The sequence below is a fragment of the Globicephala melas genome, chromosome 15 (genome assembly GCF_963455315.2).
Source record: "Globicephala melas chromosome 15, mGloMel1.2, whole genome shotgun sequence".
In the NCBI taxonomy this organism is placed as follows: Eukaryota; Metazoa; Chordata; class Mammalia; order Artiodactyla; family Delphinidae; genus Globicephala; species Globicephala melas.
The window spans coordinates 39,825,342-40,323,745 of NC_083328.1; the positions used below are offsets into that span (position 1 = coordinate 39,825,342).

At 47.5% G+C, this 498,404-nt stretch overlaps 1 protein-coding gene, 1 non-coding gene and 1 pseudogene across 2 annotated transcripts; 2 read left to right on the forward strand and 1 right to left on the reverse strand.

Annotated features, from left to right (window-relative positions):
* Positions 1 to 19,932: 19,932 nt before the first annotated feature.
* SLC24A3 (solute carrier family 24 member 3) lies at positions 19,933 to 480,009 on the forward strand. Its single transcript, XM_060285209.1, has 17 exons — positions 19,933 to 20,423; positions 85,253 to 85,381; positions 288,628 to 288,704; positions 349,888 to 349,962; positions 353,167 to 353,251; positions 353,596 to 353,699; positions 420,825 to 420,899; positions 429,940 to 429,965; positions 436,487 to 436,540; positions 441,105 to 441,238; positions 443,200 to 443,360; positions 444,121 to 444,385; positions 451,984 to 452,150; positions 455,063 to 455,177; positions 456,538 to 456,650; positions 476,574 to 476,639; positions 478,154 to 480,009. Exons 1-17 carry the CDS (start codon positions 19,970 to 19,972, stop codon positions 478,301 to 478,303), a joined length of 2,250 nt encoding a protein of 749 aa, XP_060141192.1. The 5' UTR covers positions 19,933 to 19,969; the 3' UTR covers positions 478,304 to 480,009.
* TRNAR-UCU (transfer RNA arginine (anticodon UCU)) lies at positions 330,332 to 330,404 on the reverse strand. The gene has a single exon. It is a non-coding gene; the product is annotated as a tRNA-Arg (tRNA).
* A 14,446-nt stretch (positions 480,010 to 494,455) lies between the features above and the next one.
* LOC115861664 (U6atac minor spliceosomal RNA) lies at positions 494,456 to 494,498 on the forward strand (annotated as a pseudogene).
* The last annotated feature ends 3,906 nt before the right edge of the window (positions 494,499 to 498,404 follow it).

Consider the following 498,404-nt stretch of genomic DNA (forward strand, 5'->3'; position numbering starts at 1 on the left):
ATAATTGTATTAGTATGTTTGAGCTGCCATAACAGGATACTAAAGACTGGGTGGCTTAAACAGGAATTTATTTTCTCATAGTTCTGGAGGCTGAAAGTCCAAGATCAAGGTGCCAGAGGGTCAGAGCTCTCTTCCTGGCTTGTAGGTGGCCACTTCCTTGCTGTGTCCTCACATGGCCTTTCCTCTATACATGTGTTCCTGGTGTCTCTTCCTCTTTTTTTTTTTTGGTGGCACCATGTGGCATGTGGGATCTTAGTTCCCTGACCCCGTGCCCCCTGCAGTGGAAACTCGGAGTTTTAACCGCTGGACCACCAGGAAAGTACCTCTTCCTCTTCTTATAAGGACCCTATTGGATTAGGGTCCCACTCTTATGACCTCATTTAACCTCAGTTATTCCTTAAAGATCGTGTCTCCATATACAGCCATACTGGGGGTTAGAGCTTCAACATGTGTATTTGGAGGGACACAATTCAGTCAATAATAATAATATAATGTAAGGGAAATAATAATAATAAAATGTTGTACCAGCATCCATAGCATTAAATGAAATTAACTTTATGAACTGTATTCATTTTTAGTTACTTAATGCCATATAAACTACAAGAAAAAGTCTTTTATGGGACTTCTCTATTTCTTATGATGACAGATTAAAAGCAGAACTTTAACTTTGCTACCTCAAGATTCACAGGGAAGAAAAAGATTCAAAAACTGTGATAAAACATCTTCAATCCAAATGTAATAAAAAAGAAAAGAAAGAAGAAATACTTTGAAGATTGTGAGACACATTGTTGTTACTTATAAAAATTCAAATCAACAGAATCCCAAGTGCCTTAAGAAGAAAATTCTTTAAATTTTTGAGTTAATAGGAGCTTAAGTTGTAAACAAAATATGTTAAGATAATTGTTTTAGATTGCAGTCATTCTCAGTAACTGTAGATGAAGCCATGGATCCTATGTGCAAAGTTCCTTCAAGAATATTATAAAAACCTTTTACTGAATTAAAAAATGCTATACTCAAAAAGATCAAAAATTATTTAATGTGCCACTTCTATATCTTGCATCAGGCATTTGAAGTTGAGTGGGATCAGTCCTCTGAGTTTATTCTTCTCTTTTAATATTGTATTGGTTATTCTGGGTCTTTTGCCTCTCCATATAAATTTTTTTGTTGTGTTTTTTGCGGTACGTGGGCCTCTCACTGTTGTGGCCTCTCCCATTATGGAGCACAGGCTCCAGATGCGCAGGGTCAGCATCCATGGCTCACGGGCCTAGCTGCTCCATGGCATGTGGGATCTTCCCGGACCGGGGCACGAACCCGTGTCCCCTGCATCGGCAGGCGGACTCTCAACCACTGCGCCACCAGGGAAGCCCTTCTCCATATAAATTTTGAAATCAGTTTTTCAATATCCAAAAAATAACCTGCTGAGATTTTTGATTGGAATTGTATTGAATCCATAGATGAAGTTGGGAAGAACTGACATTTTGACAATATTGAACTTCCTATCCAAGAATATTGGAATATCTCTTTATTTATATAGTTCTTTGCTTTTACCAGAGTTGTGTGGTTTTCTCACATAGTTCTTATGCATTTCTGTTAGATTCATGCCTAAGTTTTTAATTTTTTGAGTGCTGTAAATGCTATTGTATTTTGAATTTCATATTCTACTTGTTCATTGCCGGTATATAGGAAAGTGATTGACTTTTGTATATTAACCTTGTATCCTGCAACCTTACTATAATCATTTTTTCCAGGAGATTTTTGTTGTGTATCCCTTCAGATTTTCTACAGACACCATCATAACATCTGCCGGAAAAGACAGTTTTATTTCTTCCTTCCCAATATGTTTACCTTTTATTTCCTTTCCTCTTTTTTATTGCATTTGCTAGGATTTCTACTATGCTGAAAAGTGGTGAGAGTGGTGAAAGTGGACATCCTTGCCCTTTTCGTGATCATTGTGGGAAAGCTTATCGTTTGTCACCATGAAGTATGATGTCAGCTTCGGGGTTTTTTGTAGATATTCTTTATCAAGTTGAGGAAGTTCCATCTATTCCTAGGTGGCTGATATTTTTTTTATCATGATTCGGTGTTAGATTTTGTTCAGTATTTTTCTGCATCTATTGATATGATCATGTGAGTTTTCTTCTTTAGCTTGTTGATGTGAAAGATTATATTTATTTATTTTTGAATGTTGAACCAGCCTTGGATACCTGGAATAAATCCCAATTGGTGATGGTGTATAATTCTTTTTATACATTCTTGGATTTGATTTGCTAATTTTTTTGAGGATTTTTGTATCTGTATTCATGAGAGATATCAGCTTGTAGGTTTCCTTTCCTGTAAAGTAGTTGTCTGGTTTTGGTATCATGGTAATGCTGGCCTTGTGGAATGAGTTAGAAAGTCATCCCTCTGTTTCTATCTTCTAGAAGAGATTGTAGAGAATTGGTATAATTTCTTCCTTAAATGTTTCATAGAATTCACCAGTGAATCCATCCAGGTCTGATATTTTCTGTTTTGGAAGGTTATTAATTATTATTATTTAAACATTTAAAAAATAAATTTATTTTATTTTTGGCTGCATTGGGTCTTCGTTGCTGTGTGCGGGCTTTCTCTAGTTGCAGCGAGTGGGGGCTACTCTTCATTGCGCTGCGCGGGCTTCTCACTGTGGTGACTTCTCTTGCTGTGGAGCACGGGCTCTAGGCATGTGGGCTCAGTACTTGCAGCACACAGGCTCAGTAGTTGTGGCTTGTGGGCTCTAGAGCGCAGGCTCAGTAGTTGTGGCGCATGGTCTTAGTTGCTCCGCAGCATGTGGGATCTTCCCAGACAGGGATCAAACCCATATCCCCTGCGTTGGCAGGCGGATTGTTGACAACTGTGCCACCAGGGAAATCCCAGGTTTTTAATTATTGATTCAATTTCTTTAATAGATATAATCATATTCAGATGGTCTATTTCTTCTTGTGTGAACTTTGGCACATTTCAAGGAATTGGTCCATTTCATCTAGGTTATCAGATTTGTGGGGATAGAGCTGTTCATGATGTTCCTTTATTACCCTTTAATATCCTGGGATCAGTAGTGATGACCCTTCTTTCATTTCTGATATTAATCATTTTTCTTCTTCTGTTTTTTCTTAATCAACCTGGCTAGAGGCTTATTGATTTTATTGATCTTTTTGAAGAGCTCATTTGATTTTGTTGATTTTCTCTATTGATTTCATGCTTTCTATTTCATTGATTTCTGCTGTCATTTTTTTTCTTTCTTTCCTTCTGCTTCCTTTGGATTAAGTTCATTTTCTTTTCCTAATTTCCTAACGTGGAAGGCTTTTAGATTATTGATTTTAGATTTTTCTTATTTTTTAAATGTAAGCATTCAGTGCTATAAATTTCCCTGTAAGCACTGCTTTCACTGTATCCCACAGCTTTTAATAAGTTGCATTTTAATATTCATTTCGTTCAAAGCATTGAAAAAGATTTTTTTCTTGAGATTTCTTCTTGACTCATGTATTATTTGGAAATGTGTTGTTTAATCTCCAGATATTTGGGGGACTTTCCAGCTATCTTTCTGTTACCAATTTCTATTTTAATCCAGCTGTGGTCTGAGAGCTTACTTTGTGTGATTTCTGTTCTTTTAAATTCATTAAGGTGTTTTTTATGGCCCAGAATGTGATCTATCTTGGTGAATGTCCATGTGAGCTTGAGAAGAATGTGTATTCTCCTCTTGTTGGATGAAGTAATCAATAGATGTCAATTATACCCAGTTGACTGATGGTGCTGTTGAGCTCAACTACGTCCTTACTGATTTTCTGTCTGCTGATCTGTCCATTTCTGCGAGAAGGGTGTTGATGTCTCCAACCGTAATAATGGATTCATCTCTTTCTCCTTACACCTCCATCAGTTTTTGACTTGTCTATTTTGACACTCTGTTGTCAGGCACAAACACATTAAGGCTTGTTACATATTCTTGGAGAACTGACCCCTTAATCATTATGTGATATCCCTCCTTATCCCTGATAACTTTCCTTGATCTGAAGTGTGACTGGTCTGAAATTAATACAGCTACTCCTCTTTCTCCTTATTAGTGTAATCATGGTATATCTTTCTCCATCTCTTTATTGTTAATCTATGCATATCTTCATATTTTAAGTGTGTTTCTTAGAGACAACATATAGTTGAGGATCCACCCTGATGATCTCTTTTATTTGTTATATTTAAACCATTGGCTTTTAAAGTGATTATTGATACAGTTGGGTTAAGATCTACCATATTCGTTATAGTTTTCTATTCGTTGCTCTGTTATTTTGTTCCTATTTTTGTTCTCCTCTCTGTTTCTGATGTTTGTGGGGTTTAGTTAGCATTTTATATGACAATTTTTTTCCCTTTCTTGGCATATCAGTTATACTCCTTTTGGTGGTTGCTCTAGAGTTTGTAATATACATGTACAACTAATCCAAATTCACTTTCAAATAATGCTGCCCTCCTTCACAGTTAGTGAAGATATCTTACGGTAACAAGATGATCCTAATCTTCCTGTTCATTCCTGTATCATTGCTCATTATGACAGTAATTCACATATATATTAATATATCTCACAATCAAGTACATTGTCGCTGTTATTATTTTAACGAACTGTTGTCTGTTAGCTCAATTAAGAATAAGAAAAAGAAAAGGTTTTACTTTACCTTCACTTATCCTTTCTCTGGTGCTCTTCCTTTCTTTATGTAAACCCAAGTTTCTGAACTATATCATTTTCCTTCTCCCTGAAGAACTTCTTTTAACATTTCTTGCAGGGCTCATCGACTGGGAACAAATACTCTCAATTTCTATTTGTCTGAAAAAGTCTTTCTCCTACACTGCTGAAGGATAATTCTCTAGTGTTCAAAATCCCAGGTTGGAGTATTTTTCTTTCAACAATTTAAATATATCACACCACTCTTGTCTTGCTTCCATGGTTTCTGAAGAGAAATCAAATGTAATTCTTATCTGTGCTCTTCTATAGGTAAGGTGTTTTTTCATCTGACTTTCAAATTTTTTCTTTCTTTTTGATTTTCTGACATTTAAATATGATATGTCTTAGATGGTTTTTTGGCATTTTTCCTGCATGGTGTTCTCTGAGCTTCCTGGATCTGTGATTTGGTGTCCAGCATTAATTTGGAGGAAATTATCAGTCACCATTGTCTCAAATATTTCTTTTCCTTTCGCTCTCTCTTCTCTTTCTGGTATTCCCATTATGTGTATGTTACACCTTTTTGTAGTAATCCCACAATTCTTGGATATTTGGTTCTGTGACTTTTTCCAGTCTTTTTTCTACTTGTTTTTCCATTTTGGAAGCTTCTACTGACACATCCTCAAATTCAGAGATTCTTTCCTCGGCTGCATCTGGCGTACTAGTGAGCTCATCAAAAGCATTCTTCATTTCTTTTATTGTGTTTTCAATCCCTTGCATTTCTTTTAGATCCTTCCTTAGAATTTCCATCTCTCTGCTCCATTGCCCATCTGTTCTTACATGGTTTCTACTTTATACATTAGAGCGTTTTCTGTATTAATCATGATTGTTTTAACTTGGTCTGAAAATTCCAACATCTTTTGTCATACTCAGTTTGATTTTGATGTTCATTCTGTCTCTTCAAACTGCATTCTTTGTGTTTTAGTATGTCTTGTAATTTTTTCTGGATAGGCACGATATCCTGGGTAAATAGAACTGCCATAAATAGACCTTTAGTAAAGTGGTGGTGAGGTGTAAGGGGAGGGGAAGCATTCTACAGTCCTGTGATTAGGCTTCAGTCTTTCAGTGTCCTGTGTCTCTGACCTGTGACCTTTGTAAGTGCTCCTCAGTTCCCGCCCCCCACTCTCTTAGGTGGGACAGATGGCTAGAGTGGGGTGGAGTTGGGTATTTCCTGAGTCGTCTAGGCTCTGATAAATCCCCGATAGTTTAGGCTCTGATAAAATCGTTTCTCTTGAGGACAAGCCTGATTAAGAAGAACAGAATGCTCTGTCATATTTCAAAGGGCTCCTTTTCCCCTCCCCATGCTAGAAGCATGAGGAGATTTTCATTTAGTATCACTGTGAAGATCTAGTCAAGCCCCAGGAGGTAAAAATCACGAAAGTGTAAGATCCCTCCTGTGACTACCCCACCCCCTGGACTTTTTAACTCTCAGACGTGTCCACCCTGAGCCTCCAGTGGTTCATCAATTACAGTTTGTATTTTCTACCTCGGTACTGGGTCCCTTCGAGGTTTGTGCTCAGGGATTTCTGCTCTGGTAAGTTGTGATTTTCTATATTTGCCTGTCTGTTTCTTTAATTTTGAGGCCAACAGTTTGCCCTGTGACCTCACTTCTCTTAATGGTTCTTAAAAGAGTTGTCCATTTTCCAGTTATGTTATGTTAAAAGACGTAAGTCAAATTGTTAGGAAAGAGTGACAACTTCCAATCTCCTTATATGCTGAACTGAAAACTGGAAGCCCATATCCATGTAGATTTCAGGATCAACTTGTTTTTCCTTTTTTTAAAAATAGATTTATTTATTTATTTTCCATCTTTGTCTGTGTTAGGTCTTCGTTGCTGCACGTGGGCTTTCTCTACTTGCGGCGAGAGGGGGCTACTCTTCATTGTGGTGTGCGGCCTTCTCATTGTGGTGGCTTCTCTTGTTGCGGAGCACGGGCTCTAGGCACGCGAGCTTCAGTAGTTGTGGCTCGCGGGCTCTAAAGCACAGGCTCAGTAGTTGTGGCACATGGGCTTAGTTGCTCCACGGCATGTGGGATCTTCCCAGACCAGGGATTGAACACGTGTCCCCTGCATTGGCAGGCAGCTTCTTAACCTCTGCACCACCAGGGAAGTCCAGAATCAACTTGTTAATTTCTGCAAAAGGGCAGCTGAAATTTTAACAAGTATGGCTTTAAATCTGTAGATCAATTTAAAGAATACTGCCATCTTAACAATACTAAGTTTTCCAGTCCATGAACACAGGCTGTCTTTCCATTTCTTTAGGTCTCTTTAGTTTCTTTCAGTGATGATTTGTGGGTTTCCAAGGACTTGTTTTGCTAAATTTATTCCTAGTGTTTTATTCTTTTTGAAACTATTGTAAATGGAATTGTTTTAAAATTTTATTCTCAAATTGTTTATTATGATGATGGAAATTCAATTGATTTTTGTATGTTGATTTTGTATCCTGCATCCTTGCTAAACTCATTCACTAGCTTTAATACTTTTTGTGCAGATTCCTGCCAATAGAGATACTTTGTCCTTTTCAATCTGGTGCCTTTTATTACTTTTTCTTGCCTGAATGCTCTGGCTAGGACCTCCAGTATCATGCTGAATAGAAGTTTTGAGGGAAGATATCCTTTTCTTTTTTCCCAGTCTTAAAGGGAAAGCTTCCCTATTTTACTATTATGATGTTTCATAGGGTTCTTCATAGATGCCCTTTGTTGTTTTGAGGAAGTTCTCTTCTATTTGTAGTCTGTTGAGTATTTTTATCATGAAGGAATGTTGGATTTTGTCAAATGGATTTTTGAATGTCAAACCAATCTTGTATTCCTGGGATAATTTACACTTGCTCATGGTATATAATCCACTTTGTATGTCAATAGATTCAGGTAGTTAGTATTTTGTTGAGGATTTTTTCATCTGTATTCATAGATTTTTTTTTTTTCCCCCGGTGATGTCATTGTCTGGTTTTGGTATCAGAACAATACTGGCCCAGGGACTTCCCTGGTGGCGCAGTGGTTGAGAGTCCGCCTGCCGATTCAGGGGACGCGGGTTTGTGCCCCGGTCTGGGAAGCCGTGGAGCGGCTGGGCCTGTGAGCCATGCCCTCTGAGCCTGCGTGTCCGGAGCCTGTGCTCCGCAATGGGAGAGGCCACAACAGTGAGAGGCCTGCGTACCGGAAAAAAAAAAAAAAAAAAGAAAGAAAAATACTGGCCTCAGAGAATGAGTTGTAAAATTTTCCCTCCTCTTCTATTTCTGTAAGAGTTTGTAAAGCATTCATTAAAATTCTTCCTTAAACATTTGGCAAAATTCATCTGTGAAGCCATCTGGTCCTGAGCTTTTCTTTGTGAGAAGTTTCTTCATTACTAATTTTACCTCTTGTTATAGGTCTATTCAGATATTTTATTGATTCTTGAGTCAGTTTTGGTAGTTTGTGCCTTTCTAAGAATTTGTGTATTTCACATGGATTATCTGATTTCTTGGTATACAATTGTTCACAGTATTTCCTTATGATTTGTATTTCTGTGGTGCTTGTAGCAGTATCACCTCTTTCGTTCCTTATATTAGTAATGTGAGTCCTCCCTTTTTGAGTTTTCTGGTCAGCTTAAAGGTTCATCAATTTTGTTGATCTTCTCAAAGAACTAAAAGAATCTCTTAGTTTTATTGATTTTTCTCTATTTTCATAATTTTACTTATTTCCACTCTAATCTTTATTATTTCCTTCCTTCTTCTGGCTTTGAGTTTAGTTTGCTCTTTTTGCTTTTTGTAGTTTCTTAAGATAAGATATTAGATTATTTATCTGATTTCTTTATTTGTTTTTAAAAAATATAGGCATTTACAGCTGTAAATTTCCCTCTAAGACTGCTTTAGTCGCATCTCATAAGTTTAGGTATGCTTTTGTGTGTGTGTGTGTGTGTGTGTGTGTGTTTTCATCCAAGTGTGTTTTCTATTTTGTGTGTGCGTGTGTGATTTCTTCTTTGACCAGTTGGTTATTTAGCAGTGCCTTGTTTAATTTTCATCTATTTGTGAATTGCCCAATTTTCCTTCTGTTATTGATTTCTAATCTCATTCTATTCTGGTTAGAGAACATACTTTTCATGATTTTAATTCTTTTAAATTTGTTTAAACTTGGTTTTTATCCTAACATATGGTCTATTCTGGAGACTGTTCGACGCATAATTGTGAAAAATATATTTCCTGCTGTTGTTGGGTGGAGTGTTCTATAGATGTCTGTTAGGTGTAGTTAGCTTATAGTGTTCACATCTTTTATTTCCTTGTTTATCTCCACTATAGTTGTTCTATCCATTATTGAAAGTGGGCTACACAAGTCTTCTACTATTATTTTTGATTTGTCTACTTCTCTATTCTCTTATGCCATATTTTGCTTCATGTATTTGGGGTACTGCTGTTAAGTGCTTATACATTTACAATCATTATATCTTCTTGAAGGATTGACACTTTTTATTATTATAATATGTCCTTTGTCTCTAGTAATAATTTTTTTGCCTTAAAGTCTATTTTATTTGATATTAATACAGCCACTGAGCTCTCTTTTTCTTACTTTTGCATGGTAATCTTTTTCCCACCCTTTCAGTCTCAGCCTGTTTGTGCCTCTGAATCTAAGGTGTGTCCCTTATAGAGAACATATAATTGAAGGATACTTTTTATTTCATCCATTCTGCCCATCTCTGCCTTTGAACTGGAGAGTTTAATCTATTTCCATTTAATGTAATTAGGTAGGATTTATATCTGTCATTTTGCAATTTTTTCTCCCATTTTTCTATTTTTTATACTTTTTGTTTTCTATATGTCTGATGTTTTTGTTTCTCTATATTTTCATTATTGGAGTATTTTGTGTTAAATAGATATTTTCTAGGGTTTCATTTTCTTGTCATTTATTCTACTTTTAGAAAAAGTTATTTTCTCAGTGATTGTTTTGGGGACTATAATTAACATCTTAACAATATCTCAGATTCATACCACCTTAAATTCAGTTGTATATAAAAATTTTGCTCTTATATAACTCCATTCCTTCCCCCAGTGCTGTTATTACATCTTTATACATTGTGTTACCTTCAACACAGATAGCTATAGCTTTATACAGCTGTCTCTTAAAACATTTAGTATAAAAAGGTTACAAACATACATTTATAGTGTCTTATATATATATACCTATGTAGTTATCTTTATCATGCTTGTTATTTTTTCACATGAATTTGAGTTACTCTCATGTGTCCTTTTATTTTAGCCTAAAGGAGTCCCGTCAGTATTTCCTGTAGAGCAAGTCTGCTAATGAAGAGTTTCCTGTTTTGTAAAAATCTGGTAATGCCTTAATTTCTTCTTTATATTTGAAGGATAGTTTTGCTGGTTATAGAATTCTTGGTGGACAATGCTTTTCTTTTAGCACTTTGAGTTTGTCATCCCACTGCCTGCTGACTTCCATGATTTATGATGAGAAATCAGTTGTTAATCTTATTGAGCTGCCCTTGCATGTAATGAGTCACTGCTCTCTTACTGCTTTCAGTATCCTCTTTGTCTTTCAACACTAGGAAGTTTACAGCTCTGACTTATCCTTCTCCTCCTACTTGCTCAGAGCCTCAAGTCAGCCAGAAGTGAGAACTCAGGGCCTTCTTGGGTCATTCCACAGCATGGGTACAGCCCTGGGCATGCACACTGTCCTACACATGTGTGTGGCTTTCCATAGTCCCAGGAATACTGGAAGTTTTCAAAGCCCTCTATGAACATCTCATTCTGTATTTTTTGTTTCTAAGCTTTTGGTTAACCTAATGTTTGTCCCTTCTGTTAGTCACTGCCATAGGCAGCTATGATGTTAAACAATTGTCACTGATTGTTTTCAGCAAATTTCCACAGGTAGGAAGCTGTTTGTCTTTAATGAACTCTAAGTCAGGTCAAATAAAGAGAGGTCTTCTCTGAACCACCAGGCATGTCCAGTAATGACAACTGCCCCTTCCACTGGCTGCTAGGCTGCTTGTTCTCACTGTGACTGTGGGCTATTTGTTTTAAGGCTACAGTGGAGCTGAGACATGGGGGTGGGAACAGGGCAAGTTAAAAGGCTATGAAACTTGCGCTTCTTATTTAGCTTCAGTCATTTTTTCTTGACTAAATGCCCCTCCCCCAAGATTGCTGGTTAATTTTCAGAGTCCTGAAAAAGTTGATTTTAATTATTTTCCCAGTGTTGGCATTACTGTTATGGAGGGAAAGATTTTTGGACATATTCCCTTTACAATTCTTCTGCTCATGGAACTTTAAAGAGCCAGTGAAACACTGCCCAGGTGAGATTTTGCAGCACAGTAGAACATCTCAGTAATCGTATTACATGTGATGATTACTATAATGAGGAACTCACAAAGATCAAAAGCCTTTATGCTGTGACCACCATGGGAGAGGTTAGCAGTTCCTCCTACCAGAAAGTTGAATTTCCTGTTAACTGTATACCACTATGAGTGATGATATAATAGCTCTCTATCTTAGAGAGAAGAAACTGAAATTTTTATGATTAAGGAAAAAGGCTCCTGGGGGTTTTGACATTCTCCTAATCCTACATATCATTGGAAAACCCAGAAATATCTCCTGGTTCCTTTCAGCCCTGTTTCTAGCAAAATATTCACTCATAGTTTTGGAACCAGAGATTGTTGCTTAGGAAGGCATAAGCATGATTGACATGTGGAGCAAGGAGCCCTTGTTGTAACTTCAGTGCCTCTGAGGTTTCTCTTAAATACAAAGAGAGAAGAATGCATGTTTTAAGAACAAAACCAAACACCTTTGAAGCATGAGGTTTTCAAATTGGTCACCAATAGTATAATACCCAGTAAGTCTGACCAAAGACTTCTCCAGGAAAACTATTTCAAGTGATCAAAGAAAAAAAGGTGTCTATCAAAAGAATTTGTTAATACTAAACAAAAAAATGGATGACTTAAAAATAAAAAATGCCGTCTATTTCATTGTAAATAATTACCTCAGCTTGACTTACGCACTTTACTAACACTAGGTTTGGGATCATGTAGGCAGTTAGTTATTAGATTTTCCCACTCTGAACAGCATTCTTGTCCTTTAAAGGCACAATTCTAAGCCTTATAATCCTTGATTCCTTAACTGGTAGATTCATATCTATGGAGAGGTTGTGAAATCTTATCTAGGAGATCTTGAAGTTGAGTGTTGCACTTGCAGCTCCCTGGGATTCCAAGATAGGATAGAACTACAGCATGTAGAGGGGCCCTTTTGTTTTTCTGTCCCTGCCCCTCATTTATTATTTGAACATAGCTCCCCTCCCTTCTCAAATTCCCAGCCTGCTCATGCACACTTAAGTCTCCTCCAGTATTTATTAAATACCTCAGGGAAATGGTAAGTAACTTTTTATAAAATGGTTGAATACCACAATAATCATTGATAGGGACAAGATCCACCAATGGATGCTAAAATTAATGGGTGAAGTTTTGAGGAGAAACAAGTTCACATAGTTTCAAAGTCTTACCTCCCTTGATATAATGCACTGAGAATTCACCATCATTTCATTGCCAAAAATGTTTGACCTCATGCAAATCACGAGAAGACATTAGACAAACCTAAATTGGGAAACAGTCTACAAAATAAACCATCAGTACTCCTCAAAAGTGTCAAGATCATGAAAGATAAGGAAAAACTGAAGAACTGTCAGAGATTGGAGGAGACTAAGGAGAAAAAAAATAACTGAGTGGAATTTGGGAGACTGGATAATTCTATCTGGAACAGAAAAAGGATATTAGAAGAAAGAGTAGATAACATTTGAATAAGGTCTGTATTTTAGTTAGTAGTGTTATACCTGTGTTAATTTTATAGATTTGATTATTGTACTATAGATACCCAATGTAATAACCTTAGGGGAAGTTCAGAGGGGTCTACAAGAACACCGTACTATTTTTGCAACTTTCTGTAAGTTTAAAATTTGTTCAAAATAAAAAGTTAGAAAAAACATTGCACACAATTTTTAGCATGTCAAAGGACTATTTTTTCCATTCCTTTGATCTTTTTTGTCATTCTACTCAAAAACTTGATATTTTTGGATATAATATTCTAATGAGAATATAACTAATGCAGACGATGGGTGGAAACATTTTGAAAGAAACTAAAAAGTATTATACCAACGTAAGGTGGTATTCTCAAATTCTTATGCTGCTTTTTCAGTTTAATTTACACCCTGTTTTGTGTTTAAAATGCATTGTGCACTGGTGGTGTTGTGAACTCACATAGTTTACGACAGGCGTGGGATTTAACTTAGAAATTCTTCTTTGGAATACTTTCCAGATTGGAGGGACTCGCTATTCACAGCTGAACGTTTAATGGTGTAGCTGGAATTTTTATTCCTTAGGGACTTCAGAATCTATTGCTTGTAGACTAATTTAAATGCTCAAACATTAGGAATTTGGTTTTGTTGGTTTTGTATAGTTAAGAAGTGTTTAAAAGCAAATGAGACATGGAAAGTTGAACAAAATAAAATGGTACATGCCATCTTGAGAGTTATAATTTGTAGTTAGCCATAACTAGGGGAAGTTATGAAGTCCCAGTCATCTCATCTAAGAGGAAGTACCAACCGAGTCCATGCTTCTCCATCTTAACGTGTACAGAAATCTTCCGTGGATTTTGTTAAAATGCAGATTCTGACGCAGCAGGCGCCCAGTGGGCTCCGGGATTCTGCATTTCCAACCAGTTGCCAGGAGATGATCCTGCCTGTCGTCACAATCCTGACGACATTGTGAGTGGCAAGAACCTAAATGGCTGGAAAGGACACGCTATGTATGAGTCCTGTCTACTGCAGGTGTACATTTTCAAAGTGGATTTAGTTTTAAACAAGTGAAACGTTTAAGTACCTTCAGGCAGTGCAAGCGGTAGCAAAATTTTGAGGAACTCTCTCCAATGAAACAAAGTCTGGAGGAAGGGAGTGCTGCGTGTGACGCCCCAGTCACCCCAATGTCAGGCGTTGCCTGAGCAGAAACTCGGAAGGAAAGAGACTGGATTCAGTCTGAGATGAAGCTGAACCAGTCCACGCCCTACCCGTAGGGTGGAAGCAAACACATCCCCAGGAGCATGTCTACCACCGCCACCAGGGGGCGCGCCGCCACAGCTTTTCCAAGCCGGCGGTGTGGACCGTTAACCTCACCTTGGGCGGTGCGGGGACGAACCGAGATAAGGAAACGGATACAGCACCTTACGGTGGTGGTGGGGCCATCCTACTGTCTCAGAACCTGACTCCGGGTTTCTCCGGTGACAGGGACTTGGTGATGGGTAATGTGTGAACAACTCTTAGGATGTTACACTGGTGTTTGGATTGGATTGAATCCAATTCCAATCTGCGGTTAGATTCCAGGTGTAAGGGAGGCGGGGTTTGCGGTGGGGACCCTCACGCGGATAACACAGGGCTGTTAAAATGAAAAGAGCGACTGACTTCGGCATCTTTTTCTTTTGAACGTTGTGTGTCTTCAGAAGGCCTCCTGGCTGCAAACATCCTGCCGAGGAAGGGCTGCCATCATCTTTCTAGTTCTCATCGAGGGAAGAAACGGCCTGCACATAGATCTGTGGACCAATTCGATGCACAGGTCCGGCTTCCTGAAAAGTCCGACCCCCCCAGGGTGGGCTGCTCTCCTCGGCCATCTTCCGGCCCCTCAGAAACCAGCAGGGGTGTAGGGCAGCCAGAGAAGCGCTGAGAGCATGGCTCACGCAGGCAGGCGGGGCCAGTATCAGACTGTGTCAGTTCCCTTAATTTAAGTCAACTTGTCTTAACTACTTACACATGAACAGATTCTTTTAATTGTTCCTTATTTTTTAAATTAGAAAAATAGGACCTGCTGATGCCAGAAAAATAATTCTAAAAATAAAAAACAGTATAAAAGTGAAAGTCCCTCCTCATTCACTAACCTCCACCCCAAATCCTGAAAGCCCACCTCTAGAAGTAACCGTTACTGCAGACATACACTCAAGTGATTTTGCTGAACTTGGCAAAAATGACATTATACAATTCATAAAGCAGCTTGCTTTTGCCACGTAAGATGCATATTGTAGTCTATCAGGATGAGTTTTGAAACTTAAAAATGATCAAACGTTTTACAGATCTGTCTTTTTGATTGAAAACAGGATTCCTAAGCCTAATGTTTATATGTTAACAAAACTATGCCCCCAGGGCGCTTCTTAGCTCCCCCTGCCACACTCAGCATCCTGTCTGCCCTAGTTTACAGTGACAAAATAAAATGAGTGGGGTTTACATACATGTTTTCTTTCCGAATTTCTGATAGAATGAGCAAATTGCTCAAATTGTGAATGCTTAATTTTTGTCCTCTGAGGATTTAAAATTTTAATCTCTTTATTATTTTCCCTGGCTTTGGATTTTTTTTTTAATAGGACTTTTTTTTTTTAATAGCACTTGTGTGAAACAGGAGACAGATGTAGGCATAGCTATAGGATATGCTTATTTACTCTCTGTTTCTTCCAAATAACCAAAATAAGTCAATTAAAAATATTGACAAAAAGGGGGAAGGTAATATATTTTTCCTTTTTAGATTTTCTCTCCAGGATCCACCAAAAGAACATGCCAAGCTGTCCCTTTCTTTTGAACAACAGAGCTCAAACTTGAACACAGAAGAATCCCTGGAAGCTTCTGAATGATGGAGGTTTCCAGGCCTCCTGAATCCCATTTCCTCAGGATGGGCTGGGAATGGATGTTATTAACAAGATCCCTTGTACTTTTTATGTCTGCCGACATTGGATTGAAAGGATCCTCCATGGCTCTGCCCCAGCGAGGGGCGGGGGGCAGGGGAGGGAATCTTTCCTGACGGTACCTTAACTCGACTTTCCTCCCATTTAGAAGAAACAGGGGATGGAAAGAATGTACATGAACTGGGTTGTGCTTTTTCCATTAAAAGCTGCCTCCAAATTTTATGCTCACCTTAGGAATTCCTCTAGGCTTGTCTTGAAAAGCCTAACCCCCTAAGTTTGCCAGGTGACCGGCTGTCCTGCAGTTACCCCTGGGTGGTGTAACCGGTTTGAGAAGCAGCCCATGACTGTTTCAGTTTCAGCTGAAGTTCCTTCTAAAACGAGCCAATCTGGGAGGTCACTTGTCTCTGATCCAGAGGCAATGGTTTGGTTATTCTTGGCTTACGATAAACTTGGAAAGGAGCTGAAGCATCAGGTAAAAAACAACCTCCACCTACGCAGCACGAGAAAGAAACAATCACAGCTCTACACACCGTGTGGAAAGATCCCACAGAAACAAGGCTGAGCAAAAGCTGCCTCCGTTCACCTGAAGTTCAAGGACAGGCACCCATGACCCAGGGTGAGAGAGAGGCGGGAAGAGGCGTTACCTTCAGAGGGTTATCGCCTGGTGGGGGGTTGGCACGAGGGGGACTTCAGGGGGGCAGAGAACGTCCTAAGTCATGATCTGGAACCTAAGTACATTGTCCATGCATAGATAAAGTCATTGAGCTAAATGTTAAAGCTGTGTGCAGGTTATTATACATAAATATACTTCAGTAAATTAAAAAAAAGATGATGGGCAGCTCTGACTATGACAGTGGTCCACTAGGAAAAAAATATCTACAGTCACATCCATGTAGTGAGTCAAAATCACTCAACAAATGCCAATCATTGGGAAAAAAAAATAAATAAAAATTGGAAACAGTTATAAAGTAACTGATTCACTTTACTGTACACGTGAAACTAACACAGCATTGTAAATCAACTATACTCCAATAAAAATTTAAAAAAATAAAGCAGTTTCTTTTAAGTCCGTGTCTAACTGAACTATTAAAAATCCCGTGAGCCCCACCTTGCTGAGAGGGTGCTCTCACACACCTCCTGACCTGGAGTGTGGACACATGCACCCACAACTAGGAGTGAACGTTTTGTGCTCTTTGAAATGCCGACAGCTCAGGAAGCGGCTAAAGGAGCAGTTTTACCAGCTTTTTGATGAGGGCATCAAACAAGGATGGGGAAGGGATAAGTGGTCAGGCGCCCCTTGGTGAAGCTGGGGTTTTGTTGGCATCAGACCAGGCCTGGGATGGGAGGCCTGGGAGTTTGTGTCTAGGCAGACATGAAGGGGGTGCCACACCCGCGGGCTGTCCCAGGGTCACCCATGCAGGAGTCTCTCCCTGTTCTCCCATCCACCGACAGTCGGCCTTATTGTGTTTGGAGGTGTTCTATGAACACTTAGCGTCTGTCCTCTTTGCTCGGGTTTTGTCTCCCTGTGTGAGAGGCGGCCACAGCCAGGAGGCTGACTTGTTGCCTCACCAAGCAAGTGGCTCCCCTGATCTTCTCCTCTCCTCCGTCCCCTCCTCCCTCTCCATTGGTGGCTTTGTCTGGTGTTATAGAGGCACAACCCTGCCTTGTGGAAACTGCTCTGTCAGGTCTGGGCGCTCTTGGCAGGGGAGGCTGGAGCCTGGGAAGGAGGCCGGAGGGCACAGAAGACCCTGGTGGTCTGGGCCTCACTCACTGGGCTGACATCAGCACGTGCATGTGGTCCTTGGTGACAGAGGCAGAGCGATGAGAAAGACAAACCCTTCTGTGCCCTCGTAACCGGTCCAAAGTCTCTGCATGGAACTAAAATTGGAATGATTTTAGGAGGTAACAACCGGGGGCATGGACGGTGACCCCAGCATCCAGCCCAGGGTGCCAGGCCGAGGAGGCGCCGTGCATGGCTCTTGGAAGGGTGCAGGCCCTGGCACATCTTGGGGTGTTGCTTCTCTTTCCAAGCAAGCGAATTCTCAGACTAATGTATCAGGGCCTGGAATTTTCTCCCTGAGGCTCTTTGCACAAAATGTGAGATCAAATGCAAACAGATTAAGAAATAAAAGGCAAAAGCTGCCGCGGGATTGATGAGGCTCCTGATGGTGAAAGATAAATAGCACATGAGTTATTTCAGCTCCCGTTCCTTCCAAAATTCCGTTTCCTGGGGGAGCTTCCAGAGACTGGGAGAGGGCAGGGAGGACAAAAATAACTGTTTTCCTGGGACGAGGAGCCCACGGGGGGTTCTGTCTCCCTCCTCCAGTGCTGCCAGAGGACTTGACAGCCTGCTGCCCCCAACCCTACCCCCACCCCCCAAGCATGCCTGCTGGAGGGAGGGGGTGCTTCCCTCCTGCGTGGGGAGCCATCCCTGTGCCGGGTGAGGGACCCACCGGCCGAAGGTGCTGTCAGGCTGGGGACCGGAAGTGCCTATTTTTCTTCTCTGGGTGGTTGGCTTCTCAGGGGTCTTTGTCTCTGCTACACCCCACTTTGCTCTGAAACCTGTCAAAATGAATATGAACTAAAAATCATTACTAGGCACCCCGGGAGTGATCTCTCATCTCTCTGTCTCCCTCCCCTCCCCCAACCTTCCTCCCTTTCTTCCCATCAGTGCAGGTGCGGAGAGCATTTCCAGGGAATTGCCAACTCCTGGTTTCTCCCCTCCTCCTTCCTGCTCCCTCCCCCGACACCTCTCCCACCCCCAGATTACACAATTCCTTGTGCCTGTGGCTCATTCCCTAACCCAATTAGTTCCAGATTCCCTCTCTCACTTTTAGTTTTCCTATTTACACGAGAAAAAGCGATTTGAGTGTCTTTCCCGGTTAGTTGAATAAAGGATAGTATTCCAAACTCCTAAACTTTCCTGTCTATGTCTCTGAATGTTGACGGAGAACCACCCTCCCCCACCTTCAGCCTGGGCAAACTTCCACGGCTTAAATCCTCCTCGGTACCTGGTAACCAACCAGAGTGGGAGTGAAGGGTCAACCACAAGGGGGTCGTAGGAGAGGTGCATCCCGGAAGACACCAGGCCGAGAAAGGAGTAAAGGAATGATACGCCCAGGAAGCGAGATCTTCCAGGCTTGTTGGGTGAAATGACCCCTCTGTGGTAAGGAAGCCACCCAGGAAGGACTGTTTTGTGCTTTGCCATCACCTGCTGTCCCCAGATGCTGTTGGGTGTCATCTGGGAGGCGTGGGCCAGGAGGTCACCCACAGGTGGGAACACACTTGGACTCTGTGGGTCCTCCCAAGACCTAGGAGCGGAGAAACCTGTACAGAGCTTCCCTCCTTCCTCCTCACCTCCCTGACCATCTGCATGCAGCTAGATTTCCTGATGTGACCGGACTCCATGGAGAAAGTCACCTGGATTTCAGTGATCCTCTTTTGAACAAGCCCTTCTGTTTTCAGCCCTACCTCCTCCTTGGGGCTAGATCCACCATCCCAACCAGCAGCCCAAGCCAGGTACCAGGGAGGAAGCCGGAAACCCCAGGAAGGAGGGTGGGTGTGCCTGAGACCACTAGGTGTCCTCTCTGCACGGGGCACCTTCTGCAGGGCTGCAGGTGACGGCTGGAGCAGAACTGGGGGCAGAGGAGTGGGGGGATTAGGGCTCTGACCTCAGGGGTGGGGGCAGGCAGGGGCCTCCTCCCGAGGTTGGCTGGGGACCCTAGGGCCGCCTTGACCCGGGACAGGGCCAGCTGCCCACCTTCCCTCAGCCACAACCCTGGGCTTGGTCCAGGACGATCGCGAGTGAAGTGTGAGCCCGGGCCAGAGGGGGGAGCCAGGACATCCTCAGTGAGCCAAGAGCCTCCGGGGAGTCCTGTTCCAGATCCCGAGCCGGGCGCGCAGGGGGATCCCCGCAAGGGGGCGGAGGGAAATCCAGGAGGCCCGCGGGAGGAAGCGAGCCCGGCGGCCGGGCGCGCGCACCCAAGCGCACTCGCGGCGCCCCTCTCCGGGCACAGGGTGGGGAGGGGGCCGGAGAGACCCTCGGCTCCTCTGAAAGTTTCGGGCGAACCCTTTTTCCCAGAAAGCTGCCTCTCGGCTGCGCGTGTGTCCCGAGAGGGGGCCTCCCGCGCCGGCACGAGCGCAGGACCGCGCGCGGGGCTCCCTCCCCGGCTCAGTCTCCTCCCCACGCGCCCCCTCTCCGCCGAGCTGGCCAGCGCCGCCGCGTCCCCGCCGCTGCCCCCCGCCCGCGCCCGCGCCCGAGCCCGAGCCGCCGCGTCGCCGCAGGCTGCCGCCTTGCCCCGAGCTCCCGGCGCGCTCGGCCCCGCTCGGCCCCGGCCCCGCGCGCGGACCATGGAGTAGGCGGACGGCCCCGCGACGCGCTCCCGCAGCCCGCGAGGCCGGAGCAGCCCCGGTGGCCTCGCCCGCCGGCCGCGTTGGCCCGCGGCGGGTCCTCCTCCCGCCGGTCCTCCCCGCTCCTCCTCCTCGGCTGCCGCCGCCCCCGCCTCCCGGCCGCCCCCGCCGCCCCCGCCGCGCCGCCGCCCGAGGCCGAGCGCGGACGCCGAGCGTGGGAGCCATGGAGCGCGAGGAGGACGGGGACCCCGAGCGCCGGGAGGCTGCGGCGCGGGCCGGCGGCGACAAGGAGGAGGAGGAGGAAGAGGAGGGACTGAGCGACAGCGACGACGAGGACGAAGACCGGGAGACCCGCGGCGGCCGCGAGGAGGAAGGAGAGGAGGCGGCGGCCGCCGGGCGGGAGCGCAGCGAGGACGCGCCGCCGCCGCCGCCGCCGAGCGCGGAGCTGCCTCCAGCCGCCGTGCCCGCCGCGGCCGCCCGCGACCGGAGCGGCCGCCGCCCGCCGGGGCCCCAGCCGGGGCCGCTGCCCTGCCGCCCGAAGAGGATGCCGTCGCCCGACGAGGAGGAGCGCGAGCGTCGCCGGAGCCGCCGGAGGGACCTTCTGCTGAGCCAGATAGGCTTCCTGGCCCTGGTGGCGCTGCTGCTCTGGTCGCTGTCGAGCATGCAGGACCACGACGGTGAGTGCTCGCCGCCCGCCCCGAGTGGGCGCTGCGGCTCCGGCGGTGCCGGGCTCCCCGGCCGGGCCGGCGGGCGGGGGTGCCGGGCCGAGGACGCCCCCTGCCCCTCGGAGGGGCCCCGGAGGCGAGGACCACGCGGTGGGGCCGCGGCAGGCACGCTGGGCGCCTAGCTGCCCTGGGAACCCTCACCTGTGCCTCCCGGCTCTGCCCTTCCTGCCACGAGCTGGAGGGACTGGGGGCGGCGGCGGGGACGGTTCCCCTAAACGAGTGCCCGGTGGCCAGTAATAAAGTTGTTCTGGTGAGCTTTGGGCCCCTGTGCGCCGTGACCACCTGTGTACTTGGCTTGTGGAGGGAGGGCCGGTTGACTGGTGAGCATACAGTTCTCGAAACCTCTCAGGCGGGATGGACCGGGTAGGAAGCTCCATCCCCGCCTTTCCAGAACAGGTGCGGGGAACTCCTGATAGGAACAAAGTGCTGGCCCCCGGCTAGGGTTTGGGACTGGTTCTCTTCCATTGACCACTCGCTGGGAAGACGGATCCGTTTTGTGGACTTGCAGCCGGGGAAGAAGCCATTAGGCTGGACTGTCCCTCATTCTGTTCACTGCTCTGAGGGTGCCCTGCGGTGGGAGCCCCCTTTACCCACAACTTTTGTCTTATTTTTGACCTTGGACTTTCTTGAGCTGAAATAGACCTGGTGGAGGAATGTGCTCAGAACAGTTGTCCACGGTAAAGAGTTTGGACCCTGGGTGTGCAGCTGTCAAAGAAACGGAGGAAAGTCTTGGAAGAATAACTGTTGTAAAACGGTTTTATGTCCCGGCCATTCAAGTGGCACGGTTCCTGGGAAAACAGCCATGGAAATGGTCGTGAGGAAAAGCAGTCCCAGATACAGGCTTTGGTGTTAAGATAGACGGAGCTCCAATACAAGGTGTTATGAAGTGCAGAATGAAGGCATTTGGACAGTGATGGTCAAATATTTTTAAGGGTGCTATCAGTTAAAATAGGGACCTCCCCCAGTTGAGTGTCTCGTGCCTGGTGGGGAAAGCAGATGGTCGGTCTTGGTCCAGGTCTTAGCCGACTTCAGCATATATGGTAAAAGGAGAGAGCCTGTCCTGGTCTTCAGTGGAGCCCTTGAGACTCCCGGGTTCTCTCCACTTCTCCTGGATCCCAGACTCTCTGGCCATGAGGACTGCCATCAGGAAGGTGACCGTGCCGGGTGAGGGAGGCTCGACCTCTCCAAGGGCAGAGTCTGACCTGTCGAAAGCAGTTCCTGGCCGATTCTCAGAAAGAGGCTTTTCATTAACCCCCTTTTCATCTTCTCAGTTTTGATGAGTGCAAAGCCAGTCCGTACTTCATGCCACCTTTGGAAAGGGGAGTTCTAAGTCACTTACATGCCGGCCATTTTTCTGCAGGTTGGGGTTCTCTGAGCCATCGAATTCCACCACTTTCAAGGCTACAAAAGACATTTTTCTGGATAGAGGATGTGACCCAGGTGGTTAAGTCCGTCAGTGGCAGGGGGCTGCCTGGGCCCTGGGAAAGCTGGGATGTTCGGAGGGAGGGGGTGTCAGACACTCAGCAAGCTTGAAACTTGGTGACTAGATGTCATTTGGAGACGGACAGAAATGTTCCTGTTAGGGACTCATGCACAGCCCTTTCCTCCATACCTTCCCTTGATCTGTCTTCTCCTTCCTTCCATCCACATTCTTTTTCTTTAAATTTTATTTTATTTTTCTTGGCCGCACCATGTGCTGCTCAGCATGCGGGATCTTAGTTCCCCGACCAGGGATCGAACCCGTGCCCCCTGCAGTGGAAGCACAGAGTTCTAACCACTGAACTGCCAGGGAGTCCCCATCCACATTCTCCTTCTGCCTCTCCACCCTCTCCCATAAATGTGGCGCGTGAGAAGACCCCCAGCCCAGTAACTGAAGATAACAGTGAACGTCAGTGGGGGGAGTGTGTACCATCGGGCCGGCGGATGGCATACTAGTTGTAATTCTGTCTCAGATCACCTTTTCTTCCACTAGATACTGATAATTTCATTACACGATGCACAGCAAGATTTCGCAAGGCCCAGGTTTTTCGAGATAATTTTTTAAGATACTGATTAATGTGTGTGAATCTGCAAGTGATTATTTTGCTTGAGGGGTTGCCATTCAGCATACTTAACCATGTGAATAATGACTTTTACCCTGGAAACGTGGGGGATGCTGTACTTGAGGGTCCTTCAGTATGGCTAAAAAGTGTTTGGAATTTAGCCTTGTATTAAAGGCACCGTGACTTGGAGAGGCCAAGTGATTCGCTTAAGGTCACACAGCAGTTGGGGAGCAGAGGAAGAAACCAACGTGAGGTGACCTGGCTCTTTGATCCCACCTGTGTCCCCTGGTATTCATGCCACCATCTGGGTGCAGCTTTGTAATATTTATATAACCACATGGGGGGGTACCTTCATAATTATCAAAGGTGATATTTTTATTTATTCACCTTGAAAACCATGCAGTGATTAAGTGTTATTTCTCAGAAGCCTCTTTTCTAACATATATTGAGTTTTCTTTTTTTTTTAAATAAAAAGGACAGTTCTTTTACCAAACCAGAATAGAGATGTGTGGAAGTTATGTTATATAATCTTGTATAACATTTCTAATTGTATGGAATCGGAGATCCCTTTCAGGACATCTAACCAAACTCAGTATAGATTCTTTCCTGCGCAGATGGGACAGGAGCATTGTTAAGCTTAAGTCAGGAAGAATTAGCGCTGGAATCAAGAAAAATGTTAATTCTCACAACAACAAAAGCAATAATAATATTAACCAGAATTTGGCAGGCTCTTAAGTGCCAGGCCCTGGGCTAAGTCCCCTTTCTATGCGTTGCCTCCTTGAAGCTGCAGACACTTGAGCTTCCAGTGGTGGACAAGGAAAGAAGAGCCCTCGGTGCCCTATTTAGTTGTTGTTGATGAAGATCTTGGTTTTGATCTGTTTTCAGAGTCAGTTGAAATAAGGTGTCAGATTTGCTAACGCGATTTTCTTTTATTTTTTTGCAGTGTGAATGGATCACTTTGTATGTTTTGAGTAGTTTAATAAAAGTGTTTAATTTTTCTTTGCAGTAAGAAACCTGGTCCTCTCTTTCCGTAAGTGGTGTGGACAAAGCCCAGAGGTCCTAACTTGGGAGTAATTAGAGACATCCCCTCCTAAAGGTCCCTAGGGTGGTGAATAGTGAAGAAGGACAGTCGTACACAGGTACATACGTATAAATTTTGAGGTACTCTTTGGCTCAGCTGCTGTTGCTACATAACATCACCCCCAAATAGTGGTGTAAGACGACTCTTTCATGTTTTTACTCAAGGATACTTTGTGTCAGGGACTTGGTCAGGGCCTGGTGGGGGTGCCTCTGTTCCGTGATGTCTGGGGCCTCAGCTGGAGACACTGAGGGCCTGGGGGACTTGGCGGCTGGGTCTGCAGTCGTTTGGAGGCAACATCACCACCGTGTCTGGGGTTGATGAGGGTTGTTGGCTGGACCCTCAGCTGGGCTGTCAACCGGACACCTATGTGTGGCCTCTCCACGTGCCTTGGTTGGACTTCCCCAGAGCGTGGCAGCTGGGGTCCAGGAGAACAAGGTGGACGTGCCTGGCATTTTTATGTGTCAGCCTCAGGTGTTGCGTAGTGCCACTGCCACTATTTTCTGTTGGTTAGGGCGGTGACATGTCAACCCGAGTTCGAGGAGAGGGGACATTGATGCCACCACTTACTCCATGGAGGATTGTCAGGATACAGGGTAAGGTGAGCACATGTGATGGGAGATGCTGTTGTGACCATCTTTGGAAAACCAGGATCTTAAAAGGATGATAACTTAGGAGTGATTGTAGACATTCCCCAAGATGGCAAGAGGCAAATAATACATACATACATACACACACACATATATACGTGTGTGTATGTATATGCGTGTATGTGCAGGTATGTGTATGTACGTATGCTTATATGTGCATATGTGTATTTATGAGTGTGCATGTGTGTATATGTACATGTGTGTATATGTGTGCATGTGTGTATGTGTATATGTATATGCGCATGTGTGTATGTGCGTCTTTGTGCGTGTGTGTGTGTGTGTGCGTGTGCGTGTGTGCGTGTGTGTGTGTGTGCGTGTGTACAATTTCTATTGAAATACCATCCAGTCATGCTGCTCGCCTTACCTGGTTGGGTCCAGAGATGATATTTGAAGAGCGGCTGCAGTGGGGATTTGAACTGCACATTTCAGTGGCAGAGCTGAGAGCTCGCATTTAGCTTTGTGGCTCCCCGCCCCTCAGAAGACCCTGACCATGACCTTTCGGTCCCTCCTGTGGCTTCCTGGGAGGGCTGGCTGGACTCTCCAGCTCTTTCTTCCCTCCCTGCCCTCCCCTGTCCGTGCATCACCACTAAGGCCTTTCTTCTGCTCCTCAGAAGGGGGATGCTTCTGGCCCTAGACCTCTAGCGCCTGCTGGTCCCACTGTTACCACCCCAGCTAGTTCAGCCTGCATCCTTCACTTCCAGGCCCAAGAGCTTCCGGACTAGACCTGGTCCCCCACTGGCCTGTTTGCTCTCTGAACACACTCTGTTTTACCTTTGTAGCATTTTGTTGGCAATTATGTGTTTCTTTGGTTATGATTTGAGTACCATCTCCTCTTCACCAGAGTCTAAGCTCCAGGAGGTCAGGGATCCTGTGACCTTTCCTCACCTTTGTCACCCCATCACCCCACCCAGAGTAGATGCTCAGAAGGCATTTGTTAAGTACGGAAGCTGCTTTCATGTCTGAGCGACAGTACCTGTGATAAAACCTAGCGACTGCATATCAGAGGCCCACTTACAGGCACACTGTATTTTCATGACTTCTAGTTCTGCCTCCAATCCAGCAAATTCAGTGTTGTTACCCATTTTTCATGGACTGACCCTGAGCTGAGAAAGGTGAGAGCCTCCATCAGAGCCCCTTCATTAAGTGGCAGGGTTTGAATTCAAGCCTGCCTGCATCAGAGCTGCGTGCCTCTGCGTCCCTAGCCCCAGCCTAGGAGGACTCGAATAGAAAATGGGAATCACACTGCCTTTTTCAGTTGACTCGGGAGTAAAGGAGTAACAGAAGGTTGCTTTCATAGAAGCAGTATTTTAGAAAAACATTCCTTTTCAACCTTTTCTATTTTCTGCCTAAACATATATAGATGTGTCTCCTTCCTCCTGGCTTTTCTTAGCTGCTCATCAACCCAGATTTTTCTCAAAGATTTCCTCCCCTTGTGAGCCTTAAATCCTTGTGGGAAGATTTTTTTTTACCCTGGAGGGTTGGCAAAGCCAAAAGAATTGCAAAACCAGCCATTTGCTAAGGATTCCAAGGCCTGGTGGAAGTTGGCTGATAGGATAGGATTTTGGCAACGCTCTTTTTCCTTAAGGAGATTTCTCTTCCTTGAGCAAAACAATTTCAGAGGGGGAAATAACAGTATGTAGACTTTTATAATGAGGGAACTAAGGTCCGGGGAGTTCAGAAAATGTCCCTGAAGTCGCAGAGCCAATGGGTAGTCCTGCCAAGAAGGGAATTCGAGTTTTCTCGCCTCTTCCTGCCTTCAGTTTCTGTAGAGCTTATTTGGCAGTGGTTTTTGTTTCTCGTTTGCAGTGGTCTCAAACATGGTGTCCTCGTGTGGGATTTGAGAATTTCAAGGATTGAGGATTCAGTGGAAAAAGGTTTTCTATGAGTGAAGCGGTGATGGGTATCTTTGGGCAGTTTAAACCATGGAGTCATGATTTCCCAGACTTGGATGGCATCTTCCAGACTTCCTCCTCCTGTTAGGTCTCAGTCTACCTGCTGTTCTCTCTTCATCCTCATCCCTGGGCTGGTGATGCTCTTCACTGTTGTGCGTCCTGGGGGCTTCACCCTCCCTCACTGGTCTTCCCAACCCTGCCCCCACCTTTGTAAACGGTCCCTTATGAAATTCCCTTAACAGCAGCAGTTTCTTCCCAGACCCAACTGGTGTAAGATACAGGGACCTTCTCTCCTTCATTCAGTAAACATGTGGCTGGGGTGGCAGCTGTGTCTGAGACGGATACCCAGAGTATCCTCGTGGTGCTCAGACTTTCGTGGGAAGAGAGGCATTGAACGACTAATTTTCAAGAATTATGAGAATTACAACATGGCATGGAGGAGATGCTGGTGATCAGGAGAAGCTGGAACCTGGAAAACGAAGGAATTAGGTTGGTGAAGAATGGAAAACAAAAACAAACTTATAGAAAAATAGGTAAAGGAAATGGGAAGGGAATTTGCAAAACCAACCAAACAAATTGCAAATGGCCAAGAGGCACAAGTAAAAATCCTCAGCCTTGATAGTAACCAGAGATATCTAAATTTTAAAATTATGGGTTATCATTTTTCAATATCAGACTAGCAAAAATGAAAATGAAGTGTTGGCAAAGGTGCAAGGGAGACCACTTCTCTCATTTACTGCAGGTGAAGATGTAAATACATTGGTACCCAGCATGGTGGGAGACTGCAGCAGGTTGATCAGGTGTTAGGCACAGACCCTCCATGAAGCCTCAACCTTTTAACGAGATCCATGTGTAGAAAGGGGAGAGGTGGGATGAGAATGCTAGTGCAGGGGTATTTGAGACTTGGATAGAAATGCAGCTTGCCTGGACCCGTCCATGACCATGGAGCAGGTTGGTCCTGACCCTGTGAATCTAGAGCGTAGAGTTTAGCTGAGTGTTCCAGGGAACAGGGGAAGGGCCCTCGTCATTTCTGGAGCTGTCCAGACCCATACAAGTTGCTTATTCAAATGGTGAGATCCAGCCATTATTCTCGCTTGTCAGTCACTCTTCATTTCTGGGAGAGGGGGAACAGATAAAGTCAGCTCATCAGTGACCTAGTTCAGGGGAATTTCGCATTGCAACTTTGTATTTTTCTTTTCATTTTTCTCTTTGTGCTTTCTGCATTGTTTGGCCTGAGCAGAAGTCATTTTCACTTTGGTGACATGAAACTGAACTTGTGAAGGACAGGAAGTAACAAACAGGTTTCTTGTGCAAAATTTTGACCTAAGAACAAAGGGCATGGGCGACCAGTAGAAAGGGGGCGTCACAGTGGACATCAAGAACTCACAAGCACCATTTTTTTATATATTCTTTTTCAGATTCTTTTCCATTATAGTTTATTCCAAGATATTGAATATAATTCCCTGTGCATTACAGTGGGACCTTGTTGTTTATTTTATAAATAGTAGTCTGTATCTGTTAATCCCATACTCCTAATTTATCCCTCCCCCAGCCCGTTGCCCCTTTGATAACCATAAGTTTGTTTTCTGTGTTTGTGAGCCTGTTTCTGTTTTGTAAATAAGTTCATTTGTATCTTTTTTTTAGATTTCACATATAAGTGATATTAAATGATACTTGTCTTTCTCTGTTTGGCTTACTTCACTTAGTATGATAATCTCTGAGTCTATCCATGTTGCTGCAAATGGCATTATTTCATTCTTTTTAATGGCTGAGTAGTATTCCATTGTATATATCGACATCTTTATCCACTACTCTACTGGACATTTAGGTTGTTTCCACGTCTTGGCTGTTGCAAATAGTGCTGCAGTGAACACTGGGGTGCATGTATCTTTTCGAATTAGCATTTTCTCCAGTTATATGCCCAAGAGTGGGATTGCTGGATCATAGGGTAACTCTGTTTTTAGTTTTTTTTATTAGTGCCATTTTTAAGAAAGAACATGAAATACACATTTTTGGGCATTTTGACTTCGATTACTGGTAGGACATCTAGGTGGAATATAGCTGATGATTGAAAGTCAAGATGATAAGTAGTTGCTACAGATAAAGGTCTGTGAGGTTATGCATGGGGGTGAAAATTGTACCTTTGGTTAGTTCTGTGGGTCTCAATCTTCTGTGCCTGTTGTAATCACCGGGGAACTGTAAACCTCACGTCTGGGTCCTGCCCCCCCAGGGATTGTGATGTTACGCTCCAGGGTGTAGCCTGGGCATTGGGATTTTCCTGGAACTCACACATGTGTCTTTCTTGGTTTATTCCTTTATTTTTGGTATGCAGTTTTGGGATCACACACTCATGGTGCCTCCTAAGACAGGGGGTGTGGAAATAACAAAACAAAGGTTTGAGACATTGTGGACTTGAAAATATATTAATTCTATCCCCACACTTAGAAGATCTTTAGGTTGCATCAAGGGTTTGGGTTGGAGCACATTTGCTTTAGAATTTTGAAGGCATGGCTCTTCCAGCCTCTGGTGTTGCCTCTGAGAAGTCTGACGCTGTCCTAGTTTTTAATTGTTTTGTATGAAACCTGTTTTTTCCCCTCTAAAAGCATGTGTGCTCTTTGCTTTGTTCCTGATGTTCAGTCATATCACAATTAGATGACTGTTGAGGTTCTGTTTTCATGCATTTTCCTGGGTACACTTGCTTGGTTCTTTTAATCTGGAAACTTAGTCCTTCAGGTCTGGGAACTTGTCTTTTGTTATTTCCTCCATCCTAAATTCTCTCTTTACTCTTTCTGGATTACCTATTATTTGGGTGTTTGACTTCCTGCATTGATCTTCTGATTTTCTTATCTCTTCTCTCCTGTTTCTTTCTCATCCTTTTACTCTAATTTCTTTAGGTTTTCTTAGCCATACTTTCTAATTCTTATGCTGAGCTTTTGATTTCTGCTGTCATATTTTTAACTTCCAAGAGCTCCTTTTTCCTCTGAAAATTATTTTTAGTACCATCCTGTTCTGCCTCATCAATACAGTATAATTTCTTATATCCCAAAGTGTTTGTGTGTCTGTATGTGTGTGTGTGTATATATATATATACACACATATATGTATTTATTTATTTATTTATTTTTTGCAGTACACGGGCCTCTCACTGTTGTGGCCTCTCCCGTTGCGGAGCACAGGCTCCGGGACGCGCAGGCTCAGCGGCCATGGCCCACGGGCCCAGCCGCTCCGCGGCATGTGGGATCCTCCCGGACCGGGGCACGAACCCGTGGCCCCTGCATCGGCAGGCAGACTCTCAACCACTGCGCCACCAGGGAAGCCCCCCAAAGTATATTAATAGTAGTCTTCGAGGTTTTCTTTTCTTTGTATGGACTCTCTCCAAGTTGCTGTTGTCTGTTTGTTGTTATTTTTCATATTATGTGCTTTCTTCTTATGTCAAGGGATCTTTGGCCTCTACTCATATTTAAGTGAGGCCATTAACAAGAGGATTGGGAACTATGCACATAGGAGGGTCTGCTCATGGTGCCTCTGTAAGGTGATCTGACTGGGCCATGTCACTGGGCAATGCTCCTTTCTCTAGTTTTAGATCTTTATCATGGGGTGGTGAGATTTCCCAGAGGAGGGTCACCCAGTGCCCTGTCCTGTGGGCAAAGACCTGGTTACTTCCGTGAATCCAGTGGAGATGAAGTGGGGGTTGTGTGTATGTAGGGGGTCGTTCAGCAGAAACACTTCTATACTCAAGGGCAGTTGTGAGTATGAAGGAGCTGACAATTTATTTTGATACATTGCAGGACCATCCCAAGCTGCTTGAAGTCTCCCTCCCTCCCTCCTCTCCTCCCTTCCTGCCCTCCTCCTTTTCTTTCTTTTAACTCTTACGCACATGAAACTGGTAAGAATTGTTGCCTCCTGGGATGGCTAATGGTCAGGGTAGGGGGAAGGCATAGTTTTTTACCATATCCTTTTTTATTAATTGAATTTTCTGTGTAGGGATAATTGTAGACTCACTGCAGTTGTAAGAGAGAATACAAAGAGATCCCTTGTATGTTTCCTCCGATAGTAACATTCTTGCAAAACTTGAGTATAATGTCATAACCAGAGTAGCAACAGTGATGCAACCCACGAACTTTATTCAGATTTCCCGTTTCTTTTTCCAGTGCATGTGCGCCCACGTGCGTGTGTGTATTACATTCTATCCAGTTTTATCACCTGTGTAGGTTCCTGTAACCAACCCAGTCAAAATATTGGACTGATTCAACATCACAAGGATAACTTGTGTTGCCCTTTTATAACCACACACACTTCATGTACCTTTTTGTACAAAAGGAACAGTCATGTTAAGTAACTCCTATCACCTACTCCCAAAATAAAGCTAATTAGAAAATTATAACTTTAATAATTAAGGGAGAGATTGAAGACGGCAGAGGAGTAAGATGTGGAGATCACCTTTCTCCCCACAAATACATCAGAAATACACGTACATGTGGAATAGTTCCTACAGAACACCTACTGAACACTGGCAGAAGACCTCAGACTTCCCAAAAGGCAAGAAACTCCCCACATACCTGGCCGTGTGGCTGATAGAGTCTTGGAGCTCCAGCCTGGTGTCAGGCCTGAGCCCCTGAGGTGGGAGAGCCAAATTCAGGACATCGGTTCACCAGAGACCTCCCTGCCCCACGTAATAGCAAACGACGAAAGCTCTCTCAGAGATCTCCATCTCAACGCTAAGACTCAGCTGCACTCCACGACCAGCAAGCTACAGTGCTGGACATCCTATGCCAAACAACTAGCAAGACAGGAACACAACCCCATCTATTAGCAGAGAGGCTGCCTAAAATAATAATAAGTTCACAGACACCCCAAAACATACCACCGGATGTGGTCCTGCCCATCAGAAAGAAAAGATCCAGCCTTATCCACCAGAACACAGGCACCAGTCTCCTCCACCAGGAAGCCTACACAACCCACTGAACCAACCTCACCCACTGGGGGCAGACACCAAAAACAACGGGAACTACGAACCTGCAGCCTGCAAAAAGGAAACCCCAAACACAGTAAGTTAAGCAAAATGAGAAGGCAGAAAAATATACAGCAGATGAAGGAGCAAGGTAAAAACCCAGCAGACCAAACAAATGAAGAGGAAATAGGCAGTCTACCTGAAAAAGAATTCAGAGTAATGATACTAAAGATGATCCAAAATCTTGGAAATAGAGTGGAGAAAATACAAGAAACGTTTAACAAGGACCTGGAAGAACTAAAGAGCAAACGATGAACAACACAATAAATGAAATTTAAAATTCTCTAGACGGAATCAATAGCAGAATAACTGAGGCAGAAGAACAGATAAGTGACCTGGAAGATAAAATAGTGGAAATAACTACTGCAGAGCAGAATAAAGAAAAAAGAATGAAAACGATTGAGGACAGTCTCAGAGACCTCTGGGACAACATTAAATGGACCAACATTCGAATTATAGGGGTCCCAGAAGAAGAAGAGAAAAAGAAAGGGACTGAGAAAATATTTGAAGAGATTATAGTTGAAAACTTCCCTTATATGGGAAAGGAAATAGTCAATCAAGTCCAGGAAGCACTGAGAGTCCCATACAGGATAAATCCAAGGAAAAACATGCCAAGACACATATAAATCAAGCTACCAAAAATTAAATACAAAGAAAAAATATTAAAAGCAGCAAGGGAAAAGCAACAAATAACATACAAGGGAATCCCCATAAGGTTAACAGCTGATCTTTCAGCAGAAACTCTGCAGGCCAGAAGGGAGTGGCAGGACATATTTAAAGTGATGAAAGAGAAGAACCTACAACCAAGATTACTCTACCCCACAAGGATCTTGTTCAGATTCAACGGAGAAATCAAAAGCTTTACAAGCAAGGAAAAGCTAAGAGAATTCAGCACCACGAAACCAGCTTTACAACAACTGCTAAAGGAACTTCTCTAGGCAGGAAGCACAAGAGAAGGAAAAGACCTATAATAACAAACACAAAACAATTAAGAAAATGGTAATAGGAACATACATATCGATAACTGCCTTAAATGTAAATGGATTAAATGCTCCAACCAAAAGACATAGACTGGCTGAATGGATACAGAAACAAGACCCATATATATGCTGTCTACAGGAGACCCTCTTCAGTCCTAGGGACACATACAGACTGAAAGTGAGGGGATGGAAAAAGATATTCCATGCAAATGGAAATCATAAGAAAGCTGGAGTAGCAATTCTCATATCAGACAAAATAGACTTTATTAAAATAAAGATTATTACAAGAGACAAAGAAGGACACTACATAATGATCAAGGGGTCTTTCTAAGAAGAAGATATAACAGTTGTAAATATTTATGCACCCAGCATAGGAGCACCTCAATACTTAAGGCAAATGCTAACAGCCATAAAAGGGGAAATCGACAGTAACACAATCATAGCAGGGGACTTTAACACCCCACTTTCACCAATGGACAGATCATCCAAAATGAAAATAAATAAGGAAACACAAGCTTTAAATGATACATTAAACAAGATGGACTTAATTGATATTTATAGGACATTCCATCCAAAAACAACAGAATACACTTTCTTCTCAAGGGCTCATGGAACATTCTCCAGAATAGATCACATCTTGGGTCACAAATCAAGCCTTGGTAAATTTAAGAAAATTGAAATCGTATGAAGTATCTTTTCCGACCATAACGCTATGAGATTACAGGAAAAAATCTGTAATAAATACAAACACATGGAGGCTAAACAATACACTACTAAATAACGAAGAGATCACTGAAGAAATCAAAAAATACCTAGAAACAAATGACAATGAGAACATGACGACCCAAAATCTATGGGTTGCAGCAAAAGCAGTTCTAAGAGGCAAGTTTATAGCAATACAATCCTACCTCAAGAAACAAGAAACATCTCCAACAACCTAACTGACACCTAAAACAATTATAGAAAGAAGAACAAAAACCCCGTAAAGTTAGCAGAAGAAATCATAAAGATCAGATGAGAAATAAATGAAAAAGAAATGAAGGAAACAATAGCTAAGATCAGTAAAACTAAAAGCTGGTTCTTTGAGAAGATAAACAAAATTGATAAACCATTAGCCAGACTCATCAAGAAAAAAAGGGAGAAAACTCAAATCAAAGAATTAGAAATGAAAAAGTAACAACTGACAGTGCAGAAATACAAAGGATCAGAGAGATTACTACAAGCAACTCTATGCCAATAAAATGGACAACCTGGATGAAATGGACAAATTCTTAGATAAACACAACCTCCTGAGGCTGAACCAGGAAGAAATAGAAAATATAAACAGACCAATCACAAGCACTGAAATTGAAACTGTGATTAAAAATCTTCCAACAAACAAAAGTCCAGGAACAGATGGATTCACAGGCCAATTCTGTCAAACATTTAGAGAAGAGGTAACACCTATCCTTCTCAAACTCTTCCAGAATATAGCAGAGGGAGGAACACTCCCAAACTCATTCTACGAGGCCACCATCACCCTGAGACCAAAACCAAAGATGTCACAAAAAAAGAAAACTACAGGCCAATATCACTGATGAACATAGATGCAAAAATCCTCAACAAAATACTAGCAGGCAGAATCCAACAGCACATTAAAAGGATCATACACCATGATCAAGTGGGGTTTATCCCAGGAATGCAAGGATTCTTCAATATATGCAAATCAATCAATGTGATAAACCATCTTACCAAAATGAAGGATAAAAACCATATGATCATCTCAGTAGATGCAGAGAAAGCTTTTGGCAAAATTCAACACCCATTTATGATAAAAACTCTCCAGGTGGGCTTCCCTGGTGGCACAGTGGTTGAGAGTCCACCTGCCGATGCAGGGGACACGGGTTTGTACCCTGGTCCAGGAGGATCCCACATGCCGCGGAGCGGCTGGGCCCGTGAGCCATGGCCGCTGGGCCTGCGCGTCTGGAGCCTGTGCTCCGTAACAAGGGGGGGCCACAACAATGAGAGGCCTGCGTACCACAAATAAAACAAACAAACAAAAAACTCTCCAGAAAGTAGGTATAGAGGGAACTTACCTCAACATAATAAAGGCCGTATATGACAAACCCACAGCCAACATCATTCTCAATGGTGAAAAACTGAAACCATTTCCAGTAAGATCAGGAACAAGACAAGGTTTCCCACTATCACCACTATTATTCGACATAGTTTTTGAAGTTTTAGCCACAGCAATCAGAGAAGAAAAAGCAATAAAAGGAATTCAACTCAGAAAAGAAGAAGTAAAACTGTCACTGTTTGCAGATGACATGGTACTATACATAGAGAATCCCAAATATGCTACCAGAAAACTACTAGAGCTAATCAAAGAATTTGGTAAAGTAGCAGGATACAAAATTAATGCACAGAAATCTCTTGCATTCCTATACACTAATGATGAAAATTCTGAAAGAGAAATTAAGGAAACACTCCCATTTATCATTGCAACATAAAGAATAAAATACTTAGGAATAAAGCTACCTATGGAGACAAAAGACCTGTATGCAGAAAACTGTAAGACACTGATGAAAGAAAATAAAGATGATACAAACAGATGGAGAGATATACCATGTTCTTGGATTGGAAGAATCAACATTGTGAAAATGACTCTACTACCCAAAGCAATCTACAGATTCAGTGCAATCCCTATCAAACTACTAATGGCATTTTTCACAGAACTAGAATAAAAAATTTCACAATTTGTATGGAAACACAAAAGACCCCGAATAGCCAAAGCAATCTTGAGAAAGAAAAACGGAGCTGGAGGAATCAGACTCCCTGACTTCAGACTATACTACAAAGCTGCAGTAATCAAGACAATATGGTACTGGCACTAAAACAGAAATATAGATCAGTGGAACAGGATAGAAAGACCAGAGATAAACCCACACAGATATGGTCACCTTATCTTTGATAAAGGAGGCAATGGATACAATGGAGAAAAGACAGCCTCTTCAATACGTGGTGCTGGGATAACTGGACAGCTGCATGTAAAAGAATGAAATTAGAACACTTCCTAACACCAAGCACAAAAATAAGCTCAGAATGGATTAAAGAACTAAATATAAGGCCAGACACTATAATACTCTTAGAGGAAAACATAGGCGAAACACTCTATGGCTTAACATCACAGCAAGATCCTTTTTGACCCACCTCCTAGAGAAATGGAAATAAAAACAATAAAAATTGGGACCTAATGAAACTTAAAAGCTTTTGCACAGCAAAGGAAACCATAAACATGCCGAAAAGACAACCCTCAGAATGGGAGAAAATATTTGCAAATGAAGCAACTGACAAAGGATTAATCTCCAAAATATACAGGCAGCTCATACAGCTCAATATCAAAAAAACAAACAACCAAATCCAAAAATGGGGAGAAGATCTAAATAGACATTTCTCCAAAGAAGATATACAGATTGCCAACAAACACATGAAAGGATGCTCAACATCACTAATCATTAGAGAAACGCAAATCAAAACTACAGTGCGGTATCACCTCATACCAGTCAGAATGGCCATCATCAAAAAATCTACAAACAACAAATGCTGGAGAGGGTGTGGAGAAAAGGGAACCCTCTTGCACTGTTGGTAGGAATGTAAATTGATACAGCCACTATGGAGAACAGTATGGAGGTTCCTTAAAAAACTAGAAATAGAACTACGACCCAGCAATCCCACTACTGGGCATATACCCTGAGAAAACCATAATTCAAAAAGAGTCATGTACCCCAATGTTCATTGCAGCACTGTTTACAATAGCCAGGACGTGGAAGCAACCTAAGTATCCATCGACAGATGAATGGATAAAGAAGCTGTGGCACATATATACAATGGAATATTACTCAGCCATAAAAAGAAACAAAGTTGAGTTATTTGTAGTGAGGTGGATGGACCTAGAGTGTGTCATACAGAGTGAAGTAAGTTAGAAAGAGAAAAACAAATACCGTATGCTAACACATGTATATGGAATCTAAACAAAAAAAAATGGTTATGAAGAACGTAGGGGCAGGACAGGAATAAAGACGCAGATGTAGAGAATGGGCTTGAGGACACGGGGAGGGGGAGGGGTAAGCTGGGACGAAGTGAGAGAGTGGCATGGACATATATACACTACCAAATGTGAAATAGATAGCTAGTGGGAAGCAGCTGCATAGCACAGGGAGATCAGCTCGGTGTTTTGTGACCACCTAGAGGGGTGGTATAGGGAGGGTGGGAGGGAGATGCAAGAGGGAGGAGATATGGGGATATATATTTATATATAGCTGACTCACCTTGTTATACAGCAGAACCTAGCATACCATTGTAAAGCAATTATACTCCAATAAAGATGTTAAAAAAAAAAGAAAAAAAAAAGAATTAAGGGAAATTCCACCACCAGTAATGTTGTTCTACTCCAAAGACTGCTTATAAGTTTTGGGAGGGGAGACAAGTGTAAAGAAGGTCAGTTTGCATTAGTGAAGTTAGGTCGGACGTTGGTGGGTGGTTCTCAATCCCTGCAGTTCGATTACTTTCAGGTACAGTAACCTGAGCTAACTGCCAGATAAAGGCCATGCACGGCTAGCTAACAGTTTCCTTGATGAATAATTTTTTCTGTCATTTGCACAATATTTCCGAATGAATGCTCTGTGAAAATAGTTCACTCAAGTACTTTGTTCCTCCAAGTAGTTTAGATGCTCTTTGAAACACTGCTTTCACCATTATTTGTTGGCTGTTGTAGAATATTGGAGATGGAAATCTTTGGGACCTTGTATTTTCACATCTGATTTTATGTTTGAGGAAACTCATGTGAAGGAGAATTTAAATTGGGGCCAGAACCCTGGTTTTCTGACTCGTTGCTTAGTAAATACTTAGGAAAAAAATAGCAGAAAGGTCACATCAGAAATATATTTAATGCAGATTGCCTGGGTGAAATTATTTCAAATTCAGAAATGTTTTTGAATTGCTGGCATTTTGCTGGGAATTATATGGCATGCAGTGTGGTCACTAAATGGGGAAAATGAGGGAATTTTTGCGTGAGCTACTTCCCGTAGCAAATAAGAGACTTGTTTACTCAGAAATATTGGTTCTCGGGGCACTCTTAGCTTGCTTTAGGAGGCAGTTAACATTTTGGCTTACCTTCTACCTGGGTAGTCACCTCATATAGCCGTGAGAATGATTGGTCGTTTTGGAAATTAGTATCCATTGATTTTTCTTGTTAGGGGTCTTTGAGTTTACAAGATTTCCACTATTTTCATCCCTGATGTTGTAATTCTAGTCTGTGATCTGAACATGAGTTCCAAAGAAAGCAAAGTTTCCTAGGACCTTAACAACCCTGGCTTTGAAAATCTGATAGTAATGACCTGCTGTGTGGGATTTTATGGTTTGATCCTTTGAAATCACAAATGTTTGTTGGCGTATGTGCAGAAAGAAAACTCATTGAACCTACTTTTGATAAATCTGGGCATGAGGACAGGTCAGTTTCAGTGTTTTCCAACATTGTGGTATACTTCCTCTCTTACATATTTTAAAATTGATGTAATACTGTACATAGTGTCTTGAATCCTGCTTTTAAAATTAAAAGCAACTAACATATAGTGGAACTGACTGACAGGATGCAGAACAGAAATATCACCCCTCAAAACTCCCTCAAACTATCCCTTTGTAATCACACCCTCCCCCATCCCTAAACCCCTTGTTTTCTGTTCACTATAGTTTTTAGAATGTCATACAAATGGAATTCTACAGTATGTAATGTTTTGACACTGGAGTCCTAGTTTGTTGAGACTTTTTATCAGAGGTGGGTATTGAAGTTCATCACATGCTTTTTCTGCATTAAATGGTTTGATCCCATGGTTTTTCTTCTTCAGACGGTTAATATGGTGACAAGGGTGTGTTTTTCATGGTATATCTTCCTGGATTTGAATTGATCATATTTTCTTGAGGACTTTTGCATCTGTGATCACCCAGGATATTAGCCTAGTTTTCTTTTCTTGTACTATCTTTATCTGGTTTTGCTGGGCCCATACAATGAAATAGGAGGTATTTCCTTCTCTTTTATTTTCTGGAAAAGGTTGTGTAGTGTTGGTGGAGTCTGCTTTTTAACTTATCATAAACATTTCTCTATGGCATCAAACTTTAAAATTAATTTTTAATGTCTGCATATTATTAAAAATCACAATATTTCTTAGTATTATGTGACATTTATTATATATTATATATTTATTACATATAAATATATGTGTATATATATAATACTTATTACATATTAAGTGACATCTGTTGAACACTGTTCAGTGTTTGGGGCACTGTTCTAAGTGCTTTACCGGTACCAATGGAGTTGGTACAATTATTATCTCCATTTTACATTCAAAGAAAAGTAAGGCACAAAGAGTTTAAGTCAGTTGCTCAAGCTCACAAAATTTCTATGTGGCCAAGTAGGATATGAACTCAGGCTGTTTGATTCCCCATCTCATGGTTTTGACTATGACATTGTACCCTCTGATTATATCAGAATTTGTTTTTTAGGCCTCCCTTAGAGATATTTAGGTATTTTCCATGTCCTCACTGTGATGAATCTTCTTGTCCTGACGTGTTTGATAATCTCTGACAGACTCTTTAGGTGGGATTCCTAGAAGTGCTGTTTCAGTGTCAAAGTGCGTGCCTGTTGTAAAGGCTAACACACACCGCTGTATAACTTGCCAGGAATCTGAACGAGTTAGAAATTCCAACAGCCCTATTTGAGAGTGCTCAGTTTAGTGTTCTCTGCCAGAATTATTATGGTTATTTTATGTATTTTAAATTCAGTTTGATTGCAGAGAGACAGTATCTCATTGCTTTAGTTTGCCTTCTTTACTAGTAAAACTGAATATTTTTAAAGATCATTATTGGTCATTTATATTTTTTTCCTTGTGAGAAAAATTTGTTCCTGTCAGTTCTCCATTTTTTTTCCTAGTGGAATAACCGTGTTTTTCTTAGTGATTTGTTTGAGTTCTTTATATATTCTGTATATAAATCTTTTATCCTATCTCATAAGTTTTGCCTGGATTTTTGGCATACAGAAGAAATTATTTTTATCTAGTCAAAATGCTCTCTCTTTTCCCTTGTATTATTTTCATTGTTTTATTCTCAGATCCAGGATCTCAATTATATATATATATTAAAAAAAATAAATTTATTTATTTTACTTATTTTTATTTTTGGCTGTGTTGGGTCTTCATTGCTGTGCGCGGGCTTTCTCTAGTTGCGGCGAGATGGGGCTACTCTTTGTTATGGTGCACGGGCTTCTCACTGCGATGGCTTCTCTTGTTGCGGAGCACGGGCTTTAGGCACGCGGGCTTCAGTAGTTGTGGCACATGGGCTTCAGTAGTTGTGGCACGTGGGCTCAGTCGTTGTGGCTCACAGGTTGTAGAGCACAGGCTCAGTAGTTGTGGTGCACGGGCTTAGTTGCTCTGTGACATGTGGCATCTTCCTGCACCAGGGCTCGAACCCGTGTCCCCTGCATTGGCAGGCGGATTCTTAACCACTGCACCACCAGGGAATTCCCTCAATTATATATTTATATCACATAATCCTTTATGTCTTCCCCCCTATTTTTATGGTTTAATTTAAAAAAAAAATTAACCCTTTACTTCATTTGAAATTTATCTTAGCAGAAGATGGAGATTTAAACATATTAACAGTTTTAACAGTCAAATTGTTTATTGAATAATACTTCCTTTACCCACACGTCTGTGGTGCCCCCTTTATTCCATGCTTATTCTCTTATGTACCAGAAGCAGTTTTTGTGATGTCTGTTTGGTTCTATTTTCCCATTAATTGTTGTAGTTTATTCACATGTTAATTATCTGATAGGGCAAGACTCCTTGCCTCTTGTTTGGGGGTAAAAAATCATTTGCTATCATCACTCGTTTATCCTTCTGGGTGAACTTTAGAATCTCTGTTACATTTTTTCCAAATGCCTCTAGGTTCTGACAAATCTATAAAAATTTGTGGAAATATGGCATTTTATGGCATTGATTCATCTCATTCATAGTGTGCTTCTTTATTCAATCAAGGCTTTAAAAAATACCTGTCAAGATTCATGGTTATTTCCCTATCTCTTTCTTACATTTATTTCTGCAAGTTATTCTGGTATTAATTACTTACTGTTGCTATTGTTTTATTTTTATATGTTTTTTTTGGAAATATTTTTTCTTTATAATTTCTTCTTAATTTTCTTCTTTATATTTTATTTTTAAATGTTAAGCTACACAAGTAATAATAAAACTTATAATTTGCTCTTATAGGGAATTTTTAAGATTCATGCTGTAGTTGAATAGTTTTTTAGTGTTGGCTGTTGGTTAATCTAGTTATTTTTCATTATGCTATGGAAGTTTCCTTTTATTCCTAGTTTTCTAAGGATTTTCAAAAAAATCAGCCGTGAATGTTGCAGGTAGTCAAATGCCGTGTTAACATTTATTGAAGTGTTTAAGGTAACATGATTTAAGTAAATATCCATATTAAGCTGCTCCTGAAATAAATCCTGGATAGCCATAATATATTTTTTCTCTTAAAATGATGTTAGATTTGATCATATTTTCTATAGATTTTTTGCTCTTATATTCATGACATAGTGACATATAGCTTCTTTGTCATGATTTGGTGTTATCATTACACTTGCTTTACAGACCAAATGAATGATTTCCATGTTTTTCTACATTCTAGAATATTTTATGAAGCAGGGAATGATCTGTAACTTTAAAATTTGAAAGAACACTTTGTAGTACTGTCTGGCCTGTAGTTTCTTGAAGATAATTTTGTACAGACTTTTCAATTTCTTCCATTGCTACTTTTCTGTGTAGGTAATTTGTTTTCCCAGAGAAATGTCCGTTTCATAAAGATTTTTTAAATGAACAGAATTATGCATTGCATTTAAAATTTTAACTTGCTCTGTTGGTGATTATGTGACATTTTCTCATTGCTAACTTATATGTTTCTCTTTTTTCCTTGATCAAATCTGACTGTATTTGGTTTATTTTATTATTTTTGGAAGATCCATCTTTGTGTATCTTTATGAGTATTGCTTTTTCTCCTATTTTATGAATCATCAATTACAGCTTTAATAGTTCTTTAAAATCTTCTGTTCATTCCTTTGGTTTGTTTTCTAATATCTCGACTTCACGTGTTTTATTTCTATGTTTTTATTTTTTGCTGCTAATGATGTATTTGCCTCTGAGAGCAGCTTTAGACTCACCTTAAAAGTTTTAAAATGTTATGCAGTCATTCCTGTACTTTTCAAATAGCCTTGTAATTTTATTTTTTCCATAATTAATTATTTGGGGGAGTGCTTTTTAATTTCTAAGTTGTCAGGGTGCTTTTATGTATCTATTTTTAAATACCAGTTTCTAATTTTCCTTCATTTTGTCGAGAGAATAGGACCTTTGACTGGAATATGACCTTCTGCTACCTGGTAGTTTAAGTGTTTAGGTGGATCTTTATTCATATAATTTTGATCAGCTGATAGTTCTTCCCAGGGGCAGTAAAACCTACAACCCCAGTTTGTATCCTTCCCATGATTCTTCCTGTCTCTCTTCTTTTCTCTTGTTCTCCAGGAGGCAGTATACCTTCATCCCTCCCTTCTTCCCTGGTTGAGTTGCATTTCCAGGAATTGGGGGTCTGTGAGTAGATATAGAAACATGTATTCTTGGGATGGGGGTGCCCTTGAAAGCAGTTCCTTTCAGCAGCTTGTTTCTGAGAGAGAGGCTCACACCTGGCGGTCCCTGTGCTTTTCCAGGTCCACCTGTCACGTCCCATTCTTGTGTTTCAGGGGCTCATCCGCACTCAGCGTGCTTTATGTATCGCTGTATTTTTTTTCGGTGGGAACTCAGGAAAGGGTGAATCACATGACATTGACTAATTACCATAATATCCCAGAATGCCTTTCGGATTTTAGCTTAAAATTTCTAGTTTATTACGAAGAAGTTTAATTCATGGATAGAGGGCTGCAGCAACAGGTAACTTGATATATTAACCAACTGGTCATTGTGTTTTCCAGGTTCACACCTCTTTCACATATTTTACCTCACTTAATTATTTCCACAGAACCCTGGGTTAGGTACTAGTACCCTCGCTTGAGTCAAAGTGACACGCCCAAAGTCTAACACACAGGCAGAGGTAGTTTCCACTGTGCTAAACATCTCTGAAGAAAGAGGTTATTGAAGATTTCCTGTTGGGGAGTTCAACCAGAAACTGTCCCAGTGTGGTGGTCAGAATAATTCCCCCTCCCTCTCAGAGGTGTCCGTGACCCAATCCCCAGAGCCTGCGGATGTGTTCCGTCCCGTGGCAAGGGGGAATTAAGGTTGCAGCTGGGGTTAGGGTTGCTCATCAGCTGACTTTGAGCTGGGAGATGATCCTGGGTTATCCAGGTGGACCCATTGTCATCACAGGGGTCCTAATCCATGAAAAGAGGAGGCAGGAGAAGTCAGGGAACGTGCTAGGATGGTGATACCATTACCGACTTGAAGGTGGAAGGGTGCCAGGAGCCAAGGAATATGGGCAGCCTGGGATCTGGAAAAGGCAAGGAAAGGATTTCTCCCCTAGAGCCTCCAGAAGGAGCACGGCCCTGTCGACACTTTGAACTTAGCCCAGTGAGACTCCTGTTGGACTTCTTACCTCCAGAAATGCAAGCTTTGGGTCTGTTTCAAGCCACTAAGTTTGTGGGAACTTATTACTGCAGCGACAGGAAACTAATACACTCAGCATATCAAATAATGGCCATGATCTGACTTTCTGAAAAGTGAACAGGAAGTCCCGGAGTGGTCGACTCTGTATGTACCTCACACAGGCATTTACCTGAGCAGGTGCTGTGTCCTCATTTGATGTTCTGTGTAGGTGTTTTCTCATTATGTTGTGGCCACCTCTCCCCCTACAATGGGACCGTCAGCTTTCTGGGAGCAGGAAGAGCCTGGTATGGAGGAGAAGCTCCATAAATATTTGTTGGATTATTTCTTTTTGCCCAAATGATATTGTACCAACTAAATGAGACCTGATTTGCATCCCAGATGGAATATGGCCAACTATATAAGTAACAAGTAAAAAGAAAAAAGAAATTGAGTTAAAATTATCCAGGATCAAATGTTAATTTCCATGCTCTTTCTAGTATTCAGTCATATGCATAAATATTTTTATATATTCCTCACACGCTGAATGATCCTCCCATACAGTAAGATAGGTGGTCATCATAAAATAAATACAATGCTGTACTTTGCATTTTTGACTTACAGATATGATGTTTCATGTTGCATTTTTGGGACTTAACATACTTTAAATAAAGAGAACTGTCAATTTTTTGTAATTACCGTTTCACAGACTGGTTGACATTCCATTGAGTGTGTAGAATAGTCCACTGAATATATACATATATAATTAATTTATTGTTGGTTATTGAAAATGCACCATTTTGCATGAGTCTGTGTCAAGTCAGTGTGACTCTCTAGTTATTACTGTGGTTGTAGTCGTCCGGTAGGCCTGGGCTAGCTGGTAGACCTGCGGACAATGCTTGTGGAGTTATAGGCCTTCCACATGTTTCTGTATAGAGCTCTGTCCACAAGGGTCCCTGTCTTAGAGTGCTTTGAATGGCTCTTAAATTTTTGTTTAATTTATTCATAAGGCATTCTCTGCCTGGCATCAAGCATCCCCACTTGTCTCAACCTCAGATTGACCTTCTACCGAAAATTTTCCCTCATCAGAAGTCCCCAGAACCTCTACAGGAACTGGAGGCAAAAGCAGACTGCTAATGGGACAGTGATGACAAAGAAGAAATACCCACTTGGAACGCACATCGAGAGGGTTATGAGTATCAGATGAAGGCATCGCCTTAAAATATGTCACATGATGACCTTCACTTTTTTAAACAGACGTTTTGTTTCCCTTATCTTCTCTTCTTGACAGTTGCTTTGGTTTTCCTACATGCCGACTGCTCCTCTGATAACAAAATAAGAAGGAAAAACAAAATTTTAACTGTTGACTCAATTTCGCAAGAGCAGTGAACAGTCCGGGAGTGGGGGAGGGGATCTCCCCAGGCTCCCTCTGGTTGTACACGCCAGCAGCGTGCACTGAATTACGAACAACAGCTCTAAGCCTGTGAGGAGAAGGATGTCTCCTCCGAGGCAGATCTGGACAGTTGTTTCGCCTAAGATGGCAAGAACATCATCTTTCAATCTCGAGCCAAGAAAGCCGTAAATGAGCACATCTTGTCCTGCCTGGGAAGGGATGCTCCTAAAGGCTTCTGGGGTCCCACAGTGTCTCTTGATGGCTCTTTCACTTTGGTGTTTGGTTTATAAACGTTTTTGAGTCCATCGGGAGGTGGGGTGGGAAGGAAAGAAGGAGGAAAGGGAGGTGAGAGGTGTGCTTGCCTGGGAGCACTCTTCTGATGAACCTTCTGAGTGTCAGCACAGAATGAAGGTTTATTTTAGGAGACAGCAGGAATGAAATCTTTTTTTTTTTTTTTTTTGTGGTACGCGGGCCTCTCACTGTTGTGGCCTCTCCCATTGCGGAGCACAGGCTCCGGACGCGCAGGCTCAGTGGCCATGGCTCACGGGCCCAGCCGCTCCGTGGCATGTGGGATCTTCCCGGACTGGGGCATGAACCCGTGTCCCCTGCATCGGCAGGCGGACTCTCAACCACTGCGCCACCAGGGAAGCCCGTGCATTCACCTTTTTAAGTGAATTGTTATTACTGAAGAAATTAATGGGTTACTTCCTGCTTGTGAAAATTTAAGACATCACAGGTAATGCTGGTGTTGTCTTGAGCCCCCTGGGTCTGTCCCCAATATCTGCAGCCGTGTCCAGAAGCCACACCGTAATTGGTTGGGCATGTCTCCATTTATGTACCTTTTTCTTTCTCTGTAGTAAATGGGTGGTATTTCATTGTAGTTCAGTGACCTCAGTCTGTATTTCATTCTGTGCCTGGCTTATTCTCATTCAACAATGTTAGAGATTGGTCTACCTCCTTTTCCATGGCAGAATAGCATGGCAGGGTATCCTGTGCAGGCTGGGACGCCTTCCTCACCCCTCCCTGCTCTGCTCTCATCTCAGGGAGCTGCACTCCCCAGCTCCCTGGCCCTCTCCAGGCAGGTTGGGCAGGAGAAAGTGCAGGAGCCTGCGGAAAAAAGAGAGAATCCTCCCCTACCGGCTCGCCTCCCCTTCCCCTCCCCCACTCAGGCAGCCTCCCTGGCTGTGACTTTCTTCCTGCTGGAAGCTCCTCCCTTCCTGGCCGGGCTCCTGAGCTCTGATAACACCTGCTTCTCCCTCTGCCCCTCCCACCCAACGGATGCTTCAGCCCCCAGCTGTTGCTAATCTCTGGGTGCCCCACCAGCCCCTTCAGCCTTGTACGGCCAATTCTCTGTATTAAATTCCCTCCCCTTGAAACACCTGGTGTGGCTTGCTTTCCTGTCTGTTCTGACTCATTCATCCGGATATCACAGAGATGATTTTGCCTTTTAGCTCTTCCCATCGTGTTGGACATTTGAGTTGTTTCCATTGTTTCTTCCCATCACAGTGCTGGAGGTGAACTAGGTGACAGCAAGCAGTGGGGTCGCCAGCTCAGTTATTCACCTTTTCACAGGGAAGTCTATTCAGGTAGGTCCTGGATCTCAAATGCCTCCACGTCCCTGCAGTACATAGTGAGTTACTCTGCAGAGAGAAGAGTTGCCGAAGTAGCTGTTGAAAGAATGAACGAATTTCCATTTGCAGATGGAGCAAGCATTGCCTAATTGACCTCAGATGAAACACCCCCAGGCCTTTGGCTCTGTTCCATGGCCTGGTCACCTTGAATGGAGTCCAAGGGCCCCTTGCCCTAGAGAAGCTGATCCAGGACCCAGGGTCTGTTGCTTTGTTCGGGATCCAACACTGTGTCTAGGGACAATGGTGTGGCTGGTGTAAAAAGAGAGCTACAGAGAAAACGCCTCCATTTCTCTACGACAGGGCTTAGGAAACCAGGTGTCTACCGTGATTTGGGAGAATGTTGTGACTTTGAGGGCGGGTGTGGGTGTTAATAGTGAGCGATGTGGGTTAAGACCAAAAAATAACTCACGGGGGCAGCAACCAGCTCATGCCTCTAGAAGCTTTGGGTCTCCGTCCCTCCCTAGAGAGGCAGTAGGCTGGCCCGTATTTCATGGTAAGCTTCTCTACTCCACCCCCACATATTTTTATTGATAAGAAAAAAACTTACAATGAGCATCTAGGGCATATTGAAAGGCCAACCTATGTGACAGAAGGCCCATAGCCAGGAAAGCAGGTGAGGAGAAGGAGAGAGGGAGAGTCCCTTGGGGATGGTAGGTGCTGTGGCTCAGTGTCTGCAGGTTAGTAAATCTTACTTTTTTTTTTTTTTTTGCGCGGGCCTCTCCCTGTTGTGGCCTCTTCCGTTGCGGATCACAGGCTCTGGACGCGCAGGCTCAGCGGCCATGGCTCACGGGCCCAGCCGCTCCGCGGCATGTGGGATCTTCCCGGACCGGGGCACGGACCCGTGTCCCCTGCATCGGCAGGCGGACTCTCGACCACTGCGCCACCAGGGAAGCCCAGTAAATCTTACTTTTTAAACATAGTTGAGCCAGTAGAGTTTTCTGCTGTTCGTCCTTAGGCTGTTATTCCCCAGGGAGCTCCCCAGACAGTTCCAAATCCTACGATTAACTTTAAAAACGAATATTATGTGATGCTTGGCCTGAAACGATGATAGTTAAGAAATTATGGCAACACGACAAACACTGGATGAGCTCAGCCCTCATACCCACCCAGGGCAGTGATCACACGGGGTCCCCTTTTGGGGAGGATTCTTTAAACTTTGAGTTTAGAGCCCTCCAGGTTTCCAGAGCTGCAGGCGTTCATTCCTTTTCCTTGTAAAGCAGAGTTCTTTCTGTGGTAGAAGGGGAGGGTGCGGGGTTAGGAATCGCGGTGTCCAGTGTTGCTGGCCCGGCAGCGGTGAGTTCTGGCTTGGTGGTGGATGGGGTATTGGTTTGGTCAGCCGGTGATACCGTCTGCTCCTCTAACAGCTCGGCCACTTGCCTTCACCCGCCTGGTCATCTGTAAGTCATCCTGCAAAGGGATTTCATGAGAATTACCTTCGGAGAAGGCCTGGCATGGGAGTCTGTGTTCTCCGGGTCCAGCATCTGCTCAGGTCACTTGCGAGCTCAGCTTTTCCAGTCTCTATGAGGCATCCGGAAATTGGCGGGGCCAGGCTGGAATTTGGGGTGCACCTTTGACCCCTCACGCATTCTCCTCTTGTGGTACCTCCACCTCTGGTTCTGTGTCACCTCAATACACACGCAGGGTAATTTGCACGAGAAATTGATGGCGGAGCCTCCGTGTGTGGCCGAATTCAGTTGGGTTGAGGTCTGCCCACATGAGAGGAAGACTGGGCAGGGTGGAGAGATGTGAGTCACCCAGTTCTCACGTGGGGCTCTGATTTCGACCCCTTCTCACCCGTTTCCCACCGCCACCCCTGCTTTCCCTCCCAGCCTCACTGCGCCTGAATTAAGCCCAGGCCTGAGTCTTGCTTTCCTTGATTTCACTTCCAGGGTGAAGTGAAAGCCCCTCCCACATTTCCTTCACTGCCTTCTGTGTTCAACCCGAGTCAGAAATGACAAGGATGGTTTCAGTGCAGAGAGAGTGTGATTCATTTTGTTACTATTAAAAACTTTAAAAAGTATATTAAACTTCAAAATACGTACGGACACACAGAAAAGTGTATCTACGTAAGTGTATAGCTTGATGAATTTTCACAAACTAAACAGCAGCTCCCAGATCAAGAAACAGAGCAGGAACTGCACCCCTGAAGCCCTCCTTGTGGACCTTTCTGGTCACCCCAAGAGTCACGGCTGAGCCAACTTCTAACAGCATAGTTTTGCGTGTTTCTGTGTTGTTTCACTGTAGCCTGTGTATATATTCCTTTGCTGAACGTTATGCTTGTGAGATCCATCTACATCACTGTGACTGGTTGTAGATTATCCATTATCATGGCCACTTAGTATTCGATGGTGAGAATTGGTGGGCATTTGAGTCATTTCCAGCGTTTGTCTCTTGTAAGTCGCGCTGTTCAGAACATTCTTGTATGTGCCTTTCTGCCTTTCTGTGGTCACCGTGTGCATTTTGATGAGGTCTGTGCCCCCCAGCATGGAATCATGGGGTCTTGGGACGTGCCTGTGTTTGGCTTTTGTAGATCCTAATAAGCAGGTTTCCACAGTGGATGTGCCTTTGTAACGTGTACCTTGGATTTTAAAGCAAAGTGGACAATTGAGCTTGAACTCTGTGGTCCTGTCTGTTGGATTGAAAGGCTTTGTGGGCAAAGCAGAGCCAGGAGGGGTTGGAACTTTGGGATGGAGGAGTCTCAGAACTTCTCAGTTCTGAGAGTTGTGTTCCTGTCTCTCTCTCTCTCTCTCTCTCTCCCCCTCTCCCTCCCTCCCTCCCTCCCTCCCTCTCTCTCTCTCTCTCTCTCTCTCTCTCTCTCTCTCTCTCCACACACCCGTGTGGGAGGACAGCTCCTGAGGTCGGGATGCAGCCTGGCAGCCACAGTGTGGAGTGGAGTGTTAATTACACGGGCACCCCTGTGATTGAAATCACCAGAGCTCTTCAGGGAAAAGCTTATTTAAGGAGAGAAACAGTAGAGTCTTCCCAAGGTCATGGCGTCTGAGATGGGAACTGCCTGGGCACCCTCAGGGGAGTTGACGGGGACGCCTCCTCCTCCCCTGTCCCCCCCACCCCATGTCCCTGCTCAGGGTCCCAGGGTGCTCCCCCGGGACACCTGTTTGGGGGCGTTTCTCTGGGACTGGAGGCTGCACCTCAGGCGGGTGACTGTCCCCACGCATGGGCTGCTTCCCCGGCGACGTCTGCAGAGGCCAGCTCAGACCCTAGGGGTCTCGGTCACAGTGCTGTGTGTCCTGGGGGCCCACAGGCCATGTGGCCCTGGCCCAGGGCTGGACACGGGGCTGTTCTGGGGGGTGGCCCGGCTGGGTAAGCAGGCCCTTCACCTCTGCAGAACCCAGGACTGGAAGCTGCCCCTTGGACGCTGGGAGGCACCTCAGTCCCTGGGGTGGGGGGTCCTCGTCCACCTCCTCCGTCTCCTTTCTGCCCCTCCCAGGACCTGAGAGACAGTTTAATGAGGCGTGAAGATGGTGGTTTTAAGTGCCCGTTTTACGTTCTTCCACCCATCCGATGTCTGAGAAGATTCTGTTGACTCGTGTTAATAAAGCACGAATCTGTTCATTTTCCCCGGAAAATCATCAGAGGCCCACACGGCTGCTTTTCGGGGCTTTGGGTCACCCCATGATGACTGCTGCTGCCACCTGAGTTTTCTATAACTGCAGCTGAACGCAGAGGCTGGTGGCATTTCCATTGGTCACCGCGGCCCTAACTGGAGTGGATCTGAGGCTTCTGGAACTTGGAAGCAGCATGCAGATCCTCAGAACTGCGTCGACCAACCCCTCGGTGAGCAGACGCTTCCAGGGCTCTCCTGGTTCTCGGGTGCTGGGAGCTCCAGGGACGATGGTGGCCTGAACACGTGTGTGAAGGCCTGCAGCCAGGCTCCAGGACACCAGGGAAGCCCGCCCGGGTGCCGCCTGCAGTAACATCCTGCTCGGCGCGGAGTGGAGGAGTTACAGGGTGTCCGCTCGCTCTGGTCGTCAGGGCCCGATTCCCGGGCGAGTGAGTTATGAAGGAGGGAAGTAGGTAAAGTGGAGTGAGGGGGGAGGCAGGCTGAGCTGGGGTCAGCTGATCCCACAGGGAGCACCAGAGCAGCTACATCCAGAGTCGATCCTGTCTGGGGGCACAGGGGCTGCCTTTACAGCTCCCATCAGCCACTCACTGGCCCCTGGTGGCCCCTGGCATGGGGCGCGGGCTTACCTGTCAGGTGAGGCAGCTGCTCTGGAGAAGGGGCAGGTGAGAGCCATTCACCGCAGCTGGGGTGGTGTCCACGAGGTGCAGGGGGCTGGACAGGTACCAGCAGTGAGCCTTCACCCCCCATGACCTGGCCGGCGATGGGCCATTGCCTCTCCCAGCCCCGTCCCTGGGAACCGGGCCTCCTGGACCCGCCAGCCTGGGTCATGCCACTTGAACGTGTCTCTGTGAGGCTGCTAGGACCTCGCAGTACGTTTCCAGAAAGCAAACCATGTGGATCCAAGAAGCCCATGCACGGGGGCAAAGGAGCGGATGAAGTACGCGGGCCTGTCACAGCTGACAGCCCTGCATTCTGCTTAGTCCGTGGGCTCTGAGGCACAGGGATCTGTGCAGACACCCAGCGGGCCTTGGAGACTCCATCAGGTACCACCAGGACCACAGCTCTGCTGCCGGCCCCCACTGCCCCCGTGTCGCCCCATCTCAGGCTGGGGACCCTCTCTCAGGAGGGCCTGGCTCCCCTTCGGGCCGTTCCACCGTTGTTGCGATCTTGAGGGTGGGGCTGGTGGTGAGGAAAATCTCTCCCAGGTCTCACTCAGGTCCGGGCAGGTCCGAATTCCAAAAGCTGAGAAAGTGTTCGCAGGTGGGTTTGCTGAGCCTGCCTGGGGTTCCCAGGGCCGCACTGATGAGCGGTAACAGCTGCATCCTTTCTTGGCTAAGATGCTCCTTCCAGACTCACCTGGTGGCTCTGAATTCAGGGCTTTTGGCGCACGTAGCTCTCATTGAGTGCAGTCGGGATGAATAGTGAATCAGCATCCTGGACGGTGGGGGTCATCTTACTGCAGAGTGGCTGCCCTTTGTCTCTCTGGCAAAAGGGTGCTGAGAAATGAATGTTAAGGGCTGTAGAAATGCTGAATAATAAGTGAACTTGATCCCACCAGGCAGCAAGGTCTGAAAGGCTCCCTTTGATTGACCCAGTTATACCGTCAAGGTCCTGAGACCGGTGCTTTGGGAAAAGTGATTGGCTCCAGCATCTCCCTGCGTGCCATGATGCTATCAGATCTCCTCTGCAGACTTTCATCTCAACTGGGAGTTTTAGGTTTTGAGAATTAAAACTCAAAGGATTTCCTGGAAAAGGAGGAGGAAGGGAGGTGACCTGTGGGATTGGGAGTGGGTGTCCTGGAGTCCCAGATCTGAGAGGAAGGTTAGTTTACATCTCAGAGGGAACGGGGGACAGCTTAGTCTAGGAGCCAGTCTGCATGGGCCCTGATGGAGTAAATAAAACCCCCAGTTTTTGTAGGTGTTCAGCTTCATTCATCCATGTACTCACCTGTTGAGTCAACAGACAGGTGTGGGATGAGGTCAGTTTTGCTAGCGTTGTGTTCAGGGTGTCCCAACAGATGGGGGTTTGGACGACAGAGGCCTGGGCTGTGGGGAGGAGCCGTTCTTTCCCAAGACTTTGTTGCCAGCAGCTGGGATTGCAGCTGACATTTTCTGCACAGTCCAGTGTTCAGAAAGGATGGGTCGGTTTTTAATTTTCTTTCTAAACTCATGGGCTAAGTTCCATCACTCCTTGTTAAATAATAATTTTCAGAGATGGTAGACCTCTCATACAGGTATAAAAGGAACACATGTTAAAGATTTGATTCCATTCCTTAGGAATGAGGAATCTGGTAAGATGTTACAGACATTTCAAAGGAGAATCCACAGAGCAGACGCAGGGATAGATCAGGAAGATTGGAATGAATGTGCAAAACTGGACCCTTCCTCAGTCGGGGAGAGAAGTCAGGTGAACCTACTGAACAAATTTGCATGTGTAGGCAATAATTATTTCGCATCACTATCAATTTACAGAGCTGTAAAAGAACTCAAGGGCAAAGAAAAGGTAGGATCAAACATCCAGGAAAGGTGTGTACTAGACAATGCAAATTTGAAGTGCAAATTTTCCCCTATACTATTCTAAGTGCAATTTTTAAGCATTAAACTTACTCAAAAAGTGCCTTTATTGTTCCTTTTTAATGTATAAGTAGCAATAATAAAAATTTTTTGTTTTTCATTTGGGGATGCTGAATGTCTGTTTTTGTGATACTAAAGCAAGGTTATTACTCTCCAAATAACTTGAAGAGTTATCTTGGAAGAGAATTACTGAACTTACCCTGTGTGGTTTCCTGGGACCTAAATTAATGAGTAGAAAGTGTGATTTATAATTTTACGTATATGATCTATAAGACACTGGGTATATTAATAACGTTGGAATGGTGAATCTGTGAAACAAATGAATTGGCTCAAATAACATAGAAGGTTTCGAATCATAGTTGTTGGGGGGTCGGAGGTGGGAGGTGGGAAACATCTATATAATTCCAGAACACAGTTCTCCCCCAAATAATTGAGAATTTCTTCATCCATTAATTTTTAGTCTCTGAAAACTGTAAGTATAATTTAATTGAAACCAACACTTTTCACAGTTCAAAAGGACCCGGGATCCTATATGCTTCTATCTTGTCTGCCTTTATGGAGTTTATCCTGAAAAGCTGTGTATTGTTATGAGAAATGGGAGTACTGGGGCATTTCAGGCAGGATTTCGCTTGCACGGCCTCTTTTGGCTTATTGTGAAAGCATTTCTTCTTGACCCTCTACTGCAGCCCTTGACATTGCTGTGAGAAACCCAGCCCTTCTTTTCTTGACCCTTCACGGTCCCTGTTTTTCATCTTGGGGGCTATTCTCTGTGTCTTTCATTGGCCTCTCTTCCACCCTCCTTCCATTTGCTCCTAAGATGCCACCCCAGGTGCTGTGTCCATCTCTCCCAGCCACCTCCCCCTGACGCTGCATCCTCCTCCAGAGAGCACCTCCCCACCCCAGTTGACATGATCACAATCTTCAATCTGCTCAGGAACCCCACGCCAACATTTCCAGCTGCCACTGGACATTTGCACCTGAATATTCTTACACTTCATACTCAGTATGTCTAAAATGCAGATAATCCAATTTGTTCTAATGAAATGTTGCTCTTCTTTGAAAGTATTCTTCCACCCACTTACCAAACGCTGTCAATTCTTTCTTCCCAGTGTCTCTCCTACCTGACTTTTCCTTTCATTACCTTGTTGAGCCCTAATCTAGGCCCTCCCTTCCCCGGTGAGTCATTGCCATGACTTCTGCGTTGATCGTCATTCAGTCAGTCTTCCTTTAGTGCCGTGAGTGGACACCATGAGCCAGACCCTGACCCAGCTGTGAGGGCTCCAATGCTCAGGGTCCACTGAGGAGACAGACACCAGAGAGATACACTGTTAAGTGTGTCATCATAAGCCGAGATAAGAGCTAGGGGGTGTCGACGAAAAATGAATCAGTCCATCTAAGAAAGAAATGGAAAAAATTTTTTGAGCCAAATTTGAGGATTATAGCCTGGGAACAGCATCTTAGAAAGCTCTGAGAACCGTTCTGCCTGTTAGAAGTCAAGGTGCCGTTATAGAAGTTTTTTTGAGACAGAGGGCTTCAATGACGTATTATTGACAGTTTACATAATCCAGGTTTAAGCATCATCGTGGTGGGTCATGTGACCCTGTACAACATCAAGGAGGAACGTTATCTTTTAAGGAGGGAGTTGTCTTGTGGGTGCTGGGAGAATTTGCGCTTTATGGTTGAGCAGGTGTGTCTGCTGATGGTGGAAGTCTGGTCGATGCATAATGCAGATCCACAGTGCACAGTGGGGGAGAGAAGAGGCCAAAGGGCAGAGAAGAATTTTTTACGTGTAGATTTTTCTCGTCTTACCATAAAATATGAACTTTATTTCACAAAGGAAGTTGCTGCAAGAGCATGTAATGGGAAACCCTGAATTAGCCTGGAGGGCCAGATAAGGCTTCTCTGGGGAAGTGATCACCGAGAGCATCTAAGAAACGGGTCGGCACTGAGTTCATGAAGGCAAAGAGCCCAGTGTTTCCCCACGTCCTTGGGGTGGTTGGAGACTGAGCATGAAAGACCCACGTGCTGCATTGAAGCGAGTGGGGCAGAGGGATGTGGGGGAAGGCAGGGCGGGCTGGTGCTACGATGCAGCAAGAATTCAGGTGTCTACATGGATGGACCTTGAGGGCATTATGCTAAGTGAAATGAGACAGAGGAAGACGAATACTCTATGATCTCATTTACATGTGGAATCTATAAAAGCCAACCTCATAGAAATAGAGAATAGAATGGTGGTTGCCGGGGGCCAGGGGGAGGAGGATATGGGGGGATGTCGATCAGAGGGTACAAACTGCCAGCTGTACGATGGATAAGTTGCAGAGAGCTAATGTACAGCATGGTGACTATAGTTAACAATACCATATTACATGCTTGAAAGTTGCTGGGAGAGTTCTCACCATACACATACCACACACACACACCTATGTTAGGTAATGAAGGTATTCACTAGCCTTATTGTGATAACCTTTTGCAGCATATATGTGTATCAAACCATCCTCTTGTGCACCTTAAACGTACAGTGTTATATGTCAATTATATCTCAGTAGAGCGGGAAAACAGAAAAAGAATTCAGGTGTCTGTTGTCAGAGCAAAAGGGAGTCTTCGAACGGTTTAAAGCAGGAAGGAAATGACACGCCCAGAGAAGCCCTTCATTGTGACTGCTGTGTGGTGTCCAGAAGACACGAAAACCTGAAAACCCTCCTGATCCAAAACAATAGGGAATGCTGGATAATATTATAGGCGAGCTGAACTTATTAGGAAGTAAGAGATGTCATTGGAACTGTCCATAGAGAGACGGTGGAATACTCAGGGAGCATCCTGGCCCTGACGGCTTAATCTTCTCTGCTGGCGTTGACCTATCTCAGTAAACAAGGGAGAAGGCAAGGCTGGGGGTGTAAGTGGATTGGGGAAGTTTTCTGAGACCCTGACATGAAAGAGGAACCCTGTGATTAGTACAAAAGGGACCATGATACGTCTCCCCACGAAAGAAAATGCTAGGAAGTTTGTCTCTTCTGACCTGGGCTTTGGATGGGGCTGGGACAAGTCTTCTCCAAGAATATCTTACCATGGAAATACCCCAGATTGGTTTGGGACTCTTTACATGACCTGGAGCCTCATGCCAAGAAATTAGCAAAATAATGAGTCTCACACTGGTAATCACCCTGGGATTTCTAGAAGAAGCATCACAGTTTTCTCTGAAATTCGAAGTAGAATTAAACCCTAAAGAATGTCATATGACAGAACGTGTGTGTGTGTGTGTGTGTGTGTATAAAGAATTTGAAAATGTTTTAGATTGTATAAAGCAATATTGACCCTGTAAGTAGATCAATTTGGGCAGGTAATCAGAAAAACATTTTAAGTCTTTGTACTTTTGCCAGAAAGAGTGACTATGTTGATTGATTACAGTGTTATTAGTTTATTAAGTTAAATGTGCATGTTAAAATTATGGGGATTACTAAAATGATAAGAGTAGGATATATGATTTCCAAGCCAATAGATGTAGGCACACACTACCCAAAAGACACCATTGGGTTGGATAAGATTGGGTATTATTATTCATTAAAATAGATTTTAAGGCAAAAATTATTCTTTGGGATAAAGAGTCAGTGTTTACTGGTGATATGGTTAACTGAGAAAATGTAATAATTCTAAACTTCTAAGCACTTAATAGTCTCAAAGTAACAGAGCAAAAACTGATGGTTTTCAAGAAGAAACTGAGGAATCTGATGAATTTAGAATCACATTGAGAGATATTAATACAATTTTCTAAGTACAGGAAGTCCCCTGCATACAAACGAGTTCCATTCCGAGAGTGCATCCTTAAGTCCAGTTTGTTCGTAAGTCCAACAAAGTTAGCCTAGGTACGCAACTAACACGATGGGCTATATAGTACTGTACTGTGATATGTTTATAATACTTTTCACACAAATAATACATTAAAAAACCACAAAAAATAAAACATTTTTAATCTTACAGTACAGTACCTTGAAAAGTACGATAGTACTGAGCTTCTTAGCAGGACTAACTACATCACCACTGCTTTTATGCTTGCGTCTGGACATCCTGGGCTTGAAATAAAGATACTGTACTACTGTACTCTATACAGTACTGCACAGTAAAGTACACAAAAGCACAACCACTTGTAGAGGATGCATGCATGTGACAGTGTACGCCAGACACGTGAACTAACGTGATGGGACATGTGAACGCACGTTCGCATCTTTGAAAGTTCGCAACTTAAAGGTTCGTGTGTAGGGGACTTAATGTGACTCATTGATCAAATAATAAAAAAGTCATTAAGGATAGGGAGGATTTGAACAAAGGTTTTATCTGATGGACATATATAGAGCACTATTCTCAAAATATATAATACACATTATTTTCAACATATATAAAATAGAACATATATAAGAATTTACCTTGTATCAGGCCATAATAAAGGTCTCAAAAAAGGTCACAGAATTGACATCATGTAGATTAAATTCTTTGATCAGGGAGACATGTATAACCTTGTTACATATAGTATGTTACATTATATTGTATTACATTGTATTTTATTATATCAGAAAAAAGGGAGAGTAAAAATAAATGAGTTAATTTTCAGTTTAGGAAGTTAGAGGAAAGAACAATAAATAAACCCAAAGCATTATAAGGAAGGAAATAATAAAAATAAGAGTAGAATTAATGAAATAGAAAACTGAGCTATAATCAATAGAATTACCAAAGCCAAAATTTGGTTCTTCATAAAGAACAATAAAATACACAGACTTATTGACAAGCCTGGCCAGCACAAATGAATAATATTAGGCATGAAAAGGGGTGCATAGATACAGCTATAGCAGAGATTAAAAAGAGTGACTCTCAAGATATTAGGAAACTCAGATGAAATTAGCATTTTTCAAGAAAGATGTAACTTAACAACTTGACTGAAGAAGAAACTGAAAACCTCAAGAGCTGTGTAATATTAAAAATGTAATCAGTAGTTTAAAATATATTTATTCATGTGTTTAAATGCATTAATGTGATTTTCCTCACAAACAGATAAGAGAAACGCGATCATCTCCACAGATACAGGAAAATATTAAAAACTTCAAACCTATTGCCTGTTTCTATCTTTATTTCTGTTTCTAGCTCTGCACACCAGGATTAACAGGCAGGTAAAAAGTATCAAAACCTTAAAATAAGTATGTAATCATTAAGAAACATTCAAAGCTCTTCCTTTAAAATTAGGAATAAGCAAGAGTTTTCTTTATCTCTTATGATCAACTTTTTATCTGAGGTTATAGCCAACGTGATGTCAGGAAAACAGTCAAAGGTGAAGGCATTCCAGTGCAAGAAATAAACTTAGTTACAAAACTTATGGTTACCAAAGGGGAAAGGGTCGGGGGGTTAAATTGGGAATTTGGTATTAACAGATACACACTAGTATATAGAAAACAAACAAGGACCTACTATATAGCACAGGGAACTATATTCAATATCTTGTAATAACCTATAAGGGAAAAGAATCTGAAAAAGACTATGTGTGTGTGTATATACACACACATACATATATATATGTATCTGTGCATGTATAAGTGACTCACTATGCTGTACACCTGAAACATTGTAAATTAACTCAACTTCAATAAAAAAAGAAGATTGAGATCAACTTGGAAATCACTTCAAAAAAAGAAAGAAACTTAGTTACAAATATTGTGATTTTCAGATTATTAGAATTAATGAGAAAGGACTTCCAGATTGTTGGATAGAAGCTCAATATACAAAAATCAATTTCCTATCTATTCATCATCCACATATAAATAGAACAACATACACCACTTAGAAAGCAAAGCCGATGCCCACACTCAGGTACTGTGTCCCTCTGTGAAGTTTCCCTGACCAGGCCACCTTCCTGCTTAGGTGCAGAAACTGTTCCTTGTACACCTTGATGCCCATCCTCACCAGAGTTCCTTCCTCAGTTACTTGGCTCCATAGTTTTCTGACTAAAAGAAAATTAAAAAAAAAAATGTAAATCCAATTTCTGCAACGTCTACAGCTCTTTCTAGAGATCTGTGACTTTCCCAGTACACTCTTTAGGAGGCAAGGGTATAATTGCCAAGGCAGTAATTTTGTGGATGAAAATATGAGGCCCATAGCCACAGAAATGTTCGTTCCTGGAGGCAGAAGATGATTCCCTGTCCTGTCCAGCACGGTAGCCAAGGGCCACAGGCAGCTAGTCAAGCACTTAAATGTGGATTGAGGGATCTGTAAGTGGAAAACGGCCACCAGGTTTTGAAGACTTGGTTCAAAAGAATGAGAATATCTCCTTAATAATTTTGTATTGATTAATGTAATGATAATACTTTTGATATACTGGGTTAGTTAAAATGAATTAGTAAAACTGATTCTGTTTTCTCTTTTACTTTCTTAATGTGAATACTAGAAAATTTGTTACCTGTGTGGCTTGCATTTGTTTTTTTGTTGTTGTTGTTCTAGGTTTCTGATTCCTGCTTGTGTGGTTTGGGGTTAGTGCTTCATTTTCTCTCAGGCTTTTTTTCTCTTTTATTAATAGGGGTGATGAGTGTCTCATGTACCATAGACAGTTGAGAATATTCAGTGGGAGAAACCCATTCCCCAAATGCGTACTTGATAAATGGTAAAGGTTTATACCTGCACCGAATGGTTTTGTTTCTTGTTTGTTCCTTTTTGTTCCAGAGCACAGCTTAGTCCCAGAATGAGGGGGCAAAAAAGGTCCTGGAGAAAATTGACCACATTGCTGGCATCTTGCTTATTTATCAGAGGCAGAGATCAGGACCAACCTCTAGGCAAAGTTTTGCTATTTGTCTTCTTTATGAGCTACTTTTAGAGAGAATTCTGTGTGCCTGACATCCATGTAATCCTGCCAGGGTTGTACAGAATGGTAACAATGACCGTGCAAGCTGGAACTATCCATAGCAATCTTAAAACTCAGTGAGAAAAATGATGCTGGTTTTGTGAACTTTGACGTTTTTTGTCACATCGTGAAAAACTGTCTTACTGTTGGTTATAGATGTATAGTGAAATGAATAGTAAAACTAGTATTTAGTACACTGAACTAAAAATATTAGAAATATCAAGAATTAAAGTGTTTCATTTCTTTGTAAAGGAGCATAAGAGTAGTTGAAATAGCGCTGACAGTATGGGCTGAGCATCTTTTCTACGCCTTGGTGAGCTGTTCCACCACTTCCTGAGTTTGGATCAGCCCCCAGTATTTTATCTTCTGCATGTTCCGTGTCATGAAGCATCTCCAAGAGTTCCTTTAACGTGAAGCTTTTCGCTGGCCTCGCTGCCTCCAGGACACCTTCATCCTTTTTGTCCCAGCCACTCTCTTCCTTTGTGCTGCTGAGTTTGTCTTCTCTGCGTTCCTCTGGCTGCACCTCTCGAGTTTCTCCAGCCCCATGAGTGTCAGCATCCCCTCGCTCAGCATGTCTCCTTCGGGGCCTTCTTTTGATTATGCATCTTGTAAAACATCACATGGGTTTATCACTGTGAGACAAGGGGCAACACCACCACGCGATGTGCGGTCTGTTGGTGGCCCGAGTCACTGATGCAGTGGCTGATCGTGGTGGGCTCTGAAAACAGTGACGTGCTGGCCGCTGAGCATGGCATGCCTGTTAGTTACATACTGACTGTGGACCCAAGAGCTAGCAGTGAGTTTGCGCTTTCAGCAATTCCTCATGGCTAATACATCGTGGTAACGGAAACTCGAACTGTGTTGTTGGGTCACAGGTGTCATTCAGCTAAACTGTGGCACCTGAAATTAGTGCCTCTGCGAACCATGCAGAATGAGGACTACCTGTTGCTGGCATGCTCAGAAGGTTATTCCTCGGGGGAGAGACACACCGTGCCCTTGATCTTTGCCTCTTGTCTCGTCTCATCTGGAAGGCCATCCTTCCTATTTATAGTTCTCAGACCTTATCTTGTGGACATGCCGTGTGTGCAGGGGGGATGTGTGGGGGTTGGTGATCATTAAGTCTTTTGACAACTATGTGCTCCGTGTCCATCTGTGCTGGGTGCTGTTAGGCGCTGGCGTGTTTTCTGGCAACTGAAAGTACCTTAAATTGCTCTCATTTTTGGTCTTTGGCAGCTAACTTTCCAGCATATTTTCCGAGCACCACTTACACCATTTGCTCTAGGTTTTAAAGTGACTTCTCACTGGCACAGGTGCCCACCGTCTTGTTGCCGGGATGCACACACTGTAGGAGCATCGCGTTCCTGAGGTGGGGGTATGGTCTCGGCATGCCAGATGGGATGGTCCCCTTTCTAAATCCAACAATCAACTACTGGACACAGTCTCAACTTGCATAGTTGATGGTTAATTATTCAAAGTATGTGTCATCCAAGCCAATCACATTTCTCAGCATCTTCTTTCTTGTGTGTTTAATTGAGCTGGGAATTATGGCTACCACACTCTAAAGGGTGTGTTATGGTTTATTCAGAATCAAATGTCTTTGTCTGGAGAGTTAAATTCCATGGAAAAACTACTTCAACCAGAGCAAAGGTGTGACCAGAGGGAGAGGTTTATGATCTTAGAGCTTTAAAAAAAAAGTTTCAATCCTTTTGAGAGTCTTTGCCATTAAATACATTAAGTAGTTTTGACAAATAATGTATTTGCTTAAGAAATTGAAAATACGTTTTATTAAACATAAAATAATTTGGTTCCCTGCACCACTGGCTCCCAGTGGTGCAGGGAACCAAATGCTTATTGAGTTAGAAGGGTGCCAGGAGCTTTTATGTATCATCACGTGCAATCCCCGTAAGAGTTCTGTAAAATAGGAACCACGATCTGCATTTATACAGTTGGGGAATCTTTGAGACCTGGACAGGTGGATTAAGATGCCCAAGATCTTCAGTGGTAGAGCTGAATTTTCAGTTTTGAGTTTGTCTGATTCCAGAGTCTTTATTTATACTTTTCCATATAGAAAGGATTGTAAATGTCTAGCATACTAGCCACCATTCTCTCATCCTAGTCACATTACAGACATCACTAATTGAGAACCGATATATTCTCCCTGCCTTATGCCATGCTGCTGCCCATGAAGATGCTGAATGGTTCTTCGAATGGAAAATCCATCTCGGCCCCTAACTGAAGGGTCATGTGAGCAGAGAGATTTTAGGGATGTCCAGACTAGGGAGGCACTAGCATAGCTGCTGGTGGGCAGCTTTCAGGCCAATTTGGTCTCTCACTACTATTGAGACAAAGGTGTTCCTCCCTCCTTCTAGTATTTTCCCTTTGCTCACTATTTCTATATTTGGAAAACTAAGGGAGAGCTAAAGTGCTCCCGGTGGAATAAGCCACAGACAGGAAGAAAAACAATTATGAATTTAAATCCTGTCTGTTGAGCCTGTGTCTTGATTTGGGTTTCCCTAAAAGCAGACCCTCAGACAAGGACTTGGGCACAGGAGGCGAGCCAGGACTTCCTCCAAGAGAGGGAAAGAGGAAAGTGAGACAGAACAGGAGGACACACTGATAAGAGGTGCTATCTTAAGCAGAATGCTGCCGTGGACAACTGGTCAACCCTGGACGGCTGGTAGGCTGTGTGAAATATGCCTCAGGGACAGGAAGCAGGGGTGTTTAGCCACCATATCCAATCTCCTACTGGGGGAGGGTTGCTCACATTCCTCCCCTCCCCCAGAATTAAATCTTCTAACACTTGTCCCTCAGCATCAGCGGGGGAGTCATTCCAGGACACCCCTGATACCAAAGTCCACGGACGCTCAAGTTCCTTATCTAAAATGGTGGAGCACAGTCAGTCCTCCGTATCCAAGGATGCAGAACCCGCAGATTCAGCCAACTTTGGAATCCACAGTTGGTGAATCCGCGGATGTGGGGACCTGTGGCTACGTACGGAGGGCTGACTGTACTTCTCAGCTGCTTCTGTGTTGATTAACCTCCCCTGGCACTGGAGAGGGCCCTCAGGCAGAGAAGCGGCAGCTGCAGGCAGTGGGCGGGGAAGCCGGGGGCCATTGCATCAGGGATACTCACCTGGGGGCCTGGAGGGGTCGGCTTTCCCAGTCTGCCCTAACTGGCTTCTGTTGGGCGATTTTCCCACAGAGTGGACAGAAAGTTAAGCTGATCCCATTTCCCTTGCTTTAGAAAGTCACCCAGATTCTTTATATTTTGAACCCTTAATGCCATGGGACGTACAGACCCCAAATGGCCTTTCTGTGTGGCCAGGCTACATTCTTAGTGGTTGCAGCCCAGCAGAGTGGATTTGAAATTTATGGTGGTGGTTGATTCCATCAAAGACAACACGGAGCGCTCCTAATAAATTCCTTGTTATCTTTTACAGCTATCTCGGGCAAGCATTGTTCCTCTCAACACCATGTCAGCCAGAGTGAGTGTTACCCCAGACAACCATGAATTGAAGGCTAAAGAGTTTTGGGGCCAACGTAACTAGCTTTGAAATGGAGCCAAGGAGTCTTTCACCAGTGGAAGGGGCAGATCTGAGGCAGGGTGAACTCAGACGACCTTTGCCTTGAGGAGACCCTTAGCTTCGGGAAGTCCCTGAAATTGTGGGTGACACAAAATCTTAGCCACCAAAGCTTGGAGGAAGAAGAAAAAGCAGTGGTGGTGACAGGGTAACGATGTATTTGTGGTAATAGGCGCTAATTAACCCAGAGGGCTGATTTTAATCATTGCTGTCATCTGTTGAAATCAGCTAGCTGACAGAGTGGTACAGATTCATCTTTTCCAATAGGCAGATACTCAAAAACTGCTCTATTTTTCCTTTCTACCTCTCCTCTTAGATTAAAAAAAGCCTAAAATTAGAATAGGGACACATTTTTTCCCAGAATCCCCTTACAGTTTCCCTTGAGTTGTCTTGGTACATTCTCCTGTGTGTGGCTTTGCTCACTGCATTGGGTGAACTAGACAGAGAGCAAGTCCAAATTTCTTAGTCGACAGTTTTTTTCATGGCTGCCATGATAAACTTCTCCGGATCTTCTAATAGAGCTTCAAGCATGGGGCCAGGGTCAACATACACTCAGCATTGTTGATAGCTGTGTTGATAGCTCTGTGTTACATGCTAAAGAGATGCATGAAGAGGTGGTACTTGATGTCACAATCTCATGGGAGCTGTGTGTGCGTTTAGATTTATAGAATTAGGCAATGGGTCCTTTGCCTCTCGGAGTGAAGCAAGGCCATGTGGAAACATCTGGAGCAATGCCTGGATGCTTGGTCTCCCCACGGGATTAGGCAATAGTGCTGGTCCAACAGGCACCCCGGCAGTGGACAGAATGGTATCATTTATGGACGGCATCCCAGCATTTGCCCCTGCGGTCCACGGGCTCATCCGCCCTTTCCTATAAGAGTGGGTGGAGGAGTGGGACAGACCTGAAGCTTCCCCTCCCCTAGGTGTCCGTCCAGGTGTCCCAGGGTCCAGGTCATGTCCTGGGAAGTTCAATCAGCGACCCCACATGTTGAGCGTAAGTGATCTGCCTTCGTTCGTTTGAGGACTTGGTCGTTTTTAAGGCCTTCTCACCGCAGGAGAGGCATGAAATGGTTTCAGACTGCAGGGTCTGATGAAGGCGTGCAAGACGAATCCCGTGTCAAGCGTCTCCCTAGCACAGCCCCAGCGCTACCCCTGGGGCCTGAGCTCTCTGAGCAGCTGGGTCAGAATCCTCTGCACTTCTCAGACCCTTGAGGCGCACCACCTGGCATCCACTTCCTCCATTGTCTCATGGTTGGTAATTTTGAGTCATCGGCATCTTTGCTGATAGGAACCGTGTCTGTTCATGCTCCGTGGCCTTCCAAGGTCTTGGTTCAGGTTCCACCAGCAAGAAGCTGTGTGACGTCCTGCATCTCTGCCCCGGTCCTCCTCAGTTTCCCCATCAGACTCTTCTCCTCAGGCACGTCACCTTGTCAAGTGCGTACCATGGGCCCAACCCAGGGTGGCAGGAAAAGGAGCCGAGAGAAGTATGTGAAATGTTCTTTTCCTCAAGGCTGCTGGAATGGATGGAGAAATGAGGTATTCACATGTGAGAGAAACACAGGCTCTGACTCTCCAGGATAAAATAGCGAGAGCGGCCCGGAAGTGGGAGGGCAGAGAAGGAAAGGCCTCGAGTGCAGCAGGAGGGATGCAGGCTGCCCCAGCTCCAGGTGTGCTGTGGGCTTGGAGGGATGCAGGCTGCCCCAGCTCCAGGTGTGCTGTGGGCTTGGCTTAAGGGGAAAGATAAGCCAGGGCTGCTGGATAAGCCGAGCTTCACCGTCATCCTCCCTCCAGTGCACGTGGTCTACGTCTGTGCCCAAGGGCCTGGAGGGACAGTATGGAGCGGTGGGGAATGGGGTGAGGGCAAGAGGGCTTTCCTCGTCCAGAGGGGCAGAGGTGCCCCGCTAAGTGCCTATGTGGCAGGGACTCAGGCCTGCCTTGCCAGGTCTTCTGGTTTTTCCAGAGAAGCTGGAAATCTGGCTTTTTGTATGAAATCGGGGAGCTCTTGCGACACTGTATGAACCAAACTAAACGTATCTGCTAATCTTCAGCAGGATTGTGACCTTTGGCTTTTGCTGTCCCAGCGTGTCCTCTTACAGGGTGACATCGCCAGGGCAGCCTGATATCCATCTGCTCTTTTTTTTTAAACATCTTTATTGGAGTATAATTGCTTTACAATGTTGTGTTAGTTTCTGCTATACGACAAAGTGAATCAGCTATATGTATACATATATCCCTATATCTCCTCCCTCTTGCATCTCCCTCCCACCCTCCCTATCCCACCCCTCTAGGTGGTCACACAGCACCGAGCTGATCTCCCTGTGCTATGCGGCTGCTTCCCACTAGCTATCTATTTTACATTTGGTAGTGTATACATGTCAATGCTACTCTCTCACTTTGTCCCAGCTTCCCCTTCCCCCTCCCCGTGTCCTCAAGTCCATTCTCTACGTCTGCGTCTTTAACTGGACACCAACCAGCCTGCCTTTGTATGGTCACCCCAGATGCCCCGGATCCCAGGGGGAGGTTAGGTCATGGGGACCCCACTCCATCCTCAGTGAGTAAAGGCTGGGGAGAGATGGTTCACCTGTGGGGAAGCTGCCTTTCCCGCCTGCACTGGGCTGCTTGCTGTCTTGGGCTAGGATTTCAGGCAGTTGGGTGGGGGGGTAGGGAGCATGGTTTTGGGGACAAAAGCAGTGAATCCAAGTGTTGTGGAGTCTGTCATTCCTCAGCAACAAACTCAGCAGCTCTCCTTCCAATTTAATAAATCTAGACCCTTGTGGCTCATACAACAAGCATGATGACAAGTAATAATAACTCATAAGGAACATTTTTTTTGTCTTCCTGACTCATGCCTTTAGTATGGGAAATCTAGGCAGGAGTGGCCACAAGCGAATGTTCCCTGGAGCTGGAAGGCGTGATTCCAGAGACCGTGCTGCATGGGCGGGGAGATCTTCAGGGGTCCAACAAAGAGGAGGAGAAGTCGTGGGGAGAGACCTGGGCTCCCTGGATGTGCCAGGTTTCTCCAGGGAAGCGTGGTGTCAGGAGGCTGGATTCTGGAGCCCACTGCCTGGGTTCAGATGCCTGCCATGCTGCTTACTAGCTCTGTGACCTTGAGCAACTTACTTAACCTCTCTGTGCCATACTCCTTTCATCTTCAAATGCAGATAATAATTTAAAAAATCGCTCTCTTTTTAAGTTTTTTGAGGAACCTCCATATTGTTTTCCATAGTGGCTGCATCAATTTACATTACCATGAACAGTGTACGATGGTTCCCTGTTCTCCAAACCCTCGCCAACAATTTTTATTTGTGGTCTTTTTGATAATGGCCATCTTGACAGGTGTGAGGTGATAGCTCATTGTGGTTTTGATTCGCATTTCTCTGATTATTAGCGATGTTACGCATCTTTTTATGTGCCTGTTGGCCAACTGTGTGTCTTCTGTGGAAACAAATTATTCAGGTCTTCTGCCCATTTTAAAAATCAGATTTTTTTTTTGATACTGAGTTGTACGGGCTGTTTATATATTTTGGATATTAACCCCTTATCAGTCATATCATTTGCAAATATTTTCTCTTATTCAGTAGGTTGTCTTTTTGGTTTGTGGGTGGTTTCCTTTGCTGTGCAAAAGCTTTAAAGTTTAACTAGGTCCCATTTGTTTATTTTTGCTTTTGTTCCTTTTGCCTTAGAAGACAGATCCAAAAAATATTGCTACAGTTTATGTCAAAGAGTGTTCTGCCTATGTTTTCTTTTAGGAGTTTTATAGTTTCTGGTCTTATATTTAGGTCTTTAATCCATTTTGAGTTTGTTTTTGTGTATGGTGTTAGAGAATGTTCTAATTTCATTCTTTTACATGTAGCTGTCCAGTTTTCCCAGCACCACTGATTGAAGAGACTATCTTTTCTCCATTGTATATTCTTGCTTCCTTTACTGTAGATTAATTGACCATAGGTGCATGGGTTTATTTCTGGGTTCTCTGTTCTGTTCCATTGATCTATGTGTCTCTTTTTGTTCCAGGACCATATTGTTTTGATGACTGTAGCTTTGTAGTATAGTCTGAAGTCAAGGAGTGTGATACCAACAATTCCACTCCTGGGTATTTATCCAAAGAAAATGAAAACACTAATTCAAAAAGATACACACACCCCAATGTTCATAGCAGCCCTATTTACAGTAGCCAAAATATGGAAGCAACCTAAGTTGTCCATCAACAGATGAATGGACAAAATGATGTGGTGTATATATACAATGGAATATTATTCAGCCATAAAAAGATGAAATTCTGCCATTTGTAGCAATGTGGATGGACTTGGAGGGTATTATGCTCAGTGAAATGAGTCATACAGAGAAAGATAAATACTATATGTTATCACTTATATATAGAATCTAAAAAATAAAACAAATGCATGACTATAACAAAACAGAAATAGATTCACAGATATAGAGAACAAACTATTGGTTACTAATGAGGAGAGGGAAGTGGGGAGGGGCAATATAGGGGTAGGGGATTAAGAGGTACAGGCTACTATGTCTAAAATAAGCTACAAGGTTATATTGTACAGCACAGGGAAGATAGCCAATATTTTGTAGTAACTTTAATTGGAGTATAATCTATAAAAATATTGAATCACTGTGTTGTACACCTGACACTAATGTAATATTGTAAATCAACTCTACTTAAAAAAAAAATACCTCCCACAAAGGGTTGTGAGAATGAAAACTGCTTAGAAGACTACCTCATGCGTTTAAATAACTGCCACAGAAGTATTTGCTATTAATTATTATTAGTGTGCATCTACAGAAGAAAGAATGCATCTGCTCCTTCCCATCAGTAGTAAATGCCTTTGATTCACTGGGTGGGGATCCACGGGCAACATTATTTCTAAGGGGTGGAAGTTCACCCACTCTCCTTAACCCAATAGACTCTCCTCCTGGTGTGTATGTATCTCCTCTCATGAGCACCCCATAAAGTAGGGGATGTATGTATTGTCCCTCTGTCATAGGGTCTCAGGGAAGGTGAATGGTTTATTCATGGTGACCCATCACTTTAACCTTTGTTGCCTTTCAGCAGCTACTTCTGCTGGGAGTCAGCTGGTCCAGATGGTGGAGAGGTGCTTTCTTTAGGGTGACTGTGGGTGGTACCCCACCCTTGCCCCACTGGGCCTGTCCACTGGTTGAAACAGAATGATGGCCAACCAGGTAGGGAGTGTTGTTGAGGAGGGAGAGTGGACCTCCGTGGATGTCTGTCTAGCCTGTTCCTTTTCATCTTTATCCTCGCTACATGGCCCAGTGTGTAGGTGAGGAGAAAAAGCATGGTGCTGTCGGATGGGGCCAGCACTGGGGTTCGCACTGAGATGCAGCCACTGACCAGCATGTGGCCTTGGACAAGTAATTGTCCTTCCAGGGTTTTATTTAATTTTCTGAAGAAAGATGACAGGATCTGCAATAATATTGGAGCCGTGAGCTACACGTGGCCACTGAGCAGTTCAGCTGTATGCCACGTGTACAAGACACAATGGCTTTTGAAGGTTTGGTACAAAAAGAGAGTGTAAAACGATTAATTGATTATTTTGATCCTCACAATGGGCTATTATTCAGGCATTAAAAGCAATGAAGCACTGACACTGCTTCGACATGGATGAACCTTGAAAACATTAAATCAAAAAAGCCAGTCCCTGGACTTCCCTGGTGGTGCAGTGGTTAGGAATCTGCCTGCCAATGCAGGGGTCACGGGTTCGAGACCTGGTCCGAGAGGATCCCACATGCCACTGAGCAGCTAAGCCCATGCACCTCAGTTACTGAGGCTGCACTCTAGAGCCCACGAGCCACAGCTACTGAGCCCGCGCGCCTAGAGCCCATGCTCCGCGACAAGAGTAGCCACCGCAATGAGAAGCCCGCGCGCTGCAACGAAGAGTAGCCTCCACTCACCGCAGCTAGAGAAAGCCCACGCACAGCAGTGAAGACCCAACGCAGCCAAAAATAAATTAAAAAAAAAAAAAAGCCAGTCCCCAAAGACCGCACAGTGTGTTATCCCAATGATATGAAATGTCCAGAAGGGGCAAATCCATAGAGACAGAATGTAGATTAGTGGTTGCCTAGTGGGCAAGGGGGCGATGGAGAGTGACTGCTAATGCGTGTTTTCGGGGTGATGAAAATATTCAAGAATTAGATTATATTGATGGTTGCACAACTCTGTAAACATATGGAAAACTGTTTCACTGTACACTTTAAGTGGGCGAATTTTATGGTATGTAAGTTATATCTCAGTTAAGGTGATGAAATAGTTTTTATACTTACTGCATGGCGAAATGATATTTTGGATATATCAGGTTAAGCGAAACATACGATTAAAATTAATTTCACCTGTTGCGCTTTACTTTTATAATGCGTCTGTGAGAAAACGTGCAATTGCATACGTGGCCTGCAGTGTATTTCTGTTGGACTGCACTGCACTCACATTCTCAAAGGACCTTCCTGGTTCCAAAATTATTTTCTTCCACGAAACCCTCCCAGGTTTGGACTTCTGATGACTCATCTAGTACCATGGCTAAAACCCAACTTGAAAAAAAAGTTCATTTGGGTCTTTTTTTTTAAACCATTTGCAAAAATAGGTTTTTAGAGAGAAATCCTGGAAGGAGACGCAGAGTCACGTAAGGTGAGCCAGCGAGCCGGGCTGTCACTTTCTCCTGCCCCCCGTGAGCCTTCCAGAGCCATCTGTGACTGTGGACAGGGCTGTTGAAAAAAATTTACAGTCTGAGCCTCAACAATGGTTTCCTCAATCGATCCTCCTCTTGGAAAATTGACTCTGGGACCGCCACTGCCCAGAGGAACAGGCAGTAAATCTCCGGTTGGCAAAAGGGCTTAAACAGTTGCCTGGCTGAGCCCGTGTGCCTGGTTTCCTCACGTCCTTATGGCCCAGCTGGAGACCCCCAGAGTGTTCTCTATCTCCTAAAAGGCTCATTGTCAAAGCCCGAAACTTGACCTCCAGTCTCACCTCCAAGGAGGGCTGAAGATGATCTCGGGAAGTGTCTTTTTCCTTTAGTTGTCCTCTGGGGATGATTTATTGAAGGCCCATTCTCTCACCCGCCTTTTGCTGGGTGCTGGGAAATTCAGAAGTCAGAGTTATAGCGCTTCGTGGAAAGACCTGGCTCCTGCGAGACCTGGGAAGTATCAGTGCAAAAAAGCCCTTGTGCACGGCCTGTATCTTCCCCTGTGAGCTAGGTCTTGCCCCTTTGCTCATTCAATGACCTCTTTAAGACTGGAAGAGTCTCTGAGCCCTGCGGCCACAGGGCTCTGTCAGCTCTGCCTTCTGCAGCCTCTGCACAAGGGTAGGTCCCTGTTGGGAGCGTTGAAACTCCTTTACCCTCTTTGTACCTGTTTTCATTTAAACAAGGGATGCCAGTGTTCACAGTTTTGAGCTCCTGGAGACCGGCACCCCTGTGCCACCTGCTCCCACCAGCTGTCACCCTGTGTCCTTTGATGGGCTGCTTCCTGCATCGTGATCTGTTCTCGCCCCTTTCAAAGTTTGGGCAGGGGCGTGGGGAAGTGAAATCCTTCTGTAAAAACCACTTTTAACATTTCTTTAGGGAACAAGGCAAGAGGAAACTTCTTTAGTTCCTGGGCTTCTTTTGAATTAATTGAATTCAATGACAGAGAAAGAGTCATTGAAACAGTCATGATGAGGAAGATAGGAGGGTGAACGGTTTCCTGTAGCTTTTCCACTAAGTCTGAGCTTTCCAGAGACCTCCAGAAAAGAATAAGCAGGCCTGGAGCTTGCACAGGGGGGTAAAGCACAGGAGCAGAAAATTCTCCAAAGGCTAGGGTGGTCTGTGGGATGCTGAGTGACTAACGTTGAGGTCCTATCTCGTCCTGGCAGTAATTCACCAAAGGAACATGCCGTTCCTCTAGATTTCCATTTTAACATCCGCACAGGGATAGGGCCTGTTTCACAACTGAATTAGAGTCAGGTACGTTCTCCCGTCAGGGTGATATCCAGAGGAGGGCTTGGAAATAGAGCTGTTCAAAGACAGTTGGGCTCTGAGCCGAGTCATTTCCTGGCTCTCCCAAGACACGACACTCTGCTGATACAGCTTTGCTACTGAGGGGAAGCCCTCCAGACCCCTCCGATGAGAAGATAGGTCCGGCCGAGGTTCTGGAAGAGGAAGTGAAACGAGTGTGGGGCTTGGGAGATGACGAAGAGCTGGGATGTCTTGCCTCATGTGGCAGGCGCGGAGGCTCAGGCATCCACGTGTGCTGGTTCCGGAAGGGACGCTGCCTTGAGACTCTCTGCTCAACGATGGGTGTTTGTGATGCACTCGCCCACGGTGTGGGTACCATGCCACCCGGGGCCTTTTAGGCGTAGTAGATACGGTCTTGGAAGCAGAGCACGGCAGAGCCGCAGGACCCCAGCCGAGGTGCTGCCTGGCCGGCCCCCTCTGGAGGGGTTCCCTGTACACATGGATCTTGGCCGCGTTGCAATAATCTTTCTTTTTATCACTCTCAGATACTATGTAGGGGATGCCATGAGTATTCACGTACCTCTGGGACCTTCTGCAACATTACTTTCGCCTCAGCATTTTAAATGAAAATACCCGTCCATACAGACACATGGAAGGAACTGTGAACACTCGCGTACCCGCCACCGAGATCTCCCCGTTAACGTTCTGCTACACAGTATTTGCTACTTTTCCTTTGCCACAGTAAAACCACGATTCTCCCACCATGTTTTACTTTTATAAAACCAGCCCTGTCCCTCCCATGTCTCCGATGGAAACGTCAAGGGGAAGATTATACAAAGCAGCATCTTAGTGAGGCTGAGGCAGGAATCCAGGCATCCTGAGCTTAGGGCGGTAAAGGGAAAGGAAGGATTCCCAGCGTGGGAGCTACCAGGCGAGGTGCCAGGCCAGGCTTTGCTGCTAAAAAACCAGAGGGCATCTAAGATCTGTGTCCTGCCTGGAACGTCCCCAGGCCGACCTTGGACTGGGTGCTGCCTGCCATCTACTTCAGGACTCGGACCTTGGGCAAGTCGCTGGCCTAGGGTCCAAGAGATTGGTTTCTCACAGGGGAAGTGGGAGTAAGAACACCCACCTCCCAAGACTGTTGTAAGATGAGTGAGGCGTCGAGAAGCAAGACAAGGGCCCCGGTGGCACCTGGCAGGAGGTGGGCCCGCGCAGGAAGTCAGACATCCCGAGTCCGGGTTCACGCGCACCTCTGTGTGGCACCCCACGTGCTTTGCTCACGGAGGGTCCATTCGTTATGCTGCGGAACTTACAGCTGTATTGTGTCTAGAGATAGTGATAGTAGCAAGAGCAGTAGTGATTGTAAGGTTAAGGAAACCTGAAGCAAAGACAAAAACAACCAGAGATTTTAAATGTCCCACTTTATAGCTCGGGCTTTCTCTGTAGACATTTGTGGAAAGAGCTGTTACATCTGACTCCGGAGAAGAGAATTTTCTGGTTTATTGCTTCTCATAAAAGGTGGAAGCATGGAAGCTACGAGAGCGCTGCCCTCTGCAGCCCTTTGGAGACTCTGTGGGCCCCAAGGCCCCGGGCTTCCTGACTGTGGAGGACACGGAGCCCGGAGCTCTGTCCTCCTGAGTTAGGTGACCTCCCCAGCCCGGACGGACACACTTCTCTTACTCGGTGACTTCCCGCTGATCGTCTGGCAGTGGTGATAGCTCACACCTGTCATCAGAAAGGGGAGGGTGGGAGGGAGGGAGACGCAAGAGGGAAGAGATAGGGGAACATATTGTATATGTATAACTGATTCACTTTGTTATAAAAAAAAAAAAGAAAGGATGGGATGAGCTCAAGTCACAGATGCAGTGTTTCTAATTGAAAATCCCAGCAGGGTGGCCCCGCGAGAATAGGCTTCCCGAGCACCTGGGAGGCTCTGTCCCCTCCCGGGGCTCGTCCCAGGCTTCAGGCGCCTTGTAAGTCAAATGACACCGTTCAGGGTGCCTTTTGTGGCTTCGAGGAACTCTTCTGAGGAGGAGAATCCTCTTGGAGAGATGGGGATTTATTTTGGGATCCTCATCCTTTTCCATCCTTCTCTATTGCAGTTTTGAGCTGAGGGCTGCTCGGGCGGGCTGTCAGCCTGCCGTGGCGGGGGGGACAAGGGGATGTGTGAGAACAGGTGCCGTCACTCACGCCGCAGGGTGATGCTGAGGTGACCTGACGAGTAGTGGATCCCTGAAGAGGGGGACAGTGAAGAGCGCTCACTGCCTTTATTATTTTTAAAAATTTTTGGTTTTTTACGATTATTAAAGGTTACTTTCCATTTATAGTTATTATAAAAGATTGGCTCTCTTCCCCGTGTTGTACAATACATCATGGAGCCTGTCTTATACCCAGTGGTTTGTAGTTTCGGAGGTACAAACTATTGGGTGTGAGATAGGCTCACCACCTTTACTAAAAAGCTTTGGTCTAGGTAGGCTGGTATTTGGGACAGGTCTCATGTGTGTAAGGCCAGCTTCTAGGAAGAGGTTCATGCAGTATAAGGTTGGAAAGCTGCAGAGCCAGAATTTGAACCGAAGTCCGATGTTTCTCAGGACAATACTTAGATCTTAACACAAGGTTTCATCTGATACGTCAGTCATGACACTTCTTGCTGTCAAAAGCGGAAGACAATTCAAAATGCCTAAGGCATTGGGGGATTTATTGGAGGCTGTTTCTGCAGGTAGGCTGGTGTCATCAACGGACCAGCAGTGTCACCAGGGGTCCAGTTTCCTTCCCTCCCCTTTCTCCCTTACGTGAGTACACGATTCCGGAAGAGATGGATATGGCCCTTGGTCCCAGAATCCCTTGTTGCATCACCCCTTCTCAGCCGGTGTGCGTGCGTGTGTGTGTGTGTGTGTGTGTGTGTGTGTGTCTTTTTATTGACCGCCTCTCCCTTGTTCTCTGCTTCCTTCACTTTTAGAAACAGTGGAAGAGGACTTTCACTTTCCCGTTTTCTCTCTGGCTCCCTGACAGAGGACTTACTGGCCTTGGCTGGTGGTGGCTGAGATGGACGGGATCTCTCAGGCTTTGGGACAGAGAGTGGGCCGGAGGGGGAGACAGGCGTGCGCGGTGCCAACCGCACAGAGTGGGATGGGGAGCCCTCGGCTGGAGGCACGTAGCGGGTGGGCCCCCAATACTGAATGTTGATGATCATTTTCTGCTCTTCTTAGGGCTCTAGAAAATAAAGCCTGATTCCTTAGGCAAATCCTGAATCAACAGAAATTCACTGGGAGGGAGTCACGGGATGAGAGCAGGGGAGGTGCTGCCATCGGGCTGAAATGACAGAAGCAAACCGGCCCTCGCTTAGGTGGCAGGCGGTGGCCTGGAAGGTGGTATGCGTCAGCCCATCCCCGTCTGGCCATTCGTGGGATCGTTCCCTGCCTTCCCCTTCCTGTTGGTGGGTCTCTGACTCGTGCTGGAAACCAGGGGCTGGGGGGCGTGGATGCTGCTTTCTCTCTGCTCAGCCTTGTTGCGCTCCTGAGGTGGGCGTCAGTTTCCAACTTGGAACGCTGCGAGCAGTGGGCTGAAGAGTAGGAAAATGTGAGAACCAAGTGACTCTCCACCTAAAAGAAACCCACGCTGCCTGTCCCCTCTTTAGTCCTGTGCTCTCATTGGGAAGCGTCCAGAGAATATTTTAGTTCTGGCGTCAAGTTCCGTGGTGAGAGAAGAGGGAGAAAAGGAAAACATCATTAGGAAATCTACACGTGGCCCTGGACCAACCACATCTTCCCACTTGCTTCAAGAGAGACTGTTTCCAAGATGAGGCCAAGGTTACCTTCGGTAGCTGGCATCACTGGGTGTCCCTCGAGACACCCCCTCCATCCCCCTTCGGGTTCAAGCCGCAGCTGCAGCAGGCAGGGCAGTGTGGGTTCAGACTCTGCTGCAGTGACGGTGCCACCTCAAGCATGGGCCACGTGTCTCTCCGGCTCGGGGTGTTCCCGGTAGGTGGGAGCTGATGTGGCCCACCCAGAAGTGCAGCCTGGAGTTTGGGAGAGTTCATGCTCCTGGGGCTACCCTCAGGGCGTGATGCGAGCCACAGCCCTCATCCTGCTGGAGGACAATTTTGGGAGGAATCTTGGGTGCGCCTCCGAGCTTCCAGTGGGATCCTGCCCTAGTTGCCATGGCAGCAGCCATCATATACATCCTCCTCCATTTATAACTTCCCTTATAGCTCCTGTTTCCCTTTCCCCATCTTGCTTTCCACGTGCCCTCACTCCTTCATCCTGGGATCCCCTTCAGAATAAACTACTTGTGCTCAAGTCTTTGTTTTGGACTTGGCTTTAAGGAAACACAAACCAGGACGCCTCCCAACGTGGCAAATGCTGCATTGCAATCTAAATCATTACTACAATTTCACAGTGACATTTGAGGGTTTCCCTTGTTTGCCTGGGCCGGCCTCTGGGTATTTGGGGGGGGGTTGTTGCACAGACTCTGTATCTCCACCATCAGGGGCCAACCTTCACTCCTTGCAGAGAAAAGAAAGCTCTGGGTTTGGCTCTGCTCACCTTTGCGTGCTGGCTGCATTCCTGGACTCCCAGCGTCCATGCCCTCCTTCCAGTTTCAAGCTCACTGGGAGAGAGTGGGCTAGGCTCTCTCCTGGGAGCTCTGTTTTGATTGGCTTGTCTCGGTTACAGGCACACCTGGGAACCAGTCATCATGACCTGCAGGATGTGGGGCTTTGATTGCCCAGGCCCTTAGTGAATGAGTGAGAGATGCTCCACTCAGACCAGGAAGACAGGGTATGGGGGAGGGGTCGTTCCCCAAGGAAATTCCGAGGTTGATTCAAATTAGGGGAGAAGGGATGTCGGCAGGGAGGGGTGCAGGCACCACACTCCAGTTTAGCTTAAAAAATTAATTTAATTCCGTGATGGAAATTTATTGAATCCCTCCTCTATGCAAGTACTGGGGGCCAATTAAAAAAAATGGGTGTCATCAGGCAGCTTATAGTCTAATGGAAGAAATAAGAAACGTATACAGGTGTTGGAACAGCATGTGTCATCTGAAGCTGCTATCTCCAAACTATTGGAGAATGGATATTGATTTAGAAATTGTGCATAATTAATACTGTAATATATATTATGTATACACATACTTAAGCCTTGTATCTAACTTCGTATTTTTCTGTTTAAAAGAGGGAATTCCCTGGTGGTCCAATGGTTAGGGATCCGTGCTCTCACTGCCCAGGGCCCAGGTTCAATTCCTGGTCGGGGAACTAAGATCCCACAAGGTGTGTGGCCAGACAAAAAATTTAAAAAAAATTAAAAAAATAATAAAAGAAAAGAGGGACCTCAACATTACATAAGCTTCAGGCCCTACAAAACCTGGATCTACCCCTGACTTTTTTTTTTATTTGCGATACGCGGGGCCTCTCACTGTTGTGGCCTCTCCCGTTGCGGAGCACAGGCTCCAGACGCGCAGGCTCAGCGGCCATGGCTCACAGGCCCACCCCTGGCTTTTATATATCAAGAAACATAAAGTTAAGAGGAAGAAAATAAAGGTTTTATTAATAGAGCAAAACATTTCAATTTTACTGGAGTATTATAATTATTAATATTGTTACGGTCTGTGAGTACTGTTTTGTTGAGGACAACATGATTGAATATATTTAGATCATTTTTGAAAATATTAGTTCCACATTTTGAGGAACAGCCAGTTGGAAGTCTGTTTATTTTCATTTAAGGTTCAGTTCAATATTGACATTTAATGGCTGTCCTAACTGAAATAGATGATGCACCAAGATACATAGATGCAAATGGAAGAAAAGCATCATAGACGTACCTACTAAATCAGGACATTAATTTTTCAGTTTCACCCACCAATTATACAAAAACTTTCGTTCACGTCTTCGCATTTTTCCTGGTTTCAATCCATTAATCATGCTACTTTTCAGAAGGTGTTGAATTTACATATTTTTAACAAATGGATTCAGAACTCATTGAAACTCTTTGTGTGTGGAATGTTTTTCATCAGGTGACGTACTTCTGCTTCCACGTTTTAAGGTGGAAAATATGATTGCTTTAGACGCTGATTTCTGTCAATTTTGGAGGGTAACACAATTTCTTGATATTTGTTTTCAGAATGTTCTCTCCATAAAACAAATTTCTTTAGGAAAGTAGGTGCTTTTTCACCTGGTTGTTAAAATGTCACCTTGAAGGGTGTGTGTGTGTGTTCTGAATATACCTGCGAGGTGCACCCTTAGCTGGTGGCCACAATGTCTTCTCGGAAAAGGTGGGCATCTTTGCAGCAGTTGTCTTATTGTAAGAGAGAAATGTGTAATTCATCTTTAAGTTCAAAGAATTTTTTTGAACTTAAAACTTTAAGTTCAAACAGTTTAAAAGAATTCTTTGCCAAAAGATAGTCGGTGAACATCCGTATGGTAGAAAAAGATTGCATGATCGTGCCCCCATCTCATTTCAACATAGTGTTGTAAAGATTTTACTGTCTCAAATAATATCTGTGAATCTGCTCCACTGAGTACACGTACAGGGCCCTATGCCGGACACTCTGAGAGCAAGTGAGCCCGGAGGGCCCCACGTCCACCCTGCGCTGTGCCTTCACGCCCCTCGCCTACCCTGGGTGACAGTGCCCTTCTATTACATTAATTATGGGACATGCTGGCACAGGGGCTCAGTGGTGGTGCTACTGTCAGCCTGCATTATAAATATTAAATATGTAATAAGATTGGCACGTGATACAGACGTGGGGCTTCTCATTTTCTTCCCACTCTTCAGCAAGTCATATAGCCCAGCCTCCTGGGGTACACAACTCTCCCGGAGATTTTTAAAAAAATCCAAGCTCAAGGACTTTAGTGGTCAGATTATTCAAGCCCTTCAGTTTTCAGATGCAGCAACTGAGTTAAAGTGATTCAACTTCCCAACAGCCCACAGCTAGGGACAGATCTGGCCCTAGAATCCCAAGTCACCAGATGCCCAAGATGGCGAAGTCCTGAGACCAGAAGCCCAGTCCCCAGGGTCCTTGGAACACACCCATTTGCTTTAGTTAGTAGAGCAGTGAAGAAAGATGGAGCTGTTCGGAAAAGAGGAAGCTCTGAAACCTGGCTGCTGAGAGCTGGTCTTCTCTCGCTTTTCGAGGCAGATGCAGGAGGAAGCGTCTCAGGGCGGCCAGCCAGCTCCGTTGATGCCGGAGCACGCCTCCTGCAGGGGCTTGTGCTCAGCAAGGGGCCTTCCCGCTCCCTGAGGACGGAACTTAGAGGTGGAGAGATCAAGCAGAGCGCTGTCCTGGGAACTTGAAGGTGCTCAGCGACCGATGTCTGAACAAATGGGAAAAGAAACACCCAGCCCAGCAATGGGCTGCAGAGCTGCCTGGACCCTACTGTGCACACAAGTCATCTGTTTAAATGCAGAGTCTCACGCGGGGGGTCTGATGCCACATTTCTAACAAGCTCCCAGGGAAGGCTGATGTGGCTGGTCCAGGGGCCACACTTTGAATAGCAAGACTATATAACGCAAACAGTTTTGTCCGGGAACCCCGAGCACTTGGGTTCTGTTTTAGGTTTGCCACTAAAATTCCCAGACCTGTCATTTAAACTTAGCCTCAAATCAAGGGGCATGACCCCTGAGGGAAGACGTAGGGGTCTTTCCTGGGAATTGGGCAATGACTCCCCAGCCCCACCTTGAGGCAAGCGCTGTGCCATTGTGGCTGTTGGACACCCACCGGGTTTCAGGCAGGGGTCAGGGGGAAGGGGCACAGGGAGGAGAAAAGCCCAGACAGCCTGAGTCTCCTGGAGCCTGGGACAGGTCGGGGTCGCAGGGCGGGGGGAGCAGCGGAGACAGTCAGTGATGCGTCCATCTGTGATGCAAGCTCTGAAGGAGAAGTAGCTCTGGGGCCTTGTGCTGAGGGGACATCCTGGAAGGTCAGGAAGGCTGAGTGGAGGAAGGGGTTCTCCCTGGGAGCGGCCGGGGTCTCTCTGGGCTCCCCTACCTTGGCCTCCAAGTCTCACAACCAGACCTGCTTTGTTTTGCCCGACAGCCATGGCAGAACCTGCATCCGGGGCCAGTTCGGACTCTCGCCTTTGGGCTGGGTGCTTTGGGCTGCCCTTGTTCCCAAGGCTACTCTGTCATGGGCTCTGCTGGCCTCTGTGTCCCGGGGAGGGTGTGTGGCCTGGGCTGTGAGGGTTGGTGTCAGGAGGGAAGGGGAGGCACAGCAGCAGTCAGGACTTCTTGGGCTGCCCGTTCCCTCCCGTCGGGGGACGGGTCATGGGACCGGCCCCCTCGGATGCAGGACACGACTGGACAGCACTTGGTCCACAGCGTGACCCAGAGCCCCGGCAGCCTGCTCCCGTTCGCCATTGGGACCCCAGCAGTGCTGGGCAGGGACCTTCTGCCTACGCCCTGCAGCCTCTCTCTGCCTCTTGTGCTTAGAAACATCGTCTTTTGGCAAATAACACTTGAAGCTGTTTCCTGGGGCCTGGGAGCAGCAGCTCAGACTCCACTGTGCTCCGTGCAGAGTCCTGCTCCGCGGCTGGGCGCTGCATTTCTCACCAGCCCCAGGAGATGCTTTTGCTGCTGCTGACCTTGCGCTCTGTGCAGGAGCCCTGCAGAGGGCGGACATGGGTGGAAGGGCCCATATCTGTGTGCAGGTGGCCAGGGGTTACTGTTCCCTCTTCCCATTAGAGGGACCGAGAAACCTCAGCCTTCCAGAGGGTTTTCCTCGAGTGGAGGTGCGGCGCCTTGATACTGGGATGCGGTTTAAGTGCAGCCTGAGAGCTGCGGCTTGTGATTGCCATGGCGCAGCCAGAGGGCAGGAGATGGGGGACCCGCTGGGCAGGGCGTGAAGATGCAGAGAGAGGAGAGGTTTACCTGGAGTCTGTGGCCTCCCCGCAGCTTCGAGTTCTCTGGATCTGCCCTTCTCTGTATTTCTGGAAGCTTTGAGGCTGTGGAGGGACCCAGTGCCCAGGACGTTCAGCCTCCGGCTTCTTCCTCTCCTGGCGGGTTTGGAGAGCTCGCAGCCTCTCCACAGTCTGTGCTCCTTTCCAAGGACCCAGAACCACTCAGAGCCACACTTTTCCTCCAGCTGGAGAAACCGTGTGAAGATGCACAGGCAAGAGCCAGCCCTGCCCTCCTCCTCCGCTCACCCACAGAGGGTGAGAACCTCGGCGGGCGGGGGGTCAGGATGGTGGCCGTAGGGAGAGGGCGCTGGAGGGGCAGCTGCGCCCCACACGTTTGCTGGAGAGTCTGCAGAAGGCGGTCTCAGGGCTGCAGGCTGATGCAAACCCGCCCTCTGACCCCGGGGTGAAGACCCGGGGCGCCCAGAGTGGGGACAGCTGTGTAAACTGCCGGGTGGGGTATTTATAGCCCTGCTGCGCACTCTGAGCCTGCGCCGGCCTGAGGGCTGCAGCCGGTCCTGCCGCCATGGGCTCTGTCACATGTTCTGTTCACTGAGTTTTCTGGACCTTCTGTCCTCAGGGTTGCATTAGGCTCTGCAAGACTCAGTTTCCTCACCTGCTGCCCTGATCCTCTGGGTGGTTCTCTCCATCCCAGTTTTCAAGAAGAAATGCTGTGTTCCAGATCTGGGGGAGGGGAGAGCTAACACGACCCTTCAAGGGGGCGTGGTGACCCCAGGAGGCCACTTCCCCTGGGCTCCTGAGCTCTGGGACGAGGTGGGACGCGCACAGCTGGGCTTTGGAGTCAGATCTGGGCTTGAGTCCCAGCTCGCTGCTTTACCCCATCAGTGAAATGGACGAAACTCTGGGGGGAGCGCGGAGTGAGAAGGTGCAGGACGGCTGCGGGCACACGGGCAGGGGCACAGTTCTGATGCTGCTGCAGCAAACCTGCCTGTCTGCAGACCCTCCTCTGAACGGGGTCCTTCCCTCCTCAGAGGGTGGCAGCTCCACCTCTCCGCTGGGCCTGGGACCCTATGTGGGACGAGGGTGCACACGGGAGAAAGCATGTTAGTCTTAGGGTGAAGCTGGGACATGGGGCACTGAAGGAAATCCATTCTTGGGGTCAGAAAGCCTTGGGCTTTCCAAGCCCTGGTCATGGAGAGGCGGAAGTGGACAGGGAGACAGAGAGAGAGAGAGAGAGGGAGGGAGGGAGAGAGCAGGAGAGGACGAGGGCACAGCTCTGTAATGGAAACTTGGCTCCCAGCCTCACACTCTCTCCTTCCTTAGCGCGTGTGCTCGAGTCTCAAGTTGAGAGCCTCTTCCCCTCCAGCAGGCACCCCGCGCTATCTCCACGGCCCACCCCTGCCGCCCTGCTCGGAGCTGGTGACATGTGACATGTGAGCCCGCTGCCTCCCTCTTCACCGCCCCCACCCGCTCCCTGACTAATTAGGCCAGCTCGCCACTTCCAGGGCCTGGCGGGCGGAGCCAGGCACGCGGTGGATGGGGGCCAAGGGCTTTTGTTGACATTGCTCAAGTGTAGCTTCGAGGAGCATCTCCTGCCGAGCCAAGAAGTCCAGGGAAGCCGGGGGTGATGAGGGGAGAGCAGCGGGCGCCTCCCCCAATGCCCTCTGCCTTCCCCACTGCCCACCCACTCCTCCCTAAATCCAAGACTGTGAGCCTCCATGTTGGGACCAAGGGGCCAGCTGAGTCTCTGAGAAATCCACGCTCAGCTGAGCGTCCTGCATCCAGTGGGGTTTCAGGACTGTTTTCTTTTGTGTGTGTGATGCTTTCACGGGGTGACGCTCCTGACTTGCCACTGTTCCTAATAGTTTCTGGGGAAGTAGGTCCAGTGAGACTGTCTCCACCCCTCACCTCGTATAAGGTGCAGGCTGCATAGTGGATCTGTCTTGCTATAGCTGAGTAATATGGCCAGACGGATTTCATCCTCTGCAGGGATCTACCAAGAATGTGGGTTTTGGGGTCACTAGACCTGGTCAGATCCTGGTCAGATCCCCATTCTGCGCCTCTTTGCTTGCTGTGTGACCTTGGGCAAGTCTTTTAACCTCTTTTGTGCTTCGGTTTCCTTATATGCAAGTGGAGTTAATAGTTCAGAATAAGATGTTAAGATGAAACATGGCGAAGAGTGGCAAGTTCTTCACACATAATAGACACTCAATAAATGGCTGTCATGATGATTATTAACTGGCAGTGGCTGTGGCCATGGGTGGGTTCTGAGTTTAGGCAGATCACTTCTACTCTGACTTATTTACTCCAAAGGTAAGTTGACCCAAGAACCAACTGCCCTTTCCTACCTTACCAGCAGTTTTGTTTTGTTCTTTTGACTTTTTTTTTTTTTTTGGGTCTGCGTTGGGTCTTCATTGCTTTGCACGGGCTTTCTCTAGTTGCGGCGAGTGGGGGCTACTCTTCGTTGCAGTGCTCGGGCTTCTCATTGCAGTGGCTTCTATTGCGGAGCACCGGCTTTAGGCGCATGGGTCTCAGTAGTTGTGGCATGCAGGCTCAGTAGTTGTGGCTCACGGTCTTTAGAGCACAGGCTCAGTAGTTGTGGCGCACGGGCTTAGTTGCTCCGCAGCATGTGGGATCTTCCTGGACCAGGGCTCGAATCTGTGTCCCCTGCATTGGCAGGTGGATTCTTAACCACTGCGCCACCAGGGAAGTCCCTCACCAGCAGTTTTGTGAGGACAAAGAGAATGCGGTGTAATATCGTCACACGGTTCTCAGTGGGAAGTAAGTGAATGCAGTGCTTTGCTTTCATCCTTCTCATTTTCTCAGACTCTGGTCTCCACATCTGTATATCAGTGGTCAGTGGTCATATATATTTTTTTGAGATAAAAGTTTGTACGTTTTGGAATCCAGAGGCGCTGCCTTAATAGTCTCTGATTCCTGAAGCTATTGAATCATCATGTAAAAAAAATCCTCTAATTTTCTGCTACAATAGCTGGCTTTATTTTTATATCTCTTAATTGGTATCAGCTTTTCTCTCAGAATTACAGAACCATGGAAATTTGGCCTAAGCAGAAACTTTGCAAGTCACTGGAAGGGATGCTTTTGCTTCTTTGCAGATTTTTGGAATCTTCCTGGAAGGCAGCTATGCTCACCACTATACAAACAATGCACATTGGGATCTTCCTGAATGTTAGGATTGCAGCACCACAGAACACTTTTCTTTACTCCAGATTACAAGAAGAGCAGAACGGCCAATCTGTTGGTCTCGTGTAGGCTGGAAGATGCCATCGGCATCCTGCCTGCGTCACTTTGTCCTCATGTCTTCAGTGCACGTGGGCACCGTCCAACTTTCAGCACCTGCGTCTCATTATCTAAGGCCTTTTGCTGGGTACCAGAGCCCACTTTGGTTGGAAGTGCCAGGGAATTAATGTCCCCTGGGAACAGCCTACATTCAACCCATGGCAGACCAAGAGCAGGTGGATAAATACCCCAGCTCCCTCACCCCTTGGGTGTCTGAGTTGCATGTCTCCACTGGCCCCACAGAGATTTCCAGAGGGGTCAAGTGCTAGTTCACCCATTTTAGCAACTTGAAACTTGAAACACACCTCCACTGGCTGGCTCCCTGGCCCTGTCCCACCACGGGTGCTTCCCGAGATCACCCCCCCATGTAAACCACCTGTGCTCAAATCCATGTCCTCAGGGGCTGCTTCTGCGGAAACCCAACCTGAGACAAATGGGGTGTCCTTCTCCACACTCTTAGATCCTTTATGATAATATGGTGTAATATTCGCATTTTAGGTCTGCCTGTTGAAATTTAAGGCAACTGACCTTATTCCTTGTTTATGAGTTTTTTGCAATTTTTTCCCTCTGCTTGTCGCTGTCCTTAATCCTAAGAATTAACCATTCAGGTGAACAGGAGTACACAGATGCCTTGCTTTGACCTTGAAATATCTTTGGGATTGTCCTCACAATTATGGCTATATCTGGCCATCATGTAGGTTTCTGTATTTCAGAGTCTTAAGTTATTGCTTGTTCTAGTTGGGCCCCACGTTCTACATTTTTTTGAGAATAAACCTAGGGGCTGTCCTAGCTAATGTGTAAAAGTTGTAATTAGCTACTTGATGATTTTACATGTGGAGCAGGTTCCATTTGACTGAGGAAGACCTCAGTTTGTGAGCTACGGATGTTACTGTGTGTCCTGTTGGCTTTAGGTGAGATGCCTACAAGCACTGTGATTTCCAGAAACTTCCATGAGTTTTACTTTATCCATCCACGAAGTGGGAATGGTTACTCTGACACATACTTACGGAGTACCTCCTCTGAGCCAGCAGTGATTAGGTGTCAGAGAGACAGCAGTGGGCAGAGAGACAGTGCCCAGGCTCCCTCTTTCTTTCCTGAGCATTGTCATGAGGTTCCAGTTATAAAATGAAAGTGGTATCATTTAGGAAACTAAAATCCCCATGGAAATTGAGGAAAGGGTATGATGACCTTCAGCTCTTCATTGACCAATTCAGAACACTGTGCTGGTGTGGCTCGGTGGGGCGCACCCTCTGGCCTTTTGCGAAGGCCGCTGGGCCCATGAATTAGAACCTTGTCTTGTTCTTAGATCCATTTTCTGACCACAGCAACTCTGGACACTCGAGAGGTAGCCAAAGCCTCATGTCACATCTTTCTTGAGTTCCAAGCCACTAGAAAGAGCCATCTGTGCTTGGTGTTTCCACATCCCAGTGACCCTCTGAGGTCCCGCTCTGTTGTGTCTTTGCATTTGTCTTACGTGACTGGTCCACGGCAGTCAAGGCCATCGGCCACTTTTTCCTTTTTGAAATTCTCTTTCTGCTTACCTTCTGTGACACCACTTCCCTTGCTCTTTTCCTTCCTTTCATGATCTTTTGCTGAATGCTTTGACTCTACCTGCTCTGAAGGAATGCTGAGTTTCCCATGGTTTCTTCTTCCATTCCCTTCTCTTTAGGAAACTGCATCCGTACACATGCCATACTCTTCCCTGTTTTCTTACGATTCTCCTGATGTTCTGTGTAGCTTAGCTGTCCGCCCTGCGGTGTCTGCACCCACATTACCCGGGCAGCACGCTGCCCTGTGGATGGTCCACAGACGCTTCAGGTCCAACACGTCCTAAGCAGAAGCCACCATATTCTCCCCCGACAGGCCCTTCCATCTCTGTTCTTTCTCCTGGCACGTCCATCCCCATGGGCATCTCAGCCGGAGACCTCAGCCCTAGTCACGCATTCAGTGATCGACTTTCCCCTTGTTCACGCTCTCATCTCGTATTTACTGAAATCTTGTTATGTGGGATGCACTGGCCCAGGCTCTGGGCGTGTTGTTGTGGTGTCTTAGCCTGGGTGACCCCGAGAAGCAGATCCTGAGCAGGTGGTCAGTGGCAGGTGGTGTATTTGGGAGGCGGTTCAGGGAAGTACTGGTCAAGGAGTAGATGCTGGTGTGTAGGTGCCAGTCACCCTGACTTAGCGGACCCAACCGTGCCCTTTTTTCCCAAGTCCACGTTCAGTGAGATCACGTTGGTAGCTCGAAATTGGCCATGATGGGAATATTCACACCATGGAAGTTGTCCAGTGGATACAAGACCAGGACTTTTTCCCCTGGAGAGTTGGTTGTTCAACATTTCTCAGCATGTTATTGGGTGCAGGGAATTAAGACAGGAAAGGACAGCGACCAATAAAGTGCGTTTTATCAGGAGAGTCACCTTGTAGACACCTGGAGAGTCATCCCAGTGGGGAAAACTGGATTCTAGGGTAGAACACACACTTCAGAGTCATCCCACTGGAGCGTGAGGTGTTTATACACCGCCCCCTCCCAGCCGTTGGCTGAGGGCTGCCGCTGTGGGAGCCAGTAGGATCCAGGAGCCGAGGAAGCCCTTGGGAGGTGGGGGCAGGATGGTGAGCGACGGTGGTGAGAGGTCTAAGGGGTGTTGGCCGGACTGAGTGCCGATGGCTGAAGGCGCTGGGCACCCAGCCTGGGGACAGGTGACACCCAGCTGTTAGTGATGTGTGGCTGTGACCTTTTTCTCCCCAGACCTTGATTTCATGGACCTCATCGGGCAAGACAGACAGTGGACCGTGGGCAGGAAGTTAATGCAGGTGAATGACTCGCTGACTTCAGAAGATGCAGGGCCGCGGAGCAGCAAGAACTGCACTGAACCAGGTAAGACGGTGGCTGCGCTGGGGGCTTTGCGCTGCGGGCCGGGCCGCCGTTCTCTCTGGTGGAAGCCCAGGAAGAGCTGGATGCTGTGTTTGTCCTTTGAGTTCTAATCCAGAGAGACTCTGAGGATATTTAGGGGCAGGTGTCTAAGAAACTCAAAGGCAAGATCCCAGGGGACAATTCAAGTGTGTTTCTGCCTCTGTTTTCTTTCCCTCGGACAGTGGGGGAGAAGGTGAGTCAAAATACCGTTATCAAATGTGGATGCTGGGGCTGCCCAGAGGATCCCTGAGTCAGCAGCAGGATGGGTGAGGACGTTCTGTGGCATCTTCGCTTTGATGCCTGGAATCGTCTCTGGCTAGTTGTTAATCGGAGCCTTGTTTCTGTCACAGTCAAGGCACAGGTGTTGAACCAGATCCTCACCTGTGATGTTGAGCTCCTTGGAAGAAGTGAACGTTTGTTTATCAGCTGTTATGTTTGATAGCTATTGTGCCTTTCCTCGGAACATTTGATATCTGTTTCTGAACTTAAAGGGAAAACTAACATAGGGGGATGAAGAGGACCTGGAATGTTGAGGACTCAGCTCAGGAAACGGCAGGTACCCTCTGGACGGCTGAGGTCCTGCTCATTTAGACCAGGGGTCAGCAACCTTGTCCCGGGAAGGGCCAGACAGCAATATTTTCGGCTTTGCAGACTCGTTACTGCGTCTATAGTATATTTTAAAAGATTTTTATAATTCTTTAAAAATTTAAAAACCATTCTTAGCTCGCGAGCTGTGGGATGTACCAGGCCTGTGGCCACTTTGTCAACCCTGACACGGAGTTCTCAGATCTTGGGGGGGGTCTTCCTTCCCTGGCTGGTGGGGTCTTGGGTCTCAAGTGTGTGGTGAGCTCGACCACACAGTGATCCCACATGCAAAGGCCGGCCTCGTTTTGAGTGTCATCTTAGAAGGACATACACCATCTTCATTGCAGCCCAAAGAACCTTAGTCCTCGGAGGACAGAAGGTGAAATTGTGTGTCTGCGCTTTTTTAGGAAGGTAGATAGAGGTTCCCTTTCCCACAGCTGGAAGAACTAAAAAGAGATGACCCCCTCCCGGCCAAAAAACAACCTACAGCCCTACATGATCTCTATCCCTTAAGCTAGAGAATGTAAGGTTCCTGCGGCTGTTATTAATGCTTGGGAGGAATACTCTTGGAAGTGAGTGAAGCGTGTGGCAGCTGCGTGAGCTAGAAATGAAAACTGGGGACAGAGGTTTCAAGTGTCCCACTGTGCAGACAGAGCCACCTGTCTTCTGAGAGCTGGGCATGCAGGGGCCTGGCCTGAAGGGCAGGTCATTGCTGTGCCGGGAACCCTGTTTGCTGATCTGGTCTTACAGCCGAAGAGTTGTCAACATCTCTGCAACTAGTAGGCAGGCGGTGACTGGGATGTCAGAGACAGGAGATTCAGTACTAGGGGGCCCAGCCGTCGCCTTGGGTGTACCTTCGTATGGGAAAGAATGGAGTCAGACAGATACAGTGCCCCGCTCTCGGGATTGGGTCCAGCACTGCGCAGGGCCAGTGGTGATGGAGGGCTTCTGCTTCCTGTAGTTGGGACTGTGTGTTGGGGTGGTGGAGCTGTCTCTCTGTGAGTGGTGCTGTTTACTGTTTCAAGACATGCCATTCTCAGAGTGACAGGTGTAAGAGAATAAAGCACGTGAAAGCCATCGCAGGAGAGCAGTGACTCAGCCCACAAGAACAGAACACCTCCTTATCCCACTCCTCTAGGTGGTCACAAAGCACTGAGCTGATCTCCCTGTGCTATGCGGCTGCTTCCCACTAGCTATCTGTTTTACGTTTGGTAGTGTATATATGTCCATGCCACTCTCTCACTTTGTCACAGCTTACCCTTCCCCCTCCCCGTGTCCTCAAGTCCATTCTCTACGTCTGTGTCTTTATTCCTGTCCTGCCCCTAGGTTCTTCAGAACCATTTATTTATTTATTTTTATTCCATACATATGTGTTAGCATACGGTATTTGTTTTTCTCTTTCTGACTTACTTCACTCTGTATGACAGACTCTAGGTCCATCCACCTCATTACAAATTTCGTTTCTTTTTATGGTTGAGTAATGGAACCCTCTTGCACTGTTGGTGGGAATGTAAATTGATACAGCCACTATGGAGAACAGTATGGAGGTTCCTTAAAAAACTACAAATAGAACTACCATATGACCCAGCAATCCCACTACTGGGCATATACCCTGAGAAAACCATAATTCAAAAAGAGTCATGTACCACAGTGTTCATCGCAGCTCTATTTACAACAGTCAGGACATGGAAGCAACCTAAGTGTCCATCAACAGATGAATGGATAGAGAAGCTGTGGCACATATATACAACGGAATATTATTCAGCCAACACGTCTTTAAAGTGGCAGCTGTCATATGAAGAGTGAGCCATCTCAAGGTTGCCACACCCACCAAAGACAGAACTGCCACTGAATAAGGCCCCTGTCCCGCAGGGCTCCTGGTTACCAAAGAGAGGGAGAGGGAGATGGGGAGGGAGAGGGGAGAAGGAGATGGAGGGGAAGGGGGAGGGGGAGGGAGATGGACAGCGAGAGGAAAGTGGATGGGGGAGAAGGATAAAACGAGGCTGACGGTAGGACATGGGATTCTGGGAATGCAAAGAAGTAATTTACCAAGGGAAGTGGAGCTGGGCATCTCGGGGGTGGAAGATTTTGTGAATTCCTATTCTTGAAATCGCCTGAAACGATTGCAGTTGTGCAACAGAAGGGACAGATGGGATAAAGCAGTCCCAGGTCTGTTTCTCAGGTGAGGAAATGAACGTCTGCGAAGCAAGCCAGCCCCATCCCCCAACCGTTCTCAGGCCCAGAACACAGGCCACCCCATCGCCAGCCTCCAAATCAACCTCACTCACACCCACGGCCTCTCCAGCCAGGGTTTCCGAGAACACAGCCTGAGAAGCCCTGTGACGTCAGAACAGCACTGGGCACGCTTTACAACCAGAGCCAAAGTAACTCCCATCTGTGACCCGGACACTGTTGCCCCCACGGCCAGCCTGGCCCCCAAACGCTCGGGTCCCCGTGGAAACGCTCAGCCTTCGGCACAGACAGAGCCCTGACACCATCCCCGTGAGCGCGCCCCGCTCGGCGACACCGTCACCAAGAGGAAAGAGGCTGTCCCGATGGTTCGCCTCCCAGCCCCACACCGGAGCCTCTGGGAGCAGAAGCCCACGCCGTCCCAGCACGGGTAACACCCACCACGGACAGGGCGCTCCGGCCTCTTCAGGGCAGCTGGGCAATGTTTTGTGGCTGGGCCTTGGCTCCCACCAGCTTGGTCCCCTCATCCTCCAGTGGGTTAGGGGTAGAGAAGATGAATCCCATTCCGTTTCAACTCAAAATCAGGATCTTCTGAGTGCGCTCAACTTTCTTCATAAAAGATCTGTTCAGTCAAGGGTAAGAAGCAGACTTCTGACAGCTTTCTGGAAAGAGCACCAAGGCAACTGGGTGACAATGTTTTGATGACGTTCTCTTTTTTTTTGGCCTCATTGCGAGGCACGTGGGATCTTAGCTCCCCCAACCAGGGATCGAACCCACACCCTCTGCACTGGAAGGTGGAGTCTTAACCACTGGACCACCGGGGACGTCCCGATGACCTGATGACGTTCTTATAGAAACAGAGGGCTCCTCAGAGGCACTGAGCTCAACAACACGGGGAGATCTTCTGTTACAAGATGGTGCTTGAGTCGCTCCACCCAGCGGGCCACTGCTCGGGCCTGGGCCGCCTGAGGACTGACCCAGACAGGCCACATCTGCCCATCCCCGAGAGGAAGGGCTGGAGGATGTATTTAGTTCCTTGATGCTCATGTGATGGAGGGACGGGTGCCCCCAGCAGACAGTGGGAAATTCAGGAGTGAGGTCCCACTGTGGACCCTCCATCCGCAGCACCAAGCTGGGTACACACACCTGATGACGTCACTCCCAACCCTCACAGCAGCTGCGAAAGGTCAGAATGATCATCTCCATCTCACAGAGAAGCACACAAAGGCTCAGAGAGTCTGACTATCTTGCCCTCAGCTTCTCGGCCAAGATTCAAACCCAGGTGAGTGCGACCCCAAGACCCAGGTAAGAGACGGGCTCTCGGATTTACATATCCCCTGTATGTCCTCAAGATGTTTGCAACTGAGCTGGAAAGACAGGAGATACTTTCAAAGACAAATGGACATTCTAGACCAGCCTGTCCAATGGACCTTTCTGCAATGGCGGAAATGTTCTATGTCCTGTGCTGTCCAGGAACCACACACAGCCACCGGCTAATTTGATGTGTGGCTAGGGCAACGGAGAATCTGAATTTTTAATTGTATTTCATTTAAATTAATTTGAACTTAAGGGGCCGCTGAATGTCCATATCGGACAGCGTAGTTACAGATACTTTCTACCAAAAACATTCAGAAAACAGAACGGTCACAGCAGACTTCATGCAGGACAGAGGCTCCAGGCAGGCCCTTGGGAGGGAGATGCAAGAGGGAGGAGATATGGGGACATATGTATATGTATAACTGATTCACTTTGTTTATAAAGCATAAGCTAACACACCATTGTAAAGCAATTATACTCCAATAAAGATGTTTAGAAAAAAAAAAAAAGACATGTTGGGTTTTTTTGGATTTTTTTTTTAAATGGCATTCTTCCCTTGCCTCTTCCAAGACATGGTTTTGGTGAAACTTTGTAAGTTTTTCCTCTAGATCCGTATGAAAAAGACTGAGTTCCAGGCTCTAATTTTTCTGCCATCGTTCCAGCCCTCTGTGAATTTTTAAGGTTGTTTTCTTAGCCTGACACTGCGATTTCATCTCAAGCCTGGAAACCTTGTCTTTTGGCAAATAACATTTGAAACTGTTTACTCAGATGACCTATCGTGAGAAACTCAACTTTGAATAAATTCGATCCATGGAAAATTAAGTTAGCTAACTGTAATGTTGAGGGTGGCACACAACTGTAGCGGAGATGGACTCTTGGCAATATTTATTGGTACACTCTGCAGAATTTTCTTTCTACACTTTTCAGTCTGTTTTCAGAAAAAAAATCTATCATCTTTTGGTTCTTAGTTCTTTGATATTTTAAGGAAATGATCTTTTCCTCAGAGTGCCTCTTTCAAAGAAACTTGGGAAGAAGGAAGCTATTTAAAATGATAGCCTTTGGGGCTTCCCTGGTGGCGCAGTGGTTGAGAGTCCACCTGCCGATGCAGGGGACACGGGTTCGTGCCCTGGTCCGGGAGGATCCCACATGCCGCAGAGCGGCTGGGCCCGTGAGACATGGCCGCTGAGCCAGCATGTCCGGAGCCTGTGCTCCGCAACGAGAGAGGCCACGACAGTGAGAGGCCCACATAACGCAAAAAAAAAAAAAAAAAAAAAATGATAGCCTTTGGCGTGGGCTTCGCTCTGAGATCACTGTATTTTCTTTCTTTCTTTTTTTTAAAATTTTATTCGAGTATAGTTGATTTACAACATTGTGTTAGTTTCAGGTGTACAGCAAAGTGATTCACTTATACATATACATATATTCATTCTTTTTCAGATTCTTTTCTCATATAGGTTATCACAGAATATTGAGTATAGTTCCCTGTGCTATAGAGTAGATCCTTTTTGGTTGTCTATTTTATATTTAGTAGTGTGTGTATGTTAACCCCATACCCCTGATTTATCCCTCCCCCATGTTTCCCCTTTGGTAACCATAAGTTTGTTTTCGAGATCTGTAAGTCTGTTTCTGTTTTCGTTTTCTTCTGATAAAGTGCTCGGCTCTCTCCCTCTGCCTGGCTTGTAGGGTTTGAGGTCTCTGGGGGTGGGGAAGCCACCCTGAGCCTTTGCTGCAGGACAGAGAGGCTGGTGGGCACTCGCCCCACGGGGCTGTGCAGGAATGTTTACTGGATCAGGTGGTTGTTTACCAGAGTGGCCAGAAACCACACAATCTAAGAGTCACATGTGAGCGTCCTAGAGGAGGAAAGTCAGAGGTGGGGATGAGAGAAGCAATACGGGGTGAGTCCAAGGGTAGGTGTGGACCATGAGCAGAGCCTGGAGGCCAGGCTCGGAGTGGCAAGCACGCGCAGGCTGGTCCAGGTCCAGGTTGTGAACAAAGGCAGGGTTGGGATCCTGCTGTTCTCGAGTTTAAACCATAACATCAGGGTCAGCTGGTTTAATACCACGGGGCTGGGCATGACCAATCTACAGAGCACTAAAGGTCCAAATCGCTCACCTTTTGCATGAACAAAATGAGACCCAGAGTGCATAAATGACCCCCAACTGTCCCCTGTGGATAATCAATGCATGTCAAAATAATCATCTAGAAAATATGACCTTTGCATGATCTAGAGGAACACGGTCCTGTAGAAATATAATGCAAGCTACAGATGTAATTTTAAAATTCCTAGTAGCTACATTATATACTTGAAAAGAAATAGGTGAAGTTAATTTTAATGCTATATTTGATTTAACCAAATATTTCCAGAATATTAGGAATGACAATTTTCAGTCACCTCCGTGTTTTATCCCTGGGTTTGAACCCAGGAAACAACGAAGATTTTGTTTTTTAAGTTTTAAAGTGTTTACTTTATTGTACTAGCTCATATAACTTTCACTAACTTCTCTCTGCAGTTGTAATTTTCATAATGATTCAAATAATTGCTGTTGACATTCTTAAGTGGAACATCTTAGAAACTGATTGAGATCTGCTTTTTAATCTGTGTCACATTCTTTACTGGATTAGGTTGTCGTAGCTGCTGTAACAAATAAGTCCTGTAGACCTTGGGGTAATATAAAAGAAGTTTCTTTCTTTCTTATGTGAAGTTCTGGTCTGTGGGTGGCCTTGTTGCTAGAGGTGGTCCATGGACTCTGGAACCTTCCATTTTGAGGCTCCCTGTCCTCACACTTCTCTGCTTTAAGGGGAAAGAACCAGGAGGGCTGTGCATAGCTGAGTTTTATGGACCAGACCCTCCCTCCCGCTCACATTCCATTGGTCACGACTCAGTCCATGACCATTTCTAACTGTAAGGGAGCCTGGCACATGGATTTTAGCCCAGTGCCCTGGAAGAAGAGAAAGCAGTTTTTTCCCCCAGACTTGTTTCTTATTGAAAAAACAAACCTCTCAATTCTCCTTTATGCCTATCTTATTTCAAAAGCAGTATACCCCCTGTATAGAGAAATCGTAACCCAAACTTACATCTTCTGAGGCTGGCCTAGCTCTTGGTTTAAGCTTCATGATTCTCACCTGGTTAGGTGACACAATTCGATTCTCTTTTCACCTTGAGAGGATCACAAGTCAGGTAGAAATTGTCCCAGTTGTGTCTGTTTGCAAATTGCATCTTTTCTTTGTAAATGCAAGGAGCCTAGGAAAAACAGTGAGTGTTTGAGAATGCGTGAAGTCATTGGCGGTAATGTGGAAAGAGCTTGGGTTCCAGAGTAAATCGTAAATCTCAGTTTTGTCACTTTCGACCTATGTGATGCCAGGTGAGTTTCCTAAATTCTTTGAACCTCATTTCCGCCATCTGTAAAATGCAGATTAAGATGCCCGCGCATGAAGTGACATAGGTTTCGTAAAACAGCAAAACCTCAGTCCTAGTAGGTGCTCAATAAATCGTGGCTCCGTCATCTTTGTTACCAGAAGGATCCTTGGGGGTCTTGTTTAAGAGAAGAATGGATGTTCATCCTCTAAAAATGCTTGAAAACCCCTGATCTGGACTAACTCCTTGTTCCAGAGTGTCTGGGGTGTCCAGACCACCTGTCCAATCTTCCTTGCACCTTGGAATTGCTTCCCCTTGGGTCAGAGGGTGACGCATTCGTGCAGGGTCGGCCGCAGGTGAGCACGTGGTGACAGTGAGCACACCTGTGTGTGGAGGCCGCAGGCAATGGAATGGGGGGTGCTGGGGACACCCGCCGTGGGGTCGGCTCAAGCACCAGCCAGCTCCTGGCCCCACAGCTCTCCTCGGCTGCACCCTTGTGGTCTGTGGCAGCAATGGCCACTTCTTCCTTTGTGGCCAAGGAGCACATGTGGCCCTGGGTGCGTCTCCAGCCCTCTGGGGTTCATTCTTGCCTGGTCCCCACTCCTGAACTGCTTCTGCAGCAGCACCATGCCTGGGCTGACTGGGGGCTCTTTCCTTGAATTATGCATTTGGAACTTATCTTGTTCCACAGGTAATCTCGTTTCACTGATGAGGCCAGGACCGAGGTCTAGAGGCGTGAAGGGGCGTCTCTAGGGTCCACCTCTGGCTGGCAGCAGAGCGAGGACCAGCATTTGCATTTCCTGCCTTTTCTGACCTCTTGCCCCAAGGCTGGGCTGTGTCCCCTCGCCTTTTTGTGAGCGGAGTCAGCCTGAAGTCACATCTGCGTCTGGGGGTCCCCAGGAGGGCACCACTCTGTCCTCACCTGAGTGCTCTCAGCTGCCTGAGGGCAGCGGTTCTCACGGTGGGGCAGACCAGTGCCAGCAGCAGCCCTGGGAGCTTGTCAGAAATGCCCCTTCCCGGGCGCCACCTGAGCCCTGCAGGTCAGAACCTCTGGGGAGGGGGCCCGGCCATCCGGATTTCCTAGGCTCCTGTGGCGTGGCGTGTGCACTGCGTCGTGAGGAACCCTGAGGAGACTTCAGTCCAGGCCCCACCCCAGGCCAAGGAAACCCGAGTCTCTGGGACTGGGAGCCGGGCACCGGTGGTTGGAAAGCTGCCAGGGATGCCAGGGTGCAGCTGAGGCTGAGAGCACGGCCTGAGGCCCCCTGCGTGCCCTGGACAGCTCTGGTCAGCCGGCCCTGGGAGTCTGGCCGAGGGGAGGGGAGCTGGGCCTCATCTCCTCCTGCCCCTCAACAAACAAACTAACTAACAAACAAACAAACAGACGGAGGGTGTCTGCCGCATTTAAGGCGCCAGGCCTGTCTTGTGGGGGCTCCTCACCCGTTCAGCAGTTCTCGTGAGTCACACGGATAGTCATTCATTAGGAGACTCCATCTCGGGGGTCCCTGGGTTTTCTAAGAGATCTTCCCCTGAGAAACACCAGGGTGGAGGTTTACTTGGCAGTGTTTTAAAATGTGTGTTCTAAGAGAGAAGTTTATAGCAACACAATCCTACCTCAAGAAACAAGAAAAATCTCAAAGAAACAATCTAACCTTACACCTAAAGGAACTAGAGAAAGAAGAACAAACAAAACCCAAAGTTAGTAGAAGGAAAGAAATCATAAAGGTCAGAGCAGAAATAAATGAAATAGAAACAAAGAAAACAATAGCACAGATCAATAAAACTAAAACCTGGTTCTTTGAGAAGATAAACAAAATTGATAAACCTTTAGCCAGGCTCATCAAGAAAAAGAGGGAGAGGACTCAAATCCATAAAATTAGAAATGAAAAAGGAGAAGTTACAACGGACACTGCAGAAATACAAAGCATCCTAAGAGACTACTATAAGCAACTGTATGCCAATAAAATGGACAACCTGGAAGAAATGGACAAATTCTTAGAAAGGTATAACCTTCCAAGACTGAACCAGGAAGAAATAGAAAATATGAACAGACCATCGCAAGTAATGAAATGGAAACGGTGATTAAAAATCTTCCAACAAACAGAAGTCCAGGACCAGATGGCTTCACAGGTGAATTCTGTCAAACATTTACTGAAGAGCTAACACCCGTCCTTCTCAAACTCTTCCAAAAAATTGCAGAGGAAGGAACACTCCCAAACTCATTCTACGAGGCCACCATCACCCTGATACCAAAACCAGACAGAGATACTATAAAAAAAGAAAATTACAGACCTATATCACTGATGAATATAGATGCAAAAATCCGCAACAAAATACTAGCAAACAGAATCCAGCAACACAGTAAAAGGATCATACATCCAGGGAAGCAAGGATTCTTCAGTATGCGCAAATCAATCAGTGTGATACACCATATTAACAAATTGAAGAATAAAAGCCATATGATCATTTTGATAGATGCAGAAAAAGCTTTTGACAAAATTCAACACCCGTTTATGATAAAAACTCTCCAGAAAGTGGGCACAGGGGGAACCTACCTCAACAGAATAAAGGCCATATACAACAAACCCACAGCAAACATCATTCTCAATGGTGAAAACGGAAAGCATTTCCTCTAAGATCCAGAGCAAGACAAGGATGTCCACTCTCACCACTATTATTCAACATAGTTTTGGAAGTCCTAGCCACGGCAATCAGAGGAGAAAAATAGAAGGAATACAAATTGGAAAAGAAGAAGTAAAACTGTCACTGTTTGCAGATGACATGATACTATATATAGAGAATCCTAAAGATGTCACCAGAAAACTACTAGAGCTAATCAGTGAATTTGGTAAAGTTTCAGGATACAAAATTAATGCACAGAAATCTCTTGCATTCCTATACACTAACGACGAAAGATCAGAAAGAGAAATTAAGGAAATAATCCCATTCACCATTGCAAAAAAAAGAATAAAATACCTAGGAATAAACCTACCTAAGGAGGTAAAAGACCTGTAACTCAGAAAACTTTAAGACACTGTTGAAAGAAATCAAAGATGACACAAACAGATGGAGAGATATACCATATTCTTGGATTGGAAGAATCAATATTGTGAAAATGACTATACTACCCCAAGCAATCTACAGATTCAGTGCAATCCCTTTCAAATTACCAATGACATTTTTTACAGAACTAGAAGAAAAAATCTTAAAATTTGTATGGAGACACAAAAGAATAGCCAAAGCAACCTTGAGGGAAAACAGTGGAGCTGGAGGAGTCACACCCTGACTTCAGACTATACTATAAAACTACAGTAATCAAGACAATATGGTACTGGCACAAAAACAGAAATATAGATCAATGGAACAGGATAGAACGCCCAGAGATAAACCCACGCACCTATGGTCAACTAATCTATGACAAAGGAGGCAAGGATATACAATGGAGAAAAGACAGTCTCTTCAATAAGTGGTTCTGGGAAAACTGGACAGCTGCATGTAAAAGAATGAAATTAGAGAACTCCCTAACACTATACATAAAGATAAACTCCAAATGGATTAAAGACATAAATGTAAGACCAGACACTATAAAACTCTTAGAGGAAAACATAGGAAGAACGCTCTTTGACATATATCACTCTTTGACTCACCTCCTAGAGTAATGGAAATAAAACCAAAAATAACTAAATGGGACCTAATGAAACTTAAAAGCATTGGAAAGCAAAGGAACTATAAACAAGATGAAAAGACAACCCTCAGAATGGGAGAATATGTTTGCAAATGAATCAACGGACAAAGGATTAATCTCCAAAATATATAAACAGCTCATGCAGCTCAATATTAAGAAAGCAAACAACCCAATCCAAAAATGGGCAGAACACCTAAATAGACATTTTTCCAAAGAAGACATACAGATGGGCAAGAGGCACATGAAAAGCTGCTCAACATCACTAATTATTAGAGAAATGCAAATCAAAACTACAAGGAGGTGTCACCTCACACCAGTTAGAATGGGCATCATCAGAAAATCTACAAACAACAAATGCTGGAGAGGGTGCGGAGAAAAAGGGAACCCTCTTGCACTGTTGGTGGGAATGTAAATTGATACAGCTACTATGGAGAACAGTATGGAGGTTCCTTAAAAAACTAAAAATAGAATTACCATATGACCCAGCAATCCCACCACTGGGCATATACCCAGAGAAAACCATAATTCAAAAAGACACATGCACCCCAATGTTCATCGCAGCACTATTTACAATAGCCAGGCCATGGAAGCAACCTAAATGCCCATCAACAGACGAATGGATAAAGAAGATGTGGTACATATATACAATGAAATATTACTCTGTCATAAAAAGGAATGAAACTGGGTCATTTGTAGAGATGTGGATGGACCTAGAGACTGTCATACAGAGTGAAGTAAGTCAGAAAGAGAAAAACAAATATTGTATATTAATGCATATATGTGGAATCTAGAAAAATGGTACAGATGAACCGGTTTGCAAGGCAGAACTAGATGGATGTAGAGAACGAATGTATGGACACCAAGGGGGGAAAGTGGAGGGGTGGTGGTGGTGGTGGGATGAAGTGGGAGATTGGGATTGACATATATACACTAATATGTATAAAATAGATAACTAATAAGAACCTGCTGTATAAAAAATAAATAAAATAAAATTCAAAAGAAATAAAATAAAATAAAATGTGTGTCTATGAGCGTCAGGAGGGAATGTCTCTGCCTGGTCCTTAAGTGGCTCTGACCTTGCCTTCCTCACCCGGAGCCTCCCCAGCTCCCTCCCTCCTTAGCAGGGGCTGACCCAGGGGTAGGGCTGACCCACAGGCAACCATGGGCCTGAGGGCAGGGCCTCGGGGCACAGACTGCCTCTCCCTGCGGCCCTCCCATCCAGATCTGGATACCCTCAGGCCTGGGATGGCCTCTGGGAGCTTTGGGGTAGGAGGTGGCCCGGGGAGGGCCCAGCCTCTCTCCCCAGAGGCTCCCAGCAGCCTCCCAGGCCTCAGACTTTTTAAACAAGCTCCCAGGAACAACCGGCAGTGTGGCCAAGGGATGGGGGAGGGTGTGTCCGAGTTAACCTGCTGAGTATGGTTCCCACTGACCGCACACTTGGGCATCAGGCAGTAGCCTGTTTCTTCCTCCACCAGGGGCTCCCATGGCCACCCAACAGTTTGCATCCCCCGGGACTGGCCTGGGATGACAAGGTTCCCTTCCCACCTTGGAGAGGAAGGTTAAATGAGTCCACGTCTGGGTTATCATACTGGCGCTTCTGAGGTTCCTGATATAGTGTGAAACCATTAGTGTGGCTGAAATTTCTGTCATAGAACAAGAAAATCCCTGAATTAAAGATTAGCAGCCTTTTTTAGAAGCTTACTCAGAACGAAGTGGATGTGAGCCCAGCCCAGTGGCTTGTCCATCCCGGCCAAGACCTTGCACCTCAGCCCTGAGCCTGCAGCGGGATCTCAGGGCTCATGCCACTGGGGTCGGGGACGCTGGGCTGAGGAAGGGAGGAGAACAGGCTGCAGACCAGTGGGTCAGGCCACGCTGGCAGGAGCATGGGAAGGGGGTCTAAGGTCACTAAATAGGCACTCAGAGTACCCACCCTGCCTCAGCGTCATTGTGAGAACCAGAATGTAAGGGATACCCACGTTCTGTAAGCATCAAGTACCTCTGGGTGGAGTTAGGGATGTGGTCCAGGGTCCTACAGACCCGGAGAGGAGTCCTGCTTTGACATCCATGGGCTGTGGGGCCCTGGACCAGTCATTTAACTTCTCCAAGCCTGGGTTTCCTCCCCTGCGAAGTGGGGATAATTCATGGCACAAACAGAAAGGGTTGCCATGGAGAGTCAATGGAATAAAGTGTGTGAAGAGCTTAGCACAAAGCAAATACCCAACTGTGAACGGATGCGCGTTTCTGGAGCACCCACCATGGGCTCAGGGCCTCAGTTAGTCATGCATAGGAGGATGTGATTATTACTCAGGCACTGATCAGGGCATGGACACTTCTCCTCTAGGAGGAGAGTAAAGTCAATCTGGCCTGTACTAATATTGTAATACCTAGGTGGAAAGTAAAAATATTCTTAATTTTTAAAGCATACATGTTGGGCACATGAACAGCCTGTTAGCATCAGCCTCTGCGTCCCAGGGCACCTTTCTTGGGGAATGGGAATTCCACTTATTCTGTAATCTTGTTGACTGCCCTGGGAAAATCCATAGAAAAGTCACCAGTGATGGGAATTTGGGTCTTAAGACTGAGTATGCAAGGTTGGGTGTGCAGAGTGGATATCAGCGGATAGAGGAAGAAGAAATAAAGGACGGTGAGAAGGTGGGAAATCAGCTGGGCTTGTTCTGTGTTCATTTCTCTCCCCTTTCACCGTGGTGGGTTTGCCCTTTGGACAAGCCTTAAGTCAGCTCATCCAAAACAAGGTGATCTGTGTCCCATGGGAGACTGTCCTTCCATATTCCACAAACATAAAGTTTCCCTACTGCCTGCACCATTTAACCACAAATACTAGACCAATTCGTTAAGTTAAATTATAATTTAATACTGAATTTAAAGGAAGGAAAGATGTCACACAGCAGGATCCATCCTTCTGCCAGGTGTTTTTTATCATTGACACTAGTTTCACGCAGAACCTTGGCCTCTTTGCAGGAATCATTGTGTGTTTGTGGCTCACAGAAGGATGTTTCCTTTTATGGGGCCCAGGACAAATAATGTGGTGCCTGGTGGATCTGCTTAGCGGTTCCCAAGTGTACACAGTCTCTCAGCAGTAGCTGTTACGAATCTAGAATTATTGTCTTTTCAACGCCACAGTGTCATCTGTTGTTAAAATCTTGCATCCTCTCTCTCCCCATCCAGTCTCAAGAATCTTGCCTTTAGGTAGTTTTTTCCCTCACTCCAGCATTTTATTATGAAAATTTGCAAACATACAGAGAAATTGAAAGAATTTTACAGCGAACACCCACAGACTCAGCACCTAAGTTCTATAATTTGCATTTCACTCTACTGGCGTTATCATGTTTGTTCATTTCTCCACCCCTGTATCCATCCATGAAGCCATTCTATTTTAGTGAATTTTGAAGTAATTTGCAGAAATAGATACACGCCGTCTCACATAGGTTTAGCACGTGTGTCATTAAGTAGAGTTTATGATTTATTCACCCCTCTTTTTGGGTAACATTTATACACAGTGAAGTTTACAAGTCTTAAGTGTACCACCAGTGAGTGATGACATATGCAAATTCCCGTGCCCAGCTTCCACCAAGGTATAAGACATACCATCATTCCAGGAAGTTTCCTCATGTCCCTTTTCAGGAAATCCCCAGCCCAGCCCACCCCAACACAACCACTCTTCTGAGTTCTATTACCATAGCTGAGTTTGTGCCTGTTCTACAACTTTCTGTACATGAATCATACGCTATGTGCTCTTTGATGTAAGGCTTCGTGAGCAGCACACGGTTTTTGAGATGCATCCGTGTTTCTGTGTGTAGCTACGTCCTTGACTATACATGCACACACACGTACACACCATGCAGATAGACATGTATGCGTATAGATTACACATACACGTGTGACACACTTTCCACGCAAATGTTAATATGTTGGGTACATTTCTCCCCAGGAACTGCCTTGTAGGATTTTGGTCACTTTTCTTAGATACTTACTTTAGTTCCACTTTCAAAGAGACTTTTGTGATGTCTGGCAAATTAGTAAGAGCTTCGGTTGGCCAGGGGAGGTTAGTTATCGACAGGGCCAGTCGTCCCTAATGTCCCCTCTCACTTCCCTCTGGAGCAGAACCATGAACTGGACTCTGCAACCTTGTGGTTGTAAGAAGGGAAGTGGAGGGGGGGGAGGGGAGGGGCCATCTCCCTCATCCTTAAGGCCTTCTAACCTCTCCAGAGGCAACACTGCACATTCAGTTATTCAGTGATAATAGGAGGTGGGCGAAGAAGGGCCATGAAGGTCCACAGCACGGTCTGATTCATTGAGTCAACAGCCATGCGTGTTCTGCTGTGGAAGCTGCTTCCCGGGGGCCAGCATGGCATCCTTCCTTGCTGGAGCTGGGCATGCTTCTCATCACAAACAGCATCAGAGGGAGAAAGGGTTCCCTCTCTAAGCACCTGCACGGGGAACTAGATGCCTGGTTAGGGAAGGGGACCAGCCCCGCACTCAGGTGGGAACTGTGTGGGTGTCAGGGTCTTTGGAAAGGCCGAGAGCCTTGTTTCCCCAGACAAGCTCTGTCCCAGCAGAACCCTTTGTTGGCCTGGATCTTCGTTTGTCTCTTGGTGTTCCTTGTTTACTTGTCATTTCCTGACACACAAGTTGACTTGGAGTAGGTCCTCTGAGATGCACACACGACTATCCAGTGCTGGCCTACTCTGGGCAATCATTCATTTCTTGCTGTAACCGTCAAGTACCTTGACTCAGTCCTGGTTCTCTTAGAAGCAAATGCTGAGGCAAGGGTTTTGGGTGCGTGTAGTTTATTTGGGAGATGAGCCCAGGAAACACCTGGGAGCAGGGAGTGGGGAAGTGAGACAGGGGAGGGAGGGCAGGGTGGCCAGTGCCTGGCAAGTCGTCAGCCAAGTTACCACTGTGGCCAGCGGGGTTAATGACCTGGGATAGAGTGTGGAAGACACCTCGATGTTCTCCCGCCCGGGGGTGTTGATACACCGGCTCCTTTCAGTCACTGGTTGAGGGCTGTTCCCAGGTGCAGTGAAGCCCTGGTACACCCGACCTGCCCCTTGCACAGGTGGAGCAGCGCCCAGGAGCAGAGACAGCCCCAGGGGAAGGAGGGCAGGTACTGGCACTTAGAAGTTGGGCCAGTGAGCACCCAAGAGCTAAGGAGATGGAAGGTGAGCAGGGCAGCAACAGCGATTGCTAAACTCCTACTTCCCTGTTTCCAAGGACATGGTTTCATGTTGTTGAACGGGTTGGAAAGCTCGTCCTAACCCAGCAAGGGCAAGTAGCGGCACTTTGCACTTCCTCTGTGTGTGCATGGCTTTGTCTTGCTAGGAGAAGCCCTTGGATTCATCCCATTCACTTTTACTGTATCTTAATGTGCTTGTACAAGTGCTGACTGCTTGCCAGGCCCTACTGCCACAAGCAACAGCTTAGGTGGACCCAATAAGGAGCCTTTCAGGCCTCGCCGAGGGCAGAGGGCTTTCGAGAAAACCAGGAGACATCCTTCCCTTCATCATTCATCTGACTGCCTCCGTGCCTGCGTTGGCCTTTGGGGGACCTCAGGGAAGCTCAGGACATGTCAAAATTGAGAAAAGGGGAAGCCAAGAAATCCTACTTAAGCTCCTTCTGCAAGAAAACGAGCCTTTGCCCACCAGGCAGACCTTTTCCTTTTGCAATCAACTAAAATAAAAGAATTCTTGCTAGAAGTGTTGCTGGGGCCTGAGTGCTGGAACGTATGTAAACTCAGGGTCGAGACTGAATGTGAAACCTGAATGGAAATGGGGAAATGTGGTGTCACGGTGCACGTGGGGCCCGTCCTTCGATCTCTGGCATGTGTGTTATTTTAGGGGCATTCACTGGCTTTTCTGGCTTCAGAGTCAGAAGCCAGTGTATCCATATCCCCAGGTAACCGTTTAATCCCTCACTGGGCTCTATCTTGTGTGAAATGGAATCCATACTTTGCACAAAATCATCTTTCAACGTGACTTGATATATTTAAAGTGGGAAACCCTGTAGCCCTGGTATTTGGGTCCTACGTGCTTTCGTATTCCTAGAGCCCCCCAAAGGTGGGACTTCCAAAAAAATACATCCAACTGAGTGATGTTCTTCAGCCCAAAGCCTGGCACAATGAGAGGTAATTCCTACCTGGAATTTGAGGTGTCTAGGTCCCTCGAAGGCTGAGAAATATTGCTTGTAGCCCCCGAGGAGGAAGGACTGTACCGTATGGTGTTTCAAAACATGCCCACAGGTGCTCTGATGTGTCTTTCAACATGAAATGGGCCTTATTCTCCTCCTCTTGAATACGACTGGCCTCCGTGATTCACTTCTAACAGATGGACTGTGGCAGAAGCTCTGTGATCTCCAAAGCTGGACCATCAAAGGCAATTGTTTCCACCCAGCTCATTGTCTTGGGCTGGTGGCTCTTAGAACCTGGCCACCATGCTGGGAGGAGTGCAGGCATCACCGAGGCCACGGGCAGGTGCTCCAGTTTCCGGCCCCGTCAAGGGCCTTGCTGATACTGGACAGCCAGTGCCGACACCAAGACGTGAATGGAGACACCCTCTAGATGACCCCAGCCTCCATCAGATGCAGACCCACGAGACCCCCGCTGAGGGAGAGCTGCCTAACTGAGCCCAGTCACCCCAGAACCAGGAAACATAATAATAAATGGTTGTTGCTCTTTTAACCTGCCAATTTGGGCTGGTTTATTATGTAGTCATAGTGACTGGTACCCGCGTCACTCTTGGTCATTATGTGAAAGAACTCCTGCTAAAGAACTTCTCCACTGTTGATCACCTACTTCTTTTGTCTGGGGCAGTGACTCACTTCTTGCTCCCCAGGATCGTGTCTTGGTGTCTGGGGGGAAAGAGACAAGGACAGGCGTGTTTCTCGGATTCCCCGAGTCACCAGCCGGCCACCAGCTTGGCGACGTGGAGGCGACATGAGGTTTCCAGCTGTTCCGACCTCAGCAGGTTGGGGGTCAAGGGCCTGGTTTGAGTCTGGTTGCAGGGGGTGCAGCAGCTGCTGTCTCTCTCCATCACTCGAGATCACAGCAGTGGCAGCTGCCATGGGGAAGCACCCCTCCGCGTCGTCCCAGAGCTCTGGGCTCCTGGGTAGGCTCTGCACACCTAACTGGCTTTTGTGTGGTGACCTCCATGATCTGGCCTCTGCCTGGGGAACAGCCGGCTGGAGGGTGTGCAGCAGTGTGGCTCCACGGCCCCATCTAGTGCTTCAGGCCTGTGGAGTGCGGGTCCCCATGCACCCAGCCAGGGGGCTTCTCTCTCATGTGCCCCCCCGCCGTGTGCCTCTCCTGGTTCAGCCCAGGAATGACTCCCCCATTTCTTCAGTGTCTTGGGGAGAAATGTGAAAATGCATGGGAGAGAACGTTGACAGTCTTGCAGAGGTGTTGCCACAAACAGAAGGTACTACTGAGGGATTAATAAGCAGGTCCTGGGTCAGGCAGGAGCAGCACACCTACGCGGCTGCTTTATCTGCTCTGAAAACCGTTAAGTTAGAGTCACAAACTCTCAACGCTCAGAGACTTTGAAAAATCACGTGGCCCAGCAGCCCATATAAGGCCTGAGTTCCCTTTGCAGCATCACTGGAAAGTGGTCCTCTGTCGTATCCTCGGATGTCCCCAGTGACGGGGAGCTCACTCCCCTCCTCCTGTGAGATGCCTTTTATTCCCTGGGCAACAGTGATTATTACAGTTGTCTTCCTTGTGCTGAACCAGAGCCCTCTTCTTTTTAGCCATTCTGAGTTCTAAAAAATAAATCATATTCCTGTTCGGCATGGCATACCTGTAAGGTCAGCTTCAGGTTTTCCTTGTTTGGGTTTCCCTCCCTTCAGTTCTTCAGCTGCCCCCATCCTGCCTCCAGCCCCTGTGTGACAGGACACCCCCCCCTTCACTATCCTGGTTACCTTCCGGGCCAAACATTAATCTCCTCTTCAACTCTTAAAAGTTATGTTTGAGCAACACGTGAAGAAGTTGAACCTGATTCAGTCACGCTCAGGTGTTGGATATAATTATTTCAGATGCAAACCCAGCATCCCTGAGCTAGGGTTTAAAGCCATAGGTTCTTTCCAGGGACAAGGGAAAGGGACCGGGCAATGGTCAGGCGCCTCCTTGGAGTCAGGGCTGGGCTAAGTGTTCTACCTGCAGTGTCTCTGTAATGTTCCTACCATGCCCGTGAGTCAGGTATCCCTTGGGCAGCAGGGAGAGGGTGGCGGAGCTGGAGTGAAACCCACCACGCCCAGGTGCCCCTTCCAAGCACCTTGGCTCTTCACGGTGCTGACCTCCAGCTGGGAATGTCCTGTTGCTGCATCATTTCCACACGTGACGGTCCTTGCCTGAGAGAGGTAAACACTGTGTGGGCAGGCAGCCGGGCTGTCTTGTTCACTGTTACATCCCCAGCGTCTAGAGTATTCCCTGAATGTCTCAAATATTTGCTGATGTTAATTCTTAGTTGAACAAATGATTGAATGAATGAACGGATCCTTGGAACTTCTTTGTGATGGTTGTTGGTTTTTTTTATATTTTATTTTGAAAGAACAAAAATTTTTAAACTCTAAAGGAAAATATAACAAATTTCAATGTATTTGTTCTGGGAATGAATAAATGTTAACATTATTTGCTTTCAGTTTTTTTCCACTTATAAGAAATACAACATTGCAGACCAGGTGGACATTCTCTTTATTCACCTCCTCCAGACTTGCACCTTCAGAAGCAGTCATCAACCTTCTTTTGGTTGACCAACGTTTAATTTTTTGCCCCGTGGAGTAGTACATATGAGCAATAAATAATATTGTTTGGTGTGCTTTCACATTTACATAAATGTTATTTTACTAGACTAATAGTCTGCGATCTTTCTTCCATAAATCTATTTTTGGGATCTCTGTGTACGCACTAGTTCATTCATTTGAACTGCTGTCTTGTTTTCCATCATATGACTCTGTTGCCATTTATTTGTCCATTCCCTGGTATTACAGATGTGCGTTGTTTTCAGGTCCCTGCTGGCGGTAATTAATATTTTCCTCACCCTAAGTTTCAGAAAAGGGACCTTAGAGCCAGCAGTTAAGTGACCCGTCTAAGGCGTCACGGTTTTAACAGGCGCTAGAAGCAGAGAATGAACCAGACTTGTCTTCCGTCTCAGGCAGTGGTCTCTCTCACGGTTCCACAGCTGTGTCCCTTCAGGAAAGGAGATGATAAAGTTGAAGGAAGTGAAAGAAAAGCTCCAGAGAGGAAATGACCATTTTTAGAGAATAGTGTAAATGTTTGACGCCAAATGAGGTCACCCCACGTATTTCAAGGCAGAGAACTGACCTTTGTGTGGTAGGAGGGTTGCCCCGGACTCGGGATCTTGTCTGTGCCCTCCAGGGTGGCTTCCTGGGCAAACAAGCCAGGATGAGTGTTGCCACCACCTTGAGGCTGGCCCACATTTCACAAAAACAGCAAGAGGCCCTGGTGACTTTTATCTTCCAGCTCAGAGGGTCCCTGAGAGACCCCTTCTGTTTTGAGGGGCCCCATCCTTTTCTCCATTTTAACTGACTATAGTGTCACCGTAGAGTAGGTTTTGGAACCAGTTAACTTAAAAAGAGACTAATCATGTCTCTCCTCGTTGCCCGTTAAAAATGAGGGCTTTGAAAACACTCCTGAAGTTTTACAAATTTACCAAAAGACGGTCGAGTTTCTGAGACAGTAATGACCTTCTTTTCCCTCCTCGAGGATGGCATCACGGCCTTGAAGCCACCTGGCTCGGTTACTGGCTTTGGAGAGGTCCCGGGGCCATTTTCGTAACTTCCTGGAATTTCAGTCTCCTTGTCTTTCAGCGCAGATGCTGTTGATAACCACCTCCCTGCCAGACCAAATGGACCAGGAATGTGAGCCTCAGGGTTCCTCACTCGCTGGGGCCCTGCCAAGATCTTCTATCTTAATTTTTATTCATAATTTGATACGCTATTTTTTTATAAAGAGGGTCCCCCAAATTGTGTAAGCTTCGGCCCCAGAAGCCCTGGACCCGCCTCCTTGCATATAGGTTGCTGTCAAGACGCCTGTTGCATAATTAGTGCACAGTAATTGTGAGCCGTTGTCGGGATAATTATTTAATGAATAGTGTGTGCCGTGAGGGTAACCCCATTCCTGGAACTGGGTCGGGGCTCAGTTAGTGGCAGCTTCGGTTCGTCTGTTCTCAAGTTCTGCCGAGTTCAGCTTTCCTAGGGTCTGCATCTTTGAGAAGTATGTGAGAAGGACCAGAGTTACTTTCTCAGGTCTCTGCCACAGATTCTCCGTGATAGAATAGATGAACATCCTTTCATTCCTTAAGAGTTTCCCGCCTGTTTTCTCTCTTCTTTTCTCCATCCTCCGGCTCACCTGCGGGGTCCAGTTGATCCTGCGCCCCACGGGGAGGCAAGCAGACAGCTAGACAGGAACACCAAGAGGCTGAGTGTCATCTTCTTCCGTGCTCTTCTCTCTTCTTAAAAGAACGTGAGTAGGGCAATGCCTCATCTAAAAGCTAACGGCAAAACATTTTACAGGAAAAAAAAAAAATTTATGAGACAGTGCCAATTACCCAACAAAAGAGCGTTTCTGGAGAGGATGGGATTGTCAAGGAGGGTGCAGCAGTGATGAAAAGTTTATGCTTGGGCATCCTCAGTGCCTTGGCTTCTTAACTAATCCACACCCTGCAAACTTGGACCAGGATCTTTGGGCCCCGACTGAATTTTAAGACCTGATGAGTTATTTTTCTCTTTACTTCTTGAATGCAGTGTGACAGTTGTGTTTCTAAATTTAACTCTTCCTGTTTTGGTTGCTTGCAATATTTGTTCACAGAAGACCTGTGTGGGATGAGAGCAGCTCTCCACGTAGGATCAACACTGCCAGCGGCTGTCACATCCCCGGGGAAGGAAGCCTGGGGAGGGATGGTCCCAAGGGCCTGGGGATTAGTACCTCTTGGATGTCAACTTTCTTTCTTTACAATGATATATATATTCCCCCCCCACCCCGGGGTTAGTTCCTCAGGCTCCCCAGTGCACCCCTTTTTCTTAGGGGGTCCTGGACACTGCCTCTTTCATGAGGAAATGTGAAGGTTGGTTGTTCTTTCTGTGTAATTCCGCAATGATGAGAAAAGATGGAACCTCAGTGAACAGGGTGTCTTGTTTGTCAAGCACTTTGCAGAGGAATTCACCCCAGGAAACGTCCTGAGGGCAGGTCTTGGTCTGGCAGTTCCTGCTCTTTTCCCAGAGTCCGCACCAGGCCTTGGACAGAGTGGGCTCGTCTTGGATGTGTGGGAGATGAATGAATGGACAGCATGCCTGTCTTTGGAGGCCGTGAGAGCCCAGCGTCACCTGTGGTCCCCAGATGGGATGGGTCAGAGGAGGGCAGCTCCGTGGATGAGGAATTGCCTTCGGTTGTCCGTCTTCCTGCTCGAAGACTCATAGGGCTAATTTAAATAAAACAAATAGTAACACTTGCCTGAGAAGTAGGTGCAGCCTGGTACATACTGAAAACGTGTTCCGTTTTCCAGCAATCTGGCCTGACTTGGAAAACAAACCTAGGGGGAGGGGCTCCCACGAGCTGCTAAGCTGAGGAAATGGGCCGCCTGTTCTCAGAGACTTTCATGTCGAAGCCTCTGAGAACTTCAGGAAGAAACCTGTTTGAGTTTAAGCCCACATTTTCCAAAACAATTGGGTAACAGAACCCCTTTCTGGTAATTCTTGTTAGCTTCCTTGGAGTCCAGGATTCCATAAAAAACACTCGGGGAGGTGCCCATCCAGGTGAATGTGAATTACGTTGCCAACTGTGCTTTTCTATCCAAGATATACAGTTCCAACTGTTTCCAAAATCAGGTTGTGTTCCTCTGGGATGTCTCATTCTGGACAACTGATTAAAATTATAGAGGTGCATGTCTTTGGTGCCCGGGAACCCTCTGAACTAATCACGTATCTGTGGTGACCAAGCAGATGCTGGTTTACTTACCCTAACTCAGCACAGGAATATTTGCATTTTTGTTGTGCCTGATTTTAATGGAAACCGAGAAATTTTGAAAGTGAAATGTCGTCATCTTTGTTTGTCATGATAGCTGTGTGACACAGAGTTCCCTCCAAGGGGTATAAAGAGGGACCTTGGGAAGCAGACAAGTGTTTCCCAGGTGGATGAGGGCCTGGTTAGTTCTCTTCCCTTCAAACGGGCAGACCGTGGTCTAAATTGCGGATGGATCATGTTAAGCAGATTTTACTTCCACTCTATGAGGTTTTCTGATGGACAAATAAACGCTCTGAAAGGGGAAGGTCTTTTCGAGGCGTGTTGGCCAACCCGATGTTACCAGCTCCTTGACTTTCTGTTTCTTCAGCTCCACGGCTGTAAGCATTGCCACAACCGCCCTTGCAAAAAGAAAGCTATTTAGACCGGGCGTGGTTTCATTTTGAAATTGCAGAAGGCTAAAGACACTCTTATTTCCATATGCATTTTGAGAGTCCAGAAATCAACCTTGGAGTTCAGCTTTGCATTCTCCAGACCACTAGCTGGGAGGGGTGGCATCTGGTTTCTTCCAAAAGCAGATGTTGGAGCCCCCATTGGCTGAGGGCTTGTTGGGATAGATTTTTTTACTTGATGCACCCTGCAGACCTTCGTTGAGCTCGTTTTTCATTAAAATGTCTGAAATCAGCTGTGTCATTTGGAACGTGGGGTGGGGTGCAAAAATACGGAACTGGGCTGCAGTAGGGACTTGATTTCATTGTCAAGGAGCCTGTATCGTGACCTGACTACCTCGTTTATCTGGTATCATCAAGGCATCTTTTCGAGCCTTGCACATCTAGGAACTCAACAGGTGTTTGTTGAATACTGTTGAATGAACTAAATGAAACATCCCATCAAATGTCAGACCATTTTAAAACGTGATAAGCATTTGATTGGTCTCTTTCTAAAGTAAATTCCATACATTCTTGCTTTGTGAGACCCAAGGCACTGAACGTAGATTGGACTTCCTCGGGATAAACTGGGGCCCTCATTTTGTTGAGAAAAGAACGTAAGCATCGGTGAAGACTTGAAATCCAGACACCCCCATATTCTAGCTGCAAAACTCAATCAGATTTCCTAATCTCAATGACTGTTGACGTCTTCATCTGTCAGGGGAGTGTCGGTGCCTGACCCCATGGTGGTGCTAGTAGATTAAATTAACTAATGTAAATGAAGGGCCTCACCGGGTGGCTGGCACGTTTTCTAGTCTTTTGCTTCTCAAAGTGAAGCCCAGGGACCAATGGAACAGCGTCATCTTTTGGGAGCTGGTTAGAAATGTGGAATCTCACACCCACCCAGACCCGCTGACTCAGGGTCCGATATTAACATTTCCCCAGGTGATTCTGTGCACATCAGAGTTTGAGAAGCACAGGCCTAGAGCTGCTCTTTCCTCTCCTATTTGGGAGAGAAAGCACTGAGCCAGCTTCAGGGAGTCAAGGGGCTTTCTGGAAGGGGGCAGGGTCCTGAGCCTCCTGAGAAGTGGCCTACGAAAGGAGAGTGGAAAGTGGGTTCTGGATTCTTCTCCGTGTAGGTGGGCTAAACTGAGATGGCCCTTTCTTGTTCATTTCTCAGCTGTCCACAAGCAGATGTAGGGTCATCGTTTGGGGGGTGTAGGGACAGGGACGCCCCTCCCTCCAGGAGAGCTGGGCTTCCCACCTGTGCCCCGTGCACCCTGTGCTCCGGGAAGATCCCGGGTCATCCGCCAGGTCAGGGGGGTGGGGCAGAGCATCACCCTCTCTCCGCTACAGCATCCAACCTGCCCAAGTCCTGACCCTGCACAGCGGGAGAGCCCAGCAGGTCCTGAGGGCCTGAAGCAGAGCCAGGTTCAATGCCAGAGGCAGCCCCGGGGGATGGGTCTGGCCTGCTTGATCCTGGGGGAGCTGGTTCCACCTCACGGCCACCTTACCCAGGAGCCTCGGCATCTAATCGCCGATTTTCTGTTTCTTGAGCAGATGGGCCCTTGCTTTCACGCTGCCCCTTCTAACATCGTTCTACCTTGTTCTAAACTCATGCTTCTCAGTGTGGTCTGAGGACGGAGACGTCGGCATGGCTGGGGGTTTGTCGGCCACCAGAAGCTCAGGTCCACCTGGACCCACTGAACCTGAACGTGAATCTCACTCGTTCCTGACGATTCACGTGCACAGGAGAGTTTAAGCACCGGGCTAGTGTGTGCTTAGCAGTTACTAATTCTCTCTCCCTTTGTTAAACATTGTGTTTCAACAGGAATAAAGACTCAGAAGTAGAGAATGGACTTGAGGACATGGGGAGGGGGAAGGGTAAGCTGGAACGAAGTGAGAGAGTGGCATGGACATATATACACTACCAGATGTAAAATAGATAGCTAGTGGGAAGCAGCCGCATAGCACAGGGAGATCAGCTCGGTACTTTGTGACCACCTAGAGGGGTGGGATACGGAGGGTGGGAGGGAGATGCAAGAGGTAGGAGATTACGGGGATATATGTATATGTATAGCTGATTGATTTTGTTATAAAGCAGAAACTAACACACCACTGTAAAGCAATTATACTCCAATAAAGATGTTAAAAGTATATATATTAAAAAAAAAAACCAAACATTGTGTTTCAAATAAAAATGAGCGAGGAGGCTCTGCTTGAGAGCTTGAGGAACGAAGTGCAAGATTTCGGGGAAGGGATTTCGTGGATGCCGTCTCCTCTGTGTCTGGTCCAGGCCAGGCTGCTCCAGGACCGACCCGTGGTTACCTGGGAAGGAACCGTGCTGCTCTGGCCACTTGTTCCTCGTGCACGGCTGCCGCCCTCGGAACCCTGGCTGGAGACAGCCATCACCCATGTCACAGTCTTGGGGCCGCAGGAGTATAAACAGAGCGTGATGCCACCGTCCACTCTTACATAACCGCCCTGCAGTCCTGCTCTCCAGATGTTGTAGATGGACCCACTGTCTGCCACTTAACTTACCTGTTTCTATAGCCGTGTTCAGCTTCTCCGGGGAAAGGTCCAAGGCAAGCTCCAAGGACAGCTGGGGGCTTTAAATCTTCCGGGAAAATGCCTTTTTTGAGTTCATTCTAAGCTGTGTTTATTTGCTTTCCTGGACTCTCTCTGAATTTTTTTTCTTCCTCCCTCTGTAATCTTTCTTCCCTCCCTCCCTCCCTCCCTCCCATTCCTGCCTTCCTTCCTCAAGTCCACAGTTTGGGGCCATTGGAGCCTCGGTTTTGGTTGCTCACGTATGCTCCTGTGAACTTGAGTTCAGATCTCGGAGGACTTTGGACGTGAACCTGACCCATGTTCAAGGGCTCAGGGCCAGAGGAGAACCGGCTGCACAGTGGGCAGCTTTGGGCTACCGGGTCCACCAGTGGTTTCTCCCCATGCGATGCATCACTCCAGGGCCACACACAGGTAATCAGGACGAGGTGCTGACTTACAGACAGACCCACCCCCTCCTGACTTTGGGGCTGGAGGGCCGTCTCCTGAGGGTGGGGGGCTTGGTCTGAAGGATGGGGGACATCTGGCTGCTTCCCTGCAGGGTGATGATCACTCTGCTGAAGGTGTGTGTATGCACGTAGCGGCCCAGAAGAGGGTGAGGACCACGGCAGGGGCAGGGGAAGAAAGGCTTCCAGGAGGAGGCGTCTGAGTTGACAGTCATCTCCAGAGGAGAACGATGGTTACATTCTGTCACCCCTGGGAAGACGATGGCGCGTGCAAGGAGGTGGGCGGTGGGATGAGCGCGGCCTGTTTCACATTAGCAACAGCATGCATTTCCCTTCTCGTTGCCCTGGTCAGCACAGAGCTCATTCTGCAGCATCGTCTTTCAAAAGGATGACACCGAAGAAAGGCAGTTACAGTCGCCTGGGGTAACCTTGGCCCATCTGAGAATGTGGCTGCCCGGGCTCCGTTTGTGGCATGAGGACTTTTTTCTCTGATTCTCTCTCTTTCCTCTGTCTTGAGTACTGAGTAATTTTGCACCCATTTCCTGCTCGTGTTCTAATGCACATTCCAAACACTGGAATAGCAAATGGACGTGATAATCTAAGAACAGTAAATTCAAGGTAGCCTACTGTCAGGATGGAAAATTACCCTGTGAACCAGGGCACTCGATTACTTGATGAAGGTGATGAGGTTATTTTTAAGTGGCAATGGATGTCTGTCCTTCCACTAAGTCACAGTATTGGAAGAGTGCTCTGGAGGCTAAGACCCAGGGCTCCGTTTTCCCTTTAAGCAAAGGGCTCCTTTCCTACTCCTGATGTATGTGTGGGACGCCGGCCAGCTGCCCGGCATGTGGACAGGTGGAGGGGAAGGCGTTCCAGGAATCCATCCAACGGTCCAGTAATATGGACGCTTAGAACAGCTTAAGTATATATAGCTTTTATATCTTTGGCTTTTTTATTTATTTTTCTTTGGCTTTTTTAAATTGTAAGAGTCATTTAAGAACACACACTTAGCCTAGAAAATCCACACAGTATCGGACCCTGTAGAGTAAAAGTTAAATTCCTCTTCGTGCACGTGTCATCTCCTCCACCTGAGCTCCAGGGAGACAGTCGTTGCGAACAGGGCGGCCGGGAGGGCAGGATCCTTCAGGACCTCTTTTTGTTAATTCACAAGTGCAGAGAGAGAGATTATTAAAACATAGGCGGGACACGTTTTACACTTTATTTTGCTGTTTGCTGAACTGCTACCCCTGATGGGTTTGTTTTCTTTTGTTTTCTGCTCGCCTTTTTGTCCAGAACGCATGTGACACATGTGATGGGGAAGGGCCTGGGGTGCTGGTGAGCTTTATTTCAGCCCTTGCGTGAACTAGGAGATGCCACATACTTATACCATCGCTCAGCATCTCAGCGCCCCGCGGGCCACCCTCCGAGGTGGAAGGCAGTCAGAGCCTCCCCAGGAAGAGCTGGGGGGAGGCTGGTTTCCCCCATCCCGGGCATTGCACCTGCCTGGCACTGAATAGGCCCCAGGAGCCTGGGTGAGCCTGGAACCCAGCCCCGTTCTGGACCAGGGCCCATCTCAACTCTGAGGTGAGGCCTGGACTTGCCTCTTGGAGGCCTTTTCTTAGTTAACTTGACAAGTCCAGTTTTGAGATTGAACTGAGAATCTGGGGCGTGAAGTCTCCTGTGGCTGCGGTGTTCCGGCTGCTGGGTCCCAGTGGACACGTGGCAGCTTCTGCCCTCAGAGTCGGTCCTGGGGTTACGAGACGTGGGGCGAGTCGCTTTTGCGCTTGAACCTCTTCTGCCCTTTTCCAGCTGGCGACAGGGAGATGCCTCGCTGACAAGTTTAATCCCTCTGGGGCTTTAGAAACTTGCTGGGTGACCTCCCTGCCCCTCACTGGGAGATTCTATTTTGCAGGGGGTGGGTGGAGGGTGGGCGATGCTGCACAGGTGGGCCGAGTGATACAAGTTCAGGTATCGGGGCACAGGGAGGAAACCTCTTTCTGTGAGCATTTCCTGATGGTGTGCATGGATCAGTCACCTGTGCAGGTATCCAGCTCCCCTTCATAAAACCAGGCGCTGTTGAAGGACGACAGAAGCTTTTGACCTGAAAACTCTTTGCCCTGAGTTTTCCTCTGGTTTTGTTGCAGGGTCAAGGGTCACAGGGCTGCAGGCAGGCAGGTGTGCCTCCAGGGCCAGTATTTTCCGAGGAAGGCTGGAGTAAGGGAGCAGCTGTTGCCTGATGCTGTTGTAAGCATCTTCACTGGTGTTCTGGACACTTGAGTTTCCTCGCTTGAGTGAGGGTTTTCCCTGTCTGCTGGTTGAAGGGTGTTGCTGTGGAAGGTTTTTGACTGAGCAGGCAGCCTCGTCCTCCCACTGCCAGGCACACTGCCCATCCCACGGTCTCCCAGGAGGAGTGCCAGTGAAGGCTTGTCCTGACACAGTTTGGCGTTTGCCAAGCTGTGGCCTGTCGGTGTGTCTGGACACGGGCAGGAGGCTACATCAGATGTGTGATTTACACGTGGTATCTTCCCTGTGCAGAATCACGCGTCATCTGAAAACACTAACTACATGTTTCGGCCTTTGGTCAGAGGCCGCACAGGATAAAATGCTGAAGGAGAAATTTGCTTTGATTTTATGGGTTATGGGGCCAAGCAGGCTGGCAGTCAAGTCACCTGCTTTTGGGGCACCTACATTGTGTCCCAGCTGGAGGAGATCGTCTGTTTCGTTTTTGCCTTTTTGCAAAGAAAAGGGCCTTTGTGTCACTGTACTCATACCTGCTCACCTCACGCCTGTATCTGTTTCCTGCAGTTTTACACATGATTGGTTGGTTCCCTCTGTGCCCAGTAGACCTGTTTTTCCCTCTTTTCCACCAGACTAGGAATGTTTCAAATGAGAAATAGAAAGTAGGCCCTGGGCAGCCGCCTGGCAGTGGCCCCAGGGCTGGTTTTCCAGAGCGTGATGCTCTTAGGACCAGTTTTCAGGGCGGAGGGTGTGGTGAGCATTAGAGACTCCCACTCAGGTACAAAGTAGGAGGCATGCATGGGAGGGGTTTCCCATGTAGCACCAAATAGGAATAAGTGGAACGCTCTGGAGAGAGGTGGGGTCACGGTCCCACCCCAAGTAGGTTCAATGGCTGGGGGCGGCTCCTTGACCTTGCAGGGCTGAGGCCTCCCCTCTCTTCTGCTGTAGGCATGGTGATCTCACGGGAGGGGCTCTGTGCTCATAGTTTTACCATGATCACGCATGCTGGTGATTTTTTTGTCTGTGTGGATCCAGTGGCTCTGCTGGTAGGAGGGTTGCTACTCTGCTGGGTAGCACTGCAGCCAGAATCCCCAGTCTTCTTGTTCACGTGTGCACACAAATATTTGGAAGCGTGGGTGTAAGGGGTCCTACCGCTGCAAGCTACCTAGGTAGCTGGGGAGAGAGGTGAGATGGAGGCTCAGAAGCAGCCAGAGGAGGTAAGCAGGTCCCCAGGGTTTATGTGAATCAAGAAAGGGAGCCTGCTGGGCTTCCCTGGTGGCGCAGTGGTTGAGAGTCCGCCTGCCAATGCAGGGGACACGAGTTCGTGCCCCGGTCCGGGAAGATCCCACATGCCGCGGAGCGGCTGGGCCCGTGAGCCATGGCCGCTGAGCCTGCGCGTCCGGAGCCTGTGCTCCGCAACGGGAGAGGCCACAACAGTGAGAGGCCCGCGTACTGCAAAAAAAAAAAGAAAGAAAGGGAGCCTGCCTGGAGCTGCCTTGGGGGTGGGGGGTGGAGCGCAGAGGACATCAGAGTCTGGCCTCCCGCGAGCAAGGACGTGGTCTGTTTGCAGGACAGGGCTTCCCTGTGTAATCTGAGCTACGGTTCATATATCAGTCAAATAAAAAAAATCCAATCTTGAAAATGTTCAGTAGTTCAGAAACTCTGAGATTAAGTCACCCCGACGGGAGTCGTAAAGCAGCGGGAAGCTGAGTTATCCTGACTGCCGGGAGGGGGTTATGACCCAACCTGAGGTCAGAGGAGGTTGCAGAGGAGAAGGTGAGGAGGACTTAAGCCTTTTAGGGCCCCCAGCTCTCTTAGCGACATTCTGAAATGCGGACTTCCCTGCATCTTCTGGGGAGCGAGTGAGGCTGGGCAGACGCCTCCTTCACGGGATCAGAGTCACCTTGTTTCTGTGTCAGTGATGCTTGCGTTTCTCCTCTGCTCCCACGGTGACTCCTCCCTGACCTGCCATGTTTACAGAAAAGAAGCACAAGGGAAAAGGGCTCTTCGGGGCCAATCAGCCCCGCAAGGCCACCACCCTCACTGCTGTCAGCTGAGTGGTAGGAGAGACCTGGGTCCCGACTCACACCTGCGACCTGCCGGGAGCACCTGTCCATAGAAAGCAGACCGGGAAGAGCCACCGGGGCTGCCTCTCCTCCCTGAGTCACTGTGATGGGCTCACACCCCTTTCGGGGTCCTTCTTGCCCTTCCCTTCTTGTCGGGGAAATAGGATTGCTTTTCTGGGTGTGTGGTCCCGGCCGGTGTTTCCAGGACTCCTTTCTTCCTTTACGTTCCCGTGACCTCAGGCAGCCTGGCAGGGTGGTCAGAGCTGCTCTGGGTCTCAGGGAGCAGAGGCTGCCCGCCCCACTCAGGGTTCCTTCCCCCGTCCACTCCATCTACTCCAAGCACTGGGCCCCGCGCCTCGCGCTCACTCCTGCCCACTTTCCCTGGAGTCAGAGCCCACTTCGCTCCCCTGGTGACAGGCCAGAAGGTCAGGGGCCTTAGCGAGGGCAGGACGGCGGTGAGAACCAGGGGTGAGGGGCGGTCATGCCACAGCCACTCACAGAGTTACAAGCCACCTCGAGGGGAGAGAGATACCCCATCTCCAAGGTGGTTTCTTTTCTCCTTTTGGGGCAGCCCCTGTGCTTACATATTGACCTTCCCTTTGTTTCCAGCCTTGTCTGGACCTCAGGGCGCAGCTGTAAAGGGTCCTGGTCTGGGGACATGAGTGTCCTCACAGCTGTTCCAGGGGCCCCCCTCGTTTGCTGTCGAGGAGTTCACCCCAGGGTTCTTCTTGGCCTCTTCCTGCCCTAGACTTGCCAGGTGGTTTCAGCTTCCTTTTGGGGAGTGGGAGATACTGGGAGGGACCAAAGAGGCTTAGTTCCTCATTCTGTGTGTGTGTGTGTGTGTGTGTGTGTGTGGTATTGTTAACATTTCTCTCAAGTCAGCACTTTCCAGCAGAACCGCCTTAGAGAACAATCAGGGCTTCAGGCTTAGTGCCTCCTGGGACCCGCTCCTGAAATGCGGGTGTGGCTCTAAGGCAGGTTCAGCCTCAGCAGGTGCGCTCCCCCCAGCCCCACCCCCGCCCCCTCCTGCAAACCTGCCCCGTTGCAGGTGCTCCGCTGTATCTGCGGATGTGCTGCACTCACTGTTGAAAGTGCTGGGATGCTTTGCGGAAATGAACAAAGTAGGCTCCTTATCCTGGAAGCACTGATATCTGGAAGGCGAGAGGGGTTTAAAATACTCAGCAGTGACAAAGCGCGGCCCTGACAGATCAGAACTGGCTGCTGTGTCGGATGGAGCGAGAGCCCTGTTCTTGTCATTTGGATCATGGGGATGTGGTGCTGGGGGTGCTGGCGGGGTTTGGGGGAGCAGTTATGCACCACGTGGCACAGAGTGTTTTGATATTTTCACAACAGGTACATCAATCCATACCGTGTACACAGCCACCTGTGCCCGTTTGACAGTGGGGCATGGGACCCTGACACCTAAGGAATTGGTGCACGGGGCTCGCCAAGGGCAGCAGCAGCCCGTGGGTGGGGGGTTGCATCAGTGGGGACTCCCAGAGCTTCAGCCCACCAACTCCCGGGGGTGCTGGTTCTCCTGGGCCTGCCTGGCTCCAGGGCAGCAGCAGGGACGGACTGGAAAAGCAGGGTCCACCCAGCTTGCTCACCTGTAATTACGTTCACTTGAATCTGCCGGCATGTCAAGGCTGCACCTGGAACCCAACGTGTCTAAAGGAAAGCTGGCCCGGGGAAGTGCCGACACGCTGTCCTGTGCTGCAGCCGGTTCGTGGCTTTGTTGAGTCTTGTCGGGTGCAGAGAAGTCAGGCTGTCATTTGGAGAGGTGGTGCATGCGTGTGTTTTGTGTTCCAGTTAAAATATGGTGATTTACTAACAGCATAGAGGCCGAGTTACGAAATTAATGTGAGGGGGTGCCCACGTGGAGCTTCAAAGATGATTTCCACCTCATTTGGGAGATGGTTGCAGAAGCGCTATTGTGGAGCTCCTGGGTCTGGACATCTGTTTGTCTTTCTGGGAGGCATATTGCCCCTCATTTAGTCCGTGCTGTGGTCCTTCCACCTCGAGTGTGCTGCTCTTACGGATGCTGAGCATTTCTGGCTGTGTCCACATCCTGTGTCGGGGATATCACACGCGCATGATCTCTCTCTGTGTGTCTATACGTAAGTGTGTATATTTCCTCTGTGTGTTTTCCGGCACCATGAAGCAGTTCTCTAATTCCAAATGGATACTGACTGGGTGTCCTGCAGATTTGATCCAAATCCTGACACTATCCACCTGGAGACCGTCAGATCCCACAGGTTAAGGGCTCAGTCCACAAGACTGCCCCGCTTCAGACACAGGTCACAAGTCAGGGGTGTCACCTGTGCTTCTGACCCACTGGCTATAAATTGGAGGTTCCTACCACCCCCTTCTTGGAGAAACATTTACTTATGTTTACCAGTTTATTTTAAAGGATGTTGTATGCATCAATTATATCTCAACAAAAAGTGGGAAAAGGCTATTATAAAAGGATACAGATACAGCCAGATGAAGAGGTACACAGGTGAGGTCCTGCACAGAAGCTCCATCCCCATGGGACTGGGGTGGTACCACCCTGCCATACACGAATGTTTTCACCAACCTGGAAGCTCATCAACTCTTGTTGGAGTTTTGATAGAGCTGAATCTGCAGACCCCGGCTTCTCTTTCCCAGAGGATGGTGGGTGGGGTTAAAAGTTCCAACTCTCTAATCACTTGGTCTTTCTTGTGAGCAGCTCCATCCTGAGATTCTCCAGGGGCCCCACCTGACTCACCTCATTAGCCCCAAAGGGGCTCCTTAAGAGTAAGAAAACCACCCCCGTCGCTCAGGAAATTCCAAGAGTTCAGGAGCTTTTTGCCAGGATAGGGACCAAGACCAAATGTATTACATTGAACATGTATTATTATTATTATCTACACATATGTGTGTGTGTCTATATATATATGTATATATACATATAAAACTTATTTGTTTGGCAAAATCATTTGAAAGTAAGTTGCAGACAAACATCACGACTCTTTGTCTCTAAATAGTGGGGGCTGATCTTCTAAGAATGTACATCCCCATCCACGAACACAACGCCACTCAAGAAATGGAAGAGCCACCTCAGAACCTTTTAAAACAATACAAATAAAGTTTTGATCAAATTAAGACCTTGAGTCTCAGAAGCATGCAACATTATTAGTAATGTATTGAGCAGACATTTACCAAGTCATTGGTATGCGCAGGTCACTACACTAGGCTTGGAACTAACGAAGCAGAGGGCAGAGGAAAGACTGAATTGATAGGTACTGAAAATATGTGAGGGGGGGGGAAAAATTTTGAGGCTCATGCTAATGACTTCAGTCTTGGAAAATTGAAAGCCATGTCTATTTCCAGGCCGTCAGATCATCCAGGAATCAATACATATCATCTTAAGGGGTTAAGATTATCTTATTCCTTGGGTCTCTAAGACATTTGTTACATTTAAATGTGTTTAAAATAACTAAAAGTGTGTCAGAGGACCGCAGAGAAAAGATGCCGTAGAGTTTCGTGTGGCTCCCTTCCAATATGTGAAACAAACACAGTTCCATTTTCTGGTCAAAGAAATCATGTCAATAATATCTAATATTTACCCATATTGATATTTTTCACAGTTGTCCCCAAAAGCCTTTTATTGTTTTATTTTTAAAATCAGGGATCTAGTCAAGCTTCACATATTGTGTGTGGTTGAGTCTCTTTAATCTACCTTATTTTTTTTTTTTTTTGTGGCACGCGGGCCTCTAACTGTTGTGGCCTCTCCCGTTGTGGAGCACAGGCTCTGGACGCGCAGGCTCAGCGGCCATGGCTCACGGGCCCAGCCGCTCCGCGGCATGTGGGATCTTCCCGGACCGGGGCACGAACCCCATGTCCCCTGCATTGGCAGGCGGACTCTCAACCACTGCGCCACCAGGGAAGCCCTAATCTACCTTATTTTGAACAGTTTCTTTCCTGCTGTTGACATTTTGACGAGTCTGGGCCTGTTACCTCATAGGGTGCCCCATGCTCTGGATTTGCCTGATGGGCCCTGATATGACACAGGGTGGACGTTTCTGACAAGAATTCTGCATAAGTGCCCTTCCCATTGCATCTCATTGGAGGCATGATGCCAAGGTGTCCCGTAATTAATTCTTATCGGTTGATGATGGTGCATCCCCTGGACTGACATGTGGCATTTGTGTCACTGCCCTGCTTCCCAGTAGCCTTTATCCCTGTGGCTTTAGCATCCGCGGATCATCCTCACCTGGATCAGTTATTATATCAGGGTCTGCAAAACGGTAATTTTCCTATTCAGTCACTTCTTCTACATGAGCTGGCCTTCTGCCCAAAAATGAGCCCTTCCCCCTTTAGCATCACCATGGAGTCTTTTTTACCCCCTTTTTTAAAACATTCATTATCATAGTTATTTTTAAAATATTTTTATTGGAGTATAGTTGATTTGCAATGTTAGTTTCTGCTGGATAGCAAAGTGAATGAGTTATACGTATACCTATATCTACTCTTTTTAAGATTTTTTTCCCATATAGGTCATTACAGAGTATTGAGTATTGACCTGTGCTATACAGTAGGTCCTTATTAGTTACCTGTTTTATATAGAGTAGTGTGTATATGTCAAGTCCCAATCTACCAATTTATCCCTCCCCTTCTTCCCCCCACCCACCGCCCCGTAACCATAAGATTGTTTTCTACACCTGTGACTCTTTTTCTGTTTTGTAAATAGTTCATTTGTACCATTTTTTTTTTTAGATTCCACATATCACATAGGCAGAACACTCTCTGACATAAACCACAGCAAGATGTTTTTTGACCCATCTCCTAGAGTAATGAAAATAAAAACAAAAATAAACAAATGGGATGTAATTAAACACAAAAGCTTTTGCACAGGAAAGGAAACCATAAATAAAACGAAAAGACAACCCACAGAATGGGAGAAAATATTTGCAAACAAAACGTTCGACAAGGGATTAATCTCTAAAATATACAAATAGCTCATGCAGCTCAATAACAACAAAAAACAACCCAATCAAAAAATGAGTGGAAGACCTAAATAGACATTTCTCCAAAGAAGACATACAGATGGCCAAAAAGCACATGAGAAGATGCTCACCATCACTGATTATTAGAGAAATTCAAATCAAAACTACAATGAAGTATCTATCACCTCACACCGGTGAGAATGGCCATCAACAAAAAATCTACAAACAATAAATGCTGGAGAGGGTGTGGAGAAAAGGGAACCCTCTCCTGCACTGCTGGGAATGTAAATTTGTGCAGCCACTATGGAGAACAGTATGGAGGTTCCTTAAAAAACTAACCATAGAGCTACCATATGATCCATCTTTTTTTTTTTTTTTTGACGAGCAAACTGCCCCAGTTTTGGCCACCGAGCCCATTCAAGCTGACACGTCTGCTGATAACTTTCCAGAGTCCCCTCACCCTGCTCTTTCCTCCAGAGGTTTCAAAGACCTGGGATTTCTCTCCACTTGCACCTACCTGTTCTATGAAATCCAGCTAGACTATAACAATTTTTTCTGTGATAACTGAGCATTGGTCTTAAAAATCTGACACCATCCCCAGGGCAGACCTGAGCCAGCAGCCATGAGCTCGTGGAAGTCACAAAGGCAAGCAGAGCCCTTCTCTGAGCTTGTTGGGATGAACCCTCCTTGTCAGCTAGAGCTGATGAAATGACAGTGAGGCACAAAACACGGGGGCACAAAGACCCCTCTTTGGATGAGTGACATGTTCCTTGGAGGAGGAAGATCATCTTTATTCTTCCAGCTATGAAGCATTGAGAAGAGTGTTGTAAAAAGAATGACCTGGAGCGAAGCTTGACTGTAAATTGCTAACTGGTGGGTGGAGGGTGAGCAGGTCGGTGACACAGAAGCCTTTGGATGGCCCAGCCTGGAGATGTTTTAGGAGGTTTCACCCAGGTTCGGGGTTTTTGCCAGGGTTGTTCATTTCTTTTATATCGAAGACTTTCTCTGGTCAGGGCACCTCAAGAAGCAACGGGATCAGGTCCTGTAAAGCCAACAGGACTAGACGTGCATATTCACGTGACAACGTGCCACGATGCCAGCAGCATCTTTAGGCCTCTGTCGGTGCTCTCACTCTGCATCCCCCACCCCGCGGCTTTACCAGGAGGGTAACATGAAGGCTGAGGCCTAAGGGGGGACTTTTGCAACCACTTACACGTGTTATGGAACCTTCCATCAGAGGGGTCGTGGAAACCACACTTACCACGGGAGAAGCTAGAACCGGGGCCTCATTTGCCCAGAGGGCCGAAGAGTTGGCTTTAGCTGGAAAATTACTCCTTTCTCCTGCTCTGTTCTAAGAATTATTTTTTACAGCTCAGCCAGCCATTTAATTGATGTTATTATCATCAACACCATCATTAGCATTCAAACAAGTCTACTAAATGAGGACCATTTGCTTTCTAGTATGTCGGAGGCAAGACCACCTTGCTCCCAAGATCTCTCCGCGCCAGATGAGACCAGGCACAGCGGGTTCCCCACATGATGCCTGGTGCAGGATCGGAGCTCAGAAAACATCGGTTTTGTTTATTGAACGTATTTGGTTGCTGTGACAGTCTGGCTTTGGAACACTTCAGAATAATAAAAAATGCTCTTCCCAGGTCACTCAGTGGTTCCTCTTTTTTCAGTCATTTGAAATCTGGCTGTCTGCCCTGGTGGCTGATAACTTACAAATTGATGTCAGAGGGCTAATTTGACTGCCCCTCCTCCTCGTTAGAGGAGGGAAGTCAGCTGGAATGCTGCTTTTCTTGGTGTTAAGACTCCACTCAGATCCATTTGAAACCATTTTTAGTTTTAATGTTTTCCTTGAGGACTGATAAGATCCACAGTGAGACTGGGCAGCAAACATATCATCAAATCCAAGTTATAAACCTTTTGACGTTTACCATGGGGCACTTTAAAAATACTTTTTTAATTAACTAATTTTTTAATAAGTTTATTTTATTTATTTATTTTTGACTGCACTGTGTCTTCGTTACTGTGCATGGGCTTTCTCCAGTTGCAGCGAGCGGGGACTACTCTTCCTTGCGGTGCACAGACTTCTCATTGTGGTGGCTTGTCTCGTTGCAGAGCATGGGCTCCAGGTGCATGGGCTTCAGTAGTTGTGGCTCACGGGCTTCAGTATTTATGGCATGTGGGCTCAGTAGTTGTGGTGCGTGGGCTCTAGAGCGCAGGTTCAGTAGTTGTGGCACACGGGCTTAGCTGCTCTGGGGCATGTGGGATCTTCCCGGACCAGGGCTCGAACCTATGTCCCCTGCATCGGCAGGCGGACTCTTAACCACTGTGCCACCAGGGAAGCTACCATGGGGCACTTTTGAAAAAAATTTATTTTATTCAAGTATAGTTGATTTACAATGTTGTGTTAGTTTCTGCTGTATAGCAGAGTGATTCAGTTATACATATATATATACATTCTTTTTCATATTCTTTTCCATTATGGTTTATTACAAGATATTGAATACAGTTCCCTGTGCTCTACAGTAGGATGTTATTGTTTATCCATCCTATATATAATAGTTTGCATCTGCTAATGCCAAACTCCCAATTCATCCTTCTCCCATTCCCTGCCCCCTTGGCAGCCACGAGTCTGTTCTCTATGTCTGTGAGTCTGTTTCTCTTTTGTAGATAAGTTCATTTGTGTCAATATTTTAGATTCTACATATAAGTGATATCATATGGTATTTGTCTTTCTCTTTCTGACTTACTTCACTTAGAGCATTAGAGTATGATAATCTCTAGGTCCATCCATGTTGCTACAAAACCATGGGGCACGTTCATTGCTCCAGTTGGTGGATGGGAAATTCTGCTTTTGAGAAAAGTTTTCTCTGATTCACAACAAGAGGTGTTACAGACCCACAAACCGAGTTCACAGTCGCAGAGCTCTGTGGCCCCGGCTGCCCTGGTCATCTTCCTTTCCAGACTCCACACTGTGCTGATTTGACATCTCCACTCATCCATTTAATCAAAGAAAACCAAGTTGTGGATTCACTAAAGGGATGCCCTTAGGCTATGTCTATAGAAGGCCCGTTATGCAGCTGGACATGGGGGAAAGTCAATGATCTTATTCTCCGGAGGATTTGAACACAGTCAGATATTTGCATTAATATTGTGACACATGCTGTCCCAGGGAACATCTCAGACTTTGGTTCAGTGAGCTCATCCTCCCTGTATGTTCACGTTTCAGTCTTTGCCCTGGCAGTTGACAGCCCAGGAGCACACTTTTTGGTTTTGACAGCTAGTGGAGGTGAATGGAAGGTGGGGCTTTTTTTTTTTGAGATGACACTGTCTCATTCTTAGCCCTGGGTGTCATGCTCTTGCATTCCTAAAATAACTTAGGTGGCCTTGAGGTCAAAGTGGGGTCCACCCCATCAAGAGAGGAGCCCAGACAGCAGCCTCAGCCCGTTTTCAGAGTCCACAGCCAGTCTCTAAGCCCTGCTCCCCCCGACCGCCTCCGTGGCCGAGGATGTGCAGCTGCCAGGACTGCGGGGGTTGGGGGTGTCTTTCCCTCTGAATGTGGTGCCCCTCCCTTGGAACATGAGCTCTCCCTTCAGCCTGGGAAACAACAGATGGGATGCTCCAGAGAGGCGACGGGGATAGTTTCAGGAAAGATCCACTTACCAAGAAATGGGCAGGACGAGAGGACCAAGAGATGGTGCAGCCCCCAGAGTTGCCATAATGAGGGGCCATCACTGCCTGGGCCTGAGGAGCAGAGGAGGGCAGGGCCCCCCAGCACTGGGAGCTGTGGAGGGGCTGCTTGACGGGAGATCTGGGCTGGGAGGGCAACAGGGAATAAGTGCCCTGGATGCTCTCCTTCCACTTTAAGCCCCTGCCAGTGGCCAAATCCACCTAGGAGCCAGAGGCCCTGGGAGCGGGGTCTGACCTTCTGGGGCTCAGAGCAGGGATGGGGGCCTAGGGACAGTGGGTCGGGAGGGGCAGAGGGAGAATCTCCACCACATTCAGTTTTCCTTTTTTTTTTTTTTAAAAAAAAAGGAACACAGGGGCTTCCCTGGTGGCGCAGTGGTTGGGAGTCCACCTGCCGATGCAGGGGACGTGGGTTCATGCCCCAGTCCGGGAAGATCCCACATGCCACGGAGCGGCTGGGCCCGTGAGCCATGGCCGTTGAGCCTGCGTGTCCGGAGACTGTGCTCCACAACGGGAGAGGCCACAACAGTGAGAGGCCCGCGTACCGCAAAAAACAAACAAACAAACAAAAAACACAGAACAAAGCTTGTTTCCTTTGTTTTATAGAAATGGATTCTGTGGGAAGCCAGGAAAAATAAATCATGCCAATAATTAGGTTTCTGTTTAGAGATTCACTAGAACTGGACTTTGCACCAGGAGAGAGCGGTGGCCTAACCGTTTCGTGAAGGTTTACTGTTCCCTCCATTTATTTTGATTAACATTTCTTTATTTCTTTAATTTTATTTTTAAAATATCCTATTAATATTTCAGTATACCAAGTATCAGATCATTTTGTTCTGTTTTGATTCACGCGATGGGAAGAGAACTTCTGAAGCCCTGCCCGCTCATGGTGGCTGGAGTCCGGGATCCTTGGAGATACCTTGAGCGGATACCGTCAGCTTCTCCAGCTTCTGAGAGGGTCCTGGTTGCCTCCCTGCGTCCTCCCACTCTGTGGCTGGGCTGGAGAGGCTGCAGAGGCAGGTGGCTACAATGGCTTTGTCCCCAAAATCAGGGCACACGGGTCACCAAGAGAAAGACCTACTCTTTTTTCCCTGTGCAAGAGTCCCCCCAGGTAGAGATGCCACGGGTGGAAGGCACGAGATGGCGTGGAGGTCACAAGATTTGTTACCTGCACAGAACATGTTGTTCTGTCTCCATGACTGTTTATTCCATTTATATGTGGGGTTTTTTTTAAACCGAAGTAGAGTTGATGTACAATGTTGTGTTAGTTTCAGGAGTACAGCAAAGTGATTCAGGTATACATATGCATATACATTTACTCTTCTTCAGATTCTTTTCTAGGTCATTATAAGATGCTGACTGTAGTTCCCTGTGCTATACCGTAGGTCCTTTTTGTTCTGTGGGCTTCGTCATCATCCTGTCCTGAGGATGGTACTGATTTGCACCTGTCTGCATCTAGCCTCGGGACCCTCTGCGCATTCTTGGCTCGCCATACTTTAATGGTCTCCTTGTGTATCCTTATTCTGTCCGCTTTTCTACAAGGTTGTGTAGAGACACGTTCATTCATTCCATCTGTATCTATTGGGCGTCCACCATGTGTCACCGTTATGTATTCTGGGACCTATGGACAAGGAAGAAAAATTCCTACTTTCCTGGAGTGTCCATCCAGGGTGGGGGAGGAGCCGTGGGGACAAACAAAAAACAGATACAAGTAAATGTAAAGGATGCTAGAAAATGGTAGGTGCTGTGAAAAAAACCGAACCAGGTAAGAGGTTTCTGTGCGTCTTCGAGAAGGTGACTTTCGATCGGTCTCTGAAGAAGGGGCAGGAGGGAGCCTTGGAGACATGATGTGTCTGAGGATGAGCATTCCAGGCAGAGGGGAGAGCCCAGCATGCTTCATGCGTCCAGGAGACGGGCGGGGACGGGGCAGAGTCAGTGTGACAGGAGCGGGACGAGGTGGGAGGGAGGCGGGAGGTCAGAGGTCCTGACAGAACCTCATCACTTAGTGCCTTGGAGGCCAGTGAGGTCTTTGGCTTTTACTGTGGATGGAAAGCCACCTCTTACTCCAAGAAGTGACAGGACCAGGCTTATGTTTTGAAAGGATCGACCGGAATGTGGGTTGATTATATAGTGTAGGGGGCAAGGGTGGAGAGGGGCAGACCTGGGAGATGATTAAAATGGTTTTGGCTCTGAGCAGGGTGGTGACCAGGGAGGGTGTCAGGAGACATTGGGCTTTGGCTCCAGCTTGAAGGCAACAGGATGTCCTGAAGGGAGAGATGTGTGTGTGGGCGAAATAGAGAATCTGGGGATTCTTGACGTAAGCTGTTGCAGGAGTCGGGGAGCATTGGGGAGCAGGCTCTGTGGGGAGATGTTAATTTTGAGGCGTGTACTAGGTGTTCAGGTAACAGGAATGAGGAGGAGGCTGCGGTGTGCACCTGGGCAGGGCCAGGCTGGAGGTAAGAACTATAGGAACCCTGCAGCGTCTCCAAGCCATGGGATGGAGGAGGTTCCCCCCGCGGAGCGACCATGGAGAGAGGGGGCCCCTCGGGGAGCCTGAAAAGGAGACTGGGAGCCAGCAACAGGGCAGGAGGCCCAGAGGATGTGGTCAGTCCTGGCAGCCCAGCACCTGGGAGGTAGGCGTGAGCAGGGGAGTTGATCATGGCTGATCCATCAGGTGACACCAGGGCCATCGGTGATGTGCACGAGAGCAGTCTCGCTACTGGTGGGTCCGAGTTCCCGAGTCAGTGTGTTCAGAAGTGGACGGGCGTGGGGAGAATTGGAGGCAGATCACATAAGTCACTCTTCTGAGAAGGTTTACTACAAAAGGGTGAAGGGAAAGAGTCTAGTATCTCATAGGAAGAACGGGAATGAGAAGAATTCTTACTTGTTAGAAAAAACCCAATATCCTTGTCTGCTGGTAGAATAGTCCCTGCTCACCTGGATGTAAACGTGTTGACTTTACAGAATCTTTTTCTTTTTCACTTAATACATTTATTCCTCTCTACGTCCTTCCACAAGTGTGCCTTCCCTCTCCTCAGCAGATCCAAACCGTCACCATTCCTCCAGGAAATGCACAGTAAGACATCCTTGAGTTCCAGTTTTCCAGATGTTCATCGGGTATATATAAACCATCTGACAGTGCTCAGCAGATAAGCCTGTTCTATTACTTTGATCATTGTAATATTTGATTGGTTGTATTCTATTATATAGCCACGAAGCTATTTTTTTAAAAAATTTATTTATTTTTGGCTACATTGGGTCTTCGTTGCTGCGTGCAGGCTTTCTCTAGTTGCGGCGAGCAGGGTCTACTCTTTGTTGCAGTGCGCAGGCTTCTCATTGAGGTGGCTTCATTGCAGAGCTTGGGCTCTAGGCGCGCAGGCTTCAGTAGTTGTGGCTCATGGGCTCAGTTGCACCGCGGCATGTGGGATCTTCCCGGACCAGGGCTTGAACCCGTGTCCCCTGCATTGGCAGGCGTATTCTTAACCACTGCGCCACCAGGGAAGTCCCTCACAGAGCTATTTTGTATGTACTGTTATTAAATTTGTTTTTTAGTATACAAGGCAACGGGAGCTATAGAGTCATTGTTTGAGGAACAGATGAGATCCCTTTTTCTAGATTTTCTACTCCAGAAATGGTTCTTGGACACAGCTGATTTACCTAGATCTGTTAGTTTGTGGTTGAAACCATGTTCATGAGTCCTGAGTCTGTTGTTTGGCCCATCCTGTCCACTCCATACACAGTACGTGCTGTCCTTTTACCTGTGGCATTTCAAGGTCAAGATTTTGACCTTGGCAGCTTGCAGGGACTTCTGTGATCTGACATATGTGAAACCTTGCTTGCTGTAGCTTGGAGGCCTGTCACGTGGCTGGACATCCCTTGAGCTGGTTGAGATCTGTGCTTTAGTAATCTGGAGTCTCTAAACATGATTTTAATTGAAAAGGGCTCCTTAACACACATCAGAAACCATTTTATCCTGCGTTTGTTGTAGCATGATTCTTGGGCTAACCAGATCACACGCTCGTATTTTGAAACATAATTATGCCTTCGTGCGGAACCGTCTTAGCTGTTTGCAGGGACAACGTGCTGGTGTCTCTCAGCCAAAGATTCCCGTGGGCAGGGCTGGCTGAGGAGGGTCTGTTGGGCTCTGGGTTTGGACATGCTAAGACTTTGCGGGGCTGGTTTCTCTTCACCCCAGAGGAGTGAAGGAACTTTGCAGAGCTGTGGCTTGGCCAGTTAGATGGCCCCCTATGGTCCAGAGCCTCAGAGTGGGTTGCTATAGACTGTAGTGCTGTGTCCCCAACATTTATATGTTGAAACCCTAATTAGGTTTAGATGAGGTCATGAGGTTGAAGCCCCCGTCATAGGATTAGTGCCCTTATAATAACAGGAAGAGATCAGAGCCCTCCCTCACACTGAGAGGGTGACTGTCTACAAACCAGGAAGAGGTTCAGAGGTTGCAGATTCTAAGTGCATGGCACCTTGACTTTGGACCTCCAGCCTCCAGAACTGTGAGAAATAAATATCTGTTGTTTAAGTCACCCGGGCTATGGTATTTTGTTACAGCAGTTTGTTATACCAAACTGACTATGACATGGGGGAATGCTCATTTTCCCCAAAGTCACACTTTAGGGAAAAAGGGCAACCAGAATCTTATGAATGTACTTAAAACTTAGCTCTCTTTAAAAACAAACAACCCAACCGAAAAATGGGCAGAAGAACTAAATAGACATTTCTCCAAAGAAGACATACAGATGGCCAACAGGCACATGAAAATATGCTCAACATTGCTAATTATTAGAGAAATGCTAATCAAAACTCACACAGGTAACATCTCACACTGGTCAGAATGGCCATCATTAAAAAATCTACAAACGATAAATACTGGAGAGGGTGTGGAGAAAAGGGAACTCTCCTACAGTGTTGGTGGGAATGTAAATTGGTAAAGCCACTATGGAGAACAGTATGGAGGTTCCTCAAAAAACTAAACATAAAGTTGTCATATGATCCAGCAATCCCACTCCTGGGCATATATCCAGATAAAACTGTAATTCAATGAGATACATGCACCCCTGTGTTCATAGCAGCATTAATCACAGCATTAATTAGTCAAGACATGGAAACAACCTAAATGTCCAGCGACAGATGAATGGATAAAGAAGATGTGGTACATATATACAATGGAATATCACTCAGCCATAAAGAATCATGAAATAATGCCATTTGCAGCAACATGGATGGACCTAGAGATTATCATACTAAGTGAAATAAGTCAGACAGAGAAAGACAAATACCGTATGATATCACTTATATGTGGAATCTAAAATACAGCACGAATTAATTTATCTGTGAAACAGAAATAGACTCACAGACATAGAGAGCAGACTTGTGGTTGCCAGGGGTGGGGGTGGAGGGATGGAGTGGGAGTTTGGGGTTAGTAGATGCAAACTGTTACATATAGAATGGATAAACAGCAAAGTCCTACCGTGTAGCACAGGGAGCTATATTCAATATCCTGTGATAAACCTTAATGGAAAAGAATATGAAATAGAATGTGTATATGTATGTATAACTGAATCACTTTGCCGTACACCAGAAATGAACACAACATTGTAAATCAACTATACTTCAATTTAAAAAAAAATTAGCTCCCTTTAAATAGGACTCAGCTTGAAGGGGCTCCAGTGGGACAAATCTGGGACAGTTTGAACACCAAAATATATAAGGACAGGAATGAAGTATAAACAATAAGAATCCATGATTCCATACTTACAATAAATAGGTAAGCAAATAGAGAAACAGATGGAGAGGTAGACGCTGAACACTGACTGGTAAATGTAGAGAAGGTGCTGGGCTGGGAAAAATCATAATTTTGCAATCATCACAGTAAGGATTGGATCAGGTAACGTCATCAAATCTGGGATGCAGAAGCTGGGGGAAAGTTTTCATGAGGAAGAGGCTATTTACATGGTCTTAAAATGTACCCCCCCCGCCGCCAGGTTGCTTATAAATAGCAAGAGAAAATATAGTAACTCTGCAGTGAATAAATCCAGTAGAATGTTTGACTGGATTACTGGAATTGACTGGATCAAAGTCAATGTCACCAATGAGACCAGGTGGTCCAGAGGTGATGCTCCAGAAGGAACGGTGACTTTTGCCTCCAACGTATTCTGGCCAGGAGTCCACAACCTGAATCTAAGTATGAGGAAGCGCCAGAAAGCCCTGAACAAGAAACATCCCCTTTAAATGAGGAATTGTGTCCTTCACAAAGGTCAGTGTTATGGAAGACAGAAAGGCTGTCCCCCGTGAGAGGAGACAGGGCAGATGGGGCAGCTACGTACAGATCTTGACCAGATCCTGTACTGGAGGAAAAATTGCCAAAGTTTGAGTATGGACAGTAGATTGGGTAAAAGAATCATATCAGTGGTAAACTTACCGAAATTAAGTGTACCTTGGTCATGTCGAAGCATGTCCTTATTGTCGGGAAAGAAGCATTGAAGTGTTTAAGGGTACAGGGCCGTGATGTGTGCAACTTACTCTGGAACAGTTCAGAAATACTGATGGATGGATGGACGGATGGATGGATGGATGGATGGAAGGAAATAGATGGATATTGATAGAAATTATATAGATAGATAAAGTGATAATGCAAATAGGGAGCATATTAATAGGTGAATTTGGATAAAGGGTTTATGGGAGTTCAAGGTACTATTCTTGCAATTTTTCTATAAGTTTGAAATTGCTTCCGGAATAAAAAAGTTTAAAAAAGTGCTCCTTTGTTGATGGGTTGATTGAGTCACCCATTCACACAGGATTTATGGAGCATCAGTCAGGTCCCATTTCCCGTGCAGTGAGCCACCCACGCAGACAAGCCCCTGGTTCTCATGAAGCTTCTGTTCTGGGGGAGGTGACAGAGTAAAGGAATATATAAAGAACACCAGAAAGTGTCAGGTGGTAATTGGTGCTACGGGGAAGGGAAACAGGGTCATGAGGTGGTGATGGGGTTGATGGGAGGGGTCTCGTTTAGGTCGGGACCGCCAGGGGAATGTAAACCTGCTATGGGAAGGAGTTGATGCTGTATCCACCCAGGGAAGAACTTTTTAGGTAGAGGGACCGGGCACTGCGAAGACTCACCTGTAGGACAGAGATGTCTGTGGGACAGAGAAGGACATTGGGACTGGGGATTAGGGACAGGCAGGAGTCAAAGCCTTGGAGGGCTGACCATCTGAGGCCTCACCAGCCATAGAAAGGAGTTGGGACTTTATTCTAAATAGGAGTGGACGCTGATGGCAAGTCAGAAGAATGGAGGTGACATTAATGAATTCATGTTTGCAAACATCGCTCTGGTTACCTCCTGGAGTACGAATTGTAGGGAAACACTGAGCAGGAGAGGAAGCCCGGGGGCCACATCTGCGGCCCCCACCAGGACCAGGAGAGGCAGCCCAGGCGTCCCTTCCCTTGTCCGTCCTCCCCACCCCGACTGGTGTGACTGTCTGTTGGAATACAGGGTGACTGTGTACGCACACGGTGTCGTTTATACCAAAACATGTCTTTAGTGCAGTCACTCAGTGCCTCTCAGCAACTCTAAAAATTGACCAGACTTCTTTTTCCAACATGACTTTGGCAATGCCAAGAATGACAAGAATGCATCTCTCTCCAATTTTTTTTTTTCTCTTGAGCTACTTTCAGGCCAGAGTGTTGGGGAAGAATAAATAGAAACCCAGAACATGACTAAAGAGGCCCCGTTCCACAGGGAGAAAACCACCCAAGATTCCAGAGAAGTATTTGAGGGATCACGGGAGCCCCTAAAATAGGAGGGGTGACAAGGTGACATAAGTCCCGTGGGCACTCTGAGGCCTCTTGGAATATTTTAAAAGAAATAAAGGCTTTTAACCTGCTTCTACTGTGTACCATGAGCAACACTTTTCTAGAATCTGGAATCCCGAAGTCTGGGAGCTGGGACTGTTTAGGGAGGACACTCTAAACAGCCCTTGTTTTTGCTCCCGGCGTCAGATATACCGGGTTTTTTCTTTAGCAGCCGCAGGTGCCTGGAGGACTGAGTTCCTGTGGCTGGTGGATGGCTGTTTTGTTGAGATGCGATCCTGTCAGCAGGTAGAAATGGGAGGCCTGGAGAAGGGGTCCTCCAGGGCAAGGGTGGTTCTTCAGCACGCGCACCTCTTGACCTTTAAATGTCAGGCCGTGTGTTTGTGGTGAGCGTGTGTGTGTGCGTGTGCATGTCTAGGGGGCAGGCAGATACATACCGGGACGGTGGATGTCTCTGGGAAGACATTTTCCTGGGACGTCAACAGTCCTAGTCAGATACTTTGATGGTCATGAAGAGTGGTACCCTTTTATCTTCCCTCTGCATTGGTTTTCTTGTTCTACAGCACTCAGTCCCCCACTACAACCAGGGTGCCCAAATCTGGGTGTGTGAAGCAGGTTCTGGTGGGGGCTTAAAGGGCCCCAAATGGATGCTGTATGTGTGTCTGGGGGGAGGTGGGGACTTGGCCTGTTGTAGAGCAGTGTGGGATGAAAAGAGAATTATACATTTCACCAACACGGTTTGTGGCATCAGTAAGAATCAGAGAACTCGGAAGGAATGGAATTTTTAAAAAAGAATAAATTTGTGTGTGTGTGAATTTGCATTTTGTTGAGCAAAGTATAACTGAGTCCAGTCTTGCTAATTTTTATTTTTAGCAGTATGAATAGGTGAATCGATAACTGAACGTGGTAATTTCAGAAGGATGGGGGGGAAGAAAGCAACGTTAGCATGACTACTGCTTACTCTTTTGTAACCCTTCAGTGGTAGTAAGTGATCCTCCAGGGAACATGACTTTGAGTTTTGAATGTAGTCACAAGGCCGTCGAGAAGGAATAATGTGGGATCTCACTGCCTGTTACCATCTATGGTGAAAGAAGACAACAAAAGAGATGGTTGCACAACCCTGTGAATGTACTGGTGGCCGAAGGGGATCGGTTCCAGGACCTGCCTTGGGTACCAAAATCTGCAGATGTCAAGTCCCTCATATAAAACAGTGTAGTGTTTGCATGTAAACTATGCTCATCCTCCCTATACTTTATTTTTTTATTTTTAAACTTTTATTTATTTTATTTTTTTTTTTGCTGCACCGCACAGCTTCTGAGATCTTAGTTCCCCGACCAGGGATTGAACCCGGATCCTCGGCAGTGAGAGTGCTGAGTTCTAACCACTGGACTGCCAGGGAATTCCCCATCCTCCTTATACTTTAAATCATCTCTAGATTACTTATAATACCTCATGTAATGTAAATGCTATGTAAACAGTCGCCAGAGCGAGGCAAATTCAAGTTTTGCTCTTTGGAACTTTCTGGAGTTTTTAAAAAAAAATTTCAGTCTATGGTTGGTTGAATCTGTGGGTGCGGAACTATATTAAAAAGGTTGACTTGCACATTTTAAATGGGTGGATTCTGTGATATGTGAACTGTGTTCGAATAAAGCTGTTAGGAAAAAAGGCAGCAAAAGAGAAATAGGTTTGACGTGAAGAAATCAAATTTTTAAAGGTCACACTGGGGGGCTTCCCTGGTGGTGCAGTGGTTGAGAGTCCGCCTGCCGATGCAGGGGATGCGGGTTCGTGCCCCGGTCTGGGAGGATCCCACATGCTGCAGAGTGGCTGGGCCCGTGAGCCGTGGCCGCTGAGCCCACGCGTCCGGAGCCTGCGCTCCGCAACGGGAGAGGCCACAACAGTGAGAGGCCCGCGTACCGCAAAAAAAAAAAAAAAAAAAAAAAAGTCACACTGGGGACAACACACACACACATGGGTGCGTGTAGTCTTCCATGTGATACAGTCTGCTTATTGTAAAGATTTGATATTGGCTGAAAGGTTCTTAAGCTGGACTCTGGGAATAGCTTTCAGAATCAGGGACTTAATGTCTTCGGTTTTCTCAACGGGGTCAAATGTCTTTTGAGGGTGGTTTGATTTTTGGAAACAGTTAAAATGATTCAAAGGTAGGTTTGGCAATTAAGCAAATAATCAAGCTGAGAAATTTCAACACAGTAAAATTAAAAAGTGCTATAGAGTAGAAGCAGGTATCTTCTTTTGGGAGATCACATATACTGACTCCATAAATGAGAATCTTTTTCTCCAGTGAAATTAGCCGGTTTCCGAACACTGAGATCGGATGTCAAGATAAATAGGACCATCTTATGATTTGTGAACGACCCAGGCAGTTGTCTTAGTTGGGTTCCTCTGGAAGCCCACCCAATCGAGCCAGTGCGGGGGGTGTTCCCAGCAAGTGAGCAGCAGCAGGTGGGCAGCTGGGGCTCACTGTCACCGGGCATATCTGGAAGCCCCTGGGGAACATCCCCAAGTCACCCGAGCCAGGGAGTGAGGAATCCACTGATTTCCATGTGTCCTTTGTTGAGCGCTGCCAGACTGCCCTGCACGTGAGCCGAGGTGCTCTCCCAGCCAGAAACAGAGCCTTCAGGCAGAGTGAGAAGTGCTAGTAGCAGTTACTAGTTTATTTCAGTCTCAATCAGCACTGTCCAATAGAACGAACTTTGATGAGCGACATGTTCTGTAACCTGCATTGCATGGTAAGATAGCCACTAAACACTTTGAAATAAGACTAATGTGACTAAAGAACTGAACTTTTAATTTTATTTAATTTTAATTAAAAACACATTTAAATTGCTACCTATCGCTAGTGGCTACCATCGTGGACAGTGCAGGTCTAAATAGAATTGTAGGAAACAAATCCATCATGGTCTCAAAGTCTCAGAATTAGCCATTAAGATTGGCTAGAATATAATGAGTGGTTCCTAAAGATGTATTTTCAATGCGTCTTAAATCTTCGGTCTTTTGCACTTTAGCTGGATAGGTTTTCAGCATCTGTTAGCTGACACAGGTGGTACTTTGTGTGCTCAGCTGAAGAGAATTGCTAATTAATGCAATTCAGGTCTTTCAATGACTGCTCTAGGAAGGTTCTATGTCTCTGCATCCCAGCTCCGAACACAGAGAAGGGTCACACTTGAGAGCCTCCGCTGATGCCTATCGGACTGCCTGGTGCTTGACTCCGCCCAGGTCAAGGCTGCCCAGGTAGATATTGTTGCGAGGGGGTTACTGGAATTATTCATTTGGTTTGACGCCTATAATTGAAAACAGTAGTGGTTTGGCAATTTTGTTCAGTCCTTTTTAGCTTCATTATATTGAGCAGCTCTTGACTTTGGGGATGGTGTGATTGAATATGTTAATCAGATCCCTGGGTTAAGGGCATTCAGAAGACTGTTCACACCTGTCTGAAAAGCAGACTGAATGGTCAACAATTAATTTTTATTGGAAACAGGCAGCAACAATACAGACCACAAATGACAAAGGTGAGGGATACCTAACTTCATGCCATCTTTCTCCCCTCCCTTGCCCAAGGCAGAGATTGCTAGTCAGTGCTCTTTCTTGTGGATCCAAGATAGAACCTCTGGGTCTTTCTTAACACTCCTGGCAGACACTGCAAGTCAATCAAGGTTAGTATCTTCAGTTAAGAATCAATGAGTCTCATACCTGACGGAAAAGAGTGGGTGATTCAGAGGTCACTTATATGTAAGAGACTTTTAATACACTTTTACTTGTTTTTTTTCTTGACTCGGGGGATGGAGGGCACTAAATAGCCTATTTCCCCTGCCCTGGCCCTACCCCCTAGGCTAGAGCTCAGCAAACTACCCCTGTTTTTCTAAGTGAAATTTTACTGGACGTAGCCACGCCCAGCTGTGTATGTGTTGTCCATGGCTGCTCTTTTGGTACAAGGACACATTCAAGACCACATGGGCTGTAAAGCTTAAAATATTTACTGCCCATCCCTTTATAGAAAAGTTTTCTGGACCCTGACTTAGATTCTTCTTTTGAATTTTTTACGGGGAGAAAAAATCTCTGCTTCCTGTTGGCACGGGGAGCAGTTCGAGGAGCCTGTGCTTATTCCCTCCTGGACTGGGTGAAGCTGGTGAAACTTCCAATCTGCAGAATATATATAACTTGATACAATGGCCCCAGTGCAAACTTTTTAACCCCAACACATTGCTGTTAATGAATTACAGAGACAGAATTTCTGAGGCACACTCTGGAAGCTTGTGAGCTTGGGAGAAGTTGGCCTTGGGGTCACATGTTGGATCTGCCACTCAGTGTGTGGCCTTGGGCCAGTTGGCCCCTCTGAGTCTCTGTTTTTCATGAATAGGAGAATGTTACATCACAGTCCTTATGAGTGGCTGTCGAGAGAACTTTGCAGGAAGGATTAAATAAGAAAATGGACTAAAAGTACTATCCAAGGGCCTCACACATAGTAAAAGTCCATAAATGGGAGTTCTTCTCGAAGCAGCATATTTTAGTAAATAAGATGATGGCCTAGGAGAAATGGCTTGCTCCGAACAAGCTCATATCTGCCATGTGAGTGTCTTGGGGAAATAGTCTCCCTTCATACTTTGGGAACCCTATTGTATCTGTTAGCTATAGCTGTGTAACAAGCCACCCTAAAGCTCAAGTGTTTAAAATAATAAGCATTTACTGTGGCTCCTGAGTCTGTGGATCAGCTGGGTGGTGACACTGATCTGGGTCAGGCTCGACTGATGTCAGCTGAGTTGGTTCCTGGGCCTGTGGTCAGCTGGTGGTCAGCTAGGGCCTGGATGGATAGGGTGGTCTCATGTGTCTTGAAGCATCATTCCTACCGCACTCTCTTGGCCAAATCAAGCCCCAAGGACAGCCCAAAGTCAAAGGATAGCTCCCCCCAAAGATGGAATGAGTTGAAGAATCCTATTGGGAGGGGCATGGACAGGGATGAATGAGGAACTGGGAACATTTTTTGTAATGGATCATATTGGCTCCTTCACCAAGATGATAAAACGTCAAGAAATGTCAGACATTATGCCTCTCATCCAAACGAATCGTTTTGTCAAGCATCCAGATAGTTCAGCTACTACTGTTTAGCTTTATCTTAAGACAATGAGTATACAATCTCTGCCTTTAATAGAAAGAAGCTATGAAGGGAAGCTTTTGATGAGGAAGTTCTGCATGGCAAACCCCAGTTCTCCCTTGCCCTGTCCTCCCTCAGACTTGGGCCAGCAGAGCCTTTGATGGGACGTTAACTTGGGGTCTGCCTCCCGCAGTCTGTCATGTCCTAGGGCCGGCAAACCTCAGGACCCATTGGCTGGTTGCACAGCGGGTTTCCCTGACATTTTTACAAGCACCCCAGTCCTTGGATTCGTGTGCAGAGGAGCCCTCAAGCCCCCATGGCTCAGCCTTGTGCAGCTCCCTGAGGCTGTGTCTGCTCACTGCCGCCGAGGCCACTTGAGAAGTGAAAATCGTGGCTGGATGGGGCACCGTCTTGACCTCTGGGACCAGCCAGTCCTGGGTGACGTGCTGGTTTGATCTTACTGACTCTTCAGTTTCAGCCAGTTGTTCGGAGTTGGACTAACTCTTGAAAGCATGAGGGGCTCAAGAGCTTGGACTCTGGAGTCAACAGAACAAGGAAACCTGGCTCCACCACCTGCAGGTGTGACCTTGGGGAAGATGTTGACCTTGAGAGGCTGGGGGTCAAGACCTTGGGCTCTGGAGCCAGTAGAACAAGGTAACCCGGCTCCGCCACCTGCAGGTGTGACCTTGGGGAAGATGCTGACCTCGAGGGCTTTGGGTTTTACATTAGTAAGCTGGGAGCAACAACAGGGCTTATGATCTGGGGCTGCAGAGATGCCACGAGTTAGTGCTTGGGATGCATCTGACTTCAGTGTGTGGGGTAAGCACTCACTTGATGACAGCTCTTATTATCGAGATTATTTTTATGGGTCTGACTCCAGTGTAGTGAGCCCCTAGGCGATTTTTAAGTCTGTGTTATATGCCCAGTTTTGCCTCTTTGAAGGGGTCTCCACCCCCTTTCTTAAGCCGGGTCTGGGAGGCCCCATTTGAGTGGAAACATCCATGGATTGCCATGAAAATGTCATTTTTGATTCGCACAGGGACTTTTGGGAAGGGGGTGGCTTCTCTTCAGCAAAGGGACGGCTGCCAAGCTTGCTGAATCGTGGAAAGGCATCCTTGGACCTGACGCTCCCAACAAACCAGACCCTGTTTGTCATTAATTTGAATGCTTCCAGAGCGTCGTATCAAACCCGCCCTGGTGTATTCCCGTGGGGCGCTCATCGGGCAGCGGCTACGGTTTGGAAAACCCTCTGCAGTCCTCATTCTTATCGTGTGGGCCACGCTGCGGGTAGGGCAGTTATTTTTTGTCTCCAGGTAGCTGTTTCATTTATTTTTCTCCCTGCTCAGCATCTGTGTGGGTGTTTGCATTGCAGAAGGGAGCTCGTAACTCAATATACTTGGTGAAAATCCATGGGGATATTTATTCCTATGCTGTCTCTGAAACCGTGTAACAATTTATAGGAGAACACAGTGTCAGTTCACTTAGTTAGCTGTTCAGAAATTCTGATATTTCCTGTTTTCTAAGGAAAACTAAAAGCAGGCTAGGAACACGGAAGCTACGGGAAGGGGTGGCCATGTTAGAAAAAACAGAAATGGCTTAATAAACATTGGTGTTCACGTTGCACTTGGCTTCCACGTGGTGTTTCAGAGAGACCCCGCCCTGACCTACCTGCTGGGTAGAGCTGTGTTCTTAACCCAGGGCTGTGAGGTTTGCCAAGCCCTGCGGGCTGAGGATCAGAAACCGTCGGGGGTGGGGACAGGGCTGGGCTGGAGACAGACTTTGTCGGGTCCTGACCTCGAGCTGAGTCGCTTGGACGAAGCTCTGAATTAGTAACACCTTAAGTGTTCCATCCATCATGTGTTACCCGTGGTAGGTTGGATAGAGGGAGACAGAGGGATTCCACACAGAAATAAAGTGAGTTGTGAATAATCCCCAAATGAAGTACTTGTGACGGTGCAAGAAGCAACGGATGTTTGATGAAGCCACCTTCTAACCAGGACCCCCACCCCTGCATGTACTCTGCAGCCATCTCTTGTCACTGGGACATGGGGCACGAGCAGGACCCAGGGGGTGATCTCAGATCTTTAGGGTTAGGATGGTGTCTGTTATGGATTGAATTGTGTCCCCCAAAAAGCTATGTTGGTGTCCTAATCCCCAGCGCCTCAGAATGTGACCTTATTAGGAGATGGGGTCTTTGCAGACGTAATCAGGTTAAGATGCGGTCATGGGGGTGCACCCTAATCCAGTATAGCATGTGCCCTTGAAGAAGGGGCCATTTGGAGACGATTCACTTTGCCACACAGCAGAAACTAACACAACCTTGTAAATCAATTAGACTCCAATACAAATTAAAGAAAAAATTCTGTACAACCAGCAAGGATCTACAGTGTAGCACTGGGAACTATAGGCAATATTTTGTCATAACCTATAAGGGGAAAGAATCTGAAAAAGAATATATGTATATGTAACTGAATTACTGCTATACACCTGAAACTAACACACTATTGGAAATCAACTATACTTCAATAAAAATAAACAGGTAAATTAAAAAAAAATTAACAAATTTTAAAAAAGAAGGAGGCATTTGGACACAGACCCAAGGAGACGCCACGTGAAGGTGAAGGCAGGGATGGGGTGATGATTCTACAAGCCAGGGATGCCGAAGATGGGCAGCAAACAGCCGGAAGCCGGCAGAGAGATCTGGGACAGCGTCTCCCCACGGCCTCAGATGGAATCAGTCCCCCTGATGCCTTGATCTTTGACTTCTAGCCTCTAGAACTGTGACACCTCCAGATACCAACTTTGATGTTCTTCTCGTTGTCTCTGTTTCTGACCCTGCAGCCATCGGCTGCAGCTCACGGACACAGCTCACTGACCACTGTGAGATCTGTGCTCTGGATGGGGCCCTTCCTGCAAGAGTCACTTTGATGTGGTGACCAGCAAGGCTACTCTTGGCTAGAACCTAGGCTAGAACCCAGGGAGTCTGCCCAACGGGAGCCAGAGCACCCTCCACGCTGCATGGCTCAGAGCAGAGGGGGTCAGGGCTTCTGCTCAGGATGCTCTGTGGAATGAATGACACGGCCTTCTCTGGAAGGTTGTCCACACCACCCTAATTCCGCATCCTGTAGACCTGTGCATGTCATCTTGCACACGTCGGGGACCCTCTGTTCTGGGGGGTGCTCGTCATGCTGTGTGGAAAAGAGACCTTGGAGAAGGAGTGTGATGTAGTGGAAATGAGCACAACATCTGGGCTTGGACTCCTGAGGTCTAAGTCTCAGCTCCATCCTTAACTGCATTAGATAAATTCATCTAACTTATGGGCTCTCTGGACTCTCATTTTCTCATCTCTAATAATATCTACCTTTGGGGTGTTTGTGAAGAGTACACAAGATAGTAAGTGTCGAAAAGCACTGTAAAGCTTTATATTAGTTATTACTGTTGTTATTATTATTGGATTATTGGTCTGCATCAGGTCGATATGGAAACTCAAGATGGGGCACCAACTTTACTTTGAACCTTCAAGAAGAGTTAAGTACCGATTTCTCTTTGTGGGTTTGGTTTTCTTTTGCCAGGTTTCAGATAATTTAGAAATATAATGCCCTATACAGTAAGTTAAGCTGATTAGCTCTCTGTTCTCCTGATGCTTAAAATCTAAGGCAGAAAATATTGGCAGTGACAAAGGTGATTGGGCCATTGGCCAGAGCTGGTTCATTAATTAATCTGCCTTTATATCTTGCTCAAGTACTCTGGGAAGCTGGGACGGAGCCATGGCGCCTATACCCTGCTCTAGGTGTACCCATCAAGATAAATTTCTGCTGAGTTGGCAGTGTTAATCTTTGGACATAGCAGATAAGATCATATTCAACTGTAGAACAAACATACATTGGAATATTGGTCAATTATTAAAAATTAGGTTGTTGAATGTTGAGTGACATGGGAACATATTTACGACAAATGTTTTAGGTGCAAAAAAGCAAGTTACAATATGGAACTATAGGTACCAAAAATTAAGAATGGGTTTCTGGTGGCAGAAAGAAGGTATTTCTGTTTTCATCTTTGTATCTGTTGGCATTTTTCAGGGAAATACTAATTCTGCCTCATGGTGGTGGCTTCTCTTGAATTGGGTCTTTTTTTTTTTTTTGGTTTTGTTTTGTCTGTTTATTTTTTTTGTTGTTATTGAATTGAGTCTTGATGGATGCATAGGAGTTGAAAAGGCAGGAGGACCATCCTGAGGAATGGGAGTAGCGTTTGTGGAGGCATAGAGGAATGAAAGCCTATGGCCTGTTCTGGAAATGGCTGGGCCACATGCAGATGCTCAGCCAGTTAGGGTTTGCAGCAAGGTCTGGCTGGAACAGAGAAGGACTAAGGTGCATTGGGAAGCAGTGTTGGATAAGTCCAGTGAAGCCAGATGACGGAGGGCCTTCCAGGCCTGGTGGTAGATTTATCACCCATAAAGGGACAGGGGATTAGTATGTGTTGTATGCTTGTTACAAATGTTAGAGCATAAGGGGCCTTGGCCCTGCCATGTTCCCTAAATCACTGGGTCATGGACCTCACCTGGAACCAATACTGATCTTGAAGTATTTTGGACCTCAGTCCACAGTCATGGAAATAAGCCCTGGTTTCTGAGCCTGGAAGGAATCATGGTGGACTTCTCTTCTGAGCATTGGTTTCTGGGTTGGGGAAATCAGCTGAGTATCTGTGGGCACTGCCTCCTTCGGTGAATAAACAGGACATTGGTCGATGGTAGGGAGAGCAGTAAACATGTTCAGGCCACAATAAAGGGTATTGCTACATTATTGAAAAAGTTTTTGTGTGCCGTTTTATTGTTTTAAATTTAATGTTTTGCTCCCTCATTATTTTTGAAATTTAGTAATAAGGTTGAATTATATATCTGGCTGAGTTTCTAGCAGAACTGCCATTCCATCTCTGAACAGTATGTGCAAGCATTCTGAATCCTAATTTCTACACCTGTGGAGAGAGTGAAACCAGTGTTACCAGTTACAGCTTTGCATATGCACAAGGTTTGGGCTTTGGTTGGGTTTTCCAAGAATCAGACTCTAATAGTAGGATTTGAATTTAACTAGTTTATTTAGGAGGTGATCCCAAGAAGCACTGGTAGGGGAGTGGGAAGTGAAACAGACAAGGCAAGGAAGCCAACAAGCAATATAATTATGTGTAGGTCACTTCTTTGGGCAACAGGGTTCAACCCCCCTGGGGACCACTGGGAGCCTGCAGAGGTACATGCAAGGTTGTCCCCCTCAAGGGGTGAGGACACTGGGGAACATTTATCAGCTAACCCATGTCCACCATTGGTTGAGGGTTACTTCTGCGGAATTAACTCCCCAGCACTCTTGGCCTTCTGCATGTAATGGGTTGAGCCTGCTCTGTGGCCAGAGAAAGCCCTCAGACAAGGACAAGTGGGTGCCAAGGGAATACGGGTGGAGTATCTACTACTCCATGTCACATGGAAGGCTTAACAATAAAAGTAATGGCCAGAAACTAGGTGCTTTTCCCCTAAGATTGGGTACAAGGTAAGGATGTCTGCTCTCACCACTCTTATTCAATATCATACTGGAAGTCTTAGCCAATGCAGTAAGACAAGAAAAAGAAATAAAATGCATACGCATTGAGAAGGAAGAAATAAAACTGCCTTTGTTCACAGAAGTCATGATTGCCTATGAGAAAATCCCAAAGAATCAACAAAAAACCTCGTAGAACTAATAAGTGATTATGGTTAGTTTCAGGGTACAGGGATTCAAAAGCCAATTGCTTTTCTATATACAAATAACAAATAATTGGAATTTGAAATTAAAAACAACACTATTTACATTAACAGCAAAATAATGAAATACTGAGGTATAAATCTAACAAAACATGTACAAGATCTATATGAGGAAAACTAGAAGACTGTGATGAAAGAAATCAAAGAACTAACTAAATGGAGAGATATTCCATGTTTATGGATAGGATGATGCAATAGCGTTAAGATGTCAGTTCTTCCGAACTTGATCTTTACTAGATTCAAAGCAATTCCAGTCAAAATCCCAGCAAGTTATTTTGTGGATATCAACAAAGTGATTCTAAAGTTTATTCAGAGAGGCAGGAGACACAGGATAGCCAACTCAATATTGAAGGAGAACAACAGAATCAGACTGACACTGACTTCAGCCCTTACTATACAGCTACAGTAATCAAGGTAGTGTGATATTCACCTGAAACTAATTTAATGTTGTACATAAGTTATACCTCAATAAAGAAGATTTAAGTAAATTTCTGTTGTTTATTAAAAAATACACTGTGATATTGGTGAAAGAATAGGCAAATAGGTTAATGGAACAGAATAGAGAGCCCCCAAATTGGAAGCAACCGAGATGTCCTTCAGTATGTGTATTAGTAAGCAAACTGTGGTCCATTCACATGGTGGAATATTATTCATCAATAAGAAGAAATGAGCTGTCAAGCCACAAAAGAACATGGAGGAATTTAAAAGCCTATTGCTAAGGGAAAGAAGCCAATCTGAAAGGGTTACATACTGTATGACTCCAAGTATATAGTATTCTGAAAAAGGCAAAATTATAGAGTAAAAGATCAGTGATTGCTTGGAGTTCCAGGGGATGGAGGAAGGGAGGAATAAATAGGTGGACCATTTAACCCCATATATAAGATGTTTAGAGTGGTGAAACTCTTTTGTATGATACTATAATGGTGGATACATGACATCATTTGTTGAAACCCATAGAACTGTACAATACAAAGAGTGACCCCTGGTGTAGATTCTGGGCTTTAGATAATAATAATATATCAATATTGGTTCATCAGTTGTTATAAACGCATCATACTAATGCAGGATATTCATAATAGAGGAAACTGGGCTGAGGAGGGAATGGGGGGGCACATAGGAACTCTCAATTGTACATTCCACTCAACTTTTCTATAAACCTAAAGCTTCTCTTAAAACAAAGTCTATTAATAAATGAAAAAATAAAGCAAACATTTTATAGTCTGGAGTTTTAAAAGTATTACTATTTGTGAGTGATTAACTTATAAAATAAGTTAGAACAGTCCTGATCTTGCCCATAAAAAGTGATTCCAGGGTGAAGATGCAAGGGTGGAGTTGTCAAAATAAAAAATATTGTGGGCATGTATATGGTGCAGGAGTGACTTATGCTGAGCCCCATCCCAGCCTGTGCCTTAGAAGCAGACTTTAGATGAGTTAGAAATTGGCTTCATATGGTAGTGCTATTTTTAGTTTTTTAAGGAACCTCCATACTGTTTTCCATAGTGGCTGTATCAATTTACATTCCCACCAACAGTGTAGGAGGGTTCCCTTTTCACCACACCCTTTCCAGCATTTATTGTTTCTAGCTTTTTTGATAATGGCCTTTCTGACCGGTGTGAGCTGATACCTCATTGTAGTTTTGATTTGCATTTCTCTAATAATTAGTGATGTTGAGCATCTTTTCATGTGTCTCTTGGCCATCTGTATGTCTTCCTTGGTGAAATGTCTATTTAGGTCTTCCACCCATTTTTTAACTGGATTGTTTGGTTTTTTGATATCGAGCTCCATGAACTGTTTGTATATTTTGGAGATTAATCCTTTGTCTGTTGTTTCATTTGCAAATATTTTCTCCCATTCTGAGGGTTGTCTTTTTGTCTTGTTTATGGTTTCCTTTGCTGTGCAAAAGCTTTTAAGTTTAATTAAGTCCCATTTGTTTATTTTTATTTTTATTTCTGTTACTCTAGGAGGTGGGTCAAAAAAGATCTTGCTGTGGTTTATGTCAAAGAGTGTTTTTCCTACATTTTCCTCTGAAAGTTTTATAGTGTCTGGTCTTACATTTAAGTCTTTAATCCATTTGGAGTTTTTTTTTGTGTATGGTGTTAGGTAGTGTTCTAATTTCATTCTTTTACATGTAGCTCTCCAGTTTTCCCAGCACCACTTATTGAAGAGACTGTCTTTTCTCCATTGTATGTTCTTGCCTCCTTCGTCATAAATTAGGTGCCCATATGTGTGTGGGTTTATCTCTGGGCATTCTATCCTGTACCATTGATCTATATTTCTATTTTTCTGCCAGTACCATACTGTCTTGATTACTGTAGCTTTGTAGTAGAGTCTGAAGTCCAGGTGCCTGATTCCTCCAGCTCTATTTTTCTTTCTCAAGAGGGAGGGGATATGGGGACATGTGTACGCATATGGCTGATTCCCTTTGTTGTGCAACAGAAACTAACATGGTATTGTGAAGCAATTATACTCCAGTAAAGATCTATTAAGAAAAAAGTCAGCTTCAGACTTCTCATATGCCAAGTAAGGGTGGGGCTGTGAAGGGGAAGGGAGATGCTGTCTGTAAAGAGGTTAGACGACAGCCATTGGCACTCGGCTCCCTCACCCCTCGCCTTGCCTCCAGACCTCTCAGGGTGCTGTACACTCGCTTCTCTTTGATCCAGTCAAGGGCTGTCCATCTTTGGCAGCTGGGCTGCCAATTGACGACAGACAGCGACTCTGACAGGTCACAACAAGGTGGAAATGGATCTGGCTCCTCAAGGACATCTGTTCAGGCTCTGCTAGAAGCCAGGTTCTCCCCACGTGGGGCTTCAGTTTCACACTAGCACTCCAGACTTTCTTTACGGGTGGCAAAGGCGTTTCACACTTCAGACCGACCTCTTGAGGATGATTTGCTTTCTACAAGGAGAATTGGGAATTCCCAGCTGATTGGAAGGTTCTGTTCACTCTCATTTTAGCGCTTGAGGTAGAGTCTCCCGTATGTGCAAACGCAGCCGTATGTGGACGAGCAATCAGTCTGGGGTAGGGGCTGAGCTGTCACTGGGTTCGATGGTGCAGATATGGATGATTTCCGTCATCTCAGAAAGTTCTGTCGGTCAATACAGATAAGGAATATTCCGTCTCACTCAGTAACGGCCTTTTTATCTCCTGCTTGCATCCGCTTCTTGCTGTGTGTGTGGTCACCACCCCAGTTCTGGCCCTCAGTGCCCATTAACGTGCTGATTGATGGATTGACAGAGCTGTCCCTTAGCAAGGCTGGCAAAATGCTTTACCTCTGGCTTCTCAGATGGCACAGCTGTGCCTCTGCTGGGCACTTGAGCCCTTACCAGGACCTCAAATCATTTGTACCACCCTGTCTCCTCCCATTCCCCAGCATGTGCCTGAGTGCATGGCACGTGCACGCCAGGCTTCCTGCTGTCCTGTGAGCTCATCCTTCCCCTCCATGCCCCTGTGCAAGGTCGCATGTCACCCTCCACTCTTGGAGTGGTCTCCCTTCTCTCCACCTGTCCTGTGAAAGTCTCCTCCGTTCTGTGGCACACTTCTTAAATATCACCCCCTCAAAGAAGGCCTTCATGGCCACCCAACAAGATAGTTCCTTTCTCCGGGAAATTCTCTGACAATTTATTTTCCCTCCCTTGAGATACTGAGCACATCTTGCTTTAGGAAATTTATCTGTTTCATTACCGATCCTCACTTCCTCCTGGAATATACATCCCTTTGAGGACAAGTGCTCTGTCTCCTTCATCTGTGCAGACTAGCCCTCCGCTTTGCCGAGCAATACATATTTGGTGAATTAAAAGACCCTCTGGCCAAGAAACAATCTCCAGAGTTACTTCTCCAAGAAGCTGTTTCCTAAACCACCTTAGGAACAAGCCAGCACACTTCCGCGGACCCCACGTAGGGAGACCCTGCAGGACTCCTGTCTCACCCTGTCTCTCTGCCCCTAGACCAATATTTAGCCACACTGGTCATGTGTCCCCTTCTGCACACTAAGAGGATTAGCTTGTGGACCAGACACTGTTGATGCCCAGATTATGTCTCTCAGGCCTTATTCCTTACATGTGTATTGCCCATGCTTCTCATTGCCTGAACCTGAATCGCTTTGCCTGAGGGTTTTTGGATGTTCTCCAAAGCCCGAGAAGACCACTCTACCTGCCCCACAAAGCAGACCGGAAGCTCCAGGGAATGAACATCCTTGGGAACAGTGCTCAACCAAGAACTGATGAGAGGTGGTGGGTAGATACCCCAGCTCCATCTTCTGTTGTGTGGACGGCTCTGAGCTAGTGCTGTATGTGGTTTCCAGGAGGATTGAGCTTCCATCCCCACAGCCCAGCTGGCTTGATAACTTGACCCTTTGTTGGCTGCCTTCCTCCCCCATCCTGCTTCCCCACTATCAGGGTTCCCTTTCCCTCCCAGTAAACTAGCTGCCTTGAATCTTTGTCTCAGGTTCTGCTTCCGAGGAACCCAATATCAGATTGAATGACTGCAAAGTCACCTTCATTTCTGACATTCTGGCTTCTTTGGTTTTGTCGTCCTTCAGTGGGCTCTGGTTGGTATTTTGTCTACAGTTTGCTCCCTGTGAGGCATACGTCCCTAAGCTCTTAGCTGGAATGATTGCTTCATTCATGTCATAGGGCCAATCCTTGGGAGTGACATGTTCAACTGGGGACCCAGCCGGATGAGGAACATGCCTTGAGGCAGTGAGCACAACTGGAGGTCTCCAGGAATTCCAGAGAAAAGGGTGCGGTGACGTTCTTGGTGGCCCTAGCTATTGAGCATTACCAGCTCTGCTGTTTCTAGGGAATGAATTTATAGCTGGGGAATTGATATATGAAAAATGTGAAATGGTCTTTTAATGTTAAATATCTTTTTTCCTGTAGTTCACAAAAAGAACATTTAATTGAAATAGAACTTGGTGGAAGAGATTGAAGTTACTTTGCAGAATTTCTTTGACAGACTTATTTTTATCTGAATTTGCTCTTTCCTGAATTCATGCCCTTCTGTCCTCTCTTTTCATTCTTTTCCTTCCTTTTTCTCTGCCTCTCCTTTTACCACTATTATTTGTGCTACTGTATTTAGATGATGTTAAAATGTTTTCTTTTTAAAAATACATATACAAGTAACTTGATCTAACTGTTGAGCATTTGAACTAATTAGAACTTTCTAAACAGGACAAGGCCCTATCTGTGGCACACGTGCTGCTCTCTGACCTCCACGGCTGTTGCCAGACATCAATAATCGATCACCATACCCTTCTCAACCCAGAGCTTGAAGAAGCCATTGCCGATTGATTGGCATTTGCACAGGAGATGAAATTTTCATGATTTAGTATAAATGATTAGAATAGGGAGACCAATTCAGGCAGATACTTGATATGCCTGTTCCTTTCATGTATCCTTTGATCGGAAATTGTCAGAAAAAAGGAGGGTTCCAGGACAGCTTCTCCTTGAGTTCTGTGGGTTGTGAGTCAGTCTTGGGTGCCGCACGGCACTAACCTGTTCATCACCTGGAGAGAAATCCAAGAAAGAGGAGAACTGTGAGCTGAGTTTTCCACTCTCCTCTGTCCCAGCCCCAGTGGCAGCTTATTGAAGATGTTTAACAATAAGTACAGATGGGATTCTTGCCCTTTCTCTCCTCCCATGGGTTTTATACATACTAATGCCCCCGGCTTTCCCCTTGATCAGGTCATCCCAGGTCCCTTGATCACTGTCATCACCTCCCTTGGATGCTTTCACGCTGGGCTCTCTGCGATGGTCCCCAAGGGCTCAGGCCGGGGCTGGCCTCCATAGCGTGTTTTGAGACATTTTCCCTGCATCCGTGCCTCATCGGTCTTCCCCAGAAACCGGACCTTGGCGTCAGGAGCACCTCCCCCTGCTGCTCTGCCAGCCCCACTGCAGATGTGGGCTGACTCCTGTAGATTTGGGGGGATCGTGGCCTGCTTTTCAGAAGTCGCAGCTCACGCCTGCTCTTCCCTGTCTATCTCATCTCTGCATCGCGGGTTAAGCAGCATCTGGGCTGACCCACGGGGCTCAGCTGCTTGTTCTCTATCTGAGTCCAGACATGACTCAATGGGATCCTGGGCCTCTGACTTTCTGGCCACCCCCGTCCCTTCCTGCTTCTGCTCCCAACTTGTCCTTGTGTCCCAGCCTGGGAATCAGCTTGGAGAACTTCTCCAGTGTTTGCTGTGTCCCTGAGTTAACTGATTAAGCTTCTCACCAGCCCTCGTCCGGACATCAGCGCTGGTCGCTCGCAGCGCCCCCCAGATTCCTCTCCTGGGGTATTTGTCAGGGTCTTTTATGCCACTGACACTGACCAGAGGTTTGTCTTTGTGCAGCCCTCTTCTGTACCTCTCCCGAGGCTCCGGGAAGTGCCTCTTGTTCAGTGGCTCCGTGGCCGTGATTTCCCCTGGGCGATTGGTTGAACACTGTAATACCCAGAGATTCTGTGGGTTTTAACAGGCACAGAGTGTATGGAAGACTTCTTCAGACGCTTCACGCTCCTCTGGCCAGAGAGCGTGGCTTCAGAAAGTCGTACCCTTGGCATCAGTGCATCAGGAGGAAATGGTGCCCCGCAAGTTCCTGGATGTCTCGGGTTCCTGGAGGGCAGGAAGATGGGGATTGACGAGCACATGTTTTATTGAGGGAGAGCTCTCGACAGGACAGGGCAGGGGAAGAGGCCAAGAGGGATGCTTTCTCAGGCCAGGCTCAACCTTGACCTGATGCAGGGGCAGGGGGGGAATCCGGTAGCTCAAATCACACCCAGGATCGTCCCTGCTTGAGTTAGGGGTCTGAGGGTACTTGTATCAGTCAGTCCTTGGACATCCCCGGGGCTGGGGAACGCAGCCTTCCAGGGGGCAGTTCTGAGGACAGAGTCCCAGCTTTAGCCCTGGGAGCTGGGGGCTGTGGTACTAGCCACCACGGCCACGGCAGCTCAGGAGGAAGGAAGCTAGCAATTATCGCGAGGCTGCTGTGAGCAGGTGTGTGGGGAAATTCCACATCCGTCCCGTCATTTCATTCTTAAAACGCCCTACAAACACAACGTTGTTTTCCCCTTCGTGGGATTCAGGAGCTTTCTAAGGTCAGAGAAATCAGGAGTGGAGGAGTCGGGATTTGAACCTAGATCCCTCTTTCTTGGTTTCTTTTCCCAAAGCCCCCAGTTGTCTATGCTGGACCTCACTGCTGAATTAATGCTGCACCAGGGACCCCAATTTCAACATGTGGATTCTCAGCCCTTGATGAGGAAAATCATTACATAGGAATCTCCTGGACACTTTTCCCAAAAGTCATCTTTTAAAAGTCTTTAAGGCTCTCTTTCAGACCTATTTGCTTTTATTTATATGGTCATCCATGTAGAAGTCAAAGCAAATTTCTTTGTCTGCTTCCCAAACAAGCCCACAGTATATTCAAATCACCAGTTTGGGAGGTGGGTTAGCTACAGGTGGGGAGAGATGGTTTAATCACAGCAATCAAAAAAAATTATTAAGTCTTGGGCCATTCAGTGTAGAAAACCCTACGGTTTAACACTCTGTTAGGCCCTGAGAATGTCATTGTATTACATCCCAGAATTAACTGGAATTCATTTGCTCAGTTTCTCAACAGACTTAATTTATTGAGTACCTACCAGGTGTCAGGTACTGTGCTAGAGAGACACAAGGATTACTGACACATGGTCCTTGTCCATAAGGAACTTACATTGTAAAAACTGCTTAAAGAGGAAGCAAGTGTCTCCCCTGAGCAGGGTCCTTTATTACATTAACCTGACTAATCTATATAAGCTGATAAGCTCATGAAAAGATGCACAGCATCGTTAGTCATCAGGGAAATGCAAATTAAATCTGCAGTGAGATACCACTGCACACTCACTAGAATGGCTCAGATTTAAAAGCTGATAATGCCAGTTGTTGACAAGGATGTGGAGTAACTGGAACTCTAATCTGTGGTTGATGGAAATGTAAAATGGTGCAGCCACACTGGAAAACAGTTTTGAGTTTCTTATAAGTTAAACATACACTTGCCTTATGACCCAGCCATTGTACTCTTAGGTAGTTTACCCAAAGAAATGAAAACATATGGTCATGAAAAGATATGCACATGAATATTCATAGCCGTTTTATTCATAATAGCCCCAAACTGGAAAAACCCAGATATACATCCACTGGTAAATGGATAAACAAATAGGGGTACATACACGTAATAGACTACTACTCAGCTCTTAAAGGAATGAACCACCGAAACACACAACAACGTGAATGGATCTCAAAAACATCATGCTGAATGAAAGGAGCCAGACACCAAGGGGTACGTACCGTGTAATTCCATTTGTATAAAATTCTAGAAAATGCAAACTCAGAGGCAGGAAGGAGATCAGTGATTACGTAGGTGCCAAGAGGGCCCATGATGGAGGCACCAAAAGGGACACAAGGGAACTTTGGGGCTGATGGAATCGTCCACTTTAAGTGGCTGCAGTTTATTGCACATAAATTATACTTCAGTAAAGTTGATTTTTAAAAAGCACCTAGCAGCATGCCTGGCTCATAGCAAATGCTCAATAAATGGTAGATTTAAGGGAAAAAAATATATATGTGGCCCACCACCTGCCAGGTTCTCGCCAGCCTCACTCCTAAGATAGGCCACTTCTCCTTCTGTGGGCAGCAGTGGGATACAGAAACCCCCCACCGTCTTCCCGGTGGGGCAGAAACACTGACCCAGCTCCCCTTTTCGGCGGCTCTGAGTGGCGGACAAGGCTGCTTCCTCCCAGAAGCAAGAGTGTTCTCTTCCATTTTGGCATCCTGTGACTTGGAGTCAGACTTCCCAAGGCCTGGCCACAACCCCAGCCAGGCTGAGTAGGGAAACCAGCCAGCCCCCCAGCCTCTGCCCCACCCGGGCATCCTTCCGGCCTGAAGGGAGGAAGCTGCATATGGTTCTAATCACCAGATTACAGACTCAGCCTTCACTTGGGTTGCAGTTCATTCTGGAGGCTCCCTCAGAGACTTATCCACTAGTTGCATTTCAGTCTGAGTTCAGAACAATTCACAAGCTAGGCCCTGGGTAAAATCCAATAGAAGGAGACCGAGAGGAGACGGAATAAGGGTGATGGCACGTTTGAACATAGCTCATCTGGGCTCTGTTTTCTTTACTGCTGAGATAAACAAGTGCAACTTGCCTTTCGTCCTTATAATGGGATCTGGCCTCTCTGTCCTGAAGCTGTGGGGACCCCCAGGGACCGTCTGTAGCCACTGACCCAACTCTTCGGGGACCCCCAGCCCCTCTCCTCCTCCAGGGGTGCTTAACCCCGTTGGCAGTCTGGTGAAGGATCTTGTTTTGAATACACAGGATAAAATACCTAGGGCAACAGAAAGTATCAGTATTTTACCTATGTTGAAATACAGTTATGGGCATAGTGAATAAGCAACCTGGTGATGGAGTAATAATCTATGTGCTTCTTTATTCCCACGTTCAATAGCGAGATCTGGTGGAGGGTCTGATAACTACTGTCATTTTGAATTGCTGACGAGCATAAATGCTATCTTGAGATATCTGCACACTGTCATGGGCTGAAAAATACGTGACAGCTATTGGTGATAAAGGCAAAGAAATTGCTAATATACCATGTGGTTTGCTGCCCACATTCATAAGTAGAAGGAAATGCTGCATTTCAGGTAGAAGTTAGTTAAAAAGATGTATTCCCCATTCCTGTTCAGGGTCCCCGACATTCCCTCCATAGACCCCTTGGTTAAGAACCCCTGGGACTAGGACCAAACTCTCCTACCTGCCAGGCCTTCCCACTGGTCTGCCACCACTCCAACCATACCTCACCTCCTAAGTTAAAAAAAACATTGTGACAAAATATCTCAGACATAAAGATGTATAGGGAATAATATAATGAATATCCACGTAGCCATCATTCACCTAAGAAGTAAACTATTGCAGATACATTTTGAAATCCCCTTTGGATTTCTCACTGCTCACGTTTGCATTCAGTTCCCTGCCTCCCAGGGGCCACATTGTGTCTAGAAATGGGTGTTTGTGAACCTCCACATGTACCTCCAGGCTTTTACCACAAGCGTACATGTCCAGAAACAGCATCAAGTATCAGCGGCATGTGTTTGAACTTGGTATATAAGTCACTTCACACCCTGTGTGGCCTTCTGCAAATGCATTTCTCCCTCGATGGTACATGCGTGAGATTTGTCCATGTCAGTGTCTGAGGCTCTAAGTCACCGACTTTCAAAGCTGCATGGTACCCGTGGGGACCACTGCATCATGGTTTAGTTAGCTGTTTTCCTGTGGATGGACATTTGGATTGTGTCCAGCTTTTTGACATGACAGGGCCACACCGAACACTCTTGTGGGTGTCTCCTGGTAGGATCAATTTCTCGAGCAGTGGAATGGCTGGATGGTAGGGTATGTGCCTCCTTAGTTTTTATAGATTCCACCAAACTGGTCTCTGGCATGGTTGTATTGATAGATTTACACTGTCACCAGCAGGAGATGTGGGTTCCCATTGTTCTCCATTGTCATAAGTGCTTGGTATTGTCAGACTTTTTAATATCTGCCAGTCTGGTGAAGTGTCTAAGTGTGGCTTTAATTTGCATTGCCCTGGTTACTGGCTGGAGTGACATGAATGGTGTCCCCCAAAGACATGAGTTTCCAACTCCTGGAACCTGTGACTATTACCTTATAGGGAAAGGTTTTTACAGATGTGATTAAATTAAAGATCTCAAGATGAGGAGATTACCTTGGATTATCCACATGGACCCTAAACGCAATCACAAGTGTCCTTATCAGAGAGAGGCAGAGGGAGATTAGACACCCATAGGGTAGAAGGTGATGCAAAGATGGAGAGAGTTTGGAGTGATGTGGCCACAAGCCAGGGAGCACCAGCAGCCTCCAGAAGCTGGGAGAAGCAAGAAACAGATTCTCTAGAGTGAGGCCCTGCTGACTCCTTGACTTTGGACTTCTGGTCCCCAGAACTGTGAGAGGACAAATTTCTGCTGCTTTAAGGCACCTGATTTATGGTAATTTGTTATGGCAGCTGATCAAGTTCAGCTTCTGCTTAAAAGTTTATTCCACATTTGTGTGGTCTCTTCTGTGAATTGCTTACTCATAAATTTTGCCTGTTTGTTTCTTATGAACCATAAGAGGACTTTACATAGTCTGGATATAAATTCTTTGTTAGTGTTATATTTTGTCCACGGCTTGTCTTTTCTCTGTTTGATGGTGGTTTTGATGCACAGAAGTTTTAAACCTTAATGTAGTCAGATGCATCATTTTTTTTCCTTTGTGGTTTGTGTTGTCTTTCTAAAAATGTTTTTCTTCCAGTTTTATTGAGATATAATTGACATGCAGCACAATGTAAGTTTAAAGTATACAACATACTGATTTGACTTATATACATCATGAAATGATTATCACAGTAAGTTTAGTGAATATTCATCATCTCATATAGATACAAAATTAAACAAATAGAAAAAGAAGTTTTTCCTTATGATGAGAGCTCTTAGGATTTCCTCTCTTAACAGCTTTCATATATAACATACAGCAGTGTTCATTATATTTATCATGTACATTACATCCCTAGTACTGATTTATCTTATAAATGACTCTGTTTCTGTTTGGTTATATTTGTTCATTTGTTTTGTTTTTTAGATTACACATATAAGTGAAATCATACAGTATTTGTCTTTCTCTGATTTATTTCACTTAGCATAATACACTCTAGGTCCAACCATGTTGTTGCAAATGGCAAGATTTCATTCTTTTTTATGGCTGAGTAGTATTTGTGTGTGTGTGTGTGTGTGTGTGTGTATCACATCCTCTTTATCCACTTATCTATTTGTGGGCACTTAGGCTGCTTCCATATCTTGGCTGTTGTAGATAATGCTGCAGTGAGTATAGGGGTATATATATCTTTTCAAATTAGTATTTTCATTTTCTTTGGATAAATACCCAGGAGTGAAGTTGCTGGATCACATGGTAGTTCTATTTTGCAATTTTTTGAGGCACCTCCATACTGTTTTCTGTAGTGTCTGCATCAATTTACATTCCCACCAACAGTGCACAAGGGTTCCCTTTTCTCCACATCCCTACCAATACTTGTTATTTGTTGTCTTTTTGATAATAGCCATTCTGGAAGGTGTGAGGTGATATCTCACTGTAGTTTTGATTTGCATTTCTCTGATTATTAGTGATGTTGAGCATCTTTTCATGTGCCTGTTGGCCATCTGTATGTCTTCTTTGGAAAAATGTCTATTTAGGTCCTCTGCCCACTTTTTAATCCAGTTGTTTGTTTGTTTTTTGATGTTGAGTTGTATGAGTTCTTTGCATATTTTGGATAATAACCCCTTATTGGATGTATCATTTGCACATAGCTTCTCCCATTCAGTATGTGACCTTTTCATTTTGTTGATAGTTTCCTTTACTGTGCGAAAGTTAGTTTGATGTAGTCTCATTTGTTTATTTTTGCTTTTGTTTCCCTTGCCTGAGGAGACATATCCAGGAAAATATTGCTAAGAGAAATGTCAAAGAAAGTATTGCCTATGTTTTCTTCTAGAATTTTTATAGTTTCAGGCATTATATTTAAGTCTTTAATCCATTTCGAGTTTTTTTTTATGTCTGGTGTGAGAAAGTAGTCCACTTTGATTCTCTTGCATGTAACTGCCCAGTTAGTCCAACACCATTTATTGATGAGGCTGTCTTTTCCCTATTGTATGTTATTGCCTCCTTTATCTTAGATTAATTGCCCATATAAATGTGGGTTTATTTCTGGGCTCTGTATTCTCTTCCATTGACTTATGGTCTATTTTGTTGCCAGTACCATACTGTTTTGATGACTATAGCTTTGTAGTATAGTTTGAAATCAGGGAGTGTGATACCTCCAGCTTTGTTCTTCTCTCTCAAGACTGTTTTGGTTATTCAGGGTCTTTTGTGTTTCCATACAAATTTTAGAATTATTTTCTTTTAGTTCTGTGAAAAATGCCACTGGTATTTTGATAGGTATTGTGTTGAATCTGTAGATGGCCTTGGGTAATATGGTCATTTTAACAATATTAATTTTTCCAATCCATGAGCATGGTATGTATTTCTATCTGTTTGTGTCATCTTCAGTTTCTTTAAAAAAATTTTTCGTATCGTTTTCTGATACAGGTCTTTTACCTCTTTAGTTAGATTTATTCCTAAGTATTTTATGGCTTTTGAATTGATTGTAAGTGGGATTATTTTCTTAATTTCTCTTTCTAATAATTCATGGTTAGTATATAGACATCCAACAGATTTCTGCATATTAATTTTGTATCCTGAAACGTCACTGAATTCATTGATGAGTTCTAGTAGTTTTTTTGGTGGCGTGTTTAGGATTTTCTATGGATGGTATCATGTCATCTGCAAACAGTGACAGTTTTACTTCTTCCTTTCCAATTTGGATTCTTTTTATTTCTTTTTCTTGTCTGATATGTTGCATCTTGTTTAGGAAGTCCTTTACTACCCTGAGATCAGAGATACAAATATCCTGCTATTATCTTCTCAATGTCTCCTGCTGTTTAGGAACCTGGATGGCCCCTGCCTTTTGGGTGAGAGACACCAGCAGGGGAAGCAAAGCCGCCCGACATTCCCTCAGCCCGTGGAGCACTGGCCTGGAAACTGGTGTAGCTTGCCTTTTTCACACCTTGATTTTGACGAATGCCCATGCAAATTAGTTTGATGTTTAGCTTTCAAAGCTATATCTACTTTTGTACTTTTTAACCATCACTTGTCATTTGCCACTTTTCAGTAACCACCACCGTAGGTCCAACTAAGGCAGATTTGCCCCTTCTTCTCAGCTGTGAGTCGCCAGTATTGTTCTCCCCCTCGCTCCAACTGTATCATCATTTTTGTTTATTATTTGTCATTTCTAAAATTCCAGTAATGACAGTTTTATTTCGTTTTTTCCTGTTGGTAATCCAGACCAAGTGCCATGACCTCAAATGCCTTCAAGGTGAGGCATGTGGTGTAAGAGGAAGGAGGTGGGTGTGTGAGCTCAGGGGTGGCTGCCTGGGGATGAGTCCCATCTGAAATCTGATATTGGCCACACACATTCCACCTACCCACCTCACCTGGGCACATCCCACCCACCCACCACACCTGGGCCCATGCCACCTGCCCATCACACCTGAGCTCTGGCTCCGTGCTTGATGACCTGTTACAGATCGCCACCATGTAAACTGTGACCTCATTTTGGAAAAAAAGAGAAGTACAACCTCTAGCACATAAGGTGACTCCTCTCGGTTCCCTTTGTAGCCTTAACCAAGTCATTAACTACTCTGCATCCTTTGTGAGCGTTAAATGGGATTAGAGACTAGCTTGCTTCTGAGGCCCCTTTCAGCTCCTAAAAGTGTCTGATGACCCTTAGGAAATCCAAAGGCGTTCACGTTCACAGACTTCTATCTTACTTTTTCAAAAAGTGTGGTAAAATACGTATAACATAAAATTTACCACTTTAACCGTTTAATGTATACAGTTTAGTGGCATTTATTCCATTTATAGTGTTGTGCGACCATCACCTCTTTCTAGTTCTGAAACATTTTCATCAACCTAAAGGGTGACCCGTACCCAGTCGCAGTCACTCCCTACCCTTCTCTGCCCCCAGCCTCTGGAAAACACCCATCTGTCTCTGTGGATGTGCCAATTCTGCATATTTTATGTAAATGGGATCATTTATATAAATATGTGGCCTTTTGTGTCTGTCTTATTTCACTTAGCATAATGTTTACAAGATATAATCCATCTATAATCGTGTATCAATATATGTATATATAATCATGTATCAGTATAGGTATATGTATTATCACGTATCAATATATCATCACATATAAATATCAGTATTGGCATGTACCAATACTTCATTTGTTTTTTTGGCTAAACTGAACAATATTCTGCTGGGAGGCTGTAGCACATTTTGTGTATCTGCTCATCTGTTGATAGACATTTGGGTGTTTCCACCTTAAGCCTACTTGTCAGTGGTGCTGCTCTGAACATCATTAGTGTACAGGTTTTTATTTGAACATCCCTATGGCCCATTTATTGAAGAACTGCCAAACTATTTTCCACAGAAGTTTCACCATCTGTATCTCTTTTTGATCCTTTCTCCCCCAATAAGAGATTCAGTCAAGTTGCCCCTGTTCTAAGATTCCTCTGTCTCTGTAAGCATCCTTCATGCCTGCCCACCCAGAGACTCTAGGAGACATCTGCTGTGAACAGTCTACATGGAGCTCCAGCACCTCCTCTCCCCATGGAGGGACCCATCGTGAGAGCCCCCCTCCCCACCCCCTACCCCAAAGAAAGCTGTCAATTCCTGTTGCCACGGCCTCACATGGGCATCTCGGGGGCGGGGGAGAGAACCTGCCCTTCCCTGTGATGTGGTGGGAGGTGAGCTTGTCCTCCACCCAGGAGGGATGTCATGGATGTGAGGCAGCTCCATGGATTTCCGTCATTGGTGCCCCTCGTCCTCAAGGAGCAGGTCCCACGCACAGGCTTCAGCAAATATGCAGTGAGGAGGTGGTGACCTGGTCACCTGTGGATGAGGATGTGTCCCCTCCGATGAGGTCCTGATTCTGCTCTCCGACTGTCTGCTTGGAGACAGGACTGGTGCTTTGGAGATGGCTTAGTTAGGGTTCCCACCAAAATCAAGGATTTGGATACAAATAGATTGTTTAGGAGGTGATCTCAAGAAGCACCAGTCGGGGATGTTACCATTGAGGAAGCTGGGCTTAGTTCCAGTGAGGATCCTCTGGGAGATGGTGTCGAGCCACTGACAAGTGAGGAAACTGGGGTGTTTATCCCTCAAATCTTGTCCACATAGGTTGAGGGTCACCCCAGCATTTCTTGTCTGCCCGTGTAGAGGCTGCGCACCCACCTGGGCCCAGATAACATCCTCCGCCAGGGAGACGCGGGACGCCATGGGCATGGATGGAAACTGTCCATGGAGACCTCCTGGGTGGTGCTGGCACTGCTGCGGGGAAGGGATGTTGAAGATAGTGCCGAGAGGGAGTCCATACCTGCGTGTTGGGACTGGCTCAGGTCATCATGTTTGAAGTCAGATGAATGAGAAGGTCTTTACATCTCAACCTGTGGCTGTTTCAACATCTCAACATGGGACTGTCTCGCCAGGTCCTGTAAATGTCTGTACATATCAACATGTGAGAATCTCAACATCTGGATCTGGGAACGTGTCAGTGTGTCAACCTGAGACTGTCTCAACGTTGAATATCTTGGCATGTCAGTGTGCGAATGTCTCAACATTTCAACATGTGAACGTCTCAACGTCTTGACATGTGGATGGCAACCTGTGAACGTTTCAACAGTCTTAATGTACCCATGTCTCAACATCTCACCATGCAAATGTCACAACAGATCAGTGTGTGATGTTGACATGTGAACCTGTGTATGTCTCAACATGCAAATGTCTTGCAACGTATGATTGTCAACATTAACAACACGTGAACGTCACAGCACCTCGGCTCCAAAGAGTTGAGTGAGCCATTGTCTTCCTTCAAAACCCAGTCCCTCAGAACCCTGGTGACTACTAGCACATGGAAATCTTAACCCTTATGGAAGTTCTCTTCTTGTACAAACCAGCACTAGATTTTACAGGTGGAAAGATACTTGGTCAAGCTTTGTGACGGTCCGGTAGCTCTCCATGTATACAGAAATCAGGCTGCCGGCAAAATCACGTACTCCCAAATCCTTCTTGGGGGAAATGCCTTTCAGCCTCGTGGAAGAGACAACCCAAAGACCCATGCACTTTCCTGAAAGTGGCTGTGAATTACTCTCACGATCCCACCCAGATAAGTGCAGATAAAATGAGGTCACAGATTACAAGCAGAACCTCTGACACTTTAAAGCTGACCTCAGGGGGAGGAGAAGGAAGTCCTGTAGAAAGTAGACTCCCTCGGGAGGGAGAGTGGAATTGACTAGGATGGGGGCCAGGGAACCTTCCGGGGCAGTCATAATGGTCGTCATCTTGATAGAGCTTTGGGCTACAAAGGTGTATTCATTTGTCAGAACTCAGCGAATGTTCACTTAAGATTTGTGCATTTCGCTGTATGTGAATTGCATCTTGATAGAAAAGTACCATAAACAAATATTGATTTGATATGCATGCTGCAGAATTCAGGGAGAAGTGTGCTAATCTCTGCGATATAATTTGAAATACATTTTTTAAAAGACAGATTGGTAGATGGATAGAGGAATGGATAGATGGGTACCTGTGTGATAAAACAAGCCTTTTACGATGTTATGTTACAGGCTAGGTGGTGGGTAGCGTTTCTCTCAACTTTCTGGAATATTTGAAAATTTTCATAGTAGAATATTCTGGCAGAAAGTAGGCTTGTTAAATGAACAAGTCCAGCCGTTGGGGCTGCTTTAGTCACATCACAGACTTCGAGAACGTTGCTCGATTGTGTCTCATTTTTATGCCTCATACTCATTAATGTCCTGAATTATTTTTAGAAATCTTAAAATTCGGATCCATGTGTATTTAAGATAGCAAAAGAGAATGTAATTACTATTGGAAATTTTCCATTAAAAATCTCTGCAAGGTCGATTCATCATGAGGGGTAACCTTTAGATACCTGGAACGTTCCACTTAAGTGAAATTGCTCATTCCCTGACAGTACAGGATGCATGAGATGCCATTTTAATTAGCATTTCTGCTTCATGGAGGATCACATCGTCTTATCTTTGACTTGGCTTCAGCGTTTTCAGGGCATTTTTACACGTACAGTTTCAGGGTTTTATGGAAAGGGCTTTGGGGCTAGAGTCGCCCGAGTTTGGATTCTATCTAGGTTGTCCACTTGCTATGTGTGTGGCCATGGAGGCATTTCTTGATCTGTTTGATCGTGCTGCTTTTTTTTTTTTTCGTGGTACGCGGGCCTCTCACTGTTGTGGCCTCTCCCATTGCGGAGCACAGGCTCCGGACGCGCAGGCCCAGCGGCCATGGCTCACGGGCCCAGCTGCTCCGTGGCATGTGGGATCCTCCCGGACCGGGGCACGAACCCGTGTCCCCTGCGTCGGCAGGCGGACCCTCAACCACTGCGCCACCAGGGAAGCCCGATCGTGATGCTTTTACGTGACAAGCACACGGTGAGACCTAAAATACAGGTTTCTCCTAAGACATAAGTCACATAATGCAGGCAAAGCCCATGAAGGAGCCTGACACGTAGTAGGCTCTTCACCGGGTGGAGCTGTCTGCCTCAGTTCCGTTCCCGAAGTCCCCATGACATTTCTGTGAAGCAGAACGAACACTGTCTTACGCGTTTCCCAGAGAAGACGGCTAGCATTTGGAGACATTCAGTTACCTGCAGACCCCCAGCCATATGGGATCCCAGAGTAGAGGGAGGACTCGAACTTGTGTCTCTTAGTCCACCGCTGTTTCTACTTCAGCCAGTCTTCCCCCAAATCTAGTGAGATGATAAAGGAAGCAGAGGGAGGGTGTGAGGATGAAGTGAACTGGAATCTCCTGTGGTCTCAGGACACAGAGGATGTTGCTCATAGTGCTGACGGTCGAAAAGAATTTTGTTGAAAGTTATTAACATCCATGGGGGAACGGTAAAAAGGCAGAGGCTGAAATTACACAGCAGACTTCTGCAGACTTTTCCAAAATGTTTAAACATTTGAGCCTCACACGTGTCACCCAGGTAGCTTGGTCTGGGACGACTACCGATCATTTAAAGTCACACTGTTCCCACCAGCCACTGTCTTCCCATCGTCGGGAGTGTCCTGGGTGTGAGGACAGCTCCCACATTGTCACATCCGGCTGCTCTTCACTCCGTCCCCCGGGACCTTCACTGTCCTCCACGCCCTGCACTTCCCACCGGGAACAGGCAGTGGTGAGGAAGCCGGGGGCACAGCTGAGGGCACTGGTGTTTGGAGACGTTCAGTGACCTGCAGACCCCGACCCTGTGGACGTAGACCTTCCAAAGGAGACGGAGGATTTGAACTCTCACCTCTGAGTCCACCACTGTTTCTGCTTTAGCCACTGGCAGTGGGTCAATGGCACCATGATGGCCTTCCAAAGGGCCCTGGGTCCTTTCCAGACGCCCTCTTCTTTTCTTCCTTTCCCTTGGCCAAAGCTGTTGAGTTTCCACACACAGTGACTGAAGAACAATTGTGTTACATACCAGACCATTCCCCTGGGACATCGCATCTGCCTTAGACCTGGTCGTCTTAGACAGCTTTATGCCAGACATTTCAGGGTTTTTTTTTTTTAGAATGTAAATTTTTTTAATTGAAGTATAGTTGATTTATGATGTCTTAATTTCTGCTGCACAGCAAAGTGACTTTGTTATACATATATATATATATATATATATATTCCTTTTCATATTCTTTTCCATTATGGTTTATCACAGGGTATTGAATACAGTTCCCTGGGCTCTACAGTACGACCTTGTTGTTTATCCATCCTATACATAATAGTTTGCATCTGCTAATCCCAACCTCCCAGTCCATCCCAGACGTCTCAGTTTCAATGGAGGTTTGCCTATCTTCTTAAGTTCATCACCCAGAATTGGCTACTGGCTTTGTTTGCCGCGTAAAGGAAGAAAAAAGTGTCTACTTGAGAACGACGTCAACTGTTTGAGGGCCCCACCAGTGCTGAAAGGAGAGCGTGGAGCCCAGCGTGTGTGTCTGGTGGGGATGCCCATTCAGGGTGCTCTGTGGCATCACAGAGACCATGGAAGGAACAAAGTGAAACCAACCCCGGGAGAGGAGCGATGGCCAAAGAACACACACCCTCAAGGGGCTTATTGTTCTTAGAGCGTGCTGGGGAGTTATGACAGACTGTCTGGAGCCTGAACAATCGCTTATTTTGTATTGGATGTTTTAAAAAAGCAAAGGATTTTTTGTCCTTGTATATTACACGTATGCCAGGAAAAATAGTTCCTGGAGAATGAAAACACCTTGAGGGTCAGTTTGCAACTTGAGAGGGGCCGTTGGGCCCTGTGGCCAAGATGCCATTTTCTCCTGAGTGATGCATATCCGGGGGGAGCACAGATGCGGCCAGGAGGATGGGCTGATGTGGGAAGGTCTCCCGTCTTCAGAGTGGGTGCTGCAGGTGCGGTCCTAACCTCACGCCTGGCCCGGAGGGACATGGGCTGCAGTGTAGTCGGCGTCCAAAACCTAACGGGCAACAGGACTAGTCAGAGCCACGCTCTCAGGCGGGCCTGGTGTCCGCGTCTCAGGAGCAGTTAACGTGTAAAGCACGCGTTGCCTCAGCGACCCACCCAGACTCCAGACCCCAGGCCCCAGACCCCAGGTGTTCTCTGGGCAGTGCTGCCATCTGTGGGGCTGAGAATGGGCCAAGTGGCGGGCTGTTGGGGGCATGGCACAGGGAGCAGCCAGTGGAAGGAGAACGGAGGAGCAGCCCACCTTGCCATCTGCCCGGGGCTCCCCAGAGACCACGGAGGGGCCCTTGGGCGGGTGCTCATGGTCTCCTGAGAAGGACACGCCCACATGGCACGCGGCAGGGCTGCTGCTGACACATGCTCTCCTGGGAGGCCTTGCACTTGACACCGGCAGCAGACGAGAAGGCTGCTCCCCCACTGGCCTCTTCAGCCTGACTTTCCTTCCAGCAGACTTGTGGGAACCACGGGAATCACTCAAGCAGCGAGAGTTTCTCAAAATGCAGTTTTAGGACCAACAGTTCCCTGGGAGTGTGGGAGAAATGCATGTTCTCAGGCACCGCTCCACCCCTCCTGAGTCAGGAGCTCTGGGGCGGGGTGGGCCCAGGAATCTGAGTTTTCCCATGCTCTCTGGGTGAGCCTGGTTGCACTTCCTAGTTCGGGATCCACGGATGGAGAGGAGCAGGTACGAGAGGGCCTTTAGGAAGAGTTGGGGCAGAATCTGGCTGGAATTGGGGGCACTGGGGGATTTCTTTTGAGTTGACATACAGAAAAGCACAAGGCTGCTTCCTAGATGATAGGTTATAGGTCAAGACAAGCAGTAATGTCTTTCTAATGATGTTTTTGTTCACACTTTACATAAGAATGAGAAGAATTCAGTGGTTCGTTTCCAAGGCTAGTCTCAGTAACCCTGGTCTGTGAGGGGTAGTGCTAGGGCCCCGCCCCCAGCCCCTCCCTGAGGCTCTGTCACGTCCATAGCAAAGGTTGCCTGTTTCCTGATTCAGGGCCTACCTTGTGAAAATGAAGATCCTTTTTTTTTTCTTCATGATTTTTCCCTGACACATGGGTCCAGGTATTATTTATGATCTGGTTTTGCTCCCTGCCTCCAGGCAAGGACTACATTTAAGCCAATTCAAACGTTGCAAGTCTTAAGAATCACTGTCTCTTTGCTCACCCCTTCCAGGTTTGGCAGGGGCTTCTCTGGAACAGAAAATCCATCTCTTTCTACCTTCCCAGGCCTCCTGCTTAACTCACCCCATGATCTGTTCTTACTTTTTCAAACTACAAATTGACAGGGTCATCGTGTGTGTGTGTGTGTGTGTGTGTGTGTGTGTGTGTGTATTTATAGCGGGGCAGGGCTGCGGGGCAAGGGTGGGGAAGGGTGTCCACTTTTCCCCTTCCATTGCCAAGGGTCCTGATGTTCAGTGTGGAAGGTTAACTTCTTTAAGGCAAAGCAGTCATGGCGGCCCCTTGTGATTAGTTGTGTCTTCTGTTCTTCATCTAATTGTTCCTAAAAGTTATCCCAACCTTCCAGAAGTGAAAGTTACTGTGACTGTTTTAAAGGACAACTTTTAACTACCGCAGGCCCATGGCATACGTTTAAGCCAGTAATTATCTCCAACGTGAATTACTTTCATACAGAAAGACCACCTCTGGAGATTTTTCTTTTCCTGTAGTTCCTTCATTTTAATGGGCTGTTGGGTGTGATTGTGGATCGTGGATTCAGATTCTCTTCCCCTCTACTGCCTCCCCACACATCCCTCATGACTAGACTTTTTCTGTCCTTCAAAAACCATGGTATTCATCAACTCTCCAGTCCTGGAGGGGACCCCAAATTACGTATGCCCCTCTCTTCATGAAACCCTGAGTAATAATGATGGAATCATTAGTCGCAGAGAGACCTTTGGTAACATCAGACTTACTTTATCAAAAGTTAAGGAAAACAACAGGAACCAACGATCGGGTTCCGTATTGAGGCAAATGTTTCAACTTGGTGAGAAATGAAGTGGGAAGAATTTGGAAGGTGAAAGGTCAGTAGAAGAAAGATAAAGGTCAAATGCCTCCCCTTCTTACCTGCCCCCCACCAGGTGTACACCCTGCACCCACCACCGTCCGTGGGTGTGAATGGAGAGGATGCTCTGTGAGGTCCCGGCGTGGCTCTGACCCAGCTCCCTCTCCTTTGACATGGGGGGTGGGCGTCGGCCAGCCCCCATCCAGGAGAACTCCCTGCAGAACAGAATGTTCTCTGCACTGTTCATCGCACAGAAGGTACTTGGCATACGCGTCCCATGAGCACTTGACCTGTGGCTAGTGCAACGGACGAGCTAAATTTTGACTTTTATTTAATTCTATTTAATTTACATTGAAGTGGCCCCAGGTGGCTAGTGGTTGCCACTCTGAGCGGCACAGAGCCTGAGGGAAGGAAGCAGAGCGGCCGGAGCGGTGCCAGCTCTTCCTCAGCCCCTGGATAACTCCTCGGGACGGTGGTACCAGAGCAGGCTCCCCACAGAGGAGGCTCTCCTCCATTTATGAAACCTGGAAGCTGAGAAGGGAAAATACCATGCTTTTGCAAAGAAATTGAGATAATTGAGGCTTGAAATTTTCACTGAGGTGAAACAGAGCTTTCCTTCATTATTAACAAATAGTCTTGGAATGAAAGCAGGGGACTCAACAGAAAGGCCTGCTTTTTTTTTCTTTTTTTAACCCTTCTTCATCCACTAGGGACAAATTGGAGAAAACTCTGGGAGTGTCCGGGAGCTTCTTCTTTTTTTTTTTTGGACTAGGGAAAGGATGGGGCAAATAGTCGTCTGATTAGACACCCAGGTTCTCGGAGTGTCTGTGGTCTACCTACCTTCCGTTTTCCCATCTGCTGAGCTGCACCTTACCTGGGAAGGGAGGGAATGAGCACCAGTTGGGTTTGCCCTTGTTGGCTGTGTTCGGGAGAGGGTCTGGCAGGGAGAGGTGTGAAACATCCCCAGATCTGGAAGATCGAGGTAGCCCTGTGCCCATACCACTTGGCATTGGTGAGTTCAGCATGTTTGTCTAAGAAAACTGCTGTGCTTTGGAATGTTCTTTATCATGATTAACCAGCATCCGTCACTGGACATCTGCTGAGTAACAGGCTCCGTGTTTCATGCTTTGAGGTTCAGAAGAAGAATTAGTTATTACCACGGCACGTGGCACCATAGAGTAGGAAAGGTAAAATGCACACTCTTGGAATAAATGGCGGAAGAGGTAGCTGTCCAGGTGTTAGTTTTTCAGTAAAGAATAGGAATGTGAATGCGTGTGTGTGTGTGTGTGTGTGTGTGTGTGTGTACACACACATACATTTAACTAACACATTGGTGGCAGTCAGTGGGACAAAAATGTTATTGGAGGGAAGTCGGATTCCTTTTAAACTGAGAACCATCTTGGCTGGTATCTCTACTGAGAACAGTCTTCTAAGTGGTGATCATGAAAGCTGATAGGCAAGGTCCAGCCAGAGAGAAAACGGGGTAGACAGAGTTAAAAGTAGCCAGCTGGGGTCCAGAGACTGTGCTGGGAACCTGGCACCCTGCTTGCCTGTCCCTCCCTCTGACGTTGGCTCGCATCACCAGCCTTCCTGGCACACCCCTGTGGCCAGTGTCTGCCCCGGCAGCCTCTCCAGCTTCGCTCTGGCTGCGGGGCTGGTGTGTGCCCTGTGTACACACCGCGGGCCACCGCCTTCAGCCGAAGCCGGGCCTCGGCCCTCCTCCTGCGTGCTAAGTGGGTTCCCACCCACCCCCTCCGCAGTCCCAGGCCCCCCGCTATACCTCTCTCCCCGGACAAGCAGCCATGACAACCGTTGGCCCCGGGACCCAACCGTGTAGCCGAAGGATGCTTTATTGAAAGAAGAGCACTTAGTAAAAGTTAAATCTCTTCCGAAATAAAAATGGGGCCTGTGGTCTCTCAGTGTCCAGAAATTTCTCAGTCCTGACGTGGCAAAAGGACACAGCAGCCAGCTTTGGAAGGAGCTCTCGCTGGCCAAAGCTGGGACAATTTGAAATCAAAATAAATCATGACAATCCATAGAATGAGATAGGAGTCTGTGAGTTCACATTTGAATAAGTGAATGGATGAATGAGTGAATGAGATGGAAATAACCCTTCCTTTGTGTAGGAGAGATGGTGGAATTAGAAAAATCACCATATGGCAAGCATCATCATTGTTTCCAGCAAGAACCATAAATAGTACTACAGCTAGTGACTAAATGCTTGTTAAACAGGATATTTACATAGTCTTAAAGTCTATTCCCACGGGATACTTACTAATTACAAAGGAGAAAATGGGGACTTGATAGTGAGGAAGCTGGCTGACCCTATCCTAACCGAATGTAGGGACAGGTTGGCATCGTGCCTCCTGATGGGATGCCCTGATGGGATACGCATCACTTCCGGGGTTGTCTTGTCACAAGAATTCATCAGGCAAACCCAAACTGAGGGGTAATCTACAAAATCTGGCGTGCAAGGGCATGAAAGCCCAGCAAGACAGAGCAGCCGTCCCAGTTTGGAGGAGGCTAAGGAGACAGTCCAGGTGAGTGCCGTGTGTGATTCTTGATTGAATCCTGTGCAGAACTTTTTCCTTTTCCTGTAAGACGCGAGTGAGATAATGAGCAAGATGAATCAGGTCTGTAGATTCGATCATAGCATTGGTATCATTGTTTACGTCCATATTTTGACAGTTTTGCTGTGCTTGTGTAAGAGAATGTCTGTGTTCTTGGGAAGTACACTGAGCGGTGTAGGTGTAAAGGGCATGAGACCTGCATTTGACTGGAAGGGGCACAGGGGACCTGCTGGGGGTGATGGGGTGCTCTGTCCCTTCGTTGGGTTGTGGGTCACCAGGGTGTCTGCATTTGTCGAAACGTACTAACTCTACACTGAACTTCTGTGCACTTTCCCATGTGCAAGGTATGCTTCACTGAAAAATTAAATCAGAAAAAATTGAACACTTTTTAAAAGAGACAATTCCAAAATTTTTTAGTACGTAAAGCCATTGAGGTGGGTGAAAATCCTTCCAAAATTGCTACGTTAAAATTCTAGAGTTGTCCCTGATCCAAGCGTGTTGATTTTTAAAAATAATTCACTACTTCATGGTCATGTATGATTTCGCCTCCTAGCATTCAGCACAGTGGATATTAGCCAATTGTGATGATTGCCATCTTGACACTTCATCCTATTTGAGACCCGGAAGACGGGAAAGACATTTGTGATACTAGGGGAGGGACAGAAAGCCATCCCAGGTCAGAACTTTCCAGGTGCTCCCAACCTTGATGGAAACACTTCCCACCCTAGGAAACGCTCCTCCATCTGCCAGGCCAGCTGCGGGGCCTGTGGTTTGGAGCCTGACGGTCTGCTTATTGGACTTTCCTTTTAAGGGACCCCAGCCAGCTCCCCGCTTTGATTGCAAAGGTTGGAGAATGTATTTGTTGCTTTTCAAATCACCCTCCTGTGCCAGGAAGCTTCAGGATGGTGTCATCTCTCCACCTCCGAGTCAGATGGAATAAAAATTTCATGCCAGCCTCGCCCAACGAGAGGACCGGGAGGGCGGGCGTGAAGTCAGGACTCTGAATCAGGAGCAGAGGAAGCAGAGTCGGGATCTCACCTGGACAGCACCTCACCTCCCTGTGCTCTGGCTGCTCAGAAAGGGAACCCGACTCCCACGTCCAGCCAGCACTCGGCTGCCGGGAGCCTGACAGCTCACTGTGGTGGTCCCTGTCCTTTAGAACACGCTGGGGTTCCCAGCAGCATTTGACCCTCGTGACAGATGGTGACACTTGTTTCAGAGGCTCAGAGAGACCTAATCACTAGAGTCTGGGCTTTCTTCCCTCTTTTCTGAGGTTCTTCCTGGTACGTCACACAGCTTGTCTTAGCTTGGGTTCCCAGGAGCAGCCCTGAGCAAGGACTTAAATGTTGTCCTTAATTTGGGAGGTGAGCCAGGGAAGGCAGGGAGGCCCTGGAGGGGGAGGGAGCAGAGGTACATATACACCCTCTCCCTTAGTCATTGGTTGAGGGCTGTGGGGAGGGGAGTGTACATCATTCCATCCATCACACAGTTGGGCAAAGAGATGTTGATGTTGATGGTGAATTCAAAGGGGCAGGGACTGAGGAGGTTGGGGGGGCACCCCAGGCTGTCTGTCAAGGGCCAGACCACATGGAATAGGCTCTGAGAGCTTTGAGGGGGAAGGAGCATCACGGCCTGGACTCTGAGCCAGATCTTGGCATCGGATCCCTCTGCCTGGCAGCCAGTGACTGAGCCGTGGCTCAGAAAGGCAGTGGGAGGGGAAAGGGACGGAATTCTCTGATTAATTCTTAAAAGGGGCCTAGGCTTCCCAGGTGCCTGCGGTGGGTGATAACCACCCCCCACCCCCCAATGTGGGGCAGGCTCCCTGACAACACTCCTTCCCCTGGGGGGAAAGCCTCAGGCTGCCCCTGCTTTTGAAGGTCCTGGATTTCCTTACCCTTGAGGGTGGGACCCAGGACCCAGTTCTAAGTCCATGTCTGGAAGCCCAGGCGCATGACACTGAGTGAAGTCCGTGGCTCTGCATGTCAGATCCCTCCTGTGCTGCGGTTGTATTTGCTCGGCACCTTCTACTTCCTTGAAGAGCCAGAGACTGAGGGCAGGCAGGAGAGAGCACAGAAGAGGCCCTGGAGGAGGCGAGCGCATGACCCCCTAGCATTCTTAGTCATTGCCACATTGCACCCAGCCAAGGCGGCCCTCTGAGGGTGAGGGATGCTTTTGGAGGAAGAAGAGCAGATCGAAAACAAACAAAAAAAGGCTCATGTGTGAATAAAGGTCGTGACCTTGGCCTCATTGCGGTCCCCACCCAATTATGTCATGCGTATGTTTATTAAGAAAATGGTGAAACGAAACAAGGAACAAAACAACAGGCAGACATACCCAACCTCCCACCTCAGAGAAGCTTCCTGTCTGTTTCCCAGCAGTGGAATCTCCTGGAGAAAATGGGCATTCCCTCCTCTGAGTCCCACTGGCCCCTGCGACACTTAGACCAGGAAGGATGGGCCCTCAGGGAGAATCAGCGAACGTGGGGCTTTCACTCCACGCGCTCACCACCACCGAGCAGGGGACTTGGGAACAACCAGCAAATTTCCACCTTTCTCCTTGGCAGCCAGAATCACAGATTTAATCAGGTGGCATCAGAAGGCAAATATTTGGACCTGTCTATGGAAAGTTCTTGTGCTGCACCATTTCCTGTGGTGGCCCAGGGCTGGTTGGGACCACAAGGGAAATGAATTACCTAGAGAGGGCACATGCCTGACTTAGTTCCCAAGAAAGAGAGAGAGAGAGAGAGGGAATGAGAATGAGAGAGAAATCCTTTAGCTTTGTGACTTTTTGTCCCTTTTCATTAAAGGGAGATCCTGGCACCCGGCTCTGGTCGGGGGCCTACAGATTGGCTTCCTGCCCTTGTCCCACTTTGTCTTTTCAAATGGATGCTTTTCGGTCTGGTTTTTGTTTGCTGCTGGTGTTTAGTTCCTGAGAGAGGATCTGACTTATACAAGCTAATTTTTCCCTCCGCGAAGGCCAAAGGGAAGCCAGCCAGAGCAGAGGCCTCTTGCGGGGGCCCCTCTGGGTCTCGCCGGCCTCAGCCCCACTGTCACCTCCTCTGCAAAGGCAGGGCCTGAGCCGGGCGGTTGGATGGGGAGCCGGGGGTCTGGATGGAGCAGTGCACCATACTGGTTTATGGCATCAGAAGTTCTGGAAACCAGAAAGGACTGGGACTCAGAGAGAGACACAGAGAGGATGGACTTTGGCTTCTCAGAGAAGGGGGCCAGCCCTGGAGGGGACTCATGACTCTCTGACCCTCATCTCCAGCTCACCACGTGCCTTTGGAAAATCTGGACCTTGTTTCCTCATTGGAAGAAGAGCATGGTGCGTTGTGACCTCTAAACCCCAAAAGCAGAACCGGGGGGAAGACAAAGCCAGGGGCCCCGGGCAGAGGGCCTGGGCTGGATGTGCTGCCAGCCTAGGGCAAGTCACTTAACCGCGCAGAACCCCGTTGGTCCCCCTTGCATCTTCCCTGAGTGGCAGACGCATCTTGGGGGACCCTCGGAAAACCACCACTGAGGCCACGAGGGTGTCTCAACCCCCTTGCCTCCAGGGTTCTCTGCCCGTCCCTCATTGGGTACGTGTAGCCAGTAAACTCAGACAGCCTTCTGAGCGATCTGATTTATTGGAAGGTTTGAGGGAGGAGAATCACTTCTGAGGCTAAAACAAACAGGAGTAGATTATGCTCTTCATCTAAACTGTATTTGAATTTGAAAGATGATACTTTGAGAATAATGCCTGTAAATGGATTCCGTGCCTGCCTTAAACCACTTGTGACAGGAGCCTGGCCACTGGTGTACCTGTTCTTCATCCCTCTGGTTGGGGCACCTGGGTGAACATTAGTTGGTGTATAAATACCCCAGCTCCCTCACCCCTGGGGCGAGAATAACGCTGAGGTGTGTGGTCTGTGCATTTTCCCGAGAATTCCCCGGGAACTGGGGTTAGGCCCCACTTACCCACAGTGATAACTGGCTTCCCGGCACATGCTTTACTGGCCACTCTCCCTTCCTGGGGTCACGTCCCCAACTCCTGCTGGCCCTCGTCCACAGGTTAGTCACTTGCATCGGCATCCTTGTCTCAGGGTCTGCCTCTGTGAGAACCTGAACTGAGACCCAGATTCTTGGGCACCAAATCCTGGCTTCTCCCATCTGGGCAGCAATGTTTCCCCCACTACCTTCTGGGTGCAGAGTCTCACCGAGCTCCTTAGAGAGAAGCCAAGCTGTCTTCCAAGGCTAGGGCCCACCAGTCTTAATAATACTGTGGTGCAGAGCATGTAGCTAAGGTCGGGGAATTTCCTTTCTTTCTTTTATTCTGAACAGAAAGGAAAGTGACTATACTCCCTGGCACACGCCCCATCCGCCTCCCAGATCAGCACTGCTTCTTATCCATAAAGGGAAGCTGGGGAGGGCAGAGACCCAGGAGGAAACCCCACTGTCAGAGCTTCTGGCCTCGGAAGACCGGGCCCAGAGAGGTGACGGAGTTCACCAGGTTACTGCGGTTACTCTGCATGTGGTGTCACATTCTGTCAGGAAGGGCTGTATCAAACTCAGCTGCAGATGTCGCAGAGCGTGGCAAGTGTGCCGAGGCCACTTCTGTGCTGTGGCTTGGAAATGAAGCCATCTGTCAAGCCAGGAGGCCAGGCCGCAGGCCTTACTCCTCTGGGCTGGGCCTTGGCTGGGAGAGGGGGTACTACTGAGACAGGGGCTGGTGGCGGGTTCTGCACCACCTTGAAACGCTCCTGAGAATCAGAGAAGTTGAGAAAAACGCGTCAAAGTCTCCTGAGAAATGTTTTCCACGTTTGGCGGAGATGAACTAGGATTTGCCATGCGAGGGGGGAGGACCTTTTTAAGTAAAGCAAGGTCTCCAAAATTCTTAGGCCTGTTTAGAAGCTTCTCTTGTGTGTCTTGAAAGAGGTTGAAACAAAGAGAAGGTGTTGAGGACAGCCTGGCTTTCTTAGTTGAAACTGATTATTAAAGTGGGATCCTTCTAACCCAATACAAGAAGTGTATATGTGTGAAAGCACGTGTGAAAGCAAACGTTGGAAGAAAATATATGAGGGTGAGCGAAAGTGGGCAGATAAGGAGATCTCATGGAATACATTGTGGAACCCAATTTATATTTCCTGTCATTTTGTTTATAATCTTATTTGTTGTTCATGAACTACCAGCATAGGAACAATGTTTTGGGTGCTAAGTGCAGTTTCCAACAAGAAGCCAAAAAGGGAAAGGAAAAATGGAGGCCTCTCTGCATTCGAGATTGCTGCTTGCTGGTTTTCTGGTGAATGATAGTCATAGAAAAATTAGGAAGGAGAATAAATTGGAACCATCATACACAACAAGGGGCCAGCATCCTGCCCGGCTTGCCTGTGACCCTGTTCTATCTGTGGGTCCTTAGCGTGGATAATTGTGAGCAGGCTGTCATTCTAGCCTTGCTGGGAGCCTGTTCCCAATTCATTATTTCACTCTCCTCCAGGAGCAAGCCAAGGGAAAGACTGTGCCCAGAACCAGAGTGTTCCAGCTTTTCTGAAAGGTCACGGCTGCTTTTTTTTCCCGGTCGCACCCAGTTCAGCAGAAATGCTTGGACGTCCACCCTGTCCCTGTCACCGGGGCTTCTAGCTGACTCCGTTTCTTTGAGATAAAACTTCCCTCCTGGTCCAGTAGCATTCACGGCTGACTTGGCCACGAGACAGAGGACCCTGTGTTCCTCATTATTGCTGGATGAGAAGTCCCGCAGGCCAGTGGCGATTCAGGGCCAGGCTGTCTAGGTGGGGCAGGCCTCAGTGTGCAGAGGATTGTAGAAGCAGAGAGATAATTAAATTAAGAGCGCCAGGTGCAGGCATTGAAAGATAACCATGAGTGTTAATTATGCAGCCCGGTTTCATAGGCCAGTGTCTAGCGGAGGAAATGCCATGGGCCTGTCTGTCACGTGGCAGTTTGAAAGGCTTTGGGGGAGAAACATTCATGGTTTCTAGAGAATTTGCCAGGGCTGCCTACTTGGGATTCTGGTGAAGCAGGGATTATGTATGAGTGGGAATGTGTGTGTTTTTTTCTATTTCACACTGAACCAAGGTGGTCCTTTGGTGTGGGACGTAGGAAGGGGGGCTTTGATCCACATAGAAATTTGAGTGTAGCAGGGAGAATGGTGGAGTAGGTTGTTTCTGATTTAGGCACTTCTGGAAGTATTTATTCTCTCTGATTTGAAATGAGTTTGGTCGTAGGGATCTGGGGCAATGTGTCCCCATCGTAGACGAAGCGATACATCTCACCGTGGCCTGCGACACACCCATCAAGGGGTGTGGACAGTGAAGCGGCAGCAGAAGCACGGCCACGTCAGACACCGAATATTGAGCAAAAGAAGCCAGACCTTACGGTCCGTTCTGCCTGATTCCATTTTGGTGCCGTTCTAGATCGGTTAAACTGAGCTCTGGTGATGGACGTCAGGTCTGTGGCTGCACCAGGGAACTTTACAGGGTGACTGTATTGCTCTGTCTCTTTCTTGGACTGAGGGTTAGTTACGTGGATGTAAACATGTTTCAGAATACATTGGATGTGCACTTAAAATCTGTGCATTTCATTGCATGTAAGCTATTCGTCACTGACAGAAATGTGAAAAGACCTTCCAGTGCTTTGCCCTGACGTGGGTTTTGAACCCTGATCCGTCTTTCTCAGATTTCATGTTTGTGCTCCGTCCTCACCACGCAGCCTTTCCCTGTTCACTGAGTTGTTCAGAAAAGCCTTTCATTAGATGGAAGCAGAGTCTAATGCCTGATGCCAAACTGCAGCCTTCGGGCCAAATCCATTCACCGCCCATTTGTGTAAATACAGTGTATGGGAACACGCCCATTCGTGTGTGCTGCAGAGATCCTTGGTCCATGAGCCTGAAATATTGACTGACTGTCCCTTTCCAGAAAAGGTTTGCAGCAGCTTGGTCTAAAGGATGGTTTCTTTTTGGAACTTCTCACTTCAGCCCTGTGTGGGCAGAGGTTCGGGACCGAGAACACTGGGGAAGAGTCAGGTACAGATGCCACAGTTTAGATCAGTGGCTTCTCACCCCCTGGAGTTTGCTGGACATGCTGGGTGCCGGGGACCAGTAGTGGAGTACAGCTTGGCCTATATAAAGTTTAAAAAAAAAGTTGTCTGTGTTGCTTTTGTTAAGGAGGGAGAGATAAATAAGGCCTGGAAGCTGTCCATGGCCAGGGCAAGACTCCCATTTTAAACCCTCAGCCTTTGCCTGTAAATGATCCCTGCAGGGAAAATAGAGCTCAACCAACTGCTTTTGAGAAAAGTACCTGTGGTCTGGGTGAGACCTGATCGACGTGGTTGGCAAGATTTATTCAGCAAATGAAGTAACACGTTGAACAGATGACCTGATGTCAAAGTTTAGGTTTGAATTCGGGGCCCCATGAGTCACTTTGTTGAAGATGCTCTTTATTGTTGTTGATTGTTTACAAAGGTTTAAACTTCCTTTTCTGCTTTACCTTCTCCCCAAGATGAATGCTCGTGCCCAGGCGGGAACTCTCTGGCGGGCTTGGTAACGTGGCACACGGGTCCCCAAGCTGAGACTTTCTTCATTTGGCAGTTATTCTGTATTTCCTTCATCTGCCTGTTTCCTACTTCTGTAGTTACCAGAAATAAGGTGTTAGGTCTTGGGGAAGAGGCATCAGTAGTTTTTTTAATGAAAAGAACTAAATGTGATCAGTATCACCTAAGCTTGAGGTTCAGATCTCTGTTCTCCTTAAGAAAGGAAGGAAGAAAGACAGAAAAAAAAATGTATATATGTGTGTGTGTGTGTGTATATGTGTGTGTGTGTGTGTGTATATATATATATATATATATATATATGTATGTATGCCGGGAGCTAATTATAGACCCCAAGAGTCCACCTAATTGGGGACTTAAAAAATCAAGGCAGTGTTTTAGTGGTACATTAGCCTGTTCCTTAATGGCTCCGGGTTACAATGGCTACAAGCAGGTGAGGCATAATTGTTGGAACTGGAGAATTACTGTCTAACCGAGAGACTTTCAGAAACAAGCAGATGAGTCATGCGTGGTGGAGATGTGCTCCACAGAGTGGAGTGGTACTGATTTGATCATGTGTCCTGTGCCTCTTAAGTGGGACCCATTCTTTTCGTCAGTCGCGTATACATAGAGCCTCTTATGTGTCGGGTGCTGTGCGGTGTCATTTTTTACTTCTTTAGAAATGACGGGTTCCAGGGCATGTGCTCATACTCACACACCTCTCACTTACCTTTATTAACTGGAGCATAATCAAGGATTATCAGGTGCTCAACAGAACTCAGCCAGCACTGCTTCTACTGCATGGTAGTGTCTAAAATAATTTTTAAGTCTATACAAAAGCCTCCCTTCTCCCCCGGGGCCACTGCACCTGACAACAACAATAGTATCAACGGCCACTACACACACACACTCACATCATAATCTGATGGTTTTTTCCTTATGGCTTTCAGGTATGGGGGAGAATACGATATTTCAGATTTTTATAAAGTATTTCTTTTGTTAGTATTTGTTAGTGTTATTATAGAATTGCTAACAGTAACCCTGTGATCCTGTGATCCAGATGCTGGCTGGGTAGCATTGAATATGCATTCATTCATCCGTCCATTCATTAACTCATCTTGGTGGGACAGGTTGCCCTTTGCCAGGTGCCATCCTTGGGGCCAGGGAGTAGTTAATGAGCAAAACCAAACCTGGTTCTTGCCCACAGGGAGCTCACAGCATTGTCATAGGGGAGATAGGTGGTCATCAAATAATATTCAAATGTCTCTTTACCCGTTTACTATTGTATAGTATTGTGACACAGTACCGTGAGATCACACAGTGGTTTGGGGTCAGGAGGGTTCATAGAAAAGAAAGTGACCCTGGGGCTGGAACCTACAGGAAGAAAACTGACCAGGTGAAGGTTGAGGGAGGTTGTGCAAAGGCCCTGTGGTCAGGAGTGCGGCACATTGGAGGAACTGAAAGAGGGCTGCAGGGTGGGGAGGAAGGACACGGGTTCCAGGTGAAGCTGGAGGCTCGGCCGTGATGCGACAGTGCAGGTCTCTGTGGGTCGTGTTCGGGAAGCAAACTGGATCCTGAGAACAGCGGGAGCCGCAGAAGTGCTTTCACAGGGTGGATTCACGTCTGGACAAGGTGCATTTGGAGCCACATTTGGAAGGATTGCTCTAGCCGCCGTCTGGTGTGGACTAGAAGAGAAGGCTTAGCCTGCAGTGACAGTGATGACTTTCTGCCCATCTGTTTTTCTTCTCTCGCTTTTCCCCTGGATGGTGGGCTTTGGGCTGACTTAGTCCCTGGTGGTCTCTGAGGAGAAGGACGGGTCATGGGTATTTATTAAAGGAAGGGTGGATGGAATATTCTGGAATAGTATTCCTTGGGATCCGGAATGAGTAGCAATATCATATACAGCATTAATGGGTGAAACAGAGTAATTATGGTGCTGACAGGTAAACTGATGTCTGAAATGATTCCATTCACCAAACCTTGGCTGTGAAGGTTAAGTTCCTATTTTAAACCGGTTTTTCCTTTGACGTCCAGAATCAAGTGTAAGAGGTTTTACTTGGCAGCAGATCTTAAATGACAGAGCGCTGGGGAAGGATTTCCAACTCTTTGTAATTATGAGCCAGGCTAAGATCAAAATAGGTTAAGACACCCAGGTGATGAAAAGACCAAGGTGTGGGGGGAGGGGGTTGGGGGAGGGGAGGATAGAAGTACTTAACTCATCAGTGTCCTGCATAGATGTTGGCTGTTATTAACATTAGTACCACTATTACCAACAGGAATGTGCTGCATCGCTCTCCCACCTATTGTGTTTACTTATTCATTCATTCAATTCATCCTGTCACCAAATGTTTATTGAGCACCTACTATACCAGGTGTTATTATAGGTGCTGGAGAAGTAACACAGAGCAAAACTATCTTCTAGGTGCCATAAAGCTTATGTTCTGGTTGGGGGAGGTGAATAAGTAAATAAACACCAAATAAATAAATGCATTATCTGGCCAATGGGAATAAGAGCTGATTAGAAAAATAAAGCAAGAAAAAGGAATGGAGAATGATGGATAAGATGGTCCAGGAAGGCCTCTCTGAGGAGACACTGTTGAGCAAAGATGGGAGTAGAGGGCATGGACTATGCAGATAACCAGGAAGCTGGAGCAGCAGGTGCAAAGACCCTGTGGCAGGGGGTGCTTTCAGGACTTGAGAAGGAGGGAGGAAGCTAGCACGGCTTGGGGAGTGCTCTGTCCTTAGAGTGCCGAGCTTCTGTTGTTGTATAAGCACAAATCCTTAATAACAGGCGTGGGCCCCTCTTCTGGGTGGAGGAGGTGGGCAGCTCTGCTAGGAGTGATTGGCTTCCACTTTCAGTTTTCTTTCTTTGTTCCTTGGGGCTCTGATTCCACCTCCCTTCCACTGTTTTCACGCGGCTTAGGTCAGCAGCCATTCCTATACGAGGTGAAGTTTCCAGAAGAAATGTCTTGAGAGTTCTAGCAAGTCAAAAAATTATTGTGTCTCCTTTTTGACAATTTTCAAGATTGACGGAAGTCCCCATTTGTCTAGCGACATGGTGACAGGAGGGGCAGGCGTCCTGTTGAACACGGAACACAGAAAGAAGCAATGGGATTTGACGTGCTGAACTAGAAATGCAAGGAAAGACATCTTTGGAGGAAATGGAACCACCCAAGTGACATTTGAGTTGTCTGCTCTGCCTTCAGTAGATGATGTTCCTGCCACGAGCTGGGTTTCTCCTGGGGGCCCGGAAGCATTCTTCAGTGTGTCAGCATCTCTGTAAACATGTCAACGATGTGTGTGATTCACTCCACGTGCATAAAGGCTGTGATTCTGGCTGATCGATCGGGATGCCAGGGCCCGCAAATGTGGGAGAAAATGCCACTTCTTATCTGTGGGTGGAAATGTGAAAACCAGAAGCTCTCCCCAGGATGGTTGTTACACAATGAACGATTGGAGTCCGTGAAAAGTTCCAGAAACTCGATTACTGTTGATGATGATAATATGATTAATTAAAGCCACGTAGAGATTAGTCTAATTTACCGCAGTGGGAGGAGGAAAAAAAATTGGTTTAAAAGGAAAAGAAAGTGAGTTTTTTTGTTTTGTTTTGTTTGGGTTTTGTTTTTTACCCCTGAGAGTCATAGTGATTAAAATTAAGCAGCTTCCTCATCTTTTTTAGCGGAGAACCTGGAGAGGCTGTTACCTGTGCCCTGGGGGCCTGGTGGCTGGTGGACACGTGATGTGGACTCACGTGTCTTTCCTCATGGGGACTGTCCAGGGCCTCGGTGTGACCAGAGTCTCTCTGTGCAGTGCCTTTCCCTCTGACCTTTCCAGGCAACGTAGAAATCTCTGGAACACACTAAGACAAGATAACTAAAGTGCACAAATGCGGAGGGGGAAAGAGGGTTTAATTACAGCCCCCCTCCGTCACCTGTTCTGTCTTTTCCCACCCGGAAATCAAGTGGTGAACAAACACGGCATATCGGGCCGAAGAGGACCAAGCCGGAGCCTCTTTGGCTGCAGCCAGTCCAGGCAATGGAGCTGCCGTTTGCTCGGGGCTCCGATGCTCTCAGTCGAGCAGCTGCCCCACGTCTCTGTGGCAAAGCCTGCAAAACTGTGAGCATTCAGCTCTTACAATTACCACTGACTCGGCTGCCAAAACATATTTTCCATCCATTTCTGACAGAGGCTTCTGTTTAAATAGAGAGGGGAAGAGAGATGATGTCTTTTCAAAGTGATTCCAGCCCGATTCTCTGAGTGCAAGGGGTAAAGTCACCAAGTCCAGTTGGAATGAATTGATTTATCTTCTTTGGCAGCCCTGATCAGCACCCTCCCAAGAGGCTGGTCTGTAAATGGGAGGTAATCATAATGATATACATATTTCTCTGGATGCTGCTTGGCTAATCCGGTTCATTTTTCGTAGATATTATCACTTCAGGCAGCTGCTATTCCATTGCTGGTCTTGAGTTCTTTGTTTAACCCTGTCCTTCAGGGAGAGAAATCTGGTGGTATTTTGAAGGCAGTTGAATTCAGAAAAGATACAGGAGGAGCCCACTCTCCTGTAACATTTTTCTATGGAAGTTGAGCATTTTTTTTTTTTTTTTTACTTCCACCTGGACAAAAATAGAATGATCGTTTATCCTGTGAAATGACATAAGCATGTACATAGCATATACATAATAATCAATTCACATGCGGGCTTAACATACCCATTATAATCAGTTCCCATGCATGTACCGATACCGACGTTCTGTGTCTATGTGTTGGATCTACGGGGCTTCCAGTTGCATTTTATCTGTTTCGCCTGATCCGCTGGGTTAGGGTCTTCATTCGGGCGAAACCTGGTGTATTTGCATGACCTCCTCATTACCCCTGCTGACTCCTGCGTAGAAACCTTGAGAACCATTTCCCTCTTGACCTGTTTTACCCACCAACCGCTTCCACCCGGAAGCTGACAGCTTTCTGCAGGTGTTGCTTATTAATTTCTTATGACCTCAGCACTTTCAACTGTTCAGTGCTTTGTCTTCCCTTTCCTTCGCGATTGGTCAGACCTCAAGGTTTCACTCGGTTTGGGATGGTGTCCTCATCCGTCTCTGTACTTTGCCCCCTCCCCACAGCATGCTTAATACACAGTCATTAAGTCAAACCTTTGTCCTTCCCCCAAATGGCCCGGTGGTTCTGTTAACCTTATCAGGGGGCCGTCCTGATCCAAGACTGCAGCCCTCACCATCACAGGCACCTTCTGCTTTGTATTGCCTCATGCGATGTGTTGCAAGCTCTGATATCAGGTATTTACTTGTTAATTTTTCCCCGTCCCCAGCAGAAGCTTGATGAGAGTAGGGATTTGATTTGTGTATTGCTGAATTTCCAGCTTAGGACAGTGGCTAACATAGCAGATACCCAGTACATTTTATTCAATGAAAATATAATAGCTTAACTACTCACAGACATAGATAACAAACTTATGGTTTCCAAAGGGGATAGCGGGGTGGGGGGATAAATTAGGAATTTGGGATTAACAGATATACACTACTATATATAAAATAGGTAAACAGCAAGGATCTACTGTATAGCATAGCGAACTATACTCGATATCTTGTAATAACCTACAATGGAAAAGAATCTGAAAAAGTGTGTATATATACATACATATATATATTCAGTTATATATAACTGAATCACTTTGCTGTACACTTGAAACTAACACAGCATTGTAAAGTAACTATACTCCAATAAAAAGAAAGTGAAGGACAGTACCAGACACTACTAGACTAAAAAAAAATGTATATAATAGCTTAACTAATAGAAAAGAAAACATAAAACTTACCATATGCACAGCTAACATCATACTCAGTGGTGAAAGATTGAAAGCTTTTCCTCTAAGATCAGGAAAAAGACAAGGATGCCTTCTTTCACTACTTCAAATGAACATGACACTGGAAGTCCTAGCCAGAGTAGTTAAGCAAGAAAAAGAAATAAAGGCCATCCGAAGTGGAAAGGAGGAAGTAAAATTTTCTTTTTGCAAGTGATGTAATCTTTATCTAGAAAACCCTAGAGATTTTACCAAAAAAAAGGAATTCAGCAAAATTGCAGGATGTCAACACTACTCAAAGTAATCTACAGACTTAATGCAACCTCTTTAAAAATCCCCACAGTGTTTTTTGCAGAAATAGAAAAATACTTCCTAAAATTCATATGGAATCTCAAGGGACCCTGAAGAGCCAAAATATCTTGAAAAATAAGAACAAAGTTGGAGATCTCACACTGCCTGATTTCAGAACTTACTACAAAGCTACATTAATTGAAACAGTGTGGTACTGGCATAAAGACAGGCATATAGAGCACTGGAATAGAATAGAGAGCCCAGAAATCAACCTCTGTACATATAGTTAAATGATTTTGACAAGGGTGCCAAGATCATACAATGGGGAAAGGAAAATCTTTTCAAAAATGGTGATGGGAAAAGTGAATATCCACATGCAAAAGAATGAAGTTGAACCTGTACCTTATACCATATACAAAAATGAACTCAAAATGGATCAAAAACCTAAATGATGTAAGACCTAAAACTATAAAACCCTTAGAAGAAAAGAGGGAGGGCAAAAGCTTCACAGCATTGGATTTGGCAGTGGTTTCTTGGATATGACACCGAAAGCAGAGGCAACAAGAGTAAAAGTAGATACACTGGACCTGTGCAGCTAAGGACACAATTAAGTGACAAGGCAACCTACAGAATGGAATAAAATATTTGCGAATCATATATCTGATAGAGGGTTACTATCCAGAATATATGAAGAACGCCTACAAGTCAACAACAACAAAACCCCCAAACAACCCAATTAAAAAATGAGCAAAGGACTTGAATAGACCTTCCTCCAGAGATGATATACAAATGGCCAACAAGCATATGAAAAGATGCTCAATATCACAGATCATTAGGGAAATACAAATCAAAACCACAATGAGATACCACCTCATACCCATTAGGATGACCGCAGTTAAAAAGAGCAGAACATAACAAGCGTTGGTGAGGATGTGGAATAATTAGAGCCCTTGTGCACTGTTGGTGGGAACGTAAATTGGTGCAGCCAATGTGGAAAGCAGTATGGAGGTTCCTCACAGATTAAAAATAGAACTACCATATGATCTAGCAATCCCACTTCTGGGCACATATTTGAAAGAATTGAATGTAGGCTCTCAGAGAGATATTTGTACACTCCTATTCATAGCAACGTCATTCACAGTAGCCAAAAGGTAGAAGCAAACGAAATGGCCAACCGTGAATGAATGGATAAACAAAATGTGTGTATCCACATAGTGGAATATTTTTCAGCCTTAAAAAGGAAGGAAGTTCTGACACCTGCTACAGCATGGATGAACTTTGAGGACATAATGCTAAGAGAAGTAAGCCAGTCATAAAGAGAAAAAGACTGTATGAAGGTATTCTAGAATAGTCACACTCATAGAAACAAAGTAGAATGGTGGTTGCCAGAGGCTGGGGAAGGGGGTGTTTAGTAGAGACAGGGTTTCAGTTTTGCAAGATAAAAGAGTCCTGGAGATCTGTTGCGTAACAATGGGACTAAACTTCATGCTTCTGAACTGTACACTTAAAAATGGTTAAGATGATACATTTTATGTTATGTGCATTTTACCGCAATTAAAAAAAAATCACCCATAATTCCACCACCAGAGTTGACCACTCAACATTTTGGTGAGTAACTGCATTGGGTTTATAGATTTTTCTTTCCTATGCAAGTGCGCATGCACACACACACACCATTCACTGTGTTGGCCCGACAATGTTGTAGGCACTTGGAAAGGGACAAATGGAAGGAGAGCAGACAGAGAAGTAATTGAATCATTACAGGGAAACCCAGCTGTGCTCTAGTAACTAAATGCTGAGAATGTTCTGCGGGAGCAGAGCAGGAAGGGTTTGCAAAGGAGGAGGCATCTGAGTTGGGTTTTAAAGTATGAGTAGGAGTTTTACAGGCAGAGAATGAGGATCAGAGCATTCCAGAAAGATGGAAAGGCTGCGAAGAGTTTGGGAAACAGTGAAAAGGTCTGTGGATGTGCTGAAGTATTGGGATGAGATGGGCAGCAGTGGGGCTGGGCCCAGTTTGGGGGCTCCCATCTTCTAGCTGTCAGCCAGGGTGGTATCCCCGCCGTCCCTGCCCCAGAGGTGGTTTCTTTCTTTTTTTTTTTTTTTAATAATGAGAATGACGTTTTGGCTGTGACATGACATTAAAAGGATCCCCAGGAACCAGTTGTCACCGCATAAGCTGCATAATAGCCTGTGATGGTGACCATTTACTGCTCTGAAAGAGGAAATTACCCATCACCTGTTGCTCCCAGAGGATTAAACTTTAATGTGTGTGGTATTCACCGAAAGGATAGTCTCCCCTTTTTGGTTGCTTTTCAAATCTACATACTTTAAAGTAGACCAAGAAGTGAGTCTATAGGATATATTAACCTTTATTGTCTAGAATGGTGCTACCTGATAGAGACATAATGTAAGATACAGGTGTAATTTTAAATTTCTAATAGTTACCTTAAATAAAGTAAAAGAAACAGGTGAAATCAACTTTAATATTTAACCCAGTTTATTACTTGTTGAAATAGTATTATTTCAACATGTCATCAATGTAAAGTCACTAATGAGGGATTTACAATCTCTTTTTTATTCAAAATCTCCTACACTTAACAGCACTTACCAGCCACAGTGCCGGCACTCAGGAGCATTGCCATTGGACAGAGTAGGTCTAGAACACGCAGTGGTTTAAGAGAAAGAAATCAGTGCCGTGCATTCTCTAACCCTTTGATTGGAATAAAACATGATCAGTAGCGGCATCCATTTTAGAGACTTTGCTCACAGCGCAGATCAAATTACTTCCCTGGCATTTAGGAAGGTTTAAGCTGATGGAGTATAATTTTCACTGACACTTCCGTTTGCCAGGATCATATGGTGTCTAAAAAATAGGCAGTCATGTCAAATCATGGTAATTAGTGCCAGAAAAAACTTGCCAGGGGTAGGCATGCAGACTCCATCACTTCCCCTTGGCAACCCTGCATATGGATGTTCTTTTGCATTTTCATCCCAGTCAACAGAACTGAATTCTGCTTCAGGATACATCCACGTTGGCCTGTGTGAGTAAGGGTGGGATTGAATTTAGCAGGGAACTTGGCCTGAAGGGTAAATGAGAAAGTGATCATTACTGTCACTGTTGGAGGTAACAAACACGAGACACTTCGATATGTACTGTATGTCATGTGTGCATTTCACCCCAACTCAATAGAATCAGTGCTTTTCAGTCACAATGTAAGCACATTATCCCCGCTCTTCAAAACTTCCCTTGTTCCATTTCTTGCATATTTTTAACATACAGATTTGGAACTCTTAAATCATACATTATCCTTTTCTCATTAGCAAAGTTTCTTCTGCAAGCCGTATGTTTTTCTCCCCGCAAAATACAAATGAGTTGTTTTTCATCATAACCAGTTAGGTTCTTGCCAAAGGTATGAAATAATCATTTGAGATGCAAATCTTGACGCTCAGCCTTCCAATCAAGATAACAAACTAGTTGGAAACCACAGCATTTGGAAAGAAAATGAGATCTAAGCCCAGGAGTTTAGCAGTGTTTTCAAACTTTGAACAAAAACAAAATCCTGAAAACAGCTTATTAGACAACAAACATTTATTGTCTTCCAAAGAAGGACTGACTGGCTTTGTCTTTATCTCTTATTTCATTTTACCTTGAAAATATGTGCCTTTTTCAAAATGTTGGTGGTTATAAAGGGAAAGATGGTGCTTTTTAAAAAAGTGGTAGTTAAATAGATAAGGGAAACAAGGTGAAGACTGTCAAGTTTGAGGCTGGAGAAAACAGTGAGGCTGTTGCATCTGTTATGTAAGTTGGAAGCTTCAGGTAAAGAGCATAATTTGGAACTATCTTTGTGATGCTGAAAAGGCTGTTCGTTCTTGATGCAATCTTATGAGAGCTTGAAGAAGGAGGAGTATTGCAGCACAGGCTTTGCTGTCTGAGGACCTCGGTCCACAGGAGGTGAGATTCCAGTAGGAAGTAAGACACTAGTAGGAAGTGAGAAACGTGGCTCATTTTCCCTCACCTACAGAGGAAATCAACACCATTTTCTTAAAATATTGCTTTAGAAGAATGTAACCTACATTACAGGCATTTTATACTTCTTTATTCTTTCTCTTAAATCTTTCCTTTATGCTTATTTCAAGAATTGGAGCCTTTTCTCTTCTCCCATTGGTAATCATTTCCTTTGGGCTTATGATTTAACTTCTAAGACTCCTAACTAACATGGCTTCATTACTGAATTTAACTTTAAAGTGCCATAATTTTTTTCTTCTTCTTCAAAGAGCCTGTTGGGATTTTGTTGAATCTGTAGATAAAGTTGAAGAGGATTGACATCTTAACAATAATCAGTCCTGCAACACATGAACGTGGTATATCTCTCTATTTATTTAGTAGCTTAATTTCTTTCAGCAATATTTTGTAATTTTCAGTGTACAGATGTTTGCATTGATCTTGTATTCTGCAGCCTGCTAAATTAAATATAAATTTTAGTAGCTGTTTATGTATTACAGCTGTTTGTGTTAGTTCTCCTATATAGCGGATTGTGGTGTCTGCAAGTAAATACAGATTTACTTCTGTCTTTACAATGAGAGCCTTTTATTTCTTTTTCTTGCCTTATTGCAGTGGCTAGAGCTTCTGTAACATTGAACAGAAGTGGGGAGAGTGGACATCCTTGTCTTGTTCTATATTAGGGGGAAAGCATTCCAATCTTTCACCATTTACTAAATGTGAGCTCCAGGATTTTTCTAGATATTGCTTATCAATTGAAGAAGTTCCCCTGTATTCCTAGTTTGCTGACAGTTTTTTTTTTTTAATCAAGAAGGATATTGGATTTTGTCAAGTGCTTTTTATGCATCTATTGAGATGATCATAAGATTTCTTGTTTTAATTTATTAATATGGTGAATTGCATCAATTGATTCTTGAATGTCAAACCAATCTTGACTCCTAAGATACATCTCATTTGGTCATGGTATTTTATCCTTTTTAAATATTGTTTGGTTCAATGTGCTAAAATTTTCTTTATAATTTTGCATTTATGTTTATGAGGGATATTAATGTATAGTTATCTTTTCTTATAATGTCTGTGTCTGGTTTTGGTAGGTAACAGATTAATACTGGCCTCATAAATTAAGTTGTATGGGAGCTGGAGGAGTTTGTGTAGGATTGGTATTACTTCTTTCCTAAGTGTTTGGTAGAACTTACCAGTGAAGCCATCTGGGTTTAGAGTTTTATTTATATTAAGGTTTTTAACTGTAAATTCAATTCATTTATTAATTATCTATTTCTTCTTGAATGAGCTTTAGTACCTTGTTTGTCAAAGAATTTTTCATTTCATCTAAGTTGTCAAATATATTGGCATAAAGTAGTTCAGAATATTTACTTAGTATCCTATTAATATGTATATAGAATCTGTACTGATGACACTTATCTCATTCCTGATTTGTAAATTTTATTGATAATCTCTAGAACCAACTTTGGGTTTCACCGATTTTCTCTATTGCTCTTTTGTGTGTTTCTTTTCTATTTCATTAATTACCACTCTGATATTTATTATTGTCTAACTTCTACTTACTTTGAATTTAATTGTTCTTTTTAAATCACTTTATTGAGGAATGATTGACATACAGAAATATCAGATGTACACAACTTGATGAGTTTGGAGATAGTTAACATCTGTGAAACAGTCACTACAGTCTATGTCATCAGCACATGCATCACCTCCAAAAGTTTCCTCCTGCCCTCTTTATTTATTTGTTCTTATTTTTTGTGTGATAAAAATACTTAACATAAGATTTATCCTCTTAGAAAAATTTTTAGTGTACAGTACAGTATTGTTAACGATAAACTCTATGCTGTACAGTAGATCTCTAAGACATACTCGTGTTACGTAGCTGAAACTTTGTACCCTTTGACTCATACCTACCTGTTTCCTTCTCCCCCCAGCCGCAGGCAACCACTCTTCTACTCTCTACTTCTGTGAGTTTGATGTAAGTGGTATTACGTAGTACTTGTCCTGTAGTTGGCTTATTCCACTTAGCATCTTCTCCTCCACATTCATTCAGTTTCCACAAATGGTGGGATTTCCTTATTTTTTAAGGCTGAATAATATTCCATTGTATGCAGATACCACATTTTGTTTATCCATTCATCTTTCAATGGATGTTTAGGTTGCTTCCTTGTCCTAACTATTGTGAATAATGTTGCAGCAGACATGGGAGTGCAGCTATCTCTTCAAGATACTGATTTGAGTTCCTTTGAATATATCCTTAGAAGTGGGATTGCTGGATCATATGGTCATTCTTTTGGGGGACCACAACAAACTAAAAAGCTGCTGCAAAGCAAAGGAAACAATGAACAAAATGGAAAGACAGTCTATGGAATGGGGGAAAATATTTGCTAACCATATATCTGAGAAAAGATTAATATCCAAATTTTATCCCAATATAAAGGGAACTCCTACAACTCAACAGCAAACAAAGAACAAAACAAAACAAAAAACAAACTACACAAATAACATGGTTAAGAACATAGGTGAGGGAACTGAACACACATTTCTCCAAAGAACACATACAGATGGCCAACAGGCACGTGAAAAGCATCACTAATCATCAGGGAAATGCAAATCAAAACCACAATGAGATATCAGCTCATACTTGTTAGGATGGCTACGATAAAAATAAACAAACAAGCAAAGTGTTGGCGAGGATGTCAGGAGAAGGGAACCTTTGTGCACTGTTGGTGGGAATGCTACATGATGTCACCACTGTGGAAAATAGTATGTAGGTTGTTCTTTGCCTACTTTTTTAAAGGTGGATGCCAAGGTGGTTGATTTGAAACTTTTTTCTTTTTCAGTATAGATATGTAGTGCTACGATCTCCTCTTTGTGACATTCCACAAAGTTTGATATGTTTTTATTTTCATGAAGTTCAAAATGCCTCCTATTTCTCTGTATTCGTCTTTAACATGGGGCTTATTTAGAAATGTATTATTTTGCTTCCAAATATTTGGGACATTTTTCAGATATCTTTCTGTGATGGATTTCTAATTTAATTCCATTGTGGATGGGCAACAAACTTTGTATAACTTGATTCCTTTTACATTAACTGAGACTAGTTTTATGGCCCAGAATAGGGTTTATTTTGATAAACGTTCCGTGTGCTCTTGCAAAGAACATGCTTTCTGCTGGTGTTGTATGGCATGTTCTGTAAATGTCAATTAGGCCAAGTTGGTGGGTAAGATTAAGTCTCCTATCTCCTGACTTACTTTCTGTCTGCTTATTATATTAATTATTGAGAGAGGGGTGTTGAAATATCTTTGTTCTCTGTTTTATTTTAGATCGTTTCTATTACTGTATCTTTAAGGTCACTCATCTTTACTTCTGAAATGTCCAGTCTGCCATTAATCCTGCCCAGTGCCTTTTCACCTCAGACATTGTAGCTTTCATCTAGAGAAGCTCAGTTTGACTCTTGTTAATATCTTCCGTATCTCTCCATAACTTTCTGAACTATGGAAAGCGGTTTTAATGTCCTTGCCTTCCAGTTCTAACATCTGTATCAGTTTGGGGTTGGTTTTGACTGATCGCTTTATCTCTTCAGTATGAGTCCTATCCTCCTGCTCTTTTGCATGAGTGGTAATCTTTCACTGGTTATTCAGACATTGTAAATTTTACCTTGCTTGGTGCTGGGTATTTTCGTATTCCTGCAAATATTCTTGAGTTTTGTTCTGGGATCCAGTGGTGTTACTTGGAAACTTGACTCTTTGTCTCAGTATTGGCTTCTGGAGGAATCCAGATGAAGGCCAGCAGCTGCATGAGATCATTTAGAAGCATCAGGAAGGGCAGAATCAACTAAGACAGAAATACCCCCCCTTTTTTTAAATTTATTTATTTTATTTTTATTTATTTTGGGCTGCGTTGGGTCTTCGTTGCGGTGCGCAGGCTTCTCATTGAAGTGGCTTCTCTTGTTGCAGAGCACGGGCCCTAGAGCGCAGGCTCAGTAGTTGTGGCTCGTGGGCTCTAGAGCGCAGGCTCAGTAGTTGTGGCGCACGGGCTTAGTTGCTCTGCAGCATGTGGGATTTTCCTGGACCAGGGCTCGAACCCATGTCCCCTGCCTTGGCAGGCGGGCTCTTAACTACTGCACCACCAGGGAAGCCCCTAGAAATCCATTTTTAATGTGATGTTATGAAAGAGGAAAGAAAGAATTACTGCTCTAAATCTCTAATCTAAAGATTAGACAGGGCTTCCCTGGTGGCGCAGTGGTTGAGAGTCCGCCTGCCGATGCAGGGGACACGGGTTCGTGCCCTGGTCTGGGAGGATCCCGCATGCCACGGAGCGGCTGGGCCCGTGAGCCATGGCCACTGAGCCTGCGCGTCCGGAGCCTGTGCTCCGCAACAGGAGAGGCCACAACAGTGAGAGGCCTGCATACAGAAAAAAAAAAGATTAGACAGAAGCCTTGAAGGAAATGATCACGAAATAATCAAATCCATGATGAACTCAGTAGGAATAAAGCCCAAAATGAAGAGTCCATTTCAGGAAAACAGATTTGCTTAGGTTTTCTCTCCAGGTATCTTTTTCCCGAGCATTATATGAAAAGTGAGAGATGAATCCAGATATCGGAGCTGTTATTCAACAACCTAAACTTTTCTTTAGAAACAAATGAGCCAGAGTACCAGAAGGACAGAAATGATGAGAGACCAGGCTCCAGAGTTAGGCCTCATAGAGAATGAGGCCAGATCCTCCAGGAGTGGCCCAGCGACACCAGGGGCAGCACTGAGAGGGCCAACATCCAAAGGAAGTTGTTAGCAAAGGGTGTGAAAATAAGGAAAAAAAACAAAAAACAAAAGAAAAGACCTAGAACATTGAAAATCTATGGGGTAGAAGGAAAGGATCAGAGAAGCTAGTTTCTTTGACAGATGAAAGCTTTTAAAATCTCACTGTGTCCTTTCAGAGAAGGCCAGCGGTGAACTAGTTCCAGTTACAGTGTTAGGAAGGAAGGTAAAGCCCAGATAGGGGACCATGTGGTCCAGGATGACCCAGAAATATGGCGTGTGTCGGGCTAAGCAGAAGCTAGAACAGTGCTGGCCAAAAAATGTTCCACATCTTCTTTATCTCTTCATCTGTCAATGGACATTTAGGGTGCTTCCATGTCCTGGCTATTGTAAACAGTGCTGCAGTGAACATTGGGGTGCATGTGTCTTCTCGAATTATGGTTTTCTCTGGATATATGCCCAGGAGTGGGATTGCGGGATCATATGGTAATTCTATTTTTAGTTTTTTAAGGAACCTCCATACTGCTCTCTATAGTGGCTGTACCAATGGGATTGACATGTACACACTACTATATATAAAAGAGATAACTAATAAGGACCTACTGTATAGCACAGGGAAGTCTACTCAATACTCTGTAATGACCTATATGGGAAAAGAATGTAAAAATGAATGGATGTGTGTGTGTATGCGTGGGTGTGTGTGTATATATATATAACTGATTCACTTTGCTGTACCGCAGAAGCTAACACACATTCTAAATCAACTATATACCCCAATAAAAATTAATAAAAATACAACCTCCCCAAAAAAAGTTCTGCAATGGTGTAAAACGGTCCGTATCTGCACCCTCTGGGACAGTAGCCATTGGCCACATACGGCTATTGAGCCCTTGAAAGGTGACCAGTGTGACTGAGGAACTGAATTTCTCGTTTCATTTCATCACTGTGCTCTTAAGAACATGTGGCTAGTGGCTTCCGTATTAGACAGCCCAGATGTGGAAAGTGCATCCAGGGTAATTTGAGCTTTGAGACACCACACAAGACAGAGGAGGGACCAGAGGACTGGGGAAGGCCTGGTGTGGTTTCTCTACTTTTACATGAGAAGTATGACCTTGGCCCTGGCTTGTCCAGTGTTTTTCAAGTACTTGAGATGGTACCCCCACGGTAATGAACTTACTCAGCATCTTATGCAACATCTTACTGCCTGTTAAATTTGTCATTCATTGCTTCAATAAGCAGTTATTGGGTAAGACATGAATTCAGCTCTGTATGAGGACAAAGTTGTGAACAAAATAGACCCAGTATCTGTCCTCGTGGAAATGATAATTTAGCAAGAGGAACAGACATTAGACCAAGGATGGTACCATTTAGTTCATTTTAACTGTGAGAAGTACTCTTAGTACATAGGACAGATGCTGTGAGAACAGAGAATAGGGTCTCAGACTCATCTGAGAACAGCAGGGGGCTTTGTTGAGGAAGTGACCTTTAAGTAGGAATTAGTCCAGCAAAGATGACGCCGTGGGGGGCTAGGGAAGGGCATTCCAGGTGGAGGGAACAGCATGCAGATGGGTTCTGGGGAGTGAAGAACTTTGGGGTGTTCTAGGAACCATGAGATGCCAGTGTAGCCAGATTTAAGGAATTATAAATATTGTCAGGTGGTAGTGTCTTACCGACAAAAAGACCAAGTGGTTTTTACTGCCTTTTATCATTAGCAGTGGAATTCTTTAGTCAAACGAAAAATTGTGGGAAGTCTCCTAATCAAACAGATGAAAATGAAGGCAGCGTTCCTGTGCATCTCCTACACAGAAGCATCTCTGCAGAGCTTTGGGGCTCGACGTAACAGAGTTAGAAACACTGCAGAGTCAGCTCCTGTCTTTTCACAGGTGAGGAGACCGAGGCTCAAGGCAAGTGTGTAACTTGATTAAGGCCCGGCAGCTTGAGGAGGGCAGAGGAAACCAGCACCGTGGTCGTCTGCCTCCCGCGCCAGCCCTCCCCCCGCCCCCCCACCGCTGCTGTGTGTTCTTTTTGCTTTACTGCAAAGGAAAACGTTCTGAGCCTGTCACCGGGGATAACTTGGAACCCCTTTCAGAATTCAGTTCTATTCAGCAACTAGTTTTGAGGACCTGTTAGATGTGCCTGTGTCAGTTAGCAAAACAGGCCACGGTCCTTTGTGGAGCTAAATTTCCTGAGCTTGTGTTCAGACAGTGAAATCCTGGGCTGGATAAGCCCCTGGCCATTCTAGTGGTAGCAATCCTTAGGTTCTTGTGACACAGCACTGTGGGCAGAGAAAGATGCCCTTATCCACTTGCCCTGGTGAGGGTAAAAGTGGAGAAGTCAGTGGTCACCGAGTGGTACTGAGTCCAGGGATTGAGTAAGTAGACTTTGGATGGGCGTTACCAGGAAACAGGAGCGTATGGGGTCCCAGGCTTTCCCTGCCCTTCCACTGGCCCCTCCCCATGCATTTGTTCATTTGCATCAGCCCAGGGTGAAGACTCAGGCATGAGTTTTAATCCAGTTCCAGGCAGGCTTTGATGTGTTGCCGCACGGTATGATGGGGCCCAGGGGTCAGGTTAGACAACCCATGGACAGTCAGGGGTGATCTGTTACAGGTATGAGGCAGTCATCATGCAGTGTCTGCCACACCTCACGGGAGTGATGACCGATGACCAGTTGAAGACGTGAAGGGCTGTCCCCCTTCATGGAGCTGTGGTTCTTTCCCCTGGCATCCAAGCTAGGTGGCCTCCCACTCCTGGTTTCTTCAAAGCCTATCAGGGTTGACATAGTCTTATTTATTTATTTTTTTAACATCTTTTTTGGAGTATAATTGCTTTACAATGGCGTGTTAGTTTCTGCTTTGTAACAAAGTGAATCAGCTATACATATACATATATCCCCATATCTCCTCCCACTTTGCGTCTCCCTCCCACCCTCCCTATCCCACCCCTCTAGGTGGTCACAAAGCACCGAGCTGATCTCCCTGTGCTATGCAGCTGCTTCCCACTAGCTATCTATTTTATATTTGGTAGTGTATATATGTCCATGCCACTCCCTCACTTTGTCCCAGCTGACATGGTCTTATTTTTAAAAGCCCACTCATTTTCTTCCACTTTCTCTCTCAGGGTCCTTAGGACAGAGATAAAAGAGGGTACAACACACCCCAAAGTGGTCCCCCCACCCCAGTGATTACTAGCCAGTGTCCCAGGCCATCCTCTGCCTGTGGGGTGCACTCTTGGCTGTACGTGACTCCCTCTGGGAGTCAGGAATCGCCTCTGCCCCCAGCGTGTCTGGAGTCTTAATTCCAAGGTGTGGTGTATTTCTCCATCACCTTGGTCACTGTGTCGCCCAGAGGCCCACTCCTGGCATCCTCTCCAGCATGGGGGCAGGAGTAGGGAGCTAGTGTGGATATAACTTAAACCAGGCTCCCAGTTCAGTGCTTCTTCCATCAAGCTCTTCAGGAAACCAGGACCCACCAGTACTACCAGAACATCAATCTCTAATCCATCTTTCCATTTCTTCTGTAAAGTTTACAGCTAGGAAAATCAGTTCATGTTTGAGAACACAAAATTTTGGTGAGCCTTCTATCAGACCTTCTGTCCTAGCTACCTCAAATTCCTTTTCAATTTGAGGTGGGCCAGACACATGTAACCAAAATGCCATTGGTACCCTGGCCACATCGATGGAAAACATAATTGAAACATAAAAGGCAGAGTGGCACCTTGGGTTTGACCATAATGGTGGAAGCAGAATTTCAGCGGCATATCACTTCACAATTGTTGTTTTCTCTACATTTTCATCAAAAAATCATCCTGACATAAATTACCTGATTTCTAGTAGTACGTTTGGCATCAGCACTGTTTCCAACTGGTTTAAAACAAAATCCCAAACCTTGAAGTATTTGAAGAATTTAAATTTTATTTCTACTAAGGAAAATTAGGAGTGTGCACACCAGACAGTACATAAAATTTAGGTGTTTTTTCTTTTTGTAGAGAGAACTTCGGGTGAAATAATGAAATCGTTTTAACACATGGATTTGCAAATATATTCATGTTTGTTCAGCGAATGATTTCCTGTGCTGAAAGTGTGTATTAATAAATACAACGACAGCAAATGCAATTTCAAAAAAGAACCTCTGAAAACCTGATTTTGAGTTGCCTCATGGAACTTGCTGAAATCTTGTACCTGCCCTTCCTTCTTTGTTTCATTGCTTTGGAAAACTTAACAGTTCAGACTGAGAGGCTTACTGGCCTTCCACGATATTGGGGTGACATCACCCAAAGCACTCAGTATTTTAGCAGAATATCAGTGTTCTTAAATATATATGATTCGTGTGTGTGTGTGTGTGTATGAGAGAGAGAGTATTTGAATGTTGGTACCAAATCACACCCCATCCGGAAGATTCCATTCTCTTTGAAATTCCACCTGAGTATTCTTGTATTTGCTTACATGTGAGAACAATGGTGAAATGATAGAGGACTGGCAAAGTTGATTTAGAAACTGAAGGACTTGGAGTTCAATTTTAGAGCTTTTCTGCCTCTTCCTTTCATGTCCATACAAAGACTAAGAGAATTGACTTTTTTTTTTTGGCGATACGCGGGCCTCTCACTGTAGTGGCCTCTCCTGTTGCGGAGCACAGGCTCCGGACGCGCAGGCTCAGCGGCCATGGCTCATGGGCCCAGCCGCTCCGCGGCATGTGGGATCTTCCCGGACCGGGGCACGAACCCGTGTCCCCTGCATCGGCAGGCAGACTCTCAACCACTGCGCCACCAGGGAAGCCCAGAATTGACTTTTTAAATTAATTTTTATTGGAGTATAGTTGATTTACAACGTTGTGTTAATTTCAGGTGTACAGCAAAGTGAATCAGTTATACATATACATATATCCATTCTTTTTTAGATTCTTTTCCCATATAGATCATTACAGAGTACTGAGTAGAGTTCCCTGTGCTATACAGTAGGTCCTTATTAGTTATCTATTCTATATATAGGAGTGTGTATATGTCAATCCACTTTTAGATCTTCATCCGGAGACCCAGTTGAATTCCATTCAGAAATGTTTACTGAGAAGCCATTCTCTGCCTGTCCACTCTGCAAAATCAGGATGTGATGTGATTCCTACCTTAAAGGAATCTTGCGTCTCACAGGGGAGAAAGACATGTGACAGATTTACTAGAATGGAGTGATGGCTGCGGTGAGCAGAGGAGGGTCGAGGTCCAGGAGTGTGGCAGAAAGAGCGAAAGGCAGCACGAAAGGGGCATGATTAAATTTGAGGGCCTAGGGCTACAGCAGGGTCCGTGGCATTCCCCATGTTCTCCGCGGCCAGTGCAGTCCCCCTGGCTGGAGTGAGGCAGTGCTATGGCCTCCCAGTGCGTGGGTGAGGTTATTTTGTTGCTTTATCTATTGTATGTGAGAAGAACCTCCCACCCCACTTCTAAGGTATGAAGTAGCAAAGATACAAGCACAAGCCTTGGGGAAGGCGGGGGATGGATCTAGTAAGAGATGGCAGCCGACGGATGTGAAATAGTCCCAGATCCCCTCCACGGCCGTCACAGACAGCCACCACTAATCAATCATGGCACTCTTTCCTGCTCATCTCTGACAAGATGGTGAACCGGGCACTTTCTACCAGCCAGTGAGGTTGGTACCAGGAAGATACCTGTTGACTCTTACAGAGGGTCTGTTTCTGAAAACAGTAGAAAAGTGGGCGTTTATTTGGTTTGTTGATCCAGGGACAGTGGAGGCTCCCAGGGACCAGGGCTGGTTCCTGTCAGCGACTCCCTGGGTAGAGCAGCTTGGTCGTCCTGGGAGAGCCTTGGGCAATGGTGCCGAGAAGCTGCTAAAGAAGGTCCAGGGCCAAGAAGCAGTGACGGGTCCCTGTGGTCATTCCGTGAGATGATGGAGGCGGGAGATTTGGGGAGAGTGGAACGTGCCCTTCAGACGGCAAGCATTTGTCATTCTTTAGTTTCTCTGCGCCCCACTGTCCATCTTCCTCGTGGGAGTGAAGAAGGGGCCGGCTGTGCTCTGACGGTGCTCACTCCAGCTGCTTCAGGCATCCAGGGAGGCCACTTGGCAAAGGGGGGCTGCCTTTCATGTCAGAAACAAAGAAGGGACAACACAACAAAGTTGTCCTGGCTTGAGAAGAAAACTGCAGAAAAGATGCAGCAGAAAAAGTTCTTCCAGGAGAATAAATGAGTCGCAAAAGTGTCTGTTTTAGGAGTCTGGTTACTGGTAATTATCTCAGGCATGGGAAGAAAAAAAAAGGAGAAATCTAACCTACAACAGCACCAGTAATAATGAGAGTAATCATTTAGATATGTCAGTTCCCGCTGTGGTTCCCTTTCTCCGCCATGTTGAACCATATATATATGGATATATACTGAACCTTCTATAGTTTAGCAAGGAGATGTTGACAATGCTGTGTTTCTGTTGTGGTGTCTACACCCTGACTGAATCGGCAGAGGGTGTCAGTGAGATAGAGTAAGTCCTAGTGCCTCTTTCCACTTTCGTGGGGTTAGGGCACAGCAAGGCTGAGCACTGCTGATGCTTCCAAGGGAACCTTGCAGGTTTTACAGGATTAAACCTGTAAAGCCAGGTGCCAGGACGGGCCCAGGCCCTCCAGGTGTGAAGAATGAGGAGACGATCGGGGCAGGCTTGCGGGGGCAGCCGGGCCAGGCTCAGTGGGCTGAAGGGAGCAAAAATGTGAGTGTACATGTTGATATTGAGGGATCTGGGGGCAGGGTGGACCCATCAGGTGCAGGCTGGGCTGTGCGGCTCTTGGACAGGACAGGTGCCCTAAGGAGGAGAACATCCGGTACCTGCTCTGACCAGTAAACCGGAGAAAGTTCAGGGCATGTCTGTGGTTGAGCCACTGAGTCAGAAGGATGCAGCCCAATGAAATCCAAATGTCTGCTTGGAGAAGAGGTTGAGGGAGAGACATTCCTTACACAACTACAGCCCCAGAGGGAAAACAACCCAAGTGTCAAGTTAGGAAATGATGCAATAAATTAGATCCATAGTATAAAATATTAGGCCACTAAATCATGGCTGTGAAGAATTTTAATAACATAGGAAAATGTTAATGATACTATATTAAGGTTTTCTAAAAAGAGCTAAAACTTTTTTTTAATAGTGGTACCATGATGTAAAAATATATGTACATGCACACAATATATACAGAAGAGAGTGGTCTCGAATGTTGATGGGGATGTCTCTGGAAAGTAAGATTATGTTTCATTTTTATACTTTTCTGCGTCTTCCAGTTTTTGCATGTACGTGCATTATATCTCCAATCTGAAAAATAAAATATATGGACCCTTTTTTGAATGCTGGAATTAAGATGAAATTCATTGCACAGATACTCAATTATAGAACAAGACAGAGTGGTGAGAACAGGGACATTCTTTAGAAGAATGTTGAAAGGGGCCGGGGAACAAAGCAAGTGCCTTACAAGGAGCCAGGAGACTTTGTCAGAAAGCTTGTTAAGGCCCAGAAAAAATACTTACAAAGAAGCAAAGCGATGTGGTCCCCCGAGGGGGAAAAATTAAACCACGCATTTGCCAAAAGGCATTAGACAACGTCCTTGAAGAAACTGATCCGCTGTGCAGTTGTGACCCCAAAAGATAAAAAAGGATGGAAGGAAAAAAAGGAAGGCATTGCTTTGCTGTGCGTCTCAGAACAGAAACTGCTGTGCTCTGTCCTGAGATGCTGTGTGAGACTCAGGCCATTTCACTGCAAGGACAGTCCGCGGAGGAGAAAACGCAGGCAGGGGAGTGGGAAGGAGGCAGCTGGGGGGCGGGTACTTTAATATTTAGCGCCCCCTCCCTGCCAGGTGCACACGCTCTCCATCTTTAGCAGGTGAGTGGTCTGATTTCAAGCCTGAGTCAGCCCCCCTCCCGCCTGGCGCCCCCCCGTGGATCAGGGATGCAGAGGTTTTGTTGTAGGAAGAGTGATGGTCATTTGAAGACAGACTTAAAAGAGGAACAACGTTGGATCTGGAAAGACTAGAAGAATGTGTCAGATCGTGAAATGATGAAAAGGTGGGACAGCGGGAATACACCACTTCCTCCCCTACGAGGCAGAAGATTATACGTCAGCGTTGCCATCGGGTCTGTGGCTTCCATGAAGGCAAAACCACATCCCGCCTTGCTCTCCGTTGGAGCCCCAGCACCAAGGATCTTGTCTGTCACATAATAGGTGCTCAGGAAACACTGAAAATAAAGGGATAAAAGCATCCAGTGAACCATGAGTTGAAGGTACCTTAAGAGGTGACGCTATGAACAAATTCACTTATTCTTTCTACAAATATGTATTGTTTTCCTGTGCAAGACACCATCTTCAAAACCGATATGAGTTCATAACAAATTTGACATTGGAATGTGAAAGGGAGCGGAGGTGGGTGGTGTTTCTGGAAACACCTCTGCCCGTTTGAGGTGGAGTCTGGGAGAAGCCACGTGGTTCCTTCCTGGTTCCTTGGTCCCTCACGGTGGCCACGCATTGACTGACTTGCTTCTGAATCCCTTCCAGTTGGGTCGACTCTTGGGGGGGGCGTGTCCTGGACCGAGCAAAGGTGGCTTCTCTGCTGGCTGGTGTTGGGTAGCCTGTTTGGCCCCGGGGTCATCATGGTGTGAATGACGTGACCCTCAAGCACATTCTTGCATCAGGGTGCTCCCAAATCCCTCTTCTCCCAGATGTGGTGAATCACCCCTGTGTCCCCAGCCAGGGCCTGGAAATGGTCCTTCTTCAAATTCCTCTTCAACAGAGAGTGTGGTGTTTTTAGGGGAACAGACACCACTCGGTAGCAGGAGTCTTCAGCATCCCCTGGTGCCATGTTCGTTGGCAAGAAAATGAAGTCGGTTGTTTGGGAAACGTCAAGATATCATTGGACCTGGCGGCCTTGGCCATCACCAAGCAGCTCGATGATGGCTTCGGCCCTATTTTGGGGTCTGGATCTTTCGAGGGCGTCAGTGGCGAGACGTGAGTTGGATTTCGCAGGGAGGGGAAGGCTCTGGCCATTGGAACGGCCTCATTTCAAGGCAGGAGTGAGTCAGGCGAGCTTGAAGTAGAGGGGACTTAAGGAAAATAAATAGGGAGCAATGGAGGAGTCACTGGGGAACATCGCATTTGCTTCACCCTCAAAGCTTTGGTCATGTTTCCATCAGCTTGGATGACTGTGGCTTATGGTTTTAAGAAGTGAAAACCCAAATGTTCTGCTTAGTGGCCTCCGATACAGGCTCTCTCTGGCAGCTGCGCACCGTGGCTTTGGGCTTGGGGGTGCTGACATTCCCTTGACACTTCCAAAATACCCACATTTTGTTTCTCATGTATTTGGTGAACTTCCTTTGTGTTCATCTCAGGATCTCACAGGGTGTAAGAAATGCACAATGTGGGCTACAGCAGGGTTGCCTTATGGCCCCTCCCTCCCCATACCTGTTCTTGTCGTGTTTTTAGCTGTGGGCGTGCATAGGGTCATAACCTCTCCTTCTTCTGCAACAGTGGGGGACACTTTTGAAGATATTAAATGACAGTATTGTTGAGTATAGCACTAGGCAGACTTCATCCCCCAGAAAGTAGGAATTTAAAGTATTTGGCCTGTGAATTTATCTCATGCTATTTTTGTTCAGACTCATCCAAGGCATCTTTGTTTCACGCCTAATGAAATGATTCAGGCAGAGGGAGTGACCCAGACAAAGAAAAATGCGCTCGTTGGGATGGCAAGACAGAGCCGAAAGCTCACAGACAAGACCTTCCTATAGGACAGAGATGGGGAAAATAATGAAGAAGATTGCGACCATCGCATTTCCCTCGTGGGTGAAATGCCAAGTTGGAAAATATAAGGGGGTGGGGGGAGAAAGAGGCAGGGAGAGCCACCCAAAGGCGACAGCTTGGCCATCCTGACCAGAGGAAATTATTTCAAGATCGCTCATGGCACAGTGCAGGGAGCTCACTTTGGATACTCTGTTGGCTTAATATCTTGCAGAAATGGTTCACTGACTCACAGCCTGAGTCCCCTGCACTTCCCTGGGTGTGGAGTAACAGCTGGACAGCTTGCAAATCATTACCTGATCGGCTTCTAGCCACTCAACTCTCCCAGAAACTGGCCAGTTCATTATTCTGTAGGTGTCCTTCTCTTCAACTAGCCTCTGTTGAAGACACTGCAGTGTTTTCAGGATAAAAATAAGTGATAAGCAGGATTGAGCACAGTAGCTGATATGGGAAGGAACTTTCTAACCTGACGCGTGCTGTGGGAATGCGCCATCTTGGTATGAGAGCTCGATTTAGGGAGGTCAGCAGATGGCCAGCTGGGACCTTCCACAGTCTGTTAGCGCCTGAAGCAGTGTTCAACCCTGTTGCATTTCGGCCACCTCCTTAGTCATTGAGAGCAGCCCAACCCAGAGGCCTGAGGCTGGGGGAATTGGCCTGGACCTGTAGGTAGTGATGTTTTAAGTCAGACCCTTTTCTAAAAACACAAGAAGAAAATGGAAAAATGCAAACACGCGTTTGTGCTGCTTCATGGGGTGTCCTGGGGAAAGCTAAGATGCAGTGAATATTTGTTGTATAAATAAATAAATGGCACCAGACACTGAGATTCCCTGGTCTTTATGACAACAGGACAGTACAGAAGAACTGGAGAAAATACTGAAAGTTTAGAAAAATTTCCCAACTCCTCTTCAAAGGGAGGATTGCCAAGTTCCAGGTGGGCCCTTTGAGTTGCCCGGCCGTGTGTCCAGTATTTTAACAGAGTCCTGTCCAGGAAGATTCCTGAAGGTGCAGGTTCCAGCCACACTGATTGCCTCCTCTAGTTCCCGGCTTTGGTTTCTATCAAGGATTCGGACACCCAATAATCACCTTTTACTTGTCCCTCAACCCCTCCTTCGCAGTACAGACTAACGACTACGTTTTGATTTGCAACTTCCTTTTCTGAAGCAAGTGAACAGAACGAAAAACCAAAGTCTCTGTGACATTCTCCTGTAGCTCCCTAGAACAGGAATAGTTTAGTCAGGTTCCCTGCTGGGATTGTTTAATGTAAATGCTTTAAAAGAAAGCAAGGTAGAGGCAATCCATAGGTGTGACTTCATAATATTTTAAAATTTCTCTTCGTAACGCTATTAACAAAATGAACCAGCAGATATCAAGCTGGGAAATGTTTGAAACAAATAGGACAGAACAAGAAGATTAATATTCCTAATATATAAGGAATTCATACAAATCAGTAAGAAAAACATTAAGACCCAAAACAGATACCCGAGTAAAGGACAAACACATCTTCAAAGAGGAAATGCAAATGGCAAATCAACATACAACAAAATGTCCAGGCTCACTGGTTTTCAACAAAATGCAAATTGAAATAGCCAGGGCACATCATCTCCCCCATCAAATTAACAGAGATGCTAAGACGATGGTCCAGAAAAAGGTGCAGTCAGGTAGAATGTTTTGTGCCACTCAGGCAAAGAACAAGACTTTCTGGAAAACAATTGGCTCGTACACATCAAGAGCCTTAAAATATGTGGATGTCATTTGACCCTAAAAGTCAGCTTCTAGAAACGTATCTTGAAGAGGTCCTCGGAAATGTGAGCCCTCGTTGGTGTGCAAAGACATTTGTAACAGACACGTGGTTTAGTAAAACACTGATTACAAAAGACCTGAAATGCACCAAATTATGAGAACGGCTCAATAAGTATGGCTTTTCTGTTCCATGAAATATAGAGCCTTAAAAACGATGTGTGTGAAAAGTTTTTCATGGCGTGGAAAGACTCAGGATAGAACATGAATAGAAAAAAATAGGAAACTATCACCACATATGATTTCACCTATACTTTTAAAATGTTCCATGTAGAACAGAAACCTCAGGCCACATCCTTTCCTGCCGTGAGGTGCTTTTTCAGAACCGTCGAGACTCTGAGCCTGGGTCATGCAGCCAGTTCCTGGATGCTGTGAATGGCGCCCCCCACCCCACGACCCCCCCAGGGAGGCTGCTGTCAGCCCTTTTCTTTCTTCTCAGGAATTCCAGCTCTGTTCACATAGTGCGGGCAAAATCTTATGACAGACCCCAGGGCCCAGTCCCATGGAGCTCTACCTCAAAGTAGAGATGGAAACAAATATTTTAGCCATATTATCCATTTCCCCTTATTAAAAAAAATGTGAATAGCTATTTGAAATTCCACTTAAAAAAACAAAACCAAAACACTTAGGATCAAAACGACCTTTCAAAACTAACTCTGGGGCCCTGTCCAGGGTCTTCTGCTTTCTCCTGGCATGGGGTGTTGTAACCCTGCACACGTTTCAGAGAATATGCTCTCATTTGTCATCAGATTCTGTTTCCAGGAGGGGAAACCTAGGATATATCATTTCAGCCACAAGTTCAGCTCACGGCTCTGTGAGCTTGGAGGTGACGCTTAATTCTTCTGAGCCTCCGTTTTCCCATTCGTAAAGACAGACAAACACAATAGCTAACGTTCTGTGTATCAGCCCTGGGCTGAACGTCTCACGTGTATTCACTCACCTCACCTCTCACCGCCGCCCCGAGGTGGGCTGTGTGTGGAGCCCGGTGGCAAATGAGGAGACAGGCGCAGATGAGCAGAATAGTGTGCTGGGGTTCACACAGCTTGTTAAGTGGCAGAGCCTGGATTCTCGTTTAGGAAATGAGGCCCCAGAGCCTGTGTTCTTTTTTTTTTTAAAGATTTTTTGATGTGGACCATTTTTAAAGTCTTTATTGAGTCTGTTACAATATTGCTTCTGTTTTATGTTTTGGGTTTTGGGCCCCAAGGCACACGGGATCTTAGCTCCCATACCAGGGATCGAACCCTCACCCCCTGCACTGGAAGGCGAAGCCTTAACCACCGGACCGCCAGGGAAGTCCCAAAGAGCCTGTGCTCTTAACCGCCGTGGCCTGGCTGGTAGCATCTACCTCAAAGGATCCCCTGAGGATTAGGTGGAAGGTCATGTGACCCATTTCCCACTCACCCCCAATTCCAGAAAATGATATCGGGGGAAGTCACATCTTGGTAGGGAAATTAACACTCCCTCCCTTTGACTGAAAAGACTTTTGCTGATAAAAGCCCCCCCTCCCCGTTTCACAGGTGAGGAAACAGAGGTCGGGAGAGTGGACTTGGCCATGGACACCTGGAAGTTGGCATCCTGTCCCAATGATTCCTAATCATGGCTCTTTGCTTGGTGCCATGATGCCTCCTTGATTAGAGTAAATTGATAGTGCAAGAGAGACTTAAGCAAAAGATGGGATTTGAACAGTTCACTGATGAGAGCCTAGACTTAAATAGGAGGAGAGGAGAATAGGAATTTTAGGTTTGGAAATAAGAACATTCACTCATTCCCCTGTGTGGTGATTCTATTAATATTGAGCATTTACTGGTTCCTGAGCTCTGCGCTAAGTTTTTGAGAAACAGACACAAGGAGTCTTGCAAGGAGCTTCCAGACTAATGGGAGGGACATACAGATGCTGCACGGTGCAACAAGTGATGTAGCAAAGCTTTGCATAGGTGCCATCAACCCAGAATCCACAGGAGTAATCTTGGAGGACTTCTTGGAGTAGGTGACATTGAAGCTTAATTTTTTTGGGATGAATAGGAATTAGACAAGTGAGGGGAGATGGGAAAGAGCACAGTCTGGAGGGCAGCATGCACAAAGGCCTAAGGCTGGAGAGAATGTTAGGTGTCCAGGGAACTACAAGGAAACTCATGTGTATTAGACTGGAGAGGTAGATGGGGAAAAATACGTGAAGGACCTTAAATATTAACAAATCAGATTTTATCCTGAAGACAGTAAGGAATGTCCAAAAGGAAGTAAGATGGTCAGATTTGCTTGCTATAAAGAATTCCTCTGGCAGAAGCATAGAAAGTAGATCAGAGATGACATTTGACTAAATATGGCACATTATATATTCCTTCACAAAACCCGTGGATGTGATAATAACATAAATTAAAAAGGCATCAATGGAAACTAATATAATGTTACATGTGAAACATACCTCAATAAAAAAGAAAGGCATCAATCCACAAGTCCTAAGACGGCGGAAGCAGATAAGACGGGTCAACATGGTTCTGCCACCTGTCAAGTGGAGGGACAAGCGATACCTGACTTAGCAGACAAAGCTGGACCCCCCACCCCTGCAGGATGGGAACCAGGGAGAGCCAACCAGAAAGCAGCTGGTTCACTTTGAAGAACCTTTGAAAGGCTCAGGTGTCAAGGTGCCGAGTACCTATGAAGGCGCCGAGTACCTATGAAGGCGCAGACTTGAGGAAGGGCTGGAAACAGAAGACTCGGCTGGTTCTTTGTCAGAACAATGATGTAACCTTGTAAATATCCTCACCTCCCACACCACACAGTCAGGAAACCAGCCCCACCCCAGCCCCAGCAGAGAACAGAGGGCACCTTCTCTGAGATGACCCTGAGACGCTCTGACTCAGGTATCAGCTGAGCTGAGGGTGCTGGATGTGGCCCCGTATTGCAGCAACGGGGGGTAAGTGAAAATCTGCATACTGAATGGCCACATCCCTGCTTGCACTCAGCAATGGGAGCCAGACCTATACCCTCCAGACAGGAAGTTGGAGTGGGGGAGCCTTTGGGGAAACTCATCAGCTAAAAGACCTACAGTATAATGTGGACATTGGAGGTCCCCTGAGAATTTGCTAGATCCCTGCCTGGTCAGTCTGCACTGAAGCCCAGAAGGAGACAGCCTCTTCCTCCCCAGAAACAGGGCTTTCCATCAACACTTCAGCGCCTTACTCAGATACGAATGAACAACAAGGGGTCATCAGGCATTCAAAGGGGAAAGTCAGAAACCAAAGTGAGAAAGTAGGACAGAAAGGAATTGGATGGACAGAGAGAGTATGGAACACATACGAAATATCCAGAAAATGGTGAGTGATAGCCTTGAATGTAAGAGAATTTATTGCACCCATAGAACAAGAACAGCAGGCTATAAAAAGGGACATTCAGAGAACATGAAAGAAATCCTGGAAATAAAACATCTAATAGCAAAAGCGAAAAGTTCAACAAAAGAGTAGTAACATAGGGTTGAGGAACTCTCCCATAAAATAGAATAAAACAAAAGTGGAATGGAATAAAGTAGAGGGAAAATATTTTTTAATTCAGGGAATGGGTCTATGACATCTAAAACCCAGATCAACATGAGTTATAGAAACAAAACAAACAAAAAACAGAGAATATGGAAAAGGGGAAGAAATTATCAAATAAAAAATACAAGAAAATGTCCAACTCACAGGTGGGAGTTGCCCACTTTGAAAGGACCCACTGAGTGCCCATTACAGTGGATTTCAAAAGATCCTCATCTCTAAATACCATTCCCCTTTAAAAGAACCAGAGATCCTTGAGGAAGTGGTTGATTGTAGATCTGGGGTAGGAAATATACAAGATGGAACTTGGGTCAAACCAGAGAGCAAAGCAGACATTGAAATCCGGGTCATGTCTGTAGGACTCAGGAGCCACTTTGGAGAGGTTTCCACTGGCCAAGGATGTGATGACTTGAGCCGCACTTAGAATAAGGACTGCACACATCAAACCACAAGTCCATCATGACACATAAAAGGAGAATTCATCGGGTCACTTTTGGAAGATGCTAGGGAGCCAACTCCTTATTTTGAAAGCTGGTAAATAACAAGAAAGAATCAAGCATTTATTTTGTCTTCCTTGTAAAACTGTATCTCAGGTAACCAAACAATTGATGAGAGAAGGGTTCTCTATAAAACTATTTCAGCTAATGAACAAAAAAAGGAAGGGAAAGAATGAGAACTTCACTGTTGCATTTCCTAGTGAAATTCAGGATCCAGGTAAGGTCAGTTGTTGTCACTGACAACACAAAAAGAGTGACGCAAAGAGTGACGTGTGCCTCCCAATAGAAGTACACACCACCGCCTGTTGGCACCAACCAGACAGTAAAAGGCCAGTCTCTCCTTTTCCCGGCTCCCTAAGACAGAAGAGAAAACTTGAGGCTGAGGCTGAGTTTATTACCCAGTTTGCACAGGGACTGGGGATCTGGCATAAAGGCTTTTGCAGGTGATTGACTTAATCATTTAAATGAGTACTCTGGTGCCTCCAAGCAAAAGTCCCTGAACCTCTGCCTAGAAGGGATATTGGAGGTTTAACCCAGCTGTCCGTCCACCAGGTGGGACAGCGCTACAGCCCCTCAGGACCCCATGGGGAGGGGTGTGAAGGAGCCTCGCTCGGGGTGGCATAGTCAAAGCTGCTCACCTTTCCTACCTGTCCACGCCCCCCACCCCCCCCAGGAAGCAGCGAGCCAAGCTCCTTATGCAGTGCCTCTGTCCACTTCTGCGGCTTTTAGAGAAGCCTGGGCTCAGAGAAGTGACCTCAAGTCCTCCTGTTGTCTTAGCTTGGGTTCCTCCAACGGCTGAGTGTAAACCAGGGCTTGTGTGTAGGAGCTGAGCCCAGGAAGCAGGGTGACAGAGGGAGGAAGGGAAACGGGAGCATCAGTGCAGGATGCATCAGGGGTCCAGTCACTGTGGGCAGCGGGGGCTTGGCCCCACTGGGGACCTCCGGGATGACCCTCCAAGGGACGAGGGTCATCCACCCATCACTTCCTCCATTGGCTGAGAGTCTCTGGGATGCTCACTCTCTGACCCTCTGGTTGGTCCCACTGAGCCCACTCTCTGGCCAGAGACCTCTTGCAGACGGGGGGACATGGGACACTGCCTACCTGGAGGGAACTGCCTGCAGGTGACCTCCATGGTGAGTCAAGGTCAGCAGAGCCAAACTTCCTGGCTCCCGTGCTGTGCTTGTAAGCACTGCACTGAATTGGTCTTGGGGTCTTTTATAAGGTGCAGACCTGGAGCTCGGGGAGAGAGGACAGGCTGACATGGCTGAACTTGCTTAAGGCCAGTAGATGATGACTTGCAGGTGTCACACGTCAGGGGAGCAGGCGCTTAGGTAGCTAGGGCTGTGCGTGGGTGCCTCTGGCATGGTGCATCCCAGAAAGAATCAGGGATACTCTTCTGCTCCACGTCCAGGACCTGGCTTCTGACCTGGGTAGTCCTCCCAAGTTTGGCATCTTTAGCAGCCATCTCTTAGATGGGGAAATTCTGCCCCTTGCCTGGCAGCTTTGGTGAAATGCTTCTGGCAGTTCTCAGCCTTGGCAACACATTACGATCACCTGGGGGTCTTTCAAACGGATGCCGCTGTCCCGTCCCCAGAGTGACAGAAGGAAGTAATTGGTCTGTGGTGAGTGCTGGCGTGGGGAGCTTTTAATGCCCCCCCGCCCCAGGTGTTTCTAGTGAACAGCCACAGCTTATGAGAAAGTTCTAAAAGCTTAAGCAGGAAGTCCCTTTTGCAAGCAAGTATTATTTTAGCAATCAGGAAGGAATTTCTCACTTCTTTATGCAACCCCACCCACTAAGTGGGGGGACGGTGGGGGGGCGGGGTTGGGAAGGAGACTCAGCAGAGGCGTGTGTGAGCAAGTCCCTTTTTCCTGCAGGCCACTGGTAGAATCTGGGAGTTCCTACATGAAATTGATTAGTGATTGGTAAGTGATTTGGAGAGGTTCACCATTCAGAAGCCCCTGCCTCTGTCACCTCCTGGCTGTAAAAGCCTGTTTACTTTCTGCTGTGCCTCTTCGACTCCCAAGCTTGGTTTACACATCTCTAAAATGAGGATGTGCACGCTGCCCGAGAAAACGCACATAAACTGTGTGCCGAGCACGCGCAGGGCAGACGCGGGCAGCCCCCGCCCACGTGCAGCTGGACGGACCGAGGGTGGTGCTGTGTTCTGGGCCACAGTGAAGTGGCGTGAGTGGCGCAGGGGATGTTCGTTCCTCTGTGTGGGGCCGGGCAGCTGGATGCCATGCCAAGGAGACATTTGAGGAACCAAACTCGGGAGGGAAGATCGCCCTTCCTCCAACTTTTCCTGCTCCACCCACTCAGCCCCAGCTGCAGAAGCTGGAAGCCAACAGGAGTTCGAGTGCGATGTGATAAAAGACCTCCAGTCAGCCTGAAGGAGGTGGCTGGCTGTGGTCGGTTGGACAGAGGCACTTACACACTTTTGGGGTGCTTTCCCTCCCCAAGAGCAGTGAAGCAGGAGCCCCCAGAGGTGGGAGGGATTTCCTGGGTGTCAGTAGCAGGAGGGTTTGCAGAATTGTTACCTCTGCTCCCAGGGTTCGCTTTCTGACGTGCTGTGGGCACTGAACGGTCTTGGCCTTCCAGAGCCCCGTGTGCTGTTATTCACAACCCGGGATCATCCAGAGCTTGAGCAGAGGCGGGCAGTCAGGGAAGCAGGCATCCTGCTATGTACAGAGGCCAGTGTATTCAGAGACATCCCTGTCCGGCTCCCGCGCTCGGTCAGTTCTGTAGACGTTGGGGGCGCCGGGTCCTGATGGTACCATCAGGATTTGAAGCCACTTCCCCCTGGGGAGCCTACTGTTTAGTGCAGGACACAGGTCCAAGGGTTCATTTCTATGCACCGTGATGCAGGATGTGTTAGAGGTAACACCGGAGCCTGGAGCGGGGTGGGGGGATGTGCAGAAAAGGCGTTTGTCCAACAAGGAGTCTTGTCTGAGATGAGTTTAAAGGAGCAGAAGTTATAATGAAAAGGCAGGAAGAAATCCTTAATGGTGGAGGGGACCACATCAACCCTGGCAGAGTGGGGAGGAAAAGTGCGATGTGACAGAGGAAGTGCACACAGACGGGCGTGGATGGGGCGACAGGTGCAAGGGTTTGGGAGGTGGCGGGGTGACAAGAGATAAAGCGGGGAGAGCGGGCGGAGACCAGACACCCAAGACCTTTTACTGGGTCAGAGTCTAGACTTCACTCTGTGAGCGATGGAGGCGAGGAAAGACTTTCTTGCTCTCCAACTTTTTATTGTGAAACTTCCAAACCTGCAGAAGCGTTGAAAGAGTAGTACAATAAATATCTGGACACCCTACACAGGGATTCCCAAATTGTTAACATCTGCCCATTGGCCTTCTCTCCTTCGCTCTGTATTATTTTTCTCAGATTCTTTGAAAGCAGATTAGAAACGTCATGACTAAATACTTGAGCGTGGGTCTCTGGGAGGAACGCACGTTCGTTTTCCTACACGACCCCGATGCCATTATGCACCCAAGGACTGAACTTTGATGGTACGTTGGATGTGTTATCTGACATCCAGTCCATAGTTAACTTTCCTCCATTTCCCCCAAAATGAACCTGACAGCTCTTCTGTTCCTTAAGTAGAGTCTGATCAGGGAGCCATGGTGCATCTGGGGATGTGGCTCTCAAGTCTCCTTCAACGTGGACGGCCCCCAACTTCTTCTTGTGTTTGGTTTTCCCTGGTTAACGTTTGTTGAGAGGAGCGTGCAGGCCACTTGTGTATAGACTGTCCCCCAGTCTGGACCTGTGTGATTGTTCACTCATAATTAGACAAGGGTTAGACATTTTTGGCCAAAGCACCGCGTGGAGAGGCATGGCCTTCCCGTTGCCTCGCCGCAGGAGGCTCGTGGTACCAGCGTGTCCCCACATTGCCCGGCTGAGTCCTTCCCTTGGTGTCACCAGGCCCCTCCATTGTGCAGACACGTCGTACCCTTTACATCTAAGGGTGGGTCTGCAGATCTGTCCTTCCTTCTCCATTTGCAGATTGGCATCCTCCCAGGAAAACCCCACACACCCCACTTTTTAAAAATCATCACTTTAGACAAGAGATTCATTTTATATTCAATGTCTCGGTGCCATTGTTAATTCAGTAACACTCTTATGCTCGTGGATGCCCAGATTGTCGCAAACTGGGCCCCTGGGAGACCCTTCAAGCCAGCTCCTGGGTCCTCATGGATCCCCGTTTGATCGAGCACTTCCGGGATTTCCTCCTAGGTTGGTACTTTCATGGCCCAGACTTGGAATTAACCTCTTCTCTGAGGAGCCCTTGTTCCTTTTCGTGAGGAATCGGTAGAAACCATGGTTTGGGCACCAACTCTGCTCCATGACTACAGAAATGTCATTGCTTCCAGGTCTTTGGGTAGAGAGTGTGAGGAAATGCATATGTTCTAAAACTTACAAGTTTATGCCAGTAATACCAATTCATCACAAGGTTCTTCCCCCCACTTCCGTCTCCTCACTTCGGTTCCCAAACATATTAACACTTTCATTTATTTGCTGCATTCTACAATATCCACAAAGTCATTCACAGATTACTATACCAATAACACCACCACCACCAGATTTACTCAGTGAGAGGTAAGATCTCTTTGCAGTTATTTTCCTCTTTAGAATATATTCCACCAAGGGTGCGCAGCCCGAGTACCTGAATTCATTATGTGTGTGCAGTTATAAATGTGTTCAAGTAGATTCATCTGTGTGTAATTAGAGTTCACTTTTTCCTCTTCAGTTTTACCTTTTGGAAATGTAAGAAACTTACATTTCAAAAGTCAGTACTTAGGAAATGGCTTATATAGCCGGTCTCCGAGGGATGGGCATTTGGTTGGTTCCAGTATTTCGCTCTTGCAAATAATGCCACGGAGAATTACTTCAGTTCACGAGCGTGCGTCGTCCAGGTAAACTCCTAAAAATGGAGTTGCGTGCTGATGGGCAGAGGCACGTGTGATTTTGTGAGATGTTGCCACGTTCCCTTCCGTCCGGCTGCACCATTTGAGTTTTCAGGAGGTTCTGTTGGACAGCGGGTTTGAGAGGAAGCGAGGTCAGACATAGGAGGTCCCCATGGCCGTCCAGGCAAGTGATGGTTCAGGGTCTGAACTGTGACAGTGGGACTGGGGTGGGGATGGGGGCCGACTGAGGGCTTTAGCTCTTGATTGGTTGCGGGTGGCAAGGGAATAAAGAGAACAGAAGGACAAGGGAATGAAGACTCCCAGGTGTTTGGGCTGAGGTCCACACTGAGACAGGAAACAGGAGGAGGAAGAAGATGTGTGCGTCTGTGTGGACCTGTATGTGTGTCTGTACGTGTATGCGTGTGTGTGTGCATCTGTGCATGTGTGTGTGTGTGAGCCTGTCTGTGTGTGTGCATCTGTCTGTGTGTGTGCATGCACACATGTGCACATGAGTTTGGGGTAGAGACGTGCAGAGCCTGGAGCATGCACGGTACAGCCGGCAGCAATGAGCCCCTGGCACGAAGAGGACCCTGAAAACCACGATCATGGCTGAGGCCAGTCCATGCACCACCTAGTGTCCCCAACCTCTGGACGCGCATGGAAAATGGTACATTTATTTTACCTTCCTCAGATGCACACATTGACCCACTGCTTTAAATTTACAGGTCCTTCACCCAGAAGGGCGTCTGGAGGTTGAGGAAAAATACAGTGAGCACATTATGTAAAAATGTAACTAACTGCTGTTAAAAAGTAAAGGGAGGGCTTCCCTGGTGGCGCAGTGGTTGAGAGTCCGCCTGCCGATGCAGGGGACACGGGTTCGTGCCCCGGTCCGGGAAGGTCCCACATGCCGCGGAGCGGCTGGGCCCGTTAGCCATGGCTGCTGAGCCTGCGTGTCCAGAGCCTGTGCTCCTCAACGGGAGAGGCCACAACAGTGAGAGGCCCACATACCGAAAAAAAAAAAAAAAAAAAGAAGTAAAGGGACTTGATGTTTCCCAGACCACACGTGGTTTCATAGCCCCCTTGTGGGCAGGAGGATGCCCACTGGTCCCAGTATGAAGCATGATGACTCTGATTATGAAACAAGCTGCTGGCAGAGGGCCTCGTGGGCAGTTCCTGTGGTGCTTCTGTCCGGCAGAGACCTGTCCTTGTCCTTGTCCCCTGACTGGCCTGTCCTGGGCTGACCCAAGGGTGGTAAAGTGTTTGCCGGAGGCGGTGGGGGTCATTTCAGGGATGTGCTCCTTGGGGACCTACACAGTCTCCCTGGAAAGGAGCCCTTATCTTCCACCTAGAAGTGTGTCTTCACGTCCAGTGTAGTTTATGTTTGGCTAAAGGTGGGGCCCCCTGTGTTCACGCACAACTTCACAGTGGATGAATCCCACTTTTAGAAACTTGTCAACAATTCTGCTTTCCGCACACATGTCAGCTAGCGTATTTGCAGGGACACATCAGGGATCCGCATTGCCGTCCTCCTCATATTTGAATTGCTCAAATAATTGAGAAATTCCTTCAAGCACCAATTCAACAATGATAACTTGGTTTATCGTTTACTTTGGTTTTCATTGATTCGAGTGCAATCTTTCTAAAAGCTTTCTCACCTCCTCACCCTGCCTAGCGCACGTGGTGTAGTCATTTCTTAATAACTCAGTAGAATTAAGAGAGAATTCGCCTGGCCTGGTTGTGACGATTGCAGGTTCTGTCTGCTGTCTTCAGGGTTGGCTGCCAGCTGCTACCTCTGCTGCTGACAGCTCTTTTCACACCCGTATAACCTAGTCACCCTCCTTTCTGTTTGCTGACTTGAACATGCAGTGGACTTGGACACAGTGACCCATTCTCTGTAGTGTTAATACTCTGTGTTGAAGAGGAGTCCTGAGGCCCTGAGAGACTTCACCAAAATGAGTGCCTGACCAGGCTTCCTGGCACCACTAGCAAGGACTGAGGACTTCTCCCTGAGAGTGAGGAAGGGCAGGAAGTTCTACGTCTGGATGGTGGAGTCCTACCTCTGCGCTGGCCTACAGATGTTACTTTTCCTCGAAGTGATAAAACCTCCAATACTGCTGACCCCAAAGAAGCTTCCAGTTTAATCAAGGCTGTGAATTCTTTCCTTTGAGGGGATGGGGGCAGTACGGGCAGCCCTCAGTCTGTCTCTGGGAGGCAGAAGAGAAGAGAATGGCTTCTGCGTTCGCATCTACGAATGGAGCTGTTACCTGCTTTGCCCAGATGGTGAGCGTGGAAGGTTTTTACCGGAGCCGCACGGCTACTAACACAAAATACCCTTATCTACACTTTGGGGCTAATTTAAACGTATGAAAGAAGAGGTATGGTTTTCCAATTGTGATTTTTCTCAGCTACAGCAAGTGTGCGATGTTTTCTTTCCATCTTCGAGTTCCCCCTCCCCTCTCCAGGGCTTCTTTTACCCACCTCTACCCCCAAAGAATTTTAGACGGAAATATAATGCTGTTTGAAAAAATCTGAAATAGGGTCTCCCCTGGAGGGCTGTAATTACCAGCAGCCAGAGTGTCACCTCTCTGAAGGTCGTCACCCGTTGTAGGAAGAGGTGTGAAGCATGTGGACAAAAGCAAACACATCGGCCGTCCCCCGCTAATCTCACCTTTACCTCTATAATCACCGAGAAAGGAATCCAGGGGCTGGGGTGTGAGGCTGACCCGTGGGAAGCTGCCAACATTTGACCACTTTTAACACACAAAAAAATGCCAGTTTCCAGTGGTTTCACCTAGTGATTTCCAGGAAAAGAGAATCATCCTTGTGGTTCAGGGTTATTCAAGCAGTATTGCAAGATAATGCTGCACCTCTCATTTTTATGGTGAAAAAAATCTAGGAAATAAACGTAGGGAGTGCTGTGTAAATGAATGCAAAGGTAATAAGTACACACAGCGTCTCCACTACTCTGTTTTCCCCCATAGCCAGGAGATACTGTTCTTTCTTGAGTCTGGTTCAGTCCGGGATGGAGACACACATCCATGTGGAAGTTGGGAATTGAACTTGGCTTTATTTTGTCATTTTAATATGCCGTTCCCTTTACTTGACTGTGGGTTTCGATGAGCACCGTCTTCGATGTACCGCTGATCTGCTAAATAAATACTGCCCTGGGCTGGCGGAACCTATAGACAGTGCCTCGAGGAGGCTCATATATGTGCCCTCCCAGGAGCGCTGCCCGGCAGTCACTCCGTCTTTATTTCTCACTGACCCCTAAAAGGCATCGCCTGTGTGGCTGGTGACCGCCTTGTCATCTGATTTGAAGTTAGGTCCCCCTAAAGCAGGGAGAATCTCCTCACAGCCCTTCTCTCATGTTTAATCCAGAGCTGCAGTGGGGAAGCCTGTGTGCACAGCTTAGAGAAAGAAACCTGGTCCTGTGATTAAACAGATGGGGGATGAAAGCATTCCCTGGGGGCCCTGGGGTCCGAGGCCCAGGGAGAGGGGCTGTGCTTGGTCTCTTCCTCCCCACCCCTCCCACCCTGCCGTGTCCTTTGCTCTAAGCTTCAGTTAGGCTCTTGCTGGGGTAAAGCCTGTCCCTGGTCGGGGTCCTGGGGCTCTCAGCTCTGGGGCATGGGTTTTCTCCGGATGTGGCAAAGACATCGTGGGCTCTCTGGGCTCATCGAAGAAGAGAGGACAGAGGCTGAAAGCAGAGGGGACAGAGTGTCTAAAGACAGTCCTCCCTCAGCTCTCCGCTCAGGAGGTCCTGTCTCCAACCAGACAAGGGGGCCCGATGCCCAAAGAAAGAAACCAGAGGAAGGAGGGGAATGGGGAGAGAAGGAGGAAACGGAGAGGGGGCAGGAAGGAGAGGGGGTGAGGGGACAGGGATGTGGAGGCTGGAGGGGAAGGAGAGGGGAAGGCCGCTCTCCCAGGTGATTTGTGTGGAAATTAAAAACAGGCCCTGGCCTGTAGGGTTTCCGCAGCCTTCATGGAGAGCGTTAATGGGGAAAATAGGGCAGAAAAACGCAGCTGATCCATGGTAGGCAGCCCTGCTCCCTTGAGAGCCCCCTACCCCAGCCTGTGACCGTACACACATACGCCTGCACACGTGCACAGGCGTGGATGTGCACTCACACGGGGACACGCGTGCACAGGCTCACACACGCACACATGCAGGCGTGATCACGCCCTGCCCCATCCCTCCTGTTTTGAGTCTTGGCCTCTGCCCTTGACTCTGACCCTGGTCCGGAGGTGGGGTCTCCACAAGGTCCTGGCCCTTACCCGCTGCCTGCCCTTAGGACCCCGCTTGTCAGCTACCTCTGCCAGGATACGGGGCACACCACGGGCTTTAGGGTCAGGGCAGAGCAGCCTTTATACACCCGTGAAGGTTTCACTGGCTGGTCAGCCGACAAAAAGGGAGTGTTGACACGAGTCTGGTGAGGCCTTGGGTTTTGCCCTTGGCTCAGCTCCCATGGGGCATCCCAAGGTCATCGTGGGAACCTCCGAGGAGGGACGGAAAGTGCAGGGACTTTGTTAGGGCAAAACCTGTAAGGAGGGGATCTGGGGAGGCAGGGGGGCAGCGTGAAGGAGGTGGGGGAGGAAGGCTTGCGGGAACCTCCTCCAGGAGGGTTGCGGCCTAGGAAAGGTTCCTCGGGGCCATCAGGGAATTACCGAGCCAAAGCTGGCCCTCAGGGGCACCCCACGTCTCCCAGGGACAGGCCTGCCTTAGAGACCCCGCTGATGTGGCCGTGCATCCCGCCTCCCGCCCTGTAGTCAGTGGGCGAGGTAGGTCGGGAGCTACCGGCCAGGTGCGCGGCCCCAAAGCAAACAAGTCGACTGGAACTGAGCCCCAAGGAAGAAGCAGTCACCTGCTCTCTTTCATACTGACTTGAAACAGAAAATCAACAATTCAAGAAAGATGTTCACGTAAAAAAATAATTTTAGTCAAATAATCATTTGCTAACAAGGTGTTTTCTCCATCTGAATTCGGGGCGGGGGGCGGTCTCTGCACGGCCAGCTGGGCAACATGCAGGCCCCCTGTTCCCAGCACCGAGAAACGCCAGGATGGCAAGCTGAGTCAGGGGGCGGTTGACCTGGAGGTATGGAGGACTTGCTGGGTGGCGAGGGGGGCTTTAAACATTGCACAACGTTGTAGAATCATTTTGTTTTAGGGTCTTTAAAAATCAGGTTCGAATCCTGTCGGTTTCAGATCAGTTGAATGACCGTGTCTGAGGGGAGAGGCCTTGTCATCCTAACTTCCCTGACGACCTAAATGCCCCTCTCCCCTGGCATTGGGCTGGGGTCAGCAAAAGGCATTGATGGGATGATGGGAGGTCAAGGTCTTCCCATTGAGGCCAAGGAAACATCCATAGAAACACAGCACTTAGCAAACGCCAACCCCCAAAGCAGGTAGTGTGAGAAGAGTTGTGGTCACCTGACATCATGCTCACGAAATCAAACAGGTGTATATGTAATCTTAAGGATCATCCTGATAAACAATGGAAAATTTCAGAGTTAAAAAAAGCGCCCCGTCAATCACAGAAGGCAAGATGGTGCCTGATTATTTTTAGTCTGTGGTTGCTCTTTTCCCAAGACCATCTTTAAGTTTGCCCATCTAGCTTTCTCTGCTGCCCACAATAATTCAGGTAGAGGCAGATGACCCCATGGAGAATTCCAGGCTGAAATCTGATTCCACCACTGCATGCATATCTCAGGCCCAAGACATTCATAAGTGAAGGAAAAATGGGAGCAACGAAAGTGAAAGGAAGTCTTCGGTCAGGAACGGGGTCTCTCATCCGACTGGGTAAATGTCACTGCAAAGACCCGTTCAGCTCTGCTGACCCCCGTAATAGGGGGAATGATTTGCCAGTTCTTAGTAGCCAGATGCGTTATTGAGCCTGTGTTCACCAAAGCATCGTAAAACACTGATTTCGTGCTGTAAATTGCAAGAAGTATAAATCCCTGTGAATGTTTCAAGCTTTCAGTGAATTTTCTTTAAATGGTGGTGGTTGTAATTCTCTGTATCTTAACTAACCTTAAGACTATAGTTCCATTCTTCAGGTAGCTCCAGTTAAGATGTAGATATTTTATCCAGTGCAAGAATCTCAGGATTCTAATCGGAAGTCCTCCCACCCAGGATTTAATGGCATATGGGCTTTCTCCATGGTGTATCATCTGGAGGTATTTTAAGTTATGTGTGGGGCACTGTGGCCCCCAAATTTTATTAGTAGATTAATGACACATGACCAAATCCTGATACAGAAAACATTTATATTTTATTTTTAGACTTTGGGAGTTGAAAGTGGGTCAAATCCCAGAGAGCTCTTACACAAACTAATGAGGTTACAAAATCCAGCTCCTCAGAAATCATGCTTTTGCAGTGATTTTAATGAATTTTCCAGAGGGAACGCGCCAAGAGTTTTCCTTCGAATCAGGCAGTGGCAAAGTTAGGCCACTTTAGGTAAATTTTTTCCAATATGCCAGAGTATTAAACTTGCATCTGCATATCTTTGATTCTTTTTTCCACAACTGTTGGTTTTCTTCTTTGAAAAGCACAATAAAGATGAAGCCCTCAAATTTTTCTGCCGTCTTGTGGGAGGTGGATGTGGAGTTTGCTGAGAGTGACTTAGTAGAGACTTCTATCTTGCTTTAAACTAAAAGGTATATTTACAGAAAATTTGAGGTGTGATAAAACCAACAGATCAGGAGATGACTGCTATTGAAAACACAGTTTGGTTCTCACAGTTCCCCGGAGAAGGGGGCACGCCAGGCTCGCAGGGCCACATGGGGAAGCACCAGGGTGGGTCAGGAGTCAGAGGGTGAGGGGCGTCTGTGGACGAAGCCTTTATTGTGGTCTCCACAGGAAGGAACAGAAGAGGCAGAGTGGGCAGCCTCGGGCTTGGCCTGTTTGGTTAGTCTCAGCAGGCTCTGGGGTGTAGTGACTCTCCTGGTTGTCTGGTACCTGGCCCTGGGTTCCAGATTAGGGCAGGTGGATAGTGGCCTGGAGGGTAAGAGCTCCACAAAGGAGGGGGTCGGCTGTGAGCTCTGGATCGATTGGCTCGCATTTGAATAGTGTGCTCATTTTTACTATTTATTACCCACACGTTTGCTCTAGGAGTTGGCTGACCCTGCGAGAGACCCTACCTCCTGGGCCGGCAAGGCCCAAATGGCAGCCCATTAGCATTCAGAAAGTAAAAGACACGATTCGTACACGTCTCCAAGCTGAAATTCCAGTGGTTTATCAAACAAGAAGAGTGAGGATTTAGAGCTACATTTGTGTTCACAGAAACCCCCATATAAGGGAAATTTTCATGGGCATTAAAACAAAGAAATCACAGAACTTTATTCTCCCGTGGAAGCCGGCAAACCTGGTGTTCATCAGCCTCTGCTGGTCACTCTGTCGAGAGGCCTGGGTGGCTCCGCCAGCTTCGAGAGAAGGGGGTACGGGGTTGAGCTCCAGTGCACAGGGTGGAGCGGGGGAAACAAATGAGTAAACATTTTCCAGGCGGCCTCAGCCCAAGAAGGTTTACGCTGCAGGAATAACACTTCAATTGCTGGATGAGATGGAGAGTATCGTAGAGCTGCAGCCTGTACTGTTGGCTTTGGGGATGAATGACCTTTTTTGGGAGAACTTGCCGTTTACTTAGGAAGAGGGAAGGTGGCTGTCCATGGTTCCTACCGCGTGGCTTCCTGCCCACCCTGCTGCCTCTCCCTCCGCACACCTTGCACGAGTGGCACAGCTGCCTCTTGGTGGTTATTTGTTCTTGGCTAATTACAGAATGAAGGGATTTTACAGTCTTTACAGCTAAGAACCCACCTTTCCCCTCTTTTCTTAGAAAAAATGGAGCTCATGCCTAATTAGAGAGTCCTGTAGGCAGGGAATCGAAAACACTGATGCCCACGTGGAGGGAAGGAACCCCTTCCCTTTGGGCCGACAGCATGCAGTGATTTCATTTTTTGTTTTAGAAGCTACATAAGAACCCAGAGTTCCCTTGGCCGCAGCCAGGAGTCCCCTTTCCTTTGCGTTGCCGCTCACTCTGGGGTACTCAGTGCAGCTTTCAACAGGTACTTTTTGATCAACTGATCCAATTACTCTCGCATTGGATTCTGCCAAAATGACCGTCCCTCTGTATTTGGGGACAGTCTGTAATGGAGAGAGAACAGAATTCCACACCATGCAAGTCCAAGTGCAGATTCTGGCTCAGCCACGTACCAGCTGGACACAGTTGGGCCACTTCCTCACCTTCCCAATACCAGAGTTTCCTCCTCTGTAACATGGGCCCGCCAGCACCACCTGCCTGCAACAGGAGGGTCAGATGGTGCTGTTTGTGAAAGCCCTCGAGGGGGCAGACTTGTTTTTCTTTCTTTCTTTTCTTTTACCATTCACTTTATTTATTTTAATTTTAAATTAATTTTTATTGGAGTATAGTTGATTTACAATGTTGTGTTAGTTTCAGGTGTACAGCAAAGTGAATCAGTTATACATATATCCCCTCTTTTTTAGATTCTTTTCCCATATAGGTCATTACAGAGTATTGAGTAGAGTTCCCTGCGCTATACAGTAGGTCCTTATTAGTTATCTATTTTATATACAGTAGTGTGTAAATGTCAATCCCAATCTCCCAATTTATCCCTCCCCCCCACTTTCCCCCTTGGTAATCATAAGTTTGTTTTCTCCATCTGTGACTCTGTTTCTGTTTTGTAAGTAAGTTCATTTTGTTTCTTATGTCTTTTTAATATTTCTACATCAAACAACACAAAAGTATTTTGATTAAGAAAGGCACTTGTGGGCTTCCCTGGTGGCACAGTGGTTGAGAGTCTGCCTGCCGGTGCAGGGGACACGGGTTCGTGCCCCGGTCCGGGAAGATCCCACATGCCGCGGAGCGGCTGGGCCGCTGAGCCATGGCCGCTGAGCCTGCGGGTCTGCAGCCTGTGCTCCGCAACGGGAGAGGCCACGGCATTGGGAGGCCCGTGTACCGCAAAAAAAAAAAAGAAAAGAAAAAAAAAGAAAGGCATTTGTTGTCACCATTTATTTTCTATACTCTAACAGTGAGTACAGTTTCAAGCAGAAATATTTTAGAAGGAGCTCCACCTGCCCACTGAAAATGTTAGGAATACAGAAGGATCTACTTGCCCAGAGGTTGTGTTCACAGCCGGGTGCTGGGCCTTTTGGGGGTGTTTCGGGGCAGTGGTTATGTGAGGAAAGGGCTCATGGTCATCTTTAGAGAGCTGTTTCCCCAGGCACAGGGTGACCCAGTAGGATCCCCCTCCTGCCAGGTGCCAACGTGTGGACTCAGAATCCGAAGGTGATGGTAGTTTTCTCGTGTGTCCAGTGAGAGTCGGTGACACCTTTCTTCATCGTAGGTTCCCCTCCAGCTGGGACAGTCAGTGCTTATAGGAGAAGAAGAACAAAGAGAGGTTTATCCTCGTACATCGTAGTGGTCACCCATACTGGTTCCAAGGATGAGGGCAGTGGTGACCCAGACGCTTGTTGCCCCGTGTCTCGGGTCTGCAGCTTGACCACCTGAAGCTCCTTGTCCCGAGTGACCTGCTGCCATCTCCTTGCTACCAGTGCTGACCCGGGCTCGGTGAGGAGACTGGCTTGAGGTCTTCCTCCCAGTGCTAATAAAGTGATAACAAGAGCTGACATTTATGGGGTATTTACCATGTGCCAGATATTGTCCTGAGAACACGACACAGTCAGCTGAGTCCGCATCCCCTGTGTGAGGTGTGGACCATTATTATGGGGGCGTGTATGGACACACCACATTTGTATTCGCCCCGGGGACGAAGCTGAGGCCCGAGCGGTCTGGTGCCTTTGCTTGTGGTGGCTCTTCTTTCGTGATGCTCACGCTTTCACGCTGAGTGGAGCTGCCTCTTTTTTTTTTTTTTTTTTTTTGCCGTCCGCGGGCCTCTCACTGTTGTGGCCTCTCCCATTGCGGAGCACAGGCTCGGGACGCGCAGGCTCAGCGGCCGTGGCCCACGGGCCCAGCCGCTCCGCGGCATGTGGGATCCTCCCAGACCGGGGCATGAACCCATGTCCCCTGCATCGGCAGGCGGACTCTCAACCACTGCGCCACCAGGGAAGCCCTGCCTCTTTTTCATCCTTCAGATCCCAGGGGGAAAACACCTCTTCAGAGAAGCCGTTCCCAAGCTCCTGATCTAAGTCAGGTCCCGCTTTACTTTTCTCCTTTAGAGACCCCTTTTTCCTTCAGAACAGATAAACCTTAGTCGTTCATTGAAGTGTTTGCTTATTTGTTCCTTGCCTCTGGTCTCTGGCTGTTGGCTCCCCTGTATATTGTCAGTGCCTCTGCAATGCTTGTCAATCAGTAGGCGCTCAATAAATACTGGAGGAATAATGTCCCTGTATGAGTGATGGTTTTATGGGGAGATCAAAAGCAGATGGGCTGTGCCAGTGCGGGGAGGAGAGGGCAGAGGGAAGACATGGAAGAGGAAGGACCCCGGAGTCAGAGGAAAGAGCGAAAAGCGATCAGGGCAACAGGGTGCCCCCGAGACCCCCAGGAGGTGGTGGGAAGGGCCCCGGGCCCCCCTTTCGTGTGGGGGGAGAGTTCACGTCGGCAAGGCGAACATCCAAGGCGGTGATGGGCGGTGGGAATCTGGGTTGTCACGGCTCGACCTGCTCTGTGTGCTCTATAGCAGATGCACGTGTCCGAGGGGAGGCGGGTTTCAAACACAGGCGCTGGTGAGCCCTCGTGCTCTGTGTGCTCGGGGTTCTGTTCCCCATCTCCATCCTCCTGCCCCTGCCCGCCGCCCTCCCCGCACCCCCGCTGCTGTTGGGGCCCAGCTGCAGACCATGCCTGCCTCTCACACCACGGTTCCAGAAAATTCCCCACTGCCGCTTCCCCCCACGTCGGTGAAGCCACCTTATGGAGGTCAGTGCTGTATTTTCAGAACAGTGTTCTGTGTGCAAGCCTCACTCCCCGACGAACCCGAACCCGTGGAGAGCACAGTGGTATCCCTGACCAGCTCTGGCGTCCGTGCCCCGAGCACTCTCCTCGCTTCCAGGTTGAACCGAGTGGCCCTGTGTTTTCAAAACGTGAACTGATCATTGAGAAAAGGAAGTCGATTGAGCTTGGCGGGTCCCCACCGTCTGGGCACCGTGCTCTCAGCTGTGAAAGGACAGTGCTGGCCTTTGAGCGTACAAAAGGCGTCTGACAGAATGAAGTGGCTTTTCGTCACTTTCAGGAGGATAAATTAAACCTTTAAAAGGAGGCCTTCATTTCAGGGAGGCCTGGTTTAGACAGTGACTGTTTCTGAGTGATATAGCAAGGTGACCTTGGAGGCCCTTAAAGTTGGTTCCCCCGACCCATTGCCTGTTTGGGGGGCAGTAGGCAGTGTAGACAGCAAGCCCTTCCTTGGCCTCTGTGCCCCACGGAGTGATTTTCAGACCTCACCCGTGGCTGACCAAAGTCGTTTGATCACGCCCAGAGCACAGCCAGGGCGAAGATGCCCTTTGGTCCTGGCTTTCTGGAATCTGAAGTAGCTTCCTTGCAAATAAGGCTTCTTGCCCCCTCGTTGGCCCTCTCTCCCCTGTACAGACGGTCCCTCTGCTGCTGTTTCCATCTCCTCCCTGGTGTCCACGGTTGCCGGCAGACCTGAGGGCCCCGAGCACACGGAGGCGCCTGTCTGGACCATGACCCCGTCGTTGCGTTGATGTCACAGGGCAGCCATCCCTGCCTTGAGGGCCAAGCCTCCCCCATCCCCAGCAATGTTCTTGTAAGTTTAAGGCCTTGAAGGGACATGGCAGCACATTTTTATCTTTGTATTTTTCCTTGGTTTTATATCATCTTTTTCTCCCATAGAAAACAAACACACAAACAAAATCATATACTGGGAGAACAGAGTGGCCTCTCCCTGTCGATTTGACTGGATTTCTCGAACTCAGAGGTGTACTTGTGGAACATTTGTGAGTGACTTGTATCTCCTGTCATTTATGTAATTTTGTACAAATTTTGTGGGCACATGTGACTCCTCAGGACCTCACAAAAATAGAGTTATTAGTAATAGCCTGAATTCACCAAAAGCAAACCAAACTGATTTCCTTCCAGATCTCTTGCTTTTTCCTTTTCTTTTGTTCATAAATTATGTCTACGTAGGGTCAGAACATCTGGTGGATTTGGTCTTTGTGGTGGGCAGTTCAGAGGTCTCTGAATGAATACGAACTTCCTAAAGGGAATGCCTCATGGTTCAGAGTGTCTGACTGGGCAAAGCACTCAGTCTTTCCATCCTCCTGGGCATCAGAAAGGGAGAGAAAGGTTGAGCCATCATTGGTTCCACATTTAGCCAGCTTTGGGTGGGTGGTGGAGGGGTGAGGGTGATGTTAGTGGCTGCATTTCTGATTGGATACTGGCATTTTACTCCTGCCTAAGAGGAAGTACATGTTCCTTTAGACTTATTATATTTCACTCTTTCAAATGCGGAAAAGAATCAGACCTAACCTTGAGAGTTTTCTTTGCTGAAATACAGTGTTCTGAGAATCCTTGGGCATTGAAATCAGACATTACTCTAGCATTCATAGTTTCTTCCCATGTGGGTAAATTTAACTTATTACAGAGCTCAGAGATACCAAATGTGAATTGAAGAGCAAAACCATACTCTATGCTATACTTTTATCATCCTAGAGCCATCTGACCATCCACTGTACCTGCCAAACACCTATTCGTCAGTTTGGTGCTGTGTGGCCTTCAGAGGTGAAGGCTTTTGTCTGTAGTCTAGGGAGGAGCTGGTAAGGAAGGGGGCAAGGACAGAGAAAAAGGGATACCCACATGTCCACAGAGCTGTTATGTCTGATTGTGGCAAGTTCCTTCAAAGTCATGTGCTGCAGAGCCGTGAGGAAAATAATGACCCAGCCCCTTGTGGTCCCCCTAACGAAGGGCAAGCTGTGTTTGGCATCACTCACTTGGCTCCCAAACCGTGAAGTCGGAGAGGGATGCTGACCACACCGCCATCCCCAGACTGCTTTAACCAGGAGAGGTTGATTTACTTGGAAACATCCAGAAACAGTTCCCGGAGGAGAGGCTGGCTGACTTACTCTTTACAGAATGAGTACAATTCAGTAACGGGGGCAAGTCCAGGTTCGAGAAACCGGGTCAGAAGGGAGGAAGGAGGCAATGGTGATGGTGACCAGGGCTTTGGCGAGTGTCGGAGGAGGATGCGTGGAAGGTGAGGCCAGGTGGGGGGGGGTGCTGCCGGAGCAGGCACAGCACTGGGGAGGTGGCAGCCGGGCTGTGGTTGGACTCAGACAGGACTTTCCTCAGATGTGGCCCACGGGCCGTGTGACTTGGATGCATCAGAAGCCAAGCTCTCGGACTTTGGCTGGATTCCGAGACTCTCATCTTAGGAATTTCATACTGCACCCCTGCAGTGTTCCAGACGGGACTGGGTAATGAGGCCTGGTCAGGCCACTTTGGAAATCGCCTCTGCGATTAGCCTTCCTGCGGCCCCAGCGGGCCGGGGACTGGCTGACCTCCTCCTGGGCTGTCCCTTTCTAATCCCACCTCTGATGCTGACAAACTCTGTGACTTTGGTGAAGTTATCTATCTTCCTGGGCCCCTGGTATCCCCACCTGGGTGCTGGAAGTAATGACAGCCGGCATCTCAGTGCCAAGTGCAGGACCTGGGCGGCCTGCTCTGGACACACTGCTCTTGTCTCCAGGAGAGGGACCCTGTGCATCAAGAGCGAAGGAGCAAAGGCCGGGGGGCAGAGGGCCGAGGGAGTGTTGTCTCACTGTTCACAGTCCCTGCCCTGCCGACTGGATCATTCTGCTTAGAGCCCCAGGAAAGAGAAATGCATTTACAAACTAAAAATAATATGTGTGGATACGTACCTATGTATGTTTGGTGTTTGTTTAAGATATCTTACATTTTAGAGCAGCTTTAGGTTGACAGAAAATGAGTGGAAAGTGCCCGTATACCCTGTCACCTCCACCTCCCAGTTTCCCCCATTGTTAACATCTTGCATTGGTGTGGGGCATTTTTTACCACTGATGACGAAATAATGATACATTATTATTAACCAACCCCCATAGTTTACATTAGGGGTCACTCTTTGTGTTGTACAGTTCTGTGGGTTTCACCAAATGTGCAACGCCATGTATCCACCACGACTGAGACTACAGAAGATCCTCTGTATTCTCCCTGTGCATCCCTCCCTCCTCCCCAGCACCTGGAAACCACTGATCTTTTGACTGTGTCTATAGTTTTGCCTCTTCCAGAATGTCATACAGTTGGAATCCTACAGGCTTTTTAGACTGGTTTCTTTCACTTAGTAATATGCATTTCAGGTTCCTCGGTGTCTTTTCATAGCTTGATAGCTTATTTCTTTTTATCACTAAATAATATTTCACTGTCCAGATATTTGTGTATCCACTCACCTACTGAAAGACATCTTAGTTGCCTCCAAGTTTTGGCAATTAGGAATAAAGCTGCTGTAGACATTCACGTACAGATATTTGTGTGGAGGTAAGTTTTCAACTCATTTAGGTAAATAGCAAGGAGTGCAACTGCTGGATCCTATGGTAAAAATATGCTCAGCTTTGTAAGGAACTGCCGAACTGTCTTCCAAACTGTCTGAACCACTTTGCATTTCCACCAGCAGTGAATGAGAGTTCCTGTTGCTCCACATCCTCACCAGCATTTGGTGTTGTCAGTGTTTTGGATTTTGGCCATTCTGATAGGCGTGGAGTGATATCTCACTGTTTTCAATTCCCTAATGACATAGTGTGTTGTGCATCTTTTCATATGCTTATATGCCATTTGTATATCTTCTTTCGGGAGTTTTGCCCATTTTTAAATTGGGTTGTTCATTTTCTTATTGTCATGTTTTAAGAGTTCTTTATATATTTTGCATTAACGGTCCTTTATCAGACATGTCTTTTGCAAATATTTTCTCCCAGTCTGTGTCTATCTTCTCATTCTCTTGATGATATCTTTTGCTGGGCAGAAGTTCTTAATTTTAATGAAATCTAGCTTATCAATTAATTATTTCTTTCATGGATCATGCCTTTGGTGTTATATCTAAAAAGTTATCACCAAACCCAAGGTCACCTAGGCTTTCTCATATGTGATGTTATCTTCTAGAAGTTTTATAGTTTTGCATTTTACATTTAGGTGTTTTATCCATTTGGAGTTAATTTTTGTGAAAGTTGTAATGTCAGTGCCTATTTTTACTTTTTGTGTGTGGATGTCTAGTCCCAGCAGCATTTGTGGAAAAGACTCTCTTTTCTCCATGAATTGCCTTTGTTTATCTTGTCAGATATCAGTCAGCTATATTTGTGTGCATCTATTTATGCATTCTCTATTCTGTTCCATTAACCCATGTGTCTATTCTTCCACCAAAATCACACTTTCTTAATAACTGTAGCTTTATAGTAAGTGTTAAAGTCAGGCGGTATATCAGTCCTCTCTCTTTGTTCTTCTTCTCCAATATTGTGTTGGCTATTCTGCATCTTTTGCTTCTCCATATGAACTTTGGAATCAGTTTGTTGATATGCACAAAAGTATTTTCTGGGACTTTGATTGGGGTTGTATTGAATCTATAGATCAAGTTGGAATGAACTGATATCTTAACAATATTGAGTCTGTCTGCCTATCCATGAACATGGAATATCTTTCTACTTATTTAGCTCTTTGATTACTTTCATCAGAGTTTTCTAGTTTTCCTCGTGTAGACCTTGCACATATTTTATTAGATTTATACTTATGTATTTCTTCTTTTTGATGCTAATATAAATGTATTGTGTTTTTCATTTGAAATTCCAATTGTTCATTGCTGGTATGTGGGAGAACAATTGACTTTTGTATATTAATCTTGTATCCTGCAACCTTGCTGTACAGGCATCCCTCAGAGATATTGTGGGTTCAGTTCCAGACCACCACAGTAAAGTGAATTTTGCAAAAAAAGCAAGTCACATGAACTTTTTGGTTTCTCAATATATACGAAAGTTATGTTTATACTATACTGTAGTCTTTTAAGTGTACAATAGCATCATGTCTAAAAAAACAATGTACATACCTTAATTAAGAAATAGTGCCATTGGAAAAATGGTGTTGATAGACTTGCTTGATTCAGGGTTGCCACAGATCTTCAATTTGTAAAAAATGCAAGATCTGCAAAGCACAATGAAGCAAAGTACAATTAAATGAGGTATGCCTGTAATCACTTATTAGTTCCTCGAGTTTTTTGTTGATTCTTTGGGATTTTCTACATTGACAATCATCTAATCTGTGGGGGGGAAAAGGACAGTTTTATTTCTTCCTTCCCAATTTGTATGCCTTTTATTTATTTTTCTTGTCTTACTGCATTGGCTTGGACTTCCAGCAGGATGTTGAACAGGAATGGTGAGAGGGGATACCTTGCCTTGTTCCTGATCTTAGGGGAAAAGTATCTAGCTTCTCATCATTACTTTTACTATGTCCTTCATATGACATGGTGTGTGGGTACTCTATTCATATTCCCTTGGCACTCACTCCTCCTTGTCTGAGGGCTTTCTCTGGCTACAGATCCCAGGGTCAAGGACTCAAGGGCAAGTTGTTTGTTTGGCAGTGCAGTTCAGGGAATGGGAAAGTGAGACAAGGAAGGGAAGAGCACCGAGATAGGTGCATCACCAGGGAAGTTATGACCCACAGTTGTAGCCACAGTTATAACTTCCAGACAATGCAGCCTCTCTTGGCACTCTTCCCTTCCTTGTCTCACTTTCCCACTTCCTGGACTTCACTGCCAAACAAGTGGCTTGTCCTTGAATCCTGTGGGTGACTGCAGCTTGGTCCCTGTGGGGGACATGGGAGGTGGGGTGTAGAGCACACACAAGAAATGAGGAAGTGGACGTTTATCCACAACTCCCATCAGCTGTTGGCTGAGAGGGGCCCTGGGGGACATTGAGCCCCTGGAGTTTCTGGCCGAGGACAAAGTTGGCTTTGACAGTCAGAAGGAGCCCTCGGGCAGAGGTGCCAGTAGGTGGAAGTCAGGCAGGTGTGTGCTGCATTGGTCAAGGGGAGGGGGTGTGAGTGGCCCACCAACAGCATCTGCTAAAACCTCTTATAAAAATGCCTTTTCTGAGGCTTAACTTATTTAGTAAGTATGTAAAAAGGAAAAAAAAATAGAGCACCTGCTGTGTACCAGGTACTGGGATCTCGTTCTGTCCGTGTAAGAACCCTGTGAGGAGCTGTTGTGACCTTTATCCCCACTCTCCAGATGTGGGAAGTGAGGCTGGTGGGGCTTCAGCACTAGAACTGACTCACCAGTCCAGGACCCCAAGCTGCCTCTCAGAGAGTGTGGCTCAGTGACCCTGGAGAACATTCCGGAAGGAAAAGGCTGTGGGGGCAAAGAAAGCTTATTCTGAGCCAACTTTTGGAGGGAGCTACAGAGAGTGCTGGGAGCCTTTTAATTAAACATTGGAAAGCACAGGAGATTGAAAGTAATCTGCTTCAATGGGAAAGCTAATATTTACAAATAAAAAAAGTATAAAAGTCTGGAGATCCAGGTCTCTCATTAGGTGCAGTATAATTACCAAGTTTCTGTTTCCTAGCAATAAGGACAAAGATGTTAATTCTGGGTCCACAGTTTGCCCTGGATTTGGTCACTGGCTGAAGACTGTTGCCAAGGGACGTGTCTTCTGGTGTTTGATTGATTGGAGGCTCGTGTCCCAGGGAATTGCTGTGGGAAGGACGGAGTTACTTTTATCCTCTGCCTTCAGGTGACTTGGACGAGCCCTTTGAGCAGTGAACGTCCGAAAGGGAGAGTGCCCTTCATGTGACCTTGACTCATTCTGTCAGCATGTCTGCCTCCGTTGGGGATCTTTGGGCAACAAACAAAGAGACTTCAGCTTTGCCACCAACAGGCTGTTGGGCTTTGGACAGATCCATAGAACTCTCTGGATTCAGTGATTTTCTGTCAGGTCCTGTTGAGCTCTCTTAAGTGCATACGGCAGACAGGCAAACGCATGGACAACAGAGCCTGTGTCCTGAGGCCCACCCTGCACCCACAGGGCTCAGGGTCTGCTGCCAGCATCTGCCACCAGCTCATGCCACCTCTGTCGTTAAGTGGCATCAAGCCTGGCGGTTTACTGCAGGGCGCCATTGTTCAACATCTCTCCGGTGACTTGGATGAGGGCCCTGAAAGCATCCACACCCACCTTATGGATCCCATAATGCTGGAAAGATGAGCAGAAAGCACATTGTTGAATTACTTAAGGTGGCTGTAGCTGCTGACATAGATAAGACCCCAAATTCCAGTGGCTTAACACCATAGAAGGTTACTTCTCACTCTTGCAAGGTCTGATGCAGTACTCAGCAGGCACCTTCCATACAGTGACTCAGGATCCAGGAGCCCTTGCGTCCAGCTCCTCCCGACCTAGCTCGTTCTGAGTCCTAGGGGAGGCCCACGGTAGCAGCCGCGCCCTCCTTCCAAAATGCAGGATCCAGGGTCACCAGCAGTCCTGCCCAGGCCAGGAGGGCCAGACCTGGTCTCCAAACGCCCAGCCCCAGCTCAGCGGCAGGCACACCACCAGATGCAGTGCTCTGAGCTTATCTTAGCATCACTTATCACCACATTGGTCCTGATGGCTGCCATAAATAGGTGCTTGTTATGCACAAGTCACTGATGCTTACTTTGCATAATCTTTTAATCTCGGGAATAAGTGCAAAATTGTCTTTGTAATCCACATTTTCCAAAGTGAAAACAAAATCTTGGGTTTCAGAGAAGGTACATGGCTGACGCTCGATGCAAGCCTACTCCTGCCTTACAGCTGTGTCATGTGGGTGGCGCACGACTTCTGTGAACCCTGAAATCATGGCACCGGACGGGTGATGATTCGTCCTTTCTCCCCAGAAGAAGCCTTGAATGGTTCCGCACGTCCATGTTGTATCCCCACGTTTGTGCCAATGGTTAATTGGATGAGGCCCCCCCGGTCACGGTCAGGGATGTGAGGTTGGACCTCACACCACCTTCAGGTCAAATCTGGGCCCCACCATTTGGTAGCACATCATCCTGAAGCCTTAGTACAGGGTAGGTGACACTTGAGCCAATCTCACCGGATGTTGTCCATGATTCAGTGAGATAAACCTGCAAAGCAAATTAGCACGGTCCTGACACCTAGTAAGCGCTCTGTGAAGTATTAGTATTAGAGGGAGAGCAGGGGCCTGCAGAGCATTTCTCCTCTTCCTTTTAAATGGGGGTTGGGGGGAACCTCACATCCTGGGCAGGGAGAGAGAAGCTGGAGGCAGTCCCTCGGCAGCCCCTGTGTGCACAGCCCTGGGGTGGGTACCTTCAGGGACCCTGCCTGTGTGGTTCAGGACCCCCTGAAGCAGCAGAGTCGAGACAAGGGCTGGAGTAGTTCACTGGGGGAACGATGGCAGGAAATAGAATTGGGGACCGGGTGTGGGAGGTGGGAAGGAGGAAGCAGAGGAGGCTCTGTGGCATTAGAGCTGCATACACCACTCCTGGAAGCTGTCTTGCAGAGATTACGGCAGGGAGAGTCCTCCACCAGCCGTGCCCTCTGTGCAGCGTCACTGGCCGTGGCCTGCATCCCATGGGTGTCATCTTGGTACCTGCCTGTCCCCTTCAGCTTGTGGTATGGTCTTGAGGGTAGTGGCCACTTTTCTCGGGACACCACTGGCCTATAGAAGGCTTTTGTGAGCACTTGGGCAAAGTGTCCCTTGCCTGGTCACAGCCTTGGGAGCGTTGGCTTAGTGAACAGGGGGCACCTTGGTTCACATTTTTTAAAGGTGCCCTTTGGTGGCGTACTTCTGGGGTCCTTCTAGTGTTCTGTTTCTGGACCTGGATGATGATGAACTGGGTGAAAATTTGTGAAAATCAGTCAAACCTGGAACATTCAATTGATGCCCTATTCTTATATATATGTAATACTTCAATGACATTTACCAAAACATATTAAAGGAATTAGAAAATATATTTTAAAAAACACCACTTCCTCCAGCTTAGCTTGGCCAAGGCACCCAGTGGCCTCTTCAGCCAGGGGCCCTTGTGCACTGCACATCCTACACAACTGTGCATGACCACCCTGACCTTACTCAAGGTCGTGTCTCTGAGGGGCTTCCTGTAACTGTGCCTGGCCCCTGGCAGGTCATCTTGTCCATGGGCGTCCACTTGGTCTATTCATCAATCGTGTTGGGTCTCTCCAGCCCTATGAGCAGAGCCAGCTCTTTGTCGCCTGCATTGCTGATGACAACTCAGCTGTGTGGCAGGCTCAGTGGAGAGGTCTCTTGTGCAAACTTGAGAGTTTTGACACTCGAGCTAATCCCCTGCCTTTGTAAGAGCAGATGAAAGGCTGGCCGGCAGCCCCTGCGGGAAAGACGCCGTGAGTGATGGCTGCAAGTGCACGTGGGACCGGGAGGTTCTCAAGGTCATCAGGAGCTTACATGTTCAGCTGTCGCTAAATAACTTTCCACTGCTTTCTTAATGACTCCATCCCTTTATGGTGCTGTTTCCCTCTTCCCTGCCTCTGGAGGGGACCACAAGCCACTGGATTCTCAGATCTCAGGCTGTCAGAGGAAAATCAAACTTTTCCTCTGTTTCTTTTTTCTTCCTAGCATTGCTAGAATGGGCTTTCAGCCCCAATAAAGGGAGAGAAGGAAAAATTTACCAAAAGCCTACTTCCCCAGCCTTTTCTGCTTTTCCTGACACGCCCCTGTCTGTCCCCACATTATAAGACAGGATTGTCTCGGTGGCTATTTTCAGGAGCCCACGCCACATCCCTTCCCAGCACAAGGACATAATTCAGAGGAGCCCAGCTTCACTCCAGGGAAGCATTGTGGGTGAGAGATAAGGCACTTGGGGCTTATCCCACATGTGCAGTAGTTCTATTTCAGCCGCAGACCAACGTTTGAGATGCCAAGGGGAAGAGATGGAGTACTTTTTAAAGAACAGGGTTAGAATTCTCCGAGGGTGGGGTTACAGTTTATCAAAGACCTACTATCGGGCCATCAGGCTCCCAGCAGAATTTCTGTTCTAATTGTCAGAACTCATCAGTGGCAAAGCTTAAAAAAATGGAAAGCAGGTGGCTAATGGGGCCTGAGGGTGCGTGGGTGGGGGAGGGGGAGGCGGTGGGGAGAAGGATTATTAGGGAGGAAAGGAGGGTGTGGAGAGTGATGGCACAGTCTGGGATGCGCACTGGGGATGACTGAGGTGCTTGGCTGGGAAACGCCCAGAGGACAGCAGCCAACCCTCCTGCCGGGAGTGTTAGGCTCCGCCCTTCCGCAGGGCATCCTTGAGGGGCTGTGGGGCGTCTGTTTGATCCCAACCCTGATCCCACCCTTTGGAGAGGAGAGTGTATTGATGGACACAAGAGCACACTGTCAACCACCGGTGTCCTTAAGGAGCCTGAGCAAGTTCTGGAGGGCCTTGGCTTCTAGTCTCAAAGGAAAAGATTCCAAGGAGATGTGAAGAGTGGTTGGGGGTGGTTAACGCTGGAGGGGAGGAGCCTGGGGATGGAGGTGGTGAGTGTTGAGGTTCTTTTCTTAATTGAAATATAGCTGATTTACAATGTTGTGTTAAATACTGCTGTACAGCAAAGTGATTCAGTTATACACATAGATAACATCTGTTTTAATATTCTTTTCCATTATGCTTTATCCCAGGATATTAAATATAATTCCCTGTGCTATACAGTATGAGCTTCTTGTTTATTCATTCTATATATAATAGTTTACATCTACTAATCCCAAATTCCAATCCTTCCCTCCCCCGCCCCCCCTCCCCCTTGGCAACCACAAGTCTGTTCTCTATGTCAGTGAGTCTGTTTCTGTTTCATAGATAAGTTAATTTGTGCCGTATTTTAGATTCCACATATAAGTGATATCATATGGTATTTGTCTTTCTCTGTCTGACTTACTTCACTTAGTGTGATAATCTCTAGGTCCATCCATGTTGCTGCAAATGGCATTATTTCATTCTTTTTTATGGCTGAGTAGTATTCCATTGTATGTATGTACCACGTCTTCTTTATCCACTCATCTGTCTATGGACGTTTACAGGTTGTTTCCATGTCTTAGCTAATCTGAATAGTGCTGCAATGAACATTGGGGTGCATGTGTCTTTCTGAATTATAGTTTTGAATGGATATATGCCCAGGAGTGGAATTTCTGGATCATATTGTAATTCTATTTTTAGTTTTTAAAGGAACCTCCATACTGTTCTCCATAGTGGCTGTACCAACTTACATTCCCACCAACAGTGTAAGAGGGTTCCCTTTTCTCCACACCCTCTCCAGCATGTTATTTGTAGATTTAAAAAAAAAATCTTTATTGGGGTATAATTGCTTTACAGTGGTGTGTTAGTTTCTGCTTTATAACAAAGTGAAATCAGTTGTACATATACATATATCTCCATATCTCCTCCCTCTTGCGTCTCCCTCCCTCCCACCCTCCCTATCCCACCCCTCTAGGTGGACACAAAGCACCGAGCTGATCTCCCTGTGCGATGCAGCTGCTTCCCACTAGATATCTATTTTACATTTGGTACTGTGTATATGTCTATGCCACTCTCTCACTTCGTCCCAGCTTACCCTTCCCCCTCCCCGTGTCCTCAAGTCCATTCTCTCCGTCTGCATCTTTATTCCTGTCCTGCCCTTAGGTTCTTCAGAACCATTTTTTTTCTAGATTCCATATATATGTGTTAGCATACGGTTTTTCTCTTTCTGACTTACTTCACTCTCTATGACAGACTCTAGGTCCATCCACCTCACTACAAATAACTCAATTTCATTTCTTTTTATGGCTAATATTCCATTGTATATATGTGTCACATCTTCTTTATCCATTCATCTGTCGATGGACACTTAGGTTGCTTCCATGCCCTGGCTATTGTAAATAGTGCTGCAATGAACATTGTGGTACATGACTCTTTTTGAATTATGGTTTTCTCAGGGTATATGCCCAGTAGTGGGATTGCTGGGTCATATGGTAGTTCTATTTTTAGTTTTTGAAGGAACCTCCATACTGTTCTCCATAGTGGCTGTATCAATTTACATTCCCACCAACAGTGCAAGAGCGTTCCCTTATTTGTAGATTTTTTCATGATGGCCATTCTGACAGGTGTGAGGTGATACTTCATTGTAGTTTTGATTTGCATTTCTCTAATAATTGGTGATGTTGATCATCTTTTCATGTGCCTGCTGGCCATCTGTATTTCTTCTTTGGAGAAATATCTCTTTAGGTCTTCAGCTCATTTTTCGATTGGGTTGTTTGTTTTTTTTTTTGCTGTCGAGCTATATGAGCTGTTTGTATATTTTGGAAACTAAGCCCTTGTCAGTTGCATCGTTTGCAAAATTTTCTCCCATTCTGTAGGTTGTCTTTTCATTTCGTTTATTGTTTCCTTTGCTGTGCAAAAGCTTGTAAGTTTGATTAGGTCCCATTTGTTTATTTTTATTTCTCTACCTTGGGAGAGTATCCAGGTTCTGGTTGAAGCATCTTCATGATGTCTGCCTCACATGCTCCCCATCTCTTTGTGCTGTCTTTGCCATGTGCTCGGTCCCCTGTGCCGTGCCCAGCGCCTCCTTTCCTTTATGCAGGACCCTGGCCCGCACTCACACCCACCTGAGCCTGCTTCCTCTCCCTCGATGACTTGCAGGCCCTGCCCACTGATAGAACAATGAGGGCATCCAAAAACAAATGCCCAGGAGAGGGCTTTTGGGGGTGGAGAGCCTTCTCAGGCTGCCCTTAGAAAAAGACTAAAAACGTATCTGAAGACTTCACTTATTGCGATCATTTGGGCAAAAGATCGCCAACACCACGGACAGAGCCATTTCCATGTTACAAACTGCTGTCTCCAAATTTTATGTGAATTACTCCTTGCAGAAATCTGACTAGCTTGGTGACATGGCCATTTCATAGTTCAGGAGGTGGAGATGCTGGGGGTTAAGAAGTGTGCTCAAAGCCAGGGATTTAGAGACGGGTCTGATGTCATTGAATATTTACAGACCCAATGTTGGGGGAGAGGCTGGCAGCTGGTCTCCTCACTTCCCGACCATCTAAGGAGTCAACCGTTATCAGGCCAGCGAGGGGAGGACGTATAGGTGTTGTGTGGTCCCCAACCTGTGACCCCCTGACCCATGATGGATTTTAGGTTCGTGGAGGGCATCCTTTGCCCTGGTCCTTCATTTCCTGGTTTGTGATAGGATTTCCAGGGCAGTGATTAAGGACTATGAGGTAGACAGAAGGGGTCTTGGATAGAGTACAGCTGGTGTGTTAGCAGCTGGTTGACAGATTGCTTCAAAACTGTGATTAATGGCCTTGGGCAGGGGAGGAGTCCTCTCTCATGGCCCTCTTGACTCCAGCAAGTTCATCATTTTTACAAATGATAGTGAATGAGAAAAGGCAAGCCATAAAGAATTTCGCTGAAGACATAAAAGGCATAATTATCACATTTGCAAGAGACCCAAGGGTTGTAGTCGTAACCACAAAGCGTGAGGGAGAACCAAGGTTTGAGACTGTCTCCCCAGCCTGCAGATGGAGAAGATGAAATTTAATCAGGGTAAGTGCAAAGTCCCACACCAACTATGCTCCCAAAGCCAACTACACAAGTGCAGGGTGGGGAACTGGCTGAAAAGCAGTCTCTGTAGAGGGCTCGTACCTTCCGGTTTTCTTCGTGTTCCTGTGATCAGGTGGGGCTGAGGGTGTGCATTATTAGGAATGGGGTGTGTGTGGTAGCATCGCTCTCACAACTCCCTCTCTTCTTCCTTCCCTCCCCACCTCCTGCTCTGTCTCTTTTTCTCAGCGAGACGGACTCTCAATGCCCCCTTGAAGACTTCCCCCTCACATTTCATGCCCATCCAAGTACAATGGAACCACCGTTACTGGTTCCTGAATCCCTGCTTGTGAGGAGAACTCATGATGCGAGCAGAATCGGGATCTGGAGAGGAGGGAGGGGAGAGCTGGGTGTTGGGGAAGCAGCCAGAAATGTCAGCTACTCTTTGATTCTCTGGTTCTTTTTTATCTTCCATAGAGTCTGGTCCAGAGTTGGGTCATCAGTGGGTTGGTTAAGTATCAGATTTTTCCCCGGCCGTGGCCATGCGCTCAGCCTGAACATAGAGCAAGCCGAAAATGCCTGGAGGTTAATACCTCGGTAGCAGTCTTCAACCCGTGATGTATAGGAGTTAGGAGGTAAACACCAGCTCCCCTGTCTCTTTGTGGAACTGTTCCAAGGTGATTCAGCCTCGTCTCTCAGAACCTCCTCAGTGGGATTGAGCTCCAGCTGCCCACTGAGGTCACAAGCTCATGACCACACCTTGGACTGGCTTCCTTCCCTCCCAGGTCTCATGCCCCCACTCCGTTACTGCTTCCTGGGACCACTCCCCAGATAAACTGCTTATCTTGGGGTCAACTTCTGGAGGAGTCCAAATGAAGGTAGAGGCTGAATAATTCAAACTACTTGGTTGGGAGATTGAAATGACGCGTGTCACCATAATACCTAATCAGTTCCTTCAGTGACATTTATTAGGCTCCGATTAAACATACTCCATATTAGACATTCTTACACAAACGAGTGAGCTGACAGTTTACAGTGTCCTGGGGAAGGTCGAGCAGGTGTATCGCACCTCACAGGTTCTCTCTGCACCAGGCAGTGCAGCGGCCCCCGTGAATCCCTTCTTCCCCATCTGTACCCATAGCACTTTTTCTTAACGTTGAAAGACCCTTTAGAAAATCAGATTTGATGGAATGCTGCTGTTTGGGGCCCCATGATTGGGTAGCCTTGGGAGGAGGGCTATGGCCAGAGAAAGGCATGTGTTCATTTCTTCTTGGAGCGAACATCCATCCCCTTTTTCAAATCCTGCCATCTTGTCTTGAGATGGCCAGCATTTCAGTGATAGACTCTCTCCCAAACTGCTGCTCTGCAGCACGCAGTGGCTTAGAAATCCTGTCACCCCACAAATCCCAAACCCCGGTCGTTGGGCAAGGCAGGCCGGCAGGGCCAACAGAGGGGCTGTGGGCGGCCCTTCAGCCTTGGGGGGCCTTTGACCTGGGCATAAAGCGCTCCACAGCGTTCACTCTGGCAGGCCCGCTGTGTTTGCAGTGACAAAAGATGATACTGCGAATTTGGGCAGAGCCCCCGTTAATGTCTTGGAAGCTTAAATATTAGATCCCCAGCTTCCTCTGGGGATTAATATAAGGGGAGGCGTGTGCCAGATATGGCTTCTCCATGAGCTCTCTGATGCTATAAAAAGAAACACTGCAAAGGGCATCCAGAAAAACGTCTGAACTCAAGAAAAAAATGAATAATGTAGTACTTACCAACATGTGGTTTGGGATGTAAAGGGAAACCGTAGTGGCAGGATCCCAGATCTTCCTGGAGCCTCACGTTTTATGAGCAGAGTCTCCAGGCGTGGTGGTGGAATGTCCAGAGGAGGACAGGCCTCTGGGGCTTAATTTGCTGGGTGACCTGGGGCAGATCAGTGTACCACCTTGGGCTTGAACTTTCAGATGAAGGAATTAGACTGGGTCATTTTCAAGCAGCATATTTTTTTTTCATGATACAAATTCAGACTAAACTAAAAATTATTTATGGCCTACCTTTTTTAAGCTCAAATGAAAATGCTTGATTCGATTCTATTTGAGAAAAATGTGTATTTAATTAGCTGATTTCCTCGACTGAATCAAAGAACTCCAGGGAAAGAGTCAACGCTGCTTTTCACCCTCTGAAATGTTCATGGCTGGGCGCTTTGAGAAGTGGTGTAAAGGGGGAAGCTTACCAGTGTTCTGTCCTGACCTTGTTCTCTGGGCTGTCTGGGGAGGCCAGGCAGATGCACGCGTCCTGACAGCTGCACATCACTCATCACAGGACCAAGCCTTCAACGCAGGCTCCCTTTGAGGACAGACACTCTCTGGGCCTGTGACTCGGGCCTGCCGTGTGTCCCATCTGGAGGAAGGCGAGGGAGTCAGCTGGGTGAGCACGCAGAATGGTCCCCGGAGAGGCCCACGTGGCTTCTCCAGGAATTAATTACCTCCAGCCCATGGTAATTGAAAGTGGCGGCTCCAACTATTAGGCTTGGAGGCGACAGAGTCTTGGGATTAGGTGCCCCCAGGCGAATCACAGAGCTTCTGGGGGGCGGCGATGGATCCGTTCCCCAGATTTGTCCTTCAGAAAGTTCAGATCGTACACACTCTGCAGTTACATAAGTATCTTTTTCTTCATGACTTCTGGGTTGGCAAGACTGGGTGGGAGCTGCCCTGGGTTGTAGGTCTGGACGAGTTCTGGATTCACGCGTCCTACATCTTGCACAGAGAGTGGCTTCCAGCCCATCTCACGCACGTGCACACACACGTACACACATCACATGTACGCGCATATACATACATAGAAACACGTATATACGCATATACATGTCTCTCTGTGTGTCTGTCTGTATCTCAGGGATGGTGGAAACAATTGCTGAGTTTTTAGCTGTATGAATTTTGTCAAGTCACTTGATGGACTTAAGAGTTGTTGTCTGTAGGTGCTCGAGAACTGAGGACTAGTTAACACGAGAACTGAGGACTAGTTAACACGCTTGCCTTGACTCATTAGAGTGGTTAAAATATTGGTGTTATCATCGGACTCACTCAGAACTCACTTCTCCCCTCCAGCGTGGGCCTGGGGGTCCTTGGACTGTCCTGCATTTTTGGAGGACAGGTCCCAGCACTGGGCTGTGGGAGGCTGTGAGCATGGTGGGCGATGGATCAGTCTTGCTCGACTTGAATTGGGTGATTGACACGGCTTATTGAGTTGGGTTGCTTTTAATGGAAAGTATATACATTCCGATATATTTTAAGAGCTATTGAGCATAACCCTGAGCATCCCAACCAGTCTTGTGATAGTCACCAGCATCTTCTTCCCAGTCACCAGCATCCCCTAAAATCACCGCATCCAAGGCTCATCAGATAAAACGGTAGAGTCGCCGTGGATTTCTTGCAAGACCTCCTCGTATTAGTAACCTACTCATTGCCATTCTTCACATCTTTCAGTTGTGCCAGGAGTGGGAACTTGGGCATGTGCCTGACACATTATTCTTTAAGTTCTGGGTACATTTGAGACACCATGTAAGTATGGATTGATTTTTATTGCACAGACCGTATTGACATCATGCAAAATTAAACAAACTCTTAGTACTGGGTAGAACCTTATAGGGCAGTGGTTCTTCCATCCAGATGCAACGTGTGAGCTTTGTTACATATTTAATAAGTGGTCAATAGCTATTTTGATCTAATCAATGTGCTGTCTCTCTGGGAGCTGAGTGTGGATTTGTGATCTTCAGGTGTCTGAGAGAGACCTGGGAACCCTCAGAGTATCTTCCTCCCTAACATCAGTCCCCCCACCCCGCCCTGCCCCCCAGCACCAGCACGGCTGAGAGACAGCAAATACCAGGCAAGCCGCAATTTCTGCCGTTCCTCAGCCCTGACAGCTCTCAAGCTTTAATTTTGCCCGTATGAATCGCCCGGTGTCGTGTTAATATGCAGATGATGACTCGCTAGGTCTGGAGTAGAACTGAGGTTCTGCATTTCTAACATGTTCCTAGGCGATGCTGATGCTCGGGTCTGTGGATCACTGCAGAGCAAGGCTCCCGGGAACAGGAGTGTGGAAGGAGTGGGGCCAGGGCTGGGGTCAGCGAGGAGTATCCGGGGCGCAAAGACTAAGGAGGCGCTTGCCCTCAGTTATCCAGGCGCACCCAGGGCTGCTCGCCCTCTCTTCGTGCGCACGTGCAGGCTGCCTTCACCCCGAGGGCCAGCGCCGTCTTAAGTGCTGTGCCTTGCTCTCCCTCGTTCAACGGGCCTGGTGGAGGGGCAGGCTTTCCAGCCGGGTTCTCACGGCTCCAGCTCCCACCCTGACATCCGCGCGCGTGCCTCGTACTCCCTGAAGCCGGCTCTCACTTTGACCCCTCCCCCACCAAGGATGACCTTGACGCTGATGATTTTCTCCGTTGTAGCCCCCGACCCTGGTCGCACACTCGGGGGCCTGCGTCTTTGGCAGGTGGCAGCCACTCGGCCCGTCCTACCGCCCACGCCGCTGCCGTCTTACAGTGACTGCTCTTCATTAGAGCCCCGGCCCTCCTACCTGTCACATCCCACGCCCTTGAAGCCAGGGGTTGGCACGTGACAAGTTTTCCGCCAACGAAACGTGGCAGAAGCGACGTGTGCTGTCCCCTGCGGGAGCTGTAAGAGCTGAAGGGGATTCCTCACGTCCTCCCCACCCACCCCCGAGGGGGGACCATGGGGGCGGAGTTGAGATGGAGCCTCCCTGAGTGGTTCCCAGGGAGCTCAGCCTCCTGCCACCCCACGCCAGGCACGTGTGAATGAGAACCACCCGAGGTGTGTATTACCGCAGCGTGGCCTCGCCCACCCCAGTGATGCTGCCTGCTTAGGTGTGGGTTACCCGTCCTCACGTAGGCCCATCACGCACCGTTATGCAGGTTCAAGTTGCTGATTGCTCCTCTCAAGGTTTTCACAGAGGAACCTGCCTCCTGACTGCTTTGAGCTTGGGTTTCCTCCCGCGGTGTCCGGACTCCTCCTGGGCACTCCACACATTCCCTAAGGCGTGTTTGGAAAAGTTTTTCAGGCTAAGTCTGTTCTCAACATCCATCTTCCTGAAAAGGTCCCCTCTTGTTGATTTTCAAGCAAATGCCTCTTGCCATTGCCTTGAAAACAGAAAATATCAGTGAATGGAGTTGGGATGCTGGTTAAAGAATTCCATTGTTAGTCAGAGGGAACCACTGACAAATCCCCTACGCCCTCATTGATGACGTTCCAAGTAAGTGGTGAGACCCGTGGGACCATCCTCCTCAGTGGACCGCCCTCGAGCTCTCCAGGGGTGGCCACTAAGGGTCTTTGTTCAATTAGCCCACGTGTTATGGATGCCTCTCCTTGTCAACGTAAAGAGAAGTATTCCATGGCAGTATAACTGCGTGCCGTTGCCCCACATGGATGTTCCATGTTTATTCCCCTAGGTTTCTCTGGTGAGGCACTTAGTTGACTCCCAGTTTCTCTGCATCGTAAACAGCACTGCATCCTTGTGCATTCACCTTTCCTGACACCAGATTCCTGGAGTGTATTTGCTGGGTCCGGTCATGACGGTGTTTCCTGAGTGAGCTCACGTGCATGGGGCTGGCTCTCCTCTTTGCCCGGGCGAGGGTGTCCCGCACAATCCCTCCACCAATTAACGCTTCAGCCGTGATGACATAATGTTGCAGGTGTCTGTTCACGTATTTGTGTGGAGAAACACCCCCAGAACCCCTCCACTGAAGCATTTATCCCTCATCGTCCTCTTTTTCTATCAACAAAGATCAAGATACAGGAGAGCTTTTTACCATCTTTTCCATGATCTGATCTGAGACAGCTCCCCAGGCAAATGCAGAGCATGAATTAGAGGTGGTGACAGGAGAGGGATAGACAAGGGGTCGTGGACCATCACAGATGGTGGGCACCGTGGTTGGGCTCGGCCAGGACAATGAGGGCGGGAGTGCCTCCTTACGGCGCTGGTCGCCCTGCTGGGAAGCTGGACCGAGCAGACGGGCAGCCTCTCCTCTGCTACGTGTGCAGACTGAGAAATTCAGGAGAAGGTCCGTCTGGCAGGGGTGGCCTAGACGTGGAATTAGGGCAGAGAAGGGCATGGGGAAGGGAGGTAAGGGGCTCCTCCTGGCTGGGTGGGGGTTCTGTGGGGAGGGGTCGCAGCCCAGGCCGCACTTGTCACCCACCAGGCTCTCCCAGGATTGCTGGGGGGCAGCCCAGCTGGAGGTGGGCCGTCCTGTACGCGCAGAGCTGCTCTGTGACATGCCTATGACCTACCCACCCTCCTCTGTGACCGCTGGCTCCTGAGGCCCTGAGTTCACATACATGTGCATGCACGTGTACGTACACACGCATACACACACACACATGCATGCACATACATACACTGCCATTTGGGGTGTATGGGAGTGTGGCCCATCTGAGCGTGTGCTCACAAAGAGAGGGGCAAAGAGAGGGATGAAGACAGCTGGGAAAGGACAGACCCTGCAGATTCCTGTCTGGTCTCAAACCAGGTGAAGACCTCTCCTCGCTCATTTGCTCCCCGTCATTTTTCCTCCTGGGCCTGGTTTCTGGGGGCTGTTTGTTAGTGCTTAAAGTTGTTAAAATGAACAACAATAATAGCATATTCTATGTTCAGAGTACAATCCTCAGGAATTTGTCTCCCTTTTGGACAAGGCTTCATGTACATTGAAGCTTAGAGAAAAAAGGAGAGAGTGTGCCCATTATACAGGTTAAGAAACTAAGGCCCCCAAACACACCATGAGTTCTTCTTTTCCCAGGAGATCGTGGATGCTATTTAGACATTTGATCTTCTTTCACTTCTTCATTCCCTACTCAGTGTTTCTGCGGGGACTTTGGCCGGGATGCTGTAGGTCCAGAGCAGTGCCGCCCAAGAGAACCTTCTGCAGTGACGGACATACTGTGCACCAGTCCTGTCCAATACAGCGGCACCCACCACACCGGCTGTTGAGTGCTTGAAACATGGCTAGAGCAACGGAGGACCTGAAGTTTTAATTTTATTGAAATTTAACTAGTTTAAATTTAGCTAGCCGCATGTGGCCTGTGGCTGCCGTATTGGACAGGCCTGGAGCATGTACAGGAAAGCGCACTTAGGAAAGCAGAGTTCGTGGAGTAGATGGTAGGCGTTCCTGGACGGCCTTCCATCTGGGATTCTTTCCTGGGAGCAGGTCAGGAAGGCGGAGCGGTGGAGAGCTGTGACCAGCCAGGGCTCATTAGCAGCGTGGAAGCATCGGCAGTGTCCAGTCCTCCGAGAGAAACTTCCCACTTGGAGCAGGTTCTCCCATGAGGGACTTGGCCATATTTCTTTTTCCAGAAATATAAGATGTTTACTCACATTGTTTGCTAGAATGCATATTTGTTTTCTGTGACCCGGCAAATAAGCAATGACATTTAGTTAAGACACGTCCCGCCAAAGCCAGAGTGGATGGTGTGCCTGTGATATTACTGATTCTCTCCATATGGTCAGTTCATGCTCGATCCTGGGGTCTTCCAGGAAAACAGGAAATCTTATCTCTGCAGAACAACTTGCAGTCTCCCCCAGCAGAAAATGAAATCAGTGTGGCACAGCGTGTTTCCGTTTTGTTGTCTTAAGACAGCCAAGCAAAGTCACTGCCCTGTCGTGCTCAGTGGTTTATCTCTGAGATGTCGTAGAATCTAACCGTGTGTCTTCTGGACAGGCCCTTCTACCACTGGAAGCATATGAGAATCACCAGAGAACTTTAAAAATAACCCACTGAGGCCCAGACTCCACCCTGGGCCAATTAAACCAGACTCTCTAGATGCAGCCTAGGAAGTCACATCTTTTGAATCTACCGGGGAGCGTATATCGTGCCCCCGGGCGGTGCACCTGGCTTTCGGTGGTCCTTTCTGTGTTCCCCTAGCTTGTCTAATGTATTTCATTTCCTTGTAAGCTGCTGCAGGTCCATTAAGAAGTAGACTGGTAAACCTTAAATAAAATTCTCCGTCCTACCCGTGAGAGAAAGTATACCATATTTTCACCATATATAGAAGTTTAGCTTTTCTTGAATATAGGATCCCAAATGATAAATTTGAGCAGAATTGCTGTAAATGTCAAGTGATTGCATTATTTCAGACCACTGTGTGCTACAACTCCCTACAGTAGTTCTTCTGACCAGAAAATCTCATTGCCCCAGGAAAGATGCTTCAGACTTTCCCTGTGCGGGGATTAAGTCAAATGCGCCTGAGAAAAGAAGGCAGCGAGCAGCTACAATGCCTGCGGCGACATGGGGAAGGGAGACCCAGCTAGAGCCACCTCTTATCGTCCATATGCGGTGGAAGTGGCCCGTGGGTGTGGTGTGTTTGCATCGGAGGGCAAAGCATACTCTCTGCTCCAGAGGGAAGCCTCTTGTGCTTCTGGAATATTGCCCTGGTCCTCCTTCCCTCAAAAGGTAATAAAGTATGTGCCTTTGCTGATTAGGAACAAATGTCAAGTGTCTACCATGATGGAAATCTCCGATTTCCATGGCTCTGATCCATTGCAGCGAGAGCTCATGAATCTTTAATGGCTGGCCTATATTTAGGGGCTTTCAGTGTCTGAGGGCGATAAAACGTCCCGCAGAGATAGACTTCTCCAAGTGCCCTGTCTTCTGCCAGGACTGGGGCCTATTTAAAGCACGTCTTGTCTTTCTAATGCACAGAGATCCTGCTGACCACGAGAAGCTGTTCTGGACTTGAGATTAGATGATAAGACCTATCCCCCCAAGTGTTTATTAATTTTTCCAAAAAATATGATAGTGACTGTACACTACGTGTCTGGCCTTGTGCTGGGCACAGTGGTGAATAAGACAGGGCCCCTGACCCCTGAGCTTATATTCTAGTTGGAGGAGGTAGACAACAGACAAGAAAACAAATAATTGAGGTAATTGCAGGCTGGGATAATTGCCGTGAAAGCAATAAGCAGGGTGGTGTGACATGTTTTAAGCACAGAAATGACATGACCTGATTTGCATTTTGAAAGACCACTCTGGTCACCGGGGGCCGGGGCGAGGGAGAGATGGATTGCAAGGGGCACAAAAGTGAAAGCCAAGACACCAATAAAGATGCCATTTCAGTGGTCCAGGAAAGAGATGGTAATGGCGGTAGGGGTGGAGAGAAAGGGCAGACTTGTAACCTATGTGAGAGGACAGTGAAGAGGACTGGCCAGTGATTTGCATGGGAGAGCAGAAGGAAAAGAAGCAAGAAAAACTCCTGAACACGTGGATCAACAACTGGGTGGATTTTTGTAACTTCTCCCAAGACAGGGAAGATGGAGGTGTGGGTAGAAGGGACAGGCCTGGGGGGAAATAGCGAATGTACTGTCATCTAAATGGTCTATGTATGGATGTCATCTAGGTGTACATGTGCCTAGACTTCTGGCATATCTAGAGATGCATTTTGGAAACGTAGCTTATAGGTGGCATTTAGAACTATGAGCTGACCTGGACAGACGTTGGAGATTGAGCCATCTGGTCCTTCACCATGCAGATCCAGTAGAAGAAGTACCAGTGAAGGAAACCAAGATGGAGTGGCCAGTGGGGAAGAAGAAAAAAAAGAGCACGGCATCCTCAAAACCAAGAGAGGTCAGGAGGGTGGTCACCAGGGAAACAAGGTCAGAGAGCATTCATTGAGATGCCTGACACCGTTCAGTCTATAGCAACCTGGCAAGAGCCATTTTAGAGGGAGGTTGGAGGGTGGGGAGTGGATTAAATGATCAAAGAGTAGCCGAGTCCAAAAGTAAGATGAGGAAGTTGAGTTTACCCTTTTGCAAGTTTTTCTTTAAAAATGGAGCACAGAAATGGGGCAGCAGCTTGTAGGATGTTGAGCTGGGGAAGGCTTTGTTTTTAAGATGAGACACTTGCAGTTGGAGGTTCTGGAACCTGTTTGTTTGCTGATTGAAATGATGGAGGAAAAAGGGAGAGTCAGTGTTTCAGGAGCAGAGGGGAGACTAGGTAAAGTTGTCGACAGTCTGGGAGGGGATGAGACCCAGAACACGCATTCCCCGACCTCCTTCTAAAGCAGCAGGGACACTCCACTTTTAACAGCAGGAGGAGAGAGAGGATATGGGTGCCTCTGGGATCCGGTGGAGGAAGATGAGAGCCTGATTGCTTCTAATTTTTCTGAACATAAGGCAGAGTGATGAGCTGATGGAGAGGATGCATTTGAGGAGAGAGAAGAAAGTATTAAGTCATGACCTCAAAGAGTGGGGAGCAAATTACATAGAAAACGTAGTCAGATTGCCTGCTCCCTGGGTGCCCCTTTGGGTTTTGGTGACCCCGTTTGAGGGGAGCCCTTCTAGCCCAGGTGTGTCATTTTTCTCTGGTCATGTCAGTTGCTCAGGGGTGCCCATAGGAGGTAGAGGGTTGGCTTTAACCACAGTCTGAAGTTTTGTCACTTGAGTACCACACAGGACGAGAGGGGCCAGGAGGCTAGGAGATTTGAAAAAGAGTGATTAGAAGGACAGACAGTGGGACCTGGTGGGCCACAAGGGCAGTGAAGAAAGGAAGATGATGGATAGTGAAAAGGGGGTTTGGGCCCTGGGGAAGTGGTTCTAGAGTAGGTGGCCTGGACTGCTGGGAGGTGGTGGTCAGAAAGGATGCTTGTAACAAGGATGTTGGATGTTAGTGATGTCATTCATGATCAAGTCTTAGGAGGGACAGAGAACCTGGACATTGGAAGTGATAGGATCAGGAAAGTGAGAGGTCAGGGCCCTGAACGGCTGTCCCAGGGATGCTGAGGTCATCATGATGACGCCAGGACCAGAGATGGAGAAGCAGGGACCGAGCTGGGAGCCGAGGAAAAGGGAAGAGCAGCAGAGGGGAGCTTTGGTGGAAATTAAGACTCTCTGGGATGCTTGAGTTTCCTCACTGTCTGGGCTGGGAGCTGGGCTTGTACTTAGCGCTGTAGAAGCTTTTTGGAGAACGCGTCCCCGACCTTGAGGACTCCCAGCTGCTCCTGACCCGATGTGCTGTGTTGAAGAAAGTTCAGCTCAGGGCCGAGCAGGGGGCGCGCCCCGTGGCTGCCTTCCCTCCTGAGTGGTCAAGTCCACATAGTAAGTGCGTTCACCTGGGGACGTCAGGGAACCTGAGGACCAGCTGGCTCTGCCAGGCCATCCCTGTGTGACTTTGGACATGTGATGCCACCTCAGTTTACTCATGTGTAACCTGAGAGAGTAAATGTACTTCTTGATCTAGATTTGTTCTTGCTCTGGCCTTCTATGTCTCTTCGTGTCCACACCTGGCCTGGGGTCTCTCTCCATTAAGTCTTGAGAAGAACCAGCAAGCCTCAATTTGTTGAGTTTGGTAAAGAATGCCATTAGTTTATGAGTACTGATGAATCAAAGTGCTGTTGTCACAAGCCCATGCATGCATGTCGCCTTGCCAACTCCAACTCTTTGAGCCTAAAAAGATTCCCGTGCAAATGGGACACCCATCTCAGTGCCAAGGGGGTATCTGTCCACATAGACCTCCTCTCTGCCACCTTACAGGTGCTCTCAGCCCACCAGGGACCTTCGGGTTGCCTGTGTGTGCACGGAGGGGCCCCATCCCAGCCCTACCCCTTCAGCACCTTGGAGAGTCCAGCGCGACCTGCCTTGTCTGGTAGTTGGGGATTCAAACTGGGGCTCTAAGCCCTGCCTGCAGAGGTTCACCCAAACATCCTTCCTTTCCTTTCTGCTGTAGGACTAGTGATATATCTGGCTTCCCAAAGCGGAGTGGCTTGGCCTGTGGCTCCGAGTTTGAGACAGCAGGCCTGGCGGGTCCCTGAGCAGGGCTCTTATCTCAGCGACTCTAGTGTGGGACTTTAGGGTTGGCCTTCCTTCTCTGAGAAGGATTGAAACAGGAGACCAGGCCGCACCATCCAAGTGCAAAGACAGGGCTCTTCTCTCTCCAAAGTAGCTTTTGCTCAGACGCTAAAGTACGGATCATATCATGGGCTGGGAGATGACTGCGTGAAGTTTGCACACAAAACTCTTCCCCCTCCTTTGTACATACATGCACGTGTACACGCACATGTGCACACACGCAGACAAGACCACTGTTGGCTGATACACTGACAGCGCCAAATCCCAGAAATTAGACACGAGGGAAGACTGACCCACTCCTGTGTGTCCCCTGTGCCTACAGGTAGATCGCAAATGCAAGTGTCAGTTCGTTTGTTTGTTTATCCCTCATCCACGTTAGTGATGGGAAACCCACATCCTCCCCCCACACTTTGGAAGGTGTAGTCTGGTAGAGGTGAACACACACACACACACACACACACACACGACTGTATTGCCAGTGTAGTAAGTGACATAAGATACCTAACAGCCAAACACCATGGAAGTTCAAAGTAGGGTACATTTCTCCTAGAAGGGGGATTCAGGAAGACATGGGGATACCTGTGAAGGAGCAAGCCCCCAGCAGAGCAGGTGTCGGGCTCGGAGGGCACGTCAGGTATTCTGCACCTGGTGTGATGTTCTGGGGCCAAGATGTCTTTGAAGAAGCAGAGGGAGAAGCAGAGTAAGGCGGGGGGCCTCCGTGCCGACACTGCGCGTGGCAGTCTGGCGGACAGCTCTGGGTGTGGCCGTGACTGTTGGCCCCCTGCTAATGACAGATCCCCGATTTTCCCGATCTTCGCTCTAAACTACTATTTCAGTCACTCCATGAATGTGGTCCCAAAACATTCACAGAAATGGCTTCAGACTTCATCCTTAATTAATATGCCATTAAGATCAAGTTTGGTACCAGTTTCTTCCCTAGGGTTCATTGCTAATGCATTTCTGGTTTTGGTCTGGAAGCCAGAAAGCCAGGCGCTATCTCCGTGAACATTCCAGGTTGACTGAACGTATCTAACTATGTATCTACTATCTAACTGAGATGCGGGATGCCTGGTAAACTGGCTCTGGGAAGAAAAAAAGCCCCCGTTTGTGATTGGGTAGCCTTTGCCGATTCCTTGGTATAGATACTCCCACAATGGTCAATGTCATGGTCATAACAATTTAACAAGTGGCTTGTAGAATTTTTGAATATTTAACATGTGGCTTCAGAGCTGGTCCAGGGTGGAAGAAAGGGTGGGGATGCAGAAGTAAAAGCAGGAAAGTTCGAAAAGTTTCCTTGCCTTGTGGCCTGCTGTCTTTGATAGCACCCCCCACCACCAGCTGCTATGTTTCAAATTTAAAAAAAAATAAATTTAGGGCTTCCCTGGTGGCGCGGTGGTTGGGAGTCCGCCTGCCGATGTTCGTGCCCCGGTCCGGGAAGATCCCACATGCCGCAGAGCGGCTGCGCCCGTGAGCCATGGCCGCTGAGCCTGCGCGTCTGGAGCCTGTGCTCCGCAACAGGAGAGGCCACAACAGTGAGGGGCCCGCGCACCGCAAAAAAAAAAAAAAAAAATTAACTGATTGGATGCAACCAGTTTATGTACCTATACCAAAAATTTCACTGTTCCTTTAAAATAGAGCAACATTTGAAAATTTGAAATATAAAGATAGGGACTTCCCTGACAGTCCAGTGGTTAAGACAATGTGCTTCCAGTGCAGGGGGAAGTCTGCATGCCTCGCAGCGCGGCCAAAAAATAATAATAATATATATATATATATAAGTATATAAAATACACTACAAAATACCTATATAATAGTCTGCAAATCTCTCCATAACAGATTGTTGCTTTACAAAGGAATTTGCCATGTAGTTCTTTAAATACCAAGTAATCTCGCGGTTTACATACGATTCAATTTTGCAAATATTTAGCTTACTGTTTCTTAAAATATTTGTCTTATATAAAGCAGTGGTTCTTCATTTGGGGTCCATGAATCCCTAGAGGGATGCCCTGGGGTGAGAGTTTAGGGAGTTTGTGGATGCTTTGCATTCATGCACATATGCTTTTTCTGTGGAGATGGTGGAGCTTTGAGCAAATTCTTCAATATGTTTATTACTTAAAAGGTAATGGGCTCTGTCACCTGCCACGGGGCCCCATGTCATGAACATCATAAATGCATGGGTGGTCATGTCTGTGGATCCAACAAGGCATTTCCGAGTTGAAGGCGCATTTAACGTTGGTGCGGACTTAGTCTGTGTCACGGTCACCTTTACCTGCTGGAGAAATTGTCTTGTCCTGAAGTGAGAGGCGGGCCATGGACTTTTCAAGGAAGGGTCAGTCTGATGGTGACGGTGACAATAATGATGCCACCTCAGCTTTACAAATGTGGGAACGAAACCAAGCCAGAAGCCAACGCTCAAGACCTCCCTTCTCCATGGATGAGGCCACTCTGCCTGTTTATGCGTCTCTAGGGTTAAAACACATGTGCTTTTCACAAGAGCTGTAAGAGACAATCTTCCAGGACAATATTAATCACCAGGGGGTCTTACAAAAAGTTGATCTCAGGCTCCTGGCTCATTAGGGGAACCAAGACCTTCCATCTGGCCTTCCCAAGGACTGGGGGATTTTCTGCTGGAGGAAGGGGATTGTAGCTGGGTGCCCCCTGCAACTCCGCACTTCCCAAGATGGCAGAGCCAGTTAAGCTGGGGCACTGCACCCCTTTCAGTCATGCACGTTCCTGCCTGGGAGACCCCAGACTCCCAGACCCTGGTGGGGTCTCCCTGTCAGCTTCACGCTCACACATCTGTATAGGCCCAGGTGTCAGCAGTGGTGGGAGATGCTCCTAAGGACCCCAGGAAGGCTGAGGAGGGAACATGGAGTCTTCAGGCCATGGTCTGGAACACTCAGCCTGTGTAGACGCTCTGTAGGTGTTGGGAGCCATGGGTTAAAACGGCTTGACCGCCATGTGGCGCCCCTACAGCATCTGGTCCCAGACTTAGCAACGGGCCTCTTTCCACCTCTCTGACCCCCAGAAGCCTAGCTTTGCCACAGATATTGCTCCTGAGACATGGTGGGTCAGGGTTTTACTTACCCAGGGGCTCTAGTTTACACATCCAGCAGCACAGAAAGCCACACAACCACCAGACTCTTCAGGACATTATTTAATATTTTTATGTGCAGGTGGTCATCATTCAGTGAGCAGGATTAAATTCAGTTTGTAAATCACTGCTTGTCACCGGGAAACTCACTGAGAGAACGCAACACTTCGCTCTGTGATGACCACGTTGGCTGCACCTCGTGTGGGTGGAATTCTCTCAGGCTCCCCCACAGTGGGGTCAATACGAGTTCTCGTCTCAAACTCGGTAAACACCCCGTGTGGTCAGACAGCCCATCTCCACTTGCCCAGCTCCAGGTGTGTCCCCGAACCACCTGCAGGTGATACTTTTGCACACCTCTGGGCAGGCATCTCGTCATCTGCAGAAGCAGTGCTTTCTTTAAAAAATCATGAGCAAATGGTACATCTTCACAGGATTCGTATATAAATGAACGCTATTCTGAGCATATGAGTATTTCAGTCTCAGTGTAGTTGCTGTATAGGGAATGTTTCTTCTCCATGAAATTTGTTTGAGAATCCATGGGATAATTTCTTTCTTTTCTTTTCTTTGCCTTTAGGATTTTAAAACACGTGTTCCTTAGAACTCTGTAGAACAAGCTAGACAAATACTACTTATTTACATTATAAAAGTAAGAGAACTGAGGCTGGGAGTTTATGGAATTGGCTAAGGTCAGAGGTCTAGATTCCTGGCACACAGTCCATCCCCCTTTCTGCCAGGGAGAAATAATAATAATAATTAAGCAGTGGTGGCACTGGTCATCACACCAATGACAGCTGACCTCCCATGGGCATTTCCTGGGACTGTGCCTAGTCCTTTAGTTGGCTTTTCTTCTTTCATCCTACACCAACCTGTGACATCTGTAGGCACTAGCATTATTCCCATCTCCAGGGTCACCTGGCAAGTCACTCACCTGCATCCAGGTAGCTGGGGTGCTGGGGTGCCGGGGTCTGAACTAGATCTCCCTGACCTCTCTAACCCCTTCTAGTAGAATCTGTGCAGCCCACACAAGACCCTCTCCCCAGGAGCCGTCCTGGCTTCCACTGAGGGCCTGGGAGCTCCTTTGCAGATGCGCTGAAGAGCTCCGGGCCCCCGGGTGGTATAGGAGGGATGCGCAGATGGGCTGTCGCAGGCCTTGGCACCAAAAACCTCTCCCTATTCTTTCCACGCAGATCAGTCCTTAATTTGGCAGTTGGGTCTGCAGAGACTTCTAATTAAAAGATGGAATTTTTAAATGAACTTTTATTAATTGAGCAATTGGCCTGGATGCTGAATTGTCATTTTTGCTAATAGAGAAAAAGGTTGGGTTTATTGTGCAGAACAGTGAAAGTCACTCAACTTAATTAAACTGTCGGAGGAGATTTTCTCCTTGTCTCACTGAGCTCGGGCCTGTCAGCCACAGTCGAAACTCGAGTCCAGCTTTTCTCCCGAAGTTGGGGTGATTTTGGTGTCAGCTGCTTCTGAAGTTCCCAGCGTGTTCTCCATGGCACTGACCTGAAGCAAAGCACATAGGGTGATGCGTTTGATACGCAGGGTTAACGAGAAGGCCCCCAAGTCCTCAGGGGACTCTCCCACTGCCCCTGGGCGGGGTAGCCTGGCAGTGGTGGAGGGAGGTGTTTTATTTCCAATGGCTTAGAACTTCATTATAACCCAGAGTTTAGACTCTAACTGAGAGCACCCTGGAGGAAAATTAGGAATTCAGAACTGCTAAAGGAAACACTAACTAGATTTGGCAGGACATTAAAAGAAGTTTCTCTTATGAGCAGGTAGGAGTTGATCTCAGTGATGCAAAGATTGATTAATAGTGGAATATCTATCAGTGTCCTGTTTTGTACAGATGGGTCCCCATGGGGGGAAGAAAACATTATATGAAAAACATGTGATGTTAAAGGGAAGGGTATCCCCCCATGTCGAAAAGACTCCCTCTCCCTGATCCAACAATCATCAGTGGAGGTGACCAGAAAACACACATGGCCCATAAAAATCACAGCCGTGATAAAGAATGGCCACCGTGATCATGTTTATTTAACATGCTCGCTTCAGAGGTGCTGGTGAGTAGCTATTGTCAATAGAAGAATGAATGTTATTTGAGGATAATGTAATTATATACCTAGAAAATCATAAGAATCTATTGGTTATCTTTTTTTGGGGGGCGGGGGCCATGTCGCGAGGCATGTGGGACCTTAATTCCCTGACCAGGGATCAAACCCGTGTCCCACTGCAGTGGAAGCGTGGAGTCTTAACCACTGGACCACCAGGGAAGTCCCTACTGGTAATCTCTTAAAATTAGTAAGAAAGTTTTAAATGGTCAGGTACAAGATAAATATGCAGACATCAATAGCTTCCCCAAATATTGATAGTGACCATTTAGAAGATACACCAATCTATTTTGTTTTTCTTTTCGGTACGCGGGCCTCTCCCTGTTGTGGTCTCTCCCGTTGCGGAGCACAGACTCCGGACGTGCAGACTCAGCGGCCATGGCTCACGGGCCCAGCCGCTCCGCAGCACGTGGGATCTTCCCAGACCGGGGCACGAACCCGTGTCCCCTGCATCGGCAGGCGGACTCTCAACTACTGCGCCACCAGGGAAGCCCTTTTTTTTTTTTTTTTTGACACCAAATCTTTTATTCAGATAACATAAAATTAGGAATATAATAACTAAGATTGACTTTAACAGTGCACAACCTCTATAAAGAAAATGTCAACATGTGTCTAAATATATATTAAGATATTTTAATAAATAGGTTTCTTGGGGAGAAGATGGAAACTTATTTTTTAATCATCTTTCCAGTTCAGTTTAAAAATCTGCAAGATTTATTTTTGGTTTTACCGGAAGCCCTGAAAATATTTTGAAGAAGAGCAATGAAGGAACATTGTTTTCCCTACTCTATATGGAAATGTGTTTAACATTTTATTAAAGCCACAGCACTGAACCAGACAGGTAAATGGTACCCAGGAGATAGCCTGAAACTGACATTAGGATGTGAGCCTAATCTCTAACAAAGCAAACAGCCTTGACCAAGGCAGAGGGGAAGGCTTTTTAACAGTGTGTGGGAAGGTCGGCAAATTACTTGGGAAGACTCCAGTTGGCTTTATGCCTGAGCACACGTGTAAGGTCCTCCTTCCTGTCCCACTCCTCTGTCAGACCCCACACTCTACTCGCAGACGGCAGAGTGAGAGCTGGCTGCCCTCCCAGCCTCTTTCTCGCGGGCCTTGCCACTGGTTGCGTGAATGGCTCTTGGAGGTCCATTTTGACGAGCAATTGCTATGACCCCAAGATGTTGGTGGTTAAGTCATGATAAGGCTGAGCTCGCCTCGGGCGCAAATCCTGGACCTAATAGAAGACAGAGCTGAAGGCAGTCCTGGTGTTCAGACTACTTAGCAAATGACTTTAGTTATAAAATAGAGGCCTGAACGTAACATGAGGAACTCTTAGAATGTAACATGGGAGAAAATCTACATGGCCATGGGTTTAGCAATAACCTTTTAGATGCAACTCCAAAGACACAAGCCATGGGGGGAAAAATGGTAAGTTGGGCTTTATGGGAAAAGAGTCTGAAAAAGAATGGATATATGTATATGTATAACCGATTCACAGTGCTGTACACCTGAAACTAACACAACATCGTAAATCAACTATAATTTTAAACAAAATAGAAAACTTCGGCTTGGCGAAAGCCACTGTTAAGAGAATAAAAAGATAAGCCACAGACTGGGAGAAAATCTTTGCAAAACACAGATATGATAAAGGCCTAGTATCAAGAATATGTAAAATTGTACAACGTGTTGTTGGAGAGAACTGGGTGAGTGCTTGGCGGTGGTCGCTTCAAAGAAGGAGGGAATTGTGGTTGTGAACTTGTGACTTTGGTCGGGGAGGGTTTGGGATGTCGTCATCCATAATTACGGAAGCCTCAAGGGGTCTCTCCCAAAACACAAAGAATTCCATAGGCGGTCCCTGGAGGAGAGATGCCAGCAGTGCGTGCTTGTTAATCCCCCTTTTCTCTATCTGTATCACTGTCCTGACTCTTCTGGGCTAATCCCGTATGGGATCTCTAGGAGCTGTGAGTTAGGCACAAATAACACTGCAAGGTAAGGACTCATCTTCCTTGTAGTGGATGAGCACACAGGGCATCTGCTGAGGTGTGGACTGGAGCGTGTAGAACATCACAGTAAGGACTGTGGTCCCCACTCGGTTGGCAGTTGAGCAGGGACAGGTCACCACGTGAGCCGAAGTGAGCAGGAGAGATTGGAAAAGGAAGGATTAGAGCTGGAGAAACATGCTTGTCGCCAACACCCAATGACATGGACCGCCAGAGGGCCTGCCCCCGATGGTCATGCGGTGGAGAAGAGCTGATGGGTGAAGGCCCTGGACATGAGCTGGGTCCGGCATAGGGAGGCCAAATGATTCCAGATCTTCTGTTCGGTGCCTGTGTAGGGGCTGCTATTTATAGAAATAAAGAAAGCAGGAGAAAGAGGCAGGTGTTTGCAGCTGGAGAGACCTGCAGGGAATAACTAGATTGCCAATTTTAACTGAAGGCAAGCTAGCTCCACCAGAAGGAGGGATTTTAATTGCAGATTAATTTGCTACCTAGAGGTATTTTTGAGTTACAGAGTTTCTCTTCTACTGTATACGTGTGTGTTGAACTCTTCAAAGAAAGAACAGCGCTTAACCCAGAGTTAAGAATCACAAGTACCCTAGTTCTTGGATGGGGGAGAGTTCTCAGCCAAGGGGTCACCAGCTCTCCCTGGCCTCACCCGTCAGGGGGGACCCGGTGTCAGTGACACCACGGTAAAGGCAAATGGCTTGATTAGCGTCTCTGATGATTTCTCGCATTTGCCAGCCTGGCACGTGAGTACAGTAGAAACTCTGTATATACTCTGTATCAAACCATTTAGACGTGAGGCCAAAAGGAATTAAATGACTAATATTAGGCTTGGAAGGTATTGGAAGTGAATGAAGTAATGTGGTTGTCATTTTCACAAAGGAAATAGCCTCTAGAGGGAGATAGAAAACTCTACAGAGAAATAGAAGGCCCGGGTCCCTGGACATTCACTCCTTCCCTTGGACGGCCTTCAGAAATCCCACCCGTGGTGTCAGCAAGAAGGCCTCAGTCATGCGCATTTACTGCCATTTGTCATCCTGATTATTCGTAGGCATTCCATGTAGTGGTCTGAATCCAGAAATCATCTGTCCGGAGTCAGGAGCCGGAGGGTGACCTTGTATGGCAGCTCTGGTCTGTCCCAGCCTTCCTGCAAATGATCAATGACACACCCCTCCCCCGACCCCCAGGGAGAAATGAAGTGCAGGCTCAGGGCCTTATTGATTTTCCATAACAACAGATGCATCTTTAGGATTCTGTTTTGATTTCAGAATTGGCCTTCGGACCTGATTCAGGTCCGTAGATCAACTGACAGAATGTATTGCTGCTGCTCTGCTTGGCATGATCCTTTGTGCCATGGTTTTTTCTTATATTTGACATGGAGAATATCCATGGGGTTCAGGTACACCCCCTTCTCCACTGGGGGGCTTTCCTGATTTGTTTTTAAAAGGGGAGTGTCGGGCTTCCCTGGTGGTTGAGAGTCCGCCTGCCGATGCAGGGGACACGGGTTCGTGCCCCGGTCCGGGAAGATCCCACATGCCGCGGAGCGGCTGGGCCCGTGAGCCATGGCCGCTGAGCCTGCGCGTCCGGAGCCTGTGCTCCGCAACGGGAGAGGCCACAACAGTGAGAGGCCTGCGTACCGCAAAAAAAAAAAAAAAAAAAAAAGGGAGTGTCAGGGCCACAACCCTTGATCCGTTTGGTTTGACAAGTCAAGCTCAGAAAGCTATGGTGCGCCCCAAATGTGGCTGCGCTCCCGGGGACCAGCAGTGTTTCTCAGCCCCCCCGGGGGGAGGGGGAGCATTTCCACCAGCAGGAGCCTGGGCCCGCAGCTACTGTGGCCGTGTGTCACTGCAGAGCTTTTATGCTCATGTAAGATAAAGGTCAGGCCCGTCGGGCCACTCATATTACATGACAAGGAACCATAAACTGTAAGCACTTTGAGGGCAAGAACTGTCTCAAGTTCATCTCTGTCCCAAAACACAGCCCAGGGCCTGGCACAGTCAGCTCCCGTGGCTGGATAGGGACTGGGCGGCCTTGGTTACCAGTGTCAAGTCTCCTTAGAAGGTAGGCATTGCCCAGGCACTGTCTGAAGAACTTTTTGTTTCCTCCTCTGGAAACTCACACTGTTGTCTCTGCGTGAAGGTTCCTGGGGTGCTGCAGAATTCTCCCAGGCCTCTGACAAGCCCAAGCCAGGTTCGCTCAGCGGCTACCCCTGAGTGGAAAGGTCAGTGTCCAGCAGTCACCACCCCAGTCCTCTGAGTCTTCTGGAGCTGACACAGGCACCTGTGGCTTCCTTTCCGCCAACCCCTGATTGGTCTCAGCCCCCCCTTGTCAGGAACGGCTGACCACGGGCAGGTCCACAGGTTAATTACTTGTTGCCAAAGTCTTTCACTTGATTCGCGTCGCATGTGGCTCTTCTTGGCTTTGTAATTGCTCCTCGTCTGCGTTTGTGGGGGGAGCCACCACCTCCCAACCGGCTTTCCGACATCTCTCTTATGTTCCCCGTTCTCACAGACATGGAGAGAGGACGGCCCTGCCCTTCTCTCCCACTGTCTTAGCCTGGGCTCCCCAAGGACAAAGATGCAAGTAAGAGGTTTACCTGGGAGGCGATGCCAAGAGACATGGGCGGGCCAGTGGGGAAGGGAGGTGGGCGAAGGAAATCAGTACAAGGTGCGTTAACGAGCAGGTAGCTTTTGTGGGCAGGTGGGGCTCAGCCCCACTGGGGAGCTCTGGGACACGTGGCGGAGGAAGAGGCTGGGGTTTGTTACCTCCCGCTCCCATCCCTCAGTGGCCGGGGCTGCCCCGGGGGTCATCCAGCCCCGGCTCTTCTGGTCTGCTCCACGGTCCCACCTGCAGGATGGGGGAATGCCCTTGGGTGGAGGGTTTCTGCCCCTCGCATGAGGACCACGAGTGTGCAGGGGACACGGCTGGGACACTAACAGCATCTCAGGTTTTGCAGGAAAATTCAGCCTGGGGCTTAGACTCCATACATGCTTGCTAAGCGGACTGGGGCAGGTGCCCAAACTCTGTGGGAGGCAGTTCTTCCCTCAGTAAAACAGGGATGGTGGTGGCACATAACTGATAACAGGGGTTGCAAAAACTGGGAAATGCATATAAAGCACTTACCATGGGGCCTGGCTGAGAAGGTACAAAGACATCTTAGCCACTGATGGTGGTGGTATCATGCTTGTCTTTTGCCACTTGTTTTAGACTAGAATTTGTTCAACAGTGTGATCTGCAAAATTTGGAATTACTAGGAGATGCGAGGGTTTGGGTGTCTGGCCTTAAGATGAGTGAACTAAGAAGTCGTTTCACGTCTCTGGGCCCGTTTTCTCATTTGGAAAGTTTGGACTAGAGTGGAGGCGGGGGGGCTCAAATCCTTAATGATTCTCATGGGAAGCCGTACTTTACTCCCCACTGTTCATTTTGCCTCTCAAACCCGTTTTTGCACACCTTAGCGACCTTGGACTTAGGACCCACACTTACACCTTTGGACACACAGCTGCCTGAGTTTGGGGTTTTCAGAAAAATGGTACCAAATGTGAGGTACCCTTGCAGTAACTAATTAGGGACTTGCCCCACTGGTGGTCCAGCTGACAGGAGGTGGGGTGCTCCACTCCAGACTTGGTTCTGTGCCTTTGTCAAAAAGCTAGCGCGTTTAGCTCCTGAGACCCCACTCACAGAAGAATCCAGAACGTTCTGTAGACCCCGTATCCGTATCCTCACACTCAGCTGGGGGAAGACTCTGTGTGATGATTTTGGAGAAGGGAAAAGTCCCAAGGGGACAGTTGACTTTGCTGAGTTCCCTGGGGCAAAGGGCTCAGTCTGAGAGCTGAGTTTACTGCCCAGGAACATCTGGGTCCCGGGAGACCTGTCTTTCCTGGCACCAGGGCCTTGGTGTCCTCCTGGGAGGCTTCGAAACAGCAAAACTGAGTTACGGGGGCTTCCCTGGTGGCGCAGTGGTTGAGAGTCCACCTGCCGATGCAGGGGACACGGGTTCGTGCCCCGGTCTGGGAGGATCCCACATGCCGCGGAGCGGCTGGGCCCGTGAGCCATGGCCGCTGAGCCTGCGCTCCGCAACGGGAGAGGCCACAATAGTGAGAGGCCCGCGTACTGCAAAAAAAAGAAAAAAAAACAAAACAAAACTGAGTTATGTAAGAAAAATCCAGTAGGATTCCAAAAATGCACATTGACTCCATTGAATAACAAGGCTCTGAGAGTCCTCTGTGTTCTCGGCGGGAACGTTATAAATGCTTGTCCTTCCCACTGCCGACAAGCTGCCTGGACTTGTCAGACGCCTTGTAGGCTGCACTTGCACAGGAGGAACCGCCACTTACGGAGCATCATGTTCAGGGCGTTGAGCGCGTTCCGGGGGAGCTTGGGAGGCAAATATGAATGAGAGACGGTCCCTGCCTATGAGGGGTTGGAGTCCAGAGGAAAAAATGGGTATTTGAGGCGCTACTCTCAAGAGAAGGCACTGCACTGCTATGATTTGGCTGTCAGTGTGCGCAAAGTGGGTTGAAAGAAAAAGTAAAATAATGATGACGAACACGTATTGAGCGATTACTGTGTGTCCGACAGTAGATTTAGGACTTTACGTGCCTCCATGCTTAGCTAGGAGGCAGTGGCCACGATTTCAGGTGAGGACTTTGAGGCCCAGAAATGCCCAGCCTGAGGCAGAGTGAGAATCTGGGAGGCCTGGCTTCAGACCTTATTAGAAATCCACGCACCAGGGTGAGAAGAGTCTGATGGGGTGGAGGGAGCGGGGGCCTCAGAGGTCTGGGTCTAGGGCCACCAAGCGTCTGGAGAATCCAGGCAGACTCGGATGTTTCAGCTGGGTGCCTGGGGAAGGAGCGGTCCTACCCGTCCATAAAGAGAAGGCGGGATGAGAGCGCAGCGTGTCTCTGAGACAGGAGGACAGAGTGAGCCTGGTTGGGGATGGGTGGAGTTAGGTGTTGGTGGGATGGCGGGGGGTGGGGGCATGCAGAGGGCTCCGTGGGGAGTCAGAAAAGTAAGGCCAGTTCACTGGGTGACCTTCCCACATGACCTCTTCTCTGCAGTGGCTTCGAGGGCCTCCCCTATTTGACCTCTGCCCCGGAGTTCTCCTTTGAGCTCTAGACCCAGCTGACGCCTCCTCCTGGAGAGCCATGGGGTCCTCACACTCCACGTGTCCAAACTGACCCCTTGACCACCCCCAGACCGGGTGCCCCTCCTCTCTTCCGGTTCTCTGTGCCCCACTCAACCAGCCGCGCACTGCTGAAGCCAGAGACCCGGACGTCCTCCTAGACCCGCCTCTCCCTCACACCCCACACCAGCTCCCTGCCCAGCGCTGCTGGCCATCCCTCCTTGCAAGCTCTCGAATCTTCTGGCCACACCTCCTCGCCGGATGCCTGCCCTTCTTCCTCTCTCCTGGGCTGTGCTGTGGTCCACGTGGCTTCCACCCTCCCACGCTTGCTCCACATGACGGCCAGCGTGATCCTCCCACAGATGGAACCTGATCAAGCTCCCCCTTTTAAAAAATGCACCAAAGGCAGCACTTCCCACCTGGCCCACCTGGGTGCATGGTCTAGCATCGCCCCCGCCACCTCACATAACCTCACGCTCCCCTGCTTCTCCCCCCTCCAGCCTCACTCTCCTTCAGTCGCATAAACACCAGGTCGGTCTCCCTGCCTCCCGGCTGCACTAGGCTCTTTATCTTCCTGGACAGGTTTCTGTCTGCTTACCTACCTCACCCCTGCTCTTCTTCCTCCCTGCGTAGTAAGGGGGGGGGGTCACAGCCCCCCTCATACGAGCTCCTAGAGACCCAGGGAGCGTTCTCTTGTGCTCATCCTAGTTGAAACCTTACCCTCATTAGTGAAATTAAATGATCAGTCGCTAGGCAGGAATCTCTCCGGATTTAGCAAACAGCAGACAGGTAACAGGTGCTCAACTGATGTTACCTGAGTGAACGAATGAATGAATGAAGCAAGCCCGGGAGAGTCTCCCTTCTTTCCCATTTGGAGAGTGTTCTTGCCTCTGTGAGGACAGAACCCATCCCTTGCTGGAATGTTCCAGACAATGAGAAACCTTTGCTGAAATATTTCCTCCAGCCGCTGACTTGGAGGGACCTCAGAGATTTCAGAAGGGAGCCCCGGGCAGAGTTTGAGGACACCCCGAGCATGGGCTCATTTGGTACCAGCCTCTGCCACCGTGTGCATTGAACTGAATCGCAGGGCTCATGAGGCAGCGCAAAGACCGGCCCAGCAGAGGGGAAGTGTGCTGGCTTACGGGAATGGGCCATGGGGTGGCCCCGGCCTTTCCCTCTCTGAGGCATGGCCTTCTGGCTGAGCTCACATGTCAGCACACCTCCTGTGTCCACTGCTGCCATCAAGGCTCTGCAGCAGTAAATGACCTACTTATGATTAGCTTGCTTGCTTGTGATCAATGAGCGCTGAGCCCGGCAGATCAGAGCCAGTGAGCAGATCAGATCTGACTCATTGATCAGCTCCCCCACTGACCAAGGCCTCCAAAAACACCTGCCCTCAGTCACCGATAAGCCTCCTCCTACCCGGGCAGTGGAGGTTGACGTCTCACAAGCAATAACTCCTTGGCAGGTTTCTGACTGAGCTTGGCTTCCCAAAGCAGTGGGAAGGGGAACCAAAACAGAAAAAGTTCTTTGCCATTGAAACAAATGGAAAAGAAGTTCTAGAGGCAGCCAGCCTGGGATGCTGGACACAGGGTTTGGCTATCACGTTTCAGTGGCTTGTGGGGTTGTGGAGTAGTTGTGTGTGTGTTTGAACCAAACCTAAATTTAGGGTTTGGGATATTTGGATCTGAAGGACAGATGGCATTTGTATCCGCGGTACCAGCTGTTTTTTTTGCCTCTGAGGGTAAACGATGTTCCAAATGCCCAAAGGCCCCGCCTCCTTGGTGCAGGCACTGGAGTCGCTGCAGCTGTGAACAGGAGAGAAGCTGGCAGGTCTACGCAGCCAAGGAGGCTGGAGTCTGCGCAGCCTAGTGCCCCGAGGCCTGAGCAGATGCGGCCGCTGTGTCAGGGGCTTCGGGAAGGGCCGCTCTGCTCATGGCCAAGCTTTTTGCAACTGCAGGGCCAGCTGCTAGGAGTTTACCCTCCAGATATACCCGTCCAGGTACACAAAGAAGTGTGTGTAAGAATAGAGCAGCCCGACTTGCACAGCTAACAACTGGGGGTGGTGTAGGCGCCATCACCAGGGCCCTGGGGAGATGGGTCACTCCTGCGCCCCAGGCAGTGAGAAGGCAGCCGACTTGATGTGCCCACGTGCAGAGCTTTCCAAGATATGTTAAAGGAAAAGAGCAGCACACAGACCATGCTACCATTTATGGAACAGGAAAGGAGGCCCTACGTGTTTGTAGATGTCTAAGAATATCCATGCCAGGGCCCCCGTTGGGCACCTGGTTGTCGCTGGGCCTGGCGTTGGGTGATTGGAGGACTTCATTCCTTCTAGCAAGATTAGTTTTCACGAGCTTTTATTACCTATTCCAGACAAGTGCATGCACGCCTAATGTAGGCATCCGAACAAACGTACACTTCTTCAGAGTTGGCTGTGATAAGGGAGGCCCAAGGCCACGCAGCTTCTCTGAAGCCTCTTTGGTCCACGGCTCTGCGGACCAAACCACCAAGATTCACCCACTTGTAGAGACCCCCGCCCTCTCCAAAAGCCCTCCTCACATGGCCAGAAACACTCAGCCGGGGATGGTAACAATTCGAGACGCCTGTGGTCGCTGAGGGGCTTCCATGGTGGCACAGTGGCTAAGAATCTGCTGTCAATGCAGGGGACATGGGTTCAAGCCCTGGTCCGGGAAGATCCTAAAAAAAAAATAAATAAATAATATCTTTATCTGTTACTTATAACTTCATCTGTATTTATCGAATCAGCTTGCTTTCCTCTTAAGACTTTTTTGAGAGTTTTCCTACTGCAGGAAGATGAGTTTCAATTGTGAGAGAAAAAGAAAAAAAAAGAGGAGAAGCAATTTGGGGGCACAGGTGCTTGGGGGCACAGAGCAGGGCTCATGCTGAAGGAATCTGGGGCTTCAGAGGAAGCTGCACCCCAGCTCCCACCCAGAGGGGAGAGAGGAGGCCCCAGAAAGTGGGAAACAGGTCAGGCTATGGAAGGGGCCCCATGGCCACAGATCTGCTTTTTCCCCCCAAAACCCCGCCTCCCTAAACCCACTTCAAGAGAGAGAACCCCGCTTCCAGGACAGACAGCATCCCCTCCCTCATTCTGTTGGTTTGGGGCCAACAGTGCTATTTCTTTTCATTTCATTTCATTCTTTTCATTCCTATGCTTTGTCAATCCAGTGGCTTAATCATGGGGAGGTAAATATCTAAGAGAGACAACTTGGGTGTGGCTTATGTTGTGGCTGAATTGGAAGAGAAAACCTGGGTTCCAGTGTCCCCCCTCCAAACCCCCTAGGCCTTGTAGCATCAATAAAGAATGTGATTCTGGGGACTTCCCTCGTGGGACAGTAGTTGAGAATCGCCTGCCAATGCAGAGGACATGGGTTTGAGCCCTGGTCCGGGAAGATCCAACATGCCACGGAGCAACAAAGCCCGTGCGCCACAACTACTGAGCCTGTGCTCTAGAGCCCGCAAGCCATAACTACTGAAGCCCGTGCGCCGAGAGCCCATGCTCTGCAACAAGAGAAGCCACCGCAATGAGAAGCCTGTGCACCGCAACGAAGAGTAGCCCCCACTCGCCGCAACTAGAGAAAACCTGCATGCAGCAGTGAAGACCCAACGCAGCCAAAAATAAATAAATTTTTAAAAAAGGAATGTGATTCTGCACTGGGAGCCTGGGAACTGAAGAGACTCCTGCCTCTTTGGATCGTGGTTAGAGTTATAGACGCTGGGATCAGTCAAAGAGGGGATTGAGTTCTGGCTCCAAATCCTTGAACGCAATTGTTTAAATGCCTAAACCTCAGTTTTATTCATCTATAAAATGGGGACAATAATAAGAATACCTTCAAAGAAGAATTTGGAAGACCCATTCAGTAAATGCAGAGCATTAACTATTTTTCACAGCTTTTCTTTGGCATCAGAACCAAGGGCTCCGATGCTAAATAGATTCCTCTTGGACAGAATTAAATGCCCTGTGATGTGCTAAGAGGTTGTCAGAGTCTGGAGGCCTCCGGGCCACTGGGGATCCTCCTGCCTTTCTCCCAGGAGTACAGGAGGGCTCTCTATTTTCTCACCACCTTCACTCTCCCTCTCTTCTTTTCACAGTCTATTGTGTTCATTTCCATCATTCCTTCTTTTTCACTGCAGTCTGACTAGATCCGATTGGTTTCTTTTGCACCAGAATCAATGCTTCTGAGTAATGATGACAACAGCACCTTATAATTTCCAAAGCAAAAATACCTTTTGCGTGATTTGGTAGATGAGGAGACTGCAGCTCAGAGGAGATACACGACTCGTGTGGTAGACACAGAGCTCTCTAGAGAACTGCATCCCAGCTTGTGCACAGCTTAGCCTCAGTATTAGAAGACTTCAAGAAATTCCATCTTGAGTCGATCACACCCCCTAAACCTAGTCAGTCCCTGGGTAGAGAAGGTGAAGGCAAAGGTCTGTACACCACACCAGCTGCCCAGCAACTTTACCCGGCAAGCCGTTAGCTACTGACCTTTAAAATGCTCTCTGACCGCCAAGATGCGGGTGCCTCTCGGAGGTCAGGAAGCTCTGTTCCAAGCCTTCTTAGAATTATGTCTCTTTGTGGTTAGCTGCTGCTTCAGTTTTGTCATCAAATTCCCCACTGAGTTTTGTTTAGCTTGCTTATTTCCGATAAGGCTATATAGGTGGGATGCTTCCTTCTTTAAATTCGGGCTAAATTGGGAAAGGTATCGCTCATCCTCTCTGTGTGTTTATGTCACTACATCCCAAACAAACCCTTCCATCATCGTACTCCCTTCTCCATAGACTGATGGGGAGGGGACAGCATCACCAAGGAGACTTTCTTACACGAAGGAAGAGGAGGTAATGTGACTGTGCGTGTTGACTCTGGCTTTCCTCCCATGGTGACAGCTGCAATCACAGGACCTTGGGCAGTCCTCCGTTCCCTCCTCTGGGCCAGGCAGAGGCCAGAGGGCAGGGGCTTTGGAGCAGAGCTGGACCCCTAACCTCAGCTCTGCTCCCTGCCCACCTCTGAGGGTTGATCACACCTCCTTCTTCCTGCCTTGAGTGCTTCAAGGATTGGGCTGAGAAGTGAGGGACTGACCCTCTACTTGGAAGATAAACCAAAAACAGGGCGACGCTTTGTTAGAGAACTTCACAGGTTGGCTTCTGTTCTCCTTCAGATCGAGAGAAAGATCTAAGAAAGTACCTCCTGTAAATGAGTGAGAAGGGCAGCCCAGCCCCACCCACCTCATCCTCCCAGAGGAGCAAACACCTGGGACGCTTGGCGCTGCATTCCAGGTGCCACCAGGTGATGCTTGCTTTCCTAGACTTCTCATTTCCGAAGTCTCTGCGGGCGAGCTCATTGGGAATTGGCCAAACTGCATGTCAGCCTAGTTACCAGTGGGCAGAGTAGTTTAACTAAAGTGCCATCGCTGAGATCAGTCGCAGAGCAGAAACCTGGATACCTCATATCTGTTTTCGCTCTTTCTGCACTCAGAAAAATGGAATAGTTCAGCTGCTCTTAGGATTTCTGTGGCGGATGCATGGCCTTACACAACCCATACATCCAAAACTCCTGCTTCCAAAATCTGAAAAAGAATGGATATTTGTATGGATATATATATACGGATATGGATATATGTATACGTGTATATGTATATGTATACGTGTGGCTGATTCACTTTGCTGTACTACTGAGCCTGCGTGTCTGGAGCCTGTGCTCCGCAACAAGAGAGACCGCGAGGGCTTCCCTGGTGGCGCAGTGGTTGAGAGTCCGCCTGCTGATGCAGGCGACACGGGTTCGTGCCCCAGTTTGGGAAGATCCCACATGCCGCGGAGCGGCTGGGCCCGTGAGCCATGGCCGCTGAGCCTGCACGTCCGGAGCCTGTGCTCCTCCAACGGGAGAGGCCACAACAGTGAGAGGTCCGCGTACCGCAAAAAAAAGTAGGGTGTTCCAGGTTTCTGTCAGCCAAGAATCACTATTCAGAGACACCAGCATGCTTATCAGTGACGTTTTTAACTTCTGTTGAGCTTAATAGTGGCCCTGAGGGTCTGTGGGTCCTGAACTGTCTTTTGAACTTGGAAGAAAAATCAAATTATGTTCAAAGATGGTGGTGCTGGGTGTATTTTGTGGCATGCGGTCTTTTTCATCAACAGGCGGTGTGTCAGCATCCTGACGGTGGCTCCCTCTACAGTGCTCCATTCCCTTGACCGTACTGAATAACAGAGCCAAGTGTGGCCCCACGCTCTTTCTGAATCCAGCGCACAATCTTGGAGGCTTTGGGTAGAAGGAAGTAGAAACTATCTTTGGGAATAGAGAGAGGTCGTATCATTTGTGTGCGTCTGACCTTGAATTGCTTACCTATCTCTAAATCTGTAAACTTCCAAAGATCCCTCCCAAAGAGATCCCAGAAACCACGCTTTCTGCTCACTGTTGGCCGTATGCACTGTCCTCTTGAGCACAAGGGGCACGTTTCTTCCGTCTGTCCCCGTGGACAGTAATGAGGTGGCCATCAGTCTTGAGCCCAGGGTAACATCTCTTTAATGCACAGCCCGTGGCCCTTCGGGAATTGAGAGAGTGGCACCTAGTCGAGTCCCCACGGAAGAAACTCTTCTCAGACTCACAAGAAAGCTGGCAGTGGAAGCTGTCTCCCGACCCTCACTGCATCCTCCTCCAGCCACTAAGCCCAAGAGAGAGGCAGGTCAGAGCCCAGGGGTCCCCCTGGCTTGCTTTGTTGCTAAATCACCTAGTTTTCTGGGGAAAGAGATGTCTGGGTGCTCCCATGTTATCCTTGACAGAATTAACTACCTTAAAAAAGCTCTAAAGACAGCTGTTTGAACCACTGAAAAAGACTGAGCGGGACATTTGCCAAAAGACAATAGTGACTCAGTGATTGATACAATTAGAGCTGTTATTAAGATTGACAGGTTAGGTACCCGTAAACAGAGAGGTTGCGGCAGGTCCCCACTGTTGTGCACTGTGCACCACATCTGAAAGTGTCAACTGAGATGAGAGGAAACTCTGAAACCTTCTGACCTTGACAGAGTCATATGCGTCTTCCTTAACCTCTGGGCCAAATGCTGGTTGTGGTCAGGACAACATCTTGGTTAAAGCATGGGCTCTGGAGTCAAAGGAAACTGCGTTTTAGGTCTGACTCAAACTCTGAGGCCTTGGGCAAGTTGTTTGCCTTCCTGAGTCCAATCTTTTCATCTGTGCAATGGTGACAATTCCATTCATCTGCCAGGCTGCATGCATGGCCTGGCACCAGGGTCCAGCCCACCATACCCGATCGATACGTGGCAGGGCTTATGGTCATTCATCTTTCTCATCTGGGAGCCTGGGAATCCGAGAGGTCATTGCTACCATAGGACCCCACTCACTGTGGACATTTGACCCTTTACTCCCCAGGCCAAGGTGCCTGTACTTAGTTGCCTGCATTCCGTAGTTATATGTTTGCCATGTCCACATACTTCGTGGATAATTATTTCCTTTACATTTTTCTTAAAGTAAACTCACTTTCAAAAAAATCTATTTCTTTTTAAAGGTGATTCTTATATCCCTCTCTTCCGTAAATGAACGTGGGTATTTTATACTAACATGAAAATAACTATTAACATTAAAAAAAAGTTTGTCCTTGAATGGCCCAGCATCACCTCACACATCCCTGGAAACACACCGGCGTTCCCGCCGTGCACACTCCCTGCTCTTTAGGTGTCATCCACCCCCAGCGATGGACTTCAACAGCCCTATAGCTTGGAGGGCGTTTACGAGTAAGGTATTCCTGATCTTTCCAATAATGTTTATATTTTTGATGGCCAGCGTCTGACTCTAGGCAGAGAATTCTTTCTAGACGCTGTGGTTGCTGGTGGAGCTGGCAGGTAGGTCTGAATTAAATGGTGGGTTCCGACCTCATCGCCACGGTGTCAGGAATCTGTACCAGCTGACCAGGTGACCCAGTGTGTGGGGCTGAGTTACAGGTGTGAGCCATTTCTTTGTCTGTGGTCTCAGTGACTCTCATTCCCATCGCCTTGGGCGGGTCACACCAGCAGTACCATCCCGAATTACATCTCTGGCATCTCGGTTGGGAGGACCTGAAACCTAGGGAGGGCCCCCTGCTGTGCATACCTTGGAAGAGACACATGATGGAGTGAGGTGTATATATGTTAAGAAAAAAAAAAAAGTGAGAAAGCTAAGCAAACAGGGTAAGCATTGCCTATTTATTTACAGATACAGTGCCTGGTGCAGAGTATTTACTCCAGAATTTGTATCGAATAAGTTAACCAGGTACTAAAAGCATACTGTATAATAGCCATGCGTCTCCTGCAACCACCGTTTACTGACTGTTTTCTGCACTTTAGGACCAGGTTCAGGATAAAAGAGCAGAATAGTTGAAATGCAAAGCGCTCGTGGAATGTGAGGGGGTGGGTGGAGGGGTGGAGAATGTGGGAGTTTCTTAGGGAAAGAGGACCAAGCAGAAAACGGGAACACTGAAGGGGTCAGCAGTCTGTGTCAGGGATCCAGCACCAGGAGCGCACCTGTACCGCCCACCGCCTGCTCATCCACTGCCTTGACAGATGGTCCATCCCGCCCCCCCCCCCCACGCAGAAATGTGGCTGATTCTCCTGGGGCGAGCTGCGGGCAGACCACGGTGCCTCCTGCCTCTCTGGGTCCTCGGAAGAGACCTGATTTGTTGGGAAAATGCTCTCTTGGGCGTGCTTGCTGTACACTGTATCTCTTGGCTGGGGCTCCGTTGGCCTCGCCTGCCACATTCCAAGTTAAAATAGCTCACGCTCCTTCCGGGCGGGACCTAGCGGAGTCCCCAGGGCCTGGGGTGTAGATCTGTGTGGAGAGAGGGAGGGTCTGCGGTTGCCTCGCTTCCTTTGGACGGGCATCTGTCCGCACCGCCTCAGCCGCCAGGCCTTCGCGGGACCCGCAGAGATGCCAACTGTGTCATCTGAACATTTAGAGCCTGGGGTTAGCCATCTGCAGTCCCTCCTGCCCAAATCAGTCATGTGACTGGAACTTTCTAGACATTTTAAATCCTTGCCGTGGAGGAGAGCAGTGCCTCCCTCCAATAGCGAAGTACTCCTGCGGTGACGGGGCTCAGACTGCAAGAGGACAAGAGGTTCAAAATTAACCAAGGAAAGTGATGCGAGCACTAATCTTTGGGGCATCTCAGCAGGGATGCCTGGCTTGTCCAGATTCATTACCTTCCAAGTGATGGAATCATCTGGGAAATAAATTTCTTATTAAAATATAAAATCTCCCCAGAATCCCACTTCAGAGGGAGATTTGGGGGAAGGAAATCCTACCCAATTTTAATTATTCCAGGGATGTTTGTGGTAGGGGGGCGGCAGGAAGCAGAATTGTTTCTTGGTTCCAAATCCAAATCTGCTTCTGTGCTATCAGTCGGTTTCCAGGGCACACAGCTTGGACTGCAGCTTTGCTCAGGCCTGGGGCTTCGCTCAGAACAGAAAGAGTTAGAACCACTGGTCCAGCTCTGGGCTGCAGTGATTCGGAGGGAGAGAAAGAGGCGAAGCTTGCTCTGGTCATCCCTGAAGGCACGGGCACTCACCTCTCCCCTGGGTGTGCAATTTACGTTTCAGTGAGAGACCTCATTCCCTTGGAGACTTGAGAGCAAAAGCCATTCAAGAGGCTGTCTTGGGTTGGGTCCCTGAAATAGTGATTTGTTTTTTTTTTTTTTTTTTTTGCGGTACGCGGGCCTCTCACTGCTGTGGCCTCTCCCATCGCGGAGCACCGGCTCCGGACGCGCAGGCTCAGCGGCCATGGCTCACGGGCCCAGCCGCTCCGCGGCATGTGGGATCTTCCCGGACCGGGGCACGAACCCGTGTCCCCTGCATCGGCAGGCAGACTCTCGACCACTGCACTACCAGGGAAGCCCCTGATTTATTGATGGACAGTTCTTATGCAAAGGGGAGTGAGACAGGCTCAGGAGGAAGAGTCAGCCAAGGCGTATTCTCAGCTGCACGCTGGCCTCAGCCTGACCTGGGACCAGAGGGCATGGATGGCATCATGGAGATATCCCACCTTGAGGCAGGGGTTGGCTGCACACTGCTCTTGAAGCAAGGACTTCATCTTCCAGGCGTTTAGGGTGAGGGGTCTCGCATCAGCAGAGGGCAAGTCTCAGGAGAAGGATGCCCTCAACCTTCATGGAAGTGGGTGGTGGGTGCCCCAGCCCAGTGGAGGACACCTAGGTAGCCACCGAAAGCGTCCACCACAGGAATGCTGTCCTGCTTGATTTCACCTGGACTGGTTATAGTAAAACTACAAGTTCTTGTCACCTGGGCAAGGAAGCACCACTCATCTGTCTGTGAGAGGTTCACTTTCCTTTCCAGACCATCACACCTTAGCAGGTTTCAGATGGGTTCTATAGAGGAATGGGGAGGAAGGTGGATACACAAGCGAATGTAGCTGGTCAAACATTATAGTTTTTCCCTCGGACCCAGCACCGCCAGCCACGGACGTAAGCAGTCAGCTATTCATCCAGGCTTGTTAAAAATCAGGGCATAAAAAGAGATGATTTCATTCACTTTATAGCAATGCAGTTTCCCCCAGGAAAGGCAAGACTGGCCAAGATGTGTGTGGTCCATACCTTTTGTGTGAAAGATGTTTTCAAGCCTTTTCTCCCTTGTATATGCCTGGCCCTCCCCCTGACCGTTACCATGGTTCTCGCGTAATACCCACTTACTTATACTATGCAGCGTTAAGCATACTTAGGCTGTGTCCAGCACTTGCCTTTCTGTTATTTGGAAATGGTCACCAAAATTTACAACTTTTTACGTTCCCAAACCCAAGTTGCCATTTCCTTTCACACCATGAGGTTCTGACATCCAGATCCTCTACACACCCCAGATTTGGGGCTGGGTGTTCTGTTGTCACCTGAGTCTGTTCCTGCTTCTAATAATAGACCAAGGCAGAACCAGAAATCCTATTCTGTTTGGCTATTTGGATCTGAGCTTCCGGGTAAGAAGTTTTCTTTTTTTTTGATGATGTGACAGGAGAACGTAGAAGTGTCTGGAAAGTGTTCAAGACCAGGGAAGACACTGTGAGAAGAGATCCCACTGAGTCCTCATGGCTCAGACAAGTCAGATGTGCCCCTGGCTCCATCAGTGGCACCAGCCGTGGAAACTTTGGCCACTGGTAGCTGTTTCCGAGGCTTCTCCACTCGCTGCCTCACCCCATCCCGCTCTGCTTCTCCCCACCCAGGTCTCAGAGCAGGTGCATCTTCAGGTGGCAAGGACCCACAGGCAGGCTGGGGTCTCAATGAAGAAACGCCTGTCACTGAACACGAACAGGCCACTTCGGAGCTGATGGGCAGACAGGCGAGGTGTGTGGCTCATTTGGGATCCCGTCATTTGTAAGGAAGGGACGACGGACTGCCATGCGCACAGCCAGGGACGTGGGAACAAGGTGCCCCCCGCCCCCGCCCCTGCAGCCTGCACTCGTGTGGCCTGGATCCCATTCCCGCGGTGACTGAGTGCAGGATTCCTTCGGGATGATCAAGGGGATGTTTGTGGGAGAAGCAGCGTTCGTGTGGTTCCCGGGTTAGCCTGGCTTCCCAGAAATGGAGCCTCATGGCATGAGCGCTCATGTGAGAGTAATTTGGAAAGGGCTCCCTGGAAAACTGGTGGGAGAGCGAATAGTGGGACCAGGGAGGGTGGGGACGCCGTGCCAAGCAGAGACTTTGGCTCAGAGGAGCCCTGGATGCTGGCTCTTGGGGGTGGAAACACCCTGGCAGGCCGGCGTGAGGAAACGGTGACGGATCCACGGGAAGGCGGGTGCAGCACAGGCAGGGCTGGCTCGGGTCCCTCCCAGCGACTTTCCATGGAGTTCACGCGAGTGGTAGCTGTGCCAGGACAGTGCTTCCTCCATGTCAGACCTCGCTCTGTTGTAAGCTGGCATCTTCCGGGAGCCCTGATACCAACTCTTTGCGTCTTACACTGTGGGTCCCAACACACCAAACCAGATATGGGGGTACCAGCATCCCATGGCCAGAAATGTGCAAAGCATAAGATGGCGCCCTGGGATGGAGCTTCTGCAAAAGGTGCCAACATGCCTTCCATCAGGATGTAGCTCAGGTCCCAGGAGAATCTCGGTCGACTCCTAGCTCATTCTTGGCCGATGACAAATGTCAAGATGCAGGTAGACTTTCCCAGCACTTACATGAGGCAAGAACGCTGGGCCGGTCCCTTTTGGGACTGGAAGGGGCCAGAAAATTGTTCTGTCTGAATAGGAAACCCTGGATGCAGAAAACTATTCACTGCAAGGCGCGCGGTGGAGCAGAATCCCAGACTCGACACAGTCCAGGGTTCTGTTTCTCTAGCCCGAGGCTTAGTAAACAGCTAATCAGGAAAGCTGACCAATTTTTGTCTTGGGTCCCATTCTGGGTTCTAATGTACCATGAAATTCAGTGCAATTCCACATGCTCTTTCAGATTCTGGGTGAAGTCTTTTCTTTTGGAAAAAACAAAGCTAGGGTTTGCATAGGCATGTGCTTGATCCCTGTGAGCCTGGGGAAGTGTGAGCTGAGCCCTGGCTCGTGGATTCTGAAGAGGCTACTGTGGTGAAGAAAGGGCGCCGGCCTTAGAGGGCCTGCCCCGGGGGCACGCTTGCTTTATGAACCTGGCCTCGGTGTCCCTTTCTGTAAAGCACAGAGCTGTGTGGGTAGCCGTGAGAATTAGGAAAGGTCACATTAGGGAAGCAATGACCTCGTCATGCATGAGTAGCTCCTACTGTTTCCACTGGAGAACTTGGCTTTCATTCAGGGAGAAACACATGGAAGAGTCCCCACGTCATTAAAACCCAGACAGCTGTGCTCCTTCCACCTCCACACCTTGGTCTCTGATTCCTCCCCACCTGGAGGGGCATCCTCAACGGCCTCCCCTTCTTCAAGGCTCCACTCAGGACTAATCCACCCCGTGCAGCCCTTACGCACTGCTCTGGTTCACGCGGGTGCTTTAGTTCCTGACCCCAAATACCACCTACTCTCTAACCCACGTTCATGTAGATACAGATAAATTATTAATGTAGTTATAGATAAAGTTATCGTTTCAGACAGAGGGAAATAGTGGCAGAGTTCATCTTCCCAAATGGCTGCAACAATTACTCCAGGACCACGTGTGCTTCCAGAATCTTGTCCGTCCCCCAACCCCCCACCAAAAATCTAGACAGAGTCTACTGCCCCATCCCCATCAGGGCAGTCAGGCCTTTGTAAGCACCTGACCAACAGAAGGTGGTAGAAAGGCTCTGTGTGACTTCCCAGGATCCGTCATAAAGGGCCGTACAACTTCCTCCTGGGTCTCTGTCTTGAAACATGTGCCTTGTAGCTCTGAGCCTGTGTAAGAAGCCCTCACGCTGAAGGGACCCTGAGGAAGAGAGAGGGGTGCCCAGGAGCCCTAGCAGTTCCAGCCCCTGGTGTCTGAGTCCCCCCAGCACAGGTACCAGAAAGGCAGTGAGGGAGGGAGCTTCATGTTTCCAGTCCCAGCCGCTAGGTCATTGCAGTTGTGTGAGTGGGGAGGTAAGGACCACTTACCTGGGGCCAGTCAACCCCCAGAGTCCTGAACCATAATGATAAAATGTTCTGCTTGTCTTGGACGGCTACCTTTTGGTTAGTTATTATTCAGCAACTGATAGGTATCATATACACATACACATATGTGTGTGCACATATATACCTACATATACGTTTGGGGATATAGCCTGCTTTCTATTGTCCTCCAGTTTGTGTGTTTGCACACTTAAATCTGGCTTCCTCAACTGGGCTGCAACTCCAGGAGGGCAAGGCTGTGTGGTCTGCGCCCTAGTTACCCTCTGCCGGAGTTAGACCAGCACAGTGGGTGTAACAACTACGCCATGCATTGTTGAGTTAAATGGATGGAGAAACGTCTGTGTGTCCCTGAAAAGTCTGCTAGCGTTACAGGATGCATCTGTGATCATAAAGAGATCAGAGTCTTTTTGGTCTTTGAATCATTCTCAGAGGAACCTTATACCCTTGGAGAGAACCATTTGCTTGAAATCACTGAGAATAAGCCACTTGATTTGCTCTGCTTCTGGGTCATAGATAACGCAGCTCTCGCCAGCCCTCCCACCTGTAGGCACCTGACCACCGGCCTCTTAGATTAGCCGGTGATTATGCCGGACCTTGTTTCCTTGGTCCAGGACCCTCAAGGAGTTTGCCATTTCCATCTTCAGATGAAAAAGCATCTCCTCATCTTCATGTTACCTAGGACATCAGAGATCTTTACGCAGTTAAGTTTGACAGTCTGGTCATATTTATTTGAGCGATGCAAGAAAAATAAACATCAGAGTCGATCCTAGAATAATATTATTTGTTCCCTCCCACCCCCCAAAAAATACATATCTCAAACATCAAACGGGTCTTTCCTTTAAAAAATTATTTCAGTAGATTTTCTCCATCGATCTATATGAAATGCTCCCAAATTCGGCGTTTACATGAGAAAAGGTCAAAGAAGTAATGATACGAACTTCTTTTTCATCCTTTGAAAGTCTGCTAAGTCATCCCACCCTACCCACCTGTCCAGTGTGCCAGGTGAACTGCAGGCCCACATCCTTAAGTACGTGTTAAAACAGTCCTTGGACGGTGGGGGTGGAGAGAGGACGTTCATTGCCTTTGATTAGCCTTTGCCTCAAATGGGCCCAAGATATTTCCTGGTTTATGACAGTAAATGCATACGTTTGCCTCTGGCCTCTGTGACATCATGATGAAGCTTATTACATCACGAAGTTTATTGCATCACAAAATTTATGCCACCGCCTCTGCATCTTCCTGTCCCAAAATAATCATGTTGATTTCTTTAAGTTCTTTGACTGTTTTCAACTCCAGCCAACCCTGTAATGAAATATAAGCACATAGAAAGACACAAGCTAACCAGAAAAGACAAAAAATCCTAGATTCTGAAGGGGGCAAGCAATCATTGACTTGTCACGGGGAATGTGAGGGAGTTCTGACACCAGAACAAAGTGAAACCTGTCCTTCCGCCTTATTTTTTTATTTTATTTTTTTTCGGTACTTGGGCCTCTCACTGTTGTGGCCTCTCCTATTGTGGAGCACGGGCTCCGGACACGCAGGCTCAGCGGCCATGGTTCACGGGCCCAGCTGCTCCGCGGCATGTGGGATCTTCCCGGACCGGGGCACGAACCTGTGTCCCCTGCATCGGCAGGCGGACTCTCAACCACTGCACCACCAGGGAAGCCCCCGCCTTATTTTTAACACAGGTTGTGCTATTTATGAGTTTGGTCTCAACCAACTCAGGAACTGAGCAGAATTTTCCTTTTCTTCTTTTAAAAAAATATTAAACATTACTGCTTGTATGTGCTTTATGTAATGGCTTGATTTAGTCAAAAGTTTGTTTGCTGCCTACCTTTCTTTTCTGTTTCTGAAGCTTCATAAATTAGTCTGGACTTGGAAAGCCTTTATTAAACACCTGCCTTCTATTGCTGTGAATTCCAGTTTGCCAGCTTCATGTGCAACATCAGAATCTTTGGGGAACGTGTATTCCTCCAGACTCCAAAAGGAAAGCGGGATGTGACTTCCCTGCCTTGGCTGTTAACTGGGTTCTGACAGCACTTTGCCTCCTAACACACTTTCTTGCTTCTGAGCCTTCGGGCATCACCTTCAGAGACGTCAGAACTGCCACAGATGCGTCTTTGGATGGCCTTGAACTTGAAATATTTATAGCTGAGGGCTTTGGAAGCCTGCAGGATCTCTTCGTGAATCTTTCACTGTACTGAGTGCGCTATGTCCAATCCTTGGTTTAACCATATGAGTTGGTATGAAATTAGGTCACCTCCCAGCCCTTTCATCATAACTCGCCAGCCCATCCAGTGACCTTCACTTTCCCCAGCGTGCTATTTACCAGTGGGTCACACAGTTATTTCGGGCTGCATTAGTTCCATGGAGGACTTAATGCAGCTAGTAGCAAGTTTGGGGAACATGTCACGTGCATTTAGTTTACTGGAAATTTTCTGCAGCAGGTTATGACCTAGGATATATTCTGGACTTGACTTCCCATCATTGGATGCATTGGATTAATGCTCCTGTAGGAACAGTTATCAACTCTGAACAGAATAAAGAAAAACAATTGTTTAAAAGCTCTGGAAAGTGAATAAATAAAGCAAGCCAGAGACTGGAGTGTTTATGATGTTTCAGAGAAGGGAACCACACTGTGCGAGGACCACACCCATTGGCTTTTCCCAGTGCAAGTTCCCAGGATGTGCACTGTGTGGGGATAGAGCTCTAGCAGAGCTACACCCATGATCTTATTGGGCTGAGACATCAGAGATTAGAGTGAGGAGCTCCCGAGCAGCTGAAATTTGGGGGACATCCCAGAAAGGAAGAATTCACAGAGGGAGAGCCCAAAACATGAATATAAGTTCCCCTGAAATTCTTGACTGACCCCAAAATTGTGCATGCCTTCGGGGCAACTCCAGGCACTTTCTGGGGAACAGCAGCTGAAAGGCTGGAACTGCCGAGTAGAGATTTCAGTAGCTACCAGCGCTGGGGAGACAGAGTTTGCAGTTCAAGTCGCCAAAGTTAAAGAGGGTTGCTTAAACAGCTCAGACTTTCCATTGAAAACCTAAGGATCGTATATCAGGACTAAGAGTATAATAAAAATAGCCTTTATTAGAAAAAAGACTAAGACCAGCACCAGAGATGACCCACCACTAATTTAACTTTCTGCTCCAACAAAACTCAGCACTCTTCAGAGGAAGACAGCAGAGTCCAGAGTCTCCTCAGTGCATCTGTACAGTCGAATATACGGTCAAACATTACTAGACACTCCTCGGGTAGATTCTAGATCCTCTTGCTCTGATCTGCCTGCTCCAAACTGTGGCCAGTTTTGCTCTGCTAAATACAAGACAGCACAAGGCTTTCTTAAGATATCTTTTTTGTCATCAGTTCATATATACCCTTGGTCTGTACCCTGAGAGCCTAGTTGGAGAACAGAGTCCATTGTGGAATCAAAAGGCATTTAGTCTCTTTCACTCAAAGCTGTAATGTGCCGTTACTTGAGCCCAGTGATGGGCTAAGAAAATGGAGAGAAATGGCTATAAGAATTACTTTTTGTTTAGGATTAATTACACTCTTAATTTTCATTCATATTCAGTGACAGATATTTTCCAAAAGATGGATCCGTGATAGTTGGAATCTAGACTTTGGATGCACAAACTTAATGATGCAACAAAAAGAGCCTTGAGTTCTAGTCTACGCTTCAAAGAGTTTCTGGTGTAACTAGAAGATCCTTGAGTGTTTTGAGCCCAAACCATAGGTAAATTGTCAAAAGTATCTAATGTATGATAACATAAAGGGAAAATGGTTTCCTCCAGGTAACATCTTCATTTTTCCCTCAAGGAGAGTCCAGGGGTTGCCAAATACTAAATTAAGCTTGTATTTTGCCAACTGAATTAGCCAATAGTTTTTTATTTATTTACATCTCTTCCTACAACTAGCTGTGAGTTTTCTTAGATATTTATTTCATTATTATAGACTAGATTTCAAGATAATATTTTATAAATGGGTAACCACCTAATACATCTGCTTGAATATATTTGGCATATTTGGCGATCATACTGAAACATTTTTTTTCAGTATGTGTTCTGAATATGTTGTTTTTAATTGAGATATAATTGATTATTTAAGCACTTTTAATCTCCCTCCAGCTTTTCAATGGATTATACTCAAAATCAGGTGCAGATCAAAGGAAATGACAGTTATCACTATTACCAGGAGTAACGAGGGCCAGTTATTCTTTCTTTTTAGGATTTTGTCAGCAAAGCTTCAGTGCAGGGAAATAAGAAGCACACATGCCCCCGTTTCCTTTCCCATAGCCGTGGCAGACACTGTTAGCAGATCACGATGCTCTACCACAATGAACCCCATCTAAGATGCAGCCAAACATTCAGTCATTACCAATCAACTGATGAACATATGAGATGAGACCTACTTTCTATCCCTGAAATTGATGATCATGGAATAACATCATGGAGAAAAAGAAAGCAGGTTTTAAAAGGGGAAGCAGAGGAGAACTTTAACAGTGCTTCTCGCCAAATCCTTCTGCTAACTACCTTTCCATCTGTAGACCAATAGAACACTAAAGGTTGCTTCTAGCTCTGAAATGGGATGAGTTAACATTTAAAAAAATCACTGATTTTGAAACTAGCAGTCATTTGGCATGCACACTTCATCTTCAGTAGAATAAATGCTTAAAGAGTGAACGTTTTCAACATAGATTCCTGTAGGGAATTGTTACATTCAAAAATAACTATTTTAATGACATTTCTCCTAAGAAAGTTTTTCACATAGGCTCATCCTCCCCAAGGGTGCTGAGAAGGAATGGACATTCTTTCCAACCCTCGTGTGTCAGAGCCGTGTAGTGGGTTTCTGCATACATCAGAAACCCACTTGTTGGTCTGTATTTCTCTGGATCGAGAAGCAGACATGGGAACACAAGAGATGCAATACCTGGGTCAGACCCCAGTTCATCCATCCAAATGTTCTGTCTCTGCCATTGGCACCAAGGGCACCAAGGGACATTTTGAGGAACAGAGCAGCCCAAGGAGAGCATAAAGTTCTGAACACCACAGAGCTATTTACCATAAATGTTTCATTTCCTTTAATAAGAATTCATTACTGACACAGCTGTGATGATCCCACAGGAGCAACAACTGCGAGTGGTAGGCTCTTTTCTCTGCAAAGAGGCCTCCTTCCCTCTGCGGCCATGCCTGTGGCCTGAGAACACAGCACTATTCATGGGATCACTGTACTTTGTACAGTAGCTGCTGGCTCAGGCACTTGAGCAGCATGGGTGCCTTGGTGTTTTATTATTGATAAAGAAATATGTTTCTAGTTCATCAAATTACATTTCAGGGCCCTGCCAGGCCAAAATTCTATGTAAGTAATGACTGGGGTTCTTCAGTTGCAAAGAATGTCTGTTCCCTTCCAGGAGAAAAGCTTGTGGGATGATTGTTTAAAATCTTTTGCCAATATGGACATGAGAAAAAGAGCTCTGGAGTGGAAATCAAGGAGTTTGTCATGGGTGTTGGATCAACTTCTGTACCATGAAAAAGGGGCAAAGACCGTCTCCTAACCTGCGTTCAGGAGGGAGGTGGTTCTGTGCTGCTGTTGACAATGCAGGATGCATCACTTCTCTGTAAATGCATGGAAATGAGGCCATTATTGGAGGTAAAATTCACCTGAATATGGATGAATTCTCTGCTGGAAAGACTAACCTTTGTTGAAATGGAGGGGTGCAAGAGTGCAAGATTCCTAGCTCCCTCTGTCTAAATGTGGATTTGCCAGAAGTAGGCCCTCAGGCAAACTCAAGTACAAGTTTATTTTGGAGATGATTTAGATAGGGGAGTCAGGAAAGGAGACAGGGAGGGGAATGCAGCCAATCAAAGGAGTGTTACAAAACCAGTTGTCACTCTGGGTAGCTAGAGCTTAATCCCGCTGACAACTGTAGCAAACAGCACAGAATACACCTCAGTTCTCTCAGCCAAGCGGTGAGGGAGCTGGGGTACTTATACACCCACCTCCCATCAGACTTTGGTGGAGGGCTTCTCCTGGGGCAAAGAGCCATAGAGATTCTCCAGCTCATCCAGCCTGCAGGATCTGGGCAGAGCTCCCATCCTCAGCTTTGGAGAAAGCCCTCAGGCAAAGAGATGCAAGTGCTGGGGGTTACCCAGACTGAAAATGGCAGGACCCCAGGAAAGTGGGCAGGGCATTGATGCCTTGGGAAACACCTCCTGTCCCTATTTCTCCTTCTCCATTATTTAATAGAGTAAAAGGACCTATCATTTAATCATTACTTACCTGATTCTAGGTACTGCATATTTCATAAGTATCATCACAATTAATCCTCATAATAACTGTAAACTGCTATTGTTTTCATTCTCTCATTTGCACATTAAGAAATTAAGACTGGAAAAGGTTCAGGAATTTTTTCCAAGGCGACAGAGCTCATGAGTGGTGAAGGAGGGCTTCAAATCCAGGTGTTCAGGCTCTTATAAAACCCTGGCTTCCTGTGCTAAGCAAATGTCACCACATAAGCATTTGGCTGAGACGACCTTTGTCAGTGAATTGGACTCTGCTACCTTTTTGAGTAATAGTTTGAGGGGCCCTAGATTGAGGCTTCTGGTTACCATGACCCGTGTTACATCCTTCTTCACAGAGATGTTATCCACCGTCTTGCTTCCACACACACATCCACCCATTTGAGTCTAGGACTTCATTTCTGGCTTTTGAAAGGGAGGACTGGCACCCTTAAAAGTCAAGGGGAAAAAAATGGTCCATTTGCCTTTTCTAATACAGAGGGACCAACATGCTAGACAGTCAGACCTCAACTATGACGGCTCCTCCATGAACATGGTGTGAACATGGGCTGGTTACTTGCCTTCTTTGGGCCTTGGTTTGCTCATCTATACGTTGAGGATAATGATTCCTGTCCCATAGAAGCAATGAAAAAGTGGTAAATACATATTTACAGTACTCCATAAAGATTAGTTCTGTGCTTCAATTCAGGACGCTTAAATTATTGGTGTGATTTCAGAGTTGAGGCTTCCCTTGCTTCCAGCCTAACCTTTTGTTCACTCATCTGTTAAATCCTCAATGATCAGGACTGTGCATCCTTTATCTTTCTGGGACTGGGGTTAAGTACAGTACCCAGAGTATGCATGGTAAGGGCTAAATAAGTACTTTTATTTTTTGCACAATTTTGATTTGTTAATAAGTTTTCCATTGTTATTGACAGTCCTTAGAATGAGACGCAAATTCCATTGATGACCTCACAGCAGCCTGCACCCTCCTGTTGCCATCAGGCTCCCCCTTGTACCCCTGTGTTCTGCTCAGCCTCACTGAGCCTGAAACTGTTCTTCTTTTTTTTTTTTTAATTTTTATTGGAAAATCGTTGATTTAAAATGTTGTGTTAGTTTCAGGTATACAGCAAAGTGAATCAGTTATACATATACATGTATCCACTCTTTTTTATTTTTTAGATTCTTTTCCCAATTAGGCCATTACAGAGTATTGAGTAATTCCCTGTGCTCTACAGTAGGTTCTCATTAGTTATCTATTTTATATATGGTAGTGTGTAAATGTCAATCCCAATCTCCCAATTTATCCCTCCCCCCTTTTCCCTTGGTAACCATAAGTTTGTTTTCTACATCTGTGACTCTATTTCTGTTTTGTAAATAAGTTCATTTGTACCCCTTTTTTTAGATTCCACATATAAGCAATATCATGATATTTGTCTTTCTGTGTCTGACTTACTTTACTCAGTAAGACAATCTCTAAGTCCATCCATGTTGCTGCGAATGGCATTATTTTGTTATTTTTTTATTGCTGAGTAATATTCCATTGTGTATATGTACCACATCTTCTTTATCCGTTCCTCGGCTGATGGACGTTCAGGTTGCTTCCATGTCCTGGTTACTGTAAATAGTGCTGCGATGAACATTGGCATGCATGCGTCTTTCTGAATTATGGTTTTCTCTGGGTATATGCTCAGGAGTGGGATTGCTGGGTCATATGGTAGCTCTGTTTTTAGTTTTTTAAGGAACCTCCATACTGTTCTCCATAGTGGCTGTACCAATTTACATTCCCACCAACAGTGTAGGATGGTTCCCTTTTCTCCACACCCCTCCAGCGTTTATTGTTTATAAATTTTTTGATGATGGCCATTCTGACCGGTGTGAGGTGAGCCTGAAACTTTTCAAGTGGTGGATACATCCACTTTCACAGATTCTTTTGCAGGTAATTTTGTTCAGGGGCCTTCATTCATGACGAATGTGTTCATTTGATCAATCAACACTCATTAAGCAACTGTCTATTACAGGTGCTTAGGTAGGCATAGGAGATACAAAGAAGAATAAATTTCCTCCAGCCTTACCCACGCTTCCCCAGTCTAGTGGAGAAGACACGAGAAACCAAAGGTTGCCTTGAAGCCTCATGTGCAAAAGGCTGTAGGGATGCTGAGGACATGTTTGCTATTGCATTGCTTGGATACGCTGGGTAACAAACAGCCCCAAATCCTAGTGGCTAAGAAGAATACAAATGCTGTTTATTATTCATACTACCAAATGTGCACATCAGGGGTGTGGGATTCTGATATCAGTTACTCAGGGACCAGGCTGATGGAAGATTCATCCTGACAGATGTTTCCGTGAAGGCTTAACCAAGAACGCGCAAGGTAGTGAGTCAGACACTGGCTGTGAAAGTCTGCCTAGAAAGCGCAGACAGCCTGTTGTTTTGTTCACATTTCATTAACCAAAGCATACGTCATGGCCCCATCTAACCATGCAGCGGGCCTACACGTGTGCTCCTTCCAGGTCTTGGAACAGGAAGAAATGGGATATTTGTCCACAGGCTGAAAGGCCATCCAAGTTGGAATCCAGTTGTTGGGTGTTTTATTGAATTGTCTCTCCCAGTGTCCTTTCTCAGCTAATAATTCTGTCCTGGGTGTACACAAAAGCTGTGTCCTGGGAGAAGCGCTCTCTGAGTCCATTCACTTGGTATTTGTCATTCTCTTTCGTGGACCCGGACCTGGTGGGTGCTGCCCAGAGAGAGGTCCTGCCCTCCGGGAGCTCACAGGGTGGTTGAGTCCAAGCTACGACTGCAGTTTGTTGGAAAGTCACATGTTGGGTACACACACAGTATGACAGGGCCACCAAAAGAGGGTCGGGAAGGCTCTGTGGGAGGCTGAGTGTTACCACACCTGGCAGACTGCGTTTCCCAACGTTCGTGCCAGGGGACCAGGGAGCAGCAGGCATCACGGGGGCGAGGGGTGGGGGAGTACCAGGACAGATCAAAGCGTCTAAAAGAGAAGCATGAAGTCATCCATTGCTGCAGGGGAGGAGTTGGGCAGTGTCAAGACCCCAATTCTTGGTGCGATCCCCAAGGGGCCAATCAAGATGCTCTAGGTATTTTGTGATTAAAAAAATAAACAGGGGCTTCCCTGGTGGCGCAGTGGTTGAGAGTCCGCCTGCCGATGCAGGGGACACGGGTTCGTGCCCTGGTCCAGGAAGATCCCACATGCCACGGAGCGGCTGGGCCCATGAGCCATGGCCGCTGAGCCTGTGCATCCGGAGCCTGTGCTCCGCAACGGGAGAGGCCACAACAGTGAGAGGCCCATGTACCCCACACACACACACACACACACACACACAAATTACAAACAAAAAAGTAAACAAGCCCTGGGTGAGAGAAGGGCATTGTGTTGGTTGCAGCCGCACAGATTCCTTTCACTCCGGTGTTTTAAGGGAGCCTGGCCTTTTCAGGTGTGTTGGTCTTCACTTTGGGCTGCTCCATTGGATCAATACATAATTAGTACGTCTAAAGATGCCGTGAAAGCCCCTGCTGTATTAAAAAAGAAACCCAAAAAACTCTCCATCCCCTTCAAACCTCCATTTAGACTCATCAAACTCAGGCCTCAGGAAAGCGGCCAGGAGAGAGAAGCAGGCCGCTGATTGCCGTTGCCTTGGTAAGGGGAATCCGCTCCCTCCAGGCTCTGTGGTTTCCATGGGAACAGCACTGCTTGCCTCTGCCGCCCCAGGGCTGGCAAGATGTGCTGGAAAGAAAATTGGGGGAGAGAAAGAGACTTTGAGGATTTTGAAGGTGTTTGGGGGAACCCTCAGCTGGATGCGTTGCTGTTCCTAGCATGACAAGGGAACCTCGGGCTCCCAACGGCCCGAACAGGGAAGCACACTTACCAGATGCTCATCCACTCACACGGCTCCTTCAGACTGGACGCCACCCTGGAGAAACAGACGCAGAGGCCAGGCAGGCAGGAGTTGGTGACTGGTGGATTTTAACACCAACACTGATGCCGGGCAGCATCCCACCATCATTATAATTAGGAAGAAATGCAATAGGTACCCGGGAAGCATGGTGGGAGGTGTTTCACACACGCTGTCTGTGCTCTTCCCAGCAACACTGCATGGATGGCATCCACACCTCATCTCACAGACGAAGGAGGTGGACTCAGAGAGGAGAAAAGATAACGTGTGAGTGGTGTAGGTGGGATCTGAACCCAGCCCTGATTCTGCATGGTGGGTTCTTACGTGGAATCTAACCAGCAGTCCCAGGATGACGGTAAGTTCCCAGCAGTGGTGAGCATCCTAGCTCAGGCCTTAAGAAACGCCCTTGGTTCTTTTGGATTTGGATGCAAGAAGCACCGGCGAGTGGAGGGCGGCTGGGATGGCATCAGTACCGCCATCAGCTCTGCGGGACGCACTGCAGGCCCTGCCTGGTTTTACAGATGAGGAAACGGAGGCCAAGAAGTGCTGGGCAGAGTCTTCCAGTCCAGCAGGCCACCCTGTCTCCGTTCACTCTTCTTGGGCAACTGCAGCTCTTCTGAAAGCGCCGTTTCTCGGGCGTGCTCCGGACGCGCAGGCTCAGCGGCCATGGCTCACGGGCCCAGCCGCTCCGCGGCACGTGGGATCTTCCCGGACCGGGGCACGAACCCGCGTCCCCTGCATCGGCAGGCGGACTCCCAACCACTGCGCCACCAGGGAAGCCCCGGCAGCTGTTTTCTTGAACCGTAGGGCCAGCCGGGGAAGGCTGACTCACTCCATCCCCGGTCAGTGTCCCAGTCCCCTCCCTTCAGAGCCCTTCATCCTGCTGACACTTATTAGGCACCTGCTGTATGCACTGACCGTACTGTGTGCGTGGACCAGAGGCAGTGGAGACAAGGAACCACAGCCATTTTTCAGATGGGCCAACAGGTGGATTGAGGCCCGCAGAGGTGAAGTGACACGTCGACAAAGGCCACACAGTGGGAGGCCTGGGTGTGAACCTCACAGCTCCAGATGCCCAACTGAGGGCGCTTTCGGGGGCCCAGGCTGACCCCTTCTTAGGGAGATTAAACACCATCATACCAAACTGCTTTAGAACCTGGACGAAGCAACGCTGCGTGAAATAACCGCGTGTGTACTGGTAGACGCTGTGTGGGGTGCATAGGAGGGGCTGATGAGATAAGTCATGAGCACTGGGGGCGTCCCCCCAACAAAGCTGCTGCCCCCGTGGGTCTCTGGTGACAGGGCTGCTCCCGAGACACCTCCTCTGTGGCCAGGGTCGTCTGCTACTGCCCTTTGCAGATGAGCCAGAGAAGATCCTAACGTGGTGGATTCGATGCTTAACATAAGAACAGGTTACAATGCAGCTCACCGCGGTGCGCTCTGAACACTCAGGCACTGCCACGCTGGACTCGGAAGGCACAGCACAACGGCAGTTTACCCACACTTTTAGGCCCGGGCCCAGGGTCTTCCTTCTGCCACCTCCCCCCCACGCCCCGCCGCTCTGTGCTGACGCCAGTCATGCATGAGCAAGTTAGGGGCTCTTCCTCCTATTCATAGAGACACCCTGTCCCTATTCCCTTGCATTTCCTCACAAGGGCGCTTGGAGGATCATGGAGATCATGGGCGTCCCCTGCAGACACCACGCAGACCATGCGGGCATCACCACGCGACGTGCGAGGATGGTTTCTTGATGCGCCTGTGACTCTGTCTAGGGCCTTCTCTGTTCCCAGGAACACACCTGACTTGGCCAGTGCAGAGGTGTGCAGAAGCGTTAAGGGTCTGCCCTAAAGTGTTGAAGACAGCCTTAAACGTGACGGATGGGGGTCCATGTATAGCCCCGGGGCATGTTCTGCAGTGGCTCCCAGAGGGGCCCTGGCAAGTCTGAGCCTAGGTGTCAGCTCCTTCCCTTTCTTATCTTACCTCTCCACTCCCCTCCTGGGGTCGCCTGCTGGCCTTCAAACTGTTGTCTGGGGGCCTGCTCTGGAGCGACCCGCCTATGAAGGAAGCTCATCTCTTGGAGGGCAAGAGGAGACAGCCCCAGCTCAGTTGTTAAAAGAAATCTCTTTTCGTGACGTTTTTCCAAAAGATGATGTATCTCTAAGAGGGAGCGGGAAACACCTGCACTATTCTCTGCAAGGTGTGCATTAGCTCTTTGAAATCATTGTAGTAATTTCCTCGGCAGCCCAGTGCATGTTTTCAGAGGGGCTGCCGTGAAGGGGCGGTCGGAGTGGGAACCGTGTCAGGTGAGGCTTCCCGGGCACACTTCTCCTGGCCGCTCTTCCCACACGCCTGGGATCCACCAAAGAAGACTTCTGTTGCTGTTCAGAAGCAAACCAATTGGAAAGCATTTAATTAACTCTCCGCTGCCTTGCATTCCCCCCAGCTGACCCCCTGACACACCCACGCTTTGTCTCAGCCACTGCCCAGCCACCTTCAGCTCAGTGAGGAGGTCCCTGCTCTGCTCACAGCCCCCAGCACCCCCACTGCTACACTGGGATCGTCTCACGGAGAATTTCACCGATTTTCTCGTGGCCAGTCATGGGTTCCGACAGGAGGAAACACCCTTGACCGGGGACTAGGAGTTTCCAGCTGGTGATGAACCAGGCACCAGGCCAGGAAGAGCAGATCAAGACGGGGACACTGCCAAGCCTCCCACTCCCCAGAGAGAGAGGAGGGTCCCTGAGCCGTCAGGAAAGAGAAGCCTGAAGGAGAGTGCTGTGGTCCCCACGCCCACTCCCCCCTCCCATCCCCCTCTCACCCCCACCCAACATGTGCTTGGCCAGGACTTTGGACAGCATTCAGCCCCTCCGGAGTCAGCACTGGGCTCTGTGGGTCCTTCCCCTTCCAAGGGCACAGCCCTCAGCCTGGTCCTATCCAAGAGCCCCAGCCAGGTCCCAGGGTTGGCTGGGCATCCAGACCTCTGCCGAGACCCTCCCCGACCAGAACTCAAAGCCCGAGGCTCCGCCTGGTCATGGTCATTCCACTCACTGCTGAGTGCCAAGGGGATTTAAAAACCAAAATGCGTGGATTCGAGACATAAATGTGTCACATACTGACATAGTACCCTTGATCAAACCATTCCTGCAGGTCCTGGTAGAGAGGCAGGGATGATGGAGCTGGCACAGTGTGGGCGCCTTGCAGACGCGGACCGGTAAGGCTGCCTGCACCGTGGCCTTCACTCCCTTCACCTGCTGCCCTCAGCCAGGGTGGGGTAGGAGGGATGAAAGTAGCTGCTTCCATAGATCAGCACCAGAGGTACCTCGAAGCCCCCTCACTTTTCCCACTTCCTCCTCGCTGACGGTAGGCGGTCCCCACGCGTGATGTTCTGCGTGGCGCCCATCACAGGGCAGACCCTGGTTTCAGTTTCCCCAGGATGACGGCTGTCCTGATCGATACACTAACCAGGCCAACCAACCAGTCTCCACTTCTGGGGGTAGGTGGGCAATGGGATGGTCACATTTACCCGGGAGCTGCCCGGCGCTGAAAAGCCCCGTGGCAGCTGCACAGAGAAATGCAAAGGAACAAACAGCCCACCTGCTTCCCTCTGGTGTGTGGAGGTAGAATTTAGATCAGATCAGGTCCCCTGCTCGGAGGGGCCCCCAGAAGGAAGAGGTCACCGGGTGGAGTAAGATGGTTAGTAGATGCCGGGAGCCGGGATCACAGCACGAGGGCGGCCCCGGCCCGTCTGCTGGGTGCGTGGTCCTCGTCGTGGACCCTCTAGCATGGTGTCCAGTCCGGCTGCGCCTCGGGTTCCTCGTCTACAGCACGGGAGCAGCAGCTTTCCGTCCCGGGTCAGAGGCGTAGTGGGTGCCAAGTGCAGGGCCCACGCCTGCCAGGAGCTGAGCTCACTGCGTGCACTGTTGTCAACTCTGCACAAGTCTGTGTGGCCATCCTGCCCTCAGAGCCTCCGTCTCTGCCCATCCCGGCCTGTCAGCAGCCAGCCCATCCCACGGGTGCTGAGAGTTCATACAGACGAAGGGCACATCAGGAAGGACCTGTGGGCGGGGCTTATCATCTTCAGAACCACGGAGTGGGGCTCAGGGTTGGCCAGATCCAGGCACCCGGTGGGCCGGACGGTGACAGGAAATCTGGGCTCTGGGTGCCCGAGGGTGAGAGACAGGCCTGCCCTGCAGGGTTCCCTCTCCTTAGCTTTGCCCCACCGCGGCCATCATCAGCGTCCTGGGTTTGGAAAGTGGGCAGAAAGGATGATTTTTCTCGTGGTTTCTGCCCTGTACTGGACTCCCTGGGGAGGGGAGGGCAATGTGTTATAGAAGTGAGAGCCGGGAGGGAGTCATAAGAGGCCCAGGCCCCAGGCCAGGGCAGGAGTGGGACAAGGAAAGGAGGGACAGAGGGACCGTTTAGAGCAGGGACTTAATCCTGTGTGTGCCACGGACCCCTGGGTAATCCCTGAAGCCTGCAGACCTCTGCTCGGGAAGACGTTTCAGTGTTTGCAAGATGTGTGAGGTGACGGAGGGAGACTGGTCCACTGAAATGAAGTTGTCACTGGGTTAGAATATAGACCTGCATGATCGTGGTTCCCGTGTTTTCTCACGAGCCCTTGGTCACAGGTGGCGGTTTGCAAGCCACCCTCACTCTAAAGTGATGAGTGAGCCATGAGGATGGCAGGACAGAGGGTCATGGACGTGTCTCCTGGGGGCAGAGCCCGGGTGCTTCTAGCACAGCTGCGGTTTGTTGCCTCCATTCTTATCTGGAGGAAACACCAAATTCCAGTTAGAGATTTGTGAACATAAAGATGTAATCTTTCCTCATCCAGGTTCGTGGACCCCGTATCGGAACGAGGGTGGCGGCGCGGTCCCAGACCTCCCGCCCTGAATGTGTTGCCACCTGTACTGAGCTGTTTTTCTCTCTCCCTTCTGTAGCCCTGCACGAGTTCCCCAATGACATCTTCACCAACGAGGACAGAAGACAGGGGGCGGTCGTCCTGCACGTGCTCTGTGTAAGTACCCCTCCGGTGGCCCTGTCTTCAGGGCCGGAGGGAAGGCCTGGCGGGGGTCTGCGGGGCGGGGTGCAGAGAGGTGCTCTCAGAGGAGTCTCCCCTCCTGTTCACATACCTGGTAGGGGGCCTGTGAGCCCCATGGAGGGCGATCTCCAAATGTACTTTTTAAAAAATGTTTTTATTGAAGTATAGTTGATTTACAGTGTTTCAGGTGTGCAGCACGGTGATTCAGTTACGTAATATATATGTGTGTGTATATATATACGTGGACCTATTCTTTTTCAGATTCTTTTCCATTATAAGTTATTACGAGATATTGAGTATAATTCCCTGTGCTTTACAGGTAGTCCTTGTTGTTTATCTGTTTTATATATGGAAGTGTGTATCCAAACGTACTGTTTCTAAGAGGCCACAGGTGTGTACACTGGAAGATACCTGGATTTTTCTTTCCTTGATACCCATGCCCAGGGCGTGGGTTCTGAGGTTGCGCAGAGCATGGGCTCTCTCTGCCGAAATGCCACCTTCTCGGGGAGGCCTTCCTTTTCCAACCAGCCTTTGTCAACTGCCTGTCTTTCCCCTTACCCGGCTTTACGTTTCTCCACAGCACCGAGCACTCTGTGACATAATATTGTAGAGTTATTTGCTTACTGCCCGTCACCCTCACTCACACATCAGCCCCATGAGAACAGGGACGTAGTTTTGTGCGTGGCTTCCTTCCCAGACCTGTTCCTGGCACATGATGGGGCCAAAGTATTTGTTAAATTCGTGGATTAAATGTAATGGCACGTAGTAGGTGGTCCACCACTGCCCTAGCACTTCATCCATAGGCCCAGTGGCTTGAAGGCCTTTGATTTTCCTTGTCCCCATTCGGAGAGTTTGGGGAGGGTGCAGGGGTGAAGCTGTCTCGAAGGAGTGGCTGCAGAACCAGAAAGACCCAGGGTAGAGGCTCCACTAGGTCCGTCACCGTGCTTTCCCATCTCGGCGGCATTCACTCTCCCCCGGAATGCTCTTAATTCCGTTCTGGTTACTTATTGCTGGGAAACAGTCTCCAAATTTAGTGACACACCCAAGAACCACTTTCTGTTTCTCATGGGTTCCAGGGGTCAGTAGTTCAGAAAGGGCACAGAGGGGATGCTGTACCCCCGGATCCGGGGCCCGGGGTGGGACGATTCGGATGGCTGGTGGTGACGCCGATGGCTGGGGCTGGAGCCCTTGCTGCTGGAGGAGCCCTTGGAGAAGGCTCGTCCACTCCCTTGTTTGCTGTCCGTGTCTGCGGTGCCCAGAGGACTAGGTCGGCTGCGACCGCTGACCAGAGCACCTTGGTGTGGCCCCTGCAGCGTGGCTCCACGTGGCAGCTGAGGGTTTGCAGAGGGAGGGTCACGGTGACAAGGGAGAAGCCCTGAATGGCCCGGCCTTAGAAGTCGCACACGTCATTTCCAGCGGCCTCTATTGCAGTCACACATACACCATGACTCAGGGGAGGGGACAGAGACCTTACTTTTCCAACCACACCTGACCTGAGTAGGTCAGTGGGCACACCCCGGGCTCTGGAGTCAGACCAGACGTGGGCTGGGGCCCAGTTCTGTGCTCCCTGCTTTGTGCGTGGCTTCCGGTAAGATATTTACCCTCTGGACGCATAAGCTGCCCTCAGCGTGACCCCCTTCCTGGTGAACTTTCCCCACTCACCCCAACCGGCCAATACTCTGCCTGAAAAAAAGGCACGAGGGATTTTCTGTCAGCAAAGACATTCTCTAACAATACCGAACGATAGAGCAGACTCTGCAGCCTCCTGCCCTTCAGCGCAGTTACAGGCACAGAGCAGTTACTGTGGAGGGCAGCTGCCACCCCTGGCACCAGGGAGCCTTCCCGGTCACCGGGCTGAGAACGCCCTGGCAGCCTTAGCGCCCTGACGCCTCGGCATCTGAGAGATGAGGCTTCCCCTCTCGGCCCGGGCCCGAACGGCACGAGCTTCCGTCTCCCAAGGCAGTGCGGTTATCTGCCGATGGCGGGGCTCCGCCTCCCACCGGGGTCCTGAGGAGGGTGCGTGCGCCTCGTCCTCCGTGAGCCGAGGGTCCCCGTAAGGCCTCTGCCCTCTGGCAGTGCATCCCAGGCAGGCATGAAGGGTAATTCTCCCCTTTGCTTAAAGGTGCTTTTTTTCCCCACGTGCCTAAAGGGGTGGACATAAGCCTGCAGCTTCACACTTTGTCATCACTGGCTCTGACCCCCATCCTCGGCCCTGGGCCCTGCATCATAGAAACCACAGGGCAGGGAGTCCAGGGGCCAAGGTCAGCGTCCACCCCTTCAAGACCACGCTCCAGGCACCCGGAATTTCAGAATTCTCCACCCAGGCAGCCTGTACCTGTGGCCAAGGCCTGCGCAGGCCTCCTCCCGGACCCACCTCACCGAGAGAGGAGACCCCGGTGGAGAAGCCTGACCTCCTGCCTAGGGGGGTCCCCGTGCAGGCAGGTGCAGGACAGGGCCAGGCTCGGGTCAGGAAGGGCCCCTCTTCTCCACCTGTCAGGGTGGGCCTGCTGGTGGCCTCCCCAGGGTCAAGGAGCAAGTCTCGGTTATCCTACCCTTGAGAGTATAAGCCCCCTGGGGGGACCTGAGCATCCCGAGAAACCCTTACGCAGCGTCTGACGAGTCGCAGAACAAAAGCTGCTCAGTCCCTGATTGTTCAGCACTGAGACAAACCGTTCTTTTTACCCCTCCACCCACTATGACACCCAACACATCTAAGGCACTCAGAAATTGTCAGATGAACGTTGTTGGTTGTAAGAAAGGCTGCCAGGGCTAACCTGAGCCATTTCGGTGGCCAGTGAACAGATAAATGCATGAGTCAGAGCTACGGGAGCTACACACAGGTTCCTGCACTCAGCCTGCTGGAAAGCACCTCCAAGCCCCTGCAACATGGTGGCACCGGGCTGGACCCTTCTAAAAGCCCGGACACAGCTCACCCTGCAGGAACCCGCTGTCCCGTAGGCAGGCCCACCTCTGGACCGCTCCCACGGTGTGTGAGCGTGGCCGTGCTCCCCCCAGTGCCGTGGGAATGCAGTGCTGAAGGGCAGCTGAGTGGGTTTGAAAAGTGGGCAGGCATTTTCTAAAGGAGAAGGGGGAAGGGATTCCAGACAGGAACCAGAAACCCGTGATCGAAGATGTAGGCCCTCGAGTCCAGGGGTTCTGGAGTGAGCGGAAACTAAGGTGGGAGGGTGGGAGGTACCAAGAGGTAACTCGACTGCTGGCTTGGAAGTGCGGGGAAGCAGCCCCCAGTCGCCATCCCTCCTCGCCTGGGGAATTGGATCAGGCATGGCCAGAGGTGACCCAGAGCAGTCCAGTGAGGAAGGCTCAGGGCCATTTGGGTAGGGGTCCCAGAATCCAGGTTCCTGAGGAACACCTCTCAGGACATCATAAATGGGATGTGGGGACTCATCTGGCCTCCTCCAGTGAGGGGAGGGAAGCCCTCTGTGGGAGGGTCCCAGAGCTGTGTCCTGTCACCCCAGGCCGCCCCAGGGAGAGGGCCCCAGGAACCGACTGGCAGTGATTTGGGGTCTCCACCGGAGTGCCTGAGCCTTTCAGAGTATAACCCAAAACCTGATTAAACTTTACATTTGCACCTAAACTCACATATCCCTTTCCACACAGACCCGGTGCGTTTGCTTTTCACGGGAGGCTTTTCGCGTAGCTGCTGTGCTCAGCCGGGTGCTGGCCTCTGGTCACAGGTGGTTCCGAGGACTCCCCGAAACCGTCCTTCAATCTTACTTGTCAAAAAAGCTTACCTCTCTTTTTCTTTTCTTTCACACAAATACGTCCCTCTTTTGTGTGAGCTTTGTGGAAATCACGTAGCCATTTCTGGTTAAAACTTCCCCACACTGTGACTTCAACTTTCCCTTGGCTTTTTCTGGTTTTGTGGCTGTCAGAAATGCTCAGGCCTGAGACTGCACTAGAAAAAGAGTCCTTCCGACTTTCTTTCCATATGGGTTCCTTCCTAGAGTGCAAATCCGTCGTCTGTGTAACTTTATCAACAGTGACTATCCCCGAGGAAACACACTTGTCTGAGAACTTGCTTTACAGTCAGCCTGTTCTAACGTTGAGATGCTGAAAGCAGTGTTCCTGGTCTGTGAGGAGATGTGCACCCTAGAAACTCATGGGCCCTGCCCCAAATGGACAAGCAAGCCTGGAAATAACTCTGTGGAATCATGCTTTGTTGGTGATTTATAAATACCTTGTGACGTTTTGCTGTGCGTCCTGCGTGTAGACAGCTGAAGCTCTGCGATTGTGAGCCGGGCTCCACATTTTCTCTTCCAGTGAAGAAGTTTTAAGTCATCAATGTTTGAGATTCTTTCTCAAGACTGGTCTGTCTTGAATAAATCAGCCTCCACAGCAGAAGTAAATGCCCCCTGTGTACCTTGTTAGCTTTCGAAGGGATTCTGCCTAAGTTTTGAGCCTTCCTTTTGCATTTTTAGTGTGATTCCTCTCTTTCGGCGGGCAGAGATTTCTACATGCTTGGGTGTGAGGTGGTAAGGTATCGCACTCCTGGAAATGAACGTGGAGGCCTTACAAACGCAAATTCTGCTAAGTGAGTCTGGAAGATGGGCTGCTAGCTGGTCCAGTGACTCAGACCCACCCATGGACCAGCCCAGGAAAGAAACATCAACGAGAATGTTTCTGACATCCATCCTTATATTCTAAAACCTAGACACTCTGTGCCCACGGAAGAAACTTCTTCCTCCGGGAGCTTTTAGGGTCACATCAGGCTTCCCAGGGTGGCCAAAGGGGTGCTCAGGCCACCAGGAGGTCCCTGACCGTCTTCCTTCAGCCAGCTCTGTCCAGTGGGGGGACTCCCTTGTCCATATGTCCATCCTCACTGCATCCCAGTGTCCAGTGCCCATTAGTGGCTCCCACATGAGGAGAGGAGGTGGGCTCCCAACAGCGTGGGTGTTAGAGAAGCACAGGCAGGAGCCGTGTGCTGGGCCATTGTGCGAGGGCTCCCGCCCAGGGAGGTGCTCCAGGAGCAGCAACGGGGACCATTCATGTCAGTCCCTGCAGCATCCCCATAGGATGGTGTCCAGGGCTGGATCCCCAAGGTTGGTGGTCTCCCCAAGCCCCCAGCTCCTGTCCACATTTCTCTCCTCCTTCTCTGCCCCGGAAGTTTTTAATCTGGTCTAGGAATTGGGGAAACTCACTCTGTGAGCCTGCATCCAGATTCTCCCTTATTCCCAGATCAGCTTTTTGAACTCAAGAACTTGCTCATTTCTGTCTCGTGATTCCATGAAGACCTCCTGTCTCCCCAGAGCTGCAGAGGAAAACAACTGGCACTGGAGGAAGGCCCCTGGGACAGAGGTGGTGAAATGTGATTGGAATTCGAGGGTGAGGCTGTTCAGATATCGTCCTCCCTCTGCAATTGTGGTTTCTCTAGGTCCAGTCTGTATTTCCTTGATGTCGCGGCATTGCCCGCCTAGCCCAAGCAGAGTGCCTGCGCGCCCTGGCTCTCTCTGTCCTGCCCCCTCTAGGCCATCTCTGCCCCCGAGCTGCCCCCGGCTCCCCCTGGTGTCCTCTGCCTCTACTCTGCTTGCTCACTCCCCGCCCCACCCGCACTGTTCACTGTCCCTTAATTCACAACCCCCAGAAGCCTCGTGTTTTTTCTGCCAGACCATGGGTCACCCGCCGACCTGACACTTGGTCAGGTCTTCATCAGTCAGGGAGACTGAAGCACAGGAGGGTGGGCGGATCCTGAAGGGGGACTCTTGGCTTTGCAACCTGCACCCTAACTCCAACCTAACCCCCCACCCCGAGCGAGGTGAAGGCTACTGTGGATGTGCTCCCTGGGAACCCGGGGGAGAGCCCCATCTCGGGTGGGAAGGACTCCCTTCCTCTCCCTGACTCCTCCGAGCTCCAGTCCCCTTTCAGTCCTGCGGGAGGGGGCTCTCTGGAAGGGGCCTCACTCCGTGGATATCATTTCCTTGTGGGCTGGGCTGCTTCCAGTTATCTGTTTAATTATAATATCTGGAAAATAGTTTCCCTGGATCCACTCCCTTCCCTGGGGCCTAGATTGCTTTTGTTAAGAGCCAAAGAATAAACTAATTGATGCCCTAGCCAGTTCTCAGGGGATGGAGGGGCCGGGGTACCAGCAGGAGGTGGAGGGGGCCCTTCCTGCCCCCCCCCACCCCCACACCCCACCCCGTGCCGACTTGGAGAGGCAGCTCTGCATGTCAAAGCGCCACCTCAGCCCCAGGGGTTATTTTTAGCTCTCCAAGGCCAGCTTTTGCTTTTTTGGGCCTGAGACTCAACTTTACTTGCATAGACCAGTGCTATCTAGTAGCACTTTTTGTGCTGATGGAGGTGTTCTCTCTCTGCTCCTTCCAATACGGGGGCTGCTGGCCACCTGTGGCTACTGAGCATTTGAAGTGTGGTTAGTCTGACTGAGAGGTTAGTCTGATTTTAAATTTTATTATAATTAATATAGGTTTAAATAGCCACAAGTGGAAGGGGCTCCCCTAGAAAGCCTAGAGATGAATTCTAATTCAGCATCATCCCTCCCTTTGCTTATGTTGTCAACTCAAAATCACGAAGCAGAGGTGGCCGGGAATAAAAGGTCACCAGGAAAGAGGCGCTGCTCCTTTACCCCAGCCTCTGATGGATTTAGTAGCTCCAACAAACGGGATGCAGAGAAGGCACTGCCAGGCCACCAGGACGGGATGTTTGATGAGAGAGTAGGACACCGAGATTAGGAGTGAGAAAGTATATCACCAACATGCTGGGGGCTTTGGAACAAGTTACAGAACTTCTCCTGGCCTCAATTTCCACATCTGTAAAGTGGGAGTACATAGTAGATACTCAGGAAATGTTAGGTTCTTTAGTCTTCACCTTCTCCCCACCCCACATCCCTCTAAGGGCAGCTCACCTGTGCTTAACCCATCACAAAGGACCAGAGACAGACCCACTGGGAGACAGCCCCGTCTTGCAGGGCACCAGGATAGGGGGTGTCCCAGAGACCTCTGTGCAACTGGCATTTCCACCCAGGGCCCAGGGCTCTGGGAGAGGGGCTGCCTCAGGGGTTTTAACATTTAAGGGGACCCACAGGATCTGGTCAGCAAGGCCCTGGCACAAGCTCACTGGTGAGGTAGATGTGTTTAGTTAAGGGATTTCACCCTGGAAGAGAAAAATGATTAGAGGAGCTTGTGGAATTTCCTGTTTACTCTTGGAAAAGTGCTGAGCATGTCCTTAATTTGTCAGTGTCAACTCAAAGCTAAAACTGGTGTCCAGAGAGGCTTAGTACAAAGAGGGTAAATTATGTTCCGATAGATCTTAAGTTACTCACTCCTCTCCTCGCATGAGACCCAGTTCAGACGGCCCAGGGCTGACCATTAGGCACCATGGGCTGCACACAGCTTGGCTGGTGGTTGATTCTCCAGGACCCGGAGCTGGATATAAAGCCTGGAGGTTAAGAGCACGCACTCTGAGTGGCGCCCACCTGAGGCTCAGTCCTGGCTTTTCTACCGATGAGCCGCGTAGCCATGACAAGCTGCTTTACCTTGCCACGCCTCCGTTTCCCCATCGGTCCCTGGAGGTAAATGCACGCCCATCTCATCTGGCTGCTTTCAGGAATCATGAAGGCAGGCGTGCAAAGCTCCTGGCGGAGCATCTGGCGCTGCCTGGATTATGCCCCACCTGTACCCACTTAGTATTTACAGCGGGTGTGTGCCTGCCTGACCCCCCATCATCCAGCCCCTGTGACTCTGGGCTTTTTCTGGTCCCCAGAGCCCCTTCTACCAGAATGCAGGGCAGCACAGATGTGCCAGGAAGTCACCAGCCCCCAGAAGTAGCCCTCAGACAGAGAGGGGTTGGTGAATAAGTAAATACCTCGGTTCCCTTGTGCCTCGGATGTGCTCACGGAAACGCCACCCTATCTCCCGCAGTTGTCCAAGCAGGGATAAGCTCTAGGTGCCCATCCAGCATCTTGCTGGATAACACACCTTGACGAGCTGCCCGTTCTTCCCCAACTCAGTTTCCTGCTCTTCTCCGGGGGGCTCTTCCTGAGATTCCCCCCTCCCAGTTAAAAGACTTGCACTGGAATCCTGGAATCCAGTTCTGCTTCTGAGGCAAAGGCTGAAGAGATATCACCTACCATTATTATTATGCACATCCGTTCCCTCTCTAAAACCCATGAGGCTACAGGAGAGGCAGAATTCTGAGACTCCAGCCCCTTCTGGACAGGCACACACTAATGTGCGACACGAGTTGATCTACTGTGTCTTTGGTTCACGTCCTGAACGCAGCGCAAGAGAGAAAGAAGCTTTGGGGGGAATGAGCTTTGGAGCAGACAGTGTCACATTGGATCTTATGAGGAGCCCCAAATGGTGATGGGAGAGAGCATGCACATTGCTTAGATACCAAACGTTTACCCATGGGGACTGGACACCCGCAGCCTGCTGTATGCTTCTCTTCACCTTATTTATCTACTTTATCACTTGCTCCACCCTTCCCCACTCTAATTATTTTATTTTCCTTTATTTTCTTACATACAAAACAAACTTAATTTCTGTGTTCCTCTGAGATGACATTGCCAACAGTCCCAGTCTGTGAATAATAGTACTATACTGACTACAATTTTGTAGTACTTTTTCCTCTGTAAAGGGTAAGTTCAAAAGCTAAACACACAATGAGATACTGATACTTAGCCTAAAGAACTAGGCTTTAGCAAACATTGACCAAATCAATCTGGAAAAAATAGCCCGTTACATGCTCTAATTTATCAGAAAACACTCCATGTATTTTTCTTTTTGAATTTTATTTATTTTTTTATACAGCAGGTTCTTATTAGTCATCCATTTTATACACATCAGTGTATACATGTCAATCTCAATCTCCCAATTCATCACACCACCACCACCACCCCCGCCAATTTTCCCCCTTGGTGTTCATACGTTTGTCCTCTACATGTGTCTCTATTTCTGCCCTGTGAATTGGTTCATCTGTACCATTTTTCTAGGTTCCACATAAATGTGTTAATATACGATATTTATTTTTCTCTTTCTGACTTACTTCACTCTGTATGGTAGTCTCTAGATCCATCCACGTCTCTACAAATGACCCAATTTCCTTCCTTTTTATGGCTGAGTAATATTCCGTTGTATATATGTACCACATCTTCTTTATTCATTCATCTGTCGATGGACATTTAGGTTGCTTCCATGACCTGGCTATTGTAAATAGTGCTGCAGTGAACACTGGGGTGCATGTGTCTTTCTGAATTATGGTTTTCTCAGGGTATATGCCCAGTAGTGGGATTGCTGGATCATACAGTAATTCTATTTTTAGTTTTTTAAGGAACCTCCGTACTGTTCTCCATAGTGGCTGTATCAATTTACATTCCTACCAACAATGCAAGAGGGTTCCCTTTTTCTCCGCACCCTCTCCAGCATTTGTTGTTTGTAGATTTTCTGATGATGCCCATTCTAGTGTGAGGTGATACCTCATTGTAGAGGTGTGAGGTGATACCTCATTGTAGTTTTGATTTGCATTTCTCTAATAATTAGTGATGTTGAGCAGCTTTTCATGAGCTTCCTGGCCATCTGTATGTCTTTGGAGAAAAGTCTATTTAGGTCTCCTGCCCATTTTTGGATTGGGTTGTTTGTTTCTTTAATATTGAGCTGCATGAGCTGTTTATATATTTTGGAGATTAAACCTTTGTCCGTTGATTCGTTTGCAAATATTTTCTCCCATTCTGAGGGTTGTCTTTTCGTCTTGTTTATGTTTTCCTTTGCTGTGCAAAAGCTTTGAAGTTTCATTAGGTCCCATTTGTTTATTTTTGTTTTTATTTCCATTTCTCTTGGAGGTGGGTCAGAAAGGATCTTGCTGTGATTTATGTCAAAGAGTGTTCTTCCTATGTTTTCCTCTGAGAGTTTTATAGTGTCCAGTCTTACATTTAGGTCTCTAATCCATTTTGAGTTTATTTTTATGTATGGTGTTAGGGAGTGTTCTAATTTCATTCTTTTACATGTAGCTGTCCAGTTTTCCCAGCACCACTTATTGAAGAGACTGTCTTTTCTCCATTGTATATCCTTGCCTCCTTTGTCATATATTAGTTGACCATAGGTGCATGGGTTTATCTCTGGGCTTTCTATCCAGTTCCATTGATCTATATTTCTGTTTCTTTACCAGTACCATATTGTCTTGATTACTGTAGCTTTGTAGTATAGTCTGAAGTCAGGGAGTCTGATTACTCCAGCTCCGTTTTTTTCCCTCAAGACTGATTTGGCTATTTGGGGTCTTTTGTGTCTCCATACAAACATTAAGAATTTTTGTTCTAGTTTGGTAAAAAATGCCATTGGTACTTTGATAGCGATTGCATTGAATCTGTAGACTGCTTTGGGTAGTATAGTCATTTTCAAAATATTGATTCTTCCAATGCAAGAACATGGTATATCTGTCCATCTGTTTATGTCATCTTTAATTTCTTTCATCAGTGTCTTACAGTTTTCTGCATACAGGTCTTTAGTCTCCCTAGGTAGGTTTATTCCTAGATGTTTTACTCTTTTTGTTGCAGTGGTAAATGGGAGTGTTTCCTTAATTTCTCTTTCAGATTTTTCTTCATTAGTGTATAGGAATGCAAGAGATTCCTGTGCATTAATTTTGTATCCTGCAACTTTACCAGATTCATTGATTAGCTCTAGTAGTTTTCTGGTGACATCTTTAGGATTCTCTGTGTATAGTATCATGTCATCTGCAAACAGTGACAGTTTTATTTCTTCTTTTCCAGTTTGTATTTTTTTATTTCTTTTTCTTCTCTGATTGCCGTGGCTAGGACTTCCAAAACTATGTTGAATAATAGTGGCGAGAGTGGACATCCTTGTCTTTTTCCTGATCTTAGAGGAAACGCTTTCAGTTTTCACCATTGAGAATGATGTTTGCTGTGGGTTTGTCATATATGGCCTTTATTATGTTGAGGTAGGTTCCCTCTATGCCCACTTTCTGGGGAGTTTTTATCATAAATGGGTGTTGAATTTTGTCAAAAGCTTTTTCTGCATCTATTGAGGTGATCATATGGTTTTTCTTCTTCAGTTTGTTAATATGGTGTATCACATTGATTGATTTGCATATATTGAAGAATCCTTGCATCCCTGGGATAGATCCCACTTGATCATGGTGTATGATCCTTTTAATGTGTTGTTGGATTCTGTTTGCTCGTATTTTGTTGAGGATTTTTGCATCTATATTCATGAGTAATATTGGTCTGTAATTTTCTTTTTTTGTAGTATCTCCATCTGGTTTTGGTATCAGGGTGATGGTGGCCTCATAGAATGCGTTTGGGAGTGTTCCTTCCTCTGCAGTTTTTTGGAAGAGTTTGAGAAAGATGGGTGTTAGCTGCTCTCTAAATGTTTGATAGAATTCACCTGTGAAGCCATCTGGTCCTGGACTTTTGTTTGTTGGAAGGATTTTAATCACAGTTTCAATTTCATTACTTGTGATTGGTCTGTTCATATTTTCTATTTCTTCATGGTTCAGTCTTGGAAGGTTATACCTTTCTAAAAATTTGCCCGTTTCTTCCAGGTTGTCCATTTTATTGGCATAGAGTTGCTTGTAGTAGTCTCTTAGGATGCTTTGTATTTCTGCGGTGTGTGTTGTAACTTCTCCTTTTTCATTTCTAATTTTATTGATTTGAGTCCTCTCCCTCTTTTTCTTGATGAGTCTGGCTAGTGGTTTATCAATTTTGTTTATCTTCTCAAAGAACCAGCTTTTAGTTTTATTGATTTGTGCTGTTTTCTTTGTTTCTATTTCATTTATTTCTGCTCTGATCTTTATGATTACTTTCCTTCTGCTAACTTTGGGTTTTGTTTGTTCTTCTTTCTCTAGTTCCTTTAGGTATAAGGTTAGATTGTTTATTTGAGATTTTTCTTGTTTCTTGAGGTAGGCTTTTATTGCTATAAACTTCCCGCTTAGAACTGCTTTTGCTGCGTCCTATAGGTTTTGGATCGTCATGTTTTCATTGTCATTTGTTTCTAGGTATTTTTTGATTTCCTCTTTGACTTCTTCATTGAGCTCTTGGTTACTTAGTAACACATTGTTTAGCCTCCATGTGTTTGTGTTTTTACGTTTTTTTCCCTGTAATTCATTTCTAATTTCATAGTGTTGTGGTCAGAAAAGATGCTTGATATGGTTTCAATTTTCTTAAATTTACTGAGGCTTGATTTGTTACCCAAGATGTGATCTGTCCTGGAGAATGTTCCGTGAGCACTTGAGAAGAATGTGTAATCTGCTGTTTTTGGATGGAATGTCCTATAAATATCAATTAAATCTATCTTGTCTATGTGTCATTTAAAGCTTGTGTTTCCGTATTAATTTTCTGTTTGGTTGATCTGTCCGTTGGTGTAAGTGAGGTGTTAAAGTCCCCCACTATTATTGTGTTACTGTTGATTTCCTTTTTTATAGCTGTTAGCAGTTGCCTTATATATTGAGATGCTCCTGTATAGGGTGAATATATATTTATAATTGTTATATCTTCTTCTTGGATTGATCCCTTGATCATTATGTAGTGTTCGTCCTTGTCTCTTGTAACATTCTTTATTTTAAAGTCTATATTATCTGATATGAGTATTGCTACTCCAGCTTTCTTTTGATTTCCATTTGCATGGAATATCTTTTTCCATTGCCTCACTTTCAGTCTATATGTGTCCCTAGGTCTGAAGTGGGTCTCTTGTAGACAGCATATATATGGGTCTTGTTTTTGTATCCATTCAGCAAGCCTGTGTCTTTTGGTTGGAGCATTTAATCCATTCACGTTTAAGGTAATTATCGATATGTATGTTCCTATTACCATTTTCTTAATTGTTATGGGTTTGTTTTTATAGGTCCTTTTCTTCTCTTGTGTTTCCCACTTAGAGAAGTTCCTTTAGCATTTGTTGTAGAGCTGGTTTAGTGGTGCTGAATTCTCTTACCTTTTACTTGTCTGTAAAGCTTTCTCTCACTTTTTACTTGTCTGTAAAGCTTTTGATTTCTCCATCGAATCTGAATGAGATCCTTGCCAGGTAGAGTAATCTTGGTTGTAGGTTCTTCCCTTTCATCACTTTAAATATATCCTGCCACTCCCTTCTGGCTTGTAGAGTTTCTGCTGAGAAATCAGCTGTTAACCTTATGGAAATTCCCTTGTATGTTATTGTTGTTTTTCCCTTGTTGCTGTCAATAATTTTTCTTTGTCTTTGATTTTTGTCAACTTGATTACTATGTGTCTCGGCATGTTTCTCCTTGGGTTTATCCTGCCTGGGACTCTCTGCGCTTCCTGGACTTGGGTGGCTATTTCCTTTCCCATGTTAGGGAAGTTTTCAACTATAATCTCTTCAAATATTTTCTCAGGTCCTTTCTCTCTCTCTTCTCCTTCTGGGACCCCTATAATGTGAATGTTGTTGCGTTTAATGTTGTCCCAGAGGTCTCTTAGGCTGTCTTCATTTCTTTTCGTTCTTTTTTCTTTATTCTATTCCGCAGCAGTGAATTCCACCATTCTGTCTTCCAGGTCACTTATCCGTTCTTCTGCTTCAGTTATTCTGCTATTGATTCCTTCTAGTGTATTTCTCATTTCAGTTATTGTATTGTTCATGTCTGTTTGTTCTTTAATTCTTCTAGGTGTTTGTTCTTTAATTCTTCCATGTCTTTGTTAAACATTTCTTGCATCTTCTCGATCTTTGCCTCCATTCTTTTTCCAAGATCCTGGATCGTCTTCACTATCATTATTCTGAATTCTTTTTCTTGAAGGTTTCCTATCTCCACTTCATTTAGTTGTTTTTCTGGGGTTTTATCTTGTTCCTTCATCTGGTACATAGCTCTCTGCCTTTTCATCTTGTCTGTCTTTCTGTGATTGTGGTTTTTGTTCCACAGCCTGCAGGATTGTATTTCTTCCTGCTTCAGAAAACACTCGCTGTATTTTAAATGTTGGTTCTCAGTGGTTTTGCTCTTTGTCAAGTTTCATGACGATTTCCCTCTATCATCCTGCCCCTGGTATAACATGGAGATTCCAGATAGGGGGTTCATGTTTAATCAAAAACCTGACCTTAAAGTCCAGAAGCTTCTACACCCCAGGGACCCAGATCTGCAGCCAGTTCTGAGGACCGCCCCTCCTTGCAGATCTTCACCAGAAGAGCTCCGATGGCCCAGACATGTGTCTCAGGCGGGGGCCCCCCAGAAGCCAACCCTGAGACAAGGTCCAGGGAAGCGCTTCACTGGTGGATGACCCCACCCTGGGGCATGAGGCAGAGAAGGAAAGCAGCCAGTGGAGGGTATGTGCTACAGCCAGTTACCCTGTGGCAGGCGCTGGAACTTATCCCTCAGGGACTGGCAGCTGATGGAGAGCACGGGCCTCCGATGACGACCCAAACTGAGGCGAGAGGGAGCTGCGGTATTTATTCCCCGCCTCCTGTCAGGCACGGGCTGGGGGCTGCACTTCAGGGGGAGACGACTGCTCTGAAGCCCTCAGCCAGTAGATGGATGTTGTCGGGATGGAGTTCCAGGAGCGTGGGTAACAATGATGATGGCGGACACTCCCTGTCTGCCGAGACCAGTGCCAGCCATGCCACCCCAGATGGGAGCCAACTGGCACCTGTGCCCACACCTTGAACTCACCCTCAGGATCTTCTCCCCAGCCCCACCTGGCTGGGAACTCCTGAGGCTGGAGACTGTCCTGCAGCTTTGCACAGTCTGTCTGAACCAATGGAGGTGTGTGGGTGGAGTGGAAAAATGATGTTATCACTCATCCAGTGAACGGAGAGGAATCTGCATGCAGCTCCCCAGTCCCAGCACCCGCCATGTCCCCTCAGGTGTGCTGTGTCATCCCTCCTACCCCGCCCCAGCCACTTTCCTTTCTGTTCAGCCCACACATTTCCTTTCCTTCTGGCATAGCAAGGCTCTTGTCTTGTCTAGTCCGGGCTTTTGTTTCCTTTGGTGCGTCTCCTCTGGCGCTGCGTCTGACTTTGGACTTGACAAACTCTATTAGTCCTCCTGTCTCTCAGGATTCGTGAGAAGGTCGAGAGTGTAAACCACATGCTGCCTGTGTGGTCTTTAATGCTCGGGGCCTCCGTGTCCGCATCTGCGTGTGGGGCTAAGGCTAGCCACGCCCTCATAGGAGTTCCGCTGTGGGTTAAGATAAGGCGTGTGATGTGCTTGGTCCAGGGCCGAGCACGGAACATTAACCATCATTTTCATTGCTCTTCCCTGGATCCAGCTACGGTCACCTCTTGCCTGGACAGTCACCATCACAATGATCTTCCAGCCTCCTTCAGGCCCCTCCCTTCCAGTTAGAATTAAGCACCATAAGCATCAGACTGACATGTCGAATGCGATGTCCAGGTCCTGCTTTGCTCAGGACTGTCCCGCCAGCAGCGTCCCCATGGCCAGAGGGCCAGCTTGGCTGGGGCAGGGTCGGGTCACAGTCCGAGGGCCTGAGTTCAATGCCAGCTTCATGGCTCTTTAGGTGTGTTGCCTCGGGCCAGTTACTTCGCTCCCCTTAGTTTTCAGTAACACGAGGATAATGACAGTGTCTGCGTCAGAGAGCCCTCTGTGTGGGGCGGTGAAAGAAATCCATCCTCCCAAGCGCTTAGATCACAGGCTGGTGCTAGAAAGGGCTGGGTAATTGTTAGTCATGTTTCTTATTCTTATTTCAGAGTGTCCCCACCGTCCATGTGCCAGCCATGTGTCTTTTTTTCCCTTCTTCTCTGCACTCATATATCAGTCTCACAAAATCAGATTCTTCCTCACCCGCCAAGGAATGCCAGGGCCTTCGTGCCCCCAGTTCCTGGCCAGGCCGCTGTCACCTTTGGTCTCCTTGGAAGCCTCCTCTGAGCTCCAGCTGGATGCCGTCTCCTCCTTGAAGCTTTCTCTTACTTCCCATAAGGAAAAGTGGGATTTTTCACTGGCTCAGATCTGCCCCTGCTCTGAATCCCCACTCTCTTTGTTTGTCTCCCAAGGACTGTCACGCAGGCCGCCCTCTTACAGTGCGTCTTACCTCTCCCCCTCCCTGGATGAGTGTGAGCGACTGGGGGCCACGCTGCCTTGACGGCACCTTGCACGCAGGGACAGCTTATCCAAGGCGTGGGGTGTGCACGAGTGAATGAGTGACGTGTGCTTAATATCTTGGCTACTGAGTGTAGGGTCTGCCCACTAGGCTAGTGGGTAAGAGTAAAGCAATGAAAATAATATGATGCTTCTTAAGGCTGGGCGATCCATCAGTCCTGAGTATAATGAGATGACCTTTTGGGAATGGACTTTATTGAGAGATGTGTCCTGAGTTAAATGCTCAAGATACCCCAGAGCACAAGGCAGGAGAGAGTAGATTAAAGCAAAAACACCGATGCCACCTACCCCAGTTACATGCCTTGCCTCTCTCCACGATGTCAGTGGCGCCAGGTAGCTTGGGCTTTGCAGAGATCCAGGAACAGCAGAGACTGTCCCCTGCAGAGCTGTGTCTGTTTCCCAACTTCACAATGAGTCAGCGTCCTTTCTGAACATTTGTACCAAGATGTAGCATCTAAACAAACATGTCATTGATGACAATCACAGTGTTCTCTTACGCTATTAAGTTAAATTCTTTCCCTGAAGTGTTGGCCTCTATCTACCGAGCTATTATTTCAGCAACCAAAGCCAGTGCCTGCGTATGAAAACCACCCGAATGTGTTATCAGTTAAGGAATGGGCAGAGGTGGGGTTTGGGATGTCGCGGAAGGAGCCAGGCCTGTGTGTCTCAGACACCAGGACTCCACTCCCCTCCCTTTCCCTGAGATCCAGAGAGTGTCTCACCCTCTTCAGAGGCTCCTGAAGATTTTCCGGAACTGTTCCCATTGCTAGTGCTCTCTTGTCCTCACACTTTAAGGAACCTCAAGGGCCCCCAGAGATAACTTGCCCTTTCAATAAGCACCCCCTCTTTTGCTGGGGAATTTGGGACCCGTTCCCAAGGAGCTGGCTTAGAGGCTATTTGGAATAAACTGTCAGTCATCGACCTTCCCACTCACTGTCAGCCGGGGACCAAGATGGTGCCCACCTACCCAACTCCTAAACCAACGTGTGTGTCCTCGGCTCCTGGGACACCTGTGATGCTTTCTTTGAGAGTCTTGTTTCCTAAAGCGCGCTTCACCTTTCTCCCAAGGATACTAGCAGCTGTTTAAAAATAGATTTCTTGATGCAGTGCTCTTTCACCTGGAAATCACAAAGCGAGAATGCGAGTTAGGTCCAACCGTGGCCTCATCCTTGGGCCTGTGGCTGGGATGCTCTTTGTGTATCCTTGTGATGTACCCTCAGAATACTGAGGACTTCCTGCTCCGTGCCCGGGAGTGGACTCCAAAGGTAATCATGGAATCTGTCTTGTGAGCTATTTCATTAGCGCTCCGTACAAGGGTAGAAGCCTGAGGATATATTTTTTTTCGCCTCTTGAACTTGTGAGAGCTGTCTTTTCCTCAGCGCTGTGGACTGCAGGGCTGAAGGCAGACGTGTGTGTTGGGCAGTTAGCAGAATGCTTTTCAGCATCTGAAGCTGTGATGGGCTCAGCAGTCTTGGCTCGTGCTGGGTCCTCTCATCCTCTCCTGGACACAGGCCCGGCTTCATCTGACTTCATTGCTTTCCTGTTTTACAGAGTTGGCTTGAGGCAAAACCCATTACTCTCCTCTGCAGAGGGCGGGTCCCAGAGGGTAATTTTATCCCCAGGCTCATGTGCACATACAGCACATCTGAATGCACACGTGACACACACAGATGCTTATCTATGGATACCATAACCCTCTTTTAAAAGACAATAGGAAAGAAATTTTAACATCTTAGGCAGGATTACTTAAAGTGGGATTCTGGATAAATAAAGGGGTGTGTGTATGTCTGTCTGTTTTTAATCTCTCCCTTGGCAAGTCAGAACTCCATTGAAGAGGGAGCGTAGGTTGACATGGAGTCGGAATACAGTTTGAAATGGAGCTGTGAGTTTTTAAAAGACAGCAACCTTTCATTCTCCCCTGCAAACCCACGTGCCCCTTGGCTTGGCCATCTCAGAAATCGTTGCCGACGTCCATTGAGTGGCTCAGGTTGGAATCTTAGGAATCAGCTTTGGTTTCTTTCCTTCCCACCCCGCCCATCAGCAAGTCCCGGCCATTCCATCTCTAACCTGTGACTCTATCCCAGTCTCCCATCTATCTTTGCTGGCATGGCCATCATCATCCCTCCCCTGGACCAGCATGCCCCGCTCATGTCCATGTTCCACGTTCCACGTTACAGTCCAGGCAATGCTTTAAAGACATACGTGGGTATCGGGCTGCATGTTCTGGGTCTGCCCACCTCTCCAAATTCATGTCCCCCCACCTGCCCGCCACACTTCCGCCCCACAGACCTGCCTGATGTTCCTTAAACATTTCAAGCTCGTTCCACCTTGGGTACCTGGGTGCACCCCTTCCTTCGATTCCACGTTGACCATCTCTCCTACCATCTTGTGCGTTTTTTACACACTCCTCGTTTCTCACGTGCGAACACTCCCTAACCACCCGCCGCCTGAAAGTTTTGCTCCACTGTTTGCTGGCAAAGGAACCAGATTTTTCTATACCAAAAATGACAAAAAGTGGATCCTCTTGTCTCCCTTCCTATAGTAAATAGACAAGTCAGTTCGGAGAGGAATCTGTCCAAACTAGAAAGAACTCAGTATGACTAACGAGATGATTTACTGTGTCATCCCTAATAAAATTAGCTGGCCCTTGTTTTAAAAAACAAAACAAAACAAAAAACTGTTAGGAAGGAGAAAGCTCTTTTGTGAGTGTGTCTGTCTCTACGTGATGTAGTGACGGTGTTGGCATGGAGACGCAGCATGGGAAGGGAAGGAGATGTCCTGCACTGTAAGATGCGGCAGAAGCTAGAGTGTTTCCCGTTGTGATATTTCTAATAACGAGGTGCAAAGAAGTAGCAGTTGCTGGGCATCAACAGGAGAGCGATGCTGCTTTGAATGTCTTCAAACCAGTTGAGTAGTCTCTGTTAGTCTGAGTAGTCGAGGGTCTCTCTCTATTTGTCTTTGGGGTAAATGGGCGATGGTACCGTTCACCAAAGGAGAGAGAGTGTGGCTGGGTGAGGATGTCAGTATCTTAAGCTCGTCGATTTCCATGACGGCTCAGTGCTAGTGGGTCATTCTGTCCCAGAGCTACCACTGTCCAGCTCTATGACCTTGAGTAGGTCACTTGCCCTTCTCAGATCTTGGCCTCTTCACCTTTTTTTTTCTTTCTTTTTTGCGGTACGCGGGCCTCTCACGGTTGTGGCCTCTCCCGTTGCGCAGCACAGGCTCCGGACGCGCAGACTCAGCGGCCATGGCTCACGGGCGCAGCCGCTCCGCGGCATGTGGGATCTTCCCGGACCAGGGCACGAACCCGCGTCCTCTGCATGGGCAGGCGGACTCTCAACCACTGCGCCACCAGGGAAGCCCCTCTTCACCTTTAAATGAGAAAAATGTTCTCAAGGTTCAGTCCAACTCCAAGATCCACAATTGGTGCAGAAAACAGTGAAAGGGCTCACGAGTGACTTCAAGCGTCCATCCCTGGTCAGCCGCAGCACTGTCTGATTCCCTGGGACTCAGCCCCTTCCGAGGAGCCTGGGCTGCCTGGAAACACAAAGAAGCGTTGATATTATTGTCCAAGTGACACTCGCCAGGCGGTGGCTGGGAGCTGCAGCACGGGGGTATAGCCAGGCACTCTTGGAGGCTCTGTACCTTCTTGTCACAAGAGAACAGGCTCATCTCCATGACCCTGGCGTTATATCAAGTCACGTGACCAGTGTGGGCGGAGCAAAGGCCCACAGCTGCTTCATATAAGGAGCAGGACTTCTGTAGAGAAACAAGAGCCACTGCCCCCCAAATAATATTCATGGCTAGAGGCAAGATGCTAGACAACTCCAGAATCAGTTTGCCGGTGGTCCGTATACTGCAGTCCGTTACCTGTGCACGAGCCCAAGGCATCAGGGTGGGAGCTGGACAGAAAGGTCCCCCGATAAGGCTCATCTGAAGCTCTGCCACCCGGGTAACAGGCCACTAATGCCCCCGCGTCATTTTTCAGCCATCAGTGGACCTGGCAGTGGTCCAGGTGCATCAGAGAATTTCCCAGAAGCTCAGAAAAACAATCAACCAAGTAGGTACGAACTTCTTCTCTCCCATTAAGATGCTGACAAGGGAGAGCGGGAGAGAGTACCGCTGTACTTGTGAATATACAATGCACAAACACAGCGTCCAGCTGGTCTGCTCCAGGCTGTGAAGGGAAGGGGGAGGGGGAATGGCATTGGCTGGTGGTCTACCACATGGGGAGGAGCATGCGGAGTCTTCCTCACACCACCTCCCTTAATCCTCCCATTTTATACATGAGTAAACTGAGGTTTGGCAGAGTAAACTGTCCAAGGGAGCAAATTGCTGACATCGTGTTTAGACCAATGTTGTGTAAATATCTCGGGTTGAATCAAAGAAATAGTTATGGAGACGTTTGTAAGGACGGGGACGTGGTCCTCACCTCCCAGGGGTCGGACATCTTGTAAGACGTGAACTGAGGAACATCACACGGTAATGGAAGGTGAGATGCTCTGAGAGCACTGTGTGTACATCAGCTTCTCCTCCCGTGAGCTGTTCTCGTTTCCGTTTTGGTGATGGGTCAAGGCTCTGAGAGGGTCAGTGACATAATACCTAGGATGTAGGGATTATTTCCCCATTTCACAGGTGAGGAAACTGAGGCGCTGAGAAGTTAGGCAACTTGCCCAGGGCATAGAGCCCAGGAGTGACAGCTGGGGTTGGACCCAGGTGCACGGCTCCGGAGCAGAGGCGGTGGGGAGAGAGGCCCCCTTCCATGGCTGTGACCTAAATGATGATTTTGGAAGGGACTCCAGGCATGGTCAGTGAGCACGTCGTTTGCTCAGTTTTCAAAGCCTTTATTCTGGTCACAGCTCTAGAAACCTCCCAGTTCCTGTAAGCTGCCAGCGGACCCGGGGGTTCTGGGGTAGCCCCGGGGACTGTGGCCATGCTGCCAGGGCAGTGTCGCCAGCCTGGAGTCCAGAGCCAGGGCAGGCTGGGCATTCTGGGATGGGCTTCACACCCCTCTGTGTCCAGACCCCTGAGTGCCTGCAGTCTGCCCACGTTACTCCCCCATCCACACCCCAAGGAGAGGGGCCATCAGGCCAGACCCTGGTTACAGCTGCAGCTGGGGCCCTGCCCTGCCCTTTGCTCTTACCCGAGCAGCCAGGCCGTGTGAAAGAGCAGGAGCCCAGGGCACGGGGTTTGCAGGGCTCAGCCGACTCTATCTGTGACCCTCGTGTGTCTGAGATTCCGGAAGCCTTTGAAGAGCACTCGTGATAATTACAGAATTCCCACATATATTGATGAGAAACAGCTACATAAATAGCACAGCTTGGTATTTACAAAGTGCCGGTTTTCTGTAAATAGAGGATTTTGGCGACCTCTGCCAGGCAGCGCGTCCACCTCCCGGAGGCAGCACTTGTCTTGTTTCAGCTCTTTCCAGAGGCCGCTTCACATCACCTCTTGGTGGCCAGTCCTGTGATCTCAGCAGGTACATGGAAGCCTCCACGTGGTTGGGAGCCAAGAGCTGAGGTCCGCCCCCCATCTATTCTGTAGTGTGGGGATGCCTGGTTGCCATCTGAGGGGTGTTGCGACCACCCTGCCACCACCTCTGCGTAGACACCTGACCCCCTTACAAGCACTCGGGCTTCTCAGCGGATCTGTGGTCTACAGGCTGGGAATCAAGACTCCTTTATTGATCTGGAACAGCATTTTCCAAACTGTTTTCTCAGGACACTGCAGAAAGAAAGATATCCATAGGTGTTGTGTGGACAATAGGATTCTTTAATCAAGTGTTCACGAAATGCTAAGTGATTGTCTGATTATTTTCTAAATGCAGGGTTTCTCACAAACTTTTAATGTGCTAATCTGGACCATGAATCTCCATACGGAAAGTATAATAGCAGGGTTTTCAGAACTGACCACAGAACTCCCCTTTTCACAGAGTATTTTACAGGAGTTTGCTAACATCCTACTTTGAGTAACAATGACTAACCACCCTCAGGGATCATTAATGATCTCAGCACTAAAGGAATGATGTTGTATCAGTCAGCTTCAGCTGTGTAACAAAGGACCCTCCATTTCAGTAGCTTAAACCAAGAACACCTTATTTAGCTACGGTTCTGTGGGTCAACAGTTTGGGCAGGGCTCCACCAGGTGGTTCTTCCGGTCTGGGCTGGACTTCCTCGTGTGTCTGTCATCAGTTGTCAGCAGCCAGGCAGCTTGGCTTTGGGCAGATGACGGGCTGTCAGCTGGGGCCACCTGTTGTGTCATCCTCCAACGAGCTAGCCTGGGTTTAGTCACATGGCAGCTGGACAGGGTCCCAAGAGATCAGTCAGTAGCGGCCCTCGGCTCCCCACTGGCATGGTGTCACCTCTGTTGCATCCTATTGGTAAAGGCAGTTCACAAAGCAGCTCCCGTGGATCTAAAGCCAAGGAGAAATGAGCATGAGAAAATGAAGACTTCCAAATTTCTAGGCAGGAGGGTCTTCGGGGGAGGTGATTTGGTTGGGAGAACAGGGCTGGGGTTCCTGTTGAAGCTCTGTGTGCGGAACAAAGAAACAGAGTTTTGGAATTAGATGGCATGTTTGTTTGGGGTGTCGGGAGCGGGAGGGCCTGCTGATGGAGATTACACAAGACTAAAACCACCCTAGAATCCACTTTTCCGTGCCCCCACTGGAGGTGAGTCTATACTTCTCCCTCCCAATAAAATGGGATTCTCAGGCATCAAAGTCCAGCAATCAGAGATGACCAGGAATTCTCCTTCAGTCACTCCAGGACAAAGTTCAGTTCTTTTCATCGTTGCAGCAAGAGGACTGGGGAGACAGGCCCAGAGGAGCTTCCAGAGCATCTCTGGAAGGGGGAGGTTAACCTGGGCCGCACGACTCTGAGGAGAGATAGTGGGAGGAGGCGGAGGATGCCTGGGTTGGATGCGTCGGAAAGTGGGTACTGCTGGTGATTGGATTTCTCCGTGGTGTCTGTCCAGGAAGCAGGAGGGTGTGAGCAGGGATGCTGGTGTCACAGGTTGGAGGCACCAGCAGTTGCCCCACAGGCAGGATGGGGGTCTTTTGGGACTTGGGATTTGTCTTTGTCTGCATCCTGTTAGATACGTTGCTCAGGATCTGTAGACCAGCGTGGAAATGACAGAAGTCTGTTGGGAACACTGGGCTTTGGTCACCTGTGGGCAGATCTTTACATCGTCATAGGCCAGGATGGAAATTGGTCTGTTAGAGACTTGACCATGTGCCAGCCTCAGCCAGCTGCCATCCACGGCCCTGGGCTTCTTCAGTTATGGTGGAGACATGGCAGCATCGAGTGAACCCCCAAATGGGGAAAATAGTTGAGCCGGCAGGTGGCAGCCTTGGCCGTCTGCTGGTCCGTCCCATTGCCTACAGGAAACACGACACAGATGGATACTGCCCAGAGGACCCCTTGGTTTGTCAGCCTTGAAAGGAGCACGTGCGTTGGAAGAGTGACTCTTGGAATATCCCAGGACAAACCACTTGACTGCCAACAGGAATACCAGCATGCGGCTACCTGTCCCTGCTCACCTCATAGGCCTCCAGGGGAGTTTGTAGAAAATCATTCAGGGAGCACTTCGAGAGGCCACCACTAGCATGTGTAGAGTCTCTGGACGCATGACAAAACAGCGCCCCCTCCCGGGCAGAGCAGCCCAAACAGGGTGTAGAACTAAGCCACTGGGTAGAGGCTGGGAGCTCCCTCCCCTCAGCTGAAAGGCTTGTGCAGTGCACACACTGCACGGCTGTTCCCAGTGGTCTCTGCAGTCTTCGGAAGAAAGTTTTCTCTTCGTGATCTGTAGCAGCGTGAAAGCATGGTCATTGCTCTGCCTAGTTCAGTATTTTACTTGAGATCACTGTTCGCTCAAGCGCATAGCACTTAATAAAGAAGATTCTTTACCTTGGATCAGTCAACCAACAAATACACAGTTGATCTCATTATTCACAGATTCTGCATTTGCAGATTGGCCTACTTGCTAAAATTTATCTGTAGCCCCCAAATCAATTTTTGTGCGCACACATTCTCAGCTTAGGTCGAGCGAGGCAACACTCCGCCTCCTGCCTGGGCTCTGATACTGTCAACGAGCATCCTACTCACAGCCCGCTTGGTGCCACACTTTCCTCATTTCTGTGCTTTCGGGGAGTGATTTTGCTGTTCCCCGTTGCCTCCAAGCACAGTGCTGAAGAGCTGTCTAGGCTTCCTGCGCGTGAAGGCTGGGATGTGCCTGACGGAGAAAATACATGTTAGAGGAGCTCCGTTCAGGCATGAGTGACAGTGCTGTCGGCCGCGAGTTCAGTGCTAATGACTCAACAGTATATGTTAAATGAGGTGTTTTTAAAGAGAAACACAGATAAAACAAGGTTCTGGGTTGATCCTTTGATGAAAACATTATGACTCAAGGCCCACAGGGACCTGGTCCTGTATTTCCTCTTGGAGGAAGGGGTCCTCGCTCTTTGGTGTTTGTGGCAACTTGATGGACCGTGACTACTGTGAACAGGAGGCTGGGTGGTGCCAGCACGGTCCCCTTGTACCCACAGCGGAGCAGCGTGGTGGACCACCCATCTCACCACAGCGGGATCCCTCATTTCAGGACGCGCCTCATGTCAGCGGCAAGGTGGGGGCAGGACCGCACGGTATGAGGCGGGTGGGCAGCAGCAGACCTGTGTTAGGATTCTACCTCCCCCGAGGAACGGGGCGAGACCGTGTACCTGTTACGTGGCCTTCCTGAGCTGAGTATTCCCTCCTCGAAGACAAGAAGATAATATAACCTACAGCGTGAGGATTAGATGGAAGATGTATATAAAACACTGCCCGGCGCTGGACTTCCCCAGGTCCTCAGTGAGTGTTGGCTGTTAAGAGAGAGATGACCCTGGCTTTTCTCAGGAGGAGCCAGAGAGCAGGGGTGGATCAGAAGAGGACCAGCTGAGACCAGCCTTTTCTTTCCAGCACTTTGGATTCCCTGAAAGGCAGAGATGCTGTGTTCATGTGCTAATACCAGGACCCCTTCAGGAGCCACATATTAATGCATTGGGGACTATCTGTGTTCATGTCCCTCTACATCAACGCAACGTTGAGAGATAATGGTCTTTTCATTTGCATTGCTGTTACTGAGTCCAGCTCGTATGCACGACAGGCCAGTAAGTTTGAGATAAGAGTTTTGGGGGCAAGGAATAGCGACTTTATTCGGAAAGCCAGCAGACCGAGAAGATGGCTCCCCAAGAAACTTCTTGCCTGCGTTAGAATTCAGGCTTCTTTTATGCTAAAAGGGAAGGGAGTAAAGTCAAACGTTTCCTGGTTCCTGTAAGTCTCCGGAGGGGATTGTGAATTTCTTCCTCACCCCCAGTCATTCACAGGTGGGCCTGGTCAGGATGTTTCCTGTGAGCTAAACAAAGGTATTTTAGCTTACTGTTCATTACCTGGGAGGCAGGGTTCCCAGAGATGGGCCATTACGTGTAATTTAAGCTTATGGGCAACATCCTTTTAGTGATTAACTTGTAATAGAATACAAAATGTTCTTCCATATTACACTGTAAGTTTTGAAACTGGGTCTCTCTTTCGTTAGCACAGCCTCACCCCCTGCAGAAGCCCCATAATGATGAGGGATTCTTATAAAAATCAGACCTTCTATACAAGGAGGACATTTCTCCTTTGTTCCTCATCCTGATCGTATTTCCAGGCACCTGAGAGACAGGGCCCCTCGGGAAATGTGGCACGTGCTCTGCACAGTTGCTTGCCCTCCTTTGGCTAAGGTTGGGGCACCTGTATTTTACAGATTATATGAAATTTTCTGGGGTTCTAATTTCTCATGACTCTGGGTCTCTCCGCTCTCCTTTCTAGTTCCTTTTATATCCTTTCTCTTCTTGACTGGCATTTTCAAGGAAGATTGTTTTTCCTTGTTTTTTGCCTACTTGACTAGCAAGAATTCCATTAGCCACAGACGAAGACCGAATTCCCTGTGTCTGTCCCAGAGACTTCCAGAACTGTCACTTCTCCTCTTACTCTTCTCCATGCTTTTGTCCTCCTCCAGGCTAAGGGCTTTATCCTAAGCAGAGAATCGAGTTCTAGCCTCATTCCCCATCCCTTCCAGGCTTATCCCTTTATTTCCTTTTTACACTTCATTACCCAGTGTCACATTCCCAAGCCTAGTGGTATTTTCAAAATACACACACACACACACACACACACACACACACACACACACACAGCAAATGATGCTTATTCAGAATCTATTAAAAATCTGTTACAAATCAATAAGAAAAAAGACAGACAGCCCCATAGAAGAAAAAGAGCAAAAGAAGTGAACAAACACTTCATTGAAGAGGAAATTCAGATGGCCAGTAAATGTATGAAGAGTTGCTCAACTCCATTAGCCATCAGGGAAATGCAAATTTAAAACGTGGTGCAGTACCAACTCCACATCCATGGGCACGGCTGAAATGAATGACTGGCAATCGCAAGCGTTGACAAGGATGTGGAGCAACTGGAACTCCCATCTGCTGCTGGTGGAATTATGCATTAATGCAATCACTTAGTAAAATGATTAATATTTGGCAGTAAGGACTGAAGCTGAACAGCAGTGTGGGGTTGCTCTGTGGCCCAGAAATCCCATTCCTGTGCATCAAGAGAAATGCACATTGTGTGTGCACCAAATGTACTAGAATGCCCACAGAAGCACCGTTTGTAATAGCCGAACGCTGGAAACTATGCAAATGCCCATCAGTATTGGAAGGGACAAATAAATGGTGCTAATGTCACACAGTGGAAGACGACACAGCCATGGTAATGATCTACAACGACTTGCAACAGTGCGGCTGAATCTCACACCAGGGTACTGAGCCTCACACAAAAGAATGTGGACTGTATGATTCCACTTATATTAAGGTACAAAAACAGATATACGTCAGGATGATGGTTAGTCTTAGGCGTTAGGGACTATGAGGGGCTTGTGGGGTACTGGTCGTGTTCTGTTGTTTCTTCATCTGGTTACTGATGCCATAGGTGGATTCAAGTGTCAAAATTTATCAAACTGTTCGATTATAATATGTCCATTACAATAACAAAGGAAACATAAATCAGAATCCTTGAGTCACTGGTGAAATGCGGCGTAAGCACAGGGACCGCTTCTTGCCTTCTGCAGCCCTGGGCGGCAGCCTGGAGTGCACACCCACGCTGGATCTCAGCTGGCCGAGGGTGCTCTTCACACCAATGGCCCCAGAGCTCGCGGGGTCTGCTACTCACACTTTTCCTCCAGGAGTTCAAGCTGCCAGGGGCACAGCTGTTAGCCTCACAGTGTGGGTAGGTGGTTAGCGCAGACCCTGGACCCATCTTCTTTCGATACTGGTGGATGATGGACAACAGTACTCATAACACAGACACAGCAAAAAACGTATGCATGGGCTTCCCTGGTGGCGCAGTGGTTGGGAGTCCGCCTGCCGATGCAGGGGACACGGGTTCGTGCCCTGGTCCGGGAGGATCCCACATGCCGCGGAGAGGCTGGGCCCGTGAGCCATGGCCGCTGAGCCTGTGCGTCCGGAGCCTGTGTTCTGCAACGGGAGAGGCCACAACAGTGAGAGGCCCGCATACCGCAAAACAAAAAACAACAAAAAAACCCAAAAACGTATACATATTTGCTATAATCTGCTCCATTTTACAAATGAAGAAACTAAGGCTCAGAGAGGACAGGTAGCCCATCCAAGGTCACTCAGGAAACATGTTCAGAACCAGAACTGGGGTCTCCCACACTCCAGAATCTGCCTTCTAAGTGGTGGTCCCTTCTGCCAGGAGGAGGAGTGTGGGAGACTCAGGTGGTCCTGCTCCGGCACAACCTGCACAGCCCAGAATGCTCATTTAAAATGCAAACTCATTCTCTAATCTGCCTTGAAAATGCAAAAGCTGTTCCTTTACAGAAATGTGAAACCAGAAGGTTCTCAGAGGCCGGTAACACCAACTCCTCCACATTGTACGTTCCAAACAGTATGGAAGGGATGAAGCCAGTGCCAAAATGAGGACTAAACATCCCATGTGTTACGTGTGGGTGGTTAATAGTGCATGAAGACTGGCGAAACGGATTTCCTGACATTCTGTGCTGCAGGAATGGGGAAGAGTTTGCATTCGATTTGCTTTATTTCCAAAATTATTTTCAGAAATGGTAAAGGAAGCTGAGAGGAAAAAGCAAAACATCTCTGACCTTCCTTTCCTTTATAGTGTAGTCCTAACTCATCTGTTACAATCACCAAAGATCAGTGACAAGTGTTAATAAAAAGAAAATCTCGGGCTTCCCTGGTGGCGCAGTGGTTGAGAATCTGCCTGCCAATGCTGGGGACATGGGTTCAAGCCCTGGTCTGGGAAGATCCCACATGCCGTGGAGCAACTAGGCCCGTGAGCCACAACTACTGAGCCTGCGCATCTGGAGCCTGTGCCGTGCAACAAGAGAGGCCGCCACAGTGAGAGGCCCGTGCACCGCGATGAAGAGTGGCCCCCGCTCGCCACCAACTAGAGAAAGCCCTCGCACAGAAACGAAGACCCAACACAGCCAAAAATAAATAAATTAAAATAAATAAATTAAAGTAACTTTCATCTTAAAAAAAAAGAAAATCTCTTTAAATAACAATGTCACTTTAAATGTATTTGAAATGTATAAACATTGAAGTAATTTAAAAATTACAAATAAGTTAGTACTCTCCCATGCCCCTCCCCTGCTTCTTGTGGAATAACCCTGAAAAACCATGCTTGGTAAGAGCGTGAAATGGTGAAGACCCGAAAGCTGGCTGGTATAAGAAACCCCATACAATTAGCTCACGCATTCTGATTTAAAAGCAATTTTTTACTCTGTTCTCCCTTTTGAGTGAACATACTTTGCTTAAACCTTCCTTTTAGACCAAACTCATGATGACTTGTGTGAAAGAGTAGATAATAGTAATAGCGCTGACAGTGGCAGTGCACTGGGAGACGTCTCTAGATGTTCAGGCTGCCCTAATCCTTCTCCATGCCAACACATGTTTTATGCTCCGGGGGATAGGTCTCCTGCTCCACCCAACCATCTCCTTTCTTTCTTTCCCGCTTCCTTCCCAAGTCAATGTAAAGCTTTCATTCACAAGTATCACTGTTTACTTTGTGATGTCCCTGGTTATGACACATCCTGCAGGAAGACGGTTTGGAGGTGTAATCCAACGATGTGGAAACCTCCCCCTCCCCCTCCTCCTTCCCCATTTGCCTGGAATCCCAGCATCCTTGCCCCTCAGAACCAGTCTTAGGATGCGTGGTCTCATTCCTCATCAAAGTCATTTCTTGGGAACTTGGTCATTATTTCCAGAATGTTCCCCTTCAAATATAAAATGCTCACCTGAAATATAAGAAACATTAGCATCATTAAAATAAAAGGGGTGGGGGGGAGGACGTGCTTACCAGTTGGGACTTTAGCAAGCAGGCCTGTGGGAGGCGAGCTGTGTCCAGCTGGTCTATCCAAGTTCCTCTTCTCCCACATCCTCCTGGTTTTCAAGTCATCAGCTGTAAGGGATGAGTCAACACGCATTGTGACACTCTTACTACGTGCAGGCAACCAGCCCTGCCAGGGGGTGGGGGCGGGGGCGGGAGAGTAGGGAGAGAATGAGGATGAAGCCTCCACTCCTGCCTCCAGGCGTGTACAGTCTGTCAGGGATCTAAACCAATGGCAACTCCAAATGAGACTCCAAGGGATCCCACCTGGCAAAACATTGTCAAATCAACCAGTCGGTTTGGGGGACCTGTAGCTGGGCTGGAAGGTGGAGTCAGAAGGGGAGAGATGGGGGCAGCATCGAGAGGCAGTGCCCAGAGCAGGCACACCTGAGCTGGCTGTTGAATGCTGAGGCCCAGGTGAAATCGCACTTCTATCTCTACAGAAACCCTGGAGCAGTGAAGTCGGCGGATGGTGCCTGTGTCACTACCCCTGGAGGGGGCCCTGACAAGGAAAGGGAAAACTGGACACTGGTGGATTTTTGCAGAGAAAGAGAGTGGTTTTTTGAAGTGCGGGGGCATAGAAAATGTTGAGACTGGGCTGTCATTGTGAGCCTCTGAAGGACCTGGCCCACAAAGTATTCATTCAGCAAGTCTTTATTGAGGTCCTATTATGTGCCAAGCAGGTGATGGTGCTGGCGATGCAAAGGCGAGTAACAGAGAGGTGACCCGGAGGCTCCTGCAGGAGCCCTGGGGAGGGAGCCCTGGGTGGGATGGGAAGTCTTCAGAGTCCATAGAGGAAGCACTGCATCGTGTGTTCTGGGAAGAACCAGGCACCACGCTTTGTAGGTGGCCGACAACCAGTAAGTGTTGGTTAAGTTGAAAAATAAACTAGGTTTCCAGGGACAGCTGGTTACCTAAGGGTAGTATCTGTGCAAAGAGGACGGCAAAGCTCTGAGCTTTAGAATCCAGTGTTGTCTCAGGTGAAATTCCTGGTGTAAACAGCACGGTTTGCCTTTACATAGATTCCAGAATGTACTCACTGAACTGAGCCGTGCCCTCTGCAGAACAGTGTCCTGGAGGCCACACATTCATTCCAGTGACCTGCCCTTATCCCAGGCATTTTCAGAGCCCTTCCTTTTCGGGGAAGAGTTTGGGGTGTATGAGTACCTCTAGAAAATCAGGGTCCTTGTGTTACCTTCCTTCTTTGTTTCCATCGCGAATATGGTTATGTAGCCTGGCCATCCGCTGGGTTCACACATTTTACCTCCAGAGAGTTTGGACCACTTTCCAAAATCAAAACTACCTACTAAGGACCTCATCTACCACATCTGAAGTTGTCAGAAAGGACCAGCCGCAGGCTGGGAGAGCGATTCCAAATGACAGTGGTGACATCTCAGGCTCCTCCCCCAAGGGGCGCTGAGAGCTGCCCGGTGTGCACCTGGCCCCGTAGAAACCCAGCCCCGTGAGACGACGCCCTGTCTTCCTGCGGAGCGGGGAAACTAGAACAGCCTGGAAGGTGGACGGTTCTCATTCCTTCTCTTTGTTCTGAGATTCTAGCCATCCAGGCAGGGCGCACAAATAGCGTCACCAGAGACCTCAAAAGAAAAAAAAAAGCATAGAAAGAGCACCTGGGACCCTAGCGCTTGTGCATAGATGTGCAACCGGAAGTCTGCCCGAGCGGTGTCATTCTTGCCCCCAGGATGAAATTCCCCCAGGCGGAGGTGATGGGGGGTGCTTGGTAATCACCACACCTACTCCGCCTGTCTGGGGGCATCTCCTAGCAAAGGACAATAGCAAAATGAAGAACTAGGTGAGCATCTGACAACCACAGCACCAAACTCTGATAGTTTGGTGGAAATATATGCACAAGGCCGAGGTGGCACAGTCGCCACTATGGACCTGATACGCATGTGGGACAGAAAGAAAGGGAGCACGCACACACGCAGGTCATTTTGAGCGAAGCAGCCTGCGCACTGGTAACTTGAACTCTGACCTCAGATCAGCTTCCCTGCAGGACACCAAAGGGAACAGGCAGGGGGATAGGAGCGGGAAGGAGGGATGCCGCTTCCTCCTAGCACTGGGTCTGAGGATAAAGGAGGAATAAGGCTGTGTAGGTTCCTCATGAACACAAGACATAGCGGGAGCGAACTCACGTGGTGTTCAGGAACCACACAGCTCCGTTGTTAGGCTCAGGGTGGTGACGGAGGTGTGAGGAATACGCATGGGGAATAGGAGAAGGGGTCGTTCACTCGGGATGCTTACCGTGCAGGTGGGAAGACCACACATTGCTGTACACAGTTAGTCAGCCCTCGGGAGCAGGTCTGAATTGGTGAGTAGCTCAGACAGGAAGGGGGACAAATGCAACCCTGGCAGGAAGGACTCCCAGCTTCCATACAGGTACCAGGTACGCCTGAGCTCCGCATCAGAGCTGCTACCCTGGGGTCAGCTGGCTTTGCTCCCACCCTTGTTCAGAGCAGCTCCCTCTATGCAGACTGTGTTTAATTAAGACCAGATTAAAGGGCTTCTGTTTTCCGACTTTTGCTCCCATGTGGAGTTGAAAGGAAGCAAACATCTAGGTCAGCCGTACTCCCCGGCCCTTCCTGGGAAAGAAGGGATGTTATGACCGAGTCCCTCAGAGACAGGATTGGAGATGCAGAGTCTGGGTCCTGCTGCTTGGCCACCTCCCTTCCCCATCCACCCGTGTATGCCGAGGCCACCTGCCCCTACCGAGGGACAAGCTGCAGCATGTCCACGGAGCAGGGGTGAAGTGCAGTTTGGAGGCGTGTACTTTTCAGGTTCCTGGAAGAGACAGAGAACTGTGTAAGTTCCGTTTTCCCTTTTACTGTTACAAACCGACTGCTTTGTAGGGTGCTTCCATTTCCTTAGAAGTAAACACCATTTCTTAAAATCCTCCAAGCAGGTAGCTGGCCTGAGCCTTTCTGCCCTGGGCCTTCCCCAGGATGTAGCTGTTGAGGAGCATTTTGTGGCTGGGGCGGAACCAGCCACACCCTCCCCACACCCCTGAGCCTGTGGAGGAACCTGGGGCCAAGATGACAAGAGGGCTTTTCTGCGATGGCCAACAATCAGGCCACAGCCTCTTGATGCTGCATGATACCAAATCCTTTCATTCCTCCCCCTATTTTTGTTTTTTGGTTTTTTTAGAAATAGATTGTAAACCAAATCTCATCAATATATATAATAGAGCTGCTTTCCAGAAGTTACTGGAAGAACCAAAGCCCTGCTCCCCTACCCCATCACTCTTTATCCTCCATCCCATTCCCGCCCCTGCCCCCCACAAGGCAGGACACACCAAGAACTGGGAAGCATGATCTCCCTTCGTTTTCAGGAATGGCAGATGAATCATTTTGAAGGTCTCTTCCAGTCGGAGATTCTCTTCTCTGTGGCACAGTCACAAGCACTCACTCTCAAGCTGTCTGCGCAGAGGAGTAAATCCAGGCCTTGCCTCCCAAACCTGGCCCCTTTATGGACTCTCCTTTTGCCCTGAAATTGGAGCTGTCCTTCATGTAGTTGCACAGCCTGGAAACCTGGTACCATCTGCCTTGCTGAATCCACTACCTGGCCTTCTCGGTCCTGGTTGCTCAAAGTGCGGTCCATGGACCACCAGTACGGGTGTCACCTGGTGGCGGATAGGATGCAGAATCTCTGCCCCCCCGCCCAGATCTACTGAATCGGAATCTACATTTTAGCAAGATCTTCTGGAAACTCGTATGCACATTACAGGGCGAGAAGCAAGGGGTACCCAGCTCTATTTACTTTCCATCTCTACTGCCCATTAACCCATGGGCTCTTGCCTCTGGGTGAGACAGCTCTCTGGGGCCATTCACACTCCAGAGTCCTCCTCCGGATCAGGCTGAGGCTAGCATCCCCCCATGTCCTTCCTTAACCACCCACCCATCGCACCCCCGCCGTGTGCTCCCACAGCTGTGACCTCCTTCCATTCCTTCAGCTGTAGCTGTCTGTTCTCCCTCTTCGTAAGGTTAATTACTGTGTATCCCTAAGATCTCAGCTAAGACATCCCCTCCTCTCTGTAGCCTCCTCTGACCCAGATCGGATCACGTCTCCTGTCTGTGTGAGCTAAGAGGGCCCCTTCCTCTGATAGCAGTTATCAGAATGTGTAATTATACAGCTATTTATGGGATCGTTTGATTAACATCTGTCTCCCTGCTGGTCTCAGTTCTCCATGAAGGTAGGGACTGTGTCAATTTCACTCATCACTCTATCCCAGGCCTGACACATCATGGATGCCCCACAGGCATTAAGCTGAGCAAAAGAAGCCTGGTACAAAGGACTAGGCGCTGTGTGATCTGTTATGTGAAGTTGGTAGAAAAGTCAAGCTAAAGGTATAGGAAGCAGATCATTGGTTGCTCGCATATGGGGGTAGAAGCAAGGACTGGCTACAGATGGACTTGGAGGAACGTTGGTGGGGGTGGAAGTGTTCTAAAACTGGACTGTGGTCATGGTCGCACAGTTGTGTACAATTTGACAAAATTCATCAAACTGTACAGTTACGTGGGTGAATTTTATGGTATGTAAATTACACCTCAGTAAAGCTGTTCGAAAATGAGTGAAATGAAATGGACCAGAATCTCACAGGTGACTACATCGACATGGCTGCTGCCATATTCCCTCCCCAGCCCCCTTCCAGTGCAGAGATGTGCTTGTTCAGCACAGCTGGGTGAATGACCAGGCCCAAATCAACTCCCTCCCCCACCCTCCCTTCACCCTGAGCCGAGCTCGGATGCAGGTGCTGAAACTGCAGTTGCTTTGATGGTGCCCAGAGCCAGGGCAAGAGAAGATTCATGATTTCTAATAAACCTCAGCCCTCGTGGTAGCTCCAGCCTCTCTCTAATTGGATAAATCTGCTTTGGGCACAGCCCAGAAATCAGGACATCTTTGTAGCGATCGCTGCAGAGTTTAGCAAAATAACCAAGTATTGGGAGCTGTGGTACAGTCAAGGATTCCCCCTTCCCTCCCAGATCATCAAAAAATGCCCAGCCACTTTTAGTCCTACTAGACTTCTTCTGACTGCATTCTTTTCTCCTCTGAATTTGCATGGCTTTCTCAGTCATCCTGCGGATTAGTTCAAGCCCCGGTACGTGGAAGAATGTGGCTCTAGCATGAAAGGTGTTGGCTTACAAGCCAGGCTGACATTCGGCCCTTCTCAGCAGCGCCGATCCGGCCGTATCTATTCTGACCCGCTGGTGTCTGTCCTTCCCTGGTGTTGCATAGTTAGAATGGCCCCTCTGCTTTCAAGGAACACGCTGGTCACAAATTAGAAGGCTTGGCCTGCAATGTAAGGTATTTGTTTTCACATACACTGACGCTATAAATAACGGCTTTGGAAAATCTGTGTCATTAATTAGAAGGTTTCTTTATCACTAATTTTCTAAAAATTTGACAATGAGATGTTACATGGAGTCCACTGCTAAAGTAAATAGGCCAATGTGCCAGTTAGGGGAGGTTAATTACAGTGACAAATAGATCCTGTGTTAGTTTCCCATTGCTGGGTAATAAGTGGCCACAAACTTAGAACTTTACAACAGCACCTATTTATTTTCTCACCATTCGTAGGTCAGATGTCCAGGCACACTGTGACTGGCTTCTCTCCTCAGTGTCTCACAAGGCTAAAATCAAGCGTCAGCCATCACGGGGAATATCCTTAAGGCAGGTGCCTGTCACGCTTTGAATCTCTCTCACCAGGAAGAGCTCACCTGTGTAGGTTAGCCCCACCAAGAATTATCTCCCTGTCTGAAAGTCACTTGCTTAGAGATCTTAATTATACGGGCAAATTCTGTCTTTAGCAGCAACTATATTAGTGTTTGAATAACTGCAAGAAAGCGTATGTGTATCACCAGGGCCATCAGAATTCTGCCCACCACAGACCCCTAAACGCATCATGGCACAAACCGAACAAAAGACACCTCCTCCTCACACAACATTCCGAGGAGTGGGGTTAGCCCATTTCCAGGTCAGCCAAGGGCATGGACCCATGGGGCCTCTGCCATCTTCTACGTGTGGCTTCCAAGATCTTCCTGACCGTGACAGCAGCCAGCAGAAGGGGTCAGACGTGGAGGAGCATGATAGGAAAGGTCTTTATGGACCAGGCCTGAGAGCCACATGTGTAGCCACAAAATCACAATTCGAGAAGCTTGAGGTTTGGTGTGTTGTGTGTGTGTGTGTGTGTGTGCGCCCATGTGCACATGTCCGTGTGGACAAGAAAAGTGGACATTCATTTCTACCTTCTATTTTGAACTTGAAGCCTAGCAGCATGATGTCAAAATGAAATTAGGTCTTTGCCCAAGGAGATGTCACTCCGAGCCTTCTCTCTGTGTCTGCTAGACCCGTACGTTGTACCTGTGTAGAATGGTAATCGCTAAGTATGGTTGAGAGAGGAAGTGCCTTGAAAGTCATGAGCAGTTTAAGGAACTGGACTGAAAAACTTAAAAAGAGGCAGTAATTCAGAGCAAATGAGGGTAAAGGTGAGCATGGTAGGTACATTTGAACCAAGTTGTCAGTGAGGTCTGAGAGCAAATGAGAGTGGGGAGGGGACAGGAGAACTGGAGCCACGGCTCAGGTGGGCCCTGCACCACTGGAGTTGTGTTCAGTTACAGGGGATAGAAAACTCAATGAAGAGTGGCTTAAACTCACAGGTGCCTATTTATCTCCAGGGAGGGATTTCCCAGGAGTCAGTTCAAGGGCTAGCACGTGCCTTTGCAGTGTAATTGATGCGCCATCTTTCTGGCTGGCAAAGCTTCTCTTTGGTCCTCGTGGTTTCAAGATGGAAGCTCTATTTAGGGAAAGGACTGCTGGAGTCGGGATGTTCGAGGAATACACTGGGAAGGTGGAGGAAGTGATCAGGGTGGAAGGGATGGCTTTGAGGTATTAATAATGACAAAGTCTACCATGGTGTGATTCCACAGGTATCTGAGGTAGGGTGGAGGATAAGACCCTTGGACGGGAAGAATTCAAGAAACGGAGAGTCAGGATGTTGAGATCATCCACATCTATAGTATAATGAAATCTCCAAAAATTAAGACAGAAATGGTATTATTTTTTAATTAACGATCACTCCCTCTTCCCCATCACACATCCATACGACCTTCCACTGCCCTCGGGTTGGGCGTAGGAGAACAAATTCCTTGGTGCAGTTGCTATAACGCACCATGAGTCTTGCTTTTCTTTGTACTCTGCGTCCTCCTGGTCTCCTCCAGAGACCTCTAGAGACACACCGCCCTTGTTGGTGGGACAGGCGACCTTTAGCCTGGGAACCCTCCGTTGCTTTGGCTCCTGGGGACTAAAGGACTCCAACGGAAGGCCATTCTCCTGCCGATCCCCCACCCTGTGTGGCACACTCTCAACTTTCCTCCTAACGAATCCTAGGATCGCTTTTGAGACACTACGTTATTACCTTCTTTCCTCCTTCCCTTCACTCCCTAGAGGACCAAACAGCCTGACCTCAGCTGCCTGATCCGCTCTTGGGGCTCAGAATATATCAAAATCTCAAAAGCCAAAGCATAAGACAAAAACTAGAAAGATGGTTTTGCTGACTGTGTAGGAAGCTACTCACTTCCCTGCTGCTGGCTCTTTCATTGGCTTGGAAACAATTTTCAATTTAGTTACCTCTCACGTAAAAGACTTCCGTTGCCTTAGAGATTTATCTTGAGAAAAAATTCTTTCTTTCTTTGAATGTCTCATTGTTAGTACATTCTGGAAATAATCCTCTCCCCGTAGGATACAAAGTTGGGGCTCAGGCTTTAGCCAGGAATAGAAAAATTCCGCTAAGCCTCTCCCTTTAGCAGAGGAAAAAGCAGAGAGGAACAGCTCTCCTCCCACATCCCCAGATCTCTGCAGACGGCTTTGGCATCTGCAAAGTAAAACTCAGCCCTGTCGTGTTGCTGTCTCCACAGCTGCCTCCCAGCTGAGGGAAAGACCACCCAATACATCCTACTGATGTGGACATTATTCCAACACCAAATTGTTGAGGTCTTTAGAGCATAGCTGCTCCTCCTGCGGCCATCTCCTTAGAAGTTTAGGAAAATAGAACAGGTCTCCCTACTTTCCCCCAGTAGTGGCGTTTCTTTCCATTATTTTATGCCCCAATAGGATTCATTCCTTCACTGTTGACCAGCTGGATCTCTGGGCTCCAGCAAAGGGGCCTGATATAATTTCATTATGAAACAGCATCTGATTTCAGCTGATTCCATTCACTTCTGACCTGGAGGTTAAGCATTTCAAAAGATCTGGTTTTCTTCCTTCTGCCTCCTCTTGAAATTCCCTGTTTGGATTTGCTCGGCCGCCTCCACTCTCCTGGGCTCATAACTCTCACTGTTGGGGAGGTTCCCTCCCGACTACCTTGGGTGTCAGTTTCTATGAACAAGAAGGGACAAGATTGGGTGACAGCCTACACCTGTGTCATCTTGCATCCTCAGAGGAAAGAAGGGGGACATACTTACCAGAGTCCATAAATGCATACTCAGTAGGACTTTGTCATGTCCATGTGGTGGGCGAGAGCCAGAGTGTACAGTTCTCAGAGCTTGCAGAGACCCCAGACCGGCTTGCCTCTCCCTCTCTCCCTTCCTTCTCTTTTAACATCTAGAGAGTTGTTCTGCCACATCATATGCAATTTACAGCAGACGGGCAGCCTGTCCACCTGTGTGTGCGTAATTGTGCATACCTGTGTGTGTGTACCTGTGTGTGATGGATGGCAGTGGTAGTGGGTATTGACAGAACGCTTAAAAGCTGTGGGGAGGGGGTATGCAGATTACAGATACTATAAGGTGACTGCATCGCAAGAAACTGAGGTGACTTTCACAGTGAGAGGGATACACTCAGCTCAGAAGCTGTGAGCTCTCACTCATCAAAGGCTAGAATGGCCTCTCTGAAACACAGCTGTGTAAACTTCAACAGGCTGGAGTCCAGATGGGAATAATCCTTACCTCTTCCTCAGCCCCTCAGGATGTGTCTCTGACATTATTGGTACTCGGTAAATATTTAATAACAGAATGCCTGGCGAGGTGTGTAAAAGGACCGCGGATGAAACCATTAACGTGCAGTGATGCCGTACCTGAGCTGACAGTGGGATGGCCACCCCAAGCCTCTTAAATGATCTTGTGCAAGTGAAGACGACACCCAGGACCAGGGGGGTGGGGCAGAGAGAGGGTGTGTGTTGAATGGGCAGGTCTGCCTTGGGATGTTTCCAGGAACGTACACCACATATAAGCAATATAATATTTTACTTTTTTTTGAACTAAAAATGTTACTTCAAAAGTAGAAATTTGGGCTTCCCTGGTGGCTCAGTGGTTGAGAGTCCGCCTGGTGATGCAGGGGACACGGGTTCGTGCCTCGGTCCGGGAAGATCCCACATGCCGCGGAGCGGCTGGGCCATGGCCACTGAGCCTGCGCGTCCGGAGCCTGTGCTCCGCAACGGGAGAGGCCCACGTACTGCAAAAAACAAAACAAACAAAAAAAAGTAGAAATTTGTAAATTGTATGTGTAGCTCACGTTATATTTCTCTTTGCTAGCCCTGCTCTAGATGCACTTGCAGCAGAGCTTAGGGAGAGGGGAAGAGGAAGGGTGGGGAGAGAATGTCATGGGAGTAGCAGTCGCGCTGGGCTTGGGGTGAGCTTCCTGCTGTGGGCCGTTGAGCAAGTTACCTCATCTCGGTGAGCCTGTTTCTGCACCTGTAACACGGCGCTTGCTGACGATGTCAGTTTCATGGCGTTGCTGTTACACCTGAGTAGGAAACCATGCAGAGCCTCTCACAGGACACCGTGCATACAGCACGGGGTCCTCAAATAGCAGCTCCTATCCTCCCAGAGTAACACATCAGAGCATCCAGAGGCAGCGAGGCAGAGCTGAGATAAAGGTTAGCAAACTCTGAACGTGTCTCGACTTTCTCCATGTCCTGGTTTTGCAGCGGACTGGGCTAGTGAAGAGAGGAAAGTCCATTGGAGAAACCAAACGGAGGCAAGAAAGGACTTCCACCAGCCCACGATGACAAAGCCAGTGTACCTTGTTTGGAAGGAGATGGCAACACAGAAAGGGTCCTGAGAGTTAGCAGGAGAGCTCAGGAGGGCCCTGTCCAGTATTGCTAAAGGCTGCTCTCTCATGTACTTGGATTAAGCAGATACTTTTGCTTCTGTTAGGTAAAGCAGTGTGGTTTTCTAGTTCTGTACAATTTTGGAAAACTGCTTTGAGTTCGACACAGCCTTGGCAAACTCTGGCATTAATAAACGCCCCAAACAGCTGTTAGCATCCCCGAAAAAGACAGCAAAACCTGTGCTTATTGTTCAGCTCAAAGACTCACAGGAGGAGAGGAACCCATGTACTTGCTGCTAATAAATAAGAGACATCACCTCTCAGAGAATGTCCCGCGATCCTGGTGGGGCTCGGCGGCAGCAAAGGTGAATTCTTTCGGAGGCCCCTGGTGGTGACTGGACACTTCCTAACTAAAGGCAACTGAAGCCAGAGAACACTGATGGATGAGAAATCCATCATCCAATTCCGACCTGTCAGATTCACAGTTCAAGAATGGTCAATATGTCTTCTTTCATTAGTCTCAACGAGGGGAAAGGAAAATAGATGTCTGGCTAACTTAGGACAGCAGATAATCACCAAATTACTCCACGCGGTGTCCCGAAAACCACTAGTCTGGAAAGAGTTCACGAGACCTGCTTCTCATGCAGTGGCACCCAGGACTTGGTCCATCCCCCCAGGAACATCAGTTTCTTATTTATAAAATGGAGATTATCAGCACATCAAAGGACCTCCTCAGACCAGTTCTCTTATCTTATGGGAAAAAGAAGGCCCCCAAAGTCATTCTGTAAATGACTGGAGGGCATTGTGAGCTTTCAGGGACCCCTCTCCTCTGGGTGGCAAATACACCACACCCATGGTTTCATCAACCCAAGCCGAGGAAAGGCCGACCGCCTGAAAGGTGCACAAAAAGACACACCACGTGCATTGAACATGGCCCACCGCGTGTATCCTTCACTGTGCGCCTTAGGCATAAAGAAAATTCCAGAATACACCTCCTTTCTCACTCGCAGCATGTTCTCGTGGGGAAATGGGGCTCGACGTTAATAATCAGTTGTCTTATTAAATTGTCCTCTTCCCTGCCCCATCACCCAAATGGGCAGAGAATTCCAAGTCAGCTGAATCATTTCACCACTGAGTGAAGCCACGTAATAAGTGTGGGCTTTCTACTGGCAAACCTAACTAATCTTGTCGCATTGAGAAGGAGGCAGTGCTTTTAGCCAGAGTGTAAACATGGTGCTTTAGTAGCCAATGTGTTGAAAGGAAGGAAGAAAGGGAGGCAGGGAGGAAAGAAGGGAGGGAGGAAAGGCAGTTTCAGCTTGGCAGCTCGGACGACTCAGAGGTAACTCGCTTCTCCCACAGGTCTGTGACACCTGGTTGGGATACTTTTCCCCAAGACTCCCAAGCGGTTAGGTTCATGCCGTTCTTCCTCTGTGTTGCATTTTCTCTCTTAAGGCACAGACAGGCCTGTGCGACATCCTTACTGACCTCAAAACCCAAAATTATAGAAAAGGAGTCTAATTAGAAAACACTACATGTGACTATTCCCCACACCTCTCCAAACCCAGTTTTTAAGTCTTCCTTTCACTCCCAGTGGCTTGAGATGTAGGGCCTTCTCCACCATCTGATTGGTTCTTTGGCCTCTGCCACGTGCTGCCAACGAGATGCGCAGGCCTCTGGGCTTGTCCAGAGCCCCGGCCCTTTGGGGTCTGCAGGCAGCACGCTCTTCCTTGCCACAGCATCCTCGTGGGGCTCGGGTCCCTGGATGATTCCTAACTCTGCAGCTCACACACTCGTGAGGGCAAACTGTGGTTCTTTTCTCCCTACGTCTTCTTTGCTCTCCTGGGATGGTGACAACGTGACTTTTCTATGGCTTTTATCAGCCAGATAAAGAGGACTCTTCCACCTCCAAACACTCGTGAGATCCTCTTTCCCAGTCACCAATATACTGAGTCCTGCCCCCTTCACCAGCCACATCTGTCCCGTGGTGAGCTGGCAGTGGCTCCACCTGGCTCACAAGAGTCAACCATGCATGTCTCTTTATTTATTTATTTATTTTGCCATGTGGGATCTTAGTTCTCTGACCAGGGATCGAACCTGTGCCCCCTGCAGTAGAAGCACAGCATCCTAACCACTGGACCACCAGGGAATTCCCCCATGCACATCTTTTCCCGACTTCACCATCACGGAGGTGGCCTAACATTGGCCGTGGGGGTGATATTTATACCATGGAAATCGGCAAATGCTGCATATCAGGACTTCCCCTGCACCCAGAGTGTCGGTTACTAAACATCTACCAGCTCATCATTGTGGCCACGTATTGGCATCACCACCTCAAACTCAACAGACATCCCCAAAACCACCTGCCCACTTCCATTTTTCTTAAAGATGGGTTTCTTCCCGAAAAAAGTTAGACCTAAATTGAATGTTTCAAAATATCCTATTGTTGAAAAAGTTTAACAGTTCTTAGCAGTAACATCCCCCCTTTTTGAACGAAGGCATAAGCAGAATAAATGTGTCTGTATGTGTCTGTATGCATGTACATATGTATTTACATGTGTATCTAAAGCAGGGAAAAACAGGTCGTGCTTGATTAAAGCATAACATAAGGTAGCAGATGGGTCGGGGGAGACATGAGGATGGAGCTTCCCGTGCTTACCGTGTCCTCATTTCAGTTTCCTCAAAGAAACAACAGACTCTCTAGGTCACATTTTGAGAAATGGGAACTGCTTATTTTTTTGATCGCCTATATTGAGGTATAATTTGCATACTAAAAATCACCATTTTTAAAACTTTTTATTTAAAAATAACTTTAGACTTACAGAAAAATCTGCAAACATAGCACAGAGAATTCCCACATATGTTTCACCTAGCTTTCCCTAATGGTAACCTCTCCTATAACCAGAATACAGTTATCAAAACCAGGAAACTAACACTGGTATGGTACTATTAACTAACTACAGAACTTATTCAAATTTGACCAGCTTTTCGTTTTCTAGTCCAACCCAGGACCCCACATTGCATTTAGTTGTATGTCTCTTTAGTTGCTTTCAATCCATGACACATCCTTAGTCTTTCTTCATGACCTAATTTTGAAGAGTCCAGGCCAGTTTGAGTTTATGTCCTGTTTTCTCATGATTTGGTTGAGGTTATACCTGTTCAGGTGAAGTACCCCTGTGACCTGGTGCTCTTTTCAGCATGTCCCATGGTGGGGGGGTGGGGATGACATTGGTATGTTTTATTACTGGTGATGTAACCTTCATCACTTAATGCTTTTGAGATCCATCCCTGTAATCGTGTGTATGGGTTGTATACAGAGGGAGTTTATCCCATGTTATTGCCAGGTAGAAGCCCATTGTACAGATGTACCACCATTCTTATCCAACCACATCTGGGTTGTTTCCAGATTAGGGCTCTTATGAAGAAAGCTGCTATGAACATCCATGTACAAGAGTTATTTAGTGTCTACAGATGGTCTCATTTCTCTTGGGTAAATACCTGGGTGTGGTATGTAAGTATATGTTCATCTTTTAACATTTTCCCAACATGCGTGTACCTTTTTGTATTCCCACCAGCGATGTATGAGAGTTCCTGCCTTCCCACCAACACTCGATACTGCTGGTCTTTTAAATTTCAACCATTCTAGTGAGTGTGTAGAGGTATCTCATTGTGGTATTTACTTGCATTTCCCTAATGACTATTAATGTTGAGCATCTTTTTTTTTAACTTTATGAAATTAAAGAGTCGTTATTATTTTTTTTATAAATTTATTTTATTTATTTTTTGGCTGCATTTAGTCTTTGTTGCTGTGCACGGGCTTTCTCTAGTTGCGGCAAGCAGGGGCTACTCTTCGTTGCAGTGCGCAGGCTTCTCATTGCGGTGGCTTCTCTTGTCATGGAGCACGGGCTTTAGGCGCATGGGCTTCAGTAGTTGTGGCACGGGGGATCAGTAGTTGTAGCTCGCGGACTCTAGAGCACAGGCTCAGTAGTTGTGTCACATGGGCTTAGTTGCTCTGCGGCATGTGGGATCTTCCCGGACCAGGGCTCGAACTCATGTCCCCTGCATTGGCAGGCGGATTCTTAACCACTGCGCCACCAGGGAAGTCCTGTTGAGCATCTTTTAATGAGCTTATTTCTCATTCATTTATGTTCTTTAAGTGTATGCTCGAATATTTTGCATGTTTTTAATTGTGTTGTTTGTCTCCTTATTTTTGAGTTCTAAATGTTCTTTATATATGTTGAATACAAGTACTTTATAAATATATATTTTGCAACTTTTTCCCCAGTCTGTGGCCTTCCTTTTCTTAACAGTGTCTTTGAAGAGCAAAGTTTTGTTGTTTTTTTAAATTTTATTTTGATGTGGTCCATTTTATCAATATTTTTCTTTCCTGGTTTTCCTTAAAAGTTGAGTGTTCTATCTAATAAATTTTTGTGTAACCCAGGGTCCCAAAGTTTTCTTCTATACTTTTGTCTTGAATGAGTTTCAAGTGGCAGTAGCTTCTGGTGTTGTTTTTTTTTTTCTTTCAGTTTCTCTGCCTACTTCCTTAACTCTTAATTTAGAAGCCAGTCCTCTTCCAATAGTTGAGTGCATGAAGAATCATTAATTTGGCCAGTGAAGGAGTGCTTGTAATACTCATGGCAAATTTGATTCTTTTGTTCCATAAATGCTCACGGGTTGGTTCAGTGGGGCACCTGCTACTCGCGCTCTTTGCTTCCAAAGCAAACCCGGAGGCAAGGACCAGGCTGAAGACTGTGGTGGACTGTCAGACATTTAACAGTTGGCTCTCCTGGGGAAAAAAAGCTGTGGTTTGTAGCGTTTGCTCATTTCCATGGTGTAAATACCTACACCGTGACCAATTTTAAGCTACCAATACATCAGTGAACTTACAACACTGCTGAAAGTTTAATAACTGGCCCTTGTGAGCTGACACGAGCCTGCTTCAGCACACCGCCGGCTGCAGGAAGTTTATTTGAGGTGAAGCCCTGGAAGCAGAAGCGAGGGAGTGGAGAGGGGAGACGAGACAGGGAAAGGAGGGGAGCCAACCAAGGGGGTATGAAAGAGCTGGTTAACACGGTGAGCAGCTGGGCTTAATCCCACTGTGGATCTTGGGGGAGCAGTGTAGACCCAACTCGAATTGTTCAGTTGGGGCTGAGCAGGCTGTGAGTGGGAGTGGTGACCCCGACTCCTGTCTCTTGTTGATGGTTGTGCCGTTGTTATCCTGGGCACCTTCAGGCAGCTCTGCCCATGGGCTGAGGAAAGCTCTCTAGCACTGGAGGTGGCCTCAGGCAGAAACGCCCGGAGCCACTGGCCCCAGGTGAGGTAGGAAGCCATCCTGGGTAGGAAGCTGCCAGGGTGTCTTAAGTTTTCCAAGGGGCATCAACAGCACCTGCTCCACGTACCACACGCTTCTTTACACACTGGATTACCACTAGTAAACAACCCCCTGGGTCCCTCTAGGTCCACGGTCAAAGGCACCTTGTTTGGTGCAAACTGGCTGATGAAATACAATGGAGGAGAGGTGCTTTCCGCGTCCATTAGGTAATGCTTTCTCTATCAGCTCCTATCAGTGGATTCAAAGTGCCCACCTGACCAGACCCAGGGACACTGGCATTCCCTACAGGAGCCATGACGTTTATTTTTCTTCCTTTCAATTAGTAGATTTTGTTTTCTTCAAAGAAAGGGCAAGGGAAAATTACTTCTTTGTCAGTTCTTAAAAAGACAGGTAATGGAAGTATGAGGAATAGAATCCAATCAAATAATTCCCTCATCCAGGCCACTTAATACCTGGAATTATATCTGGGGTGGGTGTGGGGATGTTTTACGAACCAGAACACAAGTCACATTCAAATATTTTCTGATGTCCAAAATGCTTCACTTGTGGTAAGATCTTGAGCTTGGGAACGCGGTCTGCATTCCTGAGGCTGTCCCACTGACCTGGCCTTGTTGGCTGTCTGACCTAACGTTTCTGTGGTTTTCTCTGTAGATCAGAGACAATCTTATCATGACAAACAGTAAGATATTTTCTTAAATGCAAAAGTCCCGTCTTTCTTGGGGCAAGAGGAAGTTGTTTGTGGCTCTGTCTTCTCTGCCGGGGAAACTTCCCACAGACGGGGAACAGATGGGCCTCGATTTCCACACCATCTGCTTTTCACTTGTAATTAACATCGGATCCAGGGGTGGGTTGGATATTACCATTGCGTTGGCCATCCCCGTTGACCGCTGGGGAATCCTAAATCACGTGTTTGTTGGAATATGAAACTTGGGTTGCGTTTCCGTGGATAGGCAGCAGCTCTTATGAGAGGAGGAAGGAAAAGGAAACCCTTCCTGAGTGCCTGCTTCCATTTAAGTGGCCCCCAGATACAATTGAAGAGAGGAAGATGCCTGCTCATCTTGCCTTGTGTCTGTGTAAAGAACAAAGTGTGAATGAGTCCATTTCAGTTCAGTTGGTTCCACTTTTCTTACAAGTTAATTGAAATAATCATGACCCTGGCAACAGTAATATTATCCAGCATTTATTGAAGGCTTGCAGCATTCCAGCTACGATGCTAAGAATTTTGCATGCATTATCTAGTTTCCAAACCACCATATGAGGTAGGTACTGTTATCTTTCCCATTAAAGACAAGGAAAACTGAAACCTTAATGAAATTGAAATCCTCACCTTGGGTCACACAGCTGAGATACGGACCAGGCTATCTGATTCCTGCTTCATAACCGCGGTTCCTCACAGCCTCCACCAACTTCTTTACCCGGAGGGAGCACAGGAGCAACCGGCCAGCAGCTATCTTCCATTCCTGCTTTGTAGGTTCCAGGAGAGAATGCAAAAACTCAAAGCTGCCGCTGTTCTCCAGTCCCTTTATAGCCTCAGGGGAATTTCTCTCTCTTGTACTTCAGCGTGCTTTACCCCATGCCTTGGGTTTTTAGTTGCAACTCTGCATCTTGCTTTTTCTGAGCCCTGGGGGAGGTGAGTGAAAGCATGATTCAATTTTACCTCTCTGCCTTGAAGCCCCAGCTCCTAACGTTCGTGTCAGCATCTACAAACTGCAGCAAAAGTCGGGCCCCTTCTCATTATCAGTGGTATTGTTCCTCCGGCAATGGGGAGGATTTTTAGCAGAACATCTGAGAGCATCTCTGTTTTGACACCTGATGCTTTCTTTTTTTTTTGCGGTACGCGGGCCCCTCACTGCTGTGGCCTCTCCCATTGCGGAGCGTAGGCTCCGGACACGCAGGCTCAGTGGCCATGGCTCACAGGCCCAGCCGCTCTGCGGCATGTGGGATCTTCCCGGACCGGGGCACGAACCCGCGTCCCCTGCATTGGCAGGCGGACTCTCAACCACTGCGCCACCAGGGAAGCCCAAGCCCTGATGCTTTCTAAGGGCACACCACATGAATAGAACACAAGAAGGATACCCAGGACCAGCAGTCATTCGTGCTGTTGTCCAGGTACAAAGGATTCCTTGGAATACTCTACACGTCAGCCCAGGGGAAGGACCCTCTGTGCCCAGCTAAGCTAATTGTCTGGCAAGAGAGGTTTTGAACCTCCTAGATAAAAGTCCATAGTAATCACCTGGGAGTGATTTTAGCGGCTTGTCATTGAAGTGTGAAACTGAAGTACTGTCATATGAAGCTTTGGTCTGGCTTCGTTAACTGCACTAGATCTTAAGCGATAAAACGAAGGCCAGAGTTTAAGCCCCACTTAGACACACAGCCCCAGACTGGACCCCTACCCACAGCCATCCAGCCAGTTGGCGCTTTATACCAATCACAAGCGGGACGACCCAGAGTCACCCTCCACCACTAATGGGAAATCTCCTTCCACTCCCGGAGCACATGATCCTGGGTCAGTTCTGATAAGAGGACACAGTAAAGACACGCAGTTAAGGAAGTGGTTCCAACCTGGCACATCACCATGGCTTTCAGCTGGGTGCCCAAAGCTAGATTGTGGGGTGGCCACCTGAACACCTTCTCAAGTCACTGACCTACCAAGAGCACTAAAACAAGATGGTGCCGCGTAACTCAGGTTCCCGCACAACGCAACTGAAGACAGATAAGCTGATTCCCTCCACCTGAAGCAAACAGCCACCTATAATAGAAATAAAACAGATCTTCCTGCTTTTTGCTACTGCCAGCCTATTTCTATCACATGTACTTTGCAAGCACTCACATCATCCCACCAACTGAAATTTTATTAGTTTTTTAATTTTAGTGACGTATAGTTGACTTACAATGTTGTGTTAATTTGCTGTACGGCAAAGTGATTCAGTTATACATATATATTTATATATTCTTTTTTAATATTCTTTTCTATTATGGTTTATCCCAGGATATTGAATATAGTTCCCTGTGCTATGCAGTAGGACCTTGTTGTTTATCCATCCTATACATAATACTTTGTATCTGCTAATCCAAAACTCCCAATCCATCCCTGCCCCACCACAGTTCTTCCTTGGCAACCACAAGTCTTTTCTCTACATCTGTGAATCGTTTCTGTTTCATAGATAAGTTCATTTGTATCATATTTTAGATTCCACATATAAATGGTATCATATGGTATTTGTCTTCCTCTGTCTGACTTACCTTCACTTAGTATGCTTATCTCTGGGTCCATCCATGTTGCTGCAAATGGCATTATTTCGTTCTCTTTTACGTCTGAGTAGTATTCCATTGTATATAGGTACCATATCTTCTTTATCCATTCATCCGTCAATGGGCATTTAGGTTGTTTCCATGTCTTGGCTGTTGTAAATAGTGTACCCAGCTGAAATTTTAAAGTTGAACAATGCCTAATATGTTTTACTACCTAAATATTGGATGTTAAAACTTTGAATCTACCAACAAGAAGTTGCCTACTTAAGAGTAATCCTTTTGCAAAAGAAACTTGAAGGAGGATAGCAATTACGGAAAAAAATGGGGGAAGATTTTGCAGAATACTTTTCAGAATATTGACTATGCCTGAACCAGTGGAAATGCATTAGTAAGAGGCTTGATTTCTATACACATTTTTTTATTAATGGAAGATGAGTTTCTCCTCCCCTCTCCACTAAATAAATGTTGAGTAAATATTTAAAGAGCATGGGTTTGAAGAGGCGCCAGGTGATAAGCCCGCCTGAAGCACCCGTGTCTCGGGCCAACTCTGTTTTTGGAAGTCCTGGTTGCCTGCCCAGGATTCGCCTGCCATCCACTGTTTGATGTTATCTGGCAGCTGTGGTGCCCACCAGTTCCCAAGACTGCGTTTGGACAGAGAATAACAAAAAAAATGACAGAAGGGCAAGAATGCAAGTATCTTGATAACTTTAACCCGCCTGGTATCTTTCAAAGGCTCCGCATTGCACAGTAAGCTTAGCTCTGACTCCGGCATGGAAATTCCTGCTGTATTGTGGTTTGCCTCGGAAAGGCTCGGCTTGGGTTACTAATAAAAACTTTAAGGCAGGAAGCAGGTTTCTCACCAACCTTGAAGTGAAGAGTTCCAGCATCTTGCAGATAGTTGAGTAAATGTTGGAATTTCAAAGTCCTCCAGAAAAGAGCATTCAGACCACATCTCTTCTCTTGCTGCTGAAAGCAATTTGGGTTCAAACCATGACTGGCTTGGGTTGGAGTCATACAAACGGGGTTGAAGTCCACTTTCTGTTTTGTATTGGTGCTATGACCTTGGGCATATATTCTCTCTGCCTCAATTTCCTGTCTGAAAAGTGGGGATAACAGCAGTACCTACCTCATGGGCTAGTTGAGAGGATTAAGTTTTAAAGCAGTTCTGTGCTTAGTCATATGGTCAGTATGCTCAGTGGTCATGTGCTCAATGGTCAATATTCAAAAACTGTTAGCTGTCATCAGCAGCAGCATCATTATCTTTCTCATCATCACCACCATCATTATCATTGTCCTCCTCATCATTACATCACAGTCACTATCAGCAGCAGCAGCAGCCTCCCCATCACCATCACCATCATCGTCATCGTCACCGTCACCATTCTCACCACCACCACCATCATCATCATCACTGTCATCACCATCCCCACCACCACCACCACCACCACCACCATCATCATTGCCATCCTCCCCATCACCATCATCATCACCATCCCCACTAACACCGTCATCATCACCATCCTCACCACCAGCACCACCAGCACCACCATCATCACCGTCATCATCACCATCCACCCCGTCACCATCACCATCATCATCATCATCACCATCCTCACCACCACCACCACCATCCTCACCATCCTCCCTATCACCATCACCGTCACCATCATCATCATCATCATCCACCCCATCACCACCACCACCACCACCATCACCATATCATCATCCTCACCATCACTATCATCACCATCACCATCTTCATCATTGTCCCCATCGTCATCCCATCAACATCAACATCATCACCATAACAACCACTATCACACCATCAAAAACACCTTCATCATCACCATCATCATAAGGTTTCTTCAGTAGAGTCAGCAGTGATTCCTGATCATCACAGATGGTCTGCACCTGTGCATCCAAATATCTCCGCCTAGAGTACAGGAGCCTCTCCAGACTGGCCTTTGCCTATTTCTGCAGCCTCATGTGTCTCTGCTTCCTCACTCACAATCTGCACTCCAGCCAGAGTAAATAATCTGTAGTTTTCAGCACAAACCATGTTAATTTATGACACCATGTTTTAGTCATCCTGTTCCCTTGCCTGGTCAATTCTGTCCTGGTTTCTTTGCTTGTCTAACTCATGTTCATCTTCTCAGATGTGATATAAGCATCAACTCCTCCAGATAGCCTTACCACACCCTTTCCCTCACTCTCTGAAACCTAGGTTCCGTACCCTTCCTTTAAGCTCACAGAGAATCCAGTGAAGAGCTCTGTGTTTAGCTTTCATACCAAATACTGTGCTGAGGGACTTCCCTGGTGGCTCAGTGGTTAAGAATTCTCTTGCCAATGCAGGGGACACGGGTTTGATGCCTGGTCCCGGAAGATCCCACATGCCGCAGAGCAACTAAGCCCGTGCGCCACAACTACTGATCTTGTGCTCTAGAGCCCGAGAGCCACAGCTACGGAGCCTACGCGCCAGAACTACTGAAGCCCACGTGCCTAGAGCCTGTGCTCCACAACAAGAGAAGCCATCGCAATGAAAAGCCCACGCAACTGCAACGAAGAGTACCCCCCACTTGCTGCAAATAGAGAAAGCCCGTGCACAGCAACAAAGACCAAACGCAGCCAAAAAATAATAATAATAATAAAATAAATTTATTTTTAAAATGCTGTGCTTACATATTTAGCAGACACGTTGGTGTTCCATTTTCCTGATCAAAGAATTGGGCAGTTGGACCCGACCTGAGGTCACAGTGCTGACAGTTGACAGGTTTCGTGTGGTTGGCTGAGTGCTTTACAATTGTTGAATTCAACCATTCATTCAGGAAGTATTTGCATATACTATGTGCTAGCCCTGTTCTGGGCACTAGGGATACATCAGAGGACAAGACAGACAAAGACCCCTGTCCTTGTGGAGCTCACATTCTAAGGAAGGAGACATCCAATAAAATAAGCATCATAATAAGAATTATCTGGTGTGCTAGAAGATGATCTGGGTAATGGAAAAATAGAAGAGGTGGAGCAGGGTCAGAAGCAGGAGTGGGGGCGTGGGGTGTGCAGGAGAGGCACATTGAAGGATCAGTGGGCTCCACAAGGGTGAGGTTTGAACAAAGGCTGAAGGAAACGAGGGACGGAGCCACGTGGACAGCTGCGGAGAGAGTGGGGCAGGCAGAGAGAACAGCCAGTGCAGGGGTCCGGAGGCAGAGCCAGCCGAGCTCATTCAGGGAACAGCCAGGAGACCTGTGTGCCTGGAGCAGAATCAGCAAAGGGAGAGTCGGGGCGGCAGAGCGTCTGTACTCATTACTCAACATCAAGAGTTGTTACCTGAGTCCAGATGTGCAGCTTCTCTCTTGGCAGAAGCTCTGGCCGTACTAAGCGCATATTCTCGTGCAACGTTGGTCAGGGCAGAGCACAGCCTGCCCACCTGAGATGGGCGTCCACCGTCCAGTGAGCCACAGACCCTGCCCCATGCATGTGTCTCATCTCCACACCCTGCGGGCCCCTGTGAGCAGCTGAGGCCGTGGCGCTGGGCAGTAGCCTCTGGCAAGGACGCCCAAACCCGCCACCAACTCCCTGCCCTCAGCCCTGCCTTGACTGTCCTCCTTTCCGTCTGCCCTGATCTGTGCCTCTTCCATGTAAGCCCAGTGAAGACTTCTGCTAGGCAATACTCTGAAAAGGAAGGAAGCCTACATAGATGAAAGGGAGTTTTCATTCCTGATTCTGCAAAGGAGGCTCTTCCTTTGGAAAGAATGAATGGACTTCTTGAAATGCCTGTGGGGAGGGTTGCCGGGGGACCCGGGAGGCGTTGCTCTTGCACTGTCATACTTGTCTCCCGTCCTGACAGCAGGGCTTCGGGGGGATTTTATTTACTTTTTCAAAAATGAACTTATTAACCAAACCCCAAACCGTGTCTTGATCATACCACCTCACACCCAGTAGGATGGCTACTATGAAAAAAAAAAAAAAAAACCCAAAAAACAGAAAATAACAAGTGTTGGTGAAGACGTGGAGAAATTGGAACCCTGTACACAGTTGGTGGGGATGTAAAATGGTGCAGCCGCCATGGAAAATAGTATGGCAGTTCCTCAAAAACTAGAACATAGAATCACCACGTGATCCAGCAATTCCACTTCTGGGTATCTACCCCCAAAGCATTGCAAGCAGGGACTCAAACAGATATTTGCACACCATGTTCTTAGCATCATTATTCACAACAGCCACAAATGTGGAAGCCACCCAAATGTCGAGTGACAGATGAATAGATAAACAGAACGTGTGTATCCGTACAAGGGGATACTACTCAGCCTTGTAAAGGTAGGACATTCTGACACCTGCTCTAACATGTATGACTCTTGAAGACATTATGCTGAGTGAGATAAGCTAGTCACAAAGGGACAAATGCTGTAAGATTCCCCTTATATGAGGTCCCTAGAGTATTCACATTCATGGAAACACTAGGGCTACTTTCTACGAAAGTAGAAAGGTGGTTGCCAGGGGCTGGGTTCAGGGGGAATGGGGAGTTAGTGTTTAATGGGGACAGTTTCAGTTTGGGGTGATGAAAAAGATCTGGAGAGGGTGGTGGTGATGGTGGGACAGCAGTGTGCACGCAATTAATGCCATTGATCTCTACACTTAAAAATGGTTAAAATGGTAAAGATTGTGTTGTACATGCTTACCACGATAAAAAAATTAAAATGAAATTTTTAAAAATCAAAAAATATCGAGAGATATAGGTATCTCTTTATAATATATATCTATACACATCTGTATCTTTGTATCTGTATCTATATCTATCTATCTATATGTATATAGACAGAGAGAGAGAAGCATGTGGTAGAGAGGTGGGTCACTGGGTTCACATCTTGCCTCTGCCACCTAGTAGCTGTGTGACCTGAGCCAAGTTAATGAACTTGGTCCCCTCTGCGAGGAGGCGGGATTAACCCAGTGCCCCGTCCTGCAGCCGTTGTTGTGAGGGTCATTGGAGCATGTGTGTGCCCGGCCCCCAGGGAGCCCCTGTAAGGCTCACGTGGACATCAGCCCAGCTACAGAAACCTGTCCCCAGACCCTGCCTTTAGTGGATATTGAGGAGAAATGGCAGTTGTCACCCCCACTCCCTTGAGAAACTGACAACCAAGCGAAATAAATGAGGTCCTCAGGGACTCTGGAAGCACTCTCAGAGTGGACCCTGTGCGAGAGGGATCTGGGGCGGGAGGAAGAGAGAAGAGAGAGAGACAGTGACCCCAGTTGTGCTGACCTCCGAGAACACCGTCAGCCATGGGCTTCATCTGGGCACCGTGAGAGGCTTCAAGTAACATAGTTACAGGGTTTATGCCAATGAGCAGGTATATTAACATATACTCACTTCCTTTAGCATTTGAGTCCCTGCGAGAGAATCATCTTCAGGTGGAAATGGTTCCAAAGACCTTTGGATGCCAACTACAGAAGGACTAGGGGTGGAACTAAGGGGGAGCGTTCCCGTGTTCTGTTGGTCTCAGCTTTGAGAGCAATGCCCTGGCTGGGAATACACTCACCTGGGCCGGACGGCTAGTGCCGGCTCCAGTGGACGTTTCCCCAGTCCAGCCTCAACACTGGCTCTATCACAATTGCAGGACACAGCAACAACCCGCAGGGAAATTTGAAAAGACAAGGTTTATTACTCACAGATCCTGGTGGGTCCACGGCATGTCCGGGGCCACACAGTGAGGTCACGGGGAGGGGGTGGAGGGAGAGAGGGAGAACAGTCCTGAGGTTCTGCCTTTATTGAGGTCAAGGATGGGGTGTCTAGGGTTGCTCTGGGTCGCTCTTTACTGGCGAATTTAAAACATAAGAGCAGGAATTATGGTGCAGGTAGGGAAAATCAAGGTCACTCAAGTGGTCACTTATCTGGGTCATCCAGGATTTCTGAAAAGGGAACTTCCAGGGTGGGGTCACCTGTCTCCTCATCTAGCTGCGTAGCTGGCGATGTGTTTGCTGAGGTGGATGCCTTTGGAATGGATGCCGAATGGGGGCATCCATTAGGGGATCAAAGCCTAATGTCGGGCACTTATATTACAGCCAGGAAAGCTCATGGCCAGGCACATACACTACTGTCCCCACTAGACTTTGGGAAGACAGTTGTGTCTGAGAGCGTCCAGCTTGATTTCATACTGCGTTTCGTTGCTTCCACAGTCTTCCTTAACCCACGTCCCTCTTGTTTTAATTTGGGCTGTCCTAGAAGCAGACCCTGAGACAAGCATTAGAATTCAGTGGTCAGGGACTTCCCTGGTGGTCCAGTGGCTAAGACTCCGTGCTCCCAATGCAGGGTACCCAGGTTCAATCTCTGGTCAGGGAACTAGATCCCACATGCTGCAACTAAGAGTTTGCATGCTGCAACTAACACCTGGTACAGCCAAATAAATATTAAAAAAAAAAAAGAAAGAATTCAGGGGTCACTTGGAATGCAGGAAGTAAGACAGAGAAGGGACAATTGCTAATAAAAGGTGAGTGACGGAGCTTACAACACTATGGGCACCTTAAGCTTAATTCACCTGTGGGAACCCAGGCAGACAGTGTGGAGGGACCCCACCCAGGGGGCGAGGGAGCTGGGACTGATGCACCAACTCCCATGGGTCAAGTCTTCAAGGAAATTGAGGCAGATTCTGACCATTGAAAGGCAGTAGAGTTCTCTAAATTAATAACACCTGAATAATATGGCAGGCCCAGGGGGGCACTCCTAGCCATCTGCTACCTTCCTCTTCCCTGCAGCCCTCACCCCCAGATCCTCCTGGTCAGAACCCAAGTCTGGCTTGAGGCTGTATTTCTCTCTCTAGTCACCAGGGAAGTGAGCACTTTCAGAACGATGGCTGTGGTGGTAGCAGAGACAGAGAATGGGCATGTGAGTCAGTCCTGGGGCCACTGGACACCAAGCTTGTCAGGGGGGAGAATGATTTTTAAAGAAATAACTTTTTTACCAAGTTTAATCATATATGATCACTTGAAGCTATGAAAAAGGCAGAGAAGGAAAGTAGGTAGATATTTTTGGTTATTATTCTAACCGTATTCCCCGGGAGATTTAGAACAATTTCCACCAAGGCCAGAGTTCTATAGATCTTCCCTGGAAATTGCTTCTCCAGTACCACCTTCACTGAAATTAAAGACAGAGCAACACGAGTGCAGATGATATTCTACAAGGAAATTGTCTGTGAAAATCCCTGACTGTAGATGCCACATAAAACAGCGGGGTTAATGTCATGCTGTTGGGATACATTTGCCCTCACAGTATGGAAGTCCTTGTGTGTATCGACATTTCAGCCAGAGCCTGTTCACCTCCATTAAGCCACAGGCCATGACGATTTCCTGTTACCTTAGGTATTTTTCGGTTTAACCGTTGTCACCAAAGTTCTCTAGTTTTATTAGTCCCAATCAACCTTTAAAATTGCCTGATGAGATAGAATTTATCTTTCAAGATCCCAGTTCAGTAACCACTTTCTCTGTGAAGCCTTCTCTGACCTCCTTCTCCCGTGCCCAGCAGAATGAATCTTCTCTGCCCTATATTGGTTAGGGAGGCACATGACTGCAAGTACAGAAACCCCAACTAATGGTGACTGAGGCAAATAGGGGATTCATTTTCTCACAGAGTAAGAAGTATGGAGGGAAGTGGTTTCTGGCATTAGATCAGCTGGTGAATGGCGTTCTCAGGGCTCTGCTCCCCTTAACATGTTGGTGTGTATTGTCATGCTTATTGTGTCATGGTCACATAATAGCTGCTGGCATTCCAGACATCACATCCGAGTTCAAGGCAGGAAGAAAGGGTGACTTTAGTTGAATCTGTCCCTTATTCTCATTGCCCAAAATTGTGTTACATGAGCATGGCTAGTACCAGGGAGGCTAGAAAAGCTGACTATATTGTCATTCAAAGCAACAAGAAAGTTTGATTTCTTGGAAGTTACTTCTCGTTATTATTGTTTTCACTCTGGCTCTTTTTATCACCTTGGTTGTAGCTGTTACCTGTTGCCACAATAATGCTGTGTAACAAATGGCCTCAAAACCTCAGTGACATAGAATAATAAACATTTATTTAGCTCATGGGTGTCTGGGGTTCAGCAGAACTGGGTTGAGCTTGGCCAGGCTCAGCGGGGCTCGCCCATGTCTGAGGCCGAGCTGCTCGCCAGCTGACCTCTGACAGCCTTAGCTGGGAGAGTGCGGATGGCTGGCAGCAGCTGCCGTGCCAGTCGTGCTATTCGGCCACTTCCCTTGACAGCTTCCGAAGGTGACACCAGCTACTCTGTGAGCACCCCCCGTCTTGGAACCCATTCACTCCAGGTGAGTGGGGCCCTCATTCTATGCAAGCTTGGAACGGGGTAGAGAGGAAGGTGTGAAGGACACAGATGCTGCCCTTCAAGAGAAGGGAGGCAGATACATAAACCTGAAACAGGGCCCGTGGTCGTGGCAGCACGTGGTCGATGTCAAAGTACAGATGCCCTGTTAGGTTCCTGGGGAGGAGAATCCCCTGTGGTCTGAGACTTGAGCTGAAGCTCACACAGGTGCCCCTCTCCTCTCCAGACACCGTCACTCATCTTTAGAACATGGCCCGCATTGGCCTGCCCTGGTTGCCGTAGCCGGGCTGCAGTTTCCACGTGGACCAGTTTCCATGTGGGTGGCCCCAGGGTACTGGGCCAGCTCAGCCATTTTTGAGACTTCCAATCTGTCTTGTGTTTTGTAGCGCACCTTGTAAAAATAATAACATTAAAGAACATCATCTAACAACTCCCCATCTGGAAGTTTATCCTAGAAATGCAAAAGGATATATGTTTAAAGATTTTTATTGCAACACTGGTTGTGGTCCATTCATTTATAAAGGAAAATAGGGATTCACTCAAAATACAGAGGTAGCGAGGGTTTACCCATATTCATGCTGATCACATTTATACTTGTATGTAAATGGTATATTTATGGACGTAGAGAATGGACTTGAGGACATGGGGAGGGGGAAGGGTAAGCTGGGACGAAGTGAGAGAGTGGCATGGACATATATACACTACCAAATGTAAAATAGATAGCTAGTGGGAAGCAGCCGCATAGCACAGGGAGATCAGCTCAGTGCTTTGTGACCACCTAGAGGGGTGGGATAAGGAGGGTGGGAGGGAGACGCAAGAGGGAGGGGATATGGGGGTATATGTATATGTATAGCTGATTCACTTAGTTATAAAGCAGAAACTAACACACCGTTGTAAAGCAATTATACTCCAATAAAGATGTTAAAAATAAATAAATAAATAAGGACATCAGTGACTCCGAAACGGCAGCCCCCAAAAGTGGATGGCTAGGATTCTGAAACCGTCCCTCCCTCTGTGTGGTTGGAGAAGACAGCTTATTAGTAGGTGAGCTGAAAATAGAGAGTGGAAATGGGGTAGCAAATCAGAAACGACCTCTGCAGTGGGCGGCAGCTGGGCCCCGTGGGAAGGCCTGGAGAGGGTGCTTGGATGAGTTACGATGCTCTCTGAGGTGCCTGGGAGACGGGTCCGTAATGCCCTGCCTCCCATGGGAATTAGAAGAACTGAGTGAGAGAGTCCTTGAGAAGGACCGGAGGAGGCCTAAGTTTCTGGCCCCACGAAGAGTGGCAAATATTATTAATAGTGATGGTATTATTATATCCTTTGGAAATATAGGAATGGTCAAATTAATCCCCAAATGCCTCATTCTCTAAACTACGTGGACCAGTGGTATTGATAGCACCATCGATATCACACTTCCAGTAGGCCCTCTGCCTCTTCAAGTTTGACTTTGTCCATTTGTTTTGTTCCTTGATGCTGTTTTGGTTTTGTGTTTTTATTAGTAGTAGACCTTTTTAAGAGCAGTTTTAGGTTCCCAGCACAACTGAACAGCGGATACAGAGTTCCCACATCCCTCCGCCCCCAACACACACGCAGCACCCCCATCAGTATCTTGTTCTGTTTCGTTTGTTCTTCCGGTGGGAACCCGATTTCCAGTGGGTAACATGGTTAGAAGAGAGTTTCCTGTAAGCAAAGTGGCATGCCGCCCTCAGATACCAGGAGGTGCTCTGCAGCTGGAAAGGAGCCCCATGGCCTGGCAGGCCCCTGGGTGTCAGAGGAGCTTTGTCCCAGGGTATCTGAGGGTTGGCGTCCCCACCTCACGCTGCCTTGTGCACGGCACTAACTTGGCTTTCGACGGCCATCACCCTTGAAAGCACAGAGAGCCTGGCAGATCTGTTCATTTCTGGTCCTAATCCAGGTGTTGACGTTGCCATGCATTAGCTGGAGCTTCTTGCCTCGAGACAGGATCAACACATAATATTGGAACGTGGTCTTGGAGAGAGAGTTCGTGGACTTGTAAGCGGCCTTGGGGGTTTTAGCCTGTTGAGTATGTCAGCTACGGACAGCTTGTCTAATTCTTGGTTAATCCACAGATGTGTGTAACTCTGGATTCCAATTACTGCATTTGGCTGTCCCTTCAAATATAATGATAAAGCCTGCATAATATGGGATTGGCCACATCATACGGCAAAAGAGGGTTTGAGTCCATTGCAACTTGGGCACGTATATTCTGACTCACCCACAGAGCTATAAAATACAGCACTAATTTTTTTTAAATTGACATTTCCACTCCCCCCACTGAAAAAACACCCCACAGGCAAAAAACTTTGTACAGCTTATGAATAGACCAATCAGTAGGAAGTTCTTTTAAGGCTTCTCGGCATGGCTGGCTTTCCAGGGCTCACCAGAGATTAGAAAAGTGTAAGAAAGAGTCCTGACCTTTCAAATCTCCCACCACCTACAAAACTCACATAAGAAACACAAATTCAAGGTGGACAAATCAGAAAATATGGATAGGAATTATAAAGTACAGATAGAGTTACACCAACCAAGGGAAAAACTATTTTGATTTATGGTCTTACAAACTCTTATATGCAAATATCAATATATAAGTGTGTGTATATGTATGCACTCATATACATAGATAATTTAACAAAAAAGAGGTTGTACACAATGTTTTATAGCATTTTTTATTTAACAAGGGATCGTAAATGCCTTTCCTTGTCACTAAATATGAATTTACATAATCCCTGTTAACAGTATTTCCTTGAATGATGAATCATTACTTCTATAACCCATCCCCTGTGGTATATTTTGTTAGGCTTTGATAATTTATTATAATCAGCATTTTGGAATGAATATCCCTGTTGCATATGTTCCTGTGCTCTTGTCTGATACTTCCACAGAATCAAGTGTTAAGATGCACTTTAGAATCTTACAATCTGGTTTAAAAGACCAAGCACATAGATGTGAAAAAGAGAACCAGTTCATAAAGGGGGAGGAGTGTCTAAATGAGTACAACAGCTAAGAGTCAGAGGCCAGAAAGATCGTCTCATGCTTGAGTTGCTCCAGAAGGCTTCTAGAAGGACAGCTGCAAGTGACAGAAATGCAAATCAGCTTAAGTATCAAAGGCACATTATCAGCTCATGAAATTGGAGAGTCCACGTTGGTTTCAGGCTGAGCTGGGCCCAGAGTCCACATGGTGTCGCTGGGCACGTGTGTGTGTGTGTGTGTGTGTGTGTGTACACATGTGTGTATCCACCTGTCTTACCACTTGGTTCGGCTCCTTGCTGGGTGAGCTCACTCTCAGGCCGGCTCTCTAGGGCAGCTGCAGACTCAGGTGGTGCTTTTATCTCCAAGGGGAGAGGCCCCCTTTCCCAGCTTCTCTGTTGACCCCTGCCCGGCCCCTTGCAGACCTCTTGCCCACCCACCACTGCCTGATGGAGAATGGCGTGTTCCAGTGCCCATACCCTGTGGTGGGGCGGGTGGAGTATGTGATAGAGGCCCTTCCTGCAGAGCAGTTAGCCAAAGGAAAAGATGCTGGGAGGTCAAAATACGAGAGAGGAGTGACTCCTGAGGACGCTGGAACTTGAAGGATGAGCAGCCACGCCTATTAGAGGTTTGGGGCTTCAAGTAACAGGGAAACTCCAAATCAAATGGGCCTGTTTGCCGGTGTGTTATGCTATGAAGTCCAGAGGCAAGGGGTGGCTCAGGGATCATGTGATCAATGGCTCAGTGACGTCATTACATTGACTCAGGGTCAACTTCATCTCAAGTCAGAGTTCTCTCAATTTGTTGGCCAATGGCAGTCAGGACTCCCAGCTTCCTGGTCCACAGCTGGAGGGTGTGGACCCACTCTCTGTGGCAAGGACTGTAAAGCCTTTCCTGCCATCTGATTGGCCCAGCCAAGATCATGTGCCCACCCCTGAACCAATAGCCATCCCTGCGGAATACTGCACCCTGATTGGCTCATCAGGGTGATCTACTCCTGGAGGAAAGGGTGGAGCCACCTTCCACATGGGAGCAAAACTGGGGTCCTATTAGGAAGGAGTGGAGGATGGATGCTGAGTGGTCAACCAACAATGGACTGCAAATAAGATCTCATTAATTAGAGAGGAGACATAGAGTTGGTTACGGTAGAGAAGTGATTTGTAGCCCAAAGGTAGAATTCCAAGGAATGCCTTGGTTACAGTTGACCAAGGGTATGGAAGCAAGACTGCAGGGGCTGTCCTGCAGGGAACAGGAGCATGAACAAGCTCAGTAGGAAGTATTCATCTATTTGTTCCTTCATTGCACATAAATTTATTGAGCACCTACTATGCACCAGGCTCTGTGCTGAGTGCTGGGGATCAATGAGATAAAGTTCATACCCTCATGGACTTTTAGAGGGGGAAAGAGACAACAAACAAATTAATCAAACATAAAATAGGTCAAGAAAAACAAAGCAGAATAAGGGGGGTGAAGAGAAAGGGAAGGGAGGGGAGTCCAAGGCCCCTTGCTTTGATTGACATTAACCCAGGGACCTGAAGGACATGGAGGACGGAGCCAAGTTGATGTGGGGGAACGTGTTCTGGGCAGAGGGAACGGCACGTGTAAAGGCCCTGGGACAGGCATCCGTGGTGTGTTTGGGGACCTAGGAGGTGGACAAGGTGGGAGGGTGGGAGGTGGCAGGCATTGCAACGACTTTTACATGGTGTCATGACTCTGACTTTAACCCCTTCCCTCCTCTCTTCCAGGCCATGTACATGTTCTATGCGCTGGCGATAGTGTGTGATGACTTCTTTGTCCCCTCCTTGGAAAAGATCTGTGAGGTATGTGTCTGAGCCCCGGTACTGCTCCATCCTCCCCCACTGAGGTCCTGGGGAGCCCTCCATGCAGCTGGGGTGGGAAGGCCAGGCACCAGCATGCTTCAGAGCCATGGGCAGTATTAGTGCAAACACATCTCCAATCTGCTTAGAGTTTCCGTGTGCAGATCCGCAGTTGGGCTTTAACCCTCACGGCCAGTGGTCCCTGCCCCATTGGGCGTAACTCAAGGTACTGCCTGTGTTCTGCTCCTGCTTTCTAAGCCTGGCTCTTCCTTTCCCCACTCCTCACTGCCCTTTCCTTCTGCCGCTGCCGTAACCCTCCCTCATGATTCGATTCGTGGGGTCCTCACAGAGTGAGAAGTCTTCAGCCATACCTCCACTGCCCTTCCTCTCTGTGTATGTGCAGAGACGCTCCAGGCAGAGGCCTGAAAGGCAAGGCGATGAAAGAACTGGCCACAGAGACCAGGAAATCAGCCCGGTGAACGCCAGGCTGAACACCAAGTTACACCCCTTTCATCTGAAAACACTTAGCATATCTAGAACTCTTTCATTCTCTTGCTTCTTTCATCTCTTTTTCTGGTTTGAAATGTAGTTTGCTTTATCTGGAAGCGTTCTGTTTTATTTTATTTTTAATCCAGAATCCGCTTTGCAGAAGGGGTCTCTTCCCCAGATGCACTTCCTGTCCATCCAGAGCACCTGCTCCTTCACGTAGCCTTCAGCCTGGGCTGACCCTCCCTTTCTTCCCTCCCTTCCCCCCAGTGTCCGATTCACTGGGTCTTGGGGGACAGTGGGGAACAGAAGTAGCATTTCTATTAAGTTCCCAGGTGATGTGGAGACTGCTGGTCTGGAAGACACGCTTCGAGAACTGCTAGCTGAAGCAGTTTCTTCCACGTTCTGAAGTCTGTTAGTTTTGTGTACTTAAAGCAATAAAAGAGAGTCATGCCACAGCAACCGTGGAGAGGCCCCGGGAGTGGAGGTGGGAAGTGGGAAAGGAAAATCGGTGATCTGGTCTCTGAGATGGACGCAGGCCAGCGTGGAAGCCTTTTGTCCAAAGTGATTGAACGTGAGCACAGGGTCGCCTGATGGAGAAGAGGAGAAAGCACGGAAGCACCTGTAATCGGGCTCAGCTGTGACCTCTGAAATCCACCATTTGGTAGTTTACTCCTCATGCGAAGCGAACTACGCTCTGTCCCACACGTTTTTTTAATAGCAATGTTAAGACCTCGTGCTGGAAATGTACATACAATTGTCAGAACGCGTTCTCCTCATTGAGGAGACCCATAGCACCTGTGAGCACAGCCCTTGGGGAGGAATCAGGGTGAAACACAGCGTCGCGGGGCCGTGGGACGCGGGGCAGCTCCAGAGTGAGACACAGGGGCAGGTGAAGCGCTGGAGCTGGAGATGCAGAGGGAAAAGGAGGTGAGAGAGTGGCTGGGCCTTGGGATCGGGGAAGGGCTTGTGCAGGGGCAGGATGGGAGCAGCGGTCTCAGTGGCAACATCTTACAGGGACGGATATTTAAGCCGAGAAGAGTCTGAGCCGGTGAACCAAGCCTGGAGAACCCGGGGCGGGACTCAGCGTGCCTGCGTGTGGGGAGCCCTGAGGACGCCAGGCTGGGGCATCAGGAAGGAGCTGGGAAAGCTTCTGAGGGCTGTTCCGATAGATGGAAAGGGTCCTGAGGCAGGAAGACCCCCCAGCGGGTGACTCTGAGCACCAAGTGCCAGGTGGCCAGGGCCAAAGTGAATGAGGGGTGAAAGGGGCGGGGAGGTGAAGGAGGAAGAAGCAAAGTGAGTGAACGAAGGAGTGAGAGGAACAGGAGATCAGCCCGGCTGTGAAGTCCACGGCTAATGCCCGAGCTGGAGCGGACGCAGCAGGGAGAGGACAAACCAGCCACGGAGTGTGAGCGCTGTTAGGGTACCTGCCCGGTGAGACGGGATGCCTGGCACCGCTCACAGCCACACCTTTCACCTTGAGGTATCAGCACCTCCATCTTAGGGTCTCCTCAGAACCACATGCAACGTTTAGCTTTTCAGTCAAGATCTAGGGAACCCAGGTTTCCAGGTCAAAATGCTCAGTAGGGCTCTGGCGGCAGCTTCTTGATGGTCATTCGAGCTGGTGGCCTTGGCCGAGGCCATGCTGCCCCTCCATGGCTGAGCAAGGAAGTGCAGCTGCGGTGCCGCTGGGAAGAGGGACCAGGGACTCTTAGCTGGGATGCCCGGAGGGAGCTGGCTCTTTCCTGACAGCCAGCAGCTTCCTTTCTGCATCAGGACTGGATGCAGAAAAGCTCCCCACACTACCCAGCCTCAGTGTCACGTGTCTTCTTGCAGATCACCTTTCGGATCAACAGGCCGGGTAACCTGGACAGTTCATTGTGTAGCTTATCTTGGCGGGGCTCATCATCTCTTTGTACTCATTCTCACCACCCCCCATATTCCCCCTACCCCGGGATTCAAGACTGCATTGCGAATGGGGGTGGGTTTCAGGAGGGTGACCCTCCCCACTCCCAAAAGCCTCCATAGCCTCCTAGACTCAAGGCTTTAAAACTGCTTACCAGGAGCCTGATGTAGCCCAAATCGTCAGCATAGTAATGAAAAAAATCAGAATGTTTTATGTAAAAATGTGTATTTGGGGGTCTCTTTAAGTAGGGATATTTTGCAGCACAGAGGGCACTGAGCTTTTAAAAAGGAGGTGGGGCTTCCCTGGTGGCGCAGCGGTTGAGAGTCCGCCTGCCGATGCAGGGGACACGGGTTCATGCCCTGGTCCGGGAGGATCCCACATGCCGCGGAGCGGCTGGGCCCGTGAGCCATGGCCGCTGAGCCTGCGCGTCCGGAGCCTGTGCTCCGCAACAGGAGGGGCCACGGCATTGGGAGGCCCGCGTACCGCAAAAAAAAAAAAAAAAAAAAAAAGGAGGTGAAGTCCCGCTTGCCTCACATGGCCCGTGCCCATCCCCCCGTTATCTGTGCAGCCCCGGGGGCATTTGACTTAGGATCCCTGGATCTTGTCAGAGCCTTTAACTGGAGGGAACATGTAGCCCCCTCCCTGATACTGCCCCAGAGAGGAGGTGTGGCCCAGAGCGGGGGGGGGGGGGGGCGGAGAGGCTGAGCTGGGGAAGAAGGGGAGGCTGAGGATGGACTGAGCTTGGGACCCGGGGAGTCACAGTCACCTCCGTTCCAGGAAAATTCCGACTCACCTGTGCTTTTGCTCCTCTGCAGCGCCTGCACCTCAGCGAGGATGTGGCTGGGGCCACGTTCATGGCAGCAGGCAGTTCAGCTCCAGAGCTGTTCACATCGGTCATAGGTAGGTGCCCACCTGGGGAACGTCTCAGCCCTGCTCTCCCTGAAGGACAGGGCCTCTGGAAACGAGGACCCTGAGACCCCAAGGGGCAGAACACCAGCCTCCCACCCGCTGGGGTTGCTGTTATTATTTTATTAAAGTGATGCTTTTGCTTTGCATCAATGGGTTCCAGAACCAGTACCAATGGTTCTGTGGGACAGAGGGCCCAACAGACATTAGCAAGCTCTCTCCAACCCCCTGCTGTTTCCTGTAGATCCTGAGAACAGTCTAACGCTTACAGAAACTCCCCTGCACCCGCCTCGGGTGCAGCCCCTCCAGGAGGCAGCTGATGTTGGTTTGTGTTTCAGGCGTCTTCATCACCAAGGGTGACGTGGGAGTGGGGACCATCGTGGGCTCCGCCGTGTTCAACATCCTGTGCATCATCGGCGTCTGCGGGCTCTTCGCCGGGCAGGTAAGACTGGCGGCAGAACTTGGCATGGGGAGGGGGAGGGGCAGCGCGGAGGTGAGGCGGGGGCCTGTCTCCCTGGAGCGCACCCGCGTGTGGGCCAGAGGCCTTGGGCAGGGCGACGTGGGGTCTCACACCCCAGGAGGCTGGCCCAGCCGGGACTGGAAACCCAGGCACCATGATTTGGTCTCCGTGACGCTGGGTCGTGGAGTGCGCGGATCCATGTGAATAAGTAACCAGCCTGCGAATCTGAACGGGTCACACTCATTTTGATGTGTTACTGAACTGAACTAGAATGATGTAAAAATAGTCTTAGGAATGGAAATAGAGTAAATGAGAGAGAGAGAGAGAGAGAGAGGAAACGACAGATTTTCTTTTTCTGCTAAAAACAGTTTGCGCTTGTCACAGTTTGGGGCGAGTTCTCTCTTTTTCGACAACGATCAAGCATTTGACTTCTGTGTCCACTTTAGCTTACTTTGGGGGTCATGAGGGGCTTTGCGTGCCTGCCTTGTAACTACAGAGACTATTCCACTGCCAGGTGTTGTGGGGCCTGTGTCCGTCTGGTGTCTGTCTTGGAAAGTCTTGGGAAGACACCCGGAGTCACCAAAGTAATGAGGCTGCTGGGCACCCGCAGCATTGCAGTGGGTAGCTGGGGGTCTGCAGCCACCCTGGCCAGCTCTGATGCCCTAGTTTCTTCGTAGGGAGATTATTCAGAAACACAGTCCTGAGCTCTCTGCCCAAACAGCCAGGACTCTGTATCTTCCAGGAAAAGCGAGTTCTAGTCACTAGCCCACGAGGGTCCCCGACATGGAGTACTGAGGCACCGGGTGACCCCACCAGCCTCCTGGCTGTGGAGGGAGGATGCAGGGTCCTGCTAGAAGCAGCTGATTGGTTTGCAGGGCTAAGGAAGCTCCTGCAAACCTTCTCCCACATCCTTTTCCAGCCCCTTCGTCGTGTGGTCAGCTGGCCAGGGGCACCCAGCTCAACCCAACCCTCAGGCAGACTCCAGAGTCTATAATGCCGGCTGCGCCCCAGCACCACTGCCCTCCGCATCACCTGCTTTTCACTCCTGTCTGTCTTCCTTATGCTGACTGATTTGTCTGGGTTGCCTGGTGGGTTCGATGCTTCTGGGCAGCAAGGCAGAGCGACACCTTGATCTCGTCAGGGGTCAGCTCCAGAGCCCACAGTTGGACGCTTACTTCTGAGGGGAAGCTGCTGGGCAGCTGGGTCCACACGCGGTGACTGAGTTCCACCGAACTTGCAAGACTGAACATTTTCTTTCTTCATCCTTTCAGTCGGTTATCTCTTATCTTAGATTTTGTGGACCCACGATGTGGCGTTTTTTTTAGATCTCCTATAAATGTGGTTAGTATCGCAAAAAATGAGTGTCCGTCTTTGCCTTCGGGGCCATCTGTACTTTCTGATTCTCACCTGTGAGGGCCGCCCTCTCATTGCCTCCCAGAGATGAAGCCACGTTCTGCAGAGCCTGTGGCTGTCAGCACTGTCTTAATTAGCATCGTCACCATTAGCAGTATGAGTATTAGTGCTGTCACTAGTTCATTAGTCATTGGTACCTGAAGCCTGATGCAAAGTCAGACCCAAAGGGGGAGAAGTAACGTAAAGAAAAGAAACAACTGGCTGGAAAGTGCCGAGTAAATACCACGCAACTAATTACATAGGAGATGGGTTGAATGCATTTGTGTTTCATAAGTTACTAGCAATGAGGGTAATCACTGGCTTGGTTAGAACAGAAAAGACACATTGCTTCTTGAACTTTAGCAAGTGCTGGTATCAGTCAGTTCACCCTCCCACCACCCCGGGAAGGTCTTTGCCAAGCTCATCTCACGTGATTGTGGAGAGAAACACCAACCACCACGATGGTGTTAGGAGCAGCCCATGGGATGATTCTGGGGGCCGGCCCTCCCTTCTGACTTTCCTTGTCCTGTGTCCAATCAGAAAGCTCCAAGGCCACCCAGCTCTCTTTTTCAGACCTTTGTAGAATCCCGGAAGGCTTCGCAGAGGGAGAAAAATGATGTTTTGGGAAGAACATGAGGCCGGGGATCAGACTGGCCTGGGTTTGAATCCTGATTCTGCCATTTGCTGACTGTGGAGCCTTGGAGAAGGTACTTTACTTCTCTAAGCCTCAGTTTTCTTGTCTATAAGATGGGTACAAGGGCATCTACCTCCTAGCATCGCTGTAAGGATGAAACATAACAGGTTCAGCATCAAGCAACACCTGGCCCACATGGTAAATGCTCAATAAAACTTAGACACCATGATCAGCCCTCAGAAGAATAAGGTTCCCTGGGGTCCCTGCCACTAGATTCCACCCTAGGTCCCTGCAGTAATTTGACCCAGCCGTTGACAGAACTTTTTAATGAAATAGTGGAACAGCCACAGGGTGCCTGGTGAGGAGGGACAGGAAAGTCAGGGAGAAGGTCTTCTAAATGAGAATCAAGAGGAGGACGAGTTGGTAGAGCAATGAGCTCAGAGGACTGGTCCTTGCCTCTGTGTTTTCTGATCAGTGGGAGGAAAACAAAAATCTGTGAGACACAGGCACTGCCTTACCTATTGAGAAGCCTTCCCGGGCAGTGACGTTGGTGCAGAGGAACGTTAGTTACAGTGAACGATGGATACGGGGAATTGAGCTGATTAATCAATCTGGTCGTGGGTCTCACTTAGCAGTGTTATTTACATTGCTCCGCACTTTCATTTGCTGGGAGAATTACCAGTGGGTGCCCGTGGGCCTCTCTCTAATGTATCCCGGCATGAAGGGCTGCTTGTGACCAAGTCTGCTACCCATCTGAAATGAAAGTAATAAAGCCATAAGGTTTGAGTTCCTGTCTCAATTAGGGTTTTGATGAATTCGATGGAATTAAATGTCTGCTGTATTTGCAGTTTGCAAACATAACCAGTGCTTTGGTGTTCGCCTGAGGTACTTTGGGGAGTTTTACGGGACAGGAAGGAAATTGCTTCTTAGAAAGTGGCTTTTAGAGAAATGCTTGGCATCCCGCCAAGACGTTTACAGGGCTGTGGTCCTGCAAGGTTTCTTTATTTAAGAGCAAAAAATAATAACAAAGAGAGAACCCCCAGCTCTGGAGGCAACCTGCTAATGTATCTCAGGGATTATATTGAAAGAACTTCATGCCAGTTTTGCAAAACAACGTACTTATGAATTTAAATCTACCATTCAGAGTGTATTAAGCTTTAAAAGCATAACCACAGACAGACAGTAAACAGTTTAACTGCATCCCAGATACCGGACTTTCATATTCCGGTTATTACAGGCTGTCATGAGCCCCCTCGTCAGCTCTCCTGGATCCTAGAAACGGGCTTGGTGTTCTTTGGTGAGGTCCACCTACGTTTGGCTGGGTTTACCTTTCTTCAACTAACACCCTGTCCGTGCCGGCCTCTTTACACAAACCCAGGCAGCACCCAGAGGTTGTGCCTCTGAATGGAAACCTGCCTTGGATTGGGTTTCCCCAGAAGAGAATCTAAGCCACAAGTTCAAGTTCAAGTAGTTTAGCTAAAAGGTGATCCCAGGACAGTCCAGCCAGGAAGTTGGGGAGTGAGATAAGGAGGAAAAAGCAGCCGAGGAAAGTGTGTTCCCAGCAAGTCCCCATGTGGGCAACTGGTTTGACTGCTCCTGGGGGGACTGGGAGACGGTGTAGAACACGACCTCCAAGTTATCTCACCCAAGGGGGAGGGAGCAGGGGTGTTTACCCACCAGCCTCCCCCATCGTTGCCTAAGGACTGCCTTTGAGGGATGTGAATTCTCCTATGTTCCAATTTTCTGGGCATAGGCAGGATGGACTTTGGGGTCCAGAGAAAACCCTTAAGCAAAGAGACGTGTGAGGCTGGCTGTTGGAAGGACCTGAAATGGTAAAGGTGGGGAGATATGAGTGAGGTCCATAAAGCATGGCTATAAACTCAAAACTCAGCCTTCAAACATAAGCCATCCGGTGGGTCTCATGTCCAGCTCCCTGGGAGAAGACAAGCCTCAGTGCCAGGCTGCCTCCCAAGAGCTCAGGGCCAGGATGGCTCGCACATAGGGAAAGCCCTTCATGTTCAGAGTAACAGCTGCCGTTCTAGGTACTTTTCCTTCCACTTGGGATGCAGTAGACCTGAGCTCCCATGGGAGCACAGAGAGAAATCTGGAGAATGTAAAAATCCTCCTTATACATGGATATCAAGGAACAGTGGAGACAAGAAAGTCTTGATGAACTGATTTCCAGAGAGAGGAGCCCATTGTACGTGAGCTCTGGTGGGTCTGGATGCAGGCGAGCGGCAGGACCCGGAACTTCACTGGGTGGAGACAGGTCAGCTGAGCCTCAGCAAGGGTGGCGAGAGGTGGGATGCCCTGGAGTCTGAAAGATGATCCAGGACAATAATGCTTTGATCCACCCGCCCCTGTTGAGAAAAAAAACCACGGAAGTGAAGGCAGGGCCCACGACGAACAGAAAGAAGTCATTCCATCTGCCCCATCTCCCACCTTCTCCTGAGACCTGAAATTGAGGCACCCAAAGGGGATTGGGAATTTGGAATGCCAGACCAAACCCTGATAAGAACTGAGACTGGCCCTTCCTTAGGAAGCTGAATGCCATTGGGCTGAGCCGAGGTGAGCTGACATTTGAACCCAGGCTGACATGTGAATAATCACCTCCTCCCTTTAGTCAACAGAGGAGAGAAGAGCTGGAAATTTCCAGAGGGAAGAGAACCAGTATTATTCTTCAGTTCTCACTCTTCCATACATAATTTCCAGGATGCAACGGTAGATTACAGGACCTGTGAAGAGGCAGGAACAAACTTATAACCAGGGGGAAACAGCAGCAGAAGTAAACCACAGATGATCCAGATACAAGAATTGGCAGAAAAGAATTTAAACTGTCTACCGTCTATCTTAAATAGGGAAAGGTGGGAAGAATTAGTGAGGATGGGTGATTTCAGCAGAGAAATGGAAAAAATAAGAAAAACCAGATAGATGCTATATATGTTAAAAAATAATAAGTTACTATTTATTGAGTTTCACCAAACTGCAGGTACCACACTAGGTGCTTTATAAATATTTATAGAAATACACCCCCTGACTTTTAAGATAGTACTGTCCTCATTTACAGACAGGGAATTGAGTATCTGGGGACAGAGGGCTACCATGAAGTAGTTCAGCCTGGATTTGAGCCCACATCTGCTGACTATAAAATCCATTCTCTTTCCACATGGGAAGCTTATGACTTAAAAACCTCCAGATGTTATTATTGGGTTCTTATAATTATCCCTTAGCTCATATGTGTTCCTTAGAAATGTTGAGTGTAGGAGCTCGGGACAAAGCGAAGAATAGATATGTCAGCATGATAGTGGTGACCCAAGCTGGGTGATGGAAGCGCTCGGCCCAACAAGTGCTCAGGGAGAAGCTCGTCTTGTAATCAGATGGCATCGTCCTCTGCTGGGCTTACGCTTCCACCAAACAGATGAGGGATTCAGGCTAAGAAACACAGTGAGAGGTCCACAGACCACCCCAGTTACCTGTACCCCTCGGTTCCTGGCTTATTGTTCCCCAGACAAAACCCAACAACAAACACATCACCTATCAAGTTCCAGTTCTGAGAAGCATCCAGTTTCCCCAAGAGACCAGGGACTGAGGACAGGCGAGGCTGAAGACCTCACCCTGCTAGTTGCCAAATCTAAAAATGGGAGCTGGAGGCCTGCCACCGCCACTAGCGTGGGAGGAAAGTCACAAGGAGGAGAACGAGTGATCTGTGGAGAAAGGAAGGGGGCAGGTGCGGGTGGAGGCCTCACCTGGGAGGCAGGGTGCTATAATATTCGATCTGGTGAGGAGCCGGAGAGGAGAATTTGTGGTGCAGAAGTAGACCAAGGCCAGGGTCAGGTCCAGCTGGTGCAGTCACTAGATTCTCCCACATTCCAGGAAAAGGGAGTTTCTCCCAGTGTCATCTGCAGGCCGCCTGCCTCAGGAGGACCTTGTTGAAAGCAGGATCCCCTGCCCTAGTCCAGACCAACTGAATCAGAAGAGCAGCTGTACCTGCTTGAACCCCATCTACAGGCTTAGCTCTGCTCAATTCTCAGACCAAGCTTGACCTTGGGCAAGAGGCAGCCCTCCTTGGGCAGTTGGCCCAGGCAGCATAAATGGTCCCCTCTTGATGCCCCCATCCTATGACTGGCTGTCTGCCTGAGGCCATCTCCCTCACTGTTCCCTGGTGTCTTTTCCCTGGCCGGTCCCCCACAAGGCCAGGTCCTGACAGAGCCCCACACCTGATCTTTCCCTGATATATGCTGTTGTTCCTGGCCCAGGGTTCCTTTAAGGTCACCCGCAGCTCTGTGCTGCTCCGTCTCGATGGCCTCTGCATCCTCATCCCAGATCCCTGTGCTCGCTTTGACTTCGGCTCACAGTACTTGTTCCTGGTTTGTTCTACTTCCTTGAAATGATCTCTGGAGATACGATCCCACATCTAGATTAGGTAAGAGGTTTTTGGTTTCAGGTAACAAAAAATCCCCAACTCTAACCTGGCCTCTTAAATGATGGAAATTTTATTAGTGTCTGAAAAATACAGAAGAAAATGGACATCAGGCATGGTTTGATCAAGACTCCAGCACCATTTTCTGTGATTCTCTTGTCACTAACCTCCTCTGTTCCCTTCCTCATACATGTTTTCCTTCATGGTGCAAAAGGAGGGGGGGCTGTAGCAGTTTCAGGCCTCATATTTCACACTGACCAGGAAGGAGGAGAATATCTCCCCACCCTTCATCCCTCACCTGGCATCATCAAACAAAAATCTGATTGGGCCGACTCAGGCCACCTGACCATCCCTGAACCAATCACTGTGGCACGGGAACTAGAGTTACCCAGTTGGCTTAGATCACTCAAGAACCACCCACCCATTTCCTCCTTCTCCCCAGAGGTAAGGATATGATTGGTTCCACCTCAGATATATAGCTTTTGGTCCCTGGTTATCATAGAAAGCAGGTAAATGACTACAGAACAAAGCCTGTGCAGTATCATGTGCTGCCTCACTGGCTGTGTTCCCTGGGCTGATGTAGCATAAATGATCAAACACATTACAGGTCCGTCACAGGTCTGTGTGTGGACATATGCTTTAATTTCTTTGGGGTACATAACGCAGGAGTGGGATTGCTGGGTCATATGGTGAGTATGTTTATAAGAAACCACCAACAGTTTTTCAAAGTGGCTGAAGCCCTTTTGTATTCCCACCAACAATATGTGTATTCCAGCCGCTCTGCATCATGATCAGCACTTGGTATTATCAAGTTGTTTTGTTTTGTTCTGTTTTTTTGCGGTACGCGGGCCTCTCACTGTTGTGGCCTCTCCCGCCTCGGAGCACAGGCTCCAGATGCGCAGGCCCAGCGGCCATGGCTCACGGGCCCAGCCGCTCCGCGGCATGTGGGATCCTCCCAGACGGGGGCACGAACCCACATCCCCTGCATCAGCAGGCAGACTCTCAACCACTGCGCCACCAGGGAAGCCCGAGTTGTTTTGTTTTAATTTTAGCCATTCTAGTGAGCATGCGTGGCACCTCGTTGCGGTTTTAACTTGCATTTCCCTGATGAGTCATGCTGTTGAACATATTTTCATGTGCTTACTTGCCATGCATATATCTTGTTTGGCAAGAGTCTGTTCAAATCTTTGCCCATTTTTAAGGGGGGTTTTCACCCTCTCATTCTGTGGTCCAGCAGTGTCTGTACCGTGACACTCAACTACCCTCCTGAGACATTCTGTCCAATTCATTTCCACCTCCAAATCAGCAAAGACTAGGGCTGTTACAAATGCTTTAAAGTGATCGTGGCAATGTTTTGTTAGTTTTGTTGGATGCATTTGGGTTTGCAAGAGAGGTCCTCTGAAATGGCGCTCTTCAGTCGTGTGGGAGAAAATGGAGAGGTCATTTCCCTTTTGTCCCGCGAAGCGTGTAGCAGTAACGAGACCTGAGATGCATCGTTCCAGAACATGAGGAGGACAGCAGGAGTCTCTGTGGCTGGGGATGAACCTTCCTTCCGTGTAATTAAGTCTCACGTTGCTCCTCGAAAATGAGCGAAGGGGATAGAGTTTCAGGTCACCGTCTAGGTCCTTGGAAATGCTGCCCTCGGTGCTGGTGAGGGCTTTCAATGTGCAAGGAGCCCAGAACCTTAGAGCCGTCCCAGCTGAGCGCCACCCCAAGAGGAAGGTCCATCTTTAGGGCACAAATGTCATTTTCTTGTCATGATCATGCCCAGACAGACGCCACACCCCCCATGCTGCCTCTGGTTACAGCCAGACCCCAGCCCCACGAGCAGCTGAACCAGGGGCTGAAGGGTGAGTGGAGCGGGGACAGAAGCCTATCTGGCTGGCAGATGCTTGTTTAATTGTTTCTGTTTAACAGGCATCCCTAGTCGTCAGTCTGCCACTACTCTCACGGCTTTATACGTATCAACCCCTTTGGTCCTCACAAGAACTCTCTGAGGAGGACTGTGTTTTTACAGAAGAGGAAACTGAGGCTCTGAGAGGCCACATAAACTGCCAGTCGTAGAACCGTTAAGTTGGGAGGCTTTTAGGGCTGTAGGGGTCCTAAAAGCACAGCAATGGGAAGATCCCCCTCCAGACCAGCTCCGCCGGGAGATCTGGACCAGAGGTCTCATACATTAAGCTCCCTCCATACCACAGCCATCCTCCCCATTCACAGCTCAGCACCTTCCCATCCCAGTAAAATCCGCCTCGCCAAAGGAAGCAGAAGGGCGTAACCCGGTGAAGAGGGGAAGGTGGGCCATCAAATGCCTCCTTCACCCCAAGGTAGCATGTGTGGCATCTGCTGAACTTCCGTTCTGGTGGGTCTGGCATCTTGGGCCCCGCAATCCACCCCTGAGCTCCCTGAAACTGCCAGGTGACCCCAGGCACCCCCAGCCTGGGCACAGAGACCAACCGCCCCAGCACACATGCCCTCTTAATTCACAGGTAGAGCCTGCAGAACTAGGGAAGGTGAAGAATTCCAATCAGGCCCTTCTAACTCCATCCCAGGTGGAAAGTCACTGGGAAGCTTCCAGAATGTTAGCAAGTGGTGACTGTGCATGTGCAGAGGATGAGGAAGGCTACTGCATCTCTTCCTGTAGCCCGGTGTCCCCCGGAGTCCCCATCTCCCCTCCTGTCACCCCGCCTCACAGGGCACTGCAGGGGCCATGACAGAACAGACCACATTTCACGCTTTGGGTATGACCAGCCCCCGAGGCCTGTGGCTGTCCAGTACCTGGAATCACAAGCCCGTTTTTGCATAATAATATTAACTCAAGGTGGTTTGTTTCTTCATATCATCATCTGGGAATTTAAACCTATGGTAGTAATCCATGGATTGTGTTCTGGGGGAAATGTTTATTATATTTCTTCTTTGGGCAGTAAGTCCATTCATTAATTCAACAAATGTTTTCTGAAAGCCTGCTGGTGTACCAGGCACTGTTCTAGGCCCTGGTGAGACACCAGTGAAGAAAGGACAGAGTTGGAGCAGGCTGTGGGGTGTTGAATATCCAACAGGAATGATGAATGGGTGGATGGGTGGGTGGATGGGTGGATGGGTGGATAGATGGATGGGTGGATGGATGGGTGGATGGATGGATGGATGGATGGATGGATGGGTGGGTGGATGGATGGATGGGTGGATGGATGGATGGGTAGATGGATGGATGGATGGGTGGATGGATGGGTGGATGGATGGATGGGTGGATGGATGGGTGGATGGATGGATGGGTGGATGGATGGAGAGAGGGATAGAGTCTGAGATAGTGGGATAGTGAATAGGGAGAGGGTATACATGTCCAGGGGTGGTCAGTGCTGTGAAGAAAAATAAAGCAAAGTAAGGATTACAGAGAGTGGGTGGGAAAAGAGATATTGATTTATAAAGGATTTCCAGGGAAGGTCCCTCTGCGAGCGTTGATAGTGTAATGGAGTGAGAAAATACTACTAAATTCCACTCCATAAAGAAAATGACACCAAATAAAATTAAATTATTTTTGAAAGACTCTGGTTCCAGCCACTTTTTCAAACATTTGAGTTCCTCTTTGAGCAGAAGGAACATGCCGGCCAAGCAGATAGACTGCCATTGCCCCTGGGATGCTGTAAAAGGTTGGTGGGCTAACCTCACAGGCTAGAGGGAGGAAAGAGCAGTGCCAAGGGCAGCAGGAAGAGGTGTGTGCACTGACCACCCCCAGCCTGGCGATGATGGGATGCATGAGGAGGCTGCAGAAGTGAGGGAGATAATCACGGTGCCAGGCTGTGAACTCCCTGAGAGCTCAGCCTCCCTCCACTGGTTCCCACTCTGTCCGCAGTGCCGAGAGTCTTGCCTGCACGTGGGGAGCACGCGGTCAATCTTTGATGCATTTACTAAGTGATGCGATACCCTTGATACCAGAGAAGGGGAGGGTTGTTGTTTGGATCAGAGAGAGAGTTCACGGTGCCCCACAGCTGGACACAAACACGCCCAGGAGCTATTTGACCAGTGCCTGGGGCCTCAGAAGATGTGTAGGTGCATGTCACAACTTGCCATCAGGTGCCCCAAAGACCAGGTGGTTTGAAACAGTGGATTGAAACAGAACTTGAGACACAGTCTTGAAACAGATTGATTGGTGTTCTGAGGATCTCCACTCACTGCCTATTATGTGCAGAAACAGGGCGTACAGAGTTGAGCAGGATGGGAAAGGTCCCGGCCCTCCTAGAGCTCCTAGACCAGTTGCGGGACACAGACAAAGAGTGTGGAAACCAATAAATGATCACATAATAGTATGAAGAAGAGACCTTGAAGGAAGTGCTTTGGGCAATGGGATGGGGGACCTGCAGGGGAAGGGGAGGGGCAGCTTTAGGGAGGTGGTCAGGGAAAGTGTCGCAAAGGAACCCCAAATCACGAAGGTAGCACCGTATGGAGACCTGGGAAAGAGAGTTCCAGGCGGAAGGACTAGTTGGGTGTTCAGATAGGAACAAGCACAGTGTGTTTGAGGGTCAGAGAAAAGGCCAGCTTGGAGCTAGTGAAGAAGCGGGGAGGGGTGTGGCTGGGAGAGAGCTCTGGCAGGGACAGATCATGGTGGGGATTCGGGTGCTGTGGGAAGCTGTCAGAGGGCTCTAAGCTGTAGAGTAACATTATCTGATTTATCTTCTGGGAAAGTTCGCTCCAACTACTCCGTGGAGAAAGGAACCCAATGGTGACAAGATGGTAGTGGGGAAACCAGTGGTGAGGCGTGAGTTGAAATCTGGGCAGTAAATATAAGAAGTGGTTGCTGGATTTAGAATACTTTTGGAGGTGACACCAAGAGGATTTGCTGGTGGATTGGAAATGGGGGTGATCGAATGAAATGAATCAGGGAGGATTCTGGGATTTTTGTCCTGAGTGATATACATGGGTCCTGACTGCACAAATGAGAACAAACTGGTCATGAGAACTTTGGAGAGTTTGTTTACAGAGAATAGACAGCCCTTTATCTAACATATTCTGAAGTCTCCCATGGTGTGTCAGATCCAGACACATGGTAGGGTCACTGAAACACACTGTGAGATTGTTTTTAATTGAAAGTTTGGTTGGCCATCGGTTACTCACTGGCCACTTGGCTGGGTGGCTTCTGTCACCAAGAGCCTGGCTCAGCCTTACCGAGCAGCCCCCCAGCTCTCTCCTGTTGGTGTCACTTGTGGGGAAGGACCTCATTAGCTCCTTCCAGGATCCCAGACACAGGGATACCTGAGTTCTGCACAGCAGGGCCCGTCTCGTGCCAACCAGCCTTTGTGAATTTACAGTTGGCACCTAGGAGCTCGTAGTTGTGATTTTGCATATGGTGAAGCTGGATCGGAACAGTTGAAATCCACAGCAGGTAACCTGGTGTGTCTTGACCCATCATAATTTCCATTGTCCCCTTCCCCCGCCAACCTCGGTCCAGATAAAGCAGGGATATTTCATCAGATCATACTAGGCTGCAGTACCAGGGGGTTGTCCAGGCTCTCTGAGTTCCTGACGAGCCATATCCCTACCCGCGAATTCATCAGGCAATAGGGACTCGGAGAAGCAGGGGAGGCGACCAAGGAAAAGTTTGTTCTTTTGGTTTGGGGGGCTTTTTTTAAAATATAACAAAATACTTTTCTGGTCCTTTCTTTTTTATTCTGGCCAATCTCAATTTATTTATGTGAAGTAAGAATTTATTCCCTCCTCAACCTGAATCTCCAAGAGAAGGCAACAATAGTCATTAACCTTTCCAGATAGTGTACGGACCATCCGGGGCAGCAGGTGAGCTCATGTACCAAACGTCTGGCTTTTACAGGCAAAGTGAGATGGAGCAGAGGTGGGCCTGGGGCTCTCGCTCCCCTGACTCAACGACAGGGGATGCTCTTTCCATGGCAATGAGGGGAACTCTTCCTTCCTTGTAGTGGGCAGACATGAGTGCCGCTCCCCGGGAGACGGGAAAGAAAACAGCCTCGTGGGCTTTATTTGTTTGTGATTATTTTTCCAAGATCAAGCTATGGCTACAGTTGTTAGAATTAAGGTGCTCAATATGGTAGCCAGCAGCTGGGAGATTCAAGGGCTAGGTCAACTATCAGATAACATTAGACCCTTGGCTTTAATCATTTTAAGATCTTGGTCATCATACTGTAAACCTTATTTCTTACCCCTCTTTCTCTACCTTTGGTCACTGCAACGTGCAGCTTCTAAAAACAGGTGTCCCAGCATCCCATGGCATCTTCGTTTCCTCCCCACCCCTTTTTTTAAACAATATACAACTTTCTTCTGCCCCCTATCTATTTTTCTATTTACTTTTATTTTAAAGGAAAGACAGTTTTCAGATTAATAGGTAATCTTTATTGGGATCTCAGCTGAGTTGATACAAGATTATACGTATTAACTTGTTTTAATACTTATATCTACCATGGTGTAGATATTGGTTTTCTTCATTTTATAGATGAGAAAACAGAGCCCACAGAGGGAGGTGGGGAAACTTGCCCCAGACCACACATCCAGGAATAGCAGAGTTGGAGCTCAGAACCAGGCAGGCTTGTTCTAGAATTTGTGTCCTTAATCTCTATGGGACTCTGTAAACCAGCAGAGCAAAACAATGCAGAGCACCGCCCCCCCCCCCGCCCAGCCCCCGTGGAAGGTCGTAGAACTTGTCTCATGATTGGAGGAAGAGGCAGTCCTAGATTGTCAGACAGCTCTTCTGTCTGGTCTAGATGTCCAGGGCATGTCCAGGACATCCTTGAAACCTTTTGTTTTAGAACCTGTTATAGAAAGTGCTGAGACGGGTGACCCGGGGGAGGGTGGGTATTTCCAAGTGAGAAACAAGATGTCTCCCTTTGGAAACTGAGACTCTTTTCCGAACGACGTTCATACCTGCCCTGATTATGGAGGGTCCTGGATGTGGTGGAGTACTAGATGGATTTTAAGGCTCTTTCTATCATCAGCTTCTAAAACCAACCCAGCCCCGTGAGCTTCCCTAGCACGAAGCAGTGGAGGGCAAGCCCTTCATTGTACCACGTTGGCTGGCATTGCCCTGAGTGACGTGTCCGGCCCACCCTGCCCTTGTTCTCCATTCTCTCTTTTTTAAGGGAATCAACTCTGTTTCAGGGACGAGGAGGAAAGATCGAGGGGACAGCTAGATGGATTTTCACTCATGTAAGGGAGGCAAAGGTCAGGTGTGTCTCTGGTGAAGTGTTTGCTTTCCTTTTTGGCATCTCTCGCACTGCCTCTAAGGCCCCCGTGAGCCTTCCTGAGAGAAAGCCTCAGTGCCTTCCCCACAAAGCTGTGAACAGAGCGGGGACAGGAACTCTGTTGCTCTTACCCCAGCGGTGGGTCACCTTCCGCCCTCTCTGCCTCTCCCTGCCCCCGGCTCCAGCCTCCAGCCCCCGCCAGCTCCACCTCGACAGACGCCAAGTGTGATTTAGAAGGAAAAGAGGCCTTACGAATAATCAGGTCTCTGGCCCCGGTTTGTCCGGGGCTGGGGCTAAGTGCACCTCCTACCAGTCCTGGGCTGAAATTCTGGGGGGTTTTGGTCTGTGTGTTCCTGGCCACCACGCAGCATCTGCCCACGGACTGGCCAGGCTGCTCAGCGGGAGATGAGGGTGTGCGCAGACTTTTTACTTCTCCAGCTTCAGGGTCCCTGATGTCTCTGTTTCCAAAGAAAAGAACAGTGTGGAAGCGGGGTCCACAGTGGCTATTTCTGAGGTCGTTTGCAGGCTTTTGGTGCTCATGTGTCCGGCAATGGAATCAATAGACTCTGTAAATAGTTCAAAATGGCTTCGCATCTGTGACCAAATCCTTTAGGGGTCGGAACACCTGTTTGCCCAGTAGGTTGGCTGTTGTCAGACCACTTAGCCGTTGTTTGAGAGGAGGAAGTCCTTGAGCCGTCAGAAGAAAGACGTCTCCTGGAGCTGGCACAGTTTGGGTCCACGTTTTCCCTTCCGTTCTGTTTTCAGTTTTTCATTCATTAAATTGCTTGTTTGCTTTGGAACCGAGGGTTCTGGCACGGCCTTGGAGCCATGCGTGCATACGATCTGAAAAAACTGCTGTAACTTCCTGGGGTGCCGGCTCCAGCTTCCTCGGCGCCCTGTCCACAGAGCCTGGTGCAGAGAGAAACACCCAGCCTTCGCCTCTGTCATTCCTGGGTCTGCACTGAGCCCCGTCGCTCCAGGTCTGTGTGAGGATTTCCAAGGAAGGCCTGAGACTCCAGTGACTGTTATTCTTTGAAGGGCAGCAGAGGTCTTTACGAGCCCCAACAGCGCCAGCGTGGTCTAGTGATTTACTCCATCAGTGCGTATTCCCGGAGTGGTAGCTCCAGCGTTCGGGGAGGTGATGGTGGCAGCACAGGCCCCTGAGTTCTCCTGGTGACTGACTATAGGCTAGCGGAGGGAACACCGATGGTGAACAAGGCCAAGGACCAAATACATCAGCAAGGTAATTTCAGACAGAAGTAGTCTGACGATTTCCTCTTTGCTTTCTTCAGTGCTCACTTGGTTATTAAGTAGTGTATTGTTTAGCCTCTATGTGTTTGTATTTTTTACAGATCTTTTCCTGTAATTGATATCTAGTCTCATAGCGTTGTGGTCGGAAAAGATACTAGATACAATTTCAATTTTCTTAAATTTACTGAGGCTTGATTTGTGACCCAAGATATGATCTATCCTGGAGAATGTTCCATGAGCACTTGAGAAAAATGTGTATTCTGTTGTTTTGGGATGGAATGTCCTATAAATATCAATTAAGTACATCGTGTTTAATGTATCATTTAAAGCTTGTGTTTCCTTATTTATTTTCATTTTGGATGATCTGTCCATTGGTGAAAGCGGGGTGTTAAAGTCCCCTACGGTTATTGTGTTACTGTCGATTTCCCCTTTTATGGCTGTTAGCATTCGCCTTATGTATTGAGGTGCTCCTATGTTGGGTGCATAAATATTTACAATTGTTATATCTTCTTCTTGGAATGATCCCTTGATCATTATGTAGTGTCCTTCTTTGTCTCTTGTAATAGTCTTTATTTTAAAGTCTATTTTGTCTGATATGAGAATTGCTACTCCAGCTTTCTTTTGATTTCCAGTTGCATGGAATATCTTTTTCCATCCCCTCACTTTCAGTCTGTATGTGTCTCTAGGTCTGAAGTGGGAAGCAGCCGCATAGCACAGGGAGATCAGCTCGGTGTTTTGTGACCACCTAGAGGGGTGGGATAGGGAGGGTGGGAGGGAGGGAGATGCAAGAGGGAAGAGATATGGGAACATATGTATATGTATAACTGATTCACTTTGTTATAAAGCAGAAACTAACACACCATTGTAAAGCAGTTATACTCCAATAAAGATGTTAGGGCTTCCCTGGTGGCGCAGTGGTTGAGAGTCCGCCTGCCAATGCAGGGGACACGGGTTCGTGCCCCGGTCCGGGAGGATCCCACATGCCGCGGAGCGGCTGGGCCCGTGAGCCATGGCCGCTGAGCCTGCGCGTCCGGAGCCTGTGCTCCGCAACGGGAGAGGCCACAACAGTGAGAGGCCCGCGTACCGCAAAAAAAAAAAAAAAAAAAAAAAAAAAAAGTAGTCTGACGATAGTAAAATAGGGTAACGTTAGTGACCAGCAGGGAGCGAGGGGGCTGCAGTGGAACCACGGCAAATGGTACAAGGCCACGCTGGGGCTGAGACCTGACTGGTATGAGGGAGGAGCCATGTGACAGTCTAGAACGTTCCAGGCAGGTGAGGGGAGCAGAGAGAAAGCCAGTGCTGCTGGAGAGCAGGGGCCAGGGGAAAGGAAGACCTGGGGGCCAGGCGGGCCTGGCGTGGGCTCCTGAGACCTGGTGAAGGGTTTGCTTGCGATCAGGACCATGTTCTAGGGAAATAATTAGGGGCACTTTCCCTGGGGAGACGTCACAGACGGTGGAAAGGAATCGGAAATTCGGGTGTTACCCGAGATCTCTCCAGGTGTTAGATGCCATGTGCGGACCTTGCTAACATCACCCAGGTGTGGGTCTCCACCACAGCCGTGGATGCCGGGGGCAGCGGAGGAGGGTTGGCTCCAAATCCCCAGTTGCTGGCCCTGAGGAATTGCTCCCCACGACGTTCCTCTCCCTGCCATCCCTTGCGAGCTCCATGACTTCCATTCAGTGCCCCTCCCACCCCCTCAGCCTCTGTTCCATTCTTGAATGATGAATACATTAACCTTGGCCGTCTTCTCCTCACTGTCTTATTACCAATCTTACCTGTTTTTCCTTCAAATTCTCAGCATTACCATCTTCCTGGTGAACATCTTGATCAGCTGGTCTCTGGCTCTAGTGATTGCCTCCCCAACTCGGGGGCCCGTTCTCCCCTACTCCCTTGCCCGCATCAGAACACTTGGTCTGAACAAGGTTTATGGTATTTCCAGGTCCAAGAGTTAAATCGGGAAGTCCGGTTTGGGTGTGGAAATATTGGAATTTGGTTGGGCCGTAAGGAGGTTTATTACGAACAGCAGGTTGGAATATTTGTCCACGTCGGGGGGGCACTTTGTTGGTCCACCTTCCACGGTTAAGTAGCCATCTCTTCTGAGTTGTAATTTGTCAGATTCCTGTTAAAGCTGTGCTTCCTCTACTTCCCAGACTCTGTCCATGGTGCCTAAGCTGAGTGTCCCCCAGACTAGAGTTGCCCCAAATCCTAGTGCAAGGGGCCAGGCTTTATTGAGAGCAAGGCTCTGCTCATGCATTTCTGTATTTATTCCTTGTAATAACATCAGGGTAAATTTAGTCCAGTTTGGAAAATGAAGACATTTGACAAAGGTGGTAGGCAGTCCACAAGATGGTGTTCCATTGACCCCAGGCTCCTGGTGTTCAGGCCTTTTGGTTCCCTTCCCACATTGAACAGGGATCATCCATGTAGCCAGTAGTATATTGTGGAAAAGGCAGTGTGTGTCATCTGAGCTTGGCCATAAAACGATAGCACTAGAGCTTCTGCATCCCTTTCTCTCTTGGGCCGCTTGCCATGTTGTGAGGACACTCAGGCAAGCCTGTGGAGAGGTCTACCTGGAGAGAAACTGAGCCTCCTGCCAACAGCACAAACTTACCTGCCGTGAGACTGAGCCACCGTAGAAACAGCTCTTCCAGTTTCTGTACGTCATCGGATGACTGTAGCCCCAACGTAGTGAGACTGTGAGCCAGAACAACCCCACTTCCAAATTCCAAACCCTCAGAAACTCTGTGAGATAATGTTTATTGTGTTAAGTTGCTAAATTACGGAGTAATTTGTTACGCAGCAGTGGGTAACTAATACAGTAAAAGTTACCCCCATTTGACAAATGACAAAGCAGACATCAGGGATTTCCAGCAAATGACAGAGCAGGGAATCATGCCCACATCCATTTCACGGACAAATCCATGCTCTTACCTCCCTGCATAGCTGCCTGTGGCATCAGACTTTTGACAGGCAAGCAGTATCAGGAAAAAGCAACAGACCTCATTGACTTCATCTCAGTCCTGAAGTGGTCCTAGATTTTGGGAACGCTGAGATAGCATGGAATGAGCAAGGGGATGATGTCACAATTTATATGAAGTGTTTGATGGGTCAGATTTAATTAAAGCTCCGTACTCACCCAGTTCAGCCACAGCTGGTTGATGTTTAAAGACTTTTTCACTGTGTTTATTTCTATTTCTTTCTCTTATAATTTTTAAAAATCACTTTAGTCCACAGTTTAAATAGTCTGTTTCCAATTAGGACTTCTACTAAGCTTTCTCCACAAAAGAGGTCTTTGCTTTCTTTTCTTTTCTCTTCCCCTTCCTTCCTTCTTTCCTGCCTTCCCTCCCCCCACCCATTCTCCCTTCCTCCCTTCCTCCCTCCCTCCCTCCCTCCCTCCCTCCCTCCCTCCCTCCCTTCCTTCCTTCCTTCCTTCCTTCCTTCCTTCCTTCCTTCCTTCCTTCCTTTCTTTCTATAAAACGTAGCCTTGCTGCTAGAATTTCATAGCAATGTATGAGTTTCGGAAGCTATCGTCATCTGATTCTTAGGATTTGCAGCAATTTATATTCACTGCCGTTAAGAGATGAAGGTTCAACCGCATAGCCTGCCGTTCACATTATTGTCAGATTTGCTCATCCAGAGCTGTCATACGTGCCGTGTTCTTTGGGGGAGACGTTCCTTACAGCATGGGCTTTCTGATACCTACCTGCAGAGTCTCTGTTTAGTGACTGATTTTTCCACATCTTCCTGGCAAGTTACAACCACCAAATTGTTAAAGCTTCAGTTTTCCCCACAAATCAGTCTGTTGAACTTGCCAAACCAAAATAAAACAGTACAACTTAAGAGCTTTGAAAGGAAAACAGAAATTCTACCTATTGGGCTGCTTTTGTTCCAGCTCCTCCATTCGATGACGGCTGGAGGCAGCAGCTAGAGATTCCATACAACTCAGAGGAAGAGACTGCCCCTCCCTGGTCCTCCTGGTTCTGACCAGCTGTGCCCACTTTCTGAAGCCAGTTCTGACACCCAGCTCGCACCCCTAGGCTGGGAATAGTCGTTTCTAAAGCCTGGAATCCCCTTTGGGTGAGGCCTCATGACGCCCCTTACCCAGACTTGCTGTTTGGCCCTGGTCAGCAACTCAGCAAAGGAAAGTCGTCCGAACTAGGCAGCCTCACACTTCGATGTCCTGAGATAAAGCAGGCCTGTGGCATCATGCCCGGAGCCCCGTGCTAACAGACTCCTCAACTGAACGTGGTTCTGGGGTGCAGGGGATAATGACTGCCCGCTTGGGTTCCCCGTGAATGAGCTGCTCACTGGGGTGTGTGTGTGTGTGTGTGTGTGTGTGTGTGTGTGTGTGTGTGTGTGTGTGGACTTGTCTTGTTTTAGGTACTGCTTGCTGAGGCCTTAGAGCTCCCAACGTGGGGTAGGGCGACTTATATCATTTAACTGAGCTTCTTACAGCAGGGATGATTCTGGCAGAGATTGGTTCAGTGTCCATGGAAGTAAGGGCAATTGGTATTGATTTTATATTTTATTCCATAGCTCAGAGTATTTAAAAATTATTTGGTGCTGAAATGCAGAAACACCCATTTAACTGTAGGGAATTTCAAGCTCCAGGAAAGCTCCAGGACCTCTCACTAAATTTGAATGTGAACGACTGCTTGGCAAATGGTACTCATCAGACTCTGATGAGTGAATTTTTAGAGCCTAAGGAAGGGTGCTAACTGCCCTCCTCTCTGTCCACAAACGTAAATAGAGGGCATGTGTGCACCCCTCACATGTGGGAGGGAGAGCAAAGGGGCACCGAGCATGTAGGACTGAGGCTGTAGAGAGAAGAAAGCCCGGGAGGGTCATGAACCACAGAAGAACGACCAGGGGGACGGGTGGACCGATGCTCAGTGGGGCAGGGGGTGGTTGTGTGGCCCACGCACATGGCTAGTTACTACCCCACTGTGAATGGAACCGTGCGGCCGTGCTTCGAGCCCAGCCCCCTTCGGCCATTCCGTTGTGTGTGGCCAAGCTGGGCTCTATACGTGGTCCACCTGTTGGTCCTGCCCCTCTGCTGCCCCTCCGGGCCCTTTCTGAATTAACAAAGAGATGCGTATGCACCAAGGAGAGAGGGACATGCTGCCTGGGTCCAGACAGTTATCTTCAAGGAAGCCACCAGAAAGAGGAGTCAACTCAGAGATATTCTTGCAGAACCTATGACCTGTGACATGCCTGTTCTCCTGCCCCGACCCCCTTCAAGCTCCTCAAACATCTCCTCCTGGACACAAATCCAGTGAGCTCTTCCCACCAGGCATCCTCTTCACCTGCTCTGCTCTGCAAAATGCTTTCTTCCTCCTGAATCCTCACTTCTCTCACCCCAGTGCACACATCCCTCCCCCACAGAGCTGCCCTTAGTCCCATCCCCCTCATGTGGGACAGACCCATCTGGTCTCGGGACCTCAGCTTCCTCTGCTGGGCACCGCATTCTCCATCCCTGGCCTTGACTTTTCTCGCAACCTCAGGACTTAGTTTGCAAATGGGCTGCCAGACCTTCCCAATCTGGGTCCTCTGGGACAGCCTCCAAATCAAGGTCTAAACCCTGGACTAGACTCTACCCATTGACTATTAGTATTAGTCTGGGTTCTCCGGAGAATAGATGTATATATATAAACAGATAAATCATATACACTATATATGCAAATATATATATGTATATGACTTACCATAAGGGATCAGCTCACACTGTTACGGAGGCTGAGAAGTCCAAGAGCTGCAGGGTGAGTCAGCAAGCTGGAGGCCCCAGGAGAGCTGATGGGTAGGGCACTCAGGTCCAAAGGCCTGAGAACCCTCAGAGCTATCGATGGAAGTTCCAATCCGAGTCCAAGTCTGAAGGCAGGAGACCAACGTCCTAGCCCGCAGACAGGCAGAGAGAAAGAATTCTTTCTTCCTCAGCCTTTTATTCTCTTCAGGCCCAGGCACCCACCCACACTGGGGAGTCTCATCCGGAAACACCCTCACGTTCATGCCCCGAAATAATGTTTAACCAACTAACTGGGTACTTGTGACCCAGTCAAGCTACGTGTAAAGTCAGCCGTCACACCCTCCCACCCGAGTTCTTCAGGTGCATTGAGTGCATCCCTTGGTTTCTGTCGCTCACAATTTAAGCCTCAACGTCATGGCAGACTCTCCACGTCCAGCCCATTGTCAAATCTGATCGATTCTTCCATCACAGCATTTCTTGTATCTGTCCTTTCCTTTCCAAGTCCACTGACACCGTCCAACGCAGACCTTCACTCTTGGGCACCTGAACTACCAGAGGCCCCTCACCCCGTCTTTCTACTCTTTTTCCTCTCTTCCTCAAATCCATTTTCCCATTGATTAAACTTTGTGAACCTCCCCTTGACCTCATCTCTTGCCTGCAAGGCCCACCTTGCATGGTCATTTCCCGTTTCTGGCTGGCTTTAACCCATCCACACTTAGAACAGAACTGAACCACTGCTTATTGTGCCTCAGAGTCTTACCTCATTCAAGTGCCTCCTTGTGTGCTGTTCCTCCTGGCTGGAATGCCCTTCCTCATCTCTGTTCATGCCACACCATCCCCCAGTTTTGAAACTGCATGTCATTTTTGTTCTACAAGTATATATTCGATGTCACCTCCTGCAAGAAGCCTTCCCTGATTTCACCAGGTGGACATAATCTTTTCTTCTTCAAACTCCCATAGCAGTCTTTTCAGTTTTATTTTGTTATTCATGTCTGCCAATGATCATCTCTAACAGACTCCTAAACCTGTCTGTCCAAACTGATTCTTCTGGTATATGCTTCTTCGATGATGGTGATACAGGGGTGAGAGTGTCGAGAAATACATCAACATGTGAATATTAATTAGCACTATGAAATGTAAATATGTGTCAAGACAACAAACAATGCGAAGTTATAGGTTGGTAAATGATTACCAAATGAATGGTACAGTTTTCAAGATCCCAACACATTTCTCTACAGCAGGAGTTCAAGACGGTCCTTCGGTGTCTGTGTCCCATCAGCACACGCCGTTCTATGAAGAAGCATAACTCAGTAACGTTTTTTGCAAATTAGCAACACTTGCTGCATGTTTCAGGTGTCCTTTTGTTGTCTCTGTAAAATCACCATGTCACAATAAGGCTTCAAGAAAGAAGAATGATGATGTGCTTCTTTTAAGTGCCAGAAAGAGGGTATCATGTATGATGGAGCCAGGGGCCCTCGTTGATCTGCATCCGGTATTCATTATCCAAGCCCCTGCTGTTAGCAGTTTGCACAGGGAGGCAAAGTTCCCAAAGCACCAATATTCACTAATGAGCAGAGCACTTGAAAAAACTGGCCTCCCCCGCATACAACTTTCCCTACTTAACAATAGCATCTTTTCCCACCCATTACCTCAGCCCCTGTGTCCAGTTTATGGGTATTTGTTGAACGTTCTAACATCGCATAAAAATGCAGATTTCATGAAGCTCATGTGTTGGAGAGTTGTTCACACCCCAGTCACAAAGACGTTAATACTTGAGGATCTCACAGTTGCAGAAGAAAATGAGACAAAGATGATGACACAGGCCCCATAATCCTTCCAAAATAAATCATTCAAATATTAAAGGATTAGGACAGAGACTTGGAAAACTTGATGAAACTCTTGAATATTTTCCCCCAGACTCTCTCTATGACTAAGGGAAAATAAAGCATGGGGGGGTGGCGTTGTAATCCCATGTCCTTCTGCCATTTTATGGGGAAATTACACCAAGGGACAAGCAATGCTTGATTCCAATTCCGTTCATTATAGCAAGCAGGGCGTGATTGCTCTTAGAACATACATTTTTAGGGAAACATTAGGTCCATAGGTTTTATTTCTCAAGATAAAAAAAAAAAAGAACTTTTGGGCTTCCCTGGTGGCGCAGTGGTTGAGAGTCTGCCTGCCAATGCAGGGGACGCGGGTTCGTGCTCCGGTCCGGGAGGATCCCACATGCCGCGGAGCGGCTGGGCCCGTGAGCCATGGCCACTGAGCCTGTGCGTCCGGAGCCTGTGCTCCACAACAGGAGAGGCCACAACAGTGAGAGGCCCCCGTACTGCAAAAAAATAAAAAATAAAAAAAGAACTTTTTTTACTTATGCAACTTCCTCTCGTTTCAAGTAGTTTACGTGTAGGCATATTTTTCCTCTGCTAGCTTTCCGCATGTTTATTATCTTTAAATAATGGGAGAGGTTTCTTGCTCTGAAAAAGAACTTTGAGATCCGGAAGTGTTCAGTGTGGGTGTCTCTGTATTCTCGGGAGTTGGTGGAAGTGATAGCAGTAATGAACTTTGCAGTGTTTGCCATCAGTTGAGGGAGCATTTGTTCATCTTGGTCATAACCACTCACCACATCAATAGGCCAGTGTTGGACTGCATACTGGGAACCTGGGTAGAAAACTGGGTACTGCATACTGGGTAGAAAACTGCTTATTTGTTCTCCTTGTGGACTCGCTACCGTCCGTTGCTCCCGTTCCAATGAAATAAAGCTCTTCCCGAAAGTTGGTGCTTTTTTCTTATTCTTTCTTTGCTTTTTCTTCTCTCCTCCTCCACTTCCTTTTTCTCCCTTTCTTTTTTTTCTTTTTGGTTTTTGTATTATTTCACTTACACAGGGGTACCTTGGGACCTTTCAGCGACACTTTCTCTTCTTCAAGATGTAGAACATTCATGCTGATAGACCTTACCTCTAGCCCACTTCACTCAGTTGACAGATGAGGAAACTTGGGCTGGAGTCAGGAGGGTAGAGCCGGGTGGGGCCCCGCCCACTTGTTCACACATGCACCTCCCCACCCGACTCATCCACAGCTCAAAGCCCCGTACATCCCCCAGGCAGCTGCCTATCCTCCTCCTGGTAAGGATGGCCAAGAAGAGGAATGACACAGACCTAGGGGACACCGGATATTGAAGACTTCCCCCCAAATCCACTTTTATATTCCCCAGAAGTAGATCCTCAGACAAAGATTCTAGAGCAAGTAATTCGTTTGGGACCGGATCCCAGGACACTCTGGTAGGACGGCGGGAAAGAGAGACCACAGAGAGAAAGAAGGCACCCACACAATTCCCTAGTGGCGCAGTGGTTAAGAATCCGCCTGCCAATGCAGGGGACACTGGTTCGAGCCCTGGTCCAGGAAGATCATACATGCCGCGGAGCAACTAAGCCCGTGCGCCACAACTACTGAGCCTGCTCTCTAGAGCCTGTGAGCCACAACTACTGAAGCCCGCGCGCCTAGAGCCCGTGCTCCGCAACAAGAGAAGCCACCGCAATGAGAAGCCCGCACACTGCAACGAAGAGTAGCCCCCGCTCGCCGCAACTAGAGAAAGCCCGCACACAGCAACGAAGACCCAACGCAGCCAAAAACAAATAAATTAACTAATTAATTTTTTAAAATAACATTAAAAAAAAAAAAGAAGGCACCCAAGGGTGTGCTATCAAGCAGGTGACTGCTCTGGACACTGGAGACTCAGTCCCACAGGGGACCCCTGGGAGGGCATGGGGGTATGTGCACATCAATTCCCGTTAGTCCTGGTGGAGGGCTGCCCTCCCGGGGCCGGGGTGGGGGACTCCCCAGCACTTCAGCCTGCTCTAGGTGAGGGCAGAGCAGGCTCTGGCAGCTGGCGAACCTTCAGGCAAAGTCACAGGTGCTGGAAGTTGGGAGGCCAGCCTATGTGCGTGGAAGTGATTGGCGCAAGAACCAGCCGTGATCTCCACGCACCACATCCCAGAAGCTCACCGCAGAGGGGCAGAGTCCACTGCTACTCTCATGGAAAGATACTGGTTTTACAGGTGCTCAGTTTCTTTTTCAAGAAGGATGGGAGGAAGGGGAACCAGAATGCATGATAGACCTAATCTAAGTGACTCCCGCCCGGAAGGAATCCTTTGGGGCAAATCTCATCAACACACAAAATGCTGCTAATTCCATAAGTTTGTGGACTAAGTTTAGGATAAAAGATGCATCTTTTTACGCATCCAGCCTGTCTCCACTGCAAGATTCTACACTTCTCTGCCTGTTTGTCAGTCTTGACAGTGAAGGTTAAATCCATCGCTGATGTGGTTCCTGGGACGGAGAGAGGAGAGGCGGTGGCTGTAACTGTTCGAGAGATTCTTTGCAGACAGTCATCCATCTGATACCTTAACTAGGATTCCTGATTCCTCAATCAGGACTCTGAGCAGAAGAGCCTCCATAAGTGATTGATGTCCTTTTCATCCATAAAGCGGCTGGAGGAATGGATAGACTTGGGGAAATACATCTGACTGCTGCTGAGCCTTTGGTCAAGGCCAGACCCTCTTCGAAGTCTTTTTGATGTTCAGGAATTGGGGTCGTTTCTTCCTTTTCAACGGCCCTCCACAAATCAGAACTTCTTCCAAAATGAAAACATAAGAGTCTAGAATCTTCGGGTTCAAAGGGGACATCAGGGAGTTTTCAGGCCTCATTTTCTCCCAGTAGAGTAGCCCTCGAGTGGGCTCCTAATTGCACCCGAATCAGGCCTGTGCCCCTCGCTTCCCCGTACCTGCTCTCACCAAAGTCACAGTGACCTCCAAGTACCTGATCTAAGCTGGCTCTTGGCCCTCTTCTTACCTGATGTAACCGCAGCACTTAGCACAGTCCTTCACTCCTGGAAGCACTTTCTTCCCTTGGCTTCTGGGCTGCACACGTCCTGGCTCTCCCCCATCTCCCCGCTGCCCCTTCTCAGCCTCCTTGCTTGCTTTGTCCTCACCCTCACCCCCCCCCCCCCCACCAACCCTCACTGGACTGAAAACCAGAGTGTCTGCCGTCTGACCATTTCTCTTTTCTCTCCACAGTCGTGTCCAGGCTGTGGCTTTAAATACCACCCCATGCTGATGACTCCAAACCCCTGTCCCCAGTCAGCTACGGGACATCTCAGACATGTCCATGCCTGGGCTCTGGACTCTTTCTGCAAATCTGCTCCCCTGACAGGCTCATCAGTAAAGGGTGTCTCCATCTTTTTAGGGGCTGAGTCATCCTTAGTTGACTCCATACCGCATATCCTATGTCCAGATGGTCACGAAACGCTATTGGACCTACCTTTAAAATACAGCCAGGATCCAACCACTTCTCACCACCTCCACAGCGGCCACCCTGGCCGAGTCACCATCGTCCCTCCTCGGGATGGCTGTGGCGGGCCCCACAGTGGTCCCCCTGCAGCCAGAATGACGTTTGCAGGTCTAAGGTGGAGCTGTCACCGCTCTGCTTCAGCCCCACCTTCGGGCCCATCACACTCAGAGGAAAAGCTGGACAGTGGCTTCCGGGGCCTCTGCCCTCGTCTCCCACATCCCTCCCTTCACTCCGTTCTGTCCAGCCTCACTGGGCTCCTCGCTGATTCACAGACACACCCCAGCTCCTGCCTTTGCACCTGCTCTTCCTTCTTTCAGGACCACTCCTGGCCCAGACAGCCATGCTCACACTCCCACATCCCTCATTCGTTATTCAAATGTCACCTCTCATGAGATCTTCCTGTCATCCCGCTGAAAAGGTCACACGCATCACCACCCAGAGCTCTCAATTCCCTTTCTCTCGTTTTTCTCCACAGTAGGTATCATCACAGGACAGGCTATATCATCTACTCTATATTCATATGTTAGAGACCTTCCTCCCATGGGATGTGAGTGTGATGGGGCAGGTGAGTTCATCAGTGTTACTTCCTGCTGTGTCCCCAGTGCCTTAACAGCGTTTGGTATCCATTTGGCAACTGGCTGATGGAAGGACACATCTCACAATCAAGTGTCCATCTATCCTCCGTGGCTTGTCATTCAGTGATGCCAAGCTCACCGTTTTGCAAGGTCCTTCTATGAATTTTTGGAAGACTTCTTCTTTATGCTGCTGGGCTCAAATCTCCCTCCTTCCTTGGTCCCATTTCTGCCTTCACTACCAAAGTGAAATACATCTCTTCCCTGTTTAATCAATAATGAAACCCCGATCTCAGATCAGCCTCAGATCCCTCCACCTGGGATGGGAACTGTGCCCCGGCTCTCTCAATTCTCCCTACTACTCTTCCGGAACTTGGCCTCAAGACACCTGTTCCTCCTCGGGATGTTCATGCATTCATGCATGGTCAACGTCTCCATCCCAGCGCGTGGTCCATACCTGGAGGATATTGTGCACTAGGTGTGTCATGACCGATGCTGGGCACGGGGAGATGTTGACCTCTTACCCATCACATGAAATGCCCTTTCATGCACCTGGAGGCTGCATCAGTCTGTGTAGCAGTTGGGTCTCATTCTTGGCTCATGGGAACTTTGGAACGGCTCCAAGCTGGTGCATGGGTAATTTTCCCACGCACCACCCTGTTCTGTATTTAGGTGCGAGAAGTTTTTGCATTCATCCCTCTCACACTGCCCTTGTTTTCTTAGTACAGGCTGTTGACATCTTTTTAAATCTTGATTCTCTCACACGGTGCTCTCTGTCTCCCAGTTGTACGTGTCCATGGATCTGATAAGCAGTTTCAATAGTGTGATGAGGGTGGAGGCATTTTACATCTGGTGTGTTTCCAGTGAAGGCTGGTCTTTCTCCAAATGATAGGTATGAGTGCTGGTGAGAATAGGGCCAGAGCAGGTGCCCCCCCCGACGAATGTCGATCATCTTCGGATAAGTGGCGACCTTGAGAACGCACATCTCAGATTTCTGACTGCAGTAGGAGTACAGGCGTACCCCATTTTATTTCTCTTTGCTTTAACACACTTTCTTGCATACTTTGCAAACTGAAGGTTTGTGGCAACCCTGCAGCGAGCCGGTCTGTCAGGGCCATATCAGACATGCTCACTTCATGTCTCTGTGTCACATTTTGCTAATTCTTGAAATATTTCAAATGCTCCACTAGCAAAAAGATTACAGCTCTCTGAAGGCTTAGATTATGGTTAGCATTTTTAGCAATAAAGTGTTTTTAATTAAGAAGTTTTAGACATAATGCTATTGCACACTTAATAGACTACAGTATAGTGTAAATATAACTTTTACATTTGCGATATCTCCGAGGTGGGCCTGTAATTGACTGACCGCCCTGGCAATTGTGTTCTGAGATCCATCACAGCATCTGGGCCGGGACAGTGCTTGCCCCAGGCTGCTCCCAGGGGTGCTAAGTAGTCCTGGGAGACCTGGGACTCCTCTAACCAGTGACTTTGATTTGAGGTCTCCCTGACAGCCAAACTCTTAGAACTTAGACTTAAACTTAGAACGTAGACTGCCACCTAAGACACTTTTACATCCCAAGCTGTCTACCATATTCCCCTGAGTCTGGTAACCCCCATCTGGCTCTGCGGTCAAGCAGAAAATCGCCCTTTGTAGTCTTTGCTGATTCTGCAGAACTGTAGGGGTTGGTCGGAGTGGCGTCTTGAAAAGCTTGCGATTAAGAGTTTGGAATTTGGAGTCACACTGTTGGGACTGAATGCCATCTCTGCCACTTGCTACCTGTATGACATTGAACACATTACTTAAATTTTGTGTGCCTCGGTTTCCTTGTCTGTTAAGTGGGTTAATAGTTTTTACCTTGTGGGGTCATTGTGACAGTTACATGAATGAATACATGTAAAGCACTTAGAACGGCACCAGGTGTATCATAAATATTCAGTAAAGGTGACCTCTGACTATGCTCTTGCCCAGGCAGTATCTTTCTCCTAAATGCACTTCCTGCAGGGCCAGGCCCAAGCCCTTCCTCTCCAGGCTGTTGTCCCTTTGTGCCGCCGGCCCATCAACTCCCCTTCACCCAGACATTGGTCTTCATCTCAGAACCTTGCTCTGGATCCCATTCTGCTTTTCTTCCCCACTTTGCACATGTTCTTCTGGGTCGCCCAGCTCGCCTGTGGGCACTGGGCGCACACGTGCACTCCTATGTTTCTGTCTTCCACGCAGTGCCTGATGCATGGCAGGCTCATGTTAACCAAGGACCAGCTCACACTGTCAAATCGGGAAAGCGTGGTCTGTGGCTCTGAGGCCTCTTGGGCTGCCGTGTGGATTCTGATTAAACTTCCTCCAGCTCTGCAGCTGTCTGTGACCTGGCTTCTGTTGACCCCCATGGATCCCTGACTTGGAGCTCTCTGCTGAGAACACCAAGACCGATAATGAAGGCTGAGGCTGACTCCCTAGGAGTGTTCAAGGAAGATCAAATGATCCCCTGGGTTCCAACAACCCAAACTGAAATTTGCTGGGGGCGTGTGTGTGTGTGTGTGTGTGTGTGTGTGTGTGTGTGTTTTGATTAGTGAATCCTCATTTGCTCATCATCCAAGCCATAATCCCTTTTCTAAGCCATAATCTTTTAAGCTTTAATCTCATAGATTATGTGGTCTTTAGCTTCATCTTTGAACAGACCTCTGTGGGATAGAGGATCTTTCCCACCAGGGGGTTTAATTCCTTTTCCAGTTGGTTTTATTATTGTTTGGTGTAGTTTGGTTTATGTTTGGGTTTTGTCTCATTTTTTAAAAAAAAATCTATCAGGGAGAGATGAAATCAGGGAGAGTCTAGACATTTTAAAGGAATTAATGACATGCTATCACCTGTCGGGTTTTCTCAAGGAGACACCCACCAAGACGGAGTTCTGGGAACAAGATGCTTTTAGGGATCAGTACCTATGAAGGGAAGGGGGAGGGAGATGAAGTCTGGCTGCAGTGCAGGTTCTCCGAAGCCTCGGCCGACCTGGCAAAGAGCTCTGGAACAAACACGGCCCACTTTGTACACCGCGTGTCTCTCAGTCAGTGAATGAGTACCACCCAGGAAGGCCGTGACCTCGGGCAAGGCTGCTGTCTGCCGCCCAGGGGAGCTGCCAGCTGGAGGCCACCAGATGACCTCACCCTGGAGCTGGACAGCAGGTCCCTCCGACCCTCTGGACAGAGCCACCCAGGACCTCTGAGCATCCACACGCACCTGGTCAGGGGACAGCATGGTAGGGGAGGTGGGGTGAGTTCTCGGCAACATTTTAGCAAGTGCCATGACCCCCCAGTTCTCAGACCGACTGTCCATTCTGCGACGGCTGGCCTAGATCTGCCCACTGCGCCACCGGAACAGTAGGCACTTGAGCTAGGAATGCAGTTGCTATGCTCAAATCACCCTAAGAAAACAGGTTCCAGGAAGTGTCTGATTATTCAGAGGGTATTGGAAGGCGTAGGAGCTGTTGAGGAGTTTTGATCAATCAGTGCTGAGCCCCACCCATAAGGATGCCAGCACCCCTCCGGCATGGCAATCCTCCTGAAGACTGCTTCAGCCGAGTTGCCCAAACCTGGTTCTGTCCCAGGTGCTGCATATGTAGCTTAGAACTCCCTCCCGGGCCTCTTCAAGGAGTGAGAGAAAGGAGAAAGCCAACCACCTCTGTAGGTGCCTCAAGCTCCCCACCGGGTGGGAGATCTATGGGTCTGTCACCTGCTGTTTCATTCATCCGACATTTATTGAGTGCCTGCCTGTGGCGGACCGTGCAGGGGAAGCCCATGTCCTCGCGGGCCTGGCAGCGGGGGAAACGTCTGGGCCGCCCATCACCACTCTGGATTGCACGCAGGTCAGGTGGACGTGGCCCCAGCCCGCAGAGCTTACAGTCTTAACGGGACACAGCTCCAAATGAAGCAGGTGTCATGGGCTCCTCTAGAGCAGACCCTTTGTGCCACTCCATCCGGACTCTGTCCTCTGATGCGGTGTGGGCATCTAGACCGTGCCAGTGCATCTGGGCACGCACACCCGTGGGCACTTCTGAGTTTCCAGAGATGCTGGGACAGAAGCCCCTGGGACTGTGGCAACCAAACGTCCAGGTCCTTCTTCCCGCTGCGCTCACCACCAGCCAGCAAGGAACATAAGCGGCCCCCGGTCTCAAAGCTGCGGGACTCTGAGATGTCCAGTGGGGCCCACTTCATGCCTGAGGTCTCTTCTTCTCACCATGGTCGCCATCCATGGCATTTGTTTCTGGCAGATCTGGGAGGACAGATGGGGGTGGAAACCTGCTGTTCTAACCAAGCCTTACTGTGGGGGGTGGTTCGGGGTCCCCTCCGAGGTCAGAGCCAGGGGTTGTCCAGGCGAGGGGTAGGGTGCGGGGGTCTGCCAGCCAAGGTCTGAATCACAAACCACCCGCATGCCCACATACTCTCAGCACCGCCGCCGGGCTGGGACACTTTCTGCCTGTGTCACAGCAACAGCTGTAAAAAGAGAGATTTAATCAAAAGAGCGGTGGTGCCCCAGCGGGACTGTTTGGTCCCCGGTTCAGCTGAGGCTTCACGTTACGTAACCGCAGGGTAATGAAGGCTGGGAAGCTCCGAGGGGCCATGGGATTTTTCTTTTTGATCTCGGACTTCCAAGCCAGATCCCAGGGAGCTTTAAGTCTCCCGTCGTCCTATTTTAAATGATCTCCTTTCAGGTGTTCTTTTTTCCTGCCTCACTTGGATTGGTCTTCTTCCAGCATTTGCACTGAGCATCCTCCTTGAAATGTGCAGGGGAGAAGGGCCAGCCTGTCTTAAAATGCATTGGTTGCTGCAGGGGGCAGAGGGAGGAAACTGGGAAGAGGGTCACTGATGGAGACCCCCAAGGAATGCTCTTCCAGTTTCCAGCCCCACCCGAGTGGGCTGGGTAAGAATGCCCAGCAGAGGCAGGCTGCCTGGGTCCAGATTCCAGTGTCACCACTGCATTCGTTTGCTGGGGCCACCATAACAGAGCACTGCAGGCTGGGGGCCTTAAACAGCTGAAGTTGATTTTCTCACAGTTCTGGAGACAAAGTCCAAGATCAAGGTGTCTCAGAGCTGGTTTCTTCAAGACCTCTTTGGCTTGGAGATGGCCGTCTGTCTTCTGCATCTTCACATGGTCTTCCCTCTGTGCGTGTCTGTGTCCTAATTTCTTCTTAGACAGACACCAGTCATATTGGGTTAGGGCCTATTCATATGACCTCATTTTACTTTCATCACTTCTTTAAAGGCCCTAACTCCAAATTCAGTCACATTCTGAGGTCCTGAGGGGTAGAGCTAAAACACGTGAATTTGGGAGACACAATTCAGCTCATAACAACCATGTACTAACTAGGTGATCTTAAGCAAGTAATTTTTATGCTTCTGTGCCTCTGTTTCTTCATCTGAAAAATGGGCACAGTGATCACGCCAGCCTCATGGGGTTTGTCTGAGGATTAACTGAGTTAATAACTCATGAATTATGTATGAATTAGAACAGTGTCAGGAATTGTTATTTTGGGGGGAAGCAGAGCGAATTCCAAAGGCACATCCTTTTCACTCTAGAGATCCATTGGGAAAAGACATGCCCAGCTCCATCCTCAGATAATGGAAAGGGTCTGTGGTCAGTTATTTTTACTGTTTGAGAGTACTGAGTGGTTCCAGTTCCTCCAAACCAAAGTGGAAAGCCATGGCAGGTGGACCCCCGGGGCAGCACTCCTGCCCCCCTGCAGTGGCTCAACATGTGGCAGCAAATCCCTTTACTTTTCTCGCATCAAAAAATAGAGTCTGGGGCTTCCCTGGTGGCGCAGTGGTTGGGAGTCCGCCTGCTGATGCAGGGGACGTGGGTTCATGCCCCGGTCCGGGAAGATCCCACATGCCACGGAGCGGCTGGGCACGTGGGCCATGGCCACTGGGCCTGCGTGTCCGGAACCTGTGCTCCGCAATGGGAGAGGCCACAGCAGTGAGAGGCCCACATACCGCAAAAAAATAAAATAAAATAATAGAGTCTGCAAATAGCATTATTTCATTCTTTTTCATGACTGGGTAATATTCCACCGTATATATATATACCACAGCTTCTTTAATGCCATTTGCAGCAGTATAGATGGACCTAGAGATTGTCATACTGAGTGAAGTAAGTCAGATAAAGACAAATATTGTATGATGTCGCTTATATGCAGAATCTAAAAAAAAATGATACAAATGAAATTATTTACAAAACAGAAACAGACTCACAGACTTAGAGAACTGAACTTATGTTTACCAAGGGGAAGTGTGAGGGGAAAGGATAGTTAGGGAGTTTGGGATTGACATGTACACACTGCTATATTTAAAATAGATAACCAACAAGGACCTAATGTATAGCACAGGGAACTCTCTGCTCAATATTCTGTAACAACCTAAAAGGGAAAAGAACTTGAAAAAGAATAGATACATGTATATGTATAACTGAATCCCTTTGCTGTACACCTGAAACTATCACAACGTTGTTAATCAACTCTATTCCAATGTAAAATTAAAAGCTAAAAAAAAAATAGAGTCTGGTTACCTTCTCCTTGACTGTGGGCTTGCTGGTTCTTCCCTTCCAGCAAACACAGTGAGACAGAGGTGACATTGCATGGCTTCCCAGATGGGTCCGAAAAGGCAGTAGGGCTTTCCCCCGGCTCTCTCTCAGTTTCTCGGGACATGGACCTTTGGAGTCCCGAGCCACCGTGAAAGAAACCAGCTACCCTGAAGCTGCCGTGCTGGAGAGATGATACAAGGTTAGAGAGAGATGCCCAAGGAGCCCCAGATTTCCTGCCCCAGCCGTTTGCATGTGTCCAACCCAGAAGCCAGACATGAGAATAGCAATCCTATTTCATATGATTCCAGCCCCCGCCCCGATCCTCAAGCCACCGCATCCGATGCCCACTAGAGCAGAGACAAGTGGTCACCGTGGACCCACGGGGTCTGTGAACATGGGTGTGGCTGGTTTATGCCGCCACATTATGGAGTAACCCGTTATACAACTGACAAAGCTGGAGCCCCAACTTAGCTGAAATCCAGCCACTTCTGGCAGGCATTGTGGGGTGCTTCTCCCGGCTGCAGCCCCTCCCTTGGATCACTGGGGTGTAGATCTATGATAAAGAGCTCTACAACCTGTTAATATTTGTGTTTTGTTGAGTTTATTGAAAACTGGCAAAAGGAACTTTTGTTTACTGGCCATGACAGTTGGTCTTAAAAAGCCAGTTCTCATTATAGCTTGTCTTGGGAGTAATAAATTATGGGTGCAAATTAAATGATAGCAAGGGAAAATCTTAAGTGATTGGAAGGTTGATGAAGAAGGAAAACACAGAGGGTGGGGAATATCTATGGTTTTAGGACACTTTATTCTGAAGGAAAAAAATCACTTAGGACCCACCAAAAGGTCACAAAGCCCGTCCCCCTCTCCCCCCAAAAGGCCCTCCTTTGCATTTTCAGAGGAACTAGACCATTTTTCTCCCCTGGTTGACTCACTCCGTAATCCGCAACCTTAACTCAGTAACTGGGAGTTTCACCAAAATCTGCCTCACCTGAGGGTCTCCCAGCCCATCTAAGCTATAATCCCGCAAAGCCTCCCCACGTCACCTCAACTCCTCAGCAGATCATTTTATCATCAGGGCAGCTTCCAGCATGTTAGAAATAAGAATAAATGGTGATTCCTTTCCCTTTGGGATAAAAGAAGGGATGAATTGGGGATGCTTAAGAGTCTGTGTGCTGGCAGTCCTCTTTGGGGGAGAAGCTTGATGAGATAATGATCACACTTCAGCACCTCAAGTTCAAAGCTCTTTCAAACCAGTACGTTCTGCAGCACTCTATAATGGGAAACCTTATAGATGTTGAGAGATTAGGCATTCTTGAGGGAAAGAGACGGGAAGAAGAAGAACTGACATCGCCAGAACGTTAGCTGTTTGACGTTACAGCTTGACCACGGGCTGAGGTTCACCGGGGTGGGGTGGGGACAGGCAGCTGCAGGTCCACCCCAGCTGTCATCGGATGTCACTGGGACGCCCAGCACATTGATGAGACCCCGCCTGCTGCCACATTACTGGGTCTTCTGTCTTGTTTTGGCAGAGCAGCTGGATGGGTAGTTCATTCACTCCTCACCTGAGAAATGAGTCTTGAGCTTCTGTCCTGGGTGAGAGATGAGAAAGGAGAGTGAGGAAGGAAGGTGAAGGAAGCTGCAGCTCTGGCCTCCTTCTGAGCCCGTGTTGCAAAGACAGACAGAGAGAGGTAGGGAAGGCTGGGCTTCCAGCTCTCATCGCACCTGCCAGAGTAAATGCTGACATTTTTCAAGGGCCCTACCTTAGTGTCCTGCAGAATAAAATATTACTGGCCCTGAAAAGGTCTCTTACTTGAAAAATAAAACTTTCTGTGCTGCCAGTCTCTTTCTGGTTTGGGTTTGATTTGAAAGGTGTCTTTCAGATTTTCTGTTCTCTTCCTTCAGTGGCCGTTTTAGAGTTCGTTTTCCAGAGTCTTCACCCTCAGGAATTCCCTGAAGGTCCAGTGGTTAGGATTTGGTGCTTTCACTGCTGGGACCGGGCTTTGATCCCTGGTTGAGGAACGAAGATCCCGCAGTGCGGCTAAATTAAAAAAAAAAAAAAAAAAAAAAAAAGAAGAAGTCTTCATCCTCACAGTCTGGAGGTAACAAAAGAAGCCAAATAACATATTTTCTAACAACCCCCCCAAAATTCCAGCAAACTTCCTGTCCTTGAGGGTCCCTCTTGATTGACATCTGTCCAGATGTGGCTTTCTCTGTTCTGACAGCAGTCCTGCAAGGATGCTTAACTGGATTTCCTGAGGTTGACATTATCAACCCAATAGATTCAAAATAGGTGCATTTCCCCTATATCTCTTAGCTTCTTAAATAGTTAGCCCCACTCATCCCCTCAACAGTACCCCTTAGCTCTTAAACCTCACTTCCTCAGGCTGTGTTTATGGACCAGAGGGGTTTGTTTTGTTTTGTTTAACTAAGGCTACTTCATATTGTTCACCCCATAAGGAACTGGATCTTGACATTCTTTTACAGAAAGTTGTTGTCCTGGACCAGTTGCCCAGTGTTGGTCCTGGTCCCTCCAGGAGTAATACCTAATTCCCAAACGTGAAATGAAGTGTTCCTTTTTGTAGGACTCCTATCCCTTAGGTATGTCCCAAGTGTCTGTTTACTTCTAAACCAGTGTTTCTCAAATTTTAATGTGCACGTGGATCCCTGGGGGTATAGTTAACATGCAGCTTCTGACTCAGGAGGTCTGGGGTGGGGACTGAGGTTCAGCATTTCTAGTCGGCTCTTGGTTGGTGCTGCTGCTGCTACTGTTCCCCAAACCACACTCAAGAACAAGGCTGTAACTTAATTCTTTTACATGTAGCTATCCAGTTTTCCCAGCACCACTTATTGAAGAGGGTGTCTTTCCTCCAATGTATATTCTTACCTCCTTTATCAAAGATAAGGTGACCATATGTGTGTGGGTTTATTTCTGGGCTTTCTATCCTGTTCCATTGATCTATATTTCTGTTTTTGTGCCAGTACCATACTGTCTTGATTACTGTAGCTTTGTAATATAGTCTGAAGTCAGGGAGCCTGATTCCTCCAGCTCCGTTTTTCTTTCTCAAGATTGCTTTGGGTGTTCGGGGTCTTTTGTGTTTCCATACAAATTGTGAAATTTTTTGTTCTAGTTCTGTGAAAAATGCCCTTGGTAGTTTGATAGGGATTGCATTGAATCTGTAGATTGCTTTGGGTAGTATAGTCATTTTCACAATGTTGATTCTTCCAATCCAAGAACATGGTATATCTCTCCATCTGTTTGTATCGTCTTTTATTTCTTGCATCAGGGTCTTATAGTTTCCTAACACCATACACAAAAATAAACTCAAAATGTATGAAAGACCTAAATTTAAGGCCAGACACTATGAAACTCTTAGAGGAAAACATAGGCAGAACACTTTATGACATAAATCACAGCAAGATCCTCTTTGACCCACCTCCTAAAGAAATGGAAATAAAAACAAAAATAAACAAATGGGACCTAATGAAACTTAAAAGCTTTTGCACAACAAAGGAAACCAAAAACAAGACGAAAAGACAACCCTTAGAATGGGAGAAAATATTTGCAAACGAAGCAACTGACAGAGGATTAATCTCCAAAATATACAAGCAGCTCATGCAGCTCAATATCAAAAAAACAACCCAATCCAAAAATGGACAGAAGACCTAAATAGGCATTTCTCCAAAGAAGACATACAGACTGCCAACAAACACATGAAAGGATGCTCAACATCACTAATCATTAGAGAAATGCAAATCAAAACTACAATGAGGTATCACCTCACACCGGTCAGAATGGCCATTATCAAAAAAATCTACAAACAATAAATGCTGGAGACGGTGTGGAGAAAAGGGAACCCTCTTGCCCTGTTGGTGGGAATGTAAATTGATACAGCCACTATAGAGAACAGTATGGAGGTTCCTTAAAAAACTAAAAATAGAACTACCATATGACCCAGCAATCCCACTACTGGGCATATACCCCATATATAACCATAATTCAAAAAGAGACATGTACCCCAATGTTCATTGCAGCTCTATTTACAATAGCCAGGACATGGAAGCAACCTAAGTGTCCATCGACAGATGAATGGATAAAGAAGGTGTGGCACATACCTACAATTGAATGTTACTCAGCGGTAAAAAGAAACGAAATCGAGCTATTTGTAATGAGGTGGACGGACCTAGAGTCTGTCATAGAGAGTGAAGTAAGTCAGAAAGAGAAAACAAATACCGTATGCTAACACATACATATGGAATCTAAAAAAAAAAAAAAAAAAACAGTTCTGATGAACCTAGGGGCAGGACAGGAATAAAGACACAGACCTACTAGAGAATAGACTTGAGGACACGGGGAGGGGGAAGGGTAAGCTGTGACGAAGTGAGAGAGTGGCATGGACGTATATACACTACCAAACGTAAAATAGATAGCTACTGGGAAGCAGCTGCATAGCTCAGGGAAATCAGCTTGGTGCTTTGTGACCACCTAGAGGTGTGGGATAGGGAAGGTGGGAGGGAGACACCAAAGGGAGGGGATATGGGGATATATGTACACGTATAGCTGATTCACTGTGTTATACAGCAGAGACTAACGCAATTGTAAAGCAATTATACTCCAATAAAGATGTTTAAAAAAAAAAAGAGCAAGGCTGTAGGGCATTTCCCATCTTCTGCTCTGTCTGTCTTGCCCAGCACCACCTGCTCCACCCCCTTTCCTTCAGAAACCCTCCTCTCTGCTGGTCTGCTCCTGCTGAATCATTACCATGAGGCGCTGAAGCTCAGAAATGCCACATCTCCTTGTTGCAAATGCGGACCTGTCACTTTCATCAGACGTCAAGCATCCGTGCAGCCCCTTTCTTGCGTCAACATCAGGGAAGATGCACTAAGGTGCAGGGTCCCAGACACCTCTCCTTAGGGAGCTCCTGCAGAGCTCCTGCTGTGCACTTGCAAGGTCAAGGGCACAGAGAGAGAACCAGATGAGAAAGCAGGAAGGGTTCGGGGCTGCGCTGGGCCAGTGCCACCAGCCTTCAGGAACTTGAGAAGAGCAGTTGGACTGGGTGCGGGCTGGGCACTGGGGCTGGATGCTGAGAAGATGCCTCAAGCGGCACGTGAGATGGTAAGTGAACACAGACCCACTGGAGGGATGAGATGGACCGAGAGGAGGCTGGCCTGCTGACAGCTGAACGTCGACCAGGCTTCAGAGGATGCCAAATGGGGAACCTGAGACAGCGTGTCTGGGTAACGTCCAGGGTCTGTGAGTGACCAGTGCCTGGAGAGAGCTCTCTGCTTGTCCTGAAACACAGCCACAGTGCACACCCTCGAGGAAGGGTTTCCGATCTGAAAGAGCTGAAAAATGAAAACCCGTTTGAGGGAGCGGGATCCAGAACGTTCTCACTCTCCTTCTTGACGTCTGTGTAGACACCACACTTTTGGCTCAACTGGGGAATAGAGTCTCTGAAGGCCGACATCACATTCCAAACATGCTGTGTTATTTTCCAGCCCCGGAGCATAAAGATGAGCACGCTGTAAGTTTTCTGGGGGGCTTGGGGGTTAGGTTTGCTTTCCTTTTTAAACAAGAGAATCTACCAGATGCACTGAGTTGAGTTCCGAGTCTTCGTCCAACAAGAGAAAGGGGTTCCCATCAGCAGCATTGGCTGCGCTCTCTGTGCTCTGGGTAACTTGCCCTGGAGGCTTGAAACACACAGGCCCATTTGTCCATTTGATTTTGATGGCGGCAACTCTCATGCCCTAAAAACCTTTCTCGGAAAGCGTGGTTCTTGGCACTAGAGATTTGACTTTTAACTTTCTGTGCTGACTGCCAGGCTCGGTGTGCTCAGCTCTGAAGCAGGAGCTGCAGCAGAGGCAGCAAGCCCGTGGCCCCCCTTTGCCGAGGCTGAGCCTATCAGTAGGCTCCCTTTTTTAAAATAATTAATTAATTAATTAATTTTTGGCTGCGTTGGGTCTTTGTTGCTGCACGCGGGCTTCCTCTAGTTGCGGCACGGGAGCTACTCTTCCTTGCGGTGTGCAGGCTTCTCATTGCGGTGGCTTCTCTTGTTGCAGAGCACGGGCTCTAGGCTCACGGGCTTCAGTAGTTGTGGCACGTGGGCTCAGTAGCTGTGGCTCACGGGCTCTAGAGTGCAGGCTCAGTAGTTGTGGTGCACGGGCTTAGTTGCTCCACGGCATGTGGGATCTTCCTGGACCAGGGCTTGAACCCATGTACCCTGCATTGGCAGGTGGATTCTTAACCACTGCACCACCAGGGAAGTCCTAGGTTCTCATTTTTAACGAGTAATATTCATTAAAGGTTCACGATGTCCTGGGGTTGGTCAGCACACTGCCCTCTAGAATTGTGCTGTCCAGGATAACAGCCACTAGCCACATTTAAAATTTAACTTAATTTAAATTTAAGATTCAGTTCCTCAGCCATACCAGTTCCATTTCCAGTGCTCACGAGCCACTCGTGGATAGCAGTGACCGTATTGGACAGTGAAGATTCTAGACTGTTTCCGTCATCACAGAATGTTCTGTGGGACAGCTACTCTAGGACTTCTGCACACACATTGCCTTGATACCCCGTGCTGGATGGAAAATGGGCCTATCCAAACGTGAGCCAAATATCTGGGGAAGAAGAGCGAGTATGTGCCTAAGAAGAGGGGCTACACCTGGATCAACCCAGGTGGGCTGAGCTACCTACCAGGTGCAGACCCCTGCTGGCCAGTCACATTCCTGTGTTTTGGGAGGAAGAGACAGTGCTGAAGAGTTTACTTAATTCTCCACAAAAGCCCCCCCCTTTTTAAATTTTTATTTATTTTATTGAAGTATTGTTGATTTACACGGTTATGTTAATTTCTACTGTACAGCAAAGTGATTCAGTTATACATATAGATACATTCTTTTTAAAATATTCTTTTCCATTATGGTTTATCACAGGGTATTGAATATAGTTCCCTGTGCTATACAGTATGACCTTGTTGTTTATCCATTCTATAGATTACAGTTTGCATCTGCTAACTCCAAACTCCCCCAAACCCCTTTTTCTGAACTAACTTAACAGCGCTTTCTCTTGTCAGGAGGCAGGACATAGACCTCCCTAAAAATAGCCAAGGCCTCAGGAAGTCTTTTCGGGCTTCACCTCCTATTATTTTTCTTCAGGAACTTACTTGCTTTGACTAGGTGCCTCCAGCTCTTGATTTGAGGCCTCTTTACCTGGCATCTGCCTTTCCACCCATCCCTACTCTCTGATGCTTTGATAGGACTCTGCACGGTTGATCTTGCCTTAACCTCTGAAGAGCTTTTTCTAAACTCACTCAGTGACTGCTATGCAGGCCGTGGGCCCAGAATCCTGGAACCCAGGCCTAGAATGGTGCCTCACTTATCTGGGAAGGAGGTTGACACAGACATATTGACTGTGTCAAAGTAAAGTTGTGTTTGAATCAGCTATTGCTGTGTAACAAGCAGCCCCTAAATCTCAGCTGTATGCAACAATAAGCATTTATTCTCACATTTCTGTTCATTCTGGGGCCACGATTGAGACAGCAGCAGCTACTCAAGGGAAGGTCTTCTCATGGTGATGGCAGAAGTATAATAGGGTAAGAAAAATATGCCAGACCTCTGAATTCTAGGCTCAGAACTGATCTCAGAACTGATCACGGGCTTGATCACTTCTGATCTCATTCCAGTGTCCAAAGGACTTGGAAAGTACATTCCACCTTTTATAGGAAGAATTGCAAAGTTATGTGAAATGGGGTGTTGCTCCAGAGTGAAGAATCGGGGTCAATAATTCAGTCTGAGACACCATGCTAGACCATTTATCCAGATCTTCAAAAGAGAAAGTGAGCTCATACTCACTGAATCCTGATTCAGTGTATGAGTTCTGGATAATGTCCATTCTCTATTGCTGTGTAACAAACTATCCGAAAAGTTACAACCATTGTACATAGTTCATAATTCTGTGAGTCAGCCATTAGAGTTCAGCTCAGTGAGATGCTCCTTCTGGTCTGGGCTGCTCGCAGCTGCGTTTGTTTAACGTCTCAGGCTGGGAAGGCTGCACATCACATTCTCCAGCAGGCTAGCCCCGGCTTGCTGGTGGAAGCGTTCCTCCTGAGAGCCAAGCTCAAGGCCTCTAAGGACCCAGGCTTGGAACTGGCACCCCAGCACGTCTGCTGCATTCAGTGGCACAACAAATCAGACCAGATTCTGGGGATGGAGGAGGGAGTAGAGTCTGCCTTTTGATGGGAAGAGCTTCAAATAATCTAGGGTCATATGTGCACTTTACTACATAGATCCAGGATATATATTCCACAATTGGAAATAAAAATATAAGGTTTGGTCCCCATCCAAAGTTTACCATATAAAGTCAACCTGAGATGCAAAAAGTATAAGTGCAGGTAGAATTAAGAGAAAGATGAGTCTCTTTCCTCAATTTCTCCCTATGCAGTAGGGGCGTCACTGCATGGCCTGTCTTACTTGGTGAGTCAATGTTTAAAAGCATTTGACATTATATAATATACTATGATGGCAGCCGGTCATTATTAATCCAACATCACTCCAGCAACAATTCACTGGGTCTCATCCAAGACAATTTCCATGAAAGTCCAGCCCCAGCCAGTACCACCTGTCAGGTCTTTCCTAAGGGTTGGAGTTGCAGCTGCTCATAACAGCTGTCAACAACAGCTGCAACAGTAACACTAAACTACACGTTACTACACTTTCATTTTTTCTAGGAGGCCAAGTGATTACAAAGATATATTGTGTCCTTTATCCCAACAGGAGTATATTTATTCAGGAACAGTTGGCATGCAGGTAGTAACTCCTTAAATTATATATCTTTTCCATGGAGTCCCAGTTTTCCTTTTCATCCCACCAAGGGTTTTAATGCAATACTCTCCTACTTCAGATATTTTTAATCTCTTCATCTGGTTCAGATTTCTTTTGGATTGCCCTTTCTCCATATTTGCTGGACTCTATTTCTCTTCCCATTTATCTGTGGGACTAGTTTGTTCACTTTCCATACTTTAGTCCACCATAGCTTTGTAGGGTGCTGATGAATTTGTTTTAGTAACGGTTATTATTTTTAATGTTACTTGGATTTATAAAATATTTCAACTTAGTAATAGTCACTTAGTCCAATAAAAAGCCATCAGAATTCAGAATGAAAGGTACGTTAATGTTTCTTGAGTGCCAACTACATCCAGACTCCACAGTAAGGCTTGATCCTATCCATCCTCATGTCAGTCCTGAAAGAGGAGGGTTGTCATTTTCACGTTTCAGCTGAGAGATCTGAGGGTCAGAACAGTGAGCCTTTCCTAAATTCTCGGAAGAGAGTGAAGAAGAGCAAGAATATTATTTATGTCACTTTTCCTGATGACAAAATTGTGACATAACTGAGACATAGAGTAAGTCAGAAATTCCAATTTTTTCTCAAAACCATCCACTTTTGTACTTTGTTCATCATAGGTGATGAAAGATGGGTGTTTAATTGAACAGAACCAAATCCATCTTTAGGGTACCAGTACAATTTATGTCAAGAGGAAGTGATTAGTTTTGGGTCTTATCCTCCTGGGTTCTGCTTATGTCTTCCCAGGGGAATATAAGAGACATGAAGCTGAAGTATTAAGTGCGTCCTTGTGAACTGTCAACGCCAGCACTTTATATACTTCACATAAAACCTGAAAACTTTACATAAAATTACTCTGGGAGTCTTGCTCCACCCACAAGTATTCTAACCACCAGGCATCAGGGGGAAGAATAAATAATATTGATGTAGAGGGAAAAAAATTAGCTTCCAAGGTCTGTCTTCCGATTCTGACAAGGCTTTGCTTATTTCAGCTACTAACAACATGCCTATTTGGTACTTCCCTGGTGGCGCAGTGGTTGAGAGTCCGCCTGCCGATGCAGGGGACACGGGTTCGTGCCCCGGTCCGGGAAGATCCCACATGCCGCGGAGCGGCTGGGCCCGTGAGCCATGGCCGCTGAGCCTGCGCGTCCGGAGCCTGTGCTCCGCAACGGGAGGGGCCACAACAGTGAGAGGCCCGCGTACCGCAAAAAAAAAAAAAAAAAAAAGAAAAAAAAACTAGACACAACATGCCTATTTGATCCTTCTCCCTCCCACCCACCTTTCAAAATGAACATGGGCTGTCACGAAGAGCCAGTTGAATACAGAGAAAAGGTCATATAGAAGGTCTTAGGGGAGATCCTAGAGAAGAACTTGGATCCCAGACTCCTAACTGGGGACTCTTCCTACAGGTTATACAACCAGGTTATACAGGTTATACAACCAGGTTATATAACCTACAGGTTTTATATATATATATATATATATATACTATATATATATATATTATACAACCAGGTTATATAACCTACAGGTTTTATATATATATATACAATATATATACAACAGGTTATATAACCTACAGGTTATACAACCAGGTTATACAACCAGGAAATGCCTGACCCACTGGAGACCTTCAGGTCGACCAGGAGTGAAGCCCATTAGAGCCGTTCAAACTCCCTTGTTACCTGCAAGGCAAGGGTAAGCCGGGTCAGTGTCAGTGTTGGAGTCTGAATGCAACAGGCACTTAAGGAAGGTCCAAGGGAATGAAGGCACTCATATGGGGTCCCTTCTACTGAAGGATGAAGCTACCCGTTCCCGTTCTTTCTAAGAAGCGGTACGGTTGCACACAATCCATTCTTCCCAGTCACCATCTCCCCATTTTTCCATGTAAAAGTATTGTTATTGTTATTCCGTTACGTCTGGGTTTTCTGCTTTGTTAGACCACCTCTCCCACTATCACCATAGCATCTCCACCTTGCAAGATTTGGGCTTTTTGGAAGAGGAGAGAATTGCTTTACAGGCAGACCTCAGAGATTTTCAGGGTTCAGTTCCAGGCCACTGCAATAAGGGGAATATCACGATAAAGTAAGTCAGGAATTTTTGGTTTCCCAGTGCATATATAAAAGTTGTTTACTGTACTGTCGTCGATGAGCGTGCAATAGCGTTATGTCTAAAAAACGGTGTACATACGTTAATTTGAAAATAATGCTGTGGGGGAAATGGCACCAATAGCCTTGCTCAACGCAGGGTTGCCACAAACCTTCAATTTGTAAAAATCACAATACCTGCAAAGCACAATAGCAAAGTTCAATAAAACGAGGTATGCCTGTACTTAGTTTCGGCACTCATAGGCTTAACATGATTTTTGACCATTCTGCTTCTAGAAACCTCAAGGCCACTTATACCTTTTATGGACATAGAGGAATCCTGACTCTTGTGTTTATGAGGCAGATGGGTTGAGGATGGATGAAAAGGCACAGAATGAAAACTATTCAATATTCTTGGGGGAGGAGGATTATGATAAAATAGATAAAGGAACCCCACACTGTAAGATACAAGGAAGAGAGGACTGAGTTGTTCCTGACCAATATTATTTTAATCGTTCTACTACGTTAGTGAGCAGTGGAAGGAACCCCACAGTGCCTTCCCTTGAGAAGAATGTTCAGTTGAGTGATTTGTGAGATATTTATCTGTCACAGTCATTGAACAAGTGTAAACACTGGGTAATGATAAGAGACGGGATTTCGTAAGGAGACATGGATTAGAACAGGTAGCAGCAAATTTGAAGTCACTTTAAAGGAAATTTTAATTAGCTTCCAATTAACAGATACCTTAAGGAAATACCTGCAAAAGTGGAAATGCTCTTATCATTGATGAGTAGAGAAAGCATCAGAGTGACAGTAGCAAGACGGTGGAATAGGAAGCCCAAGGCACTCCTTCCCCCATGGAGACACCAACTTAACAACAATAACGTGGACCAGGCACCCCTTCCCCTGTGGAGACACCAACTTAACAACATAATATGGACCAGGCACCCCTTCCTCTATGGAGACACCAACTTAACAACTATATATGGTGTATGAACCATATATTGTCTTTGTGAGAACTTCAAAAGCCAGTTGAAAGGTCACAGCGCCCCAGGTGAGTGCAATGCTAAAAAGAGGTGCATTGGGGCAGGAAAGTCCATTGCACTTACCTGCCATACTCCATCCCCCTCCAGTGCAGTGCAGTATGATCAGGAGAAAACTCCCAACGCACTGCCCCTCCCTCTGGAGGGAAGAGGAAGGTGGAACGTGTGTCCAGTGTTCTGGCTTTTTAGGGTGCTGCCCAAGGGACCAATTTCTGTCTTACCTGATTCAGATCACTGACAGGGAGAGCAGTAGCGACCTTGGATGTCTGGGGGACCACTGAGAAGGAAGGTGACCCCGCTGACTTACCACAGCACCCGAGAGATTGCAGCATCACACACAGACACCAGGGGGAGCTCATGAGTAGAAACAGGCACATTTCTTCAGCTGGGGAAGTACACATACAAGCCTAGAGAAGATGCGACCCCAGAAGAGGTTTGAGAAACCTATAGATTTTCTCGCGGGGCTGCTTGGTGACGATTTTTCCCTGTGTCGAAACAATCTGTAAAGACTGGGAGGAGTGGCTGTTTTTTTCAGATGCCCAAATCTCAACAGAAGATCAAAAGGCACACAAAGAAACAGGGAAACATGGTCAAATCAAAGGACTAAAAAAAGAAAAAACTCCAGAACCTGACCCTAAAGAAATGGAGACCTATGAATTGTCTGACAAAAAATTTAAGACAACTATCACAATGATACTCAATGAGCTAAAAGAGAAAACAGATAACTAAATGAAATCAGGTAAATAATACATGAACAAAAGGAGAATATCAGCAAAAGAGAGAAACTATTAAAAAAGAACCAAACAGAAATTCTGCAGCTGAAGAATAAAGTAACTGAATGGAAGAATTCATTCAATTCACAGGAATGTTTAGAATAAGCCAAGATACAGCAACTCTCCTCTTTTTTAAAATTACATTTTAACTTTTATAGCGTCCTAAGGCCTCTTGCCTCTCCTTCTGTCCCATTTTGACAATCAGGAAGAGCAGAGGAAATAAGTGTGGTAGAAACATCATTCTGTGTACTTTTGCATCAGTGGGATTTGTGGAGAGGGAGGGTAGGTTGAAATTATGGGCTTAAAGAAGGATTTTGCAATTATCTTTCATTCCGTTATAATTAGTAAGCCTCTCTGTGGGCAAGGCAGGGACTGTGTGACCACACTTTAGTCTCAGAATTCAGTGTTACAGCATTCTTGAGGACCAAGAATGGGTCCCGAGTTTCTGTAAATTTGGACTCTGCGTACTGCCCAGTCCACTCAGCCCCACCCTCAGCTGTGCTAAGGCTTCTCTGTGCCTCAGCAGGAAATCATGCAGGAGTTAAAAGCGTGAACACGGGTGAGCCTGGAGAACATTATGCTGAGTGGCATAAGCTAGACACAAAAGGACGGATGTTGTATGATCCCACTTACATGAAGTACCCAGCGGAGTCAAATTCATAGGGAGCAAGTAGAAGGGCGATTGCCAGGAGCTGGGGGAGAGAATGAGGAGTGAACGTTTAATGGGTACCGAGTGTTGGTTTGCGAAGATGAAAAAGTTCTGAAGGTGGATGGTGGTGATGGTCTTACAACATTGTTCTTTTTACTCTTTCAGTGACTTCAAATTGATAGTCTATTCATTTACAAAATTCACTTATCCCGTTCATTTGCTTAATAGCTAGGATTCAAAGTGTTAAAGATGTGATTTACCCAAGTGGAAAAAAAGACTAAGTAATCATTTTTAAGCGCCGTTTCCGAAGAATATGCCCCATGTTTCAAAATTATTGTTTGTGCCTTTAAATGACAATACTAACATCCTACTAACGACAACATTATTCACTAATGCCACTGAAAAGTGGTGAAGATGATAATTCTTATGTCATATATATTTAACTGCAAAAAAAAGAGTTTAAAAGAATACAAGGAACATGGGCTTCAGACTCTGACAAATGTGGACCTAAGTCTGTCACTTTCAGCTGCGGACCTCGGGAGAGTCCCTCTGCTGTTCTAACCTCAGTTTGCCCCTCTGTAAAATGGGAGTGACCACAGGCAACCACACAGGATTGTTAGGAGAGATGGAGGGTGAGGCAGGTTCATTAAAGACACCCACTCCCCAGGCACTGCCTCGGGTACAGGGCTTTGGGACCCCAGCTGGCCTAAGGAAAGCAGGACATTTTTATGTCAGGAAAAGAATTTGAAGCACACTCTGATTTGAACCCTTGCTGGGCGTGGAATCGGTCGAGGTCAGGGCCGCCTGGCACCTGGCACGTCGAGGTTCACGCTAGGACAAGTGTATTAGTTTCCTACCACCACTATCACAAAGTACCACAAACTTAGGGACCTCAAACAACACACATTGATCTTCTGACAGGTCTGGAGGTCAGAAGTCTAAAGTTAGAGCATCAGTAGGTCTGTGTTTCTTCTGGAAGCTACAGGGGAGGATCCAGTGCCTTGTCTTTTTCAGCTTCTAGAGGTACCTGCATTCCTCGGCTCAGCCCCTTCCTTGTATCACTCCAGCCTCTTGCTCTGTCATCATGTTTCTCACTACACCCTCTGACCCCCCTCCTTCCCTCTTCTTGGGACCCTCGTAATTACTTTGGACCCAACCAGGTCATCCAGGAAAATCTCCCTATCTCAAGATCCATAATTTGACACCTGCAAAGTCCCTTTTAGCATGGAAGCTAATACATCCTCGGGTTCTGGGATGCTGATGTGAACGTCTCTGTGGGCCATTGTTCAGCCGCCACCCCAGGCAGTCTGTTTCTTCGGGAGACCATCAAACAGCCCCTTGTGTTGCCCCTGAGCCCAGCCCAAAGGGTGAAGGGCAGGACGGCTCTGGGCACGCTGTCCTAGACAGTCTTTTAAAAACGCTCAGCCTGGTCCTGGAACTTCTTGGGTTGTTTGGATTTGACAGCCGGGCCGGGTAGACTCTACCTCCCACGTGGGAGTTTGTCTTCCCTGGGCGGTGTAAGCTCCTGCAAGATAGGGGCCCGCCTTCCGTTTTATTTGTATTCCTTGAGGCAAAAACAGTCTTTTATATAATGCTTACAAGCCTGGGCTTTGGAGTCTCTCAGCTGGCTCCACGACTGGGTACACAAGCTTAGCAGGTGACCGTGATCCTCGGTTTTCCACATCTGTAAAATGCAGACAACATCACGTAGCACTGCATGCGTCGGCCAGGGCTGCCTTAGCAAAGTACCACAGACCCGGGGGCTTAGACGACAGAAATGTATTTTCTTAAACGTCTGGAAGCTAAAAGTCTGAGATGCAGGTGTTGGCAGGGTTGATTTATTCTGAGGTCTTTCCTGCTGTGTCTTCAAGTGGTCCCCCCTCTGGATTTCCTTTTTCTTTTCTTTTCTTTTTTTTTTGGCCACGCTGCAACGCACGCAGGATCTTAGTTTCCCAACCAGGGATGGAACCCGTGCCCCCTGCGGATTCTTAACCGCTGGTCCGCCGGGGAATTCCCCAGATTCCCTCTTCTTCTAAGACACCAGTCACGTGGCATTAGAACCCGCCCTAGGAACCTCATTTGAACTGAATTACCTCTTTAAAGGCTGTATCCCCAGATACAGTCCCATTCTGAGGTCCTGGGAATTAGGGCTACAAAATGTGAATTTGTGGGGCGAGACACGACTCAGCCCGTGACAACCCCCCGCCTTCAAGAGCTGCGTGGGAACAAAATGCACTAAAGCCTGTAGAGAAGAGTCATTAGGATGGTGCCCGGCACTTGTAAATATTCAATGAACGGCTAGTGATGCTATTCTTTTCAAGGAAGTTAGCCAGCACTCCCTCCCACCCCTTTCTATATCTGCTATAAAATAGTTCACATGTTTATAAGAGGAAAAAAAGCCTCCTTTGCCTTCCGTTTCCTTTGGAGTTCCCTACTCAGCGTTTATTTTTATGCTCATAGCCGGGCCTAAGTACTGAGTTGCTGCCAGTCAAAAGGGATGTGTGTTGTTTGCTCCACGGTAATGGAATTTATATTCTGTAAAAGGAAGCTGCTTATCTCTTTGAAATGTTCATTATCGAGGCATGCCTGAGTCACCTTCTTCAGTGCAGCAACGCTGGCTTTGCTTTTCACAGACCACTTTTGGTGGGCTCACGCCCTTTCACTGCTGGGATCTAGAGTTTTGTCCTTCATAGAAGAATTGAGAAAATGAGTCTCGCATTGACAGATCCCTGTCGCCCAGCTGGCACCAGGAATTCTGCCGGGGAGACCCTTGGCCCTCTAAGGAGGAAATGAAGGGCTTTGCACTAGTTGGATCCAGATACTCACCTGTATCAAAAGACTTGTGCCAGAGTAGTCAGAGCAGCTTTAATCATCATACCTCAAAACATCCCAAATACCATCGACAAGTCAGTCGATAAACAAATGCAGTAACGATCAACGATAAAAAGGAACAAATTATTGATACACACAGCATAGACAAAGCTCAGAAATATGCCGAGTGAAAAGAAGCACATGCAAAAATGCACACACCGTGTGATTTCACTTATACGAAGTTCTAGAACTGTGGAAACTAAACTATGGTGATCGAAACCAGATCAGCGATCGACTAGGTAGTGATTGGCTGGAAGGGGGATAGGAGGCACTTCTGTGGGTGACAGAAATGTTCTGTGTCCTGACTGGGGCCGGGGCGGGGGGTGTTACATGGACGTACAGATTTGTTTATAACTCATTCAGCTGTACATTTTAAATGGATGCATTTTATTGCTTGTAAATGAAACTTCCATTTTTTTCTTTAAAAAGCAATCAACAAATAAAACAACATCCAACCAAATAGAAGAAAAGTAATCTCATCAATTTCACAGCCCATGAAGTTAGAAAAAGAGACATTTGACTACATTTTTCATATTTGTGCATATGTTTATCTCACAGGCACAGGCTGTTTCTAATTCACTGATGGCTGTGGAATATGCCCATTTTTGAGCAGAGGATCTGTCTCTTTATCTGGTTGGTTCTCAGGAGGGATGCTTACCTCCCCTGTCTACAAGCTTGTGGAAGTAAAGGTGTGATGCACAGAGGGAGTGAATCCATCGTTTCCCGGACACCAAGAATAGTCTAGAAACTTGCATGAGTTTCTACAGGACAGAAATCAGATGTGATTGTTTTGAACCAGAGCAGGGAAAACTTTCATTCAGAGCACATGTAGGAAGGGATGAAGGTGGAGATGGGTGCACTTGAGGGATGTCCTTGGTCCTGGAGGAGATCTCAGAGCTTCCAGCACAGAATCAGAGGGTTTGGTGTGTGAGTCAGGTGGTGGGGAAGGAGTTATCAGGGTCGTTCATCAAAGGACCCTGTTTGCGCCTCGGACATCTATTGCTCTGTAACTAGCCACCCAACTTAGTAGTGTGAAATAACAACCATTTAATTCTCAGTAAGTCTGTGCTCCGGGAACTTGGACAGATCCCAGGAGGGATGGCTTGTCTCCGTTCCACAGTGTCTATGGGAACACTGGAAATACTAGGAAATACTAGGGATATGCAGTGTCACTGGAAATATTGTACTGGCTGGAGGTGACCTGAATGGCTGGGATCATCTGGAAGGTTCCTGGATGGGGTGACTTGAGGCTGGGCTCAGCCGGAACCGTCACCTGGAGAACCTGCCTGTGCCCTCCCACCCACCCACGTGGCTGGGGCCTCCTAACACCATGGCAGCTCCAGGGCCTCAGATGACTTTCCCGGCAGCTCAGGGCTCTGAAAATAAAGCAGACACTCTATGGCCTCTTGTGACCTATCCACTTCCGTTGTACTCTGTTGGTGAGAAAGCCACAAGCCCACCTGGATTCACAAGGAGGGGTCGTAGAGCTCAACTCCTGATGAGAGGCGTGTCCAAGGACTTGTGACCATGTTTGAAAACCACCCTAACCCTAAAACAAGTGAATCAGTTGGCCCTTTCCCATCTCCATCCACTGACTACTGGCTTTCCCGAGGCAGAACCAGAAAAATGGTCTTTAAAGCAGGGGAAGATCTGTCTAGGGAGACTTGTGACTTGTGGCTGAGAATGCCAAGTCTGAGCTAACACTGGACCTTTACAATGTCCAGGATTATAGAAGACTCATCAAGTAAGTAGTCAGGTGAACACACTCAGGTATTACATCCCCTCTTTGGGGCCCTACAACACTGACCACACACCCTGAAGTGAAGCTTGCCTTACCTGCACACCCTGTGTACCTTCACAGAGCTAGCAGTCAGCTCTCCCATTTAGAGGAACTGGGGGAAGTAGGCCCGTTCACCTGCAAAGAAGACTCAGGCTAGTTGTCATATGACTCGGCTGTTAGTTCATGTGTATGACCAAGCCTCCAAAGGCCATCAGGCATTTGAGGATCTTTCCCAAAGGAAGGATCAAAATGGACAAACAGAACAGCTGTCCGCCAAGTGACTAAAGATAATTCAGGTGACAGAAATGAACTTTAAAAAATGTGATTCGTATCCTCATGAGTTTCACAAGGATATTGAAGCCATAAAACCAGAACAGGCTGGTATTTAAAAGGTGTGGGGTTAGGCAATCAATAAAAAGGTAAAAAGAAATTGTTTTTAAAAACTTTCTTCAAGATTTTACATTTTTTTTCTTTTACATTATGGTTTATCACAAGACGTTGAATATAATTCCCTGTGCTATACAGAAGGACCTTGTTGTTTATCTGTTTTATATATAGTAGTTTGTATCTACTAATCCCAAACTCCTAATTTATCCCTTTCCCCTTGTTTTTAAAAATTTCAATGTGATTCCCAAATGTTAAGAATATGAAAAGGACTAAAATAAAAAAAATTGATATACTGCTGATCAGAACAGACTTGAGAGACACAGGAATCATTCAGAGTAGGAAGAAAAAGTGATGGGAAATACGACAGAAAAATTCAGAAACATGGAAGATCAATCTGGGGGCTCCAGTATGAAATCTAACTGGAGTTCCAGAAGAAGAGAGAGCAGAAACTGGAGAGGAAGTCAACAAGTATACAATAGTAGGAAATTTCCTCTCAACAGAAGGAAAACATACATCCACATATTGAAAGAGCTGACACAGTGGCAGACACAAAGAATGAAAGTAAACTTGTACTTAGAAACATCTGCATGAAATGTTGAAATATCCAGCCAAAGATCCTAAAATTTTCAGAAAGGAAATAGGTCATGTACAAAGGAATGGAACTGGACTAACTTCAGACTTCAATTGGCAACACTGAATGCCAGAAGACAACAGAACTATACTTTGAATGTTAGGAAAGCTAATGAGTTTGGACCGAAAATTCTATAGTAGCTAAACAAACAATCAAATGGGAGATAAAATAAAGATATTTTCTAGCAAAAGCTTCAGAATTTTACCTCTCACTTAACCTCTTTTAGGAAGCTGCTGAAGAATGTGCTTCAGCAAAATTAGGGTAAAATCTAAAAAAGAAGTTGGCAAAATCAACACAGAAGTCCAATGAAAAGAAATCCTAAAAAGCCAACTGAGCAAGCAAGTCTAAAAAGAAAATGCTCCAGATTTTCAAAGAAAGGGTTCTAAGGTCTCCAAGAAGATGAATGGAATTAATTGCAAGTCATATAAAAAAAAATGTAAGCGTCTTCACATGCTGGTAATATGGGGAAGAAGGCACATGTTGAGTCTCCCAATAAGGAAAGAGATATAGTTTCCAACTCCAAGACAAAAAAATCTATGCAAGAAATGTACTGTGAATATATAGTGCAAACTAAAATATGGAATAGTTGATTTTTAAGGTAATAGATTCTACTTTATCTTGACTAAAGAATATTATCTTTTGAATGGCAAGTGGGTCGTGGCATTAACCCACAAGAAAAAATGACGTTCTGAGCACACTATTTGAGTGGGAGTATTCACTCACTAGTAGTAATAATGTGACTGCTATTTTTCTACATTTAGACTCAACCTTTAGATAAAACATAGACAACTAAAAGATGGTGGTAGACTAGAATGTAAATGTTTTTCACATTGACAACGTAAAGATCGAGTTATACCTGAGAGAAGTTTAGAACGTAGAAGGTGGGTGAGGAGGTTGCTGAAGGGGGATGTGAACACTCTTGCTCTACCTAATGTGGAATGAAGAAGTACTTCCAAAAGCTAATGGAATGTGAAATAGAGGGAAAAACCTTCAGATATATATTAGCCCAAATAATAATAATATGCCTTTCAAATATTAAGAGAATAAGGGGATGTAAGGAAAGATATAAATGAGTTAATCTTTATTTTTCATAGTGGGATTCAATAGACGATATCTAAAATGGATAAATCTATAAAGAGCTATTGTGATCCTTTTATTTGGCATTAGGAAATAAGAACAAAACAACTAAAAATGAAAATAATTAAAAGTGTACACTGCTGGCAAGAAGGAGGGGTGAGGAAGCTGTTTTTCCTTGTAGACCCTTAAGTACTTATCTAATTTTTTTGTGCAATTTAATTTTCTTAATATGGAGATAAAGTCATTAAGATAACCCCTAGAAGAACTAACTCAAGTATAAAGGCGAGAAGGAGGAACAAGGGAGAAGAGAAACACCACGAGTAGCTGTCTCTTATTACATAGGCTTTAATCAGAGTTCTAAACCTGTCACATAGATCGATGCATTTGATCCTCATAATACCCTGGAGGGGGGATGCCGTTATTAGCCCCATTTTCAAGATGGTAAAGCTGAGGCACAGACATAACAGCTTGCCCACAGTCGTATGCCTGGGAGTGTGGGGGCTGGGATTTGAGCTCAGAGACTCTGGCCAGGGGTCCTGGTCTTCACCATCTGCCCTACTGCTTTTCTCGTGTTTCATAGTGAGATGTCAATAGAAACCAATATACAAAGGTAGAAGCAAATTAGTTGGTATTAGTTTTGTGACACCTAAAATAACCCAATGCAGAAATGTTTAGAATGGTTACCTCTGGGGAGTGAGACGGGGGTGAAGGGCAAGGGCAGGCAGAAGATTTTTATTTTCACACACAGTCAGTTGTACTGCTTGATTTTCTTAAACCATAATCATCACTTTTATATTTGAAAGTTTATCTTACACAAGACCTACAAATTTCAGTGGATTGTTAATTGCAAATCAGATAGAAATAGGAAGAAGTCGATGGAAACAGTGTATGACCCTTCTGTCTCCCAAGATTGGAAGTAATTTGTATACATGTGCATGACTTAGGCAACCAAATGCACCCTTAGGAAATTTGATTTAAACATTTTGGGACTTCCCTGGTGGTCCAGCGGTTAAGATTTTGCCTTCCACTGCAGGGGGTGTGGGTTTGATCCCTGGTCAGGGAGCTAAGATCCCACATGCCTTGGGGCCAAAAAACCAAAAAGAAACGTGAAACAGAAGCAATATTGTAACAAATTCAATAAAGACTTTAAAAATGGTCCACATCAAAAAAAATTTTTTTAAATAAACATTTTATTAAGTATTTGTTTCGTTTGAAGGGAACTATATTAAAACTTTCTTGCTAATACTTTTATCCAACTTTAAGGCTCCAGACAATGATTAGACTTTATCAGTCTGTGACTTAGTAAAAGTGAAGCTATATGACCTTTGAGACCAGCTCATAAAAGGCTATGCAGCTTCTGCCTGTTCTCTTGGGACACTTACATTTGGAGCCCAGAGCCCTCATTTAAGTGGTCCAACTGCCCCGAGGCTGCCACACTGTGAGGAAGCCCCAGCCACAGGGAGAGACCATTGGTAGGTTAGGCCAGTAGCCCTAGCTGGGAACCCAGTTGACAGCCGACGTCAGCCACCAGCCCCGCCAGTGAACAAAACTTCCGATGATTCCAGCCCCCCGCCTTTGAGTCTTTCCAGCTAAAAGTGACACCCAGCAATTCCGCACTTCTTCTTTTATCCTGATGTGACTCTCAAAGTAAATTTTTTTTTTTTTTTTTTTTTTGCGGTACGCGGGCCTCTCACTCTTGGGGCCCTTCCCGTTGCGGAGCACAGGCTCCGGACGGGCAGGCTCAACGGCCATGGCTCACGGGCCCAGCCACTCCGCGGCATGTGGGATCTTCCTGGACCGGGGCACGAACCCGTGTCCCCTGCATCGGCAGGCGGACTCTCAACCACTGCGCCACCAGGGAAGCCCTCAAAGTAAATTTTTATTCTAAATCTAAAAGAGATATTAAAACAGATCTACTTTTTAAGCAGACTGATGGATGGCAACACTGCTAGTGTGTGGGCTCTGAAATATTCATAAGGAATAGGTAAAACCTATTGTTACTTCTCAAAATCTCATACACATAGGTGGGGTTTCCTTCTGCGCTGTGTGGGACAGCGCAGATAATCATTTCTGATTATCTAGACATCCTTCAGCCTAACAGGTGGTAGCAGGATGGGGCAGTGGTCTCAACCCCTGCTGGATGTTAGGAATCACCTGGGAAGCTTTGAAAAATCCCAGTGGCCCAGCCAGAGCCTGGCTCAGCTAACTCAGCATCTCCGGGGGTGGGACCCAGGCATGAGTGTTTCCTAAAGCTTCCAGGTGATTCCAGTGTGCAGCCACAGTTGAGCGTCTGATTCAAAAAGCCTGGGGTGGGCCCAGGAATCTATTATCAAACAGACCCAGGTCATTCTTATGATCAGCTAAGTTTTATAATCCCTGGCAAAGGGGTGACTGTGTGGGCTCCGTAGGTATTCAGACCTGGTTCAAGGTGTGGCTCAATCACTTTCAAACTCTGACCCCTGGGCAGATTATGTAACCTTGCTTAGCCTTGGTTGACTCATGTGTAAAATGTCAAGAGTAAAAGATTGGAAGGAAAAAGGCGGGAAGAGTGCTTGGTGCAGCGTTTGGCACATAAGAACCAACTTTTAAATGTTGGCTGTTAAGGAAGGGACTCCATCGCGGGCCATGGCATCCTGGGAAACAGCCCAGTACCGGGTCCCTGAAAGCCCCAAATCGTTCTGAGGGGCTTTTTCTTTCCTGGGAACGAGACAGGGCGCTCCAGGTAAAGCCACTCTTTGTTCCTAATGCCTCCATGGACGGCCTTCCGCTCACCCCGGAGTCTTAGGATCTTCTCAGACACTTCTGCGTGGATCCTTGCACACTGCTGAGGGGCTGGTGTGGGTAACAGTGGTCATTCCAGGTGGAGACGTGACGTGAGGATGAGCACAGGCCGAGCTTCGGTTCACAGCACGTGAAGGGCGAGGCCGGGGAGAAGCTCAGGCCTGCAGGCCGTGCGTTGGGAAGAGTCGGGGGACGGAGAGGAGGCACAGATAGAGGGGCGAGGTCCCACGCCCACCCCAGCCCACCTCATGTCTCCACTTCCTCCAAACAGGACAAGCACCGTATCCTTACTGCTTTACTTTCCACACCGCACTTGATGGCACTTCTGATCCTGGGAACAGCTAAGGCACTCACTGCTCTCCATTTACACGGTCATTTGCAAAGTGAAATTAACATAAATACTTAGATAACTTCTCCCCGTGATTTTGGCTAGAAACTAGTCCGCTCTTTAGGGAAGAGGCTTTTGTCAGCTGGCAGGTTTTACTGGCTGCCTGAGCCTCTGCTTCACTGCTTAAGGCAGATCAAGTCTAGATGTGTTTTGATGTTACCGTATTTTAATTCTCAAGATCTTTAATGCAGGGGGACGTTATCTTCCAAGCATCCGTTAAAGAAACCTTCTTGTGTTCAGTTTTCCGTGGCTGCGGAATTGACTCATGGGCGTCCTGTTCTCCCTACCCTGAGTCACAGAAAGTACCTAAAATAAATTGCCTGATGGATCTACTGGCGCCGGATGAGCCACACAGACGCAGCAACCAGTATTTCTTGGTATGAAAATATCACTGCACACCCCCGAGATCAGAGTGTGACCCTGAGTCCACACCTGAGAGGCGACAAGTGCTTCCTTTCCAACCTGGCGCTCCCACGGTGGCAGCCACCCACGTTTCCTTTGGACACAGAATAGGTCAGATGAGCTCCCGATATGACGCAAGCTCCAACCGTCATCAAACAGTAGGTAGGAAGCTTCGTTTTAAAGTACACGGTCCACATTTCCTGTCCTCTGTAACTTGATGAAGCCAGAGAAATGTGGATCCTTCCAGGTTTGAAACGGACCCTTCCAAATCCATATCCAAGCCTGTGGACTGGGAAGTAGCTGTCTCTCCTGTCTTTCTATCCCCCTTTGCCTCCAGCATTTTAATTTCCAGAGAGACGAGAAGGAAAAGGAGCATCTTCCCCTTATGCTTACATTACCGGTTTTCTGACAGCCTGGAAAACATCGTGGTAATGTAAACACCAAATGCTAATGTAATAATGTACTTTTAGCCAGGTTCTTACTTCCAGAAGCTTCAACTCAAATACACGGTCTTAGCTGTCTGATTTCTGAACTCACAGGATATGTCTTAGCTTCCTTTTCTATCAGCACTTCAAAGGCAGAGAAGCCCCACCCCATCTTGGAGACCCTAGTCCCACAAGACTGTGTTACAGATCGGGACAGTGAAACGATCCCTCAAGCTTGACATTGTCCTTTTAGGCTTCATAATTGATAAAATGAGGACATATTTGCCTCCTCTGTGTACCTGGCTACTAACCCAAATGGTATAAAGTTTAAAATAACTTCAGCACCACTGATTTGGATTTCTTTATATTGTCTTTTCAATAGGTCGAGTACGAGAGCTTGGGAGGGAGCAGGAATGTTCTGGCCTGGTTTGTACCAAAGGGTGGTTTCCCCCAGCATCTTAAGCCGAGTTGGTGCTAGAAATTGATGAAGTAGGAAACCCCACACAAGCGGTGTTTCTAGTTTGCAGCTGCAACTCAGACACACCCAGTTGCTCTCTAGCGCAAAGACCCTAAGTGGCGACCCATGCCCACTGCATCCTGTCCAGACCTCCCACCCCAGGGTGAGGGCTGCAGGCCCCAGTCTCTTGCTGTTTATACTGCAAGGTCACAGGTGTGACTCAGACTCCAAAATTCTGCATCCCCTAAGCCAGCGCTTCTCACACCGTAACGCACATGTGGGTCCCCCGGCGGTCTTGTTAAGAGGCAGATTCGGGTGCAGCGGGTCTAGAGTGGGGCCTGAGAGCTGCAGTCCTAACAGGCTGTCCCGACCACACTTGGGTAACTAGCGGAGATGGCACTAAGCCGTGGAGGGAGCATCTCCTCAGTCCTCAGCGGAATGACTTCCACTTGGCACTTACCGGGCTGAGATAAGAGACTGCATGTTGTAGGAGCCACGTTAATTCTTCCAGGAAAACTGTAAATGTGGCCAAGTTTCTCTCTGTGATAACGGATGAAACAGAAAGCACACATAATGGAAATCCACAGACAGCCCCAAACAGTGTTTTTGCTGTTAGCTTCAAGCTCTCCCCCTAAGTTCTCATCGGCGCAGCCAGGATGGACAGAGAACCACCTTACCTCCCGTCCCCCTTCTGGTGGAGGGACAAGTAATTAAATGTCAAAGAGCCAGGGACTGAGAAAGGGCAGAGCCTCAGGGCTTCTGTTGCCAAAAAGTAGATTAAGGGGCCTGTGAACTTGATGAGAAAAAATACATCTTTCTTTTTGCTAACCACTTCTATTTAACATTTCACTTCATTATTCATGAGGAACAGGCCATGGTAACGTGAGCTGGGATTTTGTCTCCAATAGACACACAAGCTGTTTTCGTGCTATGTTACAGTTACTGCAGGTACTCCAGACCCTTCCCACTGATCACTACACTTAAACAACTGATTTCTTACAATAAGGAAGTTTACTGGCTCTTGTTAATAGAGAGGCATGTATGACGATATCTTGAGTTCTCACTGTTTTGATAACTGGATTTCAGTGAATCGGTTTCTTTATAGTTCTTTGTTATTTTTTTTTTTTTGCCTTTTAATACACAGTTCTGAAAAGGGGTCCAGTGAGTGCAAAGGAACACGTAGCACAGAATGTTTAGAATCCTGAGCACAGCGTTGGTTGTAAAGAAGTGGCCGCTGGTGTGTTCAGCATTGTCAAGGCTAATTAAAATAATTCTTCCAGATTAGGGATCACAAATGCCTGTCCTGGCAGCGCCCAGGTATACAGAATAAATGAGTGAAGGGGTCAGGTCTGAGGACATTAGTAGCAGAAAGGAAGGAGTACATGGTGGTTGACTCTTGCCTTTGCAGCTGAGGAACATAGAGGGAAGGGGAGGGGTCAGTGAGGGCCGAAGGATGCACATCCACCTAGAAAGGGCTCCCCTGACAGCTCCACGGTGGCACGAGAATAACCCCCTGTTGCCAGGTCTTCAGGCTTTTTTCAAGAGAAGGAAAAAGTCTTGGTGTGGTAGAAATCTCCCACAAAATTGTAATGAACATGTGGGCAATTACTACAATTAACAAGAAACAAAGGGGGAAAGAAAAAAAACTCTGAGCAAGCCAAATGGCTGGAATAAAACAGCCGTCAATATCCAGCATAAGTAGACAATGTAGAAAAGGTTCAGCTTTCCCCTCATCCTAAGAATATTTATTCCAAAATCACTAAACTTCCAATTTTGTGCTTATCCAAAGAAAGTCAAAATAGTTATCTCAACCAATGCCCAAAATCTAATACATAGGGTTACCAGATTTCACATAACATAGGGCATCCCGTTAAATTTCAGTTTTCAGATAAGCAACAAATATATTTTCAGTATATTCTTCCAGGTGATACTTGAGATCATACTTTTAAGTTAGTTATCGTTTACTTGAAATTCAAATTCAACTGGGTGTCCTGTATTTTTTCTGGCAACTCTACTAATAAGCCAACTGCAGGTGTGATGGAGTAGTTACTGTTAAAATAAATACGTAAAATTCACGTTAACAACTAACCTTGTAATTGCATTTTTGTTTTGTTTGAATAAGATTTTTATTGAAGTACCACGTAGATTCAGAAAAGTTCACAGCAGTACACAGAAGTACATCATAAGTACAGCTAAATGACTTTTCACAACTGAGCACACCCCAGTCACCAGGACCTGATCAAGAAAGAGAACAGTCCTGGCCTCCAGGAGCCCCTCGTGCCCTTTCAGACTCTACCCCCGGCCCCAGGGGAACACTATTCCAGACTTAAAACAGCACAGTTCATATGCTCTGCTTTAGAACCTTATGTAAATGGGATTGGTTTTTTTTTTTTTTTTACTGAAGTGTAGTTGAATTTACAATGTTGTGTTAGCTTCAGGTGTACAGCAAAGTGATTCAGTTGTACATATGTATATATTTATTCTTTTTCAGATTCTTTTCCTTTGTAGGTTATTACAAAATATTGAGTATAGTTCCCTGTGCTATACAGTAGGTTGTATAGTATATATATGCTATTTTATATATAGTAGTGTGTGTATGTTAATCTGAAACTCCTTATTTATCCCTCTCCCGCTTTCCCCTTTGGTAACCATAAGTTTGTTTTCTATGTCTGTGGGTCTGTTTCTGTTTTATAAGTAAGTTCATTTGTATCATCTTTTTAGATTCCACATATGAGCAATATCATATGTTTGTCTTTCTCTGTCTAACTTCACTTTGTATGATAATCTCTAGGTCCATCCATGGTGCTGCAAATGGCATTATTTCATTCCTTTTTTATGGCTGAGTAATACCACTCCTGGGCATATATCTGGAGAAAACTATAATTTGAAAAGATACATGCACCCCAGTGTTCACTGCAGCACTATTTACAATAGCCAAGACATGGAAGCAACCTAAGTGTCCACCGGCAGATGAATGGATAAACATGTGGTATATATACGAGTTGTATTTTTAGGCTTACAAAACTCTGTGTGTGTGTGTGTGTGTGTGTGTGTGTGTGTGAGTGTGTGTGTGTCTAGGAATGCTTACTCTGATTATTGGATTATTATGTAAATCCACGTTTAGGGTTAAAGCAGACACTGCTGGTGCCCCACCCATGACCCTCGCCCTTACCGTTTCAGTTCCCACTGGCCTGACTTCCCCCTGCCAGAACCTGTGTTTCTCTGTCTGAGGGCCCTCCTTGGCCAGGGAATCAATAATACAGGTGCAGCCCTGAAGCAATGACTGGTGGGAGTAGGTGGATAAATACCCCAACTCCCTCTCCCCTTGGATGAGACAGGAGAGAGGCATGTTCTCCAAGGTCCCCCAGAGCGCCCCACCAGGATCGTGCCCCAGTTTCCTGCTGCTGTGACTTGCTTATTACCTTTTCATCACCTGCCTCACTTCCCCCAACAGCGTTTCCTAGAATCACCTCTCAAATAAACCATATGCATTCGAATCCTTGCCTCAGGCTCTGCTTCTGGGTACATCCAAGCTAACACGTCCGCTTACATGAAATTACCCTAAATGCCCTACTTTTATTCAGCAAACTTGTACCTAGTGCTGGTCCCTAGGGTTGGCACAGCAATGCCTGGCAGTGAGTGCAGACCCCGCACCTGGTCCTAGGTGACTAGGCAAAGGGCTCCAGGAGCACAGCTGGTGCAGTCCTCCCCTAAGACGGAACTGACCCCCCCTTAATTCTGATGTGTGCGAGAACAGTCCGAGCTACCAAGTTTTGAAGGCCTAGCAGGCAACACTTACATCCAACGTGAAAACTCCTGCACCTGCTGTTTTGAATGATTGAGAAGGCACTGCTGCATCCCAGGCACTTCAGGTCATTAGAGCCTCTGTGCTTATTGTTCAGCCTGACCAATGAAGAGCATTCGGGAGATACTGTGTGCCTGCACGGTCCTGATGTGGCCTTGTTTTTATTTAAATGTATCTCCAGTAGCAGCTTGGTTACTTGTCATTTGTCTTCCTTAAGTAAAACTAGAGCTCAGAATGGGTTTTCTTAGAAAAAATAAAATTTAAAATATGACTTCATTTCCTCTTCCTGTTTGCAAAGATTAATAAGAGGACATTAAAGCTTATTATTGCAAAAGCTTATTATTGTCTTTTTACACAACCTATTTTTTAAATTTTATTTATTTTTTTATACAGCAGGTTCTTATTAGTTATCAATTTTATACATATTCGTGTATATAAGTCAATCCCAGTTATCATGACCTATTACTGTCCATTCTCGGCTGTAAATTTCCAGAAAGCAGGAGCCATTTGTATTTCGGTGACTTTTCCCAGGATCTAAGTGTTTTGAAAGTGTACTTGAATAAGGAAAAGACAGTAGCGCCAAGACCTCTCCCTCACCTGCTCTGACCCCTAGCACCACTGGTCACCCTCATACCATGTGGGGGACACCCCAGAGCCCCCATCCCTGCTCCACATCGCATGGCTGTCTTTCCTGAGATAAGAATTGGCTGTAGGAACTGTGTCAGCTCAAAAGCTTGGAACAAAACTCATGTTATGATTTTCAGATCCCTTTTCCATGAAATTTGTGTGAAATAACATTTCTCTGAAACGATAGCAGTTTTATGTTTTATGTCATGTAACCATTATGGTATTCTGACTGCTTCAATGGCTTTTTAAAAAGGCAAAGTGCTCACAGGTTGAGGGTATTTGTTCCTTTTAAAATGTGTCTGCAATGTCAAATTCCATTCTCCATCAAGAAAAATCATAAATATTAAATCCTATTATATATGCTATCTGTTCATATGTATGTGTGTATATTAGCATATATATCAATAGCTGTATATAGATTTGCAATACAAATCCATATGCAGAAAATATATCATTTTATCATGAATAATTAATTTTAACCTCCTGGAAGGAGTGAGAATTCCGGATTATCACTCAACATTTGAATAAAGGAGAAGGTATTTTCCTCTGTTTTGGAAGTGTGGATTGTTTTTTTTTTTTTCTTTTCGCCTCATGCCACTCTGAAGCTACATGAAATTATAAGAAGGAAACTGAAGCTGCATATATTCAATAGAAAAAGAGTGAAATGCACTCCAGAAATAGAAAAGAAATAAGATGAAATTCCAGCTGGGAGGGATTCCTAGAGCTATAGGGGAAAACAGAGCCTCTGGCTTTAATTTCTGGAGGAGTCTGCCGGCGGATGGCCTCTCATAATCTGTGCCATCTGTATTATTGATTAATGAGGTCAAGGGCAGCATTACTCACTGTTGGTTCTCTCCCAGGACCCCTGTTCACTTTGCAAAGTGCTCAGGAAGCACTGTCTTCTCATCACCATCTCCCCCGCTCTGGGTTGGGTGACGCCTGCCAACAGATACCAAAGAGCCTCCCTCCCATGTTGATGCAGGGGTGCTGACAGATCCCTCCCTGCCAACGAATGAGTCACATGGTCGCTGGCCTCTTCTCGAGATAAAAGCCCCTTCACCAAGAAGCAAAGAGAGTGGCTTAGAACCAAGCATCAGTGTATCCACATCTGTGGCAAAGTAAAATATTCCATCAGCAAACAATGAACTGCATTGGTGTTCTTTTTTTTAAAAAAAAAAAAAAAACACTAGCTAAATGGAGTAGTTTCCCAGTTTTCTAACTGACTCTCTCCCTCCTGGAATATGTCCATACCCTATCTGTATCCCTGTCTATTGTCACTGTGGTCACTCCTTCTGCCTTGATAACTTGCCCTGAGTCTCTTTAGAGCAGTATATTTTTAAATTGAGCTGTGGTAGCTGCTTTTTGGTCTCTCACCTCCAACTCTTCCCTCCTTTGGCTGCCATCTCTAATGCACCTGCCTAATGGCTTAATGTCATGGAGAAAAAAATATCTCCATGAGAGGTGTCACAGATGGGTATCTGCTTTTACCCTGCCTCTGTTTACGCATTGTAGCATAGAGTGTCGGGTCAGGGCCGTGAGACCCAGGCTTCTGGGTTCAGATCCAAGCCCCCACCCCACTGGTAGTCGTATGACCACGGTCAAGGCTTCACCTTGGTCAGGTCCAGATTGCAGGCCAATGAGGGTGACACTGCCCACCTTTTGGGGTTGCTGTAGGATTGAATGAAATAACTCTTCCAGTCCTCTTGTTTGCAGGAAGTGTCAGGTAAATCTTCACTACTGTGGTGAGTGGTGGTCACAGAAAGGGAAGGTAGAGGTGGACATGAGGTCATGGTCACAGCTTTCACTATAGATATTGCAGAATCAACGATGCTTTAATTCCTTCTAGAGTGTGGAGAAAAATTATTCCCTAATTTGCCTCCTTATTTGTCTTCCAGTTCATTGCTTCTATAGAAAAATTGGTTTTGCATAAATAGACTCACAGACATAGAAAACAAACTTATGGTTACCAAAGGGGAAAGTGAGGGGAGAGATGAGTTAGGAATTTGAGATTAACAGATACACACTACTATATATAAAATAAACAACAAGGACCTGCTTATAACACAGGGAACTATATTCAATACCTTGTAATAACCTGTAATGAAAAAGAATCTGAAAAAGAATATATACGTGTGTGTGTGTGTGTGTGTGTGTGTGTGTGTGTATATATATATACCTGAATCACTTTGCTGTACACCTGAAACATTGTAAATCAACTATACTTCAATTTAAAATTTTTTTAATAAATAAATAAATTTTTTAAAAATTGGTTTTGGTAAATGTAGGCTCTGAATCTGGAGCTGAAATTTGGAGATAGTCTGTACATTGAAAACTATTCTATTTATAAAGAGATAAAAATAGATCGCTATCCATGCAGATTTGACATCTAGGCTCAGCGTGAGGTGCATTTCTTGCAGGAGTAAATCTAAGTGGATAACCTGTATTATACTTTCTTATTTTAGTTTTTATTTTCATTAAAGTTATATGCACAACCACTTCCAGAAGGCTTATGAAAGACGGCCACCTTCCCGTCCCACCCTTCAGAAGCAGCTACTTTCCACTAGTTTGGTTGTTCCTGACACTTGCTCAGTGTCTCCAAATAACGTGCTTCTATGGCAGTTACTTGACTTTTCAGTTTCCAGAATGCTCCATGGCTTCACAGTAGTGTGGAAGAGGAAGGTTAAGGTCTCTTTCAGCCCTGCCCACCCCGATTGCCCAGCCCTCTGTCCTCCCCAAACAATTACACCATAAATTTGCTTAGACAGTGGTTTATGCTGTGTTTATTATGACTATGTGACCACTGTTTATAGCTGAGCCAATAATGGGTAATGATTCATCTTCCTTTCCTGCACAACTCTGTGTTTTCCCCATGGTTTAGAACTGTCTTTCTTGTTGTTGTTTGTTTGCTGAGGTATCTATGCTCTGTTCCCAGAGATCTCCAGTCTCCTTTCCGTGGGTTCAAAATCATAAGATTTTCCATCAGTTTTGTCCTTCTGGCATCATTTCGTCTGAGTCTTCTGACCTGCTGCAAAAATTTCATCTTGGATTCTCCTTTTACCATCATTTTGGAATCTTCCTTCACCACCATCTTGGAAATCTTCTTCACTTATTATGGTAGATTTTTATTGTTTGGTTTAATGGTTTATTGTAACATAATTCTCTGTAACAATTGTTTTACTCTCTGATTTTAGTGGAGCACATCCTCCAGTAGCTTTCTGGGAAAAGATACGTAGGAATTACATTTTTTCTGAGATAACTAAACTTTTATTTTTAGTCTTCTCTCACCCTTAATGAACAATTTGGTTGAGTGTAGAATTCCAGGTTGAAATCATTTTCCTTTCTAATCTTGAAGGCGTTCCTCCATTGTCTTCTAGCTTCCAGTGCTTTGGTTGAGAAATAAAATGTCATTCTGGTTTTGATCCTTTGTATATATTCCTGTTTTTCTCTCTTTGGTAGTTTCTAGGACCATTTTTTGGTCCTGGCCTTTGGAAAATTCACAATGACGTGCATTGGTATGCATCATTTTGTCCTTTGTGCTGGAAAATGCACATCCTTAACTTCTGGGAATCTTTAATTATTTATTTGATTATTTCCTCTCCTCCTTTTTCTGGAACTTCTCTTCTTTAAATGCCAGGTCTCCTGTTTCTGATAAGGTGAGGGATGTGCAGTCACTGGTCTGCTTGAAGAGAGGGAGGAGGTTTGGGATTGAATTCTTAAACAGTCTCACGGTCATCCCGTTTTCAGGCCACATTTACCATCACTTCTAGAGCTTGGCCCACTGCCTGCTGAATGACCAATTGTTCTTCTGCTTTCAGCCTCCAAACTTTCGTTGCTCTGATCAGCTCTTCTATTCTCCTTTCCTCCCAGGTTTATGTCTTGTTAAAAAAAAAAAAAAAAAAAAAACAGTCCTTTTGCTGTTACCCTGTTATAGTGCAACAAGAAAGAGCAAAGGTACACTGGTATGTGTTCAATCTGCCATCTTTAATTAAAAGCCCAAGTGATTTTTTAAGAAAATTCAGAATTGATATTTGCCACATGTTTTAAGTCCATTAGCCTAACTATAATAAATTTTAAAATATTCACCACGTTTTATGACCTGATGGAAAATGAACAGTCTAGTCCAATTTGTTCTGTTCCATAGACGGTAAGTGATGGTCACAGGTTCTAAGAGTATACGGTCCAAGGAGAGATGATAAAAGGGTAAAGTTTGTTCTAAAGTGATTCTCGTGGCACAAGTTCTCTTCTTGACAACCCTGTCATCTGTAACTTAGATCTGCAAATACACATCCATATAAGGCAAAATTAGCAACAGAAAATACCTCAGTGTCCCTACAGCAGTGGAAGAATGCGTTAATGAAAAGAAGCTGGCCTCATTATTCATTTATGGTTCTATTTAAGTCATATCTTTCATGTTATTTGAATCCAGAAAGCCCTCTCTGGTTTGACTTTGCCTGATCCTTTCTTCATAGCCGCACACAGCAGTAGGGGAGGGGAGAGGCCAAAGGCGGCCTTGTCCCTGGAATCCCTTTTCCTGTTGTCTTTGGTGCACCGTGTGCCTGTCACTGTCCCAGCTGAGAGGTGGCATTTGCTGTGTCCTTTTCCACTTATGAGGCCAAGGGCAAAGGCAGCTAGAAGTGTCCTGTGGCCCTGGGGTGGCTGACACTTTTCTAGGGAGGTGGGAGGGACTGTGAGTGACAGCCCAGGAAGCAACTCTGACAGGGCACTGGGACTCTCCCAGCCTCCTTTGGGAGCGTCTGCAAAAATGGACCTACTCTGCAGAGCAGAGGAAAAATACCAGCTTTTGCTCCAAAGGAGACTTTGAAGGACTTGCAGAGGAGAAGTGACTCTTCCTCCAGAGCAGATATCTTAACCTGGGCCCCTGCCCCTCTCTCCTCTCCTACTCCAAGGAGCCAGGCTGTCTCCCTCGCACAGTCGATGTCCTGTTTCTCACCTCCTCTCCCCTTTTCCTCCAGGTTGTGGCTCTGTCCTCCTGGTGCCTGCTGAGGGACTCCATTTACTACACGCTGTCCGTGGTCGCGCTCATCGTGGTAAGTGTGTGATGGGCACCTCGCCTGGATCCCGGGCCTCTTATCTCCCAATCATCCTTCTCAGCTTGGGGTGACGTGTGGCTCCTCCAAGTGGAGCAGGTGCGTGGAGGCGGCTACTTTGATCACTCAGAACCCCAGCCTGATGGTCCGGTGCTCAGAGCAGGAGCTGGCTCTGGTCCCCCAGCTCCATGAGCGTCCCCTGCTGTTTTCCTACGACTCCCCCGACCCTTTGCACTCACTTTCCTCATGGGCTCCTCTGTAACTCCCTTCAGCATCCCTGGGTGTGGACCTTCCTTCTCCCCCTTACTCTGTGCACTCTCCCAGGACACGCCCTGCCCGTCCCACAGTACCCGTTGCCATTACCGCCTTCACGCGGACACGCCTACACTGTGTCCCTAGCAGTGGGTAAGCAACTCTCTACTAGACACCTTCATGCCCCACACCCAATGTGTCTCTACACTTGGGATGATTTCCCCAAGACTGGACCCTCCTCCTTTATTTCAGCCCCCGTTCCTACCCTAGCTACCCAGCCTGGGAATGATATTAAACTGACCTTCCCCCCAACTCCCAACATACGCATTTGGCGTCAGTGTCCTGTGGATTTTCACTTTGTAAAAGTCTCCCCGTGTGTCCCCCGTAGCCTGTTTTCCTTGAGGCTTTTTGCATCTCTGGCCTGCACTGATGAAGCTCATTGCAGATTAATGTAACGAGTAGCATCACAGCTGCCCACCCCCTCCCCCTCTATTCCCCCCTCCCTGGTCAGTCCTCAGAGCTGTCCAAACGGTGTCTCGACAAAGAACACCTGCAAATGCCAGTCCTGTGTTTATATGATCAGCGGCTCCATGTCCTGTGGGGACAAACCCAAATCCCTTAGCTTGGCAAGCCGAGCCGTCTAGGAGAAGGGCAGGAAGTCAGAACAACACACAGGAATCGGGAGACCTGGCTCCTAGTTCGGGTCCCCTTCTCGCTAGCTCTAATGACCTTGGAGAAATCAGTGTCTCCAGGTCTTAGTTTCCTTACGCACAGAACGGAAATAGATCCTCTGAAGGATTTACTTACCTGTTTACAAAGCACTTACCTGTATATTATTTAATTATAAATAATTTAATTATAAATTAGATTTAATTATAAAGCTGTATACAAATAAGTCAAAAGTGATGTTTAATACAAGACTTTCCCCAAGGAATCAGATGGGTCAGTTAAGTCAACAGCTGCTCCAAGTGAAGAGCTTGGGTTTACAACCACAGCACCCTCATTCCAGGGGCGATTGACGATCAGGAGGGTTGAGACCAGCCCCCCAAGGGCAGAAGTGCTCCGACGTACACGTTGGACTGAAAACACAGTGTGTCTGTTGAATTCCCAGTCAGCAGACTTAAGGACACCTATGAGCTCTGTGTTCTTGTACCTGTGGAAGAGGTACTATCACCCCCAGATCTAGAAGCCTCTGTTCACCCAGCCCAGACTGCTCAAACACGCTCTGCAGAATCTTTGTCCTGTGATGCCTGATCCCATACAGCTCACATGCACTCTGCTCTTCTGCTGTCAGGGTATTTTAGGATGATTTCTGAAAATTACATTTTTCAAGAGACGTGTTAGTGGATGGTGTCAGTGAACGCAGTTCTCCATTTTACTGAATTCCAGAAGGAGGTGTCCACCCTCCTAGAGACAAGGTGATGAGCCAGAACAACGCAGTCCAAGACCTCCTGGGAGGGACTTCCCTGGAGGTGCAGTGGTTAAGAATCCGCCTGCCAATGCAGGGGACACGGGTTTGAGCCGTGTCGAAGATCCCACATGCTGTGGAGCAACTGAGCCCAAGAGCCACAACTACTGAAGTCCATGCGCCTAGAGCCCGTGCTCTGCAACACGAGAAGCCACCGCAGTGAGAAGCCCGCGCACCGCAACAAAGAGTAGCCCCTGCACGCCGCAACTAGAGAGAAAGCCCATACGCAGCAACGAAGACCTGACACAGGCAAAAATAAATAAGTAAATAAACTTATACCAAAGGAAAAAAAAAAAAAAGACCCCCCTGGGAGCACGGACTCGGCAGCGTCCACGCCCGTCGGCAGATTTGCCGGTGTCAGTTTCACTGTTTTCACATAGACACCTCCTGGACCTGTGTGAAATAACCTGTCTTCTGTCACATTTATCTGGCCGTGTTCAAGATAGAACAAATGTAATTGTTGCTAATGACGTGTGAAGAAACAAAGCGGTTTTGCATCCTCAGGCTGTGGGCGACGCTCACCCGAGCGGGGTCTTTGGGCAAAGCAGTCACCTGCTGAGGATGAATCAGAGCTGACTCAGCGCTCGCAGGATGCCAGCAGCTCTGTGTTCCCTCCGATGGCAGCAGAGTCAAAAGCAAGTGATTCTTTGCTGTGACCTAGAGATTGGACTGTGTATTTACCGACCTGACGTCAAGGCTAGATTTTTATGATCTTGAGAAAAATTACCTTTCTCCACTGTTAGGAAGTAATGGAAAAGAGAACGTCTGGGTCCTCAGGGTTTGGTCTCGGTTCTTTCTACTTTAAGTGGCGTTCCTCCAAATTCAGCAGCACAGGAAACGCTCAGCATGCCTCCTGGGAACATGCAAACCAGAGATTTTAATTCAGTAGATCCTGGGGTTGGACCCAGGAAGCTTCACTTCAACCAGGATCTTCCCCCGTGATTCTGATGCCAGTGGCACCCACTGCGCTTGGAGAAACTCAACCTCAAATACGGTTGGACACCATTTCCTCAGATGTTCATGTGCTGCAGGCAAGGATCGTCTCGAAAGGGGAAGCATCATGGCAGCTTGGTTGGCTGGATTTCTGAGGGCTGTTCATTCTTGGGGTCATTTTCACATGAGACTTAAAACCAGCCTGAAGAGCAAAACAGCCTAATACCCGAAGAGCAGCGCTTAGCAAAGGAGGTTCGTCCATGTCCACGGATCTCTTCCATGCGCCAGCCCCAGGCTGCTGCTCCACACGCCATATCTTTTTGTCAAGGTTTCCTAGTCTCCTCTTTCTATGTTTTCCCTAATGTCATGGTAACAGCATCACTTTTCTTTGGGTTTTCCTTGTATAACACAAAGCTTCTCCATCGGACTCTGCAGTGGGCACTGAAAAGTCCTATATTTAGAACCCTCCTCCTACCCACAAATAATTACCAATAATTATCTGAATAATTTATTTTAACTATTAGGGGTTTTTTTACCCTCTCCCCCTTTTTATGGCTCTGAAATGTTCAGAAGGCAGTCCCCTGAGGTGCCACAATGAAGAGCTAATGCACCCGGAGGGCAAGTCCCGACTAAATGGGACCAGAGGCCACTTCTAAATACATCTGCCCACAGGGAGGAGCCCCGAGGACAGTCCCTCAGGGCTGGGGATCCAAAGAGCTGGAAAGACCACGCCTCCAGGGAGGCTTGGGGCCGCGGGTCCAGGGAGTGCTGATGGGGTCGTTACTACCTGGATTCTGAAACAGCTGACATGGACGCAGCTGCAGAGGCCCAGGCCAAAAAGCAGAAACACAGCACGGGTGTTCTGAAACCAACAGAGCTTCAACCGGTTAACTTAGAGACAAGGGACTCAGTTCACGTCGATATCTGGGATTTACCTGACCTTTGCTCTCTGCTATTTTCTAGTTTGTTTGTTGTTGCTGTTTTTTAAAGAGAGAGCGAAAAAATAAATAGATAAATAGAGAGCGGAAGAAATTAAGAACATGCTCTCATCTAAAGCAGTTCTAATTGCAAAAGCGTACAGCGCCTGTCTCTCAGCGCCCTTCCCCCGCCCCATCAGGCATCCCCCTTTAGCCCAGGTGACATTCTCTACAGTGAAGCATCAGGCCCTGGAGAAGCTTGACATGGCCTAGGAAGCTCGCCCCATGACTTGGGTCTCTTTCTGCAAGAGAAGTGTCGCTGTTTAGGTTCTGAGAGCATCCTGGGTCCTTCGGAGCATGTCCTGTGTGCAGCTACACGATGGGTACTCCGCAGACCCTCATGGACTCTCCCCAAGGACCCACCCCCACCTGACGATGGCAGCTCCAGCCTCCCCATCTTCTTTCTCCAAATTCCAGCAGACCCGACAGACAGTCTCTTTTATTGAAATGTTACTGTAATTTACATAATCATGTAATTTACATAAATGCAAATGATTCATTACATCGTCAATCTAACAGCTGCCCTAAAAGGAATACTTTATTTTTACCCTTCATCTCTGCTTCAAGATGGGGGATTTTGAGCACCAAGAGAAGGGAAAGTTCCAGGGGGTATGGAGCGGCCTGTGAGACAGGTTCCAGATAACAGACAGGCTCACAAATGCAGCTTGGGGGAGGAGGGGCTGCCCACCTGGAGAAGGGCCGGGTGGGCCATTGGCAGTGGGGGGGCCCCTCAGGGCAACCTGAGCACAGGCACAGCAGCAAGGCTCATCCGAGGTGACACTGCCCTCTCACTCAGTGCAGCCCCCCACTCTGATAAAGAGAGACAACTCAGCACTGTCCAATATGATAGCCACCAAGCACGTGAGCCTTTGAGCTCTTTTTTTTAATTTTTATTTTATATTGGAGTAGAGTTGATTTACAATGTTGTGTTAGTTTCAGGTGTACAGCAAAGTGATTCAGTTGTACATATACGTGTGTCTATTCTTTTTCAAGTTCTTTTCCCATTTAGCCGTTGTACTCTTGAAATGCAACCATTGCAACCAAGGAACTGAACCTTATTTCATTCATTTCAACGTATGAGACCACATGTGGCTAGTGCCTATCAGCTTGGAGAGCACAGTGGTAGAGAGCAAATCCTTCCATAGAAAGTATACCTACATTTTCACGGGCACTTTCAACAGGCATAGACTCCACGCTTCCTACGGGACTGAGTACAGTGTTGGGTCTGTCGATGGAGATTTCCTAGTTCAATACTCACCACTGCACAAGCAGCTGTGATAGGAGTCCCATTTTACAGATGGCAACACCAAGGCTCCAGAAATCCAGGGATTTGCTCAAGGTGAGCGAGCTGCAACCTCTCAGACCAACCAGAGCGGGAGGAGAAGATGTACAGCTGCATCAGCCCAGCAAAGAATTCAGGTTTTCCCGCCAACAAAACCTGCCTCGTACAGTCTGGCTTTACCCCACCTACCACGAAGTCCACCTTCACAGGGGCACCCGGAGGAAGCGCTTACTTTACCTTTGGAGACTGAACGTCTGCCTCCCTCTCCTGGAAGTCTTTCATTAAGACGACTCACCTTAAATCTCCTTATCTCGCCCTTTCTGTGAGAGGAAAGTGCCTGACATGTACCCTGCTGACTGTCCTCTGGTACCCGCTGTCCTCCAAGGCCTGTTCCTCTCGGGCCCTTCCTCCTTCTCCAGTTTGGAGACCCTGAGGCCCTTCTGCTCACGATTACATCTCAGGGCCCCAGCAAAACGGGAATGACTCTGGCAGCCAGAAGATTCTCACACAGAAGGATGTGAGAGAACATTCAAGTTCCTCAAACAAACCAGGGGGTCCCCTGTTCCCTAATCCCTGCCACAGTGAAGAGGCAGGGCTGCTCTTAAGTGGTGCTGGGGTCAGGGAGGGAGCCGGGGCATCCGAGCATTTGCTCCTAGAGCCGGGAATCGGGTTGGCTGGACGGGATTCCAGGAGACTTGCTCTTTCCCGAGGACAGCAACTTGGACATTTTAGTTCCTCGCCTGTGTTTTTGCGCTGCTGAGCGAACGTAACCTTTTGCTTTAACAACCGTCATCTCCTGTATCCTAAATTGGTCCTCTCATCACTGTTTCTTCTGCTGTGGCCTGCCCTGCAGGTTGATATGGGATGTCCAGCTCTGCTCAAGCTCTGCCTTTAGTTCCTACCCTCCTGTATCCCCAGCACCGTCAGGTCGGCCAGCTGGAGATGCTCATGTCAGAATCACGATTTACCCTGCAATTGGAAACCATATCTGTGCCTCACAGCTGTTTTCCAATGTATTCCATCTGACTCCTCCCCTCAGAGGGAATCGCCGTGGGCTCCGCTAAGCCACCCGCACCCCTGTCCCTGAAGCCGGAGGAATGCAGGACGCCGAGTAGGCACGTCTCCTGAGGGCATCTACTCCGTGGGGGGGGAGCAGTTTCCCTTCCCAGCAACGCGGGGAAGATGTTCAAGGTTTCAGCCTCTTGAAAGAGAATGATGGTGTTGATTTTCTCCTTTTACCTTCACTGCTTAAAATTCTGATGGTGCCAGAGATTACTGTACAAGCTACGAGGTCTCAGCTCCAGCACAGCAGCCGCCCAGCGCCATGGTTACCGCTTACAACCAGCCAGCCCAGGGCCGCCGTGCGCTGCGGGGCCAGCCTGGCCTCTCCTCTCCTGCCCACTTGCCTGCGACTACCGGCTGTCTGTTCCTTGCTGTTCCGCCTTGAGTTCCCTGGGTTGCTCGGTCATCCAGGGATTCACCTGCCTGATGGAATCCTGTCTCTCTCGGAAGAATTCTATAGCAGACACCAGCACTGAAAAGCTGGTTTCCATGGTACCCAAACGTTTCGCGGAGGCCTGGAGGAAAAGAGGGTTTTTTCAGATTCACTCCTGTGAGTTCCCATTTAGCTCGTCTGCGAAACACGTGGAAAGCTTAGCGTGAAGCCGGGGGTTGCTCTGGAGGAACCAGATATGGGTCAGAGAGCAGGTCCCTGACCAGCCATGCAGCAAATCTGGGGCCCAGAGATCAGCGCACCCACGCGGGCCCTGGCGGGGGGTGGGGGGGGGTGGGGCAATAGCGGCCTCGCCCCAAACACAACCAGCAGAGCACAGAGAGCTGCTTTCCCAAGGCTCCTCTGCAAAATCCCACTTGGGAAAAGGGTGGGGCACCTCCGACCGCTGCGCTCAGGTCTGGGGACTGCGTGTGGGTGTAACTGAGGGACCCACCCGGCCCCATCTCAGAGCACCGGGCAGGAGCTGCCTCCAGAACGTCACCCCGCCGCGTGATGGCAGTGGGCTGGCCGCAGGCCGCTGCAGGAAGCGGTCTGTCCAGGGGCCCTTGCCCACCTCCCAGGAGATTTCATGGAGCCGCCAAGGGGACTTGGTCCAACTTGATCTCAACATCTCTGCCGGGGCCGGGCCGCTGGGATGCGGGGCCGGGACGTGAGCGCCACCTAGTGGGGACCGGCTGGAACTGGGGGCGCAATTTCTTGTTTCAGGTGGGGCAAGGCGTGTGATTTCAGGTTCTCTTCTACCCTAGTCACCACAGGTGGCCACACCTGGTAGGGTACCACGAGGTACCCTCGTGGGCCACAGGGTAGCTGAGGCCTCAGGGCTCCAGGTGGGCAGGGACCAGCAGCGCTGCCTCTGTCGTTAGGAAGTTTCTGGTTCCCTCCCCCCACCACGTTTGCATCCAGGCATGCCTCACTATTTCTCTGCTATTGTGTTCCCTGTAAATTCTGCTCGCACTTTGGAATCCTTTGTACAATTAAGCCCATTCTGATTTTTTTTTTCGCCTGTCAGGTGGCACAAAATAAGGCTTCTTCAAGCTGCTTGCATATTGCGGAGTGTTAGCTGCCCTCCCCAGAGAGGAGCATTAAATTGGTGATCTAATCAACTCTTTACTAGTATCTTGTGCTCTCTTAAGTGGCTCTGAATTGATTGTTCCAGCCTGCTGCCCAAGACTGATATTGAATTAACTTCAATTAATAGAAAACATTTTCCAACTTAAATCACTGCTTCTGTTCCATGATTTCTTGGATTTTTTGAAAGCTAGCAATTATGTAACAGCGGCTGGGAATGCCTTCCTGGGAATGAATTCCACACCATCCAGCCTGGATTGTGGGGCGGTTCCCTTTACTTCTTTATTTCTCTTCCCACTCTGGTCTGACATTTTCATCCAAATGCCGCCCTGTTGGATCCGATAATGACAGATGACAAAACGGCAAAAACTGATGAAGCCAGTGTCTTTGTCAGTGTCTTGTTGGGAAGAGTGAGTTACAAAGAAAAGGGTGGCTCCTTTCTCCTCATCCTTCTCTATGCTCCTTTGGGGCGATTGGAGGGAGGTCCTCTTGTGCGCCTTTTCAGCTGCACCTGCTGGTCTTTGAGGTTTTCTCTGTGTCTCTCACAACTGGTGGTCGCTGTCATCGCCAGGGACTGAAGCGATGTCCCGTTGTTAGCCGAGTTTACCACCTGGGTGCAGTAATCACCCTCTACACCCAGATGCTTCTGCCTGAGAGTCTCCAGAGAGCCCCTGAACGAAAGTTGCTCAGAGATGATCGCGCTCAAATCAGTCGTGTCCTGTGAGTGTGGGAAGAAACAGCTTCCTACTTGAATGAAATAGAAGGGCATTCATTTGGTTTCAGCACCGTACCATCTGGGCAGATAAGGGTGTCATGGAAAGAACATGAAGTTAGGAGCCAGGGCTGGGTTCTAGGACCAACTCTGCAGCTAATTGGGCGACCCCAGGGAAATTACTCATGTTCTCTGCAGCTCCGTTTCCCGTATAAATCAAAGGGCCAGAATTATACCACTTTTTCCCCCAAAATGAGAAGTGATCTTAGATGCTATGTGGAGTAGGACTTAAACTCAGTCCCGTCGTGTGTTTTCTTCGGCTCCTAACTGATCAGGGAGGGTCTCTGTTTGGCCCTTTGCACTGCTTCTGACCCTCGCTCATCTCCATAGAAGCGCAGGTGCTATCATAAAAGCTCGAAGGTGCTGTACGATGCGCAGAGACATACAGACAGCTTCCAGGGGGCCCGTAAGTGACTCATGTTTGCAAGCACCCACCAAGCTCCGCATCCCTTCCAGATCTGAAATTCTACAAATAACGAGGTTGGGCATGCTTCCCTCTCGCTCCATCCTCTGACAGAACTTGCAGGAAGGCTGGGATGGCCGGATGCCCACCCGAGTTTGCCAACAAGACCTCCTTCCACGAACACTGACGAGAGACTAAACCAGCACAGAGGGGAGTTTGCCCACAGATGCTTCACACCCCAAACCGGCCCCAGCCCCAATTCCCACCAGCCAGCCACGAGGGCGGATAACATGCAGTTATAAAGCATGTGTGTGCATGTGTATGTGTGTGTGTGTCTGTCTAATCTTCTCTCCTTTTTATTTTTTTTCACAGTTCATTTATGATGAACAAGTTTCCTGGTAAGTACCTCTTTTCCCCTTCCAATTTCCCCTTGCTATGTGGTAGAGACAGTACAGTAAAGAACAAAGTCAGCGTCTAGGAAAGAAAGGGAAATGTCGGGGCAGCTTGGAACAACTAGCGTTTCTCAGGAACCCTCTGTCCATCTCAACAAAGAAATTAAATCAGCTTTCACGGAGCAGAGACCGTTTCCCTTGGGTTGGCCTGGTGGGCTTCCTTTGGGGACCCTGTTATCTTGCTGTCTTTATCATCCAGATTAGACAGTGTAAGGCAACTGTGCCTTTCCACAGTCAGTCGTGGGCAAGGCCATGGTTAAAATTTGATGAACCTTTTCCAGTTGGCCAGACCGCGTCGGCATATTCCGATCACCATGTATTCAGTATATCCCAGGAACCAGAGGTGAAGACATGTCAGTGACCTTTAACCCATTAAAGTTCTGCCTAACATTCAAGAAGATCTTAGAGCTCTGAAAAATCAGTGATTTTTTTTGATAGATTAAAAAAATTGCCCAAATTAAGTATACGGGAACATTTGCATTTGGGTCAATGTCCAAATCACCTTTTTTGAGGTGGGTTCTGAGCATGTCTGCTGTGTTTGAAATGGAAATAGAAATGGGGTGTGTCATGCATTCTTGTTACATTTTTCAAATATTTGATCTGCGGAAGTAGAGTGATGTGAAAATACACCTACTTCTTCTGAAAGAACATCTCAGAAACAGGTAGTTGTGGTGCTGTAGGTAAACGACTTGCGTGGTATTATTTAGAGCTAAGAACGAGCTAGGAAAAGAAGCACGAACAGCGAGGTCCTACTGTAGAGCACAGGGAACTCTATTCGATATCCTTTAGTAAACCATAATGGAAAAGAATATGAAAATAATAATAAATTATACCTTTAATTAAAAAAAGAATTACAGAGCCCAGCAGTCTTCGTTTTCAGCAAAATGAGTGCTAGCCCTTTGCTGGAGCGACATGTCTGTGTCCTAGGATGTCTCTGTGATTTTCAGAATTTGGGGTGGTGGGGCGCATATCACATGGACCATAAACGTGACACACTATCCAGGGTATTAAGATACTTTTGTCGCCTCTCTCTCCTCTGTCCAAGAGGGCAAGGGGGGAGACAGCTGGGGGAACTTGCTCTAAGACGCATAGGCCCTATACTGACCCATAAAAATAAGAAGGAAGTCTTCTTTGAATAACAGTGATCGGGAAGCTGAAAGGGATCAAGACGCCTGGGAGCAGCACAGGTCAGAGGTCAGAGGCCAGAGGTCAGGAAGAACCTCCTCGTGGGATCCACCTGGACCTGGTGGCCACGTGGAGTGGTGACATTTTCCCCTCATGTCCTTGGGGATTACGTGCAGCACAAGAAGACTTGCAGAAGCGTTCCCATTCAAACTCATGGCGTGGTGGGCACAACCAATGCTCTGCCCCAGCAAACAGTAGGTGCCTAAGTGTTGCTCGGTGTTCCTGCTCTTTGCTAACAGTGCTGCCATAAGGAAAAGCAAGTTATGATCCTAGTTGACCTCAGAAATTTTCCTGCTGCTTTTGTGCAGAAAACCTGAAAAAAGGAGACCCGCGGTGGTTTACCGTCTGTCAGTCTTAGAAGGAGCCCTCTCTCCACATCTCCTCGGCTTTGCTCGTGAAAACCACAGCAGGAGGAAATGAAAGCAGGTTCATGACAAGCCTGTGTCAGTCCTTACCCTCAAGGTGTCCTTTAGGATATTTCAGATGGGAAGGAGCAAGAACTGCAGAGTCTGTATCCTCTCCTTTCCAAAGGCTGACCCTCCTACGATGTCAGAGGAGAGAAGCTGGGTTCCTAGGCTACTCCCCGAGCCTGTGCTGAAGGCCGGATTCTGAGGTCATCCGCCCCTCAGCCTGGGCACCCGGGCTCCCACAGGAGGGAGGAGGCGGGAGGGCCACGGATACACGAGTCGCAAATTCCCAAGCGGGTTTTGGTCCAGCCTGGGGTGGGTTGGAATCATAACTCATGCACAGGTGAAACTGCGGGAAGAACTAGGGGACGCTTTCACGGCACTGAATATCATTCTCAGACGGCCGACCTGTTGCATAATCATGGTTATTATGTGGATGGGGTGACGGAGACGGTTTTGCACGAGCGAGGCTGAGAAGTTAAAGTCTGCACCACTGACCTATCACTGCTTTGGGATTTCCAGGGATTTCAGCTCCTCACGTGACTGCAAAATATACTGAACTTTAAGATATTTTTTACTGTCCACATCTCTTACTTTCTCACCCAGCCACCCATGAGCATTTATTTTGCTGAAAGAGTGAGTCTAGGAGCTGATTCCTCTGATTTCTGTCCTAAGAGACAGACTCTTCAATCTGTGCAATTAAAGCACAGTAGTATTTCAATAATTCCTTAAACAGTGAATTCCTTTCCTTGTTGTAGGACATTCCAGCATGTTCTAGCAATGTCAAGGCAGGTAACCAATTCACCCCAAATCCTTGAAAGGAAACTAATGTCAGTTGGGCTTATTTTGAAACTAAAGTACTCTTTAGGAGCAAAGGAGCCTTGTCAAATACAAGTACAGAAGGGGAAGGGGTCCCCACCATGCGTGGTTTAGATTCCTTTACCATTCCTCAAGCAGCATTCCACAGCAAGTCCCATTCAGCCGGGAAGTGGCCACCAGAAGGCTTTCAGTAGCAGGTAGTAGAAAAGCCAGCCACAGTGGATTACAGAAATAGTGGTTTATTTTTCTTACATATCAAGTACCCCAGATGTAGGTAGTACAGTGGCTCTGCATTTCTCTTGACCTTTCCCTCATGACCCCAAGATGGCTGCTGTGGTTCCAGCCATCAAGTTTGGATTGAAGGCAAGAAGGAAGAAGAAGGGGCTATGTCATTTCATTGGACACCTTTCCACCTTATATCTCTTTGGTCACAACTGGGTCTGCTTTGATCAATAAGTGTCCGGGGGGAATAGAATTACAACTTTAGACCAATCATTTATCCCACCCTCCTTGAGATCAAGGGTCCCCATTTACTGCCTCAACATAGTGGGGTTCCATTAGCAGGAAGAGGCAGGAGAATATCCGTCGGCTGCTTTTCCATCAGATTCCTGCCCCAAAAGACATCTGACATAGATAGCATCAGAGAGCCACCTAGTAGGGTATGTGTTCACCCTGCCCAGCAAGACCCCCACTGTTGCCAGAAGGAATTCAGAATGTGTCTTCAGTGAGTCTGAAGGCCTGACAAGAAAACGAAAGGATGCAGGGTGCTGTTTTTGTCTCTTCTTTGAGTGAGTCGTGACTTTGGGGGAGAAAGGAGAGCCTGGGACACGACCTGGACAGTGTCCATCTGCATGGTGTTGGAGACCGGCTTTCGTGGTTCTGGACCCTGGTTAGGAAGAGGAGACGTGCCCTCTGGGCGAGGGGTGGGGGTGGGGGGGTGACAGGGCGTAGCCCTCCAACACGGAAAAGAACAATCTCTGGCAGGAGAATCCAGGGCCAGTTGTAGGTGGTTCAGTGTGGAAGTTTGTGGGAAGGGAAGAGCACACCCAGATCACACAAGCCCAGGTCCTTGGAGGACAGCGGCGGGCTGTGGCTGGGAGGGGCAGATGGGAAGAGCGTGTGACATCAGGGTCTGCAGTTGGAGTCGCTTCAAGTCCCAAACTGTTCATTCCTGAGCACCTCCTGGCTGCCAGCCTCCGTTCCAGAACTGGACACAGAATGCAAAACCCAATTCTGCCGTGGCCTTGGGGATGTCTGAGACGAAGGGGGAGCAGACACGTCATCACGGTGTCATTTGGAGATACTCATGGCCCCGGGGGCAGGAGGTTGGGGGGCGACACCAAAGAGCAGGAAGCCAAGATTTGATGCTCAAACACGGAATCAGGCCACAAAGCAGAGGGGCCTCAGAGAGCCTCACTTGACGAGGAGGAAGCACTGGGTGGACCCTGAGTCTGGGTGCCAAGAAGGCAAACCTGAAAGGCCAGCAGGAGAGGGAATCCCGCTGCCACAGGCACCCCTGAAATGTGACGGCAGAGACGCTTACTCACATATTGCAATGGAAGGGCTTGCTTTGAGTAAAAAATCAAAAAGAGACAAAGGAGTGAGAGAGTATAAATATACCTGTTCACCAAGTGCTGGACGTAATTCAGCCTCATGGGGATGTCTCTTTGACGTTGGCTTGTTTTCCAATGACCCCTCACCAAGTCTGTAAAAGTGAGTCGAAGCAATCACATGACTTCCCTCCAGCTCTTGGATATCTCTTCCTTCAGAATAAAGCTGGAATAAAAATTCGCTTTTCCCAGTTACGCTTATGCCACGTGTACATTGGTTTCAACGAGATAAGGACCACGCTCAGGCCCCTTGGAGGTGTCTTGCAACTGAAAATTGACATTTCGAGAAGTCTCACCTCTGCAGATGAGCTGCGTGCTGCTCTGTGCTGGGGAGGGCGGGGTGCCTGCTTGGGGGGCGCTTTGTCAGGGAGGCTGATCTAAGGAGAACAGATCGCTCAGGCGGGAATCAGATGTAAGGAGTGGTGTCGAGTGACTGCTCGAAACAGGCATTAGATGTGAATAAGTAAATGAAGAAGATAATCCCAGACTGGTCAGAGGTTTAAAGAACACAAACAGAAAGTGAAGGAGGAGTAGGCAGGGAAGACTCCATGGAGGAGGTGACATTTAAGCTGATATTTGCAGGATGAAAGGGACCAGCGAAGGAGTGAAGGGAAAAGCATTCCTGGCAGAGGGGACATTAAGTGCAAAGGCTCTGAGGAGAAGGAAGGAGCTTGCCGTGTGCAAATGAAAGGAGGCCAGGTTGGGACACAAGAGGATTGGGGGGAGAAGGAAAAAGAACCGGGGTTTGCAGGGAGGGGCACCTTTGATTTTTTTCTCAAGTCTTTTGGGAAGCAATTGAAGAGTCTTAAGCAGAAGAATGACAGGATCCAGAAGCATTGAGGAAGGCAGTTCAGAGGCTGAAATTAAGGTGGGGGAGGGAGGTAGCAGTGGAGCGGGCAGACACCCACAATTCCAGAGATATTTTGGACACAGAGTCCCGACGGGCATGGGGGAGGGTAGAGAAGGGCTCCACTTTTATTTCCAGATGTGGGGCTTGACTGTGCAGTTCACTGACATGGCAAAGCCCTGGAGAACATGAAGCTGGGGTGTAGGAATTCGGAATTCTGTTCCGACCTGCATCTAGACGCCACGTGGGGAGGCTGTATTGACAAGTGGATCCTGAACCTGGAGCGGGGAGAAGTGTGGCGTGGACGTGTCTGTTGGTTTTCCAGAAATAGGACAAGAGGACATCACCTAGAGAGAACGTTAGAGGTCACACTGAAGAAGTGGAGGGGACACCAAGGGAGGGAGAAGAAATTAGGGGACAGGAGGAAAACCAGGAGTGTGGCCCTCAGAAGTCAGGAGAAGAGAGTGTCTTCTGAAGAGGGTGGGCGATCAACTTCAGATGCTGCAGAAACACTGAACAGGATGACAGAGGACCATCTCTGTGGTTGTGCATATCTGCAGAATCATTCTCAGCTAATGCATGGTAGCTCGTTATCCTGTGGACATACCATAACTCACGTACCCACTCCTTCATCTGATAACCGCCTTGCTTCTTTCGAACACTTCATTTTTATAAAACAGCACTGCAGCGAAAACCCTGCGTGTGCCTCCTCTTTACATGTGATCACATATTTCCCCAGGATCAGTTTCCACACATGGAACTTGAAAAAGCGAAGGAAAGCCATAACCTAGAATTTCTTTATAGACCATCCTCCAGGAACCTTTTCTTAAAGTCAAAATTACTCCCTCAATTAACTAATTAAATTCTACAGCTAAAGGGGAACCTTCACGTTCCCTTGCTTTTTAACTGAAAGTTACTAAACTAAAGAAAATAGAGGAAATATTCGAAGTATCAGAAGTTCAAGGTACATTCCAGAAGGTTTCATTATTTTTCTTTCTTGCTTGCTCTTGACCATTTTCCCACTCATTCACGCTAATCCTCCCTGCTAGCACCTTCCCTGCCCAAGGTGTCTGTCTCTCTCCCCCTCTGTCCCTCCCTCCCCCTCTCCCCTCCCCCCCAACTATTCTTCCTTTCCCTCTCCGTCTCCCTCTCTCTACACATGCCTTGCTCTGATGTACCTAACGATCCCTTGGTTGCCCTTATCAGTTCCTCTAGTTTGCCCTTTGTAACTGTATCTGAATAGTTTCAGTGAATGATTAAGCTGTGGTCAGATTTATACACATAGCCGTATATTCAGCTACATTATAGAAGGCTTGCTGGGTTCAAAATATTCTTTGGGGTGAGCGAATAACAGAGAAGAGGGAGCATTTTCCTTTGAAGTAGGGGAGGAAGAGAAAGATCCCGAAAACCTGGATAAAGCCTAGGAAACGTCTGCAGACCAGGAAATATGTGGAACTTGTTTGCACGTCTGCTTCATGCTTGCCGTGCTCGGCAGGTTGAGCTGCCATTCGCATCACACACGTGTCTGAGAGGACCTGGAGCATGGCACATCTGTCTAGGGCGGCTTCTGTTAACTGACCATTCTTGGTTTGTCCACAGGTGGGAGTCTTTGGTCCTCGTGCTGATGTATCTCATCTACATTGTCATAATGAAGTAAGTAAAAGACTTTCTTAGTTTCTCTCCCAAAACTCTTTCCTACACTCAGCATTATGTGATAATGTGGGCAGAGGAACAGGGGACAGGGCGGGTACCTGTCATCAGAGGCTCACTTGGCTCCCTGGGCAGACTGCTAGGAATCAGTGCAATCTCGACTTACAGCAAAAGCATAGACCCTTCCAACCCAAATGTATGATAGAATCAAAGCTTCGTGGTTTCGTTTGAGAAATCTCTCAAACCCTTGCCCCCTCTTCAGGACCTGGCAGCCTAGCTTTTGGCTGTTTTTTTGCTCACTTTCATAACAAGAGAGGAGGTAAAGCTCAATGTGTTATGTTTCCATATAGGTGGAGGGAAGATGGGGCCAGAGCTGGATAAGAGATAACTAAAACCATGGATAAGATATCTACAGACTTCTGTTATTTGTATTGTATTAGTCAGCTATTGCCGCTTAACAAATGACCACAAAACTTAATGGCTTAAAACCACAAACGTGTATTATCTCATCCAGTTTCTGAGAGTTAAGCATCCAGGAGCAGTTGAACTGGAGGGTGCTAGCTCAGGGGCTCTCTTGGGATTAGAGGCAAGAGGTTGTCCAGGGCGGCTGTCATCCGTTTGGGGCTCCAAGACGGCCCACTCACACTGCTAGTGAGTAGGTGCTGGTCGTTGGCTGGAGGCCCCAGTTCCTTACCATGTGGGCTTCTCTTCAGGGCCACTCTACTGTCCCCACACCCGGGAGCTGGCTTCTAAAAGAGCAGGTGATTAAAGAGAGAGCAGGAAGGACCCAGCAACACCTTTTATGATCTGGTCTCACAAGTCACACACCATCACTACTGCCATGTTCTGTTTATTAGAAAAGAGTCACTCAGTCCAGTCCTCACTCAACGGGTCTACTTTGCCTTTTGAAGAGAGGAGTGTCGCAGAATGTGGGGATGTATTTTAAAACCACTACATTATGCGTGCTTGTTCCCCTTGGAGTCTGGACAGCTTACCACCTGTATCAAGAGTTATGTCGCGGGCTTCCCTGGTGGCGCAGTGGTTGAGAGTCTGCCTGCCGATGCAGGGGACACGGGTTCGTGCCCCGGTCCGGGAAGATCCCACATGCCGCGGAGCGGCTGGGCCCGTGAGCCATGGCCGCTGAGCCTGCGCGTCCGGAGCCTGTGCCCCGCAACGGGAGACGCCACAACAGTGAGAGGCCCGCGTACCGCAAAAAAAAAAAAAAAAAAAAAGAGTTATGTCGCTGATGTTTCCCGTACTCTAATGTAAAATGTAAGCACCGTGGTTGGAACCTGCCAGTTCATCTTTTTGCTGAGTGCCATGGAGTTGAGGAGGTTGTCAGTGGTGCAGAGATATTCTGTGCTGCAGATTCCTGCCCCACGGGAGCTGTTTCTTTCGCTCTAAGTTAGTCCATACTCTCCCCAGCCTATGTGACTGCAGGAGTGATCACCTTCTCTAGGGGGCAGGACAGCAGACCGCTCTCAGAAACTGCCCATTTGGACCCGTCAGGTAGCAGTCTGCAATTGACATGTCAAGTTTTCCTTGCTGTTGAGGCCTGACAAAGATTAATTCTGGTGGCCGAGAGCCCGTTGGGAGAAATCGGCGTGGCCACTGACAAACGTCACAGGAACAGTGAAGGTAGGAGCTGGCTTGACCGATGGCCAGGGTGGGCTGTAAGCCATCTGCTGCCATTCCACTCAATGTAGCACCCAGTTTCCACCTCAGGAGCTGTCCCACAGTCAGTGTGGACCCAGTAACTGGGTCGTGTGACTGGAAGAGGACATTTCTACTGATAGAATAGAACCTCACCCAAACTGATCCTGGTGTGGAGTTACCGTGAGGTAGCAAACAAAGAAACCAGATACTGTCACCACAAATCACCTTGCATTTAAGCATCCCAGTACATCAGCTCCCATGAAAACCAGAGCTGGCCCAAAAGTTTTCCACGGTTTCTAGATTCCAAGGAAAAGCCTTTAAAGATGGAACGAGCCAACTTGTTCCTCTTTCTCTCAAAGAACAAAACTACTAGGGGATCGGTGCCACAGTCAGGAAGCCTCACCATTAGACGTCTTCTTTCAGCATTTTTTGCTTCACCTTTTTTTTTTTTTTTTTTTACATTTTGATGCTTTGAGACCCCAAAGAGTCAAGAGCGCTCATATTCCCTTTTGAAAAGGGAATCCGTCAATTATTCCAGAGAATTGACTGAGTGTCTGCTGTAAGCCCAACGTGGATCTAGGGTTTTAAATCTGAATTCAGATGAAAGCATGTCCCATACTGAATTCACCAGGGGCTACACGGAATAAGGAGGTCTTCAAAAAGTGTTTTTCATCTAAAAAGAAGGAAGATTGAGGAATTTTGCTAGCGTGCATTCTGTGACCACAGTACCCCTCTACGGAGCCATCGTAATGCCCGTGAGTTGCCGGCGGGGCACGAGGTCATAAAGATAACACAGTGAACAATCTCCCTACCCCAAACCATGCCCAGTGTGGAAGCTGATGAGGTGTGTTTCTGCTGATGCCTCAGCTTCACCAACCTCCCAGCTGTTCAGACCGGCAGGATACAAATAGACCGGGGAAAGGCAACTACTGTGCTCGTGGAATTTTCTGCATAAATTCTAGTCCTAAGTTCTAAATTGAAATCTCTGCTCTTTAGCCATCCCGCTCCATAATCAGAGGCTTTAATCACTGGGTTTTATAAAATCTGATTTATAAAATTGCATGCTGCACAATAAAATAGCTTCAGGGTGCAAGCACAAAATTTAAAACATTCAATTAAAAATATAAAACAGAGCAGCAGCCGTTAAAAACAGCATGTATTAGAGCCATCAGCTGCCTCCTGGGTAGACGGCTTTAAAATAACTTTAAACATTCTGTCTGAAGGTCATAAAGCAATTCCAGTTTGGCCCAACAGGTAGAAACCTTCCCGGAGCCTGAGGCATACCCGGCCTCAGCGAGGGTTGATTTCTGTACCGCTATGTCACTTCCCTGGGGTTTGGTCCCCAGATGAGGCAGTGTGGTCTGGTGGTTAAGATCAAGTGCTTCCTGTGCAGCCCCGGCCATGGGACCTGGGCCAGGTGATTCAGTCATTTTGAATCTCAGTTTCTGCTTCTAAAAACAGAATGAACGATGCTTCCTACCTGAAAGGGTGTTTGTAGGATGGAACATGATGGAAGAGTTAAGGAATTAACCAGTATCTGCTTCCAGGAAAGCGCTTATAATACTACGATACATAGTAGTATTATCCTATTATCCAAATCCAAATAAACGTATAACACACAGTTGTTAACTTTTAAAGCAAACACCCAGGTGAGTCAGTATTTCTGTGGGGAAAATGGATTCTGAGTCAAGGTGCCAGAAACACTACGTCTCCCCTAGAGCCCCATCAGGAGGGGAGAGAAAGAAAGTGGGGAGGTCTTTCCATTAAGAAGAACGTTGACCGTGCAAAGCAGTCGGCAGACTAGCGTGACACACCCCGCGTGCTTGCCAGGAGCCCTACAACCATCAGCTAGCTTCCTCCACCCACACCCCTAGCAGCTTCCCTCTCCCCACGTGACCTGAAGCCCCAGACATCATGTCAGTTCACCTACCCAAACGTCAGTGCGTGTCTCTTAAAGGACTCATGTTTCACCTAACCACCACGATCACAACTAAAAGAACGCTAATGCTTTGATACGAGTAAGTATCCAGTCAGTGTTCAAATTGTCAATGGTCTCAGAAATATCATTTGTATAGTTTTATTTTCATCTCATAAATGTCATAAATATTTTAAAAACCAGTGAGTTTCCTAGGATTCCTCTATGGGAGTCTTCTAATACCAACGATAAAGGGACCGGGACATTTACCTACCAGAACATCCTAGGACCTTGACCAAGCTCCCTCCCTTCCAACACACGTGGAAGAAGCACTGCACAATGTTTTGATTGTTTTCCACTCAATCGTTCTGGAGAATCATAGCCCAGAATTTTTTCATAAAGCCAAGGGCGCAGCAGACCTGGAATTATGGCACAACAGTGACAGACATTCGCAGGCTCCCAGCCTATGACCTCAGGAAACCAAAGGCAGGCAGAGACCTCGACAGCCAGCCCGCCTGTACACGTGGACCGTGATGCAGAGCCCGGGGTAGCAGCAGAGACGGACGTGACGCCTTGACCTTCCTCCACCAAGCATGCCCCTGACAGCAAAGGCCCTGGGGACGTGGCCCAGAGGAGGGAGACCTTGCCCATCCCTCTGAGTCTCACAACAGCCCTTCCACGCACACATAGACCCCGAGTAAGGGAACTCAATCCCAGAGGTCCCCCTGCTGACATGGAAGACTCTGCAGAGAAAGCAGTGTGTCCCTATGTATCTATGTGATGTTGGCTTTATTTTCACTTACCGTATATTCTCAAGTTGGGAAATGGGCAGGTTGTATATTCTGGGGGGAACAGGATGATAACATAATAACCTAATAACTTAAGGCACAGGGTCCCCCACAGGCCGTCCAGGCTCGGGGAGCTGCGGGGAGCTGGGAGCCGGGGAGGCAGGTACGGCCGTGCTGATGGGCTCTTTCCACTCATGGCCGTGTCCAGATACAACGCCTGCATACACCAGTGCTTCGAGAGGAGGACCAAGGGTGCAGGAAACATGGTCAACGGCTTGGCCAACAACGCTGAAATCGACGACAGCAGCAACTGCGACGCCACCGTGGTGCTACTCAAGAGAGGTAACCCTGGGGGGCTGCGTACCCCGCCAGGCCCCAGAGGGTGTGCCTGCCCCCAGGGAGGCCTCCCCCACTCCCTCGCTGCATCGGGCAGGGAGCAGGTTCATCCTGGTGATGGGCAAACTCTGAAAGCCAGTGGAAGTTCTTGGACCAAACTGCTGGGGTTGATATAGGGAAAGTGGGGAGATGGTAAAGGAGAGGAGGCCATGGCTGTCAAGGTGCTGACCCTGTCACATTCTGACTGAGTGACCGTGAAGCAAGTTACTTAACCTCTCTGAGCCTCAGTTTTCTCTTCTGCAAAATGAGGATAACTTCTGTAACAAGTTAAGGAGATAAAGTCTGCAGAATACTCCATTAATTATAGTTGTTATTAGCGTATTATTATATCCAAATTCACTTTCAGGCTACATTACCTCAGTTTCCGAGCTGCAAAATGACAGAGGAAATTACCCTTTTTTCCCCAAAGTAATGCTTACATTCAATAGATACTCATTAAGCAGCTGATACACAAAGCGATAATACAGTGCTCTCTAATCATTTTCTTTCTTCGAGGAACATGGAAAATTATCATTTATGTTTGCCTAGAATGCGTTTCATTTTTCATTTAATTTCTTTTTAACTTTCCCCTTGAAATGTGTGGGTTTATTTCTTCACAGTCCCATTTTGTTTGCTTTTCAGGCAAAACAAAAGAAATTAGAAAATCTATAGGTTATTTTCAAATACATATCTAAGTTTGAAATCTGTGGGTACTTATTAGAATTTGAAAATCAATTATTTGGTATACTTTTCTCACTAATTATATGCATAGTGAACAAAAGACTTACGAGTATTCAATGCCATCCCACGTAAGGATTTCATTTAGTTTCTTCTCTTCAGGGTAGTTCGTAACCATGAAAGGAATACTCTTAGGGAACCAAAGAGCGCTACCTATTTTATTAGTCAGTGTTTCCAGAGATCATTTCGTGGTTTAGTGGCCTGGAGAACAGGAGTGAGGCCTTGGCCAGGTACCCATGAGCTGTGTGCTCGTACTGCAGCATCCACAGAGAGGGCCTTGGGCCATGACGGAAGTTATTTTCAGGCCTGCCAGCAGATCCTGACGCAAGATTTGCCCTAAGCCCCCTCTGGACTCGAGCCCAGCTCCCCACCCCTAGCCCCCGGGCAGCGCTGCTCACAGGCTGGGCCGCAGCAACGCGGGCATCCCCCCACCATGTCCTCCACCCGGACTAATGTCAGTTCTGCAGCTTTGAACAGCTCAGAATGAGCACTGCTGACATTTGAAGGGCATAAAGTGTTACGAAAGACTATTGGGGTCTTTCCCATGCCCCAGATATGAGCGGCAGGAAAAGAATCCTTTGAGGACAGAGGGGGATTCTCTTATGTTATCACTCATTCTCACCATGTTCGTGAAGGACTCTTAAATTGTTTCAGGTCATTTCAAAGAGGTATCGATGAGCCCCGTAGAAAGCAGATTTTAACTCTTCTTCCAATTTTGATCATGACAACCCTTCCAGGATGGATGAATAGTTGGATGGATGGTTGGAAGGAAGGAGGAGGGAAGGGAGGAAGGAAGCGGAGGAGGGAAGGGAGGTAGGAAGCGGGGGAGGGAGGGAGGGAGGCAGGGAGAGAGGGAGGAAGGATAGATGGGTAGGTGGGAGGATAGATGAATGGATGGATGGGTGGGTGGATGGATGGATGGATGGATGGATGGATGGTTGATTGGATGGTGGATGGATAGATGATGAACGGTCGGATGGGTAGATGGATGGATGGATGGATGGATGGATGGATGGATGGATGGGTGATTGGAGGGATGAAAAGGGAGGGAAGAAAGGAGGGAGGGAAGGAAGATAGGAGGAAAGAAGAGAGAGAGCAGGAAAGAAAGGAATGGAAGGAAGGTGAATGAATATCTCTTTCCTGCTCCTAGTATCCATGTTATTTTTATTTTATGTTTTTAATTTTCCCAGCCAATTTCCACCGCAAAGCGTCAGTGATCATGGTAGATGAGCTGCTGTCAGCCTACCCACACCAGCTCTCTTTCTCTGAGGCTGGTCTTCGAATCATGATCACCAGCCACTTTCCCCCCAAGACTCGACTCTCCATGGCCAGTCGCATGTTGATCAATGAGGTATCTGGGAAAGCACAGTCCATCTGCCGTGGACGGGGTGGGAAACTGGGAAGGGGAGAAAGTTTCCTGGTCTGAAGGTAGAAGCACCTACCTCAGTGTTTCGCACAATAATATCCCACAGCCATTTCCCAACATCTTCGCTCTCTGGACCAGCTGTGCATCTTGGTCCTTGCCCCTCTCTCCACATGTCCAGAGACGTGGTCCAGCTCCCAGTTATCCAGAAAAACTCTTCTATCCCTTCTACCTACCTTCTCCTTTTTATCTTCCATCTGAATAAAGCCCTCCGATGTGAATGCACAGTAGTTGCTAAATCAAGGTTACCCTAGTTTAAAGTAATGCAGAGTCTCTGACCTGAATTTTCCTGGGTGTTCCTTTCTCCAGAACGGCAGCCTCATTGACCCAGTAATCCAAACACACGTGTATGGCTTTCTCACATATGGACCGAGGAATTCCTACAATCCGGAGGAGAACGTTAACACCCCAGCACACAGGGAATCAAGAACCCTGATAGGAAAGCAGTGCCCACCTGAGACATGGGGATTCTCCTCTGAAGGCATTTGCAAGTTCCAGTGGGTCAGAAAGATTAATCCTTCCTCCCAGAGTTGGTTATCACTTTGAGGAGTCCCTTAGAACTTCTCTGCAGAGTCTTCTGGAAGCACCTCCTTGCCAGCTGACTGGGAAATATCCCAATAGCTGGTGTTCTGGGTGTGAGGACTTGCAGCCCCTCTGGCCGTATTAGAACATGCCTTTCTTTTTCCAGAGACAAAGACTGATAAACAGCAGGGCTTATGCCAATGGGGAATCCGAGGTGGCCATCAAAATCCCGATTAAGCACACGGTGGAGAACGGGATGGGGCCCAGCAGCGCCCTGGACAGAGGTGTGAACGGGACGCGGGGGGACGACGTTGTTGCCGAGGCTGGCAACGAGACGGAGAATGAGAACGAGGACAACGAGAACGACGAGAACGAGGGCGAGGAGGACGAAGAGGACGAGGAAGGGCCGTACACGCCGTTCGACCCCCCCTGTAAGAGGTCCCGCGTCTGGGCTGGGCTGGGCTGGGCTGGGCTGTGGGGTCTGGAGCTATTTTGAGGCTGCTGAGTTGAAGCCCTTGACTTGGGTGACCTCTCTGATTTTAAATTCAAGGAAATATCTCTGTATGACGTAGAAGTATTTATGTTAATTTTTTTTTTTTTTTTTTTTTTTGCGGTACGCGGGCCTCTCACTGTTGTGGCCTCTCCCGTTGCGGAGCACAGGCTCCGGACGCGCAGGCTCAGCGGCCATGGTTCACGGGCCCAGCCGCTCCGCGGCATGTGGGATCTTCCCAGACCGGGGCACGAACCCGTGTCCCCTGTATCGGCAGGTGGACTCTCAAGCGCTGCGCCACCAGGGAAGCCCTATGTTAATTTTTACAGCGGATAAGACTCTATTGTAGGGGGTCCAAAGATGACCGAGATGGTGACACTCGGTCATGGGCTGAAATGTGGGCATTTCGAGGAGTCTGTCCCTCAGCTGTTCCTCGGGGTCGCCTGGAGCTAAGGAGGAAAGCCTGTGACCCCGTTGGCCAGGCACATGGTGCTGGGGGGAGAAGGGCTTCACCCACCCCGTTGCAGTTGGTGGGAGGCTGTCCTGGCAAAGCCAGCCCTGGGGGCCCAGCAGCCCTCCCAGGCGGCCTTTGCTCTTCCCTCATCCCCATTCAGGCCCCACCTGTCCCAGGACCTGCTGTTTCCAGGATGGGCACCACAGGGGATGCACACCTGGGTAGACAGTGCCTAAATCACACTGCGGGGCTGGCCCAGGGAATCCCCCGGCTCCTTGACGGGTGGAGGCACAGGCGGAGGCTGGTAAAGCTTTCAGGACCCTGGCCACCAGGGCAGCGTCCTTCTCCCCGACTGCGGCCTCCAGCAAAGACTTGGCTGTTCCCGCAGCCTTGTCCCCCAGCCCTACCCATTAGGGGAACGGGTGGACCAAACCCAAAGAATTCTGCTAGACCTTCCGGAAGTTTCTGGCTGTTTCAAGAAAGAGTGCGATGGTCCAATTCGCATTCATTGCCAAGTGTGTGAAGTTTAATTAGCCTGTGTGTCTTCTCTAAGGTGCTGGGATGCATGGCGGCTGTAGGTTTTCAGGCGGGAGTGCTGGTTCCACGTGAAAGGCCGTTTAATGGTGAGGCGTGGGCACAGGGTATCAGAGTCGCATGTTACTTTTGGACGCAGGCTCCTTCTCTACCCCTCTTTGTGTCCAGGGACAGCAGGTAAAGCTCAGGGGGGCGCCGGGGCCCCCTCAGGGCTCCTGAGACCTCAACCTGGTCAAGGGCTGACCAAAACTAACTAGAAAATACCCACCCAGATTCCTAGACCCCAAACTCCAGAATCGCCCACCCAGAATTAAATCATTACTTGTTAGTAGCTTATCTTGCTAGAAAAAACTATCCTGGTTCTTTATCCATTTTGCCACCTTTGGCAACATTTCTTAGCAACCTTCCTATCGCCCAGGACAAACACATGTTAAGGATGAAATGACCAGACCCCCCGCTCCTCCTTCGTAAGGCCTTGTGTTCATTTTCTACTGCTTTGTAACAAATGAGAACAAGCCTCGCGGCTTAAACCTGTTGGTTTGCTCGGGTTCTGGGGGTCAGAAGTCTGGCGTGGCCCGGCTGGGTGTTCCGAGGCTCACAGGGCCGTGATGGAGGTGGGTGGACAGGGCTGTGGGCCTTCCTAGAGGCCCCGGCACACTCGGGTTCCTGGCAGGAGTGGGTTCCTGGTGGCTGCAGGGCTGAGTCTGTCTCTTCCTCGTGGCTGTCACCGGGGCTGCTCCCTGCGCCAAGGCCACCGCCTTCTGCTCCCGTGGCCCCTCATCTAGCAAACCAGCACCGTGTGTTGCATCTGGTCCTCCCCACACTCCCCACCCCTCTAGCCTCCCCTTCTGCTTCCGAGGGCTCCCGTGATGGGTCATGACCTGCCCGTCTGGAGGTCAGCTCTGCCCTAGAGCCTAGCACCGTTAGGGCTGGTGGTTCATCCTTCCCGCAGGCTGTGAAAGCTGGGGCACAGACCTTGGGGGCCACACCTGGAATTCCGCCTCCCCCAGCCCATGTTTTTAGAGTTCACAGTCAGCAGCCCGCAACCAAGCTCCAGGAGCGCTTACTTGGCTAAAGTCTTACCCCGACGAAGGAAGCCGTGAGGCCAGTTGACGAGTTTGTAAGTGGCTGGCGCTGTGCTGGCCCTGGAGCCCAGGAGCCCACGTGCACCCCTCCGGGAAAACATCAGAGCCACGTGTGTGAGAGCAGACAACCCTCATCACTCAGTGAGACAGAGGGGCCCCCTGTGGGTCACGTGTTCCCTGTTCCTCACCTGGACGAGGTACACCCCAGACCTAACTGTGAGGCTTCGGGGTATCTTGCACTTCTGCTCCCCACCCTTGCCCCTGGGATTAGCATGCAGATGTGGAGGCCCCAGGGCCTTCTCACATGTTGGGAGACATGGCTGCAGGTGTGGGCTCGGGCACCCCCCTCAGGCACCCTCTGTCCTTTGGAAGCACAGGTCTGCAAGGAGGAGGGATGTTGTGCGTGGTCCTGCCGCCCCAGGGGTCTCGGCTTCACCCCAGGGCCCCAAGGTGCTGAGACCGGAAGTGGGATCCTGAGTCCCCCTACACCAGCCCTTCTCACCTGGGCATCCTTGACAAAGGGTGGGCTCTGATTCGGGAGGGCCGGGTGCGGCCCGAGATTCTGCGTCTCTAACAGGCCCTCAGGTGATGCCGATCTGCTGGTCCATGGGCCACCGCGGGTGGCGGGGGCTAGAGGCCCACGGTCCCACCAGCCATCTTCACGGTTCCTCTGTGTCGCCGGGAAGCCTAGGTCAGGGCCTGGTTCTGCCTCTGAAGTGGAGGATGGGCTTGTCCGAGTGTGGCCCCCTGTCCTCCACCAGCTGCTGAGAAACCCCGTTCCCGGGCCTGGAACCTCCATTCGAGGCTGGGGGCTGAGTGTCCGGCCAGGCCTTCCCCTGGGAAGGGACGCTTCGTCCCAGTGGTGAGTGGGTGGAGGCCCTCAGGCCAGCAGAGGGCCCTTGAGGGTCCTCTCAGGCCAAGTTCCTTCGGCCTGAAAAAAGCCCCTCCACTGGGTGAGGATGTGTTTCCCTCCCACGGGAATCCTGCAGGGGCCTGGGTTCCCTGTGTTTCTGCCACCAGTGCTTGACTAGAGTGTGTATAATGAACAAGTAAGTAACTGTGTGGGAGTGTGTAAACAGACGCATATATAGGACATGCGTGTCTATGTGTGTATGTGCATATATGTACTCTGTGCACATGTATGATTGAGTTAATGTGTGCATGTAACATGGTTTATATATACTGTATACCTTTAATATAGTGTATATTAATACACGAATATTTACACATAGTTAACATATCGTGTATTATATAACATATACACCTATATTAACACATGTTTATGTGCATATAACATACATATAGGTTGCATACATGTATTTATTATATATACCTATGCATAGTGTATGTATCTATATGTCTACATACATATAAATTGTACTTATATTCTTACCTCTTATGAGAAGAAAGTCTTCTTACTACTGACTGACAGAAAGAGAAACAGTTACATGTGTATGGAGGTAAATACACTTCCCTGGAGCACAAACTGAAACAAAATACACCAAAATATTAGTATGTTTATCCTAGGTGAAATTATTTTTTGTTTTCTCTACACTTTCCATTTTAACACAATGTGCATTTTTATTGCCTATATAATTAGAACAAATGTATATACTTAGTTCTGGGTCTGCAATACTGAGCAATGACTTTTCCTCCGTCTGACAGTATTAAGCTTCCTAAAAAGCTTGGTCAGCACTATATAACTCAGTATAGTCTCAACTGGTCTCAAAGCAGTGACCATTTCATAATACATAAAAATACTGAATTGCTATGTTGTGCATCTGCAACTAATGTCATATTGTATGTTAATTATAACTCAGTAAAATTAAAAATTAATAAAAGTTTTAAAATAAATTTTTAAAGGACTATAACTTGGGAACAAGTTCTCTGCTTTTTAGGAAGAGTGATGCTCAACGGGGTGCTCTGTGCTCAGAGTCCTAAGCTCACGCCCTTGCTTCATCCCCTGACTTTCTGGCTGATTTTGAAAACATCACATAATCGCTGCGACATCAGGTTCAGGTGCAGGGAGTGGTGTTTTGTTAATTCGCTGCTATGTGCTCAGCACCTGAAGCAGTGCCCGTACAGAGCGGTGTAGTGGGCGTTCACTAAATATTTGTTAAATTGTTGAATAGACCTACCCACCACAGACCACATGACAATGGAACAAAAGATGGGAAAATGTCCAGAAATACTGGCTGAAAGAAGAAGGGATACAGTTTTTACCCCTTTGTTCAGAAATAGAAATTTCGACGATCCTTACCTGAACGCTCCTGGTGCTCGAAATCACATAAAAAGCACATTTCTGCATCACTTGGTGTGTTTGAGGAGTTACACTTGTTATATTACATTTAAAGGCTCGTTGCAGAATTTCTGTTTTGTTGTTGTCAGAGTGGAGCTGTAAGTTAAAGAAAACATATCATTTTTAATGATAGTGAAAACCGTTTTCTAGATATAATGCCCTTCCAGTGTCAAGTCAGAATTTTTAAAGCAGCTGTATTTTAAATGAACCAAGTGTCTCTCTCTCTCCCTCCCTCCCTCCCTCCCTCCCTCCCTCTCTCTCTCTCTCTCTCTCTCTCTCTCTCTCTCTCTCTCTCTCTCTATCTGTCTCTCCCTCCCCCTGGGAGGGCATTAGGAGGACCGGGTGGTCACTGAGGGGATGCCGAGGGCCCCAGGTGCATCCATCCCTTATCACCACAGTGCAGGCTTTAGGAATGTGTGGAATTCCAGGAAGCATTTGGGATCCTAGGATCTGGCTGTGTTCTGGATGGTGCAGCATTTGAAAGCCCCTCACAGAAAGCTCCCAGACAGCCTGGTTGCTTTGTAATCCAGCCAGGCACAGCCAGTGTTCTCATTGTTCACTCACCACCTCCAAACCTTAAATCTAAACAGATGCATAGCAGCTAATGGAGAGACACTCCTCCTTTCTTACAAATGTGTTCTCTTTGCTTTATTGTGCACCTGTAAGTGGGATGCCCTTAGATTCTCAAAAACAGATAGTTTCCTTTGGTCCGTCTGATTAGATTGTTCGTAGTTATGTCATTACTGTTGATACTAATACGTATGGAGCATGTGATGTGTGCCCTGCACTGTTCGTGGCATCAAAACAGAGTGATGAACAAGTTGGAGAAAACACTCGTTCTTATAGAGTTTATATTCTAGTTTGGGGGCAGCTGAAAATAGTGAGGAAACAAATAAACCTGTTAATTTCAAATAGAAAACATTTGCTATGAAGCAGATAAATGCAGGTGATGGGAAAGCAAGGAGTGGGGTGGGAGGGGATCTCAGACTGGGTGATCTGAGGGGTCTGGTGACATTTGTGTTGGGAGGTCACCTGCTCAACAGGACAGACACAGCCACAAGCTCTATCCAGAGGGAACCACAGATGCAAAGTCCCTGAGGCAGAAGGAGGCTTGGAGCCAGGGGAGTGTGTAAGCAGGGGGAGTGGCAGACAGGAGCCAAACCAGTCAATGATTTGCCTTGTGGGAAGATGTGGTTTTACTCTGAGGGCACTGGAAGCCAGTGGAAGGTTCTAGAACAGTTTGCTTTCTGAGACTCTGGCTGTCAGTGGCACGCAGATGGAGGTGGGGCAGGTGAGGGAGCTGGGAGTCCCCTTAGGAAGCCAGGTCTTCAGCCAGGTCATAGATGGAGGACCTGGTCCAGGGAGAGGCCATGGGGATAGGAGGATGCAGACGGATCGAGTTCCCTGGGCAGGTGGCCAGGGTTGAGGTGGGGAATGAAAGAATGGAGAGTCAGGAAAGATTCTGAGGGTTTTGAGTCCAGTAACGTGCAAACGTGCAAACTTATGTTGCCCCAATCCCTAATGGTCCTAATGGTTCATTTAATTCTGCCAGCAACCCTCAAGCTCAGTGTTTCTGTGTCCACATTTTACAGATGAGGAAACTGAGGCTTAGGGAATTTAAGTAACTGAGGTACTCGACTCCGGCAGAACGGGTTCTGGACCCAGCGCTGTCTGATGAGAAAGCCCCCATCTCCCCCTAGAGACCACCCTGCCGTCCAGGGAGACCAGGGGCCAAAAGTGGTGTTGTGTAACTTTACTCTGCAGTTTTCCTCTTAAATAGTTTTAGGAACCTGTTTGGAGACTGGTAAGAGACGTATGAATAAGAGCTGGATGCTAGCATAAAATTATAAAATAAATTGTAAAATTATAAAATAAATTTTATTCATACTATTCAAAATGTAATTTTAAAAATACCTCCTTAACTCTGGAGGGAATATAAAACGGAATAATCATTTTAGAAAACAGTTTAGTGTTTCTTACAAAGTTAAATAAACACCCACCCTATGACTCAGCAATTCGACTCCTGGCTCTTTGCCCAAGAGAAATGGAAACACGCCCGCAAAAAGACTCCTACAAGAAAGCTCCCTGCCTCTTTCCTTGTAATACCTGAAAACTGGCAACAACCCAAATCCCCTCCACTGAAGAATGGATAAACAAATCGTGGTGTATTCACAGGATGGGACACTACAGAGCAATTAGGAATGAATTGCACATGAATGAAACTCAGAAAACATTATGTTGAATAAAAGAAGGTAGACACACAAAAAAATACAATATGATTTCATTTATTTGAAGCTGGAGAACAGGAAAAACGAATCTATGGTGGTAGAGGGGTGGGATGTTGACCAGGATGCACACAGAGAACTTTCTGGAAGATGGAGATCTTGATATTTCTTTTTAGAGGTGAGTTAGCACTTAAGCAGGACGGTAATAATGGCCAAAGGAGAACTACTGTGTTTCTCAAATCTGAGGCTACAGGAACTCGTGGTAATGTTGTCACCAAAATAAGCATTTATGGGTGTCTTTGATACTCAGCACTCAGGCAGCACTCAGAGATGGTAGGATCAGGTCATCACTGACAGATCCATCATCTTGTCCATGGCAGTAAGTAGTTAGAGCCAGGCAGCAATTATGGATTTGCAAATCCATAGCAGCTTGGGATGTGGACACTCAAGTGGTGTTTTGACAACCTTGAGAGTTTCAGATGGTCTTTCAAGATTTCAGCAAGTTGACAGAGGATGTTGATCAATTCCACTAGGTGGCGCCGTGCCCGCTGACGCCTTAGAATCTGGGAAGATGTAGCTGCCTGTCCATGGGGAGAAGGACCCAGAGGCAGCTGGCGGTCTCTACCTCCCCTCCCCCACCTCCACCCCGACCCCTCACTCTCCCCCCACCCCGTTTGTATCCTGAGAATCCTCCTCATCCTTTTCCACCTGGCTCCAGTTGCCTGAGTAGCAGGTGGCAGTGGATAACTTTTTATTCCGCTTGGTTTTGTTGCTGGTGGAAAGCCATTTGAGTCTACCGGGAAAAGAGCAACATGGTCGGGCTTATTTCACAGGCCTTCCGTTAGGATGTAAATGTCCGGGGACAGCCGTGCAGAGGGTGGAGCAGAGACATGTAGCTCGCTGATTTATTTTTTTTTCTTTTTGCCTTTGTTGTTTTCCCAGCTGGCAAACTGGAAACAGTGAAATGGGCGTTCACCTGGCCCCTGAGCTTTGTCTTGTACTTCACTGTCCCCAACTGCAACAAGCCCCGCTGGGAGAAGTGGTTTATGGTGACCTTCGCTTCCTCCACGCTGTGGATCGCAGCCTTCTCCTACATGATGGTGTGGATGGTGAGTCCAGGACCCCGTGCAGTGCCGGACCTCTTCAGAGAGAAATACTCTCAACCAGAGGGGAGTAGGCGCAGGGGTTTCAGCCCAGTAACTGTATCAGTCAGCTGTCGCTGCAACACACTGTGTAACAACCAGCCCTAAATTCCGTGGTTTAGAATCACAAGACTTTATGCGCCTGCTCACATGTCGACAGGTAGACCATAGAGTAACTGATCTTAGAGGGCACTGGCTAAGCAATCTGCTTCCAACTCCAGTGTGGTTACCTTTGATTCAGGCAGCAGGTGGGGTTCATGTCTACTCCGTGTATGTGTGCTCATTTTCTTTGGACCAGTGGCTACCTGGGGAATGTCTTCTCACGGTGGATCATTGGAATGCAGGAGGGCAAGGGCAAACACAGGTGCCTCCCAGGCCCTTGGCTTGAGACTTCCACCCACACTCCATCAGTCAAGCCCGACATCCATGGAGTGGGGGAAATATACTCCACCCGCTCTAGTGGAAAGACCAGCAGGGTCACAGGCAGCCAGCGTGGAGGAAGGGTGGGAGGCATGGGGGGGCTGACAATCCCATCCATCATAGTCACTCCTCATCTCCGCTCAGTTTCTTCAACCAGAAAATGAAGTCATTGGACCAGGTGAATGCTCAAGTGTCCCTTCTGAAGCTGCAACAATGATTCAAGGATTGGCATGGATTGAGGGACCATTGCTCAAAAGAGCCTCTGCCCCAAAGCCCTTCCAGGAAACCCAGCCACCCAGAGTGCACTTCCCATCTATGACTCCGGTTTCTAACTGAGGAGTGAACCTAATTCATTAGAATTGGAGTTGGGCAGAAATTAAAAGCCATGACAAAGTTATGTGCCTGTAATCATGCTTGAGCATCAGGTAGAGATGCAGTATAAATTCTGGAGAATTACACTCAAGAGCTAAAAAGAGGTTCTGAAAAGATTATTTTAGAGGTAATAACAAATGTGTAAACCTGACCCAATTAACTCGTAATTATCCCGTGCCTTCAACATCACAGACAAATAATTATCCCGTGCCTTCAGCATCACAGACAAATAATTATCCCGTGCCTTCAACATCACAGACAAACAGATAATTTTTTTTCAACCCAAGTCTTATAGCCAGGGGTTTCTCCTTCATCCTTTGTTCATTGAAGTTTTTATTTGACACATTCATTGGGTGCCAGGTTTGGGGAATAGCATTGGTGTCCCTGAACTCCGGGTGGCCCAGTGGTTTTCTCTGAAGTCCACTAACACGCGAAGTAGCCGACAGATCCGAGGTTCGCCCTCCTTCTGTTTGCCTCCTTCCACTCTGGGGGAGGTTCTGAGAAGCCCTGAGAAATGACCAGGAGTAAGCGGGAAACCAGGAGAAGCCCCTGAGAGTTGGTCCAGCCACCCGGAGAATCACTTCCCCCAAACGCCAGCCTCAGCCGTAACCATGGTAACCACAGTAACAACGGGGCGAGGGCAGCGGCCCCTTCCCAGGCCAAGCCCCATGGAGCCAAACCAATTCCTGCAGAGACCCCGCTGAGGGTGAGAAAGGAAAAACAAGGATGCTTGCAGCTCCATTTCACAAAAGGCTCCAGAAGAGACAGAAGAAACGCTGTGTTTCTGCTCTCGCTTTCCTCCCTGGAGAGGGGAAAGCAGAGAACCCGAGGCCACCCCAAATTCAGTTCAGCACCGGATGGAAATGACATGCATTCCCTGTTTGAAAGGGACCAAGCCAGGCATCCCTACGGATTTAACTAACATCCCCCAAACCTTTGGACGGGGAGGGAGTGAGGCCAGGCTCCAGCGCAGGGGTCCCAGAGGAGCTGGGAGGAGTGGGCTACTTACCATAGCCCATTTGCATTTCTTGTAATTTTACAGAAAGTGAGGGAGGGCACGTGGCATCCCACAATGACCTCGTCGGTTCGCCTCCTGCAAGTTTTTCTCTCCTGAAGCCTGCGGACCCGGGATGGGTCTCTTTCCACTTACTCACTTTTGCCACTCGCCCCTCCTCACGCCTTCTCACCCACTGCTTTCCTCCCAGTTTGCCCATCTGGAAACTGGGGGCCAGAATGGGCTCATTTAATGGGATGGAGGCACTGCCTCCTCGTCAGCTGTTCTTCCTCCAGCTAAGCCCCTCCTGTGTAAATAGAGGTGCTGCCGGTGCCAACGGGCGCAGCCTGAATGCCCGGGTGGGAATGTCCCCCCACCCCGGGCCACTCCCCAGTGCATGGGCCTTGGGCGATGCCTCCGTGTCCTCGTGGGAAGAATGCAGATAAGCACCTACTCCCTGGGGTTGTGGTGAGAATGGAATAAGTTAAAGCCCAGGAGCATCACTCAGCACTAACAGAAGTGCCTGAGTACTAGATAAACGTAAGCCACTGTGGGGCAGAGGGCGACGTGGGCAGAGGTGACGTCCCCAGGCTTCCAGCAAGAGAGGAAAGGAATCAGCTGCTTATGGCTTTTCCTACAAGGCTGGATGGTGTGAGTCAGCCCCTTCCCAGCTCCTGTAAAGTCTCATTATGCAGCCAGCATGGGACGTGGACGCTTGCGTTCCCAGCACAGCATGGCAGCCATCCGTCTGGGTTTCCCAGGAACATCCTGAGTTCAGATACTGTCCCTGTATTGCCTTTTCCCAGAAACCCTGTTTCTCCTCCCTCAGGCCGCCTGCCTCACCCACAGGAACAAGTATGAGAGGCCAGTCTTTGGTTGGAGAGCATGGGCTCCGTAACTGCACCCCGGTCCCCTGCCAGCAGCCCCGTCTGCGCCCTGAGATGTTCCTCATCCGTCTGTCTTGATACAGAGAGCAGACGTGGCCCCCAGAGAGACCGCCCAGATTGCAGACTTTTCAGCTTTTTGCTGGGAGGGTCTGCGGGCAGGTGGGGCTGCTGCCAGCCCTCAGCTCTCCTCTTCCCGCCTCTCCCAGGTCACGATCATCGGGTACACGCTGGGGATTCCTGACGTCATCATGGGGATCACCTTCCTGGCAGCCGGAACCAGCGTGCCCGACTGCATGGCCAGCCTCATTGTGGCCAGACAAGGTGTGACCCCGAATGGGGCGGGGCTGGGACACGAAGGCAGGACTTCCTACTTGGGGGGCGGGGGGAGGTCACAGGGCAGTTACCAGGGCACCAAATCCCAGCTGGGAAGGAGCACTGGGCTGCTTCAGTGCCACGCTGGTCAAAAGGCTTCCTGGCATCAGAATAACAAGGAAACAAGCCAGAGGTCTACCCTCAAGGAAGGCAGAGACGCTTCCTGGGTCGTACCCACATCCTCTCTGGAGGTTGTATTACTTCTGTTATTAAAAATAGTAATAAAGGGCTTTCCTGGTGGCGCAGTGGTTGAGAGTCCACCTGCCGATGCAGGGGACGCGGGTTCATGTCCTGGTCCAGGAGGATCCCACATGCCGCGGAGCTGCTGGGCCCGTGAGCCATGGCCGCTGCGCCTGCGCGTCCGGAGCCTGTGCTCTGCAGTGGGAGAGGCCACAACAGTGAGAGGCCCACGTACCGCAAAAAAAAAAAAAAAAAAGTAATAAAGACAATGATGGCCAACCTTTGCCATCAACTGAACAGAGCAGTTTAAGCACATGATGTTACTTCATAACTCTATGAGATAGAGACAATCATATATGCACTTTGTGGATGAGGAAACTGAGGCTTCAAGAGGACAGACCCCATAGCCTAAGGTTTACCCACTGCAGAACCCCTCAAAGTGCCAGCTGCCAGAGGTCACTCTTCAGTGTATGACAGACCCTTCCTCCCTCAAAACCAAGGTCCCAGTTCACCTGCCCCGCCCTAGGTGGATGCCCCCTGGATGGCCGTGCACCTCCCAGCCCCCACTCTAATTTATGGGCCTGATTTGTGCGGGAGGAGACTGGTTTTCAGCAAACACAGCCTGTGGCTCCCGGCCTTAGCACAGTGCCCTCCACTGGTCCTTGTGGAATTCTGCTGGTTACATTATTTTCCTTAATGTTGCTCAGTTATTTAGAAGAAGAATTGGATACAGCGTAGAGCAGATGGGTGATGACACTGAACCATGGGTTCAGTGAACCGTGGGTCGGTGAACTCAGGAGCCCTTTATAGACTGCTGAGTTTATTTCTTTCTATAGGATGCTTCAGAATTTTTGGAACCATAGTTGGTTTTCAAATTACATTTAAGCTCAGCAGTTCAATAGAATGTATATTTCATCCTGTTCTATTGAAAAAATGCACACAAAAAAAGAAAATGTGTATTCAATAGACTATTTTACAATCTGTGTCATCCTACAGTGATGGATGGCCTGGGAGAGACCCGGGCACGTGGGTCTCTGGCTGTCAGACCAGGGTCTCGAGAGAGTCATTGGGGGCCAGGGCACCGCCCAGGGACCACCTCCCTCACTCAGGTAATCTCTTGTTCTCGCAGGCATGGGGGATATGGCCGTGTCCAACTCCATCGGGAGCAATGTTTTTGACATCCTCATTGGCCTCGGGCTCCCCTGGGCCCTGCAGACCCTGGCTGTGGATTACGGATCCTACGTAAGTGGTTTTTCTGCTTTTCGTGGCCTCGGCCACTGTAACTGTGTCTCAGGGCAAAGGAGGTGTGGGAACTCTCACGTGGAGGGGAAAACAAATTCTCCTGGCCAGGTTCTCGCGAGGTCAGGCTCATGTGGGAACACTCAGGACTTGAGAGCAGAGCTGGTAGGCGGTTTCTGGGGAGGGCCTGATAGTAGATATTGCCGGGAGGCTTTGCCACCCGGATAGTAGCCGGGAGGCTTTGCCACCCGGACGGTCTCTGTCACAGTTGTCATCAGCTCTGTTGTGGTGGCCTGAGGCGGCCACGGATGATGGCAAGTGGATGAGCGTGGCTGTTTCAGTCCAACTTTATGTATAGAAACTGAAATTTGAATTTCAGATAATTTTCACATGTCATGATACATTATGATTCTTTCGAATCTTTTCAACCAATGAAAAACGTAAAAACCCTTCTTAACTCACGGGCTGTGCAGAAACAGCCAGGGGGCCAGGTTTGTCCCATGGGATTTGTTTGGCATGCAAAACATTTTTATTCATGAAGGAAGGGCACAAAATACCCGATGCTGTCTCTGCCAGGGACCTGGCAACAGTCAGACCCCACAGTGATGGCCCCCGCGCTCCTTCTCAAGGCTAAGCCGGCTGTGACTCCAGGTGGATTTGCAGGTGGGTGACACGGGCGGTCCAGGTAGATTTCAGGGCTCTTTCCCAGCTTCCCAAAGTGTCCCTCCTCTGCTCGTGGGCACTTCTCTCCCAGACACTGTCCAAAGATGGAAGGAGAAACTACAGTTTCTCTCTGTATCTGGAAGAAAACAGTATTCTTTATGCCTCTGAAGTTTTCACACCCAGCCCCGCGTCGGGTGCTACTCTAAACGTGTTACTGAGCGTTGCTTCAGTCTGTCTGTGTAATGTGTTGTCAGTAAGTGTACTTTCTGCAGAAAATATGGGGGCTCATTTTATCAGATGATGTTTGTCTCCGAGTTGCGTCACTCATGGCTGTTTCAGGTAGGGAAGGTGTGTCCGGTGATGAAATTGAAATCCATGCAGAAAGGCCGCACGTTTTTGGTTCATTTGAAGCTACCTGTTGGCAGAGAGGTTTCACCAAAGGGTAAAGATAAGCACAAGAAGTTGGAAGGAAGCAGAACGTGTCCTAAGGAGCCGAGATCTTTCGTCTGCTGTCTATGAAATTGCGGGATGACGTGGTGAGAGAGGACGCATTACATTACCTCGGGGGGTCTGGGAAGGCTCCTTCCAAGAGGTGACTGTGAGTTAAAGTCTGAATAACTAGAGAGAGACAACCATGGGAAAATTGGGGCAGGGCAGAGCAAAAGCATTGCAGGCAGAAGGAACAGCCCGTGCAAAGGCCCTGAGGCAACAGTGCACTTGGCCTGTTGGAGAGAAGGAAGGGATTCAGGGTAAGTGGAGCAGAGGGAGCCTGGGGGCTCGTGGCCTGAGATGCGCTTGTGGGACAGGCAGGCCCAGATCATGTGGGTGCTCGTTTGACAGTTAATAAAAAATGACAACATTCAAACTGACGTGATATATGGATTTACAAAATGATGTTTTTGATGACTTTTATGAGAGATTCAGCAGCATGAGTTTTTTTTTAACTGTGTTTTAATTGATCTTTCTTTAATTACCAGAGAGACTGCGTATTCTTTTTTACATGTATTGGCCTTTTGGGTTCTTCTTTAGGATAATTATCTCTTTATGCGCTTTACCCAATTTTCCATTAGAGGTGACTGTGTTTTTTGTGGGTGAGTTGATTTTTTTTTCATTTTTTTCCCTTAATAATTTTTTAAAAATTTATTTTATTGAAGTAGAGTTGATTTACAATGTTCTGTTAGTTTCTAGTGTACAGCAAAGTGATTCAGTTGTACCTATATATACATTCTTTTTCATGTTCTTTTCCATCATGGTTTATCACAGGATATTGAATATAGTTACCTGTGCTATACATTAGGACCTTGTTGTTTATCCATCCTATATATAATAGCTTGTATCTGCTAATCCCAAACTCCCACTCCATCCCAACCCCATTCTCCCTCCGCCTTGGCAACCACAAGTCTGTCCTCTATGTCTGTGAGTCTGTTTCTGTTTCATAGATATGTTCATTTGTGTTGTATTTTAGATTCCACATATAAATGGTATCATATGGTATTTGTCTTTCTTTGTCTGACTTACTTCACTTAGTATGATGGTCTCCAGGTCCATCCATGTTGCTGCAAATGGCATTATTTCATTCTTTTTAGTGGCTGAGTAATATTTCATTGTATGTATGTACCACATCTTCTTATCCATTCATCTGTTGATGGACAAATGTCCATTGGGTTACTTTCATGTTTTGTCTATTGTAAATAGTGCTGCATGAACATAGGGGTGCATGTATCTTTTTGAATTAGAGTTTTGTCTGGGTATATGCCCAGGAGTGAGTTTTAATCCTGGGCCCTAAGCCCAGGAAGAAGGACCACTTAGCCTAGGCTGACTGTAAGGTAAACAGATGCTCACCAGAGGCCAGCCCTTCAATGGTCCCCCATCAGTGCTCCCAAAACACCATGCCCCCCCTGACCATCTGCTGTCTCGGATATTACACAGAGCTATGCTAGCACCCTTTAGACTCACAGCCCCTGAAGGTGCCCTGCACTTCCCCTGCTGGAGTCTTTCCTCCTGCAGACTCTGACTCAGATGCACATACTCCCCGTCACTCTTCCCACTTGAAATGATGTTCCTCCCTCCAGGTCTGTCGCAAATGCCACTTCATTCAGGACTCCTCCCTGGACCCCACCACCCCCCACCGCCGCCAAATGGGATCTCTCTCCACAGCCTTTATTTCTGCCTCACTCACGGCTCGTCCTAAATCTGTGAACTTGCTTCATCTTATCACATGTTAAGTGGCATGTAAGAGAGACACTGAAGAAATGTCATCCAGGTTGACACCTGAAGGAGCATCAGCCATTGGGTGGTCACAGGATTCCAGATAATCTTCCCAAGATTCCTAAGAGTGCCATTGTTGTCAGTCAGAATCTGATGAATGGACTCACATCAACCAAATTCACGAGAGTTTGATGTATATGCTAGAATGCCAGCAGATGGTACTAACATACCCAAGTGCCAGATAGAAAGCATACTTATTCCCGATGACTTGCGCTCTGTTTTCCTGGAGAAAGATCTTATGGGGGAGGTATCTGGGGAGCCCCATGACCACCTTCAAGTTCACTGACTCACCAGGAGTACTCATGGGACTCAACAGCAGGTCATAGTCACAGCTAAGTTTTATTAGAGCAAAGGGTTTAGAGTAAAAGCCACAGGCAAATAAGATGCATCAGAAGTCCAGAGAGGTCAGGTGCAGGCTTCCAAGTCCTGCCTCACTACAGGGCCACGTGCAGGAGATGGAGTCTGAGGCTCTCTGGAGGGCTGATCAGGTAGACACACTCCTGCAACATGTACAGCCGTGATCACAAAACTCAGATTCCCAGCACAGACACCAGGTACACATCGTAAAGCTTGCCGAACATCCTGCCAAGCTGGTCCAGTGTGCCCCGTCGCTCCCAGTGTGCACACCAACATCATCAGTCAGTGACATGAAGAACATTCCAAGGGCCTGAGAGTTCTAGGCTCCACTGGAGGCAAGCAGGATTGAATAACCAGACCTGTTGCATTGATACCTTCCCCACGGAAGGTCAAGTTAGAATTTTATTTCTCAGAATAAGCATTGCTACTACTCTATTACAAATAACCACAGAATCTCTCTGGGGTAGCCCAACGAAGGTTTATTTCTTGCTCAAAATCTGCTGCAGTTGTTTCTATCCTGGCAGCTCCCATGGACGCTTCAAGCAGAAACTCAGGGATTGAGGTTTATTCCATCAGGTGGTTCTACCATCGTGGAGTCCTTCTCCAGCGGGCACTCAGAAAGCCGAGAGGGCAAGGGCACGGAGGATGGCGCAGATCGGTTTTGGATGAGGCCTGGAAGTGGTCCATGTCCTGGCTGCCCCTACCCACTGTCCAGATAAGTCATACGTTCCCGTCTGGCTATAAGGGAGCTCCAGGTTATTAGTTGAGCTGTGTACCCAGGAAGGAGTGGAGACGCGGATGAGTCCTGCAGTCCAGGGTGTCCGGTTGAGAGTGGAGTCCAAACAGGAAGGATTTGCTGGATAACCTTCTGCTGGGGCTGCTGAGCTGCTGCCGTCCGAGCGTCCACCCATATCGTAGGGCCTGTCTCTCTGCCGCCCCGAGCTGCCCCCTCCACTCCAGCCATGCTGAGTGCACTGACTAACCCTGCCTCTGAGCTCCTTTTCCTGGGTCCCGTGTGGACCACCTCCCTTCTGGTTAACACATCTTTTCTGTACTTAATCTGAGAACAGTATTTTCCACAGTGTTGACACTCTCATTAAAGCCTCGCTGCTTCCTTTCAGTGCAAGTCACCTTGATTCTGTTTTGCCATTCCTAAAATAATCTCTCGGGTTTTTCCTACAGTCCACGAATCTGAACTTTACGTTTTTCTTCCTTTTCTCTGATTATAAAAATAGCTCATGGTCTTCATAGAAAATTAGAGAAACTTTAATTAGAGAAATTCTAATTAGAGAAAACTCTAGAGCAGTACCTGCCCAATAGAACTTTCTGCAGTGATGAAAATGTTCTAGCCATACTGTGGGATATAGTAGCCACTAGCCCCATGAGACATTTAAGCACTTGAAATGTGGCTGGAACAAGTGAAGGCCTGAATTTTTTCATTTTTATTTTATTTTAATGAATTTAAATTTGTATAGCTACATGACTTGTGGCTGCCCATGAGACACTGCAGCTTTAGAGGATGAAATAAAAATCATATAGTCCCATCCAGAGATATCAACTGTTAACATTTCTGCATAGTTTTCTCTTTCTAGGCTGGTTGACATAGCTGATGTCACGCTACACAATTTTGCACATTGCTTTTTAAAATACTTCTTACACACAGCAAACATACTTTCCTTTAAAATCTCATTAAAGGGCTTCCCTGGTGGCGCAGTGGTTGAGAGTCCGCCTGCCGATACAGGGGACGCGGGTTCGTGCCCCGGTCCGGGAGAATCCCACATGCCGGGGAGCGGCTGGGCCCGTGAGCCATGGCCGCTGAGCCTGCGCATCCGGAGCCTGTGCTCCGCAACGGGAGAGGCCACAACAGTGAGAGGCCCGCGTACTGCAAAAAAAAAAAAAAAACCCGAAAAACAAAAAAGAAAACAAAAAAAATCTCATTAAAAACATCATTATTAGGCAGTTTAGTATCCTCGTTATGCCAAAATTTACTTAATCATCCTGCTGCAGTTGGACACGGATGCTGCTTCAAGGTTTTCACTGTTATAACTAACGATGCCACAGACATCTTAGTACATCAGTCTTATAGAGTTTAAAGAGCTACGGAAATTAACCACAAAACTGTATTTACATTTGCGGCTATTTCTTTTGATTATTTTCCCGGAGTTGGAATTCCTATAGAGAAGACGCATGTTTTGGAGCTCTTTACACATGCCTCATTAGTTTTCAAAACGACAATATCCATTGCATTTTATTTTATCCTAATCTCATTCCTGCAGTTTAGGGGCAGCTTCATGGCACCTGCATATTCTTTTCCTTTGTTATTAACGCAGCCTTTCCCTTCACGTTCTCACCACGGGAAGCTCGGTGAGGATGAGCATCCTCAGCACACAGGATGGGGCTCGTACATACCTGAGCCACGAAAAAGGTGTTGAATGTCACGGAAGCCTTGAGTGAATTGTCCGCTGCACTTGCGCTAGCCTCACCAACAGCTGTCTTTCATGACAGAGGGAAGCTTCAGGTCCAAGCTGAGACCTGGGGGCACGGAAGGTGCCCCTCCAAACCAATTTTTTTTTAAAAAAATTGGTTCAGGGACTTCCCTGGTGGTGCAGTGGTTAAGAATCTGCCTGCCAGTGCAGGGAACACGGGTTGGAACCCTGGTCTGGGAAGATCCCACGTACCACGGAGCAACTAAGCCCGTGCGCCACAACTACTGAGCCTGTGCTCTGGAGCCTGCGAGACACAACTACTGAGCCCATGCGCCACAACTACTGAAGCCCGTGTGCCTAGAGCCCGTGCTCTGGAACAAGAGAAGCCACCACAATGAGAAGCCCGCGCACCGCAACGAAGAGTAGCCCCCGCTCTCCACAACTAGAGAAAGCCTGCACGCAGCAATGAAGACCCAATGCAGCCAAAAATAAATAAATAAATAAAATTAAAATTTAAAAAATAAATGCCATTTAAAAAAAAAAAGTTGGTTCAACATTTATTTTTGAGGCGAGACAATGCTGCCTGAGCAAGGATAGAGAAAGGTTCTGTCATTCAGCCTTCCCCGTTATCACCCAGTTCAGCTCAGGCCTCAAGCCTGTGTATCCCACTCCAAGCAAGAGCCCTGCTGTGAGCACACCCTGACTTCCCTAGGACGCACTACAGGTGACCCTCTGTCGTTACAGAGGGTTACCGAGCATGGTCATGCTCGGTCTTGGATGTCTCCTTCCTCTCTCCAAGGGCTCTGCCTCTTCTAAATGCAGTGCACTGTCTGTCGTTTCATCTCCTGATCCATCTTTACATCCCATCTTTATCGGCACCCCAGACTCCGCCTGGCTTCTGTGTCCCTGAACCCAGCTCGGAGTGCTGGGTATTGGATCCATTGAGTTCGGCAACAGTCCACCTGGTTGATTCCTGTTTGTTTCACCTTCCCACATTCCTCTTGTCAGAGTTGTGAAGAAGTAAACTTCAGCCCTACATGAATTTCAACTACTTTTTGTTTTCTCTAGTGGCTAAAAAGCATGCAGCAAAACGACGAGAAGAAACTATGCTCTAAATAACCTGGAAAATCAGTCCATGAATAATAGATTTTTACCACCTTAAGTCTCTCCAAGGAGGGATGAACAGGCAGGAGCAGGGGACGCAAATCCTTCCAATGTCCCAAGAACCATGATGTTTATTTTTTCTTTACTGGGATTACAGGGTACAGTCACGGAAGGTGAAATGAAAACCATTGAAAAACAAAACTCAGAGCTCATCCTGGAGGTAAACCAACCCCTCTTACCAGCTGTGAAATCTTCCTGATTGAACATGAACTCCCAACTCCACGAGACACTTTGTCTGCCATAAATCATGCCCTCTTTTCCTCTCCTGACATTCTCCGAACACTCTTTAGAGAACAGAAAATTAAACATAATTCTCATATCAGTAACACCCGCAGCCATGAAAACACACCCTTTTCAGGTTCCAAACTCTAGTGACAGGGTGATATCATGAACACAAAAATTCAGGCCCTATTAGATGTCTGGCCCAAATTCATGTTTTCCATCTGTGGATGACATAACTGGGTCATCAGTCAGTCTGGTCATTCTTCTGGAATTGTACAAGGAGCACATCAAATTCTGTGGTTGAAGATTGCCTTTATTTTTGAAGTTGAGGGGGAAATGCAGGAGAAGAAGCAGGCCACTTCTGGTTTATAAGCAGCCGTGGCACACAAGAGAGTGCTCTTGGGGGAAAACATTTGGTTGAAAAGCCCAGAGAAAGAAGCATTTATCCAAATGCTTCTCTTTCTGTAACCAGTGCCAGAGAGATCTTCATTCTATTCCAGGGATACCAGCGTCCAATGTAGGCCTCTCTTTTGAAAGTAGAAATTCAATAATCTATAAACAGTTCATGAGCCCCAGGGAAACCAAAGGAGATTTCATTTTGCATATGGTGTGAGGTAGGGATCCAATTTCACTCTTTTGCATGTGGATATATAGTGGTTTCAGCATCATTTGTCGAAAAGGAGATTACATTTTGAACTTTTAAAATTCTCTGGGGAAAAAAACCTAGTTAATTTATTTTTCAGTACTATTCAAAACTTGGTAACTGTCAGGAAGCCCATGATTATATTGCAGTTAAAGCATTGTATTCTAGAATCCATGTTTAATAAATAGCGATAATCTTCACTGTCAGGAAAAGTTTTCATCCTGAAGCAGAGCTAAAATGTAAATGGACAAGAGGCAGGTGGAGGCAGCCAGGTGAGCTGAATCAGGGGAGGGGCAGAGTAATCAAACCACCCTCAGATCCAAGTGGCATTCTTTAAAATGCTACTTTTTACTTATTTTTCTGAGATAGTTTCATCTCGTTGATTGAGAGTGCATTCAAAGAGGGAGGAAATCTCTATGAGCAGACCCCCCGAGTCCTGCCCACACGCCTGACTTCTCTCATCCCTCCAGGCACTGCCCCCAAGTACAGCCCATGCTGAGCATCACATAAGCTCTTCCCCGCGTCCCTGTTGGCCCCCTCTCTTCCCTACTTTGTCTGACAGTTATTTACCCGGATCGGTTCCCTGTGGCTGGAACCTGAGTGTAAAACCTTGTCCGCTTCGCGTTCGCCATCCACACGGCAGGACATTTTACTTGTTTAAATAGAGAATACATTTTACTTCCTCAATTGCAGAGGCGAGCAATCCTCGTACATCAGTAGCTCCTGAGAGTGTTGCCGTATTTCAGTCCAGTTAAATAATGTATATTCATGGTGGTCATTCGCAGTCATCCAGACAAAATTAAGAATGAAATAACTTCATCAGAAGCAGTCAAGGTGCTGGCATGTAGGTAGGCTTTAATTTTCTGGGAAACTTTACTGGTGCAGGCTACCTCTTTGTCTAGTAATGGTAGACCAAAACAGTGGCCCAATTTGGCCCAACCAAGCTATGTCTTTTGGTTTTCCTGTAAGTTAGGGATCGAAGAAAATTGTCCCCTGGAACCAGACCACCTCACAGAGCAGGGAAGGGCCACCAGCAGGGACTCCCCTTGTCTCTCTCTCCAGTTCATCCTTCGGGTACCAGCTTGGATGTCCACTGTGACCTCCCATACCTGAGTCAGATGTCGCTGCTGTGTTTTTCACCAGCAGGTACCATCAAGGCTGACTTTGCCCCTTTGTCTGAGCCTCGCGCAGAGGAGTGATCTCCCCGAGGGCAGGAACTGTGCCCGTCTTACTCGTTTATTGTTTCCTCTCTGCCTGGCACAGTGCCTGGCACTTAGAATGTGCTCAGGAAATAGTTGTTGGATGGATGGGTGGATGGATCCTGACTTTCCCATCAGCACCACCTCACTTGGGGAGGAAGACACGTGAGCAGAGCAGAAGGGAGGAACAGGCTGACCTGAGAAAAGTTCAGGGGACAAACAGAGCAGCAATGAGAATAGCTTAACATCCATCGAGTCCCTACTATGCGCCAGCAACTCCAGGGAGGCCATGCGCACATGGGCTCATCTAATTCTGACAACAGCTAAGTAAGACAAGCATCAGTGTGTATCGTGCATGTACTGTGTGCCGGGAACTTGGTGAGGAACTGGGAATACAGAGTGAACAAGGCAGGCCAGCCCCTCCCCCTTAGACCGTGTGTCGGGTGGAGGGAGACAGACTCCATGAGGGACAAACACGGGGGTACTGACTTCAGAGGAGAAGCCCGTGGAGATAGTGAGGTGGGCGTGTGACAGTGAGGGGCGCCCGTCACTCTGGACCTGCTGCCCAGGACGGTGGGCTCTGTGCTGAGCAGTGAGTGGCCAAAAAGAGTGGGGGATTTGAGGGGCAGGGGGCGCCTTGTAACAAGAGGGTACCCCGGGCAGCTGTGTCTGAAAACAGAAGGAAGGCCAGGGCGCGGGGCAAGGCGGGCCAGGGTCAGGGATTCACTGTAAGCGCAGTGCTGTGCTAGGCCTGCTTCTGCACGTCAGGCACCCAGGGCCTCAGAGCTTAAATCCCACAGCCAGAAAGAGGCAGAGAGAGGACAGTGAGGTTTCTTCTCTTCTCACTGGGCCAGGGAGAACCGTGGCCAAAGCAAATCGTGGCACAGAGGCCGCCGTTCCCGGCTGGCGCCCAGGAGCGTGAGGGTTGTCGCTGGGGCCCCTGAGTTTGAGTCTTTGCTGGGAGAGAGGACAGGGTCTGCTTATTAAGGCTTCGGTGAGCACTTCAACTTCATGTAAAGGGAGAAGGAGCCGGGAGGGAAGAGGACTCCTGACGCCCAGATTTCACAGGCGTTGGTGCAGCTCAAATCGCCACTGCCTGAGGCTGCAGTAAGTCTACAGCGGTTTCCATCTGAGGAACTGCTCTGGATCCTTCCATGAAGATGATCCATTTGTCCAGGCCCTGGGTCCCTCCGCCGCTTGCATCAGGCCCTTGGGGGCCAGCCCCCGTGCCCAGGCGCACTGTAGGGTCACCCACGTGTAACTTCATGCCGAGAATGCAGGAGTTGCTTGGAAAGATAGCTCCACGTTCATGGAAAAGCGCGTTTAGAGGCTTATTGGCCAGGAGCGATTTGGTCTTCCCTCAGGTCCGCCTCCAGCTTTTCCCGGGAGAGGGTGTCATTTCCGAAAGGACACTCAGGGGCCTCCATCTATTAGCAGTTCAGTAACCACGTGACATCTTTCTGTAGCTCTGACATCGGCACCCAGCAGCCTGTGTGGGTTTAACGGCCTCCTCACCCTAGCAGGTAACCTGCTACAATTCTGAAGCAATTTTCCCATCTTGCCTAGATGGATTTCCAGGTCATAATTTTTGGATAATTACCACTGAGACAGCTGTTTTGTGCGAGGATGAGGTTCAGGCATCTGACAGCAAGGAACCAAGGCAGTTTTATAGATTTGGGGCTTTTCTTAGTACTTGTGTATTGCTCAGAAGCCAGCTAGCTACCTAAGTGCCCCCAGTAAAAACTATTTCTAAAAGTCAGTTTGGAAAATGAGTACTTCTTGTCCCATTTTGGTGACAAAGGTCTGTTCTGCCTGCTCCAACCGCACAAAGAAAGTCACCAGGCAGGCTCCGGGGCAGCCAGGGCAAATCTGATTTCTGAGCTGGGGCTTAGAAATGTAAAATAAATCTAAGAAGCAATGAACGGAGGCAGCAGAGGGTGTCTGTCTTTTTCTGTTTCCAAGCAAGAGCCCCCCTGATTCCAGAATCCACAGAGGTAAAAAGAAGTGATCAGAAATGTTCTCATCCTTCTTCTGGTCAGACATGAATTGACTGCTTTCTGTGTGCCAAGGTGGTCGCCATTGCTGGGGACACCTCAGTGAGCTGGACAGACACCGTCCTGTGCTCCTGGAGCCCTGGCCTCTGGGAGGAGATGACCACACAGGCAATTCCGAACCCAAGTGTGACGCATGCTCTCCTGAGAGCTGGTCATGCGGGAGTCATGGCAGCATGTGGCTGTGTGTGGCAGGGATCAGGGCACCTGGAATGCATGTGAGGAAGTGACACTTATTCTGAGAATCTGAGATTATCAGAAACCAAGGAGATAAAAGTGAGAGGCTTTTTCTAAACAGAAGGAACAGCTAGTAAAAGACCAAGATACTAGAAGGTTCTGTGCACGGAAGGACCCGAGGACAGCTCCTCTGCCTGGGGGCAGAGGGTGGGAGTGGGAGGCGGGGAGGCAGAGGGATGAGTGCCAGGAAGCAACTAGAGCCCAGAGAGGCCACGTGGGTAAGGACGCTGAGAGCCGTGGCCATGGAGACAAGGAAGGGGGTGGTGTGATTGTCCTATTAGGAAGAAGATTCCAGCTACTGCGTGGGGAAAGGGTTGGAGCCACACAAGACAGAGGCCCAAGACCAGTTATGAAGCATTTGTAGGAAAGAGAAAATATGTGACCTGGGGAAGACAAGCCTGGGTAGGGGTGGAGGGGAGCATATCTAAGAGGCAGTGCCCAGGGTTCCATTTAGGACAGATTAGGTTTCATGTGTCTGAGGGTCGTCCTGGTGGAGATGTCAGGTAGGCAGTGGGATAAAGGCATCTGAAGTTCAGAGGCAAGGTCTCCGTGTGGCAGGCGAGAGCATTATTGTGGGTCTTCAAGCATAAAGCTCTTACAAGAAATAAGTGTAAATAGAGAAGAGAGCCCGGAACCATATCCTGATGTCCGGCAGGAAAAAACCATCCAGTGAAGGAGGCTGAGGAGTGGTCAGCCAGAAAGGGGGAGAACCGGGAGGAAGTGGGGCCCGAGAATGTTTCCAGAAGGAGGGCGTGGCCACGTGGAGGAAGGCTTTTCCCAAGGTCCTTCTTCCAAGGCCGGCTGTCTGCCAGCCATCACCTCCTCCGGGAAGCTGCCCCAGCCACGTCCACTGCCTCTGCAGTCACGTGGGCGGCCATCTCCCCTCCGCCTCTGAGAGCAGCACCGTGTCCGACTCAGCCGGCGCGCCCATAACCCGCCAGTCGGTACCCGATGCTCTGCATCTTCCTTCTCGCCTTTTTAGCGAGCATCCCTGAATCAGGCTCCCGGTACCTGGATGCTGCTCCAGTTGCCGGACCAGTGTTTCCTTTTACTGAAAACGCTGCCCCAACCCCCAGGGGAAGAAGAGACTTACAGAGGTCTTCCCCACCCCACCCTTGGTTGGCACCTTGCACTTGACCTTGGCAGGAGTGTTGACACCATGGACACCAGCAAACTCCAGAAAGCGCTGCCAGGGCCCGTCTAAACACAAGCTGTTCCCACAGGCCTGGAGGGGTAACTGGGGGAGCGCTGGGCGACGTGGCAACGAATGGTTCTTCTTGAGGCTGTTCTAACAAGACCCTGGGGGCTACCATGACGCCGCCCAATCCCCTGAAGGTGAACCTTGCCCTTTAGATTTCAGGTGCTGGTTCAGGAAAATGAGATGATACCTGGGGGAAGACAGGGTCTTGACCGGCCCCCCAGGAGAGGGCTGACCTGGGTCACCAAGGCCTGAAGCAGATTCAGTCCCACCATCTATCAAAGTTTAGATCCCCCAGAGACCACTGCATCCTGAGACAGGATGGGGTGAGGCATTTATTCGGGGGTGGGGGGAGGAGGAAAGCCCAGAAGGGAGCGGGGAGGTGTGACGGGAAGGCAGGCGGCAGCAGCTGGAGGGACATTGGTGGGGCGGGTGGCGCTTCCGCAGTTCTGTGAGGAGCCCTCAGGCACAGACGCCAGTACCGGCTCTGGGGAGTCAGCTGGCTCCACCGAAGTGGCAAGAGGATGGGGGCAGCACGGGACCCGGATGGGGCGGCCCCAGGCCTCTGCTGCACGGGCATCTGTGGTTCTTGCTGTGCATTCAGGACTCTTCCAGAAAGGATGGGCGCCAAAGGCCCAGATGCCACCTTGGAGAGTTCTTAGCAGGTGAAGAGAACTCTGGCTTTTCCCCTGTGCCCTGCAAGGTGCAGGGAAGAGTCTGGAATTTACAGGCTTAAGGCCGACTCTGAGCGCAGGCTTGACCCCTTTCCAGCTTCGTGGCCGTGTGTGATACTGGGATTTATGATAAGAAATATACAGTTACCCTTCGTTTCTAGCACGGGGCTCCTAAAACCCTCAGAATTTCCTGAGGAGAGCTACAAAGGTATCTTTTTTTCTGTTAATGAGGTGACTTTAGGTCAGCACCTAAGGATGAGGACTGCTTGGCAGGAGAACCAACCCTGTGATTTGAGGGTTGGAACTTTTAGTCGCAACCCCCTGAAGTCTGGGGCAAAGAGAGGGGCTGGAGGTTCAATCAGTCACCAGTGGCCGTTGATTTAATCAGTTGTGCCTCTATAATGAGGCCTCCGTAAATGCCCAAAAAGGACAGGGTTCAGAGAGCTTCTCTGTTGGTGAACGCATGGAGATTCAGGGAGAGTGCCCCCCCCCCGAGAGGATCTGGAAGCCCCCAGCCCTTTCCCCACACCTTGCCCTGTGCCTCTCTTCCATCTGAGTTATATCCTTTTATAATAAACCGGTGATCTAGTAAGGTAAATGTTTTCTCCAAGTTCTGTGAGCCCTCTAGCAAACTAGTAGAACCCAAGAAGAAGGTTCCTTCCTGCAACCTCCATGGGGACGTCTAATCTGTAACCCAGTCGTCAAAAGCACAGGTGACAACCTGGACTTACAGCCTGCATCTCAAGTGGGGGGAGGCGGGTACAGCCTTGCAGAGCTGAGGCCTAACCTGTGGGAGCTGCTGCGGCTTCCAGGTAGGAAGTGGCAGGTTAAAGTGCAGGACACTCAGCTGGTGTCGCAGAATTGCTTGGATGTGTCGGGGAAACCCACACCCGCGCGCTGGTGAGCAGAATCTTACCTTGGTTAAGAGCGTCACTGCCCTGAGCCTCAGCTGTCTCACCTTTACAGGGAGAACAAGCCACCTCGAGGAGTAGCTACTAGAATTCAGTGCAATCCTGTGTTTGTGTGTGTGCTCTGGAACGGAAGGGACTTGGGCACCAGCTGCCTTTAAAGTGCTGCTTTTCTGTCGGCTTGTTCACTTTCTGACGTCATTTAATTGTTCAAGGAGAGAGGTCCCCGCCCTGTGATGTTATACAACATAAAGTCACGGCTGGACACATCCATTTGGAACCAAAGCCCAAGCAAGTGTTCAAACTACCCAAGTCAGAAAATGCAAAGGACACACCACATGTGTTCCAAGTTATAAACCAAATTAGAGAAAATCCAGGGGCTTCTTGTTTTTCTGAAAAGAATTTGCTGGTTGGGTGGAGCTGACCTCAAAACATACAGAGATTTTAAACTGTAATGTGGGGAGAGTCGGAGTCTTTGAGGCTGGGGTTTTTTAGGTCCTCAAACAAACGGTGTAGGATTCAGGGAGCTGTTTTATGAGCCACGTGCACATGGGAAACTAGGGGTGTCATGGTCTCTGTGTGCGTCCCTACTAAAAACCACACATCCACGGAGCCTAAATTCCTGTTGCCTTGGGAACAAGCCAGCCTCCTGTTTCCTCTCCAACAACTGCCAAGAGGGAATTGGGGAATGAAAATTCGTAGTTTTGAAGGCAAGAAATAAAAACAACGTTAAATGTCAGAGCTGAGCAATCCGAGTGTGTTGCCTGCTCTCAGAAGGGCATTGCCATGGGGACTCCCTGCCTTTGCACTTCCTGGGCTTCGCATCTCTGAGGCAGGAGCAGGGAGATGCCAGTTTAGGTCCACACTGTGCAGCTGGAGCTCCAAGTCTTTTCCAGAGGTTAGCATCTTAGTTAACCCTAAGATTGTCTGGCTTAGCAAGCCCCCAAGAAACTAGTTGTTCGGGAGGGTTAAGATTTGCTGCCCTCAGGGAACCTCACTGGGGTAACGAAAATGTTTTATATTCTCGTTGGGGTGTGGGTTACCTGGGTACACGCATTGGTCAAAACTCATCCAACAGTCCACTTGAGATCTCTGCATTTTACCATATGCAAGTTTGCCTCCACTGGGGGGGAAAAGGTAATTTTGGTGCCCTCTGACTTTCTTGCTTAAAAAGATCAGGCTTAAAGCCAACCTTCACCGTGGTCAGTTTCCCCACCCAGCTCTCCAGTCGTGCCCCTTGCCATCCAGCCTCACTGCCTTACATATAACACACACACACACACACACACACACACAAACACACACACACACACACACACACACACTCTCTCTCTCTCTCTCTTTCTCTCTCTCTCTCTCTCTCCCTCTCTCTCTCTCTCTCTCTCTCTCTCTCTGTCTCTCTCTCGCAGCATCACCAGCAGATGCTCACTTAAACATACGGTGTGTGGAGTTAGGGGGGCAGTTAGGTGCTGTGTGGAATGACAGAAAACTCAAGACCGAGGCATCTGCCCTTAGAGCACTGGGACTGGCTGGGGAGGTAAGAAGCCAGCCCCCCCGGGGAAAGTTAGGAGGAGATCAGCATCAGCTGGGGGATAAAGCCAGCAGGGGCCCAGTGAACTTGGAAGAGGCAAAGGACCTAGGGAGGGATGGGCAGAGAAGAAATGGGAAGGAGGTGAGGGCCCCATCTGACTCAACTGCATGTTCCCAAAGAGGATGGACGTGGGGGGAGGCGGTGAATTGCTCCAGTTGGGTAAGGGCTACCAGGGCTGCCAGCATGTGAGCTGGTGCCTTTGAGGTCCCGGAGGAGTCCCGAGCTGTCATCATTCATTTTCTTGTCTCCACTGTCGGCCTCTTTTCATTTTGCTTGTGTTATAAAATCAATACACACCAATAGCCCCAAACTAGAAGCAGCCCACCAAGAGGAGAATAATTAAACGATCCGTCATATACGTACGCTGTTAAAAAAGCGCTGAGCATATTTGAAAGTTGCTGAGAGAGTAGATCTTAAAAGTCCTCATCACAGGAAAGAAAAATGTTTGTAATTATGTATGGGGACTGATTGTGGGGACCATTTCCCAGTATATACAAATATCAAGTCATGATCTTGTACACCTGAAACTAATATAATGTTAGACGTCCATGATACCTCAATAAAAAAATGAAGTGAGCTATCGATGCAATGAAAAACATGAAGGGATACATTAAAAAATCGTATGCTGAGTAAAAGGATCCTGGCAGAAAAGAGTGCACACTGTGAGATGCCATTTATACGACAGGCTAAACCAATGTATGATGGAGAAGCTTAAAGCAGTGGCTACCCCTGGGTGAGACTGGCTGGGAGGGCAAAGGAGAGCTTTCTGGGGTGATGGAAGTGCTCTACGTCACGGCTGGACTTTGGGGGACATGGGTGTATGCATTTCTCAAAACACATTGAATGGTGCAATTATGATTTGTGAATTTCACCATATGGAAACAGCACCTAAAAGTAAGAGCTGTGAACTACTAGTGAACCCTGTGTAGTGAGATGCAGGCTGAAGTGATGGGGGTGACATGTCCTAGGTTACTTTGAAGTTCATTAAAAAAATAAGATGCTCTGATTCTTTCAACTTTTCTGAACGCTTAAAAGCATTCATAATAAAGTGTTGGGTGAAAAAAAATAGCTATACACACATAAAAAAAGTGGGGAAGGGAGACAGGGAATTGGGGGCAGGGATTGCATTGCTTCTGGAACATTATCCAGGGTCTCTCTGGCCAGTCCACCCTGCCCCACAGAAGCACTGGCCTTTTTGTAAACCACACGCAAAACGCCACTTCAAGGGCATTCCTGATCGTTCACCGATTATGTATCAAGCACGTGGTCTGTGCCCAGCCCCGTGCCAGGCGGAGGAGGAAATGCCGTGGTCCCTGCTCTCATGGGGTTTGTCACCTACTGAGGCATTGACCAGGGAGCTGCCAGGTGATGACCGTATCAAAGTAGCATCTGGGGGGCCAGGGAAGTGGGCCCAGGCAGATCACGAGTGGATGGAGAATAATGGCCCAGATTTATTGAGGACTTTATACACCGGCTCCTATTCAGGCTGAACATGGATTAATCCAGTTAGTCCTCATAACCACTCCCTAAGGTGGGAACTGTATCATCCCCATTTTATACATCAGAAAACTGAGGTCTGGGGAAGTTAAGTCACTTGTCCATGATTATATAGCGAGTGGATGACTGAGCAGGAAGCTGGGTCTGGAGCCCATGCCCTAAACCAGGGGTCGGCACACTTTTTCCAGAAAGGGCCAGAGAGGAAATACGTTAAGTGCTGTGGGCCATACCGTCTCTGTCAGAACTACTCGGCTCTGCCGTTGTAGCATGAAAGCAGCCACAGACTATGTGTCAATGAATAAGCTGAGTTAGAATAAAGTTTTATTTATAAATGCAGGCGATGGGCCACAACTGGCCCATCGCCTGCATTTGCCAACCCCTGACTCCAACCACCGATAGTCTCCAGTGGCTGGAGGTGTTCATGCTGGCGCAGAGGCAAGTGAAGGAACCCTAATTCCTGACTGTCACGTCCATGGGAAGGGGGTTCAGTAAGGTAGCAAGGAACCGATGCAGGCGTCGAGAGCCCAGGTCTCTAATTAACAATGAAAAAACAAAAATACACCCCTGGGTGCGTGTGGCAGTCCATTAGCCAAGAAAGCTGCAGAGAGAAAGGTGAAAAAGTGAAAAATACTCAGAAACCCCACAAAAGTTGGTTGTCTTTAGTCTTTAGAGACGACTTACAATTTCAGCAGCACTGTCCTTTGAGACTTTATGTGAATGTAGACAGGGTGAAGTTCCAAAGCTTTGGTTGAACCTGATTCCTTTTGAAAAGCCTTGGCCAAAGAGAACTGTCCTGCTTTGCCTTTTGCTCTCACTGGCTCTTGGTTTCTTAAGGGCAGGGAATCACTTTACTCCATCCTCGTTGCTGACAAGGATTGGAGCCTGGGGCTCATAGGGCGAGCTGGGCTGGGAATGCAATGGCCCCCTTCTTGGAAGAATCCACACAGTGTTGAGAATTAAGAGCTCAGAAGAGACTCTCTTTCAGGACAAGTCATTTGTGATGTACGCCTGGGTGCTGGCCTCTTTATACTAACACAGCCAGTGAGAGGGGGAAACTCTATCCACAGCCTGGCTGAGGGTCTGCAGGAAGTTACGCCACCAGCTGGACTGAGATGGGGCTGATCTCCCATTTGTCTGCAATGGATACACCGGGTCAACCCATTGCTTTAGTGGCACGGAGATATGATTGTGTCTATTAGTCTTTGGGAGGCATATGGTATGGGAATAATTTCCCAGCTGGGGTTCAGCAGATGGTTGGCTCACAGGGACTGTGTGGGCAGGGGAGAGTCCTGCCCATTCCCTCCGACAGAACATTGCTTAGTGAGATGTGTGAGGCTTCTGGGTCCCCACAGAAAGGGTTGGCTATTTAGGGCATGCAGTGTCCTGTCACCAAAAGATGAACAAACACACCCATCTACAGAGACACCCACAGGTTACCATACCCGCACCTGGGGGTGAACTGGGGCAAGGGTGGCAAGAGGCACCTTGAACCTTGTCCAAACCACTCCTACTAATAATCACCACTTAGTTCTGTAATGAAATCAATCAACCTGCCTCATTTTCCTTTCTGTGAGCACAGGTGAGCATTTGACTCCCAGCAGGACAGTGTACATTGCTGGGGGTCGGGAGTAGTCCCCCAACCTGGCTGCACATAAGAGTTTCCAAGAGAACCGGGGAAAAATGAATGTCAAAGTCCCATCCTCAGGATGCTTGGAGGTCAGAAGTGGACTGACCCTTAGGACTTTCTCTTAAACTTTCTCGTGCGTCCGAACTGTCTGGGGCGTCTATTAAAACACAGGTTGATGAGCCCTGTCCCCAGAGTTTGCTGATTTGGGAGGTCTGGGTGGGGCCTGAGATTCTGCGTTTCTAACAAGCCTCCTCCCCCTGCTGCTTCTGGTCAGGGGGCGCCCTGTGAGCACGGCTGCCCCGAGGCACCCCTCCTATTTCCAGGCCGCCGGCCTCAGGACCCAGGACAGAGCAGAAGGGGCATCTTCTCGACACCACGGAAGAAACTCTACCATCTTTGTCGGCCCGGTTGGCCCCTTAATACTCTCTATCTGCTCTGTCCAGTACTGCAGCCACTACTCATATGTGGTTCTTCTAATGTAAATTTGAATTAATTAAAGGTAAGATTAAAATTTTTGTTCCTCTGTTGTTCGAGCCACCTTTCAAGTGCTCAAGAACTCCATGTCCCTAACGGTTACCATACTGGACAGCACAGATGTAGGACGTTTCCATCATTGCGGGAAGTTGTACTGGACAACGCTGTTCCCGAAGAATTCCAGAAATTGGTTTTTTTCTTCAAAGTTTGCCAGTTAACCCCACTGTATTACTGTGAAAAACAAACAAAACAAAGTATCAGAAATGGAATGTTAACTCTTTCCTCTTCTTTGCTTGGTCAAGATAGCAGCCCTCACTCACCACTTCTCATCAAGTTTGGGTGAAGGTCACAGACATTGAATGCAACAGAGATAAAAAGTTTAGTAATATTTTTCAAAATGTTGCTCCCGTGACCCATGTTATTAAATTTACCCTAAAAGTTGTGTGTCGAGCAAGCTGGAGGTCAGGTCCCCAGGAAATAAGAATTAGGCCACGCAGGATGGAGAATTCAAGTGGCCGAGGGGCAGTCAGTGGACACCTGCTGGAGGCCGAGAGGGATCAGGCTGAGGATGGACCAGACAAGGGTGCACCTTGGATGTCCAGGAAATTGCCCGTCTCTACTGCGGAGCTGCCGTTTGCTCTCCATCCCTGGACTCACTGGTACTCACTGCCCCGCACTCCGCAGACATGCTTTCAGGAGCCTGACTCCATGTCATCCTTTCTTACAGATTCGGCTAAACAGCAGGGGACTGATCTACTCCGTGGGCTTGCTCCTGGCCTCCGTCTTTGTCACGGTGGGTCTGCAGCTCTCTCCACTCTCCAGTTCCCATGTTCCCCCCCACCACCACCCCCGTGGGTTCTGTGGCTACAGTTTGTTTGGACACCAGATGGACGTGGCCTTCTGGTAGATGGAGACAGTCAGCCACCAGATGCCCCATCTCATGGCTGTTTCTTCCAGAAGTGGATCCTGGCAACCCATGAGAAAGCCTTCTCCCTCTCTGAAAGGAGCCAGCCTCCTCTCAGAAGCTGGGTCCATCTCATGTCAAACACAAATTTTGATCAAAAGCCAAAGGGAGATCCCACTTTTTCTGCAAGATTAGTCGACGGAAGGTTATATCCCAATTAACTGACTATTCCAGGTTACTAAACATCTTCATAAATCCATGGATTTGACCAGTACTCAAAGACCGAGAACGGACTTGATTGACAGTGCACTTTTATGCCACTGCACTACCTTGGCCATCACATCCATTTGTACAATTTAATATTCCAACTCAACTGACACGTTTGGTGGGAACAAGTTCACACCACCACACGGACTGATCCACTTGAAGTGCCTGCTAACATACACACGTTACTGAATTTCCACAATAAGAGACGCAGTGTGTTTTCTCCTGAATTTTTCAAGGAAGTACTCATTGAATCACACCTGGTATGTGAACATACATATACTAGAGAACGGGAATTCAGAAGGGCAGGAGAAGTAATTCACAGCATCAGGATGCAAGTCCAATGTCAAGGTTTTACCAAAGTAAATACTGCCTTACACAAAAGTGAAAACCCATATAAATCCATTCTTTTGCCGTTTAGGATTTTCTTCAGGTGGGTATGACTTAGGGTTATACTTGTAATGGCCACACACTGTGCTTAACGCACATGTTCTCCCATCTGGAGCTCACCAACCCCCCACCCCACCCCGTGAGGTAGTCACTGATATCAGCCCCATTACCCAGGCCTGTAGGGAAGTTGTGTGTGACGTCGGAGTGCTCGCTCCTAGCTTCGGGGCATCTCTGTGCTTCGCTGAAGCCCTACAGTGCTGGGAGACGGGGTTCACCACTGACCAGCTGTCCAAGCTGGGCTGTTGAAGGGTTGAGAAGTAGGTTTGGGGAGGAAGAGTTCAGACATCTTAAGTCTGCAGCGCCTATCTGACATCCAAGGGGCCAGGTCTGGACGGCCGTTGGAAAGACGAGTCCCAGTTCAGGAGCAATCTGGCGTGTGTTCTGGACACGCCAGAACATTGGAGGGGTTTAGAGCCGAGGAGTTGGAGGAGACCCGCAACGGAGTGAGTGTAGACAGGAAAGTGAGGCCTAGGTGTGAGTCCCGGCGCCCTCGGACAGTGAGAGGTCAGGATGAGGGGACAGGGTCGCAAAAGGAACAAAGAGGGAGCCACTGGGGAGGCAGGAGGGAAACCTGGCGCGCGGCTTCAAGGAGCAGGGCACGGGGGGGAGGGGGCGGGGGGGGGGAGTCCAGGGAGAAGGACTGGGCGGGCCCCGCCCCGCGCCCTCTGACCCCGCTCTGTGCCTTGCAGGTGTTTGGCGTCCACCTGAACAAGTGGCAGCTGGACAGGAAGCTCGGGTGCGGGTGCCTTTTCCTATACGGCGTGTTCCTGTGCTTCTCCATCATGACTGAGTTCAACGTGTTCACCTTCGTGAACCTGCCCATGTGCGGGGACCACTGACCCGCGGCCGCCGCCAGCCGCGGCCCCTCCTTCTGTGCAATACGAGCCCGACGCCCGAGTCTGGCCCCGCGGCGTGGTCTCTGCGCTGCCCACCGGCCTCCGCTCCCGCCCTCGGGTCCCCCTGCCCCGCCCCCGGCCCCCTCCCCGCCCCCCCACCCCGGCTCCGCCTTCCCGCCTCCTCCGCGTGAAGACTTCGACACCCGCGTGAATTTTCAAGCTCAATTTTTGAACAGTGACTGAGATTCTAGAAAAACTGGCTGCTAACTGGCCCAAGCCAGGCAAAACTTAGTACATCCCTCGTCCTTTTTTAAGTTATTGGATGGAAGACTAGCCTAATTTATGACCCTAGACTGTGGAAGGAGAGAGAGGAGAGGGTCCATTGATGGTAGGGAGTGTTTGGGATTTCCTTATATTTGGCGCTGATCCCTAGGTTACTGGGTCTGGGGGGCTGTTTGGCTTTGGGGGATCCCCCTTTTTCTTCCTTTGCTTCCAGAGATTGAGAGTTTTTCTTGCGTCTTCTTTCACTGGGCTCTGGGTCCGTCGATGACCCACGGGTGTCCCAGCTGCGTCCTCTGGGGTCGAGTCCCAGGCGCTTTGGAGCTTGTATGGATTTAGTGCTGATCTGAGGAGTGGCTGGCGAGGCCCTGGGACAAAGGCGTGACACGTCACACCCGGGGGTCTCCGCCAAGCCCTGCAGGCCTTCCCTGGGGCGCAGGGTTTTACGGGAAGGAGATAGCTGCCCACCTGTCCATTTTGACCATCACTCTCTCCCCAGGTTCCTTCTAGCCTCTCAAGCAATAGTTGTTGCCTGCCTGCCAGAGGCCTTTGACTCGGGGCCCCGGTTAACCTCTCCATCCTAGAGCGCTAGGCAGCCAACGGCAGGAGCTTCCCCGCCTGTGAGTCCCTGAGATGTGTTCTCTTTGCTTGGTGTTTGGGGTGACAGGGAGTGACCCAGAGGCCAACACCGCTTTACGCGCAGGAGGTACAGACACTGGTTTCTTGGGAAATGGAGAGACGCGCACTTTGCACAGACGTGGCCCCTCGGTACTGAGTACACTGGACCCTGACCGTTGGCTCTAGGGCCAGCGTTCTAACTTCGGGACGCCGCCGCCCAGCAGTCCCAGCTCCACCGCTCCCTTCCGGGAGGGGCGGCGGGGGTGGGGCGGGCGGGAGGCGCAGGAAGGAGAAAAGAGAACGGACACCTTGGAAACCGCAGAATGTGTTCAGTGCAGACTCGCTCAAGGGCATAAGTTATTGTGGACGTTGTTGCCAATCACTGCTCAGCAGCCCTGCTAGGTTTTGTCTGATGCTGGATTATTACGCAGATAATTCCACCGAGTTGAGACCCACCCATGCTTGTTATACTTGTATTTATTGAAACTGTGGATTCTTGCCCGTGCCGCCCCATGTATTTACTTTAAGCACTGATCACTTATTCATTCGGTATGGTTTTCCCCGTCCCTTGTACACATTCTGGTATGAATTGTAAAAATAACCTGCTACAGATGGGTTGAATATTTGCTGATGGTGCAGACTGAGGCCGGCGTTCGCCGAGGGGCACCTGCCGGCCGGAGGAGCGGGAGAGGAAATCACCACTTCGGGCTCTCAGAGCCAAGACACACATGGATTCTGTTACACATTTTGCACTGGTTTACGGCGATTGTTTTCTTGGACGGATAGTGTAAAATAAACTTCTCTGTTCTGTATCTTTCCTTGAGCTGTGCCCTTTGCTTTCTCCCCTGGAGTGAGGAGGATGCAGGGAAGGTAGAAAGATGGTGTCAGCACGTGTTTACTGTTTCTGGGTTGACGCACATGGAAAGCTGGTCCGTGTCTGGCAGATTGCAGGTAGGAGGTGACAAATCATGGGTCCCCTCTGAATCTTGAAGGGACTCTGGGCCTGTTGTCCTGTAGAATACATGCGATGTTATGTTAGGAATTCTTTCAACTGGACGTGAGAGGAGGAGCGTTCCAGAGCTGACAGTGATGTCCAGCAGGGCTCAAGTCACCATCCTGTCTGATTTTACTAGTTTTCAACTGTGAAAGTTAAGACTTCCCCAAAGTGGATACCTTAAGAAAGACAGTAACACGTAATCGTAATAAGCCATATTCTAGATGACTCCCAAGAAATCATTATGGGGGACTTCCCTGGTGGTCCAGTGGTTAGGACTCCATGCTTCTACTGCAGGGGGCACGTGTTCGATCCCTGGTCGGGGAACTAAGATCCCGCATGCTGTGAGGTGCGGCCAAAAACCAAACCAACAAACAAATCATTACCGGGATCTAAAAGTAGACCAAGATTAGTAAACAAGCCAAGTTTCCACCTGAAACTCAATTTAACTGATTTATAGGAATCAGAAGAAACATAGCTGGTAATTCACAGCACCACCTTTTATTTAATTATGTTAAAAAATCTCTTCCCAGGTGGTGGAAAAATACTAGAAACTTAGCTTTGTTTTGAGTGTTTACATCTAAAGATGTTTTACTCCCATATTTGTGCTTTTTATAAATACACTCTAGACGTGGAGCGGGTATTATCATTATGCAGATTGGTGCTTACAAAGCGTAAGATGCTTTTACGTTAAATGTTCTGTCATACTGGTCTTAATTAGTTTTAGTCAGTCTTTAGCAAAGACATTTGATCCAAAGCCTGAGGGTTTTTTTGTATTTTTTTTTTAACTCATTTGCTGTGAAATCTTGAGAAACCATAGTTCCACGCTAAGTTTCTCAGAGAGGAAATTCTGGGGCGAGGTTGTTTCCATGTTTCATGCATCACGATTGCTGATGTAGGAACTGGGGAGGTCTCCTTTCTGAAAGGAGCCTCGGCGTCTTTCTGCCCACATCTCAGCCATGCACTTTGGGTCTCGACCTGTCGATGGAGAGCGTGCTTCTTACTGGGCCGGCCGTCCAGCAATGCAGAACTGCTGATGTTGCTATTTTCACTGTGCTGGGATTTACTGGGGAGAGGTTGGGATGGATTGGAGGGAAGAACATTTTTTCAGTGTCTCAAACCTGATGGTATCGCCAGAGGAACCCTTTCAGCCGTTTTCTGGGATTTGCTCGTTTTGGTAAACTCCCAGGCTGTGATCTCATGCACGAGGGGACGTCTCTGTGGCCCTGAATGGGGCGGGGGGCGTGCACCCCGAAGCTTGCACTTCCCCCTAAATAGCTTAGCTGACCGCACAGGGAGTACTGCCAGAATGTCCTCTTTCTGGAAAGTGTGTTCCCAACGTGGCCCGGGCCTGCCAAAGGTCACTGTCCCCACACATGCCCTTAGGTGGCGTGGGATACACTGAGAGGCCATGATGGGGGAAGTTTCCAGATGGCTTTGCCCCTTCCCAAAGGAAAGTTGTGGCCCCATCTTTCTAGAGAGAGTGCACTTTTATACGTATATGGTTTGTACAATATTTACCTCCAAAATGACCTGGAGGGCTGCTTATTATGTTTTCCTAAATCTGCTGCTTCTGACCTTTGCAGTTTAGTCCTAAATTTACAAGCTAGGGTTTGAGACTCTATATAGCTCAAACGGCAAGTCTGAACTCATTTTAAGCACCCAGGCTTCAAAGAAAAGCCTAAATATTTTTTTTAAAAGGGAGGTTAGGGGTGATGATATGCAAAGTCCAGACAGTTTTCCGTTGTGGTATATAAAATAAGAATAACAGTCAACCTGCAATAAATATAATTAAGGGTAGCCTTAGAACTTTACCTAATTGTTCATGAAGATAGTCAGATTTGAGGGAAAAATAGAAGGAAATTAGAGATGGTGTGTTGCTCTTTCTGAGATTTAATCTTTTCAAAATAGGATGATTATCCCATTAATAGATAATTGTCCAATTATTCTGACCCATCTTGATCAACTATTTTGAAGTATTTAGATGGGACATCTCCATGTTGGATTTTGTGTAATCTCGTACTAATTAATGTCTCATTTATTTTGATATTTTCTGCAGTGGCTGCTCAATACACACACACACACACACACACACACACACACACACACACACACACACCATCTCTCTGACACCAAAACTTTGTATGAAAACAATTCAGTGAATCTTTGAAAGTTTTCCAGTTATCCAGCTGTCTATTGCAATCCAGCTGCAGGAATGGGGTGGATTCAGCCAACTTTCCTCTGATAAATAAAAAGCCATGTGTCCATTGCCTCATCATCTAGAGATTCAGGGCACTCCAGAGATGCTGGAAAAGTCAGGGACTGAGGCCATGGACGAGCAGAGAAATAGCAAAAATGCACACAAGATAAATTATGCCTCAGGACTGATTTCACATTGAATTTTGTGGTTCATTTCAAAACACAGGGCAGGGTAATAAAACTCCACCAAATCTTTCAGATGGCTTACTGCTGCACTCAGGACATTTATTTCCCTAATAAAATATACCCAGGAGTCCCATTAACTTTTTTACTGAACCTCAGTTTAGCAAACACTCTTGCCAAGTTGTAGAGTTTTTAAATACGGTGAATAATCGTAGTTAATACTCATTCTGGTTTTGGTCTTTCTTTTCGCAACGGGTGGGAGGAGAGGGAAGATGTAAGATGACAGTTTCAGCACATATGCTATTCAACGCATAAACTGAAGTCATTTCATAAGCAAACGAAAATAGATATGAATCGCATTTCTTCTTTACATAACGTCCATCTTATCCTGTTTATCAAAAGCTGAATTTGGCGATATATCTTCCCGTTTGTTGGGACAATTAATCCAGTAGCTGATTCCAGAGAACTGCATACAAAACTGGCAGTGAAATTTGACAAGGAATTTCCGGATGCCTACAGTTGTTTTCTGGATACTTCTGAGCCACGCCTACAGGTTATTTTTAAAAAGAGATGCACATATGTGCAACATGCTTTCAGAATAAAACTAATCTTTTAAAATTTTTTCAGAAAAAAAAAATGTACCCACTCAGTCTCATATCTTTCTTTCTCATACATAAGTCAGACATTTACCCCCTGTCCCATGACTGGTGAAGATGATTCATTCTTCAAATGCTAGATACAGTACTAAGCCTATGCTCTGGTCAGACACTTTTACCCTAACCACCAACGGGTTTGAACCCAGATGCCTGCTGCTTTATCGTTAGGAGAATTTATTTTGTCCACTGGTTACAGGTTTGTGAAATACTAGTTCTATAATATCTAAAAATTCATTGTCAATCAGGTTGAATTGTTCCCTCCAGTTACTTAAAAGTTAAATATTATTCAACTTCATATATGAAAAAAATGCATTTACCCGCATTTACTCACCTTATTGTCTAAATCAGTGTTTCCCAAATTCAAGCATGCATCAGAATTACCTGGAGACATATTAAAATACAGATGTGGGGGCCCCGCCCCTGATTTTTTGGTTCAGTAGGTCTAAGGACAGGCCCAAGAATGTGCATTTCTCACCAACTCCCAGATGCTAGCACTGCTGGGTCTCAGTCCCACTTTCAGAACCACTGGTGTAAATAATGTCTTTTGCCCATTAAGCCACATTTTTCCTACACCAGCGTCTACCAGTATCATTGATTTACAGCTTATGGAAAACACACACATACAGACGTGTACGATTTCTTTCTTTCAAAATTCTTTTTTCTTTCTACTTCCACAAAGATTTATGAATGGCTGAAGGTAGGAGTAGAAATATGGTCAGTTCTTCAAAACCCACATTCTCTATCATCTGGCAGGGTGCATCTGCTCCCAGCCAAAGACAACCTTTAAATTAAAACTAAAGCAGATCAAAGCAAATGGTTTAAGATGAAGATGCAGGAGAGCCAAGATTCTGGGGAAAATGTACCCACCATGTGTATTAGATTGAGAGAGATGTGAGCAGGCAACCACCAATTTCATTCCAGGTGAAAAAGATTTTGTTCTAAACTCCAACAAGACAAAGTATTGGTGAATAGAGGAGACATTTTCTACACAAAAACTTCTGCTTGCACATTACAGCCATGTCTAAATAAGTTCCTAATCTAAAAATGTTGTTGTGATGCAAATCCGCCCAACAAAGATGTCATGACTCGAAATAAGAGGCTTGCACCAGCGTCGGCCGTCATGGCCCAAGTGCTTCAGACTGTCGCACGTGTCTGCATCGTGGTCTTGCCTATAAAACAGGAGCGGAACACCCCCAGCTCGAGATCCTGCCTGGGACTCAGAAACCTGCATCCACAGTCGGCCTGGATCAGCTCCCACCCGGAAATGATTGCCTTTCCCAGGTGAGACCGTCACGGGCATGGCTGTGCCTGCGGCCAGACCTTAACCTGGACTTCCTGACTGATCCACGGGACCCTCAGTGGACACCCTGGGCTCTGGAATGACATGGTAAAAGCCAGATTTTTTATATCTACTAAAAGCTTTGCTCAGAGGCAGGAAGTGGGTTTAGATATTGCTGTGCCCAACCGGGGTCGGGTAGGACAAGGAGGAAAGGCAAAGCCTTCCCTTCCAGAAATAAAACATTTTATACTTAGCTCTGCCGGAACAGGGGTGGTCCCTGGAAGGCAAGGAAATCTCTCCCTGCGCTAAGAAGTGGTAGCATCACCCATCAAGTAAACTGCTAGCTCCCCAGGCAGCTTTGCTACTGGAAGGCTCACGTGTGTCGCGTTACAGTTAATTGAATGTGAGGCACTTCTTTTTCCAAGCCCCCTTGGTAATGGAGGCAGCTCTTTTCACTCGGAGGCAGAATTTAACCTTCCGACTGGATGTTAACCAAGCACACGCCTTAGGAGGAAGAACAAGAAGTTCGAAGATATAAAAGAGATCTTCACGTGCCTTGGATGACCAGGTAACAGCGTTGTTCGTATGACTCTCAAAAGGAATCTAAGCCAATTCCAAATTGTAAACGCCATTTTGGTATCTGTTTCAGGCAGGAATTGTGGCCCGGTGGTGTTTTACCCTGGGTGGGCTGGCTACGCAGAAAGTTTCACAGTTTCTACGTGTGAATTCTGGGACAAGACAGCCTTTCGGGGTGAGTGGTAAGTTTCCCTGCACACCCTGCAGGGAGGTGACGTCATGTGTCACTGTTTCTTCTGAGAGTTCCTGGTTGTGAGTCAGTGGTCTGGAAAGCAGACCGGGTCCCTCTGTTTCCTCCGCCCGCTTGTCATCCGTCACTGGTCCTGATCATTCTCACTTGGCACTTTGTCACGTGTCACAGCCTGACCTGACTTCTCCCTTCCGCTTGCCTGGAGGTGGGCAGAGCTGGGTTCCTCAAGGGCTCTCATTACCAGCTGAGCAGTGATGCTGACACACACCAAGTCCCCAGACAGGGAGGGCTGGGGTACCGGGAGACCCAGGTTCTGTGATACATGAAATAAAGACAGGGAACGTTTCTAACCCAACTTTCAAGCTCTCGGATAATGACATGGTGGCCATAATAGCATCCTTCTTCTAGTGAAAGGCATAATTCAGAGGAGCCAGCAAGGTCTGGACACAAGGGCAATTGGAGACACAAACCCCATAGAGATGAACTAGCTCAATTGTAACCGTTTGCGTGGTTTTCATGGGCCTGCTTGGCAGTGTCTGTTTCCCAGTGAGACGGGCGTTCCAGGGGCAATGGATACACTGAGAGTAGTTTCAGAGGGATACTGATGGGTGTCAGAAATGTGTTACCATAAAAATGTTTTACTTTCTCCACTAGTGTAAACGAGGCAGGTTTCAGTTTTACCCTCAATGTCTGCAAAACAGCTCTTCTTGTGTGAGAACATCGCAGCTCAGGGGCCTCAGTTTCTTAGTCCCAATTAGAATTTTAAAGTAATAGTAGTTGTTAAAGCTGCAATCTTGTGTCTCAGACTTCACCTGAAAATGCAGGCGCTAAAAACCTGCAAGTAGACCAAACCGAGAAGTCTTCTGCTCACTGTTCGGAGACCCACCCCTCTCCCTGGAGAGTGTCTATTTTGACAGCAAGCCCAGAAGACAAATCCTAGGCCTCCCCACTGTGTGTCAGTGCTGCTCACGGTACTGAGTTCAGTCCTAAAGCAGTGGTCGTTGGTCCCACATTAGAATCACCTGGGGTGTATTTACGATTACCCATCCCCACCCCTGCCATCATTCGCAGCTGGGCGATGTGGTTACCGGTTTCGGGCTACCTGGTGTTTCTACCTGTGTCCCTGGTTCAGAATCACAGCTCGTGGAGTTGTGATCAGACCATTTGGGATATTTTATTGTGCAGATCCAAAAAGGAATGCTGTGTGTCCTGTAGGTCTTTGCTACTCGAAGTGTGGTTAGGCCTGCACCTGGCGGCTCTGGCTAGAACGAGAGATTTGGGGAATTCCTGTAGAATGGCACCGTCAGCTGGAACTTTCGGAGATGATATGGATGTCCTACATCTGTGCTGTCTGATATGGTAGCTGTGAGGCACGAGTGGCTGTTGAACACTTGAAAGGTGGCTCCGGGCAACTAAGAATAACATTTTAAATCTTGTTTAATTAATTTAAATTTGCTTTAAAAGAGCCACGTGTGATTAGTGGCTGCAGTACTGAGCAGAGCAGATAGAGAGTATTAAGGGGCCGACTGGGCGGACAAACATGGTACATCTTCTTCCATGGTGTCCAGAAGACGCCCCTTCTGCCCCAGCATCTCCTGGGTCCTGAGGCCGGCTGCCTGGAAATAGGAGGGGTGCCTCAGGGCAGCCGTGCTCACAGGGTGCTTCCCAGACCAGCAGCAGCAGCGTCTCCTGCGGGCTCTCGAATCAGGCCTCCTGAATCAGAATCTGCATTTTAACAAGGTCCCCAGGTCACGTGTACGAACATCTGAGTTTGAGAAGCTCTGCCAGTAAATGCTGCTCTGCTCTCCAGGGGGCACGTGGCCATTCACACACACTCTTTTCTAGGAGGTCACCGTGCGTTGTTGCTGGCATCGCGGATGCTACAGGAAGTACCAAATGGGGACAGGCACAGATGACGCGGAACAACACACTTGAAATTGGGGGTGGATTGGTGAATCTGGAAGGCAAGAGAGTCATCTTTTTGTTCTAATAAGCCCTCATTTTCACTGGATAAAGGAATAACTACAGAGAACTTAATTGAAGGGCCAGGATCTAACTCAGGGTGACTCTCACCCAATCTTCAGATTCACCCCACTCTTTAGACGTGGACCCCTTGGATATGCTGCCAGGTGTATTGCTAATATTGGAAATTCCTGTGTGGTACTGATGAACTAAACAGGCCTGTCTCCTTTCTGTAATGAAGCCGGGACTGATTCTACATGTTTCCTTTTAAGCCCCATAAGATTTTGCTTCACTTGCAAGATGAGAGATTTCCTATGGAGGAAAAAAATAGCTCAGCAAAGAAAGTCATTGCATGTAGCAAAAGGGGGCAGAAAATAGAAAAAGGAGGGGAGTGGCTTATATAACAGCAATTTTTTGTAGTGAATGTGGGGACAGGTCCCATCGGGAGGACATTTAGGCTGTCATTTTTTTTTTTTTTTTTATGCGCTACGCGGGCCTCTCACTGTTGTGGTCTCTCCCGTTGCGGAGCACAGGCTCCGGACGCGCAGGCTCAGCAGCCATGGCTCACGGGCCCAGCCACTCCGCGGCATGTGGGATCTTCCCGGACCGGGGCAGGAACCCGTGTCCCCTGCATCGGCAGGCGGACTCTCAACCACTGCACCACCAGGGAGGCCCCTAAGCTATCATTTTTGAAATGATAATGGGGACCCAGGTTTGAAGCCAGAAGCAAACACAGCTGGGAGTGGAGGAGCAGATGACTCAGCCCCTAGAACATGGGAGGGCTGGGATCATTTCTTCACCCAGGGGAGCACCAACAGTCATCCATGGTGTTGGTGGTATCCTGCAGTCATCTTGGTGTGAGTGAGAAGGAAAACATTCCTCAGGCAGCTCATGTGAGTAATTTAATCACAGCTCTCTGCATGCCAAATTCTGGCTGTTTAGCCCAGACAGCCTCTGAATTTTCCTTCCTTAGGGACCTCCTGCCCCCCTACTCCTTTCCCTAGGTGGCACCCCCAACCCAAATATAAAACAATACAACTGGGAATGGGTTTTAATGCCTCTTTCACAGCTGTCCAGGCCATTCGAAATCCTGCCCCCAGAAAGCGGATTCAATGATTTCTTATCAATATTCATCTCCCCTCTTCCCCTTATACAGTAGCTATTTTTTAAAGCAATCATAGACTTTCATTTGCAAAAAAGCACAAGATGAAAACAAAGGAGGTGTTTAATTCTGGCATTTTGTGTGACTCTACCCACACGTAAGTGCAAAGCAGTGAGGGGATTCGGTCAGTCACCTCCTCCGGGGGACCTACAAGGGCCTGGCACAAGAAAGCACACCATTGGAGCTTTGACACATAACTTCTTATATCCCACCACCAGAACAAGGATACAGAGAAAAAGTCCTAAGTATGTCAAAGTACAGAGTAAGTCAAAGCACACATTCAAAAAGGTTTTCGAGATAACTCTCATGCAAAAATAAAAGAAGGGGACAAGTGTAGGTCTAAGAATTGTTAACTCATCATTGCAGGAACCAGTGACTTGGTAGAGCTGGTCCCAGGGGCACTTTGAGGATCTGGGGGTTTGGAAGTACATACAGGGGCTGAGTAAAGAAAAGTGCTGGATACGGCATTAAAACTTCTGTGATGCTTCTCGCTCTAAGTGTGATACATGCACAAAACAGTGAAAAACTGAAACATAGTATAGTGTTAATTTCTATTTGGAGGGATTCTACAGAAAGAAAGAAATTAAAGCATTATGAAAGAAGCTCATTCTTAAATATTATTGTCACCTTAAAAATAAGATGAAGCGGGCTTCCCCGGTGGCGCAGTGGTTGAGAGTCCGCCTGCCGATGCAGGGGACACGGGTTCGTGCCCCGGTCCGGGAAGATCCCACATGCTGCGGAGTGGCTGGGCCCATGAGCCATGGCCGCTAAGCCTGCGCGTCTGGAGCCTGTGTTCCGCAACGGGAGAGACCACAACAGTGAGAGGCCTACGTACCGCAAAAAAAAAAAAAAAAAAAAAAAGATGAAGCAAGAGACAAACTTTGGCTTCCTTTTTAAAAGAGATACACTGACTTTATCATAAGTAGATGCTGAATTTTGTCAAAAGGTTTTTCTGCATCTGTTGAGATGATCATATGGTTTTTATTCTTCAATTTGTTAACGTGGTGCGTCACACTGATTGATTTGCAGATATTGAAAAATCCTTGCGTCTCTGGGACAAAGCCCACTTGATCACGGTGCATGATCCTTTGAATGTATTGTTGGATTTGGTTTGCTAATATTTTGTTGAGGAATCTATGTTCATCAGTGACATCGGTCTGGTTTTGGTGTCAGGGTGATGCTGGCCTTGCAGAATGAGTTTGGAAGCATTCCTTCCTCTGTGATACACTGATTGTTTTCATGCTTGTATGAACACACTTTCTCTATATTTGTTTTGCCATTCGTGGTAGAGGGCTACTTGTGTTTCTCATTCTTTTTTCCGATTGCATGCATTAATTAGGAGCTTAACAGAGGTGAGAGCATGTATTTTTCAATTTTTCAGTAATCTAGGTATTTATAAACCAGTCTTTCTGTACTTGAAAAAGTTGGAGCTATCGGTAAAGCTAGGAAAATTTCACAATACTATTGTTCAAAGAATAACAAGATTTGTCACATTTTACTATTTTGATTATCTTTTAATTTACTTTGATAATTGTTACAGATTGAATTGTATCTCACCTGGCCACACACACACACACACACACACACACACACACACACAGTATGTTCAAGTCCTACGCCCTGCAACCTGTAAAGTGGCCCTATTTGGAAATAGCCTTTGCAGATATATTCAAGTAAAGATGAGACCATACTGGAGTCAGGTGGGCCCTAACCCAATGACTAGTGCCCTTATAAAAGGGAAATTTGGACAGAGACACACAGGGAGAATGCCACATGGCCACGGAGGCAGAGGCTGGAGTTATTCTGCCACAGGCCGAGGACTGCCAACAACCACCAAGCAACTCAGGGAGAGGCATGGGACAGACTCTCCAAGTCATTTCTCCGAGATGAAAGTCAAGGATCTCCACCTCTTTCTGCCTTCGGGGGTCCTCCTTTCCTTTAATATCCAAATACTACGTTTCTAGAAATCGTGTTCCAAATGGCAGACTAATCATACACATTTCTCTCCCTCCCCTCCCCAAGTCCTCTTAAAATGAAAGTAAAGGTGGACAAGAGGAATTAAATCCATAAAAACAATGAGATCTACATGAAATTCGTCAGGAAATTTGAACCTATGATAAATTTATTGAAGATAAAAGCAGATAAGAGGATACTGATGGATACAACAAAGCAATGTAGGAACGCTCCAGTCCCAGACATATCCCTGTGAATTTTACAACTTGGAAGATTAAGAAAACTTTCCAGAGGAAAAGAAAATCAGATCAATTATAAGGGGAAGGAGATTCAGACCAGCATGGATTGGATCTCTTTTCAACAACATCATATAGTGAAGCACAATGGAGAAATGTCTTCAAATTAAGAGGGAATGTATTTTGAACCTAAAATGTCACTGTTAGTCAAAATATCGATCAAGCATGAGGGCAAAATAAATGTTTTCAGACATATACAGACTCTGAAAGTTAGCCTTTTGGCGCCCTTCTTGAGATAAAATAAGGAAGAAAAATATTTGAGATCTATTGATAGAAAACAATGGATCTACCCTGGAAATACAGGGACAAGAAAAAAAAAACGGCCTTGGGACTAGAATTCCCTGCAGATCTAGAAAATAAGAAATTCAGATTGGAGCAGAAACGCAGAAGTCTCTGGAAGCACGTTTTCAGAAAGAAAGCAGATTTTCTGCAGCAGTTTGTAGAATTGAAAGTCTGGATATTTCTGAAGGTCTGTGGTAGTAAATGTCCTCTGTTGACAGCAGAAACAATAAAAAATTGTAAAAGGAAGGACAGATGGAAGAGAGGGAGGGAAGGAGGGAGGGAGAAGGAAGAAAAAGAAAGGCAATTAGAAACCTCCTGAGGAAGGGACCATTTAAGAAAATAAGGATTCAAACAAGAACTGAGCTGAAATACAGCACAATCATAATTTTGAGCAATTGAAGGGGGACGAGAAGAGAATTCATTTGACCTTGATGCTAGAAACATTTCCCTTTAAATGTCATGGGAGTAGTGACGCTGGAGTCACAGAGAAGGAGAATTCATCTTAGCTCACGATGAGGCTGCAGAGTTAGCACCGGTTATCAGTGTTAATGTGGTTCATTGGTGTTCAGTCTGTAGAATCAACCTCTAAACAAAGTCTAGAAAACTGACTTATGATTACAGAGCAGGACGCACCTGTAAAAGTAAACCTGTAGCTGACAATGACAGTGTCACCGAGGCCGTCAGATGACGTTTGTCCTCTACACGACGTCTCCTCTCCCAGGTCTGTTGGGTTTGTTGTTCAACACGCCTTGCAGGGCCCAGCTCTGCACCTCGGGCCTGGCTGCTCTGTCTCTCTCCTTCCAGCCGAGCGGATCTACCCTTCAGGCTCCGGCCGGCTCCCTCGGCAACCCCAGTGGATGATGACCTCTCACTGCACGTTTGGGGACGGCTTCTCAAGCTCAAGGTGACTACCCGATGTAGGAGATGGGGGATGTTCTCTTAACACTACTTATAAAACCAAAAAGCGTGCTGAATGTGATAGCAAAGGGAAATTCCAGTGGCTCCTTTAGAAAACTAGCCTACAGCTGGGAACCTGATCTATCCTTGAGCTAATATTCTCGATCATTTCAACTTTCAGGACAAAAGTAACACACCCTTGTGTTCTCGTCACACTCATTATCCATCACACTTAAACTGCCTATGCCCCTTTTCTTACTGAGAAGAGCAGATGACCAAGCCGGTTCCCTGAGGGCACCTTGCTATCTGGATGCAGGACCAGCGGTTCTCGCCCTTGGCTGCATGCTGCCATCACCTGGGGAGCTTTGGAAAATCCTGACCTCACTCCAGACCAGTTCCCTCAGAACCTCTGGTGCTGGGGCCCGGGCATCAGTGTTTTTTTAAAAGCTTTCCAGGTGATCCCCAAGTATAGCAAGACTAAGAACTGATTTGCAGGCTGCAGCTTCTAGACTTTTCTAGGACTTTGGCTACATATTAAAATCACCTGATAGCTATAAAGCTGCTGTGGCCGGCACCTCACCCTAGAGACTAATAGGTCAGGGCTGTGACCTGGGCCTCAGGGTTTTATCAGACTCTCCAGGTGCGTGTAATGTATGGCCAAGGTTGAGCCCCGCTGCCCCGTGTATAACAGAGCACTGATGGTGGAGAGGAATGGGCGAGAAACCCCGTAGCAGGAGCCAGGGGATCCTGCATGTGAAGGAAGCCATGGAAGAGACAAGTAACGCTACGGACGCATGTGATGGTATTTGAGGGAATAGAGTTTTTCACTTACATCATTAGAGAGACAGAGAACTGGGTAGTGGATTAGGTGATCAGTTCCCACTTTTAATAAGAAGAAAGCTTCTAATTTCTGCTCTTGCCTCTCCCCCCGGACCCCACTACCCTGCAACAGCGGCCATGGGCCCTTTCCCCACCGGAATCAGCCAGCATCCTGGATGCAGCACCAAAGCCCGCTGTGGTGACTGTCCCTGGAAGGAGGCTCCCAGGACCAGCAGCCCCTGGGCATTCCTTCCTCGAGACACCAGGGTGGGGCTGGCAGAGCCTGGGGGAAATGGTTTTCTCCCAGTGTTGCTTCTTCTACGAATTTAAAGATGAAACCTGGACCAGGGATGTTTTCGGTGGAAGCCAGTAATGGGCGTGACCAACAAATGTTCTCCAGGGCTTGAGGCGCTTGCTCAAGGGCCCCTCCCCTCCCCCACTGCAGTAGGCAGAGTCTGACATGGGGTCAGAGGGCCTCATGCTCCCCAGCCCTGTAGTTCCATCCTGTAATCCTCTCCTCCCATTTGCACAGGACTGTGACTCACTTCTAGCCTATAGAACATGGCAAAGGTATGGCTGTCACTCCTGTGAATACATAATGACATATATAAAAAAAACCCATCTTACTAGTGATGAAATAAAATTTATATATATATATATTGTTTTTTTTAAGATGTTGGGGGTAGGAGTTTATTAATTAATTTATTTATTTTTGCTGTGTTGCGTCTTCGTTTCTGTGTAAGGTCTTTCTCTAGTTGTGGCGAGCGGGGGCCACTCTTCATCGCGGTGCGCAGGCCTCTCACTATGGCGGCCTCTCTTGTTGTGGAGCACAGGCTCCAGACGCACAGGCTCAGTAGCTGTGGCTCACGAACCCAGTTGCTCCGCGGCAAGTGGGATCTTCCCAGACCAGGGCTCGAACCCGTGTCCCCTGCATCGGCAGGCAGATTCTCAACCACTGCGCCACCAGGGAAGCCCCTAAAATTTATATTTTAAGGCAGGACAAGAAAAATGAAACATAAAATTCTCTCTCTGCATTTGTTTGGGCCTCCTCCCTCCTTCTCCGCTGTGCAGTATGCATCTGAATTACACATGAACCAGAGCTCCTCAAAGATGGGAATGCCTGCCCAACATAAAGATCGATTTTTTTCTTTCCTCTGATGCTCGCAATGCAACTTCTTAAAAGAAGTGTTCTTTCCCAGCTCCGTGGGGAGTCACGGTGACGTGCTGCTCGCTTTGTAGGTGCTTACCAGGACTATGTGTCCTTCGTAGCTTTATGTAAAATATCTGATGTCACTTTGATGTATAATCCTTTGTCTCGAAAATGTGTGTGACTGCGCCTTCCACTTCTAACAGGCAGAACAGTTCTCAGAGCTTTCTGAGAATCTGCTTCCCAGGTTATAAACTTCAGTTTGGATTGAATAAAATTCCTTTTTATTTCTTCTTAACTTGATAGTGAGGAATTTTCGGTGACATTAGAACGCATTAGAGTGACAGATGCTCTCTGCTGGTCCCGAAGAAGCAACTGCCGTGTTGTGAACGTCCTAAGGAGAAGGCCATGTGCCAGCGGCTGCCTCTAGGAGCTGAGGATCGGCTGTACCAACAGACAGTGGCCAGGCCATAGGTAGAAAGAGAACCCTGACCCACAACCTGCAGCAACCAGCCCAGGAAACCAAGCCGTTATCTACAGTAACCAGGAAGCGGCCACCCCATTTACAAGTCAGACTTGTAGGACATCAGACCGCTGTCTCTAGCCACTGGTCCAGGAAGACAAACAATGCCCTCTGTAGCCGTTGGTTCAAAATGCCCAGAACTTTTGTATGAAGGGAGAGAAGGTTAACACTCCCCTTGACAAAACAACCAGAACTTGATGAATAACTGACAGCCTCCTGATTTTGTCCCGATTTCCAACGTGGGACCAAGCAGAGAAACCTAAACACGCTACCGAACAAGCCACACAGGATGCTCACAGTAAGTCAGGCTGCCTCCTGCTTCCCCAGCACAGTAGCCCTGGTCCGGGCACACCTGAGCTGAAGCTGCCTCTTTTCTCCACTGTAAAGCTTTCCCAACCCCCTACCTGCCTTCGAGTCTCTGCCAAACTCAAATAATGGTGGCCGACTCCCTTGCTATTGAAAGCTCTGAAAAAATGGCCTTTCCTTGTCATTTGGTTGGTCTTAATTTATTGCCACCGAGCCAAGAGCCTCAGCCACATAGCTGCAAGGGAGTGGATTCTGCCAACAGACACATGAGCTTAGAGAATCCAGAGGAGGGAGCAGGGTCTCAGCTGAGGTCGCAGCCCTCGCCAACACCCGGATTGAAGCCTCGTCAGGACGGGAAACCCAGCTAAGCTGCACCCAGACTCTTGACCCACGGAAACTGTGAGATGATACAGGTGTGCTATGTCGGGCTGCTACGTGTGTGGCGATGTGACATGCAGCCACAGAAAACGAGTACACAGATCCTTACACGCACGAGGAGTGACACAGCCTGGAGCCAGGCTTGGACCCTCCCCCAGTACATATACCAGTTAGAATAGCCGGTACCTTCAGAATGTCATGCCTGAGGGGTACCACTGCCAGAAAGGGGCAGCAAATGTAACAACATACACCACCTGAAGCAGAATTACTGGAATGGCCACACCAAAATTTTCAAATAAGCCTGATAAAAATGTTAAGAAGGAGAAATTAGCCATGTGAAACAAGAATCAGACATCACACCAAAGGGAAGCAAGTGGAAATATTATATGAAAAAGAATAATTCAGAAAATGATAGGTGGAATAAGGAATAGATGGATACCGGGAATTCCCTGGCAGTCCAGTGGTTATTACTCCATGCTTTCACTGCTGAGAGCCCGGGTTCGATCCCCGGTCGGGGAGCTAAGATCCCACAAGCCACACGGCGTGGCCGAGAAAATAATAATAATAAATGGATGCAAAGAACCCATGAGCGGGAAGATGTGATCCAGGACCTCTGCAAGGAGGCCTCGGGGGAGACTGGAGATGAGAGGTGGAGAAGTTAAAGGGCTCGGAGGACGGAAGTCAACGCGCAGATCCAGAAGGAGAGGAGGAGAAATTTAAAGGCGTGTCTTTAACTTCCCCCGAATTAAACAAGATGAAAGTCTACAGATGGAAGGGTACATAGGGCACCTCACTGTGGATGGGGAAAACGCTCAGACCCCATCATAGTGGAATTCAAACACATTGAAGACAAAGCTATTATTCTTCAGCTTCCAGATGACAGAAGCAGACCACCTACAGTGGAGCAGGAATGAAACTGACCTCAGGCTTCTCAACAGCCTGTTCTGATCAAGAACACCAGGAAGTTAGATTTTTGAATAAATATGACTCTGGACCTAGAACTTTATAACTAGCCAAACTGTCATTGAACTGTGAGGGTGTAATAAAAACATCCTCAGGTCTATAAAGTCTTCAAAAGTGCGCTCTGTGCCAGTGGTGCAGATATGCAAAGGACCACAGAGAAAACAGCTCGTGCAAAGGCTCTGAGGCTGGAATAAGCCCCGTGTGTTCAAAGGACAAAGGAAAGACCAGAGTTGGGTGGCTGGGGGGTGATGGGGTTAAAGCCAGGGCACAGGCCAGAGTGTGAGGACTCCGTGAGCCTTGAGAAAGACTTTGGATTCCCTGAAGAATGATGAGAAGCCAGACGGGTGAGCAGGAAAGGAATGTGATCCAATTTCCCCTCTAATTGCAGTACATCATTCTGCCGGCTGTGTGTAGAAAATCCCCGTAGCGGGCAGGAGTAGATGCAGTTTTCCAGGGAGAAGGCTCCTGGGCTTGTGACGTGGTGGTGGCTCAGCCTAGCCTGGTGGCAATGGAGGTGGAGAGAAGGGGACAGATTCAGGTTAGCTTTGTGGGGAGAGCAGGAAGGTGTCATCGATGTGTCTGTAGTTGGAACCAAAGAAAAAGCAAAAGTTATGCCTTTGTAGGTTAATAGATTTGTAAACAGACTTATCGTGGGGATCATTTTGAAATGTGTGGAAATACCAAATCACTTTGTTGTGCAACAGGAACTAACGTAGTGCTGTAGGTCAATTATACTTCAAACAAACTCATAAAAAAGGAGATCAGATTTCTGGTTATCAGAGGCAGGGGTTGGGGGGAGGGGGGAATTGGCTAAAACTTAAAAGGTACAACCTCCAGTTATAAGATAAATAAACACTAGGGATGTAACGTACAACATGACAAACATAATTAACACTGCTGCATGTTATATATGAAAGTTGTTAAGAGAGTTCCCATCACAGGGAAAACATTTTTTATTTCTCTAACTTTGCATCTATAAGAGATGATGGATGTTCACTAAACTGATTGTTGTATCAGATTGATGTATGTAAGTCAAATCAGCATACTGTACAATATACAGTGCTGTATGTCAATTATATCTCAATAAAACTGGAAGAAAAAAGGTAAGAAAAAAAGAAAAAGCAAGAAATTAAGGAAAATGCAGAGATAGGGAAGTCTGGGGAGAGTTTTACGGGAGCAAATTAGGAGTTCTAACTTCGGTATGAAAACACTGAGTAGCTGTTACCTCCCAAGCATAGAAGATGTAAGAGGATTGTCGAGTATAGAAGTTTGTCGAACACGTGAGAGGTCAGGGCTGGGGTTACAGATTCATGATCATTGGTATAGATAAAGTGTTTAATTAATTCCCCAGAGAGAGTGAATGTGTATAGAGATGGGGCACGGGAGGGGGAGGGGGGACTCGCTGGCATCTGGTGTCACAGGAAGAGGCAGCAAAGGAGAAGAAAGGGAAGCAGCCCAGGAGGAGGCGCAGATCCAGAGAACATGCTGTTGGCATAGAAGCCAAGAGAAAATGGGGCTTAATTGTATGAGGGAAATCAGTTTGTGTGGGGTAAAATGAAGAGAGGGAAGTGCCCACGGAATTGGCAACATCCTGGCAATGGCGACTGACAAAAGCCATTTCAGCCTAACATCAGAGCAAATGGTGGGTGAGGATGACACGGACTTGGGACAAGAGTGGCGTGATTTCAGAGTTACAGGTGGCCCAGTCCAGGGGACAGCAGACTTTTCAATAAATGGCCAGGTGGTGAATAGTTTAGTCTTCGTGAGGAAGATGATGGTTTAAAATGTAGGTTTTATTATTATTCAGGTTTGGCGAGGCAACAGCTCAGGAGAGGACTGCCACTGAAAAGACAGTTTGTCACTCACAATTTCCAAGGGAAGGGGGCACAGCACACCACAGGGGGCCTCGTGGGGAAGCACCAGGGTGGGTCAGGAGGCAAAAATGCTTAAATTAGAAACATGAATAAAAAGTCTAAAAGCAGGGCTTCCCTGGTGGTGCAGTGGTTGAGAGTCCGCCTGCCAATGCAGGGGACACGGGTTCGTGCCCCGGTCCGGGAAGATCCCACATGCCACGGAGCGGCTGGGCCCGTGGGCCATGGCCGCTGAGCCTGCGCGTCCAGAGTCTGTGCTCCGCAACAGGGAGAGGCCTTCACAGGAAAACCCCCAAAGTGGTTAAGCCTAAGTGCTTATAAACTAGGTTGAACAAAGAGTGATTGTGAAAAAGCAATTGAAATATACGAGGAAGCAAAGAGGAGATAAGAGTTCTTTTCATGTGTTTGTACAGATTCTTCTGAGGCTCATATATTTATCATATAGCCACAGTGCCTGGAACTGTGCCTGCCACCCAGAACAGAATCATAATTGAATACAGGACTGAATGAACTACTCTGGGTAAAACAAGAACTACACTTTTCAAATGACTGGAGAACCTACGAAGAGATA

Bases quoted from the DNA above. Each gene is read 5' to 3' on its own strand.
- SLC24A3 (XM_060285209.1), top strand. From the start codon at position 19,970: ATGGAGCGCGAGGAGGACGGGGACCCCGAGCGCCGGGAGGCTGCGGCG. The intron at 349,963-353,166 runs GTATGTGTCTGA...GCTCCTCTGCAG, and splicing joins CCTTGGAAAAGATCTGTGAG to CGCCTGCACCTCAGCGAGGA. The intron at 455,178-456,537 runs GTGTGACCCCGA...TTGTTCTCGCAG, and splicing joins CCTCATTGTGGCCAGACAAG to GCATGGGGGATATGGCCGTG.